Source organism: Artibeus jamaicensis, unplaced genomic scaffold (assembly GCF_021234435.1).
Source record: "Artibeus jamaicensis isolate MK-2021 breed Jamaican fruit bat unplaced genomic scaffold, CSHL_Jam_final scaffold_584, whole genome shotgun sequence".
NCBI lineage: Eukaryota > Metazoa > Chordata > Mammalia > Chiroptera > Phyllostomidae > Artibeus > Artibeus jamaicensis.
In genome coordinates, this window is record NW_026522048.1 from 12,312,388 (window position 1) to 12,889,103 (window position 576,716).

Here is a 576,716-nt window from a genome sequence, read left to right on the forward strand (position 1 = left end):
AAAACTCTAGAAGGAAGACTATTGCAATAGGGAGAACTCTCCAATTTGAGAAACATACTTGCATCACAAAATCAAACAGAAAAAGACCTTTTCTTTTATAGGGAGGAGTAAGTAATAAATAAGGAAGCTGGCAAAAAGAGGGGAGAATGAAGCAAAGGGATGTTTTGTGAGGTTTTACAGGGAATGTGTCTTGCGGTGGTCAGCCACTTCCCAGCATAAGCTCATGGGGTGTGTTCTGCATTTTTAGTGCTTGTTTAGAGTTGGAGGCAAGTTGATGTCCGGGCCATTCTGTAGAAGAGAGATGCCTGATGAAGTGTGGTCAAGACATGGGAAATGTGTAAAAACAGGGAATTGTCATAATGTGGTGAGAAACAATGATGAGCATCTGGAGGGTCGTCCTCCAGCTAAAGATTTCCCAACTAAAAGGGACCCACTTGGCCGGCAAACATCTTTACTAACATAATTCCTAGAAGTAGAGCAGTGCTCTGAGGAATATGAGGGAGAAAGCCACAAATGAAGAATGACATGAAAAGGAGCCAGGTCATTGTCAGCATCCCTGAGTCAGTATCACTGAGTCAACATAAACGTCTAAACTGGCTTGGGACTTCTTTCTTTGCAAAGAAATGAAATGCTATTAGGTTAGGTAACAATAATCAGATTTCTGTTACTTACTAGTAGTCGAACACGGTGTTAGCTGATATGAAAAATAAGTTTAACAATGTATTTTTAAAATGTTGCCCCCCACACCATTTATTTTTTTTAAGATTTCTAAGATCCCCATTATACTGTTTTTAAATTACTTTATTGTTGTTCAATTACAGTTGTCTGCGTGTTCTCCCCCCTACTTCCCCCACCCCAGCTAGTTCTCATGTGTTCACATAGCTAGTCCTGTTGATTTTCAATGATATTTCATAATAATTTTCAAAAATGAAAGATTCTTGATTATTTCTGTTTTTCTAATTCCTACCCATTTATGTGCATTTCTTTTATGGTCTTTACATTTAGCCTCTCCCTCTAATTGTTAGCACTTACATATCTTTGAATAAAACATATTTTTGTTAAAGATTATATATGTATCTTTAAAATAAGGAGCCAAATATTAATGTTAGCATAGTTTTCTTTTAAATTATTTCAGTGCCTTTTACTTTGTAAATACTTCATAAATATTTTTGAGTAATTTCATGAAATTTCTAAAGCTGACAAATTATAAACATTTAGAGGAATTGGAAAGCTCATTTAGTTTTAATGGTATTTCAAAATATCACCACTGTGCTAAATAGATGCATGGCAAGAATTAACTAAAACTATGGATATATTTCTGACAGTGCTTTATAAATTTAATTGAATTATTTCAGTTGCATTAGAGAAGTACAATACTAAAGGAAATCCTGTGGTGAAAGCTTTACAAATATAATGTTTTCCTTTATTCACCCATTATTTATCTGCTGGGCTTTTGTATTGCTCTAGGCAGAATTTGGAAGCTACTAGCAGTTGCTACAGTAAGTTATATAAGTTTAAACCAGGGTGTCAGCAAACAGTTTTAATAGTTGTCAGGGAGACGAAAGGGAAGCAAGGGGGAGCTCCGAAGAAAAAATTCCAAAATTCTTCCAATCACGAATTCTAGTAAACAAGATTATTTTTAGCTGGAAGCAGATTGATTTTACTGACCACCTTTCCCCAAGGTCGGTCTTGGTGCCACTTTATGGTCAATGCGATGCTCATCCTTTACATAAATCTGCATCTCTTCTGGTTTATTACAACCCACCTTATATGTATGATGATGATTTGAGATCCGAAGTACACACATTCCCTTTTATCAGATCTTTCCTCAATGCATTTGGGGGTGATCAGAGTTCTGGCGAACAGAAAACCCAGTTCCAGGCTTGGTACTGCCTCAGATACGACCCTCTAGGTTCCCTACGGTGTTATGAAGGGCAATGAGAAAGCAGAGATGGGATGATATATCCTATCACTATCATAGTTAAATGAATGCCCTTAGGGAAGACAAACAGCACAGTAAGTTTTAAATGTGTTGTAAGTAAACTAATCTATTGTATTCTCAATGAGAAAAAGGATGAATCCAAAGAAGGAAAACAGACTTTTAGCATGTATCAAAAAAATTATATCTTCCATGTACATTAAATGACTACAAACGGTTAACACTGTCCATTATAGGTATTTGAAGTGCATAAGAAAATGATTTATAATTAGAAATTCAATTATTAATAAGTAAATGGGTGCTCCAAACTTCATGTATCCAAAAACAACATTCATTATATTTTAATTATTTTAAAACATTTTCTTGGCAATTTGCTTTGCATAATTTATTTCGTTTAGCAAAACTTCTTACCATGGAATGCAAAATGATGCTTCATATTAGATGATATATGAAAGACAATACATTCTAAATTAATAAAATTTCAAATTGTGTAACACTGAGTTCTCTATTAATAAATTATACTGCTCTTCATGTAAAGACACAAACAAAATTATTACTGCTAAAATTTTAAAACATAAAAACTATCACCAAAGCCTTTCAATAGAACTATCATATATCAGAAAATGCCTGATGTTTTATGAAGGACATTCAATTCTGAACACTTTCCCGGTATTTGTAAATAATTTCTACCTGAAAGAACAATTTTTTCTTACAAGGCTTGTACAAAGAAAGTGCTAGATTTTCCTGTGTTTGTTTTTGTAAACAGTGCTCAACTACTATATTGATCAAGTTACAGCACAGTCTGGCCTTCATTGTAGCCAAGATTTCTGACCATAAGCGTCTCCACAAATCAATTTTATATATGTTTATTGCCAAGGTGTACACATTGAGTTCAGGGAGGAATAAGAGAGAAAGGAAAGAAACCGAAGGGCAACAACAACAACAAAAATATTTGTGGCACAATAACTGAACTGTATCTTCGACTTTGAACAAGTGATCACTGTTCTGCCAAATCTGCAATATTTTTGTTGATCAACTGCCAATTATTTAAGGAGAGACAATGTGATTGTACATTTTGATTTAGTCTTTATTTCTTCCATCTTCCTCAGCTTCTATAATTTTGAAAAATCTAGGAAACTATGTTATTTATATTAAACAATCACATCGGGGGATTGAGCGTTTCAGCATTGCTCTCTTTGAGAGCAGAGGGCACAGCCAGCTCAGCCGGTTATGGTGACTAATCCCATCCGTCCCTGTGCCTGGGCTGGCTGCCCTCTGCTAAGGACCTCTGCCCGCTGGCATTATCGCCGGCTGCCTGCTGGCTGGCTGACCCCAGCTTCCTTCTGCTCCTCCACAGCCCTTTAACACCGAGTGATTGATGCACTGTAAAATAGCCACCAACCTGTGAGCAAGTCATGATGCTTTCCCGTGAATGCTGAAAGAAATGCAAGTTTCCTCCCTGAACTCACCAAGATTTTAAGGGCAAAACTAATTTTCTCACCTTTTACCCTCTAGCTCTAGTGACTGTTTTGTTACCAATCAATGTAGGAATCACACATCAGAGCAGAGACACAAAGACCACTTCTTTTTTTAAAAATCTTTTTAAAACGATTTAATTTATTTTTTTACAGGGAGAAGTAGGGAGGAAAGAGAGGGAGAGAAACATCCCTGTGTGGTTGTCTCTTGTGCACCCCTACTGGGGACCTGGCCTGCAATCCGGGCATGTCCCTGACTGGGAATCAAACTGGCAACCCTTTGATTCACAGGCCTGCACTCAATCCACTGAGCCACACCAGCCAAGGCACAAAGATCACTTTGTGTTTTCTATAGTAACCCTGAGGTTACTACACATTTTCATCAATTTATTCCAAACTATTCCAACCACTATGACTCATGACTAGCTCTTCCAAAACTCCCATCTTGAAGCTGTAGTTTGGAACCAGGGTCCTTGTGAAAGAGAAATTACATAATGACACAAACGCAGCTTCAGAGCTGAGGGCAAGCTGACATTCTAAAGCTTGCACAGCTGACTCAGGAAGGCTTAATGTGCATAGCCATGTTTCTTCGAATAACAGCACCATTTCCTAAAACAATGTGCAAATACAGTAACATAAGCTAAAGGGAAAAACCGCAAGTTCAAGGAGAGAGAAAATAAAACAAAATCTAAAAAAAGAAAGATGAGACCTCTTTCAACGCTAACATACTGATTTCTAGAGTTCTCATCCAAATTGCATTCCCCAGAAGGCCTTCTGCTTAAGAATTAAAGTTCCAAGCGATTTAAAAGATGTTCATAGATACTGAGTATGAACAACTAAGAGCTGACGTTAGCTTTTGATAAACTTGGATTGAGCAAACATTTTGAAATTGATTCCTAGTATGAATGAAATAAATTCCTTCTCGTTTGAAACTATGCTTCCCCATCTTCATTCATATTACAGAGAAACAGTAAAGGGCTAAATAACTCACAGTGCCCAATTATAAACCTTTATAATTTCATTGCTGCTTTACAAACCTGAGCTGGCCAAAAATCATTTCTCATATTTTCTTTTGTTTTAAATATTATGGCTTTCGAAACATTTCAACAGTTATGCTATATCTTGCTGCTTATAAAAAAAAAAGGGGGAGAGAGAGAAACATAAATTCCCCACAGCGCTTATATTTTAAGAATAATATTATAGTGTTCTTTGAATTGAAATTCAAATCCAAAACTCCTCAATCATCTTAATATTAAAATTTCTTTCACTTTCTTCCAACACACATTTTCTGGTATGTTTGATATTCAGATGATACTCGACTTATGATGGCAGGACTTAAGATTTTTAGACTATTCGATGGTGCAAAAGCGATATGCATTCAGTAGAACCCACACTTCAAGCTGTGACTTTTGATCTTTTCCCCAGACTAGTGCCATTCAGTACAGCACTTTCCCGTGACGCTGGACAGCGGCAGTGAGCGGCAGCTCCCAGTCGGCCGCAAGACCACAAGGGTAAAGAACCAGCACCCACAAGCACAGGGTGCCGTGTCACACTGTTTGGGTATTGTGGACTGAGCACATGAAGGCAGGAGAGGATAAGCTATGATGCTCAGTAAGTCAAGTTTAGTAAATGCATTTTCTACTTATGACGTTTTTAACTTACAATGGGTTTGTCAGGACATAATTCGACCATACCGAGGGACATCTATGTACATAATAGATTATATTATTATATGTAAGAATCGTTTTTTTTCTGAGATATAAATTCACACTATGACTATCACAATAGTTCAACATTATGGTAGAGCAAAAAGAATATTTGTGAGAATTTAGAACAAACATTACTAGTTACCCAATAAACTTAGTCAATAGTCTGGAGGTATAGTGGCCTTTCTCCCCAAATTGCAAAAACTTCAGGCATTGGAAAGTGTTGTTTTAAATTACTACTATTATGTTTCCGAAAATTATCCTTTGTTAAAACAGAAACATCCTCTTGTTTTCACTCTACATGTGAATAAAATGTCTTTCCTGATGAAAGCTGAGCTTCAAATGCTTTGTACCTGAAGATTTAGAATCATAGTTGTTGTCTTCAACTTCTCAGTACAGTGGAAATGGCAACATGAAACTAACTGATTATGAATTGACTCATTTAGGGTTAGCGCAGGTATTTACACTCTTAAACAAATGCTAGTGTGAAATTTAAAATGACTAACAAAAATAGTTGAAATGCCAACTTATTCTATTTCTTTCCAAAACTGTGTGTTTTCTTTCCATGGATACAGCCTTACACGTACATGGCCTTACATGGATCCTTACATAGATAGGGCCTGACATGGGTATAGGGGGTGCTCAAAGATACAAACCCAGGCTTAAAAACTGCTTTAAAAGGTACCAAGTTCTTCACAATTGTTTCAACGGAGGAAACAGCAGGAAAACTTTTAGAAAGCTTAGGACAAGTTTTTAATTTGCTTGTTATCGTTTTCCCTCTCTTCCCATTCTCTGGCAGCTTTCTCAGAGGACGCACTCTGCAGAAAGGGCACAGAGCTGGTGTGCTGTGCTGCCCCCAGGGAATGCAGCCACTGCAGCTCCATTCTCTCCGATGGCTGTGTGGCATCCTGGTAAGAAAGCAGCCCATCGGCTGGCTTTTTCTCTCTCCAGCCAGGTACTCCTTGATATAGCCATCACCCCATCAGTGCTACATGTATGCTAGGAACTACATCTTCCAAAGCAAAGCAGGTCTCTCCCAGACAAAAACAGAAAATCACATAAAAATGAGAATATAACTATATTCTTTTCTTTTACCCCTTTCTTTACTTCAATATCCTTATTTGAAAATAAAATGAAATTTATGTGTTATTTATTCTAAGGATTCAATAAAGATATATCAAAGATTGATTTCTTGCTATAAAAATCAGGTTTAGAATTTATACATACCGGTCAGTGTTTCAGGTAGATAACCCATTAACGTATTCATTCATTCATTCTTCCATTCATCCAACAATATTTATTGATAACATCTTGATTCATGGGCATTTTTGGGGTGCCAAGAAAAGAGTGGTATACAGAAATAGAAATTGTGCCTACCCCAAGGGTCCCCACGGACAGGAAGAAGACAGAAACTATATAAGTTGACAAGGAAAGATAATAAATTCGTAAGTACTCCGAATGAAAATAAAACAAGATGCTGTAATGCAGTGTGTAAGGTAGGAGCAAAACTTTAGAGTCTACAGGAAGATTATACTAAGAAAGTATCACTTGAGTTGTGACATGATCAGTAGTTAAAGTAAAAAGTTGAAGCAACAAGCCCTGGCTGGCGTAGCTCAGTGGATTGAGTGTGGGCCTGCGAACCAGAGTATCGCGGTTTGATTCCCAGTCAGGGCACATGCCTGGGTTGCAGGCCAGTTCCCAGCAGGGGACGCATGAGAGGCAACCACACATTGATGTTTCTCTCCCACTCTTTCTCCTTCTCTTCCCCTCTCTCGAAAAATAAATAAAGAAAATATTAAAAAAAAAGTTGAAGCAACAAGTTAAACCACTCTATGAAGAAGGGAACAGTTTGAGATTGAAACAAAATGGAAATGTTCCAGAACTGAATCAAGTTCCATACAAGGTTGTTTTTCCTCTTTCGTGTGTGTCAAAATTTAAAATGCCACATAGGGAAAAGGACTTCGTATGCTCAGAGCCCTTGAGGGAAAAAGATCCTGACATTCTTGTTTGAGGATAGGAGATTATTTTAAATTTAGAAATGGATACTTCCCAAGGCTTTTGAGAATCACCACTTTCACATCAGCCATTATTTGGGAAGTAAATCTTGGGCTTGGTCTCTAGCTAAGTGACCTGAACTCAAGCCCCATAATCAATATTTAAATGGCATTATTTTGGGGAGGGCTCCTTCTGAATCCTGCCTTAACTTATAAAGAAAAGCTCTTTGGATCTGGAGGAAAAACAAATTTAAAAAAAGGTTTAACATCATCAATATCGAAGTTATTGAGGAAAACCCGGTAATTCTCGGGTCAGTTCAGGTGTTAGGAATCACTCCTCCACTCAAAGTCCCTGCATCTAAATAGTCTGCTTCTAAAATAAACACCATGAGTCACACCAAAGAACTAGAATCCTGAATCATCAGCCAAGCAGAACACAAGTGAAAATCACTTTGACTTTCAGAACTTTCCCTTTAATGCTCTTAAAGATTTAATGTTTTTTTCCCAGTAGTGTTTCTTTTTCTAGAGTGGTCACGTCTCTATAATATGCACCAGGCAATTTCTGGGAAGCAGATTGTTCCAATATCATTTTGTTAGAATACAGCAATTACCTAACAATTTAACTGTCACTTGAAAAAAATTTAAAAATTAAAAATTCACTGCGTACAACGCAACACCTTTTTATTTCTGCAGGACTTTAATTTAGATTTTAATTCACATAGAACTTTTCCACTTTTCTCTCTGTGAATCTGACACTTTGATTTGAATTCACTGGAAGGGAATTGAAGCTCAAGTCGTTATGGTCAGGTGAACTTAGGGTGTTAAGCAGCAGTGCCCTGACCCACCAACGATTTCCAACGATGTCTGAGATGGAAACTCCACCTCACTGAGGTTATTTTACTGAAGCCAGGCTTCCTTCAGCTGTGATCTCACCATCTGATCCCATTTTCACAACTTATAAGAAAGATAGCACTTATTAGGTGGAAGAAGCACCAAGCTTTGTGAGTCTAAAAAATAGCACACTCAGGCAATTTATAGCTGTTAGCCACTTGCCACTGCATAGATACCCGGCTGCCCTAGTACACTGCGTCTCAGTGGTTCTGCCGTGAATTTCCACACCACCTCATGCCTGCGTGCAAGTCGTGACCCGTTCAGAGGTCTGTTAGTGCCCATGCTCTGGTGAAGCCTTAGCCTTAGAGGAAAGGGATATTATGGCAGATTGTTGAAAGAAAAAAAAATGGATTTAAAACCTATCACACTTAAAAATAATTTTTCAAAGGAGGAGAGTTCAAAATTAAGAATATCTTCCCAGCTCGGCCATCCATACTTCACTCTATGATCTAGGTTTAGCTCTACTACTGCCCACTGCAGGGGGGAGCACAGCGGGAGGAGAGCGCGCTCTGACCCTGCTCACCTGCAGGGGGCCCCCTCCGCCTCCGCGACCTGCATTCCCAAGGCTGTTACCCTTGGTGGTGTCTTTCCAGAGTCCACACGGCAAAAGCAGTTCTTTTATTCTGCTAGTAAGACTACCAGTCCTTTTCTTCCTTTCTAAACAATGACGTACTTTTTCATTCATTATCAACACAACAAATTATGCATATTTTGAAAATATCAAAAGAAATCGATATTTAGTCTTCTAGGCTTGTCTAAAAATAATACTATAATGTTCTAGCAGTTACTCATGTCAATAATACAAGATAGGTTATTTAGGAAGAAATGGTAAGATTAGCTAAAACAGAGTTAATAAACGTGTTTTTTGGGGGGAGATTGGGGAGTACCCTTTTTCGTTCCTGGGGCATTCCCTTTCATAGGGAAGGGGCTCCAGTGCTATAACATTTCTAGCCTTTTCCTGTTTCCTCACTCACTTATCTCAAGATGTAAACAGAAACTTATTAGTGATTTTACAGTGAAAAACCAGGAGGCTAGTCACTTGCCCTTCTTTGGAGCTGGGGTGTCTGCAGGAAACACACATCTTGCTTTGCTGCCTGTTCTCTGACCCTAAGTCTGCAGCCTGGCCCCACAGCCAGGGCTGCCTGCGGCTCCCTGACTCTCTGGTTCCGGGTCAGGCATCTCACCTCCCTGCAGACACAAGCTGTCATCTGCAACAACGTCAGCATTGTGAGTAACACTGCTGCACCCTTTCCTTTTATCTCCGTTGTTCGGGCCTTGTGTAGGGAATTGATAGTTGTTGTTTTTTTTTTCCTTAGACTCCCCAAGCTCTACTATGCTTAAAGAAATTACATCTTACTTAGTAATCCATTTACCATGTAAGAGAGATAATCCAAACATTATTACTATATGTTTAGAATAATGAAGGGACTTGGTGAATACCCATTCCTCTCTCGTTTTTTTACCTGTTGTGTATCATATAAGTGTTTTATCAAAACAAGGCAATATTGAAATAATCTTCTCAAATATGTAATAGATATTAGTATTTATAAAAGCTATTTTTATTAATCTCAGAGCAATAAGTTAATATGAGCTAATAGTTAACACACTAGCCAAATGATAATTACCATATTTTTAGGACCATAAGATGCACCTAGGTTTTAGAGGAGGAAAGTAGAAAAACATTTTTGAAGTAAAAAATGCAAGATATTTAATAACCTGTGACCCTGCTCCACCACCGCTGCCCTGCCACAGTGAGCCAGGTCAGCTACATTTGGACTATAAGATGCATCCCCATTTTCCTCCCAAATTTGGGGGAAAATGTGCATCTTATAGTCTGAAAAATACAGTGATGACTAACAATTTGGCCCACTAGATGCTAATAATTTTACTAAAACATACTATCTAATTTAAACTTTAAAACAACTCAATGAGAGGCACTATTATTAACTCCTCTTTAAAAGCATTAAAATTCAATCTTAGAAAACCTGTTTGAGAACACAGTGTTTCAAGATTGAAAGCCAGGTCTGTCTGACCTCAAGGTTCCTGTGCTCTAATATCATTCTATGTTGTCTCCAAACCATCATTTCCAGAATGTTCTTGGTAAACAAGAGAATCATTTGGAAAATAAATTCGGCTTACCTCAACTTGCATTTGCTGCTCAAATCCCAACAGTGTGCACAGACACGCACATTAAGCAAGGATACAGCACTGCAAAAACCAGAGCTTTTATTAGGAACCCATCCTCTTTAAACAAAGCAGTCGTCTAAAAGAAAAATATAAAGTGGGGATTCTCCACTTCCATTTCTGTCTCCCTGTGCTTCTTTTTCTGCTGCTGTGCTCCTGGCTGTCCTTCTCTTCTTTATGACTTCTACTTCCTCTAGATGTACGTTGCCTCATGGCTTTTGTTATAGATGAGCCCAACTTGCAACATCGTTGGCTTTCTGACTTGTTCAGGGTCAAGATGCCACAGGTTGATGGATTATTGTTTTCATGCTTTTGACTTCGTTTTTCTGTAATGATGTATACCAAGCAGTTTTCTTCCTGAAGCAAACTTTATTTTGCTCATCCTGAAACCCACATTTTGATGTCTCATCATGTTTGATTCTAATTACTTCAAAGAAAGACAATGCCTTTGATGATATCCTTACCCAGTCCAGATGCATATAGATTTGACAAAAGGCACAGTACGTAGCCATTTTATTTAATGTTTTTTTTCTATTTCAGTGCCAATCTATCAGTTTTTCATTTCGTTTTGTTTTAATCATCAGTGATGTTGCCAGTTGACTAAAGTAGCATTTATTGGATTTAACATTCAGCACAGTGATGCAGTTGTCAATATATGTTTTTAAGTTAGAAGAGGATGCCATTTATTTTTTGTTTTTATTATTTCAGTGACATTGATTAATAAGATTCTATAGGTTTGAAGTGTGCAATTCTGTAGCACATCATCTGTATATTGTACTATGTGTTCACCACCCCAAGTCCAGTCTCTGCCCATCACTAGTTATCCCCACTATATACCCTCTTCTACCTCCTCACACCCCCCTTTCCCTCTGGTTATCACCACACTGTAAATATATGTTTTTGTCATTATTGCCTTACAAAATCAGGAGACTCAGTTGAGTCATCTTAGCAGAAACTGTGGTTTCTTTTCTCCAGAGATACAATGTTCGCCTCTGTCAGTCTGTCTAGTGACAGACCCAGCTTCCTGTCCCCAGAGCTGAACCTTACCCCTGAGCTCAGTGAATGGCCCAGGAGTAAATTCGTGCCCAAACAAATCAATCAGAGCCTGTACTCAGATACTGCAAAACCAAGGCAAGCAGTTCCTCTCTAGAAAAATTTTTTCATGATATGATTCCAAAGTTTTGTAGTAATTACTGTTTTTACAACAGGGAAACAGACATCTGTCTACCATAGAAGAAAACAAAAGCAAAGAGAATAGGAAGAAGAAAGAATTTCTGGTTGTGGCAAAGCCCCAGTTGGCTTTTTAAAATTAAATCATTTGATATTGTTGTTCTATTACAGTTGTCTTAGTATTTCCTCCTTTTCTCTCCTCTGCTCATCCTCCCACACACACAGTCAGTCCCCACACTGCTGTCCATGTCCATGGGTCATTCGTACCTGTCCTTTGTCTAGTCTCTTCCCCTTCGTTCCACCATCATCTCCTCCCCCTTCCCCTCTGGTCACTGTCAGTCTGTTCCATGTTTCCATGTCTCTGGTTCTATTTTGTTCATTAGTTAATTTTGTTCGCTAATTCTCTAGGTCTGATGTTGTTCTTTTATTTTGTGATCTACACAAGTACCTTGCCAATTAATCTTCTTTATTGCTTACACTAATTTGAGTTAAGTTTCTACCCCTTGTCCTGACAGAGCCCTAAGGTGGCACTGCTCTTAGACTGCCACACCTCGTGCTCCCCAGTAAGTGCGCTCTGACCTGTCACTGAAACACAAACAGATGGACTTTGCTTAACAGACTTCTCCTACGAGGCTACTTGAAAGTGCTCACCATGCATAACATACATCCGTCCTTCCCCCCCAATTATTTTGCCTATGAGTAGCAGTAATACTATTTTCCTAAAGTTCAGAAGCTAAACAATCTTACCAAAGTCTTCCCGTTTATGTCTCTCTTCAATCTTACTCATTCTCTGCATGATTTAACCCTCTCCTTTCTTATCCATTTTATTTAGAATAATCATCCAGATTTTTATGTAAACTTGTGTATCAGATTTCTATCCCAATGTCTCATACCTGTCATTTCCAGAGTAATCTTTTTAAAATGTCATTTTGAGCAGCACTTCTGAACTTCAAATGAAATTTTAAAACCTACAGAACAAATTTAAACTTTCACAATTAAAAAATAAGGCTATTTTGGAGGGTCTCTACCTACTATTTCTACCTAATCTCCTATTATTTTCCTTCAGAAATCCCACAGTTATCCATATAATATTTCCTACTTACATTTTTATGTTTCTACCTTGGTACCATTCATTTTACCTAGAATGCCTTCCCTGTTTTCATCTTATTTTCTAAGCTTTGTCAAGCTTAAGCACTATTTTCTCTTTGGAGAATGTGTTTGCCCAGAGGCTAGATAAACTAATCAAAAGGAAATGAAACTAAATGTGATGAGGGAGGAGAAAAACATCCAAATAAATATGGAAATCAATTTGCTATGAAAAACAGTAGCTGGCACTTTCAAAGAAGAAAAACATCGTGGGTGGTGCCAGTGAGTGATAAAAGACGGCAATGGGACTGGGACAAAATGACACTTATAATTCCAACTGCAAATATGTATTATTGTGCAGTTGCCAAGTAATGTGAATTTTAAGTTTTAAGGAAAAAACAATTAAAAGTAACTTGTACACTTTGTAGACTTTTTTTTGTAAGAGGGTAATACAATATTGGAAGGGCATACGGACCTACTAAGACGTGCATAGTTTCAGATACACCTAAAAAACCACCACCCTATGAGGTAAGAATCACTAAAGAACATTTTGGGTTGTTTTAAAAGAGCAGTGGTTGACCAATGAAATTTTGCACTGGGCTTAGTTAGGGTTAGGGATAGAGTAAGGATTATGCTGAGGGGTAAGATTTTGATTAGGGCCACCAGATGGGGAATAAGAAACCTTCTCAGAAGCAAGACTTTGGTTGTGTGTTGAGAAAACCATTTGAATCAAAACAGAACCATTTGACAAGTTCTGTATTAGCTTTGCTGGAAATTAAAACTCTCAGAGAGAGCAGACATTAACCAAAGGAGACTTACAAAGTAATTATCACCAGTAAGGAGGATTGGATGGTAAAATGAATCAGATGTAAATCTTATAAAAGGACATTAAAATACTACGAAAATGTAACCTAAAAAAGCTGATAAGGCTAAGTTAAACTAAGCATACTAAGCAAAATATGCTTTAAAGTAAAAACAACAATTTCAAGAAAAAACAGTCATCACATAACAATAAAAATAATACTTGACAGGAAAGTGTTATAATTTAAAACAAGCATATATCTACTAATAAATCCCAGAATGCAGCTGAGATGATTAACTGGAGAAATTAAAATTTCTACTACCATAGTGAGAAATTTAAAAATATCTACATACCTCCTCTAGTAATTTAAATAGTAAATAGTCAATAGAATATAAAAGATTTCAAGACTATACTTGCAGGGATTATTTCTATAGTTTGTTATAAGAATATAAAAGATTTAAACATATCAATCAAAAAATTTGGTATGATAATACATATTTAGTACTATGCATACCAAGGTTAAAGGCTACACAATATTTTCAAGGTCACATGATAAATTTACATACAATTTATCATGTACCAAGCAATCAAATGAGTTTCAAATACCAAAAAATAAATGTCAAGTACCTTTTGATAATATAGCACTTCATTTAAGTATGGATGATTTTTAAAATAACAAGAAGAAACACATATGACAAGTTTTAAAAGCATTTCTAAATAACTCATAAGAAAAAAATAGAAATTATGATAAATTTAAAAGTATTCCAGTGTGAAAATGCTGCATATTAAAACTTGTGAAACAAGCTAAAGATTTACAAGTATACCTCACCGTACATGCTTTCTTGATATGAATATTCACTATAATGAGTTACAAATTTTTGCCCAAATTTACTAAGTCAAAATTTCCTATTAAAAATCTACTTGGTACACTAGGAAAAATGTTGAATTTTTATGCCACTCAGGGCCGTAGAAGGCAATGTAGCTTCAGTATATACTGGATAATTTCCCAAGGATAGTACTCTGAGCTAATTTAAAAGACTCCATAATCACTACACATTCCTCTATATTCCCAGGGCACTTCGGTTTGCATATGCTGGACAACTGAGCCTAGTACCAACCTGTGTTCACTTGAAATCACAGTAATCCCCCCATTACTGTTTTTTTCCCCCCCATGGCTTCAGTTACCTGTAGTCAACTCTCTCCAAAAATATTTAATAAAACAGTTCAGAAACAAACAACTCACACATTTTAAATTGCTCTCAATTGTGAGTGGCATGCAGCAATCTCACGCCCTCCTGTGCCATCCCACCCATGACGTGGGTCGCCCTTTGTCCAGGACACCTACCCTGCTACGCTACCCACCTGTTAGTCCGTGCGTGGTGGTCTGTGTCATCAGATCCGGGATCCCAGTGCGGCAGAGCTTGTGTTCAAGCCACCCTCATTTTGCTTAAAAGGCCCCCAAACCACTGAAGTACATTGCTACCACTATTCTATTTTACTGCTAGTTATTGCTATTAACCACTTACTACACCTAATATATAAACTAAACTTCATCATAGGTATGCATGTTAAGGAAGAAACATAGTATGCATAGGGTTTGGTATTATCTGTGGTTTCATGTATCCACTGAGGGTCTTGGAATGTGTGCCCCATGGGTAAGACGGGACTACTGTAGTATCTTTAAAATACTATTTCCTTGGTTATTTATATAGTAGAACATCTTTTAATGTACATACTACAAATGTCATTTGCATTTGACATTGCATCATTATGAGTGAAAATAATTGAATAAATTATTTATATGCTATTATTTAAAACAAAAAACAAAAAACACTTGCCCTGACTGGTGTGGCTCAATTGGTTGGGCAACATCCTGCAAAGCAAAAGGTTGCCGGTTCAATTCCCAGTCAGGGCACACGCCTGGGTTGAGGGTTTGGTCTCCTGTCAGGGCACCAGCGCATGTATGAGAGCTAAATGATCCATGTTTTTCTCTCTCTTGTTTTTCCCCTCCCTTCCCCCCTCTCCAAATATAAATAAATAAAATCTAATAAAAATTCTAAGATTCATTATTAAAAAAATAAAACCTTGCATTAAGAAAGTTTCAGTAATAGGTGGATAAACTTGATTGAGGGTTTTGGATGACCCGAGAATGCATGTTTGTACCATTTAAAAATTGGAATATAATATGCACATAATATGCAAAAATGTTCTACCCAACATATTCCCAGGTGCATTTTAGATACTGATCACGAAGGATGCCTGTATTTACAGTCATTGTATAAAGACAATAAAAACCTTGATACAAGTCTAGATATGAACAACCAAGGAAAGAAAAATAATGTAAGAATTATATTATAAGCATAGATACAATCGTTCTAAATGAAATATTGGAAAAGAAAATATAGCAATGTACATTTTTAACTTATTGTAAAATGTGGTTTATCTTAGACATGCATGGAATATTTGTTTAAAAACTGTAGTTCAACAACAATAAAAAAATGCAACCAGCCATGCTAACAGATAAAAGAAAAAAATTATCATTACAATAGATATGAGAAAGGGATTTCAAAAAAATAAACTTTCTGAAAGTTACAGTCAAATGGAAACTTTCTTTAGTTTTTTAAAAAATATTTTATTTATTTATTTTTTTAGAGAGAGGAGAAAGGAAGGAGAAAGAGAGTGAGAGAAACACCAATGTGTGGTTGCCTCTCATGTGTCCCCTACTGGTGACCTGGCCTACAGCCCAGGCATGTGCCCTGACTGGGAATCAAACCAGAGACCCTTTGCTTCACAGGCACGTGAAGCAAATCCACCACTCAATCCACTGAGCTACAGCAGCCAAGGCAAATGGAAACTTTCTCAACCTGATGGCACACCTGCCAAAAAACTACAGAAAAACATTTTGTTTACTAGTATATCATTAGAAGCAATATCTTTAAAGTCAATAAAAGGTAAAAACAAACAAAGAAGAAAACCTCTTTATTACCACTGAAACAGTTATTTATTGCTGTGAAATAAACAGCCCTCAAACTTACAGCTTTATAAAAACAATGATTTATTAATTCTCATGCTTCTTTAAATTGATTAGGCAGAGTTCGATGCGATGACTTGTCTACCCCACTTCAGTCTCCGCTGGGCTTGCTAATGTGGTTTTAGTTTCGGCTGAACAATTCAAGATGTTCTCACTCACATGGCTAGTTCTTAACCTGAGATATTCAGGGCCTCTCCCTTTACTTACAGACCTTCATTCTCCAAAGCCTCTTTCCCTTTATAGGCTTTTATTATCTGGACTCTCTCTCCACGTGCCCTCTTCAGGAGGATAGCTCAGGCTTACTGACATTCCCTCTCAGGAATCTCAAGAGTGCAAAAGCAGGGACTTCAAGGCTTTGTACAGTTTAGGGGATTGAATTCAGATACCACCAAATCTACAATATTCTGTAACCTAAGCTGAGCTAAATGCTAGGCGAGATTCAACAGGTACAAACACAGAGAAGTGTGATTCACTGGGGGTCATTGTGCGATAATCTATCACAGCCTCTTTATTCCAAATTTGTATTAGAGCTTTTTATCCATCATACTATTAAAATGAGGAGTAGGAGAAAAATGATGATGATGATGAGTTAAGGATTATATGATTGCATACATAGAAAATCTAAGAGAATAAAAACCATAAGAATGAAACCATCATGGCCAATAACCTAAATATATAATTAGCACATAAAAATAAATTTCCTATATACCATAAACACAAAACTTTTAAATTATTTTTAACAAATTTATTCAAAAACCTTCTTGAGTAAAATTAAAATATTTCACTGACAGATACTTTTAAAAGACCTAAATAAATGGAGAATTATCAGTATCACAAAGAAAATAATTTTTCCAATATTAATCTACATTTTAAATAAAATTTTAATCAAAACTATTATATGGTCTTCCATGGAAACTGATAAGATAATTTTACAATTAATAATAAAAAAGCAAAAAAAGCCCCAAAAAGCAACCATAAGAATAGCCACAACAAACTTGAAGAAGATGGACAAGATTTGGGGTCTTTACTACATATTAAGACCTAAATAGAGATATTAAGTCAGTGTGTTAATATCACTGGAATAAATGAAAGCAAATGGAAAAAAGAGTTTAGAAACATTTGCACATTCTCAGATGAGATCGGGCGCACTCAGGGTGGGAAGGCCATAGACTACTCGCATATTTTCAAAGCTGACAAGTCATAGAAGCGCCACTGTTAAGTGGGGAGGAAAGGGTGGACCACAGTCATGACACAGTCATTACTCTAGAAGGAGAAAGTATGTCAGCATATTCCTATCACACACTTCAGAGGAAAATAGATTAAAGGATTAGATAATCACATAAAGTAAAACACTGAAATATGTTAGGTAAAAGACAGGACAAATATACCTAAGGCTTTCGGGTGAACATGAAGCAAACAAAGAATAAAGGAAAAGACTGCCAAACTGGACAGTATGACCAACTATAAGCCTCTGTACATCCAGAGATGCCATAAAGAAATGGATATGAGAAGCAACAGTACAAGAGAATGCATATGCAATGATTTATCTAGTGCATTATCAAAAAATATGGTTTTTAGAATCTTTAAATTTATAAAAAAATAAAACAAAGAAATGGGCAAACAGTATGAACAGACAGGAATGGGAAATCCCAAATGTGCAATAAACAAATTAAGGGTTACTCAGTTTTCCTGGTAACAATGAATAAAAATAATGACTTGGCACATTTTAAGCCATCTGAAGATCCTACAGGTTTTAAGAGGGTGGAGTCTGTCACATACTGCTCACAGAAGTGTAGCTAGGACACCTTCTTTGGAGAGCGGTCTGGCAATGACATAAGTTTGAAAATGCCAGGTGAAACCTATATACATTTAGGTGGGAAAATATACATGCGAATGTTTTTCCATGATTGTTTGTAATAGCAAAAAATGGAGTGCAAGCTATCAAAGGAGAAGCATAAATATATTTGGAATATCCACACAATGAAATAGTATATAGCTATAAAAATTAAAAGCATAGAACTACAATTATAAGCCTGGGTAAATCTCAAAATATAATGTTGAGAGAAAAATATAGAAGAAATTGAGAGCTTGTATGATTTAATGCCAACTCCATACAAATTTAAAATATCAAATCAAGCCAAATAATGATTACATATTGCATATGAATGTATACTCAATAAAACTTAAAAAAATGAATAAAATAAATAACCCATTTGGCATATTTGTTAGTTCAGTTTCAGTTTCAGTTGTACCCATAATGTTTTATTTCATGATCTTGACAGTAGGCCCATGAATATTCATCACATTATTATCTACACCTTTCTGTGCATACCCTTGGAATATTACAAATGTTAACAATAAAATTAGAGAGACTGGGAAAGATGCTGAGAACCTGAACTTTGGCAAATAATATTCTGTTTTTCTTTAAAAGGACATAAATTTATTTACTTATTTTTTAAGAAATACTTGTTGTAATTCCATCATGTACCAGGCACTGTCAGTTGCTGGAGAAGCAACAGTGAAAATGGACACCACCACCAGCATCAACAAAAACCCAGTCGCTGCTCCAGGGGGGGCTTGTAACCCAACTGTGGTGTGACCTACAGGCATTGGATCCAAAACTGTATGACCCGTCATTAAAGTGATGGCTTGTGACAAAGTGGAACAAGTCATGCAAGGCTGACTATTTAAGGCTCACTTCATCTAGTTCTTTTAAGGGATCCTTTTTTCAGTTTATATCTGGATGTCACCAATTCTATGAAAGCATGTAAAGTAGCTGATAGCAATCTGAAAGAAGGTGTTTGGGGCAAACATTGCACAGCTCAGTTCTCTACTGAAATCTATGAAGTGTTTGCTGTTGTTTGGTTTGTTTCTTAATGGCTTGAGCAAAGATATAATGATAGGCTTATTGTTTCAGATTTCTACATGAAACTTGCAGTAAAGAATGTTACTATGCCATATATCAAATTGCACATTATGTACCAAATTAACCAGTAATATTCCAAAATTCTCTTTTTCTTCCAAATCACACTGCTTGTCATAAATTCACAAATATTCTCAATAGCATGAAGTTATAATCCCTTTCTAAAACTGATGATTATCAATTGCAGTGGCTTACTTGATTTGTCCTAAATAGTGGTCATTTATGTTGAAAGTTATATGAGGTCTGTCCAGAAAAGGTCCAATCATTGTTGACATAACGAGAACAATTTGCACAACACTGATGTAACCTGGCAGCCAAGGAGAGTGGACTGGAATGCACATGTGTGCACAATGATGACTTCACCTTACTAGTCAGTGGGGGTGGTAATTGCTGTTGAATGAGCATGTGTACTGTGTGGCCATTGCATTACAGTGGCTGAGTGAGCAGAGCATTGAATATGCATCCAATTTTGTGTTAAGCTTGAACACTCCTCCATGGAAACTAATTGAATGATTCAAAAGGCCGCAGCTATGGGCAACTGGTGATTCGCAACTTTAGCATAACAGTGCTCCTGCTCATGCATCACATCTTGTGCAGAGTATTTTGGTCAAACATCAAATCACCCAGGTGACCAGCCCCTCTTACAGCCCAGATTTGGTGCCCTGCAACTTCTAGCTTTTCCCAAAACTAAAATCACCTTGGAAAGAGAAGAGATTTCAGAACATTTGGTGAGATTCAGGAATATATGACAGATCAGCTGATGGTAACTGGGGCAACTGTGTGAGGTCCCAAGGTGACTGCTTTGAAGGGGACAGAGGTGTCATTGTCCTGTGTACAATGTGTCTTGTATCTTATATCTCCTTCAATAAATGTCTCTATTTATCACATTACATGGCTGGATACCTTCTGGACAGACATCGTATATCTCCAACAAATGACAGTTACAAGTTTACAAGTGATTTTATTTTTTCTAAATAGCAAAGAGAATAGACACATTATAAATCTCAGCAGAGAATGTTATTAATAGTTATTAATATTTTAGCATATATAGGTGCTATTTTTTATTTTGCCTGTTTTTTTATTGTAGCTATATCATTTTTTGCAAAACACATTTACCTTCCTAGTTACCAAAATTCAATAAAAAGAAAATACATCATAGCAGAACATTTTAGCAATTTATAAACTTTACTATGCATTGGAACACTTCAGATCAGTAAAAGGCATATCAAGAACCAGCTGGATTTATTCCAGAAATGTTAGGTTAGTTCAACGTTATAAAATCCATCAATGTTATTCATCATATTTATAGACTAGAATGAAAAAAACTATATGACTACCTCAGTCCCTGTAAAAATACATAAATAAAATAAACATGTAGCAAAATTCAACACTAATTTACACTGAAAACTCTCCACTAAAAGCAGAAGATAATCCCTTTAAACTGAAAAATAATCTAGAAAACAAACAAAATTAGACCTAACACCATGCTTAATAGGAAGAGAAAATATTATGCCCTAGAAGAAAACACCAAGGGATAAGAATATCTATTTGCTGTTTCATTAATCTCTGTACTGAAAGTCCTTGCCCGTGAAGCAAGAAAAAAATATGTACTAGAAAGAAAAAGTAAAATTATCAAATAGCTTTTTCACAGATGACATTTTTGTATTTATAGAAAATCTTAAGGACTCTACAAAAAAAAAACAGTTAGGACAAATAAATGAGCTTAGCATTTAGCAGTATAAACATTAATATAAAAATCAGTTATATTTATATAAACTAGCAACAGATCTTTGAAAAATGAAAGTTATTATTTACATAGTACGTATTGCAAATATTAAGTACAAAGGGGGGATTTAACAAGATATGTGAAAGAGACACTCACTGAGAAATACAGAACACTGCTGACAGAACCAGAGAAGATGGAGTAATAGGGACATTTGCATATTTATGGATTAGAAGAAAAAAATAGTATTAAAACCTCAACTCCTCCCAAGCTGCTCCTTAGAATCAAAGTAAACTGAATCAAACTCCAGCATTTTGGTAGAAATTAAGGTCAATCTCAATATCTGATTTACAAAACTTATAGGATAATACCAAACCACGTTAAAGTAAGGGGAAATTGGAAGTGTTATACCACTGAATTTCAAAACCTACTTATGAGCTAAGGCACTCAAGCCTGGTGATGCTTTGTAAAGTAGAAGTATGGAGGACAGAACCAGGGGTTTAGAAGTAGAGCTGCCATGTATTCACCTGAGAGCGCAACGTGCGAAGGTTATTCTGTGGGGGAAAGAACGTCTTTTCAACAAATTGTGCTAGAAGGGCTGTATATTCACAATGACTAAAAAGAACATTAACCCTCACCTCAACCTATACATGAAAAGTAACTGAAATGTATTATCGATCTAAAAAAACTGAACTATAAAATTATTAGAAGAAAATACAGGACAAAAGTCTTTGAACCAAGAAGATAAATATTTCCTAGCACACAGAAAGAACTTCTCATAAAAAAACTAATTTCACAGTTAAATTATGGAATTTGTGCTCAAGCTTACTTCCTCTGGCTCTCTAAGCTAAATCTATAACATTATACATACTTTCCCCTGTGTTCCTCTTTCTTTCCTTTTCTTATCCATGTGAACTTCAGGATGTGAAGAACAAAAGCAATTCTTGATTAGAATAAATAATGACAAAACATTTTTCCTACCTCAAAAAGTCCTCTTATTTCTTTGGATATCTAGTAAAAATTTGGTTTTATTTTTGAGTACCCTGGAAATGTTTGTGAACACAAAAATATTCCTAAATATTTGCATACAATAAAGTAAGTTTCTAATAATGAATACCACTTATTACTGCTTACTATGTACCAAGTACAATTCCAAATATTTCTTCCATTAATTCATTTTATCCCACGACTAACTCTGTGAGTATAGACGTTCTTAAAACTCACTTTTACAGATGACAAACATGAGATACAGATTGGTAATTTACCAAAATTAGATTCAAATCAGGATTTGAGCTCAGGCCATCTAACTCCACAGTCTACGCTTTGCACCACCCACCCTGCACAACTGATCTGCTGTGTAGTTCAAGACCTCCCAAATTTGAGCAGACATTAAAACACAAATCCTGGCCTGCCCGCAGAGATCCCTTAGGTCAGAGAATGTGCCTTTCCAAAAAGCTTCCTACTGGTCCTCAGACCATGGAATAGACCATGTTTGGGGAGATGGAAATGATCCTGTAAAAGACCTTGAAAAGCGGAGAAACTTGATCAGCCCAGCAGGTCATCTATAACCTCACTTCCGACAAGATAGTATAACCCCTTTAAATCCATATGGTTTAACACCTAGAGACAAGCAAAACATGGTTTATATATTCTTTTACAAATATTCTTTACTTGTGTGCTCTCTAAAAGTAGAGCACACCTGGCATTGTGCTTTGCTAACTGTTCTCCAGTGGCAAGGAGGGTGACAGCAAGCATCCAAATGTCTGAAATCCATTGGGTGGAAGGGCTGAACTCTGTCCACCGTTAGCTTGCCCGTACAACCTCAAAAACTAGTATTTCAGCCACAGCTGACTTCAGCTCAGGAAGGAAGATTGACATTTTGTATTAGAAGTTTCTCACATGTATTTTGCTTTCTGAAAGAGGAAGTAAAGCTGGGAAAAACATGCAAATCTTAGCTCCCGGGATAGAGGAAAGGAGGCTGCTGTGAACAAAGCCTGAGTGTCGCATTAGCCCGTTCCCCGGGGCCCAGGCTATCTGCAGAAAGGCAGCTGTTGGAATGTAAGTACCAATTAAAGATTTTCAGGATTTAGTCCATTTCTTTCACAGGAACATTCTACCTGTGTACTTAGCAAATAAATCAACTGAATATTCTATGAAGCAGGGAGCATATACTGAGGGGCTTTTAGCATAAGAAGCAAGGTGGGGGGAAATAATTTTAAATAAAACAGTAATACAGTTTAGATGTGAAACCTCTTTACCGAGCATCAGTTGGATATGTCCAAAAATGTCAAAGCTGTCAGCCTTTCCCCAGTAAACTATACTTGAGAACTTGAAGGATCATGCCTTAAAGATGTTTTTTTTTGGTATGCTTTCTTTTGTTTTTGCTGTCATCTCTTGCTTGGCATGCAGTGATTTCTCAGAAGTTAAAAAGTTTGTTCGTAATTATTGCTACTTCTGTACTGCAAGACAATTTCATTTTGAAACCCATATGTCTCATATTTGCAAGTATAGTGAAAAACAATGTATTTGATGTTTCTGTTGATTAAAAAAAGGTGGGCTGTGGAGAGAGTACACGCACTAATTCATGCCAGTTTCCACTATTTCCAAAAGCAATAAAATGCTTGTATTAGCTTAAACCTCAGACGTGGTCTCTTGCTTTGGGAACTAAAATGCAGACATATACAAAATGCTCATGCATTGTATTAATGAATACTGGTTAATGTAAGTGCATATCTTACAAGAAGCCTATGAAAAGGGTAATGTTAAAGGTCAAAGAAACATGATGTAGCACCTAAATCTCTTAGCCAAGTCTTTTCTCCTTGTGCCCTGAGACATTTCAGAACACACCCAGGTGATTCCTTTCGCAACCCAGTGCTGTGCCCAGGAGATGCTGTAACTCTACTAAGTCAATCTGTTTTATTTCTCCCCCGTTACTGAACTTGTAAGCACTATCAGGAGTACGAAATCAATCTTTAGAAGTCATTTGCACTGACTGCTACATCTTAACTGTCTTTGAAGTGCTGTATTAGAAGATTCACTTTGAAATAAACACAACAATTCGGTAAACGTTTGTTTTGAGGAGCCCTATGACATTCATCACAAACTCTTTTGGGGAGTCCATGGAGGAGCTTTATCACTGGGAGGGCAGGTTTTAAGGTGGATTTGGGGGGGCCTCCTTTTCCCCCATATAGTTATTTTAAATAATAGCAAAAAAGCCACACTCATATATCTAATACGTTTCAAAAACTACTGAGATGCATATTCCTTGTGTAAGTGCTGGAGAAGAGAATCATAAAAAATGTCTAATAAAGGTGAACAAGGGCACTTACATGGCAAGAAAGGAAGGCGTTTCTGAGAAACCAGCTTTTAACCTGAGGCTTTCTAAGTTAATACAGATCAGCTAAGGGAGGCGGGCAGGTGGAGAGGATAAAGAAAATAGTAACGCAGCCACCGAGAACACTGGGTGTGAAGACTGAAGAAAGATGCCGGGGAAATGCTTGAGACGTGGAATAAAAGTCACTGTGGCCCAGACAGAGAAAGCACAGGCAGAAAAAACCTGACAGGAGGCTAGTGGGGGCGGGGGCAGGGCTTTGAGAGCAGTATTAGGGATTTCGGAGTCTGAGGGAGACAGGGGATTCTGTTATGATGCTATGGTGATCACACTGCTTGCCTCCTTAAGAAAACCTCCCTTCCTGCCATTTGGAAAACTGATTGGCAGGGTAAGAGGGGAGCAGAGAGACCACACCGGAGCCTTTCCTTTACGGGGAGAGGATGGTGGCACTGTGCCCCAGTGTAGTAGGAGGGGAGATGGATCAAAATGTTCATTTGTGGAGTACAAACACATGGAATTCGAGAATAAGGAAGAAGGAGATATCAGGGATGATTCTCATATTTCTGGCTTAAGCAACAGCAAAATGAAGAAGCAATGACCTGGATCGTGAATGGGGCTTACGCATTTATTCAACAAACATTTTTTTGAAAATACTCGCTGCACGACAAGTATCGTTCTAGATGGTTGGACCTGAGATAGAGCCACTGTTCCAGAACACTGAATATGCTTATATTCACTGAACCCTTAATAAATGCTACATAATGGGAACTATTATTATCTCCATTTTGCAGATGAGAAAAATGAGGCATAAACATTTAAACAACACAGTCAGTAAATAGCAAGTACATTTAGAACTGGAGCTAGGAAACTGGCTCCAGTGCTCATGCATTTAAACGCTGCACCAGACAACAGTGTGCATCACTGCACAGATACGCAGCCAGTAGATGTAGCAAGCAGCTTCCTGCGCTCTGCAGTGGGGATGGAGGAGGGAGGGTGAGTAAATGCTACAGTAACACACTTACGGAGTTTCATCATACAAATATTTAACATTTGAAACTGAAGAATTTGTGAGTGACACTAAAGAGAAAGAGGAAAGAAACAACAAATTCAACAGTTTTCTGTTGCTGCTCCAATCAATAACATTTATCCCTGGAGTCAGTAGAAAGTGGGAAAATGAGTCTCCTGCAAACTCAGACAGTCTCATTCCCTAACTGCTTCTCCAAAATGTACATCTCTCCCAGAGGTGAGAGCGATTCTTGCGTTAAGGCCCATGTTCCCTCTCCCCAAATATAACTCCTTCACCAGGTGCGCATGTGGGGAAAGGAAGACGGCTCACACCACCTCCGTCGTAAGAAACCACACACGTATTGCTAACGGGACTTCTTAAGGGATTGCGTTGCTGTTCCCATTTAGGTGGAAGGTTTTCATTTTGTTTCCTATTATCCTCACACCCCCAACAGTGGCATTATTCGTCTCATTCACTGCATGTGACTCGAAATGCCTTTTCTAGGGGAACAAATACACTTCCCTCTGCCATCAGCTGCAAGCTTGGCCGTGTGACTGGCTTTGGCCAGTGGAATGGAATCAGGACTGAAACATTCCACATCTGAACTTGAAGAGCCATCAAATGGTTTCCCCTTCACTCCATGAGAATAGCATGTACGAGAGGGGCTACTCCTGCAGTCTGGACCCCAGAAGGAGGAAGACATGTGCAAACAACCTGCAAATAAAACTAGCCAGCAAAGCTGCTGAAATTTGGGGGCTGTTTATCACTTCAGGAAGACACAGTCTAAGCTGACTGATGCAAAAATCCAAGATTACTTTTCCTAAATTTGAATATATGAGAAGTTCACTTTAAATCCTCCTTTAGAGTTTATGCCACATGTGATGCAACTCCAGGTACTTTGGGAAATTTTTTTAAAAATTTTATTTTTAGACAGAAGGGAAGAAGGGAGAAAGAGTGAGAGAAACATCAGTGTGTGGTTGCTCCTTGCTCACCCCCCACTGGGGACCTGGCTGGCAACCCAGGCATGTGCCCTGACTGGGAATCGAACCAGCAACCCTTTGGTTCATAGACTGGCACTCAATCCACTGAGCCGCACCAGCCAGGGAACTTTGAGAACTTTCTATCATCCACCTTATCTATAGGCGGGCTTGGATCTCACAACTAAGACAATTATTGGAAGACCTACAAGCAAGGCAGATTCGATCCTGAAATGATAAACTTTGTCTCTAGTTCACCAGCAAGAGCTAAACGTCTTAACAGGGGTGATTCCCACACTCCCATTTGATGACCAGCTCCAAAAATTCACACTGCCTTCCACATCCCCATGTTTCATCTGTAGGGTTAACAGCTTTGTAAATCTCCTTGTGAAAGCTTTTCTGAGGGGAAGGGATTGGCAGCAGTGAGCCACATACATACAAGGAGTCTAGAGGCCACTCATCATTCAAGACCTCTAACATTCACTTCCATACTTGGTGTCTGCCAATCAAGTCCACAGGGGGACAGGTGCCGGAATTCAGATGTAGGCAAGTGAGAAGAGTTAGAGGGGGCACCAGTGCAGCACACCTGGGAGATCTGGTTCACACCAACTCAGCATAAATAGCTTATGAGAAAGGAGGACAGGGGAAGACACTTTGGTGGTGGTGCGGAAGGGGGCTTGAGCACCAACTGCCTCCTCAGGCCTTGATTTCCTTTCAGACATAGAGTCCCATGAATAAGAAACAGACCTTAAGTTTGCTCACAGAAGGAGGAAACGTGACCCTAGTGGTAGCAGTAATTTGAAATTAAAAACCAAATCATAAGGAAATAAGACCAAGGGACATCATTTGGTCTTATTATTTTCTCTTATGCTCTGACAGATTTCTGTTCTCTGCTTTTCTGGATGGTAAATGGAAAGAAAGTGACTTGTTCCCTTAGCATTCTTCTCCATGTTTCACAGGCCAGTGCTGCTGATGAACTGTTTTCTTCCTTAAGATGAAAACACCCTTTTCCTCCCACCCAGAGGATAGATGCCAAGTGCTGTTCTCTGAGCAGCTATTGATTTTGTGCCATCTGCTACCTATAAAGTGTGATTTCAAGGAAAGCAATGATGTGGCTTCTCCTAAATTGTTCTAGGCAACCCCTTCTTCCAAAGTGCTAGACGCAGACCTGTTTGTTCCCTGTCTGCCACCATGATTTGTTTATGGTATTTTATTATGGTGCTTTACATTGAAATGAACTCACAGAATATAATAAAAATTTGCAATTGAGTTAATAGGTTGAATAGAAGGTTTTTAAAACATTATTTTCTTCAATCAGGAGGTTCTCTTGGATATGCCTGTCATCCACATGAACTTTCTCATAAAACATCATTTCCCATAGCTTTTTTTATACTTACTCTGGCAATGCTAACCATCATACTTTTCCTTATTTGGAAAGAAAAGGTCAGTGAAGAAAAGCTATACTATTCTTCAACTTGAAATTCACCATTTATTAAAACTAGTGTGGTGTCAAAGGGTATTCTTATAACTGGTGGTCAAAAGAGGAGCCTGATATAATATTATCATAAAAATTGTAATAACACTATTTTGAACAAGTAGCAATAAATGAACTGAATATCTGCTATTATTTCATATGATATTTCCACTTTCCTACATCTTTGGTCTTTTCCTTTGTTCACTTAACCATATATCTTATACATAAGGTCTGTCCAGAAAAAGTCCAACTATTGTCAATAGAATGAGAACAGTTCGTGTGACATTGATGTTACCTAGCAGCCAAGGAGAGTGGACTGGAAGGCACATGCATGAACAATGATGACTTCACTGTACTAGTCAGTGGGGGTGGTGAACACTATTGAGTGAGAATGTGTACTGTGTGGTCATCCCATGCAAAATGACTGAGTGAGTAGAGCAGAGTCTGCATCCAATTTTGTGCTGAGCTTGAACATTCCTCCACAGAAACTATTCAGATGATTCAGAAGGATGCAGCTATGGACAACTGGTGACTGGCAGCTTCATGATGACAATGTGCCTACTTATGCACCATGCTTCATGCAGAGTTTTTTGGCAAAACATCAAATCACCAGGTGACTCAGTCCCCATATAGCTCATATTTGGCACCCTGCAACTTCTGGCTTTTCCCAAAACTGAAATCACCTTAAAAGGGAAGAAATTTCAGACCACTGATAAGAAGCAGGAAAACATGATGGGGCACCTGATGGCAATGGGGAGAACTGTGTGAGGTCCCAAGGTGCCTACTTTGAAGGAGACTGAGGCATCATTGTCCTGTGTACAGTGTTTCTTGTATCTTGTATCTTTTTCAATTAATGTCTCTATTTTTCTATTGTATGACTGGATGCTGTCTCATAAGAGAAGTACAGATATAAGCAGCCCAAAGCTGGTGAGACAGCTCTGGGAACTCACCCAGAACCCAGGATCCTCTCTTTCAGCTGCCCCATGTTCGGAACTGGCTGGCTTTCATCCTCAAGCTACCCTGGTCCCTGCAGCCTGCTGAATCATTAGGCATCATGTCTGCATTCCAGAGAGTAAAAAGGAGAAAGCAGGGTAGAGGGTGGGTTCCAAATAAAGCATCTCCGAACAGCCTAACTTCCACACAGCAGTCAGCGATGGGCACACCTCATGACCTGGTGTTGGCCACATGTCTGTATGAAGTTCCAAGGTGGGCCTGGAAATGCAGTCTCTAGCTGGCACTATGCCACTTCAGATTAAATCTGATTACAAAGAGCGAAAAGAAAATTAGGGTGGTAGGCAACCAGCCATCTCTGCCACAATGTTCCTCACAGGATCGTAGCGCAAATTAAATGAGTAAATACATGTTGAACTCTCAGCACAGTGACTGATTCATTCCCTCAGAAGCTACCATTATTACTGTTAGCCAATTGCTAGGGACATAACATTCTATTGTTTAAAACTCACTCAGAAGGAAACTACCTGTAATTTGGCAAGATGTAAACTCTTTGTCCTTTTTGGCACGGATTAAATTTTAAAGAAAATGTTTTTATAAAATCACAGACAAAATATGTAGGAAAAGCGGTTTAAGCCACTAGTTATACTTGAGAGTTTATTAATCAACAACAACAACACAAATTTTAAATGAAAGATCCAAAGCTGGACAACTGTAGAGACTGGGGAGGAAAATGGTTTCCTTAAATCCTAGAGTAATCCTCCATAAGTAACTTGGAGATGATAATAGAATGCGTGTTCTTCCTCAATGCTCCACAGGTTTTCTCAGTTCCGCGCGGCGCTCCTGAGGGTGGAGAGTGAAGCGAAGTCACAGTGTGCCTGTTCTTCCGCAAGTGTGGTCAGTAGCTGCTTGCTAACACTTCCCTTTCTAATTTCTCCAGCCTTTCCTTTCTCTCTTTTGATCTAAGTCTCCATCTCCTTTCTCCTTCCCTTTGCACTTTCCATTAGGGCTGTTCTGTCATATTTTACTTTGCCATGTTTCTGAGGGTTGACACAAATTGTAATCAGCGTCTTATTCCATTTTAGAGTGCACATCACCCTGAATCACTGTTTCCAGGAGGGAGAAGATGCCAGGTATTTTAAATTCTAATTCTCTCTTTTGATAGGCTATGAAAACGGAAATGAAAATCCCTCCAGACTGAGGGGAACATGGTAGCAGGATGCATTTCTGCATCACAGAGACCTGGGTGTGTGCTGCCTCATGAAGTGAATTGATTTTTCTCAGCCTCAGTTTCCCAAACTGGTGCCATAACAGCATATGTTACACTAAGGACTTTGTTATGAATTAAATATGGTAACAAAGAGAACCTCCTAGCCCATAAGAAACAGGAAGCAAACAAATGTTAACTCTAATAACAATGACGGTGATAGTAAAACTGGATTCAGAAAAGCCAGTCAGCTTTTGGTATCTACAAAATATTGTTGTGAAATACTGATTGTTTTACTGTGTTACTAAATAAAAAAGAATTTACTGCAATGAACCTAATAATCAAAATTTCAAAAACGATAGCTAAGTTTGGTTCAGCTGTTGGGTCAATTTCATTATCTGATAGGCTCCTACCAATTATCCAAAGTCTGTCCTTGTGGCTATAGTCCAACAGGCAACACCGATGTGCACCACCTATGTGACAAAATACAATCTCTTACTTTCAGCTCTCCATCATTTGGTCTGGTTCAGAAATATATCATCTTTCTGTTTCATTTTTTTCTTGTACTTTGGAATTATTTCCTCATTGTCCACCATTCTCTAGACAGAACAATTCAGACTTTCTCAAATAATACCATACTCTATCAGTCCTCACTAACATACCTTTAGTCAAATTAGTGTGAATATGTTTATTCTTTGCCTGGCCAAATGCTCCCACTCATTCACTTCCTTGCAAAGCACATATGGTGTTTTTCTAATAGTCCTTTTCCCAAGGCACTGACGTATCTTGACAGACTTTCAGTACCTCTATCAAAAACAAAGCTTCCTGAACTGTTTTGGCTGGCAGGTTTTTGGAAAACCTGACAAAAGGGATAGATATTTTCTCTGAAAAAATAATGCACACATGTTGCTATGGAATGAAAATTGTGTCCTCCCAAAATTCAAAGGTTGAAATTCTAACTCCCACGGAGAGGACAGCATTAGGAGGTAGGGAATTTGGGAGGTGATAAGGTCATTAGGGTGGAGCTCTCATGAATGAGATTAGTGCCCTGGTAAGAGAGTCTTTAGAGAACTTCCTCATCCCTTCCACCCTGTGAGGATTACACAAGCAGTCTGCAACTTGGGACGGGGCCTTCACTGGACCGAGCTAGTACCCTGATCTTGGACTTCTGGCCTTCAGAATTGTGAGAAATAAATGCCTATTGTTTACAAGCCACCCCGTTAGTTGTATTTTGTTATAGCATCTGAAATGAGGGCAATTACCCAGTGCTGCTTCTCCCTTCCCCTTTGCCATCCCCCCCAAAATATATGACTTTCAAAGTACACTCCTTCGAATCCACATACTTTCAAACCCTTACTTATGGTCTATGCTCAAATCTACCAGACACAATTTTAGTATTTCCAGATCTCCTGGGATGGCTTGGCCCAGGTCTAGGCCAGTTCTAGCCCCCATGTCCTCCCTTCCATAATGATCCCAGACCTCCTCCACTTACTGCAAGGCCTTGGTGCAGAAGGTGGTAAGTGTGAGAGAACACAGGCTGGGTTTTGCTGTTTCTGCTTTTTATCTTAGAATTTGTACACTTAGCAGTCTGTCTCTAAATTATGCTAAAGACAATTATGCTATTGTCTTGGTATAGTTTTAGTTTTCCTTTTTTCTTGATCTCTGTTGTTTTTGGAAGAAACTTTGGGAAAGAAGGACAAAGGCAGACACCGATGTGATGAACTATATGAGATTTTTTAGAGATAACTCTGAAACCAGTCTGGGGAGTAGATTGGAAGAATTGTTAAACAAATGGAAGTACTAAATAGATGGCTATTTTAACAGTATAAGTATTATGTAAGGAAGGCCATGCTTTGTAGTTGAAGAGGCTGTGGTGGGTTTGGATGATATTGAAAATTTGAAAAGTGTCAAGAAGCATAAGGAAGGAAGTCGCCCCTAGGTTTCTGGCTTAGCCATTTAATATCATTATGGTAGAACCATTCTGATACAAAGAAAAGAGGATGAGGACTAATTTGGGCAGATGGGCAGTGCATGTAGAGGGAATTTCATGAATTCGGTTTCACAATGAACAGTTTGGGATGCCTGAGAAATATGCAGGAGAATTTGCTCACTGGGTATTCAGAAGTAGAAAGCCCAGAAAAAGGTTGGAACTAAAGATAGAAATCTGGCAGTCTGCAGCATAAAGCTGAGAGCAGAAGCTGTGCTCCTGTGTAAGGGTTTTCAAAGAAAGGGGGTAGAAATGAGAAGAGTAGAGGAAAGGATGCCAGGACAAAAACTTGAGAGACACTTCCCTTGATGGAAGAGGAGCCAGCAGAAAGGCCCAGAGCAGAGAAAGAAGCAACGCAGGGAGGGAAACTGGCAGAGGCCCATCTGAGAAGCTGAGGGTAAAATCGGTTTTCTGATGAGAGTGTTGATCCATCTTATAAGTATTGAACAGAAAATAAAGGAGGAAGAAGTAAAAGTAGCAACATCGAGTTGCTTGAAGACTAAAGATCCTTGGAATTCTTTAGCATTAGGAGGTCATTGGTGATGTTTGCCAAGAACATTTCTTAATGGTTGGTGAGGGTGAAATCAGATTACAGTGGGTCAAGGAATGGGTAAGAAGTGAACCCTTGGAGGTAGGAAGTATAGACCTCTTATCTATAGTGCTCTATCCATTACAGTCCTTAAAGAATGAAATAAGGGCAGTAGTCACAGTAATACATATAATAATACTCTTAAAACATATAACACTCCTGGCCTGGGACTACATGTATATGTACCTCCTTTCCCATTCTAAATGAAAAGTTTCTTCACGTAAGGACATGTATCTAAATCATGTTTGTATCATGTAGTACTGTGCACCTATGATGAGTGTATTAAGAATTTGTTGGCCAAGTGAGTGAACCAATGAAAGACTTAAAGCACCAAGTCTCAACTCTCATTCAAATCCCAAGCATAATCTGTAGCACTTCTTTCCAGCCCACTGCCTGTGAGAATGGTTAGCCTACAATTTGAAACTATGAAGAGTTACTGACTCCTAGGTTATTTTATGAGATGTGAACGATAGTTCCTGGCAGCTACAGCAGAGTTATTAAGATACACAGAAAACTCTGACAACCAGCTGAGGTATGTAAATGGCCATGCATACAGCGCTTCTTTGAAAGGGGTTTTCAAACCCTAATGTGTTTCCCCATTTATCTATCATTACACAAGTAAAGAAATACTTTTTCATATGTAACTGCCCACAGGTGCTTATTTAATTTTATTAATGTTCTCTGCAGTGCTGCCAGGCAAATATCCTTTGAGCCTGTTTTGATTAATAACATGGTTTGCATTTATTGTTTCATTTCCAAGTCCATCTGAATGTGAGACTCCACTGTGGACCTCCAGATCTTCTCCACCTCAGCTCAGTCTGGAAAGGAAGGCTCTGCTTGTTACAGATCTTAGAGAACACACCACTGAGCACAAATACAAAAGGAGCAGCATGTACACAGAGCCACAGGAAAAAAAAAAAACTGAAATAAATGTGTCAGAGTTTAGTTTCTAAGAGGAAAGAACCAAAGATAAATATGGAGCAAAATATCTAATGCAAGGTCCTTTCAACTTTCACCACAGGCCTGGCTTCTTATATAGGCCAATGGTGTTTTTGAAAGCCAAGCAAAGAAGTGCCATAGGAATGCTTTCTGTTAGATTTGTAATCCGAATATCTAGACATGCACGATTTCTTTTTTTAAATTTTTTTATTTTTATTTATTTTTTATAGTTTTTATTCAGTTATTTTTCAAGTACAGTTTTCTGTTTATTTCCCCCATCCCAGCCCACCCCTCCCCCATGCACCCCACCTCCCTCCCATTTCCACCCCCCTTAGTTATTGTCCCTGTGTCCTTTATACTTGTTCCTCTAAATCCCTCCCATTTTTCCCCTTAAATTCCCTCCCCAAGACATGCATAATTTCTTCAGCTGACTGTGGTGACCACATCCTTCATATTTACATGGAGTTGGCTTGAATTCTTCAAATCCTCTAAGGTGAGTTAGGAAAAGATATGGTGTACAAGTTCACATTTCTCCATGTCATTTCAGTTTAATTCTCAATCTCCACTCCAGGTTATGCTTCCTGTGCGTGGCAGGAATCCTTTGTTCTATTTGTTGCACTGTCCCAGTGAGTCACACACATGTATCTCTATCCTCTCAATTTCTCTGCACAAAGTAATGTGTATTTCAGACTTTACTTAAGAATTTAGTAGGGTCACAGCTTGAATTTCCCTGGGTACATCCAAACCCAGCACAAGTAGTAGCCATCTCAGAGTTCTTTATAAGTCAGGCAGGGTGGCTCCGGGCAGAACAGAGGTGGGGGCTGACCTTGGACTATATCACCCAGGAAGCCCCAGAGCCGGCAAACCCAGTGAACAGCTACAGACCATGTCAGAATACCACCGCCATACCCTTGTATAGTTCATCCTCCACAGAGGATGGAGGTTGGTGGTCAGTGGTCACAGCCAGTTCTTGCAGTTGACTGGCCTGGGTAAATCCCTCCCATTGACCTGCCAACAGAAATCAAGGCTCAACTACAAGAGGAGGGTGTACCTAGCCCACACAAAGGGCATATGCTGAGTACCCAGCTTGGGTGATAAGGGAGGCTGTGCCACTGGACACTACTGGACACCTACCACAGTAGGCCAGGATACCAAGACAGGGAGTCATGGCAGCTCTACCTAATATATAGAAACAAACACAGGGAGGCTGCCAAAATGAGCAGACCAAGAAACATGGCCCAGACGAGAGAACAGATCAAGTCTCTAGAAAATCAAACAAAATGGAGATAAGCAGTCTATCAGGTACAAAGTTTAAAACACTGGTAATAAGAATGCCCAAGGAACTTAGTGAGGACATCAGAAACAAAAGATACACTAATTAAAATAAAGAACAATGTACATGGAAACAACAGTAGAGTGGATGAAGCCAAGAATCAAATAAATGATTTGTTAATAAGAAGGAAGCAAAAAACAACCAATCAGAACAACAAAATGAAACAAGAATCCCCCACTCCAAAAAACAAAACAAAACAAAACCAAAATAAACAAACAACAACAAAAATGGGAATAGTGTAAGCAGCCTCTGGGTTAACTTCAAGCATTCCAACACTCACATCATAGGTATGCCAGAATGAGAAGAGAAGGAGTTAAGAAATTGAAAATCTATCTGAAAAAATCATGGAAGAAAAATTCCCTAATTTGGTGAAGGAAATAGACATGTAAATCCAGGAAGCACAGAAAGTCTCAAACGAGATAGATTCAAAGAGGCCCATTTCAAGACACGTCATAATTAAAATGCCAAAGATTAAAGATAAAGAAAGAATTTTAGAAGCAACAAGAGAAAAGGAGATAATTATCTACAAAGAAATTTCCATAAGACTGTCAGCTAATTTTTCAAAAGAAACATTGCAGGTTAGAAGGGACTGGCAAGAAATATTCAAAGTCATGAAAAACAGACACCTACAGCCAAGATTGCTCTACTCACCAAAGCTATCATCTAGAGTTGAAGGGCAGAATAAAGAGCTTCCCAGACAAGAAAAAATTAAGAGTTTATTATCACCAAGTCATTTTTACATGAAATGTTAAAGGGACTTATGTAAGACGAAGAAGAAGATCAAAACTATGAACAATAAAATGGCAATAAATGCATAGCTGCCAACAATTGAATCTAAAAAACAAATCAAGCAAACCAGAAGAACAGAGTCAGAATCATGGATACAGAGAATGTTTTGATGGTTGCCAGATTGGAGGGGGCTTTGGGGAATGGTTGAAGATGTGAGAGGATTAAGAAGTACAAAGAAGTAGTTTCAGAATAGCCATGGAAATGTAAAGTACAGTATAGGAAATGGAGTAGCAAAAGAACTTATGCATATGACCCATGGACATGGACATGAACAAAGGTGTGGGGTTTGCCTGAGGGAGTGAGGGGCTTTGCCTGAGGAAGTGGGGGTGCTGGGTGGAGGGGAGCAAGGGGGAAAAATTGAGACAACTCTGATAGCATAATCATAAAATATAACTTAAAATAATTTTAAAAAGAATTCAGAGACAAAAGAGGAGGGAAGTAGGTTTACTTAGCTTGCACAGCAGCACAAACAACTCAACATAGATGACTGACATCTCTGGCCTTAAATGCCCTTGAACTAACTTAAGGAATTGGTGGTGGCCATTGGTTTCTACTAGGATTTTAGCCTTGCACCATACTGCTGCCCACCCCTGCCTCCTCAGACCAAGCTCACTCATCCGTTGTTCCCACCCAAGGTTTCAGATAATTACTGCTGCAGCACAGTGTAGCTAGCCCTCTGTCTCATTGCAAACCATCTGCTCATGCCCAAAGGGTCTCATCCTCATATTTATGACCAAACATGACTCTTCTTGCCCTAGGAGTTCTGTGTCAGCCCTTAAAGCAACACAATTTTACCTCCCTCTGCTACTTTAAAATAAAGTTTGTATGCTTTGGCTCTTTGTTATGCAAATTTTGTACTTATCGCCTTGTCAGAAAATTAAAACTATAAAAAATTTATAGTTTTACTATAAATTTATTTTACTTATTATTGCCTTTTCACCTAAAGAATTTATCCTAACTCTCCCCATCTTGAGCTAATTTATCTTTCAGAAACATCTCAAAAATTGGTTTAAAAAGGAAAAAATGGAAATCTTTTGTTTTGAGTAACTTACCTTCCCACCAGTCCTCAACCCCCATCTTGGTTCACTATTTCCACAGGTTTTATTATGTCCCTGTGATGGTTAATTTTATCTGTTGACTTGCCAAGGTCGCAGAGTGCTTGGACTTTTGGTCAAACACTATTCTGGGTGTGTCTGTGAGGGTGCTTTTGAGTGAGATTAATATTTGGGTCAGTAGACTGAGCAAAGCTGATTGCAGGACACCAGATAGACATACAATATTCACCAGATTTGACACCTTATCACTATCTTTACTTTGATAATAAGTATTATTATATACCTGGGCATGAGCTGAAAAGGGAAGGGCTTGCGGTGGTGAATTTTATATGTCAATGCATTTAAAGATGTTCATTAACATTTAGTTTCATCCATTTTAATGTAAGCAATTTTTTTAATCAACCCAACAACAAAAATACAATCCTTGGTACATTTTGCATCTGATTTAAAACATATATTTTTTTAAATAAAAGGTTTTCTGAACCACCTTTTAATACCTTATAATACCTTGTACTCCCCATAAATTGAATTAAGATCTTTACAATTTCATAGTACTGGGAAGATTGTATTCCCTCATTTCAATCCCCACAAATCCACACTATATGTAATGTACAATTTTACAATGAAAACATTGGGTGTTCAGACATTTGCTGTGTCTAGGCATGTGTGTGACTATGCTTTTTAATAAGATTAGCATTAGGCTCAGTAGACAGAGTGAGGCCAACTGCCCTCTCTCAGGTGGATAGCTCTTTCCCAACCAATTAAAGACCTGAATAGAATAGAAGAGCTAAAAAAAAAAAAGGCGGAGGGGGGGCATCGCTTCTCTGGCCTGACTGCTGAGATGGGACATTGGCTCTTCTGGCCTTTGGGCTTGGACTAGAATTTGCACAAGCCACTGGAACAAACTCATGGCAGTGTTGTAATTCTTTTTCAATTTTTCTCTTTACTTTTACCCAAATCGCACAACCATGCTCAAAATGTTCTCTGCTCTAGATGACTACAGGTTGAAAGCCACCTCCCAGAACGCCCGTTTTCACCCAACAACATTTAAAAGCCCTGTAATGTAACACTTGAGGGTTTCATCACCGCTTGATCTCCCCCAAGTAATGCATCATGTACCCTCTCTTTACAACATTAACTCTTTGGATTTTATTGCCAATGGCATTCTGTTTCTGAGCATTTGACTTACAATGATGAAAAGGGGAGTGGGATAGGGAAGAAAAGAGGGGAGAGGCTGACTACACGAAGAGGTGTCAGCAAAGTGTACAGGCATCTCCTGGACAAGCTCAGTCGGGTTTTGACAGAAAGCTCATCCAGCATTGACAAGAACTGCTAATGAGAATTCCCTGCACCAGCGACAAAATGAGCTTGTTCAAGTGGCACCAGTGGCCTATAAGCCTTGGCTTGTCTCCCGCGCTGCTTCCTGGAACAGGAGACAGTGTTCAGCTGTCTCCTGGGGCTGACTATCATTTCCAAGATAACCTGCCAATTTGGAAGTCAAAAACTGAACCTTGTCTCTTTCTCTTTGCATTCCCGCCATGAAAGTCAAATTCTTTAGGCCCTAGGCATGCTTCTGAGTGAGGAAAGGATCATGTACGGGAATGTAGGGGTGACTTTCCTTGCAAGTCCCCGTGTGCCACGGATGAGAGTAAATATGACTGAGACATGATCTGATCTGCTTAGGGAGGAGAGGTGGCCATTTGCCCAGAGGAAAGAGGCCGTGAGAAGTGGCCAGTTTCTCAGGAAAAAAAGGCATTGAGCCCCCTCCTCCAGGGGCTTTTATTGGGTTGTAATACACAGGAATACAGGGCGGCAAGGATCAAACAGTAGATAACATTTCAAAGAAATCTGAGGGCTTAGTATGAGTCAGAGTCTGTTAGAAACAGAGTTTTAGGGTTTCCTGCTCGAACCCTTAACATATGAATGAAAACACTCTTAGCAGAGCAGATTTCACAGGTTTATCAGCAAGTGTTTGTGATGCCAGATTGTTCCCCTGGACACTCTCTAGCAAGGCAAGGAGCTGCACCACCTCCCCATCAGGTACTCAGGCTTAAGGGGATTAGAGCCAGGAAGCACTTCTCCCAGGGGACATGGAGACTTGAGCTTTGTCAAAGCTGGGGCTCGAGAGTCCATTGCTCTTTGTTGCAGCCCCCCCCAAGTCCTTCCATAAAGGCCTCCCAAGTGATTGAGACTGGCTTAGGTTGCCCCTCGCTATGAGGGGTCTTACCCATCATTGCCTTCTGACCAAGCTTTGGGGGCAGGGAGAGGAAACTGAGGCAGCGTTTGCTACCAGAGACAAGCTTTGTCTCCTGCAGCTTGAATTCCAAAGGTCCTCCCTCGCCCTTAGCCACAAGAGGTTGAGATACAATTCCTAGAACCAGGCAGAGTGGTCCACAACACAGGAAGTTCATGTTCAACATTTTAATGTAATATCTCTTCACACAAAGCATCTACATGTCTCATTGCATGTATCCTCCAGGTGCAGTGACCAAGCAAGTGACCAAACAAGTGAGAAGAAACAAATGAGAAGACTGGAGAGTTGCCCTAGAGTTCTGGATGAATACAAAAGGTCTTTTAAAATTCAGAGGGAAGTAGAAAAATCTGTAAAATTTGTTCATTATTTCTATTCCCCACTCTCCAAAAACGTTTTTTTGCCCTTATTTATAATATTCAGGAGTATAGATAAATCCACACATCATCTTAGATGGCTTTTGCTAAAATGTTTGATCTTTAGGATCTTTTTAGGAGGGTTCCCCCTTTAATTAGTAAATACTCAAAACAGTCCCCAAACCGTCATCTGGTTAGCAATCCCAGTCTTACCCTCAAGTTTCCACAGAGCTTTGGTTATCTTTCAGCTTGGAGGGATGTGTCTGTTGGGACAGAGGACACAGAGGACACAGAGGACACAACTGAATGTAAATGAAATGAACTGTGTGTGGGGAGGACCAGGGAGGCTTAGTCTGCCTGGTGGATATAGACGGCAACCATCACAAAAGCCAGCAATCTGCAATCTCATCCAGCTCTTTGATGTCCTGCAGATCAGGTGTTTTGCAGTTTTAACATGCACATGGCTCATTCAATATTAACTCAGCACTTTTTTTGGCAACTAATATAGTGCCAGCCTGTGTTCCAGATATTGGAATGCACATTCTCATGTTTGTGCACACACATGCAGTGACTATGCCGATCCTTCTGTTCTGTGCTAACACGGAGCATGGCATCTTAATATGTGAAAAACATTGCTCCCTAGGACTCAACAATTCTGGGTTCTACTTCATAAACTTTCCTTTAGCAGATCTATAGTCTATTATTCTGTGCTAAAGTCTCAGTTTCCTAATGTGTTAGTATGGATGCGTGTTCAGTAGTCTAACACTTAAGTCCTTGTAAAGAGTAAACAGGATGCAGTAAAATACTCAAGGGAGAATAGACTCAAAGAAAAACTTAATAAAGTACCAAGTATCCATATATGGGTGAATGGATAAAGAAGGTGTACTACATTAATACAATAGATTATTACTCAGCCATAAAAAATGAAATCTTGCCACTTGCAACAACATGAGTAGATACAGAGGGTTTTATGATAAGTGAAATAAGTCAGACAAAAACAAATACTATATAATTTCACTTATATTTAGAATCTATTAAAAAACAGAAACAAACTCACAGATGCAGAGATTTTGATGGTTGCCTAGATGGGAGGGGGATGTAGGCATGGGGGAAAATGGGGAAGGGGTTAAGAAGTACAAATTGCCAGTTACAAAACCAGTCACAGAAACATAAAGCACAGTGTAGGAGATATATTGTGTCAGATGGGCACTAGACTTACCAAGGTGATTGTTTTTTCAAGTTATGTAAATGCTTAATCACTATGTTGTACATCTGATAATTATATGTCAACTGTAATTGAAAAATAAAAAAATTTACAGAAAATTTATTAACGTACATTCAAGAAAGACAAAAAAAACAACCCCAAAACACAAAACAAAACAGAAAACCACAACTAAGAGAATAAATACAACCTAAAGAAAGAAATAAAAAAGAATCAGAAGAAAAGCTGTGGAATGAAAGACAAGGAAGGAATAATGGGTGTATTATCAGTCACTGAAAATTTTTAAAAAAATAGACAATGGAAGTTAATATTTAAAATGATAACCCCAGAAAACCTTCCAGAAATATATTTTCAAAAACTTACACATTTAAAGAGTTCAAAAATTACCTGAAAAATTTAACCCATAGCAATTAATTAGGAGACATATCTTAGCTAAAATGATTAGATTTCAAAGACGGAGATAAAGTCCTCAAGGCATGCAGGCAAAATGCTCAAATAATTTATAAACGCATCTGACATTTTAAAACATAACAAGAAAGACAACAAATAGGACTTTGTTTTTTTTATATTTCAACAAAAGTAAGTGTGGATCAAGGCTTTTGTGTCCAGCTAAGTTGACCTTCAAGTAGCAAGAATGTAAAACAGAGCATATCAACAGTTTTCCATATACGAGAACTAAGGGAATCCTGTAGCCGTCATCCCCTTTAAGAAATCTGTCAGAATACTACTTGACGAACTATGGCCGAGGTCCCATTCTAGCAGGTACCCAGTTGCACTCACTTCTTTCCACAGTGCCATGGCCACCTCCACACTGACACAGAGCAGTTGTGGCAGAAACAGTCTGTGAAATCTGGATCTACAAAACCCCTGATAGTTTATACCTGGCCTTCTGCAGAGCAAACTTGTTAACTTCTGCTGACTAGAGGATGAGTTCCATTCAAACAAATAGTGATGAGATAAGCTTTAGCAAAAGGACTGAAAGTAAGCACTTTAAAATACAGGAACATGCATAGAATACTAAAATGATGCTGGAGGCACGAGTGGAAAACTGCTGTGCAGCTGCTGTGCATTGTGATAAAGTAGAAATACTGCCACTGGAAATGGGAAGATAAAGGAGGGGAAAAAAGAACATATAAAAAGCTTTTTGCTATAGATACAATGTATGGGTGCTGCAGATTACTTATAAAACAAAAATTGATAAACTAGGTGATAAAAGAGTTAAATAAGGGGCAATCAAAAGGGTTAAGTTCGTGATTACTACAAGACAAAAATACAGACCTTCTTATATACTCCCCCAAATTTGTAAAATAGAAAAGCAAACTACATGGAACTCATATGGAAGGACAAATACCATATGATCTCACCTTTAACAGGAAGCTAAACAACAAAACAAACAAGCAAGCAAAATATAACCAAAGACACTGAACTAGAGAACAGGCTGACAGTGAGCAGAGGGGAGAGGGGAGGGAATTTCAGGGGAAAAGGGGAAGGGTTTGCAGGAACTAGTGTAAAGGACACATGGAAAACAACTAAGGGGGGTGGAAATGGGAGGGAGGTGGGGAGCACTGGGGGGTGGGCTGGAATGGGGATAAAGGGCAGAAAACTGTACTTGAACAACAACTAAAATTTAAAAAAAGAATTTAAAAAAGACTCATAAAGCGACACATGTAATGAGCAAAATATGCACATCTCAGAGATTTGAGTCCAAATATGCGTCACAAAGATTACTGTGGTAACTTAACAAAAATTTACATTCTCGTAGTCATGAAGTCTAGAAATCCAAGATCCAGTAGCATCAGCTTCACATGGCCGTCACCTTTGCAATGATACGAGTCAGTTCTCAAGAGAAGCAATACAGCTACAGGGCATACAGACAAGTATATAAGGAGACAGAAGGGTTTATTTGACTAAAGCTCAAAGTTCAAGGTGGAGACAACTAGTGTAGGATGAACTTGGATCAGTTAGCAGGAATTAATTATAAAATCCTTTATCATAACTTTATGCTAGATAATGAGGAGACACTGAAATATTTTAAATGGGGATTGACAAAGTCTTATTTTCATTTGTAAATCATAAACTGCGATTTAGATCCTGTATCAGAGAGGAGCTAGGGAGAGAAGTGGTTGCTTCTAAACGGCCTTGCTTGTAAGTAAGATAACATTCTGTGTTACTGTGACTTCTTAAGGAGAGAGAGAAAAAAAGGCCAATGATATGAATACCTGGAAATCCATCTCTACATAAAATACAGACAAAAATATTAGGAAAAAAGTGGCATGATTATAAATTTCTAAGTCTGTTGCATTGAAATAAAAAGTCATTTTGAAGCAGTAAATATGATTGTAACAATGATTTGGGCACACGTGGGAGCTGAGGAACTAATTATTTTCACCCTTTAAAGTGCCTACCACTATTTATCAAATTTGCAAGATAAATGCTTTAATTCATTGTATTTGCATAAATCCCCTTGCTGCACCTTATCAGTACACTTACAAAATGAATTGCTTTTCTAACACTTTCTAACTTTTTTTGCAATTGGTATACTTATATTTGCACTGTATTAAATTCAAATTTTCTTCAGACAACGTATCTTATCAACTTATCACCAAAAACAATGTGAGTCACAGAATTGATCAAAATTCAAAAATTTAATTTCTTTTCATGTGAATAGAGTCCATGTCTTTTCACCTTCTGCATAATACCCACTACTTTCATTAAATCAAAACTAGTAAAGTCGCCCTCAGTCATTTTAACTGCCTTAAAAAAACATGAACAATTAAATTACAAGTTGGTACAAAAGCTAGGTGTATCATGGATAAAACAGCTAAATATTTTTTCCTGAAAAATAAAACTCAGCAGGCATGAATTTTTCTTCATGTAAATCGTTCTCCTCTTCTCCAGAACAAAAACTTAGTAAGTATTAATTTGTAATAATACATTATAATCAAGAAGCAAAATTCCATTTTTTATGGAACTCACTAAATATAACAGAATAACAAATATCAATATACATTTTTGTTCATATTACCATCATTTTTAAATACCTTCTAGAAGAACACGATGTAACATTTTAGAGATGGTAGAAACAAAAGTGTAATTATTACTTTAAGCATATAAAGAATATGAGATCTGTTTAGGAAAAATCCAGCCATTATTAATATAATGAGAATTGTTTGTGCAACAGCTATGTTAACTGGCAGCCAAGGAGAGTGAACTGGAATATGGGGTGTGGACAATAACAACTTCACTGTACTAGTCAGAGGGGGCGGTAGATTCCCCTGAATGAGCACGAGTACTATGTGGTCGTTGCATTCAAACTGACTGAGCAAGTAGAGCAATGAATCTGCACAAATTTTGCGTTAAGCTTGAACATTCCTCCACAGAAACTATTCAGATGATTCAGAAGGCCACAGTTATGGGCGACTGGTGATTGGCAGCTTCACCATGACTACACGCCCACTTGTGCATCCTGTCTCATGCAGAGTTTTTTTGTGACACATCTAATCTCCCAGCCCCGCTACAGACCAGATTTGACACTCTGTGACTTCAAGCATTTCCCCAAACTAAAATCACCTTTGAAAGGGAAGAGATTTCAGACCATCAGTGAGATTCAAGAAAATACGATGGGGCGGCAGTTGATGGCAATTGGGAGAACTGTGTGAGATCCTAAGGTGCCCACTTTAAAGGGGACTGAAGTGGCATTGTCCTATTTACAATGTTCTTTGTATCTTTTATCTTCTTTAATAAATATCTCTATTTTTCACACTACATGGCTGGATACCTCTGGACAGACCTTGCAGATTAAATCTACGGTGATCTATTAGACAAATAGCTCTTAGGGATCCCTGAAGATTAGTCCTGAGAAGAGAATGGTTGCCTTTTTCCTCATTATTCATCATCAGATACAGAGTGACTCAGATATGATTTACTGAGGTAGTTTTTATCTATTTCTATCTATGAGTCTTCTGGGTGCAAAACTGACCCCTCAGTTAGGTCAGACCCAACTGAGGTCTGACCTCTCAGCTCAACTAAACTTCAGATGGGTTTCTTCTTAACTGCAGGCTCCCAATATCCCTTTTATAGAGCATTTATTCTTTTCTGACCCCTTGAGACCTAATCTTCTGTGCCCTAGGAATGTCTCTTTCAGGGACCCGTGAGCCATCCCTTTGAAGCACAGCCACTAGGAAAGAGGGAACTTCAATCTCCCAGTCTCTGAGGGAGGGTAGGAGCCTAACTTCATGTCCAGCACCAATTAGGAAACTCGGGCAGCCTCGTCACATTGGCCAACCTCATCCAATGTCCTTAAGTACTTTTTCCTTAGGTCAACCCGCACTCAAAAACTCTCCAGTCTTTTGTTTCCATGAAATTCCATTAATTGTCTCCTCCTATCACAACAGTCTTAACTCCTATTGAAACAGTTTTGAATAGACTTTTTGCCTCTTTAACTGCAAGGGTACAATTTTTTGACACATCTCAGGCTCATGTCCTCCACTGATGGAGACAGTCACGGTTTTGTTTGAGCACAATTTTCATGGTTACGCTGAAAGAGTAGCAGGAATATAAAACTGGAGTTTTATCATTGTGTTTGTGCTGGCTGGGTGCATGAGAGAACATCTTTTCCATGGTCTCATTTTCTCATTTATAGAAGCTCCAGTAAATAATTTCCTCATCCCTATGCCCACTAGCTAGCATAGGCAGCTAGTTAGTTATTAACAAATGAAGGGAGAGAATGGAATCAGATATTTAGCTAGATTGACTGGGAAGAAGCAGCTTCACAGTCACAATGGGCATCAGAGTGGGGAGTAAAGACTGGACTTCCAATATCCCCAGGGAACAACCAGCCTTCCTGCAGATGACCCAGGGGAAGGACAAACAGTGAGGAAGAAATTCCTTTTCTGGGCATATGGGCAGTAGAGGCTAAGGTGGTAATCATAAAGGGGAGAAGTCTAGCCTGGGAAATCTGGGGGAAAAGGCTGGATAGGATAAGGGCACAGAGCCCCAGAAGATCCAGGAAAGGGGTTGGGTAGAGGGAAGCACCAACCTAACCCTGGGAAGACCCAGGAAAGAGATGAATAGTTTGAAAGAAAGCTGACTCCTTCCCAAACCCAAGGAAATATAATCAAATTTTAACAAAGACTCAAGTTTGATGCTTTCTTTCTTCGGCAGCCACATAGGCCGGATGGGAAGAGGAATGGTTCTGAACTAGTGGAGCCCTAGATTTGTGGCTAATGCCAAGGCAGCTCAGGGTCCTGGCCTTGCTCCTCGATTGGCTGGGGACAAGTGCAGAGCTGCAGCCCCGGGGGCTGAACTTCTTCAGCAGCAAGACAGAGCTGGGCTACCTGCTCATGGAGGAGACATCAGGCACGGTGCACCTGTGGGCAGTACTTTGTTTTTCACTCCAAATAATCTTGCCTCTATATCTCAAATTTTCCTATGCATGTGTCCCTGAAATGCATTTCCTGCAATACTGCAGGGGATCCTACTTCCTCTAGCAACGGGGGAGGAGGAGAAAATTATTTACCTCATAACCCTGGAAATAAGAGATTGGCTTGACTTAGTAGCCAATTTGGCAGGGCAGCCTGAGAGTAAGCACTATACAAGTGTTTGTTAAATGAATCAACTGAAAAATAAATATGTTTTAAACTCAGACAAGGAGCAGGGAGGTGTTTTGGCATCTTGAAATGCTAAGAGTTTGCCAGGTTAGTGTTTGAAAAATTGAAGGTACTAAACCTATAAATTCTGTTTAATTTAATTTACTAGTTGCTCAAGGAATTGATTAAAAGCATTTAACCATTAGACTTGAACTAATCAAATGATATTTAAAAAATAAGTAAAAAGAGTAAAGGTGATTGGTTTTTCTCAAATAAAACCTATTAGATTTATAAATGACATGATACAAATTTTGAAAGATGGCTTACAGTTCTAAGAAAAAAATTGAATTCTGAATTTATAACTCTAATAAATTGACTGTCAGCATAACTGCAAGATGTAAAAGTATATTTATTGCCAAGAGACATTCTAGAAACTCACATTAACTATGACATAAATAAGTACATTAACTATTAAAATTGATATATCTGGTCTTTTGGAGATTCTTTTGAAAAGCATGACCACAGATGTGAACACCACTAAAAAGTCAAAAAAGAACTGTGAACACTGACTAAGGGGAAATTATTTGTGCAAATTTGTTTGGATAGCTTTTTAAAAAGAAACTAACAATTAAAAGATATCTTCCTTTAAAATAAATCTGTATTCTAAAATGTTGAGAAAATTATTATTAGTGATTTTTAATGGACATTTAGAAAGCATATTGTTAAAAACAAGAAAACTGGCCCCCAAATGGAGCTGCTTTGCTAAGCCCCAGGCCAGGGAAAGGAGACTTCCATACAGTTTCAAGCTTGCCCCAGGGAAGGAATCTTAAACCAGTCAGTCAAGAATTTCCTAAAAGGAATGGCCAGGCCACCATCCTGACAGACACCTACCACCCCCTACAGGACGGTGGCTGCAATACCAAATCCACTTTGTCACCCAGGATAACTTCTTGCTCCTGCTCCCTTCAGCCTTTAAAAGTCTTTCATTTCGAGCAGCTCCTCACAGCTTCTTTCTGTTTGGTAGGTTGGATGTTGCCCAACTTGTGAGTCACTGAGTAAAGCCAACCAGTACTTTAAAAGGTATTCAGTGGAATTTTGTTTTTTAAACTATAAAATCTCAATAGAGCCTTTATTACCCAGTGACCCGATTTTATCAATACATGTGGGTAGAATTTTACTTTTTCACGTTGTAGAACCAAACCAAAGTCAAGTCACATACGTCAGAGACAAAATAGAGCTGACCAATGCAGACAGTCCAAGAAAATTAAATTGGACCCTACCTAACATAAGTTGCAGGAGTTTACAGCTCTTCTCTGAAATCAGCGGAGGATACCACAGCCAACCCCCAAATGCCAAACCTGTTCACACTGTCTCTGGACCCCCTTGTTTCACGACTCTGCACCCTGGACCCAAATAAGGAGGAAGACACCAGGCAACCAACCAGCTGAAACAACCACATAATTCCTGATTCCTGATTCGCCCCCATAAAAACTCCTGAGTTTGTGAGCAACTTGGAATTCATCACTCCCACAGGCTTGAGTTTCCCATCTTGCAAGTTCAAACCTTTGCAATGAACACATATTTTCACTTTGTTTTACTTATTGTAGAGTTTGGTTTTTGACAGAATTTTAAGAAATATGAGACATCTTTGTACCAGAAACAAGCATGATACAATTGGGCCCATTTAGAGCATTGCCGCCTAACTTTATTATTTTAAATTGTAAAGATAGAAGGCATTATGCTAAGCACGTTAACTTAATCCACTGAGTGTTTCTATGCTGGTTCTGAGTACTGAGACACACATACAAAATAATATTAGATATCTATAAAAGAGAAATGAGATAGCTACTATATAATGCACAATAAGATTTCATTTCTTACTTGGGTTCCCAAAGAATATCAGATGCATCTGCCCTAACTCTTATGGAGAAGGTAGGAATTTGAAAGTGGATGAGACACAAATGTATTACATATAACTAAACATCTGTTGTCACATATATGACTTCTCCAGTCTTGGAATTGTCCCTGTGGGAAATATGATACATTTTTATGAGACTTACTGTATTCTGTGATCTGCAGGAAATAATTTAGTGAGAAAATGTGCCTCTCTTCAGGCACATAAGGGCAGGCCCTGCTTCCTTCGTGAATAAACATATCTCGAACATAATATTACCGGTTAAGTGATCTCATCAATGGGAAGTCAGTAGCACTTAATACATTTAAGAGGAAAAACCTGGAGAGACATCGCTGAATGCTACATAAAAAATACTTGTGGTTTTAAGTGTAACTAAAGAAAGAAAAAATAATAAGCCAGGTTAAAGTAAAGAACGCAGGAATGTGGGGAGGTGACAAGACAGAGGGAAAGAGGACAGCAGACTTTTGCAAATGGCTTTGAGGGAAAAGAGCAAGCATAAGCAGTGAAGTTCAAATTGGCATTTACTAAAGGCAGCTTGGTTTTTCCTATCTTTGACAGGGAGAAGCAATTCTCAAGGCCACTCTCTGGAATTGGAAGAGAGGGCACTGGAGAAAACAGTATGTCCCAAGGCCAACCTGTTTACCCAGCAGGAGTTGACCTAGAGCTCTGCAAGCTGTTGAAAAACAAAACAAAACAAAACAAAACAATAACAAAAAAAACCCTACATGTGCATAGCTGAGGGAGAAATTCAGACCTCTCTATTTTTCATTCAGTTCAAATAAAAACCAGGACACAGTCAACAAAACAAGAGGTGTGCTGATTACTTAATATGATTCTACTGCATTCATCAAAAGCCTTGTTCGCTTTAGAAGCCTGTTCTCCAGAAGCAGTTAGGTGTCTCACAAAGCTAATGAAACACATCATGCAAGAATCACATCTACTCACATGCAGCAGCAAAAGTGTAGGCAGGGCCACCTACTGGACATCCTGTGAACTACAAGGTGAGGTCCCCCATTTAAAAATACCTTTCCTCAAGGGCTTGCTACTGTGCAAAATACAAAAAAAAAAAGAAACCCCACTTCTCCCCAACAGGGAATTTCAGGTTGAGGCATTCTTTTCTTTGAAGGCCCAGGTTCAAATGGGAGTCTGTTAACTGTAAAGAAATCCAGAGTGCATTTCTAGACAATCATCTCTCCTCTAATGGTTGATAGCACTGCAGATGGCAACTTCAGGGCCTCTCCCCAGCTGTCCTCTCTGTAAAGTGCCCCAGTTAACATGAGTTGGCCAGAGAGAAGTGTCTTATTCATGCGAACCTGCTATCCTGGTCACTGGACAGGTGGGCACACATGATACAAGCTGGGCTTAACTGGGGTCTTTTGCTGAAGAATTTAAACTGAGATACACAAAAATGGGGGATTGCAAACTGAGATGAGTGAAATATCTCAGACTTTCCCCCCTAATCTGAATTATGCATGCACCACTTTTACAGGAGGAAAATATCATGGAATTCCGGTATGATCTTACTAAATTTTTACAATGTCACTTGGCTATGGATAAGTATAACAATATCTTTGCATTTATAAGCACTACCAATTTATAAGATCAAAGACAGTTATAAAAAATATATATATGTACTAAATAATAGTCAGATCAAGAGTATGCATTGCATATGAAGAGAATGCCATTTGCTTAAAGTAAATTACGGAACAGTCAACAGGTTATGTCGACGACCAACTTTCCCCCGACTGAGCTCTTCACTCAGAGTTTGGCACCATGGGCTGCCATGGCAGACACCTTCAGCGCCCACTGTTCATGTAGTGGCTTCGACTCTACTCATCTGTCACAGCTCCCAGCATTTAAAGTGGCCTGCTTGGTCGGACCTCCATGATCAACTCCCAAATTTAAGGTCTTCACTCAGGTACAGAAATCAGTTAGCAAAATTTAGATGTAAAAGGGCTGTCCAAATAATGCAGACTATATTTGTTTTAAAATATCAGTATGCCAAACATCTCAACTATTTAAATTCAAATAAAACTAGCAAAACATATCCACATTTTCCTAAGCTCCTGCAGCTTCCCGCTGGACCCTGACTGGTGGAGAGCAGCCTCATCTGCCCGAACTCTGCACCACCCAAAACCACACACGCCCATCGTGAGCAGCTGCGGTGTCCCTTGAAGTATAGCTAATGTGACTGCTAAGTTGAACGTTAAACTCTATTCAATTTTAACTGATATAGATTTAAATAGCCACGTGTGGCTAGCAGCTCCTGTCACGGCCAACACAGCTGTAGACTTATCTGAACTGCCCTCCAATGCTGACCTTCCAGAATATGACGCAAGCAACTTTGTGTATAGCCAATTGCCCACCCAGTTTTGTAACTTAAAACAACCAGTATTGATTTGCTCACACACTTATTATGGGTCAGGAACTTGGGAGCGACTGAGGTGGGTGGTTTCAGCTCAGGCTTCCTCGGGAGGCTGAGTCACGTCGTTCCCGGGGCCTGCTCTGCCCTGAAGGCCCTTCTGGGGCTGACAGATTAGCTCTAAAATGGCTCACTTGCAGGGCTGCTGGCAGAAGGCCTTGGTCCCTTGCCAAGTGGAGCTCTCCAAAAGGCTTGACGTGTTCTTGCAATGTGGCAGCTGACTTTGTCTAGAGAATGCAATCCAAGAGAAGTTGAACCGCTTTCCATGACCTACATCCTAAATTCAAACAGTTTCGCTCTCCTTCAATCTACTTAATCTATAAATCACTATGTCCAGCAGATACTCACTCAACAGGAGGGAAATTAGTCTCCAACTCTTGAATGGAAAAATATCAAAGACTCTGCGTACATAATTTAAATCCACTATAGATGTGTTAACTTATCTAAAGCAATGGAGTTAATATGTGGTGAAGCTTGCATTTGAACTTGTTTCCATCTTAGTCTGGACCAATGTTTCTATTGCAGCTCTCCATGGCCTAGAGCAATCGCACAGGCAAATGCATGGGTTTCTGAGGGTGTGTTTAGAAACCAAGTGTAATCTAAATGCAAGCATGTGGCTTATTATTATTTTTCATATCAAAAGGTAGGCATATAAAAAATCTGTGTGTTAGTTCCCAAATACTATTTTATTTGATCATCTTTTAAACATTTTTTTTCTTTCCTAAGTAATTGGGTATATCTCATGCTCAGAAAGAAGGTTGAGCAATCAGTAAATGTTTGGAGTTCTAGGATTCATGGCTATACGGAAAAATTAGCTCAATTCTCCATCCAGGAAGCCTCAGAATGACAGCCACACCCACTCTCCTCTGTGGCAGTCCCTTACCTAACCCTAGTTGACAGGTGTGCCACATGGTTAGGCTCAGGGAAGTGTAGTCATCAAAGCAGCACTGTTCAAATGATGATTCTAGTCTTTGCCTGACTTCCCAAAGAGCAAAAAGGAGGGCCAAGGACATCGTTGACAAGAATTCTTACCAAAAGGCCCAGCCTTTTTCTGTTCTCCGATATCACGAAACACTCCAGAGCCTCTCATTACTCTGACCGAACTCTTCCCATCCCCCCCGAGATTCAGCGCCCCACCTCCTCCGCTTCTCCAGCTCCACTTACGACAGCGGCCCCTGAGCACATTAGCTCTGGTGTCCACGCTGATCTTACTGCAAAGTTTGCCAATGAGGCTGCTGTCCCTTCTGCTTTTTCACTCACAGACGCATCACCATCACAGCCCATGACATTAAGAATAGAAAAGACAGCAAAATAACGGACTAATTTACAACTCGCCTCTGAAGGCACCAAGTAGGACCAACCCTGAGTCACGCACCACTTCACAAAAGGATACATTCTGAGGAGTGGGTTGTTAGGTGATGTCATCGTTGCGCGGACCTCGCCAAGTGCACTTACAAGAGCCTAGATGGTAAGCCCACTCCACCCCGACACCACAGCTTGGTGTGCCCTGTGGCTCCTGGGCCAAAGCCCGTGCAGCACGTGACTGTGCTGAAGAGTGTAGGCACTTGTAACACAGTGGCACTTGTGTATCTAAATATAGAGGACGTAGAGTCAAAATATGGTATAAAAGATAAAGTGTGTGTGTGTGCACGCACCTCGGCAGTGGCAGGGAGAGGCAGCGCTGCGGAGGGAGGCTCCCAGGTGGAGGGAGGGAGAATCCGAGAGAGGGAAGGAAGGGGACAGGGGCAGAGATCGAACGAGACCCAAAGAGAAAAGCCTGTGAGAAGGAAGAATGAAGGGGGGGGGGAGGAAAGGGACTGGGAGGGGAGAGGCAGAAAGCAGAGGGAAGGAAAGCAGGTTTGCCTGCGTGGGTTCAGGTGGGGTGCGCATGGGGGGCAGGCAGGCGGAGGCGGCCACAGGTGGGGCTCTGCTGCCACCTTGGGGGCCCTGGCTGCAGGTGGGCAAGACAGCATGTTGAGGGTCCTTGTTGGTTTGCTTTTAAATTTTTTCTTTTATTAATATCAGAGAGAGAGAGGGGAAGGGAGGGAGGATGAGAGGGAAAGAAAATAATTGATATAAGAAACATCGATCAGTGCCTCCTGCACATGCCCCAACCAGGGCCACACCTGCAACTCAGGCAGTACCTTGAATCGAACCTGCGACCTTGCCGTCCGCAGGACAACACCCAACCAACTGAGCCACGCCAGCCAGGGCTCCTTGATGATTTAAACCACCCAGAAGCAGCAGTAAATTCAACATGGTAGTCAGGTTTAGCCATTTCCTTCAATATCACAAACAAACGTTTTGCTTATAAGTCATTATAACCCTACGGGACCACTGCTGTATACACAGTGCGCTGCTGAACAAAGCAGCCTTGGACTGCCAGCGCGTGGCTGCGGGAGAGTACTCTCAGCCTCCCGGGCGCCGGCGACGGGGCCAGGAGTGGACGCCTGGCACCAGGCAGCCTCTGCAGCCTGGACGAGGATCTGAGCAGTGGCCTGGCAGAGCTGCTCGGACTGAGAACTCCACGCTTCATGGCGATTGGGAAAACCACTCACCTTCTTTTAGAAAATTGAAATATGTAACACTTAGCAAGAAAACAAGTTAGTTTAGAGAAGAGAGGCAAAGAGATGAAGAGTTAAGCCTTGCATAAACAGGAGACTTGAGGCAGAAAGAAGGAAAACAGGTTTAAAACAAAGTCTAATTAACTGAGACAACTCAAGTGGATGTCGTACTTGGAACCCAGAGGACTCTGCTAGACCTCCTCTAAAACAAAGGAGCTGTGTTTGCTAGCTTGTAACAACTTTCACTGGGGGGGGGGCTCATTACTGACTCAAAAAAACACTCCATGTTTGCCCAGATGTGGACTGTTACAGTAATAATGCTGGCTGACATCTACTAAATTGTTACTACGTATAAGACAGTCTTGTAATTGCTGTGAATATGTGAGCACATCTCTCTTATTATTCCTGTTTTACACAAAGATATTAAGGCACAGTATCAAAACAATTTGCCCCAAGTCATACAGCTAGTAAGTGGCAGAGGCAGTATTTGAACCCGTACCATCTGACTCCACTCGCGGCGCTCCTAACTGCTGTATTCTCCTTCTGCTCTAAATGAGACTGCCTGCTTGTGACGGGATCATTTCCGAACTTGTCACCCTGCCACGTACGGCCTCTGCGATCTAGCCCACAGCAGTCTCCAGCCAACGTCATTAGCACTTCAAACCAGATCGACTCCAGCCTCCCCTGGAAGAGTCTCCCACGGCAGGCAGCGCGCGCTCCCCACCGCCTTGCTCTGCACTGCACCCCGTCCGAAACCGGACGCTCTAACTGCATGACGGTGTGACCACAGAGAAACCCGGGACGCGGGAAGCAGAAGGGCCCCCGACAGCTGGGGCTACGTACATCTGAATCCGGAGGCTCTAGAATCGGACTCTGATGGACAATGTGATTTTTCAGACCATGTTACACATGTTTATTTAGCCTCTCAGCTGAAAAAAAGGAAAATGAAATTTAGCGCCGAGCTGTGCGAACATGGTCCGACTCTTGGATAATTTACTCTTTGTGACAGATTCCATTTTCTGCTGCTGGCATGATTACACGGGAATACGTTGGTCCACTGAGAGTACATTTGTGTCTTTTGCATAGGATAACTCAGTGGTAGCATTTAATTTGTGCAATATTATTCACTTATCGGTCCCAAAGACAGTGCATGCTCAGAATTACTGATTTTATTGAAATTTTATTGTAAGAATCAGGCTTGAGAGGCAAAATGAACATCAGTGCTTAGCTTGAGATTGTCTCATTATCTTCAAAGCGCAGCTATCACTGAGATGATTAGTTTCCTGGACAGATTTAGGTTTGAAGGGGTGTGAGTATGTGCCCTGTCAGAAACACTGTGTTGCAGCATTGTCTGTCCTGTAAGGCTGTTGAAAGCAGAAACACGGGCAGAGTGAACCAGGGCAGCTGCACGGCAACAGGGAAGGGCGGCTTCCGCTGGGGAGTGCTCTGAAAGAGCCTGCCACTCCTCAGGTCCGGCCGGCTGTCGTCAAGGTGCAAAGCAGCCCACTGTGCCGGAAATTCTGACTTCAAGAGGAATCGGTTTCTGGATATCTACATGACATCCTCTGATGCTTAAATGTTGGTAAGTGCTGTAGTCAGAATTACTAGAATGACTCCCAATGGCCTTCTTCCCTGTCCTCTGCCTTTTGAATGTGAATGGAATCTGTTAATGTGATAAGACATTGCACCCATGACTGTTATGCTGGGCAAAGGGTAGATGATTTAAAAGGGTCTAGTGTAATCACTCAGGGCCAGAAGGGGGCAGCATGAGAAGGACAGCAAGGACCGCTGTTGGCTCTGAAGTGGCAGAAGGCCATGTCCAAGGACCAAGGAGCCTGTAGGAGCTGAGAGCAGTCACAGGCTGGCAGCCAGCGAGAAAACAGGGACTTCAGTCACACAACCTCAAGGAACCGAATTCTGCCAAAAATGTGAATGAACTTGGAAGTGAATTCTTACCAAAAACCCTCAGATAAGAGCTCAACCTACCCAATACTTTCAGTTTGGTCTTGTAAGAGCTTGAGTAGAGAGCCCAGTGGAGCCCATCCTGACTTGTGACATATGGACTGAGATAATAAGTGGGTGCTGTGTTAGGTCACTACGTTGTGATCTGTTACCCAGCAACAGAAAACTAATGCAGTAAGAAATTATTAAAAAATTTCCAGGAGGCCAATTACTACACATTGGTCAATGGGCATCGGTTGGCAACCTGGGGCACAGTGAAGGTGAAGTGAGAACGTTCAGGTGAAAGGGAGCCCGAGGGGCGCTTCACCTTTGAAGGTCACGAGTAGGACAATATGTGTCACCTGATCTCACGGCCATCAGGGGAAGGCATTCTTAAGGAAATAATTTTTTGATGTAAATGAAAATAAAAATTGTACATAAATCGCTAATGGGTGGAAAGCTGGAGAGGCAATGTACTGGCTTTGTGAGTATTTGTGTTCGGCAATTTGAGGTCATTCAGGTGACTCAAGGAAATTTCTTTACATTTTTTCCTAAAAATGAAATGAGGATCAGGGTTTCCTTAGACTATTGATTGCATGCCACCATAAATCTGTTTCCTTTATACTTGATTGAGGATGTATCTTTTAAAATAGATGGCAAATATTGGCATTCCCAAAGCTTGTATAGCATGCAAGTAAAAACAGGCAAGTTCAGGCACTTTGAAAGAAGCAGTTTCCCTTTGGTAAACAGATCTTGGAAGTTTATTCCAAGTGGTTCTTGGAATAAATTTATTCTCACTTCATTGCCCCAATAATAACATTCATTGGCTAATGTGGTTCTTAAATACAAAAATGGTTAATAAGTACCTTCTTGGTCAGCCCTTGGAGGTCTCTCTTTATTCAGCATCATTAATGGAACAAATAGTGTGTTGCAAATACTGTGTTATGAATAGAAGAAGAAAGATGATAAAAATGATAGCTGGCTAGCTTCTCATACCTTTACTATGTTCTTCTTAAAATCTTTCTATTACTGTGAGAAGCAGGCATATATGGGTTCTACTAAAGATGCTACCCAGAATTCCTCACTATCCTCCTTCACACCACAGACACCAATTTGAAGACAAAAGACAGTTGGATGCACTCAGCTGCAGATGGAGAAGCTGGGAAATAACAGGCTCTCCAACACCTCCCACTGCTCAAGAGCCCCTGCCCAGGGTGCCTATGGTGTAAGGACTGATAAACTGGATCTGAATGCAAGAAGACTTAAGAGAACATCCTGCCCTCTTGGGCATATAGATGTGACCTGCTATATGTGACCCACTTAGGCATATAGTAAGACCAGCACGTCTTACTGTTCACATGAGCTGCTCCTGTGTTAGGCGAGTTTGAGTAAAGTTAGGACTTTGAAGAGCAGGGTAGGGCCCTGGGAAATCCAGAGGAAGGTAGGCTAATAATTTTTAAATGAGACTTTTACAAATACAACATATTTTGGCTCTGGCTTATCTCCCTCACTACACCCTTCCTTTCTAGAATTACTTAGCCACAAAATGTTCTTTCTTCAAATTAACACTTGGGATAATTCCCCACTAAAAGGTAATGATGCAAATTGCTTTTAGCATTTTCTATAGTTTGTTCAAACCTATCTTTGACCCAAAGCATAGTTCCATTTTTGCCTCATGGATGCTGAGATCTGCAACGTGACCTTTCTTTGAAATTAATGATCACACAGGAACTGTAAGTCAGATTCTAGCAGTTCCAATATTTGCTTGGCTGGAGAAATGTTTTCAGCTGTTTGCACATGATCCATTTTCTAGTTCTCTGGAGGTCTTGTGTATCTTTTGCAATTCATCCTGTGAGAAGGAAATTTCCAGAGCAGACTGTGAATCCACGGTGTCCTGCAGGACTAACGCAGGAGGCGCTCTCACGTAGTTACAGACCAGATGGCCACCCAAAAACTTTCCCCAACTATCGTCCTATGCTAATGGCATACAGAAATGTTATTTTCAGTTTGCCAATTAAGATAACATCTATATCAACTATATTTTATTTGATAGGATAATTAATTCATTTGACTCAAACCCTAACATGTATTTCAGGTATTAATTTCAAAGTTGAGCATGGCCCCAGTAGGGCACACCTTTTTTTCAGGCTGGTTAATAAAACTCTGCTGGTGCTGAAAACAGCAAACAGTTTAAAAGCCACACTGTAGATCAGGGGCCTCAAACCTCCAAATTGCGGACCAGTACCAGCTGGGCTCTCAGCCCACAGTGAGCTTGAATTTTTGTGCTTGAAAAATAAGCCTTCTGCCCTGCCTTCTGTGAAAAAACTGTCTTCCATGAAACCTGGTGCCAAAGAAGGCTGGGGGCCGCTGCTCTAGGGGAAACAGGCTAATCACTGTGTCACAGGCACCCGGGGACCACTCACGGCTTATTCTCTAAAGTTGGGCCAGCGGCTTCTGCAGACGAACTAAATTTCTAGTAGCGGATCTTGACAATACACAGCTAGGCAAGGAAATAGGGTGTTTCAGACCTTGAAAATCATCACTTAACGTTAATATATTTAAAAAAAAACATTTGAGAAATACCTTTACAGCTTTTGTTGGTGGCGGCAAGACTGACCTGCGTGGCGAGACCAGACCCCGATCCAGCGACCTCGTCTGCTGAGTGCTGGCTAGGAAAGAATTCAGAGCCAAGGCTCAAACTACAAAAGAAAACTGATTTAGAAAGTTCCAGAGGTAGAAGAAATGAGTTATGGAAGAAATGGACTCAGCAAACAAGTTAGAGGCAAGAGATGGGCCCTTGGAGCTTAGGAGAGAGAGGCAAAGAAACCTAGCCAGGAAGACAGGGTGGGGAGAGGCAGAGCAAGCTGGGTTCTCCAAGCTAACAGGCTCTTACAGGTGGGAGGATCCATAAAATATTCATTAACCTTCCAGGTGTGTCCTCTCATGGTCGTGCTCTCCACTGATTGGAGACTGCTGGGGCAGGGGGGTCATTAGTCCCGATGTCCTCCACAGCGTTGCTCTGTCTGGTTTTGCTGCTCTTCTGGGCCTGGAGCTGAAACACAGCTGAGGCCAGGGTATAGTTGATGTGGGTCAGAACCTCACTGTCCTGGGGGCTTAATGCTTAAGGGCTATTGCTGGCCCCTTGGTTTTTTCTCACTCTAAAAGGGTCTAACCTGTATGACTAGCAACATGCCAGGGGAGGAAAAGTCAGGGGAGAGTCTGAACTGCTTGACCAGCTATATGCTAAGGAAGGAAAGGTCACCCTGGGGAAAAGATCCTTGCTTTCCTCGTTGCTAGGCGCTCAGGGGGTTCTGCCCCTAATGGCCTACTGCAGTGCGGAGATTTTCAGCATCAATTAACAATTAGATTGTTGTTTGGTGAACAGTTGAGGTTGGGCAAAAGAGATGGACGGCGCTGAGAGACAACATTCAATCAGATCAGGAAACGCACTTCTTTATCTGTTTTTTCTTTCTCATACTCAGCCTACATGACCATTTTTAATGTACTTACAGATATTTCTTTTTTATTCTGCTGCCTCCAATCTACTAAAACACTTCGTCTTTACATATGTTAATATTGTTCATAGTTCTGCAGTGAAGTTTTTGATCCTATTCTGGAAGTCATTCTGCTATTTGAAATGTCTTTGGATGTTATGCCTTTTATCTTGTTTTTATTCTTCTTATTTTTAATCTAGGCAAGAGAATCATTTCTAGTGAGGCAAAAGGACAATTTGAGTAGAGGTCATTTTTTAAAGATTCTATTTATTTATTTTCACAGAGCAGGGAAGGGAGGAAGAGAAGGAAATGAAGGTCAATGTGAGAGAGAAACATCATCCTTGATCAGTTGCCCCTTGTACGCATCCATTACACAGCCCCACTGGGGACTAAACCTGCAACCCAGGCATGTGCCCAACCTGAATGGAACCAGAGACCTTTTTCTTTGCAGAATGACACCCAACTGGGCCCCACAGGTCAGGCATATAGAGGTTGATTTTTACTCAAATGTAGGATGAGTAGGCAACTTTTCCCCTGGGATTAGAGAGTAAGATTATCTACCTACCTACCTACTATCTATCATCTATCAATTGATTTAGCTATGATCTATAGATATACATGGACATATGCTAAGATATACAGATAGAGATGTATCTGTACAAAATAAGCTTCTCCACAAAGAACGGACACAGTTATTGAAGAGTCCATGGTTTTTCACCCAGCAGTTGACATTACGGAAAAATGTTTAAAAAGATCAGGGTGACCTGCACCAGAGCCTGGGAACAGAGAAGGTAGCAGGTTCACTGCACTTGTTACAATGACCTGCTGTGACCCAGCACGACCCGTGAGGGACTCCGGGTCACGTGAGTCCGGAAAGTTCTGAATCCAGGCCCCAGGTTGGTGTTGGCACCTGGGAGGGAGCGCTGCGTGTGACCTAAGGCCAGTTGTGGCCAGAGCTGCGCCGACTCAGCGGCAGCCAACCTGCAGGCGTGCGGCACCCCACGGGGACAGCAGTCCAGGAGACTGGTGTTTGATTTTCAGGATATCATCTACCATTTACAATTAAATTTAAAACTAGTATTCGCTGTGTGCTAACCATGTTTAGAACAACTTCATGAACCTATTTTTTAATTATAAAATTTTGAATTCTGACCAGTGAAGTTGTTCTGGTGACCATTTAGTGCCTGAATTGAGTGAGATGTTCTGTAAGTGTAAAATACATGCGTGATTTTAAAGACATCAAAAAAAGAATACAAAATAGCTTATTAAAAAGTATTTTAGCTTGATTACCTATTAAAATCATAATAGTTTTGATACAGTGGCATAACAAAGCACATATTACAATTAATTTCATCTTTTTATTAATATGGCTACTGGAAAATGAAAAGTTGTACACGTAGCTCTCATTCCATTGCAACCGGACGTGCAGAATAAGAAGCTGCACAGTGAGATGGCCAGGTGCATTCCTGTCCCCCGGTCAACTACTGATGTTAGGGAAGAGTCTCCTCCAGCTTCTGCATACTGGCCTACTGGGGGGATTTATCTCAAAGCACCATCAGCCAAACTGCCTGCTCACTGGGTTGGCTTTCATCTCAGAAGCTCAGCTAATACGAGAGTCTGGGCAATGCTGTCTGAGTGTGTAGCCCCATCAGCAGCCAGCTGAAGAGCTGGCCTACTGGCTGCTGTTAAGTCCAGTAACCCAGGGAAGGGCTGCACTACAGGATGTACCAGAAAAGCCATTTTCTTGGAACTAGGCAGCCCACCCTCAGAGATGCTGCTGTGAGGTAAATAAACATTCCACCACAACCAAAGGGTACCTAGGGAATTTGACCCAGTGACTACATTTTGAATACCATCCTCTAAAACGAGCTCATACTCAACAGCTGCTACTTGGCACACCAAGTGAGGACCAGACTGGAGACAACTGCTGAAGTGACGCATAAGCATTCGGGCGTGCTTGGATGGGCTTCGACTAGACTTTTAGACTGTACTCTTCCCTGGAAGCATGGCTTTCTGGGAAATGATAGGTACGTATTATTTGTATACGAATGACATTTAGAAGCTCTTCAGTTACACTGGGTGCACTTCACTGTCTATCACCATCGTTCGGGTGATGGACCAGTTGATTCTTCCTGGAGAAATCACAGACCGTTACTAGGAAAGATTTTCTGACTGAATTAAATGTTTTCTCACACTCCTCCCTTGTAAATGTCACATTAAATGGCACAAACATCTTCCCAGTTCTGTTCCCAGTCTTTTCTGATTGATCACGATCTTTCTTGTGGGGAAATACACCAAAGTGGAGTTGACATCTTCACTGCTTATCTCCACGCTAAGGATTCCCATTTTGGTGCTTTTTCCCCACTCCCACCTCTCCTCTTAGACATTACAGGTCTAACTGTGTATAGTATTTTAGCTGTTTTCCTAAACCCCCACACATTTAAATAACACTATATATTACCTTAGGTATCTTTAAAGGACTTGAAAAGCAGAAAGAAAAGCTGGCAGAAAGTTATTACATTGAAAGGGGAAAAGTGCACATGGTGAGGCAGGACTTTGTACTGGACGACACCGGCCCTCCGTCTGCCCCCTTTCCCGGCCACTGAACTGCATTCTGATCCCTCACTGGGCTTCCAGGGAGCACGACTCCTCTTCTCACGGTTAATGTTCCAATGTTAGTTGAAGATCGGTGGCTGTCTCCATGTTTAGAACTATTTTTATGTAATACTTATTTATTTTTGCACTATATTTTAGGCCCTGAAACTGCAAAACTGCAACACAATAAATGGGACATATTTTATATGTGGGTGGTGTGCGCGTGTGTGTATATATATATATATCTAGATATAGATATCTATGTATATTTACCTCCTCCTGAAAAGTAACTAACTCAGGTTTTTACTTCTTCTGAGGGATCAGAAAGGCTTGTCTAAGGTAATGCCATTTGAGAATGTGTAAGGTGTAAGGGCCTTGGGGTAAAAAGAAGTAAATTACTGTAAAAGAAATATTGCTTCACCCTGGTCTGGGATAAACATTATTTCTGGATATAATCAGTAATCTCCTTTAAAAATAAATTAGAACTCTGATAAAACGTTTAGCAGGTTTCAATAACTGGTTAATTATTTATGGGATTTTTGTCTTAGAAAACCAATTACTCATACCAGAGGCTGGGGATGTCCAAAACACAAAACATAACATTTTTTTTTTGGTGTAATCTACGTTTTCTATAAATGTCTTCGCTAGGTGAGAAAGCTTTACATTGACCCAACAGGGATTTTCCCACACAACAAGACAGTAATAAAACTCTGACATGGGCTTGTAGCTAAATTGCCTGGGAAGTTGTTGTTATTGTTTCAACAATTAATTCTAGGTTCTAAAACGGCGTCACCTCACAGAGATGAGAATTACACAAGGGCAGTAGACATGGTGGAAAAGGACGCCGAGGGCATACAAGCAAGGTCCGGACTGAGCACGGAATTTTTGTCCTCCAGTGTTTGAATCTTATTGTTAAAAAAAGGGAAAAGACAAGGGAGGTGACTGCACTTACTCTTCAGAGAGACCCATCTTTCCACAGCAGCGCTGTTCATCAGCAAGGGAAACATGAAGCCAGTCACCAACCTGAGTAACATGTTTAATTGTAAGTGCTCTGGTAGCCACGTTAAAAAAGTGAAAAGAATCAGGTCACTTAATTTTAACACTATAGTTACTATAACCCAATATATTGAAAATATTTTATTTTAACATAGAATCACTGTAAACAATGATTCGGTTGGTTGTTTGTCAACAGCAACTCTACCACACTAATGCAGAAAATTAAGGTGAAGTATTAAAAACTACAATGAAAAAGAAAAGGTATACTTATCTTTTTTTACAATTTTATGAAAAATAAACAATTTGAGAAGTTTATTTTTCTCTAGAAAGTTTCTGAATCAGAATGTGCTATACAATTTTAATTTCTATTGATATACTTTCTTACTAATGAACTCCTGGACAACTAAGAGACAGATAATGTATACTTCATGTGGAGAATAGATCTTCTAGTGATTACTTATCAAATCATCTTCACTGAACCAAAACTAAAAACTGAATCAATAATGCAATTTTTACCTCTTTGTTGGTGCGCGCCACCTACGAACAGCAAACCACAATTAAACCTTCTTTTTAAACATCTTAACTGATCAAAGCATAGAACCAAACATTACGTAAGGTAGCTTATTTCTTATAATTTTTAAAAAAAATATGAAAGTCTAAAAAACAAAATTAAAGGTATTTGAATTTCTCCGAATTCAAACACAATGATCTGCTTTTGTTGATTCAGCCAGTGTCTGAAACCTCTCCTGTAGCTGCTACTCAGTGGACATCACACCGGCCACCCCTGTAATAGAGAACTTAGGTTCCCAAGAAGTGAAGAAGTACAGAGATACAATTGTACTAAATGTATACTCCTTAGGACCCTGGCCTGTGTCTCACTGCTTCTGATGCCTAAGCAAGGGACCTGGCACCTATTAGTTGCATAATACATTTTTGTTGAAAATAATCATAGCTAACATTTATATATCACTTAAGATATAACCCTTTTCTGAGTGCTTGGCATACCTTAAAACATTCCATCTTAAAAACAATCTTATAAGGAGATACTATAATTATCCCATTTTATAGAGGAGGAAACCAGATGAAAGATATACTTTTTATAAGACTCTAATATTATCTTGAATATACTGTTGACCCTTGAACATGGGTTTGAACAGCGCAGGTCCACTTGTATGTAGATTTTTCTCAATAAATATACAGTCCCCCTCCTTACCCCCGGGTTTCCCACGCATGGATTCAACGAACAGTAGTTCTGGTCCACAGGTGAGAATCTGTGGGTGTGGAGGGCCAACTGTAGGCACTGGTCTGTGCTGCGTTGTATGAGATTCTGGCATCGAGGCCCCAGGACCAATCCCCAGCAAACACCAAGGACAACTTAAGGTTTTTGACTGCATGAGGTCAGTTCAGTGCTCCTAAGGCCCCAGACGTTTAAAGGTCAACTGTATTTAGAGATCAAGTCCTTTGTGAGAGAGCTATGAGGTCCTTTCTGTGAGACATTCACAACAAAAACCCGCAGACAGCCCTCTTGCTGGCACATCAGCAGTGCACACATTTGGAAGCCTGACGCTTCGTGCATTGCTACTCAGGCTTTCTCCACAGACAGACACCACACCTTGTTGTCAATAAATAAGTCCACTTTAATGGCAAAGTAATAATTTAGACAGATACAGGGTGCACATCGGCAAAAAAATATATGCAAGCTGGTTTACAAGCTAAAGGAACAATAAACCAATAGAAAATACATCATCCAGTTAAGTCCATTGACACCAAGTACTTATTGTCGGGGCTTTACAAAGACTACAAAACTTTTCAGATGATTTATTTCACTGTTTCTGCCTATTTACATGATATGTTACATCAAAAATGTACAAAATATAAAATGTGTACAGACAAATGTTTCACAAACTAGTTTAAGTTGTAAACTAGGTGGACCTACTGGGATGTGCGGCAGGAATTGGCTTCTGACCGTGTTGGGGCTGTGTTTCTCAGAACGGCAGGGAAGGAAAGACGAGTGGTGTTCTCAGATCAGACATTGTACAAGGGCAACTAGTCACTCATCCAGCTACATGTATCGATGTTCCACGACAGATTCGATCCACGTTTGAGGCTTCAAAGTCAGGGCGACAACTCTATGTGCATAAACTCAGTTCAGATTTCCCTTAGGGCAATAGCACCGCGTGGAGGCTAGAGACTCAGCGACGCTCTGAAACTGCACGGATGTCTCCTGTTGTTTTTGTTCCGGAGCCACGGACCCATGGTGGTTGCAGAGAGTAGCACCAAGTACACGTCCTGAAGGTAACACGCTTCACATGCATAGAACAAGTCCACACCATGGCCTAGCCCTTGGGCTCCATCAGCTGCAAACCTGTCCTCTCTGTGTGCTGGCACCCTCTCCGACGACCCGATCGGTTTGCATGCACTCTCTTTAAAGCCTGCCATGACAGATACACGTTGGGACATTTTTACTTTTCCAAAAATGCACTGGCTTCATGTCCGGTTCGGAAGCATGCTCACGCTAGCACTGACAGCTCCTGCATGGTCATAACAACTGCGAATACGGGACAAACACACCAGGTAATCACAGCTTCCAGGGGTTGCATTCTGTATTTGTTTGCAACATACAGGAAATCGCAGCAAGTGAAACACCTCTTAACACCAACAGGATAACATACATTTTTTTGTGTTTGTTTTGATTTGTGCAAGTTTTTAAAATTATTATTTACAATACCTACCCAGTAGACTGTGCAAATCTAACCTTCTTTTACAGTATAAAAGCCTCCTCTTCCACAGTGACGTCACTGCTGCAGTGTTCTATAATGCTGAATTTCTCACGTACAACAATAGCAATCAAAACAACATGCTCAAAACTAATTTAAAAAAAGAGAATTGGGGAGGAAAGCCAAATGGTTGTGCTCACGCCGCATCTAGTGCGTCCAGCTCTGCTGGATGAAAATTCAAAACTCTCCCGCCTGCTGAAACTCTCTCACCTGGACCGGGATGGAATTCAGCCACATGTCTTAGCTGTGAAGTGACAGTCAAAGAGGGTTCCTGTGTTATGGGGGTGCTTTGGAGGACAGGCAAAGCAAACTACTCACAAGGCAAAAACACGGATCTTCCTCCTATCCATTTCGTCAAAAGAAGATCTATAGAGATGAGGCTACTGTGTTAACTGGTGTTGCTTGGTTGTAAATGAAAAGACAGTGGAAATTTATGATGGTTGAGGACTTAAACCAACTGTTAAACTGTTGTAGAAATCTGTTTTAAGGCAGTGAGACAGCACCATAGGAAATGCTCCTTCTTTCACTGAAAAGGCTCAAACAATTAAAGCCCTAAAAAAGCCTTTCTTCAGTGTTGACTAATAATTGGTATAAAACTCTTGTTAAGGGAGTGGGCAGGTGGCTTACAAAGACCACGGTGGTAAAAAGAACCTTATAAAACCGGTGACTCAGATACTAGACAGTTGGTGGAGCACGTCACGTGGACATGGCAGTTGAGAACTAAGTTGGCACTTCTCCAGCTCGCCCCAGTAGTGTTTTCTGGCGGTTGCACAATTCCACTTGTGCTTACGGAGGGCTGGCCTCTCGGCTTCGTTTTGGAATGGGGTGAGCGCACGACACAAACACTACTGGAGCCCTGTGACCAGCACCATGTGGCACAAAGGAGGTTGGACGGATCAGAAGAATGGACCCTGCTCAGGGAGAACAGCTTGTCGGAGGAAACAAAATGAAGGGAGAAAAAAAGGTCTGTATTGTAAACTTTTAAAGAGGAAAATCATAAAGTCCAGTTTGGCTATCCTGTGTGCAATCTATTCAGCGGCCTATCGCTAGGGTCCTCCCAGTTGTATAACGGAGCTTTGTATCACTCCACAGATATAAAAATGCCTAGAAGTAAAATAAAGTTAAGCTTCCATTTCAATTTAACATCTTGGCGATTCAGACTTAGCTCTGCTACCTCCGTGGAGACCACGACTCTGGCTAGGTCAGGACCCTTGATAGGTGCTTTCATACTGGCAGTGGTTTAGTGAAAATACCTTATGTTTTAAACATTTTTAAAAGGCATAGTCTTTCCCCCTAACTCTGTTCCCCCTTTAGAGGGTAGATTCGAGAGATGAATCCAAATTGTCTTCATGGTGGCTGGTGCTATCACTGTCGCAGCTTTGCGTACCCGAGTAATTGGCTGCTTCTTGGAGTTTCATTAGCATATTCATCTGAAGAAAGAAAAAGAGACATTGGATGCAGGCGGTGATGCACCCAGGATGCCAGCCCCACCAAGTAGAAGGCCCCCGAGCCACAAGACTGGATGAGGAACCGTCTCATCCCATCTGAGCAAAATGGGAAAACAGTCTTAGATTTTTGCAAGTTGCCCCCAGCTCCTACATTATTTTCCCCAAATATGACTACACCACCAAACCATAAGGACAAAATAAAGCCTCTAGATCACTTTTTTATTTGGGGTTGTGAATGAATATTGCTCCAGCAGGGAGACTGGGAAGGAAACTGTATCACAGCTGGACATCTGGGCTCATTGCTGGAGAGTGTGCCAAGCTACCCAGCTTTTTGGCCGGAGCAGCAGAAAGCACTGAATGGCAACTGAAAGTCGTGAGTGTTCATACACAGATGCACACACAGGCTCGTGCGCACAGTCCCCGGAGAGAAGGGAGGATGGAGTGGCAGGGAGCCAGCCGCTGTGCACAAGCGCACCATCTGCTGCTTAGGACCTGCCCTGGAGGGGAGGTGACTGAAGGAAGGAGACCGTGAGTGTTGGAAGAGGGAGGAGGAAACAATCACTGTCAGGTTTCCGTTGTTGAATTTCTGGCTAAAATATGATTGATATATCACCGACAACAAAAGCCACCTTCTGGAACAATAGCAGCTGTCTCAAGTTTCCCAGCCTTATAGAACAATGGCAATATTTGTTTCAGTAAAAGGACATAGGCGTGAAAGCACCCAGGGAGAAAGACAGCTAGCATTCCCATGTACTACAAATAAAAGGCAGCCGCCTTGCCTGGATTTCAATAGATCTGCAGATCCTCTGTAGGAGAGGGAAGTAAAAAGAAAGATTGGTTTAAAGCAAATTGTAGACAAGTGGTTCAACAAAGCACAGAATAATTGGCACATTTCTTCATGAGACGGTGGACTTGATTTCTTATCAAGGATTTCTATAAACTGCAATCATCTCTATATTATTTAATGCTTACTGATTTTATTAATTTATAAAATAATCAAAGTTTGGTTTTTTTTACATCCATAGGTAACCTGATTCTTTGGAAAGGAGACATCTAAAAAGGAATTCTTTGGTCATACCTCAAGCTGTGCATGCTTGTGTGTTCAGTGTAGCATGTGTTTGAAAAATGCTAGTGAGGTAAGTGATAAAATGATTGTCACCAATTTCAGCAACAATGCCTTTCTGGCAAAGAGGCTACAATGTTAGCATATTTTAGTATTCTTCAGGAAAATAGTTTCCAATACAATTTTTGGTCTCTCTGAATTTATTAAATCAGCTACGTAAGAATATAAAACAAAAGGAGTTGGTGATAACCTCCTACACTTGGTAAGCCACAAAGCCAAAATGCCTCCATCAACAAAGTTTCTCTCTCTCACTTCCTCTCTGCCTCCTTCTCTGTCTCTCTCTCACACCCGGACCTTCACGCACAATCGTGTTCCCTCCCTCCTTCCCTTGGTCAGTTAGCCCTCACTGATGGTGGGCTCACTATAAGGTCAAGCATCTGGGCAAAGATGATCTGTAAAACAGATCTGTTTCCAGCACCCTCCTGATTTACTAAGAGCAGAAATGGCTAATGAAGTCTGTTTAAAGGGTTATGATTCTACCTTAGTGACAAACATTTAAATGCTGAATATTGTAAAATTTTTATGTTGCGATAACAGTGTTCTTAAAGTCTTAATTTTTGATAAGGTGCCATATTGTAAATATGTTCCATTAGAATAAGTTCCAAGTTTCAGATTTGTCATAAATGTATACAAGAGATTTACTTTGCCTTCTCATTGCGGAGCTTTGTGCATTCAAGTCAAAGGACATTGTAAGAGAAAAGAAAGGTTACATATGATTCGATACTTACTAGGATAAATAATTATTCTCTACAAAAGCATTTCCCTTCTCCCTTCTCCCCTTCTTCTTCCCCAAACCCAGAGTCATGCATATGATGTCTATCATTTGTAATGTCTTGCTCAGGCCTTTATCATCCACAGTATTTACAAATCTGTGAGTCTCCTAGCATCCGCCCTCTTTCCTTTAACATTTCCTCTATTCTGTCAACAAAGTGATCCTTATAGACTGCAAATCTAGGTAAGTCCCCTGCTTGGAAATGTTCTGTGTCTCCCTGTTTTCTGCATGACCAAGTTTTAACTTCCTACAAAGCTAAACATGGCTTGGCGCGATCTAGCAACGGCAGATTTAGTTCCTCCTTCCCTTTTTGTTCTAATCTCACTGATCCATATATAGTTCCCTAAACTCATTGTTTTTTTTATACCATCTGACAATGTTTCACTTTCTGCATCCTTAATTTTGAACATTCTCTGTCCAACTACATGATGAACTTCTATTCATCCTTCCAGACCTAGCTCGAACATCTCCTCTGCAAAGCTTACAACTTCCTCAAGGGACTCACAACTTTAGTTGGCAGGCACCTGTATCATTATTTTACTGTAATTTAGATAGGAAGATGTCTCTCTCCACTACTGGACTGTGAGCTTCCTGTGATCAAAAATGGTATCTTATTCATCTTCTGATCACCAAATCTTTTAGCCCCAAGTACATATTTATCCCATATTAGCAATTGTAGTATGTACGATTAAGTTTGTTGATGATGAATACACACTGTATTTTTATTATTTTTATTTAGTTACTTATTTTATTTATTTTTAAAGATTTTATTTATTTATCTTTAGAGAGGAAGGGAAAGAGAGAAGGAGAGAGAAATATCAATGTATGGTTGCCTCTCGTGAGTCCCCTTCTGGGAACTGGCCTGCAACCTAGGCATGTGCCCTGACTGGGAATCGAACCGTGATCGTATGGTTCACAGGCCCACACTCAATCCACTGAGCTACGCCAGTCAGGGCTACACATTGTATTTTTAAAATACAGTAAGATATGCCGAAAATCTACATCTTTGTTTGGATTAAAATCATATTTCTGACATTAAATAGGGAACTTCCCCTAGTATTTGATTTAGATTGTCTACAAATATACTTTTATCTTATGTTAGTAATTGTAGAAATACAGAGAAATAAAAATAGATTCAGAATGTTTACTTTCCTACCAGAATGTGCCTGATCAAACAACTAGTTTTAGACGGTAAGTCTTTTGCATTTTAGCACGTCATACAGCACAATCCCTTGTTTCTTCAGATGTGTAGCAGATTAGGAATCAGGGACTTTTTTACCCCAATATTCACTCAGAATGGGAGACTCTGGATGTCTTTTCTGGACTGGAAGACGAGAGCATTCAGAGCCAGGGAAAAGAGTGCTTACGGGGGTTGGCTGACCAAGACTGTGGAAAGGAAAAAGCCGAGGGCAACCCTAAGGGTCCCACACTCTACAAAGTAACTGATAATAACTGTGAAAAACACTTCTCTTTGTGTGAAACAGAGAGACAGACAAGGAGATGGAGAGAAAGGGAGAGAGATAATATCTCCATCTTTGTCAATGGAGATGTTTTGGCTTTGTGGCTTACTGAGTGTAAGAGATTATCACCACCTCACTTTTATATTAAAACCACAAAGGCAGAACTGGAATTTATTTTTCAAAAATTATGTGAAATAACCCATAATTGTACCTCAAGGCTTATATTTACTCTATTAAACTTTAACCATCCAATCAGCAATTATTTAGTGCATGCTCACAATTACGCGAGTTTCAAACCAATTCCACCACTACTGTTAATTTCTATGAATGTGCTAATGGGCCAGGGGCCCATTACAAAAATGCAAGTCCAGGCCCTTAGGCAGTTTACAGTCCAGGAGATCAAAAGTTCTAAACAGGATATTCCTAGACTCCAAGGAGATGTAATATATGTTTCTGTGGAATAATGGAATTCTTTGAGACTGTGTGGAAAATTTTCTGTGCGTGTGCATTTTATTGGGGAAAGGATACTGGGATACAATCGACCAGATTATTCACATGTAACCCCCAAACATTGATGATGATCAACTGAAGTGATGACGACATAGCGCTGAGGTTTCTGGGGTCAGGGTGCTCATGCATATGAACTCATTTTAGGGTTTTGGCCATAGTCTTAGAGCATGATTTTAATAATTTCCTTTTTATTTAAGTAATGTAGTGGCATTTATTTCATTATGTTTTCTTTCTGTATTGGTTGTGCAAGTTCAATAATCTCTTTAGTCACAGAATGGTAAGTCAGCAAACACTTTGCATTTGATATCAATCTATAGAAAGTGGTCTAGAAAAACTAGTACATAAAAATTAAAGTCTTTTTCCTAATAACACCATGTACTTAATATCTTCTGAGTATTCATACTTTGAAGTTTTATCAAATTTTATTAAGCCATTTGCAATTGCAAATTGAATAAGGCAGGGAGAATAACTTCCCTTTGATTTCCTAAGTCAGTCTGTTCTTCTTTACTGTAGGCAAGAGAAGAGTAATTCTAAATTTAGTCAGATTGGATGATATATGTAAAATATGCTTTAGTTCTTCATGTATATATTAGATTATAGTCTTTTTATTTCTTCATTTAGAAAAAAACAGTTTTTTCTTAAATAGTGAGTGAATTTAGTCATGTATTTAAAACATTTAATTATCCTTTTATACACATTTATGCTTACTAAGAGAAAAATTATGGTCATTAAGTACAAGCTGGTTTCAGTGTTTCTTGATTATTTTTAAGCATACAAGTTTGGCTTTTTGTCTTGAGAAATTCACCCAATGAAAGCAGGTCAAAAATAAAGGAGTCGAAAATGAGTATCAATTTCAAAACAATCCCAAATATTACTTAAGATAACTCATGTCTTTGATACAAATGACTAAATACTAATGACCACACACTGTAATCAAGACTCCATAGACAGAATCACACACCAGCCGCTTACCAGGGGGTCCCCCTCCGTGTCAGTCTGTGGAATGTGCTTTGAGGTTGTGGCTTCCTTGGTGGAGATGCAGCCCTCGTATCCAACATCTTCTGGTCGCAGCTGAAGCAATGCAGGGCCCCCCTGAGGCAGAGAGGCCGAGCTCCAGGGGTAGGTTTCCAGCACCCACTTTGAGGGATCTTCCCAAGGTGCTCGTTTCCCGTACATCTAAAAGGGGATCCCATGTTTAGCACATGTAAAATGCATTTACATTCAGTAAAAAAGATGGCTAGTAATTGAGAGATTCCTTTGCATACTGAGTTTTTATGGGACTTCCAAGGGAATTACTGTGCTTATACAATTTCCCATCTTTTCAACATATAGCTGTCTACATAGCTCACTTTAAACTTAAAAACTAGACAAAATAAATCTGAACATTGGGTGGAGATAATCAGCATTTGGGGGAGAGTATGAGGGGGTTTTGAATAACATGTTGAAATGACAGCTTACATTTATATTTCTTAGTAAGTTTACAAACCAGAAAAAAAGCCCTCAAAATTGAGGAAAAAAATGTTCCAATTATGGAAAAGTGAAAAAGCTATGCTATATACCAAATAGAGTTCTCTACTAAAATGCAATTTGGAATGATGATTAATAAAAGAAAAGAGATTTTTTTCCTCTGTCTAGTTCACTCCACTCAAACTTCCTTTGAGAATAAGAATACTTTCTCTGATAACCATCTTCCTCAGATTAACTTCTATCTAATAATCTTATTGCTTCCTATATAAACTGTTTTTTTTTTGATGTTTATTTATAAGGCCAGTAGTAAAAGAAGAGGAAAAGGTGGAAAATAAAAGTATCAACTTTGTAAGGACTCCTATGGTCAATAATACAAGGGTGATAGAGCCTTGTTAAAATATTGTCAGTGGAGCGGAAGGGAGAAGATGAATGTTAAGAGATGTTAAGACCATCATGGGAAAGGCACACTGAGGAGACAGAGGCTAAAAGCACTTTGTAAAAAAAGCATAAGGCCACATGGGGAGAGAAGCAAAAGTTAAAATTAAGAGGGCAGCAACGTGGGTACACCAGTTGTTTAATTTGCTTCCCATCTCCCTGCGATGTGCTTTACGGAGGGCAATCCTGGTTCCCAGGTGCATATTTGGTCCCCGATGGCACACTGCCAGGTGTTCTATGTGGTTTGCCGCTGTTCAATGAGACAAAAGCAAAATGGTGGGCAATAAAGCCTCGGAAGTGTCTTTTGGGTTTCTCCTGGGCAAGATGTATGTGGTGGTGAAGACTTGCTTTACAAAAAAACACTCCAGGTCCTGACATCTGTGTACTTCCTTAGGAGATGATGATGAGGGGAATAGTCATTAGATTTTTAAAATAGTTCTCTTGTTTTGGAGAAGAAATTTTCTCTTAGTTAAAAACTTACTTTCTAGAGACGTAAAACATAGCTTGCCATACAACTTAAACTAACCAAAGAAAACTTGTAATTCTTAGAAAGCAAATGTTATGGGAAGAACAGGAAAGTCTAGAACCAACTGGTGACAGCATTTTAAAGAATCATCAAAGACACCAAAATAGGAGGTGACCAATTAAATAGTCACTCCTGATTCTATATTTCAGAATTCACTATATTAATTACACATATTCAATTCAATATAAATTCAATTAATATAAATTCAATATAAATCCAATTATAGTAATTAAAATATAATTTTAAAAAGAAATTTAAATAATCAGAATGAGATGAATTCCTTGTTGCTATTTCAAGAAAAACAGAATTGCCAGAATAAAAATCAGAATCTGTGCATCGCCAGAATTTTTTTTAACCAGAACATCTAGTAGAGAGTATTTCCCATGTGGTTCCTCACCAAAACATGAGCCTCCATTTAAAATGGCATCTTTCTATTTCTCTCAACTCAGATTTTTGTCTTTGCATTTAGGCTTTGTTTGTCCACCTCTTGCTCCAGTTCAAGGTTTTTTGCTGCCAGTAATAGATCAAGGAAATGGTTCATGACATATGTGGTTCCTTTTCTTCTTGCTCCTCCAGAAGACATATATGAACCATCCCAAGAATGTCATCAGCTAACAGACTTCTGGATTAGCCCAGCCTTACCAGCAATGAGAACTGTTTATGAGCCAAAGCATTTTCTTGTTTTACCTTTCCTGGGTGCTCATTATTCCTCCCAAACTCCTTACATCACAGTTGATTCAACATTCACACTAACCTACTACAAAATATCTGGCAACGAACTTGAACATTTTTATCCCTTTGAAAAAATAATTTTGGGACTTCTGGTCAAGATGGTGGCATAGGTAAACACAGCTTGCCTTTTTGCAAACCACATCAAAATGACAACTAAATTATAAAACAACCACTGCTCAGAAACAGCAAAAATCAAGTTGAATGGAAGTCTGACGACCATGGAATTAAAGAAACCACATCCACACAAACTGAAAGGAAGGGAGAGACACAGAACGGGCTGGTCACACATTCACATGTGGTGGGTAAAAAGTCAGGAGAGATATCTTGGGAGGGAAGAGTCCCAGACTCACAACAGACCCTACAGCCCAGGGTTCCAGTGCCAGGAAGATACATCCCCATAAATTCTGTCTACAAAAATGAGCATGAACTGAGCCAGTGGAAGAAACTGGTAGAATACCGAGCAGTTCCTCTCAAAGAACCCACACACAGACTCACTCCCTCTGAGCTCCAGCACCAAAGTAGCAGCTTGAAAGGCACCCAGGATACACAAGGAGGAACTGAAGGGACTGGCATGGAGGCAAGAGCTAGAGGACAGCTTTCCCCCAGACAGAAAGGTGAGGAGAGGCCATCATCCCTTTTCTGGACCCTCCTCCCACAGAACCACAGAGCTGGCAGGTGGGTACCATATCTAAGAATCTATCAACTTTCCCCACCCTGGAGAGCCCCTAAAGCTCCATCCCACCCAATTTACAGTTGTTAACAGCAGCTTTTCCATATGAATGGCTGGTCTTGGTTCAAGCTTCATAACTTCCTAAATCCTTTCAAATAAGCAATGGCTGGCCTCAGTGAGCTCCCAGGCCCAGTATGCTCAGTGGCACCAGGCCTGAGTCTTGCAGCAGCCAGCCTAGATTAACAGCTTGGCTTTGCCTATGAATCTCTAAGCCCATCACAAGTAGCAGCCATCTCAAATTGCTTTATACCTCAGGAATGGTGGGCCCATGCAAAACACAGATAGGGGCTGATCTTGGCTGGTACCACCTGGGAAAACCCAGGACCTATGCACCCAGTGGACAGCTACAGACCACATTGGAGCACCACCACCCTATCCCTGCAGAGCCGATCCTTCACAGTGGGTGGAGGTTGGTGATCAGTGGTCACAGCCAATCTTTGCAACTGACTGGCCTGGGTAAATCCCTCCCATTGATCTGCTAACAGCAACCAAAGCTCCACTACGACAGGAGAGTGTACTCAGCCCACACAAAGGGCACACCTTGAGTACCCAGCTCAGGTCGTAGGGAAGGCTTTGCCACTGTACCCTAATGGACACCCTCTACATTAGGCCATGTTACCAAGACAGGGAGTCAAAGCAGTTCTTCTAAAACACAGAAATAAACACAGGGAGGCTGCCAAAGTGAAGGAACAAAGAAACATGGCCCAAGTGAGAAAACAGATCAAAACTCCAGAAGAAGAACTAAACAAAATGGAGATAAGCAATCTATCAGATGTAGAGTTCAAAACACTGGTAGAAGGACGCTCAAGGAAAATAGTGAGGATCTCATGAGCATAAAAAAAATCTAGTCAGAAACTAAGGACACACTAATTGAAATAAAGAACAATTCATAAGAAAATACCAGAAGAGTGGATGAAGCCAAGAACCAAATCAATGATTTGTAACAGAAAGAAGTGAAAAACAACCAATCAGAACAACAAGAAGAAACAAGAATTCCCCACTCCAAAAAAGAAAATGGGAATAGTGTAAGCAGCCTCTGGGATAACTTCAAAAGTTCCAACATTTGCATCATAGAGGTTCCAGAAGGAGAGGAGAAAGAGCAAGACATTGGAAATCTATTTGAAAAAATCATGAAAGAAAAGTTCCCTAATTTGGTGAAGAAAACAGACATGCAAGTCTAGGAAGCACTGAGAGTCACAAACAAGATAGATTCAAAGAGGCCCACTCCAAAATGCATCATAATTAAAATGCCAAAGGTTAAAGATAAAGAGAGAATTTTAGAAGCAGCAAGAGAAAAGCAGATAATTACCTACAAAGGAGCTCCTATAAGACTATAAGCTAATTTTTCAAAAGAAAAATTGCAAGTTAGAAGGGACTGGCAAGAAATATTCAAAGTCATGAAAAGCAGGGACCTACAGCCAAGATTACTCTACCCAGCAAAGCAATCATTTAGAACTGAAGGGCAAATAAAGAGCTTCTCAGATGAGAAGAAGCCAAAGAAGTCATCCCCACCAAACCAGTAGTATATGAAATGTTAAAGGCTCTTCTTTAAAAAGAAGAAGATCAAAACCATGAGCTATAAAATGGCAATAAATACATACCTGTCTACAATTGAATCTAAAAAATGAACTAAGCAAACAAGAACAGAGACAGTACCATGAATATGGAGATCATTTTGATAGTTGCCAGATAGGGGAGGTGTAGGGGAATGGGTGAAGAAGTGAGGAGATTAATCAGTACAAATAGGTAGTTACAGAATAGCCATGGGGATGCAAAGTGCAGTATGGGAAATGGAGAAGCCAAAGAACCTATACACATGACCCATGGACATGAACAAGGGTGGGGGTATTGCCTTAGGGAGTGGGCATGTCTGGGTAGAGAGAGGGGGCAAAGGGGGAAAATTGGGACAACTGTAAGAGCATAATCAATAAAATATAATTTAAAGAAAAAAAGTCATTTTGAAATATTTTTCAGTTTTAGTTGGGAAACTGGTACTACTTTTGTGATTATACTTTTGTCCAAAAGGAAGCGAAGGAATTATAATTCTCAGGATAGTGTTTTATAAGTAATATTGATTCAACTAATTTTTTAAAAATGCCTGCAATTTAAAAATGAGATTAATAAATCTAGTTGTTTTAAAGTCTCTGAATTTCTGAACACCTTCATTCTCTTTCTATGTATAAGCAAACACATGAAATAAGCATTTCATATACAAAGACTTGGATATTAAGCTATTATCCAAGTCTTTGTATATGAAATGCTTCATGTTTGAAAAAGTATCTAAGAAATAAATACTTCACTGAAATATTAAGTTTTAAAATGATGACTTCTAGAATATTGGAAGTAATTTTTATATAAAGATTTTTTTTGTATAAAGACTGAAAGTGAGAGACCTAACTCACATCCTAGGCATAATACTTTCAGAGAAATCTGAAAAGGTGGTATGTTGTACCTGAACAATTAAAACTTTCGATATAGTCTTTTATTTTATTGGAGCCATTTTCTGGGTTAGGTGAACTTAAACATATGAAATTAGGTTATTTACATCTGGAGTAGAACCAATTGGTAATGTGTTCTAGGACTGAGTGGTCAGAGCATCCTCATAGCTTTTGTCATGTCCATCAGAACCATTGCGACAGGCATAAGTACTGCCATGATATGCTTATTAGGTGAGGGGAACGTGGTGATAAAAAGGCAGGAAAAGGAAAGAAAAGGAGATAACCAATTCTTTAGACAGTAAAATAAAGGCAACACAGTATTGGAGATGACAAAACATAAAAAGCTATGTCCTAATTCTAGTAGCAGTTGTGATTACCAGAAATAATTATGCCTATGCAGAAACTGCCTAAACCATGGTTGAGTCATCATTGAAGACTGGATTCTTCTATAACAAGTCAGGTAATTAGGCAACAGAAATCTTAACTTTTCAACCCGGAGCTTTATAATTCTACAATACCACGAAATTTCAACTCCAATTTAAGGAAGTAGCATGACTAATGGAAAGGGGTAATACATTTTGTTGGAGAAACAAGATTTTCTTATCAGTAATATGTTTTGACTTCTTAGTTAAGAGTAAATAAAAGGGCTAATTACAGGGCCTTGGGAGAGGAATAGCAGAGATGCTGCAAACCAACGTGTCACAGAACTGCCTCAGGATTGGGAGGACTCTCAAAAATAGTAAAGAAGCACGTAAGTGATGTTAAAGGACTTCAGACAGTAAAGCATACTGAAAACAGGGAGCCTGTGAACAAAAATTGCTCGTTGAAAATCACACAATAAGAGTATAAATGATCAAAGCTCTTGTAAATGCTCCTGTCTTCTAAGAAGTAGTGCACTGCTTTTAATGGGCTACTTAATAAGAACAGTCTGTAAACACCCATCACAATGAACGTGGCCTTCAATGTATGCTTGTTGAAATAAGCATGCTTTCTCTTTTTCCTAACTATTTATTTTGAGAACAGGAAAATGTACTGAATACCAGTGTTCTTTAAAAGTTTACCACTATACTTACATAGGTCATACCTTTAGTTTTCTGCATAAATATCTGGATAAATTAATGCTTTTGCTTTTAAATTAATGATGTTTTTAAAACAGTAAACAAAATTGAGTGCTATACCTGAAGACCTTCTCTTACTGCCTCCAGAATATAAGGGACCAAAGAATAGTTCCAGAGATCCATGAACCACACTCTAGAACCTTCTACATCCATGGGGCAAGATAGGAAAAGCCGGGGACCTGAGAAGAAACAAATAACAAAACATTTTTGAGAATAGTTACATTTAACAATCTAAACACATATTCAGACATGATATGGGGGGAAGAAGTAATATATTTCTTACAGAATTCTTAGAGAAAATTTTAATCTTGGCCAGCTTGATTATTATTAAAGTATGTTTTACTAAGGACCCAATGTCTTTTGGACTGTCCTTTCTTTTGACACTAAAATCTTAATTAAAAAAACATAACATATTAGAGTTAAGAGGAACCATAAAGGTTATAATCTAGTCAAGTTGCCCCATTTTACAAATGTTGAAACTTGTGCTCAAGTGAACTGCCAAATATAAAACATGTCCTTTCTCACCTACACTGTGTTATCAGTGAGAGTGTCTCTATGGTTCATGCGATGGGAAAACAACTTTTATATGTGCCACTTAAGAAGTATTTTAAAAAACCCTCTTTTATGCTAAAGAGAAAAACTTTAAGTCTGTCTTCATGAAAAATATGAAATGCATTAATCACCTATAAAACACCTAAATTATCTCTAAAATTTGTCCTCACAACTATTTGATATGAGCCATTAGCTAAAGCTTGTTTTCAGCATAAAAAGTTAGTCTAAACAGATACAATTTATTTCAAATGGTTATCTGATTTTTAGCTACCTGTGTATATTAAACCTATTTGAGCTCAGTAAGATCTTAATAAGCTGTAATTGTCAGACAAATCAAAGATCCAGAACTTAGAAGGAGGCCGGCTTTCAGAAGGAGAAAAAGGAAAAGAAAACAAATCTTTGGAAGCTTAAAAAACATAAGCTTCACTTGTTATTTTCTACCATCCAATCTGTCTATCTTTACCATGTACTCCTTGTTCCTGAAAATGGCATATTGCAATTTTGGAACTCACCGATGGTCACATCAGAAGAACTGTGTGTTTCCAAAAAACTGTTGAGATGATGCCATGCCTTAGGGATCCAATCTATAATTTTGACTAGATCATTATTGCGTATGTTCCTTTCAATTTCTACCTCTATCAGCTTCCTTCGAAGATATCTGCCTAAAAAGCTTTTCACTGGTTCTGTGTGGTTTGCACAGAGTACCCACCTACAAAAAGAAATATATATATGTATCAGAAATCTTTACATAATTAAGTTTTAAGTCTATAATAATCCTCTTTCCAATATAAAGTTCCTATTCAATGGGTTGCCACATTTTAATGATCAAAAGGGTGAAGAGGTCTATTAGCATTAGAGCTGTTATGTAACTAACTTTTCTTTTTGAGCTAAAGAGAAGCTCATGTGCATCAGAAGTGAGTGGGTGTACACATGCCCAGCACTCTTCTGTAGGAGAATCACAAATCCTGAAATAGGAACTCTCTTCACATGCCTCACACTTAGACAAAAAGTGCTCTAGTTTAGCTGGTGGCATAGTGAGCACGAAAAACATTTTTAAAGAAAAACTTCTGGACACACGTTGAGGATCACAATATGTCTGCTTGAGGAAGTGTCCTAAGAAGTGAGAATTATTTTCCCACCACAGGTCACCACAGGTGGGATTTGCCAATAGACAAACACACAAACAACAATTAAAAGCAAACAGAAAAAGACAATGCACTAAAAACCTCCAAAAAACAAAAGACAAAGCATTCGATTTATCTCTACCTGAAATTATGATGCAGCTCCAGATTTGGTGATGAAGAAACTCCCTGATTCATTGTTCCAATAATATAGGGACTGGGGAAGAAAAAAAGAGTAGAATATGCAGTTGCACTGAATGTAAAATAGATTAATGTATTAAATTCTCTTAGAAAACAATTGAGATAAATAAGATATTCCATTGTATAATTAGGCTTTAAAAGGGTAATTTGTAACATTAGGTTGCAAAATGGCAAATACCATTGAACTAGAAACTAGGATTTGGCATTCTAATTTCAGCTCTGGAAGTCTAGGGGAATCATTGTTCCCCTCTGAGTCTGTGTTCACTCATCTATGAAATAAAAAGATTAGACAGAATAATCACAGTGGTCTCATTCCATTGTAACATCTTATGACTCTCACGCTTGTAATCAAATTGATTAATTTCTCATCTTTTATTATTTCATAGTTATTTTAAAGATTCTTAATACCACGAATCTGTATTCTTGTTTCAATGTTTATTTTATGTTGATCTGTATTAAAAATTTTAAAGTCTCCAGCAGTGATTAATTGGAATACTTGTACCATTAAAACTAACGTTTATATTACTGCACTTATATGTCTTTTATAGATGCCATGCTACAATGAATCTTAAGTGGGTTTTCAGATTTTTATACCCTCTTTTAACCTTTTAAAAATTTTAAATAGTTAAAAATTAGACTCGCTAATGGAGAGAGGTATATCTGAATATATTACATTTCTGGCTACAGGAATGTTAAATTTAAACTTCGATGTGGACTAAGAATGAAACCAGAGCTTTAAAGCCTCATTCTAGTTCTTAATTTCCCCAATTCAAACACTCTGTCACTGATAATGGTCTTTCAGAGCCCCCTGCAGATATACTGGAGCTAACATTATCTGGTAAATCACATTTCCATAAACATGCCTGGGACAGAGTTGTTGAATGAATGACTAGGTTTTCTAAGAAATACATAGAGATTCTTTGGAAATAATGTGTAATATTAATGAAGGCTTCTCAAATCAATGATATCTATTACAAGCCTTAAAAGTTATAAAGGCATAAGAAAGCACATTTGATCACAACTTTTTTATGTTTCACCATTCAAAATATCTTGTAAGCATACCATTTGTTGTATTTACAGTTGAGGAAACCATTGAAGATATCACTCAAGGAGCCCACATGATGAAGATTATCGAGAATTATTACAACAGGGAGCTCGGCACCATTATTGTCAGCACTGCACTGTTCAGCCAGGCTAGCTAGATACTGTTGCAATTCCTTTACGAAAGTAAAGAACACAAACACATCCATGATACATTTATATCATTGGCAAGAAATGCATATATCAAGAGTAGCAGACATTGTCTTTCATCCAGTATCTTTGATTCCAACTCACAGATTATCCTATTGACATAAAATCTTATCTACACAGCCTGTACAGAGCACCCACAACAAACGGACAACTGCAAACTGTCTTCTCCCCTAACGAAAAGCAACCAGAGTTCCGGAGATGAGTTCTTATGATAAATGACAAATATTGAGACTTCTTTCTTCTTTTTGAAATTTCAATGATCTAAGTGGATGTTAGCAAACCTTACCGTTACAAGTAAAGCATGAATCCAGAGTGGTACCCCTACATGCACATGTATATTTTAAACTCCAAATGAGTTTGAATTCCAACTCATTTCAGTCAGGTGCATCTGAAAGTGCTACCCCAAGACTCAGATAAACATGTGGTTTTCATTCATTTATTTATTTATAATCTGTACACAGATACTATACTTTTAAATAAAGACAAAATTTGTTACATTTTACTGGGTCAGTGGACATTAGCATTTAGCATTTCTTGAGCTTCCTGGTTCTTTTGCAGGCATTATTCTTTTCTAATAGCTTTTCATCTAAGTAGGGTAACAAGTTCACTGATTGCTCTCACAGATATGCAGGCCAAGAACATAATTACACTTCTTCGAAATATCTTAATCAGTAAGAACATTTCCATAATATTTGCATATTTACAATGACATTTTCAATTTGCAAGTTTTGCTCAGGGTTAAAAACAATTCCACACTCCCTATTTCTGGCAGCCAGGGAAATATGTGAACTGCTCAACCAACATGCAACTCCGTCTGCAACACCACTTTCAAAACTAAAAGTAGAAAAGGGAAAATGACAATAACCAGAGTTTTAAGGTATTTAGTACTATATTGAAGTTCAAATATAAAACTTATTAAAGAACTAATACACTATCTTGCTCTGAGCCAATCGCATAGAATAAATATTGGCTAAATCAGAGATTACAGAAAAAGATGTTTACGAACAGTCTGGAGAGTTTCATTTATTTTATTTATATTAATAATCTAGGTACATTGAGTCATTCACTCATTTATATTCATTGTCTATCCACTATGTTCAAACCTGGGGGTGTACAAAAATAATGAAGCATTGTGTAAGTAAGTTCACGTTAGTTCAACATTTATTATGAACTGAGTCAGTACGGCTCTGGACACAGGAGTTAAAAAAAGTAATCGGACTGTCTTCTTGCATAGACTTTAGGAGTTGTCACATAGGGACTGAAATTTAAATATGATAAATCACTTGATGTCAGTGTATTAGGAGCTATGAGAGGTCAGGGGAGGAGATTTTGCCCAGTTGGTGGGTATCAAGAAAAGCTTTCTGGAGGAGCTAATGCCAGAGCTTGGGAGGGTGGTAGGCACAAGTTAACTAGTGAACCTACAAACACAGTGTGAAACACTCCATGAGAGGTTAAAGAAGATAGGTGCTAGTAGGAGGGAGAAGGAGTAATTCCGACTGAGTGGTCCTGATGCACTCCACCGAGAGGTGGAATTTTAGATAGATCTTGAATAATGAGTAGAATTCCAAATAATACGTATGCAGTTACTTATCCTTTCAACACACCTTTAGCAAGTACCTGCTATGTACCAAATACTCTGGCACCAAGAATTCATAAAATGTTTCTGTATTTCATGAACTTAGAGTTGATAGAAAGGCAGGTCAACAGGTAAATCACGATGCAGTGTGATAAGGGAAATGCACAAAACGATGCAGGGAAACTTAATAGGGACAGCTAACCCAGGATGGAGGTTCAGAGAACAACAGGGTAAAGTGGGAAAAACTATCAAATTTTAAGGACTAAAGAGTGAGAGTGGGCAGGCACGCATACGTGATATGTGTGGGGAAATAAGTGTTCTGTTGTTGCAACAGAAACCATGCATGGTGGAGCTGGCCACCTGAGAGAGAATAGAAATGAATTTGAATTCATTCAGAGGATTTGGGGTTTCGCTATAGAAGCAACTGTAAACTACTGATTTTTTTAAATAAGGAAAAGTAATTTATTTATTAAAGGAAACATACCTGTGAGGAATATGATGATCCATTTAATTATAACTGGAAAAGTGGTCAAGGAGCATATTGCCCAGAAAAGTAGGCTAGGCCTGTGTTTATGTATATAACTACAATTCACAGTAAAAAGTAATACATAGCTTTAAAAAAGCGTAAACCAAAGATTTTGTTCACAGCACGTAAGGATCGCATGCAGCTGCTGGGAAAGACTTCCTGGTGGCAGTATTACTTGTTATGAACACTTCAATTTTAAGATTGGGCAATGTTTTGAGGCTTAAAAATGGACAAGCTTTCCAAATAGAGGGAGAAGATCAATCAAAGGCAGCAACACACACAAAAAATGATACCTGTATAGGAAGGAACTAGTCGTATAAGTATTGTGCATGGAAATAGTGGTTAATAAACTGGAAAGAAAAGTGGGCAACCATGGTTAGTAAGGCTACTGGAATTTTCCTAATTGGCAAGGACAAGGCATTGAATGCAATCTGGGTAATGTAGAAAATCATAATTTCAAAGTCAAAGAACACTGAACTTGTTGAAGCCAAAACCCACTATGAGACTCAATACAGACAGAAGTGTGGGAAGGTATTTCATCCAGTGCAGAAAGCAATCAGAAAATGCAGACTATTAATATGGTTAGATTTGAATTATGAAAAGATACTCTATTTTTCATGAGGTGAAAGGATAAAGACTAGAAAGAGAGAGAAGGTAAATGAAATATAAGTTGTGGATCAAGCAGTTATAGTAATCCCAGTGATAGAGTGTTAATTTGGGTGAGAGGGTGGTCGAAGTGAAGATGGAAGAAGGGGAGGAGGTGAATTTATGATATTTTTTCAGAGTTGAGATTGGCATTCTAAGTATGTATAGTGAGTGTATGCTAATACAAACAGATCTGTAAGCTAATAGGAAGGCCTGCTATTTGGGAGAGTGGGGATGGCTACAAGTGGAGTCAACACACGTTGAAACCAACAGGACCATCCAGATGAGAGCAAAGGTGGGAGAGAGCAGGATACATGGGAATGTTTTACTTACTGGTAGATGAGGGAAGAGCAGTCAGTGAAAGAGACTAAGAAGGAGCCTTCTATACAGTAGGAAGGAAACAAAGAAAAAGTGAAAATCAGAGGGATTTCTAGAAAGGAGAGGTGAACTATAGCAATTTGCTCTACCTAAACAGATGAGAGAGTGGAGCAGGGGGGAGGAGGAAGGAGAAGGAGAAGCAGCAGTGGTAGCAAAGAGCATTGGATTAGCTAATTAAGAAATCACTAGGATTTTTGGAAATGTGGGGCCATTCGTTTCTATTATGGTTCTCTCTCATTTTGGCAAGAGTAGTAGGTTAGTAGATACCCCTGGGAGTCTAATAACAGCTATGGGTCAGTTGCCAGTAGAAAGTAGCCTACACAAATAATTTTGTCATATAACTTAAGAGTTTTTCAGACCTTTCAGAAATCATTTCATGATTTCCACCCAAGCTTAATTGGGACAAAATCTTAGACTGAAGTACTGATGCCTTAGCATTAAATGTCTCATGTCCAAGAGCAAAGCAGGCAGTATGAAAAAGGTACATCTACCACATGAACATTGATAATGAGATGAATCCCATACTTTGAAAATATACCCAGAAATCATCAGTTATACAGAAAATTGATCACCGCTTTCTATGGTTTCGATTCTCAGCACACTCAAAATGAATCTGCCAAGTCCAGTTTTCTGATCTTTCCCCACCTAACTTTCCAAGTGGCTTCAGATGGCCACACATTCTTTACTAAATCCATCTCCAGTCTTCTGGGCCCACTATATCAAATGTCACCAAGTATAATTGTTTTTGTGTACTGCTCTCAATCAAAATATTCCAGCTGGCAGCTTGAAGGAGGGCTTGAAGAGTGGGAAGAGGGACAGAATGTAAAATGCAGACGTACCAAAAGCATGAAAAGATTTTTTTCTTTTGAAGGTTTACCGTTCAATGTTTTTGAATCAGTAAGCGCTTTTTGGCTTCATCTCTGCCGAGCTAGCTGTGGCACAGTCTGAAGCTCATCAGTTACAAAGCTCTGTCTTTCAAGGGGAGGATTTATTATTTTATGCCTTATTCACACTTTACTCAGTAAGTCTGTCCTGTTAGCAGCTAGCTCTTGCGCAAGGTCACTTTGTCATCTCTGTTCCTTTGTTACTATTCTTACTCACCATAATTACCACCCCCATAAAAACAAACTAAAACAAAAAATAAAACACCAGTATAGATTCCCTCACAATCTGGCAAGAATTGTCCAAATTCTCTGGCAACAATTCTATGCCCAGCCTTACTAACAGCTCATTCATGTCTTACAAACAAAAAGAAAAAATAAACATTTGTTAGCTATATTTTCAGCTTCCTTGGTGCTGAATGCCACATGACTTGTCCATGTTTTTTTTTCTTATTAACGCTTCCCAGCATCATTAGTTGTATTCAAACACTTTTAGCAATGCTTTATTTTTCATTATTTTGAAATAATACAAAAATGAAACTGACCAAATAATGACAAGAGCTATTCTATTACAAAATAGTAAAAAATAAGTGTTATAAATATTCAATAAAAATATTACAGGACACATATAATAGTGCTAAGAACAGCTCCAAGAACTAAATATTTTTAAAACTGAAATTAAAAGAATTGACATAAAACAGTGATTTTGGGTATAAGGCCAATTTTATTTTAATATAAATTAACCTATTGTTTTAGTATAATAAAACTACATCTTAATGGAGCTCGAATCAATCTGATTTAAAACTTGATTTTAAGTGATATCCAACTTTATCAAAATGCCTTGGTTTACTGTAATAAATGTATTTTTTTATTTTCTAATCACTTGTTTTCTCATAAAGAAAGTAATTTTAAAAGAATTCTATCACATCAACATTCAAAGAATACCAAAATCCACACTGAGAATGACTAAGAAATATCAATCCTTTTGTCATTGTAGCTGAAAAGAAAAAAATCTGTTAAAAGGCTTTTAAATAAAGATATGAGGAGACCAAGAATTCACAGCTGGCATTAAACAATGTTGGCTGAAGCCAAAAAACAACTGTGCTCTTCCTATAACTTATGGTCAAGGAACATGTATGAAGGATACATGGAGAAAGGGGTTAGGATTGAGGGTGGGAGGGGGGAACTGGTGGGGTGGGGGGGAGTAGTGGTGGGGAAATGGAGACAACTGTACTCGAGCAACAATAAAAAGAAAAGATGAGTCAAATATTTTGCCTCAGGGTTTTGTGTCTTTCTTAGTTGTAATGAGTATGGGCCATTCAACCACAATTTGAATGGTGCTGAGTTCCAAGGAAATATTTGGAATACATGTAGTATATTTATGTAATTTAAGAGATCCCATTATGCTTATGACATCGTTTTTCTTGAAAGAATGCATATAAGACAATTGAACAAAGGGCTGTGTGCAGAGGGGTGGAGTGTCTGGATGGGTCTGTGTGTATTTAAAAAACTTCATTGGGGAGGAAGAAAGATGGTGACGGAGTAGGGGGGAGCAGATTCCACATCCCTCTACACGTGGGAGAAAAGCCTGGCTGATCTACGGAGGAACAGAGCAAACAGCCAACAGTACCCCAGCATATAGAAAAATAAGAGACCAGAAATTGTAGCAGACACTGAAAAACCAGATGGTAAGGAGAGTGCTTCAGGACAATAAGGTCCCAGGGACCCATGTGGGGACTGTGGCTGTAGCCCCAGGCCCAGTGCCCAGTGCCTGGCGCTGGGTCTACCACAGACTCTTCAGGAGCCTTGGGCCTGCCACAGAGTCCTCGGGAGAGAGCCAGGTCAACTGCTCCCTCCTGCCTGGGCCAAACAAGGTTTAAGCAGCACCAGCAGAGACCTGGTTGCTTGAAGTAGCAGAGAGGGGAATAAGGACAAAGAGGCAAACACACAGGGGCTGTGAGCACCCTTGGAATCTGTGGTTGCAGGCTTGGGAGAGTTGAGAGTAGCACAGTGGCGCGCACTGACCCCGATAGTCACTGGTCTGGCTGGAGAATTGGGCTGTATGGAGGGGCAGGCATGAGTAGGAGGAATTTCTCAAAAAGAAAAACTGTTTGGGGAATTCTCCTGCAACAGTGTCTGGGCCTCCGCCTCTCCCAGCTGGGCAGTGATCCTGAGGTTGCGTGCAGAAGGCTTCACCCAGAAGGTCTTGGGGAAGGCTCTGTCTACCCCCATAGCACTGAGAAGGGACCAAGGCAGCCTGGCTGAGCATGCATGTGCAGGCCTGCACCCCAGCCCACAGAGGTAACCCCGGGGAAAGAACGTCTGAGGAAGACCTGGATCCCACACCAAAGGCACCGGGGAGAGGTACCAAACTTGCTCTAGAGAGAATGCTGAGTACACATCGGGAAGGGAGAAAAGCCATACCCATCACCTCTCAGCCTCCTGCAGCCAGCAAGACCGAAAACAAGTTCGGCCAGTTTGAAACCAAGAGGTTTTCTGGGTTTTTTTTTAGTAATTAAAAAAAGTATTGTTTTATCTTTCAATTCCCTTTTCCTCTCCTTCTTTCTTGTTTTATTTCTTCTTCCTTTCTTTCCAATTTTATCTTTTCTTCCTCCCTTCTCCTGCTTTTTTTTTAAATACCCACAAGGGAGACAAAAAAACCTGGAACTGTGAAAGGACCAGAGTTGGACACAGAGAGAAGGCATCCCAACAGCTGAGAGAGTGAGACAGATTCCACTTTGCTGTTACAGAGAAACTGCAAATTACTGCATATTTGTATTATTATTTTTCATTATTCTCACATCTTTTATTTTAATAATATTTTTGTATTCTTCTTTCTGTATAGTCTTCTTCACTTGGCTGGTTATATTATATCATTTGACAGGTTTCCCCTGCCCTCTCTCTCACTGTGTATTGCTAATTTACTGTCCTTCATGTCACTTGTGTTCCTTTAGCGCACTACTCAAAGTCCTATATCCCCTATTATTGCTATCCAGATTACACAGATTCTGTCATATGACTGTTACTCTAATATTATTGTGAATAATAGCTGTTCCACACAATTGTAAATACTTCATAACACCCCTTCCAGATCTTAGCCCACTTCACAGTTTCCTGAACACTATTACTGTGGTGGTTAACTCTATTCTCTCACACACTACATCTATTTACTACCCTTTCCTCTCACCTTACCTCAGAATCTGACCTCCCACAACCTCACTGCTTTCTAGATCCAACTCACAATCTTTCCTCCCCAACAAGAGTCCTATCTTCTTTCCCTCCTTTCTTAAAAGTGACTAGTTGGGCCCTGGCTGGTGTGGCTCAGTGGACCCCCCCCCCCTCTTAAATAAATATTAAAAAAAAAAGTGACTAGTTGGGTAGAATATCACAGTTAACATATAAATAGCCAAAGGATCTCCTATCTTTTCTCTACCAGCTGCTACTGTAAATATCATAGAATACTCTCTTGCTGTCTTAAACCATTTTGCCTTCCCCTCACACTGATCACAAAAAAGAGCAGGTGGAAGTGGTGAACACCAGGATACCCACTGGAAGAGGAAACCCAACAACAAAGGAACCACCAACAGATAACAACAAGAGAAGGTGAAGGAGGGAGGGAAAACGACACAAACCTCAATCCAAGACCTATATGGAAATACAAGTAAACAGTGGAGAAACTACCCAGTACAAACAACTGAACAAGAGCAACATAGAATCCTCAGAACCTTGTACGCATGGAAGAATTAGCTTTAACACAACCTGCCCTCACCAGCAAAACGAAATACAAGAGGTGGTGGACAGAGTGACCCTCAGTTAACCAGATGGTGAGAAGGACCCACCAAAGAAAGACCCCAAAACAATCAAAACCCAAAGACAAATACAGAGCCAACTTAAAGGGCAGCCCAAGACCCGTGAGCTTGGGAGATCAAGGAGACTGCCCCACTGAATCTCACAGGTATTCTACCACAGAAGTTTATACCATAAACCCAAGAAGCCAGAACAGATCAATTTAAGAAGCTGAAGCTAACAACAAGAGTCTCACAAATAATGGGAAGACAAAGAAACAATCTCCAAATGAATGGAAAGGAGGAAGCCTCAGAAAGAATGCTAAATGAAATAGAGGTAACTCAACTATCAGATACTGAGTTCAAAGCACTGGTTATCAGAAAGTTCAATGAGTTTACAATGAGCTACAAGAAACTACAAGGAAACTACAATGAACTCACCGCAAGCTTAATAATATGAAAAAGAAAATAGAAACCATCAACAAAGGCCAACAGAAAATGAAGGATAAAATTTCTGAACTGAAGAACACAGTGGAAGGAATCAAAAGCAGGATGGATGATGAAGCAGAAGAACAGATCAGCAAGTTAGAGGACAAAGTAAAAAAAATACACTTAGAAACAGCAAGAAAAGGAAAAGAGGCTCAGAAAGAATAAAGAGGGATTAAGAGAAATACAAGATAATATGAAACGTAATAATATCTGTATAATAGGGATACCAGAAAAACAAGAAGAAGAGAAAGGGATAGAAACCCTACTTGAAAAAAGTAATGATGAAAAACTTTCCTAATTTGATGACAAGTACAAAGTCACACAAATCCAGGAATCACAGAGACTCCCAATGAAGAGGAACCCAAAGAGGGCCACTTCAAGACATATCATAATTAAAATGGCAAAATTCCAAGACAAAGAGAATCTTAAAGGCAGCAAGGGAGAAAAAGGAAGTAACATACAAGGGAGCCCCAATAAGGTTAGCTGCTGATTCTCAATGGAAACACTCCAAAGAAGAAGAGAATGGCAAGAAATATTCCAAATAATGAGAACCAGAGGCCTGCAACCAAGGCTACTTTACACAGCAAGGCTCTCAATCAAGATAGAAGGCCAAACAAAGAGCTTCCAAGAAAAAAGAAGTCTACAAGAATACACCTCCGCCAAACCAGTTCTGCAAGAGATGCTAAAGGGACTGCTTTAATGAAAGGAAGGAAAAGAGAGAGACAGAGAGGAACAGAGGTACAAAAATGGCAATGAATAAGTAGCTATGAATAATAACGTTAAACATAAATGGATTAAATGCTCCAATCAAAAGACACAGAATAGCTGAATGGATAAGAAAGTATGACCTACACATATGCTGCGTACAAGAGACCCACCTCAGGACAAAAGACCATCACAGACTAAAAGTGAAAGGCTGGAAACAAATTTTCCAAGCAAACAGGAAAAAAAGCCAGGGTAGCAATACTCATATCGGACAAAATAGACTTCAAAAAAAGAGCCATAAAGAGAGACCCAGAAGGTCACTTCATAATACTCAAGGGAAGAATCCACCAAGAAGGCATAAATATTGTAAATATGCATGCACCCAGCATAGGGGCACCCAAATACATAAAGTAAATCTTAGAGGATTTCAAGAAAGATATTGACAGCAACACAATTATAGTAGGAGATTTTAACACCCCACTGTCAAAAATGGATAGATTTTCCAAACAAAATATCAACAAAGACATTGTGGCATTGAACAACACCCTACATGAAATGGACTTAACTGATATATATAGAGAGCCCTTCATCCCAAAGAAGCTAAATACACATTCTTCTCAAATGCACATGGAACATTTTCAAAGACAGACCACATGATAGGACACAAAACAAGCTTCAACAAATTCAAGAAAACTGAAATCATACCGAACATTTTCTCTGATCATAAGGGACTGAAATTAGAAACCAACCCCAAGGGAAAAAAAAACCCAAACACTTAAAATCATGGAGATTGAATAGCATGCTATTAAGCAATGAATGGGTGCAGAACGAAATTAGAGAAGAAACCAAAAAGTTTCTGGAAACAAACAAAAATGAACTCACAACAACTGAAAACTTATGGGACACAGTGAAGGCTGTCCTGAGAGGGAAGTTCATAGCAATCCAGGCCTACCTAAAAAAGAAAGAAACACTTCAAACAAACAACCTAACCCTACGCCTACAAAAATTCGAGGAACAATAACAAAGACAGCCCAGAAGTAGAAGGAAGAAAATAACTACCATCAGAACAGAACTAAATGACATAGAGACTAAAAGGACAATTCTAAGACTCAATGAATCCAGGAGTTAATTCTTTCAAAAGATAAATAAAATTGAGAAGCCTTTAAGCAGGCTCATCAAGAAAAACAGAGAGAGGACCCAAATAAACACAATCAGAAATGAAAAAGGAAAGATTACAACTGACACCACAGAAAGACAAACAATTGTAAGAAATTACTATGGAGAATTGTATGCCAAGAAATTTGAAAACTGAGGTGAAATGGACAAATCTAGAAAAATATTATCTTCCTAAACTGAATGAAGAAGCACAAAGTCTGAAAAAAACCAATAACAGTAGATAAAATTGAAGCAGTATCAAAAAACTCCCAACACACAACAACCCTGGACCAGATGGTTTCACAGGAGAATTCTATAAAGCATTTAAGAAAGAGCTAACCCCTATCCTACATAGACTATTCCAAAAAATACAAAATGATGGAAGACTCCCAAACTCTTTTTATGAAGCCAATATCATCCTAATTCCAAAACCAGATAAAGACACAACGAAGAAAGAAAACTTTGGGCCAATATGGGTGATAAACACAGATGCTATAATCCTCAACAAAATATTGGCAAACTGCATCCAACAATACATTAAAAAGATCATACACCATGACCAAGTGGGATTCATCCCAGGGATGCAAGGATGGTTCGATATTCACAAATCATTAAATGTAATACATCACATAAACAAAAGCAACAACAAAATGCACATGATCATATCCATAGATGTGGAAAAAGCATTTGATAAGGTACAACACCCATTTATGATGAAAACACTCAGCAAAGTGGGAATAGAGGGAGCATTCCTCAACATAATAAAGAGAGGTCTCTCCCACATATGAGAGACCTACAGCCAACATCATACTCAATGGGCAAAAACTAATAGTTTTTCCACTAAGATCAGGAAGAAGACAGGTTGTCCACTTTCACCACTTCTATTCAATATAGTATTGGAAGTCCTAGCTACAGCAGTCAGACAAGAAAAAGAGATAAAAGACATCCAAATTGGAAAGGAGGAAACAAAACTGTCATTGTTTGTAGATGACATGACAGTGTATATAGAAAATTCTATATACTCCACCCCAAAACTGCTTGACTTAATAAATCAATTCAGTAAAACAGCAGAAAATGAAGTCAATGGCCATAAATCAAAGGCATTTTTGTATACTAACAATGAAACAGCAGAAGCAGAAATCAAGAAAAAAATTTTATTCAATATAGCAAAAAGAAAAATAAAATACCTAGGAATAAACCTAACCAAAGAGGTAAAACACCTGTATGCAGAAAACTACACAGCACTGAAGAAAGAAATCAAGGAAGATACAAAAAAATGGAAACATATACTGTGTTTATGGATCAAAAGAATTAACATCATCAAAATGTCCATACTTCCCAAAGTGATTTACAGATTCAGTGAAATACCTATTCAAGTACCAGTGGCATATTTCACAGACATAGAACAAACACTTCAAAAATTTATATGGAACCATAAATGACCCCAATAGCTGCTGCACTTTTGAGAAAGAAGAACAAAGTAGGAGGGATCACAATACCTGATACCAAACTTTATTACAAGGCCACTGTAATCAAAACAGCCTGGTACTAGCATAAAAACAGACACAAGGATCAATGGAACAGAACAGAGAGCCCAGGAATAAACCCAAGTCTCTATGGTCAATTAATATTTGATAAAGGGGGCAGCAACATAAAATGAACTAATAATAGCCTCTTCAACACATGATGTTTGGAGAACTGGACAGCTACGTGCAAAAATATGAAACTCGAGCACCAACTTACACCATACACCAAAATAAATTTAAGGTGGATACAATGTTTAAATATAAGCTGTGACACCATTGAAGTCCTAGAGGGGAACATAGGCAGGAAAATCTCAGATATTTCATGCAGCAACATTTTTACTGATATGTCCCCTAGAGCAAGAAACATAAAGGAAAGAATAAACCAATGGAATCTCATCAAAATAAAAAGCTTCTGCATGGCTAAAGAAAACAGTATTAAAATAAAAAGAGAACCAACCCTATGGGAAAACATATTTGCCAATGATACCTCAGACAAGGGTTTAATGTCCAAAATGTACAAAGAACTTACACAACTCGACTCTAAGAAAACAAGCAACCCAATTAAAAAATGGGCAAAGGACTTGAAAAGACACTTCTCCAAGGAGGACATACAGAGGATCCAGAGACACATGAAAAGATGCTCAGTATCACTAGCTATCAGAGATGAAAATTAAAACCACAATGAGATACCACTTAACACTAGTCAGAATGGCCACCATAAACAAAGCAACAAACAACAAGTGTTGGAGAGGTTGTGGGGAAAAGGGGACCCTAGTGCACTGTTTGTGGGATTGCAGACTGGTGCAACCATTATGGAAAACAGTATGGAATTTTCTCAGAAAACTAAAAATGAAACTGCCTTTTGAACCAGCAATTCCACTGCTAGGATTATACCTTAAGAAACACCAATCCAAAAGAACCTATGCACCCCAATGTTCATAGCAGCACAATTTACAATAGCCAAGTGTTGGAAGCAACATAGATGCCCATCAGTAAATGAATGAATCAAAAGACTATGGTACATTTACACAATGGACTTCTATGCAGCAGAAAGAAAGAAGGAGCTCCTACCCTTTGTAACATCATGGATGGAACTGGAAAGCATTATGCTGAGTGAAATAAGCCAGGTGGTGAAAGAAAAATACCATATGATCTCACCTTTTACAGGAACCTAAACAACAAAACAAACAAGCAAGCAAAATATAACCAAAGACACTGAAATGGAGAACAGGCTGACAGTGACCAGAGGGGAGAGGGGAGGGAATTTCAGGGGAAAAGAGGAAGGGTTTACAGGAACAAGTATGAAGACACATGGACAAAAACTAAAGGGGTTGAAAATGAAAGGGATGTGGGGAGGGCTGAGTGGGTGGGTGGGCTGGGATGGGAGTAAAAGACAGAAAACTGTACTTGAACAATTAAAATAAATTAAAAAAAAAAACTTCATTGGGAGGCAAAGTGATGCCATGAACAACTATGGGCAACATCCACTCTGCACTTGTTACTCGCCCTGGTCTCTTACACACATTTTTTCCTAGTTCTGTAAAAAATCCCATTGGAATCTTTTCTTAAAAATTATTTTATTGTTGTTCAATTACATTTGTCCATTGATAGGAATTACCAAAAGATGGTTTTGGGTAATATTGACATTTTGACAATATAAATTCTTTTAGTGCATGAACACTTATTTGTATCTTCTTTGATTTCCTTGTAGTTTTCAGAGTAGAAATCTTTCACCTTCTTATTTGAATTTATTTCTAGGTATTTTGTTTGTTTGTTTTTGGCTTAAAATAACGAAAATTTATTGGTTCATAGTTCTGGAAGCTGAAAGTCCAAAATCAAAGTATTGGCAGGACCCTGCTCCCTCTGAAACCTGTATAAGAGTCTTTCTTGGCCTCTTTCTAGCTTCTGAAAAAAACTTCCTCGTGTTTTTGCAGGGATCTTTGGCATTCCTTGGCATGCAGCTGGGTACCTCCAGTCTTCACAGGGCCCCCGTCTTCACACGGCATTCTCCCTTTGCATCTCTGTTCTTCAAATGGCTATATTCTTTTAAATTTCTTTTTAAATTTTTTAAAATTACAGTTCAAATATTGCTTTGTATTGGTTTCAGGTATACAGCATTGAGTATTTTATTGTTTTTGATGTTAGAAATGAGATTGATGTTTTTATTCCTTTTTTAGAAAAATTCATTTTTAGTGTTTAGTTAGTGCTACCGTTTTTTGCATGTTAATTTTGTATTCTGCAAATTTACCACATTCATTGATTATACAGTTTATTGGTTGAGTCTTTAGGATTCTCTCTGTTTATTTTTTCCTTTCCAGTACGGATACATTTTCCTTTTTCTTGACTGATTTCTCTAGCTACCACATCCAGTACTGTGCTGAGTTGCCATGGTTCAGGTGGACACCCTTGTCTTGTTTCTGATTTTAGAGGAAAAACCCACCTTTCATCACTGGGTATGATGTTAGCTGTGGCCTTTATTTTGTTGAGGTATGTTCCTTCTATGCCTGGCACATTAAAAGTTTTACCATTTGGTCAATGCCTTTTCTGCTTCCATTAAAACGATCATATGTTTCTTTTGTTCCATTCTGTATGTCGTCCTACATGATTGATTTTCACATGTGGAACTATTCTTGCATCCTGGAGATAAATAAACTCCATTTAGTCATGTAAAGGATTTGGTTAATGTGCTGCCGAATTCAGTTTGTTTTCTTTCCTAGTAGTGCCGGTTTCTGGTTTTGGTATCAGGGTAATGTGGGGCTCATAAAATGAGTTTGGGAGTGTTCCTCCCTCCTTTTTGACTTTTAAAAGAGTTTGAGAACAATTGTTGCTAATGCATCTTTAAGTGTTTTGTATAACTTACCAGTAAAGACATTTGGTCCTAGGCTTTTCTTCATTTGGAGATTTTTGATTACTAATTTAATCTTCTTACTAGTAGGTGATCCACTCAGATTTTATAACTCTTCCTGATTCATTCTGGGTGTTTCTGGGTGTTGTATGTTTCTAAAAACGTTTCCATGTCTTCTAGGTTGTCCAGTTTTTTAGCACATAGTTGTCCATACAATGAAGAACATTTTGTTCACTAAGCTACACATACAATTTGTCTCAAGAGTCCAGTGAATTTTGGATGCTTTGGGGATCATGTTTATTTCTGAAAATTTGCAGGCTGGAGGTTTCTGAGAGATTGGTCAGTTCCGATCACCTCACCAAGTTATCTTGGAAAAATAACACAACCCACGATCATGTTCGCATTGCATACAGTTCCCTAAGGGAAACTTAGTTTGAATTAATTGAGAATGCAATGAATAACTACAGGCAAAGTCTAGTTTCAGGCATAAACTACTTTCTTTTTAGAATTTCTTATTTTGCTCATAATATATGAAAGTACTAACTGGTTTTTATAGCTTCTCATACCTATTTAAAAGCTGACTATCATGGTACATGAGATTTTAGTTGATGCTAAAAGGTAATATTGTTCAATTTCCCAAGGCTCCTAAGCAGAAATCCTATAGAAATATGATGTAAGCAATTGCTGCTCCCAGAATTTCTGCCTAAAATATTCTAACTATACCTCAATCTCCATTACTACCAATTTCATTTAATTCTTACTTACTTATTAAGACTCGGATCAAGTATTGACTTTTTATAAAGCTATTATTCCTCCAGGAATTGCTATTTTCCCCCTCTTGCATCTACAGCACTTTGCATCGATCTCTTTCTGCTCTAATACTTCCTGAGAGAGATCAGAAAATAAGGACTCTTGTTTTACTCTGTATATTCCCAGTGCTTGTGATAACTTAATAGTATTGAATAGCAGTCTTGTTCAAACCTGTGAAGCAGGGTTTAGTCATATGCCAGACACTAGCTTAAATCAAACAGATGGATACATTTCCATGTACAATATGGTAAAGTTTTGCACCATCTTAATGTTTAATTGCTTAAGATGTTACGGATAAACGGCAGCAGTTCTCACAGGAATTGGTGACATACCTTACTTGACTTGTGGTCCACATTAAAAGTGGCAATTGCATCCTCTGTTTTTTTCCTCCCAGACTTTGTTATTACATATTCAGCAAGTTTGTTTGCTAAATAGGTCTTTCCAGTACCACTGGGCCCCGAGAGTATAATTCTGTGATGCTCCATCAACAAGTTAAAGTACCTCTGGGTAATTGGTTTAGGAATCAGCGTATCAAAAACAAAACTGTCCAAACTGTTTTCTTCTACCCCTGAAGAAAGAAACAAAGGGTACAGCATGCCTTATTGTCCTACACAAGCTAGAATTTACAATAGAGTGTCAACTGACAAAAAAAGCTGTGTTATTCATAGGAATACAGTTCTTGCAAAATACTTTCTTTGATAATTCTATCCTACAAACATATACTTTTCCCCCTTTTATTGAATTTATTGCTATTTTAAGACAGAAACCTCAGCAGTAAGACAGAGCAAACATCCACAGCAAAGCGAGCCATTTCCTTTTGTTCAGGCTTGCTTCCACTGTCTGCTTCACGTTTCCCTCTTAAGTTTGCAAAGAGAAATGGAAGCATTATTATAAAATCTTATTTCCTTTGAAGGTGGTAGTATTGTTAACCATATGATTTTAGTCATGTGTGGAATCTAATGAACAAAATAAACTGATGAACAAAAGAGAGACAGAGGCATGAATAGATGAAACAGACTGACAGCCATCAGAGGACAGGGGCTGGGGGACAGGAAAGAAGATGAAGGGATTAGTCAAAGAACATGTGTGTGTGACCCACGGACACAGATGACAGTGCGGGCACGGCCTCAGGGAGGGGGTGTGGGTGGGGTGGGCGTGGGCATAGGGGGAAAATGAGTACATCTGCAATAGTGTCAACAATAAAAATAAAGTTAGAAAGGAATAAATGTGAGGAACTAATGTAAAATACATGTGTGTGTGTATTCTTCCCCTTTTCCTCCAGTTTCTCCTCTGTATTTCCATTTAGCTCTCACTACACATCCTGGCTGTTTGACCTACCTGAGCTTCTGAAGAACACAAATGGAGGTATTTGGCAAGGAATTAAGAAGGAAGCAGTGTCTCCTTTTACTTACTCAATTACCTCAATCATAAAATCAAATATTGACACATTCTTCTATCAATTCATAGCTTATATAAGTGGGTTCTGATTCTATAACATGTACGAACAAGGAATTATGGAGACAAGTATAATTTAGACATTCTACTTGCCTATAATTAATGACATCATTTAAAACAAATAAAGCAGAATTTCTCCCTCTTGATTCTGAATCTCCATTCTGTATCTCAGTGGATATTTATTGGGTATACATATTTTAAAATCAAAGATACAGTGATGAATACATTACTTTAGAGTACACAATAAATTTTTCAAATCCTCCCTACATGAAAGATGGTAATGGAAGAAACCTAGGAACTTGAAATTCCCTAAATCACATTCCTTTTTGTAAGTCCTGGAGAATTTTCAAAATTACATTCCGAGTTTCATATCCTCAAATCCAAAGAATTTCATTGATTTGGATTTTAGTGTTTTAAGTAGAACTCCTATGTTTAAAATATAAATATGGCTTATTTCATGTCAAAACTATCAAAGCAGTTAACATCATTTTTAAATATGAAAACATGAAGAAAAACTGCCAAAAAAGAAATATTGGTTAAAAAATGCACTGTGCTTTTCTTTTCATTTTTATTTTTACCTTTCAGATTCACAGTGATGATATTATTGTCTCCAACAAGGTAGCCACAAGGCAGCAGCTCAGGCACTTCCAGGCTGTGGGATCGAACCGCGTCTCCGACACAGTAGCTGGCGATGCAGTCGGAGCTCAGACCGAGGCTGGAGGACGTGTCGACACGGAGCACGTACTCCTAAACCGTGCGCACAGAGAAGGAACGTCAAAACCAGGTTTGGCTCATCTACGAAAAATACAAAATTCTTGGGGATATGAAGAGCTGTCAAGAATTTTAGAAGTGGGTAATATAAGAACTATTAATATTGGACAGCAGAAAGACAGAAAGCTTTCCTTGATATTTGAAATGAAGGAGAGTAGAAGCAACCATGTCTAGGCTATTAAAGCTAAGAGAGTATGCAAAACGAAACACATTTGGAAATTAATATCAGGATACGTTGCTCAACGTACCTTAAAGAGACGTCTAATTACACCATCTAAGACATCCCACTTGGTTTTCCCACTAACACCGATGGATCCTATCAAATATGCCTGAGACTTCTGATCCTAAATAAGAACAAAATACAACAAGGTAAAAACCCAACTGTGTGTCTTGTCTCATGACTACATTTTCTACTAAAATGTATTAATGTAGTGATGATTAAGACTAAAATATTTATTAAGCCTATGGGTTCTATAGTAACAGATACACACGGTGAGTTGTATAAAAGAAAATACACCCCAACAAACTAACCAACCAACCAACCAACCAAAGAAAGAAACAGCCATAGCAACAAAACAAGAAAGGAGATCAGATGAAATGGTATGGTCAAGGAAAACTGAGTCATGACCTGTTCAGTAGAAGGGGAAGGGCCAGGAGAGAATAGTCTTCCGTGCTAATGCAGAGGGTGCGTCCCTGAAGAGAAGCAGCTTGGTAGGGAGGAAATGGTGATAGAGATGGAATAGAACCATATCATATGAGTCCTAGAACTTCATCTTACTACTTCTGTGATCTTTATCTTTGTTAAGTCTTTTTTCATTTGTTAACCTAGATGATCTCTAGAATCTCATCCAGCTTTAAAAGTAAGTTATCCCTGGTAGTATGGCATTCACATGTTTACAAAACAGGACCCATTTTGAGTTCCCCAGAAAATTCCTGATTTAAAAGGACTTGTCAGGGCATGTACAGGACTCATTTTAGCAAGCAAAGGATCTCTTTACAGTACAAATAATGGTCCCAAATTTATCTTTTTTTGTGGGATTGTCACCATTATTTAGATATAACCTGTTAAGAAGCCAATACATTTAGCACTAAAAAGTGGAGAAATTCACAGTAAAACTATTGTGATTTTTTTACTACTGTTATAGATAAATGTTGGTGCCCCCCCCAAAAAAAATTAATGTTCAATACACAACCCCCAATGTGATGGTATTCAGAGAGAAAAACTTTAGGAGTTAGACGAGGCCACTGAAGTGGACCTTTCATGATGGGATTGGTGGCCTCAGGCGTAGGGGAAGAGAAGGCTCTCTCCTCTGGCACACGCATTGAGGAAATGCCGTTTGTGCGAGGACACGGTGGGAAGGTGGAGGCCTGCAACCCGAGGAGAGAGCCCACGCCGGCAACCAGACCAGCGGGCAACTAGGTTTTGGACTGCAGCACTGGGAGAAAATACATTTCTACTGTTGAAGCCACTGACTCGGCGACATTTTGTTACAGCCGCCCAAAGAGACCAAGACAACTACTTTCAATGTTCAAAGACTCTGTCTTTTAGAGTAACTCTTTTATAATTATTTTGAAAAAAAAAAAGAAAAAGAAAGCTTGTTTTCCAGTGTTACTGGAACCCAGTCAAAATGGGAACCCATACAATGCTTTATAAGCAGCTGCTTTTAAATCCGAGACAGTGTAAGCTTCACTGAGACAACAGGCTCCATGAAGACCTGCTTCAGCAAGTCAGGGTCAAATCTGCAGCTAACGCAGTTTGTGGCACGGGAATTCTTGGGAAACCTGCTCAGTGTAAAACTTCATAAGTGCTGTCCCACTTTTTTGAAACTTAAATATTTCAAGTATTTTAAAGTTCTGAAGTATCTTTTGTTTTCCTGTTCAAAAGAATTTAGATTCTTATAAATTTGTATTCTTGACCACTCAATGACAAATTCAGCTGGAAGTGCTATTTTTTGTTTTAAGACAGGGCTAGAGTCAGGATGACATTGTCAATTTGAAGGCCACATTTGATTCCATAAAAATGAAAATACTTGGCTATTCGGCTAATACATTGTTTAAAAATGATGCACACAAATGCACTGACAGAATTTATCATACTGAGTTCAGTATGATGTCTTTCCAGTGTCTAGAATATTTATTTATGTAGTTTATAGTCTCCTCTTCGTGCAAAGACCAAATCGACAGCTGCAGAAACATATTACTGCGTATCATGAACATCACCTGTATTCTACAAGTAAAACCTGAAGGATATTTCAGACAAGACGTTTTGTCCAAAAAAGCAATGTGTTTTGCTTAAGTTCCAGAAATGAGGGTGACTGACAATCCATCACTCACTTCAGGGAGTGAATGGGACCCACTGAGTCAGTTCCACCTACTGACAACGCCATTTTTTTCTAGCCCCTAACTTTTATGCTTCTATAATATGTTAAGGTAAAGCCAAGAAACACTGCTGATAATGTGTTTATCAGGACAAATATTCAACTATAAAATACATTTGATTCATGGTCATACATAGCCTTTAGTTATAAAGAATTTAAGATTAAAAAAATACCTTTGCTCGACCGTAGCCCTTGCTTATGGAGACTATAATTTTCACACTGCGTCCATCTTTATGTCCATTTGCATCACCAGCATCATCTAGCAAAATATCTACCGAATTAAAAAAAACACAAACACACATACAGTAGTCATATGAGCTCAGATTTGTCCATTGTCACGGTTTTCGCTCTCAGAGTTAGTTTTATAACTTTCAATGGGATATGTAGCCTTTCTGCTTCCCGTTCTGGCCTAATTGGTTTAAAAATCCTCAGCCTTTAAGAAGATGAATTGCTGTGGTTGGGTTACAGCAGGGGTGTCAAACTCATCTTCACCAGGGGCCACATCAGCCTTATGGTTGCTTTCAAAAGGTCAAATGTAGTTTTAGGATTGTGTAAATGTAACTAACTACTCCTTTGCTAGGGCCACGGAGCTCAACGCTGCCGCTGGGTAGAAACAAGGTGCCGGGCCAGATAAAACAAGGTGGAGGGCTGGATTTGGGCTGCAGGCCCTGTGTTTGCCACCTGTGGGTTACAGTTTTCAATCTAAGATTTTATTTCTGCTCCCAAAGATCTTCAGCCAAGTGTTGGGCCATTCATTGTTTTCAGATGAAGAGATCCTTTTCTGTTACACACTGACCTGAGTAATGCCTGAGGTAATATTCAGTTACCATTATAACTGTGACAAACTGTAAAGCAATCTGATTTTTCAATCCAATCTAAAATATCCAACCACAACACCCATGGAATTTATTAATGTAAAGGTGCTGGAATTGACTGTCAACTGAAATTATTTTCAAGCATGTGACATGTATCCAGGTGTATCACTTTTTTCCTTTTATTTATAATTACTACAGTGTTATTGAGTTTCAACCATGGCATATAAATACTTTCATCCTGAAGTATATTAATTATTACTCTTCTTTACTCTTTATGCTTATAGTTTCAAAACCAGAATAGGATTTCCAGTAGTCAGCTAAGAGTTACAGAATCATGATAAAGCTAGCTAACCTTTAAAGCACCAGTCTTTAAATGTGATTAAAGATAATTCTCAAAATATATTAGATGAGATTAATGTCTAATTTGGAGATTAAGGCAAATACATGTTTTCCCAAATACATGTTTTCCTTCATCAATGATATTTCCACAGAGCCATGTTTAATATGAAGATAGAGTTCTGTGGGCAAAGGGAACTCAGTTACAAACTGAAGACACATACTCCTGGTGACAGGAAGAACGAGCCACACTGACTGTGACTGCAGAGAAACAAGGGCTGTGACTGTACCATCAGAGAAACAACAATGTCATCAAATGGCTTTTAAAAATGAAATGGTGTCATTATCTTAATAAGCAGGAATATACGATTTTGCAAAGGAAGGAGTAAAATGACATTTAGAGTTTGAGGAATATGACGATTTTTGCTAGAAAATTTTTAATCATCAAAGACTATCTCCCTTACTGGAGTTTAATTATTTGACCAAATTTGCATCCCCACAGTCTCTCACCATTTTGCCTGTCCTACCAAACAATAAAACACTTCCTTACACATCCCCTTCATTCCCCTGCTTCCCCAGAGGTTAACAGTGGCTTACTGGTAGCTGGTTCACACCTCAGTTTCTAATAGTTCATGACCAAATTAACTTTTTAGTACTTTGCTCAACTATTTGTAAATGTTGATGAATACTCAAAAGTATTTATTACACATAAAATACACCAGAAATTGTACTGGGGATTGGAAATAAATACCAAGGTGAGAAGGAAAGTGAATTTTCTAGTTTTTTGTAGTATACATTTTCAACAACATAATTGTATAATGTGTTAAGTGCAAGAAGTAAAGGGCGCACGGCAGTGAAACAGAGTAAGTGAAGAGAGTCTGCTCTAGACAGATAGTTTATCTTGGAGGGCTTCCTGGAGGAGGTGGTGTTTGAAGATAAGACAAGGAGGCTAAGAAGTGCTATGCAAATGAAGCCCTAGAAAAAGATGTCCAGTCAAAAGTCTTGATGAAAGAGCTTGTGTGTTCAAGGAACAGAACACACAAGCTCTTGATGTTAGGGAACACAATAGGAACAGATGCTAGGGAAGACAGTAGTGTGGAGACTAAGGGAAGAGGGGGGAGTGTATGAAATGCTGTTGAAGTGAGTAAGGGCCAGATCATCTATGTCCTAGCAGTCCACTGTAAGGGCTTTAATCTTATTTCTGATCCCCTTGTCTGCTCAAGTTTGCCTTAGAAGATGTTCCTCATTTTATGTTGTGATTACTCTTAAAACCTATGCTTAAACTATGAAATGTCTCCTGATGGCAGTATGGTAAATATCTACCAACCAATAAATAACTGTCTTTGGCTTTTGTGTATGTTACTACTTAAAGCAAAATGAATATAGCAGTAAAAAGTTCGGGCATTGGATTAATCCAGACTTGGGTTTAAATATGAACTCTGCCACTTACTAGTTGCATGATCTTCAACAAATTATTATCACTTTCCTAAGTCTTGATTTCCTCATCTGTAAAATGGGGCTCAAATAGCATCTGTTTCGTAAAGTTACTGAGAAGCACAAACAGGGGTCTGACAAGGGTCCCCAGCCCTGGGCCACGGACCAGTACCAGTACAGGGCCTGTTAGGAATTGGGCCACCAAACTCGAGGTGAGCAGCCAGCAAATGAGCAGCAAAGCTTTGCTCACATCACTGCCTGCCTGAGCTCTTGCCTATCCTCATCCCCAGCACCCCTGTCTTCCATGAAATGGAGCCCTGGTGCCAAGAAGGTTTGGGACCACTGGAAGAAACAATGCTTCAAAAGCACTTCATCCCGGTGTTGAAGAAATTTAGCTGCTCTAGTATTCCTTTTCTCCACTTGCTTATTCTAACCAGTTCCACTGACAGGGGAGGAGCACAGGGTGCCCCACTCTGGGTCTCCCCCTGTTCCCAGTATATGACAGGATGACCACTGAAGAAATAATTCAAGGAAAAACAAACAAAAAAACCCCCCCAGCAAGCGGGAGTTAAGGCTCCTCTGTAGTTTGTTATGGAAATTTAATTATGGTCCTTTCTAACATTCTGTGGGAAGAACAAATAGATCTCTCATTCTGGTTAAAATAAAATTTTGACCCCCCCAAAAATTTATTTTTCAAATTTATGCCTTTACTGGATGTATGGAATCTGCAGTTATGTTTCAGGAACTGGACACTTGTCAACTATCCTGTCTCTAGCCCACTTCTTTCTTTAGTAAAATAATTAATCATGAACCTTATAGAAAGCTCCTCTGTCAGCATGCCCCAGCATGAATGCCTTTTGACTTCCAATCCTGAACTCACCAAACAAGGGGAAAAGCAATACCAAAGAACAAAAAATCGTAAACGTGATTTCTTTAATTTCATATTTAATCTTTATGGGTTCTAGTCTTTCCTAGACATGCATTTTCATTTCATTTTTACGTGGCTGTTCTTTCTAAACTACCTTCAATACTAGTGTTGCCTTTCCCAGCAGTACCGTATTTCCCCAGGATAAAACAAAGCCACGCGACGGGCAGTACTGTCCTGCCATCCAGCCGTCTGTAAGGGCCATCCCTGTCCCTCCTCGGGAGCTGAGCCCCGGGCCACCGACAGGCACTGAGGGCCATTAGGTGTGGGTCCTGCCTCACTTCCCTGTCACGCTCACCCCCGAGTCAACACATGAGATATTTCTCAGGATTATCAGACTCTCTATAATATGTGAAGTTTTTGTTCTTTCTTTTTAAGCATTTTTCGAAGAGTATTGATAAACCTTGGGGACTATTCATACACTCAAGTTCTTACCACAGTTCCATAGATTTGTTTTACCTACTGATTTATGAGTTCATTTATTATGAGTTCTCTCTATTTTCATCTTGGCTGCTAGTATTTGTTTTGCACGATGCTTATTCTTTGCTTATTTTCCCTCCCCAGCACCCATTGTTATAAAGACTGTTTTCCTGATTATCAGAGAGTTCCTACTTGCTTTTTATAAGAAAGCAAGTACACACCTAGATCATTCACTTTACATTATGAAGGGCAGATTTAATAGAATTTTTAAAATTCTGACATTTTAGAAGCAAGAGATGTGATAGACTAAAAATGCCATCTATATTATTAGTATGTTGTGTCTCTGGTTCTCTCCTTTGTTTTCATCACCACCTTCTATATTTTCATGTAATTTAAGGTGACTCATCATAGAACGGAGGAACTAAGTTTCTCTGTTCTAGAATGGAATCCAAAGTTACCCAGGAACATGTATATTATTGATTGTCAAGCGTCATCTGGTGGCCACATTTTGCAATTACCACAGACATACACAACTTTCCTATGCTAAAGCTTACGTGCATAAAATAGTTCAATGTCCTAGGAGCAGTTATACTTTTAACTGACTCGTTCGTCAGAAATTGACACCATTATGTCACATGAATTCTATTTGCAAACTGTACCCTTGTTCCATCATTAGTACCACTGAATACAATAACAGAATCCAGTGTGTTCTTTTTGTTTGTTGAAAATTGAATACATCTGCAGACTAAGTGATTAGCATCAGTATTGCTCTCTCTCGGCAACACCATGCAGGATCGTCTAGTCCAAGTTTGGAATAGGGTCTGATGCACCTGTCTATGGACTCTGGACACTTAAAACACTACCAAATCGCATGGGGCTATTCATATTATATTCATGAGCACCAATGATCATCAGGTTTCTTTATCCTATTGCAATCATGGAGAAAATACTTCTCAAAAAAAGGATATGAAAACCCCATCTCTAAGTCTTTCCAGGGAATGTGCTTTAAAAATGATAATGAGGTAGAATAAATTTATAAAAGAAAAATGGGACTATTTCTGAGAATTAGAGAGTGTTTACATTTTAAGAGGGTATGAGCGGGAGTAGTGGTGGGTAACGTTCTTTAAATTCCAGTACCTGCACCCCCCAAAACCCTCCCACCCCCCATTAAGCCAGGCTTTGGTTCAGGCAGGTGTGTGCACACAATCACCTGAGGTAACAGACTCTGCGATGTTCAGGTTGTTGAGAGAAAGGCCCAGTGACTGCCGTGAGGATGAGGAGGAGGTGCTGCTTGCAGACTCCGAGGGCGGCCGGGCAGGCTTCGCTGCGTTACCAGTCTCTGCCTTCAACCGGTCGTTCTCAGCCTTCAGTACCTCAATCTCATTCTTTCAGGAAGATGGGAAACATGAGATAAATTGAACAGGCTTGACTGAGAAAATGGTATCACTTTTTTTTACCACAGTTCGTTTGTTACTAAATAAAGCATGTGGTGATATGTAAAATAAACAAACAGAAATGATAAAAACAGATTTCCTCCCAAAGAAAAAAGTAATCTTTTCTCTGCCTCTCTCACACATATATGCATGTATTCACAAATATAGACACACTAACCGTTAGAATTTTAATAATTATTTCTTGAATACATCGTATATTTGAGGAGTGTTCTCGGTCTCATTTGAATTAAGGACACTATAATTGAAGGCTTCAGAACATTTCTCGTTTTAAAGTATTGTTGAAATCTCATAGCAAATAATGACAATCTTAACATTCCAAATTCACAGACAGTTGAAACTCAGAGCTGAACAATGCAAATAAAGTAAGTGATTTCAAATTACTTCAGAATCATAGATAACATCTGAAAATCTTTTGTTCCTTTGAAACGGGGCACTAAGCTCTTTAATACAACAGAAACCTTTTGATGAATATATACAGTGGCAGATGAATCTGCTCAGCAATGAGCTTTTCTTCAGTTGTCTGTGGTGCCTAGTGATTACTGGTTCTCAACAATAAAATGAGAACTTAGTCTGAGCACAGACTGGTTCTGAATTTAGCTTTCAGATGCTTCCAAAAAACCACAAAAGCTTTAACTTTTACAGATGGCATTCGATATCACTTTACTTTCATATTGGGAAGGCTTGAATTATGTTTCTGTAGTTTTCTCATTACTTTTGTTTTTCCACAGAAAATAGGAAAAGGTACCAGAAAGTCAGCTTTCACAACACTAACAACAAAAATCCAACATAAAGGTAAATCATGGAAAAGTGAAGAAGCAAGGACTGCAGCCACCTCTCTACACGCAACTGCTGCACAAATGCAATCACAAGGACGATGGCCTTCGGGAGCCACTGGCCAGTCAGTGTGCACACTCCCAGTGCTGATACCCCAGACTTCTCCGTTTGGTGTTAGGAAACAAGTTGCCAGGACTGGGTAAGCAGAGCACATTCCTAAAAATGGTTGACAGTGTGTTTTGGTTTTGTAATAACTAAGAGAAGAAAATGAGCCACACATTCATCTCTCCAGGCTGCCCCTGGAAGGTGTGTCCGCACTGACCTGCATGCGGTTCATGGCTTCCCTGATCTGGTCCAGGTGATGAGCGGAGCTCAGGGCCTCCAGCCGGATATCTGTTAATTTTAACTCCTTTTCTCTGAGCTCACTCTTCAGCTGCAGAATTATCTCTGCCTCAGCCTCCGTGCATTCGCAGATCCTAAAAAAAAAAAAGGGAACAAACACATCCTCAGTGGTTGGGGGAAGCCAGAGGATTAGAAAAAGTAATGCTTCTTTTAAAGGCTGAACTGTAATCTTATCCAGCAGGTACAGAAATTATTTGCTGCTGGCAAAAATCTAGAGAAAAGAAGAGACTTTTACCAACAGTAATACATTCACAGCTTTAAAACTAGAAATAGTAACTATCTTTTCCTTTCATCTTTTTCTTCCCATTTTCTGAAGTATGAAATAGTCTATTATTACTGTATATAAACTGAACCTCAAAATTCTCTTGTTGCTGATATTTATGGGGCTGAAGATTTATAATGATATTACATTTAATGCTACCATTTTTCAAGGGACTTAAATCTCTATTTGTAACATATGAAATATTTTTGAAGCAAAGTTATTATATCTTAAAACATTGACTTCTTGTTTTATAAATATATACAAAGGATAACCTTATTTGCCACAATATCAGCTTCAAGGTACTGTGAAAATTCAACATAAATATTGTAGAAAGTAAATCAGAGAGATTAGTTTTGAACATTTAAATAATGGATGAGTGTTACATAATCCTTCTGCTAGGCTCAGCTGACTCATGGGATCACGGTTGATGAAGCTAAATCACAGATTTCAATCCATTAAAGAAGACTAGGTAAGGGCTGCTTCAAGGCCGTACACATTATATCCTCATTCTTGTTTTGTTGTTGTTGCTGCTTTGTGGACAGCTTTGTAGGAATTGTGTCAAAAGCATCTGTGTTACAACTAATATCATTTCCATTTAAAATGTGAGGACTAGGTTGCTGGTCACAAAATGATAGTGTTACGTGTACTTCCTTCCTGGGCAAGCTGTGAAATTTCATGGGATGTACAAGTGCCTGTACATTTCATAGGATGCGCAAGGGTCCTTTGTGGCCCTGTTCAATATGACGGTCCTAGGCTAGTCAATGTCATGGGCATAAAGGCAATCTGATTTAAACAGTATATAAAACAGAGACTTATCAGAGCACGTTTCTACATTCTAAATGTTGCATTCTTTCTTGTCACCTCAAAGAGTGGGTGATGATAAATTTTTAAATGCTATGCTAGGTTATCTAACACAATTAAAGAAAATGGATGGAGGTTTGGCTCTAGGAAACTAAATTTTGCTTCAAAAACAAACAGAGGAGGTTTTTACTGCTGAAATGCATGCGAGCAATTTTAGAAAAAGCAAAAGCAACACTGCCTAGGTTAGAGCCTGGGTCTCTGCAGTTCATGCATCACACTCCATTTTACCGGGATCTATGCTTGTAGATCACAGGGCCATTTTGCCGTTTCTTTGGTGGCCAGACAAGGGGTGACCTGCATTTAATGCACAGTTAGACAGATACATGGACAAATGCAAGTGAAAAGAAGTGCAAATAATAACTGAGAAAAGCTGGAGAATGAGATCAAGAGACACTCAAATTCTAATATCTGGAAAAAGCGAAAAGAATGCTGACAGGGTGGTCTGAAAATGACTGGTTTGAAGACAGTTCGGCAGTGCAACCTGATGACATTTAGAACACAAGCATGGGCTTGGCCTCAGGTTGTTTTTGGAAAATGCTTCAGCATTCTGCCGAAGGAATGACTTACGCCGAGGCCGACTGCGAGGGCTTCATGGAGGCCGACCCACAGTCACCAGCACTATGGGGCAACTTGGGGGAGGCCGGGAGGGATGAGTCCGTGAGCTCTTCAATGTCCGAATGTGAGGAAGGGGGCTTGGTGGACTTTTTCTTCCCAAAGGCTTGTTTGAATGAGCTTCTCAGCTGAAAAAAAGGACAGAAATTACCTTTCTTGTCTATTTGCACTCGGAGGATTTTACTTTGGGGCGTTAGTTTGCAGGTGCCGTCCTAGCCACTGCCTGGGGTCAGTACGGATAAGCAGGGTATTAACAGTTGCGGCACAGTATCTCTAAAACAGCGATACTGTGTTTTGTGTTTTTGTTTTATTCTTGTATTAATCCAGCACAGCGCAAACATGGGAGGCTTTTAAATAGTGCAGGGTCAAGGGCATGGCTGTCAGAGCACTCATTTAAAACCAAGTACCTTGAAGGGATTTTATTCCCAATGTTTCTCTCTTCAAGGAAATTTGTTTTAAATGGCCACTTTAGCACTACAATCAAGTCGTGTCCTGCTGACAGGATAAACTTAAAAAGCAAAATTAAATCAAATTCACCTAACACTTCATCAACTGTGGTTTTCTATTCAAATTTTCAATCCCCATACTATTCAAAACCAGAATTGGTGTCCCCTACAGCTCTGTCCAGAAAATGGTTTTACTTCTTTTTAAAATTTGAGATTAAAATGAAAAGACACAAAGGAAAGACATACAAGGTAATCTTCTTTTAAAAGGTATAAAAGCCTACTGCCAAAATAAATAGCATCCATGCCAAGGTAGGGTGTTTTTATAGATGCATGCCAAATCGTCCATGGTTTATATTCACCTCACTTCCTCTAGAGTTCACCTTGCAGAAACATGAAAGAGTGTGTCATTACAAATCAAGGGAATGAAGGCTGATCAGTATTTTAAAATATTAGGCATAAACATTTTTTAAAACAAAAAAATATATACTTCTTTCATTATTTATAGAAGGCACTCTGGTAAAATCCTCTGAAAGCTAGGTCTTGGATTTCATCAACAGTTGTACTTCTTTAAAATCTGCTTTCGTTTCACAGTATAAAAGGAAATTCTTCACTTTATGGTTTTTAAACATTTCTGCATCTTCCCCTCAGTTTTTTAGCAACTGCTTAATATTATCAGAAATAATATCTCTATGTAAACTTATAGTTCCATTAAAGTGCATTTCTATATTCCTGCTACATTCTCTTAGTAAAGAAAAATAAAGCAGACATTCATGTAATGGATTTCTTACGAGGTGAAACTTTGTTCACACTAAAGCCCTGTTCATGTGAGGGGTGGGGAGAGTCAAGGTCTCTTCTCTCCTTTTTTCCAATTTTCTTTCTTCTCTTCCTCCATCCCCATCATCATTACTATCATCTCCACACCATCATCCTCAGCATTATCAACGTCACCTAATCATCATTATCATCAGTCATCATCTTTCATCTGCAAAATAAATCCCTACTCTAAGTCATCTACTTACAGATATTATTTTTCTTTCCAACAACTCCATAAAATCCGTATTAGTTTTTCTGTTTTTTCAGATGACAAAATTTAGGTCCTGCCAAAGGGGAATTACTCAGCCCAAGATCCAAGTCCTAAGTGGCTGATCAGGGATTCACACCCAAGTTTAGGCCCAACACTCTAGCATGCTCTTCAGCACCACGTCCCCCTGACTTGGGCGAGGAGCGCAGCAGGTGAGGTGCAGTCACTTGAATGAGACTGTCTGTGAACTGCTGCAGGCCTCTAAAGCCCCACAGGGAAAAGCCTGAGTCACTGTGCAGTAATGAGTTTCTGAATTACATGAAGGAGGGTGGCTTACCCAGTTTTTCTTTTTCTTTTTCTTGGAGTCAGCATCATTGCCACTGCCAATACTGGAATGGCTTGTGGCACTGTTGATACTAGAAACACTTTCAGAGGAATGCTGTCTTCGGATGCGGAGATCTAGCAACAGACAGAGAGGATCACACTTGCTCATCAAGAGTATAATTCTGAACAAATGAGAATTTAGGTTTCTGAGAGGCAATCTGCTAATAAAAGTCAACATGGCTTTTAAGATCATCTCAATGCAGTTTGGGTTAGTAACTGTAATAGAGGACAACCATATTTACTTTAGTTAACTGGGTTATCTGCAGTAAGATTCAGTGGGAATCTCATACAAGTCTGTAACACTGGTGGTTTAATGAGTTCTGGGTTTTGTCCAGAAATAAAATGCAATGGGAGTAATTCTACCGAATACCTGGATCAAACTGTGCTTCAAAACTGATTTACTTCAAATGATTAGTTCCACAGAGGAAATGGAAATTCATAAGAGTGCGAGAATTGTGTCTTCTTAATATTTGTACTTTAAATAAAGTTACTGAAGCCAAATATATTAACTTTCCACTTCATAGAACCACACCATGTTAGTGCCAAAACAAACCTGGGAAGTCACCTACGCACTTCATCTCACAGACAGAGGAGCAAACTGAAGTGCAGAGAGTTCAGGGACTTCAGGAGGCCGGAGAGGCAAGAGGGAAGAGCTTTCAGAGTGAGAGAGTATGGGTAGGTTGTTTGTGAATTGAACAGAAAACATTCCATCACACGCCTAATTCCTGTCGATGACTGGGAACAATATCACAGTAACAATAATAACAGGCAATAATAAAGCCTAGCTTTTGCTCTGTTATTACTTTGCTCTGGAACATCTAATGTTAATCTTTAAGTAAAGCGCTGAGATGAGTTTAATCACTAAATGTAATTTTCCCATAGTCCCTTAGCGGAAAACCAGTGAAGTCAACCAGAGGCTGGACTGATTCCCATATCTGGGGAGCTAACAGCCATGTACACATCCTCTCTCTGTCTCTACAAAGCATGTGGTGCTTCTCTGGTTAGAGGAGAATATTTTTATATTCAATCACCTTTTGAAGATATTGACTTACTTCATACAATCAGCTTATTAGTTTTATTATAGTTATTAAAAGTAAAACTGAAATTAAAATTGCATGTACCTATGGTAAATAGATACTAAGTGTTAGTGGAGACGCTAAGGGTTTATAAAATTATTTTTAAGGTCAAATCTATTTTTAGGCTATGCACATTACTATGTTTAATTGGCCTTAATGAAACCCAGTCCAGCAAAAATTGCAGTGGAACTTATAAGATACTGGATATTATTACATGGCTGTCAAAATACCTCCATAGACATGATAGTATAAAATCAAAGCTTTCCAGTTGGCTGATTTATTCATCAGTGAAATGACCCATGCCAATGAAGCTGTAAATAGTTACTTTCAAAACATATAATAAGTGAGTATACATGTGGGTGTATAATATATTTATACATATCTCTATCCTTATACTCATATACATACATACCAATAAGCACTTTAATTTTTCCACTAAGGTAATAACCTGTTGACAAATTTTATAGGAGGGAAAAACTAGATCTATTTTTCAGAATCCCTAGAGTATGGTCTCTTAAAAGAAATTTAAAAAATAATGATAACAGCCATGGCCGGTGTGGCTCAGTTGGTTGGGCATCACCCTGCAAACAGAAAGGTCAAATTTTTGATTCCCTATTAGGGCACATGCCTGGCTTGTGAGTTTGTTATCCAGTCAGGGTGTGTGCCAGAGGGAACTGATCAAGTTGTTTCTCATCAATGTTTCTCTCCTTCCTTTTTCCCCTCCCTTGCCCTCTTTGTAGAATTAATAAGAGAAAAAAATGATAATATTTAATGTTTTTGCATACCAAAAAATTATCAATGCCAAAAGCTAAATCAAGGTATATATATATATATTCAACAATATGAACATAGTATCTCTTAATCAATTAGTATGGAGGTTATATGAATACTCAAACATGTGTAGGTATTTATTTGTGTTGTAAACTTATGCTGTGGTTGGCTATAAGCTTTTCTGAACAAGATGTAGTTTTGTTAGTTTTCCCCTAATAACTGATTTTCACAAATAGAGCAGGTGTATTAAGCATTAATATGTTCCAGACTTTTATTGCATCCACATAATAAATTGTATTTGACTTTGATTAATCCCCCATTTCAAAAAGACAGGTAAATTTTTGTAATCATAGGTGAAAAGTAGTCCTTGGAGGTAGTTTAACTATGACTCTATTTCCAATAAAGTTTGGCAAAGGCATAATTTTAGCAATACCTTAGAATGCAAGTATTGCTTTTTACTTTTCTCTAACAATTCTTGTCTTGTGCTTTAAGTATTTGATTCAGGACATGGAACATCACAGAGCTAGGTAAAGGATGGTTGACCAGATGAGCGCACAAATCTGGGGAAGTGGGTATGGCAATTACGAGTTTGTCCCTGGACCCATTTTCCACTTCCCACCCTTTGTGCTGCCACCGCCCCACTTTGAACTACCCCCCACCTTACTCCTCTACAGCAACAGTAGCCGTCCAACTCACTCACCCTCAAAGCACTCTACAAACAGTGGCTAGGAAATCTTTTCATTTTTTATTTCTTTAAAATATTTTATTTCTGCCCTGGCTGGTATAGCTCAGTGGATTGAGCTCGGGCCCATGAACCACACGATCGCAGTTCGATTCCCAGTCAGGGCACATGCCTGGGTTGCAGGCCAGTTCCCAGGAGGGGACTCATGAGAAGCAACCATACATTGATATTTCTCTCCTTCTCTCCTTCCCTTCCTCTCTAAAGATAAATAAATAAAATCTTAAAAATATACTTTATTTCTTTATTTTTAGAGAGAGGGGAAGGGAAAGAGAAAGAGAGGGAGAGAAACATCAATGTATGGTTGCCTTTCACATGGCACCCACTGGGGACCTGACCCGCAGCCCAGGCATGTGCCCTGACTGGGAATTGAACACAACCCTTTGGTTCACAGCCCATGCTCAATCCACTGAGCTATACCAGCCAGGGCGGAAATCTTTTTAAAAGAAAAAATGGCATCACCCCTCTCTCACTTAAGACTGTTCAACAGAGTCCCATTTTGATAGAAACAAAAGAACCATTTCAACTCCTACCTGTAGTCCAACTGTCTCTCGGTAATTTGGTCAGTACTGACCTCTCCAACCTGGTTCTATTTATTTGGCTTCTGTTCATTACCTTCCTTGTGTAAGTTTGGTAAACGCACTACTCAATTTTGTGTCTCAAGACCCATCTTGAATGTTCCTCTCTTGGTATTTATTGTGCAGTATCACTCGGCACAATTCTTTTCCTTGGACCTCCCTTTAAGTGTGGCTATCTCAGAAAGGCCTTCCTTGGAAGGCTTGCCACCCCTAGCAGGTTCCTTGGAGTCCTCATTCTCTGGGACACTTATTCTGATCTATTTTAGAACTTAAAACTACTTGGGCATGCCATTTCAGCTACAATAATGATCACAATAATTGTTTCTTTCCTGCTCTCCTACAGACTAAAAACTGATGGAGACCAAGTCTGTATTCTTTACTATTTTATCCTCAGGTCCTTATATAGAGTGTATCGCATGTGGTAGGTAATTATAAGTTCTTGTTGAATAAATTTATTCTTATTGGTCATTCAACACAACTATGTTTGCTGAACACTTTAAAAAATTATTACTGTTGCCCTCAACTTAATACATGTTTGGTCAAATTATACTTGATATATCTGAAAGAAAAACTACTCCATGGTTATGCGCAGAGGTAGTAACTTAAAAAACAACAGTAGATTTCAAAAATTATAAATAAAAATTTCCATTTTCTCTACCTTTCAGGCTTACAGCCATTATGCGGTTAGCCTGATCATATACAACAAAAGCCACCATTGTTGTATATGAGATACATAAATTGCCCTTTGTTAAAGTGGACTCTGAGCCCTCAAGCGCACTGGCTCTTTGTTTGTGTCTTGGTGTCTCAAGATCAAATAGTGTCTAATGCATAGCAGACACCAAAACAGTGTTGGTGAGTAAATAAATGAATGTAGTCTATTATAGATCGCTACTATGTATCAGGGTGCATAAACAAACGTGATGTACATGTATGGAGAAACACAAAGGCAATGTCACCTTACGACTGCTGCACCATTCTGCCGCAGTTCCAGCTGTCTGTGACAGTGCTGCCTCACTCCAAACATGTATCTGAAGACCACATGCTAAAGCCTTATCTGACAGGAACGTTTTAAAGGCCTCAAAAACTGAGTTTCAATGCTATTTAATAGTGCAAATTTATACCCTATACAGTCATCTTAATAACCCAAGGAAAGACACATAATAAATCTAATTGACTGTTTACTTTCTCCATTCTATCCCTGTGGTCAATAAAGTAAGCAACAGTTTGTGTTCCCTCAATCAAATATTGAGTTTTAATATTATGGAAAACAATGTAAATATCCTTTATACAACCAACCTTTTATAATTATTTTGTTAGTTTTAAATCTTATAAAATTGTTTTTAATCTTTCTTGTCCAATTTTTAAAATAACTGTTATTAGTTTATTTATATTAGGCACCCCTTCCAAATTTTTGAGCCAAGAAATTCCTATTTTTTAATTCCAGTAGATACATTAAGCTACCTGTTGCCTAAGATAAAAGGAAATCTTCCAGAAAGTTTTACTTCAGTGACTGGCCCTGCGGTGAAGAAAGGATTAAGCCTTTTTAAATCCCTTCTGGACCTATTTACAACATGAAGATTTAGAACATAAGCTGCTTTATTATAGCTGTAAAATAAGCTTTAAATATGCAGTAATTTTCCATGCAGCATATAAGTCAACTCCCCCAAATGGAAAAGTTGCTAAATTCTTAACAGAAGTAGTCCCTAGAGAACTAGTTTGTCTTTCAATTTAAGTATGTCTCACCTTATACAAGTGTTTTCCTAAAATTTAAATTAAAATATTTTATTTATTTATTTTTTGCTTTCTTTTTTAAAATTTAATTATTTTTCAACTACAGTATTCTGTCTTTTACTCCCATCCCAACCCACCCCCTTCGTGCCCCCCACCTCCCTCCCATTTCCACCCCCCTTAGTTGTTGTCCATGTGTCCTTTATACTAGTTCCTGTAAACCCTTCCCCTTTTCCCCCTGAAATTCCCTCCCCTCTCCCCTCTGGTTGCTGTCCCCCTGTTCTCTATTTCAGTGTCATTGTTTTTATTTTAAATTATATTATTCTTTTTCTATAAAACTCAAAGAACCCCCTTTTTATAGGCAATGCATTGTCATAGCCACTAGGATTAAAAAAACAAACTGCCCCACCACAGATCAGAAAAGACAGAACATTAAACAAATTAAGGGACCAAAGTATAATGCAAATTTTGATAGGGGAAGTAGAGTTATCTCCAGAAATACATCCCAGGAGTATCTCATCCAGTTTAAGGGTCAAGGAGGCATATTTAGGCTGATTATTACAAGGTCTCAAAAAGTTTTTATGCTCAACTAACAGGATAGAAACTTTCAAGCAGAATATTAAAAAAAAAAACTTTTAAAGAATTGGAAGACATTCAGGGTAGCCAAAATGTAAAATATGCAATGTGTAAAAAATAAGACATAAGGTCTAGCACAGAGTCTAGACGTAAGTAGTAATCAGTCAATATTTGCTGAATAAATGAAGCCGATGAAGAGAGATTATGTCTGGTTAAGGAGTTTGTATTTCATCCTAGGGGCAATATGGGATGGACACACACACACGCACATGTTGTTGGACAATTGCTCTAGTCTCAGTGTGAAGAATGAGGCAGAGTGATGGAAGGTGAGGGGCAGGATGGCTGTAGGTGTTTCTGGCCATGGTTCAGAGAAGAGATGAGAGGTGTGTATAGTAGAATCAGAGAAAAGGGAACCGACCCAACAGATATTCAAAGGGGTGAATCAATAGAACTTGGCAATTTTCTGATTAAGGAGACAGGATTTTTAAGTGGCATATAGATTTCTGGTGATAAGGAAGGTGTCATTTACTGAGGCAAGAAACACTGAAGGCACAGCAGATCTGACAGGGGAGATGACAATGTCCAATTTGGAGATGTTGAGTTAAAGGGGACACACGAACATTCAAAGACAACCAGATGGAGTTCCCTCATTGACAGCTGTATATGCAGATGTGGAACTTTAGAGATGAGCCTAGGCTGAAGAAATAGACCTGACAGTTGTCAACACAGAAGATAACTAAAGCCAGAACACTAGTTGAGTTTGTATAACATGTTGGACAAGATGAAGATAATCACAATGTAAAAAGCCATAATGGAAGAGAGCTTAGGACTACTGGGTTTTGAGAAATACCAACACTTAACAAATAGAGACCAATGATTGAGTCTACAAAAGAAACTTTGAAAGAGATTTAAAGAAGCATAAGAAAAACTAACAATGCGGATGTCATGAACATTAGAAAAAAATAAATTTCCAAGTAGAAAGGAATAGGCATTAAATATCAGATGCTATTAACATGTCAAGTGTAGTAATAATTTTCCATGTTTTACTGGATTTAATGTTATACAAGTCATTACTGATCCTGAAGGGAACAGTTTTGGTGGAGTGGTGGGAAGAAAAGCAACACTCCAGTGGTCTGAAGTATGACTGGCTGCTGAAGACATTGAAAGATTCCATTAGAACTTCCCAGAATTCTTCTGCAAATGGGAAGAGAGGTGACAGGCTTGTGAAAGTTAGAAAAGCATTTTTAAACTGGTAAATAAGTGAGCATACTGAATGCTACTGAAAAGAGTTAGAACATGAATAAGTAGAACTTGCGTAAAGAAAAAAAATAAGACATTAATATAGAGCATTATCTTCAGTGGGAAACTAACGGGTGGGGTGAGTGTGGTGGTGGAGAAAATTATTTTGTCATTGTTTAGAACTGTTAAGCGTAGTAATAATGAAAAGCACACCAACTTTTAGCCTATTTTCTCACTGTTTTAAAATTCTCTACAGGAAGTGTACCTTTTCACTGGCCTCACCCCTAGGATGAATTGCTCCTCATACCTATTACTTTGTATTTTGATTTTTGATTTTATTTTTTATAGAGAGCTAGATTTTCATACTCCTTATTGAGCTCTTTGGTGGTTGTCAGATATGAATGTCTTAACCAACCACTCATCCCCACCTTCACCAAATCAAGTGAAGAGAAATGTGTATATACCATATTTTTAGGACTATAAGACACACCTAGATTTTAAAGGAGAAAAATAGAAAAAAATTTTTAAGCAAAAAATGTGGTAAAATATTTAATAACATAAATAACATACTATTTCACCAATGTAACTGTAAACTACATTTACTAGCCAGGTAAGCTATATTCATACTATAAGACACACCCCATATCCTCCCAAATTTGGCAGGGAAAGTGCATCTTATAGGCTGAAAAATATGGTAACTATAGAAGCCAATTCCCCAAGGTCAATTTAAAAATTATTTGATAATGAAAGCGACTGTTCTTAAATTCTGAGATTCTGACTTCATTAACACCAAATTACTCATTGCTAAGTAAATGCAGCTTTTTTCCAATTAGTAAATAAAGTAGATGACTAATATGTTGGATACAAAATGGCAATATTTCTAAGTATACCTTTGGGAGGGTGATCAGGACCATTCAGCGCTCCCTGAATGGCTGCCTGGGCAGCAGAGTTCTGGGCCTTCAGCATTTCAATGGTTTCTCTTAGTTCTATGAGTTCAGACTCCTGTGAAACAAACAATTTAGAAGTTTTAATACCTAAAGAGAAAAGTTAACCACCCCTGTTGTTCAAAATTCACTATCAAATGGTTTGATTTCATGTCATGCTAATGTCCTGGGAGATTGGGGTATTTGGCTGATCTTGTCAAGTTGTATCTACCAACTTCTTAGTCAAATGTAAAGGAAAAATTTAAAAAATTTCTTGGTTATTTTCTTATAAATATATGAATAGCCTTTATTCTTCTCAACGGCGACACCCAGAACTGACCAGTACAATTTAAAGCATGATATCACATTGCTTATTTTATATGAAACCACTAATGTTACCTGTGGTCACGCCATATACTTTGACATTAGTACACTCTGGTGCACCATATTGTCTTTCCTGTCAACTGGGAACCCTGAGTTTCTGTCAAATAAGTGACTGCAGATTTTGTCTCTTGTGGTTTGCACTTGCAGATGAATTCCTTACATTCAAGTATAAAACCTGGAACTCATCCATAACTCACTCCTATTTAGTGTAATCTTATTAAACTCTATCATCCTATCAAAGTCATCTTAGATTCTGATACTTTTCATCCAATAAAATTCCTAGTACAAACTGAATTTCACGAAGCCAAAGCAACATGGGAACTTTAAAAAAGTGAATAGAAATTTATGTAATATACAGCCCTTAAATAATAGGTAAATTACAAATAAATTAAAAATTTGATTTTTATAAAATATTTCATTTCTGAATTTAGGTAATTTTAAGATATGTCCCAAGGAAAATCTTTCTGCCAGAAATGGCTCACCATGAGGAAGATAAGAAAACAAAGAAAAAAAAAAGAATGAGGGTGCTCTGTCAGCAGAGGCAATATTTCCACTAGGAGCTCAAAAACAAGAAGCTTCCTCTTGGCCATGATGGCAACCCTTAACATCAGAATCCCTTTCAGCCTCTCAGAGGGAGAATTCCTTGGTAATGTGTTTGCTGTTCATCATTGTCTCCAGCATCTCCATCAGAAAGCCAAAGCATCGGGCATGGGTTCTTTATTCCATGGTAAATATTTAACCCTCCTCAAGGCCTCCCATACTATACACAGAAAAGTAGGATCATAACTACTGCCTTTGTAGGAAACTGCTTCATACATGGGGACCTTACACACGTAAAAAAGTGATCAACAATGCTAATTGAAATGATATTCAGGTTTGGAGCAGATACCTGGTGTACCCCATATCTATTTTTATTAGATATCTAACATATTTCTAACAGGTGACAGATTTTCTTTAAAAGTGAAACCTTTTATAGACCTCTAATAGCTTAAAAGTCAAAGGCTGTCATAATGAAAAAATCAATATGACCTTCTGGATTCACAGATGGATCTTCAAATACCTGACAATAATTTCACTTGCATTTATTTATCAAAAAGAAAAAGATCAAGTTTGTGAAAAGTTTCTAACATTATACACAAAATTCAGACCTAATTCATCATAATTTCCCAGTCTCTCTAAGTTCTATTTATAGTCTGTCCTTGCCCAACAAGTCACACAATGTTTACCAAAATTTAATTTCCTGTCCACTTAAAACATATCTACCAAGAGAGACTATGTTTACTGAAAATTCATTCTGCTCTTACCAGAAAAATATCTATGGTGCCTATTTAATGAATCACATAATTTAGTAATTTTATAATCTATGGACTGGGATACATGTTAAATATTAATACAAATCAGATTTTCATCTTTGAATTTAAAATCAATAGCACTTGGACTGGGAATTTAAAATCTGCCAAAACATTGGCTTTAGGTTTAAAGAGGAAAATGGAAATGGGATCTTATGCAAATGCCTGAAAATTTTTGCTTAATTTTATGAGTTAGCTGACTTAGTTCAGTGTTAAAACTTTAATCTTTTCTAGAGAAATCTCTTCTAGAAACTTTTTAAAGATTAGGAGTGCAATATTCAGGGAATGTTACTTTTTTAAAAAGTTGTGTTTAATATGAGATAGAAGAATGACCATTTTCTAATATTAAGTATTTTTGTAAAAAGAGATATTAGTGGGCTGGTTGTTGTGCAGTATGACACAATACACCAAAAGGAAGAAAAACTAGGGAAGAAAAATTGTCATTGTAGAACTTGGGAAAACTCGCATCTGTGAATATATTAGTTTAGGCAAATTCATACTAGTAGTTTTTTAGGACAGTTTTGTAAGTATAAGCAAGCACCTATAAAAGATTCCATTCTCTTTAATTAAAAAATACAGTTAAGTTCTACATTGAACACCTTTTCAAGTCTGAACTAGTTAATTCTCCATATATACAAAAATTCCTTCTTTTTTATTTCAGCTGAGATCCACTTTCTCCATCACTCCAACTAGAAACACCTTTCTCTGTGTCTTCCCATATGATTTTCCCTTTTGCTTTAAATATCCTTCCTTACTCTTAAAGGCCAAGTGATATCTGAAAATCCGAGAACCAAAAGTAAAATTTCATTTATGTGTGATGAGCCACACATATGTGAAGATGTGTGATTATGATGTCCCCAAAAACCTGCTGACGATGTAAGATTCCAGTTTTCCATTAGAGTTTCTTGTGTAAAAGAAGATGGACAGAGTCCAATTTCTTCTGTTTTGCTCTTGTCTCTGAGGGTAAGGAAGGCATGAAGGTGGACTTGAAATGCTTCAAAATAAAATGATTACACATCGTGTTATAATACTAGCCTTGCTTAATGTTCTTTCCAACCTAATTTTCTAACTATATCTGACCTCTTTGCAAATCTCTCCTGGACACAGGCTTTGTTGAAAATCCTACAGATTTGACAACAATTCTCATTAACCAACTTGAGCTTCTAGGCTAGGCTCTTAAAATTTTCTACTAAACCTGTTTTTTGTTTATTTCTTCATATCAACACTCAGTTAATATCACACTATAGAGCGCTAGTTTCTCTGAACATATCCCACTCCCTCCCCAACTCCTCATGCCAGGAAATCTTATGAATTTTTCTACAGTAAGAACCTGGCTAGCCCTGGTTCTGACTAAATAAACAAAATTGAAAAATTCCAGTAAGTATACCATAAAATGCTAAAGAATATATTTTATGACTCTAGTGAACATTTAAAAACACTTCTAAATAAAAAATATTTTATCCTGAACTTGGAGGAGTTAATGTTAAATGTTGTAGAATTGCTCTGCTCTGCCTGGTTCTAGGAATTGTAACTCTCTACCCCCTGTGGCTAAGGATGAGGGAGCAAAGACCTCTGGAATACGAGCCGCAGGAGACAAAGCTTGTCTCTGGTAGCAAACGCTGCCTCAGTTTCCTCTCCCTGACCCTAAAACTTGGTTGGAAGTCAATGACAGGTAAGACCCCTCACAGTGGGGGGCAACCTAAGCCAGACTCGATCACTTGGGAGGCCTTCATGGAAGGACTCGGGGGGCTGCAACAAAGAGCAATGGACTCTCGCCACCCTCCCCCCCCCAGCTTTGACAAAGCCTGAGTCCCCATGTTCCCTGGGAGAAGTACTTCCTGGCTCTAATCCCCTTAAGCCTGAATACCTGTTGGGAAAGGTGCAGTTCCTTGCCTTGCTAGAGTGTGTCCTGGGGAACAATCTGGCATCACAAAGACTTGCTGATAAACCTGTCAAATCTGCTCTGCTAAGAGTGCTTTCACTCATATAATAAGGGTCCAAGAGGAAATGAGTATGTCTCCCCAAAGTTCTGCAACCCCCTTTCCTGACAGACACTGACTCACACTAAGCCCTCAGATTTCTCAGACATGTTATCTACTGTTTGATCCTTGCTGCCCTGTATTCCTGTGTATTACAACCCAATAAAAGCCTCTGGAGGAAGGGGCTGGAGGCCTTTTTCTCCTCGGAGAAACTGGCTGCTCCTGGCCTTTGTTTCCCCTGAGAAACTGGCCACCTCTCCTCCTCAAGCAGATCACGTCATGTCTCAGTAATGTTTACTTTCATCCATGGCACTCGGGGGGACTTGCGAGGAAAATCACCCCCACAGGTAAGACCCAATTTCACTACTCAGTTGTTAGCTACTTCCAAGGACTTCGCTTTGAATTTTCTCATTTTTAAGGTTTAAGTTTCTATTTATCTAGTTCCCCAAAAAAGTGGTTTCACAAAGGTAAGAAAGGGCAAACCCCAGGAAACATAAGGATCCATATCACACTACCAGCACTCACACCAAAGACAATCCCAGCGGACTCTGACCTGCTAACAAGGCCAACCTGGCCAACCTTACCATATGTTCTAATTTCTGATGGCACTACAGCTATAGGGAACTGATTTGAAAGTGTTCTCATTACCAGCGAGGACAGTTTGAGTAATTTTGCAAGAATTGAACAGTAGTTCTATAAAATGTAGATTTGTAAATCACGCAAATATAGATTTTCAGAATTCTTGCCATTTTGTTGACTTGTATTGCAGCCTTTCTCACCTGGCATTCTATAAGAAAATAAAGCTATACATAATAATTTGAGTGACATTTTCTCAATCCTGACAAAAATGGAACATGACTAATACCTTTCTAGATACCAAGAAAATAAGTTATTTCATCACACATCACAGACACCTCAGGGCATTTCGTTTTAATTCTGTCAAAAAATCCCAGTGGAGAAGTGCTGGCAGAGACAACCATTTGACATCCAGGTAAAATTCTTGATCAAACTACATTACTATCACAACATGCTAAGCCTTACCTTAGTATAGGGCAATTCCTAGAGATCATTTCACCCTCCAGCCAGCATTATTGACAAATACCCTACTTCTGGACTTCATATTATATAATATGTGCTCTTCTAGTGGCTATTAGAGAATGCAGTAAATTACCGGAAAATGCTGCTAGGTTGACTTTCATAACTAACCTTTATCAGTTAGTCTACCATCAAAAACCTTTGACTGGCTCCTTGTTTTCTCATAGGACCAGATTATTTATGCATCTTTTAAATTTTTGTACTTAATTATTTTTATTGAATTTACTGGGGTGACATTGGTTAATAAAACCATATAGGTTGCAAATGTACAATTCAATAAAACATTATCTGCACACTGCCTAATAGGCTCAACACACCAAATCAAGTGTCTTTCTGTTCCCACGTATCCCCACTTACCCACTTCCACGTCCCCCTACCTCCCTTCCCCTCTGGCCATCACCACAGTGTTGTACTAGCCTTAGCTCCACATTTGCCACACTATTCCTGCTTTTTCCCTTGATGCCTCCAATAATTTCCCTCCTGGATTCTCACACTGATGCTGCTCCTTCCCGTAGGACATAGTTCTCCATGTCCCCTGAACTGATCTCCATCCTCCCCGAGCCTGAGGACACTTCTCTGGGCCACGTGTGCTCTGAAACCAGTGTGGAGATACAATGGTCCCCTGTGCAACTGACTGAATGCTCAGGTCAAGGTGCCGTTGCATTCTGATTGTCGCCCAAGTGTTCTGCATCCTGAATTATTCAGTCATGTGTTTTTCTTTCTTACCGGGCTAAAAGTGTGTAAAAGCAGTGCTCTGGCACATAAATTTGGCAAGAAAAACAATGTGACTTGACTTCTGGAAACAAGGGACAATTTTAGGACACTACTCAAGGGACTGATTTTGGTCTAAAACTGAAATTTTGTTATATTTTTCTGACTACTACTGCCATCTGATTGTGAAAATCACACTTGGAAGCCATAAAAAGCCAGAAGACTTGAGTCCAGAAGGACCTGAGTCCTTGTTTAGTGTCTCTGTTAAGAATGTAACCAAGAGCAAGTAAGCACCGTGGCCTTGGTTTCCCGAGGTGTTAGCATTCTCCTTTGCTCCCAATATGCTCATTCCCAGCTTTCAGTTTGTCAGTGGTGCTTATCTTCACCTGAAATCTTTGTGCTTTAACCCTATTTTTATTTAGTCTGTCACCTACTAGAACACAAACTCTGTATATTTTACATTATAACCAGTTTTAGGAGAGTAGTAGGGGAAAATGGGGACAACTGTAATTGATTAATAATAAGATATTTTTAAAAAGAAAAAGAAAATGAAAGCTCCAAGCAAAGGGGAAAATAGGATACAACAATATGTGCATGGATATGAATATGTATACACACACATACATACATATACATATGAATGAATATATATGTATATCTCCATCTTGAATTCTCAGTAGCTAGAACAGTACCTCACATAGAGCAGAAATCCAGTGTAACTTTGGCGAATGACTAAATGGACAATGAACAAACCTTGGAACTCTAGGCACACAGTTTCAAAACCTCTTCTCTAAACTCTCTAATCTTTTCCTCAGGATTGTTGGATCACCAGAGAGCAATATACCCTTTTATCTTAGCTCCCTGAAGAAATGGCTTCCCTGCAATGTGATTAAATGTTATGCCCTCAGCTTTTAGAGAAATGCCTATTTGAACAGTGGTTTTGTCTTTTGTTATTCCATGACCTCAATTTGAGAAACTTGCTGATACATTTATTCTCGAATTCAATGGCAAAAAGTTTGTCTCTTCGATCTAAATTATGTTCTTTCTGGTCAGAGAATGGGAACTATACACGCCGAGCAGCCTTCCTTTGTGCCTCTGCATCCTGGACAAGCAGTGCAGTTCCGTGCTTGGCGGCAGTCACTGCACAGGCTCAGGCATCTGGCTGAATACATTCCCCTGCTGGATTTCGCCAGAGCCTGTCCCTGAGTTGTGCTAGAGCGTACTGCATTTAATTTTATAAGAATCTCTAAGCCACCTGGAAGTGGGCAATTTATAAATCTCAGATTAATAAAGTAAACTAGTTACTAACGTGTCGTGTGTACACCTTGCAATTAGAAGAGCAAACAGTTAAAAAAATGGCGAGGGCAATTTTAGACATTATGATACCTCCTGAGACAATTTAATACATTTGGCAATATTTAAGGATAATATACACATAATTGTAAGAGTCCTGGTATTATGGAGATATATTTTAGCATATTCAGGCATTGTTCATAGGCATTATAAATTAACAAACAAACATATTTTTCCAATTTCTATGAGATTTTTACTTACAAATAATGACAAAGAGTTGAAGGAAATATAGGGGGAGATATATTAATTTTAACTTAAAAATTTCCAGCAGTGTACTGGGCACATGACTATTGATGACTTTGTTTATCTTACATTTTTTAAGGTGAAAAAGGTAGAGAAACATAAAGGTAATTTTAGTTGAATATCTACTGCATGTGAAATTATTATAGCATCTCACTTATTCCTCATAATGATTCTACAAAGTAGTTGTTTAATTCCCAGTTTGAAATGATGAATTTGAGAAAGAAAAGAAAGATTCTGCAGCTTAATGAAAAGAGATTCCACTGAGATTCACACTTAAGGCTGCTGGGCTCTAATGTTTATATTATTTTCTGTTTAGCTGTCATAAAGGCCTTGTAGTTATATTTGCTGACTACTTATGTTACATAGTGAAGTAGTAAGTGCTAACCCCCACCCCAAAGAAGATTAAGATAAAATTTATGCACTCAAAATGAGTTTGTGGTCTTCCATTGCAGAACAGGTTTGTCAAGGATGGCTAGTGTTCTCTTTCTGGGGTAGGAGATATCTTTGAAATAGGAGAACAGAACAGAGAGGCAAGTGAATTGTTTGTTAATTGTACCAGGCAATCAGAGGACTATATGATTTTCTCTTTTGGCTTAATTGGGCTCTTCATTCCATTTTTTTTTTAATCTTAAAAACTGGTAAATTGACACAACCTGATAATACATGCTAGTTCTTTAAATCTAATGACATACTTTACAGAACGTGATACAAAACTGAAGCCATCCTTATAGAGAGATATAGGTACTGATATAGGTACAGATATAGATTCTGAAAATATCCCAAATCTTTTAGACTATGGGTTTCTTTGAGAATTAGAGGAAAACTGTAGGCGTCTGCTCATAGTATATATACATGCAGTTTAAAATATCCATACAATTTTGGAGACTTTATGTGTCTCTGACACCCATCCAAAGACTCAGGTTGGGGTAACCAAGCTAATGGCAGAGAGGTAAGTGACTGGTTATCAAATGGAAAGTATCCAGGTTATTTCTAGGAAGCATGGAATTTTTGATACTTCTGGCTTTGTGAACTAAAGCCTTCCTTCCTTCTCTTTTTTCTTTGCTTTCTTTTTGGCATTCCTTTTTCTACTTCATAAAATCCTTCACTTTTTTAAAAGCTTTTGGTATAATTTAACTTTATTTAAAAGGCAGCATCCCCAGATGCCAACCAGTCCTTTTTACACAGGATTTTCCCTTGTCCCAGAGAAGCTACACCTCAAAGCCCTTAGCTTTTAGAACCGTAACGTCTGCTGCAGGCCTACTTCATGGTTTTCTGCAGGGCAATTGTGACAGTTCTTGTCAACCACGTAATACGTTGTTCCTAAACATTCTAACTCTCCTCCTCTATAATTATTTCTCTTTCTTAATACCTGGTATTCTTTTAATAGCTGCAGTCAGAGGTAAAACTGTGGATTACCTAGAAAGAATGTATGTGCATACACGCATGTGTGCTGTGTTCCAATATGGATTGCTAGGAATCACAAGTCCTTAAATTAAAATCTGAAAAGGAAAGGCATTACCTTGTCAGTGATCCATCTTAGCACAGGACGGATGCTCTGCAGTGTTATTTGTAAGGAGCAGCACCTCAGGTGGTGTTTAAACACCCTACGCAACTTGCTGTCTTATTTCAAGCCCCAGTGGCGATGCCTGGACGTACCTTTTGTTCCGCTGTCATGGTTAGACTTTGCAGTCGGCCAGTCATATTCCCTAAGCTCTTTTCAAAAGCTGCTACAAGGTGAGCCTGTGAATAAAATGGAAGGAACCCATTTTCAATATTAGAAACTTATATGAATAGATGAAAACGCCTCACTTCACACAATGCTTTATATCAGGCATGCTGTCTCTTTAAACACTCCAACCATCATAGTTAGCTTTTACTGGTGACTCTCCATTAACACAAACCTTTATTTATTTTTAAACTTCAGCTTAAAATCAGTGTTTCAGTCTCTTGACATTTACCGTGAGTTCACCTTCTGAAAGGGGATGGCATTTGGTGAATAATGACACCTTCTAACTTGCACATCCTGGAGGATTTGACACATGAACCACTGACGAGAGCTCTGAGTTGCCAAGTTTTTAGACTTACAGCCCGCGCAGAGGTCACTGCAGTAGTCGATGGACAAATGTCCCTCATTTTTGCACCTGCATGATGACCTTTAAAAATATTGTTAGCTCCTTGATTATAAGGATGCTCTCCTTCAAGTGTCAGACATCTGCAGACAGCTATAACATTCTCTCTCCTTCTTCCACTGACAAAGAACTGAACTGAAAAGAGTGGTCTTCACTTTCCAAACTCTTTTCAATAAAAAGGGCTTTTATTTCTACCTTATTCCCTTCAACCGAGAATGTGCTGGCAGACCAACTAGAAAAAATAATTAGTTATACTTTATGTAACATTAAGTTTTTATGGCTTTGTGGTTTTCTTTTAAATCTCGAAGAATTGTATCTATTGAAGTTGATAGCCATAAGTCATCTGATTAAACATCTGACAATCTTATAGCTCTAAAACAGGCCAGTTTTTATTCACGTGCCATTTGGGAGCAGCCTGAGCCACCAAATACGAAGCACGGGGAGGTGCTGCCAGCTTACACTGAGGCTGAGGCGGAACTCCGGACATGTCATTGCAAAGGGATCAATGTTATCGGACCCTTACAAGGATACAACCGACATCTATAATAAACTGTGTGGGGAAAAGTTTGGCAATCCTTGGCCAAAGATTCATTTTTTTTTTTTTGAGGGAAGGGAGTGGGAGGCCTTCAAAACACATCACCTAGTAACTCTAGCAGAGCTAAAAGGCTGAGGTACCTATTATCGAATGGATCACTGAAGTTCTAAAAAGTAGGGCACTACAAGTTTATTCCAGTATTAGTAACAGCTAGGAGTTTATTCCATTATTGGTAACAGTGAGAATGTACAAGTGCCTTCCATTAGCATCATAATGCAAAGGTGTCTTTGTTCTAAGCTCTAAATTTATCCTGGGCTGCCTTTCTTTTCCTGTCACAGTAACACAGAGAAAGATAATTTGTAGAGAATAAGTCAATTAATCTTCAGTCTAGCAGTACAACTCTTTATTCTTTTTCCACTCCCTCCTCCCTCGTTCCCCCTTCCCCTCCTCTCTCTCTTCTTCCTCTCTCTCTTCCCCCCCCACACCTACATACACACACATCATGAGAATTATACTCAGAGGTTTTTTAGCAGATCTAATGAGACAAAGACTTTTAAAACAAGACATATTATCTTATAGATTAAAATGTTTTCAAGGACAAGGAATATCATTAATCAGACTTAGTCCCCATGAACATAAGTTCATGCCCCACTTTCTGCTATATGCAACGCATTTTTCATTGTAAAAATACATGTAAAAGTGAACAGAATGAAAATGTAGAGGTCACTGGTTTGTCACGTTGTGAACATTCATGCACTATCAGCCCAGTCAAGAAACAGGACACAGGGAGACCCTAAAAGTCCTCCCTTGCCCCTCTCCCAATACCGCCCCCCTTGCTTTCTCCAAAGACAGCCACTGTTGTGACATCTGTCATAAACATTCAAGTGAAATCCAATGGCAGGATTTTTGTGTGACTGCTCTCTTTTCCTCAACATTGTGCTTCTCAGACTCATTTGTGTGGTGTGTAGCAAGGGTTAGAGTGCTCTGTTGAACTCTATTTGCCCAGGATAACAATTGGTACCGATTTCAGTTTAGACTATCAGAAATAATCACACTATGATCCTACAATAACTTTACTACACCATAAAACTGAAATTGCTTGTTTTATTTTAAAATACTGAAAAATTTGGCAGAATACCTTTGTTAACATTTACTAAAAGAAATGCAAGGGTCCTACTTAATACTGAAAGTTTTAATTCTTCCAAAGAATTGTAAGTTTTAACTGTTGGACTGTGAGTCTTTGTATATATAAACACAGGAAAAATCCCTTTACCTCTGTGCATATTTTACCAGTTCAACAGGAGTTAAAAATATGACGAAGAAAGTGAGACTGTGAAGAATATGCTGTACAAATACATTGCTTAAATTTTGCAGCTGTGAGTAAGTACAAAATATTCGCCATTGGAATGTCAGTTCTCAGTTTGGGGAAAATTGCTCTTCATTAATTACTCACAAGGAAACTAGTTACAAAAGAACATTTTAACTTGAGTCAAACTGTTCTCAATGGAAAAAAAATGTTAAAAGTACATAAGTAGAATACTGCTTCACATTTACATTGTTTTGGCTTAGTTTATCAGATCAATTTTGTTAGTCTGAAGATAATGAAAGGTTATATTTCCCACCAATTGGATTAAGAGACTGGGAGTACAAGAAGCAAATAAGGGAAACAATATCTACCAGGGATGTTCTTTTTTTTTTTTTTTTCACTTTAATGGAGGGAAAATGGAAAATAAAACTGAATAAACTATAGGACAATATATCTTGTCAGAAAAAAATTTATAAAGTGATGACTCTTTAAAAAGTTGTGGATTTTTAGGAGGGCTGTTAATATAGTTTACTTGGTTCAGGCTTTTGTTTTAACATTTGCATAATTTTCAAGCCAGAGCAAAATTGTATCGGTACGATGATGAACAGTCCCAACTTGTGTTTGGTGGAGTATGTCAAGGTAAATGAATTAGACAAGACTGAATGGTAGTTTAGGGAAAGTATTAACACCTACTATCTTTAGTTTTGAAATCACGCAACATAATCTGAGTAGACCTGTAAAGAGAATCATCTGATACTGAATAATGACCTGAAATAGCATTATGACAAACACCTGCCTGCATTTGTTCATTTCAAATTCAGTGACAGCATGTCACTCAAATAAAAAAGGCACTCTACACATAGATTAATATAAGGATGAATGGATAGATAGATATGACTTCACTTTTGAAAATCAATAGTTAGATGAACGGAAAATGACTTTGAAACTATCACAAATGAGGCTTCCCATTTTTTACTGCATACAATTGGCCCTGCCGTGGTCAGCATGTGCAGACTAGTTTTCTCTTAAAGGGGACATAGGAAAGCAGGCGTACGTGTCAGAGCATCTAAAATATTAAACAGAGCAAATAAAATAGGACACGATCCAAAAAGAAAATAATATCTGAGGGATTTTTCTTTAAAAGACTTATATGCTGAAAGGCAAAAAATAAGTACATTCGGTGATGTCTTTGAAAAGTGGTAGTAATAACCAGCCTTAGTGCTTATTTCCAAATTATCTGAGGGCTGAGGTGTACAAAGAAAATGTATTACAATTCAAACAAATGCATCCCACCTGACTTGGCTGCATGAAGGGGTGGGCAAGAGGTGAGAGGACACCTGGCTGACTGCATGATGTGACCTCACAGGTGCGGGTGCCTTTGCTTCTGGGGCTCCTATTTTCTTTCTGTTCTTTGGCAGGGTATTGATTCAGGGACGGCCAGGCAATAGTGCTTGCCAACATACCCGCTTTCCTTTCTAAAGACATCCTAGTAGAAACCGCTTTACAAAGAGCCTTCCCAGGGCTTTATGCGGCTCTGTGCAGAGAACTTCTCAAGTGGGCAGGAGGGCTGAGTGCTCAGTCTACTGAGTGTTAGGCTCTGCAGGTCAAAGGAGAAGTGAGCTCACTGGATACTTTTCTGCCTTAACACCGCCTCTTTTAACAAAGGGGCGGAAGAGCATTTTAGTAGAGAAGCATGTAAGTTTCAAGTTTAAATGTTAAAACACAGCTTATTATGTGTGGAGTCCATATAAATATAATCAAGCCAGGTCCAAACATGTGACATAACACATTAATTAGAAAACATGCCCCAGATTAAGGAAAATCATTGAAGTCCTGATAAAATTGTTCTCATATATGGAGTAAAAATGAATAGCTGTATACTTCAAATGACAACTAAATAAATAATAACAGTTACTATTTTTATACAACCAAAAGAGTAATTATTCATTGCACAGATCATATATAAACAAAAGGTAAAAAAATTTACTTGTAGTCTGAATAAATTAATAAGTAAAAGGCTTATTTTTAACTCCAAATAGGAATTACACAAGATTTAAAAAGCTTTTTTGACTTACGTTGAAGAAATTCTATACAGAAATAATTTTATTATGTTTTATGATTAATTTCTGTGCATGTGTGTTAAAATATATGTACATATTATTTACATCAACAGATATTAAGTGAGAGGCAATGAAATAAAAGACACTCTGAATGAAATTTAAATGTAGTTTAGAATTCAGAACAAATCAAGTATTAACTAAGCTCTTTTTGACTTATTATGGTCTGTGGAATCTAAAATGACATTAGAAACCAAATGTTAAAGTTCAACAAGATTTGTAGTTAATAGGTGACTTGTGACTAATTTGAACTTCTGAATGTGTAAAGGACATTATAGCCTTAAAAATACAAATAGACATAACTATGGAAGAATCCATTCTTTGTCATTGTACTCATACTATTAAGGTGTTCAAAATAGGATCAACATTAAAACTATTTTATAAACATTTACTTATGCATCCATTCACACAAGTTCTCAGCTACCGAAATATTAGTTTTACATATGGGAATATTAATTAGTTTTACATATGAATGTTAATAAACTTCTTTGTACAAGAGAAGATAATGCATGTGTATATTCATTACCTGAAGATTTTCATTTTCATCTTTTGTCATTTTCAGCCTTTGCAAGGCTGTACTGTGCGCGTGTGTGTGTGTGTGCATGTATATACACATGAGTATATGAAATGAAAATGTCAAAAGAAAACACAAGAAACCAATAACCATGAACAGCAATGAAGTCTCAGAGGAAAAATGAATAATGCCCTTTCTATTAAACACTTTTTAGTTTCAGTTTTTCTTTTTAATATAATAAGCATGTCTTACTTTTCAAATGGAAATAGTTTAAAAATTACTGTGTAAGAGCCCAAATTCCATTATAGGTGGCAGTCACTTATTATTATAATATCTGAATATATAAGGCTATATGAGAGACATTTACAAAGTGAGACCCTGAGTAATCATTCGAGACATCTGTAAGAATCTTGACTACCCAACGCATGGGGTCTATTGTGGAGCCTTCCTGGTGGCAGGTAAACACGACTCAGAGTGTTTGGGCATTTGCTTTGCAGTATGTCCTCTGGGTACAAGTTCAGGAACCTTGATGTAAGTGTTTTGTACTAGTACAGCTAGCCTATCATATAAGATTTACGATTGCTTTTGAACTATTTAAGAGTTACACTTAAACAAAAAATATAGGTTATATAATACTGTTCTTTTCCAATGTTGCCTAAATAATTCCCTAAGGCCTATTATTTTTAAGAATCCTCTAACAATGTCTATAAAAAAATAACTATAGTCAATCCAAAATTAATTAGATTCTCCCAAAGTCAGTAAGATAAAATCAATTCAAATACAATGCTAAAATGAATACATTGTGAATGAAATCACTTACTTATACACCATGAAAGTTTTATTATGCCACAATTTTTCATCTTAAAATCTCACTTCTTCATGTCATACCCAGGGGGCCTAGAGCTACCCAGTCTTGCTATGTCAAGCTTTGCGTGGGAGATGGAAAAACTCAATGGAGAGCACAGACAGGTGAGGCAGGCAACAGGCCCAAAGCCACACAGTGGAACCGAGCAGATTCATGTTGAGCGAAGGTGGCAGGACATACGGCAAAACAGCAGGGGCTTGCTTACGCCTCATTGCTGTTTCTAACACTGCTGTTCCTGAGGACGAGGCACAGTGCCACGTGTTCCTTATTATGCTACACTATGCACTCCCTGGCGCATGGAAAGATTTCAGTGAATGCCGATGTAACTGATGGTCTCCACAGCCATCACTGTTTTTGTTCTCAGCTGCTCAAACAATGAAAAGGCTACCAAGGTGGCTGAGAGAAATAGATCTCATTTCAAGTATAGCTAAGATACCTAAATTTACAGCTAAGTTAATTTTTTAGAATTGGATGCTTAATTAATTGTCTAATAAATTGCACCAAAGGAGACAGGGCACATGAATTTTTTTATTTCCCGAAGCTAATCACTATCAACCCCTAATAGCATTATGGCTTGAGAAAATCTTATCTATGGGGAGTGATAAAAATAAGTAGTAAAAGAAATAACCCCTACAGCCGTTGCTAATATTTTCAATCTTTTATAAGAAACAAAAAGCAATTTTAACCACAATATGATTCCTTATCAATTTTGTTTTACATTTTATTACCTAGTATATAAGAAAGTTGACTGTCATGTGAGTCCCACTATGTAGTGACTTAAGTCTGTATAATTTTTGACATTTACATTTTGCAAGTCTGTTACTGAAATTATCCCATTTACTATATAAAAATTTGTTTTAGTGTGTTAAAAAAACCCATCAGTGACTTACGTTTGCTGAAAGCTGAGATGTGAGGGTAGCCACTTTCTCCTGGGATGCAACCAGCTCTCTCCGCAGTTTATGAATTTGCTGAGTGTCATTAAAAAAAATCAATTCAACATGCTAGTAAATTTTGACTGAAAACTAAAATTCAATCCAAAAAAGCAAAGCAAATATTACAGCCAGCTCCTTCTATCCGCCCTGTATCAGCACTGATTTCTGAAAATTAAAGAAATGTGAATACTGGCTGCGTGGTAATGGTCAGATGCCCCTGATAGGAAGGGGGGCTAAGCGCCTGTGCTCGGAGCTGGAACTCCGATCTGCCTGCAAAGGCCTGCTTAGTTGTTCCATTTTCCGTCCCTGACTGTCTCAATAATTGGTTTACTTTTTATTTATTTTTTACTGAAATTTTCAGTAATGAATGAAACTCAGGTAGTAAAATTTTTTCTTTTTAAAAATTAAACATAGACGTACATATTTTCTCTGGGTCTTTGGAGTGAAAAGTACTCTGTGTTACTGTTCTGACAGTGTTTTTGCTTGTTGATTTTAATTTTCTGTAAGCCAGAGACTTCTCAGAGCTGTGGAATACCCTGCAGGCACTCAGGGCTGGCACTGACTCAACATGAATGATTCCGCATTTGCAAATAATGTTATTGGCTGGAGTTTTAATGGCCAACACTCCGAGAAGCCTTCCCAAATATTGATTATAATGCCCTTTATTCCATGAGTTACTATTAGCTCAGGCGAGAAATACTTTATAGATTATCCATAGTTTAAAAATAAGGGGGCAAATCAGTAACACTGTGCAAATAACAAGATAAAACAACACAATAAATATGCTAAAATGGTTTCCTTTTTAGTTAAGTTCTAACTTGAATAAAACTGAATCAGAAAAATATGAGTATATGAACTATACTTAAAATTTTAGTTTAAGCACTTTCACAGTCTAATCTGCATGTTTCATGTTGCCATGGAATATACAGCAATTAGTCAAGGCAAAACATTTATAAGTTGACAAGTATACTTCTGGTCTCAAGGAATTTTAGTTACTGAGATGCCAAACATTCTACTCTGATGATTCTCATTTCTTTAAAAACGAGTCTTCTTTTGTTGTATTTGGGCTTTTGGAATTTTATCTCAGTTTGAAAGAGCATTCTTGCCCTCGTTCATTACTTGTCTTTTTCTTTGTTGTTTTTCCTTCAGATTAAATTTTTCTGGAGAAGAAACAGTGGTCAATGCAGAGAAACTAAGAGAGGAGTGAGCTGGAAGCAAAGATAGAGGACATTTTTACAATTTCAACAAATGCAATTTCTTTTCACTTCTGTTTTTTTTTAAGAAGAGATACATCCCAACCCCAATTAACTTTTGAGTTACAATCCTGTGATGATGACCATGGATATTCGCAGAAACCAGAAAATCCATTTTATTTTTAAGCCAAATTCAAAGAGGCTTTCTCAAATTAATAACCTGTATTGCATGATCCTATTTCCTTTAAAATACAGGAAAACTTAAAGAACTGAAAACTATTTTTGAAAAACCAGGACCCATCATAGGGCATGAATGATGAGTGGGGAGTCATAACTACGAGTAAGACAAGTAGATGTGGCATTTTTATACTTCAGAAGCTATATTATGATCAATGTTAGAAGCCCTGCTATGTCCATACAGTGAAAACAAAACAGGTCTTTGAAAAACCATAATCACTTCTTGGTCTAGCAATTACAAAGATCATATTGGTATAATCAATACTTTTCAACATTTTGAAGTACATCACAAATTTTACATTAAAAGCTAACAGAATATGACATCAAAGACTTCCTTTGTAAAGACTCTTGCCAAGACATTTTTTCTCTGTGGTATGATTGCCTCAGTGTAAACCAATCAAATAGTCATTATTGTACCTTGAGTGAAGGCCTAATTAAAGCCCTTCTGCTCTCCTTGGCTAGGGCAACTGTTATACAAAAGGAAAAAGGATATTCTCTTCAGGTTGAATTCTGATTTATATGTGATTGCAAGGAAGCGTGTGTTTCTGAAGTGTGTGTGTGATTATAGCAATATACCACATCACATAAAGTGGTGATTAGAGTCAGGCAAGTCCTGGCACCAAAGAGACGGGCTGGGATGCTGAGTGACTTGTGTTGTGGGGGTCTGGTGCCCAAGGTTCAATAGTTTCCTTAATCGTATGCAGGTAATTTCAACAAGAAGTGGGGAAATAGACTCTAGTCAAATAGAAAGACCACACACTCATTTATCTGTCAAAGATTTTATGAGTGCTTGCTATTAGACAGTTCATCAGCTAAGACTGTAATTTATATAGTGAGAAGAGAGTTTGCTTCTATAAACTGCCCTTTATTTTCTTTTAAGAGGAAGTTGGATCAACGACTTTGGATATTTGTGTCCATAGTGCTGGAGAATTATACTACTGTAATACAGAGCCCTCTAGTGGGAGAAAAACTCATTTCATCATAAATGTACACTACAGTAGTCAAATACAAAAATGCTATAAGCTTTTTACCTCTGAATGAGCCTTTTCTTCAGCCTGTAAAAGAGAAAATTTTAAAAATATTATAAATAATGTCAGTTCATTTGACACATATGTATGAATAAAATAGTTACACCGTGTATTTAAAATGTTATTATCTAACATAAGAATACAGTAAAATGCATAATATTAAATTAACAGCAGGAACAGGAGCCTGTGGAACTACAAATAATATTTCTTGATATATAAACCATGTAGTACTTTTAAATATGGGTTATTTGATTCATGGATATATAGAATGCCTTAAAAGCAAATGGTAGAAGTAAGAGATAGTATTCACTATAAGGTTCAGACCAAAACCAAATCAGTTTTAAAATTATACTCTTAAAAAGATAGGTGCAGGAAAAAAATATTGGATTTTTAAAATTCCAATTGTGGGAAACACACTCCATGAAATTATAGGGATTTTCACCCAAGTTTTAGGAGTCAGAATTTTATTCTGTGATTTACAGATCACACAGAATGCCTGGGAAGGTTGAGGGAAAATATTGACCTCTACTGATAACCATAGAAGTCAGGTTTTTAGTTTCTATTTTCTTTTAGTTTTCCAGTGAGTATTAATTAAGTGTACTTGGCTGCAAGTCAGAAACACATGAAAATGTCTAGGGTCACGGTGGTGATCCAAGGGGCCGAGAACACCTTCAGTTTACAGGGATTATAGGAATGAGGACCGCTGTAGAAAGCGCAGGGTGTTTTGGCACCAGGTGCAGAAGACTCCTAGCTCTGTTTTCCTTCCACATGCTGGGCTTCAAAGTGCCAGGGTATGAATTGTGTGCACCATTACATTTGGGAAGCTCTCCTATTCTGGAGAAAGCTGAAGAAGGTAGAGTATTGGTGCACAATATAAGCCTGCTCATTGCTTTGTGTAGATCCAAAGCTGAAAAACAAGCTCCTCTCTTTTTTGGCATATGACCTGTTTAATTGATGCAGATATACCTAAACCACTTTTTTATATATATCCTTTTCCTCCAGAAAACATAAAATAAAGTATTTTTAAACATCAAAATATATTTTGTGTAAGCATTTTTTGAGTTTTGTGTTTCTCATATTTTCTCTACTCTTAAGAATAATGCACAGTTGGTAATGCAGTGTTTAAATAAAAGAGTGGTTAAGAAGTAGAATCCTAATATCCTTTACAAGAAAATTGTTTCAAAAACAAATGCTAACATAAAGCTTGAATATTTTGCAGCTCGGCTTTAGATTTAAAGTAAAAGCACTTTAATTTTAATAATTTCAAGGTTTCATATAAAGTTTGGTTTTTGAATCATAAGTAGGGAAGAAATTTCAAAGTAAAAATTTCATAAAATCAAGAGAAAGCCTTAGGTTGTTTGCTATAAGACATATAACACATTTAACTATGACTATTTGGTTTTCTAGTATATTGCATAAATTTTGACAGTTTATTCTGCCCAAATCCTGCTTCTAGGCTTGCTATGATTATAGAAAACTGACATTTAACAAATAATTTGTGTATTCAAAACAAGCAATGCATTTTATCTTTAGTGAACTATTTCTTTTGGTCAATAAATAAATAGTCACTTTTTAAAAATTGAAAATGCCCTGGAGAAGCTACTTATACTAGTTAAAATTATAATTATTAAATATTAATTCTCTACATACTGTATATAATTACTTTTCTTGTTGCTGACTTTTTAGAATTACCTTTTTCTTTAATATCTAGCTTCTTTCCTACACTTGGTTGTTAACAGAGGGTAGGTGTTACTACCAAGTCAAAGAAATGAACCAGAATAGTAATATTATATTTTTTTCAGTGTGTTAAGCATGATATGACTACTTGCCATATAAAATGAGTTTTTGTTCATTTAAATTATATTTTATTGTTCATGCTATTACAGTTGTTTCAGTTTTTCCCTTTTCATCCCCTCCACCCAGACTTCCCACTCCCTCAGGTAATACCCACACCATTTATATGCATCATGTATATATATTTTCTGGTTACTATATCTCATTTGCTGTACTTTATATCGCCATAACTATTCTGTAACCACCAATCTGTACTTTTTAATTCCTAAAAAAAAAGGTGAACTCTTTTGCCCATCCCCCCAACCTTTCTCCCAACTGGCAACCATCAAAATGTTCTGTCTGTGATTGTATCTCTGTTTTGCTTGTTCATTTATTTTGGTTTTTAGATTCAACTATTGATATATATATATTTCTTGCCATTTTATTGTTCATAGTTTTGATCTTCTTCTTCGTCTTACATAAGTCCCTTTAACATTTCATGTAAAAATGGTTTGGTGATGATAAAATTTTATTTTTTTCTTGTCTGAGAAGCTTTTTATCTGCCCTTTAATTCTAAATGATAGCTTTGCTGGGTAGAGCAATCTTGGCTATAGGTCCCTGCTTTTCATGACTCTAAATATCTCTTACCATTCCCTTGTAGCCTGCAAAGTTTCTTTTGAGAAATCAGCTGACAGTCTTATGGGAGCTCCCTTGTAGGTAACCAACTGCTTTTCTCTTGCTACTTTTAAGATTCTCTCTTAGTCATTAACCTTCAGCATTTTAATTATTATGTATTGGTGTGGGCCTCTTTAGGTTAATCTTGTTTGGGACTCGTTGTACTTGCTAGGCTTGTATGGCTATTTTCTTTATCTTGTTAGGGGAGTTTTCTGTCATTATTTTTTCAAATAGGGTTTCTTTTTTTTTATATCACTAACATTTTATTTGTTTATTTTTACTGTCTTTTCCCATCACCATTTAGTCCTCTTATGCCCCCCAAACACCTTTCCTCAATAGAGCTATTCCTTAACCATCACTCTATATGTCTCTTCCTGCTTGCAAACTTCTAAACATTTCATAGTGATGACCTTCATTTCCTCACCTTCATTTAAAAAATTTTTTAAAGTATTTTATTGTTTATATTATTACAGTTGTCTCACTTTTTCCCCCTTTGCTCCCTCCACCCAGCCCACCCCCCACTTCTTTTTTAATATATTTTATTGACTATGCCATTACAGGTCTATTCCCCCCTTCATTCCCCTCCACCCTGCACACCCCTCCCCCACCATCCCCCCCTTTAGTTTATGACCATGTGTCTCAAGTTCTTTAGCTTCCACATTTCCCATACTATTCTTGCCCTCCCCCCTATCTATTTTCTACCTACCGTCTCTGCTACTTATTCTCTGTACCTTCTCCCCCCTTCTCCTTTTCCCACTCCCCTGTTGCTAACCCTCCTTGAGATCTTCATTTCTATGGTTCTGCTCCTGATCTAGCTGTCCTCTTAGTTTGCTTTTGTTTTAGGTGTGGTTCTTAGTAACTGTGAGTTTGCTGTCCTTTCACTGTTCATCTTTTTTATCTTCTTTTTCTTAGATAAGTCCCTTTAACATTTCATATACTAAGGGCTTGGTGATGATGAACTCCTTGAATTTGATCTTATCTGAGAAGCACTTTATCTGCCCTTCCATTCTAAATGAAAGCTTTGCTGGATAGATCAATCTTGGATGTAGGTCTTTGGATTCCATGACTTGGAATACTTCTTTCCAGCCTCTTCTTGCCTGCAAGGTCTCTTTTGAGAAATCTGCTGACAGTCTGATAGGAACTCCTTTGTAGGTGACTGTTCCCTTATCTCTTGCTGATTCTAGAATTCTCTCTCTCATTTTAATCTTGGCTAATATAATGATGATGTGCCTTGGTGTGTTCCTTCTTGGGTCCAAGTTCTTTGGGACTCTCTGAGCTTCCTGGATTTCCTGGAAGTCTATTTCCTTTGCCAGATTGGGGAAATTCTCCTTTATTATTTGTTCAAATAAGTTTTCCACTGGTAGTTGTTCCTCTTCCCCTTCTGGTACCCCTATAATTCGGAAGTTGGAGCGTTTAAAGATGTCCTGGAGGTTCCTAAGCCTCTCCTCATTTTTTTTTGAATTTTCATTTCTTCATCCTTTTCTGTTTGGTCATTTTTTCTCCTCCTTCTGGTCCACTCCTTTGATTTGAGTCCCAGTTTCCTTTCCATTACTATTGGTTTCCTGTGCATTTCCATTCATTCCAATTAGTTTAGCCTTCATATGTTCCTCTAATTTGTGACTATAATCAACCAGTTCTGTGAGCATCCTGATCACCAGTGTTTTGAACTGTGCATCTGAAAGTTTGGCTATTTCTTCATTGCTTAGATTTATTGGTTCTGGGGCTCTGAGTTGTTCTTGAGCCATGTTTTGATCTGTTCATGCCTGTTACCGACGAGAAGGTGTTCACCAGGGCGGAGCCACCCAGGTCGCTGGTTTGTGATGCTGTATGTGGGGACATGGTCAGAGAGGGACAATGGCGGTCCTCTCTGCCACTTTCTGCCACTGGGGCCTGCACGGTCTGTCTCACTGCTTTGCTCCTTCACCGGTTTATCTGCGCTCGAATGTGTAACCGTGGTCAGCCCTCAGTGACTCCATCGCCTTGCGCCCTCAGAGGGTCTGCCCACTACTCCACACCTGGGATCCACCTACAGCTGCCGGCACGCCTGGGTTGCGCACCTGGGTTGCAAGCCCTGGTCATTCCAGTGGATCTTTCATGCCCAACCCCGCTCTGCTGCTGGCTCTGCCCCTCTTACCAGTTTGGCTGAAGGGTTCATTGTTGTCAGATTTCCGTGTAGTTCAATTTTCTGTGTTTTGGCTGTGTTTTTATTGCTAAAACTATGTTGTTTTTAAACTTGGTTGTGTGAGAAAGCGTAGTGCTTCCACCTTTGCCTCCATCTTGGCGGAAGTCTCAAATAGGTTTTCAATTTCTTGTTCTCTCTCTTCTTCTGGCACTCCCGTAATACAAACGTTGGGACACTTGAAGTTGTCCCACATACTATCATCATTATTCTGGATTCTTTTTTCTTCTTGTTGTTCTGATTGGTTGTTTTTTGCTTCCTTACATTCCAAATTGTTAGTTTGATTTTCAGCTTTATCCACGTTGATTTCCAGTAAATTGTCTTTATGTTTATCAGTGTATTTTTCATTTCTGAATCGTTCTCTTATGGTTTCTATGTCCATTGTTATGCTGTTGAAGTTCTCACTAAATTCATTGTGCATACTTATACTAGTGTTTTGAACTGTGCATCTAGTAGATTGTTTATATTCATTTCATTTAGTTCTTTTTTCTGAAGTTTTGTTCTGTTCTTCATTTGGGCCATGTTTCTTTGGCTGCTCGTTTTGGCAGCCTCCCTGTGTTTGTTTCCATGCATTAGGTAAAGCTGCTATGACTACCTGACTTGGTAGGGTGGCCTAATGTGGCAGGTGTCCTGTAGGTCCTGGTGGCACAGTCTCCCCTATTACCCAAGCTGGGTACTCAAGGTACACTCACTGTGTGGGCTATGTGTACCCTCCTCTTGTAATTGAGCCTTGATTGCTGTTGGTAGGTCAATGGGAGGGATTTATCCAGGTCAATCAGCTGCAAGGAGTGGCTGTGACCACTGATCACCAATCTTTGCCCTCTGTGGAAGATCAGCTGTGCAGGGTGCTCTACACAGAACTGTACTTATTTCAGCAGGGCTCTGGTGCCTGCTGAGGCTGCCCCTTGAGACTATCACTTGTGGGGGTGGTTTGGTGATGGTACTCTGAAGTGGTATGAAGCTGTTCACTGAATATGCAGGCTCTGGGGCCTCCCAGGAAGTACAGGCCAAGGTCAGCCACTGCCTGTATTCTGCCCAGGGCCACCTAGACTAAGCTATAAAGGGATCTGCAGATGGCTGCTACTTGTGCTGGGCTTGGTGGTGCTCAAGCATGGCTAAGCTGTGAACCAAGGCTGGCTGCTGCTAGTGCTGGGTCCGCGGACACTCAGTGAGAGGTATGGGGCTTAATGAGGCCAGAGGCTGCTTGTACAATAGAATTTAGGAAAGTCTGAAACTAGAGGTACAACAAACCATTCCTATAAAGAAGCCACTGGAAACAGCTTGGTGGGCCCAAAATTGGTTGGGGCAGAGCCTCAGGGAATCACCAGAGTAGGGCAAACAGTGTGAGGCAGGTTGATGGAGACTAAGGTGGCTCCTGCCTGTTGGCTCTGTTGGGGGGAGGGCCCATCAAAGGACTAATGGTGTCTGCCAGCACTTCTGTCTGGGAAAAAGCTGTCCTCCACCACTTGCTCTGATGATGGACACTTTAGTTCTTCCCTGTATGTCGCTGGTACCTTTCAGTCCATTGCCCCTGTGCTGGAGCTCAGATGGAGTGCACCTGAGTTAAGTCCATGCCCTGGCCTTTTAAGCAGAACTGTCTAAGACTCCAGCAGTTTCTGTCTTCCACAACCTCAATCTCCACTAGTTTTTACAGCCAGAAGTTATGGAGACTTATCTTCCTGTCACTGGAGCCCTGACTGGAGGGCCTGGTATGGGGCTGGGACCCCTCCTAATTTTTATCTATCACATCTGGGTGTGGGTCCAACCTGTTCTGTCTCTCTGCCCCTCCTACCAGTCTAGACGTGATTTCTTCTTCAATTCCATAGTTATAGGATTTCCATTCAGCTCCACTTTTGGTGGTTCTGAATAATGGTTGTTCAGTAGTTTAGTTGTAATTTTGGTGGTTATGTGGAGGTGATTACAGCATTTACCTAGGCCACCATCCTGAGAACTCCCCTAAATGATGGTTTTAAAGCAAGCCCAATATTCTGAAGAATGGGAAGCATTACCAAACACCTTGGCAAGATAAAAACATATTCAATTTTTCTTTATTGAATATATTTGAAGCCATTAATTGACCATTTGTCCATTTAAACTTACAAGTTAAAAAAATTACCTTATATTAGCTGTGTTTAGTAAAAATGCTAGAAGGGTCCAAAATGAACTAAACAGGGCCCTTGCTCTTATCAAACCAACATAAATTGGATTTCAAGTACAAACCAGGTTAAACAAAAATTTTAATATGTATCCAGTCAAAAACAACTATTGCAAGAATAAAATATGTACATGCATTACAAGTTTTGGCATATAAAGAGTAAAAAGGGTTCTGGGTCCTTAACACAACATCACATAGCTCCCTAGAGTATCTTTTGTTCTCCCCTGTGAGAAATGCCCAGCACAATAGTAACAACCCAAACCCTACCTCAGGAGGAAAAAAAGAGATGGTGGGGACTGGGACCTGCCTGAAAGCACGAGCTAATACCTCAAGGTGGTGATGCCAGGGGCCTGTAAACCTGGAGGAATTTCATCTCAGTGTCCTTAGATACTCCAGTTATTTGAAAAAGAAATTTAAACCTTTTTTATTTTGTAGATAAAAGCCCCAGATTTTACAGTGTTGGTTTAGACTAAAAAACAAACATAGAAACTCTAAGTTTCCTGAAGGTAATAATTTGGCAGATCAGACTGGGCCTGTACTTTGTAACCAGTTTGCAGCCTCCCTGACTCTTCCTGCTCAAGGTTTTAGAAGGTGATTCACACAATCTTATAACAAATACACTGGGAAAAGTTTACCAAATCATAATTGGTGGAGGTTCTAACAGAGCTACATGTGAAGAAAGAATTCTTCCAATGGAGTTGGTTAGAGTGGTGCTTTTATAGGTAATTGTTCTTTCCAACAAACCATATTTGTTAGTTTGCTTTAATATTTTTAAGCAAAATATATAATTCCACAAATTGCATTATTGAGTGTTAGAGTAAACATGGTTTATAACCATGGTTTTAATAAGAGCAGTATTTTACCTAATGCCTAATATTCTCCCCCAAAACGTTAACACTTTTCCCCCAAACACAAATTATTTTAAGAAGGAACATCACACAGAGTTATGTTAGTTGTGCACTGCATGCGTCAAAAAAAAAAAAAGATGCTGTTGCACAGACTGGGATGTGGATGGTGCTTCCTAGAGCCATGCAATTAATATTTTTTTGTAATTTATGTTATGCAATATCCCTGATCTCTAGTTATTTCAGGAGAGCCATAGATAAATCTGTTGTTTTCGAATTTTACTTTATAGATTTAGTTCAAAGAAATGTAGCAACTTGATTGATGCCACATAATAATTACTGATATAGTCGGACAAGAATGGAAATCAACAGAACCTTTATCCAGAGTCCTTAAGAAGGCATAAAAAACAGTGATAAATCACCTTTAACTTCATATTTGAAAGGACTCAAGATATTTTATCACTGCCAATCAAATCTCAGTGCATGGTAAAGGCAGCCAGAGAAAGAGACTTCACCATCTTTAATTGTTCTATCAGTGCTCCAGATACGCATTTTTGAATTGTTTTATTATAGATTACTTGTTAATTCAACTATATAATTTACATAATTTCTAATACAACTAAATTTACGAATTTCCTAATAGTATCATCTTCTCATGTGGCTCAATCACCTAAGCCATCCTTTTCACACTTAATACCAGGGCCTAATTCATCTCTAAATGTTGACCTATAAATATGTATATATAGTCTCTTTATTTTCATCTTTTCCCTTTTTATATTGCACTCTTAAAATGGTGCTTCTCATTTATGTTTCTTAATTGTCCTTACTATTCTGACATACACAGAGTAAGGCAAAAGGAGGTTTGCACTTGCAAGTACATGAAACATGGAGTTTATGCTTGTCTTATTCCTTATTAATTATTGTATTATTTTCCATACAAACAACTGTAAACCCCCCTTTGCCCAACCCTGTATTCACCATATCTATCTCTACCTTTATACATCATAAAGCCAGCATTTTAAAATATACCTCCTGTTCTCAATAAACCTGCAGTATCCAATATAGTAGCTACTTGGCACATGTGCTTATTTAGTTTTAAATTAATTAAAACAAAACATTCAGTTCCTCTGTCACACCAGACACTCTGCAAATACTCAATAACCACATGTGGTCTGGTATTAGACAGCAGCTATAGGGCAGTTTCATTATCGCAGAAAGATCTATTGGACTCTGGTATATACTAATTAGCCATCTGTTTTTTTTCAACCTGTGCTCTTTTTATTCTTGAGTCTTTCTTAGGCTTCATAAAGGCTGTTTTATCCAAATGTTGCTTTTGTATATATTTAAAATATGATTATAATGATGTTGCATCTTTCAATGTTACACAGAGACGTCAGTTGCAATGGTTTCAGCTGGAATACATCTTCCTGGCAGGCTGTGGTGCTGGCCTACTGGGAGGAACACTAACTCTTAACGTATTTCTCTTCCGCATTTTTCTAGTACGTTTCCGTAGCTTTCGCTTCTTTATCCATTTGTTTAACAGAGTAGATTTATCTCAACATTAACACTGGTTTCTTCCATTATAGAACCTACTGGCAATTTTAATTATTAAAAGGAGAAATGATAAGAAAAATGTTGTCTTTGCCAATGATAGCCTAATTTTGACTATGTAAAGCAATGCACATTAAGATGAACTTATAAAAAGAAGGACATAACATTTGAACCAAATTACTCATTTAACAGTCAAGGCTGTGCACATTTTTTTTTTCAAAATGTTCACATTTCCATGAAAGACTAAGGATTATTCATAATAGTCAAGTCTCAGTGAGATCTGATAAACCAAATACACCTCACTCTTGCCTAAGCATGAAAGCTGCCTCTTGAAAAACATAAATTCCTAAAGACTACTTTTTAAAAAGATGAAATTGTATTAACTAGAATAGTCACTTTGGCAAAAAATGAAATATAATGTAACATATTGGGAAAATAAGTTAGCACACTGGCATTTCTCTCTTAAGAAATAGGGTTTTAGAGATCATGTTCTATTTGATTATTAAAAAAATCTCTAAGCTGCTGAGGTCTTTACATTTTGGCATAATCTTCTCAAAAATAAACTTAAAAAATAAAATGAAAAAAGTACCATGGAACAATAATCAGTCAAGGCACAAGGAACCAACAACCAAAACTATTCGATATTATCAAATTGCCACGCGGCTTAGTGCACACTTTCAGGGATTCCGTGTTCCACCCCAACAGGTTTTGTGAAGTTTGGTTTTCCTTCCATAAACTGATGATAACAAGTACACAAAAGTCAAGTGGAAGCACACGTGAGTGGACAAGAGCAGAGCTATTGTAACATTTGCCAGCTCACTGGTTATGCAGTAGCTTAGAATTTTTCACTTAGAGTTCTCATTTCACTGTGCATCTTCTGTGTAAATGTCAGTCTATTTAATTAATTGTGGGCTTGGCAAAGGCTTTTTCTTAACAGCCAATACTTACTGTCGAGTACAGAGAAGAAGTGCTGGAGACCAGTGATAACGAAGAGCCGTGAACTGGAGAGAGCAAGAAAGGAGAGAAGGTCACATGAAGAAGTCTCTCAGGAACACCAGGTCTTCATTAAAGAGTGGTAAATAGGGAAATAAAATAGTACCTGCCTGACGTAAGAATCTGAGAATAAGTCTGCTGTCACTTTTTGGGACATAAAAATGTTGAGCTATGGAAAGATTGCATACCTACCCCCCCAAAGTACCTCATTCATCACGTTACAGAGAGGATGGTCTGCACGTACTGAAAGCCAGGGCAAATTCCCACATAATTAACAATCAGAAAATCATGAAAACTTAATTACAGTTGCCAGAAACTTTTGAACTTTAAAGAGCTTTATGTATTTTATTCATTTGACTTTATTTTTATACAACAAAGATCTACTATTAGTATTTTCTCCATGTACTTTTAGGGAAGAAAACATTTTATCCAACTTTATTCAACATTATCTGTGATGGGTTGATTATGCTTTTTTAAATGAGAATTATTGTTTGTTTTATAATTTTCATAATAGAAAAAATACTCCTTATTTCAAGGTGGTGTCTCACAGAAATTAAGAATGGAGATCACAGCCTGTCTTTTATCTAGGTATATCAAAATATGATCACAAACAATAGACTGCTTTATATTGGTGCATGTGCAACTTATTAAGCCCAAAATGTGGGTAAAATGTGCAAAATTGTATTTGTAGAAAAATCTTTCATCTTTTCATTATGGGATAGTGTGAAGTTATTTCAGCTTATTCATCCATTGAATAAACATTGGCTGAGTACACGAAATGCGAGAGGCCCTTGCTGGATTCCAGGACTACGGAAATGAATGACATTATCCTAGGAGCTCAAAAAGAAGTAGACACACAACTAAAAAGATAACTACAATAGAGTAATAGAAGTACTATCAAAAGCGATGTCTTGGGTACCACCAGAGCACATGGGGGGGCTTACAACCTGGTCTGGAGAGGACGGGGAAAATCACAAGCACTACCACTCAGTGAGATATGCAAAATTGTTAGTCATTTTTTCTTAAAAAAGCACACTCTTTCAACCCCTAATAACTAATACAGCACTGGTATGAACTATATATTATGGTAGAAGAAAGATGAACAATGACTTGGGAGATCCCATCTTCAGCCTTATTTTTGCTGTTTATTACTTATGATCACTTAATATTTACAGGTCTGTGACCTTATAGTTTAGAGGCTTAGTTTCCTCATCTTCCACTTTGAGCACTGGGCAGTGTGCCATTAAACTCTCTTCTGTCCCTCCAGTCCAATAATTTCTTGATTCTAGACTACAATTTAAGAATTATAAGAGTTCAGTATTTGGTGAGTGGCCATCAAAAAGCCAACTTTCCCCTCAAGCTGGCATTCCGAAATTCATATTATTTAATTCTCTTAAACGAAAGGCCCAAATTTCCCAGCACAAGAACAGCAGCATTCTACGTGTAAATGAGGCACTCTAGAGATCCATCAGTGTGCTTAGCATATTATTTTTACAGTATTGTAAGAGGCCTGTCTATGAAGACAGTGACCGGACCACATGAGAAAAGCAATGACAACATTTCAGATTAGTTACCTTGTTTTCTACCTGCACTGCAGTAATCAGCAGACTCACAGTGTGTAACTCACTCTTTGTCAGGCAAACTCAGTGGTTTGGTTAATATCCCAAAAAACAGTGCCAATTGTGGTTAACTGATTTAGTGCCAGCATGTTAAATGTACAGTGGTATTCTGAAAATCATGAGCAAATTTTCATAACTGCCTAGTTTTCAGTCAGAAGATACTTTATATAAGAAGGTAGGAAAGGGGAAGAAAAAATAACAAAACTTCTTTAATTTCATCCTCATGACAAACCTGTGAAATCACAGATGTAGAAATTAGAAATAATAAAGTTAGGAAATTTTTTCAAGTTTATACCATAAAGAAATGGACGGCCAGAGGCTTAAGCCCTAATGTATTTCCAGGCCTGGAGTCCCTTCTTTTATACATAACTGTTAAGGACCAGGGTAGGATGGCTGATTTCATGTTTGATTTTATTCTAATCAATTTGAATTTTTACATTTACTTTCATCTCTGACTGATATGCTTCACAAATGCCGCAATTTTCCTTTATGGGTACCTAGAATCATTCACTAAAATCAAAGTGGAAAATCTCTCCATATTATTGCCAAATTCGATATTTGAGGTTATGTAGGTTAGAAAATTATACACATTTGAAAATCAATTAAGCTTCCTGAGTTTTTCAAATAGATGGATTATAAAGTGTTTTGGTAGACCTTTACAACTATAAATAAATTTATTAGGACAAGTGAGAATTCCGTTGCATTAAATAAGGAAATGTAGCTAATAAAGCAAAAAGTAGACACAGTATGAATTCAAAATGACATAAAAACTAACACAAGAGGGAGTTTCTGAGAGTGAAAGCCAGCAACATGTGGTAGCTTCATAAGATAATTTTTCTGACTCATAAATCTTATGGCCCTTTAATGAGATGTCAAACAAAACATTCATTTTGACATTTGATACATTAGGGCAAACAGTCTCTATAATTATGCAAATTTTTATATTAGATTTTATTCTGAACTATTCTATAGCCTGGTATTAATCTGAACAATTTCTGGCATATTTCCAAATGCATAAAGAAAGAAAAACCAATGCAAACTAAAACTGCTTCAAGCTTCAAGGCTCTTTAAACATAAGTCACACTTATTTGTTTATTCCTCAGGAATTCTTATGATATGAGTGATGTGATAGTTTTCATCTCAGAGCTAAAGCATCTTCATCTTCATTTCCCTGCACACATACCTTCTTCCATGCTGTCTCGAAACGAGCCTGAATGACTGATGGCACGTGGCCTCTCCTCCAGAGACGTGGCACTCCCGCAGAGCTGGGAGTCATCGTAGAGATCGAAGGAGGAGTCCTGGGCTGGGATGCTATTGGAGCGCATCATGCTGGGCCCAGGGAGGTTAAACTGAGACAGATTGGTTGGGCTTACTGAAAAACAGAACACACACAGCACATTGTCCTGGGGCTTGGATGATGAAAATAGTGGGCGATTAGACATGAAAACAGGATTCCAACTCTTACGAAAACATGAGTTTACAGGGTGTCCCTATGTAAGGTAAGCCAAGAGTCTGCCTCGGAAACGTCCAGTGGAACTCTTCTGGTCTTCCAGCACTTTCATGACAGCAGTGTGTCAATTTCTAAAATAATTTCCAACAAAACCAGCAAGTTACCTCTACTGTTCATGCTAGAAATATAATAACATGGTATTTTCTGCTAGCCACTGCAAAGAAAAGACTGTCTTCCTAGAGTCTGCAGGTTTCTCTTTAGAGAAGAATATGTCACTTTAATGGGAAAGCAAATTCAAAAACAGAAAATGGAAAAGAAAATACAAGCGATCTAAATTTCCCAAGAAGACACTTTAGAAGTTTCCAGGCAAAGACTCTCAATCATTTTGTATTTTGATGTAGGCCTTTTCCAACTCAGATTCTATCCTTCCATGAGTACAGAAGAAAGGGGTTAATTCTGAAGGGTGAATACAGAGACTGTGGCAGAAGGTCATTCAAGGCGGAGGGACCCCTGGAAGCACAAACGTAGAAACTCCATGCACAGGCGTTTGTTTAAACATCACCCTGCATTTAGAAGGGTCTATCAAATACATAGAACTTGGAAGTTATAGGCTGATAGTGATGTTTCTACATGGTAACCCTTGCAGCAAGGTGAAAAATGAATCTGAGCAATTGCTGTCATTCATGGGAAGATGACAACGAGTCTCACTCAGTTTCAGATGCCTCACCACATTGTTATCATTAGTAAATAAAGTTTTATCCAAACATTTTCTTTTGGGTGACAAACATTGGATCTATCAAATAACTGACATGATTAGATGTCTTTCATTATTTGTCATTCTTCCCTGTGTTTTCTATGATATTTATACAAATGGTTTATATTTTATATAAGTGATGCTAAGCACAAAGTACAATAACCCAATGACTAAGCTAGTTAGTCATTTATTTTTCATCATATTTACCCAAAAATGTTAGCAGCGCATTACCTTAATAAAATTCTCATGTGCATTTTAAGGAGAGGGTTAACTTAAAAATATTAAAACAAATGATTTTGGAGTCATACAATCACATATTTTTTCTTCTTAATAATTATTTCTATTTTCTAGTTTTCTGCAAATAGATTATCAATTTTGTTATAAGAATATAAAAATACATTTTAAAAATAACACAAGGGGATGTTTAATTGTTTTTAAGAAGACTAAGAAAATCCCTAGACTTGAACAAGTCGGGTGTTCTGGAATGAACCATTTGCCTCTGCTTCTTACCACTGGTGGGATTTCTATCAGGTCATTTGAACTCTGTGACCCTCTGGATCCTGGACCATAAAATGACCACCTGCGTCAGGTTGCTGTCGTGACCATTCAATGGCGTAACATTTGGAAATTATTTCATGAACAGTAAGCAACCACACAAATAAAAGATCCTGTTAGGGTACTTTTGTCTCCTCTTCAAATGAACAGTTATTATGGAGAGCCACCAGGGCTCCTCTGAGGGTGGCGGTGAAAGAAACGAGATGAAACTGATGTTTGAGAACATGTTACCCAAGTTGGAGAAGTGGTATTTTCCCGCGGCAGAAGATGACATGGCGGAAGGGGAGAGCAGAGGCGACTGGCTGCCGGTGTCCTGCAGGCCTCCGGTCGAATGCGAGCGCAGCCACTCTTTGCCCTCTTCCTGGCTGGCCTGCCGAGATGATGGGGTGTATCTGCAAAACAGCACAGCTAAGACGCCTGAGCACCTCTCAGGGGGCAGAGCCCGACCAGGACGAGAGAGCAGAGCAGAGGAGCTTACTCTTCAGACTAAACAACGTTCTCAATCAGGTTAAATCTAATTATAATTGCTTAGTTCTTCCAGATGATTTGACACCATCTGTTTGAATCTCACAGGGAGAGAAAAGAGAATTTTGAACAGAAAATTATGCTTTTGTGAGATATATAATTGAAAATCATAAACAATGAGCAGACAGCCAAGTTAACTGAGAAGGACTCGGAAGCTCAGTGCGCAGGAGGATGTAAAAAGGGTGAAAACAGGGACTCAAGTGGTGAACGACAATAGGCTGGAGGCCAGGGAAGCGGAGTGGTGGTCAGAGAAAGGCAGAGGAGATGGAACATAAACTAGCAGCCCTCTTTTTTTAATAAAAGAAAATATTCATTTGGTTAAAATGCCACTTGACTTCATATCTGAATTTTTTTTTAAGTAGGGAAAATGTTCTGCTTTATTGGAAAACACACTCCAGAACAAAAACTTGAAATGGAATAATTGCATGCTGTCTGCTAAGGAGCTGGAGAGAACAGGGATGGTGTGGTAAGGCCTGGCTGGCCAGGACTCATTTTCACCAAAGTAATTCTCAGCACCAATCAACTGTATGTTCGTGCAGTGTTACTGCTTCGTTAACGGTTAATTCTGTGTCTTCTCCTCAGATAAAAGTGTGCAATTTTCATTTTATTTTTTATGATGAACTGAAAAGTTATTGAGATTATGTAATACTAGACAGATTTGTATTAAATTGATACACTCTTAAAAAAACAAAAATTAAAACTCGAGCAACTTTTTATCAAAAGGATTCATTAAAGGTTTATACCTAATTACAGTATGTGTCCTCTAAGGATGAAAAATATTCTCCTTGCTTCAAATGAAAGCATCCTTTCCATGGTAACTGGCTACATCTGTAGACTACACAGGTTTTGAGGGTTTGCAAACGTATACCTCCAAGATGCAAAAAGTAAGAATTTAGATAAATTAATTTTATCTAAATTTTCAGAAGTGAGTTCTGCATTCTATCAAAAGTTGCTGCCCCCATCAATGACATTTCCACTGAATTTAATTTGGGTCTTGTCCTCTATGAGCAACTCCACCTGAGGGCTACCTCCCCTACTCCTCGGGCTGAAGAAAGGATTAAAAGTGATTTCATCCTCAATATCAGGTGCTTCATTGCAAACAAAGAGGAAGAAAGACAGCACACAAAGTTCAAGTAACAACAGAGAAAGAAAGGCAGCAAATGTGCTGAGAGAAATATATACCTTAGTCCCTTTCTGGGTAGTGTATTTCTGTCAAGCTGTATGCTGTTAAAACAAAAAAAAATCCCTAAGGACATAATGTAAACAAAACTTCCAAATTACACATCCAACAAAAATGGCTCTCTGTTTGAACTACAAAAATAAACTTGTTGTAACACACATTTGATGCTTCACTCTTTGGGAAAGAACGACCAGGTGTCTGTTGTTGCAGCACATGTGAGCTCCTTTCTAACCCAGTTCTAATTCATCATAATTTAGTGACAGGATTACTAGAAGATAGATTTAATCATGTTAGAATAATTCCTCTCTCTATTCTGTTTACCTAACAGTTTGCCATTTTTTTTCCTCCCCATGCAACTTACTAGATTTCTGCTGTGCAAGAGAATCCAAAGGAAGAAATGAGATAGATAATGCTTTACCTACATTAAATTGACAAGTTCCAATGGGCAAGGGAGATAATAAATACCATTTAGTATTTATTTTTGTCTTCAAATTATTTTTTTATAAAAATGAAGGCAGATTGATTCCCACTTACATATAAGAGAAAAAATAATATACAATAAATATCTGCTTGAAACATAATGGGTCTGCCATCATTCATTTACTGATTTTAATGAAATGAAACTATGACAGTTTTTGGAAGATAGAAATTAGGTATTTAAAAAGCTATACATTTTATCACTCTCTATTTTAAAGAATTCTCAATAAGATCCTCGCTGGGTTGTAGAAAGGGATGAAAGAATGTGTCTACAGAAAATGAGAAACGGCTTCTCTACAATTAGAAGAGGAAGGCTTCAACAGCTAAGTGGGACGAGTCTGGAGTTTTCTGTTATAACTTCTGGCATGTGGAAAACCAAATAATAAAATCAATTTAAATTTTTAGAATTATGGCTCTCTTCCATCAGATGACCAAAATTAAATACATAGGCTATATGCTTGATGGGGATGATACAACATGAATGAAATTTAATTCACATTGACCTGAAATTTAATCACTCAAAATCAAAGCTAAAATGTTTTCTTCTGTGTGTACTCCATTATTTAGCACTGCAATACAAAGCATCCAGAGGCATTATAAAACTTTAATTTCATCTTATGGGAAGGTTCACGTAAGGTAATTATTACTGTGTCATATAGAGGCCAGTTCTAGTATATAGCTTGACTATAGAAGTTTTGTTTAGTAGTGTGGATAAACAAACAACCAAAAAGGAATCACACTGGACAAATATGACAAACCTCTAAACGTGCACTACAGTGTGGTGAAGCATTAACAAGGTCACAGGCCATTGTCAAGTTCTCTCTTTCACGTGTGCGGCATTGTTCAAGTTTAACATTGTAGAGGAAATTGAGTACAGGTGTTGTTTTGTCAATGTTATTAATTGTATAAAAATTATATGTTTATATGATATAGATGACTTACTGATAGAAAAATCAGAAAAATATATTTATATTTACCTATGTAAGTTAAAACTTTAAGTAGAAGTATCTGTTTGAATACAAATATTAATGATTTCATAACACAGATACTTTCCACAGACCCTGCAATGTCACAAACTCATGCTCTGCGATGCCAGGCAGGCCGTGGAAATGAGTGAGGCAGAGACACTAGTCAACAGTCTGAAGCGGACGCTGTGTGTCTACAGCCCGTAGGTGCTGTGCAGGAGAGTGATGCCGGGGTGACCGGATCCGGCACTGAAGGACAAGCCAGAGCTTCCTACAGTTGGTTACTACTTTCAATTATTTTTCAATTTGTTTTTCAATTCACATAAAACAAAACAAAGAATGAGAACCGTTCTGGCCTGAGGGCCACCAATGCTCTAGAGCAACTATAAGGAAAATTATTAAATAACTTATTTTATTTCTGTTTTGTTTGCTTATTATTTGATGATATTTTGTGTTTTCTTAAAGATAGTAAAGAAGACTTTAAACAAATATTAAAATCTTTATAAAAAACTGATTTAATAGTACTATAATATAAATATCAATAAAGTATTCTGAAATCGCAGATAAACAGGCTAAGTCACGAGCTTACACGCATCTCTCCTACAGCTCTCTAAATACGTGGTCTTACGTGTTTACATTTTACCAGATTTTCTTTCAGGGGTGCACTTTGGCTTCCTTCATTCTACTCAACATTCTCAACGTTCTGCTGAGTCCTTAATAATTAAGCCAGGATCTCTGATAGAATCTAATTTTCCCTTCACTAGATCATAAACTTTTTTTCAGTATACTGTAAAGGTTTAGAATAAACTGCTTTTAATTTTATTCCCCAGAAAGAAAAAGTACTACCTACTATATCAAAACATTTTCTAAACCTGTAATTTACTAGGAGGGATTAATTAATACTTGTATACTAAACCTATGAAAATATTTTAGTTTTCAAAGTTTAATATTTATTAATTTTACTAAGAATCAAAGGAAAACATTCACTTATTTAAAATCAGTTTAAAGTTTATTTTAAAAAAATTATCTACTGGCTGTTTTTAATATTAGAAGACTAATTTATAAAACTGGTCTATTTCAAGACTGAACAACAGTTAAAGATTTGCTTAAAGAGAATAAGTTAATGCATATTTGCTAATGTGTTTGTATGGTGAAAATATATTCTGACTTCTTCTAAAATATAGATTAAAGTATTAACATTGCATTTATGTTATATCTATAAAACCAACAATTTATCTTCCGGTTTGATTTGATGATTACCTGTTTACAAATAGTTACTTGATTATTCTTTTGAGTTTTTAATGCCTGGATGCCAAAGAAATAGGTCAATGACTAAATGGTCAATTTGTTGCAGTCATGTTTATGATTAAAAATTAACTGGTATGCCCTGATTAGTGTGGTTCAGTTCATTGGGCAATGTCCCACAAAGGGAACAGTCACCAGTTCGATTCCCAATCAGGGCACACATCTGGGTTGCAGGTTCCATTCCCAGTCAGGGCGTGTAGGAGAGGCAACCAGTTGATGCTTCTCTTCATATCGGTGTTTCTCTCCCTTTCTTTCTCCCTCCCTTCCCCTCTCTCTAAAAATAAATAAAGTTTAAAAAAATTAATCAGTATTTTGGAGGTGGTTTTTTAAAATAAAGTAACTTATTTACAATGTGCTTGGTTTGGTTATAAAATTGTTTTTTGGAATCCTCACATCTGAACACAATCTAGGATTGTGAACACATTCATTTAAACTATAGGTTGTTAATATATTTTCAATATAACTTATTAAAGTTTTGAAAATGACACAGGAGGATACCCACTTACCCATAAACTCAAATCTAAGATGCTGCAGGAAGCCTAACTTTTTAGATCAAAATGAAATGTACCAGTAGTTATACCAGTGTTCTTGTGTATGCACTTGGTGTTTCTATACGTTGTCCATAATACGAAAACAGAGAGAAAATGGCACCCAGCTGTTTACCTGGTTTCTCCTGGGGCAGTTTTTTTTCAATGAGGAAAAATCTATTTTGTAATCAGCAGCCCGCCCACCATAAACAGTATGAAGCATCAACGTTACAACTAGGTTCCAAATGCTTACATCCAGGAGCAGTCTCCTTTGCATGGCTGCCCACGCACCATTGTTAAGGGAGCCGGAAGTAAGTGGGATGGAAGCAATGTTTTGCCCTGGGCTTTGCATTTCACAAAGGCAAGAGAAACAGGGAACAGCGTCTGGAAATCTCACATTAAGGGACAACTGGTATATGGTAGTGAGCATTTACTTTGGTTGATGTTTTAAAATATTATTCTGGGAGTAAGGCTGGAAGTCTGGACAAGAGGTGATATGTCAGCACCAACACTAGACTGAACAAACATGTGGGGAAGGGAATCAGGCATTTTCAGACACTGGCGGTGCATTTACAAGTAACACGCTTAGGGTATGTGCCCAAGGCCTTTTTTTGAAGGCATTAGGTGTGACAAGAAACAAATAAAATTAAGTTCATTAGGAAAAAGGGAGCAGTTTTTAAATATTTTCCTGGGGGCAAGAGTCAGTACCAAAATATTGGAGAAAAGAATTTTGTGGGAACTGAATCTAGAGCCATTTTAGTCAACAGTCATGTTTTCTGGTATGCAAATTAGGTAAAGAAAACGTCCTTATGTTTTTTTCATTTAAATTTAAAAAATCCGTAGCTCATTAAACCAATGGGAAACAGCTTGTAATGCGATATATTTTCAAAGGGCTTATTAAAAATAGGCACTGGTGTTATAATTTCCTTTAACAATTCATACCTGACGAGTGATTTTTTCCAATTCATCTAGGATTCCCCTATGGTCCATTTGCTATTTTTCCACAGAAGTGCTAATAAAGCAAATTTAACATATTGCTCAGAGCATAATTGTAGAATCGATTTAAATTTGTTCTTTAAAAATGCTTAAATTATCACAAAGAGCTGCGTTGTCCTGCAGCTCAAGCCAAATCATTAAAATGGCTTGAGAAGATGTCATTTAATACATAAATGCCTGCTTTGAATTTTAACCAAATTGCCTATTGGGCATGGATGTGTATGCATTCAAATTGAGAAACTTAATTATCCAATTATCCTATCCTTAAAAGATTTTTTTTCTTGTGCAAACTCGGTAACGAGAGCAAATGACAGGCCCAGTGGCATCAATTTTACGCCCCTTGGCAAAGTGGCACTCCCACCGGAATAGAGGGGGTTCAGTGGGGCAGGGGTGGGTAGGCACCATGAGGGGAGGAGGGGTGAGGGCTTCATCAGTGCCTCCAGGAAAGCTCACCTTTCTGAGAGAGTAGATCTCACACTACCCGTTCTCATGAGCAGGCTCTGCACCTCGTGAGTGCCTGTGGTCAGTCCAGACAGGGAGCCATGGTGGCTGAGGGGGAGGTCAATGGACTCAGAGCTTGTGTGGAGGCTAGTCATGGACTGGTAACTCGGAGTGTCCTTGCTGCCCGCAGAGGAACTGCTCAGATTGGCAGCCCACACGAGACCACCTGATGTGAAAGAGTGAACCGATGCTGGGCTGGATGCCAATGAGTGACTTAAGCTTATGACATCTGCAGTTAGGTCTGAGGGTTTATTGAAGAGAGGGCTGCTGCCGCCACTTAGCCCGCCAGCACTGCCCATGCTGCCCGTGCCAGACGACGGCGACTCCAGACTGCCTTGGCGCGCTAATGTGGTGCTAGGGCTGGGCATTGCTGAGGGGCATTTCGCACCCTCAGTATTAGGTGCGGAGGCAGATTTGCCACCTGCCTTGGCACCAAACAACCTAAAAGAAAAACAAATAACAACTTCAGTTGTTCCAAGAAACTGATATCCACATTAAATATTTCGGGTTCAGTACACAGAGCCAAGCGTGCTTCCATGTTCCCAGCTACCAAGCGCTTCCTGTCTCTGTGTTAATGAACATTATAAGCTTGAACTTTTTGATCTACTGCTGAAGATCTCTCATATCACCATTAGGGTAAGTTGATGCTGGGCTGCTACCCAGGCGATTGGGGAAAGTGGGCAAAACGAATCAAACATGAAAATCCCTGCCTTGCACAATTTAAGTGACTGTGAAAATCTTGCACAAAAATTAAGTTTTGCTAGTTTGACGGTATTTGCTGTTATTTATTTACAGAACCATTATAATGAAACAACTTCTACGCATTCGGTGCATAAGAAACATTTTTTTAACCCATTTTCAACATTTTATTCAAGATCTAAAAGGAATGCCTAAGGCAAGGTTTGGGAGGTTATTGGAGGCTGTGGGAGGGTGGCCTGAGGGGCTGTCGGAGGGAAGTTGGTTCGGAACAACATCAGACACTGCTGGCAACACATCGGTTTGTCTTTATTTCCCCCAAAAGAGGCCGAAGGGTTATACGTCGGTTGCCAGTGCGGTTTAAATGCATATCTTTGTTAGTGATTTGAAATAGAATTGGTGCTGAGTTAGATGTTGGAGCTTAGATCAGAAAACATTTTAGTTTTGTAAATGAAGATGATATCATCAAATTTATGTAAATATGGAAATAAAGTGACATGAAGTAATGGCGTAATGATTACTAATTAAGTTGCAATGAAATCTGTATTTCCTATAGTGAAATATTTTATGACGAATATGAGAAATTGTTTCATAGGTAATGGGCCACTGGAGGGCACTATTAGCTTTCACTAAGCGGCAGAAGCATTTACTCTCACTACAAGCCATAGTGAGAGTAAATTTACTCTTTTCAATGACAATACTCAAAAAAGCCATTTCTTCTGGATTAATATATTTACCGAGGAACATATACCCTCTAGGTTTTATAAACAATCATGCATTCGAGATTGCTTGAAATGTAAATGTTTTAAGACCTCCCTTTCCGCCCTCCCCCCGAATATCGAGGTTCTTGGTTTAGTCAGTATAATAAAAATAAACACTAAAAATACTTAACATGTAACAGACTATAAATCACACTTTTATCATTTCACAGATAAAGAGACAGACCCACAGAGGTTCACCTCTTTGTCCTGAATCGTTACCTGTATGTATTTCCCCCTCACTTAGAACATCCTGTCATTTAAAAACTGATACTGTGGAACAGAACTCCACACATTCAGCAACAAAGGCAGCCTTAGGGCAGAAACCCAGCCTTTCTGCTCATGGGGCTCAGGGCTCGTCAAAGAGAGCTGATGACAGCTGGAAAACCTAGCCCACTCCTCACTTGTCACCCTACACCCAACATCCAAATGTTTCCAGATTCTGTCAGTCGTACCACACCTTGATTTTCATTAATAGGTCAAGATACAGTAGTATGTAAATGTGTCCAACATAACCTGTTACAAGGAACACAACTTCATCTACCTTCATGATCATCGACTCATTAAGAGCCAGCAAGACAGCAACAAACACTGGAAATGAATAACCAGAGTCATAAAGACCTATTTCTTTTTGCTTTAATTGTGGAAAAAAAGAGATGAAAATGTATGGAAACTTACAAGGTATTACTTTATTTTTTTCACTACCCCTAGGTGAATTTAAATATCTTATAAATGCTATTTGTGTGGCTAATATTACAATAGTAAAACTGGAAAGTTGAGCATTTCTCAAAATGAGTACCATTTTTTTTTGGTCTAGCTATTTGATATGATCAGCTTCTTGAAACTCACTGTACTCAGAAACTGAATAAAAGAATCTAAGATATATGTTTCTTAGACTATATATGTGTGTGTGTGTATCTTAAGATACAGCATTTTGAGTGTTCCCAGCATCCTTTCACGCATGCTTACCTTCGAAATGTGGGCGAGGCAATGTCAGGGTACTTGGACCCTGGCTGCCTGAGCCCTGGCGTTCCGCAGGCACTGGCGGAGGTGGGGCTGGATTTGGGGGAACCTGACAAAGACACACTCTCTGAATCTGAGACGGCGACTTTTTCCTTTTCCTTGTCTGTCTGGTTGACAGTGACGGGACTGGAGCGCCCTGACCCAATTTTCGTGGGTTCTCTCAGTTTGGAGGTGGTGGCGCCAGCTGACTTGCTGCTGACGTTGGAGTCGATGCTGCTGGTGCTGGACCTGTGGCCGCCTCGGCCGGGAATGCCGGTGGTGCTGGACTTGGAGGGGCGGGGCAAGCTGCGGTACTGCAGGGAGGTCTTCGAGCCAACGTGCAGCACCACGTCGTCCTGATGCTGGGAACCGTCCAGACTGGTTTTTCTCCCGGCGTTGGACTTCCCACCGATGGCAGCAGATTTGGGGATTTTACCCAGCGTGGCCGATCCACTGGTGATGGTCGCCCCACTGCTGGTGATCATGGCAGATGACCCGACTCCGCTTGGTTTCTTAAACCCGAAAGACCCGGTGGCAGTTGATCTCCCAATGCCTGAGGGGGGCTTTTTCCCCTCGTCTCCGCTGCTTTTTCCTGCATCTGAGGGGGACCTCTGCAGAGAGGATCCTTTCAGGGGAGTTTTCCCTTTCTCGGAAGCTTTGGTATCATCAGTTTTCCCTAATTAATGAGAAATATGCACATTTATTTATCTGCGCATTTTGATTTCATAACAATGTTTATTTAAAGAGGGTGTCAAAGGTGAATACCTCTTTATATTATTTCAGCTTTTAAATATGTATCATTTTAGATATAAACAAGCATGCACTCTAATATACTGGGTAAAAAGGTGCAAAAATATGGCCAGTAGAGGAATGTGATGAGAGATCAAGGAAATAACACATAATTCTGGTATTCACTATTGCATTCTATCTTGCAACTCTTCTTTTATAAGGATAACACTCTTACCAAGCTAAGTACTAGAAAAATAACTCATTTGAATATCTGTGAGATGGTTACATTTCAAGTAGCCTTTGTGTGATGCTATTTAAAATTAGGCACCATTTTAAAAGTAGGGAGAGTCTTAAGGGAAAAAAAAGGATGGTACAATTTGGAAGAATTCTTTCACAAAGTCTCATTCACAAATGATGTTTCAAATTACCATTCTAAGCCATTAGATTAATGAGATTGATCTTGTCTCTCAGTGTTGGTGTTGAAACTTTGTGGCATACTTAACATAAACATTCCAAACTTTCATGAGGCAGTAAGAAAGAAAGCAGTTTTTTTTATTAAACAGTCTTATTTCCATATGATAAGAAACAGCTGTAGCAAAATAAAGATGCTCAACAGCCCCAAATTATGGCGGTGTGCTCCAGAGAAGGCCTAGACTGTTACAGACACCTGGGTTTATACAGCAAAGCATGCAAATTTATCCTAAAAACGATTCAACTATATGAAGAATAATATGATTTAATAAAAAAGAAAGTTATCATTAAAGAGAGCAAAGAGGAAGTGGAAACAAATTAAAACACGTTTACATAACAGCTGCCAACTGACAAGCCTACCAGGGGTCTTGAGGGCACTGGTGCCAGCTTTCTGCCGAGCCGGGGCCCCTCCCTGGGCGGACATGCCTCTCCTCCAGGAGCCGGTCTGAGAGACACACAAGGGGGCCTTCTGTCCGGCCTTCTCAGGGTCTTCAGGAAGTCCCGGGGAAACTCCCTTCCACTTGCCACCGCCGTCCCCGTGGCTGTCAAAGTCCTCCTCTGTCTTCTTCAGCTCCTCAGTACTGTCCCAGGTCTCGTCAGTGGTGCACCGTTTCTCTGAATCTGTCTTCGGCTAGGAAGGAAATATTACAGAAAAATGTTGTGCAGAAAAATCTATGAAGTGTGAACAAGGCACTAGAATTTATTTTCAGGTAACTGGTAAAAAAAAAAAGGCACCAACTTGAATTTCAAAAGAATTCCAAAAAGCTCTCTATTTTTTCTATGTCTTCATGTAAGTTTCATCCATTTTAGCCACAAAATTCTCACTTGTACATATTAAAGAATGTCAGATGAAATATATGAGCAGAAAACTCCAATTAAGCACTCTAGAGAGGAAGCAATTTTTTCTATGTCAAATCTAACTAGGAAAAGAAAAGATAAAAATTTAATTATCTAATATCTATTCTTGATTTATCATCCTCAAGAGATCCAGTAATTTATTTCAGAGATAAAAATAAAATTAATAATTATTCAAAATTAGACTATTAAAATATATTTTAGGTTTTAAACAAATATGTCCATATTATATAGAGAGATATGGAAACATAAGTCTTTCTTTGTTAGATTTTAATCGGTAGGAAAAAATATATATATACAAGCTACTTCAGTTTATGCAATCATTTCAGATTAAGAGATTAGGCTACATTTAACTGACACATAAAATAATCTCAGGTAAAATCTGGCAGAAGCACTGGAAAAGGGAAGCTGGTGGTTCTCACCTGAGTGCTCTTCCTGGAAGGGAGGGTGATGTTGGAGTAAGAGCTGACTGAAGACGTGGTGTTCAAGTCGTCGGTGCTGATGTTGTCCAGGGTGTCGCTCAGACCACTGCTCACCGAGCTGCTGTCATCCCAGCTACAGGCAAGACAGGCGGCAGCAGTGAACGCCACAATGCAGGTCATCTCGTTTCCATGTAACCATTATCATGTTTTAAGAAACCATCCTTCCTCCCTTCCTTCCTCCCTTCCTTCCTTCCTTCCTTCCTTCCTTCCTTCCTTCCTTCCTTCCTTCCTTTCTTCCTTCTTTCCTTCCTTCCTTCCTTCCTATGGTTATTCTATTACAGTTGTCCCAATTTTTCCCTCTTTGCCCTCTGTCCATCCCAGCCCCCACCTTTCTTTTAATCTTATGATGAAAAATTACTCACTTTCCATTTTTAGAAAATATTAATAAGAACTGAATGCAGACCTGAGGATAACCTTATCTGATATTTACAAAGAGCAGATCCAGGTTCCAGGAAAATATTTATAGACTGAACAGAAACCCTGATCCAATAGCAGATCAGGAAAGAATAACATTACTGATGACTTTTTCCCCCCAGAAACAGTAACCAGCATCTAAGAATTCAACCTTTGCTCTAAATATAAAGAAAACAAAACTGTGCTTTAGTCAGAAGCCATAAAGTTGTTCTTCATTCCTTGTCCCACCTTAGTACCACTTCTAATCATTCACCAAATCTTGAACATTTTCAGTCCACCATAGCATCCCTCCTGCCGTACCTCACAACTTCTGGCCTGTACATCTGGCCTTCTTGCCTTTGGCCTTTCTTAATACAACTTCGCTGGCTAACATTAGGTCAATGATCAGTCCTGGCCAGCATGCCTCCATTGGTTGGATGCCATTCTTTAAAGTGAAGGGTCGCTGGTTTGATTCCCTGTCAGGGCCTGGGTTGTGGGCCAGGTCCCAGGCTGTGGGTATGCAAGAGGCACCTGATTGATGTTTCTCTCATACAGCAATGTTTCTTTTTCTCCCTTCCCTGCCCTTTCTCTAAAAATAAATAAAATCTTAAAAAACATAAAATTGGGTCAATGATCAAAAATCCACATTCGGCCATGTCACTCCCCTCCCTAACACTCTTCGAAGAGCTCTCTCTACCAAAGCAGGAGATTCTCGAAGGGAATGCACTGGCCCTGCAGGATACATGGGAAATCCATCGCTTTCCAAAAAATATTCTGAAATTCTGAGCATATTTGGTTTTAATCCACAGAAGAATAAAGAAAATAGGCTACATGGATACTAACACATAAGGTACCATGGGCACTCTCCGAGACAGCAGTAAGGCAGGACTGAGCAGGGTCCCCCGAAGGAAATTGGGGCTCCAGAGTGTAAAGGGGGAGACCACAGTTCTCAGGCTGCTGTGATGCAGTGCTGTTTACCTGTGCTCTACAAAATAGATTAATACACACTGGATACAAATATCAGATGGAGACAAAGGCTAGTCTCACAAAATGGGAAAGTAGCTTAAAAGATCTGCAAATAATCTACACAGTGAAGAGAATGTCCATAATGAAAGGACAAGCAAACCACAGAGAATGGTGAACTGATACTTTTCTTACTCTGGTATGTGCACTTGAGGAGTCATACAAATCCCAAATAGTAGTGATGCACCGAGATCACACATACAAAACCGGCTAGAAAAGTAATTATCAAGGAGAAAACTTGAAATTTGAATTTATACTGAATATGGTTAATGTGATCTTTCCCTGGGTGTATATGAGTTACTGATAGCATAAAGTATCATGATTACCAAAGGCACTTATAAATCAGATTATTATCAATAATAATTGTATTTTTCATGAGAGCAAAGGGGTATTTTTATATCACTGTCACAAATATCTGTCATTTGTGGCTGCTCAAATCTTTAGAACACTCTCCCTACATCTAATTTCAATAATTCCCACTACACGAGTCTTACCTTCAAGGCAGACTATTAAAAAAACCCACATTTCCACTTTGCCTGATAGATGGGTATGGCGTGTATCACAGGATTTGTCTAGCATATGTACCCACAGAGTCACAAAGGAGAAAAAACGGTCTTCTGGAAAACAGTAGCAGAGTGACTCAGTTCTCTACAAGCAGGGGCAGAGAGCTGGCTGGGAGTCACAGGTGCCGGTGGAGGAAGCAGTGATGCCCCGAGGCTATGTTGTTAAGAGCCCGCAAAGACCTTGGCTTTCCAATCACACCAAAGATGCAGAGAGCCTTCTCATCTCCTATCATTCCTTAAATTAGCCAAAGTCCAATAGGTTCTGTAGTTCACAAATAGGAACCTCAATGAACACATTCATAATTCAACACTAGTTAGTATTCCTTCACTACCCCTTTTAGTTTTTTTTCATATTTTTGTGTTGTATAATACATATACTACCTTCTCACAGTAATACATACATATAAATTATATAAATAAAAATATACACACTTTAATAACCACTAGTTTAAAGGAAAATCACGGCTCCTTGAAGACATCAGGGCTTTCCATTACGTGGTTCTAGTCCACCTCTTCAGCGTCAGCATTTTCCATGCCCTGACTTTCTGAACTTTGACTGAACTGCATTCAGTTCCCATCAGCAGGACGTTATTGCCAACCTCTGCTTTTGCTCAAGCTACCTATCTGACTAACCAATACTTACCTTATAACACATCTTCTAGGAAGCCACTTTTACTCTCTGCTGTGACAGTGGATTAGTTGCCTCTCCTCTGTGCTGCCATAATACTAAGTGCAGTCTTACAGAGCTGGATTTAGTCCATTGTTTAATACATCAATTAAAAACAGGTACATGGACCATTAGCCTGTGAGTTTTCTAAGCACAGAGTATGTGTAATTTTCCTTTGAATTTCTACTGTTTAGGGCAATGATTAACACACATGGGTTGAATGAAAGTCTTGTGGTTTAGCAATTATGGAGGTAATATCTCTCACTTTTACGAAGTGAATTTTAAAAGAGTACCTAGCACACAATATGTTCTTCATTCAAATAATAAAATTGAACACAAGGATAAAATTTATAATGAGCATTTTTAAAGTAACTGTTTCTCTGGCAAAGAGAAATATTTCTAATAATGCCTTCTATCAGTGTAAATCTTAACACCAATTACCATAACGTTAAACGCAACAATTCTTGTTGGAATCCTAACAACCACTTATGTACGGCTTTGAAACCATTTCAAGTTTCAAAAGTGAACATACCTTCGTGGTTAAAATTATATAAATAGAAGTACATACCTGGTATGTTCACTTACACTTGCCGTTCTGGCTTTTCTATCTCTATAAGATTGTGTGGGAAGCAAATGAATCACTTACATTTGTAAAATGAATCACCTTTGTAAAAGAACAATTTTACAACACCCCACATTTTCTGTTCTTCACAAACTGCTTTACCTCAAGATCTCAAATTGTACAATTTTACTTTTTGACCACAACCTTCTATACTTTCAGTACTCTAAAATCTATAAATTCCTAATTTTCAATTACATTTATAGATATTTTCTATTATCTGTTTTTAAGTCTTCTTATGCACTTTATTCCACTAAACTTTTTAGCAAATGATCCAGGGTCCAAAGATGCTGGAGGAAAAGGATTGTTGAAAGAACAGTCCAACCAGTACTATATTCCAGTTCTTGTACCCTAATAGTCCTCTATATCTGTCCTGAGTTTATATTAATATGTTTTCCCCATTCTCATTTTGAAATGACAAGAAAGTCAACTAATTATAATGATGAATGTAATAATACTATATAATTTATTACATATCAAAACTATATGACTGAATGCATATAGAGTTGGGTTATCTGACCTCAGTGATTTCTCAGGGCTACTTAGAAATTTTGTTCTATCCAAAAGCAATATTCTTCAAATTGCAAAGGCATAGTGTTATTTCTCTCTTTTTTCCTCTGGATTCAAGATCTGCCTCCTAACACTTCACTGATATCGCTTTCACAAAGGGGAGTGACATCCATGAACTACGTGCCCTGCTCCCACAGTGTTATCCAACCCTCGGACGAGTCCATGGGGCCAGCATCGCAGGGAACACAGGTGCAGGTAGGTCAAATGGCACGCCCAGGATACCATGGTGAAGATGAAATCTGAACCCAGGAATTACACCTCGAAGCTTGGTTAGTACTATGCTCCCTTGCCTTCCATCTTCTTGCCCCTTTTCTGTTGAAATTCATCAGTAAAGATCTGATAGAAGCTCTCTGCAAACTTCACTGGAGTCCTCAGAATCCTTTACTTTTCCTCCTCTTTGGGATTCCTCTGAATTTCTCAGCATTCAGAACTTAATCTTAATTCACCTTAGACATTCTTCCTTGGAAATTCCCCGGTCTTCCAGTACTTCAGTATCACTTCCATGATCACGCCACTCAAACTCAGGTCGCTGAGCCAGACTTCCTTCCTGACCACAAAACAGTTCCTACTGAACAGTTCCTCACAGATGTCCTGTCCACACCTCAAATTCACACTGCCTAGATTACACCACTTCTCTTTAAAAAGTTCTTTTCCCTCTCTGTTATTTATATTACTTGTCAATCCTTCTGCCATAAAACATTGGCATTATTACCTTTCTTCTCTTGCTTAGCTCCATTCTTAGTCAAGTTGTCTCTAATCCATGAAAGTCCATCTCAGCTACAGGTAACATACCCAACCCTGTATTCTACATCTTGGCTGCCCATGCTTGTCCCTCTTTCCACAACAGCTATTAGTAAGTATATGCTCTTATTCATTAAGTGATGAGTCAATTATTACTCTTCTTGAAGAGCTTGGTGTTTACTATGGAGGACAAAAATTAAACTGATTGTTCTAATAGAAAAATGGCAAGTGTTGTAATAGAGGTGAACATTCAATGTGCACCAGGACAGAGCTACCACAACTTTTTTGAGAGCTGACAAACTTCTCATCCTAGGGACATTGTGGAGTGACCAGAAAAAGTCTGTATTAATCTCTGCATTGCAGCATGTATCGCCTGTTAGAACCGCTTTTGTGTGTGCTTTTCAGTCTTATTGGTCCTAATCTGAATTACCTAAAGTCAGGAACTGAGTTTTACTAATTACAACCCTAGCGTGGAGTATGGTGGCATCTACTACAGAATAGGTGACTAGTGGATGCTTGTTAAATGAATGAAAGTTTTATTTTTGAAAGGATTATATACAATAAATGTAGTTTTTGAGAAAAATTCATTTCACATATTTCTTTGGTAAGTAATTTTAAAGGAACAATTGTGATTGATGACAACATTGTTTTCCTAATCTTCAAGTTCTGTGATTTTAACATTCATCTTTGATTTTTCAGATACCAGAATTCTCCCTAGCCAGGATGCAATTTATCGAATTTATTATAGCACATTTAATTAAGTTTTAAAAAGCTTCATGGAACATAGGTTTTAACTGAAAAAAAAAAGATAATTTACTCAAATAATTAGCTCTGAGTAGTAGGTTTCATACCTCATCAATATAGTTTTTCCATCTTTTCATTTTTAATTTCATTAAGATGTGCTAAGAATTCTTGACTATATGCTTTATAAAAGGGCGATGCTTTTTCTACTCCAAGTTACAGATTTATCACTCTGTTAAATTTTTCTCTATAATCTAGGACAGTTCAATAAATGACAAATCTGCATATCTTCTGCACATAGCTTGCACTTGCATATTGTGTTGTCCTCATTTTGAAATACTATGAATAAATCTGTTAAGAGCATTCCCATGCATTCCATTTATGTGACGTTTTAGAAAAGGCAAAACGGCAAGTACATAGGACAGAGCAGTGACTGCTGGAGGATAGAGATGTGGGAGATTTGTGGTGGCTACCATGTGACTTGATATGTATGTCAAAACACAGATCTGTAGAAAAATTTTAAAATACATATTTTAAAAAATATGTAAAGTAAAAAAAGTCAATTTGTTGGCAAATTAGAATTTGGGTATACATTAGATTACACACTATTCTGAGAAGCGTGGTAAGAAAAGGCATACGTTTTACCATTTATATTCTTAATGGTCAATCACTCAGTAGGGCCAGGGGTCTGTTTTATTTGTCTGCCAACATTCACCTCTGGCGTCACACTTAGAAGCAGATCTGCCTGCAAACAAATGTCTTATATATCCGAGGTCTCTTTTTTTATTTTCTACTCTTTATGAGGAGTCCAGAAATATTAACTAAATAACTGTTGAAATAATTTTGCACATGTAAAACTAATTCCAGAGGCAAATACTAGACCCGTTTGTTGATAACTTTGCAACATCCTCCAACTTTTTGAGGTAGTGGCACTTCACATAGCAGGTGTTAACCAAGCTCTTGCCAGTTCACATTGCAGGGTCAGCTGTCCTACTGATACATGGACGTGTAAAGCAGAGATTTTCTTTCCATAAATAAACTTCCTATACTTCAGACATTATTTCTGATATGCATTAGAAAAAACTTAGTCCTAACCTTTTAACAATATAAGTTTTTGTTTGCTTGTTTTATTAAAAGTTAAAATAAGAAATAGCTACCTAAACAATGCTTCTGTGTCTTTTTGAATGCTTTATGTGTTGTATGGTTATTTAAAACACCTTAACTATGGATATCATAACACCGCAGTGTTCTTGGGCCAGTGCTGCTGGAAGATGATGGAACAGGTTCCTCGGGTAGGCCAACAGTGGCCCGACAGCAGTGTTCTTCCTCCGGTGTCTCGTTCCCTTATTCCTTATGATCCTTGACATATACCCTCAATTCTTAATGCCAACAGTAATCACCGAGCTAGACTCTATGTCACCAACCACGGAGGGACCCCAGGTGCCAGCCGCACCATGTCCTCTGACATCTCTCTGGTTTATTGGACACGTCCGAACCTAGTCTCTCCCGGACCACGCTCTCCCTCTAAATTTTACATGAAAGCTCATATATTCTTGTTTCCCTTTTTAAGAACATCAAGAATACAAAAACTTTTTAAATGGTAAGCAAATGCAACACTTTAAGTATATGATTTAAATGTAAATTCTGGAATCAAGTAGGCCGTTAGAAAATAATGTAGACAATAGTAAACAATGGAACTGCTTGAGACCTGCGGACAGTGAACAAATACAGAGGATGGGGGCACCCAGATGCACTCAGGCGCCATCAGACACTTCAGCGAGTGCAGCGACTTCCATTATCCCACAGCGGCTCTCACAAAACGGGTGCCGTGTAAAAGGTATAAGTAAGATAGCAGAAACAAAAATCTAGATGCTGGAAGAAAAGGGGACATAAACTAAAATTTCATAGGCATGCCAATATTAAAATGCTCATGCCAGAGACATACTGAGAAAAATAATCTGTTCTCTCCCAACCAAAAATTGGCAAATATAATAATATATAATAAAGCATAAGTTCTAAGAATTTTATTAAATATTTCTTAAAACTAATAATTATTTCATAGAAAGAAAAATTAAGTAACCTTAGCTATCCATGAAATCATTTTGTAAAAACTTATGGATATGCTTCTTGTTTCAAAGGGAAGATAACATTTGCATAACAAAATGAAAATCACGTAAAAAAAATCCTGTCTCATTCCAGTAGCTTTGCTTACCTCACCATTTCTATTGTTTATAGCAATCTAAATAATAAATGTAAGAAGATGCCAATAACTTTTAAAATATTATTTAGACACAATGACTTTTGTAATAATAAAAATAATACTGTGAATCAGCTATTTAGGCCTTATATATTGGTAACAATATATTAAATCAATGATTTTCTCCTAAAAATAAATGAGCACAAAACTACTTTGTACCTTTTTTTTTATCTGCAAACACAAGACACAACTTGTCAAATTTGACCATTGTAGCTACTGAAGTGTAAATTATGTATAAATTCAGGGCCATTGGTAGAAAGCAATGTAGTGTATTACAACAAAATTTATCCAGCATTTCCCTGGGGTGGGGAATTCTATTACCAAAAAAAGGATTAAGAGAAGCTTTTGAATTAAAAGAAAATATTTAAGAATCAATATACTAAAAATATATTATGTTAAAATATTTCTTTCAACTTACAAAATACATGTGGTTTTTACAGCAGTTAAACAAAATAATTTCCTTCCACCTGCAAAGGTGTTTCACCTCACCACTGCTCACTGACCGTAGTCTAATGGAGCTTGAACAACTGGTTTAGAATTCAGTTGAAATATCATTTCCTCTATGAACCTTTCCATGATTCCCAAGAAAACTTTAATTCTTCCATGTCCGTGTTTATTACTAGTGTGCTTCCGCGTACTGGGGTTTGCCTGCGTACGAAGCTGTTAAGGCCACAGCCTGTGGTTGAGGGCAAGGGAGTGGCTTCTCTCTCACAGTCTCGGGGCCAAGTTGGCGCCTGGCCCTTGGCGAGTACTTAATGTTTGCGGAATAACTCAATAAATCACAAATCAATGAGATGACCTAAGAGTAAAAGTCATGATAGGTAACTACTAGGGTTGGGTGAATCAAAAACTTCCTTTTTGAGGGGCTAATTTTAAAAAGGTGAAGAGAGACCATTTGTTAAAAGGGGTGGAGAAGAAAGCCATAAAGGAAGAGGAAACAGCAAGTGTAAAGAACTGGAAGCCACAAAGGCCAAGGGACTGGCACATTAGTCAGGAGCTGAGGGGACAGGGTAGATTCTGAGGGCAAGGCGGCCCTTAAAGGGTGTACAAGACAATGTTCAGAAATTAAAGTTCCTTAGCAGTACACTAGAAATTTATCAAATAGTTTAAAGTAATGAAAGGATATAAGCAGATATATGCTTACAAACACTATTTCAGTATTATGAATATATTAGAGGTAAGGAAGAGTGGAAGTAGGAAACTCAATGAAGAGGCTGCTGCAACATCCTTCAGTTTTTGATGAGGAGGTTACAAGTATATTAAACAGCAGTTACCAGATACATTTGGAGGTAGAAGTGATCGGATTTGCTCTCAGTTGGTATGACATAATAAGAATAAGCAGAGACCATAAATATTTAGTCTCTGCTCCAGATTCCTGATGCAAAGTTCCTGGAAATTTTGTAATTTCTTAAGTGATAGGGGTGCTGGGTCTTTGAGTGCAGTGCCTAACACAGAATTCCTAAATCCTTTGGAATTTCCTGGGTGATAACAGTGTCTTTTGTTTTAATAATAAAGCAACTCTTAATTGGCTCCTGGATAGCCCATTAATTTTTTTGAAAATCACAATTCATAATTATTTGTACACTTAAATGTTGGAAGGAATGAATGCACTGCAGATTAAGGCCTTAGGTTGTGACAATGTAAGACAAGATCTTTTACTGATTTGTCCCACACCTCTATCCTCTGGGAGCGGGGAGGGCCTGAGGACTGAGTTAATAGCATATCATGCCTCCATAAGTCTATGAATTATGGTGTTCAGAGGGCTTCCATGTCGGTGAGAGTTGGAGTTCCTAGGAGAAAGGTACACCCAAAGAGGGCTTGGAAGCTCTGTGCCCCCTCCCTGGCCCTTGCCTTATGTCCCTCTTCAACTGTCTGTCGACTTGTATCCTTTGTCATATCCTTTACAATAAACCAGGAACTATCAGTAAATGTCTCTCAGAGTTTTGAAAGCCATTTTAGCAAATTGTTAAACCTATGGAGGGGGTTGTGGAAACCCTCAATCTACAGTTGGTAAGTCAGAAACACAGAAAGCCTGGGCTTGCAATTGGCATCTGAAGTGGGAGCAACCTCATGAGCCCTTCACTTGTGGGCCCTGGTGCTAACTCCAGGCAGAGAGCCAGAATGGAGCTGTACTGAATCGTAGAGCACATAGTTGGCATTGCTGGAGGATGGGGTGGTGTGAGGAAAATCCCAAACACTGGGTGTCAGGAGTATTCAGTCAGTAGAGTGAATAGAAATCATGTTTTCTTTTAGTTGGGATGTGGGAAAATAAGACTCCAGATCTCTTGTATACTTTCCATGGGCAACAAAGGCATACATGGGTTTCGTATAAATAAAGAATCCATCAGCAGCACTAAAAACAAAATTTTAATCCCATGTTCTGTTTGCAGTTCATACCATTATTCTCATATATGAAGGAAAGCCTATATGAGTTACTATATCATAGCTTAAGTGTATAACTCTTCATAAACTGGTAATTCATGTAAACATAAGGTTAAAGTCTTTCCATTTCATTATTTTTAGTGTACACAGAATGCAATATATTATACATGAAATATTGATAGAGACTACTATTAATATCTGGCAGGTTTGGGGTTAGAAGAACAATCAATAAACTTTATGAACTGACCTTTTCATTCCCCTTTATTTCCTCTAAAAAACAAATAATAGTGGCATCAGATAGGGTAAGATTAAAAAAAAAGAAAAAGCTCTTGTTCTTTATAAAAGAAAGACCTGGTTAAGTGTGATGAATAATGTTAGCTTGAAATTAATTTAGGAAGATTCTTGTGTTTTAATGATATCTGAGGCAGATGAAAAACATCTATTTTTGTTTTTATTGCTATAAAGACTGAAATCACAAGTGATAAAATAACCTTATTAAAAATTATTTTGCTTAAACAATGCTTGCCAGTTTGCTAGTTTATTCCAATGTTCATTTTCACGATGCTGTTATATGGTCGAAATACATACAGGTTTATTTAGAAGTTTTCTATTAGTGATAAGCTGAGAGTATAACACATGACACATGAAAGTTACCTCAAAGATTTATTAAGGTCCATGTGGTTTCCCTTATAGCTTATGTTAATTTTAAAACTAATATGTTCAACTAACATTGTTGAAAACTAGGCAGTCCAGGAACAAATAAAAGAAGCAAAGTAAACCATCTATAATCCTAACAGAAGTTGCCACCATTGATGATTTCTGTCCACTCATTTTCTGGATATATTTTACATAAATATGCAGATTTACTTGCTTGAGATATTACTGTTTATTCATTCAATTGTACATTATTCATTCTTTATATTATAGTGATTTATTATCCTTAAAATTTCTTTGACATGCCCTAACTGGTGTGTCTTAGTTGGTTGGGCATTGTGCCGTGATGTGCAAGGTTGCTGGTTTGATTCCTGGGCAGAGCACGTGCCTGGATGGCAGGGTGGGTCCCTGGGCTGGGGCACATATGAGAGGCTACTGACTGATGTCTCTCACATCAATGTTTCTCTCCCTCTTCTTCTCCCTTTTTCTCCCTCTCTTCCCCCTCTCTAAAAATAAATAAATAAAATCTTTAAAATTTTTCTTTGACATAATTATATCACACAAACTATTATATATTTAACCATTTCTGTTTTAGGAGAGAAAATATTTTCAATTTTCTTACTATTGTAAATAATACTGCAATGGACACATCTGTATATAAATATTTAGGTAACCTCTATGTTTATTTTCTTAGAATTAATTCCTACAGGGAAATAATGATTCACAGGAGATAAACATAGTAGAGGCAGCAGATGCTACGTAACAATTGAGAAGCACATTGTTTTATGCTCCTGCTGGCCATGTAGGAGTGCCTACCATACAAAGCCCAGGTATTCAGGTAATATGTTCCCTGTCGGCAAGTAAAAAAAATTTGCAACGTAACACTGTTGCTCATTGTAGTTTTAGTTTACATTGATCAAATTATAATTGGGATTAAATTTGCTATATATTTACTAGCTATTTGTACATCTATATAAATCGTCTCTGTCCTTTGTATATTTTACAATTCAGTTGGAATAAGTTATCTGTGTTAGATATTTTCATATTAAAATTGTTTCATGTAGTTTATCTATTTCTTAACTTTTACTTTTTATTCATGATATTTTTATGTATAGGTTCAAAAATGTTTTAACCAATCCTTTCAGTCTTTGATCTTTTCTTCTGCCAGGAAATTTTGATATATAATTTGATTTTTCTTTCTTTTTCTTCTTTTTCTAGTCCATTGTTATAGTAAAGTCAGAAACTTTTTTTTCAAACAGCTAGTGAATTTCTTAGAGACCACTTACTTTATTATGGTTTCTCTTATCACATCTTAATATGTGATATATACTAATACTAGTATTAGTATTTTCATAATGATTAGTATTAGTGTTTTTAAATGATTATCAAATTTGTTCCACTGACCTATTTGTTAATATTTATAGAAATATCATGCTGTTCTAAACATTATAGCAATGTTCAGAGAGCTTTTTAAAAGGAGGGCTACAGCTTAAAAAATATACTTAACTAGAAATTCAAGCCTTTTAAAAATCTCAAAATTATAGAAATTAGTTATTACTCTATAAAATTATTACCATGAATAGTTTTATTCACTAATTAGTGCATGAAATATTTATTGAACGGTTCCATTATGGCAGATACTAAGGTAGAAATCAGTAAATTACAGATACGACTTTTACTTTAATGTAAAAAGTGTGTAATTCTTACTTTTGAGAATTCACAAATTATTTTTTTGATATCTTAACATGTAGTTATAAGCATTTTACTTAATAAAAATCAATCACAAGTATTAATTCTGAATTAACTTATGCCCCCTCTCAAAAGCCCACCTTTATCACTTGAAGTATTTTTGACATTAGCTATGTCTTTCAGAAGAATAAAAATACCCAAATTATTATAATGTCAAGGTTGGGTGAAAAAAGAAACATTATGTAGAAATAAAAGACCTTAGATTAAGCTCAACATTTAGATGAACTTAACTGCAAACAGTGCTAAAAATGATACAGGGTGCAGCCAAGAGGGGAGCCCCCAAAAGGGATTTAGAATGGGGCCCTGAACTCAAGGAGTCCAGGAAATATTAGAAAGACATATAGGATGTCTTCCCCGACCCACCCCTGCCACAGGTATGAGTTGGGGGAAGGGACACATGGAGCAGGAACATGGAGAGCTGTTTTTTTGCATAGTAACAGTTTTGCAGCTAACCTCTGGCATGGCCATTTAACATATCTATAACCTTTAACTGGCTTCATAGATATGTTAAATAGCTGTGGCCACGCTGGAGACAGGGGGGTGGAAGTGACTTCCACCCAAGATGTAACTGGGGGGGGGGGCATGTCCCCCAGGTGACAGAGCCTACATGAGACCTTGGACAAGACTGGCTCCACACCATGGGGCCACGCCTGCCCAGACCCACCATGGCAGCCCAGGAAAGCTGGAAGGATATAGGAGTGCTGGCAGGTGTAGCCGATTGTGGGAGGGGTCCAAAATGGGGGCTGCAAAGGAAGATTGGTGCGGGGAATTAAACTGAGACTCGGCAGCCACAGAAGGGAGAACCACATGCTTCTGGCAGAGTGCAGACCCCTGCAGCTTAGGTGAGAGAGAGCTGTGTGCTTTTGGGCAGAGAGTGGCCACCCTCCCCACAGCTTAGGTGAAGAGGGAGATCCATGTGGTTTTGCCAGAGTGCATACCCCCGCAGCTTTGGTAGGGGAGAGGACCACGCAGCTGTGGCAGTACAGGGTAAGAGCCGTGCACTTCTGGCAAAGTGGGGACCTCTGCAGACATTTAGCAGAGAACCACCACTTGGTTTTGGCAGAGTGGCGACATTCCCCTCCTCACAGATTTGGTGGAGAGAGGAGGACCACTCAGCTTTGCCAGAGTGGGGACCCCTGCAGCTTTGGTAGAAGAGGACCATGTGGCTTTGGGGTGCTCCCTTTGACCACGTGGCCTGGGAAGCAGGAGAGACTTTGCCTGGAAAAATGGTGAAAGAACTCGTGCCAGTGGACCATGAGAAGGTGCCACATGGCTCTGGAGTAATTAGAGATCCTTCCTGGATGGCGACACAGCTGATGGTGCCAGCAACCTGAAACATGGCCATCTGCCTCTTTTCTGGAGTTATGGTACCCCAAATGAGAGCAGGGGGAGAAGGAAGCTCTGTGGACGTGTGTGGGTATCCAAAAGGATTTTGATATTTTAATGAAGACATTAGGTCGCTACTTTAAGTCTGTATAGCATTAAATAAACATTTCTTTTCCTTTTCACAAATTCCTGGCATTGAGAGATGTCTTTCCTCTGGCAGTGGGCATAACAAATCTAGTGGGGGGTTCCTTTTGGTGTTAGGATATAGTAACCCTCCTTGGCCCTGTGTGTGAGTATGTTCTGTAACAGTTTTTGGCATCCCTGGGTGGGCCAATAATCAACCCCCCCAACTTGGTAACCTTGTTCAGTAACAAAGACAGAAATCTATTCTGTGTTATCTTGCTTGAAATAGCATAAAGTAACAAGCATTCAGTTAAATATTTTAAGAGAAAATACTATTAACAACGAAGAAATATTTTTGCACAGGGATATATAAAATATGTTATGTAAAACATTCTGGATTCTTTCATTTTGAAACATTTGGAACATTGCCGTGGGAAAGAATGTTTTCTTAAAAAAGCCACTTCAGCGAGGGACTGTCTCTGGAAGGGTGTGAGAGCGGGCGCAGAATCAGATATGCCTGCCAGGACATCCACACCCTGCTCTGCAGGATGACAGATGGCAGCAGTAACAGTGAAAACTTGCAGTGGATTCTGTCTGGCACCCTTTCAAAATGACCACTTATATTTCCTATTGCAAACAGCCAGCCGCCATCTCCTTGTATTGTATGCATGGGTATAGAAGAGAAGAAAAAAATGAAAGAATGACTCTTGAATTGTCATAAGAGGGAGAGGATTCCACCTGAAGGGCAAGGGTAAGGTGAGCGCACGCCCCCGGCCCCGTCTCAGCTTCCTGAGAAGCCCTGGCAGGCCCGCAGCTGTCTGACTGGCTCTGTCTCCAGGTCTGAGTCGCTGCTGCCAGCTCTTCTCAGGCTCCTGCCTCGCTTCCCACACCCTGGTCTCTGTTTCGGAGCCTCACTTAGCACCTTCTACTAAATTTCTGTTTTACTCCAGATGAAAAATTCAGTTCGTAGGTTTTTGGTGCTACTGCTGAACTGTATCTAACCTCATTCATCTTGTGTCTCACCCAGTAGGAAGTGAGGATTCAGAAAAGGCGGCACTTCAAAGATGAGCTGGTGGTGGGAAAACAGGCAAAGTGAAGTCAGGGCTGCACAGACGCAAGCGGAGAGGGGTCGCCAAGGCCTAGTGCCATTAGGAATTAGGGGGTTCACAGAAGTATAAGAGTCTCAGGACATAAACAGGAGAAAAGATACACTATCCAAAAAAAAAAAAAAAAAAAGGCTGTGATGAATAGGGAAGCCTTTCATCTCGGGCAGAGAGCATTTGTATCACTGGAGCAGAAATCGATTTCCCAGGATCCGGGGAAGGCAAACGGACAGGCCTGACAAAAAGAATGATGTAAAGACGTGGAGAAAACAACTCCTTTCTAGACAGTTTGGGATGCGGGCTGTGACGTTATTACTTTTTCCTGTCAAGAGAAGAGAGCTAGGGTTTATTCTATCAGCTTGGGGGAGGTCAGATAATTGGCTGGGGTGCTGATTTAAGGGATTCATTTTTGGACTCATATCTCTTGTCCAAATAGTGAATTTAATACCACCCCATCTTACCTTCAAAATTAAGAAATATGGAATCCTCTTCTTGGGCTTATTTATAGGAGTCGAAATATCAGAATCAGAAAATGAGTTTTATCAGTAGGATTTACACCAAATCTACTCCATCTCCTGTATCCCATTTGGGTTCCTTCTAGAGTGCTCGGCAGCCTACCCAGCGAGTGCCTTCAACGGGCCCAGGGCTTTGAAGGCAGAGTGTGGTATGGATTTCAGCTACACAGTCACGTAGCCGTGTGCACTTGAATAGTACACAACCTGCACAAGCATACGTGCCCAACCTGAGTACCGTCATGAAAGCAACTGCCTAAGACAAAAACCTAGATTTCTCCAATTTGTACAACCTCAACCCATATCCAGTTGGTCACCAAGCTCCACCTGATCTACATTCCCTCCATCTGCATCTCTTCATGCCCGTTGTCAGTGTCTGAATGACCTCACCACTTCCCAATAGACTATTGCTTTCTCCTACATGGCATCTCTGCCTGTGGCCTGGGTTTCCGACGCATCCTTCAGAGAGCCAGAATAAGTGATCAAAAGCTTAGCGTGGCGCAAGACTCTTCCAAGTCTGTCACTGGTGTTTTACACGAGTTTCCCATTGCTCTTCTACCTATAGTCGTGTGGGGCCACTCTGCGCTTCTCCATGTGTCCTCTCGGTGTCACGGGTCCACGCATTTCTTAGTCTGTCTCTCCACACATTCTTCCCAGAAGGTCACCTTTCCTGTCTCCCTTCTCAAAGTCCTTCCTCAAATACCTGAAGCCTTTAAACAACCTTCCTCTATATTCTGTGAGTATCCAATTCAAATATTGGTAATCTGCTTTATAGCACTTCTCTCACCAAATTGTTATTGCTTATTTTATTTATCCATGTTTTTCATTCAAATGTAACATGCTTCGAGTTAGTTATGAACAGATATCTGCTTATATGTATAATACCTTTTGGAAACGTACACAATTTGGAAATGTATAGTAGGCTATATTAACAAGAGCTTTATACAAAATTAGAGGACTCCATTCTCATAAAGCTAAAATACAAACCCTCTACTTTCTACTTGTCTTTTACACAAAAATCTATGAAAAATGCAGTGATTTGGTTATTTTTTCCATATCAAATGTTAACACGTTAAAAAACTGGTTTGGGCCCTGGCTGGTGTAGCTCAGTGGTGACTGAGTGTGGCCTGTGAACCAAAGGGTCGATAGTTCGATTCCTAGTCGGGGCACATGCCTGGGTTACAGGCCAGCACCCCAGTGGCGGGCCCACGACAGGCAACCGCACACTGATGTTCTTCTCCCTCTCACCTTCCCTCCCCCCTCTGTCTAAAAATGAATAAATAAAATCTTTAAAAACATAACAAAACAAAACAAAAAAACCCTGGTTTTGGTCGTGTAAATTCAAGTAAGTCAACGAAATGCAGATTTTGGTATTTTTAAGCCAAAGTATCTCCACAGAACCTTCCTTTCTTTGTTACTATTACTCCCTGGGGGTCTCGTTCAGTCTCATGACAAGATATTACAGTTTCTTCAATGTAGCCCTATATGAAGCAGCCAGGTTTTATTGAGGGGCCAAAATATATGAAAAAAACCTATCTCCAATACCAGAATCATTGCTTGTCTCCCTCTACAGAAGACATGTGGACAATAAGACTGAAAAAAACACAAATATAACTCTTTCATCTGTGCTCTTTAAGTAGTGAAATGGATACCGGGAATGTGTCAATTGTGTTTGTGAACATGTTCACTCATATTCTTTCTCTCTCACCCTTATTTTTCCCTCAAGATCTACATTTGAATTGACTGAGGAAGTTTGTAGATGTTTCTAGAATCGGGATATCCTCTTAAGAAGACAATGTACTTGCAAGACTGTAACGAAGCCTCAACACTGTGCTGCGGTACTAAGTAAATGTATAGGATGAAACACATCAACTATGTTCTCAGTTATATGAAGAAATATTTCTTAATATTGTAAGTGGAAATCACTATAACGAGGTGTTATATGCTTCTGATTTATAGTTTGGTAATTAAAAACACCTGTAGCATTTCTTCAATCTTCACCATACTCATGAAGGTTTTTAAAATAATTAAATAGTACACATTTATAATTTTATATTCACAAAATTTTATAATTATGACCTCAACAGATAAATACTTTAGGATGTTCATAATAACATGACAGAGTTAATGTCATATTCAAAGTTTAAATGTGCAATTTTTAATCATCTCAGTAATTGTTCCTACTTTACCAGTTGCAATGTTTTTGGGTTTGGAGAACTTTTTTTCTTCTTATTAAAATGCTATCCATTATATCTACAGAATCACTTCAATTAAAAATAAACAACCAATTACTTAACAATCTGAACATAATGTTAAGCCTCAGGCATTTGAAATTGGTATTTTCTAGGTTGCTTTTTGGGATAAAGGACAGCAGACTTCATGCTGCACATTAGATGGAAATTCCCACCTGGTCAAGACTCGCGAACAACCATCCCCCACGGTTTTTAGAAATTCTTAAGTGAAGGGACATAGCATGAATATCTAAAACGTCTAATTCTCAAATGTACTCAGAATTGGTATGTAAGAATTTCTCCTTAAAAAGTAAAATAGGAATAAAATGAAATGATTAGGATTTTTAAGACTCATCTCAATAAACAACAGTCTTTAGAACATGGTCTGGAATTAATACATCTAAATAAAAGCAAAGATGATTTCGGGTAGGAAATAGTGTTCACTGAATAAAAGAAAAAGAACCTTGTTTGTTTTTTTTCCTCAAAGCTCTGCTGTTGGTTTGGTTTGGTTTTTGTTAGTCCCCGTAGCCCCTTGGTCTTGCCAGACTAGACAGAGGGTCTCTGTCCTCGCGTCCCTGCAGCTTCCCACACTGCTGTGCAGGCCTTCCCACCACAGTCCCTGTGCTTCCCTCCCACATGCACTTGCACTTGATGTGCTGCTTCCAGCACGGCTGCACATGTTATGAGACATAAGGGTATGTCAGGTTTCCTCATCAAAGCTTAACTTGCCTCCTGTGGTCTTTCTGGCCATTCTTAATTTGTTGAGCAGCCGCTATATTCCAGCCCTGCACTAGAGGCCGATACCAACAGGGTAAATAAATTTAAACTCTGTCCTCAGTGAGAATATAAAATGCAGAAAAAGGTAGATAGGTAAACATCAATAACTGAGAACTTGAGTTTTAGCTAATTTTCAGTCAACTAACAGAAAAATAAGAATGCGTTATGTATAACCTCTGCCTGAATTTGCTTGTTCCCACCAAAGGCAGTCACAGATTTAGCCACAGAAACTTTAAAATGTTACTCAATAAATCATATTCACTGTTTAATGTTAGATCATTTCTTTTTTCATTTATTCATTCTTAGTGGCCCTCCTGGCACAGTGGGCAGCGCGTCTGTCTCATAATCTCAAAGGCATTTATATTCCTTCTTTCCCCAAGGACTCCCAGGGGTTTACTCAGCCTATGAAGAGGAACAGAACAAAATCCAGCCACCTAGGATCTGATTAAATGAAAACTATCACAACAAGCAGACATGACTTGGGAAGTTTCTCTGAGGAATTTGACAAACCAGCCAGCTAATACAAGGGTGGGCAAAAGCAGGTTAAATTACCAACCATCATTACCTAAAAACTAAATCATAAGGGCATGAAATAATAAAAATAATAAGAAGAAAAATAATACAAATAAATATCACAAAAATTAATAACTAAAAATAGTATTACAAGAATAAACTTCTTCATGTACTATCAACTGTAAACCCACTGTGCCCACCCCTGCACTACATCAACACACAAAAGCCAACAACACATCCCTTATTTCTGTGCTGTGTAACAGGGAGGAACAAAAATGTCTGCATCTCCTTAGAATAAAATAGCCTTAGAATTTGGCTTAAGGCCCAGGTGAATATGGATGAAACAGTTTAGAAAATAATGAATACTTTCAAAAGGTGACATAAGTTTGTTTTCTGGCATTAGAAAAATATTACTGTGCCAAGTGTAAGCATGTGTTTAAAGATGTATTTATTTCACATACTACAAAGCTTCCTCAGTATAAGCCAACTATTTCTGATGGAGCGGACCTCTTCTTACCTCCAAGATTCCCCATTTACACAGGTACCAATTTGCAATGTTACTTAAAATTGCCCTGAACTCAAATGTGAACTTTCTACAAATTCAAGAAATTCTGCAAATATCTAGACTGTGAGGGGTCATGTCCCGGTTTGTCGAGTGCGTTATTGTATCCTCAGACCTTTGTACACAGCAGGTTTGGGTATGTGCTTGAAGAATAACAGGTGAACACTACGGGCCAGGGTATGTGAGGAAAATTAAATCACCATTTTCTCTTTTACCGTTACGACTGCTCTGTAACTTAGAATGAGTGCTATTTTGAGAACAGACTGAACAGAATCATGATTCTCTATATTATATCCATGTTTAAAAATGAACACTGAGAAAGGAAGAAAAAGAGAAACTGAATAAGAAATGTAGCCCATCAACAGATATATTACTTGCCTGATTACTACACTGTTTTAATTTTAAGTTTAACAGTTTGGTCAGTTGAACCTTCTGAGTAAGAGGGACTTACCACAGGAACAGTTCTTAATTACCAATTTTCTACATTTAAAACGTTGTCAATATTAGCCCTGGCTACTGTGGCTCAGTGGATTGAGTGCTGGCCTGTGAACCAAAGGGCCACTGGTTCAATTCCCACTCAGGGCGCATGCCTGGGTTGCAGGCCAGGTCCCCAGTAGGGGGCGTGTGAGAGGTGACCACACATTGATGTTTCACTCTCTCTCTTTCTTCTTCCCTTCCTCTTTCTCTAAAAAAATTTTTAAATCTTAAACAAAATTGTCTACATTAATCAAAGAAAATGCATTTTAGCAAGAAAGGGCCAATAATGCACCACCAAAGAATCCATCATAACCTTCTTCTGAAGCCAGACTCAAGTTTACAACACTGAGATTATTAAATATCATTTCTTCCAATGAGCTTTTAAATGTCAAAACATCGATAACAATCAGCATATATTATTTCTATGATTATTAGCCCTTCAAGCATATGTTTTAAACCTAGTCTGTCTCCTTAATCAGCCACATTTGTAAATCAGTTGTATTTCAAAAAGGCATTTCAAAATGGAAACTATACTCTTTTCCCTTCCATTGTGCCATTTTCCATTATAATAGTTACTGGAGTAAAAAACTGAATTTGTATCTCTCTGGATGTTCACAGAGAGAGAGAGAGACAGACACGGAGTGCAAAAATAGTTCTGACGCTTTGCAAGATACCATTTATCTTTCACCTTTATTGTTAGAGTTTGGAAGTGAAAGGATGAATCCTATGAAAGGACTTACAGAATTTTCACATCTTCTGAACTTTTATCTCTCACATCGATGGATTTTAGAACTATGAAAGCAGCTACTACATGATCTCTTTTTATCACTGTAAAGACAGGTCATAATGGTAGTTGTATGATGTGTCAACATGGCAGTTTATTTTTTTAGAGAAAATTTAAAAATATATTTGGTGGTAATTTTAAGAAGAAGTTACAAAAAGAAGTGCCAAGGGTTACTCTGTAATACTCACCACAAAGCTCTATTTAATATCAATGGTACCACGACCCTGGGTAAAATATTCCAGAAAGCTCACTCATCATATACTTTATATTTCTCTAACAGTTTGAATCACTTATGGCACAGTTTCTGTGATGAGAACGCACAGGTGTCTTTAGGCAACCTGGTTCATTAGACATATAGACAATCTTAAATTAGAATCTTAGATCAATTTCCAAACACCTTTGAATTTTCCACTGCTTAGTCTTATATCTCCACATTCATTTGCAGTAACGGAACCAAAGAAGTTTAGTTATAGGAAACTTGCAGTGAAATTCAACTTTCAAAATGGTTTTGGAGGAACTGGTCTACAAAGTAAAACAGCCACCAATTAGTAAAGACACAAGAGAAGGAGAAACCTAAATTATGATTCTAAGCTGAATTGGTAAAATTGCAGAAGTCAGTCAGTCCAAGGAGAAGAGAGTGGGCCTAAACCAGAGTTTGAGAAGCAGGTAACTCTGAATAGATGTAGGAGGGAGAGAAAGGAACAGAAGGACCGAAGACACCATCCCGGGTGGAAATCAAGCCGAAGAAGAATGGAACATGAGGTCGGATGGATATACCGCAGCCATTGCAACTGGAAATTATTTTTTACTAGGTCAGTTAAATATAGTGGCTAAAGAAGTACTCTCAGGTAGGAGAGATGTGTACTGGTGATTACAGGTAGCAGCCTACATAGGGTGAGGAGGGAGAAGGTATAAAACACTGAGTACCTCACCATAGCTCCAGAGTCCTCACTTCTACTCTGGAGCCTGTCACTAACTGGTGCACTCACACTGGATAAAAATTTCAAAACTCATTCCTAATGCTAAATCTAAAGACCATCACCCAAGCTAATACAATAAAAATAACTAGGATGAAGTTTGTTTCATCTTAAAAATAAGAAACGGAACCTAATCAACAAAACAAACAAGCAAAATATAACCAAAGACACTGAAATAGAGAACAGGCTGACAGTGACCAGAGGGGAGAGGGGAGGGAATTTCAGGGGAAAAGGGGAAGGATTTACAGGAACAAGTATAAAGGACACATGGACAAAAACTAAGGTGGAGGGGGGAGTGGGAGGGAGGTGGGGAGCACTGGGGTGGGGTGGGGTGGGCTGGGATGGGAGTATAAGACAGAAAACTGTACTTGAACACCAATGAAAATTTTTTAAAAATAAGAAATGAAAACTAGACAAAGAAAACATTTGGAAAGCCAAATACTGTACATCTTTGAAGAGGCTAAGTATTCCAGAGACTTACAGATTTTTTTTGGACAACTCAGAAACAACAGCATGCCTGTTTAACCTAGACCAAGTCTCTTGGTTCTTTTAACATATTAAAATGAAGCTGGTTTAATATGGTAGCATGTTCATCTGAATGTTTTATTAATACACATGGCTTAGCACTTGCTTTCGCAGGTGTTCACCTCTGTTAGATTTATCTTTACTTTTATTAAAACATGAGAAGGAAGAATAAATCTGACCTTGTAAATGGGTTGAATTTGATGAAGTTTTGTTTTGTTTTGTTTTTGTTTTTTGAGAGGGTGGAGTGGTGATGGGAGTGGAATGATAAGATGGTTAACTATATCATAAATATAAAATACCTGACCTGCCACATTTGCAAAGAGTGCAATGCACAAACATACCTATTGTGTTGATTTCAAAATAGATAGAGAACAGAGTCCACTCATTATCCCAAATTCTAAGAGAGCAATGAGCAGATGCTAACAGTGGACTTCATAGCTTCTTGTGAAAGATCAAAAGCTAAAACCACTAATCCAAATTCCAATACGAGAAGATGTTTGGAGTTGTGTGCACATGTGCACAGGTGTTCTCTGAGGCCCCACCTTGCTTGTGAAACGTGCCTTCCTATGGTCCCACTGTCAGTGATGTGATTCAGCTCCGGCCCTCAGGTTTCAGCTGAGCTGCCCCACCTTCAAATTCTATGGGGTCCCCTCTAAAATCAGGTATTTGCAACACAAGAGAAGCAGGGCCTAGAGAGTTCAGGGTCACAAGGGCAGTAGCATTTATGTAAAGTTCTGGATAAAATGACTTGTTTTAGTTGCTTCCTGAGCTTCTCTCATGAGAGGAGAATAAAAACAGAAAGAAGGGGGATGAAAATCTTTTAACCTTCAGTTGTAGACAGAACACTATTAGCATCACCTGTACAATGATATGATACTACATTCCAACAAAGTACTACTGAAAGTTAAAAGGACAAGATGCACGGCAAATATGATCATTGGGTCTTCCCTCTTTGTCAGACTAGTTAAAATAATATTGTTTTCAGTGATAACCCATGCATACATTCTATAGTAATAATAGTGTTTTATTTACTGTTGGAAAGATGTATGGAAAAAAAAGATAATCACCAAATGAATTTATTTTAACCTGTAACATTGTTTTTATAATATGCTATATGGAGATTTATTTTTCTTTTTTTTTTTAAGATTTTATTTATTTATCTTTAGAGGGGAAGAAGGGAAGGAGAGAGGGAGAGAAATATCAATGTATGGCTGCCTCTTGTGGATCCCCTGCTGGGAACTGGCCTGCAACCCAGGCATGTAACCTGACTGGGAATCAAACCGCAATCATGTGGTTCGCAGGCCCACGCTCAATCCACTGAGCTACACCAGCCAGGGCGAGATTTATTTTTATTTATAGCCATTTCACAACCATTAACTAATTGATGACAATGCATTTTTACATTATGTATTATATAGCAATAGTAATAAAGATTATTGCTAACTATCATAACAAACTTTGTATGTTAAGTGAACAAGCAGTATAAAAAACTGAATGAGCCCATACATAAGTAGAAACAAATATGCTTATGAAGAAAGACTAGAAAAGAAAATTGGTGACAAACTGTGCTTTGAGAGATGGGGATTTTTTCTATTCAGGCAAAGCTTTTTATGATGTTATATTGCATGTGCAACAAAAAATAATAGTTCATATCAATCATGTTGATCTGTAAGTGAATGGTCAAATTAATCTTCTATTAGGAGTTTATCATTTAAACTAAGGCAATAAATATATTCTTATTAAATACTAATTATCTCTAGGACTATAAAAATAATGAGCTATTTTAATTCTAAAACATTCCTTATATACTATATAGGGGAAAAATTCAAAAGAGGACAATTCACTTCAGTGGCTGCATTTATAATCAATTATTTCTAGAAACAGATAAGAAAATGAGACCTTACACTTAATGACCGATCTACTTGGACATTGCTAGATTATTTACCATACACCAGCATTTCTGTCGTCAAATTTTTTTAAACGTCAAACAACATAAAACTACATGTTAAATCCCACCCAAATCACCACCCTACCCTCTAAGCACACATTTCTGGGCTGTGCATTGAGATTTGGGGAGAATTTACACTGGTAATGTATACATGCTTTGGGATTCTTTATGAATGTCTCAAATAACTTCCAAACTCATCTCAGCAGTACAGGACAGAACACACATGTGGATGCCAACATAACCTCTAATCCTCCCTGAGGCTGTTGATTTGTGACTGCAAGTTTGATTTCTAGAATTAGATCATACACATCAAGGTCTGTTATAAAATCAGCTCTCACAGATGATTTATTAAACTTGGCAGCTTAGCAAAAAAAAAGGAGAAAACTACAATTCATTAAAATCAACAGAACCATTTTTAGAAAAATCACTGCCAGACCTGAAGCTAATTTCCTTTAATTCTACAACATCTGTAAACCTCGTATGGGAGTCTGGATTTTAATCAGCCCTGCAGTCTAACACATGTCTAGTGATGCTAATAGAAAATAAACACCAAAAACCATTTCACAGGAAAACCACAAGACAGACTAAAGAGCAATAAATATGGGCTATAGGCTCTAGAATACACACTCTTTCATTGATAATTATTGTCTTCAAAGGTGATTAATTACAAAATAAGAAAGTGTTGGAGACAGGAAGAGAATCTTCTTTACTAAAGAGTACTATATTTTTTAGACTATAAGACACATTCCCCCCCCTACATTTGGAATAAAAGGAGGGACACATCCTGTAGTCCAAATGTAGCTTACCTGGCTTGCTGTGGGGTGGGGGGGGTGGTAGTGGAGCGGGGTCACAGGTTATTAAATATTGTACCACATTTTTTTGCTCCAAAATTTTTTTTCCTATTTTCCTCCTCTAAGACTTAGGTGTGTCTTATTGCCAGGCACATCTTATAGCCCTAAAAATACAGTAACCTTTTTTACTAGTAGGAATGATGGCCATCGAACCCAGGGTAGCCTCAACACACTGATCTCTCTCACTGGCAGTCACGTCTCAGTGGGAAGGAAGCACTCACTAGTAGAGAACAAAATGCAGTGAGGCCAGGCCCTACATGAGCTACAGAAATACTGACAGTGAAATAGATACAGTGTTCCAAGTTTTAGAGGGAGAGAAATATCAATGTATGGTTGCCTCTTGTGTGTCCCCTGCTGGGAACCTGCCTGCAACCCAGGCATGTGCCGTGACTGGGAATTGAACCACAATACTCTGGGTCACAGGCCTACACTCAATCCGCTGAGCTACACCAGCCAGGGCCCAAGTTTTTAATTCTAGCCAGTTTTCAGGGGTTGCTATCATTTATACTTCAAACTAAGTGAAATTGTTCCTTCTAAATTGTTTAATCCCTTAAAAAATTTCTCATTACTATACAGCTTCTCATTAAGCATAAAAGCTTACAAAGTTAATGATAAATAGTATCAACTTTGTCTAAACAGCCTTTCATACTTTTACTGTGATAAAAAATATTGATAGTAATAAACATTCATAGCCATACTCTTCTTGCAAAGAACTAGAAGGAAGCATTTGGGCATAATGAATCTATATAAATACATTATTACTCAAAGTGTTGCATAAATTTTGCAATTTACTCTTATTTGCATTTTTCACATAATTGGGTAATAATACACATCCCAGGCACTCTTGTTAAGAGTCAAAAAAAATTTTAACACTAATAGAGAACATATGCTTCAAGAAAAGACTAAGAAAAGCAAAGGTAAATGAAGCCAGAGTCAAACTTTTCTTTTGATGATGCCGGCAGCAATACTAATGCCAATTTTCGATATTTAAAACAAGCCAGGAACTGTCTGAACATTTTACAGGCATAATCACATTTAGCTTCTCAACAATCCTGTGAAGTAAATGTTACTGTTACTATCTTGCAGAAAAAAAAAAAAAAAGGCTTAGAGAAGGGAAGTAATTTGCCTCATCTCAGAGTTACAAAATGGTTGAGAGAAAAGTAAATCCATGTCTTAAATTCCTGAGCTCGTATTTTTAATATCTATGCCATACTGTCTCTGATACATTCACAGAAGTCAGAACCTATGGCTGAATGAGTTTGGGCAACTTAATAGTGGATCACCAATTCACATTTTGATCAGGATGCATCTTACTACACACTTGAGCTTGGATTTTTATAATTTGTGAATTCCATCATTCTTCTCCCTATAGCTATATCCTTCTCCCCCCTTCACCCAGATGTAGGTTCCCAAATGATCTGTTCTTGTCTTTAGGGAAAATCTCCAGCCCTGACCTTTTCCTACAAGCCAGTGCTCCATTTCAAACTGGCTGCCTGACATCTCCTCCTGGGTGTTCAGCCCACGCACAACATGTTTCTTACTGAATTCATCTTCTTCCTTCCCAAATCCATCTTTGCTACTAGATTTTCTATTTCTTTTTTTAAAGTTGTTTAAAGATTTTATTTATTTATTTTTAGAGAGAGGGGAAGGGAAGGAGAGAGGCAGATAAACGTCAGTGTGTGGTTGCCTCCCACATGTCCCCACACTGGGGACCTGACCTGCGACCCACAAATGTACCCAGACTGGGAACTGAACGAGCAACACTTTGGTTCACAGGCCTGCTCCCAATCCATTGAGCTACACCAGCCAGGGCAGATTTTCTATTTCTGCTCATTATTTTCACAGTCACTTAAAAGGACAGAAACTAGTTTGAATCACTGTCATGTTGAATGGCATTATTGTTCAGGAATATTGTATTCCTCTTCCATTCTGTGGCTTATACATGTCTATCTCTTTGATTTTGACTCTGACTACATAATGTACTTTGGCCAATGCAATGTAAGCAGATATAACATATGCCACATCTGTTAAGGAGCACTGTGAGTTTCTGTCAGCTTTCTCCATCTTCCTCTCTATCTCAAGAAAAGATATTCCAAACAAGGCTTCTCCTTCAGTATGAGTCTAGAAATAGAAAAATACCAAGTAAAGTCAAGCTACAGCAGCTAATCCATAGGTCTGCATGTATTGTAAATAAGAAATGTGTATTATTATAAGTCACTGATATTAGGTGGCTGTTTCTTTGTTTTTTATAAATTTTACGTATTTATTTTTAGAGACAGTGGCAGGGAGGGAGAAAGAGAGGAAGAGAAACATTAATGTGTGGTTGTCTTCCACATGCCCCCCACTCGGGACCTGGCCTGCAACCCAGGCATGTGCCCTGACTGGGAATTGAACTAGCAGCCTTTTGGTACACAGCCCACACTTAATCCATTGAGCTACACCAGCCAGGGTAGGGGGCTGTTTCTTATTATTGCAAATATAGATATTAATTTTACTTTTCCCTTAATATTAAATCCACTGCAATTTTCATTAGTTCCACATTTTAAAAGTATCTTCTATCCTTTTCTTTCTTTACTTTTACACCAGCACTACCCTAGTTATTTTTATCATTACCTATGTCTCTGATGACTGCAATTCCTTAAGGCCTGTCTTTTTCTCTAGTTCTGGTCTATCAAGGTGACTCTTCCTCAAACGAACTTTGATTATGTCACTCCCCTATTCAAACATCATAAATGATTCAAGGTGCAGAGGTGGGGAAGGTCTCAGAACGCTAGGTAATCAATTTATCAGATAGTGCTGACAGGTCAGAAAAACAAGAAATGGCCACCAGATTTATTAACATGCATTTGACATCAATAAAAATCACTGCTCACCTTAATTAAAAAATTGTTTATTACCTAAATAAGATCAGATTTGGAAGAGTAACACTGAAATACCAATTCAAAAGAAACCATGCACCCCAATGTTCATAGCAGCACAATTTACAATAGCCAAGAGTTGAAAGCAACCTAAGTGCCCATCAGTAAATGAGTGGATCAAAAACCTGTGGTACATTTACACAGTGGAATTCTGTGCAGCCGAAAGTAAGAGGAGCTCCTACCCTCTGCGACAGCATGGATGGAACTGGACAGCATTATGCTGAGTGAAGTAAGCCCAGCAGTGAGGGACAAATACCATATGATCTCAGCTGTAAGTGGAACCTAATCAACAAAACAAACGAGCAAACAAAATAGAACCAGAGACATTGACATTCTGAACAAACTGACAGTACCCAGAGAGGAGATGGGAGGGGATAATGGGTGGAAAAGGGGGAAGGGTTTTCAGGAACATGTATAAAAGACACATGGACAAAGCCAAAGGGGGGCAGAATCAAAAGTGGGATGTGGAGAAGGCTGGGGTAGGGGGTAGTAGTGGGGGAAAATGCAAAGAACTGTACTTGAACAACAGTAAAAAAAATGTGAAAAAAAGAAACAAAAAAGAGTACTAGAGATGTCAAGAGATTAAAAAATAAATCTTTCCAAGGGTTTTGATGTAAAGGAGAACAGAAAGAGAGTAGTGGTCAAGGGCAATGTGAAATTTGGGGGATGGCTTTTGCTTTGTCTTATTTTGTTTACCATGAGAGAAATTTAAACATATTGGTGTGCTAATAAGAATAAATTAGGGGAACAAACAAATACCAAATGATGATGCAGACAGCTTAGAAACAGTGGGACCATAACTTTGAACAGAAGCGGGGGTGCGAGATCCAGTATCAACGTGAACGTTTGGCCTTGGGTGGCACGAGACGCTCCTAAGGAGTCACAGAGTCACGGAGTCACGGGAGGCGGTGCAAGTGCTGTGAGCGTGAGTAGGGAGGGAGGCGGGGTGACGACACCCACACGTGGTCTGCTTCCGTTTGCTCAGGGAGCATCCACTCAGTAAGGAAGAGAATGAACAGTGAATAGGGCAGAGAAACATGAAATTTCTGGGACACTAGGAATCTACTTGAGAGCACTGGTTATAAACTTACTATGAAATTGATCTGAATGATTTGTGAAATTTTCTTGTCACTTTCTGCTGGGTAGGTACAGAGTAGATGAAATGTTGGGCTGAAGTAAAGGTTGAAATTTTACTACTGCATTTGAATAGCAAAAAGAGAGGGGCAGTGGAGCAGAAGGGACATCTATATCTATTAAATGGACTTGTAAGTGGGTTACGGAATCTAACTTGTACAAATAAAAATACAAGGACACAACGAAGGTGTGGGATCCTGACAAGTTTGGGATCAATGGCTGGAAGGTCCTGGTAGAATTACCATTAAAGCTTCAAAGTTCAAAAAAAGGAAACTAGGAAAGTAGGAGCAGTTGTCAGACAGCATGATAGTCAAAACTGTTTCAAAGGAGAGGGTAAAGCTTTTATTAATGACAAGTTCTAGGACGCAACAGTGGGAACATGTCCCTAAGAAAGGATGGAAGGCTAGATCATTGGAGGGTAAGGTGTCAAGGTCCTGAGAAGTTGAGCTATTGGAAGTCTGTGTAGACACTGATATCATGATACATTTTGATAGGAACAGTGTTAAAAAGTGACCAAAAGAAGAGTTAAACTATGGAAAATTGAGGGAGTGAGGCTTAAGCTTCTTATAATGACAACACTACGGAGTGGTAGCAGGTGGTCTAGATTAATAGTACGGGCCTCAAACTGCACGTGAGGGAAGGAGGGCGGGTAATAACGTGAGTCGGAGAAAGGAGATCATTTTAACCTACACCCATGCCCAGTGGGAGAAGGGTGTAGGGAAAATGCTCTGTGACAACCAAAAGCCCGAGGGAGGGAGAGGCAGTTTCCAGGGAAAGCAAGGAGAAGGCTGTGACTCAGGAAGAGGTTACTGAGAGTGACCGTTTAGCTGACAGTAAATCTGAATTCTAGGAAGCACAGGGAAAGGGGTCAAATATTCAGAAAGTGTGGGAAAGGGAATTTCAATACGGAGAGTTTGCAGAACTGCACAGGTATGCGGGTCTAGGACAGAGGGAAAAGCTTTTCATTATTGCATTAAGTGTATGTCTTAAACATTTAACATATGTAACACCACAATTTGTAAATAAAATATCTTCCATTAAAATTTTACCACTAGAACTATAGTATACATTGTTTTGTTTAATAAAAGATGAACAGAAGTTATTATACCCAGCACGCCTTAAACAAAACACCAAAGTGTTCAACACACAATGTATTATCCTCAAGTTAAAATTGGAAAAAGAGTTAACTGATCTGAAAGAACATGTTTTTATCAAAACCTATGCACATATATTTTCAGAACGGGTAATTAATTTGACAAAACAATTAGGATGAAATAATTCATCAGCCCATATTTGTACAATGGAAAATGTACAAATGCCAGTGAATGACATAAATTAAAGATCTCCCAGGAAAATTGCTAATTAACACTTTTACCCTTAGGAAGATTGGCATTTTTAAATGAAAAATTGTCTTTATAGTGTGGTCAGGAGCAGAAATACAGAGTTTGAGTTACAAAAGGAACAAGACAGGGGAACGTGGAGGCTGGGTCCTGAGAACGCCTGGCTCCACAGAGATTCCCTAAGCCCTTCTCTTGGGACTGGGAGAAATACTATTTCCACCTCAGAGGACCAGCAGAGCACCTCAGACAAGCCTCTCTCCCACTTTAAGATCTGTCCCGGTCAAGTTTCCCATGTGAGTAAATAGGTTTTAATAAAGAAAGCAGCAAGAGAGGAGGAGGGTGAAATGTAAGCAAGAGGCTGTCAGTGAGACAGACAGCTGTTATAAGCTGAGAGGAACAGCTAGGACAGAGAACACTTCCCTTGTTCATCTCCTGCCACTCACACCCATGAAGGGCCGGCTGCAATCACCGCCGTGGGGCCCTTACACTGGGCTGAGTGCCGAGAGCTGTGTATGCACCAGGTCCACATGTACCTTGCAGAGCTGAACTAACAGGCTCGTTAGTTGTACCTATTCAAGGAGAATAATAAAAGGCTTGAAAGTGTCTGTTGACTGAGCAACAGAGATTCCTTCAAGGAAAAAAAATTCCTGTGAGTCTGAAACATCGACCTCACTTTCTCTTAGTGTTTTATAATGATATATAGTTCACAACATATTAGAAATGGGTTATAACAATATAAATAACTGAATGCTTCATACACACAGTAAACAAAGACTCTTACAGATTGATAGGTTTTTCTCCTGAAGAAAACAAAAATCAAATTCTGCTTCTGTTTCTTGCCTTATTGTCTTTCCTCTTCACACCTGCTAGCTTGTTACGCAGATACAATCTCTGAAACACACCAGACTCCATTTACAATGACTAAACTGCCTGCGGTTGACAGGATTTTGAATTAGCTAATTTGTTATTACTGTATGCATGTACTCATCTAAATAAAGTCATAAGACAAACAAGTTTGAGATAATTAGATGGTTCTGATTGTACCTGCAGTATGCACTTGACTTTCATGATTAATTCTGCAGAGAAGGCTACAGATACTATTATATCTGCCAAACGGAGAGCATCACAGTTAGAAAAAAGGCATCACAGTTAGAAAAAAGGCATCACAGTTAGAAAAAAGTCCAGGTTCCTTAGTGACCACCAGTGCCAATTTGAACACTACCATCTTACCATGAATCCAGTATCTTGGAAAAACTCCAAGGTGGCTGCCTATTGAGAATTACAATCTACCGGCATTTTAGATAGAAATTTAATGAGAAAAAATACAACCTAAAAGTCATAATCAATACTGACACCCACTGAGTTAACGAGATGCTGTAATTACAGTAACAATGGAACCAGAAGGTTAAGAAAAGTCTCTCTCTAAAGTGCGGTGATTAAGCCTTTAATCCAAAGAGAACATTTATGCAGGTAAAATTTTATCTTAAATGCATGTTTCAAGATAGAAAACATTCAAAAGTTAATGTAAGGCTCACTCTGTATGTCACACAGACAGCTTAACTTTACAGAAGGGTCCCTATTGATCTTTGGGAAGTGTGAGCAGGAGGCCTGCTCTCCCCTTGCTGTCTGCCTGCTCAAGGAACGTGACAGTCCTCCCGTCTACTTCCTGCTGGCTTCGTACTTTTAAACCTCATCACACCAGGGGACACATACTATGGAACAGATACTTACTTTCAGGTTAGAAAAACGTCTTTAACTGTACCCTATCTCTACACTGTTCTAGTCTGAAATGTCAGTCACAAAAGCCCACGTAGATACAGTTTGAGATTCTATTGTTAACAAAACGGTGGGGGCGGGGGGCAGGAACATGTTCATAAGATATTAAAATACAAACAAAACCCATTTAGTAGTATTTAGGTGAAATATATTTAGGTAAACTTGTTCACTCTCCATGCTTTAGTTGCCCTCTTTTCCAAATTCAGAATTCAGTGCCTTACATGACGAATATAAAGCACTTGGTACATACAGCATCTTTCACACAGCTAAACAGACGGAGGTCCCCTTCCCCTTCTCCACTACCGTATGTCAGTACAGGAGCAGCCATCACTTAGCCTGTACGGAATTGTCAGAAACTCTATTTGGAGGACTGGCCTAATCCCTTCTCCAGTGTTCCTGTGAAGGATGGTTCCACTCTAGAGGTATTATCAGTGCTCTGGAGCACCTAGCCATTCTCTCACCAATTAAAGGAGTCTCATGGTTGTTTGCTTATTTGTAAAGAAGTGAGTGTTTTTAAAAATTAACTCAACACTGTCTTCTGTGTAAAGAAGGAAAAAAAGAGAATTGTAGTTGGCATGGCAGGAGAAAATTTTTCTTATTTTATGTGTATTCTTTATAATCATTTTATTACAATAGAATTGGGATAATGAACTATCAAATGTCAAATATCAAGCAACATATAGCAACATTTCCTGCCTTTTGCTGACAAAAATGCCATCAGTCATGAAAATAATACAAAGATCAATGGTGGACTAATAAGATTTCAAAGAGATAGAACAGCACGCTCTGTTTAAAAACATGCATCTTTCAAAATTGATGACTATGGATGAGTTTTTTCCAAGGACAGTTTCGGCACATAAGCTACAAACCTAAGCATTTATATCTAAGAACCTCACACAATCTCTTCATTGAAAAATAAATGTTTAAAAATCCTCCTCGGAATTCCTCTGCTAGCCCGTCCTCGCCCTGGCTGTGCGACTCAGCAGCACCTCGGCTCTGCATGCTGTGACAGCCGCAGCTAGGAAGGTGCATTCCTCCTAATAACAAGGCACACTCACAGCTGGGGACTTCAAAGGACAGCTAAATTGCTCTGCTGCTTGGACACAGGAAGATGCATGTGGCTCGTGTGAGTCTTATTTCTGATATATTAGGGGATCACAGTTAAACAGCAGAATATTAGTTAGAAATATGATAGAAATTAATTCTCCTTAAATATGTTTTTTCCCTAAATATTGCTACCCATTTTCTAAAGTGTTAAATATTCAGATGATTGACACTCTTCCATATTTTCTTTCAGGTGTTTTAGGCTTGAGGTGAAAAGTCTTACTGCCTTTCTCTTTTCTCCATTCAGTTCTATTTGTCTATGATTATGCTGCAGGGTTGTTGAGAAACTGTGGCTTTAAATTTAGGACAGGAAGAGTGATATATAGCTCTCATACGTGTTACTGTATATTCTCATGGCTATAGAATTAGATGTAGTACAAAGAGAATAGGAGTGTTCTGGGTGAATCGCATGCTACTCCTCTACCCCAGGCAAAATTCGTACGTCAGAGTCCTAACCGCCAGCACCTCAAAATGCGACCTAATTTGAGGACTATTTCTAGCCAAGATGGAGGTGTAGGTAGACAAACTATGCCTCCTCACACAACCAAAAGAAAGACAACTACAAAATTAAAAACAGAAAACAACCAGAACTGACAGAAAATTGAATTGTATAGAAGACCCACAACAAGGGGTTAAAGAAGAAACGTTCGTCTAAACTGGTAGGAGGGGTAAAGATGGGCAGCCAGGTAGAGAGGGCTTGAGGCAAGGTGGTGGCTTGCGGACTGGGCAGTCCCACATTTGAGTGCAGATAAACCGGGAGGAACAACTGGGGAGTGAGACAGACCACACAACCCAGGGTTCCAGTGCAGGAAAATAAAGCCTTAAACCTCTGATTGAAAACACCTGTGGGGGTTGAGGTGGCAGTGGGAGAAGCTCCCAGCCTCATAGGAGAGTTTGTGGGAGAGACTCTCAGGGTCCTAGAATGTACACAAACCCACCCACCCACCCACCCAGGAATCGGAACCAGAAAGGACCAATTTGATTGTGGGTAGTGGGGGAAGTGACTGAAAACCAGCAAAGAGAACAGCAAGCTCCCTCTCAGACCCCTCCCCCACATACAGCATCACAACGCAGACATGTGGGTTGCCTCACCATGGTGAATATCTAAGGCTCCACCCCTTACAATGCAACAGGTGCGCTGAGACAAAAAAAAAAAATGGCCCAAATGAAAGAACAGAATAAAAGCTCCAGAAAAAATACAACTAAGCAACAAAGAGATAGCCAACCTATCAGATGCACAGTTCAAAATACTGGTAGTCAGGATGATCACAGAAATGGTTGAGTACGGTCACAAAATAAAGGACAGAGTGAAGACTATGAAAAGTGAAATAAAGGAAAATGCACAGGGAACCAACAGTGACAGGAAGGCAACCAGGATTCAAGTCAACAGTTTAGACCATAAGGAAGAAATGAACAGTCAACCAGAACAGAGTGAAGGCACAAGAATTCAAAAAAATGAGGAAAGGCTTAGGAACCCCCAGGACATCTTTAAATGTTCCAACACCTAAATCATGGGGGTGCCAGAAGAAGAAAGGGAAGAGTAAGAAACTGAAAACTTATTTGAAAACATAATGAAGGAGAAATTTCTCCATCTGGTGAAGGAAATAGACTTCCAGGAAGTCCAGGAAGTTCAGAGAGTCCCAAAGAAGTTGAACCCAAGGAGGAACACCCTAAGGCACACCATAATTACATTAGCCAAGATGAAAGATCAGGAGAGAATCTTAAAATCTGCAAGACCAAAGGAGTTCCCAAAAGACTACCAACTAATTTCTCAAAAGCAACTGTGTAGGCAAGAAGCAGCAGGAAAGAAGTATTCCAAGTCATAAAAGGCAAGGACCTACATCCAAGATGATTCTATCCAGCAAAGCTTTCATTTAGAATGGAAGGGCAGATAAAGTGCTTCCCAGATAAGGTCGAGTTAAAGGAGTTCAGTATAATTTTTTGTGTAAATCTCATTTCTTAAGATTAATTTATAATTTAGCTTTAATTTTAGATTCGTTATTTCAAGTATACATTTATGGTTTTATATAAACTTAGGATTCATGAGTTTGTCATAATTTTAAAGTATTTTGTCAGCCGAGTTTCCCTGCTGATAAATAGATGATAAAAACTATTGACTGAAACTTGGCTTCTTCTTTGAACTTAGTATAATCACCGCCAAGCCCTTATTATATGAAATATCAAAGGGACTTATCTAAGAAAAAGAAGATTAAAAAAATATGAACAGAAAAATGACAACAAACTCACAACTAACAACAACTGAACCTAAAAACAAAAACTAAAACTAAAACAAACTAAGCAAACAACTAGAACAGGAACAGAAACAGAGAAATGGAGATCACACAGAGCATTATTGGTGAAGAGGGGGAGGGGAAGAATAGGGGGAAAGGTACAGGGAAAAAGAAGCATAATTAGTAGGTGCAAAATAGACAGGGGGAGGTTAAGAATAGTATAGGAAACAGAGAAGCCAAACAATTTGTATGTACAAACCATGGACATGAACTGAGGGGGAGAGGGAATGCTGGATGGCTGGATGGTACAGGGCAGATGTGGGGGGAAAGGGGAGAAAAAAACTGGGGAAAATGTAATAGCATAATCAATAAGATATACTTAAAAAATAAAATTAGAACTGAAAAAACAAAACACTCCATAGCTGCAGAGCTCACCATTCTGTTCAAACAAACAAACAAAAAAAGGATCAACCAATGAGTTGCATAAATAAGTGTAACAACAAATCCATGTTTCTTTCCCTTCTTCTCTCTAAACTCAATCAATAAATAAAATTTTGAAAAATAAAATTTGCTAAAAAATTTTTCTCTAAGCATAGTTTTCAACCATGTTCCATGAAATTTAATATGTAGTCTTATAATTCAGTCCTAAATATTTTCTAATTTCTATTGTGATTTCTTTTACCTAATATACATATAACACACACACATATATACATATACATATGTATATATATATAAACACACATATAAACAAATATGCACATAAATATATGTGAGGCATTCTCTCAGTTCATTCAAATTTCTGGGGTGTTTTAGAAAACAAATACATGGATATAGTTCTATAACCAGATTAGGAAAATTCTGCCAATGACTTTGCCAATAAAATCAGAAATTTGATGAATTTCTTAAATGTAATGGTTGATTAAACAACCTTCTTATATACAATTTTTCCATATGGTAGAATAACATAAATCATTAAAACTCATAATATAAAACAGTATCTCATACTACGTGATATTGCCCATTATGTAAGTTAAGAAAAGGAAGCAGGGTAATGTGTGTAGATGGCATAACCCAGGCTGTGTGAAGAGAGCTGGGAAGCAAGGATGGGAGGAAAATCATCAGAGGAACAATCGTGGTTGCTTGGGGGGTAGGTGGTTTATGGTTATTTTTAGATTCTTCTCTATACTTTTATTTTTCTGTAAATTTTCTTCAATAATCATAGAAAAGCTTTATAATAACAAGATAACTAATTCAGAAAATAAGCACTGACTCGTAACGAATACACTTTCACTTGCAACTTATCTGAAAAAACATATGGAAGCTCTGTTAATGCATAAAATATAAATAACTTAACCATTTCAAACACACATTAAGTCAAGCAAGAAAAAAAGATTATAAATGGAGTACATATGAGTCAAATAAGTCTCTGCCACCCACTCTATGGAGCTAGAGTGAAGAAGATGCAGAATTCATCAGCTGTCAGCTGGAAGCCTTCAATTCAATTATTCCAAATTGAATGTCTCACCCCATTTGTTAGCCTATTAAAAGAAATTCACCCTTAGTTCTTGCAGGGGAAAAAACAAATGTTTCATGTATAGATGTAACTTCTTAAATCAAATCAAACAATTAGCTGACACAATCTCTCCAGTTTTATTTCTCTTTGTAGAAAAAAATCATGTAATATAAAAAGCCCAAACTGCTCTTCTGTTATGTAAGTACTTTTTTAGTATTTTTCTGTATATAAGCTGAACATATTTCACCTCTTTCCATTTTTCTGTGATTTTCTTGAGCCTGTTAGAAGGTATATCAATAGAAAAATTTCAGACTCTGCTAGATTTTTATATAAAGAAGAACAAAATACTGCTAAATTGCTTTACTGGTATTAACCATTTAAACAGTGTTTTAGAAGCTCTAATGAATGTGAAAATGTTGTTCCATTAATTGTGTTTTTAGGTTTATTGGCAATCTGTGGTAGAACTATAATATGATTACATACTGAAGAAACATAATCACCAACATTGATGAAGCTGAATAAAAAAGATCTATTTATATTTTACATGTATGTTTAACCAAAATGGAAAAATGAAATAACTCTAAAAATAACAAACTGTGATGTACTATTATAAAAAACCTTTATCTGAATCACCATAATAATTTCATGAAAAAATAGTAAGAGCACAAGAACTGAATTCAAATCCTGCCATTTATTAACAGAGTCTGTGGGCAAAGGTAGTTGGTCAAAGAACTATTTGTCTCCCAAAATGGCAGGAATAAAACCCACTTCATAGGGCTGTTTCAGAGATAAAACAAAATAATGCATTTAGATACTATGGCATGCTGTCTACAGATACTATGCCCTCATTATTCATAGTGACTACAGCTATTTTTATTGTAACTGCCTTGACTCATCATCATCGTCGTCATCATCATCGTTGTCATCGTCTTCATAAGATTCATTAGTAAATTGTTTTGGAAGGGGATATGGTAAAAACACTGCAAACAAGATTGCTGAGAACTGTCTCCTCTATGGGGAGATCACTTCTAAAATGGTAAAGCTCAGCTCTGGTCAAGTTTAACATCAGGAGCAATCTTAAAGGGAGATTCTGGAGCTTAGAGACACCTGTATGTATGTTTTGAAAGATATTAAAAGGTGTCCCAACCAAGAATATCCACAACTTGTTGTACTTGTACTGTCCAAGAATTCTTTGGGTCTCTTTTTTTAAGGCTTTAACAATCCCTATCTAATGTCTTAATGAAGGTCTGAGTGGAAGGTCCATGGGATCCAGCATAGTGCTTGGCAGACAGTAGGTTCTCAACGTACGTCTTTATTATGAATTCACTCAATGAGAGGTATTACTTAAAACTATTGGGAGTTAATAAGATTATTTACAATGAGGTTAGTTAATTCTGAGAACTGGGATGAAGTTCAGCCTCAGTCCCCAAGCCCGTGTTGGTGAGCAGGTACCAGGGGAAAGTGAGAGGCAACTACAGCATTTTCTACTTCCCCTGTTTTTGAGCGTCTCTCTACTTAAACAAATGAGGGAGAAAAAATGCAGGGTATTTTATTATGAAATGAAGTAATTATCTTTATTTTATCTATTTTTTTCTCAGCCTCTTACTCTTTCTTGTGTTTGCTTTTAATTACTATGGAAAGTCAGTAAGCTAATGAAGGAAATACTTAAGATGTGGCAATATACTCCTTCTGTGATTATGTTGGAACAAATCAGCACAGAATGGAATACATTATTAGAATGTACACATAGTAGTGGCAAGCATTGCGAATCTAAACCCTGGAGATATTTGTTTGGTGGCTTAGGAGAATCTCTGTTGCCTTCGCATCTCCTATTTGGTGAAGTCATGGACATATGAAAGACCTCCCTCCCTCAGAACTGACTCTCCAGCTGACTTTCTAAGATTTGTCATGGTTCTTTTTGTGGACTTGGTGAAATTTTCTACCCATTGATAACAACGGTAGATGTAGGGTGAAGGGATTCAAAATATACCACTGTGAAGAGTTGGGCCTTTTAAAATTTTTGTTTTCTAAACTCCTGTATCTGCCTAAAAGTGGAGCACCCCCCAAAAAAAATTCCACTGTCACATTCTTGCTCCTTGCGAATTTTACAACCAGTGAAGACTGCCTCCTATTACCGGAAACAAGAAGTCATGATAAGACATCACATCACCTCAACAGACATTATCTCACAACCATCATGGCTCCCATCTCTCCCTCTAAGGGACCATTTACCTTTCCCAGAAGGCGTTTGCTTTCCCATAAAAGACCTTCTCCCACTCTTCTTTCCTATTACGATGAGCCCAAAATTCTAACTAGCTCCTTGAGTCACATTTTCTGTGTACAAACATATACGTGAATTTTAAAATCTGCCTTTTTTCCTGATAATCTGTCTTTTGTTAGTGCAATATGCACGTTACCAAACACTAAACCTAAGAAGGCAGAAGAAAAGTCTCTCTCCCCATCCCTATCAGGGATTCAGTCTGAGTGGGTGTTTGGGCCAAGGCTTCCCCTACTGCAGTCGGAATTGCAATGACTGGTAACCCGAGAGGCACTTAAGATCATGGCACTTCCTCAGGGCCTTTTGCAAACTCCTTCCTCAACTTGATTTCAGCATCTGGACTGTAGTATTGCAAATCAAACCAATCTGTCAGTTACTACAGTACAAAAATAATAATTTCTATGATGCATTATGTTCTTACATTTCAAAAGGTCACAATTAAAAATGAAAAAATCAATAATAAAATTGATTGGTTTATAATTGAAATAACCATCACTATGTTTAGGAATATAATTAGATAACAACGTAATAGACAATCTAGAATAGACATCATCCGAATAACCAAATTTTGACATCTTTGACCATTCTATTTTAGTAATTCGGGCTGTGGCTTGCACCTTGCTTAATCATCCAGTAGGCTTCTAACTTTAAAATGCTAAATTTCATATTACTCTCTTTTACTTTTTGGCTTAAGCCTTCTTCACCTAACTGCACTTGTCCATAGAATTTGACTTTGTTGCGTATTTCCTCTTCTCTCAGCCTCAAAGTTAGCAGTTAACTCTATCTGTTTCTCGACATTGTGTTAGAGCTGATTGCTTTGTCTCCAATGGCTATGCTTCCTTTACTTTTTAAATGTCAATGCTTTATTCTCAGGGCTTGTTTTCTCACACTACATCACAGCTATAAATGTGTGCTTAACACTCAGTGTTGATTCATATAGTTGTTTAAACAAAATGAATTAGTTACTGCCATAATAGGCCTGAGGCCAGCTCCACTGAGGGATTCTGTGGATGGAAAATGGACCTTAGATTTGTCCTGTCTGGCACGAAAAACTTGAAAATGTGCTCAGATAGTTTTCCACCTCATGGGCCAGCTTCTCCCACTGGTGTACTCTCATTCCGTACGGCAGGTACCACATGAGTACACCTCTGTGGGAAACTTTCTGGGACCCGGGAGATTAATGTGACCATACATGAGAATGTTCATTGTGTCTTACTGTATATGGGGTTCTCCGTGATTTCCTAGATTACTTGCCATTGAAGGAATTTGTACGTTTGCCTATTGAGCTCATAATTCTATTAAGACAGTTGACAATATTTTAAAACTAAGAGATTTCTCACAAAAGCCCAGACTTTCAACATCACTTGAAAACTCCAATGGTTTGGCAACCCTCAGCCCTCCTCTGCACACAGGTACACTTCTACGGAAGCAACCTCTGGACCTCAGGGCGACTTTGCCCATGACCATGGGTCATGTTTACCATCTCTCTTCTACTTCATTCATTTTATGTGATATTCCTGATTCCTGTAGTATTTGAGCTTGTAACGTGTGTGTGACATATATACTCATTGCTTTAATCTAGTATGTATACAGTGACTGAAACTGCATCTCCAAGAATAAAACCAGCTGGGAGTTACACAGTGATATGGGTTGGATTGTGCCCCCACCCACCCCTCCAAAATTTATATGTTGAAGCCCTGACCAGCATTGTGTCTATTTCAGAGACAGAGTTTTTACTGAGATAATTAAGAATAAATGTGGCCATAAGGGTGGGGCTCTATTCCAATACAACTGGTGTCCTTGTAAAAAGAGAAATAGACAAGAGAGTGAAAAGTAGCCATTTCACTCTTTGTCCCTGACAGAGCACAGAAAGCCACGTGAGAACACAGTGAGAAGGTGGTTATCTACAAGTCAAGAAGAGAGACCTCATCAGAAAATAAATTTTCTTTCATTGTAATCATGGATTTATAGCCTCCAGAATTGTGAGAAAATAAGTATCTGACCTTTAAGCCACCCCATCTGTGATATTTTGTTACAGCAGCTTAGCAGAGTAACACACACTGACCAAACCCACCCTCCTGTGGACATGGTATCTCCAGATCCACTCTTCAGTTAGGTGCTTATCTTCTCTCACCTGGACTTTTTTCAGTCGCTTCCTAAACAGTCTACCTGCCTTTGCACCACCCATCTTCAATATTTGCTTTGGAAGAGTTCTGTTTAAATGCAATGATTATAACACATGCTCTTGCTTTGAAATAGAAAAAAAGCACTAATTAAAATTAGCTGAACTTGAGAATGTCCCTCCAAATATTCTGTTTCTCGTCATCCTTGTCCACATTACCATGGTGCTAGCAAAATTCCATTAGCTTTGAATTTGTCCACTTGCTGGACCTCCATGCCCAGTTTTAGTAAGAATCCTGCTGGGTTAGTTCAGAGAGAACCCCCGCCCTTGATATCTGACCACCGTCAACACCGGTCAATTCCTCATTCTCTGCCCTCAGCGGCTGATCACCCCAGCCTGCCTTCAGCAAAGCTCCTGTTGAGTAGGTTTAGCAGGAAGCCCCTCCCCTGATATGTCCTCTTAATAACTTTCCATCCACTGACACCCACATCGTTGGCTATAACTCCCCACTTTTTCTTGCTGAATTCAAAACTAAGCCCAATTCTACACTGCATTCTCTTTTCCCCTACAGTTCCTCATAAAATCTGTTTTTATGGCTTTAAGTACTGTCCCCCTACTGTTTCTTTGACATCTCCTCGAAACCAAACTCTCCCATGCTTCTGTGTGTTCACTCCCAGAAACCTTCTGATTTCTTCCAGGCCACATGTCAAAAAGCCTTATGCTCTCTCCATGGGCCCATTCAAGTCACATTGCTCGTTGAAGTCTTCAAGGTAGAAATTACTATTTATTTCCCTTTGGTGCTTCTAATGTACTTTGTATATACATCTATTATTACTTGGTCAACTTAATTATCATTTTATCTTTTGTTTACATTTTATTTTTGCCCGAGGTGCTATTCTGCTATCAGGCAATTAGAAGGTAATTATATACTTACTAATCAAATATTTATTAATGCTAGCATAGAAGTTAGTGTAAGGACAATAATAGAATAAGGTGAAAACAACATCTCCTCACCTTCCCCCCCCCAATTACCTTCTGAATATAGCACAATCCATGTAAGTATATGTGAATTACAGTTAACCTCATTAAAATCAGAGCCAAATGGATAAAGCCCACACATCCTCACTGTCTGTTATGAGTTTATTTATAAAGTTCGCAGAGTCTCCATCATGTCTACAAGGAATAACGACATTCTCTAATCTTTTCTTAGTTTAATAAGGAAATGTGGTTGGTGGTGGATCGATATGGAAAGTAGAGGAACTGCAATGTCTTTGAGTAATAAAATACTCAAAATACACTCCAGTTGGCTTCTGAAAGCCCTCCTATTTTCTCTGGGAAAGAAAGTCATTTCAATTTTCTGGGAAGAGGAAGTCAGCTGTTCTCCATTGCTCCTCCCACTTCGACCAGTTAGATCAAGGAGGAACACACACCATTCATTAGAGCAACGTGAGTAACTCAGGCCCACAGCTGCCCCAGGCAGCTGGCTTTCTTGCCATTATGTAAGTGCATTGTCACTTGAAGCGGCTTTTGCATCTCAGACATGTGAAAAAATTAATAAAACAATGTTGCTGTTTGTGCTTTTAAGCTTTCTTATCAGTAAATTATCACTAACCTTATCATTTAATAATTGCTAAAATGAGCCAATATGTTTTATATTTTTAAAAGATCTGCACTAAGGTAGCTGGAAACTGGAAGTATAGGAGGTAAAAGACCCAAGTCCTTGTGCTATTATAGCCACAAAATGAGGACATTAGGCTAAATTAGCATCCCTCAAAATATTACCGGAATACATTAAATAGCATCATAGGCACAATCGTGAAGGGAAAAGCACTAGATTAAATACAGGTGAGGAGGTCTGGTTCTGAACTGCAGGACTTGCCGGGACCTTTTCTGAGTAAGCTGACAAGGAAGAAAGCAGTGCCTTGTAGCCGCCCTTGTCCATCTTGCTTGGAATGGACATTGGAATTAAGGACATTTGTGAAACAACATCTTATATAAGGAGGCGTTTTAAATTAACAGAAGGACTTACACAACTATAATATTTAAGACTATGCATTTAAAAAAGGTATGCACCCTGACTCACTTCCTGAATATTGGGTTTTAAAAGAACTTTCAGACTCACCTATAATAAAGGAGAAACTCCTTTCTCTGCTGGTAGTAGGATTTTTCATTCTAATCTTTTTGCTGTTTAATATACAGCAATAACTAAAGTTTGTTTTTGTATTTCTTAAACTGCATAATTCTTTCAGAAAATATATAAGCCTTAGAAGCTGAATCTAACTTAGACAATTATTTCAGGCGCAACACAATGGTAGTTGATCTATTTTTAAAATTAGTGCCATTGCTACTTTGATATTCTTTTTCCCTTGACTGAGCACATCTAATAAAGTAAAGAAGAAACTTTGTAATGTCTTTTTTTCTGTGTTAAGTGTTTATGTTTTCATAGGCAGGCCTGGCATCTATCTATTAATTTGAAGCCAGTGGACCTGGAGGGCTGGTTAGAGCTCAGATTGCTGCCCCCCCCCCCCCCCCCCCCGCCCCACAGGTTGGGACTCCTCAGGCCTCAGATGGAGCAGGGAGTTTACAGGCCTAACCAGGTGATGCTGACACTGCAGGTCCAGGTGGCACACTTGAAGGGCCACTACTTGCATAGATTCCACTTTATTAGCACGTAGCTGGGTCTCTCTGTGAGAATACATTAAATAGCATCAAAATTATGTCAGGTTCCTCAGTCAGGCCCCCATCAGGAGCCTCACAGGAGCAAAGGGAGCTGGCAAGCTCCCCTCTCTCAAAAATAAGTCACCTTTGTATTAATTCCTAGGTTCTGCCACAATATTCTCATTTCCTAAAAACTAACCAAATGTTCACGTCCTTCAATGTTTTCCACTATCAGATAACAACACGTGGGTCATCAGATTCCACAGGTGGTCCGAACTTTGGATTTCTTCCTCTTCCATCACTGCCTTTTACTTGCCCACAAAGCCCAGGCCCTCTCTGACACAGCATGTTTTCAGGACCACGGCTCCTTGGTGGCATCGCATCGTCTGCCTGTCCACCAAATGGGACAGACTGCACTGCCAGCCTGTGTGAAATGGGGCCTGTGCTCGCTCCTGAGCGCATTCACTCCACAGACATTTGTTAAAGGCTTGACATGTATTGACTATGACAAAAATTCTGTATTCGTGGAATTACATTGTCATGAAGGAGATATAAAATAAACATGGAAACAAGTAAGTATGATATGTTCAAGAAGTGATGCGTAAATTGGAGAAAACAGTGTAAGGTAATAGCCAAGAAAGTAACTGCAAGTGAAATGTGTCTTAGCTACTCTGGAAACACCTCTCTGAGAAAGTAACACAAAGCTGCAACAAAACTGTTGCGATGGAGGCAGTAACGCCATGAATGTAGAAAAGGGCATTCCAGGCAGAGAAAGCACCAGTTCCGAAGCAGAAAGAAGTGCAGGGTGGCTGAAGTCAGTGCAGGAGTCAGAGGAAAATGGCTGAAGAGAAGTTTGGGGGGTGGGGTGGCAAAATTTTCATAAGCCATTTATGCCCACATGCTCTTCTCTCTCTCTCTCTTTCACACACACACACACACACACACACACACACACCTGGCATAGAGACTAGAAGACTGGTATGAGACTCAACACAGTTCCTTTGACCAACAGCAGTGAAAATATCAGAAGAATTTTTTTAAGATCCTCGCGTGAGGATATGTTTATTGATTTGAGAGAGAGAGAGAGATGTGACAAATACTGATCGGTTGTCTCCCCTATGCACCCCAGCTGGGGACTGAACCCCCAATCCAGGTAGGTATGTGTCCTGCCCAGGAATAGAACCTTCAGCTCCTTGCTGTATGTGATGACACTCCAACCAGCTGAGCCAGCTGGCAGCTGCCAGAGCCAGCTGCATTTGGTAGAGAAACTGACTGCAGTAATACTAGGATTCACTGTTTAGCTTTGGAGCTGGCTGTGCTACAATGCACAAGAAATCATACACAGCTCTTATTTCAGAATCTGGATACATTCAATCTTAACCTTTCCTCCTCTTCATAAAGGCTGAGTTAAAGAACCACTCTCAGTATCGATACATAGTAGTGCTAGGATGGGTACAGCCTTCCTATGCAATCACGTCAAAATTCTGAGTGAAGAGGGGGCAAAATTATGTCAGAAGTGCGTCTTACAGCATTATTTTATACAAACAATATGCTCGAAAGCAGTGATGCTAAGGAAATTGACAAAATAATTTCTAGCAAAATAATAACTAGTCTATGAAACACACACACAGAAACACACGCCTACCTTCACATAATTTGAAACAATTATGAATCAGAAATTAGCCTAAAGTGAGAGTTGTACGCTTCCAACAAACCCCACAAGAAAAGCATCAGGTTTACTGTATTGTACCTGATAATTTAAGTTTTGTTTCAATCTTTACATCATTAGCCTCCATGTGAATCTGAGGGTATCCAAATTGAAAGAATTTATCAGCCAGGGTTTTTTTCAAGTAAAGAACATAAATCTATGTTTATAATTTTGCTTTCCATATATCAAAACTTGTTCCCATGTAACATAACTTTAAATTTTCTCACCAGCAATGAAATATTTTTAGTATATATAGTTTTAAAAGTCTTGAAGTTTTTAAGTAAAACCACCTTAGTTTTTTGCAAATGTTCCAAAATAATTATTGTATCAAAATAAAATCCCTTTCATTTGTACTGTATAAGTCCTAGGCGCTCGCTTATGAAATTGCTCAATACACTCCTCATTATCACATACACGTGGTGCCTTTACCTGTCTGCGTCGACTGTCACGTCATGAACCCCTCTCTGAATGGTGTCCCTGGCAGTCACTGTGTCTGGCATTCGGTTCAGACTTCGCGTATACAGGTTGAGTCCTCCATCTGTCATGTACCTGAAAATAAACGTGTGATCGATCAGCAGAAAATTAAATGGCCTCATCTGTGTAATTGCACTTAATAAGCAAATCATGTTCCCATTTTTCAATAATTATGCAAATATCCTCTGGTATAGTTTTTTCTACATAAACATTATACTCACTAGGAAAAATCAGACTGTGTTCAAGTGTATTAGACAATCAATCTTCCTCACTACAACAAGTAACTAGAGCCAATTGTAAAACCTTCTGTTTTCCCCTTTTTGTCATCAATATTTTGAACATGCCTGTAAATCACACAGCTCTTAGCAAACTATAAGTAAGATCATTTCATTTCTGAAGTACTGATGGTCATAGGAGTATGAACATTAGGAGACCTAAGATTAATTTACTTGATAAGTAGAAAATAGGCTACAATTGGTCACTATCAAAAAATAATAACCAAGATGTATTAAATGTTTGATATGTTTCCAGGAACTTTTCAAATAGTTTACATGTAATAACATTATTATCACCACATCAGAGATAAAAAATAGTATGCACAAAAAAAAGGTTAAGGACTTATGCAAGGTCATTACACCAGTCATGGCAGAATTGAGAAATGGATCTAAAATGTTTGCTCCAGAATCCATGGTCTTAGCCATGTATTGCTATCTGAACTGAAGGGCTGGCTGTCTGCCCCACTTCCTGTCTCCGAGGTCGAGGTTCCTCCTGTCACAGGAACACCTTTAGCAACAAGGGGAGGGGCTGGCACAGCCTCAGCCAGGTTGCTATTAGGTAACCTTGCTTGCTTGACCAAGGAGGATTGGAACAGGGTATTTAATCACATACCCCCTGCTAGGCCAGTTGAATTTTTGTTTCTTGAGAACTAGGATAAAGACTCAATCTCTGTGGATAGAGTTAGTAACGATGAAAACCCAGGTGCTGTGGGTATTTGTCTTTGCTAGATGCAAGGAGCCTCAAAGAAAGCTGGCCAGCACAGTAAAAACAGTGACACAGGTGCACATGAAAAAGCAGAGACACTGGCCCACGTGGTTTCAGCCTCACAGCTTGCCCTGTGGCTCTGGGAGATATCCTTGCTCCTTGATAATCACTGCCCATTTTGTTTAAATTAGCATTGACTTCACTTTTCACTATCAAAAAATTTGATCACGACCATACTGAACATTCACCAAATTGCTGTACTAGGATTGTGAAACTGCCTTATTACCTACATGATTAGTATATTGTGAAATACTGGCTGAAACCCTGAATAAGTCTCATAAACTGTGCCTCCATTTCTTCCTCTGAAAATGGGAAGAATAAGCTACAGCAGGTAGGGCTGGTGACAATTAAAGAAGAAATACATAGAGCTTTCAATCTGAGAGCCCTCTAGACAATAGCTACTTATTCACAATATCTCCCATACCTTTTGAAAAAAAAACCCATGAATTTTATACACAAAACAATAAGTCATAATGCATTATCCTTACAAGGTATTCTGCATGGTTGATTTTCCTAATAACCAAAGAGTTTATTTCCACCAAAACTAAAAAGCAAAAAGAGGAGTCTGGCTCCAAAGTGTGTAGAACACTGACATGCTCTTTTAAACAGGGAGCACTAGATGTGATTTAACTTTTCCTAATCATGAGCACCGCTCCCTATACTCTGTTGAGTGGTACAAAATGGTACAATTAAAGAGTAAAGGGGATACTGGGAAGATGGCGACGGAGTAAGACGGAGCCGATGCTAGCTCCTGTACTCATGGGTGAAAATCCTGGCAGATCTATAGAGAAACAGCACAATAAACCATCGGTTACCCAGCATTTATGAAATTAAAAGACCAGGGATTGTGACCGACAATGAAACACCAGACAGTGGCAGAGTCAGCTACTGGAGCTGGGACACACGCAGCCCCTGTGCTGCTGCCAGAGCAACAGGCCTGGGAGCTGGGGAGTCAGGTACGGGAGCCAGACACTCCAAGCCCCTGTGAAAGTCCTGGGTGACAGAGGAGTCAGGAACTGGAGCTGGGACATTCTAGGCCCCTGTGCCGATGCCATAGCTACCGGCCTGGGCAACAGAAGAGTCAGTTGCAGGAGCTGGGGCACCGGAGGCCCCTGTGACACCGCCATAGAGACGGGCCTGGGCACCGGGGAGCCAGCTACGGGAGCCGGGACATTCTCAGCCCCCTTGCCGCTGCCATAGGGACGGGACTGGATGCTGGGGAGTCAGGTACGGAAGCCGGGACGCTCCAAACCCCTGTGACGGCCCTGGGCGGCAGAGGAGCCACCCAGGGGAGCTGGGACATTCCCAGCCCCGGTGCCGCTGCCGTACTAACGGGCCTGAGCCCTTGAGGAGGCGGCTACTAGAGCTGGGACATTCAGCAGTGGTAGGCGACCAACGCAGGGACCAGAGCTAGGACCAGCGTGAGAGTAGGTGGAGACGAAGAACATCAAGAAACTTCAAGAAGTCTGCACCACTGAACTTCACAAGGATCATACCACAGAAGTTCACACCATAAAACCAGGGTTTCAGAACAGATCAATTTTAGAAGCAGAGACTAACAAGAAGAGTCTCAAACAATGGGAAGACAAAGAAACAATCCCCAAATGAAAGAAAAAGCAGAAACTTCAGAAAGAATGTTAGATGAAATAGAGGCTGATCAACTATCAGATAGTGAATTCAAAGCACTGGTTATTACAAAGTTCAAAGAGCTCACAGTGAACTACCAGAAACTACAGGGGAACTACAATGATCTCTCTGCAAACTACAGCAACATGAAAAAGGAAATGGAAACTATCAGCAAGGGTCAAGAGGAAATGAAGAATACAATTTCCGAATTGAAGAACACAGTAGAAAGTTTCAAAAGTAGGATAGATGAAGTGCAGGATAGGATTAGTGAGTTGAAGGACAAGGTAGAAAGCATCTCACAGAAAGAGCAAGAAAATGAAAAGAGGCTCAGAAAGAATGAAGAGGGATTAAGAGAAATGCAAGACAATATGAAACGTAATAATATCTGAATAATAGGAATACCAGAAGGAGAAGAAGAAGAACAAGGGATAGAAAACGTATTTGAACGAGTAATGAGAGAAAATTTCCCTAATTTGATAAGAGAAAAAGTCTCACAAATCCAGGAATCACAGAGAGTCCCAATCAAGAGGAACCCAAGGAGGCCCACTTCAAGACACATCATCATCAAAATGGCAAAATTCCAAGACAAAGAGAGAATCTTAAAGGCAGCAAGGGACAAAAAAGAAGCAACATACAAGGGAGCCCCAATAAGGTTAGCTACTGACTTCTCAATGGAAACACTTCAAGCAAGAAGAGAATGGCAAGAAATATTCCAAGTAATGAGAACCAGAGGCCTACAACCAAGGCTACTTTACCCAGCAAGGGTCTCAATCAAGATAGAAAGCCAAATAAAGAGCTTCCAAGACAAAAGAAGCCTAAAAGAATATGCCTCCACCAAACCAGCTCTACAAGAAATACTAAAAGGACTGCTTTAAGGGAAAGAAGGAAAAGAGGGAGACAGAGAGGAACACAGGTACAAAAATGGCAATGAATATGTACCTATCAATAATAACCTTAAATGTAAATGGATTAATTGCTCCAATCAAAAGACACAGAATAGCTCAATGGATAAGAAAGCATGACCCACACATATGCTGCCTACAAGAGACCCACCTCAGGACAAAACACCATCACAGACTAAAAGTGAAAGGATGGAAACAAGTTTTCCAAGCAAACGGACAAGAAAAAAAAGCTGGGGTAGCAATTCTCATATCAGACAGAATAGACTTCAAAAACAGGGCCATAAAGAGAGACCCAGAAGTTCACTTCATTATACTCAAGGGAAGAATTCACCAAGAAGACATTAACATTGTAAACATATATGCACCAAATATAGGGGCACCCAAATATATCAAGAAAACCTTAGAGGACTTCAAGAAAGATATTGACAGCAACACAATTATAGTAGGGGATTTTAACACCTCACTATCAAAAATGGACAGATCTTCCAAACAAATTATCAACAAAGAGATAGTGGCATTAAACAACACCCTAGATGAAATGGACTTAACTGATATATATAGAGCCCTTCATCCCAAAGAAGCTAAATACACATTCTTTTCAAATGCACATGGAACATTTTCAAAGATAGACCACATGATAGGACACAAAACAAGCCTCAACAAATTCAAGAAAATTGAAATCATACCAAGCATCTTCTCTGACCACAAGGGACTGAAATTGGAAACCAACCCCAAAGAAAAAAACCCAAAGCACCCAAAATCATGGAGACTGAATGGTATGCTATTAAACAACAAATGGGTCAAGAATGAAATTAGGGAAGAAATCAAAACGTTTCTGGAAACAAATGAAAATGATCTCACAACGACCCAAAATTTATGGGACACAGCGAAGGCAGTCCTGAGAGGGAAGTTTATAGCAATACAGGCCTACCTAAAGAACATAGAAACATTTCAAACAAACAACCTAACCCTACGCCTGCAAGAACTCGAGGAACAACAACAAAGACAGCCCAGAGCAAGCAGAAGGAAGTAAATAACCAAGATTAGAGCAGAATTAAATGACATAGAAACTAAAAGCACAATTTTAAGGACCAATGAATCCAGGAGTTGGTTCTTTGAGAAGATAAACAAAATAGACAAGCCTTTAAGTAGGCTCATCAAGAAAAGAAGAGAGAGGACACAAATAAACACAATCAGAAATGAAAGAGGAGAGATTACAACTGATACCACGGAAATAGAAAGGATTGTAAGAAATTACTATGAAGAACTGTATGCCAAGAAATTTGAAAACCTAGGGGAAATGGACACATTTCTAGAAAAATACAATCTTACAAAACTCAGTGAAAAAGAAACAGAAAATCTAAATACACCAATAGCAGCAAAAGAAATTGAAGCAGTAATCAACAAACTCCCATCACACAAAAGCCCTGGACCAGATGGTTTCACAGGAGAAGTCTACAAAGCGTTTAAGGAAGAGCTAACCCCTATTCTCCACAGACTATTCCAAAAAATCCAGAAGGATGGAAAACTCCCAAATTCTTTTTATGAAGCCAGCATCACATTAATTCCAAAACCAGATAGAGATACAACAAAAAAAGAAAACTTCAGGGCAATATCACTGATGAACATAGATGCTAAAATCCTCAACAAAATATTGGCAAATTGCATCCAACAATATATCCAAAAGATTATACACCAAGACCAAGTGGGATTCATCCCAGGTATGCAAGGATGGTTCAATATTCGCAAATCAGTAAATGTAATACATCACATAAACAAAAGTAAAGACAAAAATCACATGATCATATCAATAGATGTGGAAAAAGATTTCGATAAGCTACAACACCCATTTATGATAAAAACACTCAGCAAAGTGGGAATACAGGGAGCATTTCTCAAAATAATAAAGGCCATATATGAGAGACCTACAGCCAATATCATACTCAATGGGAAAAAACTAAAAGCTTTTCCACTAAGATCAGGAACAAGACAAGGTTGTCCACTTTCACCACTTCTATTCAATATAGTATTAGAAGTTTTGGCCACAGCGATCAGGCAGGAAAAGGAAATAAAAGGCATCCAAATAGGAAAGGAGGAAGCAAAACTGTCACTGTTTGCAGATGACATGATAGTGTACATGGAAAATCCTATAGACTCTACCCAAAAACTGCTCGAACTAATTAATGAATTTGGCAAAACAGCTGGTTACAAAGTCAATATCCAGAAATCAAAGGCATTTTTGTATACAAACAATGAATCAGCAGAAGCAGGAATCAAGGAAAAAATCCCATTCGATATAGCAAAAAGAAAAATAAAATATCTGGGAATAAACCTAACTAAGGAGGTAAAAAACCTGTATGCAGAAAACTACACAGCCCTGAAGAAAGAAATCAAGGAAGACACAAACAAATGGAAACATATATTGCGTTCATGGATTGGAAGAATTAACATCATCAAAAAATGTCCATACTACCCAAAGCAATATATAGATCCAATGCAATACCTATTAAAGTACCAATGGCATATTTCACAGACATAGAACAAACACTTCAAAAATTTATATGGAACCATAAACGAGCCTGAATAGCAGCTGCACTTTTGAGAAAGAAGAACAAAGTAGGAGGGATCACAATACCTGATATCAAACTGTATTACAAGGCCACTGTAACCAAAACAGCCTGGTACTGGCATAAAAACAGGCACATAGACCAATGGAACAGAACAGAGATCCCAGAATTCAACCCAACTCTCTACACTCAATTAATATTTGACAAAGGGGGCAGTATCATGAAATGAAGTAAAGATAGCCTCTTCAACAAATAGTGTTGGGAGAACTGGACAACTACGTGCAAAAAAATGAAACTTGAGCACAGACTTACACCATACACCAAAATAAATTCAAGGTGGATAAAAGACTTAAATGTGAGCAGTGACACCATTAAAGTCCTAGAGGAGAACATCTGCAAGAAAATCTCAGATATTCCACGCAGCAACATTTTTACCGATATGTCCCCTAGAGCAAGGAATATAAAGGAAAGAATAAACAAATGCGATCTCATCAAAATAAAAAGCTTCTGCATGGCTAAAGAAAACAGTATTAAATTAAAAAGACAACCAACTGTACGGAAAAACATATTTGCCAATGATACCTCAGACAAAGGTTTAATCTCCAAAATATACAAAGAACTTACACGCCTTCACTCTAAGAAGACAACCAACCCAATTAAAAAAATGGGAAAAGGTCTTGAACAAACACTTCTCCAAGGAGGACATACAGAACATCCAGAGACACATGAAGAGATGCTCAATATTGTTAGCTATCAGAGAGATGCAAATTAAAACCACAATGAGATACTACTTTACACCGGTCAGGATGGCTATCATAAACAAAGCAACAAACAACAAATGTTGGAGAGGGTGTGGGGAAAAGGGGTCCTTAGTTCACTGTTGGTGGGATTGCAGACTGGTACAACCATTATGGAAAACAGTATGGAATTTTCTCAGAAAAATAAAAATTGACCTGCCTTTTGACCCAGCAATTCCACTGCTAGGATTATATCCTAAGAATCCTAAAACATCAATATCAAAGAACCTATGCACCACAATGTTCATAGCAGCACAATTTACAATAGCCAACAGTTGGAAGCAACCTAGGTGCCCATCAGTAAATGAATGGATCAAAAAATTGTGGTACATATACACAATGGAATTCTATGCAGCAGAGAGAAAGAAGGAGCTACCACCTTTTGCAACAACATGGATGGAACTGGAAAGCATTATGCTGAGTGAAATAGGCCAGATGTTGAAAGACAAATACCATATGATCTCACCTTTAACAGGAAGCTAAACAACAAAACAAACAAGCAAGCAAAAAAAAGAAACAAAGACACTGAAATAGAGAACAAGGGGACAGTGACCAGAGGGGAGAAGGAAGGGAAGTTAAGGGGAAAAAGGGGGAGGGATTGGGAGAAACAAATAGGAAGGACACAGGGACGAGAACTAAGGGGGGTGGAAATGGGAGGGAGGTGGGGAGCAAGGGGCGGGGGAGGCTGGGATGGGAGAAATAGACAAAAAAACTGTACTTGAAAAATAACTAAATAAAATTAATTTTAAAAAAAGAGTAAAGGGATAGTTGGCCTTCTCAACATGGTTACTGACTCTTCTCATAAGGTGGAGTATATGGAATTTCTGATACAGTAAAAGCGGTTAGTAGCAAATATTTTTCTCATTCACTCTCCTTTTAAAATTGTGCTTTAAATAACTGAGGATCAGAGTAAATCTTTAGTAATCTTTCTCCAGAAAATGAGATTTTTTTAAGCTACCAATGTACTTAATTCTAAACTTAACCTCTGGAGGAAATTGTAACATTACATGTTATGTTTTACATCTTATAGGTCTGTTAGTCATCTGTGTATCTCCAAAAATATTCAGTAAAGTGCTCAATATATTGTTTGGGATCAACAAATACATTAAATGTTTGTTCAGCTGAATTTTAAAGGCTTCCACTTTGCAGAAAGGAACCATCACAGCTGGTCTCAGCAACTTTACCCCGTAATCGTGATGCATGTGAAAGGAAATAAGATGAAACACCACTTCTACCAGAAACACAACCTTTCAATTACTCAGTATTTAGAGAAAAGCTAAGTTCTATAGAAAAAGATTAACTACTATAAAACTAATTTTCAATATTAAAAAAATATATAAAATTTCCAATTAGAAAAAAAAAACTATTTTTTCAGGAAGCCTTTCAAAGGACATTCTGTTTCTGTTTGGCTCTTCAATTTTCCAGTTAGTATCAAATAGGTTTAGGACAGGCATAATTGGAACCAAAAAAAAAGTCAGTGTATAAATTCCCCTGTTTACGTACACTCTGTCATTTAAATGTTGGTAGGGCATTTTCAAAATAGAACCATGAGTTTGTTATTTGAAAAATTAAAATAGGCATCACATGAGTGAACAAATCCCTAATTAAAATTTTTCTTGGTAATTTTTCCTTCTTTTCATTCTCTCTAGAGAATTTAAAAATCTAAAAAAACATACATTTCACAGCTCCTTAGAAAAATTATGCTGTAATCTGGGAGCTATAAATGTTAGGGAATCATTTTGAAAGAATAACTGAAAATTTAAGAAGTATTTCTTAACAATGTTATATCTTCACTTCAAACTATTAGCTAAGATGAGTGTAAGAAGAAGTAATAGTTACAAGGAAGACTGGTACAAAAAAATGTTTTAAAGAAAACTTGCAAAGGTTAAAGACAAAAATAAATTCTTGCAGCCCTGATTGCTGTGGCTTAGTGGATTGAGCACTAGCCTGAGAACTGAAAGGTTGCTGGTTCGATTCCCAGTCAGGGCACATGCCTGTGTTGGGGCCAGGTCCCCAATTGGGGGTGTGAGAGGCAACCAATTGATGTATCTTTCACACATTGGTGTTCCTCTCCCTCCCATTTCCTCTCTCTAAAAGTAAATAAATAAAAATCTTTAAAAAGATTTCTCTCAAACTATGAAAGTCTTAGGCTAATTTTTGCCATGTTCAAATTCGATAAGCTATAAAATGATTCACATTAAAAACCCCAATAGTCTCACAAAGCATTTCCAATTCCTCCTCCCCTCCACTGTCACCTCTCTTTTTCTTCTGCATAGACAAACCTTACATGCTTAGGACATATTTCCTTTAGGCGTTTGTTTTCCAAATCAGTAATTCCAGGCCCTATGGAGCCACTCTGTTCCAGAATGAGATATTCAACGGCTTTCTATGCATAAATGTATGGATTTCCCACAAGCCAATCGACGATAGCATAAACTCTTCTTGTCACTCACCACCCCTACGTGTTACAAGGTGGCATCTGTTCAAATCTGTGAATCTGCGTAACTATGCTCTAGTTTTGTCTGAAATCACTGAAGCGGGGAAAAAAGGTATCAACATAAAGATATATAATGCTACCCTCATAGCCACTCCATGCTTGCTAGAGAAAGAGTTAGAGTTAAACGTATTTATGCACATATACATTTAAATAATAAAAATATCAATTTTCACACGCTTATTACCTGGCATCAGAAACAGAACATTTCTCGTTTCTTCAATGTCCATATAGGCTCCTTCCGATAATATCCCCAAATCTCCCTTCCACAGAAATCCACTGTGCTGGACTTTGTGTTAAGGATTCCTTTACTTTTCTTTATGGTTTTACCACATGGGTATGTATGTATCTATATCTATATCTATATCTATATCTATATCTATATCTATATCTATATCTATATCTATCTATATCTATATCTAATGTTAGCATCTTTTGGATTTGAACTTTCAATAAATTGAATCATACTATATGTATTTTTTGTGACTACTCTCCTTCACTCAAAATTACATTTCTGCAAATTATCTATTTTGATGTACTATTTTTTTTACAGACGTGCAGCTCTGTTTTACCAATGCACTCCATGAATAGGGACAGTTGAGCTGTCTTTCCTCCTTTGTGGTTACAAACAATGCTGCCCTGAACGTCTGCGCTCACAGGTTACAGGCTGGCGCTTATCTAAAGTCTGTAGCTACCAAGAGAACCAGCAGGCCCTAAGAGACACATGCAGGTGCTCAGCCGTGCTAGTCACTGATAAATAGTTCTCAAACTAGTTTCAGAGTAAACTTCTGGTTGCCAATGGATGAAAATTCTCAAGTTCCATCCAGATTACCAAGCAGATAAATAATATTTTTACTTTGTAATGGGCCATTTTCATTTTATCTTTGAAATGCCTGTTTATGTCTTTTGCTCGTTTTACTATTAGAGTCTATGTTTTGTTTTGTTGGTTTGTTTTTTCCTTCCTCACTGAAACTAATCCATTATTGGTTATATGTGTTGCACAACAGGTTTCATACAGATATTTTCTCTCAGTTATTTTTATGTAAAATTAATTTTTCTAAATAAAATAAATTTGATTTAAAAACCTGATTTTACACAAGTAACTGCTTCTATTATTTTTGTGTAGCATTTAAAAAGACAGTAATTAGCTTTTTGACATTTTTGACTCTGTTCCCAACCCCATTTTTCTGTGGACTGCCTTTTTGCCTTATGCCATGTTCTGTTCGGTTTGGGACACTGCCCTGAAAGGGAGCTGCAGGTGGGCAGTTTAATAAATTCATAGGAACGGGATTGCTCCACTCCCTCAGACGTGACCTTCAACCCTTACTGTTCCCGCTGGTCAAGTGGTCAAAACCCCTCAGTGGCTGTTGTTAGATCTCCCCTGTGTGCTTTCTCCTCAGTTTCTCTTGGCTGTTCTTGGGTTCTCCTGTTATCAGATACCCCACTGCTACCCTGTGTAACTTCTCTCAAACATGCCAAGACCATGTTGGTCCTCTGGCCCCTGGCTGTTTGTCCCTAATTGCTTATACTTTGGTTTTGAGATGATACCTTGTCATCATCTTTTTGTGTTTGTGTAAAGAGTAATCATGATTTTTTCGTTTTGCTATCCAGTTGCTCTTTCTGTTTTTGTGGGGCTCTAGGAAGACTCCAAACCTATGCTTCCACCATATATTCCTAGAATTCTACGTTTTTACATTCAATACCTCATATTACCTACCCATTGTGTGTTACAATGAGCTATTTATTTTTATTTTATTTTTACTTTTACAATGAGCTATTTTTTAGTGACATAAAGACACAGAGCATTTGAAGTGTTTGGTTGCTTTGTTTCATTTTGTTTTAATCTCAATGGAACTCCAGTTCAGCATTTTCCTTTCAACAAACAGGTATTAAGAACTGTGCCCTAGATCAAATGCACTAGCTAAGAAAACTAGATTAATAATGAATGACTGCTATAAAGCTCTGCTGCATTTGTTTGTATTTTTAAAAAGCGACTCCTTGGAGAGCAGCGTGTACAGTAGACATGCGGACGGTCTCATGGGGTCAGTAGGATGGCTGGGAGTTCAGACGGGGGCCCGACTTGCTTAGTTTCAAGTCCAGCTTTGCATGTTTCAAGAAATTTTGAATTCTCAGAATGCAGATTAACCAATTTTCTGAGTTTTACCTAAAGTGGCTTAAACTTAACATGCATAGAACAATGTCTAGCATGTAGTGAGTGCTTTGTAACTGTTGGCTACAATCACCAACTATTTTTCCACTAGAATTTCTACATTCACTAAAAGAAAGCTCATATCTAGAATATAAAATTAGTAGGAGCATGAGAATTAAGAATCTGCAGTTCACCTAGTAAATCCTCATAACCAGCTTGGGTAGCCCTGCCCCTTCCATGATGACTGTACCTTTTAGTCATTGCCAAGCTTACTAAGGGATAGGGTTGGGCAAATCAAGGCAGAAGCAAAATATAAAAAACCTTCTTTAAAATTTCATCCCACAGAATTAAATTTCTTTGTGTTTGGACCATGTGACTTAATATAAAATTTTAGGTTATTTTCTTGGCCTAACTATTTATCACTGTGACACCTGCTGATAATTTCAATTTCACCCAATTAAAATATGTAACTTTTCCCCCAATAGTCTACGGTGTGCCTGTTTTTGCTTGATAAGTAAAGATTTTTTCAAAGAGACTCATGTTAAGTAAGAGGCCTTCCTTTGACTGATTCTTAATTACTGGCAGACTCACATCCTTGTGTCTAAAGGAATTTTCAAGAGAAGAAACAAGTTAAGCCTCTGCATGGCTTCAAGAAACTTTGAACTCTCCAAATGCTGATTAATTTTCTGAGTTCTACCTAAAGTACATGAAAAAAAGTGAAACACTATTCCTTTTACTTCATGACATTCCTGTGGTTACATGAGGAAAAAAATCCTACATTGAACATTTTCATGAATCACTGTCCTGTGAGATCTTTGTCCCTTTAATCACTAGACCATGCTTTCAAGAACTGAGAACAAGAAATTAACTTTGTGACTCAATTTTTTCAAGAATTACAGCACAGACATTTTTGTGCCCTTTTTTTCTTTATCAAGGAAAACACCATTAAGTTAAATTTCCCCTAGGAAATTTGACAGTTAGCTCTCTCGTCTTTATAGCTTCGAATTCGAGGCTGAGAGTCCGGGATGAGTCCACAGGATGCCAACAGTGGCAGACTGCGTCACCTGGTGAGCAGTGATGTACGGCACGTCCTGGGTGTCCCCCAGACAATGCCCACTGGTCACGCATGACGCATGAGCTGAGACCACCCGTATCACCTGCTGACCACGTCTAGTCACCTTCCACCCAGGGAACAGAACTCTGAGTCACTGTTTAAATTTCAGCATCCTGTACTCCATTGTGGAAAACAGAAAATGGTAAAAATCACCAGAGAAAGTTTTCACAAAGATTCATGTTATTTTTTACTTAGTTTATTTAGATACTGAACATGAACGACTGCTGGTCAACAGAAAACATGTGGATCACTAATTCATATTTAAAAGGGCTCATTTGTTGACCTCTCCAAGAATTCATTTGAAAGACTAATAAGGAATAAAAATGGAGAACAGAAGTCTGATTTGGGTTTCTATTAAGGCATAAAATAAGTAGGAAGGACAATGGGTGTAACACTTTTTTCTCTCTTTAGTGAATTGAGCTGAGACTGGCCACCTCTTATCAAAGCAATTTCCTCTTCCTCCTGGGCACACAGCTGACCCATATTTCCTGTCCTGGCTGACAGTTAGATGTGGCCTTGTAGTTGTTCTGGATAAGGGAATGTGGGTAGCAGTCAATATGCATCACTTCCAGGACTGGAATATTCTTATATATATGGAATATTCTTACACCATGACTCTTCCTCTCTTTGCCATCTGCCTGTTGAATATTAATGCCCAGGGTGACACTGGAAACCTGGTCGGATAATGCAGAATTACCGAGCATCCGCCTTAGTCTATGTAAGATTATGCGGTGCCCATTCCCCAACTGAAGGTCAGAAACAGCAATGAGGGTGTTATGCAAAGGAGAAATGAACTTTGTGTTGTTACCGAGACTTAGAGATTTCTCTGTTGTAGAACTTCGTACTAACTAACACAGCTGGAGTCCTGGAAAATACAAAATGCTTGTGAGTATAGGTGTGCCTGTGATATATAATCATATGCAGAAATCAGTTGTTTAAAAATTTCCCTAAAGATACTTACCTAAGAGTATATACACACTTACATATATATGTCTATGTATTTCTATTCATTTATTAAATAAATGAGCACATAAATACAAAAACACCCACATGTAAGTCACATAGGAGAAGGCACTGCACCTAATGATTAATCACTGCTCACGCAATGCCTAGAATGTCGCCTGACACATAGGATGGCTCAAGAAAAAATTTCAGTACTTACATACATACATACATACATGCATACATACATAAGTTTGCTATTCCTCTCCTCTCTCTATTCTTTTCCCAGGAGTCCTCATGTCTCCCATCATTTCCACTATCTCCTACATGAGATTACACCCATCATCTCTCTACTCTAGACACTATTTTTCCTTTTCATTACTTTTGCTTTATTCCCCTAATGGTGCAGACACCATTTCATCTGGACTTTTATTTTGATTTTTTTCCTCTGACCCAAACTGGCTTCACCTGGTGCCCTGACTCACCCACCTCCCTCTCCCTTGCTTGATCATTAACCCCTGAGGACAATGAGGTTCTGACCAGTATCCCGTAATCTTAGAAATAAGGTCCTGGATTTACTGATTATTGAGATAGAGTTTTCAATCAAACTAAACATGGTATCTTGGCCTAGCTGTGCTTTAGCTCTGGACCAAGGAAAATGGGATGATCCCACACAACAAATCCTTGTGAAACTGACTTCACAAGGAGGACCAGATGCAATGAAGCTGCCAGGAGGACCAGATGCAATGAAGAATTACCCCATGACTTAGCACCAACCGATCAGCAGAGACCACGACCCTAACTTATTAGCCACCACGACTAATGATTTTTTCCTCAATATGACTCATGTTGCAGAAGCCACCGAGGAGCCAGGGCTTTGCACATGTGCTACCTGTGACTCTGGACGTGACACCATCTCCTTAATAAATCCATACTTTCTTGGCTGCAAATTCCTGTTGTCTTGGGCTTTGATGCACGCAGGCAGCTGGACCCCTTCAGTCCAGTAACGCCCCTGTCTCCAACCCTGCGTTTTCACCTCTCCTTCTCTCTTTGCTTTCTCACCTATTCTCTCTGATGGTATCATTTTCTATTTCCTTTGCCTATAAAATGGGCATCTTGCCTGAATCCTCTGCCTCTCTTACACCCTCAGGAGTGTCCCATCCTGTGTCTGTAAATTTTTCCTTCGTGGTACCTCCCGTATCAATCCCCACGCCCCTCCATCCCTATCAATGGCACTCCCCTATTTCTGGCCTTATGACTGGGGACCTGAATTCTTGCAATAGTGCCTGAAATCTCTCCCTAGATCTTCTCCCCTCAATCCCTTTTCCAGATTTCCCCTCAAGTGGCATTTCAAAAACCGTCATCATCCCCATGTGCTGTGACTACTAGGTAATCTCCTCTAAGAAACAGTGCTTTCCACTGCTTACAGTACATAGTTTAAACCTTGTAGCTTAATGGTGAGGCCTGTCACAACAGTCTCTAACTCTCACATCTTACCTTTAAATACTCAGGTTCTACGCATCTCACTTAAGGGAAGGGTAATTGAATGTTATCTAATCCAATTACCCCTCTGCTCTGAAAATTATATTTTAGTTAAGGTTGCTGAATAACATATCTTCTGCAGTATTTATACATTCCTTACAAGTTCTCTTAATATAGTTCTCTCCTCTCTAGCTAAATCAAGGAACAGAATTAAACTGTTTCCTTATTCACACTCCTTTCAAATTCATGCCAGGATTGAGTGCTTTCTCCTTATTCTGAACTCCTTATTCTGCACACAAATTTTACCTGTGTGAGCCTTTTGAAATGACTCACACAATGTATGGTAAATGTCCCTTGATATCTGATTTAAACTGCTCCCAAGATACACTTCCTTTTTACCTGGTAAGCATTTTCCAAGTGTATAAATAAACCCAGTCAAACCTCATTATTCTCAAGTTCCGTACTTGGGAATCCGCCTCCTGCCACAGTCTGCAGCCCCCACCGCAACACTGGCAGCCCCGCAAGGCCCACTCGGAGAGGTGCCCTGTGGGCATTTCCAGCTGAGGTCGGGCGAGGTGACATTCCGCCTTCCTCTTTCTGCTCTCCTGCTTCCAATAAGTGCCTTTTCAGTCTACTTAGAGCTAGCTTCTCCACATCTTTGTGCCCCTGTTAGAGATTTTGCCATTTAAAATGGCCCCCAAGTGTAGTGCCGAAAAGTTGTCTTGTGTTCCTAAGGGCAAGGAGGCTGTGATGTGTCTTATGGAAAAATACGCGTTAGAGAAACTGCATTCAGACAAGAGTTACACTGCTGTTGGGGTGAGTTCAATGTTAATTAATTGACAAATAGGTATTAAATAATAAATAAGGTATCTTCCAACTGAAATACACACAAAACAAGATTACATATTGATCCACTGATGAAAATGTTATGACCTAGGGGAATGATTCAGTATTCACTACTTCAGTGTTTTATGGTGCCTTTACAGACTGTAACTACCATAAATAATGAGGCTGACTGCATATGTGCATATGAGTATGTAGATATATGTATATATGTGAATTATGTAACTACCTGTGTACATTGATGTATATAAGTAAACGTTCTCCCACTAGTAAATATGCAAGTGAACACACACACACATGCCCCCATTTAAAGAAACAGAGAAAGAAAAGAGAGGGAGGCACTTGGGCGGAGAAGAACGAACCACAGAGAAAGACTGGACAGACCGAGGCCAGAACGTTCCTGCCTCACTCTCGTGTTGCTGTCGTGTTCCCTGAGCTGGGTCTTCCCTTCTAGGTGATGCTAAATACTCACCATAATGAATGACGACAGCTACCAACTAGCATGATTATTAACAACCGTAAATGTAATTATGATGATGATAAGCTTATTGATCACATATACTGTGGCAGGGTTTGTGCTATGTAAAATGTTGTGGGTTATTTCCTTCTTTCCAAATAATTTCATGGAGATTCTTCAATGCTATCCCTTTTATAGGTGACAAAAATGAATTTTGATAAATTAAGCTTCTAAGGAGTCCACAGAGAGTGAACAGGAGAAAGGGATTTAAGTGGGGAACTCTGAGTCCAGTGGCAACTCAGTCACTTCCTACCTTCAGTGACCAGAATCTGTGTCCTGATTATACATCGTTAGCAAGTCAGGTAACATGGCTGCCCGGAACGCACTGGAGGTTATCAGGGCAGAGCTGTGCACCTGGTTACGATCTCTTCTGTACTTCCTAGGTCTTTCCACCCCCCAACAAGCTTTTCATGGAAGTCAGGAAGGGTTTAGTCATGTAGAAGAGTGATTTCTGCCACTGGGCTTCAGATGTACAAGGACAAAGAAAGAGAAGGACAAAGAAAGAGTAGGACAAAACCAGGACTCACATAAGAATAACATAGATAAGATTCACTGGGAGGCTTTTCCTTGCATTACAGAGCCTGGGTTTTAAAGTCAGAACCACCTGAGTTCTAATGTAAGTCTGATCTTTCTTTAACATAGACAATTAGGCCAGTTAGGATCAGTTTACTTATCTGTAAGACAAGTATAAAAATACTTACTTCATAAGGGCTGGTGGTAGAAGGTTAAATATATCAGTGTCTTTAACACACTTAACAACAGTGTAATCGGGCATAGAAGTATTCAAAGGGCAATTACAATAGTTGATAAAAGTAGTTTTAATAGAACTATCCTACTGTGCCCATCGAGGCTCACCCTCAGGTTGAAATAAATACTCCAAATTGCCAAAGTACTTTAAGATTCTTATAATCACAACATTTTTTTTTGGAATCTATTAGGAAACAAAGAAAATGGGCTAAGATAAAGAAGCAAATCTGAGATCATCACAATAAATAGATGGAAACATTCAACTCTAACATGATTTTCCCTCAAGTTAGATTGGAGGTACATAACTTAAGAACACTAGAAAATATTTGTTCTTCAAAGCACTTACAGGCAGCTTTGATAAGCAAAAACAAAAAGCCCAAAATACAGAAAACAAAACAATCGAACAGCTCAGCAAAACTCCTCCAGCCTTCTTCTCATGTCCTTCACTACGAAATCTTATCTAAAAAGCACGGGAAAAAAAGGCACATGTGTTTCTCTAAACCAACAACAGAAAAATTTAACGGCTGATAATAAAGAGATTTTATAGAAATTTGAGATGTTTTCCTTTTCGTGAATGAGCAGAAGAGAGGACCTGAAAGATGCCAGCCCCTTAGATTTCTCCCACTTTCTACCCCATACGCCCCTCCCTAACGGACGCATCCCGGCAGGCCACTTCTCCTCTTTACATAATCCTGTTAGACAGCAGGGCCCAGGGCCACTCACCCACTGTTGATGTCATCAGTCCTGAGACTCTTCCCAAGGATATCTCCGTCACTCATGTACCCGCCAACATCGACTTCAGAAGACATGTCCAGGTCACTGCTTGCTTTCTCGGTCATGTCAATTTGCGACATGTTTCCCAGCCGAGAGACGGCAGCTCGGCGGAGAGGCGTTGTGTACATGAACCTGGAGGGGTCCGTGTGGATGAACCGACTCGTACTGCTGCGGGGGTAGCCGGCCCCCAGGGAGGGAGCATCTCCAGCCTGCAGTCGAGGACACGCCTGGCCCAGCCTCCAGGTCATGGGCGTGGGTCGGCTTGTCAAGTTGGGTATGGTCCTTCCGTTCACTTCCGTTGTCACTGTGCTATCAAATGTCGTCTCCAAGGTGCTGTCAAATAAAATGGAAAAATAACTGGACTCTGGTTGGCTTGGGGCCATTTATGAAGAATGCATGAAGACAGGGAAGGCTGGAACTGGAGTCATTGTTGGAAGACTGTGATTTTCATGAAAGCCAAATTATATATTCATAATAAGATTCTAAACACCTCTGTGGGGGTTAAAGTGTGAGAAAGGGCATTCATTGGCTGTGTCTTGCTTTCTTGCTTTCAAAAGAAAGGCTATCACTACATTTTAGATAAAATGAAACATTGTTTCACATTCTCAACAAACTTAATTTGCCCTATCACAGCCTTCCTGGGACTATTCTGGAAGTTAGCTACAGTGACGTTTGCAAATATCTCTACCACTCCTCCTCAACAGCAACTTCTGCAACTGTTCTCTAGGGCAGGCATGAAAATCCACTTAGTCGTGATGATGGTAGTTTCATCAGCTAATTCAGTTTAAATGGGAAATGATACTGAAAAAAAAGGTGGATAGGAGAAAAAGGTGGAGGTTATGTATTGAGAAGTAACCACTTGGCTGTCATGTGGAATTTAAATGGGAAGATAAGAAAGGAAAGCTAAAATTTTTTTTATCATCATGAGAAGTTAAGTTCTTTACTGGCCCCAAATTAGGCAGAATTGAGAAGAAACCTGTGGCTTATCTGGGTCCCACGAAGACTGGACATAGTCTCTTCTAAATTCTGCCTCAAATCTGCTATGTTTTTGACTGTTCTCATTCTCCTTGTTTCAGGGTCTTCACCTAGAAAAGGAACACAATAATTCACTTGTTATTCATGTCATTCACTGTCCTGAGAATAACTGTATACATATATAAGTAATGTAAACCCTTTATCTCAAAAGTAAAATGATAGGTAGAAAATTCCAAATGAATATTATCACCTGAAATTATCATTCTTCTTTCTACAAATAAAATGTGGACAGAAATAAATGTAATATTGTAAATAATAATTTGAGGTGATGATATATATATATATATATATACACAATAATATTTTGTAGGTCTATTACCTTAATCCCTGCAAAATGAGAGAGCCATTTGGAAACATACTGTGTATTACTCCGTGTTGCTGAGCTCAGATTTAAAAAGCTGACATTATTTGGACACTAATTGTTTCTGTAGCTGTGTTTCTAAGAGCACTCAGAACAGTTGAGATAAACTTGCCTTACGTATCAAGTATATGTTTAGACTCTGAGATAAGAAAATAGGATAAAGGCCTTTTCTTACAGATCAAGGTCTTCTTTTTTTCCCTCTTCATTTTAATTTTAATTTTTTTTTCTCCAGTTACAATGGCTTAGTGTTTTCTCTTTGTTCTTCCTCACCTTGTTCTCTGAAGTCCTGGCTGAGAGTTCTATCAGTGGAACTTCCAAAGACTGATGCTTTCTTTCATTGCATAAGACCAAGGTAGCCATGGGCTCACCAGTACTATCTGCAACTGGTTGTAGGTACCGTTCTGCATTTGCTGCACTGGAAGTGGTCGGTGTTGGTGCCCCCTCTCTTGGCCACTTGTGCTACCACATAGCCTCCTGGGCAACGGCTATCCTCAACTCCCTCAACCCCTCATTGGCCATTTCCTCTGCTGTCATCTTGGCGACGGCCCCACCGAGCAGTTGCTGCAGGCAGGGTGCTGGCATCCTTGAGGTTGCAGATTCGGCTGTGCATGCAGTTCCAGTACTTCCTGTCTGTGCTCTTGAGCTCCTGTCAAATACCATCTTTGAAATCTGATGCCATCCTGTCACAACTGACTCCACAGCCCCTGTAATTATCATCTGCCTTCATGGCCACTGAGAGCATCTCCACACACTTGTCCAGAACAGGGTACCCTGTGAGATAGCAGGCTGCCAAGAGGCTGACAAAGGGGGGAGCAAAGGTGGGGCTCAAGCAGCTGCTGGGTATTTTGTGAGGTGCCCACCTTTGATTTGCAGCTGTTTGATCTTTCCATCGGTGGCATTTTGGGACAGGAGGTGACAGAGGACCTACTGTCTTCAGGCTCTTCCCTCGCTTATTTTCCTTAGAGGAGAAGTCTGCCGCTGGCTTTCATGTGGAAAGTCAAGCCCTTTTCCTTTCTTCTCAGCTTTTTCTCTTTCCTTTCCTTTTCTCCTCTGGGCTAGGCAGGGGAGTCCAGGCAGTTTTTGATGAGGACTCTGGCCCAGGCTGCCACCTCTTCATCCAAGCAGTGCTTGCAGAGCCCGTTCGCAGTGACTCCGAGACTGGTTGTCTGGAACAGCTGGACGGACATCTGGAGGCTGTTCAGCTTCTTCAAAAGGTCAAGGGCCCCTTCAGTGTGCATCCTAGCTACCACATCGTCCAGCTTTTTGGTGATTCTTAGCAGCAACTCCTCCTGGGCTACATCGGCCCACGGCACCCAGCGGGGTGAGGGGTGCAGGGCAGCAGCTGGGCCTCGGGAGCGGGAGGCACAGAGGCAGTGGGTATGCACCCACGCCAAGGCAATGTCTCTTTAAGTTCCTTATTCTGGTAGACTCACGGACCACGACTTACAACACTGAAAGGCTTTATTTTTAATTACATCTCCACTTTCTACAGGGAACCGAATCATCCACTCACATGTAACACCAGAGTTCCACTGAAGTCCTGGGCATCTAAACCTAGAGTGTGATTAATACACATGAAACAAACAGCTCTGCTGGCATGACCAACCCTGGCCTTGTACAACCACTGCCTGCCACTGGGGGGCAGAAGTGACCTTAAACCATTCTGTTGGTGGCCACGTAATACTGCCCAGGCCAGTGGCCATTTGAAGCTGATGTGTCTGGATAATGATAACATGTCAAGAGAGTAAACAGCTTTTATTCTGTTTCATTTAGGCTCAAGAGGATTTCCAGTGACAAAAAAAATTTTAATAAGAAAGAAGAAAAGAAGGAAGGAAGGAATTAGAATGGATAGATTAAGGAGAGGCAAGGTAAAGGGAAGGAAGGGGAGAAAATAAAGAGGTGATGGAAGGAACAGAAAAAGAGAAGGAAATGTGAAGTTAAAAATGGCATACATTACATTCCACTACAAAAACTGTCACGTAGAAACTCAAGATGCATACCTATAATGTGTTTTACAAATACAGGTAGATATTCAATCTGTTCATTTTCTCCCACAGTATTCATGCCAAATTTTTAGAAATACATAATAACAAATGCACCCATCTAACATTTCAATATAATTGTAGTGCCTGTGGGGATTTCAGAGACTGTCTCGCCCAGCCTCTTAGCCAGTAAACGAACTCATCTCCCTTTGGAGATGGGCACAAGCTTCTGCCTAAAGCCTCCAGGCTCCTTCCTTTCCAGTAATAGATGTCTCGTTCCAGTATTAGATATGTCTCATTGTGAAAACATTTCTAGGGACCAGTGATAATTTGCCTTTCTTTAACTCCCACCCCGTGTCCCAGTGGCTCTGAAGCTGAGCACCCGGTATTCTCCTCGTCATGGCAGTCCCTCACCCGCAGGAAGACAGCACCTGCTGATTCTCCCATTGTCTTCTCCGGCCAAACATCACTACACTGTTCATTATTCCTCATTCTGGCTGGTTGCCAAGACAACCACCATTCTGCTGCCAGTCTATAAATCTCTTCCTTTCAATTTACAAAGTATTCAAATGATTAAAATATGCTTAATAATGGCATTACTGTTTCGAACTTAGAAAGGACAGAAAAACTCCCTGAGTACATTTTTAAGAGCTAGTAAAACACATGCTGTGCCCTCAGGCACATGGCACAGACCTTTCCGACACTGACTCGAGTCATGCAGCCTGTAACCTCGTACATGTGCATTCTTTCAAACTCAGAACTTTAGCCATATTCTCCCTGGCAATTCTTTCCATCCTTCTCTTCATAAAAATAACAGTATATTTGAGAGGTGGCTGGAAAGAAGTCTACCTTTTACTTTCAAATCATCTGGCAGAACCTTGGAGAAAAAGGAGGTTTTTGTAAGGAAAACCTTAAAAGGCAGGAAAAGAATATCATTTCATGAAAGGAAAGGCAGAGGCAAAGAAGAGATTTTACTCAAAGTGCACAAAAGACAGAGTAAAGAGACAAATGTAGAGAGGCGCCAAAGCTGATATTCGTAAGATGTCATGCAGTCTAGACGTCTTTGATTCTAAGTGAGGACAAGAGACGAACCGTCTTCCAGGAGGAGAGCACCGGGACAATCTTTTTCTGGAGGGGGCGGAGTGCGGTCGTTGACCTCACACGAGTTCCTGGAACACGCAGCCACGTGTCCTCCATCACTGACATGTTTCCCCCCAGGCCAACTTTTCAGCGAATCTCCACCACTTGCCACTGGCACAGTATTAATTACAAGTGATATTTGAGTGATTTTCAATACTTTTTTTGTATAGACTTTAAGAACATTGTATTTCAGATATTCCATTTTTCTAAATATTTTTGTCACATCTTCATCTTTTACATGTCCTCCTTCTGATCCAACAGGCATCTTAGACCCTTGGAGTCTTCCAGTCAGGATCACTATTTGTTCACACAGCTTCCCTCAGGTTTCGGAACCAAAACCCAACTCCCCTCGGTGTTTCTCATCACGACACCCACTCATGACACTGCACTGCTCAGAACAGTCCAACAAATGGATCTTTTCCTCACAGCAAAAGATCCCAACTTGTTGAGCAAAACATAATTCCTGCCTCATTCATATCATGAAAGATAATAACCAAAATAAAATTTATTGCAGTAAATGTCTTCAATGACATACAAAAGACAAGATAGAATTAAATGCACTTCCAACCCCCTAAGGATTGCTCAGGTCTGAAACATCCTATAAATCTGTATCCAAATGGCATTGGGGTTGGGTAAGGAATTACAATGAAAAAGCTCAAACGTAGAAGCATAAATAAAATAAACATTTAGTAATCAAAGTTAACAGAAAATTGCACATGAAAAATTTGCATAGTCACAAAAATGCTGTACCCCTCCCACTTCCACATCTCAAAGCCGTAAGCGTCAGCCACAACAGTAAGGGTTTACACCTATTATGGTGTAATATAATGATGCATTCTGAAATTTGCTTAGAGTTTTTGACTTTGGTGCAAACTGCTTTTTCATGCTTGCCTCCTCTATGAGTAGGGCATAGAATACTAGGTTTAATTTGGTGCTTTTTGCAATTTTACTTAGTGGCAGACAAACTCCTTAATCTGTGTGGTCCAGCTCTTATTTTGTAGGCTTTAATTATACACAGTGTAATCAACACTGCCAGCCCTATCACCTTTTAACAGGAAATCAAATTACATATGAATGAACCGGATTCACAGAGAATTATGTCCACCATACCATCCACATTACAAATGTTATTGTTGGCAGTAAAGCTCCCTGATTTATTTTGAGAAATAACCCTAATTTGGGGGATAACTCCAGCAGTGATTTGGATGGAAAATTTTCAACTCATCAGTTGCCTTTTAAATATTTTCCTATAGAATTACAGTACAGACTCTAGTCTGTCTGATTTATTACATATCCAAGAGTAAAGAGTTGAACTCAACAAACCCTGCCTGAAAATTAACTTGGAAGAAGCCATTTTGAGTCAGAAGCAGACCCTAGCCAGGCACATGGCAGAAATCCTGAAATTCCTGTAGGCGTTGGGCTTGCAAAGACTCACCAACTTAACATGCATCATTATTTAGGGAACTGCACTAGAACGCTCCATTGTCCTGATATGATTATTCACTCAGAGCTACTTAAATAAACTCTTCCTCCTACTTTCTCCTTCGCATTTTTGAGTAGTGGCATGAACAGAAAAAAAAAATGGCTTAAAGAGAAAAATTCCAAAAATACAATAAGTAGATGCTCAGTTTAAAACCCATGGAACACACAGATTTCTACTGAGAGATTACGCCTGACAGTACTGCTCCAAGTTATTTCTGCACAAGCAGGCATGTGTCACATACACCCGCCCACAGCATACTCTCCTTTAACAGAGCAACCAACGAACACTGTCGGGGAGGCACTCTGTTCACATCTTGGCAAATACTTACATAAGAAGTACTTAGAACAAGATAAGTGCTACCACCTTAAAGGCAAAAAACACGGATATCATTTGATACTACAGTTTCAGAGGACAAAAAAAAAAGATTCTTTAGGCTCCAACTCCCTCTCTTGCCTTTGTACTGCGTACAGGATTTTTACAAAAAGCAGTTCATCACCGGAATCACGCAGTGGTGAAGAATGAAATCCTCAGCGTCTGAGTACCAGGTGTGTTCAGATTCAGAAATCACTATTCCCACAACCATGGAAACATTACTCTTTTAAAGCCAAACTGACATTAAAAATTGAGCAATATTTGCCTCTGCTGTCTCTGTAAGCTTTTTGCTACTAAAACTAGTTCACCAAGATTCAAGAAAAGCTCATAAAACATCTTATAACAGAAGGTCCACACAGAGAATAAAAACAAACCTATATTTAGCATCAGTTGTACGAATCAGAGACAAAAAGATAACTGGTCAGGTTTAATTCTTTCAAATGTAAGCAGTCCTACAGGAAATTCTCTGTGAAAATACACATTGACATGAAATGTGTGTTCAATGGTTTAATACTTGTGGGTTTTTTAATAAGGGGCTTTATGATGTAAATACACTTTGGTAAAGCACTGAATTTAGGTATAAAAATTAAAATGTATATAGTTTAGCTATTTAGGCAAGTGTCAAATTGACAGTTAATGCTTAATCATAAAACTGAAAAAAACTACTTCAGATATCTTCCTATTGAGTTAAAGATAATGTCAGAAGCTACTAATGAGACTGATGTAATTTTAAAAAAGCCTAGTTGGTAAAGTATAAACACAGTTCACAGTTGTCTACATAAGAAGTTTTAATGTGCACAAAACAAAAAGCATTTTTTGCCACACACACACACACACACACACAACTCAAAAAAGGGTGGGAGTCAAGCTGTCAGAAGAGGCCTCCGCATTTCTGAAAGTGCCACTAGACGCCTGTGCTCGTTGCTGAAGTTCAAACAAGGGCCGGCTTGTTCAGGGGCCACTGAGGCAGCAGAGGGACCCCCTGACCATACGAACTTCAGTCCACAGGCCTTTCATTCTTCATTATGTGTCTGTGGCGAGGCTGCCTCCAGGGAGGTTGACTAAAAAGACCCCATTAATGACTAAGTAAAAAACACGTTTGGAGTCTTAATATATGAACACTTATTTCTGGGTGTCTAGAAGGTACTGGACACCAAGCCAATAATTCCCAGGACAGACTGGTGCTATTTACTTTCTGCAAATAGACTTCACCACAGCTCAGCTTTATAAAGAAAATAGTTCCAAGAAATAAGGAATTTAAAATTTTTAAGTAACTACAGTTTTAAACAGATCAGCCAGAAACATGAGAGATATTTGGCTAATGCAAAAGGGCAGCTGCTCCAAACCCCATCCCGGTTGGAAGAGCCAACCCGACTTACCCAGCAAGTCCGTGTGCAGTGCCTGCTCCAGGTCACCCAGCATGGTGAGGATCACATCCTCGTCCAGGTGGGCCGTGCCTTCCCGCAGGCAGCTTTCTCCCTCCTCTTCCGCCCAGCTCCTGCTGATGCTGCTTGGCTTGGAGGATGCGTTTTCATCTTCAGACCTGCTATCTTCATCACTCTCACCTTCCAAGCCGTTTCTGGAAGACCAGTCCCTGAAGCCCCCACTGCCTGACTGGCTGGCGGGCAGGAAGTTCCACGCCCCAGCGCTGCTGCTGTGGTACAGCGACTGCATGGACCGAGAGAGGAACCTGGACAGCGAGCGCTTCTCTGCATAGTGGGATTCTCTCTGGCTGGCCTTGGCGGCATTTCCAAACCAGTTGGAAATGCGCACGGTGGGTCTCCTCTCCCCATCACTGGTGAGGGAAAGATTGGTCAGCGACTTTTGTTTCTGAAGGCAAGCTCCCCTTCTCCTTACTTCTTTGCTCCGAAACACAGAGAGTTCAGCCGGCCGCTGCATGACTCTTCCAGTGGTTTCTTCTTTTCAATTGGACTTCACATTGTCTTTTTGCACTGAGATGGCAACTGCCCTTTTGGCTTTAATTAGCACATGCACTTCAGTAAAAGCTCAGACAGGCTCAAACATTCAAGTAGGATTCTAGAGCTACAGTACGATCAAGTAGCTGGCCACGATTCAGCTTGCTACATCAGTTCCGTAATCAGCAGTATTTACAAACATTTTGCTTGAACATATCGGAAGCAGAAAAGAGTTCACCAAAGATGCTGCTCCAGCTGAAAAGTAACACAGGAAGCCAACTACGTTTCCCCATCTTCCTCCAATCACGCGTCTCAGCAGGGCGATGGGTCCACATTTCCCTCTCTCGCTTCTGTGTTCCCAAACGCCAGGTAGCAAAGCACCAGCTATGTCTCTCGCTTTTTTTCTTTTTTTCCCCCACCTCTCACCAGCCCTTCCCTGATTTAGGTCTGCAGCCCTTGAATCTAGATGAGCTGACTGGGTGCATCATGTGTAGCCTCTTCATCAGAGCCCCACAGGAGCAGAAATGAAGCACTGAAGCCCAGCCCTGCACGAGCGCCTTGCAGTTTAGTATTCCACCTGCATTCTCAGATCTATGGCTCTTCCTCGCTGCTGCAGTGGATGCTGCTGGCTGCCATGGCAGCAAACATACTGCTCAATTAGAACAGAGGCACAGAGGCGCCTGTCCAGACTCGAATGCCACAGGTTTCGAAGCCCAGGCTGAATGAGAGTCTGTACTATCAATCCTTTGTACATTTAAATCATTCTCGGCCACCCGGTCTCAGATAAGGACACACATGCTCACAATACTCACATACACAGCATACACTCCCCGACACCGAGAATGACAGACTAATTCTCTATAGCTCCAGGCAGCTGAAGCAGGCAGATCTGCCTTCTGAATGTTGGGATTTGTGCTGTAAAAGCACAAATCAAATTCAAGAGTGTAAAGGACCTAAAAAACAGAGCATGACATTCCGGCTGACAGATAATGCTTTAAAGGAAAAGACTTCACTTCATTTTTACAAATTCAAGGGCTTTTTATTTTGAGATATATTTAGGAAAATCCTAATGTGACAATAAAAATTATGGTTTCTCTCTGTAAAAAAAATAGCAAAAAAAAAGTCCCACATACACAAAGCCCCCCCCCCCAGTATTTTAACTCAAAGCACGTAATGGAAAGTTTATGGCCAAGTGCATAAAACATAATGATGTGACAGAAATCATAAAATGCACAGCATGTCTTTTGATATCAAAGATTTTTCTTAGTTTGTTCCAACAATTTACTGCAGTATAACCAGCTTTTTTATTTTTAATATTTTGATAAAAACAGAAAATTCAAGTATCTTGCATTTATCTTGTACTCCACTATTACCCTGAAATTCTGATTTTAGGAAAACTTCTGAAACACCTACCAGGTGTCGTAGAGACCATGTGCACCATGAGAGCTAAGAAAGAAGTATTTAATGAAAACCTTTGGAAATTTTCTCTCCACAAACATTCCTTATTAAAAGGGGGAAAATAGAGAAATATATAAACCTATTCATGTGTCATAAAACTTGATTTATAAATCCCTATTCTTTTATGAACTAATATGATTAAATTAATTTTGATATTTTTACCTCTAAAAAATCAACTAAGTGACATGCCCAATCTCTTAATTATATAAATTAAAATTTTAATGTTTATTGCCTATACCTTTAAATATGATAAAAATCTACTTTGCAAAGTTAATTATTCCTTATGTTCAGGCTCAAGGCACATCATCCTGAGACCCATTTTACATAGATGCATAAAACATAGCTAGACAGAAAGAACAGAGATTATTTGTGGTAAAAAATTTGCAATTAAATACTGATCTCAATTATTTGCTCTTTACAGACAAATTGTATTTATATAAAATGTGTTGAAATGAAATGGATACACAAATGTCAAATCATAGAAATGGACAATTGCCCTTTTAAAAACATCATTTTGTGTTTTCTTGAAGATCGAAATGCCACTGCCTTTTGGATTCCTAGTCAGAACAATTTTTTTCTTCATTTTTAGTCATTGTGACTCAGTGAATCACCAGGTTATGAGACCACAGTAAATTTGTTGAAGCTGTAAAACTTCAATTTGTCTGAGAGATATTACACTAGTATATTGTCATGTACTCTAAGGTCTTACAGATTCATAGCCAGGGAATTGTTATGCTTTAAACATCCAAAAAGTTACCTTTCTGCGTCTGTAAGTAAAAACAATAACTATGGCCTCTCTTTCTATAAGGGTGCCTATGTACCATTCAGTTTAGGACAGTGGTTCTTAAACTTTTACGTGTAGAATGTCTTGAATGTTACTCATTCAGTAGGTCTGAAAGGAGCCTGAGACTTTACCTTTCTTACATAGTCCCAGGTGATCCAGATACAGCTGGCTCTGGGATGCCATTCTGAGAACTACTGGGCTAAGATGGGTGCTTTTCAACTGGGGGTGATTTTTAACACCCCCCCAGGATGCCTTCAGCGATATCAAGAGATATCTGTGGTTGCCACATCTGGGGTGTGATGCTCCTGATAGCTAAGTGGTGGAGGCCAACAGTGCTGCTGAACACCCTACAATGACAGGATACCCCACTGCATAACAAAGCGTCACGTAGACTACAGTGTCCATAGTGCCAAGGAGGAGAAATTCTGGTTTAGACTAAATTGTGATGCATTTACAAACAACTTACAAATTTTGGTGGCCTACAAAAAACCCACAAAAATGCACATTAATGTCCACTCTATGTTGGCTGCGTATTTGATCCCGGTAACTCTGTATTCTAAGACTCAAGCTACAAGAGCAACTCCAATCTGAGACGTGTTGATCTCACGACAGAGGGAAGAAATGAGAGATCCAAACAATGGGTCTTAAAGCCTCTGCTCAGGAATGGCCCATGTCATGTTTCTACTCACATTTCATTGATCTAATCACATCACACGATTTGCCCTGATTCAGTGGGACAGGAAATAGAATCTTCCCGCAGAGGTCACCCCAGGGAGGAGTAGCTAACTCCAGTGGAGCCAGTGAGGAGGGGAGGGCATTCTGAAGAAACAACCTACTAGACAAACATCAAAGGGCTATTTTGGTTTGGCTCTTTGTTTAAGGATATTGTTGTCAATTTGTAATCACAGTAGTTTTTTCCCCTGAAACTACATCAGTCCATATGTTGACACTGAACAATAGCAGAGAACCTACTTATTGCTTCTGTAGAGGCAGCTATCTCTGCTCGCTTTGGGTGTGTACCCATACATGAGCATATGTATGCCTATTTGGATTTACACATACAAATATGCTACACAGGTAAAAGAAGAAGCCTTAGTGTACAGGGAACAAATAAGCTCAATCAATACAAAACATACAGATCACTCTAATTTTGCCAAGACCTAAAACAAACTATTTTGTTCTGAATAGGCATTGTTTCCAGCTACTTAGTAAACATAATTATAAAGTGGCCATTTAAGTAAAAGATCCTAATTAATTTATGTTAGGCAAGCTCTATCTTCTTAATTTTTTGTAAACACTCAAGAAAAAGACAATTTAAGCGATCATTTACAAATGTCTTAAAGAGCAGACATTTCCCATTCTTCAACAAGACGTCTGCTAAGGCAGGAATAATGCATGCAGCCATGAGCTTATCCCTCTGTCTAAACTAAACTCTCAGTTCTGAAATGATTTCCTGAATATGTCCAATTATTTTTATTATTTTATTTTATTTTAAAACAAATGGCATACCAACTTTGCTGTTACTGAGTCAGCCTGGCATTTATTAATGTTTTTCTGTTGAATATAAACTCTAGATAAAGGTTAAAAAGTGTATTAAACAAATGTCATACATGTTGGTAGATCATTTTATACAAAAAAAGGCAAGTGTAAACCTATGTAGAAAAAAATCTAAAATCTTTCTTGAATGATTCCAGTGAAAAGAAAAATAAAGCTCACATTCCATTTAGCAGGCTCTCTTGGTACCTGATGAAAGGGGTGGCCTCTGGGGCCAGAATCTTTTTGTCGATGAAGGTGAGAATAAAACCCACGCCAGAGCTGTGAAATGGGCACTGTCAGTTCAGCCAGGCTCGTAATGATAAGGTCATAGCACGAATCTTAAAGGCTAAGCTTCTTCATTCATTGACACAAATTACATAATGTATTTCACCTGCATGTAATAATTAACAGAACCACTGCCTTCAGATCAGGTAAATAGCACTAGTTTTCCTCCCTAAGAACACGATAAATAATAAGAAATCTGAATGATACACATAGGGACTTTAGAGGGATACGGTAGGACTATAGTGGAAGTCTTGAGTTTTCTCCAGTATGCCATTTCATTGTGTCCCTCATTTCTGATGCTTTTATTTTCACACCATAATGTAACTACATTTTTAACTTCCACTATGTTTTGGTAACATCATAGTAGTTACTGCTCAGTTGAAAATGTAAACAGTGAAGCTTTCTTCCCAGCTAACTTGGTGAATCCCTCAAACAAATCTGCTTTGTAGTGAGAGTCATTCAAGTATGCTCTTTAACAGTAACACAAATCATTACATGTTATGCTTCTCCCAACTTATGCAATAGAGACGCTATTTATATTCCTTTAAGCACAAAAAGGGATTGTCCCCCAGTATCACAACAGAACATGGAAAGGAAGGCACAGGGGTGGCAGTGAGGGGGACAGTATGATCTGGAGCCGATTTTCTCTGCTTTAGGTTATGTTCCCTCTATGTTTGTTTCACTTGAGGGAGAAGGTAACCACCAGCAGCTCCAAGCTCTAGTTTGATTAGCTTCAGGTCTAGTGAAAAGAGATTATTTCTTTTCTAGTAGTTTCAGGGAAAGTTCTGAGATTGATTCCCACTGGTTCTGAGCGAACTGAGTTGGGTCACATGTCCAGTCCTGAGTCACAGTGGTGAAGGGAATAGGCTTTTCTGATTGGATCTGCTTGGGTCAATGCCACTTGACCCACATGAAACAGAAAACGATGGGGTCATGGTTCCCCCTCACTCCCTCTTCCCCCAAATCAAGGCGCTCATTAGCTGATGAGGCAATAGATGCTAATCAGGCAGAACTATACAGAACTTCAACGTATGCCACTGTGAAGCCAATGGTGCTTAATATATGGAGCTCCTAACACATTTAAGTCCCTTTCCTAACACTGTATGTCGCTTTGTGGTTTTATGTTTGTATTATTTTCAGACTCCCCTAAATTGTACAGGCTTCAAGAATTCACAGCACCTGGGTCTTATCCTGTTAAGGCTAACTCCACCTGAGCTCTACATCATTCAGGCCAATTTACTTGGGGAGCAGAACAGAATTATCCCCCACGGGGATAGTGAGGCCCCCACGACAACCATTTGCAATAAGAGTTCGACAATAGCAGCAACATTGAAACTTTGCCTTATAGAAAACCCACGAGCTACCAAGATCTGAATGAATTTAGGAAGAATGCTGTTTTACAACGCAAAGCTAGTGAAAATAATGAAGTAGATTTTCCCCAAATTATTTTCACTTACGTTATTTCTGAAATGTTATTCTCTGATTTCTTTGTCCATTAGAATTCCATGTGTCACCTTCTTTTAACCCCTATATAACTTGTTATAGCTAAGTTAGTTGTTCCTCCATGTCTAATAATTCAATTATTTGAGGTTTTAAAGTCTATTTCTCTTCCTCGTCCATAGGAAGACTCCTACTTAGGCGTGTTTGTTTTCCCAGTGCTTTGTATGCCTGGCATGTAGAAGGTACCAGATGATAATGACTGAAGTAATGGATGGGAGCATTAAACCAATTCTCACCATAATCTTATAAGATTAATAAGCATGAGTCACCTCACAGAAAACAGGAACCAAGGACCAATTCGAACAGCTAAATAATGGCAGTGCAGAAGCCAGAAATAATTTTTCTTCTTCCTAGTACAATTCTCTTCCCATATTTCATTGTCTCTTTTTTTATTCTTGTTTATTCTATTACAGTTGTCCCAATCCCCTCTCCCCCCTTTGCCTTCCTCCATCCTGCTCCACCCCCCGCTCCCACAGGCAGTCCCCACACTGCTGTCCGTGTCCACGGGTCACTCGTCCGTGTTTTCTGACTAGTCCCTTCATCCTCTTCCCACCATTCCCTCCTTCCCCTTTTTCCTTTGGCAGCTGCCAGTCTCTTCCCTGTTTCCACGTCTCTGGATATATTTTGCTCATTAGTTTATTTTGTCCATTAGATTACTCTTATAAGTGAGATCATATGGTATTTGTCTTTCACCGATTGGCTTATTTCACTTCACATAATACTCTCCAGTCTTTGAAAGAGTATCCCGTGGGCCAGTCTGAGGTAGGGGCTGGCAATACATTCAAGTGCCTATGTGGTCTGTGGCTTCTCTAGCAGCCAAGATGAAGTAGCAACAACAGAAATTAGAAAGAAAAGAAAAGCTGTAAAAAGGAATTAGGAAAAGTTGTTATTGTTGTTTTAATTAAGATTAGAGAGATGGTAGCATCCTGTGGGTTAAAGAGAATGATTTGGTGAAGAGGGAGATATTAAAGTGGTAGGAGAGCCCTGGCTAGTGTAGCTCAGTGGACTGAGTGCTGGCCTATGAACCAAAGGATCTCGGTTCAATTCCCAGTCAGGGCACATGCCTGAGTTGCAGGCCAGTTCCCAGCAGGGGAAGGCACGAGAGGCAACCATACATTGATATTTCTCTCCCTCTCTCCTTCCCTTCCCCACTAAAGATAAATAAATACAATCTTTAAAAAATAAATAAAATGGTAGGAGAGAAAGGAATCCAAGGAAAGTTAGAGCAAATGAATATAAATGCTGTGCACAGGTAGATATGGAAGCAGGGGATTGTGAAATTCTTTTTTAACTTTTTCAGGGGAATCAACACAAGGTCACTGGTCAAGAGAAAGGATGAGGGAGTTGGTACTGTAGGTTTGAAACAAAAACAAAAGGTATAAAAAAGTGTAAATGAATCAGGGAAGTACAGAATGACCACTGGGCAGCATTAAATATGCACTTGAGATTATAGTCATGAAGGTACAGTGAGTCACCTCAACATGTGATGTGTTTTTCTCTAGGTCCATCATCATCCTGGCACGGCCTCAGTAGAGAGTTGAATGTAATCAGGGCTGGGCTTCATCAAATGAGCACAATGACATGAGAAAGAAGCAAGGAAGTTAAGGGTATATGCAAGAGTAAAATGACATTCAGTTTCCACAGGAATTCAGCAGATTAAGGGGGCAGAAATATATGCAGAGCTTGGGGAGGTCAGTAAAAAGGGCTGGGATCGGTGGATTGGAAATCCTAGTAGGGCCAGTGGTGGAGGAAGAAAAGAAGAAGAACACTGGTAAGACAGCTAGGTGGTCGCAATCAGCCCAGACTGGGGTGCACGGAACTCAGGTTACGAAGGAGTTACAGATTCAGATGGTGCCCAGATACAGGGTATGGCCACGGGACTAAGTCGTTTGGGAGAGACTAGAAGACAAGGTCACCAAAAACAAGGTCAGGATGTGCCAGGGTCCTCTCATCACTGGTCACTGGTCCACCCGCATCCAGACTGCTCAGACTACGGAATTCAGTTTACTGCTTACTGACCACAAACAAACACCATCTTTCTTCCACAAATCTCAAGTTCGCATGGAGAGGAATTTTCACTTCCCCAATACAGGCTAATTTTAAATAAATAATTGTAAAAATGACACAATCAGATAGGCCTGATTTCAGCATTTATTTGCTGTTTTTTTTTATTGTATTTCTATCTAAATCACAGATTCAAATCTATGTTTCTATATAAACTAAGTAGTGCTACAAAATACCTTCTACTATTATAGATTATGTTAAAATTTAATTTATATTTCACTTTTGAGTAGTATTGCATTAAAATGTCAGAGCATTAAATGAAAATATTAACCTGAAATATGAAAAATTGATCAAAGGGTAGACAGAATAAGAAATTAGAGGAAAAAATCAAATAGAGATTATGTATTTAATCAGAACTACTCCGTAATATATTAATTTCAGAAAAAAACAATGCTGCTTTGTGAAATGTACATAGAAATTAGAATTCAGACTGCATTAAAGCATTTTCCCTCCCCGATTTGAGTCATAGTATTTTATAGGCATATTGATCCTAACTGAAGACCCTCATGGAAAAAGAAATACGTGAAATGTATGACTCTTCATGCCAGACCAGGTTTAAAAAAATATCTAGTCACAATGCAGATATGTATCATTGTTCTGCCCTGGGGCTATCTGGAGCTCTGGGAAAGCTAATACTTCCCCCAATTATTTAGAAAATCTACAAATTCCATCTGCATAGCTATGCCTGGGCATCAGCATTTCTACCCCTGCCCTGCACGGGGGCCACGGTAACAGCCACGTGAAACCCCTGATGCCGAATGATTCCACTGATGATAACTGCAGGGGGACCCTGGGACGCTGCGCTGTCCTTGTCGATACCTGTCCACCAGCAGTGCAGTCCTGGCTGATGCCCGCCACAGTGTGTCAAGTCTGCCGAGGTAAGAAGTTTCTTCACCCCCCACGTTTATGACACAGTTACCTTCATGAGCTTCAGAGCAATACTTTGAGTCCTTGGAGTACTACAGTAGTATTTTAAATGAAGCAGTTATTTTGGTCTTTCCTTTAGAAGATACAAGTGCTGAACCAGATATATTTTGGAATAACAGACATATCTCTCCCCCATGCATTCTTACACTTAGAAACAGATAAAATGTTCTTAAACTCGCTTCCCTCTTAGGGGCTGTGTCTTCTGCTAAGAGCTTGCTTGGTTGCTCATGAACAGACCTGTATGTAACAAATTACACCAGTGGCCTTCCATATATGCCTGGGCTTACCTGGGTCCTAGGAAACAGCACCGGGCTAAAGCTGAGAATCCTGTTTTATACACATCAATATCCAACAACCTCTGTCTGGGGTGTGTATATGTCTTTGTTTTCTTATACTGTGTGTATGTTTTTAAATATTTCCATAATTCAGTTTTTTCCAGAATACACATTTGCAGTGTCCTCAACAGTACAGAACTGAAGACAGAGCAGGGTGGGACTGGCCATGAAAAATGTCCATTGACACCTGATCCTTAATACTTTTTAAATCTCTAAACTTGTTCAAGGGCTACATTATTAACCATAGATTGTCCAGGTTTTCTCCAATCACATTCGATTTGACCAAGGGCAACAATGACTTAAATCCCAGTCTCTGAAAGCACTCCTGTTCTTTACAGACATCTTCACAGAGCAACAAAGGATCACCCTAAGCAGAATAGCCAAGTATCTGAGAGTCTCTGAAGCATGAGATGAAGACAGTGCAGTTATGCTTAAGAGGAGCAGTATAGCACAAATATGATGTAATAAAAAGACTTATGGAGAGATTACAAAAGTTCTGAGGCTTGACCTACCCACCAGGCAGACCACTTACCAGATATCTCCTCCAGGCACTGCTTAGCAGTCTTACTGTATGATAAATCCAACTTCGTAGGACTGGTACAGGAGTCGGCAGATGGTAAAGAAGTACCTTCATTTTCCGAATGTGCTCTGAAATTAACCAAGAAGAAACAAATAGCAATTGCTGTGTCCAATGACTCATTCAAGTTCTCTATCATAAGTCAACATATTACAAGATTTCTATCAAGGTAAGAAAGCATGTCTTTATGAATGGGACATTCTAAAGCTCTCTGGCTGTAGAAGAATTTCCTTGGCCCTCCCTGCTCACTTCCGAGGAAGGACCGCTGTATTCTCTTCTTGTACTTGGGCTTGTTCCTTGGGGGCCACCGTACTTCCCTGACCTGTTCCTTGGCATGTTGTCTATAAATGAAAGGAGAAAAATCCTCTTAAGTTTTCTAAAGATGTTTATTACTTGCCGAGTAAATTTAAATGGAGATTATATAATGAGTTCGGAGACCCCTGGGAAAGCTTGCTGGCTGTGTGCCAGGAAGCCTCAGTCACGATGCTTTGGTGAACTGGGTGTGCACCAGTCACACGGGCTCAGTATGCACGGACTGATCTCCCAGAGGCTGGGTCATTTACACAGTGTGTGGAGGTGGCTGTCCAAAGCCCACTGCCAGTGTCTCTTATCTGAATGAGACCCACCACCACCACAGGAGCCTGAACACTTGAGGCCAATGTTGGTGGTAAACATTCATAGTATTTCCCGCTGGGAAAATCTGTATGAAGCAAAAGAGCATTCAGAATGTGTTTGGAGAGCTGAGTTTTTGCTTTGCTTCAAAAACCATCTTAAAAAGTATTCCTCAGGAGCGGACTCTGGCCATCTTCCCCAATCCAGGAAACCTAGCACTGGGTTCAGTGGAAGCCCTCACTTCCCCTGCCTGAGGCCCTCCTTTGTAAAAAACATTCATGCCTCTGACAGCTCAGTCGAGTCTTACAAGTCATTGTTTTATTGTATTTTTTAATGTGGCAGGGCTTATTTCTGGCTGATCCACCCTTCAACATGCTTTTAATTTGTCACAAGAGACAATCTTATTTACCTTATTTTTACAGTAAATAATATTTTCCATGGGATCCCCTATGTGAGTTGCCAACATTAATGATGACAGGGAAACAGGTTAATCAAGGAAAGGAACGTGGAAAAGTTAAACTTCAAATCATTATAAAAAGGACCTAGAAGTCATCTTCGGTTTATGCACACATCTAAATAGGTTCATATCCCTGTTCTGTGTATGCTGCAAGCCATTCATTTCTCCAGCATTTCCTCCTCATTATTTGGAATCAGATTTTAACTCCAGTTCCTAGAGGAACAAGCATCGCTAACTGGTAAAGATTTAACATTTATGCATATGATCAAAGAAGTTCAGTTACAAAGCTGCAGACGCTCAACATTTCCTCTTTTTCTGTGCACGATTCTTTCCAGTAAAATAAAAGGTTTGGGGATGGATTGCCGAAACAGTTTATGAAGACCGGAATCAGTAGCGATCTCTAATGATAAGGTACATCTAGACATATTGCAGGGGGACCATCCACTGGTCCCACATAAACTGATACTGTAATTCCTTCAAATTTACTAGAAAAGAAAAACGAGCATGGTGATTTCCTTCAAAATACTTAGCAGACACAGTCACGTGCCCACTATCTTACTCCGCATTTACCCGATGGTCAGCATGTCACAAGTACCTATGTGAAACTGTACGATGTGAGGCTTTAGGGAAATGCCACCTGATCTAGTTAGAGTTCTCATGAGCCAGGTCCTCAGGGCGAGTGTCTGTTACTGAGAGCTGTAGTGGTTAGAAGTCTAGACTTCAGTGATCCACACAAAAGCTATTTGTGGTTTATGTGCGTATTTACTGTGTGCCAAGTGCTACGCCTAGGGTTTCACTTATGCCTATCACTCGAACTTCACAACAATCCCGTTGATAGGGATTAAATGTGTTTCCCCCCAAATTCATATGTTGAGCTCTAATCCCCAGTGTAATAGTATTTGGAGGTGAGGCCTTTGGGAGGTGATTATGTCAGTGAGTGAAGCCCCCCCTGAATGGTCTCAGCTCCCTTATAAAATAGACAATCAGAGAGCTCCCTTGTCCCTTCTGCCATATGAGAAGGAGGTCCTCATGAGCCAAGAACCAAGGCTACACCAGGTACTGAATATGCCAGCACTTGATCTTGGACATCCCAGCCTCCAGAAAGTGAGAAGTAAATGTTTGTTGCTTAAGCCAATCGAGCTATGGCATTTTTGTTATGACTGGCAGAATGGATTAAGAGACCTATAATGTACGTGTTATGAATAAATTAAGGCTTCTAGAAGTTTAATATTTTGCCCTACATAAGAAGGTAGTCGATACTGAAGTGGTACTTAAACCTGTAGACACTTTTCTGTTAACCACTATCCTACAGTTTAACTCTCTCCAAATGCCTCTGGACACTGGGTATTTTACTGTACTTGAGGTTCCCTTCGCTGAGAGATACGCTCAGTCATGAAGTTAATAACAGACAATATTTGAATGTGACAATACCTATTGGTCTATTCTAAATTTTATTCTTTACTACTTTAAATTTTACTCATAAGTAAAAGAAGCTACTATATGTGCCACTTAAAGGAATTCAGCAATAAATCAGAAATACTATCAATCTTCAAATTTCATAAATATGGATTTATGTATTGATTTATATTAAAAATATTTTCTTATGGATTAACCTTGATATAATTATAGTCATAAATGCTGATACCAATAGAACTGGTTTGAGTCAACATTAACTAATGGTCTTGTAGTTCTTTCATTATAAACCTAACAAAAGGGAATGAAAAACAAATAAATATCTGTCCAAAATCAGTAATAGGCTTGTTTTTTTCTCTCTTTCCTCATGGCAAGGCAGACAGTAATAGCAATAGTAACCTGTTAGTGCACACAGTTGAGAGAGAGAGAGAGAGAGAGAGATCTCATTCTTAAAGTAGAATGCCAGGGCATAAATGTAGAAGGAATGATCAAATTAGAAATCATTCGACATCCATTGGATTAAGTTATTAATTCTGGCAAGAAACCTCAATGAGTGCTAAAATTTAAGGGTAAAAGTAGATATAGTAATAGAATTTTTACACGCGGTCTCAAAATACTTCTCACAAAAATACTTAGTAGATAAAAATGGAGGAAAGTGCCCTGCCTGGTGTAGCTCAGTGGATTGAGAACAGGCCTGTGAAGCAAAGGGTCGCTGGTTCGATTCCCAGTCAGGGCACATGCTTATGTTGCAGGCCAGGTCCCCAGTATGGGACACATGAGAGGCAACCACACATTGATGTTTCTCCCCCACTCTTTCTCTTTCCCTTACCCTCTCTCTAAAAATAAACAAATAAAATATATTTTTTAAAAAATGGAGCAAAGTAACTCTAGAGTGAAAAACCATGGCAGACATTATCTTAATGAAGTGATCAATTTAACAGCACCAAAATGGAAAATATCAACATCTTAATATCTATAGGCTGCAATGAAATAAAACCCACAGTGCTATGCCTATAACACTCCAGACACATTAATATATATATATATGTGTATATACGCATGTGTGTATATATGATTATACAGATAATCTACGAAAGAGACAGTCTACGAAACGCCTGCCTTCAATACAGCAATGTCCTAAAGGTCAAAAAAATGCTGAAGAGCCATTCCAGACCGAGGGATGTTAGGAAGACATGACAACTGGGTGTAGCGAGTCAGTGTATGTGGGAGTTCTTTGTACTATTCTTGCAAGTTTCCTGTAAGTTAATTTTTTCCCCAAGAAAAAATAAAATGTAGAAAGAAGAAACAGCAATAGTTTGATTAGGCAATCTAGCAGTGAAGCTTGTAAGGCAGGTACAGAAAGGGCACTTTACTGATAAAGTTTCTCTGCTGAGTGAATGCCAACTCACGGCAGTGTTCTACACTCCAGGCCCTCTTTTAGATGGGTCTCTACGTTCCCTCTTAAAATACTGCTGTACAAGGGAGTTTAAACTGCTGCCGGATGCACAGATACACATCAAACCTGGAAAATTTAAGCTTGCAAGGCAAGCATTCAATAAGCTTTTTGTGCTGATGACCAATTATGTCAAGTGCCCATAAAACCACAATTGCAGCATAATCTGCAATAGTAGCTGCAAGGCTTACAGAAGCTTTGTCTGCATCACAGTTATATGCTCTACATTTCAATCTTCGTAAACTCACAGATCCTCCTGCTCAATGTATTGGTTCAAGAAATAAGCCAAACTTAAAACCACCTGAGTAAATATTTTCAAATCTGATATATTTGCAACTTTGTCTTTCAGAAGATAGTGTAATAGTCAATTCTCCATGCCACTTGCAGGCAAATCTGAAATCTCACAAAAAGTTGTTACAAAAAAATCTCTTCTGAGAACCCATGAAGCTGTTATATAAGATACATCATATATCAAAAGAGAAAAATAACCTATAAATTCAGACTTTCTTGACCTAAATTTACAAATCAGCTGTGTGTAAAGGGTCTCTGCTTCTTTGATTAATGGGTTTAAAAAGCATGGTGACTTTCTTCCTGGTATAGCATCACCTTGCTTTATCAAAGGACTGGTTTTCTTTTTTTCTTTTGCAAACTGCTCACATCCCTTTGACTTTAGGAGTTTGCTTTATGTCCAGTGCATGGTTCCCTTAGCATTTACTACAAATGGTCAGAAAATTTTTAAAAAAAGGTAGAGTTAAAAACAGTTTTAAATTCTGAACCATGTTAACACCTATTTTGAAATTTATTAGGAGCTGCTAAAAAGACTGAGGTTTAAGGGAAATGTACAGATCACTCTTTCCTCCCTAATTCACTAATTAATTCACTATTATAGTTATATATCTTCACAATCATGAAGAATATAGCTCTAAACTAATGGATACAAAAGCAATGGAAGAAAAATGACTCATGGCAACAGGGAAGGCATTTTGTGGAAGGTCTGAAGGAACTAACGATTTTTGAACTTCAGGCAAGAAAAACAAGGTTGAAAAATACAACATAAAGGGAAGATACCAAGATATAAGAGGACCAGTTAAAAACAGGCTTTTTACTAGTTCCTGTAAATCCTTCCCCTTTTTCCCCTGAAATTCCCTCCCCTCTCTCCTCCGGTTGCTGCCCCCCTGTTCTCAACTTCAGTATCATTGTTTTTATTTTGCTTGCTTGTTTGTTTTGTTATTTAGCTTCCTGTTAAAGGTGAGATCATATGGTATTTGTCTCTGCCTGGCTTTCACCGCCTGGCTTATTTCACTAAGCATAATGCTTTCCAGTTCCATCCAAGCTGTTGCAAGGGGTAGGAGCTCCTTCTTTCTTTCTAGTATAAAGGACACATGGACAACAACTAAGGGGGGTGGAAATGGGAGGAAGGTGGGGGGTATGGGGGGTGGGCTGGGATGGGAGTAAAAGACAGAATACTGTAGTTGAAAAATAATTAAATTAAAAAAATAAATTAAAAAAAGAAAATAGGGCAAATGAGGGGGAGTATAAAGGGACTAAACGGTAATGGAAAAATATAATTAAGATTATGTATTTTTTTTTAAAGTAGGCTTTTTTTCTTTAATTCTGCTCTTCTTCTTTCTCCTTCTTTGCTTCCCTTCATTGGGACCTTTAATTGAAAAGTTTTACGAAAGAAACAGTTAGTAACTTTCTCCTTCACCTAGCCACTGAATGGGGTTCATCGTACATTGACCTCTCCCACTAACAATCCATGTTACATATTGAAGACACATGTCTTCCTAGTACTTCCTAACTTGCCTATTATTTTTCCATCTTGCTAGGACTGTAAAATGTCAAATTTAGGTGACGTCACAGCATTCTCCTTCTCACTGGTCAAATTATGACTCACCCTTTAGGTCTCATCTTTATCTCAGCCCCTCTGTGATGCCTTTATTGACACCAACCTCATATAAGACTTAGGAAAACTTTCCCACATTACTTCCATATTTTGTATATACTTCCATAATGGCAATATTCTTTAAATTTGTATTATATTCTTTTATTATCCACAACAGACTGAACTCCCAGAGGTTAGAGACCAAAAAACAAAGAGAGTCATTCTACCACTTCTTAAACACCTCCAGCAATCACTGTAACACTTAACAAGGTGGCCTGTTCCACTCGGGTAGCTCTAATTAATGGGAACCATACACAGGGAATTAAAATCATCTTTCTTAAACTTTTTGCCTTTGATTTTAGTGATACCTACTCACTAAATGGGCAAAGGTATACCAAATTCAAAACTACTTTTTACCACATTTCAGTGATAAATGAGTTATAAAAACTTAATATAGAATATCCTCACATTATATAGGAAGTAGGACTAATAAGATATCCATTAACTTCCAGAACCCAATATTATATATTTAAGACTCTGATCATTCAATTTGCAAGAGTTACACAGGAAATCATTAATAACCTCGCATGACCTAGAAGTAGGCTGAGAAAAGGGGAAAAATCACTATAAACCACCAATCTTTCCATTATATAGAGGTTATTTTAAAATATATTATCTTTATATGTTTTTAAAATTTATACTAATTAAAAGCGATTATGTATTTACTATCATATGTGAGTTATGATGGATAACTTTAAAAATCTACCATTGACATTTTCCCAGCCAGAATTTTCCCAGTAACAATACTTCTCATGTTTATAATGCAAAAAGAACTGATACAAAAAGGCGGGGATGCTGCCAACTTGGCAGATTCTAAAGCAGACTTCGAGTAGCCCTGTCCTTTAAGAAATTATCGCTAATCTGATTTGAAATCTCTGCTTCTTCATCTCTGTAAAGTGGGACTAACATTCTTTTCTTATGAGTTTCTAAAAAAGTTTAAGAAAATGTACACAAAATGCACATAAATGCTGTAGCAGAGACTTACATTAAGTAAACACACAGCAAATGAGAATAACATCATACAATAGTAAATTATTATTATTTATCAAGTGATTAGAAATGCCAAAAAGTCTGTCAGGGGTTTTGCAGAAAAGATTTTTAATGGGGTTGGAGCAGTCAAAGCTGAAAGAATATCAGGGGTTACCTGGTCCAAACGACACAGCTCTGTGAGGTAAGTCTTATACTAACATTTAAAAAGCATGAATACTGACTGCTTCACCTTTAGCAGATTTACATTATTATTTATAAAATTATTCTGAATTGTTAAATACTTCAAACAGCTATTGTCTCATGTATATAGACTATGATGTCAAATGTTCTTATTAGATGGTTTTATTTTCAACTATGTATATTATTGGTAATAATAAAAATAATTACTGGTACTTATAAATCATTCACTCTAATCTGCCTCTGTGCTAAAAAATTTACATGAGATGATCTTATTTAATCTTTAAAACAACCAAATGAGTTAGATATTCTTAGCAACCATATTTTACAGGGTTAAAAACTGAAGTTTGGAGAATGTCTTTTACTATGTGGCAGGTACTGTTCTAAGCCCTGTATAAATATTAGCTTATTTACTCTTTAACGTGGCCTTATGAGGAAACTTCTATGATTATCACCCCATTTTGCAGATTAGAAAATTGAGACTCAGAGTCTTAGACTAGGTTACCCAAAGTCACATGACTCATTCATGGTGGCACAGAGATTCCAACAGAGGCAACTGGTGCTCAGGACCATCATTCCAACATGACAAAATTCACAAGTATAATCTGTATGACAAACTCAAATATTTATGATTTTTATTATATTTATTTTTGAAATGTGAATTAAGATTCTGGCATCTTAAATTCTGCTTTTTCAAACAGGTACCTTTAACCCAATCACAGTGAATTACTGCTACTAGAGTCAGAACAGCAGACATAAATGACGTGTTCCAAGGGCTGAAATGTAATAATATAAAACTGTTTTGTTGACTCTACAAAGTCTCAGAAGAAAGCATTTAGATTTTATAAGTGAAAAAATCATTACAATTATTTTCTTCACTTAAAAACCCATGTGTTTTAATAAATTTTAAACTACATAATCTTGACCCTTTCTTAATTATAGCAGATACTACTTCCTGTTTAGAAAATTTCTTTCCTGGTGCTGAACTGCTGACCTGCTAAAAGGGAAAACAATTTTCCCCCAGGCTATATCTCCTCTCTGAACAACAGACACAATGTGCTATTTTTATAACTATATAGAATACATATTTTCAAATATAACACACACTATAAATGTAATACATACAAAATAAAATAATATATAGAATGTAAAAATAAATTTAAAATAAAGTACAAATATAACGGAGGTAACTATTTGTGTCTAGCTACTTATGCCTAGCTGTGGAAAGTAAATATAAATTCTGTGTTGGGAAAATAAGACCTTGTAAGGAACATATACTGGACATTTACAATGTGCCAGGAGATATAGGGAATTTTTTGCATGCATTATCCCTGCTATTCTTCCCAACTGTATGAGGTAGAGACTACTGACAGCTGAAGAAAGGAAGACAGTGATTTGATTTAATTGCCCAAAGTCATACATCTGGTATATGGCAGAGCTGGGCATCAAATCTATATTCATTTGATTCCAGGGTCTTCCCCTTTATGGCACACTGTCTTACGTGTGAAGACAAAAATATCTATAAACTATAAAACTGAGAACTATTTTAAAAGACTAATAATAAAATAATAGTTGCAGTAGAAGCAGTAACAGATAAAGGGGAAAGTCAAAGCACCTGACTTCTCTTTTTCTTTTGACAACAAAATTGCTAACCATTAAAAAAAATTAACAATTGGTTCTCGAGAAATAGAGCAAAGGGGAGGGGAAGAGAGAGAGAGAATGAGAGAGAACGAGAGAGAGAGAGAGGGAGACACTGATTTGTTTTGATCCTTCCATGTGCCCTGACCTGGTATCAAACCTGCAACCTTGGTGTATGGGGATGATGCTCTAAAGAACTGAGCTACCCAGTCAGGGCTGCGACGACAGACAGGTGAACTTGGAAGGCCTCAAGATCTTAAGGAGTGGAGAGGTAAGGGGAGGACTAAAGAATATTGAAGGTTTTTTTTCTTGAAAAGTTAAATTCTAGGTCTCTATCCTCAGAATGAATCATTTTTCCAAACGGATGATGCAAAACATGAGTCTGGCAACCTTCATTATTACATTCTGAGTGTAGAGACCTGCAAGCATTTACCCTGTGGATGGAAGGAGGCCACCTCACCTGTAAATGAATGGAGCCACCGTGGCTGTATTGGGGTGGCTGTGCTGCTGCTGAGGGAGGTGGACAGCACCATTTCCCATGGTCTGCCCACTGCCCTGTGCCACCGACCCGCCACAGGGGCCAGGAGGGGAAGCTTGGCTGGTTTCCCTTCCTTCCGTAGGAACAGGGCAATTTGATGTGCTTGCTTTCTCAGTGCTTATGGGCTTAGGCAAGGACTGCGAAGGGCTTCCCTTGGCAGTCCTGAATTTTTCAGACTCTTTGCTTGCTGTGCTTCCTGGTGAAATGGTTTGTTTGGCTGCTGGCACCTTTGAGCCGGGCTTTGGAATCCCACTGGAGGACGATGGGATTAAGCTTTCCTTCTTGGCTGCGGTCGTCTTGCTGCCCTTTGGGATCAAGCTTGCAATTTTAGAAGTCTTTTTTGGAGCGGTCTCTGTCACCTGATCCTTCTCATCCTTGGCTGGTTTTTCAGTGCAAACTTTATTTTTGTCCCTGTTCTTTTCTTCTTTTTCCTTTGGCTGTAGCAAAGACTTTTTATTGCTGAGATTTTTGCTTCCAGCTTTTGGAGGTGCTAATTTAGGTGACGCTTTGGGGCTGCTATTTGTTGAGCCACCACTGTTCAGCCCACTGCTAAAGCCTTCCACCTCACCAGGCTCGGAAACAGCATCGTCATCCTTCCCACCCTCGCTGGGTCCTGAACTGGGAGGCTGCGGGGGGCGTAAAGCAGTCCGGGCATTGACCAGCTTGAATTTTTCAAGCATGGATTTCTGTCCCGAGGGAGCTGTTTTGACCCCTTCGGAGGCAGGGGGCTTCAGTCTGTCTGTAGGTGGTGGCGTGGGAGATGTCGCGGGACTGGACTGCTTCACGGTCAGCATGGTAGAGGTGGCGCTGTGCTTGACATTCATGGACTTGCTGCGCCAGGGCTTGCTGGCACTCGGGGAAGGGATGGCAGAGGCAGGGGGCTGCCCAGCAGGGCCGGGGGGCTGCGTGTTGCCATTTACACCTGATGATGGCTGAGGTCCTTTGGAGGAATCTGGACATCAAGAAATAAAGAAAAGGCTCATTAGTTTTGGTCATTTGTATCACACCACGGAGCACTTCTAATGACAGACACAGCAGTCCTGTGAACAGAAAACAGACATGCTGTGTGGTATCAGTCACTTCTGTGATGTGGTTGTTTTTCTTTATTTTACCTTCTAAAATTACTCTTATCCAAATGAACATCACTAGTCACAGATATCTGAAGATGAATAAAACACTATCCCTCCCCCTAAGCAAGCCTGTGCATTTTTTCCAATTACTGATGATAGCAGTCTATTGTTATTCCACATAATATTACAAAAATGTCACATAATGAATACTGAGAAATTGCTTAAGCTACAGGGGGCCTACCTTATTGTTATCTGATATAATATGCTCAAGAGTCATGGTTTAGCTTTTTGTTAATATTGTTTATTTTTATTTGTATAAAAAGCATTTAAATTTGTGATTTATATGGGTCAGATAATCTACTCTGAAATATAAATATATGTATTGATAAAATCCATATAACAATCTTGCAAGGTATGTTAATATTATTATATTTTTATTTTCAAATTAAAAAACTGAGGCACAGAAAAACTATGTAACATGTTCAAGGCCACCCAGCCTGAATTCAAACTGAATTCAAGTCTGTATTTCTAACTAGCATAGCTATAGCCTCCTGTAGTGGTCTGACTGAACTTTAAACTCTAATAAAAAATGGAGCTACATTTCAGACACCATAGGAAAATAAGGTCTTTGTCATATAGATACTTTATACTGCACACATTTCCAGTCAGAAATCTCATTGTATGATTTTACATGATTGTTCTAGCACTGATTAATGCTTGATTATAGGCCTTAATTTTATGTATAAAAGGCTAAATAAAAAAGATATTTATAATATGGTATAAATAAAAAAGAACTTAGTGTGGGTTCAAAGACCTCAGTGTGAATGTTAACAAGTGGGAACTGTATAATTCTGATCAAGTCATTTATCAGCCGTCCTCTTTAATACTCTTATTTTTTTAGAGAGATAGAATCATAAATGATTAAATTAGACATTTACGTAAGAGTCATCATTTGGTAGTGTTAATACACCAGATATCGGCAAATACTTGCAAAGCTGTTTTTGATGAAATGCCCAAATGAAATATTTTACAAATAATATTCTTTTCATAACATTCAGAATAGAGACCCATTAAGTTTCACTAAATATGAATAAGTATAAACATACAGTGCTTTTACTTTTAAATGCTGTCCCCAAAGACATGCAAATATATAAGAAACAATATGTAATCAAGGCAATTAGTACCATATACTACTCTCACCCATTTTTCAGAAGAAATTGACATAGAAAAAAAGAAAATGAAGAATAAAGGAAATAAAGAATAGGGAAAAAGTTCTATCAGTTAAATTTTGTCTCAGATTTTTAAAAATAAGTGTGCCTAAAATAACATAATAGATTAGTGAAACTGGTATCAACAATAAAAAATAGTGTAGAAAAATGCATTTATTTATTTATTTATCTTTAGAGAGGAAAGGAAGGAGAGAGGGAGAGAAACATCAATGTGTGGTTGCCTCTCCTATGTCCCCTGCTGGGAACTGGCCTGCAACCCAGGCATGTGCTCTGACTGGGAATCAAATAGTGATCTTTGGTTCACAGGCCCACACTTAATCCACTGAGCTACGCCAGCCAGAGCAGAAAAATGCATTTTATATTAAATTTCCTTAAACAAATTGTCCACCAGCATTGACTTCAAACTCTTACTACCTTCCCACAATTCCACATTTCAACTGGCAAAAATCACAGACCACTATATATAATGCTAGATTACAGTGTGGTAGACCACTATAGTCAAAATGCTTACATGGTATATTTAAATTTTAATGCGTATGACGATGAATTATTTTTTTTCAGTAGTCATGTAAATTTGGCAATCTTGTCCACTTCCACAATAGTTCTAGAAATCTAGATTCATATTCAAACACTAAGGTGTTCTAAACAGTAGTAGTATTGACTAACTTAAGACAAACACATACAACAAGCTTCAAAAAAATATGCAATGTCTCAAATACACCAATTCTCTGAGAATAGATTTCAATCTTCTGCCTCTGTCTGTTTCAGCATATTTAATTCCAAATGTATTTCACTTACAGATAGGTCCCTTTCAGAGACTGATAACATTTCTTCCCAATTTAAATCATTCTTGGTAGCAGGTAGAGTATATCCATGACCTACAGGTAGAAATGCCTATCGCATATTTCTTCAGAATTATTACTATTATTGGTTAAGTCTCCAGTTTGGCCTCATTTTACCTGGAGGAAAAAAAACAAAAACCTTATCCCCACACCCACCTCTGACCATCCTAACACTAAGCCTGGATCAGGTGGTGACTCTGCATTCTTTCATAGCTTACTTCCTCTGTTATAGCTGCAATAACTCCAATGCAGTGGCCTGTTTCCTCCACTACGTTGCACATTCCATGAGAGTAAAGACCACGCCTGAATCACGCACAGTTTTACCCCACGCACACACACCATGCGCACAGCCCAGTGCGGTGACTGCACTGTCTGGCAGTCACTGAACTAAGTATTTGACTGATATTAACTCAATCACCTCAATGCCTGCACCAACTTTCATCAACACCATCATTTCATTCACAAAGAAAGTGAAGCAAAATGAAGTTAAACAACTTGGCCAAAGTTATACGATTTGGAAGGAGCAAACCTGAGAACTAAGCCTACCTTGGATTCTAGCTTAATTCTATCAACAACTATATTATACTTATTATTATTTCTAATTATCATTAGAAATAATAGATTATTATTATTATCAACAACTATATTATTTCTCAAATGTATAAAGATAAGTTCAATGGGTCATTAATTATAATGTTATTCCTTGAATAAAGAAATATGGAAAATAAAGATGGTCAAATTAATGCCTTTAATGGAATTACATCAAGTGAACTTTATTTCCTAATTGTCTGGATTCAACTGGACACTAAGAATATCTCTGAATAAAATAAATTTTCTCAAGTTCACTGAATTATGCTCATGCATTTCATATAATGACTTCACTGTTTTGCTGAGTTTTGTCCAACATTCGTGGCTATTTTTCTACTATTTCCAGCAATGTTAATGAATGCTATTCAGTTCCTACAATCTATAGAATTTGAATCTACGCACACCACCTGTTAATATGTACTGAGTGGCTAGCCTATGCAAGACGCACCAAGACATCATATAATCTAGTCCGAGGAAAGAAAACAGACTCATAAAAGATGAGAGGCATATATATCAAATACTAAGTGAGTAGGACGCAGGAAAGAGGATGTGGCAGTCAGAGCTGCGCCCCTCTGGGTACACAATATCCGACCAAATCAAGACTGATGGCAGGAGGCAGAGACGTGAGGATTCACAGAGGAGAAACTTGTATAGATTTCTTTCAGGGAGCTATGTGAAAATTTTGTTCTATTTACTTATATTTGAAAATACACACATACATACATTGGGACACAGGGTTGTAGAGAAACATCGCCCTCCCCTTTCCCCAAATCAAAGCATCGTCTTCTGTGAATATGAAGGGGAACATAATGGCCTCGTATTGAGTTCATCTTCACTTTCTTACTACGCTGACCTCAAAAGTTATTTGTAATAGTCCTCATTCTATAATAAAAACAATATTGGTAATTATTACAAATATAATAATGCTAACTGGCATTTTATTGAAGGTTCTTTAATTGCATTATCTTGCATCAGTGCTCACAACCAATGAGATTCCTAATTCACACTTGTGGAAAGCAAAGCTTTAAGAGCCTAAAGAATTCATTCGCTGGTCCGCATCTAGGGAGGAGTTTGTGGGGAGCTAGGATGTGATCCCACATGTGTGATTCTAGAGCCAAAGCTCTACTATTTGTAGAATGTAGACCAGCCTAAGGGGTTAACATGGCTGTTCTCAAACTGTACTGTGCGTATAGGTCGCCCCAGGTCTCACTGAATGCCCATCTCATTGTGACTCAGCAGATCTGCAGTGGCCCTGAGGTGCTGCATTGTAAAGAAGCTTCCAAATGACATCCGAGCTATTGGCCACAGACCACGTTCTAAGTAGCCGAGGTTTAACAGATTCGGAAATCATGGCAACTGCTGACAGTATCGGCATTAACAGCTTGTTTTTTATTACAGTACCCACATTGGCTGCATTTGTTAGATATTCTATAGCTGTGTGGCATTAATACTCTTCTCTCTTCGAACACTCGAAAGCTTAGCCAGTCCCACACTCACCTGGATGGCTGACCATTTTTGGCGGGAACCACAGAAAACAAAAGCAGCCTATTGTCAGGTTTTCCTAATGCCCTGTATTTCTTCATTTTAGCCACATATGTAATACATATCTTCCACATTTATACAGCTAAGTTAAGAAGGCAGGTAACTCCTACCCTTGCATGCCTGGGAGCTTCGGTGGGGATGAGAGGGTAAAAAATAACCAGTCAGGGTGCTTTGTAAATGTGCCGACAGTAGCCAGATAGGCTGCTATAGGAGCTCAAGGGCAGAAGAGGAATTTCAATATCACTCCCCTACAAAATGGGGCAGCGGGGACAACAAATGATTATCCCAGCAACAGCTGTAAAACTGTCCTCAGATGAGTACACACATATAAGACACTTCTGTAAGCTCAACTTAAATCTGTCCCCAGCCTGTCTCTATATAGCAGTGATGAGGTGCTTCAGGTTTCATTAAGAGGGCGAACCACCCGCTGCTGTGCTTCGGGAGGGCATTGCAATAACAACAGTCTCCCCGACGGACTCCTCACCAAACAGGCCGCATGACAACCTGGGCTGATACGGCTGTGTCTGTCGCTCCTGCAGAACGGGTGTAGCCACAGATTCCAGCCTCTGCGCCATTTGCACAGTCAATGCTAAGTCCCTGGGCAAACTGGTGTATTTCTGAATGTTGATAACTGAGCCCTGACTGTGAATGAGTTGCTATCTGGGTATGGGGGAGGGAAGAGATACCCAGTGTACGCACTTCCAGGCACTGCTGCAGCCCATCTGCATCTCACACCCACAGGGCCTGTCTGTGCCGACAGCGCCATTTCTCACCTCCGACCTCCAGAAAAAGTTTCTTCCACCTCCTCTCCTTTCCCTTCTCCCTCCATTTCTAAATCTACCATCACCAACTCCACTCTGACCAAATAATGGAGTTTATCCACTGCCTACTTTTTCCAAGTTCTTTCTTTCACATAGAATATCACATTTAAAGATCTTCATACATGGTAACTCATTTATAGCCATAATAATCTGCATTATACTTATGACTTCTCTTGTTATAAGTAAGAAAACTGAAGCTTAGAAAGAGAAAGTAACTTGTTCCAATTCATACCTATAGTATAAAAGACAAAACAAAAATTGGAACTTGGGTTCATCAGACTCCAGAATTTGGGGGCTTCTGACACTTCTTTTCACATTGGTTACACACCCAGTTCTGCTGGGACAGCACGTGTTTGTCACAACAGTGAAGTTAACTGGGTGACTCCTTGGGTGTGGTTTTCTTTTCCCTCAATGAGCAGAATATAAATGAGGGAACATCATAAAGACACTCTCTACTCAGTAAAACATACATGGGTGAGCAAAGGGTAGGTTTACAGTTGTAATAAAAGTAAATAACACAGTAATTAATAAATAAAAATGCAATACACTACATTGTCTCGCATACTCACTGCTGTAAATCTTTTGCCTGTGCCTGCATACTCTCCCCGTGGGCATTCTCTTGCATCATTCTTTTGAGTTGATGTATGAAAATATTTCAATTCATGTTTAGAAAACATCTAAATTTCTATGATCTCATCTTGCAAAAAAAGAACAATGATAACTTGGGAAAACTGTCAATGTAGCTCTAAAACTAATGCACAGAGGTAACTGTGGTGGCCACAGGAGGCATACAGGGCGCTTAGACAAGGGGATCTGTGCGTGGGACTCCAGCCTGCTTTCACAGCCTGGGCCGCGTTGCCAGCAGTGTTATTAGCCTCAGAAAGGACACAGGGAACATCCGCAACTACTTACCACTTTTCCTCGGAATAGTATATTTTTTACGTGGAAGTAAACCAGCTTTCAACTCAAAGGTTAACAACAACAAAGTAATGATAGAGAAAGTACCACGAGGTTACAACACGGATAACAACACAGGACTGTTTTTAAAGTACTGACTGTGTAGCAGGCAGTTACACTCCGTTATATATGTGTCCTGCTAAAATTAGGACAATTTCAGCACCAAAAAACCACTGTGGAGAAGAGAAAAATGATTAATCAACATGGCCATGGCAATTAGTTTGGTAAATAATAAATTTAGACTCTCATACCCAAATATATACATATTGTTACCTCCTGGCCCCTGTTCACATCCCCAACTCTCTTCTACAATTGATTGCATATGCAGTGCCCAATTACCAATTTTATGACTCAGCAAAACATGGAGTGTTACCATAGGAATCCTCGAGGCCCTGTCCATTCTGCACATACTTATTCTGTACCACTTGCAGGGTTAGAGTGGCACTCTGTAGAGTGCTGTAAAACTTAGGGAAGGTTCCATTCACCAGCCAGTTTGGCAAAAAGTATGTGATTTCTGTACAGGCACATATAATATGACCATTTATACCTAAGTAAACAACATCTATTCTCACCTCGATTTCATCATATCGCCTGATATATGTACCTAATTGTGTTGCCTCATGGAAATTCCTAAGATTAACTTGATGTTATCATGTAAACGTTATTTTTCAGGCTTATATAAGTATTAAGAAAATAGAAGTCATGATGGAATACATAATTAAATCACCAGTAAAGATATAAGTAAAACATACTTGCACTGCCTTGAAAAGAAAAAAACAATTCAGTGCATTGATCTTATAGTCATCGCAGAATAATTTAAAAAAACAGAAATCAACAAACACCAAGTATTGGTGAGGATGTGGAGAAAAGGGAACCCTAGTGCCCTGTTCATGGGAATGCAGACTGGTCCAGCCACTGTGGAAAACAGCATGGAGGGTCCTCAAAATATAAAAAATGGAATGGCCTTGTGACCTGGCGATTCCATTTCTGAAAACATATCCAAAAAACCTCAAAACACTAATTTGAAAGAATATATGCACCCTTCTGTTCACTGCACAGTATTTATAATAGTCAAGATTTGGAAGCAGTTCAAGTGCCCATCAACAGACAAGTGGATAAAAAAAAGCTGTAGTACACATATACAGTGGAATACTACCCCGCCACAAAAAGAAGGCATTCTTACCATTTGTGGCAACATGAATGGACCTGGAGGGTATTATGCTAAGTGAAATAAATCAGTCAGGGAAAGACAAATACCATAAGATTTTGCTTATATGTGGAATTTGAAGAACAAAATAAATGAACAAAATAGAAACAGACTCATAGATACAGAGAAAAAAGACTGATGGTTGCCAGAGGGTAGGGGTGTTGAAGAAATGGGTACAAAAATATGAAGGTATTAAAAAGTATAAATTAGTAGCTACAAAATAGTCAAAAGGATGTGAAACATAGCACAGGGAATATCATCAATAATATTGTAATAACTATGCACGGTGCCAGCTGGGTACTAGAAATATCAGGGGGAACACTTTGTAAAGTATATGACTGTCCAACCACTATGCCGTACACCTTAAACTAAAACAAAGTAATATTGAATGCAAGCTATAATTTAAAAAATATTTTTTGCCCTGGTTTGTGTGGCTCAGTGATTGAGTGCTGGTCTGTGAATCAAGGGGTCGCCAGTTCAATTCCCAGTCAGGGCACATGCCTGGGTTGCAGGCCAGGTCCCCAGTGGGGGGCAAACAGGAGGCAACCCCACATTGTTCTTTGTCTCCTGTGTTTCTCTTTTTCCCTCTGTCTAAAAATAAATACACTCTTTAAAAATAAAAAGTAAAAATATTTTTATTCATATTTTTGGTTTCTAATTTTATTTATTTGTTTGTTTGTTTATTTTTGATTTAATCTTTATTGTATTTTCTCCATTACCATTTAGTCTGATACCCTCCTCCCCCACAGCAATCCCTGCACTGTTGTCCATGGACATAGACAAAAATAAAGTTTAAATAAAAAAAAAATACTCCCTGAATTAGTTAATCTCACGATGAAAACGTCAGAGGATCTACACCCCCCACCAAAAAAAAAGAGAGAGAAAATATTTAAGAACTAGATATCTATGTTTTAGCTATCAAAATTTCATGCCTAATGCAACATTCACATTATACCTTATAGTTTTAAAAAGTTCAACTGCAAATGTTGCTAAATTCTTAGCATCGATCCTAGTAGACCTTTGTTGAGTGTCAGTGAAAATAAACACTTCCACAGCAGGAGACACTTCATCCAGACCTGGGGGAATCTGGACGTCTCCTCTCCTTTAGATGGATGGGTAGGAGGGACAAATCACAGGGGGGGAAGAACAAGAATACAGTTCTCTGGTTCTGTGGCAGCCTCTTAGCAACATGGAGAAACAGCTCTCCGCTAACAACCTCTGTCCAGTGATAAGTGGTGAAGGATCGTAATTTAGAAACTCAATTCCAAATATAGCTTGGAATAGTAACATTCCTAATAAGTCTAAACTGCTTAACCTCTTACATATTTATCCGGATTTTATAAACCAAGAATGATTTCTCAAGATAATTTGTCTCAGGGATATAATGCGTATGCCCAGATGAATCAGGGCATCGTTTTCAGAGCATCCCTGATTCCCAGGGAGCAGGTGCTTGAGCTTTCTTCAAAGCACATGTTCATCTAGAGTGCTCTTGTCGGGTGCACGGGCAGACAGATAACTGCTGGTGTAAGGACATGCTCTTCCTTGTTAGTTTCTGAATGGCAGGTCACCAAGAGAGAAAACGTGGTCTCTCAAAAGAAATGGTTTTTCTAGAAACAATGCTCTCTTCATTCCCCCATTTGTTCTGGGAAATCTGTTCCCATGTTCCATTTCAGCAGAAGGATGGGACGACACTGCTTTCTACTACAGGAACATTTCTATCTCAGGCCTCTCTGGGAGCAACAATCTACGGCCATGTTCACCGATACTTTAATTTCTTTGCTGGAATGGTGAAATGAGCACACTGTTTTTTGAATTGCATTATTATTAAAATAATGTTAGATGTATCTTTTGAAGTGCAGTTTGTGATTCTCTGTAATTTTCTTTCATTGGATGTCACACAATTTGCACATGAGCTATTTTACAATCCCAAACATGTGAAAAGCTACTGTGTTTTCAATGGCATTGAATTTTTTAAAATTTATTGATTTTAGAAAGAGAGAGAGAAAAAGTGAAGGAGAGAGAGAAAAAGGATTAATTTATTGTATGTACCATGACAGGATTGAACCTGCAATCTTGATGTATCAGGACAATGTTCTAACCACAAAGCTAGGGCCTCAACAACACTTTTAAAATAGGGAAATGAAATTACTTTTGTTGTGAATAAATCTGTACTACCTATTAACAAATTCTAAAATTTTTTCAATTGATTCATATAATTCATCAACTTAGACTTGTTAAAGAAGGTAGAAAGTATATTTCCACTTACAAGGAGTTAGGGAGCACATTAGAGATAATTTGGCTAGACTTCAAGTAAAATATCCTAATTTATTAATTTTAAATGTTATAATTTCTAATAACTAAATGGAATAGCACTTAAAATTAGAATACTCAAGCTAGTACTTTTGGAACACTGTCATTAGAATACTGTAACCTTTGACAATTCTTGTTTACGTTTCATTTTGCTCAGTCATGGCCAGGGTTGTACGCAAGTCAGTGTTGACAGTGACCTATGTGTCCCCAGATGAATCCTACATTTTCATGCAATTTTATGAAATTACATTTTCATTATGGTTCCACTGCAAATCTCCATGTAGAAAGGGTTACATAGGATATTTATACCAAAAAAGATGTACCACTGGAATAGGCTAAAGGACAAATAATAAATTGTTTCATATGAAATGTTTATTATTGTTGTTTTGTTTGCTCTCATAATTTGAGATAATGGTTTTGGAATATAAAATATGACACAAATATTAATTTAGAAACATTAAAACTAGACATGTTGACATAAATCTGTAACATGCATATTAATATAAATAGCCATGCAGCATGTAAAACAAGTTCCAGATGGTTATGTTATATCACATGATACAATTTATGCTTAAGTTATTACTGGTAGCTTTAGTCATTTAACCCCTACATCTGAGGTATTACAAATATTTGTGAATGTTGAGATCATACACATTAAATATTTTATAATTTTTGTTAAGTTAGAAATAAAAGTAATGGCTAACTCACCTTGTCTTTTGCTCTAGATTTGGACCTAAGGATTCTGCTGTTTGTGGTCAAGAACCTCATAATGAAGGTTGTCTGTCTCCACCTTGTGGTTACTGTAAATATTGCTACTTTCGACTGAATGAAAAACTGACTCCTTACTTACCTTTGGATTTTTACTTTTATACATTAGAAATTAAAAAAAAATTATTTCACCTTACAGAAAAATTCAGATACATTATGCTACCAGATTAGGTAATCTAAAGCATTTCTAGGTCTCTTTGTCAATGGTATTAGTAATTTCTTGGAAAAGCATTATATACCTGTAGCATCACAGAGCTAAATTGGATACCTGAGCAGTCTCTTCAAGACAATCCATGTGTGAATATGTTTTGTTTCCCCTAGAATTTCATGGCACATGCAGGTCCCATCCAATACTTTCTGGGAAAGTTCGAAACAATGAAAATATTTTTCTAATAAGAAATTTTTTCCCTTCTCCCCAGGAGAAGTATAAGTATTCATAATACATCTTAGGTTCTTTAGTCAATGCTACATTTTATTCTACATTTTAAAGCCAAATACATAACTTCCAAATATACACTAATTTCTCCTTTTTCTATTCAACCAAAAAAAAAAAAGAACTGGATATTTCAGGGATGAAAACACAAATGCTTTGCTTTCAGGGACTTAAGGTCTGTACAATTTTGTGTGAGTGGATGAGAAATTTTCACAAAACTATCTAGGTCATAGATTACCCCTGTCAATTCAGGTCCGAGTAAGAAACAGTTTTTTGATCAGGTCATCTATAGGAAATAATTTGAGATGATCTAATCTGACCAAAAAGTTCCTGCCTGGTTGAATTGGTTAAACCAAAGTTGCCAGCCATTATATTACCTAAGCATATTTGTCTTTCATGTCTTTTGAATTTCACGTCTTTTTTTGCATGTAGAGTTCAGCATCATGAAGAGGAGCTAACATTCCACTAATTTGAAGGCTCTACCTCAAAATCAGCAGAATGCCCTAGTTCCTCACACAGACGCATCCCTTACAACAGTGTAAGTGCTTGATTTTCTCATGGCTTCGGTGTGAGCTGCCTGCTCTCCATTTGGACCACAATCCACAGTGAGAAGCAACAAGCCAGCCCCTCTTTAAACGCACACTTTGTGCATCACAGAGAACTGTGCACCATGTAGTTAATATATAACCTGATTTTAGCATGGACTTCCACTCTGTGCTCTTTCTCCCCAACAAGGTTGAGTTTTGATAGTTCTATTATGCATCCCTTCAATAAAGTAAAATAGATATGAATAATTTGTCTCTTTAGAAAAAAACGGTCATAATATGTCTGTGTACTCCTGCTTTCAAAGATTAAGTGCTCATAATTATAGCTCAGATTTTGACGCTCCAATCTTAACTGCCCAAACACTATGGTACTTATGTTAACTAAAGCTAAGGATTCAAATAAGCTTAACAGAGACTTATGATTTCAGGAGAAGTGTTCATAAAACACAAGATAAAAGATAATGCTATTTACGTACATCTGGGAGAAACTATTCTGAGAAATACATTTTATACTGTATATAATTAACCGCTGTAACAGAAATGAGTCAGTTTCCTTAAAATTTTCTTCGGATAAGAAAACCCCTGAAGAAAGGGTGGGCTGGGGTGGGAGAAATAAACAGAACACTGTACTTGAAAAATAACTAAATAAAAATTTTAAAAAAGAAAACCCCTGAAGAAAGTTGGAATTCAGGAGGAGACATTTAGAAAATACAGAAAACTTCACTGATAGCATTTCCATTCCAAAAGGTGGCACACCGCTCAAATACTGGACTAAGCATTTAATTCATGACGTGCATACGTCAGTCGGGCGCCCTCATGTGGGAACAGGCTAAGGCTTACCTCTTTCATTGCCGTTTGCATATGCTGGAGGCTTGTTTTTGTCAATGCTGTTAAAGCTCTGACTCCTCCTGTTTAAGTTGGAGGCTCCCTGGACCTTGCTGCTGCTGCTGCCCGCAGCTGGCACCCTGGAGGGCCCGGGAAGCCTGAAGCAGTGTGAGAAAAAGGACATCACTATTGTGCATTACCAAAACGGGGGTGGAGGGAGTGGGAGGTTCTAAGCAGGGAAAAGTTAACGTGAAAAATCACAATACATGATGTTCTAAAACCTACTTAGCATAAAATGTTGCTTTAAGTGACAGATAAATAGCTAAACATAAGGTTTGAGAATCTTCAGAAAAAAATACCATTTCACTTTTTAATAAATATGGCTCCAAAGTATATTCATAATATAGAGCAATTAGAAATAAAGTCACCTGTAACTAAAAAAAAATAATACTTACCATACCTTGATGAATAAAAATTTGACCTAAAGGTATTGTAACAATTACATAAAAAGCAGGGGAAATAATAACGCTTAACTTTATTATGTTCTTAGGGCACAGATCCGCTAAACGGTAAATACCCATTGACTATCTGAGGTGGTTAACTGCTTCTGAACATGCAGTGGAGAGTGAGGTCGTGAGTTGGTTCATTTTTGACCAGCCTGACTCTCACGAAGACTTCCGTTCTCTTTCCAAAAGGAAACCCCTAGGCCTCATCTCACAAGTGCATCTCACAGAAGCAATGTAACAAGAAGGGACTCGGGTTTCAGGAGAAAGTCTCTGCGGGCGCAAAGACAGTTTAAGATATACCTCACTAGCATCAGCTAGTCTTTGCGTATGAAGGACAGGACATTAGAAAATAGGTGCAGACTATCTTAAAACTAGGAGAAGTCTTACAGGAAGTACTGATCTGTGGTTATTTCACTGGGACTCTAAATAGATTTGATCATTCACTGTTTAAACAATTTCCATATTAAAATTTCAAGTCTCATTTTTTTCAATGGATTGTGCCTAAAATGTGCAATTACCATTTTATTTTCTACTACTAACATACACTGCATATACAATAAACTCAATCTGCATAAATTAAAAACTAGAAATTAAGAAATCATATTGGCATTCTGAGACACATTCAAACACATGATATGGAAAGTTGCTGGCCATTTCGGTAGTGCCTGCTGCCACCATGTGTCTGCCACTGTGTACTGCCGTGATAATTTCTACTTTAAAAGAAAAACAAAAGTAACCCACAACTTACAAAACACTACTGAACTGTTTACTGTTCTCTTTTTAAATTTTTCTAATGTAAAATAATGCTTATATCTGTTATATCAGTGCCCAATATATCACAATTTCATGGTCGGCTGTGACAGTATTTACATTTTAACTCAATGCATAGTATTACTTGATATATTATTTCCGTAGATTATTAGGAGATTGAATGATCCATAATTATATATCAATACTTTTTGGTAGTAACAGAACAGTAAAATGAATGGACATCAGGAAAGCACATACACCAGCTTAAAAACAAAAGTGTTGATTTCTTAGAATAGTTAATAGTTTCAAAATGTTGACTGTATTTTGGAGTTTAAGTACATGTGGCTTAATAAAGAATCTCATCAGCTATTTTGCTAATTGGAGGCTGTGTCATACACAAGATGAGAATTTTTTCCAAATGATTCCAGCATTTAAACTTGTTCAAATCCATCTCCAGATTTACATGGATTTTGTAGCAAAGTGTGCTGTGCTTGCGGTAAAAGTTGATCTGTTTCTAGAAAGCAATTGAAATATGCATTTCAATCTTTACTGTGACCCATGAAGCCAAATGATCTTTAGTTCTGAGAAAAACAAATTAAAACAAATTTAGAAATCCATTTGCTCTTCTCATTACCCTAATTTGACAGGCAGCCAGGGCTCCAGAACATCCATCAACGTAATGAGAAGAAACAAGAATTAAGACCCAAAAAAGAACTGATAGAGGTGTTCTGCTAGATCAAAGTACTTAAAATATATTTTATATGCACAAGTCTTAGAAGTGGTAATAAAAAGCTCATGCGCATGGCAGGTCACTGTTCTTGCACATCCTAACTTATATCATGCCTTCTGGTTTTTAATTAAATACCCTTCTAATTTGTCTCTCCAGAACAATTTTAATTACTATAGAAAACCAAGATAAGGGAAAAGGCACATATGGCAAGTCAAGGCACCATGATGAGCAGGCCTTGCGGTCAAACATTGCACAGTAGTACCCATCGCTGCAGCAGTGCCCAGTGAGCCCCCAAGACACCTCCCCAGGAGGGAGACGGCATCTGGAACCACGGAGAGTCAGGGGCACGGATGCACTTGCTGGGCTCCCCTCAGCTCTTCCATGCCGCAACTGAACGTTTAACAGAGAACCAAACACTTTCGCCATGTTTTTATATACCAGTATTTTCCAAACAGTCCAGGCTGACCCGGCACTAACTTCCAAATAAATAAATAAATAAATAGATAGATAAATAGATAGGTAGATAGATATCAGCCAATGTTTCTTAATTCTGCTTCAGAAAATGCAACCATCAATGCATATCCATCTCAAAAAGCATTTGTAATTTTGCTGCATGACTTTCAGATTCCGTGACCTGGAATAGGATCCTCAAAGCAGTTTTTCCCTTAACTTTCCTTAAGCCTGGAACCCAGACGTCAGCCCAGTCAAAGCGCTGCACCTGACAAAACTCAGTGAAAGAAGCCAAGCCCCACTTTAACACTCAGACTCCAACACGCTTATCCCTGAGGCTGCATAGGAATATCCTCCTGGAAGAGTTCAGTCCTCTAAACTGTTCAGCCAGAAGTACGTCGCTTTTGAATAAAATTAGAATGATGGGACAAAATATCACTGGGCATTTACTTTATCATCACTAATAAGCAATAAATTAGACATTAACTGACCTAGTAGGCTTTTTCTGACTGGTTGCAACTCCACTGTGATTAGACTGAGGTGCATATCTGGCTGCCAGACTGTATGAGAAGAAACAGAGAAATTGAATTAAAGAGATTTTTTGAACATGGAAAGAAAGCACAAACTTACAAGAAAACTATGAGTTAATGAAATGCAATTGGAACATGTATACACATGGATAAAGAATAAATCAATTAGAAAATCATGATAACGCAACATATACACCATGGCATTTGATTATGAACGCGCCGTGACATAATGCTGTGCACCCCTTGTGACGAAGGATGTCATCACTGAATTTAAAAGGCCTGTGTGACATTAAGCGCATTATTTTAAGCAGTACTAATTCACCTTATAAAATATTTAACTGTTGTACATGACTATGAAACTTTCCGGAAAGCTAAAGCTTGGCGTATACAATAGAAAGATCTCTCCCTCGAAGACTCAAAACGAAAATTAGAGTATGAAATGAGTCACCACTTTCTTTAATAAATTCATCTGATTTGCTGTTTTCATCTGCTTTTTTCAAAACCACATGATTAAAATATCTGCTTTCTATAACTTATTGTTGATCTTTCATCGTAGAGTGTTTTAAGGAAGTTAACTATACAGATGTTTTCCTGAAGAAAGAGTTATACAAAAGTCGAGATGAAAGTGCAATTAAATTCTTCGAAAACAAAGTGAACGACTACTAATGACAACTAGGTGTTCTTGAATTATAATTCTTAATAATGAAAAATGGATAAAAAACACAGAAGAACGCCTTATTTAAACCAAGTTTTAAAGAGCAAAGAATGCATTATAAACAAAATGAAAAGTTGTTCTTGAAGTTAAACTGACTGCCGAATTCCCTGAGGGGTTTGAACCTGGTGCTCTCAAGGGTGTGATGAGACCCAATAGCCCTGAAGGACACTGACACACCCAGGGATGGTCACGGGCTGACTGACGCCTGTGTGGGCAATCACTTCACAGGTGAATCGTGATGGCTCCGCAGGCACCTGGGGGGCTGCATGCACAGTTTCCAAAGCCTCCAAGGAAACAGGAGCACCACGGGGGTGCTGGAATCAGGGTAGAAGGGGCACTGGGAGCCCTGCTGCAGCCGATCCAGTTGCTTTGCTGCCAGCCAGAGGGTATTTCAGTCAAAGGATGGATTTCTCAAGATGATGACATATTTCCTAAGTGAACTCTTACTCCACTGAGCAAGTCTGTGGTGGGAGCACCAGGTCCTTAAACCACCAGGTTAGACAGGAACAAATCCCAATGTCTAGGAAACTTTTCAGGTTCATAGAGCACTTGTTTTTCACGTTTTCTTTGAGATATGTTGTTATCTGCATTAAGTATTGCTTTCTATATTCTAAGTACTCTGGACTCTGAGTCGGCTGCCACAACCAGCCAAACTACCCAAATAATAATAACAGAGGATAGTTTAAAATAAAAACCAAAAGTGTCTCAATAAAATTAGAAAATTATTTTTAAAATTTAAATTTAAAAATAAATGCACCAAAGAAAATCTCTTGTGAACTCGGCCTGCTTCGTCAATCCAAGAGTCAGAGAACTACCTAAATGTTCACCATGGTGGCTTGTACTGTAACTCTCCAGATAAAACACCGATTTTAGCAGGAGAGATGACAATAAAATGAGGTACTTTCCTACATGGAGCTGAAGCTACCTCATAGGGTTTTCCTCCATGATTTAAGAAATATCATAATTTCTAGTATAGAAATAAAAAAACAAAAACAAAATTTAGAGAGGTCAACTGATGTGGCAAAAATCAACTTGGTTTAATGGCTCAGATGCATTTTCTAATGTGTTACAGAGGGTCCTTCCCACCTGTGTTTTTACAATACGCCCTCACACTTTAATCTTTTGGAACTAGACTAATGCCCTGGTTTCCTGCACTTGTGAAACTGCTACTGGAAGAACGCAGAGCTGTATTACCTTCACACCATACTCCCTCCGACATCTTTGCACTTGACCGCATTGTGCCCTCTGCCCTTTTCAGTCTCTCTCTCTCTCCTATGGATATGCTCACCGGATTCGCCCACCATCTTTTTTTCCAAAGGCCCTCTTCCTTAATCCATCTCTTAAGGAAATGCGTTTCCTTCTGTCCTCTTTCCTCAAATATTTAAATGTGTTCTTTTACTTCGCAATTTGTTTCTTACCCAGGATTTCAAGTAAAATCTACCAGAAGCTAGAATTAATGTCTACAACGCACTCCCAGCCATCAATAGCAACTGAGTAAAAGAGGCCTCTTTCCATGATCCTCGAAACCACCCCATCAAACTCACCGCGATCCTTCTTTGATCGCCCAAGTCCCAGTCCGATCCTTCCCTTCACTTCTTGGTTTCTCCTCACAGCATCGCCATCTGCTTTGGTCCTATGAGCTGAAACCTCTCTAGTTGTTTCTTCCCTTTTTCTTTTTAATTATTGTAGTTGTTCAGTCATCACTGTGTCATTTGCATGTATGTTCTTACTCAATTTCCATGCTAATCACACTAAACTCATGATCTCAACACTTCCTACAAAACGTCTAGCTCCCTTTATTTTTCTTAGTTGTTTTTTTTTAATCTGGCTCTGCTTTCCTAAATAGCAGAAAAATATATTTTTTTCTACAGAGTGTTTGAAATACCATCTCCCAAGTTTCAGATGAACAAACACTAGTAAAATGCAGGTGAGTAGGTAAGCTAACACAAGTTATTAGTAACACAGATACAAAGAACATGTAGACACAGCTCTGAGGCAAGTGGGATAGAAACACAGTCAGGGCACCAGTAAACCAAGGCTTTTCAGACATCTGGACTCAATGAAGATTGCATATTTTTTTCCTGAAATGTTGTCAAATGAGAATATAGCTAATGAGTGGCAGAAATATTGGTGACAGAACAAAAGAAATAAATATTTTGTGATTCACTGGGGGTTCTATCATCTACCTGATAGAGTGGAACATTAAGGAAATTCTTTTTATTTCCCATGACTTGGAAGGGATAAGGGGACTAGAGACAGCCAGTGGTGGGCTTTGGGGGAGGAATGAAACTCATCTGGGGTCCAATATGCAAAGAGATTTGAACTGTCAGAACTTTCTAATCTGGCATCAGTGCAAATTCCGATATGGGACCATAATGTCAAGTTACTATAAGGAAAGAAAGGTGATTGCCATCACCCATTTTTACCAACCACCAGAGCTTCACTACTCACAAATGCTGTCCATAGACCAACAAAACGGGCACTGAGTCAGAATCTGAATTTTAACAGAGTCCCCAAGTGATTCTATGCATCACTAATAAAACTGAAGGAGCTGCGCTCTGCAGAATATCCACATACAACCCCTTGGAGAAAAAAAAGTTTGTCGTTTCCTAAATCAAACAGCATAATCTTACTAACTCAAGGCACATCTCATCTTCTATCTAGCTGCTGCTTAATTTTTATTTAATATTTTATTATTTATGCTATTGTAGTTGTCCCACTTTTTCCCCTTCACCCCCTCCACGCAGCTCATCCCCCACTTCCATAACCAGTCCTTTCACCCAGCCACCACTGAGGCCTTTCTTCTTCTAGAAACCCAAGTCTCACCTTTCTCCATGAGATCGCACTCTCTCCAGCTACTCCTCCCATTTTCCAAATACGGGCCCACTCACTATCCCGACCTGAACATTTTGGACTACCATCATGAATATTTTCAAAATCATAATCCTGGGCATCAGCTAACTCCTCTCCATTCTTTTTATTTCACATCTGTATTTTGTACTCAAATCTCAATCCTAAACTTGAGCCTCTTTTCTAAATGCCTCCTTGATACTTCTTACATACTCTACCAGGATCAGCTACCTACATTTCTCCCAGATATTGCAAACATGTTTGAAACCGTTCACTTTACTTCCTTCAGACCACCTTCTCTCTCTTTGATTTTGCTATTTAAATTCAGTGTCCCTAACATTTTCTCCACTGAACATGGAGTTGTCCTGATAATTACCCACATTTTTTTAAACCTCCTTGTCATTTCTTCTGTGGACTCTAACAATACCTCCTCACTAGATCCTTTGTTATCAGTCCATTTTTATTGTCAGGCGAGTCAAATTATTCTTCTCACAGCCAACAGAATTAACTCTCCAAAGAAAGAAGGGTTGCCAGTCTCTTTCTTTGAAATTGCCGTTGACTCTCCACTGTCTTCAGAATAAAATCCGAGCTCTGGGGTTTGCGTGTGCAGCACTTCAACATGTCTCCTTGTCCTATCCTGCAGCTTCGTCTCCTCTGCCACGCTCCACCCAAGGCTCTCCACGGTCACCACCTCTTCCCCTGGCCTGTGGCCTCTTTTCTCATGGGCCCTTGGATTTCCTCATGAGGATTCCTTCATCTGAAACCATTCCTTCTCTCGCTCACATTATGAAGTCATACCTGTATTTCAAAATCGTGACCAGATATCAATTTAAGTGGAAGCATATTTCAAGTTAGAGTTAGTTTTTTTCTCTACTGGTTTATAGGTCTTCATTCATCTCTAATTATTAAGTTCATACGGAAATTCATCATGGTAAATGTTTCCTGAACTGACTGTTTACTGTCCGACACAGAAATACAAGGTCTGTCCAGAAAGTAACCAGCCATTCAATATTAAAAAGAGAGACATTTATTGAAGATACAAGATATAAGAAACATTGTACGAAGGACAATGATGCCTCTGTCCTACTTTGAAGTAGGCACCTTGGGACCTCACACAGTTCCAATCACCATCAGCTGCCCCATTGTATTTTCCTGAATGTCCTCGATGGTCCGAAATCTCTTCCCTTCCAAAGGTGATTTTAGTTTTGGGAAAAGCCAGACTTTGCAGAGTGTCAAATCTGGGCTGTAGTGGGGCCGAGTCACCTAAGTGGATTTGATGTTGCATGAAAAACCTCTGTAGGAGATATGATGCATGAGTGGGAGCATTGTTGTGATGAAGCTGCCAAACACCAGTTGCCCATAGCTGCAGCCTTCTGAATTATCTGAATAGTTTCCATGGAGGAATGTACAAGCTTAATGCAAAATCTGATGCAGACTGGTTGCTCTACTCACTCAGTAGAGCTTCACTACTTGTTTTGAATGTGACAGCCACGCAGTGCACATGCTCCGTCAATGGTTTCTACTGTTCCTACTGACTAGCACAGTGAAGTTGTCATTGTTTATGCACATGCAGTGCAGTCCACTCTCCTTGGCTGTCAGGTTACAATGATGTCACACAAAGCATTCTCCCTATATTAACAATGGTTGGACTTTTTCCAGACAGACCTCCTATATTATCTTCATTTTTTTTTGCATCCTCAGTTCCTCTCATGGGGTTGGTATGTGTTCGATAGCTAAATGATTGATGGATATTTACTGGATAGTATTATCAAACAATGGTAAGTTACAGCACCATCATTTAAGCTAGGGGAACTGTTTCAAGAATGGAATTATTAAAAGTATACTAAAGAAATACACTCACCTTATTGTGTTCTTATTAAATGACAAGAAGTTTACATTTATTTTCTCATTTTTTTCTTTCTTTTTGCTGATGATTTTCAAGAATTCTTTTCTTTATTGAATTAATTCAGCTGACATTGGCAGCATTTAAACATTAAGTCATTCATTTGTACCAGTTATACCTCTTGTAAATAGCAGTACTAAAATTTAAACTTTGATTTGCTAGTTTCTATATTCTGTGCTCTGTTCTAGCATACAATATCATCCTGTTGCAAATTTATTACAAATTATAATATTTTAATGCTTCCCTTACTATTAATTTATTATCTTCTGAATCTGCAAATATCTCAAAGACATTATAATAGTAACTTTATATTCATACATAAAATCATCTCTTCTAGTCTCAAATAAATCTACTTTCAATAGGTACTCTGCAACATTCAGATAGATAACATTAAATAATTTCATTCAGCAGGTCTGTTACTATACATAGAAATCTAGAATAGGCAATAACAAATGTTAAACAGCAAGATACTTTTAGCATCTAAGCAGCTCTCCTCAAATATCTTCCAAGTAAACCCTATCTTTAAAAACTTTAAGCAGCACATTAGTCAGAGTGAGCAAATATGGGACATTATTTATAACCTCTCACTGTCCCACCCACTGAACACACGGCCAGTCAATCACAGAACACTGCTTTCTGCTGAGCCCTCTGTGGGCCTCAGAACCCTTGGTCAAGACTCATGTAACACCTCTTAATAAAAAAAATAGAGTAAGAGTGAAAATTATTTTCATCTCTCCTTTAAGTTCTCATCAAAATATTGTTAGATTTTAATGGTTCGATACAGGAATTTTGTAGAAGATTCTATTTCTGTTGTACTTATTCCATCAGTGGGCTTCCATGCAGAAGTAAAGATTATATAATCTTATTCCTTAGTTTTCATCCTCAAAAATAAAGTTAAACCCAGATATAAAGCACACATGCATCATTAAAAATCACCAAAATGTAATATCTGAGCCTCACACAATCTATCATTCTTTATTTCCATTTACTACTAACAAGTTTATTTTTTTTAATCTCAGGGTAGACTGTTGGTATTTGAATTGTCTTGATTTTTGCTTAATTACAAATACTTTTAAAGATTTTATTTATTTTTAGAGAAAGGGGAAGGGAAGGAGAAAGAGGGGGAGAGAAAAATCAATGTCTGGTTGCCTCTCACATGCCCCTTACTGGGAACCTGGCCTACAACCCAGGCATGTGCTCTGGAATGGGAATTGAACTGGTGACCCTTTGGTTTGCAGGCCTGTGCTCAATCCACTGAGCCACACCAGCCAGGGCTAAAATATTTTTTTCTTACTTACTCATTCTGCAAATATTCTTTTTACACTTACTATTTGCCCAAGTCAGAACCTAGAAAGCCACAGCAACTTGCTAAGGAACTGGGCCTTTCTCCTGCCTGCAGGGGAAAACTCCAAAGGTTTTAATTGCAGAATAAATAATAAATTTCCGATTAGACAGATTCTTTTCTTAGAGATATAAAGGTGGAATTGGAGGAGGAAGGAGCCTACAGACCAAATAAAAAATTACTGCTATAATCAGGCAAGACTCGATGATGGTCTACATAAAGGGAGAGGCCCAGAGAATGGAAGTAAACAATTCATTAGAGGCATTATAATCACGGCCATAGAAAATGTAGGAGAGAGAGGAATCTAAGATGGCTCCAAGGTGTCTGGCTTGAGTTCAATAATAAAGTTACACAGAAGTTACATAGTAGTACAATGAGACTGAGCAGCCTTGGTATAGTGTACGAAGATTAAAGAAATCAAGTCTCCACTTTTAAGTTATGTCACCAATCAGACCGTGAATGAAGCAACAGGTAATTCTAGGAAAATGGATTTTCACAGGTGACTAAGTCCACTTTCACAGTACAGACAAGCAAAGATCACTTTATGATCTTATAATAATAATGGTTCTCTTCTAAAGTACATGAATGCTTTTGGATGTTGAATAAATGAATAAATAAGCAATTGTCTTCCCTTGCCTAAAGTTTTTACAGATAGACACTGATATTGAGAGACTGATTCAGTTGATTGTTCCTTTATTCTAATAAGCATATATTCCTTGATGTAATCAACAAATTAATGAATCATTAAAAAGAGTTGTTGACTACTGACCCTGTGCTGGAAAGATTTAATTTGGAAAAATTAGGTTTAAAAGTGCAGGGATTAGTGTTTTGCTCTGAGAAGTGATTTCTTGAAATTGAATACAATTTACCTTTCAAATCATATTTACTAACTCAAAACTCTTCCTAACAATTATAATTTGATGTTTAATAGAGACTGAATTTACTTCAAGCTTGGAGAAACACAAAAATACTAGGCAGGTGTGCAAAAAGTGGCACACTGAAATATTTACCTTCTGTGGATTATTAAATTGAAATGCTGGCAGTGAAAATCGAGTATCTTGGTTAATAGCACAGAATCTAGAACTAGGCAGCCCTACCTGAAGACCAGCTCAGCTGTTCTCTACCTTGTCCACATTGGTTGATGAGGATAATGCTTTTACCTCCCTCAAGGTTTTTATGAGAGTTAAACTGCAAACCACTTAGAAGGTTGTTTTGTGCAAATAAGTGTTGTAACAGTTAAAAAAAATTCTGTGGGATTCAGATGTACATTTGAGAACCCCCAACTATACTAAGTAAGCCCCTCAGGTGAATTTAGTACAACATAACTTCCTATATTCTTCGATGCCCATAATTACCCTGCCCACCTCAGCTTGGTGGTCTTATTAACACCACACCCTTTGGTTCTCGCCTATCACTTTTGAGATTACTACCTGCTCTTACTCCACAAGCATGGATCACGCTCTCAGCCTTCACGTGTATCATTACTCTGAAGCCATGATTTCTTGGAAGTGAATACAATGAAGTTTTATCCTCTCTCAAACCTTCCTGGGCACTACTCACTCTTCTTTCTTGAACTCAGCAATATCAATGCCTACAGATCCCAATCCTATACAGAACCATAAGAAGTTGTCCCAAAGAACATGCAAGAACCATTATTCCCAAAGTAACACACAAACAGTGAGCCTTCTGGCACCCATAATTCTCAGCACTAAACAGAATTCAAAAAGTGTCTCAAATATAGAATTTAATAACAGTTTTATTTTTTGATGTATGATATATAAAAATATAGTTTTGATATGCTTAGAAGATATAGCATATTTACTTTACTATTTCAACCAGAGTTTTATGTTGGATTTATACTCTAGATTTCATGACTAGTTTGAAAGATCAGGATAAATGTCTCAGAAAATGAGACATTTTTCAACAAAAAATAACAAAACCAATGCCTTTAAGAAGGTAGCAAAGAAGCTACCATAGCTCTAAATATGTTGCAAAACAACTGAACGGAACATTCTGCTGTTCGCTCACTTCACCCAGAAACATAGTCACCACAGTGCTGTTCTGAGCCCTCCTTTTTCCTCCCCAGCTTTATGCAATTTTCTTGAGGAATCTCTTCCCTTTCTATCATTTCAATCAATAAAATATAGTTAAACTAATGTTCCCCGATCTTTACCTCCATCCCTATTGGTTCCCCAGAGCCACACACTAGAAAGAGGCCCACTGAAATATCAAATTCATGAAAGCTGAAATTAAACTTTTTCTCTCCACCTCCTTCTTTACATCTGTTTCCACTATTACATTATTATTTTACTCTTTGCTAAATACATCAGTATTCAATGAGGCAACAAAATTACAAACATGATGATTTTCCTTCTCCATTATCTCCAAATGGGCCCCAAGCCCATTTGCCCAGTCCAACCCCCATGCCTGCTAACCCTGACCTGCTGGTTCTCCTGCCACTGTCCCTGCAGTGTCCCTCCCCCACTGCTCCCCAAAGCCCAACTCTACCCTGTCACCAAGCTTATGTTCCTCGGTTAAAAATGGCACCATTTTTCCTCTGTTAAAAAAAAAATCCAAGGCAATTTTCCCTGACATGCAAGAAACAAGTCTCATCCACTAGATGTAGCATGTGCAGCCTCCCGAAACTGACCTTGGCCCACTTCTTTTTTTTTTTTTTTATTTTTTTTATTTTTTTTATTCCTTCTTTTCCCCCCCCCCCCCCCCCCCCCTCCACCCACCCCCCCCCACAATTTCCCCCTTAGTTCCATGTGTCTCAAATTTAGATTCTGATTTCCCTTCTTATCTGACTTCTCCCCCTCCCCCCCCCCCCCCCCCTTCTACCCCATTTTCTCCTCTTAGTTTGCTTTTGTTTTAGGTGTCTCATCAGACCCTTGGGCAATTTAAACCCAGAGCTGTGATAAATTCTTTGACGCTCTGTGGCAATTTAAACCCAGAGCTATAATACATTATTTGATGCCCCTTTTATTAAGAGGTGGGATCTTTGTCCCACTCCCACCCCTTGAATCTGGGTGGGTTTGTCACTCCTCAACCAATAGGTCACTACGTAGCAAGCTGAATGTCTGGGAGGCCACTGTGCTGGAGAGGCCCTGTGTGGTCACTATTTCAGCTTAGCTGCCAGACACATGAGATAAAGTTCCCTTAGAAGCAGATTCTCCAGGCACAGATGTTTTACTTCCCAGCAGTTCAGCAGGTCTAGAGGCATGACCTGTCTGATTCCTAGGCCCACAAAATCCATAGTATCATAGAATGGTTATTTTTTTGTGCCACTATATTTTGGGTGTTTGTTTAAATAGCAATAGATACCCTGAACACACTTTCAGTTATAGGTTTGCCTTGACCAAATAGTTGCCATCTCCTGACTGAGAAATAGCATGTCTTTCCCCTGTGGATGGGCCCCCCCTCCTCTGTGGTCACCAGGTACCATCCTCTGCTGGACTGGTGAGCAGACCCTGCTGAATTATCTGGTTAGACATCCCTCCGTTAGAGTGTGGGCAATGGAAAGGAAAAGCACCACTGTTTCTCTGCCACACATCTAGCATGGTTCTTGGCACGTGGTGGGTGCTGAATATTTATTTGTGAAAAGGTAACATTTGAATTCTCAAGTCACTAATGGGGGAAAAATACTGGGCTTTAATGTAATAGGTAAAGAATCACTAAGAACAACATCATCTTTCATTAAGACATTTCATTTCATGTCCATGTGGTATCCATCAACTATGCCCAACTGCATTGCGATTGGCTGACTAACACACAAAAATGAGGCACAAAACATTATCCTTAAAACGTTTGTGCTTAATACAAATCTAATCGAATAAACTATGTTCATCAGAGAGAGACGGAACATAAAGGCAATTTTCCATATTGTGTAGATTTTTATAACCCCATCTGTATTAAGAAATCATACGAAAAAACTATTTTAGAATGACCTTTATTCCTCCCTTATCTACCTTCAGTCCTGAAGTCACACAAAAGCATATACAGAGATCCCTATACAGAAATTGTATACAAACATTTAGTACTCCTGAGTCCCAAAGAAAGGGGAAAATGTGCTTCACCCCATCATCACATTTGTTCTTTGGATAGCACTATGCCCAAGGCACCAAGGAGGAATACGAAGCACAGGATTTGTAAGTAAGCAAAGGATTTGAAGTAAGACATTTCTTGGGCATGGGTTTTAGTGAACACTTTTTACCTCCTAACTGTACTTTTCTTTTTCAAGATGGTATGTTACAAGGGTAGAAATTGTTTCCTTTGAAATTCACTGAATATAACTTGAGAGAAAATTAAGGATGAATTACCCAAGACACACTATAATTAAATACATGGGAATAAAGTTCTAAACTGAGGATTTTTAGGCAAAACAAACTTTGAAGATGTTGAAGCACATTTATTAAAATGTTATGACTCAGATACACTGAAAGATATGTCCTGTGATTGCTGCATACAAATGAAACTGTATGTTCAGAGTTAAGATTTGAAGAATTCTTTTAACCAAATTCTTCCTTTAATATGAAGATTTTTCTCTCTGCATGATCCTTGTGTAATATTGCAAATAGTAGCTGACCAGCTAATAGCTCTAAGAAAGAGGGAGGTCTTCAGTTACTTCTAAAAAAGGTACTTTTGTATCTTAAAACCATATATGCTCCTTCAAAAATATTTAAGACGTTTGCAACCACTATACTTACATCAGAGAATGTAATCAACATGCTTTCTTGTTCAATTTAAATTTTGCTGAGACTTCACTATAAACAGCTATTGCCTAACTCACATATGAGTCAGAAACCAGCTTTCACTCACATGTGTTTCTCTTTAGCAGCTGGGTGGCTGCAGTATCATCCCAATCATGTGCAAGACAGGTTACTGTGATAACTTATCCCATTAGTGAATTATGATATGTAAAGCTGTTACGACCTCTGTCTTATCTTCAGTTTCGACTGACAGTTCATCAGGCCACCTGCACAGTCTGCTCTTGTGGGATTTCAAAACAGTAACTGAGGAGGGAGATGCTTGTGTAACACAGGCCTGCATCTAAGTCTCCTGCTCCTTCAGGAATGCAGAATTTCAAGATAGAGAACTCAGGAAACTGGGGCCGTATTTCTTTCACCGTGTTACCATAAATTAGATTTTCTACAGTGCTTCTACTTACTTGTAGCTCAAAACATTATGCTTTCCCATGAGTATTTACATTTACAATTTTCAGTATGGAGTAAAATTATATCCTAATACATTAAGGGCTCCATTACAAAAGTTAACTTTAATGTAACCAACTTAAAAATTTTGATCCTGTATACCAGTAGACAAAACTATTTTGTTAAGCTGAGCAGTTGAACAAGACTTGGCAAAGACTACTCCCCTGATTAGTGAAAACTACGGATTAATAGTTCTAAAGACTTTAAAAAATGTAATAAGCACAAAATATATTAAACTATTTCCTATTTCATGGAAATGACCTTTAATTTTAATACTTATAATTATATAAATGAATGTTTGTAAAGTGTTTGAAGGCCAGCTAGAACATCAATTTTATAGACTCCTTACAACTGGGCTACTCTCAACTTACAGCAAAGTAAAAGTGATCATCAGTACAGTCCAGCTCATAGCAGTGAGTGTCTGGAGTCTCAAAACACCTGAGGGTGAGCTTTGGCCCAAAGTCTGCCCCTCAGCTCTACAGGGACAGAACACCGGTTTCATTTATACATGTTAGGAGACTAAGAGGTTAGTTAGGAAGCAGGGGACAGTAGGGGTGGTCAGAAGTGGAAGCACAGGAAACAGAATATGAAGAGGCAAATGTTGACAGTGTACTTTATAATAAAGAAGGACCCATGGCCAATGGTGAAAATCCCACTGGCAAGACGCAGTCACAGAAATGTGTAAGTCCCTTAAATTCACCTCAGTGTCTCCCTGTCACCCCCTGAATATAGTCTGGTTTTCCATGGAGGTCTGACTACATGAAAATAATTCAATGATCATACTGACAAGATCATTATGTACTTTATGACACTTGCATTTTCCATACATCAGTAAGTTGAAATTTTGAAGTATAATCTTTAGTGGAAAACATTAATATATGGTAATTTCATAGGGTTTAAAATTACAGGTATATAATCAAGACTCCATTACCAGTGCTTTATTTGAGAAGAGAGTGCCTAATAAATACTAAAAATAAAATAGAACCAAATAACTTCCAGTGCCTGGGAGATACTGTTCATAAAACACATAAAATATTTCAAAATATTCTGTGCTAAAATGTTAAAGAAATAAACACAAAATCAATTATCCTGGGTCACAGTTATGTGATGATACACAAATCACATTTTTAAAAAGATTCAGTAGTTATAAGACAAAAATACAAACACTGTCTCGCTATTGTTTTTATCTAGATATCTATATGAAAAAGTATAAGTCATAATTTAAATTCTCTAAATGAGGAGCTAAATACTTTAAAATATATATTATATTCTCACAATTCCCTTGAAAAGACAGAATATAATCATGATGTTTTCATTTTCACCTGCAGAAACTATGTTTAATTCATTGATTTTTATTTTGTTAAAGAAAAAAATAAAGTTATCAGAACTAAGAATGATTCTGTACAAGCCTTCTCCCTCATATCATGTCACTAACATGTTGATAAAGGAAAAATAAAGTTTTAAGTTCATAACATCAAGGATGACAGGAGAGAGGCAGGGGACATAAATGGACAAGAGACTTCAAGAGATTTTGGAGACCTGAAAATAAGTCAAGTCATATTAGTAGAAAACATATTGTAAGGGAAGCCTCATTCTAGTATATACCAGGAAAGAGGATTAAATATAGAAAAGTAAGGAAAGAGAATGGACAAGCTAATTATAGACAAAATGACAGGACTATGATTAAAAGGGAGTTTAATCAAATGTTTATGTCAATCACTATCGAGGACCAGTTATGACCAGATATAAAGAAACCAATTAATTAACCATCCAAAAAAACAGAAGAAGAAAAAAGAAAGAAGAAGAAGAAAAAAAGAAGCAGCAGCAGCAGCAGCAGCAGCAGCAGCTACTTTAACTATAATAAACGAGTAATCCCAGAAAAAAAGATGCTGGCATAGAAGAGTCCCTCAGTTTACCTGGACTAATCCCTCTAAGTCTTCATTAAACGAGCCCTGGTCCATTATTAAAGTTTCCTATCAGTTTATGCTTATAATTTAATCAAATATCGACTTTCAATAGACACTCAGAAAAGGGCTTGAATAGTGAAGAATCAGAGTTTATGTATTAATTCTGAAAAACATTCTTATAATTGCCATTATATAAATACTCCATTGGTTTTAAAACTCTTGTAATCAACCTATTCTGAGAATTTGGAAAAATCCTATGTGTACAACATAGAATATAAATTTTTTGAAACTTAAGAAAAAATTAAAGTGTAAATAGAAATTGTTAGTAGACGGGAGAGAACTGCACAGAAGTGCTAATATCCTGTTTTATGAAACACAATGTCAAGGCATATTCTACAGTTGATTGAGAAAGAATTAAAGGGGTTATTTCATTATATAAAGTTTCTAACCTAACTAGTAAAAGAACAAAAAGAGTGAAATTTAACCATTAGTAGCACTCCTAGAAAGAACTTCCTATATTTACTATCTCCACTTCCTCCCTCCTGTTTTACATCAAACAGGCTGCAAACAAGCTATCACAGCCACTACTCCGGTGGAACAGCTCCTGCCGAAGTCTCCAGCGCAGAGCCAATCATGGATTAATTCTCAGGACGCATCCCACTTACGTGCAACATTTAATGCAGCTGGGGTCATGTGGGTAACTAGACTAGAAACATAAACTTTGTGGCCTCGTCTGGATTTAATTTATGAATTGATTATAGTGTGCGCAATTTAATAGATCTTTCCATTTTCAGTTTCTTTATCTGAGCATAAGATTAATAATAGTACCTACGTCACAGGGGTGTTGTAAGGACTGAAAGAGTGACGGTGTGGATAAGGTACTTAGAATGGTGCCTGGAACACAGCAGGGGCAACACGTAAACTATTACTGCTGATCACGCCCTGCCGCTCCAACACTTCCTCCACTCTTTCCAGCGGGAACGAGTTCTGGCTCTCCTCCTGCATTGGGACAGGCGATCTCTTCTCGGCCTCCTCTACCAGCTCTTGCCATCCGCTTGATCTATGAACACTGGTGGGCCTCTGACCCCATCTTCAATCCTCTTCTCTTCATCTACGCACAGATTTTGGTGACTTTATTATGTCTAGTGTCATAACTTTTTATGATTTCTGTACGCCTATATTTCCAGAATTTTTGTTTATAGCCTACACCTGCCCCATCAACTCCAGTCTTGGAACTCTAATTGTCCCCTTACTATCTTCAGTTAGCTACACTTACTAGACATGTCAAAACTGACATGTCCCAAGTGAGTATGTGGCGTTCTCCCCACCAACCCTGCTAGTCCCCATTCTTTTCTCTTTCAGCAAATGGAAGCGCCATCTTTCTAATAGCTAATACTAACAACACTATAGTCTCCTCTGTCTCCTAGTCCTACTGCAGACCTGTCAGCTAAGTACCCACAAGATATATCTGGAATTCATCCTCCTCTGCTCACTTTGACCACGGAAGTCTGGGCTTTCCTCCACAACTCCACAATGGCTTTCACCTTTTCCCACTATAATCTACGCTTCCCACAGTAGCCAGAGTGGCCCTTGGATTTGTCTACTGTTTATGTCCTTCTTTACGGTCCATCGTATCTTCCCATCTCTCCCAGAGCAACATCCAAAGTCCTTACAATAATGACAGGGTCACACTAGTGTCTCCCTGCTCCTTATCTGGATTACACGTTACTCTTCTGTCTCTTTTCCTCTGATCCAAGCCAACTGGGATAGGCTCCCACGTCAAGCCCTTAGCTGTTGTTTGTCTGTCAGCCTGAAGCACCTACTACAACATAATCACATAGCTCCTCTGCTCAATATCATGTTTGCAAAAATATGACATCTACATCTCTTTCCCCCCTTTTTATTTATCTTTCTCCACTGTCAGCTATCCAATTACTGTTATATATTTTAATTAACTATTTATTATTGGTCTACCATGCCAGAATGAAAGCTTCAAGAGGCAAAGATTCTCTAGTGTATTTGGTCCTCTGCTGTACCTCTATTGCCTAGGAAAGTGTGTAGAACAGACTCAGTGCTACATAAATATTTGTTGACTACATTAAAGGGAGATGGGAGGATCGGGGGAGTGAATCAAAAGACAATGACCAAATCGATCAATGAAAACTAATAGTAGAAGTATTTTCTTTAGCTATGTGGTATTAACTACCAAAGATAATACTTAAAATAATTAAAGGAGTTACCTCTGTGTAGCTAGACTGAGCTTGGAAAGGTCTGATCATTATGCTATTTTTAATCATAAGGATATTATTACTTTGAATTACATTTAATGGAAATTAGAAATACAATGGATCAGACAAAGTGAGAAAGGAAGAAAGTGATGAGGTTGACGAGGTTTTTAGTGTGGGTCAATCTATTTTATTAACACATGCGATGCAATCTTAAAGCAGAAGAGAATATAAAAGCAGTTATTTGTGTGTCTACTATACCTGTATGCTAAGTATTAGGGTAAAGAGGCAGGTTATACACAAATTATGTCAGGTAGTCTTATCGATATCCACATGAGGAAGTTATCATCATCTTAACGTTAGACGGAAGAACACTGGCATCTGAGCAGGCTAAAATCCAGTGCCCGATGTCCCGTCACTGGGAACTGGCAGGCAGAATTCGAACCCATGTCTGTCTGACTCTAAAATAACCAGCATTATATGGCTGGTTATCTATAACAACAGAAGAATGAGTGGTTGTCAAGCTTTTAAAATAAGGAATAAAAACAGAATATGAACAAAGTATGTGTTTGTGTATGTACATACATTCTGTTAATATTATATCCCCTTAAATTGCTCAATTAAAGAATAATTTCTTTCTCTTCATTTTTTTCTCTTTAGGCAAAAAATATTCCATTTTTTTCTTTTTTGAATATTCTTTTAAAAAAATCCTCAGCCAAGGATATCTTTATTGATTTTAAGAGAAGGAAGGATAGAGATAAAGACAGAGAGAGATGTGAGAAACATTAGTTGGTTGCCTCCTGTACTCACCCTGTTATGGGGATTGTAACTGCAACCTAGCTGTGTGCCAAGACTAGGAATTGAACACTCAACTTTGTGGGGTGTACGGGATGATGTTCCAACCAACTGAGCCACCCTGGCCAGGGGAAAATATGCTGCTTTTAAAAAAAGATTTATAAATGTCCTTTCGGTTTTGTTTTGTTTAAAGTTTAATTGATTCACTGACTTTTTTGAATACCACACTGCAGGCCAGAAAACAGAGCTGAGTTCAGCAACTAATAGAAGCCAGGTTCTGGAGAGCTTAGATTACCAGTGCCTTCCTGTCATCTTCAATTAAACTTCCTCATGTACTTTACAAGATTTATAACCCCAGGCCGAAAAGCTGTAAACTGTCCCAGTTTCAGAGTGAATGTCCCAGAAGGAAATTATGTTTCCTGTACAAGAAAGGCAAAATCCTCCATGGGAGAGGCTTCCAAGAGCAACGTGGGTGGGTGGCGGGGTGGCAGGAACCCTGGGAAGGGGCTGCGAAGGGAATAGACCAGTCACTCAAAAAGCTTGTACCCCAGGGTTTGCAATTTGAGTTGTGGGCGCCACAGGAGCAGGTTTATCTAAACTGTACATTGACACAGTTTTGATTTTCTCCTACAAAATAAAAAGCAGAAGAGTAAATGATCATCTGTGGAGATCATGCCCTCTCCTATTTCTAAAACAACTCTTGTTTGAGTTCAGAAAGTCTTGCCATCACCACTGCCTTTAACAAATCTATCACCTATTAGTGTAACTTCTTACCTACCTCCCTGTCACATTCAATTATTTTCTTACTCACATGTTTTAAGTCTATAAAACCTATAACCAAAGTCTTTGCTCCTGTGATTCAAACTATTTAATAACAGGATAAAAGACATTTAGTAATCTGGCTCAAAATTAAACTAGAAGGCCCACATTTTAAGGAAAATTATCTCCCTTTTTAAAAAGTATTTAACAAATAAAGATTATCTTTTCCACATACTATCATCTAACACCTCACATGTATAACCAGACTAGTATGAAATAAGAATAAATTTTAATTTTATAATTTTCTTTCACTGTACTACTTCACCAGATATTTTGGGGGAAAATTAAATACTCCAACATGAATTCTGCTCACAGCTGGCAGCTCTCACATGCCAGGCATTGTGTGTGGTTTTGATGCTACTGAACTTTGCTACGAGAACTTTAATTGTCAAAAAAAATGGGGAAATATAATTAGCAGAAATATTCTGAATACCTAAGACATATTTGTTGATAAAAATTAGTTTTCTGATTTTGAAAGTTAAAGAATTCATTTCTACTTTTTTTAGACTAAGAAATAGTACTTCCCTCATCTCATAGTTAATATCTATAAAAATAACTCTGATTTTAACTCATCACTTTATATGAAAATATTTCTCATACTTTCCAAGTTAGTTAGAGAATGAATATTTAATGTACTCTTTTCAAAACAGAAAAATAGAACAAGCAGGTTTTACCTTTTGTGTTAAGTAAATGCAAATGGGCAAAGCATCATGTAATGCAGGAAGACAGTTCATCTTTACCAATGTAACTTCCTTCTAGAGATCGCTGATATAGGGAAAATCTAGTTTTATGTTCAATATATTCAAATTGTTGAATTGATTACTTGATTAATTCTTTATCAGCCAAATACAACCAAATATTTTCCCATGTGAAAAATTAAGAAATTTAAAATTAAGAGTCCCACCTTTATTTTAATACAGATACTACAATGGATACTTCAAGTCAAATGATAAGAGACACTGGTGATAAAGGAACAAGACTGCCTGCACATATCATAAATTTAATCCACGTAAACAAGGCTATTTCAGGATTAATTCAGAAGTATATAGCTTTCAATAGTGCATTCCTTTTGTAAGATTAAATTTTAGTGACAAGGGCAATTTTTATATTCATATTATTAATTAACAACATGAATTAATAATCTGGGTATCTTGAAGGCAATACTTTTATGTTGGATTAGCTGTAGCATTGATATTTTTTAGCATTATGTAAAAATTTTTTAAAGGCAGACTGTGATCTATTAGCTGCAAATTAGATACATAATTTTTTCCTTTAAATTTTTTTTTATTTTTATAGAAAGTAAGGGAGGGAGAAAGGATGGGAGAGAAACACCAGTGTGTGCCTCTCACATGCGTGTGCCCTACTAGGGGCGTGGCCCGCAACCCAGGCATGTGCCCTGTCTGGGAATCCAACCAGCAGCCCTTTGACCGGCAGACAGGCACTCAATCCACTGAGTCATACCAGCCGGAGCAATAATTTCTGAACACTAGCTCCATTATTGTATTTGGCTCGTCTGAGCAAAACAAGACTGAAAAGAAAGAAGCTACAAACACAAGTAGCTTTAAACTAGTAGTGCATTCCAGAGCCCAAGCCCTTCACTATATCACCTATTTAGTTTTTCAGTACCAAACCGCTAACAGACTTCGTAATCTGCTTCCTGTCCCACAGCACTGAAATCCCATATCAATATAGGAACATTATTGCAGAGAGTTAGCCACACAGAGAGCAGTGAGCTAATGAATGACTGCCAGAAAGCAAAAGGAACCCGATAGCTATGATAAATCCATAAAAGACCAAAAGAAAGATATAATCAGTGATCATTAGGGCAGAAGCAAAGGATTATTAGTTCCATGCATCTGGGTAATCTCTGATGGTTCCACTATGTGTCATTTTGAAACTTAATTGTAGTTCAATATGACCAACCAATAAACAAGAGAATATTTAATTATCTTAATTATATTAATTGTATAAACATATATGTTTAACTTAAAATGACTTACAATTCTAAGTATAAATCTATAGAGAGCTCCTACTTAAAATTTGAAGTCACTATAATACAAATTCTTACATACTCATTTCAAAAATAATTACTAGAACCTGTCCTGGCTGGTGTGGCTCAGTGGATTGAGCACCGGCCTGCGAGGCAAAGGATCACTGGTTCAATAACCAGTCAGGGTACATGTCTGGGTTGCAGGCCAGGTCCCCAGTAGGGGGCACGCAAGAGTCAACCACACATTGATGTTTCTCTCCCTCTGTCTTGTCTTTATAAATATAAATAAATAAATAAATAAATATATAGGAAAGAACTTACTATATGCAAGGCCCTGTTCTAATTCCTTGGACTACAACAATGACTAAAATATAAAAATATTACTGTGCCTACAGTACTTACATTCAACAAAGTAGAAAGAGGTAATAATAAACTATGATTATAATAAGTAACAAAATTGTAGGTTAGAGGGTGATTAGAGCTGCAGAGAAAGGAAAAGTACAATGAAGTTCTACAGTGGGTAGTGAAGATGGGCAGCCTGTAGAGTTAGTTAAAAGGTTAGTCAAGGCAAGCATCAGTTAAGAGGCAACACTTGAGAACGTGACTTGAAGAAAGTGAAGGATTTAGCCAGGAAGCAATCAGGGAAGAACACTCCAGGCAAATGAATCAGCTAGCACCCATTTCTTCAGATGGGAGCAAGACTGGGCTATTGAAACCACTGCAAGCCTTTGAGCAAGGAAGTGAAATGTGCCAGTTATGTTTGAAGTGTTTTATGACTACTGACCCACTGAACTCCTAAAACATCCTCATGTGATCAGGGTCATTTTTATTCTCTTTACAATGAAAGTGTGGAACACAGAGGAGTTGGGTAAGTTGCCCAGGGTCATGCAATTGGGAAGTGGTTAAATTGGATCTCATTGCAGGCACTCTGATTCTAGGGGTGAGCTCTTAATAAGTAGAGCTCTATTTGCTCTTTGAATATGACACACACATGCATGCCTGCTCACGTGTTTGTGCACACGCCCACAAACACACACCCACAAGAGTGCTGAGGAAGCTGAGAGACCAGAGGGGAGAGTTTGTTCCCTACATTCTATTCCTCTCCATCCACATTATACTTTCTTCTATATTAGATATTTTACTTGTTAATCTTTAGATCAAATATCCATTTAAATGAAAGATATTCAAATTGATTCAAAGCACATGCTGTTATTTTCAAAAGAGAGAAACCAAATTAACAATTCTTAACATATAAAATAAATATTGTGGAAATACATACAGTTACGCTTATTTATTTTAAATAAAGAGAACATACTAAAACAGTATTGAATTGAAACAATATACCCTAATATTTTTATTAATCTACAGAGAAAAGTATAAGAACATTTTCTGGCTGAATATCCTGAATAATTAGCTACTAATTATTTATATTATTTACTTGGAAAGTGCTTTGGAATCAATAGAAAGACCTCATAAATTATGATTTATAACTCATATTCCAAGGCAAATGAAGATAAATGTGTCACTGGGATTTTTTTTCTGTATAAATTACCTTGGTTCTATTAAACATAATATTCCTCTCCTATGTACATTATCACTAAGGGTTTTTGAAAAATGCTGAAATACATTGATTGTTATATGTAAGGCCACAAAAATTCTAATTCACAGATGATTTCACCATGAAAAAACTATACAAGTTGAAATAAATATTAATGTCTGAAATATAATATTCTCTAAATCATATAAAATACTTTTATTACAGTTAAGATGAGCTCCTCAGTACTGCATTTACTATAGCAAGTACTCTATATTTATTAATTAATAATCAATCCAAAAAGTAATTAAATCCAATTTGCTAGAATAAAATTATCTAAGAGAGAGTCTACCTCAGTCAAAAAGGACATGGGTGAAAAGAATACTTTTCGTTTACTATCAATAAAAGAAATAAGACAGCTTTCCCCCAAATGACATAAAATTACCATGACTGTTATACACAGCTCTATATTTTAAAATGTAACACAATTTCATAACAGCAAAGCATATCCAGCAAGAGAAGAAAAGAAATATCTCCCAGACGGCTGTAACCACAGAGAAACCCTGGGCAAGAGATCACACATGGCAGATACAGAAAGAGAATGCGGGAGGTCAAAGACAAATGATATTCCACATCACCTCCAGAGTCAACATGCTTTGTGTAAGACCACTTACTTCCTATATTTTTTCAGCTACTATTCTTGCTTCTTGTGAATTCAAACAGCTTAAATCAAACTCTGGAAAGTATTATTTCTGGCAGTTTTAAAAACCTAGATCTCTTCCTATCAACCATCTTCCCAAAATTAATAATAAAAATAAAAAATGTTTCTTTTTCTCCTATATTCTTAAGAAATTCAAAGAACTTACACAGTAGATGCATTTTTTCACTTTGCTGCACAATTTCACTTGACATCTTAAAAGCCAATATGAGCTTAAACCGAAGCAAACCTGCATTATTGAGTAATGAAAAATATCCCTTATCACTCCATGGACTTTGTAGTATCTCCATATTTTTCAGTGAAACTATAATTTTTCTTTTTAGTAATTAACTAAGTGAAAGCTGATTGACAGATGAAAGAGAAAGGGATTTCTGAATTGTTGAATATTTGACAATAAGTGGGGGGTGGTTTGTGAATGTATTTTGGAGTTTCATTTTAACTGTTTGAGTCAAAGCTAACTACCAAAAACAAAATCAAGATAAACATTATTATTAGGCTTCAAGCTTTGCTTCTCAGATGAAGAAAGTTAAATATTTATGTACATTTTTTATGTGTATATATCTTTAAAAACAATGAAGAATATTTTCATATTATACCTTCTCCCCCCTGAAGAAAAATAATCATAGCTACTTATATAATGAAGCTAACCACCTGATACCTTGGTTATTGATCAGGACCCAGTGTTTGAACTTGGCTAGGTTTATTTAGTCTTATTTGTTCAATCAAATACTCATCTATCTGTTACAGTGAACATATTTGGTGGATGTGGTGACTTTAAGTAAGGAAGATTATCCTAGATAATCTGAGTTGGTCTGATTCATCTCTTGAAAGGTCTCAAAAAGCAGAACTGAGGATTCCTTGAGATTAAATTCCACAGGCATAGCAGGTTCAGCTCACACTGAGTTTCAGCCTGCTCTTCCCGCTGTGCTGGCGTTAGGGTTTCAGACTTGCCTAGCCCATCCCCATGAACAAGTAAAATAATTCTTTACAATAAATCTCTTCATATATCTCTCTTACTGGTTCTGCTTTTCTGGTTGAACTCTGACTAACACAATTCCAAACTGGAGGAAAAAAGAAAAGTCAGTAACTCAAGAGGGAAGGAAGTTGGCAGGCTTTGTTAGCGCCCCACCCCAGGCTGTGTCTACATGTGCCAACAGACTCGAGTCGGACAAACAACACACGTTTGTGTATACCTACACACACACTATAATGCACACACACTCACACACACCCCATCTCACATCAGAAACAGCAGGTTTCCAAACGCTCAAACTCCTGTGTGCTTTAGACCTGAAATTTTTGACATTTAGTGATTCAATTAATCAGAAGCATCAACAAAGGATTCCTGCACAACTGAAGACTGGGGTTCGACAATGTGATAGCACACTCTAAATAATACAGTGATGCGCAGAAGGAAGGAAGTGTGTCATATTACTTAACAAGAAAGACATTTTACACACTTTGATACAAACGATAATCATCTTTATGAAACAAAGACAAATGCTTCAGCTAACAAATGATAGGTTTGCTCATTCAACCAAAAGAGGTTTTAACTTCGATAACATAAGCCAAATAATCCCATCACATTGACAGAACTACAGAAATATACTTTTCAAAATCACAAACGACAATTTGTTACAAACAAGTTTCTACAAATTGCTTTTAAACACATCCCCTGCTCCCCTTCCTTACCTGGACTGCATGTCTTGTTGGGTTCTGGCCTGACTGGCTTCTGCCGGAGGAGAGGTGTGAGTGACCCGCTGCTGAAGTTCCACCAAGGACTGGTAATACTGTTGTTGATGGTGCTGTTGCTGCTTGTAGCGAGACAAACTGAAAAACAGCCCTAAAATGGCTTTTAAGTTTCCATTTCTTATTTCTGTATCAAAGGGAAAACATAAAAACAGTATCATGTGAAATGAATGTGGTTACCATTTTTATTTTTTACAAATGAAATTCTAGATGCCATTATCTTAGATGGTATATCTATGAATGTAAAAATGTAATTTGATTCTCTCGGTCATAAAAGCAAGCACCTCTGAATCTCTGAAACATGCTACTGTTTCCAAATACTTGAAATTTTAGGGAGAAAGTGAAGGGATGGAGGGTGCAGAGAACAAAGTTTACTTGAGTGATGCTCTTTGCTGACCCTGGACTACAATTTTCTACAGTTAGTTCTTCTTGGAAATGGACAGCCTCTCTGTCTCGTGCTAGTCGTTTGACTTGGTACTCAGCTCCCCTCACAAATACACACAGCTGTCACACACAAAGCGATGGCTGTGAACCGAAGCAAGCAAGCCACTTAAATGTCATTGTCCTGCATTATAAATACTGATGGGTTGGGTGCAACTCATAATAGCAATTGAATTTATAGCAGTCAACATTCTTTCTAAACTTCCACCACACAACTTATTAAAATACACATATATATAGATATACGCACATACTATATATACTCCAAAGAGCTGAGTACATCATAGGTACAATTTCAGGTGGTCCAATTCTTTTATTTTTAATTCAGGGTATATATCAGTGAATAATAAAGATCAGTTTACTTATGACTTGAGATAAAATGGAAATCCTAATTCTAACACAGGGGTCTGTGTACATTTTTTTAATATGGAACAACAAGTTTAAATGCACAGTGTAAGCTACAAACTGAGACTTTCTTCAAGATTTTTCTCTTGAAGATATAATTGAAAAAATACGAAAAGATATAGAGTAAAGCTTGAAATAAGGCTATGCAACCAGTAATTGTATTTTAAATAAAACCTGCTACTAGCAATAAAACACACCCTACTATGAGGTTAAGGCTTTATGTCCTTTTTGGAGTTTAGGAAGATTAATAAGCTATTTCGAATCCTTGCTCTCTGATGATTTATAAAGTCATACAAACTATGCAGTGGAATTATTCATATGAAATGAGGCTGTAAGTTTTTCTTCCATTTTTTCACCCAAGCTTTCCTCACAGTTGGCATAATATAGAAGAGTGGACTTGATCAGTATGAGGCTTCAGTGAGAAAGTATTTTCTTACATAAACCTGAATGATCTTGGAGTTTCAATGTGTTTCTTGTTTTATTATGATGCAGGGTTAAATTATTTAGAAAGTCATTTAGAGCATTCATATATTTTAGAAAATAAATAAAAATCCATAGGTTTATGTTAATAAAGAATGCCATGTGAGAGGGAAGATATATGTAAAATAGTAGCATTTTTAGCTTGCTTTTAACCACCTAGAAAGTAAAATATTATCTTGGAGATTTTTATCAAGTTTTATTCTAAGTAACAGAACAATCAGTGAGGTCTGAGCCTAAGCTTTTTGGCTCTTAAATATGTAATTTAATATTAGACATTATAAAATGTAAATATAATAAAAAGGGGGAGTAGTGGGAGAAATGGAGACAACTGTAATTGAACAACAATAAAAATTCATTAAAAATAGTGAAATGTAATATTAAAGAAATCTAAATACAGAAGAAAAATGGAGAAAAGTCAGTCAGTAATTCTACCAAATATTCATTATGTTTGAAAAGCCACACAATTCCTCTTTGTCCAATAATAGCAAACATTTAAAAACTTAAAATTATCTAGTATTTCTAGTGTCTGTGATAAAAAAAAGCCTTTTCAGAGCCAACTGATTGTAGTAGAAACTTTAAACTATCTAAATGTTCACAGTGTTTAACAGTAGCTAGCAGAATTTTTTAATATAAGAATTAATATTCTAATTAAAAATGGTTGTCATTGATCTAGATCTCAAAGGACTTGCTATTTCATAACTTAGCAATTGTTTTTTGTTAATAGCACTTGACACTTTTTCCTTAATTTATATATATATATATGGTAGACAAAGATTCAGAAAAAAGATGACAGAAGTAGCTGTCCTTTTCTACTTTTCTGTATTCAATTTTAATGATGATCTTTTAAACCTTAAAGACTTAAAGCCTTTATATATAACAGTTATTAAATACTGTTAGTGCTAATTATTTAAGAGCTCATGCTGACTTATTTGAAATTATGAAATATTTAAACTAGAATTGCCAATTTGATCATACTGATAAAATATTTGAGCATTATACTATCATTACCTGTATTTAAGTCTATGTAATATCCAGCATTATCTATCCACCAAAATTACTCTAGTTAAGACTCTAAAAATACTGTAGACTGGTGATATCAAAAACACGTTCTGTTAATTGCCCCTTCCCATATACTTAGTAATATAAAAAGCAGTTAACGAAAGCATACAATAATAACCATTGCATTTACATTTCTATTAGTTTAGAAACTTTACTCATGTCTTTTATTGTACTAAGGAGCTATGCACTTTCAACTTACATTTCTTGCATTATAAAGAAAACATCTTTTACAAACTCGGGCATCATCTGTGACAACTGCGCTTTCCCTTACCTTCCGCAGATAGACCTTGAACGTTGACTCCTCTGGCTGCTAGAAAACTAAGGCAGACGTCAACATTCTCAATCTGTAACACAGAGAGCAGGGAAAAAGTAACTTAGAGCATCATAGTTAAATAAATAAACAAACTAGAATAAAACCAGAGAGAAAGATAAGGAAAGAATGAATGCTTTACATTCATTTCATACTAGAGATCTTTACCAGAGTTTAACTAGAATTATTTTGGCTAATTGCAGAATGAATATAAAGCGTGCATTGTCCTGTTTGGTACTTACAAACAATTCATAAAGGCCTGGTCAAGAATGGCATTCTCACAGATTAGCAACCCACCTACTCATAAAAACCGCCTGTTGTGATCCACAAATAAGATCTCTTCACAAATGAGTCTCAACTAAATCACCCATGCAGGAGGACATGGTTGCTTGTGTGAGTCTGGGAATGTTAGGATGTGGGTATTTGAGAGTCAACCAGTAATGTCTGCTAAGTATGCCTAAAGATAAATGAGATGGACAAGGAGTTGATACAACATGAGTGGGATGAGCATACTTTCATGCTAAATCATAGCAAGTCTTTATTTTTAAAACTGTATTCATATTTTTTAAAGATTTTATTTCTTTATTTTTAGACAGAGGGGAAGGGAGGGAGAAAGAGAGCGAGAGAAACATCAGTAGGTGGTTGCCTGTCACGCACTCCCTATGGGGAATGTGGCCCACAACCCGGGCATGGGCCCTGACTGAGAATCAAACCTGGGACCCTCTGGTTTGTAGGCCAGTGCTCAGTCCACTGAGCCACACCAGCAAGGACAAAACTGTATTTGTATTTCTATAGCTGGTTGAATAATTCTCTGATTAAATACATATGTTGCCTTTGTAATTCAAAAGACTGATGCCATGGCTTTTAAACAGTTTCAATATGATAACCAGCTTGTTAACAACTTAGCGTGACAAAAAACCCCAACCATTTATGTTGATTCACAGGCTGATCTCAACAGTGGCCATGGTGTTATACGGCAGTTAAATGTCTAAGTCTTTTTTAAAAGAGTGTAGGAAACTAGATAGTTCCAGTTCTTCATGATCATCTCCCTTCATGACCACCAAGTTATAAATATTGAAATTCTAAAGTAATTAGGAGATTTAAAGTTAATACTTGGCAAAGTATTATTTTCTGTCTCATTAAGTTCTCATCAAAACCTATGCATGAGGACAAACGAAGTCCTGCCAAAGTCCTCTCTAGCTTAGTTTCACAGCAAGGTCAAAATGTCCCTTAAAAATAAAAAGAAAAAAATGATTCAAGAACCTATCTTATAAAATAGACAACTATTTATTTTCCTCTTTAAATGTAATTTTGTATAAAATTAACGATATCTCATGAGATGGTCTTTGCTTTAAAATGATTATAGCCAGGATATACACATTTATTATATGAAAAGTTCATTTTTATATTGATTCACTTCAAAGTGAGTTTAACTTAAATGATTCTATTGAAAAAATAATAGAGTTGAAGGTGCTGAATATAACATGACCAATCTCAGTCTATCTTCCTCTTTACAGATTAAACAACTGACCTGCAGAGATGGTCTCAGGTAAAGATGAGCAAGAGAAGCCAACAAAATAGTATATACTATGTGATGCTCAAGTTATATGAAATTCAGGGTGAGCAGAACTAAACCATGAAAACAAAAGTTAGAATAGTGACAGACTTCTGGCCAAGATGGAGGCGTAGGTTGAAACACTGTGCCTCCTTGTACAACCAAGTTTAAAGACAACAAAGTTTTAGTAAAAAAAAAAAAAAAACTCAACCAAAACACAGAAAATTGAACTATACTACAGCCAACAACAACGAACCATTCAGCCAGACCAGTAAGAGGGGTGGAGCCAGTGACTGGCAGAGCGGGGTTGCATAGAAAAACTTGGTCAGACCAACCCAGGCTCCTGGTCAGTGGTTGGCAAATCCCCAGGTGTGGGGTTGCAATGGGTGGACCCAGTGAGGGCTCAGGGCAGCTGGCTGACCGAGGTCACACATTCGTGCACAGATTAAACCAGTGAAGAGGCAAGCAGTGAGACAGACCACACAGGCCCCAGCAGCAGGAAGCAGCAGAGGGGACCGCTATTGTCCCTCTCTGACCCCGCTCCCACATACAGCGCCACAACCCAGGGACCTGGGCGGCCCCACCCTGGTGAACACCTAAGGCTCCGCTCCTCATATGTAACAGGTGCAAAAAGACCAAACATGGCTCAAGAAGAACTCAAAGCCCCAGAGCCCATAACTCTAAGTGACCAAGAAATAGTCAAACTTTCAGATGCACAGTTCAAAACACTGGTGATCAGGATGCTCACAGAACTGGTTGATTTTAATCACAAATTAGAGGAACATATGAAGGCTAAACTAATTAAAATGAAGGGAAAGGCACAGAAAAGCAATAGTGATGGAAAGAAAACTGGGACTCGAATCAAGGGAGTGGACCAGAAGGAAGGAGAAAATGACCAAACGGAAAAATATGAAGAAACAAGAATACAAAAAAATGAGGAGAGGCTTAGGAACCTCCAGGACATCTTTAAATGCTCCGACATCAGAATTATAGGGGTACCAGAAGGGGAAGAGGAACAACTACCAGTGGAAAACTTATTTGAACAAATAATAAAGGAGAATTTCCCCAATCTGGCAAAGGAAATAGACTTCCAGGAAATCCAGGAAGCTCAGAGAGTCCCAAAGAAGGTGGACTCAAGGAGGAACACACCAAGGCACATCATCATTATATTAGCCAAGATGAAAATGAAGGAGAGAATCCTAGAAGCAGCAAGAGATGAAGGGACGGTCACCTAAAAAGGAGTTACCATCAGACTGTCAGCTGATTTCTCAAAAGAGACCTTACAGGCAAGAAGGGGCTGGAAAGAAGTATCCCAAGTTATGAAAGGCAAGGATCTATATCCAAGATTACTTTATCCAGCAAAGCTTTCATTTAGAATGGAAGGACAGATAAAGTGCTTCCCAGATAAGGTCAAGTTCAAGGAGTTCATCATCACCAAGTCCTGATTACATGAAAAGTTAAAGGAACTTACCTAAGGAAAAGAACATAAAAAATAGGAACAGTGAAAGGACAGCAAACTCACAATGATTAACAACCACACCTAAAACAAAAGCAAACTAAGTGGACAGCTAGATCAGGAGAGAACCATAGAAATGGAGATCACATGGAGGGTTAGCAACAGGGGAGTGGGAGGAGGAGGTGAGTGGAGAAGGTACAGAGAATAAGTAGCACAGATGGTAGATAGAAAATAGACAGGGGGAGGGTAAGAATATGGGAAATGTGGAAGCTAAAGAACTTATGACACAAGGACATAAACTAAAGGGGGGAATGTGGGTGGGAGGGGGTGTGCAGGGTAGATGGGAATGAAGGGGGAAATGGGAGAAATGTAATAGCATAATCAATAAACAGTATTTTAAAAATAGGCAAAGGACATGAAGACACTTCTCCAAGGAGGAGATACAGATGGCTCATAGACATAGGAAAAAATGATCAAAATATAGAATCTAAAGAACTTGAGACATGTGGGCATAAACTAAAGGGGAGAATGGTGGGGGAGGGGTGTGCAGGGTAGAGGGGAATGAAGGGAGGGAATAGAACAACTGTAATGGCATAATCAGTAAAGTATATTTTTAAAAAGTTAGAATAGTGATGAATTGTGGAGGGACACTGTCTGGACAGGGGCATGGGGACCAGGCACACTGGCAGTGTCCTTTGCTGGGATCTGAATGATGATGACCCCAGTGCATACACAATGTAAAAAATTGATTAGCTACATGCTGAAGATTGCAGGGCTTTATACACCTTCTGTTTGTTTGACCTCCATTTCTATTAGAGTACTTTACATTCTCCTCCATAAGTTTTACTTGAATTAAGAATAAAAGTAACATGATGGCTGTTTGTTTTGCTGAGAACAGATGCTAGGCATATAAGGATAAAAGTATGAAAACATGTCAGGTGGCTGTTATGAGTAATTAAAGTGAAAGATTATCATGTTCCAGATAAAGGTGATGAGAGATGGTCTGATTCTGGAAACGTTTTGAAGAAAGCTAACAGGGAAGATATGGCATAAAAAAAGAGAGGAGTCAAAGATGACCCCAAGGTTTTTGGCCTCAGCAAATTGATGGATGAAGTCTTTGTCCATTAAAATGGAAAAAGACATAGATAAATACAAGGAGTTGACTTTTGGACATGTTGTCTCATCTATTGGACATGCACTTGGAGATTCTGAGTAGGCAGTTGGACACACAAGCTGGAGTTCACTGAGGAGGTTTGGGACTATAGTTCTAAATTTGGAAGTCATCTTCATACATATGGTAATTAAAGCCATGAGGCCAGACTGAATCACCAAGAGGGTGCAGATATAAAAAAACGAAGAAGAAACATTGAGTCCCAAAGAAGAGAAGGAAGCACCGGAGACTGAGCTCCATGTGCAGTGGTGATAAGAGCAAATCCATTCTCAGTGCTGAGGCAGCACGCTTCTCACTTGGCCAGGTCACAGCCACATGTGTGGCACATGGAGGGTCACTCCAGGACTTTTACTTGCCTGTGACTGTGTCATGCACGATTTCTTGGGTCCTTCTGTTTGTAGCTTACATTTTATTGGCATGAAACACCTACGTTACCTCTCTTTTTCTTGTTAAGTTTAAACATGGTTAAATAACCATAAAATATTGACTGTATAGGGAAGCAAAACAAAATGATTCTAGGTTCTAGATACAGTCAGTTTTTTCAGAAGTTTTGAAATGTATGGGCACATTGAGCCGTGAGAGTGTTGGGGATTCTACAAAAATCATTAATATTACACAATGGCTGAACCAAAACCACAATTTCGTTGAAGTTGAACTGAAAATGGACTGCTGTGTATGTTCTCTTTGTTGAAGATACTAAACAAATTCAATATAAGGCCCATATTTTACAACCGAGTAGTTTCTACTTGTATAATTAATATTTGTCTCCAAACATTATTATTTAATTTTGATGAGATTCTACAAAACCAAACCATTCATTCATTCTGTCTTCAAACATTTATTAAACCAACTTTATTCCTGGAATTATGCTCAGTACTATGGATACAAGTTTCAGGGCAGAGTCACTATTCTTATATGTTCTAAAAAAGATTGACTGATTTCCAATATCTTCCACCATTCCCATGGAAAAAATAAGAGCCATTTTTCAAAACAGAAATTTCCTTGTCTAATTTCATAATTGTATATTTATCTTGACTCTTATAAACTTGGTAAGTATTAGCATATCTATTGCTCAATTATATATTGGGCTTCAAATGAGGAACAGTTAGAATGTGTATACTGAAAATACTAGTATTCATTAATGTTAGTGTGGAATAAAATATTCCTCCAAAATGTAGACTTTTTAATTAGCACAGCTCTTTTTGGAGCTCACACACTTCAATTTGCATGTTCTAGGACACTGAGCCTTTTAGTATTTTTACTATGATATTCATGTAACCTGTTTTGGGAAATGTAACTGGAGGAATCTTTCACAATATTAACAAAGTTATATCTTGTCCATTCACAGCTTTCTTTCACTTTTACTTATGGGTACTTAATAGAAATTTTTTTAGGTACTAAGTATGTGGATATAATTAACACTACCTTTATAGTTATTGATTCAGTTTAAACCACACCACCAACACAATGATTAATAAATTCATCAGCAGCTACTGACTCTTCAGTATGGGTAAAGAGCTCTGCAGGCAGTGAAGGGATATAAAAATGAACTATAAGGTTTTGCCTATGTGAGCTTCTGAAACAGCTGAAGAGACAAAAACAATTCATAAATTACCATAACACACACTCCAAAAGAGAATTATAAACAACACTGTATGGCAGTGAAGAGAATGGACTTAGTAACTTTCATTACACATCTGGGGAAGCTTCACACAAGGAGCATTCTCTAAACTCAAAAGCTAAGTCTGATTTTGATCTGGTGCAACAGGGCTCTGAAGGAGAGGTGGACATGCCTGTGTGAGCAAGGAGGAGTGAGAGTGCTCACAGGATGCTCCAGAAGAGATCGAGCCAATCTTGACTTTCTGCAATTAGGTTTACAGAGCTAAATTTAGCCTCCAGTTAAAGGGGCAGCTCTGTTGCCCCTTGGAACCTCTGACTAAACTACTGCAGTATAAAAAGTTAAGTAATTGTAAACCAGGAAGGCATACAACTTCACAGACTAAGTCCTCACTACAGACAATGCACCCTGGTTATGGCATGTCTTGGGTGCTAGGTACTGCTGTTGTGAGTCACATGTGGAGACTGTCTAGAATATAAAATGTTCTTAACCTTTTCTGGATGGTGAAGTGTTTTCTGACTTGTGCTATTTTTGATTAACTTACACTTCCTATTTTTATTATAAACGTGTGCTGTAGTACCATTACATAAATTGATTAAATAACGGTGATTTCAACTAAAAATATAGGTAAGATGACTTGGTTTGAGCAAACTCTTACCCTACCATAGATTTCAAAGAGTTATATAGATTTTTAGCCCAAGATATTACCCAGACATCAAGTTGTCTGGTGAATTAAAATAAAATGCAGTAATACTTTTGCATTAAATAAAATTGGTTAAGATGTTTATTTTCATTCACATAATTATTAGTTCAGCCCTCTCTCCTTTCCACAAAGAAATCACCTCATGACCCACAGAGGTCCTTCCTTTTCACATGGTGGCTATTGGGCAGTTCGTTTGGCTTCTTACTCATTCCCACGTGAGCAGACCCACTACATTTCTTGCATATAAACAGAGAAAATGACAATATAAAGGACTTATTATTCCTTCTTTCAGAGTAACTCTGTGGCTGGACAAAGCCTGGTTTATGTTACAAAGAAAGAGAGAACTTCCTCTCCAGAAAATTCCATTGCTTTAAGGAATTTATTCCAAATAATTAGACAAGTGCTCCAAGGTCTACAAAAGTACTAGAAGGTTCACCAAAAATAAGTTACTTATAAGATTATTAATAATACCAAACATTCAAAACAACCCCAATGCCCACAAAAGGATGCTGTTTAACTAGATCACATTGGAGAGTGACCCAAGATGGGGGACTAGGAGGAAATTGCACTCACCTCCTTCCAGGACATCAGAATTACAGCTAAATTAGAAAACCATCAACCTAGATAACCATCTAAAGACCAACTGAACAGAAGTAACTAAGGATTTACAGAAGAAGCCACCTCAAGACCGGTGGGGCAGGGGGTGGTCAGAGATGGAAAAGGGCTGGCCCTGCACCCAAGTGCAGTGGCTGAGAACCCAGAGACATACCTCAGCCGCAAAGGTCCCCCTTGAGGTGTGTGGTGTCTCAACCCCAAGTCAGGCTCACTAGCCCAGAACACCAGAGCCAGAAAGAAGAGTCCAAGTAGCATCTGGCAGTGAAAACCAGTGGGGATTCCTGTCTAGCTGGGTGAGACAGGAGACTGCCAGAAACCCTGGTATCCTCTTAAAGGGAAAGTACACAACATCTTGCTCGCAGGCATTCACCCTGGCTCCAATGAAGGGATGAAAGCTCAGGGGTGCTGGAGTCATACAGGGTGAGGATGCGTTGTGTGGCTTCAGGGCGAGGGTTAGAGGGACAGCCACCAGTGTACATGTTGAGTCCCTCTCTCACACAGCCCACAGATGCCATCTTTCCTGGTCAAGCACTCCCTTCACAAGGCTTTAGCCTTGGGAGCTACACTAGCCCCACCCTGACAACTCCCTGCTGCAGCCCTTCCCTGCCAAGTTCCTGCAGGCCATGGGCTGTGCTTGTAGCCGCCAGTCTAGGCCCGCACTGTAGTCTTTCTTGAAAAACTCTTGAGGAATTCCAGGCAAGCTGGGGTGGGGTGGTACTGGAGACACACTGGAGACACACAGGAGACTGAAATGAAGGCCATTTTTCCCATGCCTCCAACCAGTTCCTGTGTTGGGACTGCCCCCCTGTATTAGCCTGGGGAGTTGCACTAGCTCTACCCTGCTGACTGCCTGAGACCATGCCCCAACACAAAGGTCTGAAGGCCACTGGTGGGTGGTGGCTGGCCTCAGTGCACCATGAGACTATTGTCCAGTGGACTCAGACCCAGAACTGTCACCAAGTTCAAATCTGCATTAACCTGGTGACTACCACTTGCCCCTACTTGGTGCTTAGCTGAGAAACTGTCACATGCAACTCAGGTACTGCCCAGGCTCTTTTGGTAGCTGAGACTAAAGGATAGCTGGCAGGTGATGGTAAATCTTGGGGTGCCTTGGGCCTTTTGCTGACCTGCCTCAGGCCCTGTACTGGTGGCAGCTGGCCTCAGTATGCAGCTTGGTCTCTCCCACCTATATCCAGACACACACAAATTGAAAGGGACAGAAAAAGATATTTCATGCAAATGGGACCAAAAAAGTTGAGGCAACAATACTTATATCAAACAAAATGGACTTTAAAACAAAGGCTATAATAAGAGACAAAGAAGGACCCTACGTGATATAAAGGAACCAATCCAACAAGAGGATATAATCCTTGTAAACATTTATGCACCCACTAGAGGAGCACCTAAATATGTAAAGCAAATATTGATGGACATAAAGGGAGAAATAGTAATACAGTCCTAGTAGGGAACTTTAAACACTCCATTAACATCAATGGATAGATCTGCCAGATAGAAACTCAACAAGGAAACAATGACCCTAAATGACACATTAGACCCGATGGATTTAATTGATATTTTTAGAACATTTTACCCCAAAGCAGCAGAATATACATTCTTTTCCAAGTGCACATGGAACATTTTTCAGAACAGACCACATGTTAGGATACAAAATAAGTCTCAATAAATTTAAGAAGATTGAAATCATATCAAGCATCTTCTCCAACCACAATGGTATGAAACTAAAAATCCATTACAACAAGAAATCTGAAAAACACAAACACATGGAGCTTAAATAATACATTACTAAACAATGAATGGGTTAACAATGAAATCAAACAAGAAGTCAAGATGCCTTAAGACAAATCAAGATCAACACATAACAACCCCAAATCTAGGGGGCAGGCCTAAGAGGGAAATTCATAGTATTACAGACCTATCTCAAAAAAAAGAGGCTAGAATAAACAACCTAACTTTACAACTAAAGGAACTAAAGAAAAAAAGAACATAGAGTCCAAAGTCAGTAGAATGAAGGAAATGATCAAGATCAGAGCAAAAATAAATGAAATCAGTCCTGGCTGGTGTGGATTGAGTAAACTAAAGGGTTGCCAGTTCAATTCACAAGCAGGACATAGGCCTGGGTTGCAGGCCAGGTCCCCAGTAGTGGGCATGAGAGAGGCAACCACACTTTGATGTTTCTCTACCTCTTTTTCTCCCTTCCTTCCCCTCTATCTAAAAATAAATAAATAAAATATTTAAAAGAAATAAGTGAAATCATGTCTAAAAAAATACAATTCCCTGGCTACTGTGGCTCACTTGGTTGGAGCATTGTCCCATACACCAAAATGTTTTGTATCAATTCCTGGTCAGGGCACATACCTAGGTTGTGTGTTTGATCCCTGGTTGGGGTGCGTATGGGAAGCAACCAATCAATTTTTCTCTCTCATGGAGACGTTTTTCTCTCTCTCTCTCTCTCCTTCCCCCTTTTCCCCTTCCTTTTTCTCTAAAAGCAATGAAAAAATATCCTTTGGTATATGAATAAATGAAAATCTATATTAAAAACAAAACATCAATGAAACCAAGATCTGGTTCTTTGAAAATATAAACAAAATTGATGAATCTTTAACCAGACTCACCAAGAAAAAAAGAGAGAAGACCCAGATGAATGATACCAGAAATGAAAGAGAATTAACAACCAACACCACAGAAACACAAAGGATTATAGGAAAATACTATGGACAATCATAGGCCAATAAATTTGACAAGCTGGAAGAAATGAATGAATTCCTAGGTGGTCTAGTTTACAAACTTATGGCTATCAACAAATGAACATAAAGGAAAAGAAAAACAATGAAAACAAAAACTAAACAAACAACTAGAACAGAAAAGGAATCAGAAAAATGGACATCACATGGAGGGTTTTCAGTGGGGAGAGGGAAGGGAGGAATGGGGTGAAAAGGTACAGGGAAGAAGAAGCATGATTAGTGGGCCTAAAATAGATGGAGAGAGATAAAAAATTGTATAGGAAACAGAGAAGTCAAAAAACTTACATGTACAACCCACGGACATGAACTAAGTGGGGGGGGATGCTGGAAGGTTGTGAGGTGCTGGGTGGAGGGGGGATAAAAATGGAAATTGGGAAAACTATAATAGCATAATCAATAAAAATACTACTTTAAAAAATAAAAAAAGAAATGCAAAGTAAAGCCACTATGAGATATCACCTCATGCACATCAGAATGAGTAGCATCAATAAATCAGCAAGCAACCAGAGTTGGTGAGGACGTGGTGAAAAGGGAAACCCTCATGCACTCTTGATGGGAATGCGGACTGTGCAGCCGGTACAGAAAACAGTATTGAATTATCTCAAAAATTAAATGTGGATCTACCTTATGACCCAGTGATTGCATTTCTGGGTTTATATCAGAAGAAACTTGAAACACTAATCAGAAAGAATGTATGCACTCCTATGTTCATTGCAGTGTTTTTTACAATAGCCAAGATGTGGAAGCAGCCCAAGTGCCCATCAATAGATGAACAGATTAAAAAGGGGTGGTACATATAAACAATGAAATATAACTTGGTCATAAAAAAGAATGAAACCTTTTGCAGCAGCATGGATAGACCTAGCTAAATAAAATAAATCAGACAGAAAAAGACAAATATAATATGATTTCACTTGTATGTGAAATCGAAAGAACAAAATAAACAAACAAAATAGAAACAGACTCATAAACACAGAGAACAGACTGACGGTTGCCAGAGGGAAGGGACTGTGTGTGTGTGGGGGTGGGGCTGGGTGAAAAAGGAGAATGGATTAAGAAGTACACATTGTTAGTTGCAAAATAGTCATGGGGATGTAAAGTACAGCACAGAGAATATAATGTTGTGATAACTATGTATGTGCCAGGTGGGTAGTGAAGTGATCTCAGAAAGGTCACTTTGTGAGAATATAATTGTCTAACCACCATGCTGTGCACCTAAAAATGACATTACATGTAAACTGTAAATAAAAAATAAAACTAAAAATATTAAAAATGTGAAAAGTCATTGTCAAACCAGGAAAAAACAATTATTAGTTTATTAACACACTGCTGAGCCCTTAAATATATATATAGTATTATAGGAGAGACAGAGAATTCCAACATAATTCAGAAATGCTCTAGTCAGAGGAACACGGACACCTAGAGAAGCACATAGAAGGGTTTACTGCTGATTAGAGATCAAGGGACAAGAAACAGAGAAAGTTATTATTATCTAAGACTTATCTAACAGAGTTATACAGACATTTTGTTCTGAAGTTGCCATCTCTGTACCATTTTAAAATGAGAAAAGTGTTATTAGATCATTAAATTGACACGCTAAAGGTCACACAGACAGAATATGTCAAAATCAGAGTTCATTACATGAACCCCAGATTATTTCTGCCTAAAAGGAAGTCTGAGTTAGTCCCTGAAAGATAAGGAAGAGTGAATGAAATATAAGGATGTGGTGTGAGACGAACTCAAGAAAGAGCATGACATGAACTGGTCATGTCTGGAAAACCATGCTAGGAATTCAGAGTAGCTGGGAGCACTGAGAAATCACACAAGACACCTGCAAGGAATTCAGAGTAGCTGGAAATACTGAGAGTTGAAACTTATTTAAATCTCTCTCTACAACTTCTTTGTTGGCTGATGTAAAAACTGGCCTCTCCTAAGGTCGGTAGTCTTTCCTCAGCTTAAAGAACGTATGTACTCTCCTAGGAGGGAGCAGGGGGAGGAAACTCCAGAAGCAAGAGTCCCGAAACCTGCAGGAGAGCAGTGGCAGGAGACAAGGCCACAGACATAAACAGTGTTGGATGAATGTCCGCCACATCCTGTGAAAGGTCTGCATCTGATCTTAAACCACAGGAAGGTGAAGGTGCATTTCAAGCAAAAAAAAAAAAAAAGAAATAATCAGTGTTGCATTGAAGACATGCATTTTATATGACCACACAGTACATGCATAGCTTTATTGATAGTAATAAAAGCCTTAGAAATAAATTTCTACCACACAATCTACACTGTATTCTGATTTTAAAAATTTCTATTTTAGTGTATTTCATTTTAAAGTGACATTTGTAACATATTGACTTCTTCACGTACTGGGTAAAGAAGCTACAGTTTAAAATACCCCATATTATATGTCAAGAACAGAAGTAGGAAAATGGTTTTGAGGCTACTTCTTCCTCCCCATCCCACAACCTAGCACATGAAGAAAGTTCATAAAGTATTTTAAGCATCTATGTTATTTACTCTAAATACAAAAAAAACCCTTTTCATTTTCATCATAAGCTCTTGTAAATTAGATATTATTTTTTCCTACTCAATAGAGGCTTACAGAGATGACATATTTTTTATAAATTTGCACAATCAATAGATAGCAGAGTCAGAAATAAAACTCCACCCCAACAGGGCCCAGTAAGCTTGCTCTTTCGGCCACACGATGCTTCCTACCACTGTGATTTGGGCGTCCTGACCGAGCCATTTCCAGCCTCTGACCCCAGCTCTCTACATGACTGATGGGTAGCTAGGACATACTGTGGCACAAAACAGGTGCTCACTAAATGTTTGGTTGAGTATAACAATGAAATTTTGTCATGTGATGATGAAGACAGAGGTAGTATGCAAAATCCACTTGTTTCATACATGTTCTAAGTTTACAAGATTTAAATGTTTCCAAATTATTTCTCAAATAGCCAATGCATTTTTATATCTTGATGGATTAATATACAGAATGACTGACAAGGTCACAAGCCAAGGAATGCCCGTCATCACCAGAAACCAAACTAGTCAAGGAACAGATTTTCCCTGCAACTTCTGAAAGAAACATCAGGATGCCGAATCTTGATTTTGGCCTTGCGATACTGTTTTCAGGCTTCTAGCCCTTAGCATTGTAAGAGATTAAATTCCTATTGTTTTAAATCACCAAGTTTGTGATGATTTATTATAGCAGCCACAGGAAACTAATTAATTATCTATTCAGTAGAGCAGTGGACTACAGCTGGGATGAGCTGGATTCTGTGAGCTCGTAGAGTTCCAGGCCTCTAAGTCTGATTTGTTAAGTCTGTGAGGAGGGGAGGTGAAATGTACAGTTTATTTAGTTAATTAATTAGATGCCTTGTGTCACTGCAATGCTAAGCTGCATATTTCCCTTTCCCATTTCAACATATTATAGTTTGTGTTGTGGGATAGGAAGAGAGGTAGGGGATAATAATTTTATTTATCTCTTCAGTTGATCTTTCTGTTTAGTTTGTCTGTGGTTAGAAACAAGGAGTTGGTTTATTAATTAAGCACTTTTGTACAATAATTAAAAGTTTTGCAGTCACATAAAACTGGGTGTGCATTCTAGTTCTGCAATTTTTATATTATAAGAAATTGAGAACGTTTTTACATTCTGGAGGCCTCAGCTTCATATTTGTAAAATGGGAGTGAATTAGTTCCTACATGGTATATTATGTGAGGACTGAGGATGTTTATAGAGAGGTTAGCTCCATACTAGGCATATATGTGTGAGTATGTACACGAGGTCTGTCCAGAAGGTATCCAGCCATGTAGTATGAAAAGTAGAGACATTTACTGAAGAAGATACAAGATACAAGAAACATTGTACATAGGACAATGACATCTCAGTCCTCTACAAAGTAGGCACCTTGGGACTTCGCACAGTTTTCCCAGTTGTCATCAGCTGCCCTGTTATATTTTCCTGAATCTCATCAACAGTCTGAAATATCTTCCCTTTTCAAAGGCGATTTTTAGTTTGGGGAAAAGTAAGAAGTTACAGGGCACCAAATCTGGGCTGTAGGGGGGCTGACTCACCTGAGTGATTTGATGTTTCACCAGAAAAACTCTGCACAAGAGGTGATGCATGAGTGGGCGTGCTGTCATGATGAAGCCATGGAATCACCAGTTGCCCAAAGCTGTGCCCTTCTGAATCATCCAGTTTCCGCAGAAGAATATGAAAGCTTAACGCAGAATTTGATAGATTCATTGCTCCACTCCCTCAGTCATTTTGAATGTGATGGCCACATGGTACACAAGCTCACTCAGTGGCATCTATCACCCTCACTGATTAGTACAGTGAAGTCGTCACTGGTCACACATGCACATTCCCATCCACTCTCTTTGGTTGCCAGGTTACATTGATGCCACCCAAACCAGTACTCGTTATATTAACAATAGCTGGACTTTTTCCAGACAGATCTCATATATATCCATACTAGAAATGCTTTATATAAATACACATACACTATCAGAAAACTGTGTGTTGTATGTGTGAATAGATAGATGTATATATACAGGTATGGACACAGAAATGAAAAATTCATTAGGATTTTATTAAGTAATGTTTTTTGTTAAAAATTCTACTATTCTACTTTAACTGACTTGGTAATTAGAGATAATGAACATTGTTTAATTTTGTGGTCAATGCTAGATATTAAAACTTCATTATAAACTATAATTTCCAATTGAAAGTGCTATAAATACATTAAAAATTACATCAGTATTAATTGACTTGAATATATACTCTGTGAGTTTTTAATAAATTCCTGCTTTTCAGTTAGTTTTAGACAATAAAACAAGGAATCTTACTTTTTATTATGAAGTCATAAAACTGTTCTATACTTGAATAATATTTTTATTTGGGGTCAAAGTTAGATATACAATTAATTATTTGCCAAATGCATAATTTCACTACAAAATCTATAAACCATTATTTATCTCACATGCCCACTCTCTCTTCCAACTAAGGAAAATTTATATTCCTGCCTTTGATAGAAAAAAATAAGTATATAACAGTCAAGAAAATGGCTATTATATTGCAAGATAGGAAACAAGAGAGGGAGTTAATCAGAAGGAGGAGAATGACCCAAAACACCGAAGAAAAAAGAGGAAAAGCAGGAGGTGTAGGAGAAAGAGAAAAAGAAAAGGAGGAGGAAGGGGAAGAAATAATGATTCCAATGTAAAGACTTGTATCCTAGGCCTTATTTTGTTAAATGTATTTGTTAACAAGTATAAAAACATATTGGCCTAGACCCAAATAGACATTAGAGCAAACACTGATTTTTCAATTTTCTAAATTGGAACACAGACAGCCTTTATGAGACCCATTCCTTTGGAGGTTTACTGGGATGACTAAATGAAAAATGCAAGAAAGCATCTAGTACAGCACCAGATACACGTGGTTGACATTCGACCAACAGGTGAATTGGTAAGAGATCCTGATATTGCTGAACTCTGAGGTCCATCTCTAAAACTTGTTGTTTCCATGGTAGGATTTCAATGTCTAAAGCAAATCAAAGGGGCAATACAATTTTCAGTGTAACCAGGAATGTCATGAATTTTTGTCTGTGCCTATCCACACAAGTCAGTTTAATTTAGCTTATATGAAATGTTTTTATCCTCGCCTTACATTATTTTCATTGCTTTTACAGAGAGAGGAAGTGGTGGGGGAAAGCTGGAGAGAGGGAGACAAGAGAGAGACAGAGAGAGAGAATGTCAATGTGAGAGAGAAGAGAGGAACATCAATTGGTTGCCCTCTCATACTTGTCTGGACCAGGGATCAAAGCCACAACCTGGGTATGTGTCCTGACCAGTACTCAAACTCACAACCATTTGGTCCACAGGATGATGTTCCAACCAACTGAGCCACACCAGCCAGGGATAATTTAACTCATATTTAAATCATTTAAATATAATGTCATAAAGCAACTAGCTTAAACATGTCAACTGATTTTCAAATAATTTATCTCATCAAAGATAAACTTTTCAAATGATTGTACTGAAATCAAGTGTACAATATTCTCCCTTATTTTGTTCCCCTTTTCTCTCCTCAGAGAAGCAATTTTTTATAACATCATTTAACCATCATAGGTTTTGAAGCTAACGATACCATATTTAAAATGGTTTCATAGCTTAGTATATTGTTTTCCAAAGTGAGGTTTTAAAAATGGTTCCATTGTTATATATTTTACTAGAGTACTGTAAGTGGTAATTTTCTATTACATTTCAAGAGATTGAAAAAATAGAGCAGTAAGTTTTCAAAAAAAAGTAAAATTATGAAGGGACTGCTATAAAGTATGTTTTATAATGCTAGGTTTGATTGTTTACTTTTGTTTACTTATTATTTACAGGGAACTGGCCTATCAGTGGGAAACAGTTCATAGCATTTTAAGCTAAATTATCAGGATAAAGAGCATGCTAAATGTTAAAGAAAGTGGATGGTATTTAAATACACAGTAGATTGAGTCCACAGACTGACAGCTGACAGAGGGGAGGGGTTGAGGGACTAGATGAAAGAAGGTGAAAGTATAGAGCAAAAATAACATATATATGTTTATTATATAATACACATGTGTGTGTTTATCTATATATACACATACCATATGTGTGTATACAATATATATGCATATATACTCACACACACAACACACAGACACAGACAACAGTGTGGTGGTAACTGGCAGCCAGAGGGAAACGGGGTTGGGGGTGCGGTTTGAGGTGGGCTAAGGGAGGACAAATGGAGATGAAAAGAGAAGATGCTTGGGTGATGGGCCCACGATGCAGTGTGCAGGTGATGTTTTCTGAGTTGCATGCTTTTGTGAACCAATGTTACCCCGATAAATTCAATGAAGAATAAAAAATACATAGTAGAAACAGTATCAACATTTCTCCATGGTTAATATATACATTTACATAAAGGTTACAAACTTCCTCCCAATAAAAGAAAAAAATCATATCTTCTCTCTGAAAAGAAATTAAAAATATGTATGTGGAATCTGGATCTAGAATCTAATCCAAAATTAATTACTTTATTTCGATTTCTACTTGTTCTACTAATGGTACAAACCAATTTAAATAGGGCACCCCTCAGAAGATAATACAAAATCAATGCAGAATCATTCTTATATTTTCAAGATTTAATTCATTTCTGAATGGCAGACCAGATAACTTCCGTAAAAATATATAATTTCCATGTTGTTATTGTTTTTCTTTCTAAAGTAGACAATGTATTTTAGGAAATATCTTTCTCACTTCCCTATGAATGTAGTTTCAAAAAGCTATAATGATTGAAAATCCAAACATATCTTTAAGATAGAAACCAAGCCAAAACCATGGTCTTTGGTGTTTTGTTAAATCAGCCTCGCAAGTCAGAGTTCCTGTGGCCTTCAGAGTCTAAGTCCTCACTGCAGACTGGGCGGAGGCTTCAGCGCTTACCAAACTTTTTTTCCTGGGCCCCATGACACAGAGTTAGAATTTCAGTGGCCCTTTCAACACAACACACTTCTCCCAACGTCCTCATGTTATTTCAATTGCTTCATTTTAACTTCAAATTATTGGTTTACAGAATAGCCTTTAAAACTAACTCAGTTTTGAAAATCAGCAACTATAACTATACATTTCCAAATACTAGTAGCTTATGATTACTTCTCCGAAGTTTGAACCTGTATGAAAAAAAGGAACTACAAAGTAGAGATTTAGCTTGGTATTTTTTTAGTGATCAGAGCTATATTTGTATAAAGCACTTGCCCACTGTGCTATCTTTTTCTAGCCATTCCAAGAGATGAACAGTTTCAAAAATGTCAGGGGATCATGTGAATGGACTATCTTAGTCATATTCCTCTCCTCTGAGTCATAGTGCTAGAATCCTGCAGTATGCCATTTATAAAATTTTATTAAACCTTTAAGGCATTCCAATATTTTGTCTCTTCCCTATTTGGTTAGAAACCTCATCTTATCTTAACTAAATAGGTTTTTTAAAACAGCAGCAATTACGAGCAGTGGCTAGAAGCATTAAAACTTTAAAGGACAGAAGGCTAGTAAAGTACTGAATACTGTTACTACTGAGAATAATTTCACTGTCCAGCTAACCGTAAATGACAGTAATGGAATAAAGATGCCTATGAAATCCATATAGTAACTACTCCGGAAGCCATGGCCTTGTGGTTTATGGAATCAGAGAATTAAGGTAAGACTGGAACCTAATCTTCTATCTTGTAGGAATAAAAAAAGAAAAGAGTCAGAAGAATTCCAAAAGTTCTCTCGTATCAGTAAGTTTTCAGTAACATAATGAGATAGGAAACAAGGTCGAAGGTCGTGGCTGAAAACAATGAGCAACCAGGGTGAGGTAAGGAGAGCAAGCGGCAAAGAGGAAGGACAGTCTGTGACCATATATGCCAGATCCTGAGCTAAAACACATAATCCAATACTTGGTCTGCAACTATTTCACATAGTCAGACTTTCTAATCCCTCCCTGCATGTGTGAAGCTCCTTAAATATAATGGTCTATTTTAAAATAAAGAAAAATTTGTCTTCAAAACAGCTTTCCCCTGCGTGCTTTACATTTTTTGTCTAAGAACCTTGCACTTGTGCCTGTGCCTTTCAAATAAATGTTGGGCATTTTTCTCCTGCTATTTTTAATCTGCTGGGCATTCTGGACATTCCTGATATTCATAGTTTACCAATTTATTTCCTCATGTAATCTCACCAAAGTTGTGGCATGCAGCATATATTTTAAATCCTGATACCACCCACCTAGAAATCACTTAACAGGTGCTGCCCATACTGGTAACTTCATCTTTAGATGAGGTTAAATATAGTGCTGAACAAGCTCCTACAAACTAAGGTCTGTTTTCCAGGATGAGTTTAGTCTCAAGCTTGTTAAGGCAAGATAGCCATGACTTTAAAACTTGGAATGAATATAAATCAGAATCTCTTGATAACTGTGGTAATAAATTGTTAAAAGGACAAGTTCATATTTTTTCTTAAATATGTATTCTTTTGGTCCATGTTACTTGAGAAATTATTTTTGCACTTTCTTTACCTATTATTAGACACCTCTATGATTTAATTTTTCTTTCCATTATAATGTAACCATTAGAGAATCACATGGAAATGAGTGCAATCATATTATCTAATACTTGAAATTGTTATCATATCAATTTTAATTCCTTCAATATCTATGTAACCCACTTTGAAATGCCCACATCTTCATGCAGTCATAACCCATCATGACATGGCATGTCATGACATGACAAGGAAAATGTGCCACCATCCTTTTCCAGCATTAAATCTTCCATACAGACTTTAAATCCCCTCCTTTGCCACTTGTTGTGAAATTTGGCATCACCGCTTGTCTTCCTTTTCCCTGGTTCCTCCTCCTTTCTCCCTTCTGCTTCCTCTTCCTCTGCTTACTTCCCCCCTTGCAAATACTCCCCACATCTTACCTGCTTCTCAAATGACATGTGTTTCTATTTTTTTTCAACAGGAAACTCCGAGAAAGATTAGTCAATACTTAGTGGATACCTGCAGCCCTTTATTGCTCCTCACCACACAAGCACTCTACAGAAGGCGTTCACATAAAGGCCCCAGATGCCTGTCTAATTACCAGAGCAAAGCTCCTCATTCCGGTACACCAGCTAGCTGGCAATGTAGCATTTGACAGCATCTGCCACATATGCTTATCTTACTTTGTCCTGTCTCACTTGGTTAGTTCAAGTACTACAGCTTAAGCTACCACAGTTTTCCTAAGGATTAACAATCTGCATCTGTTGATCCCCTCTCTCTCTCAATAATGGGCTCACTCTCTCACCACTCTTTTCCTTTTCGGACTCCTACACACCTGTTCACCACAAACGTACTGATATTCCCCAACGGGAGAACCTCGGCTTTCTCCCCTTCTGACATTACACAGATCTATGAGATCACATCCTTGTCTGTGGCGTCCACCATTACCTATGCACTTGGTACATTCTAACCAATACCTTACTCTGACCTTCAAAAACACATGCCTAATACCCGATATCACCTCTTGCTTGCTATTCCAACAGATATGTCAAACTCTCTTTGTCAAAATATTAATTTGTCATCTTTCCCTCCTCCACATTTTAGCCTGTTTTCTCCCTCTATTAATCATCTTGTTTAATGGTAATCACTTACTCATGCACGCCAAGAAATGAGGGACCACTTTATACTCTCTATACTCTTCATCTCTCATTTGAGGCCAATGCATATTCTACAGTTCCCAAAATGCATCGAGGGCGACCTTTTTAATATTCACATTAGATCATGCCATTGCCCAGCTCTAAGTCTTCCAAAGGCTCTCAAACCCAAAGAAAATAGCCCATTCACTCCTTCCTTTTGTTCTGCCTGCTGAGGCTTCCATCGTTCCCCTCCAAACATCTCTCACTGTGCTCCCAACATTGGGTCCTCTAGCTGTTTCGGGGGCGCACCATAAGGATTCCTTCAACAGTCCTTTCATTCTTGCCTATGTAATACTATTGGCTGTTATTTATTTAAATATTTCCTCCTGCAATCCTCAAGTGTCCCCATACCCGATACCCAAGGTGCTGAGTTAATATCGGCCAAATAAGACTGCTGCAGGAATCTGTCAGTACATTGTAGAGTCATGCCACAAGAGAACTTCTATTCTCTTAAGGCTTAAAATAATCCAATAAAAGTGATCAAGTCTAAAATTGAAATCAAGACAATTTATGACCAGAAATAGTAGCTGACCTGATTTTATCTTACCTTGTGTTATTAAACACAAACAATAGCCAAAGGCCATAAAAGATCAGATACCTAAAAAATGTGGTCAAAGTAGTTCTGTAACAACAGCACTTGGTGTTCCTGACACCGTGCCTCTTGGCTGTCGTACAGTAAAGAGAAAGGAAACATCCTGTATGGAACAGATAGATGAGATTCATAAGTCTAGTCGTGCTGTCATAACTCTCTTTCCTCTACTTTCTTACTCTGTTAAGATCTGGACTTTTGATTCATTAATAACATGGTGCCAATGCCAATTAAGAACAGAGGCAAAAATAATTCAACCAAAAAAGCTACATTTAAATGATGTGTATTCTTCTGAGTCAACATAGGGAGGGTATGTCAATTTTATTCAAAGTTCAACCACATCAGAAAAAAATTAGAATACATGTTATTCTTACTCAAACTCCAACTAATACTTTTTGCCTGGAAAAGCTACCTTTCCTAGCATTTACATTTCTCAGGCTTTGCTTCTCCCTTTTTTTTTAGTTCATTTTGATCAGAAGCAAAAATATCAACATAACATGCATACTAGATGTTAGATGACATTTGGGGGCTAATAAAGAGTAGGAAGTAATAAAAATTAATAGAGTCTGATACTCATGAGGATATTTTTACAGATGTATAGAATATTTGGTACAGATGTTTCAGATAAATATCTAAGGGCTGCATTTCTATCCATTTATAAGCTGTGGAGGCTTTTGGTTTTTTTCCTGTCATAAGTATTAGCTTGGTTGTTCATCAGATTCCTGGAATCAGAATCAAAATTGGAATGATAGCAAGAAGGTAAGAGTTTTAGTATCTAACACCTTTATCTTATGGTTGAAATAATGGAAGCAAAACCAATGTCATTAGGATTAAGAAACATAGGATATGATACTCAAAAACTATAGAGATTTTAAATATTAAAGCCCTAAAATTTTTTAGCAGGTGTTAATTCATGGATGTGCCCTTTGTAAAGTTTATAGCAATACTATTCTGCATTTCCATATCAGTTTAGGTAGTAAAAAATGTCCATAATTATACATCAGAATCATATCCTGATTGGGGATTTCCTGATCACTGTGTAGATGAGAAAGCTGAGGCTCAGAGAGGTTGCCCATCTTTACCAACACCTCACAGCTTTCATTGTAGCAGAGTGTGAAGGCACTGTAAATGCTTTCGGTAAAACCTCAGGAAACAACTATAATTAAAATTCCCATAGAGTCATGTTGTGCCCAGAGTAATTAAATCAGGAAGTTTCCTTACATTTAAAACTTAAGTGTTTTACAGAGTCTTTCTTCATAGTGACTTTTTTCACAACAGCTACTCAGAGTTCATGATGTTATACTAGGTCCTTAGAGCCTTTGTTAAACACACACACACACACACACACACACACACACACACACACAGATGCTCTAGTTAATCACCTTAAAAATACATTCATTTTATTATTTTGGATTTTAGTTTCCTCACATAAGTAGGTTAGCAGGTCAAAAAAGTTCATTTTTCTCTTTTTTTCAGTCTCTGACAATTAAGAACCCATACAGTTTATATGAAATGTCTATTCTGTGCTAAAAAGAGTTTTGGAGGAAACCTTATACTGCGGATTTTAGCTATCATTCTTGACTATATCTTCTGATGTAAGTTCAATTAAAGCATTTTGTGTTTCCAGTTGTCCTGCAACATTAAGTTGTGGCTATTTCATTAAGAAAGGAGTAAGTTTTTATTTCAGCAGTTTATTGTCTTATTATTTTATTATAAAACTTAAAAGTTTTACCAGTTGGTAAAGAAAAGAGAAGACTGAGGAAGACTGAGGAAGACCCCTAGATTGATGACTTTCTGGAAAAGGCTGTGACTCATATGTCACAATTAGTCACTGCTCAGCAAACTTCCAGAAACAAGCCTTTAGAGCCACTTCCAACAGTGCTGAAGAATTCATGTGTTTTTATTGGACTTTATAAAGAACAAACATAATATAAATGTGCATATACACACACATATATCTATATAAATGTGCCCTCGTGTATATGTACATACACACACACACATATATATGAACGCAGGTGGTAAGTTCTGTTTGTTCAAGTCAATTTTCCAGACAAAAAGGCTTCAATTAAAATTGGAAATGGGTTTTATTAGCACCAAGACCAGTGTTAAATTAAATTATTCAGACATCAAAACAAAAAAGATGTTAAGGATGTGATAAAAAAAACCTGGGGATATTCTACTCAGGAGTCATACATTTTCAATTGTAATGCTATCTATTGTTCATAAATTGCACCCCAAAAATACATATGATAGAATGTGGCAGAATGTTTAAGAATGCTTTTTTAAACAAGTGAGACATGCAAAAGAATTTTCTAATCCATTAACAAATGCAGTGAAATCTTGAGGTGAAAATAAGCATTATGTTTAGAATAAATAAGATTCTTACCATCTGAGATTGACTCCTAGGACATCCATTGATATCTTCAACTTTTTCATTTGCTAAAGCCAAGAAATAAAATAAAAGAGAGGAAAAAAAGAATAATGCTTAAGCACTGAAGTGAAACACAAGACTAAGGGGGAAAAAAAACCCAACACCGAGCAAAATGCTGTTGCTGCACTCACTCTATCTCCCCAGCCCTGTGACAAGAGGACACACTTGTTAGCAGCCACCACTTCCATATGCACAAGTCAGGCAAATTAAAAACAAAAAACGTGAGTGAGAAGGAAGTTGCTGCTAATTCTTTAGCCTGTGCCAAGTGACTGCTGACATGAAACTTCACAATTGTCCCTACTGGGTCAGGATACAGTTTCAAGGAATCTCTGAGTATGTAAGTTGCCCTAGCTAATGAAATGCACACATGGGAGACATATGGTTTAATGAAACATTCATTTCTGACAATCCAGTGTATGAAAGATACCGCTCTAACCATTTTAAAGTATGGCCAAACTGCCTTTTCAAACGTTCTCACAGAAACACTTTTTAATTAATTCATGGGAGAGCTACATTAATCTCAGAGACACAGGGACGAAATTTGTATGCACTTAACTTAAATTGCATTTTACGAAAAAGAGTGAGCAGAGACTTCCAAGGTTCCCCTCACAGAGCAGGGCTTACCGATGATCTGGATAATCTCGGCTAGCAGCACTCCATCTGCAATGTCTTGTTGCAAGTCCTTGATCAGCCGCTTGTGGCCCGACTTTGCCAGGTAGTGGTTGGCCCAGTCGGTGTAAATCTACGGGACAGAGGGAGGGAAGAAGTGAGATGAGCTGAGGGAAAGAGAGGTAATAAAAATGCCTAAGACAAACGTTGGATTCCAAGGAAAGCGATTCTGAATCACATTCCAGTCTACAAAGTCAGAGCTCCAAAGGAAATAGTTGTAAAATAATTTTTAAACAGCTCTTTCCTGCACTTATCTCTTGTTACACAGGGAGATGATTCACTGTCTTTCAAAACCAGGGACCAGTCACTTGTGACACAGCAAAACTCCCTTCCTGGTTGACTCTTGTTTGCAAATCAGCTCGGGGTTCCACTCTCTTTCCCCTGGAAGGGAGCCACCTGGACCGATTTCCTCAGAAACCTTATTAGAAAAAAACGTGTGTTTCTCTGAAAAGACTTTATTAAATTTGTCACATGTGATACTGTATGTGACAATGTTTTGGCATCATTGTAGGAAATAATTGCAAATGCCTAAGACACTTTATTTGGACTGTCATCTTCCATTTCAGCCTCTTGAAATGTGTTTATATGAGAGAATAGAGGAAGCAAATGCAATTATTAGACAGAAATTACAATATGGAATTGAGGACTTTGGCAATTTGACATAGAGTAAAGGTGACTCTTCAATAACAGATTATGACATAAGGAAAAGCTGGAACTCTTCAAAATTTCAAAGAAATAAAATGTTACCAATTTTTCAAATGTAATGGGCACCTACTGATGTAATCTAACTGAAAGGAAATAAATAAGTGTTCAGACCTTTCAATTTCATAGGTGGCTCATATAAACATATCAGTAAGTTTATCGTAAGACACACCACAATATGTAATATAATAGAAGAACACAAAATGAGAATTGAGGAGGGAATAAAATAAGACATGTGTACATAAAAAAGTGTAATAGAAGCACTGGGATCAGAACTGGGAACATAATGGACCCTGAACATAAGAAGTGAAGAGAAGGGCCTTCCCCACAGAGGTTATGAGATACAGACCAACAGAGAGGAAAAGAAGTCAAGGACATAAATCTATAACTAAAACAGGATTCTAAAACTAGGACAAATTAGACTGGAAAGGTAACTTGTATTCTAAATCATAAGAACTGCATGCCAAGCAAACTATAAATAAACACTCTTTTATATCTAACAAAACCAATACACAATCTTTTAGAAATTTTATTTATTTATTTATTTTTAGGCAGAGGAGGAGGGAGGGAGAAAGAGGGGGAGAGAAACATCAGTGTGTGGTTACCTCTCGTGTGCCCCCCACTGGGGACCTGGCCTGCAACCCAGGCACGTGCTCTGACTGGGAAATGACCCAGCAAACCTTTGGTTTACAGGCCAGTGCTCAATCCCCTGAGCCACACCAGCCAGGGCCCAGTACTCACTTTTTTATAAGAATAAAATAAGTCAGAAATGAAAGTCCACTGACAACTTGCAACCACACCCACTTTCGAATAATTTAGTATGAATAATTCTAGAATTTTTCTAGAACTTTATACTTTCCCACATGACACCACATTACACACTACCAGTGTGTAGGTAAAGGGGAAGTCCTCAATGTTCTGGATTCTAACTAGTACAAATCCTTATAAGATAAAATTTGCAATAATACAAGAATAAAATCTTAATTGAGATCAAGTAACAGAGTGTCCATCTAGAAATCATGTGCCTATTTTCTAATTCAGGAGGCAATTGTACAAGTTATTTTTCTCACACTTTAGCATCTTCAACATAAAGATCATGAACATGAGGGAAGGAGGTGAAACTTTGCTCTCACATACTTATGCAATGGAATGCTTCCAATTGTTTATGCCTTTTAGGAAACTTAATCACTACTATATATGCATTAAGATACACTTTGTATTTTGTAAAATAAACACTTCTGTTATATTTTTGAATATTTGTGGCTAGGATCCACTAAAAAAATAGTAGCTCCACTTTTAGATTTTGGTCCTAGAAAAATACTGGCATATGAGTGTGCAAAGACAGTGTTGAAAGATACTGGCATATGAGTGTGTAAAGATGTCTCTTACAACTTTAGATGTCATTGAAACATACTTAATCAAATTAAATATCCTTCGACAGAGGTATCAATTTTATGTGTAATAGAACATCAAAGATAGTGATATAAATGTATGGAAAATGGTTTTAGAAGTTTTATTAAAATATTGCTACATAAAAAGTTGATAAATGCACAATGATATATAAAATTTGAGCCATCTTTGGCTTAAAATTCGTGTGTGTGTGTGTATGACAGCATTCATTGTTTGACCTTCTAGTAGAAGCTTCAGGCTGACTCAGCCACAGGCAGTGAGTTACAAGGGTCGGTTGACTGACTCTAAGGATGAAGAACATGTGTTCTGGAGTCAGGCAGGCCGGGCCTGGAGGCCCCACAGACCAATTACCACCACTGGAACCTGGAACAAGTCACTCATCATTTCTAAAACTCAGAGTCCTCATTTGCAAAATCAAAATACTACTGCTTACATTGCAGGAGTGTGTCAGAACTAAGCTAGCACTTGTATAGTACCTGTCACAGAGTTAGCCCTGGAGAAACAATAAATGTATTATTATCATTATCATGGCATCTAGTGTTATTTGCTATGATGGCTTTCCAACAAATTTTTGTTAAAGTTATCATCTGGCAGAAGTTAAAAATTAGAGAGTACTGGCAATGGAGACTGAAGCAATTGTACTCCTGGCTTCTGACATTACTCATATCTCTGACTCCTCCTGACTTCTGACTCACTGCAGCCACAGATCTGTCCACCATCCAAACTCAGAGGAACGGGTCCAATTCTAAGGCTGCCAGGTTCTCGTCCAGACCTGCAATGCCTCCATCAAGACATCATCACCATAAAACGCCATAATGCAGAGACTTTGTTTTATGAAGGTGGTATATTATGGAACATACTTACTTAAATATACACAGAATTAAATATGTTAAAAAGGAACACAAAATATTTTCATTTTCCAAGTGCATGTCCATAGTGCCTTAGCCTCTATGCAAATCCCTCCTGGGACTTAGGCGAGAAAACCAATGGGAAGCCAGCTGGTAAGCTTCAAGACCTTGTGGAGAAAGCCTAGGATTTAGTTACGAAACAATTTTACCGGGAAATCCCAAACCTAAAAGGCTTGTAACATGTGAAACTTTGCTCAGGCAATAGCTCTGACTTTAGTTAGAATCAAAGAAATCAATTCAGGTTGCATGAATGAATACAAAATAAATCTCCGTGAAAAATAAGTCCTATGCAAATTATTTTAAAAAACATATGAAAAAGATACCTAAGACCCTTCAAGTATATCAGTGCCTTTAAAAGATCTTATAATCTAGATAGGGAAATGTAAAATGATTTAAAAACTTGTAAATGTGTATTTCAAGTATTATATATATTTTCTCTCATTTTTAATGTTTTTATTGTGTATACTCTTACAATAGTCCATTTTCCCCCTTTCCACACCCTACCCCAGCCCCTCTTTTCACAGTCAATCCCCACATGGTTGTTCACAGCCACTGGTCCTTCCTGTATGTTCTTTGACTAATCCCTTCATCTTCTTTCATCCGGTCCCACCCCTTCCCACTCCCATGTTACAACTGTCAGTCTGCTCTTTGTTTCTGTGCCTCTGATTCTACTTCAGTCAGCAGTTAATCTTGTTTATTAGATTCCAGTTATAAGTGAGGTCATATGGTATTTGCCTTTCAATGACTGGCTTCTTTCACTTAGCATACTAGTCTCCAGTTCCACCTATGATATTGCAAAAGATAAGACTTCTTTCTTTTTTTACTGCTGCATAGTATTCCATTATGTAAATGTACCATAGCTTTATATACTCACTCATCTACTGATAGACACTTAGGCTGTTTCCAAATCATGGCTATTATAAATAACACTGCTATGAACATATGGGTTCATACATTGTTTTGATTTTATGTTTCAGGATTCTTTGGCTATATACCCAGAAGTGGAATGGCTGGGTCAAAAGGCAGTTCAATTTTTTATTTTGTGAGGTATCTCCATACTGTTTTCCAGAGTGGTGGCATCAGTCTTCATTCCCACCAATAGTGAACTAGGGTTCCCTTTTCTCCACATCCTCGCAAGCACTTGTTGGCCATTCTGACAGGCGTGAGACGGTATCCTACTGTGGTTTTAATTTGCACCCTTCTGATATCCAGTGATGTTGAGCACTTTTTCATGTCTATAGGCCATCTGTATGTCCTCTTTAGAAAAGTCTCTATTGCCGATTTTTAATTGGATTGTTTGTCTTCCTGGTGTTGAGTCATATGAGTTCTTTATACATTTTGGAGATCAAACCCTTGTCTGATTTATCATTGGTAAATATGTTCTCCCATACAGTTGGTTCCCTTTTCATTTTGTTCATGGTTTCTTTAGCTGTGCAGAAGCCTTTGATTTCATGTACTCCCATTTGTTTATTTTTTCCTTTGTTGCCCTTGCCCTAGAAGATATATCAGCAAAAATATTGTTACACATATCTGAAATTTTACTGCCTATGTTTTCTTCTAGAACTTTTATGGTATCATTCATGACTTATATTTAAGTCATTTGTCCATTTCGAGTTTATTTTGGTGAATGGTGTGAGTTGGTGGTAGAGTTTCATTGTTTTGCATGTAGCTGTCCACTTCTCCCAATACCATTTATTGCCTCCTTTATCAAATACTAATTGACCATAAAAAATGGGTTCATTTCTGGACTCTTTTATTCTGTCCCATTGATCTATATGTCTATTCTTATGTCAGTGCCAAACTGTTTTCATTAAAGCTGCCTTATAATATAGTTTGACATCAGGTATTGTGATCCCTCCTGCTTTGTTCTTCTTTCTCGAGATTGCTGAGGCTAAGTGGGGTCTTTTTTTATTTCATATAAATTTTTGGAATATTCGTTCTATATCTGTGAAATATGCCATTGGTATTTTAATAGGAATTGTGTTGAATCTATAGATTGCTTTGGGTAGTATGGACATTTTAATGATGTTAATTCTTCTAATCCATGAACATAGTATATTCTTCCACTTATTTGTATCTTTTTCAATTTCTTTCTTAGTGTCCTAGAGTTTTCCAAATACAGGTCTTATACCTCCTTGGTTAAATTTATTCCCAGTTACCTCATTTTTTTAGTTGCAATAGTAAAAGTGGGATTATTTTCTTAGTTTACCTTTCCGATAGTTCATTATTAATGTATAGAAATGCCCTCGATTTCTGAGTATTGATTTTGTATCCTGCTCCTTTGCCTAATTCATTTATTCTAGTAGTTTTTTGGTACAGCCTACAGGGTTTTCTATGTACACTATCATGTCATCTGGGTATAATGAGAGTTTTTCCTCCTTTCCAATTTAGATGCATTTTATTTTTTCTTCCTGTCTGATTGCTGTGACTAAGATTTGGAAATCTTATGTTGAATAAGGCTATTATTAATCTAATTACTAAACCAGGTAAAGACACAACAAAGAAAAAAAACTATAGGCCATTATCTTTGATGAACATCGATGCTAAAAACCTGAACAAAAATACCAGCAAACTGGATCCAGCAACACATTAAAAAGATCGTATTTCATGATCAAGTGGGATTTACTCCTAGGATGAAAGGTTGGTACAATATTCACGAATCAGTGAAGGTGATATATCACATAAAATGAAAGTAAAAAATCACATGATCATATCAACAGATGTAGAAAAAGCATTTAATAAAATCCAGCACCCATTTATGATAAAAACTCTTAGCAAAGTGAGAATAGAGGGATAATGCCTCAACATAATAAAGGCCATATATGATAAACCCACAGCCAACATCATACTCAAACCCACAGCCAACATCATACTCAATGGGCAAAAACTAAAAGTGTTTCCTCTAAGATCAGGAATAACACAGGGGTGTCCACTTTCACTACTATTTTCATCTTTTAAAAAATAAAAATAAGAAAATTATAAAAGGTGGAAATATAAGGTATATCTTTAATGAGACAGTCATCAAAGGACACACAGAATATAAATGTATTTAAAACTCTTTAATAAATGTAATATCTTGATGAGAGAGGATGCAAACAACCTTATCGACTCCCACTCAAATCTATTCAAATAAATACAACAAAATGATGAAATCACATCTGGAGTTTGGATTTGAACTCCAAAGTTGTCCTTGGTTCATTTCCACAAAAGATATTAATCACAGTATTTAACTTCTGAGCTTCAGTTAAATATGCTGAAAAATGTGAAATAATGTATTTTATAGGATTGTGGTAAGAATTATAGGCTTTTGATGAAGAAGTTGAAATAATTGAGAACAATACAATGTTTAGTATTTTCTGTAGCAGTGTTAATGAGCATTTTAGTCTTCAAGGTTCTGGCCAGTTTTCCTCAATCATTTTAACTACAATATTATGAATATAAATGCCATCTCAATAATTATAGTTCACTTAATTCAGAAGAATTAAGACTACATTGACCAAATGGCTACTTATAAATTCCAGCATAATTGTATATGTAATAATTAATTTACAGTAATTAAAAATTATAAAGATAAAAGGTACTCTGACATATTTTATATGTCAGTCTATGAGCATGAATTTTAGGGACTATTAGACAATAGCATGTATTCTTTAAGTATTATTCTTTTTAAAAATGTTTTTATTTATTGATATTGGAGAAAGGAAGAGAGAGACATTAATTTGTTGTTCCACTTATTGATGCACTCATCGGTTACTTCTTGTGTGTTCCCTGACTGGAGGTCAAACCCACGACCTTGGCACATCAGGAGGACACTCTAATCAACTGGCCAGGGCTAGGGTCATTCTATATTGTTGAAATTTCTGCTCTGCTACTCAATATCCATTGATTGAACATTTATTTTCTCTCAGTGCCAGCGTTTTCTCAGCTGTGAAATGGCTACGGTATTATCTACGAATGGGATTATTCTGAGGATTGAATGAATTTATGTTTTTAGAACATGGCCTTTCACTTAATAACAAAAGTTATGTTTTCATTTACAGCTGCATTTGTCGGTTTAGATTTGTAGCCCCAAATTATTTGCTTGGAACATAATGACATCTATTTTCATACTGGGGACAGGACATTTTTAGATGCACAAAAACAGATCTAAATGTAAGCTGATAGGGAGAAAAGGGTTTTGCTGTGCTAACTACAGTATGTTCTAATTTTTTCACCTGCAGTTTCCTTATAAAAAAAACAAACTGAGGTCCTAACAAACTGTGGCACACATAATCAAATCAAATAAGCTAACACTGACTGAGCCGCACTGCTCTGGGTGCTATGGGCAAAGTCCAAAAGGCTAAGGCATGTAGTTTGTCCATGAGGAGGGGGCGGGAGGGGGTAGGGAACAGGTGAGCCAATTTTGAGAACACACAAGGTGTTCTCTGCAATGATGAGTACCTAGTCCCTCCCTCATCTTGCCTATCAGGTGGCATTCTAGCTGCCTCTTTCTTTGTCCAAATCACCACTCTCCACTCTCTTTGGAAGACTCCTCAGCATTCATGTGAGGCCGTATGTGTTCCTCTCTAATCCTGCACCTCACTCCAAATGCTTTGTTTCCTGAGTCGCTATTCCTTCTCCAACCTTAAGTGTGAGAATCATCCTGGTCTATTTCATCATCAGTGTGGACAATCCAAAAGATACTCTGCCAGAAATTAAAAATATAGCAAAGAACCACTTACTCTGTTTTAAGATCATGAAATAGCCACCATGCAATTAATGTGGCAGAATATGGCAGTTTTTAAATTTGAGAAAGGATTTGGATATTATAGTTATATAGCAAAATTTTGGTAATAATTTAAATCTTACTTCACTTAACTTCAATGGCATTTTCAGTGCTACAAGCAGCATGAAGAAAGGGTCTGTATAGTGTTCTTTCTCCAAGATAGAATATCTACTAAAAAAGGGGTTAAGAGTGAGGCACTGTTGTAAACACGTTAAAAGGGTTAACTCATTCAGTCCTCAAAGCTTCATAAGATGGTACTATTATTCCATTTTAGAGATGGGAATCTCGAAACCAAGAGGTGAAGTATTCTTCCCAGGTCATAACAGCTGCACGGAACCCAGATGTTCTGGCTCAGAAGCTGTACCCTGAGCTCCCACAAAAGAAAATGTTTCATTTATGAGCCTTCCCTAATCCCAGCCTCCTGCAGTTATTTCCATTGCATCTGACATCCACTTCGAAATGCAGGCGAAATGCTGTGTTTGAGTGCTGTGACACCTGGCATCGATCCAGGGCTCTACAGGGAATGCATCCTAACAGCTTGCAAAACTCCAATAATGCAGGTGACAACATGAGGTGAAATCTGGACAGTAAACTCTGCCAACAAGTGTTTTAGAAAAACAGTTCAGGGAACTTTTTATTCTCATAATTTTCTAAGGGTAAAAAAGGCATACTTGATATTTTTACCTTCTTTTTATCTCAATCTGATAATTGATGTAAATGGAGCAAATAAATTTAAGGTAAATATTAGCAACCATCTTCAAAGACCAAATAATATAGCAGACATTATGTGTAGAAATATAGTGTTAATAAAACACAAATTTAAAAGAGAATAAATATGTGTAAGTTTCAGCATTTCAGAGTTTGAGAGTTTCTGAGCTTCTGACCGGGTTTTTCCACTCACATGCTGATAATTAGCAGCGAAGAACTGACTGATAGAAACATCTAGTGTAAACCAGTGGTTCTCAAAGTATGTCCCTGGACTAATAGCACCTGAGTTATCTGGGAACTTGTTACAAATACAAATTATTAAACTCTGGAGGTGGAGCCAACAATTTGAGATTTAACAAGCCTCCCTTTCTGTGATTCTGATGTATGCTAACGTATAAGAACTACTGGTATAGACCAGTGCTGTTCACAAATAAAAAATGGTTTTATTTCTAACACTTTAAACTGCATTTCAGTGTAAAGAGAATGTCGTTTCAGTGTAAGGAAAAGATAAAAAAGAATAGTGGTCTATACAGTATCTACCCTTACCTCCTAAACTCCTCTTGCTACCAGGGAAACACAGTAAGCCCACAATATACTGATTTGAAGAGTTATTTGCAAACCTTTTCTTCCTGTATTTAAATCTTTTAAATGATTAGTGATTTAAGAAATCACTAAAGTTGGGCATCTCTTTCAAAGTATTCTCAAGACAGAAAATCCCGTATTTATTTGTTTAGAAAGAGGTGAGTAAGGAGTGGTTTACATTTACTTTGCCTAAAGGCAGAAAGCTTGGAAGCTGAGAGAAAACACACTTCCCGCTGTGCTAAGAAGCAGCAGCGAAAAGTAATGGGAATAAAAGGACTACTAACACACCTGCCTAGTCATTGTCAGGGGGAAAAACAACTTTTCAAAATCTTTGTTTTCTTGCCATATTTCTTTTCTTTTTATTACATGAACTCTAGACAAGCACAACACTATTTGGAAGATTTTGTTCACTCCCACTAGAGCTCACCCCATTTTCATAAATATTTGAAAAATTTCAAGCTATCATAAATTGTAATAAGACATATACCACACATATGTACATACATGTCACATGCTAAGATCTGGTGTTTCGCCTGTTAAGGACATTCTGAAAATCCAAAATATATTCCAATCAGCCAGTTACTCCTCAGCTTCCTGCAGGTGGATTCTCTTCAGCAACATGCTGTAGCTCCAAACCACCACAGGTAGGGGCTAGAGCCACGTAACTAACTGCAAGACCGGCAGCCAGTTCTGGCTGCTTCTGTGCAGCTTTGTAAAACTGCAAAGTCAAACTGCTCACGCACCCCTCTTGACTGCTAAAAGAAATCTAAGACTTTAAAAGTCATATTAACAGTGACCTGAAAAAAATCTCCAAATTTCATCCTGAAATCCATTCATTTTAAATGTACCCCAATTGCTAGACTGCTAAAGATTCTATTTGAATCCCTTATAAATTATTGGATATTAAATAAAATGGACATTTTTAAAAAATGGAAAAATGCAGAATACTCATTATATTTTCATATTTTTATATACCAATATAACGTGGCAAATAAAAACCAAAGATTTTAAATTGACCAATAGTTCAAACCCAAGCCTTCAAACCAAATTTTGTGGTCTGTTTCCTTCCAAACCTCTTCCTGTGATTGAAGTTGTTCCTCGAGAAGTGTGTGAATGAAACATGGTCTAAAACACTTGTCCGACAAGGAACAGTCAGGAAACAAAACTTCTTGCTAGACAGGGAAGTTGATCTCAGTTGATGTACTTGTTCCCCAATTTCCAAACCCTCTAAAAAAAGAGTTAAAATTTTGAGGGGTTTCGGAAGTGGGGACGGAAGTCAGAGAATTTGGACTCCATTCCCAGTGCTACCACTGACTACATGTTGAGTTTCCTCCTGTTTAATGCAGGGATTGCATCCTTATCTGCCCTGCCTACTTCACAGGATTGTTGTGAGGATTAACAGTAATGGGAAACATTCACAAAGACAAGATGTGTTACACAGAATAAGGCATCACTACTGTAATCAATGAAACATGCTACCCATGAATTACATTCACGTATTTGCCGCAAACATACGATAATTTCAAATAACTATTGCACATGCATATTGAGGTCAACTACTTTTTGTTTTTTAAATTTCATTAACAGGACATAGAAACAAATTTATTTCCATAAAATGTGCTTATCTTGAGTTTCTCCTTAGTCCATATCTGATGTACATTACCTGCTCTATTCTAAGGAAGGTTAGAGATATATCAGCTATGTATATTGACAATTGATGAGTTTTTACTTTTTTGGAAAGAGCTGACCCAACCAGAGATGCACTTCTAGCTGCTTCATGACTGGAAGCCCCCTACTCACACCCAGTACACCAGAACCTATTACATTTTAGCTGTTTTTTTGCCAAAATTGGTTCTTTCCCTTCCATGGGCTGCAATACACTCCAACAAACAGATTCTGGCACAGGAACCTGATTTCAGTTCTCCTTTCCTTCGTTTAGGTGGAGAAATGTGGACCAGTTCTCACCACTGGAATGAGAGCTAAAGTGTTACCCATCTCTTCCAAGCCTAGCCTATAAAAATATCCCATACCCTACGTCCCTATCCTTTTTACTCTCGGGGCAGCTGGAACATGGAAGCCACATGTAGAAAGTGGCCGAACTTCCATCGGTATGAGTTCCTGAGTGACTATGAAAAACAGAGCATCCCCACTCGACACCCAACAACCAGGAAATGCCTTGGACTGTGTGACAAAAATAAACAGCTACTGCGCCGAGCCCCTGAAACCTAGGAGTGTTACTGCTGGTGTTGATTTAAATTACAGAGACACTCTCTTCGAAGCCAAAGACTCTTGACAGAACAACTCTCCTATGTCTAAGAATTCAGTTAGGAGTCCAAGAGAGGACTCATGTCCATTCCCAACACTCTGGTTTCCCATCCAGAGACCACTGCCCTATACCGCACAATCCCTGCTGAGGCCTTTCTCCTCATTCCTGACTATCTTTTCATTAAGTCATTTAGTATACATCTTAAATACTTGTTATGAGCTCTTCATTGCTACAAATCCCCTCCCCTCTGAAGGTCTGAGCTTGGATGCTCAGCAGTCCCAGTAGACTTGTTACTACTGGTCCTGGGGTGGGGGTGTAGGCATAGGTTGGCTGAATCTTTCCATAGCTGGGATTGTTGAAATTTGTATACCGTTTTGGTGGTTTTTTTCAATAAATAATGATAAAATAGGATTAAATGTTAAATAGATCTACTATCCTAATTTCGCTTTACAATTTACAAACGGGTCATCTCACTGGTGTCCTTCTCAGTTGATACAATAGGTGTCATAATCATAGTCCTACTTTATACACCTACGGAAGAGGTAATAATGTGGGATTAGGTGCACTTTCCAAGCAACTGTTACTGGTGGCAGTTTCAGTGGCAATGGTGGTTCCAAATTTCAGTACAATACATACTTAAATTTTTGGAAGATAACAATTTCTAAATCCATCAAGAGCATCTTCTCTAGGTTAGCTGTGACGTTTGTGCATTCTGTGTATGTAATTAAATTTTATGGCTTATAAAGTATGTAAAAACACAATGTTTTTTTAAATTCAGAATTATTCACTATCATAATTTAGTTGGTAGAATTTTTGCGTAATAGAAAATATATTTTTTATTTCTCAAATTGGCTCTAGGCTTGCCATATACCCCTGAGACATTCCTTTATTTTCTTTTATGTGCCATGAAATGGTCAGTTATAATATTAACTATAGTATTAAAAGTCAGAAATAATATAAATATCTGATAACAGGAAGTGCATTGTTAAATATAGTTTATCATACCATGAAATATTAAATAGCCATAAAAATAAAATTAGGATACTTGTACAGGAAAATGAAAAAGTATGATGCAAAAATAAGAATATAAAAGAATCTTGGCCCTGGCTGGTGTAGCTCAGTGGACTGAGCACAGGCCTGTGAATCAAAGGATCACGGTTCAATTCCCAGTCAGGGCACATGCCTGGGTTGCAGGCCAGGTCCCCAGTAGGGGGCACATGAGAGGCAACCACACACTGACATTTCTCTACCATGCTTTCTCTTTCCCTTCCCCTCTCTCTAAAAATAAATACAAATATTTTTTAAAAAGAATTTTGAGATGTGCATATAAAAAATACTAGAAGCAAATGCAGGGCATAGCAATTATCTATAATGAGAGTGATATAATTTACAGGTATTTTTTCTGTTAAAATTTTTCTATAATATACTGTCATATAATTAAGATTTATTTCAAAGCATTATGGTACAGGTGTTTTTAAAAAAACATACAGAACACTAAAAAAACAATTTGGAGTCTTCTAGGAAAAAAGATCCTCTGAGGCTTTGGATTCCAATCAATAGTACAAACACTATTATTTATCGTCCCAACAGAGAGATTCACAGGTAAGAGGGGTGTGGGCCACACTTAGGTTGACGGACACACGTCAAGAGGACAAGAGAAGCTGGACAAAGGAAAGGGCAAAAACTGACGCATGGTCCAAAAGAGGAAAACACTTCAGGGGGTCTATTCAGGTCAGAAAGTGCAGCCAACCCTTGTGAAGCACAACATGGGGAGCTGGGGTGGAGGGCAGATGAGAATTACAAAAGGCAGAATTAACACAGATGAGGGATTTTCCCAGAAGTAGAAGAACTGAGGTGGGAGAGTAATTAAAAGATCAAGAGGTCAGAAAAAAAAAGGAGGGTGTTCATTAGAGCCCAGTAGCCGGAAAAGCAATCAGGAGACTGAATACAAAGCTCTAGTTCACAGCTCAAAGATTTTAAAGCACAGTAGCAGGAACTCTCCCAGGGCAGCTGTTCTGGCATCTTCAGGGAGAGCAGGTAGTTTGGAACTAATGGCCGAATTAAGGAATATCTTCAGGGCTGGTAGAGGCAGTACCTTCCTTCAGGCCAGAGATTTTCAACCCTTTGTGCCGTGAGAATTTTTAAAACATGCAATACCTGACTATTGAGTCAGGGGCCCTCACCTCTTTTCCTTTTAGATTCTCAAATAAAGAAATGACAACTACCAACACAGCAATAGCTATTCGGTGTGAATGAATCAAAATTATACCTATTTTTTGTCAGATCAGCAACAAAAAAATAATATATGTTTGTTGTACCACAGAATATTAGTAATTAGTTTATGTGTCATGACATTTAAAAAAAGGTAAAAAGGTCACTGCATTAAGCAAGATTTGATCAAAAGCTCTTGCACTCCAAGGTCACTGACACAAAGATTCAGAGGTGGATCTGTGATCTAATCACCAGAGTTCCCATTAACGTATTTACTACATGTGCCCGGTACCTGAAGAGTATTATTTCATCTACCCTCCAAAACACTCCATGAATGGGTAGGCATTGCTATACTCATTTTATGCAGAAGACAACTGAGGATCAGATCAGTTTCCTAATTTGCTCAAAATCAATAAATAGCAAGTCACAGAGTGAGGTTTGAAATTGCTTCTCTTTCTCTTTAATACCTATATATTTCCAATGACATCATATTCTCTTCTTTGTTAGTATAAACAGTAAAAATGGTAACATTAAATTTTTAAGCTATTTGTCCTTGTACTGTTTTATAAATACCCATAAAATAACAGCTTTCTGTAAGAACATATCACTTTAACCCTGTATGTTCCCACAGATTTTTCATTTTTTTCATATTAGAAGGTTCACATTAATGCCAAGGAAAATGTATTTAGCTATGAAAAACATTTTTAGAAACTATTGCCCGAGTCAGTTCCAAGCTGCAGCCCTTCACAGCACTGTTCTGTGACTCAAATATAGCTGGGTTAATAGTATCACGATTTGTTGGTTACAGGTTGCGGGCTGCTAGTGTATATAGTATGGCTAATTGCAGTGTACAGGATTATAAAGTACATTATGCCACATGGCTACAATTCTCTACCAGTTCTAACAGCAATAGAAATAAAATACTGGTCTTCATTCCTATGACTCCACTATTTTACTGTTGGTATGGACTTGGCCAAAGAACATTTACTAACCTCTAAAATTCCAAATTAAAATTCGAATACAAATTAGTATTTATGAAATTCTATGTCTTAAAGATGCATGCCCTCAGTTACTTGGTTTACAAAAACAACAATGTAATTCACATGTTTTTCAAACTAGCCTAAATTTGAGGTTAAGCCTTTCAAAATGTGTTAATATTCCACAGACCTCTAGCCTTAAATTTCAGCTGCTTCACTGGCAGCTGAGCCCTCAGAATGGGTCCTTTTCACATTCTTATAATGAAATAAGTAGAAGCCCACTTTTCTAACCAAGATTCTCTACTCAAATATCTACAGCCCTACCATTCTGAGGTTTTTTGGCAAGAATACGGGCAGATAATTCCTAAGAACCAGAATGGTTAACTTTTAACGTCACCCACAAGGCAAAACAGTCATCAATATTACCTTATTCTTTGATAAACTTCTCTTTCCCAAAGCAAGAAGCATCTCAAGTATAATTTTAAAAGCCTAGATGTTACTTTTTCTGACAAACATTGATGGTCAACATTCGGATGTATGTTTACAAATCAAGAGGAAAAAGATGGCATATATTTGGCAACTTGAGCTAGAATGTATTGAGCACTGGTACATAAAAGTAAATTCAAATATTTGTGTTTGCCTTTCAGATGTCTAATAGACGTCTTCTAAGTTTCACCATATATATTTTTCTAAAACCTTAATTTTACACAATTCCAAATTTATTGTGTTTTCTGTAAAACACAATGGAGTACTTATTTTTGTTCTATGAAATTAAAAGTAAAAAAATCAGTTAGGACTTAATTCATTTTACAGTTTTTGTGCTCTTTATCATGTGCTTCTTAAATCTATTTTTTTTCATCTTCGTGTTAATTTTAGACCATTCTTAAAATCCATGTTTGAGACAAATGTCATAAAATTGAATAAAGGTGAGTTGAATAAAGTCACAGAGAAAATTAAGTACAATATATAGTATTGTATTCTTTACTCATATATTAATTGTGAGTTTTAGAGTGTTGATTACACATACTTGAGTAAAAGTAACAATAATAATAAAATGTATTGAGCTTCTACTATGTCAGGCACTGTGCTATGTTCTACAGAGGTACAATTAATGCAATTCTTAGAACAACAACATTAAAGAAAGTGTTATTATTTCTTCTTCTTCTTCTTTTTCTTTTATTTCTTTCTTTTATGGTAAAGTAAAGACAATAAGACTTAGGGATTTTAAGGATTTTGCCAAAGGTCACACCTGCTGGACTGTTAACTATGCCTAACAAACCCTGGCACTCTGATACTATGCTCTAGGTTACATGCTTACAATGGATATTGGTTAAAATCGTGGTAAGTTCTAATCCTGCTGCACTTACAATGTCATTTCCAAAACCACAATATAAATTGTTATACAGTACTTTATAGAAATCATGGGTTATTCCCTTCAAATGCTAACCACAAAGCCCCAACAATGACAAAAGGCCACGAAAATGACCAGCTCAATTATGTTTTCATCACACTCAGTAAACAGTGGCCCTTTGAGAGTCAGAATTCCATTGATCTGATTGAATATAAAGCAAAGGGAATATAATTGCCATTGAAAACATTATACAAACAGATTGTCTCAATGAACACACATCTATTCTCGTAAGAAAACAGATGTTTGCTAAATTAGTATGATTGATTTTGCCTTGAAAAAGATGTCCTTCAGTGGTTGCTAGGTAACATCCTCTAATTTAAGAAACAGGTTAAATTACAGACTTTGAGATCTTTTTCTTAATTATGTATTTTGGTCAAACAGGGTGGTAATGAAGGACGGCACAAAGCAATGACTTAATTTGACAAGATATACCCCTTGCTGTGATATATTCCCATTTCCACTTCTACAGAGTTGCAATACTGCTGCATGAACATCTGTAGAAGGTGAGCTGGACCCCAGTGTTTGAAGTCCATGACCCAACGGTTGAGGTTTCCTCTTCCACCTACAATCTAACACTTGAAGTCTCATTTAAAAATATTCATATGGGCCTTTTAATAAGTAAGTTATAAATATACCAATTTACATATGTTTACTTTATTTGGTCTGACCAATGTTTCTTTTATTTTTATTTTTTAGAGAGAGGGAAAGGGAGGGAGAAAGAGAAGGAGAGAAACACTGATTGGCTGCATCTCGTACGTGCTCCAACAGGGCACCGAACCCACAACCCAAGCATGTGACCTTTCACTTTGTGGGATGATGCCCAGAAAACGGAGTCACACCAGTTAGGGCTGGTGTGACCACTGTGTTCAACTCATGTGGATGCCTGGTCGAGATTTAGCTTGAAGCTAAAGAAATATTTGACCACACTCTGACCCTTGCCTCAGACTGATCCATGATTAAAAGCATGCTCTCCACGCATCCATTTCTTTTTGCCCGTGGACGCCAAATACTGGTCTGCATGTTGTCTTTCTGTGGTATTCATACTCGTTTCAAACCTAAGTTTATCTTCCCTTTTCAGTCATGAAAAATTCCAATTCTCCCTTTATCTTGTCTTTGAAAGTATTCTGCTATAGTCCCTTCGAACCAGCTCTCTGGTCCATTCTTCACCCTTTCTTGAATGAATCACCTAGCCAGCTGCATCTATATGTTCTGTGGTAGTTTGATAACAGTAACAATTTGATAATGGCCACTCCCTTTGAACGTAAAAAGCCACTGTCCAAAGATCAGCCAGGAAAACAGAAAATACTAAAGGTGTTTTACATTTTTTTAAAAAGTGTTTATTTGTAGCCATTGATTTAAATGATGGACCAGCCAAGGACAAACAAGGAAAGTTTAACCCAGATTTTAGCAAGAGCAGGAAGCCAGGGCTATCACTCCTCGCACAAGAGGGGAAAAGGGTGTGTGGCTTTGGAATTCAGGAAGCCAGACTGAAGTGGGGGGGAGGGAGAGCTGGCAGGGCCTGAGGCCACAGAGGGGACCCGCCCACTACATGAAAGGTCAACCTATCACCCCAAGGCACTTATACATTAAAATACCTTTTAATACAACAACAACAAAAGATATTAGGTACATTTTTCACTTTAGACTTTTGTTAAAATGTACACTTAAAACTATAGAAAACCCGCCTTTCCCGACTAAGACCTAAAGACCTGAACTTTGTTTCTAATCGAATCTCCTTACCACCTGTGGCTCTTTTAGCAGAATTGATCATCCCTTCTTCTTCAATTCTGCACCTTGGAGTTGAAGGAGCAGGTCTCCCACAAGATGCAACCAGATAGGGGCTTCAGTCTCTCCCTTCAAAACAGTCTCTGGATTTATTCTTTCCTCTCCCCTTAATAAAATACTGAACCAGATGTATATATGTCATGATTTTCAAATAATAACCATTCCTTTGTTTCAGCATTTAAAAAAAATGGTGTAACCTACATCTCATGTAACTTCGGAGCAGTGCATTCACTGTCCCCTATGCTTATAATGTTCTTCTATAGATAAATCCTTCACTGAACCATTCATTTATTCACTTAACCATTCCATTCATGTTTCTGCTCAAACATCACCATCTCAGAGAGGCTTTCCTTAATTTCTTGAGAAGATATTTTCCCCTTACTGCAATTCCATCACTGTCTAACCCCATGTGTTGCTTTATTTTCTACAAGTGCTTATCAGAACCTGATACACTACAGATTTGTCTCCCAATTACGTCCACACCCTCATTAGAATTTAAGCTTCATGTCACTCAGTGCTCTGTCTTGTTCATTGCTGTGTCTCCGGTGGCTTGGACAAGGTCTAGCCCATAGGAAATGCTCAATACATATTGATGAGATAGAATTGAATGTGCAATTAATGAGCGCACATAGCAAAGGTTTCCACCAATTGACACCTTGCTTGTCTTTACTGCTCTAAGAAAGAAGATAATATTGTAGTCAATTTAATTCTTTTTCTGAGATAAAGTGATTATACTCAAAGCTCATAGAAAATTCACTCTTCTGATCCTGAAAAGAAATGCAGATACAAAATGGCAAAAATTACATAAAATGGAGCAAAGAATACACTATCCAGTTAAAATACTGGATTCTGGTTGGAAGACCTTTTCTCTCTTTTAACATAAAGAGACCCAGTGTGAAATCCCTGGCTTGCATTCCTGTTTTTGTCAAACATTCACCAGTAACTGATAATCTCTACATCTGTTATTTATTTGACAAATCTCCAGAGGGCCATAGAAGTGGAAATTTCGGAGAAGCCCTAAACAAACTCCACACGTTATGCAATGCCAGGAAGAGTTTTTCACCATTCTATAAATGTTAGGTTTAATTTAATCATTCACACAAATGGCCACTACTGGTGCCTTTTTCTGCATAAAATATGTGATGTGAAGATCTAGGATGTGTCCACAGTTGTATTTGAAAACAAAAATGAGTTACTATTGAAATTAAGCCACTTCACTCTGGGAGGAGGCAAAAGTCAAGGAAAATTTGCAGCTGGTCAGGAAGTAAATCCAGGGTGGAGAAATGTGGAGAAATTTTTGCAGAGCTCAGGAAGAGAGGAGGATTGGAAGGCATGAAGGGAGACATTTAGGTTTTGTTAGGGTGTTTCCGAGATTCAGACAGCTGGAATCAAAAGATGGAACATATCTCTTACACACAGTTTATACAACTAAACTGCATGACCTTCAGAAATTAAAGCGCTACATTTGGCTTGGATTTTTAAAAGCAATTTATATGGTTATTTTGTAAATAATATATACGCTGCGACCCAGGCATTAGGCATAAAATGAAAATACCAGATCATAAAATAAAGCACCTATGTATTTTTTAACCCAGTAAAGAGTTTTAGTTTATTATTTTGCATGGAAAATGTTTGTTTTCTGAATGAAAATAGATACCTAAAAATTGCTTCTTATATGATATTTGACATTCACTTTAGTCCACAACAGACTGGGCAGGACCTATGGATTGTCACTCCACAGTCATGCAAGGGAAAAAAAGCAAGACATGCAGGTTATATCCCACAGGGTGCCAGCAAAGCTGTTAGGAGAATTTAATCTGTACCTGTGACCTTAATTTATTTTGATGAAATCCCCAAAACAAGAAGTTGCCCTTCAAGTGTGATTTTCACATAAAAGCATAATCATCTATCTTACAATTTCATGACATAGTAACATCTGCAGGAAAAGATGAGTGAGCAACCCCCAGTGCAATATCAAAGTAAGTGCTAAACTCAGAGGCCAGCTGAAGTACAAGCAGTATAAATCATCTGTGTACCTCCAAAAACTTCATCTACCTTCCCACTCGATTGATGGGTGGACTGCTCGATGAGTAAGTGACTGAAGCTCCTGACAGTGAATCAAAAGCATGATTTGTTTACATGTTGATAAGACTAATAAGTATTTGTCTGCAGAAGAGATTAGATGATTCTCTCGTGAAGCAGTTTAAAAAGCTGGCATAGAGACAAAATGTAAAAATTATGGGAAGCATTAACCAGCAAAACATCTGCTGAAATTTTTATTCAATTAAAAGCAGAGCATCGTAAAACCTCAAGTTGGCTTCCTTAAAAATGGCTCATGGCTCAGAAGGTGAAGGGGGACTTCTGCTCTGGATATGATTAAGACCCAAAAAGAATTTTTAAAAAATCAAAGACTGTACATTATAGACTAAGCACAGTACACTCTCACACAAAGAGCTAGATGAGAAATTCATGACTCACATCAGACTGAAAAAAGAGTATATTCAGTAAACAGAAAGAAAAGGAGGCACATAACTAAAGAATCATACTTTAAAAAATACTCTATAAAAAGTATGAAGCAAAGCATAAGCTAAGAACTGTATAAACATTTTATTTAGTTATATTCTAAATATAAAACGTAAGTGAAAAGGGGCAAAACATTCAAGTTCTATTTTGCTTCCTGCCTCTTAACTGAGCATACACGGTGTGGTAATCTGGCACACATATATTCCCTGAATTCAAGTCCAGTCTTCTGAATGACAACCTCTCTAAGACTGTCCTACTAAAGAAATCAACTAAACAGTTAGTACAATACATGTAAAACTAGTAGAATGATGCTTACCTAGATGATGGTTAAATACCAGGTATGTTAGCTGTCATCATCATCTTAACTATCCTTCTTGCTAGAAATTATAATCATCTTATAGTGGCTTATCGAATGAAGTAAATGTTACAAGAACTGTTTAGAATGTTCTACCCATTTACCAATCACTATTGTGAGTTAACTAACTGCTTCGGATACATGCATTTGGACTTTCCTTTTGATTCTTTCTTTAGATTAGCTAAGTGGTTCTCCTCTGGGTATAAGAGTTGCTGTACACATGATATATGAGTTAAAAGAATTTATGTATAAATGACATATAACCATACATGTTTACTATATATGTTGACATGTTTTGAAGTCAATTAAGCTATATATGGGTTTTTTTCATGTCATAAATGGACCTTAGAAGTAACTTTAACAGAAGAGTGACTCAGACATAACTAGTAACCTAGAATTGGAAAATCCTAAGGGTCACTGAAATAAGCAAAGACAAAAGAAAGTACAGTAAAAAAATTATCTAGGCCCATTAAACATAACTCAAATCTTCAAACATATTTACCAAAGTTCTGGGAAAAATGTATGTTTTTAAAACTACAGAAATAATCATACAGTAATAATAAGCTTTTAAGAAATAGAGATCAATCTATTTTTTTCCAAATTGGGGAAAATGTATATTTCCAAAAATCACTAGTTTGATGCCAATTTATGTAAAAAGTCTACTGTGAATTACTGAACAATTGATCTGTGAGCATTTACAAATTATAAGATGTTTCAACCCATCAAATTTTGTTTACTAGGAACAAGTCAATTCAAATCAGCATGATAGCATTGTAACTGAGTTACTGGTCATTCCTTGGCTTGTAGATTCATCCCCTCATTCTTTTCCTTCACGGTCACATGGAGTTTCCCCTACATGTCTGTATCCAAATTTACCTCTCCTCATAAAGGGGAAACCTAATCCAGTCTGATCTCCCAACCTAATCCAGTCTGATCTCATTTTAAGTCAATTACATCAGCAAAGGCCCTACAAGTAAGGTCATATTCACAGGTAACACCAGGTTAGGACTTCAAAATATCTTTTGGAGGGGACACAATACAACCGCTGATAGTACTACATTTTGGCAATTTTCATTACATCACCTCAATTAATGGTTGCCATAAACTCAGTAAGTATTATTCCCTTTTAACTGACGAAACAGAAGGCTTCCTAGGGTTAAGTTACTTTTACAGAATGACACAGAAAGGAAGAGGATGAGTTTCACTTGAAACATGGAACTGCCTGATTATGAAGCCTGAGTTTCTGAGACACAGGTATTGAGTTACAAAAGGTGTGGTCAGAAAAAAACTATGGTACATTTACACAATGGAATACTACGCAGCAGAAAGAAAGAAGGAGCTCCTACCCTTTGTGACAGCATGGATGGAACTGGAGAACATTATGCTGAGTGAAATAAGCCAGGTGGTGAAAGACAAATACCATATGATCATATCTTTAAGTGAAACCTAATCTATAAAACAAACAAGCAAGCAAAATATAACCAGAGACACTGAAATTAAGAACAAATGGACAGTAATCAGAGGGGAGGTGAGAGGGAATAATTGGGGAAAAGGGGAAAGGGTTTTTAGGAACATGTATAAAGGACACATGGACAAAACCAAGGTGGGGGTGGAATCAGGGGAGGGAGGTGGGGATGGCTGGGTGGGGAGAGGTCGGGGAAAAGGCAAAAAACTCTCCTTGAACAACGATAATTTTTTTCTTTAAATGGAAAAAAAAAGGTGGGATCAGTCACCTAAGAATCTTTCTAAATAACATGTTCCATCTTCCATGGAAATCAACTTTAATGACAACTGACTTCAGACATTAATTTTATATTAAAATCAATTAATTTTTAATGGAAATAGAGAATATCATAAATAATTTAAACTTCAAATACATTTCTCAAATCTGGAAGGCTGATTTACTGCAAACGTTCACGAGTAAATTTACTCTGTCAGTCTATAGATATATTTTTACATTTAAAAAATTAGGGAAACAGTGCTAGATGACAGGTGTTTTTATATATAGAATGGATAATCATTTGCCAGGCTATTGTGGAAAAAGTCCAGGATAGGATGTGACTCTTTACATCTAAATTGATAATAACCCAAAATATCCTATAATCTCTCCTTATTAGTTGGCCTTTTAACAGACATGCAGACACAAGAATGAGAGTAAAAATCCTTAACAATTCTGGCATGATGGAGCAACAGTTTTATAAAAAATTTTGGTGGCTGTTTCATGCTCCACTAGCCAACAAATTGGATACAGTTTATGAAAATGCCAGATTCTAATCCCGCTTCTTCAAGGGAAATCTAGAACTTACAAAGGCTGGGACAGATGCCCTGCTCCTGACATTCTTTTTCACCAGGACACTTGAAGCATCTAATCACATTTCTCACCCCAGTGGCTCTTTGCTTTGCCCCCAGCCTCATTTCTACTTAGTTACTCTACAGCTAGTGTTTACTCGAAATGACACAGCACTGCCCTGTGAGTACTCTTTCTTTCATTGGTTTAGAATCATTTTACTACACACCAATTATTTGCTAGGTATTGCACTATAGGCTGGTAGAAATACAAAAACATGGCCATTCACTTCTATCTGAAATAAAGAAGCTGTGGGGTTGCCCATCTCTGCTCTTATGTTGTTTGTCTCTACTGACAACCTCAGCACTTTGTGCACTCACTTGCTCTCTTTCTCTCTGCATTTTACTTTATAATCTCCCATGTTTCCTTTCATGCCTCAGTTTTCAAGCAAAATGTCTTTGGAGGCACATCACCAGCTTCTTGGGGTGCACATTTTCTCTCTGAGCTCTAGGGGAACATCCTGAGTGTAGATGCCATGGCAGAGCCATAATGCTTTCAGCATAGTACTCCCGCAGAGGACACTGGGGTGCCAGGGCTTTCCACGTCACCATGGTCAGGTGCAGAGGGAGCTGCTGCTCGGGCAGTCGCCCAGGCAGGATTTAATGCTTCTTCTGGCCAGCCCCCAGCAAGTCCCTGAAGTGCAGGGCAAACACATACACAGCCATAGGCAAGAGTTTTTAGATCATGGTAACTTTTTAGCATTCTGTTGAACATAATACCCCAAATTTCCTCTCTAACTAAACTTTCTGTGGGGCATAGTTTAAGAATGCCTGCACAGTAAAATATTGCTATTCTCAAAAGAAGTTTAAAATAAAACTAGTAGTAACATTGTAAAGATGCCCCAGGAATGGCAACAGCAAGATATTTAAATGATCGTATATATATTTTGATATATCTTAGTCTGTAAAGATATCTATCCCATCAAGGGAAATGTGTAATAAACTCATTTTATACATTCATTTTTGTATGTTTAAACTATGAGACTTTTAAATATGTACAGTGTAACTATAGACTCTGATGCTAGTCCAATCACTTCAATAGAATTTGTGATAGTCATAAAGATTAGTCACATTATTCTATAATATATAAAGCACTCATGAAAAATTATTTGTATAAGAAAGTTGTAAAATAAATGCCCTGTTCCCACTGAGTCATATTCTACAATGGGCGATGCATTTAAAAGGCAGCTAGACATCATGTCAGAGGCTGATTTTAAATGGCAAAAGCGTAGCAGAACTGCTAATGTTCCAACAATTAACGAGTTCTACTTACGAGAGAGCTAACAAGCAGTCTGCCCGCCCTCCAGGCCTACAAGCATTGGCATGTAGAGCCACAGTCTCCTCACAGCGTTATTTCTCTTTTGCACACTTCGAGTTTCCTGTCTTCTCTTGTGCTCCTTCTTCCTATCAGTATTCTCTGTGATCACCCTTGACCACGATGGTTTGGAGTCCTTATCCGGATAGAACAGAACTCTCTAAATGGAACTGATGTTTTAACAAGATCAAAGAAGAAAAACGTCCCTGAAAAATTATCAACTACATTTGCTCTGATTCATTTATTGATTTTTATTTACTGTTTTAAAATGTCATCTCAGCCCTGACTGGTGTGGTTCAGTGGACTGAGCATCGTCCTGCAAACAAAAAGGTCCTCGGTTTGATTCCTGGTCAGAGCACATGCCTGGGTTGCAGGCCAGGTCTCTGGTAGGGGGTGTGCAAGAGGCAAACTGGTTAATGTTTCACACAGTAATGTTTCTCTCCCTCTCTTTCCACCCCCCTTCCTGTAAAAATAAATAAAATATTAAAAAATATATATTTCATCTTCAATGATCCAATTGTTTTTAAAATTCTATAACTCCAAATATAAATCTAATAATAACGTTAGCCACATTTTGAGCACTGGCTACATGCCACGACCTATATTAAGGGCTTTATATCTAGTACATAATCCTCACAACACTGATAACAAATATTGTTATCACCTTTTACAGATAAAAAACATGTGGCTGAGAGAAATTAAGGAGCTAGACCAGGGTCAAAAAATAAATGGAAGGTTTATGATTTAAAGCCAGTCTGCCTAATTCCACATCTATGTTCTTTTCACTGAACTATAGAATTTATGGTTTGTTTTCACTTTCAAATTCTTTAAACTATCCAATCTATTTTCATAGGCAAGGATAAAGCACCATCATTATACAGAAAAGGTAATCTGATCTATAATTTATACAAAGAAGAAAAATCTCTTAGAATAATATGTTGAACACTCCTCTGAAATATTGTCATTAGTAAATCAGTGGGAAAAACCATCCATTAATCAATGTCTTTTAACTATATCTAAACCAGGTATCAAAGAAAAGCATGCATTTTAATGATAACTATTATTTTCAGAAAAAATAGTGAAAAAGCCAAACATTATAAAATGAAATTTATATGATCACCACAAGCTGTTTGGATACTAGAGGTTGAGAGTAACAAGGGTAAAGTAATATATTGGCATCATTGTTTCTTTTTCTTCTAGCAGACAGATTTGTGCACATTTTGGTCCATGATGTCAATTTAAAAACCATTTTATACTTCTAAATAAATAAATAAATAACTTTCAAGCTTTTCAACGAAGCAAAATATATTTAGCCCACAAGAAATCACAAACAATATGTCAGCTCCAATACTTTTTAGAGGCATATGTTGTTGATTTTATATTATATTTACAACAGTGATTTTAATATTTATGTATATTTTCCAGTACGTAATAAGTAGTCTATGTGCAAACAAGTAATTCTGAATATAAGTTGTCTTGTAACATACTGCTGAAAAATAAACATATAATTTGCGATTGCTACTTATATAAAAGACCTCATTATGTTTTAAAATAAGAATAAAATACAAGAAAACATGCTAAAAACCAATGTTAACCACATTATATGGTACTTTCTACACAGGGGTGGTTTATTGTGACTTTCCAGAACATTATGGAAGAAAATTATGTGGCAATCCATAAGCCACGGACATTACTCAGCCACTCACAGTGAGAAAGAAAAGTTCAGCTACAACCACACCTACTTGCAAGTATATGATACTCATGAACTATTTGAATAAGAAATATTACACTCAATTAATGTTTACTGAACTTCTTCCCGTGCCCTGTATCATGCATATGTCCAACATACTGTATATATCAGCTGTTTATTAGGGTTTACAGTCTTAACAGATGGTGCTGGAGTCTTCGCTTTCTTAACTGAAAATCAGATATAATCATGGTACCTGTCCTGGCTGGGTGGCTCAGTACACTGCATTAATCAGGGGTTGTGGGTTCGATCACTGGTCTGAGTACTTACAGGAGGTAGCTCATAATTGTTTCTCTCTCACAGTGATGTCTCTCTCTCACTCTCTCTCTTTCTCTCTTTCTCTCTCTCTGTCTCTCAAATCAATAAAACATACCCTTGGGTGAGGATTTTGAAAAATAATAATAATAACATCACCTATCATAGAGTACTGTAAAGACATATATAGAAAACAGATGAATAAACATAATTAATATCATATAAAATAGAACCAGACGCATGGAAACAAGAAACAGACTAATAGACCAGAGAGGAGGGAGAGGGGAATAAAAGTAAAAAGAAGGGGAAGGGACTAGTCAAACCACATATATGAGTGACCCATGAACACGGGCAATGGTGTAGGGACTGACTGTGTCGGTGGAGGACAGCAAAGGGGGAAATTTGGGACAACTTTAATAGAACAATAAAATATTTAATTAAAAAAAGTATATGACAGAGATAACCAGTGACTTGTGTTACCACTGAGTTAGCCAAGACATCTGTTACATTTTATTCCATAAAATAAAAAAAAAACACATTTGTCACTTTTACCAATAACTTTATTGATTTAGATATTTTGAGTATGTTGGCTGTCTCCCACTATTGGCTTCTAGTGGGTAGAGGCCAGGGTTGCTGCTAAACATCTCCCAGTTCATAAGATAGCCCCACAGTAAATAATTACTTCATCAGAATGTCAATAGTGCCAAGAAACTTCACCAACCACTTTTGACACATTTGATCAGTCACAACACCTTCTCCATATACTGCACAAATCTTTTTTTTTTGCATTTCAGTTGTATTTTTACCTTTCTTGAAATAATAAAGCATAATGTGTCAAAATGTATATTTTCTTCCATCTTCAATATTAAAACGGCTGCACAAAAATGTACCAATCTTGATTTTCTTAAATGCACACTCAACTCATATAATAGCTGTCACAATACAATATAACAGAATTATTTTGAATGAAATTAAAGACAACTTAATGCTACTAGAGCCATCATATGGAAAAAAACATAATGGACCCTTCAGCCAACCCCGTAGTTATCCCAGTGGAAGAACCAGGAGGTCTGGAGTGTGTGAGAAAAGCTTCATGGAAGAGGTGGAACTGAGTTAGATGTTCAGCTATGAGAGGTATCCTAACAGCTCTCACCTGGTGGCTGCTAGAAACTATTCCCACCAAGGCTCAGCCTGTAGCAAGACAAGCAGGAAGTGCTGTCCTCGGAGAGGGATATAAGGCTCAGACTGGGGTAAATACAGGTTACCTGAATGAACTCTCAACTCTCCTGACTCCAGGCCTTCGGACATGCTGTTCCTTCTGATGTCAGTGCCCTTTCCCAGTTTTGGTCAGCTGGCAATTTTCGATTCATTCTTTAAGTCATATCTTCTTCACATCCACTGAGCCCATGTTCTTGACCCTCCCAGGATCCCTTTTACACAAACGACAAAACACCTGTCATGCCCGTGCTTTCCCCAACACTCGTGAGCTCCGTGACAGGAGGAACTGTATTTACTTTTGTGTACCAAGTAGCTATCACAAGCCAGTCACACAGGAAACTCAAAACAAGCTTACAAAAGTTAGAGATGAAAGACATGCCTGGGACCAGAAGGAGAATGGCTTCAAGGGGACAGAGAAGAGGGTGACTAAAAATCAGACCGCAAGAGTCCAGAACGCTAGTCAGAGAGCTTTGGAATTAAATTCTGATTTTACATTTTGGGGTGAATGAATGACAATCAAGATAACTTCTTAGAGAATAGAGATGATGGAGTTTAGAAGACTGCTTGAAGGTGGCCAAAGCCATACAGATGGGCCAGGGTAGTGGTGAAGTGCAAAAAGATTTAGTTACTGGGTAATGATAAAAGGTGGCAACCTGGGTATAATATTTACTCTTTTTTATGTTATATAGTATAAGCTATTTTACTCCCAGTGAATAAAAAATGTTTTGAAACAATAGTTTAATAGCTAACACAGGTAGATTTCCTATGTACCAAGCATTCATCCAAACCCTTACATGAATTAAATAATTAAGTCTTCCAAACAGCCTGTGAGATAGGTACTATTTTTATCTCATTTTACTCAGAAAGAGAAGTCAAGAAACTGGTCTATATGCACAGCTGGTGTGTGGTGGAGCTGGGATTTCAGCCCAGGGTGCCTGGCTCTGGGTCAGACGGTAGCCATCCACTGCACGGCCTGAAGGTTATGTTTCGGACCCTTCAACTGAGACCATTCTCTCTAGTAATCCTTCCTTCTAGCAGTTCAACTATTGTCTTACTGTGTTACTAAAAAAAAGGGCTCTTTGTATGTGGACTGCAATAAATATAAGCTCCTACAAAAAATTTAGATGAAAGGAAAGCTTATTATGAAGATTCAGAGATTTGTCTGTCCTAAGGGTAGTTCTGCTGGGTCTGGAGAACCCAGAAGCAGGTAATTAAAATGAATTGGAAAGCCCCTGGGAATAAACGCTGGTTTGTGTTGACTCTTCTCCCCACCCCTCCCCTCCCCTCCCTTCCCTGCCTCTGTCTCATGTCATGCCTGTTTTTCTCCACTTCTATCTTCTCTCACGGGATAAATTGGCTTTCTCTGCTCTGCAGATTCCATGGCGAGTCCAGGTCTGACATTTCTGAACTAATATATACAGTGCCTATAGGTAACTATTTACATTCATGATCCACAACTTCCAGGAAGAAGAAACAGAATTGACAGCTTGGATAAAAAAAAAATCCACTGTTCATCTAATCAGAAGTGACCAGAGGGGCACGATTTCATGGCACACCGCCTACTTTGGGGAACAGCGATCTCTTCTTTTAAAACCCTGCCACTCCCCCTGCCCCACCATAAGTATAGTATTTGAGGTAATGATCTAAAATTTAAACAGATTCCTTTCACAATAATGATTCACCGATGACACAAATAAATGCATGGGAAAAACCACTTTCCCCACTTGTATACTATCAGTAACAACTGTAAATACGGCTTGTTTTCACTCAAAGTAATTACTACAGCTTGTAATACATCTGTTCATCTTGAGGCTGAATTTTGAGATTCAAGTTGGTATTTAAAAAGCAACCGAGTCCCTGAAGACATGTATAACATTTTGTCATGCAAAGAGGGGGAAGGTTAATAAAATAATTTCAGATATATTCAAAGGCATTTAGTGACCAGGGGGAGAACATACTCACTTTATGGTCACTGAGGGCAAAGTAGGAGAATAACTTCTCATTTCTTGATTTGTGCATTGACTACATACTGATTTCAGGTCTCTTAGTATTTTTAAAAATAAGATATTTGCTTAAGTGGATGCAACCATAGGACACGACTAGCAAGAAAGTAAACACCAATTCTTGTGCAGATAAGGAGTAGAAGGAAAATCAGAGTACACAGAAGTATAATGAAATAGTATGAAAACAACTTTTGGCCCAAAGCCCAAAGTAGATTAGGACAGAATTTAAAACTCTGGCAAGAGTTCTGAAATCAATTTACTAAGTACTGTTGTGTCTTTCTATCTCCTGTCAGCTTGGTTTTCATGACCACCTTCCTTTGGGGGTAATCTTTGTTGCATTTTTCATAGGCCCAGTTTCATAAGGGATCTTCACACAACATCAAAGCAACCATAGGTTCATTCAGTAAAATGGCTTATCAAACTACTAGTTTAGTGGGGCTGATCAAAATTCATGGAGTGAGCATGGTAAGTAAGTCTAGAAGCCAATCTCAAGTATAGCAGTGTCGTAATTAGAGATGATTAAGAAGGAGAGTTCAGAGAAATTCTAACATCAATAGAATATGTAGTTGAAGTTTCAGGAGATGATTTTTTAAAATGTATTAACAACCAAAATATAATGCTAAAAATTAAGAATGTACATCACTTGTTTCAAAGATAGGAATAAAATAAAGACATGCATGATTAAGTCACATACTCCCCAACCCCTCCTCCCCAAGCACCGCCCCCCCCCCAATACACTTATGGCGGAAGATTATTGCTAAATCCAGAGGGCGTGCCTGAAGGCTGTCACTGGAGAATTTCAGAGCTGCACTGGCAAGCAAAGCCAGGAACCCAAAACAGAAACCGCAGAAGAGAAGCTTCATGTCTAAAGAGCCAGAGTAGCTCAGATGAGACTGGGAGAAAGGGGAGCAAGAAGCTCAGTCTGAAAAAGTTTTACTGCTGATTAAAATATGAGAGAAGAGAGGCTGTATGGCGATGGTAGTCCAGGCCTGGGTACGCAGAGTGAGCAGTCTCCAAGTGAGCTCCACAGCCCACATTTGACTCAGGTGGACTTTTTAACAGCTAACACTTCCTGTGTTAAATTTTGTTCATGTTCAGCAGGGGCGCAGATTAATATTCAGTCAAGGAAACATTAGAACAAGAGAAGAATCTGTGCCTTCTCTCACCCTCAAGATGACTAGGCTGTGAAAGCAGAGTTGAGGATGGCATGTTGAAAAATAAGCAAACAAATCAAGAAATAAAATTGCCAGGTTGTCCTTCCATAAAGAAGCAGAGAGGGAGGCACCAGGCCCGGTCTGCATGAAAAAATGTGATGGGAATGAAATAGTCTCTTCCACTGAGAAGTCTATTTAGCAGGTTTGGAGGCAAAAGGAATAAAAAGACAGTCAAGATATCAAGATAGTAGCCAAAGAAAAGAAGTGCAATTAGTACCTAGTAGAGAAAAGATTAGAACAAACAGAAGAAAAAAGGACATTAGGAACAGAAATTAAGTTGACTAAATCATGAACCTCTCTGGTAACTAGTGCATAAACAGTTTATTTTAAAAGAAGTATACAACTTTAAAATTTTCAACACATAAAATATGCCTCACTTTATGATTCAGATATTAAAAATTTAGACTCATGCCTGTCCTTGCTCCAAAATTCACATTAAACCTTGAGGAATAACCAGTTCAAATCTGACTCCTCTAGCCTTGGATAGGTCATCCTGCTTCCCCAGAATCTAACCCTCAGGAAACTCTGTCCAAGGCAAGTGTATGGCCCCGTCTCCCCTCCCTCCCTACGTACTGTCTTTGTCAAGATCAATGATGGTGTTCCAAGTGGTCAATTCACTGGTCGATTTTTAGTTCTCATCCAGTGGACCTGTCAGGAGCACCTGATGTAGTAGATCATTCTCTCCTCCTTGAAGCCCTTCTTCACTTGACTTCCAGGATAACACCCTCTCCAGCTTTTCCTCCTGCCTCCCTGGCTGCTCCATCTTAGTCTCCGCTGATGTTTTTCTTCATCCCGCTGACTTCTAAACATTGACATTGCTCCAGTATCAGTGGTAAACCTCTTTTCTTCTCAAGGTACACTCTCTTCCTCAGAGATTTCATCAAGTGCCATGGCTTTACATACTATCTATTCATCATTACTCCAAAACTATAGCTATAGTTATCATCCCCCTTGAATTCCACATGTGCATTTACAACGGTGAGCCCCATATCTCTATTTGAATATCCAAAAGCATCTTGTGATGGTTCATTTAATGTGTGAACTTGGTGGGGTCCCAAGATATCCATATATCAAATAAAACATTATTTCTGAGTGTGTCTGTGAAGGTTTTTCTAAAGAGACTTTTGAATTCATGGCCCTCCACATGGTGGTGGGCTGAATCCAGTTCTCTAGGAGCTTGCAGAAGATAAAAAGTTAAGAGAGGCTGATCTTCTCCTGCCCTTGGTACTCCTGGCTCTCAGGCCTGCAGACGCAACTGGAATCCACACCATTAGCTGCCTGGTGCCTGGGCCTTTGAACTCCACCACTGGCTTTGTGGTCTCTAGCTTGTAGAAGGCAGACTGTGGGACTTCTCGTCCTCTGTAATATCGTGAGCCAATGCCTTACAACAAATCTCTCCATACATATCTTTTTGATTAGTTTCTCTGGAGAACACTGACTAATGTACATCTCAAACGTAGTATGTATTTCCAAACCTGAGCTGCGGATCCCTCCCTCGCCCAAACTGGCCCCTCACATTTTCCCCATCTCATCCCACAGCAATTGTGTGCTTCCAGTGGATGGATCTAAAACCTCAGGGTCATCCTCGATTCCCCTCTTACTCTTATAGTCTATGTATGATCTGTCAGAAGGTTTTGGTAAATTTACACTTTAACTTGTATTTATCTTAGGTTTTTAACAGGATAAAACATATTCAGCTGGTTTGACTAATTTGATAAGAGTTGAAATAAAACACAAATATATTATAAGAAGATTTTTAAATCATGCTTGGGAGAGAAATAGTGATATAACATGATTCGAAAAAGACCAAAGTCCAGGAATCCAGTGCTGGTTCAAGTGTGTGCAGCCTTATTCTAGTCAGACAAGTTCTATAATTACCATATTTTTCTCTTATTAAAAGGGAATAAAGATACCAGAGATATAATGGTTATTATAACAAATGAGATATTAATTTCAAAAGCAATGAAATGCCAAATAAAAATAGGTCCCTATAATAAAAATTAATGATGAGTTCTAGCACTCCAGTATGAGAGCAGCCGAGATGCGGGGTTTGTGGAAACAGAGCTATGAGACCAGAAGTTGAGCTCCGTAAGGGCAGAATCCATAGCAAATGCATTGATGTCTTCTCTTGAGACCTCATTAGAATTGCACAATCACCACAATGCTTTGAATACCAGTGAACACAGCCATATTATACACGCATGCCCCCACACCCTCACTGTGCCCTACACAATCTGCCAAAAGTAAAAGAAGAAAAAGACAAAATAAAAGCCCACAGTGGCTGATGGAGACGACAGGTACAGTCCATGGTGGAAAAAAAGCAGAAGAAAAGGCCACAGAGCCCACTGAGTCCTAAACCCAGCACAGCCTACAGGCTTGCCATTCAAGTTGCTGTGACCAAGTTTAAGTTGAAACGAAAGTCAGCAGAGGTGTAACCACGGCCTACCCTGGAAAAGACCACTTCGTTCCTCTGAAACAAAAATTTGAGAGAATGGAGATGAGGCAAAATGGCAAGAAAGGGCCATAGAGAATGAGGTCAGAGCTCCAGGGTTACATGGGGAATGCCAGGAAATACTCAAACCTCCTACCAGGTTAAAACTGTGAGGTGGTGGATGGTGTGCGCTAGTCACGCACACAAACGCCCAGTGATGGTTTCAGAAGGTTTACGTCCACCAGAGTTTAGATGAGCTGTTCTCCAGGACAGATCAAGTGTCAAAGACAGGCAAAATTGGGATGGGAAACCCACAAGAAAATTTTAAAAAGAAAGGGCCAAGAATTAAGTCATGGCCTTTACAGAAAGATCCATTTGTTTTTTCTGATGAATTCCTAGACCAGAGATGTCAAATGTTTATGAGCCTGCATATCACCTGGGGGCTTGCTGAAGCCGATTCTGTTGCAGTAGGTCTGGGAAAAGCCTGTGGCTCTGCATTTTTAACAAGCTCACAGGTGATGCCTTGCCACTGGTCCACACTTGAGGTGCTGGTCTAGGCAACTTGTAGCTGTTCACTGGTCTCCTACAGGCCATGACCTACAGCTTTGCTCTGTTTGGCCCACACAAGTTAACACCAACATGTAAAAAAACGGATTTCATATACACACTGGCTGTCTAGGCTCTCTTAAAATACCAGGGCAGCTGGCATCACTGGGTCTGAAGTTCTACATGTTAATCATCAGCTGGAGCTGAGTGAGAGTTACCCTCTTAGAGGAGGCATGGTCCTTCCAGGCCCGCACAGCCCCCTTCCCTACCAAGTACATCTCTGATAGAGGCAGGGACCATTTGCTACTCAAGGTGCAACTGCTCTGTTGATTTTGTTTTGTAGAGAAATACTTTTGCATACCAATGTCTCTGCCCGAACTAACAAAACAAATTTAGACCAAGTTGTATTATGTTGTATACTTTTTATGTGTTAACCATGTATATTAGTGCCAATCCCCTTTAAATTTTTGACTTAGTAACACCTTGCCTTATTCAACTATCTACCTCCAAAACCCTAGAAAGAGCCTGGCAAACAGTACTGTGAACTGACTTTCTGATTGGAAACAAAGACTCAGAATCAAGGGCCTCCTGGACTGTTTTAGCAGTAGCCTATTTTGTTACATTAATATTTCCACTATTAAACCTGTTTTAATGTCAGTCAGCTCCATGGGCTAAATTTATATTTATCTACAGGGAACCCATAGGCTTACAGCCAATCTTTTAGATGAATTTTGTGGTCTGACAAAGTAGAGAGTAGGGCTATAGTGATCTGCCTCTCAAAAAAAGTTTGGTTACTAGTATTAAAAATGATGATAAAATTAAAAGTGCAACCTTACTACATATGGCTTAATTCATTAATTTGTTAACATTAGCACATTCTAAATTTTGTGACATATTTCCACTGTCCTAAAAGTAGCAAAATTGGCCCTGGCTGGTATAGCTCAGTGGATTGAGCATGGGCCTGTGAAGCAAAGGGTCATCGGTTTGGTTCCCAGTCAGGGCACATACCTGGGTTGCCGGCCAGGTTCCCAGTAGGGGATACATGAGAGGCAACCATACATTGATGTCTCTCTCCCACTCTTTCTCCTTCACTTCCCCTCTCTCTAAAAATAAATAAATAAAATATTTTTAAAAATAGCAAAATTGTTTTTCTTATATTTTACTGGAAATAAAGATTAAAAACAAACCAGTTGGACACAGAAGGTCAGAATAAAATTAAATACCACTTTCAGTGGTTATAAATTATAATTTATACTTTTATGTGCACTGTTTGCAAAGGCGGGAAACATGACCCTCTTATCAGATCTGTGTGTTTTGTTTTAAAAGAAACATTTGGGTAAATGTTTCCAGACATCATTTACTTAAAAAATATATATATATATATATATATATATATATATATATATATATATATATATATATGTATAGGATGGAGTGGATGGAAAGAAGGCATCTGAAAGAGAATCAGGATGCCTACTTAAAGTTAACATTTTTAAATATTAAAGAAAACATAAAATTGTTAATATGTTTTTATACAAAGCCCAGGAGTAAACTTTTGCACTGACAGTAGACCCGCTGAGAACATTAACCACATAAAGTGAAAGCCAAAGTCATAGAAAAGCAGGTTCTTATCCCATATTTAGGAAGTGTAAGAGTATTCTAAGTTTTATATCCTGTGACATGCCCAAGACTCAGAAAATGTTCCCTTAATTGTTTACCATAAAATGACTGACCGGCAAGTTCTGAAAATTATACCATCCACAATCCATTATCCCCTCCCTCTCTCCTTCCCACAAAAAATACACACCCACACACATACCACCAACTCTTTGTTCTTAAAATCCCTTTTAAAGTGGGGCAGCCCCAGGCAGACCAGCAAGTGTCTCTGCGCTTTTCAGTTATTTTGTTCCTGCTGCTCTTTGCTCTTCACCTTCACATTTGACATCCCACTTCCTTGCCCTGAGCTCTGTTTCTGGGGCCCCAGGCATGCAAGGCCTCTGGTAGATGAATCTGTGAAAACATTTTTCAAAAAACACTGCCATCCTTTCCTTATCTCTTTCTTATACTGGAACTCCTCATTTCAAATCTCTTTCAAACGCATGCTAATGTGTGAATCTTTTAATGAGTTGTTCCTCTACAGGTGTCCAGAATGTAGCAATACGTGAGATACTGATATGGGAAACTTTGAAAAACCTCTGTTTAACCTTTATTTGTCCAGACCCCAGGCGCCCTAGAGAGAATGATGGGGCCGTCTGGGAGGGCGGGTGGCCGGATAGTGAGGACTGGAAATGAAGGGAGAGGTCCCAGGAGACCGTTGCTCACCCAAGACCCCAGGCGCCACAGGAGAACAATAAGGCCATCTAGGAAGAGCAGATAAAGCAGATAGCCGGACAGTCACTAGGACTAGAGCTAGCACCCCCCCGCAGATAGAACCAATTTTCACATTTACCTTCGAACTCTGCTTCTGCCCCGTAGATAGAACTAATTACCGCATTCTGCTTCTGTATCCTGCTTTGCCACGTAGATAGGAAGACCCCTAATCTATATATTCCCCAAGAATCCTTTGTTCGGGGCTCAGAATTTGGAGACTGACTCCTCTGGGCCCGTGCACGTAAAAAGGAATAAACCTCGTACTCCAGAATCCCTTGGTGTCTGGTCGCTTCATTTCCCGTAACAATACGCCTGCAGAGGCACTAAACTGGACCAAGCTCTCCAATGGTGATTTGTTTGGCAAGTAGAGTATTTAAAACAGATTTTAGCTAACTTTAGAAACTCAAGAGTATTCCACATAAAACTCCAAATTCTTGGCTTCTTTTGAGAAATGGGGAGATCTGGCAACACTGGACCAATTTTGCATTTCAACAGTGAGCTGAGCTGTGCCTTTAACATGGAGCCCATACTTTGCCCTCTGCCCTTACCAGCTCTCCTCACCCAGGCCGCTACTTGGCACTCTCAGCAATTCATGCACATTCTCTCATCTTGCCTGGCTCCTATAAACATTTTTTTTGAGTTTCCAATTCCTGTGCTAGATAATGGCTAGTTCGTCCTGCTTGCTGCAGTTGCTAGTGTTGTTTAAAGTAATGAAACCCCAAGGATTTTTGTTTTTTAATAATCAAGCCTGCTTTATAATCAGTAGTTTTCCACACCCAACTTACATTTTTATGTGAACATGATACAACACTTAGAGAAAGATGTAAAGATATACAACAGATGTGTATGTTTTCCTAACTTATACCTTGGCTTATATTTTGAACCTTACTGAGGGAGAGAAACCTTTCTAGGTGTTGTTCATCACAGCCGCACTGGGGGGGTGGCGGCAACACCATCGGGGGAAAGCATCTGGGAAAGTGCTGGGCCAAGTTCCAAAGTCAACAGACCAAGGTCAAACTGCTGCAGTTTCTGGAAGTCAGGGGGTAAGAAGGAAGCTGAAGTTCTGCGGTTCAGGAGATCAAACCACACACATTTAAAAGGGGAAACCAGGTGTTAACGAGTTAGGCAAAGGAAGACAGAAGTGCTGATGGGCAAAAATACACTTTCCCCTGTAATCGCTGATATTCTCTAGATCGAATGGGTAGCTCTTGGTCTACTTTGTAGACGATATTGGTGTAACTAAATAGGGGAAAGAAATATCACAATTACAGTCGGTGTTTTCATTTTAATAACAACAATTAAGAAGATGTTCTTAGAGCACCTTGAAGATGCTACATCAGCTCTGAAACACTCGCTCTGCTTTACACACCGCTGACAAAATTCTCATTCAAGTTGCTGAATTCACTGTTTAAAACCTTATGGGGGACTTCCGGCCAAGAGATGGTGGCATAGGTAGACACACTGTGCCTACTCAAACAACCAAAATTAAGGACAACAAAAATTTAGAAACAAAAAAACAACCAGAACTGACAGAAAATTGAACTGTATGGAAGTCCCACAACCATTCATCCAGACCGGTAAGAAGGGCAGAGAGGAGTTGCGACAAGAAAAAGTGGTGGCTGGTAGACCCCGGGAGCAGGGTGGCAGTGAGCAGACCCAGTGAGACATAAGGTGGCTGGATGACCGTGATCACACATTTGCGTGCAGATAAACCAGATGAAAACAAGTGTCAAGGCAGACCACGCAACCCAGGGCCCCAGCATCGAGAAATAAAGCCTAAAAGCACTGAGGTGCCAGGAAAGACTCCCAGCCTCACAGGAGAGTTCATTGGAGAGACCCACAGGGTCCTAGAACATACACAAGCCCTACCACCCAGGAATCAGCACCAGAAGGTCCCAATTTGCTTGTGGGAAGTGGCAGAAGGGACTGAAATCCAAAACAGAGCTGAGCAAGTGCCATTGTTCCCTCTCTGATCCCTCCCCATATACAGTGTCACAACCCAGGGGCTGGGGTGCCCCGCCCTGGTGAACACCTAAGGCTCCACCCCTCACTACATAACAGGTGCAACCAGACCCCCCCACCAAAAAATGGCTCAAATGGAAGGACAAATCAAAGCCCCAGAGCCAATACTTCTAAGCAACCAAGAGATAGCCAACCTATCAGATGCACAGTTCAAAACAGATCAGGATGCTCACATAACTGGTTGACTTTGGTCACAAATTAGATGAAAAAATGAAGTCTGCACTAAGTGAAATGAAGGGAAATGCACAGGGAACAACTAGTGATGGAAAGAAAACTGGGACTCAAATCAAGGGAGTGGACCAGAAGGAGGAAAACAATGACGAAACAGAAAACAATCAAGAAACAAGAAGTCAAAAAAATGAGGAGCAGCTTAGGAAGCTCCAGGGCACCTTTAAACATTCCAACATCCAAATTACAGGAGTACCAGAGGGGAAGAGAAAGAGCAACAAGTAGAAAACTTATCTGAACAAATAATAGAGGAGAACTTCCCCAATCTGGCAAAGGAAATAGACTTCCAGGAAATCCAGGAAGTTCAGAGTCCCATAGAAGGTGGACCCAAGAAGAAACACACCAAGGCACATCATCATTATATTAGCAAAGGTTAAAATGAAGGAGAGAATTTTAGAAGTAGTAAGAGATAAGGGGACAGTCATCTACAAAGGAGTTCCCATCTGACTGTCAGCTGATTTCTCAAAAGAGATCTTGCAAGCAAGAAGGGGCTGGAAAGAAGTATTCCAAGTCATGAAAGGCAAAGACCTACATGCAAGATTGCTCTATCCAGCAAAGCTTTCATTTAGAATGGAAGGGCAGATAAGGTGCTTCTCAGATAAGGTCAAGTTAAAGGAGTTCATCATCACCAAGCCCTTATTGTATGAAATGTTAAAGGAACATATCTAAGAAAAAGAAGATAAAAAATACGAACAGTAAAAGGACAGCAAACTCACAATTATTAACAACCACACCTAAAACAAAAGTAAACTAAGCAAACAAGTAGAACAGGAACAGAACCACAGAAATGGAGATCACATGGAGGGTTAGCAACAGGGGAGTGGGAGGAGGAGAAAAAGGAAAAGGTACAGAGATAAGTAGCATAGATGGTACGTAGAACATAGACGGGGGAAGGCAAGAGTAGTGTGGGAAATACAGAAGCTAAAGACCTTATGACACATGGACATGAACTAAATGGGGGAAATGTTGGTGGGAGGGGGTGTACAGGGTGGATGGGAATGAAGGTGAGGAAATGGAACAACTATAATAGCATAATCAATAAAATATATTTTTTTAATGAGAAAAAAAACTTTATGGGAGACCTGATTTTGTCTTTGATCAAACCCCATCCTTTGAGAGTCAAATTAAACTTGTCTACATATCAATTTCCTCTTTTTAAATAGACTGATTATCTCTTGTTTTGTCATACTGGTAGAGTTTATTATCAATTTGCTTTTAATAAAATGACCTTTTTATTAACATATCTATGTGACAAATTAATATAAGCACTCTGTGCAGTTCAACTCATATAAATATATTATTATGAACTTCAACAGGCTCTTTATTTCTTCTCATATTTTGACAATTGTAATTACTCTTCTAAGTTTCATGCTTGAGTAAAAACTTCATAATGACCAGCAGAAAAAGTCTGACTGATGAGTAAACTCCCCCCAAAATGTTGAATTTGATAGAGTGGGGCATCCAGAGACTTTGAAATTAGAAAATTAATGTCGTGATGTTAGTTTTACTTGGTTGTTTAACTCATTCCTGAGGTTCTTAAAGCTACCGACTTTCTTTTCTCAGTCTTCCCTTGTTCCTTTGAATCTTATTATATTTTTAAATAACTTTTTTACACCTCGTAAAGAAAAATGCTATTATCAGATACAGAGGACACTGTTATATTTGTATTTCTAGGCACTGTTCTTTGGAAAACTAATATCCAGTGAAATATTAACAGCTTTCACTTGGTCAAAAAGAATAGTTATCATGGAACTCATCACTATAGACCTTCTTACTTTATTTACTTCACCAATATCACACATTACCTACCCAATAATCCTTGCCTCCCTCTACTTTTCCTTTTACTAGTTAAGATAAACTTATTCCTTTTCATCAAGTGCTGCACTTCATATCTATTTTCTCATATTACCCCACATTGAAGAATAGAAAAAGGAGGCTTAACAGACTTAAAACTTTTTCTCAAATTATGCAGTCAATAAATGGTAAAATTGAAGTGAAATCCAGGGAACAGGATTCCAGAGTTTGCCTCTTCGATGGACTCAGGGAAGTCTCCAGTGATCATCTGATACACAAAGAACTAGTTTTCCATCAGTAGGAAGATATGGGCGGTATTTACCAACCAACCATTGTACCGAATGCTTCTACTCTGATAGCTTTACATCTTTATTATGTATTAAACAGAAGTCACATTTTGAAAATTTATAAAGTAATTAATTATTAAGACCATTTTTGCCTTCTGTTTGGTGTTACCTATCATCTGTGAGCACCTTGTTTGTGTAGTAACTTGATCCAAAATTATCATTATAAAAGTGCTCCATGGTCAATAACTTTGAGACACTGTTGTGTAAGTGAATTCTTTTAACCCCATAAAACTAACAGAGTGGGTGACTTGTTTTCTCAGAGGCCTCTGCTAGACGATTAGATGAAAAATCACACTGGCAAGGCTGTAGGTCACAGAGCAGCAAAGAGGAGAGAATGAATGGATCAATGGCCCCTTAATGTGAAGGAAAATAACTGGACCAGAGACCACCAGCACTTAGGATGCACTTGGCCTTGGAAGGCAGCACAGTGCTAACAGAAGAGCCTTGGACCACAAAGAAAAGGCTCGAACGCCATCTCTGTAGGGCTTTGAGGAGCTCGCCCAGGTCCTTCAGCTCTACTTGTTTTACTGCACAAGTGTAAAACTGCTGGCTCTGTTTGTGATTTACAAGACATAGTTTATCATATTTAGTTGCTTTAACTTAGGTTGTTACTGTTTGAACAAATGTAACAAGCCACAAATAATAGGACTAGAAATTTGTTAGTCCTCAAAAAGCATCTAGAGTTGAGAGTAAGGGGAGCAAGATGGACACTAACCCAAATGGATGATACATATTATGCTGCCAATAATATAAACAAGAAGATGTGAGAGAAGGCAGTTTATGAAATATACTGAGTTCAACTTAATATGAAAATAATGCTCATCACAGAAATATTTACTAAGTTAATATCAAAACAATTTTTGGTAGTAAATTCGCACTGAATCATAGCAGAGATACAAAAGACCATCTCTAAATCACTAAAAATCATATTGATATATTTTGTTACTTCCATTTGTTTCACTTGCTAATTTTTAAGGTAGCAGTGCCAAGGAAAAGCTCTCATCTTTCATCAGGAATGCCACATTAACAGGGGGTCCTGAGTGATGGGGTTCTCCTGCTGAAGAGAAGAAAGGGTGGAAAATACCTGACCAACTGCAGGCTGCTTTATAGAGCACTCTTGTGTCTAAACCATTAAATCATTTATCGTATTACAATACTGGGCAAAATTCCTTCCCTTTGAACTGCTTTCTGAAATGTTAGAGGCATTTCAGATGTTGATGTGACTCAAAGCTATTTTCAGAGCTTGAAGCTTTCCTACAGAGTTCACAGACAGTGGCTGAGGATGCTCTGGGATGCAGTCAACGAATGCTCAGAGAGGGGCACCCACTCCATGCAAAAAGTTATCTACACACTTCAAATTCTAATCCTGTAGTTGATATAGTGATATTAACTGTGGCATCTTCTTTAGGGGTATTTTCCTAAGTCAAACTAGAACAGACTATTTACTGTTTGAGGGATTGTATAAATATCAAGGCCAAACATGTTCTGTAAATTCAAAAGAGACAGACATGTTTTTCTAATTCCAACCATGGATAACCAGATATAAAGTAAATATGAGCTAGCATATAAAATTATATTTCTTTATTGTATAATCTTTACAGTTAAAGAAATTAAATTAGGCTGCAAATACTAAAATTCTCAGGCAGTAACTGAACAACAATAAAATAATTTTAAAAATTTTAACCAAGAGCTAACATTTCATTGAATGCAAATTATTGCTTAAATAAGAATTTATAAAACAAAGCCTATGAGACTAATAGGCTTATATGAGACTAATATAAATATAATTCAAAGATTCTGTTCTAATTATTAGGTTTTTCACTTATTTTCCCCTTCCATTACTACCCAAGCCAGGCCTCAGACAGCTACAGGACAAGAGAGGTCACTACTGCATGCATTTGGACAGTCACCATTTATAACACACCATACACAATGTACAACATAGTATATAGCTCTAAAGTTATAACAGCTGCTCTTTGTATAGATTGGAGAAGATGCTACATGCATGTGCATGGTATAACTACGAAACATATTTTCACATGCTCATGTGAGGGCTAAACTTTTCTTTCACTATAAATATATGAATTATAGTTTGAAATATTTTAAACTTAAGATAAATTAAACCCATTAATAAAATATGAGGAAGGCATGGCCCCTGTCCATGAGGGACTTGGAGTCTAACGTGATAGATGAAGACATGGAGAATGTATATTCCATACCAGGTGTGAAGTCTGAGACAGAGGCACACACATTGTAGTGATTCTTGGAAAAGGCATGAAAGTTCAAAGGAGCTAGGGGGAAAAGTAACCATCACGCTGCAGGTTACGTGAGGAGACGCATCTCACCATTACTGGAGCACAGACACGAGGCCATCCATGTGAACGCAGGGACCAGACCGTGCACTTGTGTGCACTATGTCCTGAGATGCAACTTCTCCTGCAACAGTGGGAGGGGGGAGCCTTCACATAGATGTCATGTTTACATTTCTCAGGCAGCAGTGGAAGATCAGCTGGGAGTTAGTAAGGCTGGGTTGGGACTATCAACAAGGTGCCTTCCGAGAGCACAGGAAGAAAAGATAATAATGACTGGAACTACAACAGTGAAAGTAGAGACAGGTAGGGTAGGAAAGAGTTGAAGGAACATTTAAGACATAAAATAAGCATGACCTGGTGGCTGATTTGATAACAGGGATGAGAAATAGATATTTATCTTAAGTAAATAGATAACTATTGTTACTTTTAACAGGAAGGAGGAATTGCCTTCCCCTCCGATTGCATATTTCTTTAAATAAAAATATTCTCAAAACAGAAAGATTTAATGGCAGTAATGTTCCTTTAGGACTGTGATCACTGCAATGTAGTTACATGCGTGTTAATGGATCATTGACTCAAAATAGAAACTAAGGGAGGAATTTAGGCATAGACAGAGAAATTCAGAATGGACACTGGAAGTCCAATTGAAGATCAGAGCATATCCTTACATGTTTGATTCATAAAAGATACGACCAGCAGAAAGCAGGCAATCTTGCACATTCATTACAGCATTATTCACGGTAGCCACACATGGACCTGAGCTACGCATTCATCGATAGATGAATGTATAAAAAGTGTATGATATGATATGTATATACACATATTCCTCAGCCACATAAAAAGAATAGAATCCTGGACTTCCACCAAGATGGAGGCATAGGTGGATACGCCGTGCTTTCTCACACAACCAAGATTAGAGACAACTAAATATTAGCAACAGAAAACACAGTCAGAACACAGAAAATTGAACTTTTCGGAAGTCTGATAACAACAAATTCTTCAGCCTGACCGGTAAGAGGGGTGAAACCAGCACCTGGTGGAGAGGGGTTGCACAGGAAAACTCCATCAGACGGACTCAGGCGCACGAAATCCAGGCACAGGGTTGGACCTAGTGAGCAACACAGCGAGCGACCTCGGGGGAAACAGCGAGGGAGCAGGGCTGCGGGTTGACTGTGGTCGCCCATTCGTGCGTGGATAGACAAGCGAGGGAGTGGGCGATTGGACAGGACCCAGCCGGTCCCCGAAGTGAACGGCAGCGGAGGGCGCCTCCATTTCCCCGCTCTGACCCCACCTCCACATACAGCATCATAACCCAGCAACTCTGAGTGGCTCTGCCCTGGTGAACCACCTAAGGCGCTGATCCTCACCTAGCAGCACGAAACAGCAGAGGGTGCCTCCATTTCCCTGCTCTGACCACACCCCCACATACAGCGTCACAACCCAGAGACCTGGGAGTCCAAGGCTCTGCTCCTCATACTTAACGGGCGCGAACAGAACAAAAATGGCTCAAGGAGATCTCAAAGCCCCAGAGCCCATAAATCTAAGCAATGAAGAAATAGCAAAACTCTCAGACGCACAGTTTAAAACACTGGTGATCAGGATCCTCACAGAACTGGTTGACTATAGCCACAAATTAGAGAAACATATGAAGGCAAAACTAATTGAAATGAATGGAATTGCACAAGAAACCAATAGCGATGAAAAGGAAACTGGGACTCAAATCAATGGAGTGGACCAGAAGAAAGCAAATAATGGCCAAACAGAAAAGAGTGAAGAAGCAAGAATTCAAAAAAATGAGGAGAGTCTTAGGAACCTCCAGGACATCTTTAAACATTACAACATCCAAATTATAGGGGTACCAGAAGGGGGAAAGGAACAGCCACCAGTGGGAAACTTATTTGAACAAATAATAAAGGAGAATTTCCCCAATCTGGCAAAGGAAATAGAATTCCAGGAAATCCAGGAAGCTCAGAGAGTCCCAAAGAAGTTGGACCCAAGAAGAAACACACCAAGGCACATCATAATTACATTAGCCAAGATGAAAATGAAGGAGAGAATCCTAGAAGCAGCAAGAGCTAAGGGGACAGTCACCTACAAAGGAGTCCCCATCAGACTGTCAGCATATTTCTCAAAAGAGACCTTACAGGCAAGAAGGGGCTGGAAAGAGGTATTCCAAGTCATGAAATCCAAAGACCTACAACCAAGATTGCTCTATCCAGCAAAACTTTCATTTAGAATGGAAGGACAGATAAAGTGCTTCTCAGATAAGATCAAATTCAAGGAGTTCATCATCACCAAGCCCTTATTATATGAAATGTTAAAGGGACTTATCTAAGAAAAAGAAGTTAAAAAAACATGAACAGTGAAAGGACAGCAAACTCACAGTTATTAACAACCACACCTAAAACAAAAGCAAACTAAAAGGACAGCTAGATCAGAAGCAGAACCATAGAAATGGAGATCACATGGATGGTAAGCAACAGGGGAGTGGGAGAAGGAGAAGGGGGGAAAAGGTACAGAAAATAAGTAGCATAGACAGTAGGTAAAAAAATAGATGGGGGGCAAGAATAGTATGGGAAATATAGAATCTAAAGAACTTGAGACACATGGTCATAAACTAAAGGGGGGTAATGATGGGGATGGGGGGGTAGGGTGAAGGGGAATGAAGGGGGGAATAGAACAACTGTAATGGCATAATCAATTAAAAAAAAAGAATAGAATCCTGCTGTTTTTGACAACATGGATGGACCTAGAGTGTAATAAGTGAGACAGAGAAGAACAAATACAGTATGATTTCACTTATCCATGCAATTTAAAAAATAAAACAAACATTCAAAACAAAACAGAAATAGACTCCTAGATATAGGAAAGAAATGGATGGTTGTCAGAGGGGACAGGGTGGTAAGATAAGCAAAAAAAGATGGAGAGGTGAAAGAGGTACAAACTTCCGGTTATAAAATTAAGAAAAGTGATGGAGGTATAACATACCACATAGAGCATATAGTTAGTAGTATCACACTAACTTTGTACAGTAACAGATGGTTATTAAATTTATTGTGGTGATCACCTTGTAAGGTATATAAAGGTACACCTGAAACTCATACAATATTGTATGTCAACAGCACTTTCATTAAAAAAAATAATGAGCACTGGCTCCGGAGTCGGCGATCCTGGTGTCCTGACTGCTCTGAGTGCCTGCACCCATCGCTGGGCAGCGTGTCACTGGCAAGTCAAGTGCACTCCCATGTGGGAGGCATTTGATAATGTTTGTTCAACAAATGAGCACCTGCACCAACTACAAAAAGCAACCAGCTTTCGTACATAATCAACATGACTTTATTTCTAGGTTGACTTTATTGTACAGCTGACAAACATGCATGTATTAAGCAGTTATTCTGCCCTTATTCTGCACAGGGCACTGCTGTGAGCTGCTATCAATTTTTTCCTGAAAACATGAGGCAAGTAGCAGCAGAGCCTTTGGCAAACTACCAGGTTCTCCAGACTCCAGATCGACCATGTGCTTAATTAGAACAGTAAAGTTTCAGGGCCTGTGACACAAATGGAAAAACCTAACCATAGTTCACTATAGTAAAACACTTATTACCTCAGAGAAAGATTAATGTTCTATTTTTTCTGAAATATGACATTATCTAGGGATTGTTTCATATTTTCAGAAACAATGATGAGACAATTCAATTGTTACATTCCTTTACCTTAAAGCGAATGCCGCATTTAACATACTAATCATCATAGAGGCTGTGTTCCATGAATATAAACTTTTTCAATGATAAAGCTTCCAGAAATGCTCCATCATCATCATCATCATCATCATCATCATAATCCTTATCATGGTAACTCTAAGACATACATTTTTGTAGTAACATTTTTTAAAATGGTGTGGACCTCATAATATTTCGGTACTATCAACATTTCTTCCCCTCCCTCAAGAGTGCCCAAACTTTTTGCAACTCAGTGGAAGAAGAGTTATCTTGGGACACATGTACATTGTAACATGTAACAACACACGCAAAAAAATCTCATAATGTTTGAAGTAAATTTACAGTTTTGTATTGGGCCTCATTCATAGCCATCCCAAGCTGCATGTAGCCTGCAGGTGCAGGATGGACACCTCTGCAAGTTTCAGTAAATGATGGTAAATCTGAGAACTGTGTAAGTCAAGAAAAAATCAGAGCTACCATTTATGCACACTTGGAGTTGGTTCTAGGCACCCAGTTATTAAATGAACTGACTGGCCCAAGCAGCCAGCTCTGCTTCCTTTCCTTGAACGGCCTAAAACAGACAGGCATCCAAGCTACCGTAGGGGCGGGGCCTCCCAGAGAAGTTACTTTGGACTTTATTTGAAATCACTAAAAGATCCCATGAAAAAATATTTCAGGTAGCCAAATGTAACTTTTTGGGGGTCTCTATTATAAAATAATGGCAGGAAAATATTTTTTCTAGGAAAGATTTTAAGCTGGACTAGTGATTTCTGATTTCCCTGTGATGAACTGAAATTTAAGAGAAACAAACGAACAAACAAAAAACGGCTGAGTAACTAAAGGTCACAGCAAAAACCTAAAGCAGCAGAGACCATCTTTGAGAGAAAGAAAATAGAAATTAATTCTCTTCAATGGGAAATATGCTGGTTGATGCACATTCTCTGTCTTGCACTCTCTTGCTTAGTAAAAAGAAAACAGCTCTTTAACCAAACATAATTTCAAATTCTTTGTTGACCAGTGGCAAAGCTGTAAAAGAAAACCAGTATTTTCAGTGAATGCTGATGGGTGATTCAGTCTGCCTGACACACACTGCATGGAAGCGTCCAGCTGAGCTATTCAGCATTCGCAAACACGACAGTGACTTGCGAGTTCAACCTGGAACATGGTGGGGCCGAGTGCCAGAGTGAGGCAGGGGGAGAGGCCAGCCTTCAAGTTAGCTCCCGGGGTCAACATCACTATAACAAAAGTTCCTTTAAAACTGTTATACTCATTAAAAACTCACATAAATGCACACTTATATTTGAGATCCACTAAGGAAAAATGAAAGTACAAATATCTAGGAAGTATACCTTAAAGATAATTAAGAAAGCCAGTCAGAAACTGGCAGGGCACATGGAGACAGCATCTGTACGCTGTACAACTCCAGAGGGCGCTGCTCTCATGCTGTCTGTGTAGATGGCGTCTCCTGAAGCTGCCCCAGGATTCGTCTGAGCATACTTCACACGGGCTCTGGATCCAGCAGTTTAGAGAACTCCCACTGCCTGCAGGGTTATCCCCCTCCTGCACATTTCACATTATGCAACTCCACTAGCAGATATAAACCATTTGCCAAAGAAAGGCTTCCTCCCTCAGGCTTCCTGCTGCTGTCTGTCCAGAATGAGAAATACAGTAAGAGGAGCAGCATTAGGCCACTTATGTCTTTATTACTTGGGAATAGAGGCTCAGACACATTTTTCTGAAGTGCCATTGGAAAGTTGGAAAAGCTTGGGGCTTCTATTCACTTACATATTGTTGAATAATAAAAGGAAAGCTCCTATGAATAATAACTACAACCATTTATTAGTCACTTAAGTTAGGCACATTTTTACAAAAATGTTCACATTTACAATATCCCTGTAAGGAAGAGCCTATCACCATTATGCATCAATGAGGAAAATTCAGAGTAGAGAATTGATGTCTTCTATCCAAGATCCAGTCTGGTAAGTAGGAGGGGCAGGATCTCAACCCACAGCTGCAAGATTTGTTACTGCCTGTTTTGTGCTACAGAATTATGGGAAAGATGACTTTGGCTTAACATGAGAAAGTGCTTTTTGAAATTTTATAGCAAAACAACTTTAAAAAAACCTGGCTTGTGAGACCATGAACTGTGATAATTACACATAATAATTATGTACATCCATATGCAGAGCACTTTATAGCTGTAAAAATTTTTTCGCATACATGATTTCATTCAGCTTAGATAGCCTTGTGGGTCAAATATTATTTTAATTCCCATTTAATGTGAATTCTGGGAATCTGAATCTTGCAGAATATAAAGAATTGATTTAGGTATCTACTAAAACAAGTTGCTGTTTTAAAAGCCCATAGTGTAGAGGAGAAAAATTTTAAAACAGTTTATTTATTTATATTTAGAGAGAGGAGAAGGGAAGGAAAGAGAGTGGGAGAAACATCAATGTGTGGTTGCCTCTCATGTGGCCCCTACTGGGGACTTGGCCTGCAACCCAGGCATGTGGCCTGACTGGGAATCGAACCACAACCCTTTGGTTCTCAGGCCCGTGCTCAATACACTGAGCTATACCAGCCAGGGCAAGGAGGAGAAACTTTTGAGCCTGGGAACTTTTCAGGGTTACTTGCTTAATGTGGGCTGTCCTGTCACACCCCCTTATTAACACATAACTAGATCATTAGCTCTGGTGGGGGTGGTAGAGCTACCAACCTCTGAGCCCTGTCAAGGCCTGGGGTGTCAAGGTCCTCATGCTGAGAGCTGTGGTCCCCCGGAAGAGCTGGGGACACTAGGGAAGGACCACCTGGGGCAGAGTGTGTGAAGGGCAGAGAAACCTACAATTCAGGTCTCTTTCCTATATTCTCGGAAAACAATACAGATGGCTAAAAGCTGATCTAGAGCAAAGCATAGGTACAATGGGAACCCTAAGAACCATTACACAATGAAAACAAAGCAACTATAATCAGCATGTCTACGCTCTACCTGCTAGAAATCTGTCACATTCACTTAAAAAAACTTCTAAGTTCACAGAAAATTGAAAAGATATCTATTTACATAATCAAATGTTAACCTCAATACTAGATTCAATTTGTTCCTTCATCAATTCCTCCATTCAGTATACACTGACTGTGCGTGTTCTACAGGAAATGAGAACACAGCGGTAGATGAAAAAAGTCGTTGTGCTCACAGAGCTGACATCCTAATCAGAAAACCAGTCATTTTAATTCATGGATAACTGCTGTGAATAACAATTAAAGCAGTGTCATGGGATGAGTGACAAGGTGTTCTTGTGAGAAATATACTCAAAGGAGATCTTTTTGAAGAGGTATCATCTGAGCAGAAAGCTGTACAGCACTCAGTAGTGAGCCTCGTGAATAGCAAGGGTAAGACATTTTAGACACAGAAACGACAAGTACAAAGGTCCTGAGGCAACTGTGTACGGAGTGCTCAAAAAGAAAGCATTTTTAAAGGTTTATAGTCCTATTGGTAGATTGAAGGTAAATAGACTTCCAAAACTATTTTGGGTGAAATTTAAAAAAAAAGTGTTCCTTTATATAAAAATCAAACCAATAACCATAAAAACCTCTGTTTTACCTCTATTGGTGGCAGTTAAAGACTTGTCATGTAAATCTCCAGTCTTGCCAAGTGGCTAGTATTTAAAAGCATTTTTTCCTATAATGAACTATAACTTTGTCATGCCACTGTGGTTAATTTCTTCTAATGTTCTTGATACATTTTTTCATGAAAGCTGCTAACCTCAGAAACAAACTTTGTAGAGAGTACGAAGAATGAAATAATAATTTATTAATCAAGTTGCTCCTGCATGAATAATTAATTGTAGTCATTATAATAACAAATAAGGTAGGTATTATTAACCTCATTTCCAGATCAAAAAGCTAAAGCATCACAGACTTGCACACTTGCTCTGGAGGAACCCCCAACTGGTGACTACAGTTTATAAACTCTTTCAAAAGTTTATACCAAAGTTTACACTTTACACACATGCAAGTATTCACTAGTAAGTAAAACAATGCAAGTAGGCTTCCGGCCCAAGGTAGGGACACAGGAAAACCCCGAACTCACCTCTTCACAGGAACACATCAAATTTACACTTACGGACAGAGCAATTCTGAGGGCTGCACAACAACTTCTACAGGAGAAATGAGAGAGAGACCACTCAGTAGCTCCCTGTGGTCTGCTCAAACTCCAGCTTCCAGCCCAGTGACCAGTCCCCGGGACTCCACCCAGCTCACACCAGCCCCAGCTACAGCTCCTGCCCAGGTGTGGCTTGTGCTGAGGACTTCCTGCCGACCACACCCACTTCAACAGTAGCCTGGGGCAACCTGCCCCAGGGTGAGCACCAGGTCCTGGTGTGGCTTGCTCCCCGGACTGCCTGAGGCCTGAGCCCTCTCCAGCTCCAGCTCCAGCGGATCTTCCCTGGCCTGTCTCTACTCCTGTAATACCTGAAGGCCTGCCCCTGGGACTGCTTGTGGCCCACATACATGCCTGCTCCTAGGCATTTAGGACCCAGTACACACAGTCTACAAAGGGGTAGGTTCTATACAAGGTCACTCCTTCAATACCAAGAAACCTGTTGTTCAACTAATTCATAGAAACAAACACAGAGATATAGAAAAAATGAAGAGACAGAGAAATATGTCCCAAATGAAAGACCAGGACAAAAACCCAGGAAAGAACTACATGAAACAGATAAGCAATCTATCAGATAAAGAGTTCAACACACTAGATATAAGAACACTCAATGGGCTCAGGAGAAATGTAGAGGAACTCAGTGAGAACTTCAACAATGAGATAGAAAATATAAAACAAAACACATGAAGAACCTGTAAGAAAGGAAGAATATGGTAACTACAATAAAGAATACATTTGATGGAATCAACATCAGATTAGATGAAGCAGAAGATAGAACCAGCAATTTGAATATCAAGGTAGCAGCAAACACCCAACTGAAACAGCAAAAAGAAAAAAGAATTTTAGAAATGAGGATAGTTGAAGGAACCTCTGGAGGAACATCAAGCATGGCAGCATTCGGACCAAAGGGGTCCCAGAAGGAGAAGAGAGACCGAAAGGGGCAGAGCACCTATTTAAATAAACAAAGGCTGGAAATGTCTCCAACCTGGTCAAGAACACAGATTCTAGGTCCAGGAAGCACAGAGAGTCCCAAATACGATGAGCCCTATAAGAGGGCCACACCAAGACACATCATAATTAAAGTGCCAAAAGTTAAGTCAACAGAAATTTTTTTTAACTTCAAAGTTGGAAATAAACAGAAACAATTACATTTAACTATTTAAACCCATTTGGCAAAAAGCACGTTCAAGAAAAATGGAAAAGAAAGACTCCCAGTAACTTTAGCTGCAGTACTTTCACGGCTCTGTCTCACAATAAGAGGACTAAAAGGACTGCAAAGAAAACTTAAGTTAGTAGTTTTATTGTTAGTAATTGTGTGGGCATAGTAATTCTGAAACAAGTTTATGAGTAGCGTAAATTGAGCAAAGGAACAAATCTATTGATTTCATTGGGAGCCAGGCTTCTCATGGTGAGAGAAAGAACCTACAAATATAAAATGTTGAAAGGCAAGAATGGTATAAAACAGCTTTTCTCCTCAGTCTGTCCTCTGAAGGGGGGCATGAGCAAAGACACCGTAGTGGGAAAGAGCACACCTCGCTTCTACATCTTGAAATGTAGTATCACTCTCCACAAAAAGGAACCAGAGGTTTTTTAGCAAAAATGGCTGGAGCTGGGAGAGTAAGCCTGGACCATCTTGTTCCAGAAGTAAAAATGTGCACGAAGAGTGACAGGCACAGAAACTAGCTTGACGAAGCAAGCTGCCACTGGCCAAATCTGGGACAATTTGAGCATCAAAATAAATGATGATAATAATGAATATAACCAACTGAATAAAATCAGAATCCATGGATCCATACCGGCAGAAGTAAATAAGAGAGAGAGAAGGTTGCTTACAATAAAATATTCATTATTAAATGCCGATGGAATGATAAACTTTAAAATCACTGTCTGGAAATCACTATAGTAAATGATTCAGTCAAGAGCCACCAATAAGGAACAGGATGTTCACATAACTTCCAATAACCTCCTCACAGGTTAATTATTTACAAGGACCGGGAAAACAGTAACTTTACAGTAGAGAAACTTGGAGGTCATGCCCCAGAGTTGGTGGTTGACTGATATGGGAACAAGTCACAGTGACCTGCCACCTGATAGGATCGATGCGAAGAACGCAGCACCACTTCTGGGGTGTTCCTGCCACTGGAATCTAACCAAGTATCAGACAAACCACAGCGTAACAGACTGAGGATATTCCACAAAGCAACTGGCCCCATCGCTTCAAAACGTCAAAGCTGAGAAAAGCAAGACTAAGATGATCTAAATGGAGGAAGACTACAAAGATGTGGGAACTGAAAGGCAACGGGGGAGGTGGACTGGACTGCACACCTGAAAAATTCCTGCTACAGAGGGTGAGAGAGACAGTGGGTGTGATCTAAATAAGCCCAAGTGTCAGAAAAAATAAACAATGCAAATTAAGTTCAGGTGTTTTTTAAATCTACCCAACCCATTTGCAAAGATTAAAAAGAATATTAACACCTAGGGTTGACTACATTGTAGAGAAACACTCTTACAGACTGTTATTAGAAGAACAATTTGATACTAGATTAAGAGAAATTTCATGTTATAATATAATACAATACAGTATATATATGTGTATATATATATACATATATACACATACACATACACACACACACATATATACTCAAAAATGTTAACGTTTGTTCTTCTAGATAATTACACTAAAGAACCAGTCACAATTCTTGGCTGAGACTTTATTAAAAATTGCAAATAAAAATTCCATATAAAAATGTAAAACACTAAGCATATGTTAAAATAAATGTTAACAGAAAATGTGCAAGGAATACTTTCAGTGATTAAAAATCAAGTTCCTCAGCATATGTATTGATAAGGAAAAATACTTAAGAAATATTAGTTTAAAAGAATAAGGTTGTACAAAATCCATATCTTCATATACATTAAAATTGGAAGTAATTACACTAATGTATTAAAATTATATCTGAGAAGTGGGATTAGAGGTTTTTTTAAGCTTTCTTCTGTATTTTTCACCTTCTCTGAAATGAACACACTTATGTATAATCAACACCATAGAAAAAGAGAAATGATATAAATGCAGGTCCACATTGCTTAAAACCTGTGCCACGATCACATATTTAAAGGATTCCAAATTTTAAAAAGTCTTCAAAGAAGAGAGATTAAAGTCTAGTCAAACATGATTTAAAATGGAGTGACTGAAACCTCAGCTGGAAGCAATGAAGTTTTAATCAACTTTCTCAGTACTTGCGTCTTTGTTAGACATTTTTTCGGTTCCCCAGGGTTGTCATGAAATAGTGATTCTATCCTGAAATTTGGTGTTGGGTGCTAGAATTGCCAACCACAGCTTTCCCAAGAGGTATCTTCCCCGAGACCATGGTCTTTGCCGAAATTCCAACATTTCCATGTTCATCCCCAACTGCGAAGTTCACATTTCCACTAACTGCTCCCCGATCAGTCCCGTCCTTCTCTGTGTTTGCATTCAGAAGACTGGCACTTCTGGAGAAGTTACAGTGTATGTAATGTTGACACGAGTACCACTCAACTTGGGCATCACCACGTGTGGCAATTGTTCTCAGCTTGTGTCAAACATAGGCTTAACTTACTTCGTGTTCAATTAAAGAAATATCAATCTTTACTCATGGTCAAGGAAAAACTTGACCAATAAACTGCAAGCTAATAAAGTACACAAAATACCTGTGTGTTTGAAGAAAATTGAAGAAAATTTCAAACGCAATTAAACTAAAATTCATTTTCTACTTATATGCTGGCATGCTGATCTATAAGAGTTATTTCTCACATAAGAGTCTGTCCACTTAGATCAGTATTCAAATGTGTTTGGGGAGCATTATGCTAAATGAAATGAGCCAATCAGAGAAAGACAAGTACCATATGATTTTACTCATATATGGAATCTAATCAGCAAAATGAAGTATCGAGAGAAATAGAGACAGACACATAGTCCGAAAGCAGACAGACAGCTGTTGAGGGGAGGAAGCTGAAGAATTGGGAAAAAAGGAATATAAAGGAAAAAAAACTCGGACATGGACAACAGTGCAGGACTGCAAGGGGGTAGATGGGGGCAATGGAGGAGGGTATGGGGGGACAAATGGTGATGGAAGAAGACAGGATGGTGAATACACAACCCAGTGTACTGATGATGTGTTGAGAAACTGTGCATCTGGAACCTGTATAACTTTGTGAAACAGTGACACCCAATTAATTCCAAAAAAGGAGAAAAATGTATTTCATCTACATGTTTAAATTGACAAGTTATTAAGGAGTGAGCTGAGCATATATGTTTTTGACACCCTTGGAAATACTTAGATTCAAGAGCTAAAACTACCATAAATGGACCTCCTATCCTGGTCCCTCACTTTCATGTGCTGGATGACTTCACGTGTGTGGGCATGTGTGGGCGCACTCACATAGGCATACATGCATGTATTCTTAATCCCTGTTGTCTCCAGGAAACCCTAATAGAACAGAACCCTTCATGAAGCAATGGTAAAAATGGTGAAAACAAAGCAATACTTACTTAGGCTTTCACTTGCTTTCAGGTTGAAGGTGATGGACATCCTTAAATTTCATGAAAAATGACTGGTGGTTTTCTGATTTCACATGAAAACCCACTCCCTCTCTGTAAGATCGCATATATTAGCCTTTATTCTTGCCAGGTCTCCCACTGTCCTTCTTCCTCTTCCCAATTCGCCTTAAACACTGGTTATTTTTTTTCCACTCCACTCATTTCTTTTGCTGTCCCCAGTGTGCAGTAAACTCCCTGTCCACACATCATCCAGCATCTATAACAGAAGCACCATCACCAACTGACTTACTGACTTTAAAATCTCATTTTCAGCCCCTAAATTTGTCCCTGATTCTGATTCCTAAACGTTTCACTAATTAAAAAAGAAAAGTGTTCCAATTTTCTAGGCTATGTTCTAACTTATTTAGTCCCTATATATTCTTGCCTGAAACTTTAGCATTGTGCTGATTATTAGACATTTTATATATACTATTTCTATACATCATTCTGCAGTAGCATATATAGATATTTTCTTGGTAAACTATCATAGACATAAATTCTGAATTGGGTCACAACACAGTATTTACGTATTTCCTACCCAATATAAAAATGATATGCAATATGGAATTGAGCACACACATCATACATTAACTCCGTTATCACTAAGTGCCTAGTATGTGTTGAAACACTATAAATGTATTGATAAGCAAAAAAAAATCACAGGCTTTTCTCCTATAAAACATGTGGCCTTACATGAAAAAAACATATTCAACAAAAATTATAATAATAAATATATTACTCAAAACTGAGATAAGGGCTCTGAATGAAAGAACCATATCAAAAATGAGCACAAAGTTGCTCTGCTGGTGTGGCTTAGTGAGTTGGGCACTGGCCTGTGAACAGAAAGTTTGCTGTTTCAGTTCCTGGGCACATGCCTGGGTTGTGGGCCAAGTCCCCGGCCAGGTCCCCAGCCAGGGGTGTACGAGAGGCAACCGATTGATTTTCCTCTCACACACTGATGTTTCTCTCCCTCCCTTTCTCCTTCTCTTCTCCTCTCTAAAAAATAAATAAATAAAATGTTGAAAAATGAGTATAAAGCAGAGAAAAGTAATCTAGATATGGAGCAGGAGGTAAGTAATCATGGATGTTGACCCAACAAAATAATTTTGAACTAACATATAAAAATCAGTAAAAGTTAACCAGGTTAATAGCGAGGGAAGAGAGATCCAAATAGAAATGATACTTCCAAATATCATGAGGGAGGGGCATGCCACATTCAAACTGGCGGATGTGATGAGGATCACATCCATCAACATGAAATTCTGTTTATTTAATAAAGGAGCAGGTGCATAATGTATAAGATGATTCATTTCATAGAAACCATAGGTACTATAACATATTTTCCAATACAAAATTGTTTTTACTTGACATTTATTCTTTCAAATAGTGTACTTATTTACTCTATGTCAAGAACTTTATATCATTAGTTAATTGAATTCTATAATGACTGGATAATTGATGCTTAAAGAGGTTAGGCAGTTGGCCCAAGGTCGCAGGGCTGATAAGAGGCAAGCCTAAGAACTGAATCAGCCAGGCTCAAAGCCCAGCTTTTTGCCCTCATTTGCCCTTGACCTCATTTCCACCATATTAGTTAGGACTTACATTCTCAGCTAGTATAGGTTTCTCACTCTCCTTGTACTGATCTGCAAAGGGAGTTCTCACACAGTGATGTTTTAGTTACTAATATAATTATTTAAATAAACCAGGCTTCATGTAAAAGTTGAGATTTTCTTAGGAAGATCTGTTTTCAGTTCATAGAAATATATCTCCTGGCTCTCTCTCCATATCATTACCCAGTAATCCTGGCAACCGTTTTTCTCAAGTTCTTCCTAATTTCAATAGCTAAGTTATAGCAATATGCAAAATTTGCGGACTAAAAGAAAATGACCTACTCTGATTTACAACAATCAGATCCACACTGCTGAGCTAGTGCCTGAGATGAAGGACATTATCTGGTGTGAGCCCATTCCACTCTCCAGCCTTCCCTAGTGCCTCACGGAGACACATCCACACCTGAGGGGCCTCAGCACCCTCAAATCCGATAGGTCAGCACAGTCCAGAACTTCAGGCTGCCTACTTTTTATACTTTTTCAGGCCTGAGAAGTGGGGCGCAACACACCCTAGGGTCTACTCTATTCTTATGAAAGAAATTACTTGTTATACCAGTTACTTCAAATTAATTACTTCAGTGTTTTTACTTTTCTGAATTGTTCTATGGGGTCTACTTAAAGGTTTAATGTGGCAGTTCTGGAAACATTTATATTTTATTTTTATACCCTAGAATATTCTACATGTCTGATTCTGTTTAAAAGCATATTACCTGTTCCACTCCTTTCCTAACACCATCCATTCATTATTTTTCAAGGGCTATTTGACTCTCATCCCTTTGTAATTACCAAGCTCAGCTATATGCTAATTTCACTAACTAGATCCCTTAGGATTTTATATACTAACCTATGTTTTAATAACAACTCCTACATGTTTTTAATTATATTTATGCCCTGTACATGCATTTCACATTAGGAAATGCCAGGCACCCAGTTAGAGAAAAGATTACTGGAAATCAACATGTAGTGAGAAATATAATGTTAAGGGGAACAAATATAAATTACGTATCTTAGACTTCACTTCCACATTGAAAAATGGCATTTATCATTCCTAAATGTTAGCTACCTTTTAAAATTAAATTTATTGCCTTTTTTTTTTACTGTCACCTTACTAAATTTAATGCTCACCAAGTCATCTGACTGTTCTAAAGAAAAAATGTGTCTGTTCATAGTTTTATTTGTTTACATTAAAGAGGAGGCTAAGCATAGGTGAGAGGTTTTCAAGAATGTCCTGCATTGGGAATGGATGTTTTTCTCTATTGGAGCGGAGAATTTAGGTATAGGCCAACATTCTGATTGGATATTAAGAGAATTTCTTTCCATTTAAAACCACTAAATGAGTTACTCAAGAGTTATTCACAGCATTATCAAGAAGAACACAGAGCAGTGATCTATGTCTCAGTCTTATGAAATTTTAAATCCTAATCAAACAGCAAACTTCTTATAACTAACCAAAGAGTAAACCTGTCTAAATTTTACTCAATAATTTTCTGTTATCATAATTAAACTGTGTAAAATCTTAGTAATTGGTTTGATGTGGGACAGAAGAAAATGTTTGGCTTCTGTCCAAAGGTTGCCTTCCCTGATTCAAATCAAAGAGCCGCTGGCTACAATGACCAAAAGGCCTGTGGGCTCTGCAAAAGCCAGCATCTATTCGAGCTGATGTGTTCCTACCAACCAAGGTCTTTAAAAAACTCCTTTCTTGTATCTAGCATTTTTATATGAACACGAAAAACCATTCTAATGAAATCTTAAGCCTTAGGTACGCAAGCTCAATTCTTCCAGAGATGTAGGAAGACAATTCCTTATACCCACATAATGGTTCATATTTTATTTATGTTGACCAATCATTCAACATTAATATAGCTGTATTCAATAATGCTTTTTTCTTGAGGATTTGGATTTTCACCTTAGGTAAAAGTAAAGTATTTTCTGTTTTCAAACTATATGCTTAGAATTTTATTAATTATTTTTCATAAAATGTAATTGACTCACAAATTAAAAAATGTTATTACATATTGTCCATGACAGGCTGACAAACTCCCACAATATGAGGCCAATGGGAACATTCTTAAGAATGGCAGGCTGTCTTATCATGCATTTAGAAAAGTGTATAGTGATTACCTAGTATGCCTAAAGTAAAGAACCTCAAAGTGAGAGAAAAGGGGACACAGGAGGTTTGTTTCACAGCAGTCACCAAACAGACCAGAATGGCCACATATGCATACGGAGGAAGGGGATCAGTTGTTTTAGGTTGCAGAGAGTTACACAGCAGAAACCTGGTTCATTTGTTTGTTGTTAAATACATTATCTTACAACTTACAAACATCCTTGAATATTGCTCTTACCATCATTAACTTAAATTATAATATACAGAACATTTAAACAAAATGTTACTACTAACAACAGGAGTAATTGAATGGATTCCAATGGATCACACATTAACTAATAGATGTATTTCCTATATTTTGGAGAAAGTCACAGTCCCAAAGAACCTCAAATTCTCCTTTGGAAAACAGATCTGTAAAGCAGAAGAATGGGTAACAAAACAAGTTCCACTGTATTTGCTGGAAAGGCCTTGGGATATTCAGTGGCCTCATAGACATTATGAGGGGAAAGGGAAGTGTCAATTATTTATCGTTAAAATAGAAATGTTTAACATCATTTTTCCTCTCACTTCAAAGAAAAATAAAATTAAAAAAGGATAACATACAGACTCATGTATGTGAACTACAAAACAGTTCTGAACTGCAAAGTGAATAAATTTTAGTTTAATTGTCTATGCTTGCAAAAGAAGCTAACAAAAAAATAACACATTTACATTTAATCTAACTTCATAATTTATTGACAATACAAACACCTTTTCATATATCTTATGCACTTTTGTGCGGTTACTCATGAGTTAGTTCATTCATTCATTATTTGAACAGATATTTACTGAGGACCGACTTTGTGAAGGCACTACTCAAGACACAGAAAGGTGCAGAGGTAAAATGAATGAGGCAGGTAAGTCCTCTCCCCTCATGGTGCACACATTCTAAAAAATAAACAAATAAACCAATGAGTAAGAGAATTACAGGTTGAGCTACATACTATGAAGGATATAAAATCAGTGATATGACACATAGCTCATGGGCAGAGGGGACTTTAGATAGAAAAGGGAGTATTTAAGAAGTGAGACTATGAATTGGAAAATAGAGACTCCATCGTAAAATAGTCAGAGGGAAGTCTACTTCTATTGAGATTAGCCTTCAGGATTTGCACAACCTTAGTTCTCCCAGCCACCTCAGAAAACATCCTTCACTGCATCGGAGCTCTGTAAATGCTTACTATGTAGGGTGTCATTTGTACAGCAAGGCCCCCCAACCTGTCACACCAGGGAAATTCCTACAGTGGACGGATGCTAGTGTGTACATGTGATATGTTTAAAGGTAGTTAAAATAAGAATCATTTGATGTGAAAAGCACCCAAAGCCTCATATCAAGGTATGTTTAAACTAATTTCACTGAGATGCATTTGCAAATTATCAGGTCTTTTTTTTTTCTCAGAAGGTAAGGGACTGAAGGTTAAGGGAGGCATAACTTGGCAGAACCCAGTGAAGGGCTGAAAAAAAACATATATATATATGTAATATAAAGAAGATGTAAATAAAAGGTACATGAAGAAGCAATGGTATGACGAAAGTACAAATGAAATTAGAATCCTTCAACACAATATTTAAATAAACCTTCATGTCTGAGGTACTTTCTAAGATGTACCAAAAATGTGCATCTCTCCTGCTCCATTTATATTATATTATCTGTCTTAAAAGGCACATTTTTACAGTTACACATAAATTAAAATAGGACTCTGTGGTTATAGGACTGTTTTTCCCCATGTAGTCAGTTTGAAGCTCTTTGGTCCAAAAGGACACTTTAAGACAATAGGAGTGTTGCTAACTGGGTGAACCCCATATATGTTTATGTCAGTGAGCAGAGAAAGGGATCACGGTAAAATGAAGGGTCAGACATATCACAACTCAAACTAATAGATTTTAAAGCTATCTTATTAAAATGTTCAGGAGAACACCTTATGCTAATATTTGTTTTTACAAAAAATAGGTAAAACAATTTTGAAGACTTTAAAAGTTGTCTACCAAATAGTTCAAATAGTGACTATAAACAAGGAAGTACAAAGAGATTTTTAAAAATTCCTGTATGGTTTGTAAAAGTTTAACCAGTGGTCAGAGCATCTTCCCAGCATATCTCCTGACATCTGCTAAAGAGAATTAATTTTAAATACAAATGATTCCTTTTAACCATTCTCAGATACATCCTTAGATACATAAAAGTTAAACTTTCAAAGAAATGTGTATTCTGATGTACCTATCTAGCAGAATTGTTATTTGTTTACACTTTGCATTTCCGTTTCTCTAGTATTTATACAGTTGTCATTCCCAACCCTTCCATTTTAAATATAAACCTGTTGTATTTGGTATGAGCAGCTGCAAATAATTTAACAAACATTTTCAAGATGTCAATTCCTTAAGGATATGCATACAGTTAATCACATCACTGGCAACATGTTTTCATTAGCAAGAAAGAAAGGGATTTTGAAATATAACAGTGTGTTTACTATGATAGATATAAAAAATTAAATACTTCAGTCCTTTTTTTTAAGATGAGAAAAAAAGGTGAAGCTTTGATGACTTTCTAAAGTTGAGTGTGACAGTATCCTCCCTCATCCTGTCCCCATTGAAGTTTTAAAATAAATAGTTGCTTCATCCAAGAAACTACTGCCAGATAAATATGGAAACATTAGATAAGCTATTTTTACTCAAATTGATGTTTTAAAAAAGGTCACATATCACACCAATGAAACAATGCATTCCCTTTGGGCTTTCATCTATTTGATTAATTCAAACAGAAAGCTAATAATGACACTGCCTTTTTATTTATTTATTTTTTGTTATCATATACATGGTGCACTCAGTGGGACTTGCTCGGAAGGGTACAGGAAGGATTATTAATTTAATAATTGTTTTCTCATTTGTTTCCATCTCAAAACAAAACATCAAGCCAAAGTAAACACTTTCAAATTATTCAACAGATTCCACATCTGGCCATAATACATTCAGCATCAGTCTAGGAGCCTCCAACTTTTTCTTCACCTCCCTGAACATACTTTGATATTAAAGAACCCAAAGCAAATTCATCTTGTTGACAAGCAAAATAGATTCAAGGAAAGCAAAATACTTCATTATCTTTGTCATTAAACCTTAGATAATTAAAATGCCACACCAAATGTTCCTTTGGACCAAAGGCTCTTCAGGGACAATTGATGAACAGCTCTTTTCTAGACACTCAATTTAAAAACATCTCAAAAACATTTTCATAATACAAATAAGAAAATTAATAGACTGTTACTTTGCTCCAAATTCTTTCAGAGACCCATGAACAGAAATGTAATTCATTTTAATGTGTATCTCACATCTGGGGAGATCTCAAAAGAGCTGTATTTGTTTGTTAATTAAAATAATAATCATCACAATATTACCCATGGAAACATTAGAAAACATGTCAGAAATGAAAAAGAAAAAAGTATGTTTTTTCTCTGTGGAATTCCTTCTTGACCTTTGATTGTATATTTTAAGGGTACTTAAGACAAACGCAATTTATATAAATCAGTAAAGATGGTTAATCCTACCTAATGTTTATTCACATTGATATCATTCATAGTAGCCTGAGAAGGGAGGAACTATTTTTCTAATGGGTCAAATAAATGAATTTCATTTAGACATAGTATGTGAATGAATACAGAATAGTAAACAAGCTTCAGGGAAATTACTTAATACCTTAGGAAGCTTCTTTGATAGCATTCTACAAGATTTCTGTTTTTATTTTTCATAAAATGCCCCTTTCTCAACACCAACTTCAACCCAAATTGGCTTCCATATCCGGCCAGAAAGTAAGAGCAAACTCCAAGTTACACACGCTATTGTTTATCTCCCAGGGTTTGAAAGTCTAGAGGGTTCAATGGGCCATATTCAATGTATTACTTAACTGCCTGCTTTATTTTTTCATAATACAACATTAAACTCTACTTACAATGCTGAGGCATTTCTTAACATGCTCTTAAGAAAGGTATACAAGCTGGTTTCATGAGAATATCATTCCAGATTTCTCAGCATTTGACCAGAATGTAAAGGAAATTAATTTCACCCACAAAATGCCATCCTTTCTAATCATGAGCAACACCATAAATAATAGAAACACTAAACAAAATGTCCTAAAACCTCTGGTCAGGCTTGATTACATAAGCGAATTTCATGAGATAGATGCATATAATTATTTGTACAAAATAAAATAAAAGAAGGATGTATAGTTCCTCTTTTTTAAGCTAAAAAGTATTTTAATTAATAATGACCCTGTAAATGCCACAGGACTACCTGGTTTTGCAATTGCTTGCTAATTTTATCTCTTCTATGTAGGAGACAACCATGGTTAGAGAGTCAAGCTGAATTCTCCACTGAAGCATATATATACTCAAGACAAATGTCTCCATGATAAGAAAAAAACTGAGATTTTCAAGTGCTATGCTTTTAAATGACTTTGTCATTTCTTCACACACATGCACACAATAAATATTGTAGAGTGTATACAAATAATTCAGTCTAAAATGATCAAATTTACCTACTCTGTGGTAGATAGTTTTGATTTTCAAGTTCTTTATTTCCCTTTTGTAGGCCAATTGAAACAGCTTGACTAACAATTACTGAAATACTAAGTTCATTGCCATTCAAAATTATATAAAACACTGCCAGCACCCTTCCCATTTGGTTCTAAACCCACATGAGCTCTCTTTAAAATTACAAACCTGACTTCAAGCGTTCACATCTGCAACTAATATTTTGACATTAAAAGCTAACTTAATTCTATTTGAATATCAAATATAGTCTTAGATTTTGTATTTTATTCAAATAAAATAAAGATCATTTATTCCAACCACAAAGTAATAACACTTTATTAAATAACTGCAATTTGTGCCCAAACCCAGAAAACATTTAACAAGAGAAAAATGTCCAGCAATTAAACAAATAAATAAATTTTTGTCTGTTTTTTGTTTGGATACTGGTGAGTGTTTGGTGTAGCACCACTTTGGGACATGGCTATTTCTAATTTAGGTATGAAAAGGATAGAGCAGCAACATTTAAAGCTCAGCAACATTTTAGCAGAAGTTCTTCAATTTTAAACAATGTACATAGTAAAAAGTTTAAATAATACAAAGTATATATATATGTATGTGTGTATTTATATGTTTACATGTATACTTTACTTTTATATATGTAATGTGCATGTCTGTAAACTTCTTTATATATGTACAAGAAGTTTGTACATATATAAACTTCTTTGTGTTATATATGTACAAAACATATATAAAACATGTACAAGATATATAATTGTACATATATAAATTACATATGTGTATTATATGGGTATATATGCATGTGTTTATACTTTATATATTTATATAGAAGTGTGTGTATATATATATACCTTTATATGTATATACCTTTATTTATATATATTTAGATAGATAAATAGAAGTAAAGTTTAAACACACATTATACTTACATAACACACATATATAACATATATGTACAATTATATATAGATATGTACAATTCTATTCAGATATAGATATATAGAAGCAAAGTAAGCCCACTTCTACTCTTGATTCCTAAGCTTTTCCATTTTTCTTTCCTCCCTGGAGACAATCATTGTTACCATTCTCTATGTTCCCCTCTATTTCTGGTTTATGCATAAATGCATATGTACACATACAGATATACTGTTGTGTTCATTTACAAAAGTGGAAGCATATTACCCACCATGTTTCAAACTCTACTTTGTCCATTCAACACACCTTAAGTCTAAGTCACTATCAATACATGTAGAGCTACCACATTCTTTTTAATGAATAAGGAAATGTTCCAAATGTGCTTTACATGTTAGCAGAAGCTGATTCAACTTAGGATGACAGAGAATTAACTATAAAAAAAATGAAATGTAACAATGTGAACAAAAGAAGAAAAATGCAATAATTATGAGGCATATCAGGGTTCAAATCCAGGGCAAGGTTATCATTTTATATATTTTCTTGAAAAGCAGAAATAAACACCCAGAAATCTGTTCTTCCAAGGGAGCCACATCTGATTTTCCTTAAGCCTGAAAAATTACTCCTGTACCATTAAACTTATGCCCTGGGGGCGAAAGGCCATATCTTAAGGGATACAGACTTCCTTTGGACAGAATTGAGTAATTTTAAGGTGGATTTATATATTAGATTGCTCCTGAGAAACATTTGCAGTAGGAGTTTCCAGGTCTTTACAATAGAGTTTCTAAGGTGGCAACTTGGGAACATAAATGAATCCCAAGGAGAAAGTATGAGTATGATGAATGACGCTAATGGTTTCATTACTTAAAGAATATCACAGCTAAACAAATTTTATTCTTTTCTATATAAAAGACTAAAGAAAGATTTCACCTCAACCAGCTGGGAAACTGGCTTCTGCTTCTTATTCTTTGATGGGGTGACAGAAACAATTTTATTGTGAATGACACATTCTTACTCATACAAAAATAGAGTAATGAACATAAACTGGAAGAAATAACATTAGACTTGCAGTGACAGTCAATCAGCACAAAAGGTCTAGGGTCTTAGGTAGGGGTGAAGCATCGCACCTCTCAAAGCAGGCACCACCACCGAATTATCCAGGCGACTTCTCTGTTAAGCACTGTGCATGTAGTTATGTACTGAATGAGATTTTGTTAAGATTTTATTTGGATTGGCTTGGGTTTTGGTAAAGCAGCTATTGTTATATGGGTAAGCATGCTTATGCAGCGGGATTTTCCTTTTTAACTATTTCCTTGGGATTTAGCATGAGCAAATGTTTGATTTGTTAGCTTCTGCTTTCCCTGAAGAGGACAGAGGACAATGAAAATGAGGAGACTCCTCTAGTTCTAGAAACTGAATTCCCACAGTATGCAAAACCACAATGACATAGCAGTAATAAACTATGGCTGTGAGTTCCCAATCTGTCTTCAACAGCTGCTTTCTCACTGGTTCTTCTGGTCAATTTCTATTAAAACTATGTATGTAAGTGGCTGACGTCCTAGGTACTAACTTTAACGTGGTGGCTATAAGCATTATACTTCCTGAGAACCTGGGGTATTTCTGAACCTCTGGAAACCTTAATTAACAACACAGTCCTCACAAAACACTTCCTGGAACATATGTATTTTGAGTTAAATTCTTCACCCACACATGGAACCCAATACCCTTTAAACCCCCTGTCTCCCATTTCCATTTTTCTTTTCATGTTTCCCACCTCCCATGAATAAGGAATTTTTCAGGCCATACTCCAGAGCTTAAAATACGGCAATGTACTCTACAATGTGGATGATGGATAACTTTTTGAAATATTATAAGGTATTGTGTTTTATTTCAGAAGCCACTGCCAAAAGTGAAAATCATAGGCTGGATTCCTAACTCCCTTGGAACTCTCCTATAGAAGTGACCCCTTGAAACCCCTAAGCCCATGAAATAAATATGGACTATATTTTGTCTCAAATGCAAACTGTGTTCTTAATCTTGGCAAACTGCAAACCTGCAGTTTTATTTTTACTCATGTAATCTCTGTCCTTACAAAGGCACCTAAAACAAATAAGCAAAAATAGAAAATAAAAAATAAAACTCATTAACTTTTTCTCATAAAAACATAACCAGCTCCATGGCATTGTAAATAAGAGTCAGTAGGAGGTCATTTCTGTCTATATAACATAGATTTTTATTTTCCCCAGGTTTAAGGCATGGTTTTATATCTGAACACTTAATTATACTTTTTGCAAGAACATTCAAATCTGATTAATCCCTTTGAGGAAAAGATTACCTAAGGCAGACTTTGTCCAAAACCTTATTTCTTTCTTATCCTTGAAGAAATCCAAGAAATGTCACATATAACTAAAGATAATGGTTTAAAATTCAGGCAAAGGGAACTGTTAGGAACCAAAATAATGGTATTTTAACATTCATCATTACAAATGTTACTGAATATTAAAAAGTAACAGAATTGATTACATTTCTATTTCAGTTGCTGAATTAAGACTTTTAATATTTGTTATCAGGGTTAGTGTTAGAATTGGGTTAGATTTCTAATATTTTAGAAACGTTTTGTTTCAACTTGCCTATTCTATTCAAACATCACTATTAAAAATAAAACAAACAAAAAACCCTACAATTACCACATGATTTTAAAGAAAATAAAAACCAAAATCTTAAAGTATATGACAAGAGTTGTCGTTTATTGAAGGTCCACAATATTCTAGGCACTGTGAAAAGATACCTAACAAAACTAAAAGGGTGTCTACCAAACCTCTGTGAAGGTCACGTTACATTTCCATTCTGAAGACAAAGGACAGGGATCTCAGAGATCCCTGGTAAGTAATGCGTTTGGGGTCACTCCCTCAGTAAGTGACTGGGCTGGAGTTTGGATGAAACACTGGCGCCAATGTTCAGACTTTAATTCCTCCTGAAATTTATCAGAACTACATAGGTTTGCATTTCCTCCAATTGATACCTAACTTTTCAGATTATCACAAATAAATACATTTGTTTCTAAAAAGTTAAAAATTTATGCAATGTAAAGTCAGAAAAATAGTTTTAAATATTTGGCAAAGATGAATTAAGTCTAAAAAATTAGAATTTAATCATTCTTATTCTTTCATTGTCCAAAGTAAGTCTAAAAACTTAGAAGCACTCAAGATCTGCAAAGCTTATTTTTAGAAAATATTCCCTCTTATTGTCCATCTAAACTATTTGAATTTTAAGGTGTATAATCCTGCCCTGGCTGGTGCAGCTCAGTGGATTGAGCATGGGCCTGGGAACCAAAGGTGTATAATTTCATAATATCTGAGAAATTAAAAAATATATATATTTCCTAATATTCAAATATATCATGTTGTTTAGGAAAAAATGTGGTAATTAACTATCTATATTTTTCTCTTTTCAATTTAATGATTGTAAAATAATTTAATAGTAATTATTTTATTTTTATTATTTTACTTTTTTATTACATCAGTTCAAAACTCTATGATATTCTTTCCACCAGAAAATATCCCAAGAGAATATTTTAAAACTATTTTTGGAGTTAAAAACCTTTTATTAAAAGATTGAGTTAAGCCAAATACAGTCCTAAATGAAATAAATCTAGATTTCCAATGTGTATCTTCACACCTTAGAACAAAAGCAACCAATCTTGAACTGACCCTCCCTGTCAGAAAATAGCCCTTGGGACTCAGAGGATGCCAAGAGCCAGCACTCTGGATTTATGAGCCATTTATCAGTGTTTCTTCCTAATTTTCATTCTGTCATTATCACACTTCCTCAAGAGGCATTTATACTCAGATTTAAACAGCTGCATGTTATGGGAACCAATAGTAAGGATGAGCTGGTAAAGCAAGTAAGACCTGAAAGCCCCACTTTTTCCTTAATGAGATAAAACTGCACGGGCAGTAAGGTTACTAATAGATGTGCATTGAAAATATAATGACATAGCGCTGATTTTACTCCACAACACATGTGCCAGGCTGAAACAGACTTCTGAAAAATAATACTGCCGTGGAGATAACAATATTCTAAAATTTATAAAAACATAAATTTTAAAAATAAAACTTACATACAAATGAACTTCATAGCCTTATCATGAAAATCTAAAACATATCTGTAGTTGCTATTAAATGTACAAAACTTTAGTGAAATGAAACCACTATTTTTTAGCTTATGAGACTGTGGGTTGACAATTTGGGCTAAGCTCAGCTGAGCGGTTGTTCAGCTGATTTGGCCAGGCTCACTCAGGAATCTTTACCCATGACTCACTCATGTGTTCTACATGAGCCACCTACTGTTTGGAACCCTGGGTCATGTGCCACACTCATTACCCAGTGGGCTGGCCATGGCTTATTTACATAAAGTTCTCAAAAGCAGCAAGTGAGAAAGCTGCTCTTGAAGCCTAGGCTGAGAATTTTCAGTGTTTCTTCATCTACATTCTATTTCTTGAAGTAAATTCCAAGGCCAGGCCAGGCCAGGTGCAACATGGGAGGAAACAGATGCCTTTACACTGTGGATGGGAGGAGCTGCAAAGTACTGTAGAATTTCTGGAATATATCAAAATGTCACTGAACAAAGCTATTATGAGAAATTAGAAATAGAATGTAATACCCTCTAGGTATTTATAGATTCACTAAGAGTAGATTATATCAGACTAACTTTTCATTTTGTGACAGTGTTACTAAGTTGATGGTCAAGAGAATAACAAAGACTGATACTTTGACTTTAGCAGATTTTTAGTAAAAATTTTAATTTCTTGGCAAAAATGTAGTGGAATTCAGGCTTACACTAGAACAACAGGTAATTTCACAAATATTTAGACAATTACAATTAAAGAATGTTGATTAACTAATCACTGTCTACCTGAATATTTTTAGGGTACATCCAAAAGGATGTACTGATCAGCATTGCTAAGTAATAGATGCTTACACTTAGAAGCTTTACATGACGTCTCATTCTATTTAAAGATTTAGAAAGACAAAAGGAGTAACTAGCATGACTGAGAAGAAAACAAACTGGAAATTAACATAGTTGAATTTAAAATCGCATGTTATTATCCAAAGATAAATGCTATGCACATTTTGGTATGTTTACTTCCAGTTATTTCAACATATACAATACACGCACACACACAACTGAGCTATGATAATTATAAAACTCCGTATTCTGTCTTTTTTACCTACCTCCATATGAAAATAATATAGCCCCATATCATTAAATATTCCTGGGGAGTTTCTAATGACAAGCAATTTAGTGTGTTTGTTTTATTGTGAAAATGTTGGTGTGTACTCAGGTTGACAATAATCATAAGACTGAGGTCTGGGGGATTTATTCAGATTCATTCAATTTCAATTTAGTACATGCAAATAATGTGAAACTTGCCAAAAAAAAAAAAGGATAAGTCAGTTTTAAGCTAAATCAACAGAAACAAGCTATCTTCCATTTGTAGGAGCTAATGGAACCATGGTCTCTGCCAGTAAAACCTCATGGAACTATTGCTTTCCTCAAATATGTACTTTTAGGTGTAGAAATAGTTCTCAAATATTTTACTTTTTTAAACTTAAAGATGTCGGTAAATAATTAGACTATGTCTAAAGAAGAATAACCAGGATAATAAGGAGTCTAGAATCTATATCATGTGTAGAATAGTTGAAGCCCTCTGCTCAAAGAATAGAACAATAAAATGAAACATTTTCATTTTTCTACCACCTTGTTCAGCTGTGAGCGATAAAAAAATATACACTTTAACATACCTGCTTCTAAGACTTAACTCTGAGTTCATCAAAACTTTTATTTTTCTTCATATCCCTGAAACTATGGAACTCTGGGATATTGTAGGACACATATGTTTGCCGAATAAATAAGTGAATGGAATAATACACCAGTGAACTAGAACCAGTAAATGAATGTTACACAGAGACAATTTTTACCCCAGTACAAGAAAAAATATATGCCTTTTGAAACACTGATTCCAAGTTATTAGAAAGATTGTGCCAAATAACTGTTGAAGGATCCTACATTAAAATGAGAAGTTTCACTGGATTACTTTGTGAATTCAGAAATAAATTGATACAAAATGAAATTGACAATTTTTAATATAGCTAAGATTATCTCTATTCCATACAATGAACAATTTTGCATGTTTTCATATATAGAATAAAAATAGTTATTGAATATGTTATACATATTCAATGTCATATCTCAAATAATATTTTTCTACATATAATAGCTTTGTGACCTTGAAATACGCAAAGTCATAAGACTAAAAGAATGACATATTGGATTATATTAAGAATTTACATTTAGCAAATGAAGCCATTCCTAGAGACTGAAATAGCAACCCACTGAGTGGAAACATATAGTGACAAGACGTGTCCAAAAAAGGAATCATAGTCAGAAAACATAAAGAATTCCTACAGACCATTAAGGAAAAGGACTCAATACTCAGAAGAAAAGTGGGCAAGAAACCCGAAGACACTTCACAAAATAGGATATCCAAATGTTCAATATTTGAAAATATGATCAATTCCATTAGTCATCAGGGAAATGTAAATCAAAACTACAATGAAATCCCACTACACAGAAAACACTAAGAATTGTGAGCTCATAGCAATCAGGAGAGCTAACATGAGCAGACAGGTGGAGCACCCACAGACATGGACAAGGTGGCAGGAAAGCAATATGGTATAACCACTTTGGAAAACAGCAAAACCTATGAAGGTTGACTCACTGACTTATTGTCTACGACCTAGCAATTTCACTCCTAGGTATCTACCCAACAGCCATTCTTTGATATGATCACAAAAAACACATTACAAAAATGGTCACAGAAGCATTATTCATATAGCCCCAGCTGTACATTAAATGTTCACATAATGACAGAATGAAAAACAAACTCACTAGAGTTTGGAATGGAACTCCAAACTCACACTAGAGTTTTCCAGAATGGAAAACTCACACAATAATACATACCCATGAAAATAAATAATCTGAATTCACATGCAACAATATGGGTAAATGTTATGAACATAATGATTAATTTAAAAAGCAAGACAAAGAGAGCACATGTTTCATGATCCCATTCATATATAAATTATAATAACAGGAAAAATTAATCCATGCTGTCAGAAATTGGGATGGGGGTTTCTACCACCAGAACCCAAGGGGATGCTGGCAATACCTACTTCCTGGTCTGTCCTAGTTGTACAGGTAGGTTGTTTCTGAAAACACATGAGCTCTATAGTTATAATAGGTGCACTTTTTTGGTATTGTGTTTCTTATGCTTCATTACACATTTAAAAATAAAAGTTTAAATGTTTCCTAACTAGCTACATATTTTACTAAGTTCACAAACTTATTATAAAGGATATTGCGTTATTATGCTCATGTATAAAGGGAATTTTTAGGATTTAAACTGCTATTTGGAAGATCGGTTAGTGCACTGTCACACCTGAACTTTGTGATGAGAAGTCCTCATCTATCCACACTTTCAAAATTCACTTTATAGTTCCTAAGAGCCATCATTTGTGTTATATTTTTTATCCGATTTCCCAAGTGAAGTCACTTCTCAGTTCCTGCTACCGAGGTAAAAGTTCTTACCTCTCCATGCTACATCCACAGGAATCACATCGGAGGCTAAGTCAATTCTACTCCTGTCACTTGGCTCCCCTACGTCTTCCTTCCTCCCTTCCTTCCCTCTTTTCTTTTTTCTTCTTTCCTTTCTTCCTCTTCTTTTCTTTTTTCTTTCTTTTTTTCTTTTTGTAAACTGGGGCTAAGCATAGTACACATGAAGATTAAGTGAGATGCATTTAAAGCACCTCCAACAGTGTCTGGAAAGTATTATTTAGTGATATCCATTATTATTGATTTTTCATGATTAATATAATAGACATTAAGGTCAGTATTAGGAAATGCTTATAATATTCCAGGAAAAATACACATTAATGGTTGTGAGTTTCACCAAATCAATATATATATATTTCCCATTGTATTTATGCCAGAGGGAGTGAACTTTTGAGACATAAAAAAGAGAATGTCCTTATTTATTTCTATTTCTTAGCTGACCCATGGAAACTTAGGGTCTTCCACGCATTGCAACAATGACATTAATTATTTCAAGACAGAATCCAGCCTATAACAAAAAAACTCATTGCTCAACTTTATTACAAATATATTTTAAGCCACAGTGACAAAATATTCTTCAAATTCAGGGTTCAATAAATGAGAAAGAATTTCCCAGATTTCAAAGGCTTCCCTTTACCTATCACGAAAACCCCTTGAAAACAAGAATTATAGTACAAAACCACTGTACTATAAAACATAATGCAGAGCTTGCAGAAGATATTTTCAGAGAAGTTAACTGTGATGGTGAGAATAAATAAAAGTTCAAATAGCAGGAAAGAAGCAAGATTCAGAAGGGATGTGTCTAAGATAACACAGTATTAGAATCCGAGATGAAATCTGGTGCCTCCATACTTGGGAGTGACAGCTGGATAAGAAAAATCCTCAGGGTGAAAGCTAAGAGGCCTTGGGTCCCAGTCCCATCTGGTAGTTGGGAGCTGGGAGGACTACAACGCAGGGTGTCCCTTGCTAACACTGATCAGCCACAGTTGAGGGAAAATGGAAATAGGGCATGGTGAGGCAGATAGTACTTGACATAGCACTCCTGACATGCACGAATCCAGAAGTTTCTGTGCATCCCAGTGCAAGCATGCAAAAATGTGCAGAGGACTATTGTTCCCAAAGAGAGCTGGCATTAGGAGCAGGCAGATGTGGAATTTGGGCGATGGTCATCAGCAGTGGGTGTTCACTAAGGACCCAGAGCCCAAGCCTCAGCAGAGAAGCGTGGCTTGCTCAGGGCCCAGCTGTGTGGGCCTTTGCAGCACAGAACAGCAAGAACCCAGATGGTAGCAAGCAAACCAGAGGTCCTTTCTCACTCTATTCCCTAGAACCCCAGGGACACACAGACTTCCCTAAACATGCTGCACCTACTCATTTGGAGATGCCATTTTATAAATGAGAAAAGGCAAGCCATGGAGAAACGAAAACAGCACCGACAAAAAGTTTAATATTTAAATGATCAAATATTTACTCTAATGAGTATTTCTTACACTGAAAAAAATCTAATTGAGGATTCTCCCATCCACACCAATCTTTTTCTATCACAATCAGCAGGGATAGCCATTTAAGAGTGAGAAGAAATATATTATAGAAAATACTGAGTAATATATTCTTACATCTGAGAAGTAGTGTGTCTTAAAGCCCTTTATGCAAAACACACAAATTACAATGCACTTGGCTGAATTTACTACACTACAATGGACTTGGGGGGAGGAAGATCCGGATCATACATCACTCCAGACCAGCAGACTCTACTAATGTCCATAACCCTACCTTGGCAATAGTGCATGGCCACTGTTGCTGATTAGAACGATCTCACCAGATATGGTCTAGCTGACCAACAAATCAAAGGAATCAAGGACACTTTTAAGTGCCAGAGCATGACTCGGACACATCACACCTCCTCAGTGGTTCTCTAGCCCGAAGCTATGGCTGGGCTTCTGCAAGACGAGGAGTCTCGGACGTGATGTTAAAGTCATGTGCATCTTCCCAAGCAGATTTGTTGAAGTAACCTAAGTAAAAGTCATCAACAAATGGGACACTAAGGTCTTAACTTTTATATTCACTATAGAAGATGATATGGTTTTAAAACACTCCAATTTAATTTGCTTGGTCAATTTTACCAATGTACATAAAAGAGACACACACAGTAGAATAGCCTCCACTGTCCCCTCCACTGTGAATATTCCACATTTGATGAGAAGGGCTCAGAGACAGATCAGACCACCACTGAACTGGGACAGATTTGCTCAGGTTAGACTGTTACGCTATCGTCATGGGCTGCACAATGGCATTTCAGTCAATGACAGACTGCATACATACACAATGGCTGCTCCATAAGCTTAACATAAAGCTGAGAAACTGCCATCGCCTGGTGAGGCAGCCATCAGAACATAGTGTAACACATCACTCACGTGGTCCGTGATAATTCTAGTGTAAATGAACCTACTGTACTGCCAGTTATGTACGAACACAACACATAAAATTATAGTAAGAGGCTCTACCACCTAGGTTCCTGTATGAACACCCTGAATTTTGCACAACAAAGAAGTCATCTAACAACACATTTCTCAGAACATATCCCTATTGTTAAGTGGGGCATGACAGTATACTAAGGCCAGGACATGAATAAGAGTTGATCTTGAATCAGTGAAAGAGTAGAAATGTACCCAAACAGCAGAGCCAACATTTATATCCAAGCTATCACGAATAGAGTCTGGGATAGCTCTTTTTTAAACATAAGCATAAGGCAAGTCATGAAGCAAGAAAATAAAAATACAAAATTCATTATTATTTTTTTAATTCAACAAATATGTTCAAATTCCTACTGTATCCAAGAGAATGCGTTACGGATGTCAGGGGATGTAAACATGAATCAAATAGGCTTCTCCTTAAAGTAAGAGTTTAAATGAGAAAATTCATTTCACTCAGATTAGGAAGAGCCTTGAATGATCGCCAAGGTTACAGCCATGACGGGGAAGACTAATTTGTCAGCAGTGTCTAGGAGGAACTAGTGTCACTTTTATAGCCACAAAGAAATCAAAGAAAACACTCCTATTATACATTCATCCCTGAGAGATTCAAAACCTACAGTCTATAAACCTCAGCTAACTGGCAAATGCAGCACAATCTCTCCTTCAGAGTATACATTAAACTGAATGGAATCATACTGAGATCAGTGATGTTTTTGGCCTTTGTCAAGATTTCTCTCCATGTACCTGGGTTCTGCCCTTTAAAATAAAGAGCAGCAATGAAATTTAAATCATCTAGTGTTCCAGAAAATAGGACAAATGCAGCACACATTTTGCTCAACAGATAATAAGGTAGGTACCTCTGGATCCTTTATGCCATTGCCAGGATAAATGGTTCCAAGTGTTTAGTAAATTATGTGCGGTATTAAAAATGGTATGAGCTCATTATTCATTATTTGTAGTGGAGGACAAGTTCCTGTGTGTCTCCAACTTGACTATTTCCAGCAGAGAAAAGGTTTTGATTTATTTGGACTAAAATACTCTGAAGTAAATGGACGAAGGAAGAACTTCTCACTGATTTTACCCATTAAGCATTCTTGGGCAAACCTCAGACGTTGCTCCATGGTATGGATCTTATATTCATTCAGTGGCCTAGCTTTGCAGTTAGTAGCAAAATGCATTGGCTTAACTCAGAGCAGCCTTGTTATTTTAACATGGCTGTTTCTATTTATAAAGTTACACAATCCAGTTGGTTCCTTTTTCTTCCCTGTCTGAGACACAGTTTACAAAAAGAAACCACAACCATTACATAATTGCACTGCCAGGAAATCCAAGTGTTGTTTTCTGGTAGAGAGGAAAAGCCCCACACCTTGACTTGTGCCTTGCTCATCCTAAATCACATCAGCTCTTTAGGGCACTTTCTCCTGGCTGGAGAATGTGCTCTCAAGTTTTACTATGTTGCTCAGAGGCCCCTTTTGCTAGTCTGACTGTTCGTGCTGTGGTTTTACAGATGTCCTATAAATGAGAGCCGCTGCACAACAGGAAGCGCCTACTGCCAAGTCCCCTGGGCAGCAGCAGCACATCCGGAAGAGGATCCAGGGGGTAGGACATCTGAATGAAAGTTTACACAACCGCACTTAAAAAGAAGAAAGTAAAAGACTAGGCAGACGCTGGGACTCACTCTAACTCTCTTTTCAACACAATGGCAGCTATACCAGCTCAGTACATCCCTAAGGGTCGACACTGTGGCAGGGTAGTCCTGTTGGTATGGGAACTTCCCCTGGGGGTGTGAAACAGGACACAAATGCAGCAGGATGGACACAGGAATAAGATGTCAAAGATTTTCTTACAACCTTCAAAATATTGAATTTAATTAAAATTTAATTATGATTTTAAAATTTAATTATGATCTGACCAAGTCTACAGAAGAGAAAGTGATATACCAGTGCTTATGAAACCCACGCTTTGTGTGGCATTTTTCTCAGATTTCTCGCAGAACGAACTATAGGTAAAGTCAGCACCTGGGCCACTGTCTAGAAGGACTTCTTTCCTGCTCAAACCCCCTTATTATAATCACTTAGTTGGCTTTTCTCTTCTCACTGTTTGAATTCTCTCAGCTTGATTCACATAGACCATACATAAGGGCTAAACAAAATGTGCCTGAGGGAATTAATTTTCTGCCTGGGATAACTAGACAAAATGTGATGCAATTCCTCCTCTGAATTTAAAATGTGTTGTTATCTTGAAGTCAACTTTCCTCATCCAGTAAAAACAGAGGAAGAAAATGGGTGACCTTAAAAAACATATTTCTGAAACCTAAGATCCTCACACATACAGCCGTCTCTGCTAATTTTGGTGTAGACAGATGCTCTCTTCCTCCTTCTACTCCCCAAACATTCTGTCAATGGTCTATTGTTAAAGTGTGGACTTTGTCCCAGACCACGTCCTGTCTGTCTCATGGAGAAGCCACCAAAGTGAAATGGAAGGCCTGTTTGTGTGTGTGTACTCTCTGAAGGTAAAGGAAAAGGAAAACTAAATGCAGTATCTCAAGATATCACTACATGCAACTCAAGGTCCACAGAACTTATGTTGGAAATTACCTGATGAAGTCAGGGAGCTGAGCTGTGTTTGATTTACTGACAACTCTACTAAGCTTTTCACACAAAAGGAAAGAGCAAGACATCCATTATTGCCAATACTAGTTAAAATGGTATGAATACAGAAGGAGAAAATGTATATATTGGAATCTCATAAAAATAATTCTTCTTTGAATAACTAAAAGCTTCACAGAAAAGTCCTTATGACTTTGATTAAATCTAGTTTTAAATCCTAGCTCTACAGATTCTCTCTCTCAGAGACCTAGCCTTTCCTCCTGATGATGGTCAACAGGTCTGGACCCCAGGCAGGCTAAAGATAACATTTTGACCTAAGTTACATTTCAGCTCCGGAGACCTAAGGTGGAATGACCCCTGGCTACTTTCCCATGAGACCAGATATAGGGACACCAGAAAAGACCTCAGAGCTGTCCAAGACCTGAAGAAATGACTCATGTTCCTTACCTCACCTCCAACCAGTCAACTCCCAGCATGACCCCCAACCCCTAAACCAGACTGTCCTGTGATTTCTCCCTATATGGTCTGTAGGAATCTGGGCTTTTGGCTATTAGCTTCCCATTCTCCCAGATGGTGTCATTCATCAATAAATATCGCCAATATTTCTCCACTGTAATTCTTCATGTCCAGTGTTTAGCTCTGTTAGTATGGGGCAGATGAACTCTCTCTGTTCTGTAACAGAAACTACTTCTGACTTGAATGGTTGCTGTTAAAAAAAGAACATATTCTATTAAATATGAGGACAGAATTGACAGTACCTGACAATAAGCCCTTAAATAAGGTAAGACTTTAAAGATAAAAACATATAAAATGAATTTTAAACTACTACAAAATTGGAATTAATAATTAGACAATTATAAAAATGGAATAAAGCTGAAGAGAGAAACAAGGAATATGATTCAGAATTAGGGTGACCAACCCTACTGGTTTGCTCTGGACCAAGACATTCCAACAACATAACCCTTCGATGCTAAAATGAGGGCAGTCCTGGGAAAATCAGTACAGCTGGTCAGCCTGTGTGGATTTAATTAAAATTATTTTAATGGTTTCATATGATAGTGGTATGGGGAGAAAATAATAACTAAAATCTGGGATGAAAGTATTATTGAGAAAATTGTTGTTTCAATAATATAGTGTCTCTATAAATACCCCTAGGAAATATTCCTCACACACCCAGAACCAGACAAAGATGTGAATCTCCTGAGAAAATATTAGCTCATGCTTTGGACACTGATGAAAACATCACTAGCCTAACCTTTAAGTATCAGCTATTCAAAACTGCAGAACCAAATGTATGGGGGACTTCTAACACCTATACAAAACCTCATGGCAAAAATTTCTTACACCAGCCTTTCCTCTAGCATTACCCTTTGTTCTTTTCCTCTTGTAATGCCATTTTATTTGCATATATTTTGAAATCTTATATGTTGTTTTATGTTTTTTAATTCTGCTAAATCCCTTTTCAAATAAGGCAGGATCTAAATCAGTGGTTCTATCTAAATTGAAGGTGGTCCCCTCACCAAGGGACAGGCAATGTGACTGTCACTACTGGAGGAAGCAAACCTGTTCTGAATGAAACAAACACACCTCAAATGTACAATAAAAGTTAGGGTTGTTAAAGATCTGAATTATAATTAATTCTGATATCTCTAGATAATATTAAGTAGGATTTAGCATTGCCAAAAAAGAATGAACATAAATTTCTAAAAAAGAGGACCAGCTGTCACAAGTAAATTGGCCACAAAGCCTATCATGTTAAAATAAACTATTTTACATGCATGAAATGTACACACCTCGCCTTATACATGGTATGTGATAAATAGTTGATGATGGTCTAACTGACTGGAAGACTGATTAATAACAATAAGTCACCTGGGACCCATGAGGTAGACCTAGAAGGGACAATCAGAAGAGTTTACATGTGTGGAAGAGCAGCCTTGTTTTAGAATACAATAGGCCTCTCCTGAATGAGAGGAAAAGAGAGGAGGAACCCATTGTTGGAGATGATAAAACTTGTGTTCAGTGGGAGAAGGCAACACAGGAGTCTGGATATCAGAAGGCCAGCCAGAGGAAGGAAGCAAAACTATAAAAAGCAGATGGTTCTAAGAGAAAGGAAATGTGAAACAGGATCCAAACAATATATGGGTCAAAATAATAACATAAAATGTTCTGGTAAAAAAAAATCACTGTGTAGAAATTCGATAAATTGTACAAAAAAGAAGGTACAGCAAGATTGTACTAAAAATATAGGCATCAGGGGCAATAAAGAGAAATACATAACCAGGATACTCTTGTAGAATTCCCAAAGTGAGCAATTTAAATTGACCCACGTTAAAGCTATACAGTAAAGACTGTCAAAGTAGGAACAAGAGCACACATAGTCCCAGACGCACAACTCAATCTAAAGACCAATTAAGTCAATTAGAAATTTACCTTGCACTCGAAATGAGGTTGTTCTATGTGCTGGCCTTCATATTTGCTTACCATGGTCTGGAAGAACTGTAGTATGAGTTCCTTCTGTCAGTACTGGTGGTGGGTTTGTCCATGGCCTATTCATGCATTCCCAGAAGGTCACTTTGGAACCAATTTGCATTGTGTTGACAGAAGCTACATAGTAGCTCCCAGCCAAGAGAGCAATTAACTCCGTCACACAACAATGCAGCCACCATTTGACAACATCTAGAAGAAGCAAGGCAAATGCTTCCTCCCACTGTGACTCCTGACTTGACTGTGATTCTTTAAATTTCACTTCCAGAATTCAGATCTTACACTGCCCTGGCCTTTCTGATTGCCAGCTTGATGGACAGTTTTCAGGTCCAGCAAGAGAAGAATGCTAAAAACTGAGTAGTCAAGCAAGTAGAAACAAGGGTACAGGACCAAGAGAGAGTTGCTTCAGGACCTGAGTTTGGGTAAACAAGTTGGAACAGGAGAAACTGAAGATGGTTAGCCAAATCGTAAGGAGGGGAGCAGCTGAAGGAGTCATGAGACCACAGTGAAGTTCATATGACACCTTGGAGTAGATGGACTTGGTCTATTTTTTTAAAAGCTGGGTTAGCTGTAAGATATTTTCTTTCTGTACATTTGTCAACTTGAGTATAAATATGGTCCCCCAATTATTCAATGGTTTGCTTTTAAAGACATATCCCTATAATTCAGGACAACTTCTAGATGATCTGGAAGACACTTATGGGCACCTTAGAATAGTTTTAATATGGCCAATATTTGGTTAATCTTCAACATCTGACTAATTAGGCAGTCTCTGGTCAACCAAATGCTCACTAATAGTTCACCAAACCATTTCCCCTAACTTGCGGGTACACAGCTAGACTATACTTCTTAGTCCCTCTTGTAATTATGTATCACCATAGGACTAAGTTCTGACCAATATAAGAGTGGGAATGACATATTAAATTTCTAAGCCTCTTATAAAATCCTCCATTTTCTCTCTTTCACTGACTGATGGCTGGCCAGAGTTGGGATGATAGAATCACAAGTTGGAAGGGAAAACAAACTCCTTCTACAAAGACTAGAGGTAAGCATTTCAGTCTTTGAAGACCACACAGTCTCTATTGCAACTACTCAGTGCTTTGCCCTAACACAAATGTGTCCACAGATGACGCACAACCCAACATCAAGGCTGTGTGCCAATAAAACTTTACTTGATAAAATTGGGCACCAGCCCAGGTCTGACCTATGGGCCACACTTTGTCAACCCCTGACAAATGGAATAGCTGAAAGATAAAAAAACTCCTCCTCTGTTGAGCCACTGAAACCTTGAGTTTGTTGTAGAAGTTAGTATTACCTTAACCGACTCAATGCCATTTTGACCGTTTATAAAATGAACTCTAACACATTTCATGACAGAAAATGATGAACCTGCCCACCACAGGTTTTAGGTTTTACAAAAAAGTCCCATCCCACATCAAAATACATAAAAAAGAGGTGGCCTGTGGTTTCCCTTCGGCTTGGACTTTTTCTTTTATGGACACTGTGTCATGTTATTTTATTGGGAATCAGGTAAAATTCTGCCACTGCCCTCCCATCTGGTAATTTTCTCTCCAGGCAGAATTGCAACATTTTTTAACAAATCATTTCATTTTTCTGGGAAAAATGGGGAAATCCTGCCATGTATCCAATTAATGAACTCTCCCACAGATACTGAATTTCTCTATGGGCCCTAGTGACTAGGAATCCAAAAGAAAATATTTCTTAAAGCAAAAATGGAGCACTGGTGGGCAGTGAGGGGGGAGGGGATGAGTTCAAAGAAATTAGTCAAAGATTAATTCAGTACTCCTGGCAGGAATCTGTGGTTTTCTTTGTTCTCCCATTATGTGACTCAGTATCCACAAAAAGAGACGAGAATAACATTGATCTTGACTGTGGTTTACGAACTGCTGTGAGAGAGAGCCAGAGAAGGAGATGAAGATTAGGAATACTGGAGTCAAACAGAGCTGGGCTGGAATTCCTGCTCCACCCTAGCACCAGTCTGAGCTCAGTCTCTACATATATTTAACTGGAATAAAAATAAATTGGGTATAGTATCCAGCTTGTGGTAGATACTCAAGAAGTGTTAGTAATTATCATTCGTTTCAATGGCTACTTGCTGCCAAGTTCACAAATTATCATTTCCAGGTAAAATGTAAGCTTTTGAAGAAAAACATATTTATTCTTCAAGACTTAGAATTTTGTGCATTGTTGATATTTACTAAATGAATATGAATATCTATAGATTCCTTTACTAAACTTGTCCCTTTTCCACTGCTTAAGCTTGGGATTTTAGTCAAAATGTTGCTTCATCACACCCTTCTTCTTTTCTGTATTTTTAATTTCTCTCTCTTTGCTGGATCTTTCTGTGATTCATTTCACCACCATCTTTCTGAAATACAGACTTAATCATGTCACACTGACATTCTCTTTTTATCCTCTATATAGTCCAATCTCCTTCTGGACATTTAACACTCCTCTTCCCACTGCCTCAGCTCAGCTTCATCTGTCTCATTTGTTTATGTCCTACATCCTAGAATTGGCAAAAAATCTGTAGTTTTCTAAACACAGCACAGTATTAAATACTTTCATGTCTATCTAAGAAGTTCTTTTTCCCCCATTTATTTGGCTAAAGCAAATTCATTCTTCAAAACATGGTTGAAATGTTAATTCCCTCATATATAGAACACTAAACACTGCCTCCTTTGTTCTACTTCCAATTCTTAAGTTTTTTATATTAAACCAATAGATACTTTTATAATATTATAGTAGGTAACAAATATTGACCACTAATTACAGTACATACTAGTCACTCTGTTAGCACATAGTTTATAGTTTATATGCAAGATATCTTCAAACAATTTTATGGGATAGTTTATATTACTATCCTCATTCTACAGATGAACCTACTGAGACTTAACATTAATTGACTTGCCAAGGTCACTTGGCCAGTAAAGACTGGAGCATTCCACGAAGAGAACTGTGGTCAACAGATGTCAAATGCTGCAAACAGGATGAAAGCAAAGGTTAAAATGTTAACCAAGAAGAGACCTGTTTGCAAAACTCATTAGTAACCTGCAGGAAAACACAATAAAAGTCAGAGGTCAAGAAAAGTAAGGCAAATGCAAACGCTGGAATAGTGGCAATAAATACAAATTACTCATTCAAGAAATGTATCTGAAAAGTTGGAAAGATAGAGGTATCAAATGAAGCAGGGTGAAGAAAATTATTATTAATTATTATTAGATGATAGAGACCTGAGCACTTTGGAAAGCTGACTTTAACACAGTGTTTCTCGACGGGATTTTGTTTTTGCCCTCCACGTGGATGCATTTCACTTTCTGGAGACATCTTTGGTTTTTGTTTTGGTCACAACTGAAGGATGCTGCTAAATATCTTGTAACAATAGTAAGGCTGCCCCCACAGTACAGAATTATCAGGTCCCAATGTCACTAGTTCCAAGGTTAAAAAGTCATGCTACCAAGGATCCACTGGAGAGGAAGTGATTGAAAAAAAGAAGAGAAATATGATAACTGATAGGACAAAAGTGGGAAGAGAAAAGGAGTAGATAATAAAAATGTTACCCTTAGAAAAGTTTTATAAAGAACAATTACCCTCATTTTATTTTTTGTAAACACAGAGATTGACATTTAGAAAGCTTAAATGATTTATCTTTTTAGGATCTGGAAGAAGTTTAATTCAAATCTTTGAGCCCCTAACTTGGTGCTTTTGGGTTTTGTTTTTAACTATGCCATCTAACATTTTAAGTTCAAGACTGACTGAGGATAATTGTTGGAGATGTGATAGCATAAATTTCAGCCATGGAGCAATGACTTTGCTCCATGACTTAAAAATTTACAACATGCCTATTGCTTCATGTTTCCATAAACAATATATTTAGTACCCTTTTTTTAAGGAAAGAAAGATGTCATATATATTGTGGAGGAAGAAGTGAAGAAGAATGCATTTGGAAAACTGGTATCAAATATAAACACAATATTGACACTTGAAGAACAATAAAAAAAATCGTATGAGGTCTTCAGTAATGTTTAATCACATATAATTTACACCAGAATTTCTTTAGGTTCATAGTTTAAGGTATGCAATAGAATTTTTTGAATCTTCCTCTGAGGATATGTTCATTGATTTTAGAGAGAGAGGAAGTGACAAAGAGAGCATGACAGAGAGAGAGAGAGAAACACTGATAGGAGAAAGAAACATCAGTTGGTTTCCCCCTGTACACACCCTGACAGGTATCAACCCACAACTAGGTATGTTCCCTGACTGGGAATTGAACCCACAGCCTTTGGGTGTATAGCACGATTCTCCAACCAACCAAGCCACCTGATAACATGCAATTCTTTAAACATTATGTAAAGCAAAATCTAAAATAGTAGACACTAGCATTAGAATGCCACATGTCTACAAATTTTTACTCAAGGGAAATACTCATATATGTATGACACTGAATAGCGTAGCCTCCTGCCAACAGAGACGATGTAAATTTCAGGAATCATTACAACAGTCTTCACATTGTTTCTACTACAAAGGCAAAAACAATGAAAATGACTACTGTTTAAGCATGAAACCTGGTTATAGCATAAGCTATAACTAGGAAAAGAAATAATCATGTTTCTTTAAATGCAAATACAGTAACTGCATGTGCAAGCACAGCAGAAACAGGCAAAGAAGGTGAATCATCTAGGGACCCGAGGGCTGACCTGTGCAGCAGGGGGCCTGGCCAGCTCTGGAAGTGCTACCATGTGAGCAAGCCAACAGGACTGTCAACAGTCTCCAGCAATCAGGCATCTTCTCCAAGAAGGAAACAGCTGGAGGCCAGAGCCAGTCATCTACTCTATTGACATCTGCTTCTATATTTCCATCCTGGGGTTCCTTTTATTTATTTCTGTTATTCAAAGAATTTGATAGAGACCATGTGTCAACTTAATTGTCTTCTCCTGATAATTCCAGGCACTTGGGTACACCAATGATTTATTTGTAATTCACTAGCTATGCTAATTCAATACTCGAAACAAAACGTACTAATATATATAGAAATCAAGTCAACCAATAGCCCTTCTTCTCTTCCCCTGGCACTAGCAGAAGTCTTCATTGTTGCTTTGTTGCTGGTTAAGAGCAACATCTGGAGCCACACAGCATTCGTGTGAATCCATATTCTGTCATGCTTTAGCATCGGGATATTGCAAGTCATTTACCACTGCCAGTTTCTTCATCTGCAAAATGGGAATAATGACAGTGCCTATATCACCAGGCTATGTGAGGACTAAAATGGGATACTCTGTAAAGTGCCTATATCCATACCTAATATACAGCAAGCTTCTATAAACATTAGTTAATATTAGTACCTTTCTGCTATGATTTTTCCTAAATATCACTGACAGCGTAATTCTGTTTCATCCTTACGTAAGAGCCTTCCTATAATGAAGAGTGCCCTCATCTATAATGTGAACCAACAATGCTCATTTCCATTAGCTGCTCAAATTATAATGATTTATTGGGTATTCTTCTACTCAACCTTCTCCTCAAAAGAGTGCCTTTTCCTTTCTGTATGAGTCATATCTGCCCATTAAATCCCAACTACTTGATGAAGGTTATTTTTGAGTGCTCCATCCAAATAGAATTTCTCTCAGACATAAAATCCTACAAAAGAATTGCCCTCATTAACAATATTATTTATACAATATATCTACTTGTATATGTCACCATTTATGTTTTTAAAAATATTCAACTAGTGCCTTTTAGTCTCTTCTGTTTTCAAAGCATTAGTGTTAGCACTATGTAAACAAAATAATAAGAAACAATCTCTACTTTGATTGTTCCTACAATTAATAGAGTAAGAAAATTAAACAACCATCCATCCCACCATGTATATAAATGCCACAACTTTTTAAAGAATTTTCTCTAGATGTCCCCAACTGGATGTAAGTCTCCCTCCTTTTTAACCTCCACAACAATTGGTTTATTCTTTTCTTTGACTTTTGAACTGAGTCTTAAAAAATGAGTGAAATTTTGAAGACAGGGTATAATTTTTTTTTAAATACATCAATTATTTCTTGAAGAGAGTGTAATGTAACATACCAAAAAGGCTCTACAGGGACAAACCGAAGTTTAAGTTCTGGATTTTGGTATTAATAAACTGTCTGGTTTTATGACTATTTCCCATTCTATTTAAGCCTTATATTTCTCTGTAAATGTGGAAATAATACCTTCTTTTAAATGTGAGAATAAAACAAAAAATTTCCTATAAGGTACACGGTAAATGCTAAAAAATTAGTTGTTTTTTATAATAATATAAAAAGATTATATTTGCATAGGTAATCCAAGAGGGAAGGAGTGAGCGAACCCAACACCAGAAAGAAGTCAGAAATGAGAATGGAGGAAAAAAAGAGGTGGCCGACCAGGTGAAAGGATGGTAGGGACTGAAAAGTGAAGACCAGAAAAGAAGTCCTCAGTGGTAACATGGCCATGGACTTTCATGAACAGGAACATCTAAGGCTTAATTGTATGTTTTTGCAGAGAGCCTTGACAAAATAACCCCTTCTTTCTTAACCTTAATCTCCAGATTAAGTAAAGATACCAAAGCAAAGTGACTCTTTTCCTCTTTTGGGTAAATACCCAGGAAGAATGGGAAAATGAAACCATATTAGGAGGGACAGAAAATTTAAGGCCAAGTAAGAAATCAGAACAAGAGATAACTAGAGAAAACATAAATTGTTGTGATATCGTGGTGGAGTTTCCACAGGTATGTGACGTGGAACCTGGAACAAAAGGTACTTGTTTGTTACAGATCCAGAGACTTGGGACAGCCAGGATGGGCCCATCTGGAGCAGAGTGGCTAGGTGGAGCTATTGCAGAAGAGGAGGGGGTAACAAACTGGGGGACTAGAATGCCTCAGTGAAAAAACTGTGAAGCGTGAAAAGTGACCAAAGTTCTTTTCATTAAGAAGGCCGGTGAATGTGTTGGATGGATTGGGTGGAGAGCTTCCAAAGAAGAGGCATTACTGCAATAGTTGACAGAAGACTTAGCAAGGGCCAACACACAAGGATGTGTGTAAGGGGACAAATCCCAGCTACAAAATCTCCAACTCCTAGAAATTATGGGATGTGAGATAGTGATGTGTATCACCAGATATTGAACTGGGAATTCCAAACTAGATGGCTGGAACAGTGGCATTTACAGTAATGAAATACAAGGGGTGGAGAAGCGAGTGCTGGGTTGAAGACACATGTTTGTCTCACACATACAAAGGTTTGTTCTCTGTCACTAGACTGCGAGGCTGTTGAGAGCAAGGACTAGCAGAGAATTCCACATAAATGTATTTTAATGACCGTCATCTATTGTGGGTACTACCCATGGTCTCTTTTTCCTTAGAAATGGAACCCATAATTTTTAGCTGGGCACATAGCTTCCTAGGATAAAAACTACATTTTCCAGTTTCTATTGCCCAGCTAGATAAAGTCTAAGAACTATAAACAGGCCAGTGGGGTATGGAGGAATCCTTAATAAAATAGAATATGCCTTTTTAATTGAATGCAACTCAATTCTCCACCAGGGACGGAGAGACAGATGCCACAAACTGAGGGTGGTAGACCAGGCAAAGGGGGCCTCCCTGGCAGGTTCATGTGGCCACCCCACTGGCCACAGGCTGCTCACTTCCATTTAACCTTTACATGGGGAAAACTTAAACTCCTACCTTGTTTGTGTGATTGTTAGGTTGAGTTTCCTACTATTTACAGCCAAATCTAATTACCTCTAATACAACCACCTTGATCATTTTATCTCTTCAGTTCTATTTTGTAAATGTTTATTAATATCTTTCAATATACTTTTTTTAACATTTCAAAATATTCTGAAGTGCTGACCAGGCATTCTTTGCATTTGTCTAAAAAAGTCTTTAATCTGATCAGTGTGGCATCATAAAAATCCCTATAAATACAACATTGCTTACCACAGAGTCTTCTTGGAATATCAGATGTGTGATTGATATGTTTGCTAACCGGAGATCAACCAAAATTCTATTGAAAACAGTACTTATCGTGGTCAAGTCTTAGGCCAAGTCCATTTACGAACATTTGACTAAAGCTGCAGAGATAACAGCATGGTCAGCAGAGAATGAGGGTCCATCTATTCTTTCCATCTAATCCAGACAAATCCTTGTGGGTACATAGGACAGAGTTATATGGTATGCACATTAAATTATTTGCATAAAGTTAAATATTTTAATTTTTAATTTAATCTTTTTAATAGTTTTTCAATTACAGTTGTCCCAATTTCACCCCCTTTGCCTTCCCCTGCTCCACCCCTTCCAAATCCCTCAGTCAGTCCCCCCCTCTTTGTCCATGTTCGTGGGTCCTTTGTACAGGTTCCTTGACTAGACCCTTCCCCTTCCTTTCCCCATATTCCCTCCCCCACCCTCTCTGGTCACTGTCAGTTTGTTCCTTATTTCCATTACCATTTAGTAAGTTAAACATTTTTAGTCTTTTGTTGATAATTTACACTTCCCTACTTTTTACCCTGAATTATATACATTGTACTGAGAACTGTAAACCTGCAATTAATTATTTTAACTGATTTTTCTTACATTGGCAATGCTTTTTTAAACCATCAAAAAATAATTTTAGAGCTAGAAGTACTTTGAAAATAATTCATTTTGAACCTTATGTTTTATAGATTAAGTTATCCAACAAGACTATAGAACTTAGAACTAAGTCTTTCTCAGAACAATTGTTAGTTCATTCATTAATTAATTTACTCAGGTATTAATCTAGTCAATGTTAAGGTTTATGAATAAAGCATTGGGGAGAAGGCACTGGAGCATAGAATAAGGCCCTGCTATTTATATTTTCAATTTAGTGTGGTGAGAAATTATCCAGATGGTTAAAGTACAGTATAGGTCAACGTGCTTGTAAGTATTACTACAGACAAAGAATCACAGGAGAATAAAGGAGAAAAAAGGGTAGCTGGCAGATGTTGTGAAGAAAGTTGCACTTGGGGATGGACCTTGGAGGATTTGAACAGGTGACAATAGAATGAACATTTCAGACAAAAGGGGTGGTTTTCTTTTAAGTAGGTAGAGTTGATTTCTACAGGAGATGCTTCTCTTGAGTTATTTTTAAACTACATTTCATCGGGACAGTAAAATCTAAACCATTCCCTAAGAAGCCAGACGTGAGCAGGGTTACTTTGGAAAGCTTGACGTCATAGTCAAAGCTGCGTGAAAAGGGATGTTTATCAAGGTACAAAAGAATCCCCCTGAAGTTCCTCAGCCGAAGGGCCAGGTTTCCCCACAGCATCTGGAGAAAATGATTGTAGCATTGTTTAAAAACCAAGAGTATGGAACTACTGCGCACAAAATTTACACATTAAATGATTGAAAAAGATGTTGGTAATATGTAAAACAGTAGGGTTTCAATTTACAAGTGAAAATCCAGACAAATGTACAGTATCAAGGAAAATAATATTTCATTTTCCTTCGTAGTGCAGTGAACTAAGCAGTCTAGGATACACATATTCAAACAGAATGTGTTTAAGATGCAAATGATATTTAGAGAAAAGTGATGGTATCTCTAGAAACTTTTACAAAGAACTCTCCTTTCACGGTGTAATATGTAGGAAAATAATTTCCCTTTTTCTCATAGTTGTGATTGGCTTTGGTTGGCAGTAACAGAGCAGCACCTAGGACTAACTAGGTATTTCATCCGTGAGGAGCACTAGGTAAGAACAACATATGCATATTTAGAGAATTTCGTTCATGACTATTACAACAACAATAAACTGTAAGTACAGGTTTACATGAGCTACATAGTCAGCCTTTCAGGTACATAACCTGAACTCGCTTCACATTCCACCTAAAAGGAAATTTGCATTTTAGTTACATAAGTCAGCAGGCAACCTTCAGACACTAACCTTGCTGTCTTCTGTCTCCTTAGCTTTCCCTTGGAGGGGATTCTTCTCTCCAAATGCACAGGCTGATTTTAACGTGAGCTGACAAGAAAGCATTGAGCTCTCTGTTTCAGTGAGTTCCAAAGGTCTTGAAGAATAGTGCTGTGACCCAGTAGTGCCAAGATTTGGTATCGGAAGAGCAGTATGAACAGGCTTTGACCCAACAGCTGGCTGTCTCAGTTTTGAGGCAACCCCAAGTACAGGCATGGCTTCTATAAAAGTATCTTCTTGCTGCCAAAGAAAATGCTTCTAACCTCAGTCTGGTAGTCTCCACTTTAGTATTTCCAGAACAAATATTTTAAACAAAACTAGCAGTCATCATGATTTAAAAAAAAAAACTAATAATATAACTTTCAGGAAGAGGCAACAAAACTTCCCTTCATCTTTAGTTAAGTATCTTTGTTTTTTGCTGGCTCAAATCTCATATTCTCTCTCTCTCTCCAGTGAATCAGTATCTATGTAATATTAAATACTCCTTTGGGGAGTAAACATCTCTTAAAGGTAACTGCTACAAGGCTCTCTCTTTAGGATTAAAGAGCTCCCAGTGGTGCTTTTCCCTCCCACCACAGCAGTCTGAGCCTGAGCACTGAGGATGAAAAAGGAGGAAAAACAAAAGGAAAAGTCCTTCAGTCCAAGTGTCAAAGCAGCCGAGAGACTACAATAGTGGAAGGACAGGCATTCTTCCTGATTTCAAAATAGCCAGCCTGCATTCTCTTTTTAAAGAAAATCGTATTTCCCCCAGCTGAAAAGAAAAAAAAAAGATGGACACGATTAATGGCCAAAACAAACAGCTGTTGGAAGAACTTTTAGCCCGGAAACAATCTCAGTGATGAAGCTGTTTGTCTGATTTCCAGCTATTTTTCACTCCTGACAGCCATGAACCATGGTGTTCATTCTGTTTTACCCCATGAAATCAGGTTCAACGCATGCAATGGTGCAAACTAGCTGAAGCTGCTAAATCATGCAGCAGACCATGCCTTTCTAGGTTATAAAAATATAGTAAATACTAACCGTGGGGCGTACGGATAGGGTAATCATCATATCTAAATTTACTAATGACAATAAAATATTTACAGCTAATACATACATGCAATACACTGCATAGCACATTTTGCTGCCACATTTAACCAATGGAGGGCTCAAGCACAGGCACATTTATTTTCTCCACTTTATAGAGAGGATAAGTCTCATTCATTTGGGTAATTTGACTAGAAACATCCAGTTAGAAAGTGGAAGAGCCTGTAAAATCTAAAAAGTAATTTTAAAAACCATCTCCTAAATAATTTATTGTACAACATTACTACTTAAGCTTATTATATACTACTTAAAATCCTATGCTTTCAAAAAAGTGTTCAAATGTGTACTCAATGAATATGAACACTGCAGCTTCTGTCCATAAAAGAACTTTATTCTAATCAGAGAATATTCCATTTCTGATAAAAATATGTCAGGATCTACAATGAAAGCATGGGGTAGGTTTCTGAGAGAGCATCTGACACGTGTGTGCTGCCATCTGCAACACAGGGACACAGACTAACGGGTGCGCAGAGGAAGTGCCCCACGGTTTGGTAAACATAATGCTACGCGACAGTGTTGAGATTTCATTAGCAATTTTCTAACAAATAACGAGGAATTTATTTGATTCCATACTCTTCATATTTTTGTTTAAAGGAGTGGAAACATAGAAATGAAGATCTCAAGGAGGGTTAGCAACAGGGGAGTGGGAGGAGGAGAAGGGGGGAGAAGGTACAGAAAATAAGTAGCACAGACAGTAGATAGAAAATAGATGGGGGGCAAGAATAGTATGGGAAATATAGAATCTAAAGAACTTGAGACACATGCTCATAAACTAAAGGGGGGGTAATGGTGGGGATGGGGGGGAAGGGTGGAGGGGAATGAAGGGGGGGAATAGAACAACTGTAACAGCATAATCAATAAAAAAATAAATTAAAAAAAAGAATTCTGTATGACAGACAATTTTACTCCTCTTTATTTTATTTAGAAAATTTATGTGCATCAAATATTTTAATAATTACTAATATTGTAAGTGAAGTTTTTAGAAAAATGAGTGGACATGTAAGTGGCATGTGTTTAATACATGTCAGTGATTATGACAATTATAAATTATTATTGTAGAAAATATCTGACTACAGTAAAGAAATGACTGTTCGTCTACTATTTTCAGCTCTAAAATAATGTGCTATTAAGTAGAAAGGAATGATTTACAGGTAAAAGATCCAATGACTAAAGTCGAATTTATACGTTCTTTTGACACAAGTACAGGAGAAATTCAAATATAACTTAAAAACCTCGACAACATAAAAAAAAAAAGTAACCCTAGTGGGCTTTACCCAATGCAGTAATAAGAAATAAGTACAACACTGGTATTATATGATCACTCTGAGAAGGAAAGTTACTTATAATATACAAACCACTTAACACTCTAATCCTTCCAGAGACTATAAAATATTGCAAACCTGGAGATATTCAAGTTCCTAAAATAGAGTTCAAGCTGTAGGAAAAGACTCATGCCTCCTGTAGCCCTCATGTTGCAAACAGAACGGCACACCTAAAATAAGAGGGCCTGTGGGCAAGACTGCTTCTGGGAGAGCAATTCAGAGCACGTGCAACCTTGTGAGCAGATCACTAGCAAAAACAATATTGGTAACTCAGGAGTAAATTGGACCATGGTAGCAAGTGGTACAGCTCAGAATTTTTGAAAAATTGAAGTGCTGACAATACTTTAATTAGAACTGGTGGGGAAAATCCAACTGGAAGGCCAACTGTGAGCCAGTAGGCTTGCCAACAGATCGCACAGGGGACAGCACACTCTGCAAATATTTAAGAGCCAAACAAGACAAAGGGCCTGCCCCTTCAGTGAGGGAGCCCTAAATACGGGCACTATTTTTAATTTTTTCTTAAAACTGAGCCAAAGGGGTATGTGTTGACTATATCATATCAAAGCCAAAGGCTTCTTTTCGCACTCAAGGTAATAATTCTACTCTGACTATTCTGCCTCCCTTGGCCTGGAAAAATCACACATTAAAGCTACACAATTTCTACATTATATCAGCATAATTCTATTTACCAATTACAAATTAGCTAATTGGTATTTTAGAAACATATGCTGGAGCAGAACACACTGTGATTCCTGATATAATCAAATTGAAAAAATGTTCACACTCAAAAAATGTATTTTCGCTTTGAAAAGTTTTTTGCTTATTAGACAATATAATTTCTCTATGACTGAAAGGCAGCATTGAAAACAGTTGTCACTGTTGACTAATTCTTTGAAATAACACCCACCACCTAGAACAACAAACACAAGTGAACTTATTATAGAGGCTTTACTGTGTGCCAGGGGCTGTCATCCCATTTAACGGGAAAAGAGCATCACCTCTGAATGGAAGACAAAGGCCCTGACAAGGTAAGTAATTAGGTTAATATCACAGAAAGTGGAGTGTCTGAAACTGGGTTCAAGAAACCACCACCTGGAGCACTTGCTAAAAATACAGATTACTGGGTCCTCCCAAATCTACCAAATAAGAATTGTGTGGAACAGGGAGAAGTCTGAGAATTGAATTTAAACAAATTGATTCTCCTATGCACTAAATTTAAGATCCATATTTTAATGGATTTGTACTATGTAAATACAGGGAATAGATTCAAAAGTTGGGTTGCTTGTAGTCAAATCTCTGAAAAAACTATGGTACATTTACACAATGGAATACTATGCAGCAGAAAGAAAGAAGGAGCTCCTATCCCTTGTGACAGCCTGGATGGAACTGGAGAACATTATGCTAAGTGAAATAAGCCAGGCAGTGAAAGACAAATGCCATATGATCTCAATGATAAGTAGAACCTAATCAACAAAACAAACAAGCAAGCAAAATACAACCAGAGACATTGAAATAAAGAACAAACTGACAGTAACCAGGGGAAGAGGGGAGGGGATAATACTGAAAAGAAAGGGAAGGGTCGTGAAGGAACATGTATAAAGGACCCATGGAGGGAACCAAAGGAGGGAAGGATTGAGGACAGGAGGTGGGGGTAGGTGAGGTGGGGAAAAGTAGCAGCAGGAACATGGAGACAACTGTACTTGAACAACAACAAAAAGAAAACTTTTTAAAAATCTCTGCTTCCTTACTAATTAGCCATATGATTTTGGCAAATGCTGTGCCTCAGTTTTATCAGCTGGAAAATAGGGGTGGAGGAAGTAATTGTACACCTTTCACAAGGTAGCTGTGAGAATTAAAAAAAATAAATGTATGAAGTAATTAAATGGAGTCTGCCACCTCATAAGTGCTTCATAAATGTGAGCTACTAATGTGGTAAGGAATATAGCCTTAAGAATTATTGAGGCAAGGTCAAGAAGCATAACTGAAGAGTTTGGCCAGGATCATAAGGGTTAAAATAACAACTCAGAGAAAAAAAACCTGAAAATAAAAATGAGATGAATTGTCATTTCTTCCCACCAAATCTAACGGGAAAAGCAGCAATGGCTCCTGAAACACAGAGCGTTCTGAAGCCAAGCTAGGGTTTCAGGCAATAAGAAAATTCCAACCTGGCAAAGTTTTAATATATAAGATTTTTAAAAACAAATTATAAAACCTCATGAAACAACAACTTGTTAACTATTATTGATTTATGAGAAAGGTAGAGAAATAAAATAAGCAACTGTTAACACTAAAAACATGCTGGGGAAAAGACAAAACACAACTGGTGAGTCAACTCTGCTGTTTGCTAAAATAGATATAAAATAAAAATAAAGAGTCCTATTCCTATTTTTAGCAACTTAATTGAAGCAAACTTTGCACAATACCATTCAACAATTCAAAGAAAATGATTCCACATGATCAGCACCATAATCAAGAGATAGAATATTTCCTTTTCTCTAACAACTTCTCTTAGGCCCTTTGCTGACAACTTCTCACTCCCAACCCAGGTGACCAGGAAGTATTTGCTGACCCTGGGTTGGACTTTCTAGAACACATTCAAGTAAAATCATACAGTATTTCTGTGTCTCACTTTTTCCACTTAGATTTTGAGATTTATCTGTGTTATGTTTATCAGTAGTTCTTTCTTTTGCATAGCTGATATATATTCCACTGTATGTACAGGGTAGAATTTACTTATTCATTCATTCATTCCTTAAAAGACACATGAACTGTTTCCAGTTTGGGGGTATTATGAATAAAAACTCTATAAATATTTGCACGTGTTTTGTGTTGATATTATTTTTCTCATGGATAAATTAACTAGGAGGGGTTCCTGGGTCATTAAATAAGTTCAATTGTATATCAAACTGCCAAACTGTTTTCCAAAGCATACCTTCTGAATGTCCAATAGCAGTTCGGTAGCAGTGTCTGAGGGTCCCAGTGGTCCCACATACTCATCAAGACTTCATCTTGTCAGGCTTTAATTTTACCCATTCTAGTGAGGTGCAGTGGTATATCACTGCAGTTTGAATTTGAATTCTTCTAATAATTTAATGATGCTGAGTATCGTTTTATGTACTGGTTTGCTATGCCACACATATATAATCTTCGGTAAAAGGTTATATGTTCAAAATGTTCAAAACCTTTGCCCATTTTTGTCTTTTATTGAATTTTAATAGCTCTTTACATATTTTGGTTTGGCAAAGAGTCTTTGTGACTTTGATTAAATTTACATTTAAAACAGCCCTTGAAATCATAAAGGGAGAGAGAGAAAGAGACCCGCTCGGAGATCTAGCATTTCCCAGTAATAGTCAGCAGCCCCCAAGGCAGCTAAAGACAGTAGCTGGATCTGACTGATGATCACAGGGTCAGGACCCCTGGCAGGCTAGAGATAGCATCTTCACCTAAGTTATGTCTTAGTTCCTGAGCCCCAAGGGGAAATGACCCAAGAAATGATTCAGTACTTTTATCTCATCTCCCACCAGTCAGCTCCAGCATGTCCCTGAACCCTCTAACCCATGGTGTTTTGTGATTTTACCCTAGGTGATCTGCAACCTCCATGCTATCAGGGAGTTTAGCTTTGAGCTTCAGCCTCCCATTCTCCTGGATGGTGCCATTCATAATAAAATGGCCCATATTCCTCCCCTGCAATTCTCAGTGTTTAGTGTTTGGTTCTGCTAGCCCAGGTGAAAGAACTCTTTTTGTTCTGTAACAGATACAGGTTCTTTCTTAAATATGTGTTTTAAAAACACTTTCTCCTAGTTGCAGCTTACCTTTTGTTAGGAAACAAGTTTCAATATATTGCTCACATTTTTGCAATCTTGTTATCAGAAGCCCTAACTAACCATCCTATTATGTTAAATTATCTTTTCAAGAATTTTGAGTAGTAAAGAGCATTAGAAGATAAAAGCAAATAGCCTTGGGAGATAAAAATGGTGTTTCTTTCTGAGGTGAAGGAATAGCCGTAGATATTTTTTATTTTAATTATAATAAAGATAACATCTCCCACTAAGAAAAAAAAAAAGAAAAAAGGTGAAGCAGTTTTGCTTACAACTAACTGTACAAGATTTATGTTCCCTAGGCTCAAAGTTCTTTTCCTGTAACCCAGGAACACACTGCATGTCTAGACATCGCCTGGTTCCTGTCACAATGTCCTGTAGGAAGTGGGGTTTGAGAAACCAGAAAAGGCAAATAATTGTTTTCTGGCTACTGCTGATGCTGTGAATAACAAACTGTCCCTAGTCTCTAATAGTGGAGTCTAATGTCTTCAGCCAGAACCCAAAAATACATGCCAGGTTAACTTGTCAGCTGGTAAACAGGATAAAATCTCAGACCACTCACAGTTCTTGATACTCTCCTATTATGTTAACATCATTATTTTAATGTGGTCTGTTAACATCGCCAGTTTTTGCTTTATATATTTTACAGGTTTATCATCAGCTTCCTACACATTTAGGAAGCTGATATTTTATGTGATATTTTGATAGATAAGTGATTGTATAACTTTTCCATCCTTTACTTTTAATCTGTGTCCTTATAGTTACAATGGATTTCCTATAGGTGATACAGGTTTATTTCATACTCATTCTCTGTGACAAACTGTGCCTTTTAACTTCAAATTAATTTTACTATTGATATAATTGGTTTAAACTGCTATTTTACCATATTTTTACCATTTTTAGTTTGCTATTTGTTATTTATTTATTTATTTATTTATTTATTTATTTATTTCTATCCTGTATTCTTTGGCTCAATTAAAATTTTTATGGTTCCCTTTTATCCCTACTATTGACTTAATTATACACAGCACTTTCTTAACATTTTTAGGATTTACCATATAAACCACTAATTTATTACAGTATACCCTTGAATAATATTAAACTACTTTATATATAATGTATAAGCCTCATGATATTTTATTTTCATATCTCCCTCACAATCGTATGTTATTATTTTATACCTTTTCTTTAACGCACTTTAAAATAGTACATTAGTATTATTCTTTTGTTCTAAGACGCTCAATTCCCCTCTAAAGAAAAATTTTCAAGCGCACTTTATATTTATTCACGCACTGTCTGTTTCTGGTGGTCCTCTCCCCTTGCAGATGCACATCTCCGTATGGTATCACTTCCTTTCTCCTTAAGCAACTTCCTGCAGTTTATTTTATTGCTGGTTTACTGGTGATTAACTGGCCCTGCTTTTGCCTGACTGAAAGAGTTTACTTCACCTCCTTTTAGAAAGAGATTTGTTCTGACTATAGAATTCTACATTAACAGTTTTTCCTTATTGAGTACTTTAAAGATGTCACTCCCTTGTTTTTTGCTAGCATGGTTTCTGAAGAGAATTCTGCTGTAATGGTGATCTTTGCTCCTTTATGTATTTGTAGCTCTCTTATTCAGCTTCTGTCAAGATTTTCTCTTTGTTATTCATTTTCAGCAATTTGATTTCTGTTACATTTCTTCTATTTTGTGTACATTGGCTTTCTTTATAGTTTTAGGAAATTTGAGAAATTTTTGACAATTATTTCTAAAAACAGTGGTCTGCCTCCCTCTTTTCTTCTGGGGCTAAAGTTATACATGTGTTGAGCCATTTGCTCCTATACCACAGGTTACTAATGTTTGTTTATTCTTTAAGCCTTTTTAAGTCTCTGTTCTTCATTTTACATTCAATTAACTTCCATTACTATGTTTTCCAGCTCATCAATCTTTACTTCTATAGTATTTAGTGTGTTGTTAATTCTATCTAGTGTATGTTATTTTCAGATAATGCATTTTCCATCTCTGCAAGTTCCACTGGGTGTTTTTTATATTTACCATTTCTCTTCTCATCACATTTATGTTCTTGTCCACCTTCATGAACAAATGGAACCTATTATAATAGTTGTTTGACATTCTTATCCACAAATTTATCATCTCTATCATTTGGGGGCATGTTTCCACTAAGGAATCTTTTTTCTTCTCCTAGTCATGTTATACTTACTATGTTTTATATGCCTCACAATTTTTTACTGAATAGTAGACATTTTGATTTATACATTTTTGTGCTTTGGATTTCAAGTATGTTTGACTTTGCAATGGCACACAATTAAGCTAGTTTTGAGAATTTATTACAAGCTTAAATAAGACACAGAGCAGCTTTTGGTCTAACACTAATTTAACACCACTCATAAAATAAATACACTTTTCAAAACTCTAACAAATACCTCATGTATTAAGTGGTCTCTCCACTCTAGCTGGAGAAATACCAAGTATTCCCAGTCTCGTGTGAGTTCTAGGAATTGTTTATCATAGCCTTTTCAGTGCTTCTTTTCTTGGCCTTTGTTTCTTCTCTTACATGTACCTATAAATCCTATCCCAAAACTGAAGTGACTGCCTTTGTAAATTTCAGGATTCATTCCCATTCATTGATTCATTCTCTCTCATCCTCCTCCTGCTCCTCTTCCTCCTGGGCTTCCTTCTCCTTTCCCACCTCATCTTCCTCTCCCTCTCTCCAGTCTTTTATCCACTTTTTATCTCCCTGCAGCTCCTTCCTTTGTGGTAATCTCTCTCAGAAACTTTAGAGCTCTAGGCTTTCATTAACTTTGATTCCAGTCTCTGAGGCATAGCAACACAGCTGGTCTCTTGTTGGGTTCTCCATTCCTAATCCGTGACCCAGATACCACCTCCAGGAAGTAAACTGGTACCATAATAAGACTCCCTTTTTATTGTACTTCTCCCAGGGATTATAGACCTGTGCTGCCTTTTGTCCAGTGGCTGAATAATGTTGTTATATTTTTTTCCAGTTTCTAATAGTTTAAGATAGGGGACTAAATCAGAATCCTGTTAGCCTATAATGGTTAGAAGCATAAATAAAGAGTCAGATGCTTAACTCTTCTTTTTTCTCCAATCTATTCTAAAAACACTTTGATCTATTTTTCACATTAGCTCTCAAGAACTTTCCTTGGTGTGTCAGTCTGCTCGTCACTTAGCTAAGAAAGTTTCTTAAACCTTAAAGAATAAATCATTTGTACTGACTGCCTGAAAAAAATGTTTGGTTGTTTGGGTTAGACTGTCTTCCAGATCTAAGGAGTACATTTAAATAGTAAAAAATAGCATAAGATATAAAGTGAGTATGGAGTTAAAACTACTTTCCAGACTTGGCTTCAAACACTTAAAACCCTGAGGTCTGTTTTAGGATTTCTCTTGCCGGAATTCCCATTGGCATCACTTTTTTCTGATATCTGAGAAAAATCTGATGCAAAGAGAAGTCTTAGCCATACAGTATACTTGAGGGAGCAATACACCAAGATACGCCTTTATTGTGGTACTGAGCAGGGGAAAATAGGTAAACCAGCTGGCTCAAACAGAAAGTCAGGTGATGAGTACAAAGGAGACAATAACGAAACAGCTGATGGACTTTTGGAAATGCACACAATGCCCACTGAAATGAAGACTGACTCAGGAGAGGTGGAAACCGGTCATTTTTGCTCTATGGCATATATTTACCATGTTACAGACTCCCTTACAATATGCTACTGATGTAGTTAATTAAGCAAATAACATCCATCAAATTCCTAAGGCCTCTTAACCATAAAGTATAATGAAAAGCAAATGTAGAAAGCTTTGAAAAGGCATTGCATATCAATACTCTCCCTTTCAGAATACCAACCCCCCAGAGTCAAAAATACGCACATCTGGAGAAAGGACAGCTATTTTATTAAAACAAAATTATCTCAATAGTCTTGCCAGATAAATTTCAGTGTTCCAACAGGACTGTGGACCTTATAAATTTAAACAAATACTCAAAAAGGACATGAATAACTTTTAAAGTCGTTAAAACAACTATTCCTCTTGGCATACGAGTGCACAAAGATACTGTTTTAACAGTAAAGAAGGGCACCCTAAACCAAGTCATGACAATTTGCTCCTGGGAAGTTCAGCCAAATAATTTCAGGCATAATAATATATTGAAATGCTATTTTATAAAAGTATCATTTTTACTATAGTTCCTTCGCCACTGTTGTCATTTTTCAGCTATTTATATATATTATATATAAATAAGAACTGGTTAAAATAAAAAGGGTGACAAACTAAAATATATCTATTTAAAAAGTATAAATAAATATGTAGTTTGTAAAAGCTGTATCTTATAGCTGCAAGTAATATATAGGAATGTCACTCAGAATATTACACATTCTCATATGCCAAGCATCCTATGACATGAAATATAACTATTGCCCTTACTCTTTCAGAATGATAGTAACTCTCCTGTGCTTTATTTCAGATATACTGAGGATGCGTCAAGTTTCCCTCAGGAATTAAAAAAAATCATTTTAAAGTTCTGTTTTAAACTTTATTTATTTTTATATTTTCAGACAGGGTAGCTTTCTTCAGCTGTGCAGAAGCTTTTTAATTTGATGCAGTCCCATCTGTTTATTCTTTCCTTTACATCCCTTGCTATAGGAGACACATCGGTGAAAATATTGCTACATCAAATTAAAAAGCTTCTGCATAGCTGAAGAAAACATCAGTAAAATAAAAAGGCAACTATTATATAGGAAAATATATTTGCCAATGACACATCAGACAAGGATTTGATCTACAAAATATATAAAGAACACACACAACTCCACACCAGAAAGACAAACAATCCAATTAAAAAATGGGCAAAGGGCCTGAACAGACACTTCTCCAAGAAGGACATACAAAGGGCCCAGAGACATATAAAAGGATACTCAACATCTCTATCATCAGAGAGATGCAAATTAAAACCACAATGAGATACCACTTCACACCTGCCAAAATGGCTATCATAAACAAATCAACAAGCAAGTGCTGGTGAGGATGTGGAGAAAAGAGAACCCTAGTGCACTGTTGGTAGAAATGCAGACTGGTGCAGCCACTGTGGAAAACAGTATAAAATTTCCTCAAAAAGCTAAAAATGGAACTGCCTTTTGACCCAGCAATTCCACTGCCAGCTTTATACCTTAAGAACCCTGAATCACCAATCCAAAGAGCCTACGCACCCCAGCACCCCAATGTTCATAGCAGCACAATTTATAATAGCCAAGTACTAGAAGCAGCCTAGGTGCCCATCAGTAAATGAGTGGATCAAAAAACTGTGATACATTTACACAATGGAATACTATACAGCAGAAAGAAAAAAGGAACTCCTACCCTTCATGACAGCATGGATGGAACTGGAGAACATTATGCTAAGTGAAATAAGCCAGGCAGTGAAAGAAAAATACCATATGATCTCAACTATAAGTAGAACCTAATCAACAAAACAAACAAGCAAGCAAAATAGAACCAGAAACATGTAAATACAGAACAAACTGACAGTGACCAGATGGGAGTAGGATAATAGGGAAAGGAAGGGGAAGGGTCAAGGCAAGGAACATGTATAAAGTACCCATGGACAAAGATAATGAGTGGGAGACCTGAATGTGGGAGGTGGTGGTGGGTAACAGGAGAAATGTGGATGACTGTAATCAAACAACAATAAAAAATTGTTACTGCAATATAATCACTTGAGATTTTAACCCAAAAAGTGAATTAAATTAACTGCTGCCTATGATCTGGAGATACTTCCTTTAGTTCTAACAAAGTTCTAATTTTCATATATAAATAATTTTCATATCCATTCTAGGAGACTGTCCACAAAATCCACCCAAATCAATGCCTTCACAAAGGTTATCTTTATCAGATTATGCAACATTTTACTAGGAACTCCGGGCATATTTCAAAACAGATAGATTGTGTGTGTGCATGTGTGAGAGAGAGAAACAGAGAGACAGAGAGATGGAGGGAGAGAGAGAGATGGGGAAGTAACACTGGCTGAAGAAGTGAATACATGAATGGGGAATTAGGAAGGTGAAAATGAAAGCATGGGGTCTAATGGTAACTCTTCCGTCCTGAGTATTTTATTCAGTTGTCTAGTCAGCAGTATAAAATTACATATACATAATGAACATCATTTATTCCACTGAACAAAAATAGCAATCCAGGCCACCACTTGTGGTTGTAGTGCCTTTCACTTCCAGAGTGGTGCACTGTGCAATCTTCCCAATGGTATGTAACAGCCCTATTCTCAACTGCTTGGAATAGACTGAGACCAATAACTGGAAAACCAGGTTTTTCACTCAGAGACATCCCACCCATTAGATTCAGAAATATATAGAAAACATACCATAAATGATGCAGGATTTAAGTGCCCTCTTTAAAATCTCTAAGTGAACACCTCAAAGTTTTCTCTTTTCTTTTTACCTGTTTTTTCACCAGAAAGATTTATTTTTGTATTTTCCTTTACGAACAATATAGCCATCCTAAGCTTGCCATCCATTTTCTTACTAAAATGCTGATGTCCAGATAATATTTCCTTTACTTCCATATTGTCTTCACCCCAAGGTTTTGTTTTGTTTTGTTTTTTCCTTAAAATTTCACAATGATAGAAGGATTTCTGACAGCTATATAAACTGTTGCCTAACTGTCACATACTTCTTGGTTTTATAAACCACACATATGTCATCCTAAAATATCTTCTTATTTTCAGTTTGTAATGCTAAGACAGTGAAATGCATGCCATAATAGAAAAGCATGCTGTATTTCACAAATCTAGAAAAATACTACAAAAACTTATATGGAACCAAAAAAGACCCCAAATACCTCAGCAATCTTGTTAAAGAAGAACAAAGTTGGAGGGATCACAATACCTAATATCAAACCATAGTCCTAGGCCACTATAATCAGAACAGTCTGGCGCTGGCATAAGAACAAACACAGAGATCAATGGAAGGGAACAGAGCCCAGAAATAAAACCATGTCTCTATGATCAATTAATATTCAACAAAGGAGATACAATGGAGTAAAAATTATCTCTTCCATAAATGGTATTGGGAGAACTAGAATGGTATATGCAAAAAAAAAAAAAAAAAATGAAGCTAGACCACCAATTTACACCATACACCAGAATAAACTGAAAATGGGTAAGAGACTTAAATATAAGTCATGATAACATTAAAACCCTAGTGGAAAACATAGACAGAAAAATTTAAGATATCTCATGTAGCAATATTTTTGCTGATATATCTCCTAGGGCAAGGAAATAAAGGTAAAAATAAACAAATTTTATTTGTTAATCTCCTACATCAAATTAAAAAGCTTCTGCACAGATAAAGAAAACACCAGCAAAAGGAAAAGGGACTCTACTATGTGGGAGGACATATTTGCCAATGATACCTCAGACAAGGGTATGATCTCCAAAATATATAAAGAATACACACAACTCCACACCAGAAAGATGAACAATCCAACTAAAAAATGAGCAAAGGGCCTGAATAGACACTTCTCTGAGGAGGACATACAGAGGGCCCATAGACAGATGAAAAAATCCTCAACATCACTAGCCATCAGAGAAATGCAAATTAAAACCACAATGAGATGCCACTTCAACCAGTCAGAATGGCCATCATAAACAAATCAACAAACAAGTGCTGGCTGGTGAGGATGTGGAGAAAAGGGAACCCTAGTGTATCAATGGTAGGAATGCAGACTGGTGCAGCCACTGTGGAATTTCCTTAAAAAAATTAAACATGAAGTGTCTTTTGACCCAGTAAATCCAATGCTGGGAATATACCCTAAGAATTCTGAAACACTAATTCAAAAGAACTTATGCACCCCAATGTTCGTAGCAGAGCTATTTACAATAGCCAAGATTTAGAATCATCCTAAGTGTTCAATAGGAGATTAATGGATTGAAAAACTGTGGTACATTTACACAATGGAATACTACACAGCAGAAAGAAAGAAGGAGCTCCTATCTTTTACGACAGCATGGATGGAACTGGAGAGGATCATGCTAAGTGAAATAAGCCAGTCAGTGAAAGACAAATGCCATGTGATCCACTTGTAACAGGAATCTAAAGAACTATATAAACTAACCAGCAATGGAACAAGAGGCATAGAATCACAGAACGGACTGACGGCAGTAAGACGGGAGATGGTCGAGGGCACTGTTTTAGAGAAGGTGAAGGGATTACTCGAGGAACATACATGAAGGATCCATGGACATGTGCAACAGGGTGGGGACTGGCTATGAAAGTGGGGGGTGGGCTTGGTGGAAAGGGCAAAGGGGAAAATCATTGGAACCAATGTAAAGCATAAAAATAAAAAGAAGAAAAAGAAAAGAAGAAAAAAGTACATAATTTCTGTAAAGATGACTTTTAACTCATGAAATTTTTCATCATTATCAGCATAAGATACATATGATGAGCTTCTAATTTTTAACGAGGCTGACAATTTAGACAAAGGTTAACATGTCTTGCTTTCTTCATTTCCTTCCCTGTACTCATAATTCTCTTGCAAAATATTATTAGAAAAGCTTTCTGTTTCTCATCTCCCCACAATGCTTCCACAAAATATTCATAACCATTAGGGGATGGATGGGCAAGGACGAGAATAGAAAAAAATGTATAACCAAGTTTGGTATCTAAAATGTTAGTCTATTTTTCTTTATTCAATAGTCATACTTAATAAATAAAAGAGATTCCACAAACTTAAAAGAAATGAGAATAAAAACATTTTTCTGGTAACCTGCTATTAAGTATCTGGTGATAAACTAGATTTTCATCCATTAAAAGAGGAAGCTTGACTTTTAATATCCTCAGCTTAAAATTCTCATTATTAGTCCACTCTTGTACTTTCAAAATGACTAGCATATTTATACTGTAGTTACACTAGTATTCAGTTCAGACATAAAGGAAAAAGAGGATGAGGTGGGGGGAACCACCAAAAATATTTATGAGGTTCCCACTGGTCTCATAAAAAGTTCCCAGAAACATCCACTGTTGCCATGAGTCAGTCTTCTCTTTGCCAAGTTCTGTAATAGCAACAAGAAGCTTTGAAATCAATCAGTTCCACTATAACTTACAGGTATCTCTCTAGTCACTGGAAATAAATGCAATGGGTTTTAAGAATATGGAGGAAATTTGCACAGCTAAAATAAAATAAAGTACCAATAGATTTGCTGAAAATGGAATAGGTTGAAATCTATCAACATCTGGCATAAGATATTTTTAATAGATTTTATTTATTTTTAGAGAGGGGAAGGGAGAAAGAGAGGGAGAGAAATCAATGTGTCATTGCCTCTCGAGCTCCCCTAACTGGAGAGGCACTCAACTCACTGAGCCACACCAGCCAGAGCTGGTATAACACATATTACAAGTGAACATATATTGTAAAATCAGGGAAATGAGCTAAAATAATCTAATTTTTCATTAATTAAACTCAGCCGATTGATACATTTATTTTCATATTCTTTATCATAAGTAAAATGAAATCTCATATATTTCTGAAATTGATAGAACAAAAGTTTCTTCTCTCAAATGCAGAGAGGCTACAAGAACAAATGTTAAAGGTAAGAAGTAATTTGTTGTTTGTCTGCTCTACTCTAAACACTTGCGGATGGAAACCATTAGACACAAACAGGGATTCTTGCAACTGCACTGATTTACTCCAGACTTTCCTAGCAGAAGTGTTAACTTTTAAGGGAGGTCACTGAAAACAAAGGGTGCTCACATTCACATTCTTAGTCCCGGGGACAACACTGGCAACTTTCCAACTTTCTACAGACTCTGACAAAAAACAGGCAAACAAAACAAAACACTGCGAACAAACATAAATGGAAAGTTTCATAAGTCTAATTAAATGAGATAGATTCTTGTCCCATAAAGCCCACTTCCCTGTTTCCTAGTAAACATTAAAACTGTTCATTAGAAATATATCATTGTTATAGGACAGTTTCGAAAAACATGCCCAGAAGCATGTGCACTCTTGAAGTTCTCTGTCTGCAATTCTTTGAGCCATAATGACATATTTGCACTTTCTACTGTATATATCCTACATTCTCATGAAACAAGATACCTGGGGCTTCCCTAAAATAACATTAGGAGGAATAAATCCAATTTGATTGTGTGGCTTACTAAAAATATTTAAATTACTAAACTCCCATTTTCTTTGAAATTGTTTTTTGTTTATATTCATCAGGAAGAATCCCTACATGCCCCCACAACATCAACACGAGCCCCAAGTTTCTACGCATATTTGTATCTCCACACCTCAGCTTCTAAGTCTTTTGCTTATGGAATCTTATCTAAAAGGTACTCGGTCAATAAATAGCTCAAAGCTATTAAGTGATAAGGTTAGGTTTAACATACATAGATAGATCTCTTCCTTCATGCTTTTGAAGAACTGTACAAAAATAGTGCCTGATAGTGGAAAGATGCTAAGAAACACGTTTGCAGAGCTGAATTTACCTTTGAGTATAAAAATAAGATACATGGGAGACCAGTGGTGATTTTTCCTCACTGGCTTGTGTCTCTCAGCTGGGTTTTAGGAGCTATCTTACATGACAACCACACAGAGACCACAACTGCTGTAGTGTACGTAGACAAAAATATTGAGAGAAACAGGGCACAAAAACTATAACAAATGTGTAGTGACCATTTGATGACACACCTGGCAATGCTAAGAGCTGAGAAGGGGAAAATGCTTCGTTAGAGAAATCTTGGGAAAGGTCACCATTCAGGCCGAGAGTGTGGTCCTGACAGAATCACTAGAAAAACTTTGCAGAGCTTTTTAATCAACAGAGTTGAAAGAAAAAAGAAAGAAGGAAACTTTTTAAGTTAGGTAAGCTCAGCAGCTTTTCCTCTTGAGTTTTTCTCTAGGGTGTTTGATTTAAACAAAGCATTTCTTGCAAAAAAAAATAAAATAAAATAAAATAAAACAGGGCTGATTATTTCTTCACAAAATATTCAGGAGAAATGTAAAATAACACATGGATCTTAAAAAGGGTGTTGCAACTCCAGGCAGTCTTTAAATAGTGAGTTCCATTTACATGAGCTTAAAAGTTTGCTTGCTCTCTTTTCACCCACTTATTATTTTTTGCAGGGGTGGGGAGGGTGCAATTCATGCCTTGGCATCTGAGCCCCTGCAAGATTCCTTCCATAAACTGATCACCAAAGTTATAGTAAATTAAAAATAAAGGTCAGCCCTGGGTAGTGTAGCTCAGTGTATTGAGTTCGGGCCTGTGAACCAGACAGTCCAGGTTCGATTCCCAATCAGGGCACATGCCTGGGTTGCAGACCGGTTCCCTGAAGGCCAGTTCCCAGCAGGGGACGCACGAAAGGCAACCATACATCGATGTTTCTCTCCCTCTCTCCTTCCCTTTCTCTCTAAAGGTAAATAAATAAAATCTTAAAAAAATAAAATAAATAAAATGAAATAAAGGTCAGTAAGTAGCCACCCAGGAAATAAAAAGGAGTACAACAGATTAGAAAGCAGGATAAAAAGATCAAATTTTAAAAAGCAAGCACAGTTTGATAGGAGCAGATAAAAAAACAGCTGTTTAGGCATTCCTTCTCCTTGCAGTTTGTCAACTAGCAAGAATTCATAGAGTTGTTAATATACACACGTGTGAATTACTACTCTTGCTGAGCTTTTTAGCTTTAAACGTTCAGTGGAAAACAGTGAACATTCTCTCCATAGTTTAGAGATCATAAACATATTTAGAATTGAGCTGAAATATACATTTCTAAACCCATATTATTTAATTCAAATAACTTTTTCCTCAAATATAACTTTTTACTCAAAAAATAAATTTTTATTCAAATAACTTTTAATTCAAATAACATTTGCCTATTGACATAACATTTATTTTTTCTCACATTCTGGCTCAGGGAAGGGGACAGTAGGTGGCATATAATAAAATGGAGTAAACACCAAGCTAGATGGGACAAGTTACTGTATCTGTAAGTGATGCTGACAGCTTCCTGGGTGCAGAGGGGTGCATGGAAGAAGACAGGTAAGCACATGGAGGGTCCACAGCTCAGTACCATGAAAGATTGTTGCAGATAATAGGCTACCTGGCAGCTTCACCTTCCATTTTCTAGTCATTTATTCTTACATTGGATAATTTCTAAATAGTCCTGAATGATGAACTCATACGAAAGAAAGCAAACAGAAATATGTATCATCGTCTCAGAGTCTACCTGATAATTCTGACTTTCAGCCAATTTTATCCAGAAAGTGAACAGTTTTCCATTGTATCCATTTTTCTGAAGTTCAATTCTTCAAATATCTCCTGTCTAAAAATGTAACTTCTCTGGCTAAGCTGTTTATTTCCATATCGATCATATTACAGTGTAGCCATCAAGTCTAAAAATACAGATGAATACATTAGATGATACACTGATACTACAGTACATCATAAAATAACGGTCCGTTGCCAGACTTTCTGCTTTTAGTATTTTTAAGTCTTAATTCAGTTCTTAACCCCTTCCAATGAATACCATGTTCATTTCCCCCTTAAATTGCTTTGCAATTATCCATAAATCTTCACTAATTTATTCTTCATTATTCTCCCATCAAGCTTCTTCCTGCCTTTGAAATTCTAGCTTATATTTCCCATTACTTCTGTTCTTGCTCCCTATCCTCTAAAATCATTTGATATATGAGACCAGCTTGACACACAACAGAATACATTTCCATTTCTCACCTCCCATGGTGCAAACTCATATATTAAGAGGTTCAAAAATATAATAAAATATTATTAGAAAATTATCCGGTTTCCCTTAGACATCAGATTATTATTTTATTGCAATACCTAAACATTTCTAAGTTCTAGAAACCCAAGTTCTAGTTTTGATAGATCATACTTGGCAAATAAATGTAAAAATTACAGCGTGTAGTCCAGAAAGGATATGGAGATGAGATGTAAGGAGAAAAAGATTTGATGAATTATGACATCTCAGGAAGCCACGACCACATTTTATATAAGAACTAAAATGTTCTAATATAAAGTGATAATTATATCAGAACATGATGTTCTAAAAGCTGCAACTTATTGGAGATGATATACATAATAATCTGCAAAGCCATTCATCAGGGAATATATCAGAATTTTTAATACACTATATTTAAACTACCTAATCATAGTACAAACATTAGCCTGACCAAATATTCAAAAGGAAAGGTCAATATTTTACTATGTGCTTCTGAAATACATACGCTGTCATTCTAGTAATGAGAAAATAGTAGCATAATAACAGCAGTATCTTCACAGGATAAGATATTCAAGTTTCACCACTCGGACTTTTAAAGTAATTGCATCAGCGCCTACTCTAGTATCCTCCCGACCAAAGCAGGTCCTCACGCGCTTCAGTATAAACAATGTAAGTGAATGTAATCCCATAAATAAAGACTGCACTGAGCTGGATAGGAAGTTGTGACTAAAGTCCTGTCTGCACATTATTCGCTTTTTGCATTATTTTCTCAGTCATCCTACAATTTTACTTTGGAATAATGAAGAATGTCTGACAGGGAGTGGATACAGCTGGAACTAAAAGTCAAGAAGCTTGTAACCCCTCCACCCTCAGGGCTGACAACCTTGTCTTTTAATGCAGCAATACTGTCATGTTCACAATAGGTCCCATTGCGGGGACTTTCAGGGACCCCTCAGTGACAGCAAGGCCAGTACATCCTGCTATGATTAAAAATATCTCTTCCTCTCCCCCAAATTATGGATTAATGCTCAAGAGAATCTTGAGGTTTCCAACCTCAGTGATTAACAGCAGCAGCAGCAACAGCAGCAGAATTCTAATCAATACTTTAAAACCATGAACAAACTCAGAAACAGTCTCGACCTATTTTAAAGCTTACACATCCAGTATTTTACTCTTTTGCTGTTGATTTTTAATCACAGGTGAGTCCCACTAATGGGTAATTCCAGTCTAATTAAGAAGAAAAGTAGGCCTGCACTACCATGGACTCTATCTGTTTACAAACTGCTTCTCCACAGTGTCTGAGTCCTTTCCACGGGACCCAGGTTTCCCCTCCTTCTGGAACTGCCTCTGCTCACCCACCACACCTCAGCTGTTTTTATTGGCACCACCCCGTCATTCTCTTTGAATTCAACCTCCTCTCCCTGTTGCTGTTTTCTTGGTATAACATTTCAAATAAAGATCTCCATTGCTTTGCTGTTGCTTTATTTATTTCTCTTTTAATTTGCATGGTGTAGAATTTGGTGGATATAGAGATCAAAGCCAGACGCAGAATGTCTGATTTGGAGACCATGTCTTCCCAAAGGATTCTTGAAAAATCTGTTACGAGGCAGGAAATATTAGGAGACGTTAGGATGTTCTCCCAAAATCAGAGTTTCCCCTCAACGTATGAAGGGCCATAATTCTTAGGCATTGATACATTACTTCCTCTGGGATATTATATTGGTGAGTGTCCATCAACCTCTGACATGATGCCAAGTCGGGCTCTTTAATCCAGGTGGACTTCTGAACCACATGGAGGGCCTGAAAAACAGGTGGCTGGCCCATCTACATCTCAGAAAGGAGGACATCTGTGGTGGGGCCTGCAGACTTGCTTTTCTAGCAAGTTCCTAAATGCCACTGAGGCTGCTGATCTGGGGCCCTTACTCTGGGAACCACTGCTCTGTAGTGTACAATAAAGGGAAGAGCAAGGAAGAGGATTTACTTTCCGGAAGAACTGAGGTATATTACCTTAGATGCAGAAAACAGTTATGAAAGAAAAGAGGGCATTGGAAGTTTTAGAGTTAGCACTCTTCACTAAAATATTTTGGATTAGTGCCAGATTCTAAAAATTTGACTATATCCTTTTACTCATATGAACCAAACTAGCACCAGCTGCGTGGTTGTTGACCAGCCCTACCTTCACACTACCTGATGAGCCATCTCTTAGGTACACATTTATTCTGTTTTCACTAAGTGATTTTATTTTGATGGGTTCTCTTTTCTTCTGGGCTATTTTATATGGAAAAACTTTAGGATTTGGGACAGCTCCTCCATGCATGAATGTAACCATCTGGAGAAGGATGCAGAGATGATAAGTAATCAACCAGCTCTGGCGATCTGATTGGCAGGCTAATGCTAATGGGCACTTTCTTCAGGGCCTTCTAAGATTAATTCCAAATTTATTACTCTGCTCAAGGATCACATTCCTGGGGAAGAATTTCACACAAATTTGGGTCACATCTCTATCCCTCACAGGAAAGGTAGACAGAGTACCTCAATTTTGCAGCATTCTACCAGGACAGTATCCAATTACAATGGCTGGTTACTGAATGTGACCTGAGTATTCAATCAGCAAAAAATGAGTAACGAATGCCAGGCAGGTAAAAGCAAAAGGTGTCCACTGCATACAGACTCCTGGCTCGTACGTGAATTTGCCCAGTCACTGATGTCTGAGAGAACTCATTAGTTTGCTAACAATGTCTGTGTCCATCCCTGAGTTTTGCTCAATGATTAAACATGGTTTTTATTACAAGAGAAATAAAGTCCACAAATCCTTCATTGGGACTAAATATCTAATCTCTAAAATATTTATGAAAGTTAACATAGGAGAAAATAAAAATTATTTAAGTTATTTATCTTCATGTTTCACTAATTGGTTGGGTTTCCATCCGAACAAGGTTTATAGATATCCAGTCAAAGGAGAGTGTAAGACAAGTTGAAGGAATAAAACTGAAAGTTGAAATTTGTTCCAGTTAAAGAAGTTGAATGTCACGGAATTTAGCAAAGGATACGGGGTTGTTATTTCAGGCAATGGAAGTAAAAGAACACAACAGACAAGACTCATTTCACTAAATGAAGGATTCCAAGGGTAATGGAATAAAATTTTCTATGCCTGTGTTTACCAGTTTGTAGAACATTGTGATGAAATGCCAAGGTTGTAGGTAAATAAAAATATGGGGGTGGAATTAGGTCTGGTCATGGAATTTATCAGCATCTCTGAAGCCAAGAATCACTTGTGATTGATCTGTGGTAGTAAGAAGATAAAAAACCTAAAGGCTAAAACAAAAAAATAATTAAATTACTATTTTAAACTTACATGTAGTAGAAAATAATTATAATGGGGTATGTTTGTGAATTAAACAATCATAAACTTGAAAAAATACTTTACTGCACAAATTTTGCAAATGAAATAGTTTTCATATTCACAAAATAATCTCTCCTTAGAATAACTAATAAATACTAGGTCATAATTTGCTCTAAACCCCTATAATGCCATAGAAACATGATCCAACAATTACACTCTTAGATATATACCCACCAGAGTTAAAAGCACATCCTAAAATATTATATGTCCATACATGCTCATAGCAGCACTATTCATAAGAATCCAAAGATGGAAACAGAGCAAAGGTCCACCAATGGACGAATGGATAAGCATATTGTGTTATGTACATAAAGTGCAATGAGAAGCCGTAAAAACAAATAAAGCACTGACGTGTCCTACAATGTTCATAGGCCTTGAGAACATTATGCTAAGTGAAAGAAGCCTGACAAAAAGGTTATATAGCACACAATTCCTGAGGGCAGGGGCTTTTACATGCTACAAAACACGACCAGACACTGTGCAAATTATCCTGCTTTTAAGTGCTCCTGAGAGAAGGGAAGAATGGAGAAATAATGCATAGATATTCGTGGACAACAGGAGCATATGGTAAAGGGATGGAGGTGGAGAAATTTGTACTAATACCTGATAACTACATTACTAACTAACACATTATTATCACTTTAAAAATTCATCTGCTACACATGTTTACATATTTTTTGAGAGATACTTTTTTTTGCATTGAAAAGGTTAAAGTTTTTCATTTAAGAAATATAATTTCCTTGAATATGTGTTACCAGTCATATCAGGGAAATCTGACTATAAAGCCATTTGTTTTATTTTTATTACCCTTTGCATATTTTAAAATAGCATATATTTTCAAATTAATATAAAAATTTAATAAAGTGAATTTGACATAGAAAACATTGAAGTGGCAATTCAATAAACCACTGAACTTAATGTTGGCCTACTTTTATTTATAATCGTTAGGCAGAAATATTTGGTTTTTTAAAAATATATTTTATTGATTATACCATTACAGTTGTTCTATTTCCCCCCTTCATTCCCCTCCACCCAGCACACCTCTTCCCCCACCATTCCCCCCCTTTAGTTTATGACCACGTGTCTCAAGTTCTTTAGGAAAGATCCACCAGACCAACCGGGGCACGCAACCCAGGCACACAACCCAGGCACGCCGGCAGCCATGGGTGGATGCCAAGTGTGGAGTAGCAGGCAGACCCACTGAGGGCACAAGGCGGTGGACTCACTGAGGGCTGACCACGGTCACACATTTGAGAGCAGATAAACCGGTGAAGGACCGAGTGGTGAGACAGACTGTGAAGGCCCCAGTGGCGGGAAGCGGCAGAGGGGACTGCTATTGTCCCTCTCCGACCCCACCCCCACATACAGCATCATAAACCAGCAACCTGGGTGGCCCCGCCCTGGTAAACATCTAAGGTTCTGCTCCTCATACATAACAGGCACGTACACATCAAAACATGGCTCAAGAACAACTCAGAGCCCCAGAGCCAATAAATCTAAGCGATAAAGAAATTGCCAAACTTTCAGATTCACAGTTCAAAACACTGGTGATCAGGATGCTCACAGAACTGGTTGATTTTAGTCACAAATTAGAGGAACATATGAAGGCTAAACTAATTGAAATGAATAGAAATGCACAGGAAACCAATAGTAATGGAAATATTTGTTAAAGAATTAAAACATTATGATTTCTCAGTTCTATTTTAATTAACATCTCCAAAAAGATTTAATCCTGGAGAAGAAATCTATTCAAACCTTCTGGATCTGCAAGACTGCCCTAAGTTTTCAAGTATTTTCTGATTCTAAAACAGTTATCAGCCTATTAATGAAATCATGTAGTATCACTAAAAACTATTCAATTATATCTAAGTAATAATATATTATTGATATAAAACGTGTAATGGATATAATACAAAAATTATGTAAAATAAATAATAATTTTAGAAAACTGACCAACAGAATTAGAAATTCAACTGAAAAAAGGCAAAACCACGGTCAGACTTGTGCAGAGCAGTTCAAATAGGCATTTAAGAATCTGGTTTTAATAGACCCTTGATTCAATATTTTACAACAGCAAAGGTGACAAGCCAATATAAATACTTGACAGTCCAATTTTTGCTGCACTGGAGCAACCAGGAACCCAACCAAAGACAGATCTGATACACAAACCAAGTACGTATCTGCCAAACGTTAAAGCCAAACTGATTTGTAATTCACCGTGGAAAAAGCCACACAACAGTGCTTTTGCTATGAAATGGAAATTAGCAATTTAACTCAATTTAAAGGACAGAGTTCAAATATGAAAAATAAATAACTTGTATTAACAAAGTATTTTATGCTGAATTTTTTACATAACTAAAGAAGTAAAAATATAGTAATTCATTCTTCAAGTTCATTGGCTAAAACATAAAAAATACAGTTGGAAATAAAGCTAGACACAAATATTTAATATTTGTCATTAAAATGTCATTGAATATAGTATGTTATATAATAAATATATCATTTTAAATTATCTTAAGGAGTTTTCAAAGTACTGGGTGTGCAAGAAAAATGTAGTTTTAGGGCCTCATTAATATAATTTACTTGAAATAGATTTATATTACTCTAGTATCCATTTCACAAAAATAAGTATTTGAATTTTTTAGGAATAGTTCTGTTTTCCCTTTAATATTATCTGGAAATAATATTAAACAGCTTTTTCTTTTTCAGTCTCTTCTTCCTAAAAATCACAAATTAACTTGATTGAGGTATAAATGTAAACCATGCAATTAATTTAACCTGAAATTCATGATACACCTTACTTCTCAAATCACTTATGTTTGGTTTTCTTAGGGTCAATTCTTATAGGAGAATTAATTGTATTTGCTATAGAAAGTTATGACTGTATTTTTAGCTGATTCCTGCCCTCTGACCCCTGAACATCTTGGCTCAGTTGGGAAAGAATAGAATAACAGAAAAAGGTGGTATAGGTAGCAACAGAATAAAGGGTGGGGCAAAAGTAGTTTTACAGTTGTTCATATGGAAAACAATAAAATAATTAACGAATAATAATACAAGAATAAACTCTGTGTTTTGTGTACCCACAATTATAAGCCTACTTTTGCCCCACCCTACATATAACAAACCCACTGGGCTAGAACTGTTTCTCATTTTCTTGTATTTATACAAGCACTTTAAGGCCAAAGGCTTCTTTTTAAAAAAATTTTTTTTTGCCCTGGCTGGTGTAGCTCAGTGGATTGAGCATGGGCCTGTGAAGCAAAGGGTCACTGGTTCGATTACCAGTCAGGGCACATGCCTGGGTTGTGGGCCAGGTCTCCAGTAGGGGACACATAAGAGGCAACCATTCTTTTTTTTTTTTTAAATTTATTTATTTTTTTGAATTGATTATGCTGTTACAGTTGTTCTATTCCCCCCTTCATTCCCCTCCACCCTGCCCCCCCAACCCCACCATTACCCCCCTTTAGTTTATGTCCATGTGTCTCAAGTCCTTTAGGTTCTATATTTCCCATACTATTCTTGCCCCCACCATCGATTTTCTATCTACTGTCTATGCTACTTGTTTTCTGTACCTTCTCCCCCCATCTCCTCCTCCCACTCCCCTGTTGCTAACCCTCCTTGAGATCTTCATTTCTATGTTTCCACTCCTGATCTAGCTGTCCTTTTAGTTTGCTTTCGTTTTAGGTGTGGTTGTTAATAACTCTGAGTTTGTTGTCCTTTCACTGTTCATGTTTCTTTAACTTCTTTTTCTTAGATAAGTCCCTTTAACATTTCATATAATAAGGGCTTGGTGATGATGAACTCCTTGAATTTGGTCTTATCTGAGAAGCACCTTATCTGTCCTTCCGTTCTAATGAAAGTTTTGCTGGGTAGAGCAATCTTGGTTGTAGGTCTTTAGATTTCATGACTTGGAATATTTCTTTCCAGCCCCTTCTTGCCTGTAAGGTCTCTTTTGAGAAATCTGCTGACAGCCTGATGGGGACTCCTTTGTAGGTGATTGTCCCCTTAGCTCTTGCTGCTTCCAGGATTCTCTCCTTCATTTTAATTTTGGCTAATGTAATTATGATATGCCTTGGTGTGTTTCTTCTTGAGTCCAACTTTTTTGGTACTCTCTGGGCTTCTTGGATTTCTTGGAAGTCTATTTCCTTTGCCAGATTGGGGAAATTTTCTTTTATTATTTGTTCAAATAGTTTTTCCACTGGTGGTTGTGTCTTTCCCCCTTCTGGTACCCCTATAATTCGGATATTGGAGCATTTAAAGATGTCCTGGAGGTTCCCAAGACTCTCCTCATTTCTTTGAATTCTTGCTCCTTGACTCTTTTCTGTTTGGCCATTATTTAGTTTCTTCTCGTCCACTCCATTGATTTGAGTCCCAGTTTCCTTTTCATCTCTATGGGTTTCCTGTGGAATTCCATTCATTTGCCTTAATTTAGCCTTCATATGTTTCTCTAATTTGTGGCTATAATCCACCAGATCTGTGAGGAAGCTGATGACCAGTGTTTTAAACTGTGCGTCTGAGAGTTTTGCTATTTCTTCGTCACTTAGATTTATCTCTGGGGCTTTGAGTTCTCCCTGCGACATTTTTGGTCTGTTCTGGCCCTTTAAGTGGGAGAAGCGGCGCCTTGGACTCCCAGGTCGCTGGGTTGTGACGCTGTATGTGGGGGCATGGTCAGAGCGGGGAAATGGCGGCGCCCTCTATCGCCGCCGCCGGTCCAACCGCTCACTCCCTCACTCGCGCGCAATTAGGCAACCACAGTCAATACGCTGCACCGCCTCCCCACTGTCTCCTCTGCAGTCGCTCACCCGGTGGGTTGATCGGTCGCTCACTAGGTCCAATCCTGGGTTTGGAACCCATGCGTCTGGATTCGCGCATCTGGATTCCGCGCCCGGGTCCGACCGAGCCCTCCTTTGTAACTCCTCACCCAAGCCGATTTCACCCCTTACCGGTCGGGCTGAAGAATTTGTTGTTAGCGGACTTCCGAAAAGTTCAGTTTTCCGTGTTCTGGTTGTGTTTTCTGATGCTAATATTTAGTTGTCCCTAAACTTGGTTGTGTGAGGAGGCACGGCATATCCACCTAAACCTCCATCTTGGCGGAAGTCCAGAGGCAACCATTCTCACATAAGAGAAACATTGATGTTTCTCTCCCACTCTTTCTCCTCCCCTCCCCTCTCTCTAAAAATAAATAAATTTAAAAAAATATTTTTAAGCAGTGGTTTATCCCACTTTTGTATCTACGTGTACAATTCAAAGATGTTCAATATGAGGCCACGAGAAACTAAACATCCCTTCATTTATCAAATACTTAGTCAGCAACAGCTATGAGCAAAAGTGCTATAAGATTAGAAAGATGTAAGACATGGCATCTCTCACTCAGTAGTTTGCTAACTGAAATGGAATCTAAGATAAAGACCTTCTCATTTAGAGATAGTAACTCAACACCAGGGAGACAAACAACCCAATTAAAAAAATGGGCAAAGGGAGGACTTCCATTCAAGATGGCGGCATTGCTAGACATGGGTTGCCTTTTCACACAACCACATCAAAATTACAACTAAAATATACAACAATTATCACTAAAAACTGTCAGAAATTGAGTTGAATGGAAGTCGGACAACTATGGAATTAAAGAAACCACATCCATCCAGACTGGTAGGAGAGGCACAGGCACTGAATGGGCTGGGCTGGTCTCTCACCCACCTGTGGTGGATAAATATTTGGGAGGGATATTTTGGGAGTGAGAAGTCCCAGTCGCACACCAGGCCTCCCAGCTCAGGATTCCAGTGCCCCACAATTTCTGGCTGCGAAAGCCAGTGGCAATTGAGTAGGTGGATGAAACTTCTGGAGTCACAAGCAGCTCATCTTAAAGAATCCACTCACAGACCTACTCAGACATACTCCATCTGAGCTCCAGCTCTGGGGGAGCAGCTTGAAAAGTACCAGTGGCACACAGGGAGAAAGTGAAGTGTCTGGCATCAAGGTGAGCAGAGGATACTGTGTCTTTTCTAAACCCTCCACCTACCGAACTGGCAAGCTGATGCCACATCTGAGACTATCAACCTGGCTAACACTATTTGACCAGCCTTGGAGATCTCCAGAGACCCTGTCCCACCCAACTTATGGGCCCACCCAAGCTGCTTTTCCATGTGAATAACTGGTCTTGGCTCCAGCTTCTCAACTTCCTAAATCCTCTCAGGCAAGCAAGAGCTGGCCCAAGTGAGCCCCAGGTCCAGTACTAACAGTGGGCAGCCTAGATTCACATAGCTTAGCTCTGCCTGGGAATCTACAAGCCATCTCAGATTGCTTTATAGGTCAGGCAGGTTGGCTACAGGAAAAACATAAGTGGGGGCTTTCCCACCTGGGGAAACCCTGGACCAGCACACCCAGAAGGCAGCTATAGACTATGTCAGAGCATCACTACCATGACCCTACACAGCTGATCCTACATGGAGGGCAAAGATTGGTGGTAAGTAGTCATAGTCAGTTCTTGCAGCTGACAGCCTGAGTAAATTCCTCCCATTGATCTGCCAACAGCAACCAAGGCTCTACTACAAGAAGAGGATGTATTCAGTCCACACAAAGGGTGTACCTTGAGTACACAGGTTTAGTGATAGGGGAGGCTGTGTCACTGGACCCTACGGGACACCTACTATATTAGGCTATACAACCAAGACACGGAGTCAGAGCAGCTCTACTTAACAGACAGAAGCGAATGAGGGAGGCTGCCAAAATGAGGAGAGAATGAAATGAAATAATAGATCAAAACTCTAGAAAAAGAGCTAAATGAAATGGAGATAAGCACCCTATCAGATGCAGAATTCAAAACACTGATCATAAGGATGCTCAAGGAACTTAGTGAGGAGCTCAACATAAAAAAGATCCAATCAGAAACAAAGAATACACTAGCTGAAATAAAGAACTATTTACAGAGAAACAATAGGAGACTGAATGAAGCTGATAATCAAATCAATGATTTGGAAAATAAGGCAGCAAAAAACAAACAATCAGAACAAGAAGAAGAAAAAAAATCCAAAAAAAATTAGGACATTATAAGCCGTCTCTGGGACAACTTCAGGCATTCCAACATTCACATCATGGGGTGCCAGAAGGAGAAGAGAAAGAGCAAGAAATTGGAAATCTATTTGAAAAACTGGTGAAAGAAAGCTTCCCTAACTTGGTGAAGGAAATAGACATGCAAGTCCAGGAAGCACAGAGAGTCCCAAACAAGATAGATGCAAAGAGGGCCACTCCAAAACACATCATAACTAAAATGCCAAAGGTTAAAAATAAAGAAGGAATCTTAAAAGCAGCAAGAGAAAAGAAGCTAGTTACCTACAAGAGAGTTCCCATGAAAATGTCAGGGGATTTCTCAAAAGGAACTTTGCAGGCTAGAAGGGATTGGCAAGAAATATTCAAAGTCATGAAAACCAAGGACCTACAGCCAAGACTGCTCTACCCAGCAAAGCTATCATTTAGAATTGAAGGGCAAATAAAAAGCTTCCCAGACAAGAAAAAAACTGAAAGGAGTTCATCATCACCAAACCATTATTATTATATGAAATGTTAACAGGACTTATTTAAGAAGATCAAAGCTATGAACAATAAAATGGCAAAAATATAAATCTATCAACAATTGAATCCAAAAAGCAAACTAAGCAAATAAGAACAGAGTTACAATCATGGATACAGACAGCATTTTGACAGTTGCCAGATGTGGGGAATGAATGAAGAGGCGAGGGGATTAAGAAGTACAAATAGATAGTTACAGAATAGCTGTAGGAATGTAAAGTGCAGTATAGGTAATGGAGTAGTCAAAGAATTTACACACATGGCCCATGGACATAAAGAATGATGGGGGAATGCCTGAATAAGTCAGGGGGTGCTGCGTGGAGGGGAGGGGCAACAGGGAAGTATCAGGACAACTACAATCACATAATAAAATATAATTTTAAAAATGGGCAAAAGCATGAGTAGACACTTCTCAAAAGAGGACACACAGATAGCCAACAGATATATGAAAAAAATGCTCAATATCATTTATCATCAGATAAATGCAAATTAATGCCACAATGATATATCACCTCAGACCTCTCAGAATAGCTATCATCACTAGATCAACAAACAACAAGTGCTGGCAAGGATGTGGATAAAAGGGAACACTCATACACTGTTGGTAGGAATGCAGATTGGTATAGCCGCTGTGGAAAAATAGTACGAAGCTTCCACCCCAAATTAAAAATGGACTGTCTTTTGGCCCAGTGATCCCATTTCTGTGAATATATCCTAAGAATCCCAAAACACTAATCATAAAAAATATATGTACCCTTATATTCATAGCAGGGTTATTTACAATACCCAAGATCTGGAAACAGCCCAAGTAGGTAAGTGGATAAAAAAATTGTTATATTCACAAAATGGAATACTACTTGCTGTAATACAGAGGGAACTTTTACCATTTGTGACAGCATGGATAGACCCAGAGAACATTATGCTTAGTGAAATAAGCATGTCAGAGAAAGACAAATACCGTATGATCTCACTCATATGTTGAATCTAACAAAATAAACTAACAAACAAAAGAGAAACAGAATCATGGATACATGGCACAGACTGACAGCTGTCAAAAGGGGGTGGTGCTGGATAAAAGGACTTGAGATAATTAGCCAGAGCATTTATGGATAACCCAGAGTAAGAGACAACAGTGCGATGATAGTCAGCGGGAACGGGGGGGGGGGGCAGAGGGCTAGGTGGAGGAGGGCAAAGGTGGGGAAAATGGGGACGTCTGTAAGAGTGTCAGTAATAAAAATAAGGAAAAAAAAAGTAAGGATGAATCCTCTGATGTGCTAAGTGCTAAGGCAGTTACACACAAAAGCCTGGGAATGGAGAAGCTAGGATGTCAAGGGTGGCTCTTCGTTCTCCAGACAATAAACTGAAGTATTAGGTGGCAACTTACAGCAAGCATTCCAGGGTGTTGTATTAGTAAGAAACAAACCCAAGAGAGAGAGATTTAAGTTTTATATACTATGTTTTCCAATTTGCATGAAGCATACTACCTTTTCAGGGTTTTGATGTAGTTATTAAATATCCCAAGGTCCATTTCTATTCATCAAAGAAAGAATGGAAAAAGAAACGTAATTCTTTCTTTGTTGCTGAAAATCAGACTGTAAGTACACCCTGTCAGAACAGAAATTCTGAACTCATGGGAAAAACAAGTAGTCCACCTCCCCTCTAGATGTATATTTGTGTGAGGGAGATACAAAGAAATGGAGAGGATGTAAATTTAAAAAATAGAACAGGAAATTAACATTTATGTCATAACTATTTTTTTTAAATCCATTACATATTTAAAAGCACATCCAGTTAAGGTTTGGTGTTGTTCACAAAAATAGTTTATTTAATGCATGTTATACACACTTAAGTGTTAATACACTTGAGAGTTAATACACTCTCAAGTGTATTATACACACTTATGGCCCCAGTGTGTTATGTGCTCATATAAATGTGGGGGAGGAATTCATGCAGCCCAAGTTATATCTTCCCGCCAGCTGCTCTGCCCGGTTGTTGTTGTGTATGTATATCATTGAATTTGCACTCTCACATCGAAAGAGAGTGCAGTTTCATCCCAGTTTTTATTGTGGGAACTGAGACTCAGGGAGATTAAGTATTGTGCCCACAATCAATTTGGATTACAATCTGCATTTAAAATCTCTTTTTTTCAGAATCTAATGCTCGGGTAAGCAAAGTAGAGAAACACATCAGTTTTGCTGAGAAAATATGGTTGCCGTGTTTTTCCTGAATTGCCTCTTTAATGAAATCATAAAATTTACTCTGAATAATTTCAATATTCTAAAAAGTGATGGGGAACAACCCAGATAAATAAAAGGACTTGAAAGTAAAGAAAAATCCAGTAACTGCTAGCTTTTACCTTCCATAAAAAGCACAGAAATAATCAAGAACTTTTCTACTTATATGTTTTATCTCACAAATCTGTATCCAATAAAAAAGTAGATCTTAAAAATATCCCACAATTAATTCTTCATAGCTCATTCTGCTATAAACAGATAGATTAGCCAATTTTACAGATGCCAAAGTGTGTTTTTACTTCAAATTAAAAATATAGTTACATAATCATTACTAGAAAAATTATAAGTTGTTTACAGCCCATAGTAGCTTTTTTTGTACTTAAAAACCATGAGAAAAAAATGCCTATTTTCTTTGTTAGTAAATATTAGAAAATTAAGGCTAATATCTAGCCAGTGACTCTTGTAAAGCAAACCCTGCAGTTATTTTATAAACATTTAGTAACCATAAAATATTGTATATTCTCCATGAAGAACATGAGCCCCAAGAACACTAAACCATTGTTCACTCACTAAGACCCATTTACTTAATAGGAGAAAACACTTTCCTACAACAAGAGCCAAAGTGAAGATGGTGTAGTTTGCAGACTTCAATACTTTTGTTTGTTAGCTTTGGGAGTTGAGTTCCATGTTCCATTTCTGCTTTGGGAACAGTTTCATTTCTAAAGTCCATCCATAAATACGGCCAGTCCCTTCCTACAGCACTACCTTCCCTCATTTGGCCTTTATCTATGCTTAGCAAGCCAAACTGAATCTTCACAGTGGCTGCCAAGTTCAAGGCCTCAAAAGCCATTTCATGACAGTACTGTTGATGTTCCACATGAGACTAAGTCTATTATTATTAAACTACTATTCACCCATAGTTTGACATGTTTTAACTGAGTTATACCTCTCAGAACAAGAGCGGAAGGGATGGTGAAATGTCTCTTAGCACAGTAATATAATTGTGTCATTAATCTTTTGTGTTACTGACTCCCAGTACTCACGTAGACCACTGCTGAGATACTGGGAGAATCAAATAATACCAGAGCATTGTAATTAATAAGACATATAACATAAAACATTATAATTACACAGTCATTTAAAATTCAAGATATATACGGCATACACACACTCTCATATAACATTTGTGATGCTGTGTATTACAGTAAGTCTGTATTCTGACATCAGACCAACAAATACTATTCACCTCTACCATTTGCATGTACATGGCTCTGGGAAAGTTCATTAGCCTCTGAGCATTTACTTTCCTCTATGGTTTCTCAAATATTAAAAAGGAGAGTAGACTAGAGTAAAGATAGAGTAACAGTACTAGGGTAATAGACTAAATATAAAATAAGTGACTTTATAAAAAGAACTTGGAGCAGCCCCTGCCACACATGAAGAGTCCATGCGATGTGAAGCACTGTTACCATCACTAGCAGCATCAGCCTCAGGGAGAATAAACTCTCTTAGCATTTACTACCAATCAAAGCTACTAAAGTGTGGCTCAGTGATATTCTGACAAAAAATAGAATTCGACAATATTTTTAACAAGAAATTGTGTTGATTTAGATTTTTTAAATCAAATTCATGAACAGAAAAGTAAATCAAAGCATTTATCAATATAATTTTTACCAAATGAAAAATTCAATAACACAAAGAAGGCACAAAAATTATATATTTTAGTAGATTATTACAATAAAGAGCCACAATGAATCATATGTGCTGCATTTAAACCCTCCCATTATATCCCCTCCTCCCACACTTATTTTGCCCAGTGGAAAATTAGCTACAAACAGATGGCTTAAGGTCCTTGCACTTCGGGCTGTGCCTTGTTGCTCTCTTGCTGCTCAAGCCAAAGCTGGACTGCTATAGACATGTAACTCAGCTGAGAGCTGGCACCAATGGTCAAAAATTTGAGTGAGGCCATCAGAGACCAGCTAGCAGACTACAAATGCATAAATGCAGCAAAAGCACATGAAGCTGAGAAAAGCCCTTCCAGCTGAGCCACAAAATGAGTTGCTAATACATGGTGGTTTGTGGCTGTTTTGTTATGTAGCAGAAGCTAACTGATACAATATTTCTCCTCCAATGAAGCAATTTCTGAGTTATTCATTTGGGTGAAAGAATAGTTCCATGTCATTAATTCATTAATCAATCCAGTTATGATGCATTAATAATGATAAACACACTATAAAAAACAGAGTCAACCATATGTGAATCTTGCCCTCAAGACCCTCCTCATGGCAGCATGAGGTCAGAAGAAAGGAAGTTCCCTCTAACAGTAGTTGTAGCAATTATTAGATTTCAAATAAAACTGATAATAAAATAAAACTAACATTACATATCCAGGCACAAAACATCATCTCACTTTTCCTCACAACCTGTAAAAGAGGTTTTATTATTGTTCCACAGATGAGAAAAGTGAGGCTTAGGTTACGTAATCTGTCTAACATTACACGGCTATTACATTGAGTAGTTTCCATAATTCCCGCATTCGGTTTTACATCCACTTATATAAGGTTAAGTATTTCACTATGTTTATAATTTTAAGACAAGATTGACTACATCCATTTATATTTCACAATAACAATGAGTTTCAAAAAGAAAAAATCAAGAGAAATACTTAATTTCAACTTGCCTTTACTAAAGTGAATTTATTATTATGCAGTTTTTGTTAACTACTCTGACCCTATTTTCTTTCTCACTCATCAAACAAAGGTATTTGAATAAGTGATCTTTAAATTACTTTCTACTTTTAAATTGGAACAAAAAATTAAACCAATAAACTAATGTGCTTATGATTGACTTACTCATATAATAAAATAGTCAAATAATGTTAGAACAGCTTAATATATACAAACATGTATAGACTGAGAACTCACAAATGTTGCCGTATAGAATACCACATGTAAAAATTAGGTATTAGATAAAACAAAGCAGAGTTCTATGACCTTGATTAGTCCCATTTTTGGCTCTGCTACTTCCTAGCTGGGCAAGTTGAGCTCTCTGTCCTTCACGTTCCTAATCTGTCAAATAAGGACATCAGTGCATATGCCAACAATTCTTCATAAATGAAATAATAAAAAACCAGTGAGAAACTTTTTCTTTTGTATCGAGTTCATTTGTGCTAGGCATTGTACATATATAATCTCCATGCTCACCACATATAAAAGGACTAATACTTTTATTTTATAGTAAAAAGGAATTGAAAATTTTACCAAGGTCATGCCTCTTAGTTGAAAACAAGTCACTGCTCAAATCCAAATATCTTTGACCTTACTGTATTGTGCTCTGAAAAATATAAAGGTTGATGCTAAAATAGCATGGCTTTGGGATAAATAACAGGCAAACTCAATAGTCCAGACCAATAGCTAGCTAGGAGGCAGAATGAACTTTGCTTTGTTACTGTTAGAGATAAAGGAATCTTAAAACCCACCTACTTTAAATACAATACTAAAATGGAGACCTTAAGAAGTTTATTTGCCCAAGATTTTAGACAGTTATAAAAGGAAAATTTGCTACAAAACAGTGCTTTCCATTTTGATATAATAAGTTGAAAAGTACAACTTAGCTACACCTTAAATAGGAGACACTAAAAGATAATTACTATTTCTCTTTCAAAATTTAGGCAAAATGTCACCTTCTTAGTGAAACACTTCTGAACTCAATGTACGATTATTATCCAATTCTTTTCATTATGCCTCTATTGCTTTTTCCTTCATAAGATTGATTATTAGTTGTAATTGTGTTACTTATTCATTTTCATTCATTTCATTTTATTTCATTTTATTATTGTCTGTTTTCCCATTAGACTATTCGGGCAGAGGGGCAGTAGCCGGGTGGGGCAGTATGACATTAGCAAGACCTAAGAAAGGTTTTCACTTCCTAGAGCAACTAGTCACACAGGATGGTAGGGAGCGTCTGAGTAGGTTTTTGCACTGGGATCATGGAACAAACCATCAGAGAGCCAGCTGACTTGAAAACATCCATTGGATGTTACATGGTAACATCCACTGAGAGACATGCCTGTGAGTATTAATTGGTGGGATGAAATAATTTGATGAATCTATACATCAAATCATCTATACATCAGTATGAGTTTCCTTAGAAACACACAGCAACACAGGATTAAATGTGCAAAGCTTTTACTAAGGCAAACACTTAGGAGAGGAAACAGGGAGGGAACCTTAAAAGGTGTGACTGCCTTCAGTCTGTAACGCAAGTCTGATCCCAATGCAGGACCAAGGAGAGGAAGGGTGAGAGTGTAAGAGTCTCGAATGTCTGAGCAATCAAAGGATAGTTCAGCAGGTTGTGGGAGTCCTTCAACCAAAGCTGCCCATATCTTCTAGCAGCAGACCTACCTTAATACTGCTGTTATGCTCAGTAAGTGGCTGCCAGCAGCCTCTGGGCAGCTTGTGTAACTGTGGTGATGGCTTTCAGGACACAGCAGTGGAGGAAGTGGGCCCGGGGTGCTCCCTACAGCTTATGGTCTGAGAGCTGGATTCTCATGGCCGCCATGACCACTCATGTCTAAAATATCTTAGACATCCACTCTAAGATATTTTAATGCCATGGTAGGTGGGTATATGAGAAGGCCCTAAAAATACCTGAAGATTGATTTTGGTTTTTTACCAGCATTACAGGAGGTTGGTCAAAATAGAAATTAAATAGAATTATGAAACAAAGACTGTTTCATTGCTTGCCACCTGAGTTTGTGAACGGAGCTTTATTTGTACTTGCTGCATGTAGAGGGATAAAAAAAATTCCCAACAGAGGGAAAAACAGATGGTCCAGAGGGGGGATATAAAAGACAATTCACTGGCTATAGCATACAGAGTGAGAGTCAGAATAATAATAGAAGCTGGTAATGAAAGATCATAAGATGCACGGAGGAGGCCTGTATGGTAGTGCCTCCTGCAGATGCAGGTTCTACCACATGCCATGGGGAACCGGGGTGTGCTTCTTTATCATTGTGAGCTCAGCTCCTCTTCTGTGAAGCAGCAGTGATAATAGCACCCAGGCCAAAGGGGAGTTATGAGGACTAAGTGAGACAATATATTTAAAGCATTATAGAAGTTTCTAAGAGCAAGGCCTGCTCACTCTTATCACAGACCCTGTTCCATAATGCAAGAAAAATACCTTATTTTACCATTATGTCTTATCCATAAAGATGAGTTAAGAAAGAAGAAATGACAATTAAAAGGGGAACTTTCTTATTGTCCTACAGGAACCCAGAAAGCACAAGTTGAGATCTAGGTTCTTATCCTTTTCTCTCCTTTCCTTTTTCTCCTCCTTTAAGGAAAACATGGGGTATATGTGGAGAAGAGGATGATGGGGAAAAATGCCTTTAACATCATGAAATAAGTGGACAAAGCATAAAGATAACCTGGACCCCAGTCCAGAGGGAAGCAGTCTAATAGAAAGGCTCCAGTTTGCACTCCTGGATGTTCCATATTGCCTAGACACTGAATGGAGAGTCGCTGAATGGGACTGCTGAGGGCCCCTCAATGGTGACTCCCTTGTGATGGGGTAAATGTCCAGGACCTCAAAACCAGAAAGAGCCTTAAAGGCCAGCCATCCTCTAACACAAGCAAGGTCTGGTCAACCAGGGTGCAAAGGTGGGCCCTGCCCAAAGCACCAAATCAGGCTGCAAATTATATGAGTTGCCATCCTCACCTGCAATGATCTGCAACCAGAGAGACAAAGGTCATCACTCCTGGGATCAGAGGAAACAGGGGCTTCAGGGCCCAAGAACTGCAACTCTCTACCTACAGGATTTTTCAAGTCACTCACCCCTTAACACCTTATACCCAGACCAGTCCAGAAAAGAAGCCTGAAATGGAGGCAGATGACTGAGAAATACAAGACTGCATATTTTCTCCTAGGGGTGCTGAGACTCACCTAGGGGGCCAGTGCTGTGTATCTTATCTATTTTTTTCTGGTGGGTTAGAAGATAAGGGCCTCTGAGAAGGAGACCAGCGCAGTTTAAAAAAGCATGTGTCCACTGTGCATCTCAGTTGTAGTGTGAATCAATTTGCTATCATTTCTTTTATGGTTATTTATATTACAAATGCCAGTAATGACACCAAAGAGAGTCTTGTTACTTTTATGTGAGCTGGTATGGTAGGAAGAGAAGTTGTACAGAGGTAGAATCTGCAAAATGGGGTTATGTCGAACCTGGAATGGGTCATGGGTACTCACCTAACGGACACAGCGCAGGTGAGGAAAAGAAAAGTATTCCAGTCTATGGGAAGAGGAGAATAAAGCTGGGCTGTGAGTACCAGAAAAATAGTAGTAGGGAAAAGAAAGTAGTTCAGTAATAACTGGGGTGTAGAGGGGAAGGGGAAGGAGGGGCTAATGACTAATAAACCAAGTGATAATATAGGCAGAAAGCAATCTAAAAAAAGCTGATGAGAAGTTGTATTGGGGGAAGAATATGATAATCAGACATACATTCCAGGAAATCCCCCTCTGGCAGAGAATTGGATAATTTATTGGAGGGTTTGAGATCAGAATAAGGAAAATAGGTTAGTTGGAATAATCTAAGAAAGAAAGGATTGAACCCTGAACTAGAGCAGTGGTGATGGGAATGAGGAGAGGATACACTATTAGGTATGTCAGGTGCAGCCAATAGTCATGGCCATGGATGGAGTCGGGGTGAGAGGAACCCTTTGGCGAAGGGCTCCAAAGCTGCAGCTGGGAAGATGGAGTAGAAAGGACTGCCCTTCATGGGGTGAGGGAAAGCAGAGAAAGGACTCTGTCTGAGGAGGAAGGGAATAGAGAAGATAACAAATACAGTTTGGAGGCAAAATTAAGTTTATTTTTAGTTCTTGTTCTTACTGTTTTAACCTACTGTAAAGATTTAATCTCATGGAATCTCAATTACCATGTCTTAGAGATGGAAATCCTATTATTTAACTATCCTGAAAGGAGTAGTCATGCCTGGAATCTCTACAGATTTGACATAATAGAAGGAAGAAGAAGAAAGGTGGGGGGAGGAGGAGGAGGAAACACCTGAAAAAGTCTTTGTTTATAAAAGAAGCTAAGTGCTTTTGAGAGAGTATTCCATGTGTAAAACTCATTAAGTCGAAGTATATTGAAAGATTCATAGTCTTTTAGAGCTGAAAGACACCTTCTAGGTCATGTAATCCAAGTTAGCATTTTTATAAATGAGGCAACAGGGGTGTAAGGGGTTAAGAAACTTGGCCAGTATCCCAGGAGGGAGCCTATCACAAGGCTGTTCTTCCCAGCAGGCTCTGAGGCTGCCTCCACTGATCACACTCAGTATGGACTTAAGGCAAAAGCTACCACAGACCAATAATTCAATGCAGCACGTTTTTACCTGTTGCATTTCTTTCTAACATTCAGGATTCCTAATTTTACTAGAAACATCTCAACATCTTTCTGAATAATCTCCAGTAACAGAATGAAAGACACATATACACAGGTAATACACTTCCATAAACTCCACGGTGAAGACATTATTGAGTTACTGATATTCATACAATCCCTTGAGGATTATCTATGTTGCATAGATGAAGACACCACGGCGCCGATATGAAATGTTTTATCCAGGGTCACAGAGTGAATAACTTGTGGAGTTATCAAGCTCCAGAGTCTATATGCCTGAACTCTATAATGCGCTGCCCTTCAATCACCCTTGTTTTTGTTACTTGGGTTTTTTTTTTTTTGTCTCAAAACAACAGGTAGTAAAAACACTATAATACTGAAAATATCTTCAAACATGTTGCTATTTAAACTAGACCTAAGCATTATCAAGATACACGTTTTCAAATGTACATATTTGTAGAATTATCACATTGTACCTTGCATGTTACCTTTATGGTGACCTATCAAACAAGCCTGGTAAATCATTTTCACATACAATATTTTCCAAAAGTGCTAAATAGCAAAGAAGGTCATTATTAAAATTCCTTAACTTCGGTCAAAAAATCATTACTAGGTGGAGGTGTATGAATTCAGACCCAGCAGACAAAGAATGCCTCCTAAAGGAAGCTATGCCAGTAAAATACATTAGTCACATTAGTTGGGGCCTCACTCACCCTCCAGGCATCTGAGCCAGTGCTGCTGGTCTAGAAGGACAGGTGGGACAGGTGAGCCAAACAGACAAGAACGCCTCTGTTTCTCCCCAGTTGTCACTAGTGCTCTCAGCCCCTAGGCCTCAGACGTTATAGTTTAAGTAGATGGGAAGGTAAAGGGGGTACTTCTCAAACAACTTGAAGTAATAAATAGTTCTTAAACATCAAAGCTCTTTTTTTGAGATTTTTATATAGTGAGGAGCAATGGGTGGGGTTTGAGCAGAGGAATGCAGGACAGAGCTGGGGATCCTGTGCGCCGAGAGAATGAGGGCCCAGGCATCCTTTGGAAGAACAACGTGACCCTCTAAGACCTTAATTCCATTGCTGGTAGGACTATGAAAAAGAGTCCCCGAGCAGTCGGAAATGAAGGCTGACAACGTGCAGGTAGGAAGGAGGCCAGAAGGCTGACAACGTGCAGGTAGGAAGGAGGCCAGAGTTGGAAATGTCACCTGTATAATACCTCCATCTATAACACGCTCTCAGCAGCAGTTGAGCAGGACCTGAGTCAAGGGTCCGCCTTGAATGTTGCCTCCATCTGAACTGCTTCAAAATGTTGAAAGAAATCACACTTCCTGTTTGAACTACATGGCTGTCGATGTGCTGCCCAAATGTACAAAAATATTTTATTTGGCCCACTTCAGAACTAAATAGAATGATGTTTCAAAAACATTCTCTTTAAATTATCCTAGTGTTTCAAAACAAAACGTTACTTCAGTTTTAACATATGAACAACATTAAAATGACATATGAATAATATTAAAACACATGTATAATAGTCACCATTTGGAAATGATAGCAGGCAAGGGGTGCATGATGAACAATCCAAAAATATAAAGCTTAATTCAAAAAAGAAAAAACCCCAAATAAAATAATATCAGGGTTCTCCTATTTCACCACAATCAGAATTATCTTATTCTCTACCATACTTCTCAAAAAGAAATAAATAGTGCCACATCGCAGTCAGGAGCATAACAAAACAGACATTTTCAATTATTTTTGAGAAATGGCTTAAATAGGGATTTCTTTTAAGAGACACTATTTGGCCAGAATCTCTACTGCAATGATTTTTGCTGGAAAGACCTCATGGGCTCCCACAGTTTAGGTGAGAGAATTTGATCCTAAATCCCAGGCCAAAATTCTTATAAATCTATGCTCATCTAAGATCACCCAGCTCCTGCGAAGCTTTTACTTGTTTAAGGTTTAATATGACAAACATCTCCTCATCTCAGCACACACAGGCTCCATTACTAAGGGATTTGTACCAGAAGTAAAATGGGAGGAGGAATGACCACAGATTTTGTGGGTTTCCAAAGTGTGTCCCCTGTAAATTATCCTGAATGAAGGCAGCCCACCATTATTCCCCTCATCAGAAAGGCCACCTTGTTAGCAGTGCACACATAGCCAGTCCCCCAAAAGTGTTAACATGCTTACACAAAAGATAGGCATTATGGTGAGACTTAGCGCTTCTACTTACATCTGTCTTGCTCTCTGAAATGTGCTCTTGCTCGTTTCTCCTCCATTGACCCTTCAAAGATCAGCTCAGTTTCTACCTTCTCCTCAAACCCATCCCAATACAGTAATGTGCTGTTAGTACTGAATTAGTTTCCCAGAAGAGTACCTTCTTTCTTTGTCCCTTCGCCCTCTCTTGTTCCCTACACCCTCCTTCTACTTTATCTCAGCGCCTCCTGGGAAAACACCTATCTGCCTACAACCAAACCCGTTCCTAGTTAGCATTCCAATTTCTGTTTAGGAGATTTCCTACCATTGCACTTTGTTTTGGGAAATAGTGCCTACTTCTCACTAAAAAAGCCAAAGGGGTAATACCTTTACTACCCAGTTCAGATAAACAGACAAGGACAGAGGTCAGGCTCTCAGATTTTTTAATGTTGAGCAAGTGACACCATGATTGATATGGGGACAACTGGAGGTCAGAGCAGAGGAATGAAGACCACATGACCTTCACTGTGGCTCTTGCTGGTCAGACCTCTGCTATGCACATGGTTCTATCCATTTTTCAGGTGTAGATCTCCAGCTTCCTGATGATTCACTGAAGCTGCGTTATCCTCACTTATTCTCATTTTCATTCTTCAAGTCAACTTCTGTGATTTGATACTAATATCCTTGGTGGATACATCTCCCAATGTCAACTGCACCCACATTTATTCTTCTAACTTCTTGCTTCTCCATCCATATAAGAATCATAGGAAACACAGGATAGTAATTCAAAGAACTGCTTCATGACCAAAGTGACTGATTACTGGCATAGGCTAACTCTACTGCTGACTCTCACCTGTACCTCTAAATTCCTTTGTTGGATAATAGGATATTAGTTATATTGTCCATGTTTTAGGTATATTGCCCTGGTTTTATATTTCCTTCATGGCCTAACTGCTATCTGCCCAGCCACCAACACATTTAGATTATTACTTTAATCAGTGTATACACTGAGCCTCAATTCATTCAAAATGTGGTCTGCCTAGAAAAAGTCCAGCCATTGTTAATATAATAAGAATGGTTTGCCAACATCGATGTGACCTGTCAGCCATGGAGAGTGAACTGGAATGTGCATGTGTGAACAATGATGACTAGTTGGTGGGGACTGTAGAGTCCCCACTCTACAGTATCGACAGCCCTGAGGCTCAACACTCAGGGCTCAACAGCCCTGAGACTGTTGAGTGAGCATGTGCACTGTGTGGCCATCGCATTCAAGATGACTGAGTGAGTAGAGCAATAGATCTGCATAAGATTTTGTGTTGACCTTGAACATTTCTCTGTAGCTATGGGCAACTGGTGATTGGCAGGTTCATCACAACTCTGTGCCCACTAATGCATCACATCTCCTGCAGTTTTTTGGCAAAACATCAGATCACCTAGGTGACTCAGCCCCCTTATAGACCACATTTGGTGCTCTTTGACTTCTGGCTTTTCCCAAAACTAAAATCATCTTTGAAAGGGAAGAGATTTCACACCATTGATGAGATTCAAAAAATTACTATGGGGCAGCTGATGGCGACTGAAAGAACTGTGTAAGGTCCCAAGGTGCCTACTTAGAAAGGGACTGAGGAGTCATTGTCCTGTGTACAATGTTTCTTGTATTTTGTATCTTCTTCAATAAACCTCTCTATTTTTCTTATCACATCACTGGGTACCTTCTGGATAGACCATATATGTATGTATGTATGTGTATATATCTTAGTATACAAATTTTTGTATGTGTGTGTGTATATATATATTAGTAAGTCTATAAGCTCCATAATATTCAGTTCCTGTTGTTATTCAGAATAAAAATTATAGATTAATAGATGAGATAAAGAACCATCATCCCCCCCTGTCCAGACCAGTCAAGCGCCTGAATACATTCCTTCCTGACCAACACAGAGCCTCAGGCTCCTAAAAAATCTCTCCCAGCCTCATCACCTCAAGGAATTTATTCTAGGCTAAATTCCACAGGCTTCTATCTCCTTCAGTTTCCCATTTGCTTTTTGTCTTCTCTCTCAATTCTTCCTCTCTTCATTGATAATTCTGTTGCACATTCCGTTTGACTTTGGTTTGAGTTTCTTCCCAGGAGATCATTGGAATCATGTTTTAATTCATTTGGCAATGAACCAGGTCCAGCAGGATCAGTGTCTCTTTATCTCGGCGAGACAGTTCCATCCATGTCCACGATAGGCTGTTGTGTTGAGGTCAGGGGCATTGCTATCCTCTCTTTTGCATGATCACAGATACTGCTCAGAGTGTAGCTACTGAGTGCAGGCATTCACCCAGGCCCTTTAGGTACACGATCTTATTTGATTCTCATAATTGCCCTCTTAAATTGGTACTATTGCTCCTAATTTATTGATGAGAAAACTGCAGATCAGAGGCATTATGAATCATACAGGTTCACATGGCTAGTGGATGGCAAACTCAGGATGGAACCCCGAGTTACTGATCCCAAAGCCTACTCTTTTAACCACTGCACCATAACTCCAATCCATCGTCCACACACACCCCCGTGAAAAAGGCAACAACACTTAATCTGTTAACTGAGCCCTCCATACTTGCCTTTATTTGCCTTTCCAGAGTCATCTTTCCCTTCATCCATACCCTTCTTAGTCACATGGAATTTTAACTCCAGGCAAATTAATATGCACATATCAACAAATAAACCGTACACTTATTAATGTGGTTTCCTCTAATATTGTCACCTTTATAAATTCCATGTTCAGCCCTATTCATTGCAAATGACCCACATCAAATGCACCCTGTTTCATGACGCCTGCCCCATTCCCCCACTTGGAACTAGATGGCCCCTTACTTTAATTCCCACATCACTTTATTTACTCATTACATAATTCCCACCGCTCCAACCCAACTGCACTGCACTCTTGTGGTAGATTCGGCTGATGAATTCACTCCAATATACTTCTGCCTGCTCATATTCCCGGCACAGCCTGAGGAAATGTGGTTGTCAGATGTTTGCAATCAGAGGCCACCAAAACTGCCCTTGTTCCCCTTCCTCACAACTGCAGGCTCCCTGGGCTGCATCTGGGGAGGTTCCCCTACCAGGCCTGGAAAGGTCATGTGCTTGCACTTTACAAGTACAAAGGAAGGGATTGGTCCCAACAGTCCTAGTAAGCAAAACAGTGAACCGCAGCTGGAATCTGTACCCAAAACTGAAGTTAATACAACACCTTTTAAAATGGTGCCTTTAATATTACAAATTGAAAAACAAATAAACAACCACATATAGAGTCGATAGTGCAAGCACATATAACAAATATGTTCCCAGGATAACCTGTGATGGGCTGCCTATGGCCATGATGAGAAAAGCAAGAGCTAGGGCGCTGCTGCTCCCCACGCTCCCCCGGGCTCCCTCCCACCTGCAGGAGTCTGGAAGCACAGTCAAGGGCATGCTGTCAGCACGGGTTCCATTTTCACACTAAGACAGAAGAGATAACTTGGCAAAGAAAAAAGAAAAAACTTAAAGTCCGTTCTCAGATGTGGAAAGTGTAGCTAAGTAATAAATATTCTACAATGACAGCAACAAATGACTTGGTCCCTTTTCATCTGAATATCACTTTTAAGCTCCACAAAGACTTTTCTTAGACTCTCCTATTGCAAGTGAGCTGATCCCTTTGGAGAAGGTGCAGCTACGAGAGACCCAAAGATATGTAGAGAAGGAAAACTGGAAAAATTTAAATCACTGTCTATAGAGAAGAGAAAACACCCCCCAAATATATCTAAAACAGAGCCATGGACTAAACCCACTTCTTGGGATTAAAATTCTCGACCTCTGTGCTCCCCCCAAGGAAAATGAATGTGACTGAGATGGCCTTGGCGACTCCCTCTGCTTGACTAAACACAGACAGGTTTCTTCTTGACTACTAGCCTCTGCTCTCTATTTCTTACAGAACTTACTCAAGAAAATCCATGATTGTAAATTCTTTCTCTGCCCCTTTTAGATAGAAATCTTTCTCCAGCCTCTGGCCCATTCTGCAAGTTAGAGATGCCTTTCTCAAGGATCTGGGAGTCATGCCACTGAAATGCAATCAGCAAGAAAGACTGAGGGCTTCAATCTCCCAGTCTCCATGAAAAGGCAGGAGCCTAATTTAGAGCAACTGCCATTTAGCAAACACACTGACCAATCTACCCACTAATGTCCTCCAGGACTTTTCCACAAGCAAATGCTACCGCCCGCTTAAACACTCTACTGCCTTTTGTTTTAGAAAATTAAAATAACCTCTCTCCTCTACTGTATGGTCCTGAATCTCATTGTAATAGTCATGAATAAAGTCTTCCTGGCCTGTTGAACTTCATTCAGTATTTGCCCAGTTCTAGGAGGTACCATTCATACTTCACTCACATGAACTCAATGGAGCTGTGCCGCATGGTGGCTCAGCTGTACATATTAGTCCCTGCCCCTGAGCAGTTTGAAACAGTGGAAAGTTCTCTTCTTCAGCAGTCCTGGATGATCTGAGTATATATACAAGGCAGAAAGAACTCAATTTCGGAGTATGCCCGTTTTATTGGAATGGTTGGTTTTATACCCCTCGAGATGTTATTTTAGTGTTGGTTTTACCCAACTCATGGGTAGAAGTAAAAAAAAAATAATTCCTATACCCTGGGTGAGATTTTTCAGTGCTGTGACAAAATTTCAATGCAAACCACAAATCTCAGTGGTTTCCTGACACTCACCCAAAACCAACACTTGAAGCGGAACTAAGTAATGTGACCAACTGCCACAAAAGTGTCATTACAAAACAAAATCTAAGTATAGACACCAATAATTTATTCTCGCATTTATAGAGTGACGCTATGCTTGTACCTAAGAGACTTTTTAAATTCACATTTTCAAAGCCTATAAATGTTTTATTGATGATTTGAGAAAATTATTATTAAAAAAAATAAACAAAAATTTCATCTAAAATGAAGAAGAAAGGCCAGAAGGGGGAGCTCTCACACCCAACATAAATCTCAAAGAACCACAGGGGAAACTGGAACACCCTTTCCCAACTTCCTGTTCCCCTTTGTAAAAGACTTTCCTTGTCTTTGCTTTAGGGGCCTTGCCCATGACCCACCGAGGTTACTTGTTCCAGACTGCAGTTCCTTATTATTCCCAAATAAACCCATTTTTCTGGAAAAATATCTGGCTGATTTTTGGTTTACGGTTAACACTATAAATTCCGATATACACATTATATATCACAAATTATTTTAGTCATTTGAGCCATTCAATTGCAATATGAAACCAAGGGTCGTTACTTTATGACTCAGATTAAAAAAATTGGTTTCAAATCTTAGCTCTAGAAATCATAACCCCCTCTCTATATCATATGCCCCTCAGAGACCTAGCCTTCCCCCGGAGGACCAGGAACTCTCCTGGCTGCTGAAGACAGCAGCCTGGTGGTCACAGAGTCTGGACCCCAGGCAGGCTGAAGATAAATAACATCTGGACCTAAGTTATGCTTCAGCTCCTGAGTTCTAATGTGGAATGACCTCCTGGCTACTTTCCATGAGACCAGATATAGGGACACCAAAAAAGACCTCAGAACTGTCCTTAGGACCTAAAGAATAATTGATTATCCTTATCCCACATCCAACCAATCAGCTCCCAGCACAACCCTGAAACCCTAACTCAGGGTCTCATGATTTTGCCCAATGTAATCTGTGACCTACTCACCATCAGGGAGTCAGTTTGTTTGTTGGTTGGTTGGTTTTAGATCATAAGCTCTCTGCCTCTGAATTAGTCAATTCAATATGAAACTATTTTTTTTTTCTTTCCATACTGCAAACTCCTGTTCATGCATTTCTTTGGGCCAGTGCATGCAGGCAGGGGAACTCGAGGAAAAACACTGGGGTTCTTGTAACAAAAAAATCACTAAGCAAGTTGATTCTGTCTCTGTCTCAAAGAGACCATTTGATGTTATATAATTACATACTTTTTATAAGTGAAGATTGAGAACTCTTTGCTTAAAAATAACAATTTTCCATTTGACTATATATAGTTTCCTTTCTCTAGCAAAATACTTTCTATTTTTAAAATAAGCCTTTCTTCCATGTTTAATGTAAAACATTTTCACTATAACAATCAGGAAAATAAAACACTGTAAAAAGAAGGAGGAGGAGAAGGAAGAAAAGGAAGAGGAGGAGGAGAAAGATAAGAAAAAGACCTATAAATTTACCAAAGAGAATCACTAATACTTTTGGTATAGAACTTCGGGTCTTTTTAAGCATAGTTTTTTTAAAGAAATAGAAACATAAATTGCAATCAAACTAATTAAACTCTTACATAGTCTGCTTTATTATCTTAACAGTATAATCCAGTAATTTTTTCTACATGATTACTAGTTCTTTTCAACATCCTTTTAAATGACTATACAGCACTTCACTCAATAAATGTATAATGCTGTACTTAATTCTTGCTTTCCTATTAAACATGTATTTAAGCACCAAAATATGCTAACAGAATTTGAACTGCTGGGTTGAATGGATAAGGAAAAGAATCTTCACATTCATCCCTATTAATTGCTGTTTTAATATTGTAATATTCTCTGTTCTTATTTAGACTTATTCAGAAGCCATATCTATGAGGGATGCAATCACAGATCATGGCTTCAGTAAACTTAGGGTTTGGTAATTTTGAAGCACAGGGTCAAAGAGGTACAGAACCTTCATAAGGTTCACCGTCACCCTTCTATGGAACAAACTGTTAAATAGATGAATGAATGAGCTGTCTATAATCAATAGCTGTAGTCTGTCTCCTAACATCTGGTAACTTGCAGAAATTCAATAGAAACATTCATATGCTTATTCCTTTTCCTGTTTTCCTATAGGGGAGCCATAGCTTTCATAGAATTCTCAAGAGGACTGTGCCCTACCAAAAAGTATTGAACCATTAAACACAGGAGAGTTCAATACACATAAAAAAGGAAGTCATTTGCTATATTACACATGTCTGTCCTACTGTGTTGTCTTCCTTTTCTGTGAGAATAGAGCTGCTTACTTTTACTTACATGTTTATAAAATGTCTCCAACCTAGAATTTACCCCATCAGTTCTCAATCTCATTTTCCTTGGAGACACACGTGGCAGGTGAAATTCACATGTAACACATGAGTAGGTCCAGCAGCTCTGCCTTCTCCAATAATTCCTGGCCTGAAAGAGACGGGGTCCACAACCTTTTCTAGGCTCTGAGGACAAAGGCTCAAGTTCTGACATTGGGCTGTATCTTCTGGGAGGGCAAGATGTCATTTTTTTTTTGTTCGTTTGGTTGTTTGTTTATTCATGCAAAGGTACCACACGGGTGAGTGTCAGTCACGTATACACACAAAGTAGAAATTCCTGTTTGCATTCTACTCCCAGCATCAGACATAGATTTACCTCCCTTACCACGTTTTAAAAAAGTGAGCAATGGTTTTACCTAAGATCTCATTATATGGACAACCTAGTTATTTCAATTCATGTCAAAATGTAAACACTTTGCTATTATTATTTAATTATATTTGGTAAGAAAAAAATTGGCATTTGTGACCTACCTCATATCTAGTGAGCAATACTACTGTGAGAAGAAAAATTTTGAACAATATAGATTTTGTAAGTTGTTTATTCAGTTATTTCTGATCTATCCTGTTCCCAAAAGTTCTAAGGGGACCTACATAGTTATATACAATAAAACAAGGTATAACTTTAAAAATAAATGGATGGAGCTCTGGCCAGGTGGCTCAGTTGGTTGGAACTCTGTCCTGTACACCAAAAGTTTGCAGGTTCGATCCCCAGTCAGGAATCATACGGGAGACAATGGATCAATGTTCCTCTCACGTCTCTTTCTCTCCCCCTTTCCCTCTTTCATCCTCTCTTCCTCTCCCCATTCTTTTTTTCCTTAAAATCAATAAACATATCTTTGTGTGAGGATTAATAAATAAATAAAATGGATGAAGAAGGATCAGAGAGAAAATAAGAATTAAAAATTAAAGTTGGAGTGTTAACAGACAAGTACATATTGCAAGATGAGGTATATTGGCTGGAGCTCAGTCACAAATTCAAATGTGTGAGCTCAAAAAGACAAATATTTAAAAACTGTTTTAAATGGGATATCCACATCTAAAGCCACCAGCTCTTGGTATAAAATGGTAGTTTACAAATCTACTTATTTTATTCATAAGATAAAGTTGCCCATTTGTCCAGAGTAGAAGCACAACTAATCTTGTTACTAAAACTAGACAATTTCTTCCAGGGGTCCTCATAAAAGGGCTCCATAATATGTAAGTATAGTTAATAGAACCACATGGCTTCATAAATCCTTATCATTTAACTTCCTCAATGTTGACTGTTACATTACAATTCAGAATATTATATTTTAACAGAGATTAAAATAATATACAGGGCAGCTTGGCTGCCCTGGCTGGTGTGGCTCAGTTGATTGAGCACCAGCCTGTGAACCAAAGGGTTGCCAGTTTGATTCCCAGAGAGGGCACATGCCTGGGTTGTGAGCCAGGTCCCCAATAGTGGGTATGTGAGGCAACCACACACTGATGTTTCTCTCCCTCTCTTTCTCCCTCCCTTCCCCTCTCTCTAAGAATAAATAAGATCTTTAAAAATAATAATAATAAAATGGCTTGGGTAGATGGCCTTTTTGCCAGCCTTTCTTAATCAGAGGGAGAGTCTAGTCTATTTCAATGCATGGTTTCCAAGTGGTATCTGCTTTCAGGAATCACCTGCAGAGTATTCTGTGCAGCTGAAGAGTAAGCGCCCTTTAAATGGCACGTGACTCAAGCACATCACAGGTTACATATTTGTCTTCATTTGTTTTTTTGGGGTTTTTTTTTGGCCTCTCTAGTCCTCTGAGTTGGTAATTCCCAGTCTGGAGGGGTGGACAACCTGCATCTCTTTCAAGAAATCCTCCATAAATATTCTTTCTCTCATTTCACGTTTGGTAAGCATTTTGGAACAGTGACATCAAAATACCATCTGAGAAATGTCTTGAATACAGCTTTTATATGTTGTTGATTGAGCAGCGCTTGTACAGAGCAAGTAAAGATATGACCAGAATCAACTTATGAGAGATAATAAGCCCTTCCCCCTCCCCACTTCATGGAAGGGAATCTAGGGAGGGTGATACACAGAAAACAGCAGGCAGCACTGACGAGGCCTTGCCCCATCTGTGAGAGCGTAGCCACGTGAGCATCCGAGGAGAACACAATGTGCTGTAGCTGAGCGGGCCTGCATACTGCTCAACTGAACGTGACAATCACAACTAGAAACTGCTATTTCATCCTCAGGAAAACTATTTCAATCACATTCATTCAGTAACACTAGTGCATTTAATGTTGTGTACATGCATTTTTTACCCATGACCAATTTCTGATCATGAATTTAACAGGCAAGGACTATAAAACTTTAACAGAGTTTTTGTCAACACAACAAAAACATAATAGTGCTTAATAGCAGAATAATCATATCTAATGTCCACCAGCTGCTGATACAGAAGAGGTGCTTGGGAATCTACCAAATCCTGTAGTTTTTTAATTCACTAACATGACAGAGGGGATTGGTAGACATAAATTTAAAGGTAGAATATAGTATAATTATATAATTAAGTAGATGAATATATCAAAGCTATATATTATCTACACTGAGTAAAATTCATATAAGGTTGTCAAAATATATATTTGAAAGACAATCTTTAAGAATTAGTCTATTAAAATTGTACCTCCTATCTCCCAACTGCATTTTCCATTTATCTTCTCTGTCTTATATTTCTCCTTAGCTCTTATCACCACCTAACATATTACATATTTTAGTTATTTATATTATTTATTGTCTGACTCCCTCACTAGATTTTAAACCCATTAGGATAAGAATTACTTTTCCACTGCACTGAGCCAGGGACTGCATCTCTCTTATGGGTATAAATGTTCTCAGCACTTAGTGAGTATTCAATAAACATCTGTGAATGAATGAACAGAATGTTCTTTAAAATGTATACATGGCCATGCAAAAAGCAAAGTGAAATAATAAATTAAACAGAGTTTTCAAATGGAACATGTTAATGTAAATATTGCTTTTCTTTTGAAATCTTTGTTGCTAACAATCATAGTCATTTTGCTTTCGTCTACAATAATTCCAATACATTCTTATCTGTGAGGACTATTGCTACAAAAAACAGTAACTGACAGCTTTCGTACAGGGGGTTCTGATAAGATGATATAGAGAATAATCAACATTTTAGGGGAAAAAGTAACCTCTGCTTGCCAACCAGATATACTCATATATCACATAATGATGTCATCATCTCTATGTCATTGGATGCCTTTGTAGCCTGTAGAAACACTCATCTGTTTAACCCATTTACGATGATTCACATATTGGGCTATTAGAGTCTCAGAAACTATTTCACTATTTCACTACTAGTGTGTCTTCATATAATATATATGCTATTGAAATGTCCATATTTATCTGTTGCTCAGGAAGAGTCATAATGCAACAACAAAAGGAGGCAGGAACAGCTGGTAGGAAAGAACTCGTAATCTGTTCAGTGCATTAAGTAAGGTCTGGGTGCTATCATGTGACACGTGAGTCCCACGGGCACATTTGGCCATCAACAGTCTTCCAAAACCTCAGTAAGAATTCAACACAGACCGCAACTGCTTGAACCATCAAGGATTTTCCTTTTAAAACAGCCTCTCATGTGACTGTGAGTTTACCCATTGAAATAGAATCTCTCGAATCCAAAAGAATTGAAACTTAAGATAAAAGGGTAACAAAACAAAAAAAAGAGTTTAGCTTTCAAATAATATGAAAATTCTTATTTAATAGCATCTCCTTACTATTGTAATTGTGCTCAGTGAAGCCAATGCCAAAGTTAGCACCATCCCTAGCCTTGGCAAGGGTTTGGTTTTCTGAGATTTCCTTACAGAAAGACATATATTCATAAAAGGAGTGACAAGTCGAGTTGAAATCAAAGATTTATGAATAAAAGTATTTAGTTTGATGTTTTCATTGCTTCTTCCTAATTAACTAAAATGTTTTAAATAAAATCAATGTCCCCTTATTTTTCTTTTGAAACCATCTCTATGTTTTATCATCTGCAGCTCAGAATAGACAAAGCATACAACATTTTGAAAAACCTTCACAGGAACAGTGTAACTTAGAGATCAGACGGACCTAAGTTTCTATACTGGCCCTGCCCCTCCTCAGCACTGTCATTTGGGGCAAGAAACACAATCTCTCTGACCCCCAGCATCCTCATCTGTGATTAGAGCTACTGAGGTTATCAAACTCAGGGCTGATGTGAGGTCAAAATGAGACCATCACACAAAGCCCTGAACAGAGTCTGGCATATCATAAAAGGATGATAAACATTAGGTAGTATTAGTAGATATGAAAGGTCACTATATAGTATTCATTTTGCATATTTGGTCATATTCTGAGGTCATCTAAATCCGAACGGTGAAGTCTTAGATTTGAGATAAAAGCAAGAATGACTGGCAGGCTCCAAAAGCTGTGACATAGGTGTGACTGCCAAGCCTTTCATTAACTACTAAGATCTGAAACTCCTGGCAACTGTTGAAGCTGGCTGCCTCCAAGTCAAATTCAACTTTCTGAGTCTATTTCTCAGAAGCTCTAGAGAGTTCGGGCAAAAGTCCCTACTAAACAACACTCTCCTGGTTACTTGGGAAGGCAACTTACTGATTGACCTGGTTCCTTGATTTGTTCAACCCCGGTAACATCTGCATGTACATCTACTGCAGCAGCCAACCTCTGGGAGGTCCCTAACTCAGACTTCCCTTCATTTAGAAGACTCTCCCCACAGGCATTTGAGTCTCCTCACTTATGATTTCTTCACTCGTGTGAACGTTCTTTGTACCATTATTCTTCCTCACAAACTAGAGCAGTGATTTTTCAATTGGTGTGCACCAAGAATTTTTAAAACATGAAATATTTGACTATTTAATCAGGGGCAATGACCTCTTTTCCCTTACATTATTTTTTTTTAAATGACAGCCAAAACAATAGTAGCCACCCAGTGTGAATGAAGCAAAATTATACCTATTTTTTGGTCAGATCAGCAAAAAATATATTTTTGGTGTGTCAAGAATTTTAGTAATTAGTTTATGTGTGTCACGAGATGAAAAAGGTTGAAAATCGCTGAACTAGAGAACGTCACCCCCAACTCCAGGCTTGTAATAACGCCAATGAAATAGCAACAATAATAGTAATAATATAATGTCTAGAACTCTAGTCCCAATAATTCTCTGGTGTGTTATGTTTTCATATGCGTTTCAAACACAACATACTCAAATTCAAAGCCATCATTTTTTCTAAAAAGACTATTTCTTTCTCTTATTTTCTTAACTGTTTCTTTTTTCAAAGTAATCCAAATATTCTAGTTACTGGTCAAGCTTTCATTTCACTAAACATATTGATGATAAGTGACTATCTCAAAATAGGAACTGACACTTTTTTTAATTAAAAATATTCACTACCAGGTTAAGAGAAAAAATCAATATAGGCTACGCCTAATTAGTGTCTAATAATCACAATTTTAACTGTTTTGAAAATCCCACTTCCTTGTTCTGACAGCTGACTTTCCACGATGGCAGTGCATTTCAAACAATGGTATCAAGGGTTTTAATTAAATTACATGAGTAAATTACATGAGTAAACCATTTTAGTTGAATTATTACAATAATTCAAGTTTTATTTCACTAATTTATAAGAGTAACTTATGTTTATTCATCCATGATCAGAATTTCTTTTCAAACATTCCTGTGACTTTTAATACAGTTACACTTTCAGGACAAGCAAATGTACAGAAGAAGTTTCAGCTGTAAAAGTAGTTTTCTGGCTAACTGTACAAAGCAGATCGACATTCCTCTTTTCAAGTACAGTAACTGCTGCACTATTAGAAAATGCTTCTGACAGATGGCATGACCACTCTGGGAGCTGGCTCTTCTGTTAGTTATTACTGACAAACTGGGCATTTTACATTTGTCGAAAGTTATACCAGAAATTGTATTTGAAGGTTTGGAAGCCATATATAGCTGAGCTTTATATCAAATGCAATTTATATCAAACACAGATTTGACTAAGGACTATTTCATAAATATACAGCAACTCTATGTAGCAGTTAAAAACACAGGCTCTAGCACTGACCTACCTGGATTTAAACTTGGGCTTAGTTTTGTTTTTGTTTTTGTTTTCTTTATACATGAGTTACCTTGAACAAGTCACATAATCCCTATGCATATTTCTTCAAGTGTAAGATGGCAATAAAAACAATATCTACCTCAAAGGGTGTTAAATGAGGATTAAATATATAAATTCATGTAAAGGAATTAAAACAATTCCTGGCTCATAGTAAGTTTTCATTCAATGTCTGCTTTTAGTATTTTCTTGAGGAATGGCAGTATCAATGAGCAAAGTGAATGTAAGGAAGAAGAGAGTCACACAAGTTTATTAGGTACCACCATGTGCCATGTTTGTGCTGTTTCACAGGGATCACCGCATGTCGTCCCCACCACACTCCTGTGGAAAATTATAAGGCTACCCATTATGGAGAGATCAAAACTGAGACAGTGAATTTAAGTGATTCAGGGAAGGGTACAAACTGCCACAAAAGAAGCCAAGTTCGGAACAACACCTCTGACTCCCTGACCTTCCACCACACTTTCTAACAGTCTTCTTCCCTTAGAATAAAGTTCTTAATTTCCTGATTTTCGAACCTTCCATTTTTAAACTAAAATACAGCTTAGATATAATCGAGTAAAATAATATTTTTTTTAAATAAGAGGAGACAGACATTATGCTTTTCACAAAAATTAAGTCAAAATAGATCACAGACATAAATATAAAACACAAAATTGTCAAGTTCCCAGAAGATAATACAGGAGAAAACCTAGAGGTCTTTTAGAATCCTGATTCCTTTTTAGGTACAACACCAAAGACACAGCCCATGAGAGAAATCATGAAAGGCTGACTTCATCAAAATTAAAAACTTCTGTTCTGCAAAAGACAGTAACAAGAGACTAAAAAGGCGAGCTAAAAATTAGTAGAAAATCTTTTTTAAAAAACCTATCTGGACTTCCGCCAAGATGGAGGCATAGGTGGTGAGGCAGTGCTTCCGCACACAACCAAGTTTAGAGACAACTAAATATTAGCAACAGAAAACACAGCCAGAACACAGAAAATTGAACTTTTCGCAAGTCTGATAACAACAAATTCTTCAGCCTGACCGGTAAGAGGGGCGAAACCAGCAGCTGGAGGAGCGGGGTTGCACAGGAAAACTCCGTCAGACGGACTCGGGCTCGCGAAATCCAGGCACAGGGTTGGACCTGGTGGGCAACTCAGCGAGTGACCGTAGGGAGACAGAGAGGGAGTGGAGGAGCCAGGGAAATGAGGAAGTGATTGTTCTCAAAGTGATTGTTCTCAACTTTAGCTGCTCGCTCGACCATAAGGACAGGGTGCACTTAAAGGAGGTACAGAGCTGATTGTGTTAAGTCAGCTCCTGGAACGCCAAGCGGGGGGGGGGGGGGGTAGTAAAAAGACCACAACCACAGCATGAGGTTTAAGAGCCAATCAGCCATACTATCACGAGCTGTCCACGAGCTCTAGTAACCAGTCCTTGGTCAGATCACGCACCTTAGTATAGCCCCTGAGCCAATAGCTAACTGCCACCTTCTGCTTCTGGAAGTTGCTTGCTTGCTCGCTTCTATAAGAACCCTAGTCTGTAAGTGTTCGGCGCGACTCTCATTTGCAGCCATTTTGGCACTCGTGTGTCTCCGGAGGCACCCCGAGAGTTCGCCCCTGCGCAGGTAAAACTTTGAAACTTTGGCCAATAAAACACCTCTGACTACCCAGCAGTCTCCAACCCTTCTTGCTCGCAAGGACGGGATGTAACAGGAGCAGAGCTGCGGGTTGACTGTGGTCTCGCATCCGTGCGTGGATAGACAAGCAAGGGAGTGGGCGATTGGACTGGGACCCAGCAGCCCCAGTGGCGAGCGGCAGCAGAGGGGGCTGCCATTTCCGCACTCTGACCCCGCCTCCACATGCAGCGTCATAACCCAGCGACATATGTGGCCCTGCCCAGGTGAACCACCTGAGGCTCTGCTCCTTACCCAGGGGCAAGAAACAGCAGAGGGGGTCGCCATTTCCCCGCCCTGACCACGCCCCCACATATAGCATCACAACCCAGCGACCTGGGAGCCCAAGGCTCCCCTCCTCGTACTTAACGGGCTTGAACAGAACAAAATGGCTCAAGAAGATCTCAAAGCCCCAGAGCCCATAAATCTAAGCGATGAAGAAATAGCAAAACTCTCAGATGCACAGTTTAAAACACTGGTGATCAGGATCCTCACAGAACTGGTTGATTATAGCCACAAATTAGATATACATATGAAGGCGAAACTAATTGAAATGAATGGAATTACACAGGGAAATCAATAGCGATGAAAAGGAAACTGGGACTCAAATCAATGGAGTGGACCAGAAGAAAGCAAATAATGGCCAAACAGAAAAGAGTGAAGAAGCAAGAATTCAAAAAAAATGAGGAGAGTCTTAGGAACCTCCAGGACATCTTTAAACATTCCAACATTCGAATTATAGGGGTACCAGAAGGGGGGGAAAGGCACAGCCACCAGTGGAAAAATTATTTGAACAAATAATAAAGGAGAATTTCCCCAATCTGGCAAAGGAAATAGACTTCCAGGAAGTCCAGGAAGCTCAGAGAGTCCCAAACAAGTTGGACCCAAGAAGAAACACACCAAGGCACATCATCGTTACATTAGCCAAGATTAAAATGAAGGAGAGAATCCTAGAAGCAGCAAGAGATAAGGGGACAGTCATCTACAAAGGAGTCCCCATCAGACTGTCAGCATATTTCTCAAAAGAGACCTTACAGGCAAGAAGGGGCTGGAAAAAGGTATTCCAAATCATGAAATCCAAAGACCTACAACCAAGATTGCTCTCTCCAGCAAAACTTTCATTTAGAATGGAAGGGCAGATAAAGTGCTTCTCAGATAAGATCAAATTCAAGGAGTTCATCATCACCAAGCCCTTATTATATGAAATGTTAAAGGGACTTATCTAAGAAAAAGAAGTTAAAAAACATGAACAGTGAAAGGACAGCAAACTCACAGTTATTAACAACCACACCTAAAACAAAAGCAAACTAAAAGGACAGCTAGATCAGGAGTGAAAATATAGAAATGAAGATCTCAAGGAAGGTTAGCAACAGGGGAGTGGGAGGAGAAGGGGGGAGAAGGTACAGAAAATAAGTAGCATAGACAGTAGATAGAAAATAGGTGGGGGGACAAGAATAGTATGGAAAATACAGAATCTAAAGAACTTGAGACACATGGTCATAAACTAAAGGGGGGGTAATGGTGGGGATGGGGGGTAGGGTGGAGGGGAATGAATGGGGGAATAGAACAACTGTAATGGCATAATCAATAAAAATAAATAAATAATTTTAAAAAAGGAAAAAAAAAACCCCTATCTGACAAAGAACTATTATACAAAATATACCTAAAAAAAACCTTTAAATTTTAGCAGTAATAAAACAAACAACTCAATTAAAAAATGGACTAAAGACCTTAACAGACACATTACCAAAGAAGATATACAAATGAAAAATTATTGCCCTGGCTGGTGTGAATCAGTAGAATGAACAAAGCAAAGGGTGGCCGGTTCGATTCCCAGACAGGGCACGTGCCTGGGTTGCAGGCCAAGTCCCCAGGTTGGGGGCGTGGGAGAGGCAACCATGCATTGATGTTTCTCTCCCTCTTTTTCTCTCTCTTCCCCTCTCTCTAAAAATAAGTAAATAAAATCTTTTTAAAAATCATCTTACATTGTTGGTGGGAATACAAAATAATCCTGCCATGTTGGAAGGCAGTTGGGTGGTTCCTTACAAAACTAAATATATTATTACCATGCCATCAGTAATCATTGTCCCTGGTAGTAACACAAAGGAATTGAAAACTTATGTCTATGGAAAAATCTCCATGTAGATGTTTATAGCAGCCTTATTCATAAGTGCCAAAACTTAATAGCCATCAAGATGTTCCTTGATATGTGAATGGATAAACAAATTGGTTCATCCAGACAACAAGATATTATTTAGCATAAAAGGAAATGAGCTAACAAGACATAAAGGAAATACCTAAAAGAAACTTGAATACATATTGCTAAGTAAAACGAGCCCATCTGAGAAGGCTACATATTGTAAGATCCCAACTATATGACATCTGGGAAAGGGAAAACCATGGATACAGTAGAAAGATCAGTGATTGCTGGGGATTGGAAGTAGGAGAGAGAAATAAGCAAGGTACAGAGGATTTTTAGGGCAACAGAAATACTCTGTATGATGTTATAATGTTGAATTTATGTCATGCATTTTTGCAAACCCATTTCTATTGGGTGTGTAACATTAAGAATGAACACTTTGTAAACTATGGACTTTGGGTGATATGATGTGTCCATGTATTGTATTTTGCCATGTATAATGGTTATTTTTTTACCCAAAGTTTTGAGGGGAAAAATAAGGGTGTGCATTATACGTGGGTATACTGATCACATACCATGCATATAATAATCTTGTGTGTAATGTGCACAAAAATGTGGGTGTGCATTATACAAGGCATTATACTCTTGGTAAAAAGAATGTACCATGCTAGTGAACGATGTAGATGAGGAAGGCTATGGGTATGAGGGTAAAGGGGGAAGGGTGTGGGGAGAAGGGTACAGGGTATGGGGGAAATCTCTGTACCTCACTCAGCTTTATTCTAAATCTGAAACTGCTCTTAAAAAATTCTAAAAAAAGTAGGAGGAGATTGAAACTCAGAGTGTTTAAGTGACTTGTCTTGGGACCTTGTAGCCACCAATTTTTTCTTTAACTATCAAAATGTTTTATGCTAAAATCATCCTCTTCAAATGTTAGAGCATTCTGTTGGCAATTAGGCAGCAATTTGATGAATATGTATTAGGCCATGATACCTGTGGAATGTAATAGGCCAGCCACTGAGAAAAGAACAAGCCAGGTTCTGACACTGAGATAAAAAGAATAGCTTTGCTGGTGAACTATAGCTCTGCCAAACTCGAGTTAAGTTTCACTTGAAAAGGAAATGGAGAGAGAGAAAAAGGTGGTGCTGATGTGTGAAAGGAACTGACAGATTTTCCACACCTCCTTTAAAAGTAATTATTATATCTATTTCCTGTATCTTCACCATCCTCCTTCCCTCTGGCTCTTTCTTTTCCCTTGTGTGATAAACGTGATCTAAGGTTTTCTATCTGGGAGGAACAACAACCAAAAGCCCGCCTGGAAATGCCTTCAGTTGCTACTTTCTCTCTTTTCTCCTCCAAGTACTCTGACCACACAACACGTCCTCTTCATCACATCCCTACATCTCTCCACCTACAGCAGTGCTTCTCTCCCAACCAGTCCGCTGAAATAGATCTTGCACTGATGCAATTAAACAATCATTTCACATTCCTCATCTGGTTTCATGAACCTTCTGTGAATTTCACCATTGATGCCTTCCTCCTTCATTTCATTTTTTCTTGTTTCTGTATTATAATTTTCTCTTGTTTCTCTCTCTTCTCTCACCTCTTGGCCTCGATAACCTCTTTTTATGTAGTCAGGTTCCCCACGGTCTCACTATCTGCCTTTTTGCCTTGCTGTTCTCAGTCTACATGCCTAAGGTGAATTTCCTTTGCTTCGACCATGCCTGCTCTACCTTTCCAGCCTCAGCTCCAGCCACACTGTTCCTGCATCACCCCATGTTCCTTCAGAACATGCCTTTCTTCATGCTATTCCTTTCACTTGGATGGTCCTTTTCTTCCTTGGCTTCCTGGTAACTTGAAACCCTCTTTCTCAAGTGCCTGAAACACAGTCAGCTGCTGCTGCTTCTGTGTTCTCGTGAGTCACTGCACATTCTTTTGTAACTGCACTTCTCCAGACTGTACCCTTCAAAGGCCCCTCCCTGAAATGCATCATTTATCTTCGCAGCCTCAGTTGTGTCACCATGCTTGCAATTCAGTAGACCCTCCCATAATTAGTTTTTCATATTTTGATCAGTGAACAAATTTGGAGTTATTGAGCAAGCAGCTGACACTGACATTTGAAGAGGCAAAAGAGCACAGAGCTGAGGCCACAGTGGCTGGACCATGGATTTGCAGCTGAGGGCCTAAGAAAGGTCAGAGAACTTCAGGTCCTGAGCAGTTCTGGTCTGGCAGCAAGACTGTTCCCAGAAGTCTTCCTTCAGACATGGATAGGAAAATATGATGCTCTTCTAACAAGATTTGAATAAAGAAGAAAGTTTAAAAGATTAGAATTACTGGGGATTCCCACTTTCCAAATGGCATTTTTTATTTAATAGCCTTCCTCATGTTTTATGTTCATAAAAACTTTAAGTAGTTTTCTTAACCTAACATTACTGACAACACATCATTAAGAGATTTTACAAGCGGACAAGGAGGGCTGGCCTACTGATGCATCCCCAGATACCTCCTGGGCGAGGTCTTTCTTACACAAAGTGGGGCACTTTCAAAACAGTGACCCAGACTTACTTTCACAGATGCAACCTGTACACGGACATGAATACACTGACATTTATGTGCCTGGTCCCTCCACTTACGAATGAGAGATCTGGTAGATAATTCAGGGGCACAGACCTCCTGCAAGAGGGCAAAATAGTTCCAGAAAATAAAATGCAATAATACTAACAAAGATGATATTTCATTGGGTTTTAAACAGTGTAAAGCCAATTTAATAAAGAGTCTCTCTTTTTTGAATTATGTGAAGTAATAAAATTAATTATTTTAATGTTTAAATCAATGAAATGTCAAAATCATTAACAACTGGTCCTAATTGCAATGGCCAGAGTCCTATGTGTGGGCCTTAAAACATGCACCAAAATGACTCTGACCGCCCGTGTGGTAATATTTGCATTTGACAGTGACAACTGGAGTGACTTTACTGATATTGAACAGATTCTATTACTGAGTATGTGAATGCCAAACAAACATAAACAACACAGATGGACTGTGTGCAACTCAATCTGAAAAGACAGTGCCTGTGCACGGATGGCCACACCATGAAAGAACGGCATCTAAGCCACTCATCCACTGGTGGGAACGGTTAAAGAAACCCAGGAGAGTGAGTTTGGAAAGGACGAGACTGCTTAGGGCAGAGAATAAAACTGGTTTTACATAAATAAATAGCTAGAATGGGCAGCTAGAATGGACTAGGCAAGAGAGGGCTCTGTCCAGGGCACCAGTCAGCAGAGGCTTCCACACTTCAAGTGCCTTCCTTGAAATGTTCTGTGCTATGCTTTTAAAAAACAGCTTTATTGCAGTGTGACTGACATACAAAAACTGCACATATTTAATGTGTACAATTTGATGGCTTTGGATATATGCATAAACCCATGAAACCATCATTCACAAAATACTAGACATATCCTTCCCTCCAAAAGTTCCTTCATCTTTATTTTTTCTTTTCTGTGTGTGTGTGTGTGTGTGTGTGTGTGTGTGTGTGTGTGTTAAGAATACTTAACATATGCCCTGGCTGGTGTAGCTCAGTGGATTGAGTGCGGGCCTGTGAACCAGAGGATCGCGGTTCGATTCCCAGTCAGGGCACATGCCTGGGTTGCAGGCAGGTTCCCTGCAGGCCAGTTCCCTGCAGAGGATGCACTAGAGGCAACCATACATTGATGTTTCTCTCCCTCTCTCCTTCCCCTCTAAAGATAAATAAATAAAATCTTAAAAAAAAAAAAGAATACTTAACATAAAATGATCCTCATGGCAGAAATTTAAGTGTGAAATACAGTATTAGTAATTATAAGTGCTATGTTATACAGCATATCTCTGGAACTTATCTAAGTAACAAACTGTATACTACTTCACTGAAATTGTCTAAGTCCCTCTGTGGTGCCTGGAACCTGCCAGGGTCTACAGTTCTCTCTGGCTGTGGCACCCCCAACCCACACCAGATCTGTGTGGGACTCATTCCTGTTCCTTCTGTCCGAGGTCTTCTCCATGCTTTATCCCAAATCAGCCAGATGTTTTGAGGAGCTAGGGCTTCCCCTGTCAGGGCTTAGTGACCTTGTCCTAGTTCCAAGAGAACATCCTGCTAAGGGACTTCTTCCACTGGCCAGTGCAGTATTTCCTTCACAGCATTGTACAAGATTAGGTCACAAGAATGGTGGATACATAACTGATTTTGAGTGATGTTCATTCATGTACGACAAAGGGCAAGTTCAGGGTTCCAGGCAATCAGTGGTCCAGGCTTAGGGCCTTAGCTTCATTAGCCCATGCATTAGCCTGCCCATGTTCCAACCACAGAGATGCTGCTGGTCTACTGCACTTAAGGGTGGCATGGGTAGCTGCAGGCATCTGTGTCCCACGGGCTCCTTGCCCACTGCGTCCACAGCTGTCATCCCTCCACCTTTACATTTTTCAAGTTAACTGTCAGTGAGTCCTCTGGGGGTGGCCATGCTTATCTTCTCCCTGGAGGCCTTTCAAGACCATATTCACCTAATGCTAATGGACACTTCTGATAAAGTCCTCTCTTGCCTCTTATAGATGTAAAGACATGCTTCCTCCGGCCAGTCCTAAGCTGTATGGTCAAGGGACAAACAATCCTTACAGGAGGGGTTCCTCAACTCCCTCCATACTGGCGGCATGTGTATAAAGCAGGGGCATGGTCTATATTTTAAAAGATCATATCCCAGGAATGCAGTGACTATGACCTAAAGAGTTCGAGAAAAGATACGGTTTGAAGGTGTGTTATCCTATGTTCACACTCTGAAATTCTGAACAGAAACCTAACATGAGTGGATGACGAACTATGATTCACATTTCCCTCCACACACCGAAAGGCAAAGCTACCTGTGGTTATGATTGTGCGCAGGCAAAACCTCTGAGGGAGCCCCCAGTGGCCAGTACTAATGGGAAGAATGATGGATAATAAAGTGTCATGAATAATGATCTAACCATCATTAAGTAAATGGCACCAGGGAACTACAGAGGTAAGATGTAAATTTTTTCAATATAAATATGGTCTAAATAATTTTGGCATTGAAAATGATTAATATCATTGCTACTTTTTTTCATAATTTGTTCATACATTGGACAGTCATCTTTTGAACCTTTTCCATAAGAGAGTTCTAGCAACACTGACTCAACATCATGCATTTTGGGAGATGAGAGCTGCACTGGGCAGCAGACTGAAACAAATGATCTTTAAGGCGGTGCTGGATTATTAGGGCTTTAGACAGCTCCTCCTTTGGTGAGATACTGTGGACCGCTCTGCCTGGTTTCAGGAATTGTAACCCTAACACCTGCCCCCATGGCTAAGGATGAGTGAGCGACCTCCGGAATGCAAGCCACAGGAGACAAAGCTTGTCTCTAGTAATAAATGCTGCCTCAGTTTCCTCTCTGCCCACAAAGCATGGTTGGAAGTCCATGATGGGTAAGTCTCCTCACAGCGGAGAGAAACCTAGGGCACACTCCTAAGCTACTTGGAAGGCCATCATGGAAGGATTGGGGGGGGGGGCTGCAACAAAGAGTGAGCAATAGACTCGTGCCCCCTGGCTATGTGACATATTCCAAGTCCCCATGTGTTCTGAGAGAAGCACTTCCTGACTCTAATCCCCTTAAGCCTGAATACCTGATAGACAGGAGTGGAGCTCCTTGCCTTGATAGAGCGTGTGCATGTGTGTGTGTGGGGGGCGGAATCTGGCATCACAAAGACTTCCTGATAAACCTGTGAAATCTGCTCTGCTAAGAGTGTTTTCATCCATATGTTAAGAGTCTGAGCAGGAAACCCTAAAATTTCTGCAAAACTCTTCCTGACAGACTCTGACTCAGACTAAGCCCTCATATTTCTTTAAAATATTATCTACTGTTTGATCCTTGCCGCCCTGTATTCCTGTGTATGACAACCCAATAAAAGCCCCTAGAGGAGCGGGCTCTAGGCCTTTTTCCCCTGAGAAACTGGCCACTGCTCCAGGCTTTTTTCCTAGAAGAAACTGGCCACCTCTCCTCCCCAAGCAGATCATGTCATGTCTTGTTTACTTTCATCTGTGGCAGACGGAGAGACTTGTGAGAAAAGTCACCCCCACAGTGAGAGACAGTGGGTTCCCCACATGGTTTTGAAGTAGTTTTCTATACATAGAAAGTATATAGAGTGTCTACAAGGTGCGGCTTTCGGTTACCAAAATAAAAGCATGAAGCTGATAGAAATTTCTGAATTTTACATGTAAATATGTGTACTACCTGTCAAGTTAAAAAAATCTTCTTGAAATAGAATTTTTTTAATCTTACAAGATTATTGTTCTTCTGTTACTCTGCTACGCTGACGTGGCTTTGCACATGGCTTTGTGCAATGAGCATGAGCACTCCCACTGCCGTAACAAGGGAACCATGCAGTGTACTTCCTAGGATCTTTGCTTCCTATTTCCTTCACTCATCTCTCTTTGAACCATCCAGTTCCATCACCACCTTGATATAATTCTACTACTTTACAGGTAAAAGAATAAGTATTCTGGACAATATTACTACCACTACTAATAAACTTAAGATGTTCTCAAAAACTCTACTGTTAGTATTTGTTTGACTTCTAAGTGAGTTTGAATTCAAATGGAATTATTAAAAGTGCCACTCTATGTTGTTCTCGTCACATGAAACAAACTAGTGGAAATCAATGGAGTGAAAGAAGGGAAGGCTAAACAAAGGCATTTGTTAGGCACCGTAGTAAATAATCTATGACCAGTTGTTTTTTTCAAAATAGTAAATTGTTTTCCCTCATCACATTGTCTTTAGGAGCTACTTTAGGAGCTAATCTACAAATAAACTCACTGTCTTCCTAATGGGGCTTGCAGGGAGCCAACACATCCTTTATAGATAGTAACCAATCACAGCAGGGTTCATTGTTACCTTTGACTTGCAGGTTCTGTGCCTGGGTCATTCTTGGCTCATTACCAGCACCTCAGTTATGCTCTCTCCTGCAATCCTATGGTCCACAGCCAGGATATGGTGCTCCTCATATCGTGCGAAGTCCTGAAGGATCTGTTAATTCTCTTCCATCACCCAATATCCATGCATCAGGAAATGTTCTTCCTGGTCTTCCTGATTGAAGTCTGTAAAAAAGAACTGGGGGTACTGCCCCATTTCCCCTAAATTTCCCCTGACTCATTTCCATGCTTAAGAGTTTGGACCTTCTTGAGACAAGGATCCTATTTTCAAATGCATCCAGTGATGGGCACCCAGAACACCCTCTGCTTCGTGGGAAGCACTATCTATGGACTGGCATTCTCCTTCTAATAGGACCCTGACCAGGGCCACCCTATACTAGTAAATACCTTCCACCTGTTGGATTCCTGTATTTCCTGCTGTTGTGCTCAATGAAAATATGATGGGGCGGGGAGGAGAGGCTTGCAGAGATGTGACTATCAATTTTGGCTTCCTGAGGAAGTCCACAGAATCACTGGGGAGGATGTGGCCTCTTCTTGGCTGGAAGTCTCTAGTTTCTTCCATCTCTTCTGGTGCCAAGAAGCCTGACCCAAGGCCTGGGATGAGCTTCAAACTTCATTCGGAGAGTCAGCAATAGCAGGGTGGGTTTTATTTTGCTTTTAAAGTCACCAGGCCTTAATATTACTTCACTACATTTCACAAAATTCCTGTGCCCCAGGAAAATCCTGTCATTCATAACTAATTATGGTTCTACCTACTAAGATTCACAGTTGCTTGCATCACACTTGAGCTTGGTAGAGCCTTTGCACTCTAGTGACCCAGGGCTATAATCCTCCATCTTTCTCCCTCTCTGCATGTTCTATGTTGTCCTTAACTCATATGAGGCCTACCCTGTAAGTCAACAATGACAAAAGCCACATAATAAACCCTATGTGATTGATGTTTTTTTTTGCTTTTTCCAAGAATTGCATCTTAAATGGAATTCATTTTTCAATACAACTTCTTAATAATGATGGCTTTGAAGTTCTACTTACTGACAGCTAGTGTAATATGAAAAACAAGTCTACAAACGCCTTTTCAAACTTTCCAACTGCTGCTAGTACAAGTGACACTAAACAATAGCCAAAATCAACAGCGAAGGCTTAGAGATGCTAATGCAGATTAACGTTTTACTTTGAAATTTACATGTATGGCAAGAAACCCTATCTCCAAAGTAAACTTGCATGCTGCTCTGTGGCTCCCCCCAAAATCCACTCCTATTCCATTTTGGGCAATAGGACCAAGGCCAAGATATTTCTTTAAGCATAAAAGTGATCTCTACCTGAACGTGCAACTAAAATCTACACAAAAAGAAAATTATTTCAGTAAGACTCAAATTTTCAGTAAGGTTCAAAAGATATGTACATGGCTATTCAGTGACTTAAAAGACACTGCTTTCCTCATACAAATGGGTATTTCATGCCAAATCTGAGTCTGATATTTATTCTAATTGAGATTCAAAACACCAAACATATCCTACCCTGGAGACTTTCTGATGTCCACAATGTTCAAAAGTCTAGGATATTCAAGTCATCATTAAAAAGGGTCCAGTCCCCTTGGATTGATAACTGATCCTGGGAAAGCAGTAGAGACACTAACATATGCATGTGGATGGACATCTGCCACACGGAGAAACCCAGGGCACCCTGAGGCCTAATGGAAGCAGAAGTCACGTGGCAGCTTCAGAATCCAGAAAAAAGAGCCCTACTGAGCAGACCACCTACCTTGGTAGTAAAAAGAGTAAGAAGTCGTTCATTATGATGGAATGAAACTGGGATATAATTCGGAAATATTTTAAAAACCAGACTACCTTCATTAAAGCAAACTTATTTCAACACATGCACTTTTGTTAGTAGATGGCTGAATACCCAACAACATGCTCATTCAAACAAACATAGTAGATAACCAAACTAAAATGTACTCCAGTTAGAGCACATTTCTAAGGTTAACTTTCGCTACACTGGGCACAAGGAATGGTTTTATGGAGAAGTTATATAAAAGTCAGAGGATGATGTTTAGAGCTTCGCATTTATTTCCATTGGCATGTTTTCGTTACCTAGCAAATAAAGATCAATGACACTACACAAATTCCTAAATCAGGCAAAAATTAAGACCTGTCTGAGCTTGAATCCCAGCTCCACCATTCTAACCTGTGTGAATTTAGACAAATTTTATAACCCTTCTGGGTCCCCTTTTCTTGTTAACATCTTTTCCTTTTGTGTGTGTGAAGAACTACATAACATTTATAGAGCACCTACTACATTCCTAGCACACAGGTGGCTCCCATCACTATTAGTATGATAAGTCTTCTTACTAATTAAAAATAAAGAAATATTGTTTTTGTATTTTAAATTTGGAAAAATAAAAAGTCAGCAGTGGATTAAAGGTGCCATGAGAAAGCACCCTTATATACTGGCATCACAGGTTAGATGGACACTGTGGTATCCAACATGATAACCACTAGCCACAGTGTCAACTGACCACTGAAACGTGGTCAGTCCAAACTGAGATATGTGGTAAGTATAAACATACATCAGATTTCAAAGAAATAGTGTTACAAATGTAAATGAACTCATTAACAAATTATACAGGGATATGCTGAAATGAAATGGGCTTAAATGAAAAACTTTAGCTTCTTAAAATACCTTAGATTCTTAAACTTTTCAAATATTGTTAAAATTAACATCCTTATTATTAAATTCATTGCTCTGAATTAGAAGTACTATTTGATTTTTTTCCATCTTATCTATTTTCCAAGGAAGAAAGCAATTTAACTCCTATCCTTCACCCACCTGCTTAAATGTAGTTCACATTTTAAATAAATATCTACCTATAAGAACATTTAAAAGAACTTCTCTTAGAAAGTATTATAATCATGTATATTTTACAGTTTCTTGCATTGTCAGCAATTTCTAGCCATTAGATTGCATTCAATTAGTTAGTGACTTGGAACATAAATGTATATATTTCATAATTAGGTCTCAGTCTTCCTTCCTACGCCAGTTTTTGTGTACACACTGATTAAACAGAAGATACAGAGTTCCTGTCTCACTTTCACTGGTTTTTATTATTTCCTCTCTTGAATGGCAGATTATAAGATACATTTATTTACTCATCACTAATGGAGCTCCTTCTGCGGACCAGGCACCACTGCATGCGCTGTGGTGGATGGTAAACAAAATGCTCTGCTCTGAGGGAGTTTAAATTCTAGACAGAAGAAAAATCATAAACCAGTAAACAACATACATACATCAAGTGATGAGAAAACAAAGTGGAAAATATATGTCAAGGTACGAAGGCAGAAAACAGTGGAGGGGTCAAATCTTAAATAGAGTGGTCACAGGCCTCTCTGATGAGATGACATCAAAGCAGAATGAAGTGATGAGGTAAGCCTCATGGATATTTCTTTTAATTTGTATTGTTTATGCTGTTACAATTGCTCCTGGTTTTTTCTCTTTCTCCACCTCCACTATGCCCTATTTTCTCCCTTCCCCATGCCAATCCCAATATTGTTGTCCATATCCATGGGTTGTGCATAAATGTTCTTTGGTTAATCCCTTCCTATGTATTTAAATAAAGAACATTCTGGGGCTGGGATGGGAGAAATAGACAAAAAAACTGTACTTGAAAAATAACTAAATAAAATTTAAAAAAAAGAACATTCTATTGGAAACAGCAGTGTCAGAGGAACCAAGCCTAGCATGTACTTTTGAGGCTTTGAATTATCAAGAAGCCCAAGACATAGGAACCACAGTAAGCAAGGAAGAGGGCAATGGGGCCAGGTTATTTTGCAATGTGTAGATCTTAAAAGAACTTCTGTTGTAATTCTGCGTAAAATGAGAAGACTTAGGACATTTTGATGTTAAGTGAGACAAGAGATGACTTGCATGAGAATTTATATAATACATCAAGCACTGTACTGAGTGACTCACATTTTTTAATGCACTTTAATCCCAGAGGTTCTAATATATGCACTTTACTCTTGAGGAAACTCAAGATCAAAGAGAACGAGTGACTTGCCCAAGATCACACAGCTAATGAATCACAGAGGTAGAACTCCAGTCCTATCTCTGTTACTTAAAAAGTACAAGTGGTCTGAAATTTGACATCATAAAAGGTAAGTGAGAAAAAAGATTCAAGGAAAGCATTTTTGTGTGTGTGTGTGTTCTTTTTTTTTATTTAGTTATTTTTCAAGTACAGTTTTTTGTCTGTTTCTCCCATCCCAGCCCCCCCCCCCCCCCCGTGCTCCCCACCTCCCTCCCATCTCCACCCCCCTAGCTCTCATCCCTGTGTCCTTCACATTTGTTTCTCCAAATCCCTCCCCCCTTCCCCCTTAAATTCCCTTCCCTCTCCCCTCTGGTCACTGTCCCCTTGTTCTCTATTTCAGTGTCTTTGTTTTTATTCTGCTTGCTTCTTCGTTTTGTTGTTTAGCTTCCTGTTAAAGGTGAGATCATATGGTATTTGTCTTTCAACACCTGGCCTATTTCACTCAGCATAATGCTTTCCAGTTCCATCCATGTTGTTGCAAAGGGTAGTAGCTCCTTCTTTCTCTCTGCTGCATAGAATTCCATTGTGTATATGTACCACAATTTTTTGATCCATTCGTTTACTGTTGGGCACCTAGGTTGCTTCCAACTCTTGGCTATTGTAAATTGTGCTGCTATGAACATTGTGGTCCATAGGTTCTTTGAAATTGATGTTTTAGGATTCTTGGGATATAATCCTAGCAGTGGAATTGCTGGGTCAAAAGGCAGGTCGATTTTTTTTTTCTGAGAAAATTCTATACTGTTTTCCATAATGGTTGTACTAGTCTGCAATCCCACCAACAGTGAACTAAGGACCACTTTTCCCCACACCCTCTCCAACATTTGTTGTTTGTTGCTTTATTTATGATAGCCATCCTGACTGGTGTAAAGTGGTATCTCATTGTGGTTTTAATTTGCATCTCTCTGATAGCTAACGATATTGAGCATCTCTTCATGTGTCTCTGGATATTCTGCATGTCCGCCTTGGAGAAGTGCCTGTTCAAGTCCTTTTCCCATTTTTTAATTGGGTTAGATGTCTTCTTAGAGTGGAGTCGTGTAAGTTCTTTGTATATTTTGGAGATTAAACCTTTGTCTGAGGTATCGTTGGCAAATATATTTTCCCATACAGTTGGTAGTCTTTTTAATTTAATACTGTTTTCTTTGTCAAGGAAAGCATTTTGAAAATTTTTCAATATGTATAGAAATAACAGAAAGATAAGAGCTAAGGACTGTCAACAGACTTTTCTTTCAGTTTATGATTCTTAATATTAAAGTATATAAAATTACTGACTGGGAAGGAGATAATAGCTGATGCTCAGCATATGTTTAGGAAACGACTACATGGTATTTTGAAACTAGAGAGAGGAAAGTACATTCCAAGACATAAAGACAATATCAAGGTAGTCTGGTAGACTGTAATTTTGCTTCAACATTCTAGCTTCCTCTCCACTCTACCACCCGGCCCATTGCTGGGAGAAAAGAGAGATTATACTTTCTATTACATTATCTTCAAGTGCGGCTATATGACTTACTTTGGCTGATGAAATGTCAGTGGAAGAGATAGGAGACATGTGCCTCCTGTGAACAGAAGCTGTAAGAGCCAGCATGGGTTCTCACCCTCTCTCTCTGAGTCTTCCGTGATCTTGACATAGCCTGAAAAAGGGTAGCTCCTCAGCTGGAATCCCAGGATGAAGAGGACAGGAAGCAGAGCCTCAGACAATACTGCACATGATCAAGAAATAAAGCTCTGATTTCATGAAGATTTTTGTTGTTGTTGTTACAGCCACATCAGTTTGTAAAAGCCACTTAATAGAGTTAAAGGTGAAAGTCGAGCAAGTTGAAAACTGTGAGGTCTTCATCTTATGGAAGTGGTGACTAAACTCATAGGCTAAGAGTGAAATTAGGAGTTTCTAGCAAGTTGAAAGACTAGAAAGAATATTTTCAAGAATGAGATAAATCTAATATATGTAATATATGTATTAATAAATATAATATATTTGTTTCAATGGCAGAAAACAGTTAAATAAATAGCCTAGCTAAAATGTACAAACTAAATATAGATGAGGAGATACAGTGTCTCTCAAAGACGTCCAAAGTATATCGACATTTCAATTATTAGGAACTCTACTTTCAAGCAACAACAACAAAAAATAAGAATAACAATATAATAAGAATAATTAGAATATCAAATTTAAACCATTACTGAAAGACTCAGTCTGAAAAGAAAGCCAACCAAGAATCTTTATGTATTCTTCAGCAACAAAATATAGAGTTATGAATATATCTTTTTATATGGCATTCCAGACTCATAAACTACACAGCTCCTGAAGAAGCTCATCTTACTGACATCACTGAATGTAACAAGAGAATGGCCAAGATAATCTAGCCCTTTCTAATAATTTCATTATTCCCATGTCCAGGATAATGAGTAGAAATACATACTGGGTGGAAAAATAAAAATACATGCTTCCTGGAGATAAGAGAGGAAATTAAAATTTTAAAAATAAATTGAACATTAACTAAGCGCGATATGCACTGCATAAACTCCAAAAGCCGTCTGAGCCAACATTCTGAAAAATCATTCTATCCTATGATTTTCAAACTCCTATAATTCTAATTTCCATAATCTCTTGTTTTTAATACCATTAGAAATAACAATAAAAGGTACAATGCATTAAGAACATATTTGGTGGTGTTCATTGTGTGTTATTTCACATAGTCCTCATGCACCTCTATCAGGATCATACTTTTCTTACCTCTGTTTTTTAGTGAGAACAAAATCAGAACACAAACATTCCAAAGCCAATTCTAAGTTAGTTATTTAGACTTTTTTCTAAACAGATGTTAGAGTATAGCATATTATACTCTAAATATTTTTATCTTTAAATATTTCTTAAAATGATTTCTAACTTGACTGATTATTTTAAACTATTAACTATTGTCCGTTTCTCAGAAAAGAGATTGTAACCCCACCTGATGTAAGCAGAAGGCTTCATACCACTCGAATGCCCAGCACGCTGTTGGTACATGGTAGGTATGAATGAGTAAAGAGATAAAAATATCCGTAGCCTATATTAAAGTTATATATTTCACTTACATTATAGCTTAACACAAAGCCTTATTAGGCAAATATAAACTGGAAATTATTAACTGCAATATAAAGGATCTGTATCAACCTCAGAAAGAGCCTATTACAAAAAATATTCTGTGAATATAACGGATTTGAGAAAAAGAAGGAGAGGCTTACACATATCAAGATGGTGCAGTTGACGACTGTATGCAGAGGTCTACCTACAGGCTTAGGTTCGAGCTTAGAAACAGTCAAAATTAAACTATTAGATTTTGTTGTTTTTATTCAGGAAGAAACTCTCTCTGAAGTTGATGAACATCATTTAGAATACCATATTGAAATCTCTAGGTAAGAGGCTCACTCACTATTCATGCCAAGAATTACAAGTTTATTTTCTTCTTTCACCACATTACTTGCCTAACTCTTTGGGTTTAGTACAAAACCAGGAGCAAAACAGCAGAATTACAAGGAGCATGATGCTGACGACGCTGCTCTCCAAGGTGGGGGGAAAGTCTCCTAGAATCAGTGGTCTCATGAGCAGTTCAAACAAATGTTCACAAAACAGCTAATTCACTGAAAGCAAAGCCAAAAGGAACACTAACATTTTGCTAGGATCTTCATAAAGTTTCACTAATACTAGCCAACATGGCTGCCTTCCTGCCTATTTTAGTAGCAGCAAGAAACACAAAATTGACCAAGAAACTTTTCTGCACCTGCCCAAAATGTATGGGTAAGAATTAGATATTCAGTTAACCTCAAAGTCATGGCTATAACAGAAAGTGCTACATTTGTGTTCTATGAATAGAGACCATGAAAGAGAAAGACTAGGTAAAGCAGTTCTTTAGGAGCAGTGAGGGTCCCCATATTAATAATAATACTCTGGGAAAATGGTTATAGCCATAGCTTGTATTGGACTATAGCTTTGAAATTTTTTTTATTGATTGATTTTAGAGAAAGAGGAAGTGGGAGGAGAAGGGGGTGAGAGAAAGAGAGAGAGAGTGTCGATTTGTTGTTCTACTTATTGATCCATTCATTGGTTGATTCTTGTGTGTGCCCTGACTGGAGATCGAACCCACACCCTTGGTGTATGGGGACCAATACTCTAACCAACTGAGCTACTCAGCCAGGGTATAGTTTAAAAAAAAACTATTACATATAGTTGTTCCTTTATCAGGTGAGCATATGGAGAATTAGGCCAATAAATAATTCAATTCAATTAACTTCTTTGACACTGGTTCCATATGACTGAGGACTTTTGTGTCCCTAATCCTATATTAATATTTACTTGCCCTGGCTCATGTAGCTCAGCAGACTGAGTGAGGGCCTGCAAACCAAAGGATCACAGTTTGATTCCCTGGGTTGCAGGCCAGTTCCCAGCAGGGGGACGCACAGGAGGCAACCATACATTGATGTTTCTCTCCCTCTCTCCTTCCCTTACCCTCTAAAGATAAATTTTTAAAAATATTTTTAAAAAATCAACTTGAGGAGAGTGAAGTACCTGGCCACATAGGAGCTGTACACGGACGAAGCTGACGGAAAGTTATGGTGACATCGAGGGATGAGATGCCTATGAGATAAGGTGCCTCTGGAGAAGCTCATGTAGAAATGATACCGAACAAGAGGTCCGAGGGTGGGGGCAATACAATATTTGGCCCACCTAGGGATGCCCAAAACTCCTACACAACAGGGGCCCCTCCCAAAAACAAAATACTAAAATTTACTGGGCTCTTCTGTCCGCCGTCAATTGGAAAGACATCTCTTAAAGCCAGAGATTTGTGAAAAGGAAACAAAATGTTTATTTAATGCTATTCAGGCCTAATGCCTCCACTAAAATATAAAAGTCCTTTGGGGTATATACCTACACCCACACAGCGCTTCCTTCTCCCACTGTCCCAACTCCGGGTACCGTAAATCAGGAAAAGAGCACACGTCTGTGTTGCAGGCCGCTGGCACCGTCAGCTGTGTCACTGTGCAGGCAGGATCTCTCTCTAGTTAATCCAAAGTACTGTGGTACCCTTCTCAAGGTCCACTGGCAAGAGTTCTTTGTACCCAGTTCCAGTCAAAGTCCCTCTTGCTTTTCAGGCCATGCGGCCAAAGGGGGCACCCCAAAGCCGCGTGGGCCTCTTCTACCAAAGCTGCAGGAGTCCGCACTCCACCAAAAGCGTGTGGCTGTCTTCTTCACCTGGCTGCAGGGATCTCCATTCTGCCCCAAACGGCGTGGCCCTCTCTTCACCTGGGCAGTTATCCCCTCATGTCCTGGAGCCAGTCTTTTCCAAGCTCTCATACCGCTACTCCACTCAGGAGTGCAGCCCCTCGTTACCTCCTCAGTTCAAGCCCTTCTCCCTCAGGAGAGCAGCCCCTAATTCCATCCTGAGTCCCCACTACTCCCTTCTCCCTGGCTCCAAACTTGGCCACAGCTATTTAACATATCTATGAAACCAGTTAAAGGTTATAGATATGTTAACTATTCCAGAGGTTAGCTGCAAAACTGTTGCTATGCAAAATAGCTCTCAATGGCCCTGCTCCATTCATTTCTTCCCCCTGGGGGGAGGTGTGAGGACATCCTATATGTCTCTCCAATATTCCTATACACTTTGAATTCTGGACACCATTCCAAATCTTTTTTTTGGACCCCCCCCCCAGGGCTGCACCCTGTATCAGAAATATTTATAAAATAATTTTGGTGATAAACCTAAAATTATTCATAATTCTGAAACAAATGCAAGTGTACCTAGCCCAATTTTTCCCTACATGTCATGACTCAAAAACCACAGTTAATTATGTGAAATTTCATGGCACTAAAGTGGCAGTCTGATTAATGTAAAGAACTTTGGATCTCTGTCAGTGAACCATGAGTGAAATGACAAAACATCTTTCATTTAATTCTTCTTTAAATACAATCCCGTGCACTATTGCCTCAATAAACACTAATTATCTTCATATGTGAAGTGAATTTCACTTTAGACAAGAGTTTTTTTATATAATGTTACAACTCTCATGCCATTTCTTAAAAAGCAGAGAGTTTGATGTTCTAGGATGATAGTGATAGATCACCCCTCCTTTCTTTCCCTTTCCTACTAAACTGTGGCAAAGGATTAAAAAAATAACACTTCATTTATAATGCTATCATCATTCTCAATATGACCTAACCAGTAAAAACTGCAAAATCAGCAGTGGATCCAGACTTACGGATTGTCTTTAAGAAGAGAGAGAAAAGAAACACTCAGTAGTTGCATCCAAGAAGCTGTCATTAGACTTTGGGATGAAGTTTGCTTTTGGCTACTGCTTAGTTCAGCAATTGCTACTGCTCTACTTCTGACTGATTATCAACTTTAAAAAAATAGAGACTTATAAATACTTTAAAGATAACCTTACTGTGAAAAGCTTGGTGATAAACATCAACTGAAAAAAACAATTTTATTAGGTGCCTACAATGTGCAAGGCAGGGAGCTCAGGAGAGTGAAGACTACTTTTCTCTACTGTGTAGGTTCTAGACACCCAATAAATATGAATAAATGGATCAGTTTGACAGGTATTCAGTCAAGTTTGTAGGATTCTTTTTTTTTTTTACTGTTTCTATGTGTTTTCAATTTCTAGTCTTGCATAGCTCTTACAGAAGATAGTTTGAAAATTTTCCAAAATGCAGGTGAACTCAGTTTACAAGACATAAATTATTCATAGAATATGACAGAAAGTCTCACATCTTAAATGCATATTAGCACCTTCAGGTCATTCAAACATTCAGTTTGCTATACAAGAAGTAGGAGACTATGATGTCAACTTAGGACCTTCAAGCAGGCTGGTAATGAGGCCAGAATGTCCAAAGCTAACACTTCAAAGACTATATCCTGTTGGGGGCTGGGATAAGCCTGAAACAGGCTGATACAATCAGACCTGAAGGTTAGCCTTGAATGGCAGGATGCTGCGGTTAGGAGCCATAGAACCCCCCCTCCTGGACATGCGGGTGGCACACCAATCAGTGCCTTGATCACGCGCCCGCCATGCACCCCCCGGCCAATCGCAGGCTAGAGCACGCTTTGAAGCCACCTATCCACTGCACTTCCTCCACTGCCCTCCTCTATATAACTCCCTCCATTTTGAAATAAAATTTGCAGCTTGATCAGAATCCTTTGTCTTGCTGCCATTCTTCGCGCCTCCTGTCCCATCCCCCTTCATCCGTTACAGGTATATCGGCGGACCCCGTTGACTGCCTCGGGGCCGAGGCAATATCCCACAGTCTCACCAAACAGGAAGGGAATTCACATATACGACTTTCAGAGACAAGGAGGAAGATGCTGCGCCAGTCACCTTGCTAAGTCACTAGACCTGTGAGTTTAATCCTTACAGGAGCTCTCTGAAGTCAAAGCTTTTGATATCTCATTTTACAGTGGAGAAAACAAAGACCAAGGGAAATTAAATAACTTGCCGAGGCATGTAAGTGGTAGAGTCAGGGCCCACACTCAGGCAGCACGGGTCTAAACCCTACGTGGCAGAGTCAGTCCTGAAGGAGCAACAGTGAAAAGCCACTGGGCTGGAGGGTAGGGTCTGTCCTGGATTGTTCTGCATTCCTGGAACCTGAGACAATTTAACCTGTCTTTATCTTTATCTGCTTTTACCTATAAGCCTCCCCCACTACAAAAAAAAAAAAAAAAGGATTCTTGGTAAGATTTCTTTCTTAGTAGCAGTGCCAATCCTGAACGTATGGGTCCTGGCATATTCAGGTAGCAGTTCTGTCTGTATGAGAGTAACACAAACATCCTGTCCATATAGCCTTTTAGAGAACGTCAAACAAATAGTTTCCTCCCCAGACTCCATGTCAAAATGGAGTTTGTTTCATGTTTTACACCAAAGAGAGGATCTGTGCCAAGTTTAAATTAAGAACAAAAGTCAAAGTAATGGTGCATCAGTTGTGGGTTTGGCAGTGGCAAGGAAAAATAGCCTCAAAGAAAACTCGTACCTTTTATGGAAACCAAATATTGACCACAACTGGCACACAGAAAACTGCATGGACAAACAAAACTGCTGGATAAACAAATCAAAATTACATAGGAAGCTGACACCCATTCTTTACAGTGGAAAACCAAAGATAAAAATGAGTCACAAATTTTATATTCTTGGAAAGGGTAAATGTTCACCCATCTGGTAATATGTTTTAAAAATTTCCCTGAAGATGTCTAATATTTCCAATATTTTCTTTAATAACAAACTAAGAATAACTGCAATGTGTTAACGGCACAGAACAGCTGACTATAAATTCATCTGTGAAAGAAGAAAAGTATAATTCATACTATGTAATATAATATAAATGTATTCTCAGATGCATATAACATTTCTAGATTATGAAAGAAGAATATAAATGTGTGTGCATCTCTAGAGAGGGGTAAACAGGGGATTTGAGGAAGAAAAAGACTTCCTTCAGAGACAGCTCTATACAAATTTTTGAAGTAGAGAGGCTTAAAGGGTGTAAAACATTATTAATCCTTTTTTCTCTGTTGTTATGGAGTGTCCTTATGTTTTTTCATTGCCCTGATCCACACTAAACCAAACTTTCACAACCTTAACAGATTCTAAAGAAATAATAGGAGCAAATCATTCAAACTAAGGCTTACTCATCTTTGTGAAACTCTAAAAAAAACAGAGCCTTTTAGCTGATCTCCCCTAAAGTTAAATGAAAAGATAAAAAAGAAAAGTCTTAGAATTAGTTGGGAGATCATCAGCATCAGTCAGCAAATCGGGGCTGTCATGTAGTCAGGGGCACCTCAATTTTCAATTCTTAGTGAACTACAGTATAAAAACTGTAATCCTGTTTGTCCTTGAAAAAAAAGTGGGTATACTATCATTTCCTATGAGTTTTGTGTTCTGCGTTTTTTGGGTTTTTTTGGGGGGGGCTTGATTTGGAATAAAGTCTACATGAAACTATTTCTGAACTTCCCTTTGTAATGTTAACTGCATACCTTATGAATTTGCTATTTTACCATTTGTCATAGTTTATCACAGTTATTTAGTGCACTTCAGTTTTTCAGTGGAGACCTGAGGTCCACACAACATGCCCCAGAAGGCCCAGCAACTCATCAAGAATGTGAGCCCCACTCAGGTCCCATCTCGGAAGGCACCCAATCAGGGCTGTCTTCCTTCTGCCTTCTCAAAGTGTTCATTCATATTAAAATAATTATGCACATTTAACTTTTAAAAAGAAAAAAGAAGTTATTCCATTTAATCTTTATTAAACTGAAGAATCCCTATTACTCTCTCCGGCAGCTACTACCTACAGCTTCCCAGGAGAATCAGGTCCACTTCTGGAAGCTTTTACCTGAAAGAAAATAAATTCTAGCATGTGGTCCACTGACAATCCAAATATTTGAAGGAAACTGGTCAGCCCTGTTTGGACCCACTAAGATATATCACAGCATGCCCATCAACAGCAGCACAACCCCTTGCATACAGAGGGCCAAATGTCACACATAGTGTAAAGGGTCCATGACTTCCTCTGATCCTCACTACAGTATGTTTCTATAGTGCCTAAAATTTTTGTTTTTAGCAGCTGCTTCATACTCCTGCCTCATATTAACTTTATAATGATATTTTTGAAAAGCCCCAGTTTAACCTTTTTTAAAAAAGAATATTTGCTATCAAGTGGTGTCGCCATTACCTTAAAACTGTCCAAATTGATTTTTAAATATTTACATTTAAATTTAATGCTGTAATTTGATGCAATCTATCAACTCAAGCTATTAACTGGGGCACTCATTTTCTTATTCATCATATTAATGATCCCTCTCATATTTTTATCTTCTGCAAAAGTAGATTATGTATATTTTATGACCTCATTTAAGTTTTAATATTTAAAATTTTTTAATGTTAAACCCAGTATCAGGGCTGAGCTCTTCATTGACTGATCCTCACATATCTCTCAACAAAACAGAATTATTAGAACTGGGCTATCCCTCTTCTGTTAATTATATCCCCTCTTTTTCTGTTCATCTGCTATCTACCAGCACTGTCTGGTCAGAATCACTCTTTAGAAATGTACCTCCTATTTAGTTTTTCTTCATCATGCTGGTTTTCATTAAAGAATAACGTCTCTTTTCAATAATTCAGAGTAAGATTCTGGTGGGAGGATTTTTCTGACTTCACTCTGTGATAGGGAGAATTCATTGTCAACAATGCAGGACAGTTTCTCACACAGGTCTGACATCACAATGAACTTAATCAACCAACTTGAATCTTACCCAAGACCTTGAAAGCTGGGCATACAAAAATTTTTGCCATCTAAAACAGTAGAAATGTGGGATTTGACAATGAGTAAACCAAAACAAAAATGGAGTGTGCACACCAACTCTGGTGACTAGCGATACCACCATGACACTGAATGATGGACGCCATCATTATCCACCGAGAATCACAGATTATGTTTTATTTGTAAATCACCAGTAGGAAGTTATAGCATTGGGATCTCCTAAGATACTGTTCTATGGGATCAAAACTAAGCAAACACACATGCTACATTTAAATTACTTTTAAAATATGATTTGACAATTTAAAATGATTGTTTTAATCTGGCAAACATTAAATAGAATTTATCCACCTATCTTTCATTTTCTTAAGCAAAACTTCACAAAAATATAACCAACAGACTTAACCTCTTGCCGCATAAGTACATTTTATAATTTCACAAAATGTTTATTTAAAAAGAAGTAAAAGGAGTCTGTATCAAATATAGCAACACATTACTTTCAATAAATCAAATATTTGGGAATGCTATGTTAGCTTGTCAAAGTGTGATTGGGTATGAAAAGCATCCATTTCATTTTTAGTTTTTTTATGACATTTAGCATAAGTAAGAAGTAGAAGTAATAATCCTGTAAAAATGAGTCCTTATTTCATCTTCCCAAAAGTTTGAGAGTAGCTAAAATGCTGTACATGAGAAAAGAGTTCCCATTTGGCTACTCTCTCAAATCTCAAATCCAAAGGCTTAGAAATCTTCCTGCTTGGTATACAGGCATTTTGCACTCAAAGTCATAAAATGATGTTTTTTGGTGGTAATGCACAGCTCAATTATATCATATTTTACAATTATTTCTACTCCCCCAATCTTCCTGTCTCCATCTCCTCCAAATGGATTGGTATTTCTTAGAAAAAATACTATTTCTTGTATTTCTACATATTCTTCATAGAGCCTAAAACAGCATTAGATATGTAATATCACACACACATACAAACACATATATACCTGTATGTATATTTAGATGCCTGTAGATAGATTTAAAAAACTCTTTAACATCCAATAGGCTGGGAAGTCTACTTTTATAAGGCCTCCTCGTTGTTTACACAGAGGCTTATTTTCTTGACTTCTAAAGGGATTTGACACTAGTGTTTCTGGGCAACCACTGATAGTTTTTATATAAATGAATTTGCATACTGACTAAGGCTGTTTTCAGGTTTTGATAACAGACTTGAGATTGTATCACAATACAGAGTATGACCCACAAAATCAAAAACATATGGTATATAGCCCTTTAAGAAAATGCTACTCACTCTGATGTAAGTAACATACACAACACAGTAGGACTAACAGGAGTAGTGGTAGAAGCTATTCTAATGCAGTAAATCTTCTTTGACTACTATTCACTATTGTTATCATCAGCTTGCCAACTAAGTTACCACTCTTTACTAATGGATCCCACAATATGTTTCTATAATTTGACCTCAAGTCATTAGCTGATCTTATATATCTGTATGGATTTCTAGCCTGAGTTCTTATAAGAAAGTCAGGCCTCCTGATTCCTGTTCTATTTTCCCATTTAAATCCCTGATTTCCTATCCATTTGAAACTTCACTGCTGTCAAATTTACTCTGGAGGTTCAGTTTTCCTTGTCCTCCTCTGTCAAGGACTCCCAACAAGGTTACAGATCCATCATGATTGACTCCCAGAACAAATGTAACCCCACTGAGACCTTTCTATTGCTCAGCAAGCCTTTGATTCAGTTCTAATTGACTAGTTAACTGTATTCTCCTCTACAGGTGACCCCAAACTTCCCTACTGCCATCAAAACTTTTTGTCTTTCTTTTATCTCTCAGTGATTTCAACTCATTCAAGAAGTATTTACTGAACAGATGACCCTTCTTCTTAATTTACAGAAAAGATGATAGTCTCTGGAGATGATACCTTAAAATATTCCTCCTCCCCACCTGAAGATGTGGCCAGCTTCATCTGCGCTCATTGCTTCACTCAGCTCCACTGTCCAAGGCAACATATTTTATCTACGCCTTGGGGCTTATCCCCAGTCTCCTCCTAGGCAATTTCTTCCCTCGGTTGCTCTTTGCTCTTTTATCATTGTCTATCATTCCCAGCTTTCACAAGAATCAATGATTATCACCTGGCTGAGTGATCTAAACTCCAATTGGAATAATAAGAGAACAGAAATAGCTTCAATTTCATGTACAATGAATGATACGGTTCTTATCACTAAAAAAAGTGTTGGTTTCCATTATTAGCTCATGTGAAAAAGTCTAAATCAGCAAAAATTACTGAGACACTAGTTTTTAACTAAAGATAATGCCTTAGTCCTAGATTTAAAAAAAATAAATAAGGTTGTATTAGAAAGTTCCTCATCACCATCCAAAATGCAATGCAGAGATATGGTTATAGTTCACCCCTCAAAAGGCAAGTCTCACACAGAAAGGAGTTATGCAGCATTAAAAGATATTCTTCTAACATATTTTAGAACAACTGAACTCTTTTTAGTTCACATCTTCAACAAATCCATTGTCATTTTGAATTTTAAGTTAAAAAGTTAAATATTTCAAATATTATTAGTTTCCTGACCTTTTTAAAATTAACGTACTAGTAAAAACACTAACCCCCCCCAAAAAGTCCACCACAGTATGTAAGTAAATAAATAAATAAAATAAAAATAAATAAATAAAACCCTAACTATGGCAAAGAGCCCATCCTAACTCTTAGGAAGTTCCACACTCTACAAGTTCTCTCAAATTAGACCAAGGACAACATTGCCTTATATGTACTTCCACTTATTAAACATAGAAGACCTTTCTCTGAAGGAAGTTCACAATGCAAGAGGCATCTGACTTAGTACTCCTACAGCCCCTTGCTTAGAAACCCAAGACCTTGAACACCAGAACCAGAGAGCCATGTCAGTATTACGTATATAGCAGTACAACTTCCTTTACTGTTTATACTTTAATCCGGTCATTCATATTCCATTTGAGTCTAAAATCCAAGCAAGAGAGGGGAATGGAAAAGATGGAAACAAAAAAGGCTTTACAGACTAGAAGCAGCAGTCTCTTTAACAATGAACTAAAATCAAAGCTTTACAATTGTTAGAGAGCCATTTGTTGAAAAGTCTCTCCTTATTATTGTACTGCTTCGGCCGTATTTGTCAAAAATCAATTCACCATATGTGTGTGGATCTCTATTCCTGGATTCTCTATTCTATTCCACTGAGTGGTATCTCTATCCTTTCATGATATTACGCTATTTTAATCACTGTAGCTGTACAGTAGGTCTAAAAAATCAGATAGTATAAGTAAATAGCCTTATGCATTTTTAAAAAAAAACATGCATTGTCTATTTTAAGTGGTTTGCATTCCCAAATAATTGTTTACTATTTCTACCAACCAACCAACAAACAAAATCCAGCTAGAATTTTTATTAAAATCGTTATGGACCTACAGAGCAGTTTGGATAAAACTGACATCTTAATAACATGAAGTCTGACACCCTATGCGCAGGTGTCATTGAACAATGCTATTCTTCCCTCCAAGCTGATTTTCCCTTAAATTTTCTACATCCTAGTTTCATATTCTGTTGATGGTGCCAAATAATGTTCTCAAAATACACTTCTAGATTCCACAGTAAATGATTTACAAAAACACGGTCATTATCTTAATTTTCAGCATGTTGTTCCTTTTCCTGTATTTCTAACATTTTTATTACATCCACATTTATTTTGTATTATGTGTAAGATTTAAAAGCTTATTGATAACTTTTCTATAAATGGAATCATATAATGCATGCTCTTATATCTGGCTCTTTTCATTCAGAGTAATATTTCTCAGATCCATTTCTGTTGTTGTATATATTTGTATAATAGTTTGTTTCCTTTTTTCTTCCTTTATGCTGAGGAGAAACCTTTGTTATGGATATATCTTATTTTCATCTTTTCACTTGCTGATACACATTTAGGTACATTCCAGTCTCTGGAAATTCTGAATAATCTATGAATATTTGAGTATAAATTTTTGTGTAGACTCATGCTTCATTTTTGGCTTGGGTAAATACTTACGGGGGAATTGCTGTGTCATATGGAAGTTATACGCTTAAAGTTTTAATGATGTTGCAACATTTATGTTGCCACTAGCAAAAGCCATAAGCAGAGATAAATTAGTTCAATGCAGAGGGGCTGAAAGGGCATTAAAATTGTACCAGCTGAACTAAAAACTAGATTGATCCTATGATTAAAACTGCAACATAGAGAATGAACCTGAAACACTCTCCCAAATCAGAGAGAAAAAGAACAAAGCACTAAACTTCATGCCAGAAGACAATTTTTACAGAGGATACAGAACTGATCACAATCAAAGATTTTTATGTAAACTGAGTGAGGAATTGAGGAAGAATGGATGGTACTAATGAAAGAAAACTTCATGAAACTATATGAAGTTCAAAAGATCACAGTGTTTTTAACAAAAAATTCAAATCAATTGAATAAGAGCCTATAGTCAGCTACTTCTTAGATTTTCTTTCTTTATAAGGATAAATTAATTCAGAAAGTATGCAGTCAGAAAAAATTATCAATGGAAAATGAAAGACATTAATTTGTGATCACACTCATCTACAAAATTAAATTCCTAAACAATTACTGAGCAATATTTATAATTTTAAAAAGAAAAAGATTGACCAACCAATAACATTACATTTAGTCACATTTTTATTCATAAAGTATAAAGGTAAGAGAAAGATATTTTTAGTCATTCAAATTGTCTGTTTATGAAACAAACTAAACATGTACTCAGCTGATTGAGCAATGAGTCAAATTAAAGAGGTCTTGAATAAGAAAGTGGTGGTTTATAACTAGAAATGAGAATTAAAAAAAACAGTTTAATAAAAGTTGCCCATCGACCACCCCTGCCCTCACCCCCACACTCAATCCCTCACCAGTCCATTCTCTCTGAGTGCCAGTGTCTCCCATCCCTGTGCATCAATCCATCTTACTGGCACTGCCCTTCTCCAGGTTTTGTCCCCTCCTCTGCGCTACCTTAACTACCTCCGAAGTGACTTCCCCGTAGTCAATCCAAGGACCTCACTGTAGCCTCTCTCATCCCCGCCCCCCCAAAAAGCTGTCTAGTTCTAGTAAATAGTATTTTAAAGAAAGCAACACAAAAAATTAAAAGTACATATGCATAGAAATGTACATATACTGTGAAATAACCTAAATCCAAACCTCAGGTTATTTTATATACTATTTAACAATAGACAGTAATAGTAAGTTGACATAGGGAAGTGAAAGAAAAAAGTGCTGGTCCTGGCTGGGTAGCTCAGTTAGTTACAGCATCATCCTCATATGCTAAGGATGCGGGTTTCATCCCAGTCAGGGCACATGCAAGAATTAACCAATACATGAATAAATAAGTGGAACAACAAGTCCACCTCTCTCTCTCTCTCTCCCCCGTCTTCCTTCCTCTCTTTCTCTCAAATCAATCAATGAAATTTTTAAAAAAGTGCTGAGTGTATCATCCTTTATAAGAATTCTGTTTTTTTCCCATCACTATTTTTTTCTTTCTCTCTTTGCCAATTGGATTTTGTTGTTATTTATAAAACTAACAAATATTAGTTCCAATTCTCTAATCACAGTGAGAAGTGACATTTCAGGGAATAGTTGCCCATAAACATTTTATTGATATTGGACTCTATTAATCTGATAACATGTAAACTACTTGGCAAATTTCTGTGCACTTCTTTTCACCAGATAGCTAAGTGCTAGAAACTTGCTCAGCAGTCCTACAGTCCTTTTCTTTTTTAAAAAATATATTTTATTGATTGTGCTATTACAGCTGTCCCATTTTTTCCCCCACCACGCTGTACCCTCCCTTCTACCATCATACACCCACCTCAGTTCATGCCCATGGGTCGTACATACAAGTTCTTTGGCTTCCCCATTTCCCATACTATTCTTAACCTCCCCCTGTTGACTTTCTACCTACAATTTATGCTTCTTATTCCCTGTACTTTTCCCAAATTCTCCCCCTGCCCCCTCCCCTGCTGATAACCCTCCATATGATCTCCATTTCTGTGAAATCTGTTCCTGTTCTACTTGTTTGCTTAGTTTGTATTTGTTTTTGTTTTTTTAGGTTTGGTTGTTGATAGCTGTGAGTTTGTTGTCACTTTACTGTTTGTATATTTCATCTTCTTCTCTTTCTTAGATAAGCCTCTTAAACATTTCATATCATAAGAGCTTGGTGATAATGAACTCCTTTAATGTGACTTTATTTGAGAAGCACTTTATCTGTTCTTCCATTCTAAATGATAGCTTTAATGAATAAAGTAATCTTGGATGTAGATCCTTGCCTTTCATGACTTCAAATACTTCTTTCTGGCCCCTTCCTGACTGCAAGATTTCTTTTCAGAAGTCACCTGATAGTCATATGGGAACTCCTTTGTAAGTAACTGTCTTCTTTTGTCTTGTTGCTTTTAAGATTCTCTCCTTATCTTTAATCTTGAGTAATATAATTATGATGGTCCTTGGTGTGTACTTCCCAGGGTCCAACTTCTTTGGGACTCTCTGAGCTTCCAGGACTTCCTGGAAGTCTATTTAGGGAAGTTCTCCTTCATTATTTTTTCAAATAAGTTTTCAATTTCTTGCTCTTCCCCTTCTCCTTCTGGATGTTGGAATTTTTAAAGTTGACCTAACCTGCTCCTCATTTTTTCTGAATTCTTGTTTCTTCATTCTATTCTGGTTGAATATTTATTTCCTCTCTCTGCTCCAAAGCACTGATTTGAGTCCCAGTTTCTTTCCCTTCACTGTTGGTTCCTTATATATTTTCCTTTGTTTCACTTTTCATAGCCTTCACTTTTTCTTCTATTTTGTGACCATACTCAACCATTTCTATGAGCATCCTGATTGCTAGTGTTTTAAACTCTGCATCTGATAGACTGACTATCTCTTCATCACTTAGTTGTATTTTTTCTGGAGCTTTGATCTCTTCTTTCATTTGGGCCATTTTTTTTTTTTGCCTCAGTGTGCCTGTTATGTTATAAGGGGCAGAACCTTAGGTATTCACAGGGTGGGGCAACCCACATCATTGTGTTGTGGCACTGTATGTGGAGGAGGGGTCTGAGAGGGAACAATGCTGCTTGCTCAGCTCTCGGCTGGCTTTCTGTCACTTCTCCCACTACCCACAAGCAAACAGGGCCCTTTGATGCTGATTCCCTGGTGGGTGGTTTTGTGTATGTTCTGGGACCCTGTGGGTCTCTCCAATGAACTCTCCTGTTCAGTGGAGATCCAGAGGTCCGGAGTTTCTCCTGCCACCACAACCCCAACAGGTATTTTTACTCAGAGATTTTGAGGCTTTATTTCTCCACACTGGAATTCCAGGTTGCTCAGTCTGTCTTGCTCCCCACTTGTTCATCTCAGTTTATCTGCACACACACCAAGCCCTTATTATATGAAATGTTAAAGGGACTTATCTAAGAAAAAGAAGTTAAAAAAACATGAACAGTGAAAGGACAGCAAACTCACAGTTAGTAACAACCACACCTAAAACAAAAGCAAACTAAAAGGACAGCTAGATCAGGAGCAGAACCATAGAAATGAAGATCACATGGAGGGTTAGCAACAGGGCAGTGGGAAGAGGAGAAGGGGGGAGAAGGTACAGAAAATAAGTAGCATAGATGGTAGGTAGAAAATAGACAGGGGGAGGGCAAGAATAGTATGGGAAATGTAGAATCTAAAGAACTTGAGACACATGGTCATAAACTAAAGGGGGGGTAATGGTGGGGATGGGGGGGGTAGGGTGGAGGGGAATGAAGGGGGGAATAGAACAACTGTAATGGCATAATCAATTAAAAAATAAATTAATAAAATGCACCAGCCCGTTCTTCCAGCCACCACCTTGCCTACCCTGGTCCTCCAGCTGCCACCACGCCAAAAGTCATTTCCACCCTGTTGTCCATCTCTGCCCCTCCTACTGGTCTGGATGAATGTTTCTTCTTTAACTCCTTGTTTGTCAGACTTCCATATAGTTCAATTTTCTGGCATTTCTGGTTATTTTTTGTTTTTAAATTTATTATTCTTCTTTTGGCTGTGGGAGAAGGCAAAGTGTATCTACCTATGCCCCCATCTTGGCCAGAAGTTCTCCAAATGTATCCTTCAGTCCTTTTCTCTGAAGCAGAAATCTTTGGTCACCCCATCTCTGACACGGAGTCACTGCATTTCTTCTGACATGTTCAATGTTTGGGAATTCACTTCTTTGTAGACCAGGTTACGCCACTGTTGGAAAACTCTGATGGGAGATGATGTTGCTCTTCTAGGAGCCATAGTTCATTTCCCAGCATTATTCACCCATTTGTCCTACTTCTGCCCCCTGTAGCCCACTGGCAAGCCTTCTCCTTTGGGGGGAATCATAGCAGCTTATTCTCACTGGAAACCAAACCTCTCACTGTCCCATGCATCCTCAGAGAAAATGGCCCCCAGAAAAAGATTTGATTCTCCAGATGTGGTCTTAACTAAAGAATGGCATTTATCAGTATAGTGCCATGGGTGAAATACTTTCTTTAACTGGAAATACACCTTTATTAATGAATGATGAGTTATAATTCCATTGTTTTCTTTTTCAAACTGAACTGTTTAACATAGTTTCAAAATTGATTTGTAATGAAATAACTGCCTCCTCCATATAAATTTTCCTATGTATTCTTTTTCAAAATCAGGTTTCTTCCAAACAGTAATGTATGTTTTCAATTTCTATAATGGCCCTTATTCTGAAAAATTACTGTATCACTTTCTAGATGGCTATTGTTATAGTCTTTAAAGTAGTTTGATATTCTACACCAGCTTTCTACATATTCAAATGCCACATTAAAGAATAAAATGTCTAAAACTTTAATGAAGCATATTTAAGCTTTAAATTTCATGCCATATTGTTAGTTTTTCTTCTGTCTACATAGAAATAATAATTATCTGATAAAAGTTTTTATAAGAGAAGACATGTAAAATCTACCAAGTATAGGAACTAAAACAGTTTATATGCAATAAATGACATTATCAATTCCCACTACAATAACTGAGAATAAATTAGTATCCTCTTTTATTATATAACTAAAAAATAGACCATGCTATTCATTGGTAATATGGTATTATTGAATTAATTGAAAAAATTGTCACATGTGAATTTCTTTTCAAGGCATTGATGATATTCATTTAATCCATACAAATGATTGTTAAAGCAAACAAATTTGTACTTTGCATTAAATTTGGATTTGAACAATTTAACTTTATAATAAAGAAGCCACTGTGAGTCACTGTAAAATACTAGGACATTTGTCTTTCAGATTTAAATGTTTAAAGCTCCAGAACCATAGCCATTCTGTACTTTAAGAGACAATTATCCATGTGGATTTGAATTTCCCATCATCTGACATTATTCCAATTTATTATTACTGTAATTTTCTGGGAGGTTGTGTAGAATAGTTGAGGTTAAAATAAAATCTGTTTATTTTTCACAAACTTACATTTCAATCATTTTAAAATTTGCTGCTAAAGGAATAGTTATGCTTTGGGTGGATTTGGTTTAAATCAGTAGGATGCAATTTTCACTACTAATTAGGAATACAAACTTAAATCAGTTTTTCCAATAAAAAGTTTCTTTGTTCAACCTGGATTGACCTTAATGATCAATGTCTCATCAGTCAGTGAATGTTGATTTTGCAATTATTAAATGTGGCATCATGTTAAATGCTGGACCTATAATGGGGTAACAAAAAAGTATAATTCCTTGTTTATTCATAGAATAAATCATTTACTACCTAAGTAGAGATATGTAATATGTGCAGAAAAGAATATATATCTTAGAAATATGTGATGTGTTTTTTTAAAAAATATATTTCAAAATATATATTTAAAACAGCTCACATTTATCTCCTATTTAAGATATTCCATGCACTATTTGAAACTGCTTCCTTTAATCCTCACAACAATCCTGAGATAGGTACTTTTATCCAGATCTAACTAATGAGGAAACTGAGATACAGAGGCCAATTACTTGCCTCAAATCACATAGCTAGTTAGTGCTGGAGCCAGGATTTGAACCTCAATCCAGTTCCAGAACCCACAATCTTAACCACCCTGCTATTCTGCTTCTAATTATACTTTTTCCCCCAAGTAATTTATTGAGGTATGATTTACATCTAGGAAATGCATGAATCTTAAGTACAGAGCTCCATAAACGTTGGCAATTGTATACGTCTTTGTAACCACCACCCAAATCAAGATACATGTACGTGTGCGTACGCACGAGTGCCTGCTAGTGCACTGCTGGGTCTGCTTCCAATAATGATAACTTGGTGGATTTATTGAGAAAAGCTAATAAACTTTAGGAAAAGGGGTGTCATTGGGGAGCAAAGATAACAGTCGATAGTTACTGAGCACTCACCAAGTGGTCATCACTGTAGCAAGCACTTCATATTTCATACTTTCTATAGCTCTCCCAACCAGCCCATGAGGACAATGGTGCACTGTCCTCCTTTCTACAGATGAGGAACTGAAGTACAGAAAGGTTACGTAGGAAGCATCAAGATGTGGCATTTTCTCCCCACTAACTTATCTATTAAATAGATCAAGAGGTAAAACAAATGACAAGATAGATGGATGTTAGAAAAGATTTTAAAAGCCCAAGAAAGAATTTCATAATTAATAGTCTGAATGTGATTTGACTCCAAGAATCTAATTAGACCTGGACCAGACTGCAAATCCAGAGACGTTCATGACAGAACAAACAGAAGGGAGCTGAAGTAAACATCAAGGGATCTGAGGAGGGACACGGAGATGGAGACAGGAAATGTTGAATGGAGTGGAATTGTCAAGGGACAAGAGAGAAGAGCTGGCAATGGAAAAGCTATGGTATTGAGGAGAGGCAGAGAAACTGAGTGTTACCAAAAAGGCAACTAGAAAAACACAGCAAAGCATTTTTGAACCTTTCTAGAATACAGTCAGATTCACTCAGAAAATCAACATGAAATACTACAAGCACTTATATCTCTAGAAAAACAGTTGACTGTTGAATTTGTACAGGACATGTAGTTGAAGAGCCCAGGGTGCGGCTGTGAATCCTTTTCATGAATGACATATACAAATCTTATCCTTTTATTTCTGACAGTTGCTAATATTCCACAGTTGTACCTGCCACCTGTAGATAACATTATGAGTTCTGGCTTTTCTCCTGTGACTTTTGTTTCCCTAGATGAAATACTCTGGCCTGTTTCCTTCTTACTTTCCTTTAGTGTTTTTATTCTGAGTGTATATCAGACTCTTCCAGAGAGGTTTGAAAACAGTATCTATGCCCATGTCCTCTGGGATAGAAGGCATACAAAAGAAGCACCTGAGAGTTTGTTCAAGGTATATATGCTTCCTTTTCCACCCAAGTAATGTTGGGAGCAGGGCTGAGGATTACAATGTAGCTTTTGCAAAATTTCCCTAACAGATGCCAATATACTTTTTTCCTCTTTTTCTAATTGGTGACTTTTTATAAAGATTTTACTTATTTATTTTTAGAAAGAAGAGAAAGAGAGGGAAAGAAACATTGGTGTGTGAGAGAAACATCACTTGTTTGCCGGGTTCTGGCCCACAAACCAGGCATGTTGCCCTGACTTTGAATTGAACTGGCAACCACCCTTTGGTCCACAAGCTAGTGCTCAATCCACTGAGCTGCACCAGCCAGGGCACCTTTCTTTTTAAGTGACATTGTTCTATGCATCCTTGGGTGAGCTCAATTGCTCCAAAGGTCTCAAATACCAGTTGTAGGCTAAGACTCCTAAGTCTTCTCTCTGTTATCTCCATTCTAGATTCCTTTCTTGTTCTAAACCCACATGGCCATGTAACTAGCACTTACTTTTACCTGTCCATCCAAAGAAACATCAAAGTCAATAGATTTTTTTTAAATGTTCCCTCTGCCTCTCTCATCTGAGTGAATGTTGTTATAATACATAGAATCATATTAAATTTCTCTTTACCCTATATCTTTATTTCTTCACCCTCTCCCAGAGTTAAAAAAGTCCAGAAGAAATTTTAACAGAAGAAGAAAAGGCCTAAATGCAGGCTGAAATCACTTCCGTCTTCAAATACTGCACTACTTTTGAACTGGACTTGACTCTAATCCTAGTCTCTTGAAACTCATCCTCCACAGTGCTGTCCAAGAGAACTATATACCATATTTTTGGGGCCATAAGATGCACCTAGGTTTTAGAGGAGGAAAATAGAAAAAAAATTTTTTGAAGCAAAAAATGTGGTAAAATATTTAATAACATAAATAACATAATAGTTCACCAATGTAAATGTAAACAGAACTCAACAGCAGCATTAACAACCATTATTCCTCCCAAATTTGCGGGGTGGGGTGCATCTTATAATTTAAAAAATATGGGTACTACATATTGAATTTAGTCTTTTCAGGAGAGTATGACATTGGTGGCCTCCAATGAACCACTGGTTCCAGCATCCATACTTTTGTGCATGTAGTCCTCTTCCCACCAATCTGTTTCTTTAACTGTACCCAGTTCCAAGCCTAAGTCTTTGCACTCTTGGGAGCCATGAACTGACATGTAAGAAGCATATTTGTTTCCCTCCAGAGAGACCACATGAAGAGAAGCAGTTTTGAAATTACACAGGAAAAAGAAAAGCCATGCTGCCTCAGGGGCCCACAGTCAATCGGTCAACTGGATGCATCCACATTAATTATTACTGGCAAGACCAGCAGAAGAACCATCCAGCTGAACCCAACCCAAATGATTGTTTTTTGAAGAAACTAAGTTTTGGGCATATTTATTAAATAGCAATAGAAAACTAAAACTGTTTTCTTCAGGCTCTGCAAAGAGTCTTCATACCTGTTGCTCATATAGATGTGTATATATGTTGACCTCTACTATAATAAAAGTAGTTTAATAAAACTTGACTGAATTTGGTAATTTTTTTAAAGAAATATCTTATCACCCATTTGAAATGAAATATGCTTACTTGGATACATTATATAGGGAATGTGACAGTGGTCAACAATTACAGATTTTTTCCGAGTGTCTTTACAAAATATAATGAAGAAAGACTGCAGAAGACATAAATTAAATGAATTGCTAACAAGCTTGGTAAATGTGCTTCAGAATTTCTCCTCAGGTATCAGATGGAAGTGTGGATATGGGAAGGGTACAGGGATACTAATTAAAACAACGAAGGCTGGTGGTAAAAATGTTCTGTTGTGATTGTGATAACTTTTTAAAGATTTTGTTTTATTTTTAAGTAGTGGAATGCACTCATTTATTGCATATGATACTTCATTCGTTGTATAAAAGGTCACATTTAGAGTTAAAACAGAAGATTCAAATGATGGTTATTTCATGCTTTGTGAAATAGCAAACCTTAAAATAAAACAACATGGAAGAAAATAGATTTTTATACTTTGTATTTTCAAAAATCAAAAAATTATATTTTTCTGATTGTAATGATATAATATTTAATAATACCAAAAATTAAAGAAAAATTGAAAAAAATTAAAGAGCCAAATTATCACCTTAACTATTATGAAGGTCTTTTCTTTTTAATCCTCATCCAAGGGCATTTTTTTCATTGCTTTTAAAGAGAGAGAAAGGAAGAGAGAGAGAAACATTAATCCATCACCTTCCATATGCACCCAGACCAGGAACCAAACCCACAATGTGGGTATGTGCCTTGACCAGGAATTGAACCCACGGCCTTGTGGTCTACAGGAGGACACTCTAGCAATTGAGCCACACCAGCCAGCACAAGAAGGTCTTTACTTAAGCTAAGAAAAGAACTGATTCCTGCAAGGGGAACTCTGCTGTTTACAGAAAGGTTTAGTATGTTTCCTCTCTTATCTTCACATCACTCACTTCACCTAACCATTCTTGAGCTCCTACTGTTTACAGTGACCTGTATACCCCTTTGCATTAATTCATATAGTAATATTTTTACACATACTCACTTGTATTGAAATTCAAATCCTACCCAAGAATAAAATAAGCATTTATATTCAAAGATAAAGATAAATTTCTAGTGCTCTTACTAAAATATTATAAACAAATGTGTGGTGTACTCATTTTTGAGGTGTCATATGATTTGAAAAGACCTTGTCAAATTTTGCATAATTTATCATTTTTTTCTTTAAAATATCTTTATCTTGTATTTAAATATTTTCAGTCATGAGAATAATAATGTTTTGATATCTATGCAGGGAAAGGCTTACAACACCATTCAAGTGCACACACACAATGCACTCACTGACATTTGTATATCAATGCGCATATTATTAGCTTTTCAGAGAGAAAACTGATTCAACTTCACCTTGTCCTTGGTAAAATGAGTTATATCTGACTCTTGTTGTAAAGCATCAAGGCTATGAAAGAAAGAAAGAAAGAAAGAAAGAAGAAAGAAAGAAAGAAAGAAAGAAAGAAAGAAAGAAAGAAAGAAAGAAAGAAAGAAAGAAAGAAAGAAAGAAAGAAAGAAAGAAAGAAAGAGGGAGGGAGATAGGGAGGGAGGAAGGGAGGGAGGGAGGGAGGGAGGGAAGGAAGGAAGGAAGGAAGGAAGGAAGGAAGGAAGGAAGGAAGGAAGGAAGGAAGGAAGGAAGGAAGAGAGAGAGAGAAAGAAAGAAAGAAAGAAAAGAAAAGAAAAAAAGAAAAGAAAAGAAAAGGAAAGAAAAAAAAAAGAAAAAGAGCAAGCCATCCAATTTTCAAAGGTAAATAAACTTGCTATTTCCCTTCAGTGGCTATTCTGTTGTTTTTGATTGTTAGTGTTTCTTTTTACTTAAAGAAACTGGTCCAGGTTGACACATTCGGCGGCCCAGCCTGGCAGAGAATATTTTTAATAGCACTTTTCTGGATTCAATGGCTTTGGGTTATGCAGTATCCCTAGAACTGACAGTTTAAAATCCCAGACAGGCTGACTCATCCCTTCCATTTGGAGGTTAAAAAACTAATAATAAGGCACATCTTACAATTTACTGCATGCAGATCTTTGAGGCCAGGTTGTAGATCATCTGCTCAGGCTGCAAAATTATATCCAAATACGTAAATAGAAAACCTCAAGCTCAGTTACCATGATTCCAGCTTCTATAAGGGTCATCAGCCAGTACTTAACAACTGTTTCATTCTACACCAGGTATTTCTCATGTACAAGTCAAGATATCAGCAAAATCTTCCTAGAAGATTATCACGTGGCAACACACACACACACACACACACACACACACACACACACACGGAATCTGGGCAATTCAAAGGACAAACAAATGTGGCCTGTGATTTCAAGGTCATTTTTCATGAAAATAAAAAGTATACAAGTGAAAAATACCAAAAATACAACAGGTCAAAGAAAGGAAAAATGACTGAAGATAGAAGACAGGATGGAGAAATAGAGTCCATCAAGCTGTCAGACTGCTAGATATTTCTGCACCAAGTTCTTACTTTTATCCTTACAGTAATGGGGGACAAAGATACCTCAAATGTTGTCTGAGTCAAACGGCCCCTTGTGTACTCTGGATACTACCCTTCCCCACGGAGGTGCTGATCCACAATTCCCCTTCCCCTTGGTGTCTTCAAATTTGTCTCTTTTATGATTCTTTCCCTTGAGCCTCTTCAATCTTAGTTTTTTTAAAAATCCCTTCATCCTATGTTTTTCTCACTTTATCTCCTAGCTTCTGAAATGTCTAATACGCATTGATGGCATTTACTTCTTCATTGATCATTTATTTATAAACTGAAAAGAAGCTCTTAATTCAACATCTTCAAAGAATCTAATCTAAACAAAGTCAAGAATGACTTACTAATAGCCACAGGGTTTAGTGGCCTCTCAGTGAAGTTTGATCACTGCTCTCCATGAAAATCTACGCACACTATTCTTAGTTTTCATGTAACCGTCATTTGTTGGTTTAACCTCAGAACTCAGCCCCTCTTCAATCTCCTCTGTGGTCTTTATCTCCAGCTACCATTTAAATGTGACCCCCCCATATTATACCACATTTCTCATTAACGTGTAGTTTACATTTGTCAAGTGATCACAGATGATGTTCTGGAACTTTGTCATATGTCCTTAAGATGGTTCCAACCAAGTCCTATTTATACGTGTGATTTATATGGATGAAACCCAGACCAAACATACAGATATGCAGGCCAACCATGGTCATCCATACACACTCTCTCTCCCCGCGCTCCACCCTCCCTCCCTCCCTCCGACTTGAAAGCAACTAACCACTGCACACCTCCATCTACAGGTTTCCCAATTGTAGAGTTGATGTTTTTCAAACTGAACTCTATTTCCTCTATTTTTAAAATACTCTTCTTCCTGGTATTCTTAGACAGGTGAATGGTGCTTCAGCTACCTAGTTACCTAAGGAAAAAAATGAACAAATCATACCCTTTTCCTCTCTTCCAATCTTTCACTAAGTCTGATTAAATGTAGTTTCTTAATGCCTCTCATATTTGTTCCCTCTTCACTGCACCCACTGGCACTTTTTCTCTCAATCAGTGTCAGTCTTGTAAATGTTCCCATTGTTACTCCCCTTCTGAGACATTTCCAGCAACCTTCTAATATAATGCCAGAGGGCCATTTCTGAAAGATACTCAATCACATTATTTTCTCCCTTAAAATCCTTCAAGCTCCTTCTAGCTATCAGGCCCAAAGCTCTTCAATGTAATACGAAAATAACTTTTACTTCTATATAGCTGTGGTGAGGATTCGACAAAATAACCCATATGAAGCAATGAAAATAGGGTCAGCAATAACATTTCAGTAGATGTGAATAATAATGACTAAACTTGTGTGAAATAAATGTCTACAGGACATTTATTTCTACAGGACATTTACTTCTGTCTAGTTTGGGAACTACTTCACAAAAACTGATCAAGAAGCATTCATGCAACATTGAGACTTGAGACCCTGCAGCTTGGAACCACTCTCTAATGGAGGTGTCTTCAGAAGCAGTGGGTGGAGCCTCTTCAAGTCTCTCTACGCACAGGAGTGTTTTCTCCCTAAGACAGGTTCTTCTCAGGTTCCGATAATGTCCAACTCCCTCACTTCTCTTTCTTGGCCACTCAGAGTCTAATTCTAGCTACAACTGTGCTGTGTTCATAGTCTCCACGCCCTCAGCCTCCATTCACTAATTTTTAATTCACTTAATATAAATATAAATTTTTATTCAAAACATTACACGTAAACTACTTTAACTTAAGTAATACTGGAAAGATTTAAATAAAAGCAGCAGTCCTTTGTGTCAACATCAACTCCAATTCCTGAAAGACAAACATTTCAACACTTTTCGCTAATTCTTCTAGACTTTCTTAAATGTACAAACAATATCTAGGCCATTTCCTATTATTTCAAAGTTCAACAATCTCTTGAATCCCTATATGGAGGATGTGGATTCCTCTCTGTTTTATCCCTAATTTTACTCCCTCATGAGTTTTCTCCAGTCACAGTATGGACAGATGTCAATATTCAGGCTTCCCGTTATAGTAACTAAGTAAATTTGTTTACTGCTAGGTCATGTATTTATTACATCATGAAAGCATTTAGTTTTTTCCAATTACAGTTGACAGTCAATATTACATTAGTTTCAGGTGTACAGCATAGTACTTAGCTATTGATATAACTTACAAAGTGATTTGCCCACTAAGTCTAGTACCCACCTGGCAGCACACGTAGTTATTAGCATATTATTGATTATATTCCCTATGCTGTACTTTGCATCCTTGTGGCTATTTTGTATCCCATTTCCACCCAGCCCCCCAACCACCCAGCCATTTGTCAAATTTTCTTAAAATAATTTTTTGTTTAAATTGAAATTATCTCTCAGGAAAAATTACATAGTCTTCTATGTTCCTGTCACTGATTCCTCTATAAATAACTATGGTATATCACATAAGACCAGCTATCATTTTAACTTTTCCTGCCTCTGAAAGCCCTTTCCCCAGAGCCCTCTCTTCTACTCCAACAAGCAGGCCTGGCCCCTTCGCAGGCCTGGCACACATCATCTTGTCTAAAATTTCATTTTCCTGAGAACTACCTGTGCCTCTCTTCTGCATTAGAGCTCCTCATTCCTGAATCCCATGTGGCCTCCATCGTTGCTGGGTTCCATTACAGGGATGGACCCAGCTGCTGTGAGCTGTGCATGTTCTGGGTTCAGCTTACCCTCCATCCTTACCATAGGCCATTCTCCTCCACGATGCTCACCTGTGGGTCTGTCTGACCTCTGTGAGTCCTCCTATGTGCCCAGCAGCTTTGTGACTGTTGTCTTCACTCCTGTTTTTTTTTTCCTTCAAACACTCCTCCTCGCTTCCTAAAACGTAACAACCCACCTGCAGTCCCAGTCCCAGCCTAAATGTCACTTTGTCAGGGCGGAGTCGGCTTGCTTTCAGGGACAAAGTATGCTTGAATCCCCCCTCTAGGAATATTCTTTCCCCCTTTTTATGGCACCCTATTCTTCATTTTCATGCCCAAGACAGAATTTTAATTAATTCTTTGATTAGTTCCTTACTTTTGTTTTTCCTCCATTTTCTCATAAGTTCCCCAAAGCCAGTGGCTTTGTCTTATTTAAATTTAGAGCCCCATTTAATTACAGAATCTCTCTCACATAATTGGTAGTTAAGTAGTTTTCAAGTATTAAGTGAGTAGTTGAGTAAATTGTGGTGAATTATTTCAACATAGTATTCTGTGGCTGTGTAAATATATACTGAAAAGTGCTGATGTGAGAAAAAATACAAATCACAACTCTAGGTGAAAAATGCTAAATATAAACTATATACACAGATGTGGCAGGGAGAAAAAATGTCCCCTTCCCCAAAAATGTCCCCATTCGAATCCCTAGAAACTTCGAATATGTAGTATTACATGGGAAAGAGAATTAAGGTTGCTAGTCAGTTGACCTTGAAAAAGGAGATGACTCTGGATTATTTACTTGGGCTCATGTAATCACAGGGGCTCTTAAACAGGAAAGATGGAGAAGAATCAGTGTCAGTCAGCAGGAAGCGGGATGGGAGACACTCCCTCAGCCACTGTCAGGGTTTTGAAGACAGAAGACGAGCACAAGCCGAGGATCATGGACAACGTCTGGAATCAGAAAGAGGCAAGGGAGTGAATTTTCCCAGAGCCTCTAGAAAGAACACAGCCTTGCATTCTTAATTTCATTTTAGTGAGACATATGTTTGGACATCTGACCTCCAGAACTATAGGACGAAAATACAGGGTTTGGCACAAACAACACCCCTTTTTTATTACATAAAAATATTTCATTATCAAACCAGAAGCATGCAATTCTATAATATAGCAACATCACACTCAAGCACACCATATGACATTTTAGGTGAAATGTTCAAATTGCTGACCGTCTCGTGTGAGACATTCATGTATCCTATCAACCATACTCAAGCAAGCCTTACTTCTGCTGGACATTGTATTTTGCGGTTTTAAGCAGTTTGTGGTAATTTGTTACAGCAGCAGTAAGAAACTAATACAATAGGATATATGAGTACAGGAAAGTTTACATGCCTTTTTTTTTCTTTTTCAAAGTTTATATGTTTTTGTAGGTAAGCTCTCTACAATTCCTATTTTTTCTTCCTTTAGCCCCATTGTACCGGTATGGTTTGCAGCACTGCTCAGGACTTCCATGTCTTCTGAACACATGAAATATAATAAAATAGCCTGGAGAAACTATCTGGCTCACAAATAAAAGCATTTTTTCCCCAAAGACATTTTTAGTGAAAACATAGATGGTAACTATCCAGATAAACAGACAGAGAAATTTCATAATTTTTCTTCCTAAAATGATGAATGAATAAATTTTCATTAGCTACATTAACATTACAAAAGGACTGCAGAAAATGTCTATGTAGCTTGATGACATTTAGTCATTCCATTCAGGAATGGTTTCCAGGATAATATGATTAGCCTTTTACTATTTTATCCTCTTCTTCTGACTTTTTATCAGCTATAAAAATAAGCCTAGGATGTTGGAATCTGGGAAGCTTGTTCCTGAATGGAAAAGAAAAGGGAAATCCTCAATAGATTTTTTTGTAATGCCAGCATCTCCCAGATGCTTAAATCACCTTGAAATAAACTATCTGAATGAAATATACATAGACACCTGATACCACTTTGTACTTAGGAAAGTTGGAGTACAGCAAAGTCTTCAAATTTCATAAATTTACATACAAGATTAGAAAACCTTCTCCAGAATTATGCAATCGACAATATCATTCTCAATTCTATCATATTTTGAAAGGAGTTAAACTGACTTCTGAAAGACCTAAAATTTAAATAAGCATAGAACACAAGCTTTCTTTATAAAATTGACTAAAAAGAATAACTTTAAGCATAAGCATAAAATATCTTATCTTTAATTACATGAATGGTATGTTCTCAAATAATGCATGCAATCTTTTTTCTAAAGCCTTTTCTAGTTATTTTCTGGTGAAGAGACAGATTAAAATCTGCTTTTGTTTTTTATACATGGCCAAAGCCCTGATACTTCATAGATATGACTAAACCACACAAAACCTGTCTGTGAGCAGAGTGGATTATCTAGAGAGGGAGAACACCCAGGGCAAATGGAAAAAACAGCTGGAAGCGTTCCTGCAGGGAGCTGCTTTCATTTCCCTCTAGCCCCCCCTGGTGGCAAACACAGTACATTGCTGAATGCTACAGCACTGACAGGAAGGCTGCAGTGCAAATTTATTTCAGTATCTCGATTTCCTTCAAAGCAGCATTTTTAATCATTTCTGTAGTTCCAGTTACGGATTCATAATAGGAGCATATAAGAGAAGATGATTTTTAATTTTCCTTCTGGAATTGAACATCTGAGTGAATTTGCTGGCAAGGCCACTATGAGTTTTTTCAACCTCTGCTCTCAAAAGAAAACATGAAAAAGATCAAATGACAGGACATAGACAAGTAGCCTACTACTCATATATGTGGTCTCAGCCTGGATTCTACATGATTGGAGCAATTTTAGGGCAAGTGTACCACACTTTTCCTCATTAGACGGAGAACATGGTCAGCAGTATCTAACATTTCCTGAGATCTTACATGAATACCAAGAATCATGTTAAAATATATACATGGTCTCACTTGGTTACACAATATGCTAATGAGATAAGTGTTATTATCCGCATTTAATGGGCAGAAAAAAGTAATAACTTACTTGGCATATTTTAAAATAATGCCAAGAACAAAAAGAAGAGGCAAGGACTCAAACTTACTTTCATGTTCAAAGAACAAATGAATGGATGGGTGGATTCATTAGTTAACATCGTAAGTATTTCAAGGACCAAACATTTTGGAATTTAACATGAAAAAGGCTCATCACTGTGTTGAAAGCACTCACTGTATGAACTGCAGAAGACAGAAATGAAAGAATTACGATGTCATGGGGACTGTTATAACAGAGACATATGTACTGAAGGCCAGGACTGCCAAGAAGAGGAACCCCTAAATGTGTAGGAGGGCACAGAAAGGGCATCAGCTAGGTAGTGATCAGGACCTACCCATTAACCATCTATTTCTACAATCATTGATCAACCGAAAAATCACAATGTGGCTTTGTACCTGGATTTCCTGCAGGGAGAAGATGCATGAGCCAGAAGATTCAAACCCTTCTAGGCATTTGTCGTAATTGAAATTTATTTACATTAAGTGAACACAAATCATCTCTATTTTGTTTATCATTGATTTTTCCAAAAGCCAACAGAGTGCTGGCCACATAGCATGACTTGCTAAAAAACTGCTGAATGACACACATGGCCCAAGGAGCTGGCCAGCCTTCCTAGGGAGCATGTCTTCGCCATAATCCCTCAGGGCCACACTACCCTATACACCCAAACACCTTCAACAGCATTAAGTATAACCATTAGGTAGCCCAATTCTGCAAAAGCGGGGCGTGAAGGACTACAGTGATCTCTTCCTCAGTTTACTGATGGCACTACAGTAAAAGACAGGGCCAGGTGACAAAGAGTGGGGCAGGGTATTGAGAGGAGGATGTGTCTAGGTACATCACACAGTTTCTCTCAAAAAGACAGAAACCAAGCCACTGGCGTTTCTGCAACCTAGTGCTCTGCTCAGTCTTTGGTACAAAGTAGACAACTATTTGTTGAAGAACACCGAACATGGTATATATGAAACTGTGAATATTTTACAGAAAATGACAAATTAAAAAAAATAATGGGTGAGAACCTGAAGAGCAACAGGTTTTACAAGTAACCACTATAGATGATCACATAAAGGCTACTGCCATGCTCCAAGACACAGTCATGCTCAAAAAAAAAAAACAAAAAAAAAACAAAAAAAGCCTGTACACACCCATCGGGACCTGGCCTCACAGAGGCTTGTGCCAAGCCAAGCGTGCATGGCACAGAGGAGAAAACGAGCGATCGTTTCCCAAGTTAAAGAGCTGAACTTCATGAGTAAGATTTTGGCTAGGAAACTGCTATCTCCATAAACACTGCATGATTTCCAAGGAACATGACAACATTTATATCAATAACTCCATAAGATAAATATTTGGCTTAATTCAAGAATAGTTCAGATCATTCTTTCACTGAAACCATTTCCCCATGTAAACAGAGCGTGGAAACAGCCTGGAGCCTCTTCAAAAGACTCTCAAACACTCAATAACCCATATAATAACACTGTTTAACAAAATTTGTCCCAGATTATAGCAGAATACTTTCCATTTTTCCTGTTACTAGAATTTATGTGTAATACGAATACGGCCCTTTAAAGAAAAAAAAAAGTTTCCTAGCCCTTTAGTAATCAAGTTATTGCTAAAGGGCATTACCAGCACAATGCATTGTAGAAGCAAAGGTTCAAACATCAAAAAGCTGAAAGCTATCATATACCATAATCAACATTTTTATACTACCTGGTGCTTTAACATATAAGTGCAGAGCATGTACCTTTCTGGAAAGGGTGAGAATACATTAATTACTGAAAGTCTTTCATCTCTTTTTTCTGAATAAAGGGTGTTTATAATTCCTATCAACTGAAGTACGTCAGTCACAGCCCAGTACGCAGCATAGACAAATGCTATCAAACACAACTGATACTATTTTCATGTCCTTCCTTGTCTATAGAAATAACCACTCTTACAATAAAGCAAGAGAATAAACAAAACTGTGCATCAAGTTGAAAGGGTTGTTTGTGGGCATCATCGTTATTTTTTGCAATGCTAGCATTTGTCCGAAAGAAAATTGAGTTGGGTTTCAGTTCCAATTAAATACACAGAGCACATGGTTTACAGCACCGTTGGCACAGTATGAAATCGCAGGTCTTCCAGGTTGCTATTCTCGTGTTTCCGGCCCACAGAAACCTAGGGCAGTGCAGCAGTTTCCAGGCCCAGGTGGTGGGCTCTCCTGATTCAGAAAAGGCTGTGAAAAGACTTTTCCTCTAATTAAAAATTTTGGGATTTTAAATATGGAAGAATGTATTTTCCTTCCCATGAAACAGATAATGGTCATAAACTGTTTTACATTCCTTGACAAAATATGCTATGTATATTGTAACATTTCTATAAAGCACTTTCCAAAACTAGCTATATGGCTTTTAGCATTTCAGATATTGAATGGTATGTCTTAATTATTTCAATATAAAGGATAAATAATAAGAATTACCAATATGGAACAGATAAATAAGTACATAAAACCAATTCTCTTTACTTTTGATTCAATGCTTCATATTTTTATATTCCTGTTTCTTACTTATAACTAGCACAAATTTAATTGTAAAGTGTATACCCAAGTTATTGAATTGTAGAATTTGGGTATTCTGAAGTGGATATGAATGCACTCATATATATGAAGGAAATAAGCTAAATATAAAGCAAAGATACAACAAAATTTTAATTACTCAGAATTGGCAGTAGACTTGAATTTCTTTGCTATGCTAGTTATACTTAGGAAAAATTAGCAACTGCCAAACTGAGCCAACTGTATGAATTGAGTTAGAAAAAAACCAACGTCCAAATCTTCAGGACATACCCTGCAGTCATTACATAAAATAAATAACACTAATTTAGTGCGTTATGCTCTTACAATGCACTTAACAAAGGTGCTCGTGAACATTCACTATTATTCAGATTCACAAATGAGAGAACAATTTCAGAGATGTTACATGACTGGCCTTAACTTAGGTCAGAAGTTTACAGTGTGTCCACTAGGTCTGCCTGGTCCTCTAGTTCTGTTATCAAACAAAACAAAACAAACTCTGTCTCCAGCTCAGACACAAATCACACTGCTCAGCTTATGTCTATGGGCCTGAAAAAATAAGAAGTAATGTGCAAATTACTTCTGTTCATTAATATCTTGAGAAATATAAAGAGGAAATGTTCTGATACAAGACAGTAAAACAGGAAGCTTCGGGCCTTTCTTCCTTTCCCAGAGATACCAACTGGTAGTCAAAAACACACAGACCAGTTCCTTTTGTGAGATATTCAGAGACAAGTTAAGAGGCTTCTGCTCCCCAGGTGAGAGTAAATGTAGCCACAGTGAAGCCAACAGGAAAATTCTTAGGACTCAAAGGCCATGGCCCCGTTCCCAGGCTTAGTGTGAAACAAGAAAAAAAAATCCCCCTCCCCAAATTCCTAGCTTCTTCATGGGTTCAGGAAGTGTAGGAGTTTAAGCCCAACATTCTGGTTTTCAGGGGCATGCCTGCCTCAGAACTCAGTTTTCGTCTTGTTTCTTGTGCTAATTCTAACAGCCTGGTAACCACTGAGAACAAAGGGAAGTTAGGCAAGTTTTGGCAGCTCCAGAGCATATGCAGTACTGAAGACAGATGCCAGAGGGAGCAGGAGATCAAAGGTTCTGAAAGAGAAATTGGCAAACTCCTCTAATTGGGAATTTACATGCCCACCAGAGATGATGCATCTGAGGGAAAAAGCATGAGAGATCCTCAGAATCCTCACTGGGCTGATTGGTAAATGTCTTTCCCTGTATAAAGCTTGTCCATAAACACTTGGAGAGGTAGCTATTTTTTTTCAAATGTGTGGATCCCAACACAAACTTACAAGACACATGAAGAAACAAAGAACTTGACCCAAGCAAAGGAACAAAATTAATCTCCAGAAACTTACCCTTAAAAATAGATGTATGGGAAATATCTGACAAAGAATTCAAGACAACCATCATAAAGATGCTTAACTCAGGAAAATGATACATAAACAAAATGAGTCAATCAACAAAGAGAAAACAGAAACAAAAAGGACCCCCAAAGAACTAAAACAATCTTGAGACAGAACACAAAGCTGGAGGTCTCAGACCTTCAGACTTCAAAACTATAACAAAGCTGCAGCAATCAAGAGCATGGCACTGGCATAAAGACAGGTATATAGACGAACACAAGAGAATAGAGAGTCCAGAAATATACCAATGCACGCTTGGTCAAATGACATTTGACAAGGGTGCCAAGACTACAAAATAGAAAAAAATACAACTTCTTAAACAAATGATGGGAAAACTGGATATTCAATTGCAAGAGAATGAAATTGGACCCATATCTTATACCATACAGAAAAGTCAACTCAAAGTGGGTTAACTTAAATGTAAGACGTGAAAATATAAAACTACTAGAAGAAAATATAGAAAGAAAGCTTCAAAACATTGATCTAAATATAAAACCACAATGATTTCTTAGATATGACACCAAAAGCAAAGGCAACTAAATTAAAAATAAACAAGTGGAACTACATCGGACTAAAAAGCTTCTGCACAGCAAAGGAAATAGTCAACAAATTGAGAAAGCAATATATGGAATGGAATCATACATAACTAAGGGCTTTACTGTCCAAAATATATCAGCAATACCTACAACTCAACAGCAAATAAACAATAATCCTACAAAAATGAAGACACAGATATTTCTTCAGAGAAGACATATGAATGGCCAACACGTACATAAAAAGATGCTCAACATCAGTAATCACCAGGGAACTACAAATCAAAGTTACAATTATGAGATACCACCTCATACCTGTGAAGGTGGTTATTATTTTAAAAAAACAGAAAATAACTAATGTTGGCAAGGACATGTAGAAATTGAAACTCTTGTTCACTGTTTGTGGTCATGTAAACGGTACATCCAGCATAAAAAACAATATGGAAATTCCTCAAAAAGTTAAAAAGATACTCGATCCTTGAACAATGCAGGGGTAGAGGCCCCAACTTCTAATCCTTCAAAAATCCACATATACTTTTTGACTCTCCAAAACTTAAGTACAGTCGTCCCTCCGTAGCCATAGGGGACTGGTTCCAGGAGCCCACAGATATCAAAACCCACACATGGAGTCAGCCCTCTGCATCTGCATATCCTCAGCCATAGACGGGGATACTGTTTGGACCCACAGATGGTTGAATGCAAGGATGTGAAATCCAGGAACACAGAGGACCAACTATATATTTACTGAAAAAAAATCTGCCTATAAGTGGATCCAAGCAGTTCAAACCCATGTTGATCAAGAGTTAGCTGTGGTTTACACAAGGATTTTTGACTACACCACAGTTAGTGCCCCCAACCCCCATGTTGTACAAGGGTCAAGTGCAGTTTAGATTGAAACAAGGTATGTCACCCTAGTCAGTGTGGCTCAGATGGTTGGAGTGTCATCCCTGCAGACCAAAAGGTTGTGGGTACAATTTCCAGTCAGGACACACACCTAGGTTTTGGGTTTGATCCCTGGTTGGGGTGCATATGAGAAGGAAACCAATTGATGTTTCTCTCTTCCTGCTCCTTCCCTCCCTCCCTGAAAAGCAATGAAAAAAAATATATAATCAGGCGAGGATGAAAAAAAAAGAAGAAGAAACAAGGTATATCAAACTCTAAAGTCTAGGACTCTATGATTTTAATCCAATAGAAGATATTAAAAATTTAGATTCTGTCTTTATTGACCCTGAGAGAAAAAAAACTTTTATTTTTACCTCTGTATTCTGGTTCATGAAATCTGAATAATATATAAACTTATGTATTTATATGCTGATAAGAATATAAAGAAATAAGATTTTTTCATTAAAAACCAATTGACCCTTTGGAAAGATTATAGAAACACAAAACATCAGTGATTATTATTTTTGCACAATATACTCTATACAACTGTATACCACTTATATCACTTATTAATAATTTCTCCCTCTAACAAAGAACATTTCCTATACATTTTTATTTCTCTATAGGACAAATATAGGACACATAATTTTATTTAAATATATGTAAATAAACATTTTATATAATGTACACATTTCTTCAACTTACTGATTAAATTAAAATTCCCTGTCATATGATACAGAAATTGATATATTATTTCCTTAGTGATATTTAGTATATATGAATCTGTCATTCTTTGCCTCTGGCAACTTATGTAAGAAATTATTTCGATTGCTTAGATAAGCTGCTTCTAAGTTTCTATGTCATAACTAAAGCATGTGAAGAAAAAACTAAAGGTCATGATAATGTCTATTATTCCTCTAAATCAATGAATGCATCCTAGATTGGGCAAATGCAATTGTATAAATATGTGAAGGAAAGAAAATGTCATTTATTCCTTCCTGGAAAATACAATGAGATTTCTTGAAATTCAAACATATTTTAAAAAACCATTTTGCTATTCCAGTATTTAATTTAAATCCTTATTTAGGAAAAAAATATTGATGACCTCAAGATGTGTGTAGCTTGGAAAGAAACTTGAAAAACAAGGCTGATTTTCATTTTAAGAGTTTGACAAACCAGAGGTTCAAAATTACAGTTATAGGTCTTGCACACTGCCAACTACACCTGTAGATATATTGTGCTTGTGAAGTACAATGATTTTCCTTTTGCCTCTAAATCTTGGTAATGGCCTCGGCTCTGCATACCACAGCTCTGAAAATTTGCACTGTAGGTATGAAGTAGTGCCTATGATGCACCCAAGGTGTAATTTTATAAAGACCTCCTGCTCTCATGATGTACATGAATGGCGTTCTACAGCAATGATTGAAGACAACCATAACTTTTTCTTCACTGGGCAAAATAGCACACCATGCAGAGAAAATACACAACAGGAAGTAAAAAATGGCTGAGTCAGCAAAGTGTTGACACTCTGCCCATACGTGCCTCCAGTAATGAGACACCTCCCAGTAAAATGACAAGACACTGAAAAAAGGAATGTATTTCAAAAATCATCAATGGTTTAATAATTGTTTAATTGAAAACAATGTCCTTAGTAATGGCAGGTTTCACTTATATTTTATCACCTACACATTTTGAAAATAATATTTTAATAATCTATATATTTATAACTGTATATATGTGTCTACATAAACATTTATTTTGAACTTTTTTAAAAAATAAACATTAGTATTCATAAAGCAATACAAACAAGATGTAGATACAATACGAAGTGTACATAAAATTAAGGTTTCAAAGTTAATTATAATACCTGATATGTGTACATTTTTACCTAATATTTGATTACATGGTATAGCAACTATATATTGAGGATAATTAACTACCTGAAAATATCATTTTAAATGGCATAACAAACACAGGGTATTTTTTATTCAAATTTCATTGCCAAATCATACTTCCTAAAAATATCCCCTTTTGTCCTCTTGATTCAATATCACAACTTCTGGTTCACCAGAATAATTCTGAAAGTTAGGTTTATAACTAATGTTTTACAGGTCTTGTTGTTAAAATTTCAATGGGACAGGCAAATCACTATTAAATGTGATCTGTCATTTATTTATACTTATGGAATTTAATACCCTAGTACTAATATAAATTAAATTCATATGGGTTAAACAAATCATTAAAAATAAATATATTTTTAAGTAAAGATACTTTGTGAATCTGAAAATCTATGTTATACATATAAATATCTGTAACTCTTTATGCCAAGTGGACCTTTTAATAACTTGTATACAAACTTACTTTCTGCATCTACTTAAAATGGCAAAGATTCCCAAACTGTATAGAACACTTTATTATTTTTTATATTTTTTAAAGATTTTATTTATTTATTTTTAGAGGGGAAAGGAAGGAGAGAGGGAGAGAAATATCAATGTATGGTTGCCTCTCATGGTCCCCTGCTGGGAACTGGCCTACAACCCAGGCATGTTCCCTAACTGGGAATCAAACTGTGATCCTTTGGTTCACAGGCTCGTGCTCAATCCACTGATCTATGCCAGCCAGGGCTGTATAGGACACTTTATAAAAGAAGCAAATTAAATGTCTTTACAAATTTACTTCTTGATCATATATAAGATTTGAAAGCAAATTCTTTTAATCCAAATTTTTTTAAAAAATTGAATTCATAGATGTTTAGAATTTGTGTTATAAACAAAAGCATAGATAAATAATATTAATATATGTTGGCAACTGCCCTGCTGGTTTCAGAAGCTGTAACTCCCCACCCCCATGGCTAAGGCTGAGTGAGAGACCTTGGGACCATAAACCACTAAGGAGACAAAGGTCAGCTTCCTGACAGGAGCACCACCTCTGCTCCTTTTTCGTCACCCTGCCTGGCCCCAGGCATATGACTGGTTAGCCAATGATGGGTAAGATTCCTCAAGGGAGAGACAACCTAAGACAGGCACAGTCACAAAGGGGCCCTCAGGGAAGGACTTTGGGGGCTATAGAAAAAGGAGGTGCTGGACCCTCCCCCTTCAGCTTTGACATAGCCTGACTCCTAATCTCTTGGCTGCCTTACTTCCCCTGCCTGACTTAAGCCTGAAACTGGATGGCAGTGCAGCCCTGGACAGAAATGGGCGGTTCTCCAGGGTGATCAGGCCTAAGAAAGAATGCATAAAATCCTGTGAAACCTGCTTTTCTAAGGATGCTCTCAATTTTCTGATAAGGTTCTGAGCAGGAAATGAGTTCGTTTCCCAAAGTTTTATACCCTCTTAGGTAACTGACCCTGACTCAGAATAAGCCCTCGTAGTTCTTTGTATGTCATCTATTGTTTGATACTTACTGCCTGACAATAATTGATGAGCTTTACCTGTATTCCTGTGCAAACTGAACCCAATAAAAGAGCACTGAGGAAAAGGCTCCTGGCCCTTCTCCTTAGAGAGAAGGGTCACCTTTCCTCCTCAAGCAGATCATGTCTTGGTAGACTTATTCTCATCCATGGTGGATGGGGAGGTCTCTGTGGGTAGAGCCCCCCCCAAAGATATACAATATAGTTTAATAATTTTTCAATATCAAATGGGCAGGTGTCTTTTGCTTGGTCCTATTGGAGAAGTCCCTAAAGAAATGAATATTCTAAGGTAGGCATAGGCCTTATTCAAATCCATACTGAAGAAATAAAATAATACTAGAATCTAACCCAAAGATGGGGTTGTGCCCTCAATTCTAGAAAGATTCAATAGGCTGTAGGACACCAAGTAGAATAAGGTCAAACAGATCAGGAACTAGATGTATCAGTCGGTGATTCTGTACAGGGCTCAGTGCTGGTAATCACGCAGCTGGCAAGCTCACCACAACAACATTAAAGCCTCTGTGATGAGTTTCCAAGGCAAATTTGAGTACAGGTTCAAGTTGCATTGGACCCTCTTCTCTACACCCATTCATGTGATATTTGAATATTTCTTCATAGCTTCATTTCTCAATTTTCTAAGTTACAGAGATTTTACATCCCTATGCCTTATATCCTCAATTTCTGAGCAAGCCTTTGCACAGCAGAATATGTAACATCAATTTCCTTGGAATTTCTCCAAATGTCAGTCACCAACCATGCATTATGCACATAATACACTATATTCCCAGAAGAAAACTGAGAAAATAATATATTTTCTACCACACAGAAAAAGTATCTCCTCAATATAACAATACTATATTATAATAATATAATAATGTATGATAATAAAAGATAATTGTAATAGCAACTAATGTTTGTTGGGTACTTAATTTTTCTACAAAACATTACATTCTCCAATTTATATAGAAATAATGAAAATGAATCTAAACAATTAGTTACCTAAGACACAATATCCACTGACCTGGTAAATAATAGAGTTAAGAGTTAAATGCAATGTCTGACTATAAAGTCCATGCCCTTCGCTACTACAAGATATTACATACATTTGTTTTAATTCCATTTCTGACTTGCACATTTCCATAATTAATCTTAGACTGGGGGAGGTTAAAAGCAAGGATGTAACAGGGGAAATAAAGTCATCACAAGATCACAGGGTTAAGATCTAAGGAAGATTGTAAAGAAACTTGACAGACTAAAATAGAATAAGCTGGAATGGTTACTGTATTTCACTAAACACCACTGCTACTTCTGAGTGCACTGACTTACACTTAAATGTGGAAATAAAAATGAACCTATTATTAAAATCAAGTTTTGAAATACATTTCATGATGAAAAATTGCTCATTTTGTAAATTAGAACAGATATATAAAACTGAATATGTATTATAAGCCTAAATTTTAAAACTCAATCACTAATGGGATAGGGGAAGATATACTACTATAGATCACTTCTGCACACACCACAATTTTTGTCAGTGAAGATATATTATTTTCATAACTAAATAGAAAAACAAATGTTTAAAAAAGCAGAAACTAATGTATATCCATATCACCCTCCCTCTTTAATATAATCAACTGATTGTTGTTTAACATCTAAATGAATGTACAAACACACAGACTAGGCATGCAAAGGTATGCCCCTTAAGTGAAGGGTGAGCAACTGAAATGGCTATTTCTTGGCCCTAGTGTGGTCGTATTTGTAAGGAGCTGAGCCCTTGGCTGCAGAGCACTGTGTCTGAGCTAGCTTCCATGGTGACCCTGACCCCGGAGGGCAGTAGGTCGGTCAGCATCAGAACTAAAGGCAGCTGCAGCTACAAACACACAGCTGTGAGCTCTGGCACCATCATAGGACTGAGTCACCTGCTTGCTCTGGTGAGAAAACCAGCTATTAGCAAAAGATCATGATTTGTAAAATTTTACTGTATATGGTTGTGTTAAATGATTTCCATCAATTTGAATGTTTATTTATTAATGTGCAAACTCTAGTTCACAGAATCCTGAGGTAATGTTTACTATCTCAGAGAGACGTGAATTGCTTGGCATTTAATATTAGTTAAATAAGCCCCATTTGAAAATAAATATCAATAGTTAAACACTTATTATGAACAACTATCAGTTAATAAGAATCCACCAGGCAAAACAGGTTGCAAGCACCTTTGAATCACTATGAACATATTCTGGCTAGGACATCTAGTTAATACTTATCTTTTTGTAGTCTCAATTCTAGTTAGAAGTAGCTGGACATTAGGAACACTTTTTGGACCTCAGAATATGTTGGTCCTGAATTCATTAGTGACTGGCATCTCCCGGTTTCCCAAACTTTGATGTAAGGATGGGGCTTTAAATATGTTTCAGTTCGGAGGGAGTCTGTGCATTTAAATGGGTGCTTTCTGGAAGTGAGTATTCTTACAAGTGGGACGAATTCATGAAGGGAGATATTATATGATAAATATAGAATGATCTCCTTCTTAAACTGCAATATCTTGATTGGTCTAGAGATTTTTTTCCCCTCTTGGTTTCCACTTAGTCTCTACTGCCTTCTCTCTCTCTCTCTCTCTCTCTCTCTCACACACACACACACACACACACACACACACACACACACACACACACTCTTTCTGAAAAAGATTGTGGCGTAAGGGGTGGACAAAGCTAGACACAATAAAATGCAATACTAAAAAATAATACAGGACAGGTAAAACCAGTGTTTGCTATTAATATGCTCAAGCTACAGGTGGTTTAAATGACTTGGACAGATGTAGACAGACTTAATTCAAAAGAACTAAAAGCTTTTTAATAGAGTTGTGGGTTCTGAAGAAAAAAAAGAAAGAAGGCAGAATGAGCTCATTGGAAGCAGAGGGCTATAGAAACAGCTCACCAGAGAAAAGATAAAACCAAATACAGGAGGTAATAAATAGGAAACAGGAAGATCAAGTTGAAGGGGAAAGATCCTCACCTCCATTAGCTGGCACACAGCCTAAGTGGAAGACTAATCAGAAAATTTTCAGAGAGCAGATTTAGTGGCTACTTAGTAGCTAATGGGATAGCAGCTTTTATCTCATGCTAAAATGGGATAGATACTTAAGTCTGAAAATGAAGACCTCTCTTTGCAAAACTTAGAGCTGGAAAAGGATTACTCCAGGACCAATGTTCCAGACGGAGGCCTAGAAGTGATCAAAAGGGAATAAGCGCAGCATCTGAACAGACTGTTAAACATTTCATGCCTGATTCTAAGTATAACCAAGCAACTACATATGACTCACCACAAGCCAATACAGGGTTTACTCTAAAATGCCTTCACACCTGTAAGGAGAAACATCCAAGAAATTAAAGAATGGCACTGGACCCCTGGGAGGGAAAGCTAGAAAGAAGTAATAAACAGGCATCAAGAGCTGAAATGAGAGCTACCCTCTTTTGGCTCCCAGTTGATAGGGGTAAAAAATTATCACTAGAGTCTAGCCAGAAGCTTCCACTCTGTACCTCCCTCCCTCAGAGATTCCCCATCCTGCTGACATCCTGGCTACTCTCCTTCAGGCAGCTGAAGAAACAAGACTGACAGGCCTCCAGGTGAGCCTGCCCAGCAGCTGCTCCTGACGCCACACCCTACGCCACAGCCAGAAAATGAGCAGATTCTGGTGTAATTGCCTCCAGTTAAACTAAAATCTCAAGATCAGTTAAAAATTCTTGCCACTTCACCCAGAATTTGAAAGTAAAGAGATGAGAAACGAAAATGAGCCTAATACTCTTCTAGCTTTGACCCATTTCCCTGAAAGCAAGGAAGGAAAATTATAACATGAATAGCAAAGACTGGGAATTTCCCATGAGTCTGGTGATTCACAGACTGTGGAAGGCAGGGCAGAGGCCATAATAAATAAATGAATGAAGGAATGAATGAGTAAATAAATAAATAAATGCTCTCTGCTTCAGTGCAGGAATTAGGCCACATGAAAGACAGTGAAGACCACATGAGACCCAGGCTCATGCCAGGAATTCTAATTCAAAGTCACAAAGGACTGCAGGTGACTGGGAGGCTGTGAGTGGGTTTGATGTTTCAGAAAATGCAAAGCACTCATATAATTTTGTGGTGTATGGACTTAGTTCCATCAGCAATTATTTCCAAAATATACAATTCCCAGTTACTTTATTTCTTCAAGGAGTGCAAAGTAACAGTACTTGAAGTGTGTTTTAATTCAGTTTGTTGTTTTATAAGATCATTGGTTTGAGACAGAACTAAGAAATATCATGGTACAAAAGTTCTGACCAGCATAAAAAATTAACTTAAAATTCTTAGAAACAATTTTTAAAACCTGTGTTTAAAGGTAGCTGCCAAAAAAAAGAAAACCTGATTCAAAGAACATTTTGCCAAGCATATTAGATTAGTTCATTTAATCCACTGCCAAGAGCTACAGTACGGAAAGCAGTTAAATTATTTCTAGAAATACAAGTGTCACGAAGCACTAGTTTCTAATAAGTCAGTGGAATTCTATGACGAGAACAGAAACAAAGGTCTCAAATCCTTACCGATGTGCATGTCAGAGATACTCTTCCAGGACTTTGGTGTCTAAAAGTTACAGAATAAGATCTCTATTATTCTCTGCATTCAATTATAGTTGAGCAATATATTATATTTCTAAGCACTTTTAAGTAATTTCTACCAGTACCTATGAGAGGGAAGGGGCATAGTCACATTTATATCCATTTTCTGGAGGAAAAAAATTGGTACAAAGGCACAAGTGGCTTTAACATCACAAAGAACATTGGCAGATTCAAACTTGACTCGTTTTTCCACTCGTGCTTTTAATGGACTGAGCTGGTAAACTATGGGGCCCAAAACATTATTTGACAAACACCACAAACAGGTCACAATTACCCAGAATCAAGCCAAGAAAACTCAACTGGTTTAGATTCATGAGCTAAGCCTTTGTTCAGATTTTAATTTTGCTTCATGATTAAGAGCCTGCACAAAAGCATTTCATTTCTGAAATGATTTTAAATGTTCTGGGTGGACTTGAATCTTTTGATGATTTGAAGTATGTTATGTTTGGAATACACTAGGTTATTATTTAAAAGAAAAAAAGTGTGCACCCTGATAAGAATGATCATTAGCTAATTTGTTGTTGTCGAGATCTGTTGAATAACTACTGGCTTTCCAAATGCAGCTTTGTAAGACATGTACTACTAAAAAAAGTAATTGTTTTTAAAAGCAATGCAAGCCTCTATTTGTCTCTGTGGGTGCTCATATTGGAAGAACCCAAGGTTCCATGTAATTTTCCTGGGTTCACTTTGTACAACCAGTTCTACAGGGTTTGGTTCAGTCTTCCCTACTGACATCTGAACACAGACAACTTAAAGACAGCTGGAAAGTATATATGGAAAAAAACATAAACCTTTTCATTAAATAAACATTTACTGAGTGATAACTCAATGTCAGGCACAATACTAATTGCCGGAAATACAAAATCGATAATGCAAAAGCTGAGATTTAGTAGGAGAGCTGGGAAAAGGCAGTAGAAACAAGTGTTGCATTGGAAAGCCCTCTGCCAGACCACGCCAGTGGCACGTTACCTAGCCTCTCGGAGCCTCAGTTTTTAAATTGCTGAATGCAGATAGACCACACCCATCATTTTTTAGTAAATAAAATATTTACTAAATATTCCATATTTAAAAATTTTTCATACTTTAAAACCCTATGGAAGATGTGATTCTTTATTAGCAAATATCTTTATGGCACCTAACATACTTTACTGCACTTAGATACACACTGTTCACTTTTCACATTACTGTTGCATGTCTCTTAAAGGCACCGCACACTTATAAACTCAATGTCCTAAACAATAAGCCCACATAAGCACATAGTCATTATAAATGAAAATGTTTTGAAATATAGAGGAAAAAAATTAAAAATACTTGTTAAAGAAAAACGGACCAATTCACGCAGGGCCCTGAACGAGGGAGAACTTTAGTAGGTAAATAAAAGAAAGGAAAGCACCCCAAACAGATAAATAAACACACAAAGGCCTGCCTGTTCCCAATATTTGTTAAAAAGCACACTGAAACCACCCCCCAACCAGATCTTTTAACTCGGGGTCCGTTTTGTCTTCTCATTTCCAGTGGGGGCAGACTGATCAGGACCAATCTAGACTGATAATCACGCTCATTTACCACTTGGCAGTATTGGAACGTGCACTTTATAAGAAGAGTCTCAAAATAGGTCTCAAAAATGGACTGAAGGCATAGGTCAACAATTTGAGTTGGCCCTAAATTCAAAGAAAGCCTTTCTCTATGGAAATGAGAGAAGTATATCAAAACGTTTGAATAACTTCTAGAAATTTAATTTACTCATTAAAATTACAGTATTGGATTTTCAGCACTCATAAGGAAGATCTGTTATTGTTAATTTAGTTCCCCAGAGTGACTGGCCTCTCTGAAGCAGTTTACACAGTGATAAGTCTACCTGAAATTTCATTAACTTTTTATTAATTCATATCTCTTAACTAGACAAAAGGGTAATCTTCTCTGATTTGAAGTATGAGTCATGTAAGCTAGAGGTTGTTTAATGATAACTTTATAAAAAATCATGTTTTTTCAGTTATAGATATCATGGGCTGTAAGAACATTCTCTAAGATAATAGCTTTGAAGGAGAAAACATAATCATAGTGGATAAACACATCGAAGACCCATTCCAACTGAAAAAGAAATACATGTGTAAATGCATGCAACTTAAAATTAGAAATAAGACAGTTATTGAGAAATGTCTGAGAACTCACAAAGACTAAAAATATATCAACTGTAATAAGAAATTTCCATTATTAATAAGAAAGAGGTTTAGATCTCCCATCGGTGGCTAGGACATAAGCTCCATGATGGAATAAACATGGACTTTACTCTCAGCATTTAAAACCTGTGATTTCAGACAAGCTGAACCCATCCCTGAATCAAGGGACCCAAATGACTCAGCTGAGACCAACTAACCTGCCCCGCCTGGCTGGAGCTGCTGATAGTGATATGTAACTCATTTTTTTCCCTTCAAGAAATGGTGCCCAAGAATGAACCATAAATATGACAAAGGTACATATGCCTTTAGGCCAAGCTAGAAATACGGTTCATGTAATATCAGGGCAAGAGTAGGATTCCTCTGTTTCACTTATCTTTGTCTCTTCAACTTTAAAAAAAGACTTACTACTTGTCACTAGGTTTCTAAAATAGTATCACAAAATCTTTTCTTCCGCAAATGTTAACTAGATTTAAAATTCAAATATCCTAGGAAGAAGTAATGCTGTTCCAGAAACTCACACTTGAGCAGGATATTACTAGGTATGCCAAGAGTCTCAGATCTGATAACATAGGACAGACGGAACAAACACATGAATACATCTGTGAAATGTGGAAAGTAAAAAGCTTCTTACACTGAACATCACATTTGGTCCATTTAGATTTTTTAAAACAACATAGCTTTTAACCAGTCTAGTTTACTAACTCCACTTGTTAAATGGAGTTCAGTTCATTGCAGTTTAGCAAATTAGGGTTGGCTTTTTATTATTAACATTGCCTTTAGCACTTAATGACTATGGGAAATTAGGGAACTTTTCCCCCAAAAGAAGGATATGTGTACTTCCTATAAGATAAGTTTTATGGTTTGGCATACTATTTTTAAAGGATTAAAGAGCAACAAATGCTGGATTATCATGGGATTCCCAGAGTATTGGTGCCCAGTACTATTCTAAAAATGAAGCAAATACAAATCAGGGCTGCTTAACTGAGTAAGATTAGGGATAAGGCAGCTTCCATTTGTGCTTCAAAATTTAAGTTCCATTAATGACATATTATAAACTCCTGACTGGCAGGCACTACACCTGCTAATGCAATCTCTGTGAATCCAGCTATTTTCCAGTGCTACACACATACATGTTTCTAACCTTAAAGCTTTTTAATAGCTTTAAATACTAAAAGTAACAGAGAAAATAGTTCTTTATCCAATCTGAAAGTGACAATAAACAATAGATACGAAAACAGAGTAGAGAAGACCTTCGGCTGCACATTCCTTTAAATCTGTTCATTCAGTACATGTTTAATTGATATTCTATGGCTCACTTTATCACATACACTCAGAATGGCAGTGGTGTCACCAAGATGGGCCATTCCATTCCTCAGCATTACGAGTGAGAGAGACGCCACACAGAGAAGTCACGTGTGCTGCAGGTCATGCACCTGACGCCTGGCAAGGCTAGCAGCAGCATTACAGTCCAATCCAGAGGTCTGACGGTCTTTCCACTTCTACAGCACTTTTGTGATTTAAGCTACAGAAAACATCACTGTTTTTATCTGCTCGGCAGTCATTCTTCTATTGACAGAATTTTATTTTCATTAGGAAAAGTACTGCCTTTTCAATGCTTTTAACTTTGTGGAGTTATCAGAAAAGGAATCTGACTCCCTCTTGACCAGGATATACATATACGGTTGAGATCAGGCCACCTGGACTTGTTCTTTCAGGAATTTGAACCTTCGCAATTTCCTGGTGGAAATAGAAAATGTTACGGATATTTTGCAAAATTTTGACAGTTCCTTATAAAGTTAAACATATCTTGCCAATGTGCATACAATATTTACACTGCATATATTATTACATTACAAAATGTAAACATTGCATGCAATTTGCATACAATTCATATATAAATGTTTATGGCAATATTTTTCAGATAGTCAAAACCCAAAACAATTCGAATACCCACAACTATGAATAAACAAATGAATTGTGTGGTAAATCCACAGAATGGAATTCTTTCAACAATAAAAGTAAGTAAACTACTGACACACGGAATACATGGGTGAACTAGAAAATATGCTAGTGAAAGGAAACAGAGGCACAATCTTACATACTGTGATCCCATGTGTATATAACACTGGGGAGTACGGACAAGTTCAGGGACAGGAGAAGGACCAGGTGTTGTCAGAGGACAGGGAGGGAGAAGGGGACTGACTTCAAAGACGCATCAGAAAACGCTTCGGGGTTAAAGAATGGTCTAGGCCTAAACTGCTGTGGTGGATACCAGATTATAGATATATATTGGTACATTGGTCTATAGGTATATACAGGTATAACCATAAGGTTTGAAGAGTGACTTTTATGCACGCATGGATAAATCCATCACTAAAATATTGAAAAAAATAGAGAAATAAAAACTTTTTCAGATGAACAAAACTGAAAGAGATTGGTCAGCAGCAGACTATTTCATTATTAGAAATAATTAAAGATCTTCAAGCTGAAGATCTCTAATCCAATGATACCAGATAAAAAATGAGATTTAGAGGAAAACATAAAAATTAAAATTTTGGTTATGTAGGTAAATATCAAATGCTATCTATTTTCCTCTTATTAATTTATTTGAAATTCACTTGTTTATTTAAAGCAAAAACAATAATATTGTATGGTGCTATTTTTAATCCTTATAGAACTAAGATATATGACAATAATAGCTAAAGAACGGAAGTCAAAATAAAATTTTATATAGTTCTTAGATTTTAGGTGAAATGAAATAATATTAAACATAAGTAGACTATAATGGTTATGGATTAACATTGCAATATCTAAAGCAACCACCTGAAATAAATATCAGAAAACTATCATCAAAAAAGCAGTAAACAAATGATAATAGTAAAAAATTAAAATTGGATTAATCTGAACGCAAACAGAAAAAGAACAGAGAGGAAAAATCACACATGCCACACAGAAAATTAATAGAGAGAAATAGAGAAAATTAATAGAACAATTAATTTGTTCCCATGCAAAAGAATAAATATAATAAATGTAAATATATTAAATACTACAAGGTAGAATTGCCAAATAAGATTAAAAAAAACAAAACAAGATTTGAATACATCCTCTGTAAAACACACACTTCACAGAAAAAAACATGAATAAATGAATGAATGACTATACAAACAGTAAGCATAAACAGCAGTTTTCACTTAATATTGTCAATAAGTTCTTGGAAATGTGGTTTTAAGCAAAATACAGTATAAGGAAATTTTTTTTTTACCATAGAGTAATTGATATAAACAAGAGTTAAGTTCCTGTGGCATATTTTTTATCACAAAACCTTCTAAATAAAGACCTAAAACTCTTCAAATATTAAACACTGTAATAAATAGGAGTTATACACACATTTAAGAAAGATTAACAGCCCTAACTACTGTGGCTCAGTGGACTGGATGTCATCCTGCAAACCAAAAGGTCACTGGTTCAATTTCCAGTGAAGGCAAATGCCTGGGTTGCAGGCCAGGTACCCAGTTGGGGATGTGCAAAAAGCTACAATCTAATCTATTAAATGGACTGTCCAGAAAGTATCCAGCCATGCACTATGAAAAAGACATTTATTAAAGAAGATACAAGATATAAGAAACATTGTCCATAGGCCAATGATGCCTCAGTGTCCTACGAAGTGGGCACCCACAATTCATCTCTGGTTATGACCTTCTTGAGGAAATCTGCTGCACTGGTAGGGGTTTGAATCAAGTCACTAGCAACTGCAGCATGATGTTCCTTCTGCTCTGGTAGCAGAAGCCACAGAACAAAATTTGCCCCTACACATTGCACGACAAGATCCTGTGTCAAAACCTCAGACATAGTAGCTTTCGAAATCCCCAGATCAGCTCCTAGTTCTCACACTGTCTGTCACCATTCGTTGACTGCAACCTGTTACACAGTCAACATTCTCAGGTGTTGCTTGTTGCAGGCCCTCCAGAAAGTGGATCACTTTCAACAGACTCTCAACCGTCTTTGAAGCATTTGTGCCACACTTACATTTATGCTTCTTCACTCATTCATTGTCCCCAAAAGCCTTCTGACTCATCTAAATAGTTTCCATGGAGGAACATTTAAACTTAACACAAAATTTGATGCAGATTCATTGCTCTACTCAGTCATTTTGAATGTGATGGCCACACAATACACATGCTCACTCAGTGGCGTGTAGTTCCCTCACTGACTGGTACAGTGAAGTCATCATTGTCCGTGCATGTGCATTCCAGTCCACTCTCCTTGGCTGCCAGGTTACACTGATGTCATGCAAATCATCCTCATTGTATTAACAATGGCTGGACTTTTTCCAGATAGACCTCATATACATATTCAGTCTTCTAACAAATCCTTACAACTCAACTCATTATAAGCATCATCAGACTTCTTCAACAATCACATGGATGTTTCTCTGCCTCTCTTTCTTCCTCCCTTCCCCCTTCTCTAAATATAAATAAAAATTTTTTAAATCTTAAAAACTATAAATTTTAAAAATGAAAGATTGATTAAAAAACAAGGAAGATAATTCTTTCCCAACCCACTGATTCCAGTTCAAGGTCTCCAGTGGTCAGAACCTATGCTGCCAGCTGAAGGCAAGGAGCAGGAATCGCCCTGGACTGGAGAGCACGCTCTTCCATTACAGGGGGCACACACACATACACATACTGACTCAGACTGGGACAACGCAGACACACCGGTGGATCTCACACGCACATCTTTGGGATGCTGAAGGAAACCAGAGGACCCAGAGAAAATCCACACAGAGGGGGAGAATGCACATAATCCACAAGTAGGCTGGCCTCTGCCAGGAATCAATATTTTTTTCATTGACGTTAGAACAAAAGGACATTGAACAAAATGATGTTATTATTCAAGAACTTATTGTACTGATATCAGACAAAATAACCTTTAAGACAGGAAGTATTACTGGAATTAAGGAAGAATGGGTCAATTCATCAAAAGACGAAAACCTTAGTATATATGCACCTACAGACAGAACTTGAAAACACATAAAGCAACAACTCAGAAATAAAGGAAGAGATTAATAAATTCACAATTACAGTTGGAGATATTAATAGCCCCCTTTCAGTAACGGATAGACCCAGAAAAATCAATAAGGCTATAAGAAGAATGAACATTACCAACTAGGTTGACTTAACTGATGTGCGAAAAACACTACATCCAGTAAATAAAAAATACATATTTTTCTCCACATACACATGAAACATTCCCCCAATTAAACCATATGCTGGGCCATAAAATGTCTTAATAAATTTTTAAAAACTTAAATTTACAAAATGTGTTCTCTGACCATTAAATAGTTAAATGTTAGGAATCAATAGCAATAAGATATACAGCAAAGTCACTGAAATTTGGAACTTAAACAACACTACACTATGAAACAAGGGAGAAATCACAATGGAAACTAGAAAAATAGTTTAAATTCAATAATGAAAATACAGCATAGAACAATGTGTAGCTGCAGTTCAAATACTGATCAATGAAAATTTATACATTTGAATGCTTATATTAGAATGTTGCTGGTTTCTAAAATAAGAATCTAGAAAAATTAGTCAATTAAAGCAAATTCTATCTTTTTCTAACTAGATTATCATCTCTACTGCTTGCTTACTTATAAATTTCTACTCATTTTTCAAGGTTCACTTCAACTGTCACTGCTTTTGGGCAGCCCTTGATTCCTAGGTAATTGTTCCTATCTCTCTTTCTTCTCAGGCACTTGGTATGTGTCTTCTTTCTTAAATTATGGTATTGTGTACAATTTTATTCCTTTAATTCTAGTATGTAAGTACTGTGAGGACAGGGATAACATATTACTTTTTTTTATCCATGATGTTTACCGTGCTGATACCAATAAACAGCTTGTCCAGATTGCTGGGAGCAGGCTGAGCATAGGGACCAGGAGGGGCCACCAGGTAAAAGAGAGCTAGGACATGGGAATGGGACCTAGGAGCCACTTATGCACTAAGCCACGCTGTTTGGGGATGGAGGTCTGCAGGTTTGAGTACAGAAGGCATGCAGTCAGTCAAACAAATGCCTTCACAAACTGCCTGGGACCACGGTGAGGGCACTGAATTTCCCAGCACAGCTTCTGTGTGTGAGGCTGCATTTCCTAGGTAACTGAGCACATGCTTTGCAGAGGCTGTGCCTCCACAGGTCCTGCTCCTGCCTGCAGATGCCCCACTCTTCCCTTTGAGGGAGTCCTCACGCTGCCTAAGAGGCCAAGTGGGGTTCCCAGGGTCCCTTTAGTTGGACCTTTGATTTAGTTGCTCTCTGCCCCAAGTGTGGACAACTTGCTACATGCAGGGACTAGGGCATGGGAGGCACAGACTTAAGTGAGCACCAAGGGCATCTCCCCGATCAGCCATTATGGCTGCAGGGGTAAGTTCCTAACATTGAGCATGCAAGAGGCTAGCAAGGTAATTGGATGGAGGAAAAAGCCCTCCACTTCCCTTCAATACCAGACTGTGGGTAGGACCAGGGGAAGGCAGGCACATGTGCCACAGAAGTCAAGATGGTGGCAGGAGCCTGTCAGTTTGGCCTGGGGAAAGAGGAGTTAGTTGGGAGTTGGACCCACCCAAAGCCCATGGAAGTTTAGGAAGTTAATTGGTCATTTTTGGGAAAACACTTGATCCCTTCCACACCCAAAATGATTATAGTCCCAGGGTAACAAAGAAATGTTCTGTCTTGCTCATCACTCACTGTTCAGGATCTGGGGAACTGCACTTAGATGGTACATTGGCCAATCCTCTCCATGGGCCATGTGGCCATAGTAGCTGTGTGGCCCACAGTCTCCAGTGGGGAGTCTCTCTCTCCCTCTTGCCAACCTGGTAAATGCACTCACGGGTGCATTCTCATGCTTTCCAGTCTGGGAGCACAGGACCTTGCAACCCCAGCAGCCATATGGCCAAGGCAGTCAGATTCTATCAGGGGTGCCCAACCCATGGCCCACCGGCCTCATGCAGCCCAGAATGGCTATGAATGGGGCCCAACACAAAATTGTAAATTTACTTAAAACCTTTTTTTATTTGCTTATCAGTTTCTGTTAGTGTTTGTGTATTTAATGTGTAACCCAAGACAATTCTTCTCCCAGTGTAGACCAGAGATGCGAAAAGGCGGAACATCCCTACTCTACACATATCCTTCAGAAGGGAACTCGAAGCTGCAGAGCAGCTGGGAACAGGCTAAGCTACCTGGATGACCACTTTTCTGCCTACGGGCTCCAAAGGATGGTACTTTAAAATGGAGCAGGAATGCTGGGCACTGCCTTTTGTTCTGGTCTTGCTGGGAATGGCTGGGCTTTGTCTGGGTTTTGCAAAGAAGATGAGCTATGAGACAGGGAGGCCCCCATTCTCCCATATCATGCAACACCCAAATAAAACCTCTTTCTTTTTGCATCAGCACCTGCCCCATGAGTTTGGCTTTTGTGGCAGAAAGCAGACAAAACTCCTTTTTTTTTTGCTCAGTAACAACAGGAGCTGCCATATGTAGGCACTTGCTAAAAATTTATTTAACGCATGAGTGATTAAGGGAATGAGTCACTGAAGCGAAAATCTGTGAGTGTATACAATTCTGAAACAGTGAAAATATGAAATTAAAAAACATTTCTGCCAGCTTAATGTAAGAAACAAGAATTTAGGACTAAAAAACAAAAATAGAGTATCATCTTCATTTTACAGGTGAAAAACTTGAAGCAACATGTTCATGATTGCAGCTTACAAATAATCAGGAGTTATATCTAGGACAGCCTGGCTCCAGTGTCCCTGATTTCTCAGTCAGTTGGCTGAAGCTGTTGCTGCTGTCCAGAACTGTTGAGAGATACCCCAACAGTTGCAGGGCAACTGCAGTTGCAGTTACAGAGGGCAGTTGCAGGGAGAAGGAAGATAAGGTGGATGATGACACAGTGATGGTGCACCGAGAAACACAGAGAGGGCTGGGAGAGCAAAGGGCTCCAGGCAGCCTGAGGACAGAGCGGATAGACGGTAAGAGGGATGTGGGAGGTAATTACACATCTCAGGCTCCTCCAGGCCAGGAGAGTTGCTCAAGACACCAAGATGTGCTGAGTCCTCTAGAAGGAAACTGGGACAGCACAGAAACACAGCTCTATAATAAGCTGAAGAACCCAGTTAACAGATGGGAAATATTAGCAAGAGGTTTTCCATGGTATCACCCAAAGATGAAGCTAATGAGCTGCATACACAGACACAGACACAGACACGCACACGCACACACACACACACACACACTGATTTTGAACTGGTAGTGACTGAAAATAATTAGGGAATATACATGAGCCGAAATCTACAAGCAGCATTAAATCATGAACAGGTGAAGAGACCAATGTAGGCAGCCTCTGCATACATCACTCCAAGTGGTTACTTCTCATTCAGCTCAGGCATTTACATCTATCATGTTTCGGGCCCAAGGACAGGCACCAGGGATAATGGGATAAAAGAGGCACTGGTCCCTGCACTGAAGGAGCTCAGAGTCTTGCCACACATCAGAAAGGATAATGAATAAGAGGATCGTATGTACATCTCAGAGAACCAGAAGGTTCTTATTCAGTAACAACAGAGAAAAGCTACTTTAGTTATGTCTATGATATTTTTAAAATGTTCAGGACTAGGGCTTGCCAGCAATCTCTTCCTAGAATAGAGTCAGTCTCCTTGTTAGGAAGCCAGAGCAAGTTTCTAAAAAATCAGTTTCTAAAACCCAGCCCAGGGGCTTTCTACAGGCCACAGTTTCTGCAGAAAATGAAGAGACCATGGGTGGCTGTTAAGCCCTCATTTACTCCATTACATCTTATGCTCTTTAATGGAAAGTGTCACAGCTTAGGCACGAGAGTAGACATGAAATCACCTGAAAATTCTACTTAGTGTTCTCATTCTCTGAAAGACACAGCAACTCCCTGAGCACCACCTATGCTCCACTGTACACCTATAGTTCCAAACCCAGGGCACAGCTGTAAGAAGCTGAATGCCTAGAACAGAATCTACTCCAGGGATGAGGAGGCTGTCCCGGCAGATGTTAGTGAGAGTAATCAGCCATGGAGAGCAGTACCTGAGGTAGAAGTACAGGGGGAAGATGCAAGAGAGCCTGTTAGTATAGACAACTTCATTCTACTTATTTAAACTCCCAATTTTGCACAGGGCTAAACTGACATATCACCTATTGCCACTTAAATTATTGCAAGCCTAGTAGGTTAAAATAACACATGTTTAAACAAAACAAACAAACACCGTCACAGACACAGAAAACATAATGGCAATCACCAGAGGGGCAGAAGGGGTCAGGAAGGACACAAAGGCAATCAAATATATGGGGATGGGAGGAGAGGAGATTCTGGATGGTGAGTGTACAATTAAAGCATACAGATGTTGTATTTTAAAAATGTACACCTACAATTTATATAATGTTATTAAAATGTTACCCCAACAAATTTAGTATAAGTAAGTAAATTGATAGGCAGGGTGCTTATCCTGAGAGACTAGGAACTTGTGATATAAGCAATGGTGAAGGGGTTCATCAAGAATGAGTGAATGTTCCGGGATTATTTTACAACATATACAAATACTGAATCATTGTTGCATACCTCAAACTAATATGATGTTATATGTCAGTTACATATCAATACATTTTAAAAGTTAATAAATTAAACATTTCCTAAGACTACAACGCAGTGTGTATTATCCCACAGCTCCTGTAGGGCAGGAGACCAGGCAGAGTTAGTTAACTCAGACTGGTTAGTTACTGGGGATCCTGATTCATGGTGCCTCCCAGGCTGCAGCAAAGGATCTAGACATGGCTGAGGGCAGCATCTCATCTGGATGTTCAACTGGGGAGAAATCTGCTTTCAAACTAACATGGTAATTGGCAAAATTCAGCTACTTGCAGGCTGTGAGACTAAGGGCCTCATTTCTTGCTGGCTGTCAGCCAGTGTCCTTCCTTAGCTCCCCATGATACGAGTCTCTCTAACATAGCAGCATGTTCATCACAAACAAGTTTAGCAAAGGATCATCTTAATTTAAAACAACACCAGTAATGATGATATATGAGCAGAGTGACCTTTTTAGGCTATCTATGGGCTCTGGTCATGTGGAGTGGCGGCAGGTCTTTACAGTAAGTAATGGCCATAGTCTTACTTCCTTTTAATTTCTATATTGATGAGATGTGAGTATGTGAGTTTTATATTCATTCATTTAACAAACACTTTTTAAGTTTAGGAAATGCTTTGGCATCAAAAGGGACAAAGCCTTGTCCTTAAGAAGCTTACATTCAAATAAGAGGGGGAGCTTATTGATTATGTGAATAGAAGGTTATATTTATTGGGTCCTTACTGAGTGCCAATAATTGGGCTTAGTGCTTTACATGCATTTTATCTTTAAATAGCTCTCCTACTGCATACATTATATATTAGTAATTTAACACCCTTATATATTAGATTTTATTTTATGTCTAGTTTATAGTAACCCACCAATAGTTGTATAATAAGTGGTGGATATGTGATTTGACCCTGGGTCTTTTTGATTCCTTTGTCCCTAATTTGAACTATACTTCATGCTTCTTTCAGAGAACCATTGCTTTGGGAAAGAAGGTATAAAACCAGGTAAAAGACCAAAATATTGGATGCTGACAAAGACTCTCTCTTTGATAAAACTTTGACAGGTTCCTCTAAGCCCTCTTTTCAACTAGGACTTGTCCCTGGGCCCAGTCTTCAGTCTGCCTGGGCCAGGTGTAGTGAGAATTCTATTGTCAGATAAGCAAGAATACCTGCATCCTTGATGTCTGAACACTCTAACCTGACTTCAGCAGGAATACTGTTAAGTCAATTTGGTGAGAATCTGCCATTTTTTAAAAATATATTTTATTGATTATGCTGTTACAGTTGTCCCATTTTCCCCTCTTTATTCCCCTCTGCCCTGCATACTCCTTACCACACACATCCCCCCGCTTTAGTTCATTTCCATGGATTGTACATACAAGTTCTTTGGCTTCTATATTTCCTATATTATTCTTAACTTCCCCCTGTTTATTTTCTACCTACCATTTATGCTACTTATTCTCTGTACAGTTCCTCCCTCTCTTCCATTCCCACTCCGCCACTGATAACCCTCCATGTGATCTCCATTTCTGTGATTCTGTTCCTATTCTAGTTGTTTGCTTAGTTAGTTTGTTTGTTTTATGTTCAGTTGTTAATAGCTACGAGTTCGTTGTCACTTTACTATTCATACTTTGGATCTTCTTTTTCTTAGATAAGTCCCTTTAACATTTCATATAATAAGGGCTTGGTAGAATCCCCCATTCTCGATGTCTCCTCTTTGTCTTTTGCATCCACTGACTCCTTGGCTGTAAATCCCCACTTCTCCTTGCTGTATTCAAAGTTGATCCTTATTGCATCAGTCTGGACATCTATAGTAATCATACTGAAATAAAGTCTTCCTTACTATATTAACAAGTGTCTAACTAATTTTGTAGTTAAAAATATTAAGCATCTCAAAAGACTAGGCTCAAGAAGAAACCATACGTGTTAAAGCTAGTCTGGTAGTCATCTGTCAACATGTGGTCAAGACACTAAAATGGATTGTAAAGATTTGTGTGCATGACAGATTATAGCTTCAAAGAAAGAAGGTACCACATTTATAATCATCCCTGGGTTAGAAAATATTGGCCACAAAATATTGGCATTCAATTGCAGAATTCTATTGCAGGTGCTAGACTTACAGAAGAGAAATGAAGATATAAATTAACAGAGATCACAGGTACTATAAAGCTTGATATTGAGGATTAAATCAAGGTATTACATTGCTGTAGCAAAATCCCAGGGACTTCAAGGTATCCTAATTATTCTTCTGATAAGAGACATAGCACCCTAAGTATTTCTAATATGTCCGATTCTAACATTGTGGCAGTTGGGATTAAAGACTGTACACATATTCAGATGCACTTTCATTTGAAATACACTACAAGGGGCAGATAGAAAAAGAAAATGAACTGACTCCCATGACCCAGAAAGTCATAGAGCACGATGGCTATTTGGGAGAAGAGTGAAAGTCCAGAGCAGGAAGTAACGTAGATAATTTCTGTGAGCATAACTGCCAGGACAAGAAGGCTATGAACTGTGTCCCCAAGGCTAATCAGTTGTGGCAGATAATAACAGGTTTTGCCCCATGTCAGCAGAATGGGTGGAATAATTTGTTCAGCCTTCATGTTACACCCAAATATATAGTATGAAGGGTTAACTCCAACAGGAGTTGCCAGAGTCCCCAGCAAGTAACTAGAAGCCTTAATAGGTTGTCAGTCATTTCATGGTTGTCATGAATGGCATCTTCCTAAGTTGGCATCTAACTGATGCTAGATCATGATGCCAGTCCAAGTGATTTCTAGAGTACAGACTGAGTTACAAGGTACAGAAGTTTGTGGATGAAAATGGTGACAAAATCTTACGATGGCCTGCTGTTGGGGGCACTGTGCTGAGACACTGAGGTGGTGGTGCTTGCTCCCAAGATGCAGGAATCCAGAAGGTGCACCTCAGGATTCCACATGCTTCGGCCCCAACATCATTTCCTTCCTCGTTCCCTCCTGCTCTGTGCTCTGGACACTCTGGCTTTGTTTATGTCCTCTGAATGTACAACTTCCCAATCAAGGATCCTCATTTTTCTCCTACCATACCTGTCTGGTTAACTCCTACACTTCAGATTTTAATTCAGACATAACTTGCTCAGAAAAGCCTTCACTGGCCTCCCAGATCATATAAGGCCACTCTGTTTTTATGTTCTTAAAAGTATGTGCTTCTCCTTTACAGACTGTAATAGCTATAAAATAACCTCTGTGATTCCTTTATTAACATCTGTTTTTCCCAATAGACTACTAAGTTACATAAAGCAGAACATTTTTCTTGTCTTTTAAAAAGTTATATGTTTTTGTCCACTATAATTTTCTTACACCATACTAGCACTCAAAACAATGAAAAATGAATATCTGAATGAGCTAATGAAATATAATTACTATACCTTTGTATAAGGAGCTAAACATGCTTCTTTGTCTGAAGCACTGACTGTAGTTCAGAACTATCACTAAATCATGGCGCTGGATGGTAGTGGGAAGGAGCTTTTGGACTTGGTTCAAAGTGTATAGGACGCCATTGCCAATAAAGTATTTGGACAAATTCACCTTACCACAATCCCATAATGGTTAGTAATAACATTTCTTTATTGTAAATTTGGCCTACTAATAGTTAGAAATGAAATGATTCACTTAATGCCATAAGTTATTAAATGTTAGAGCAGTGCTTTTGATCAAATTTGTTTGAGTCCTTTCCTATTCAAAATAGTAACAGTTACAAAATAAGTCTTTATATAATAAGACAGTCACTGTAAAATATTTCATTATGGATGCCTCATGTAACATCACAATATCACTATATATCCCTACTGTAACCCTACGTAAAATATTACACTATTATATAAACAGATATAATTCATGTTTACTCTCGGTAATCCTATTCTGTCTTTCATTTATATATTCCAAAGTTGATTGAGACATAGTCTTAGGCGGAAAATTTGCCTTCCATAGATAAGCATTTGGTATCATTGGTAAAAGTGATACCATCATATAAAAGGTACAGTCCCCATCTTTAAATGTGCTCAGAGTTTGATATGCTTAATATGTTTACTATCTATGTAACGTGTTTTGTGTGTATATTAACATATATGTATGTGTGTGTGTGTATATATATATATATATTATTAAAATGGCATTGGAAAGTGATGTGGATGAGAACCTAAGTGATCTGAATCCTGACAGAGCAGGGCTCCATCACAGATCTTCCATTTACAAGCTGTGTGACATGGACAAGTTACTTTCTGAGCCTCGATGATCCCATTTATAAAGGATTACATAATGATGCCAGCCTCACAGCATTACCTACTACAAAGCAATCATTCAAAACTGCAAACAATTAATAGTAAGATACACCTGAATAAGGTACAATGTCATGTACATAAAAATCTAAAGGAGGGAAATTATATTTGTCATAAACACTCAAGGTCATTAATGTCTGATGATTCATATGAAGTTGTATTACACATTTTAAAAAAATTAAATAAAAAGAAACCATAAACCATCAATTTGTTGAAATAAAACCATGAGACAGAATTTATTTCTTAGAGAACTGCTTTTAGTTTCCCGCAGTATCTTGAATGTTCCGTCTTACACACACACCGCAGGTGCTTCCTCTGCCTAAGCAGCGCTACTCCACCTCCTACAGATGTGCTGCCGGGTCCGCCATCCGAGCTGCCTTCGTCCAGGTGCAGGTTCAAGTAAACCAAGTGGAAATAAAAGATGCCATTTACAGGGGAAGGTCATACACTAATCGAGTTCTAAAGCCATGACTCAGGACAATGACTGAGTTGTTAATGGCGCTGACGGAGCTTGCTCTAGAGGGTCAAGTCCCTCTGGACTGGCTTTGCCACCTGCTGCCCCACCTTATGATTTCCAACTGTTTGCTTTCCTCTGCTGTTATTTTAGTTTTGCCTCAAAATTGTAATTTTGTAAGTGCTATTTTAAATGTTACTTAATTTTTATAAAGGTGATAGGAAAAATATTCACTCATATAATCCTTACCAGGATTATATTACGTTCTACCTTTGCGTAAACGTGTGACTGAAGCCAACTTTCCACTCTATTAAATTGAGGTTTTCACTTAATCTGATGTCACTTTTTAGTTACCAACAATTGATTGACTATTCACTCCAACTACGCACCAAGGAATGCTGCAGGTGCTAGGAAAATAAAGATTGAGCCTACTTGAGCCCTCTGAAATTTTGTTCCCTGCCTATCTATAAGACAATTGCGAGTCAATAATATTTTTCTGACATTCCATCTGGAATATTTATTTCTTTTAATAATCCTATTATTAGCATATAAATAATGTTATAGTTCAGCTTAGAACTGGAGGATTAATATAAAGAAAATAATTGGTGCAATGAAAAATGTATTAAGAAAACAACTTGAGAGCACAATTTATTGTTTAGGTGTTTCAGCAATCAGAGTGACTGAATCATAAACTCAGAACACTATTAACATTGAGTAAGCGCTCCTTTTCATATGAGGAAGGGAGGAAAGAGGCAGTGTTTGAGTGAATATGATTTCACATATCACACATATATCCCATTGTTTCTTATTCACGACAATCCTGGGTTGTAGGTAAGATTGTTGTCACTTTAACAAAGGTAAGTACTGAGACTCTAAAACATAAAATAATGTGCCTAGTATTCTTCTATTATATGACAGAGTGGAGAATGGAATGCAGTCTGGCTACATAATCCAAGCTCTTTCCATTCCACTATACAGCTCCATATACCAGAGATGAGATAAAAATGTCTTTGACAATAGAAATACATAAAAAATGTAAGCTTTTGGAATTTAGTATTTATATTAGAAAGATGTTTCCAAAGTACAAAACATTTTCAATGATTTATTGTATTTTAATTACCCTGTTAGTAATGACAGCTAAACATTATCTTTTCTAAAACAACAGATTTCCTAGAAATTTTAGTAGTGCTTTTGTGTTCCAAGCCTCATACAGTCAACACTAAATTTATCTGCCTCCTTTAGAGTCTCTCATTTGTCAAAGTGACCCAAGTCTTCCCTAGGGCATCATGGGAGCCAGTTTGAATCTCAAGTGTTATCTAGGAGCCATCTGCATCAGAATAAACTTGTGAAACTGAAAAGTATTCAAACCCCACTGAACCAAAAGGCTTGAGAGAGGGACCTGGAAATTTGTATTTTATCAAGCACCATAAATTATTCCGACAGAGATGGCCCCACAGGGACCTGCTAAAGCTGAATGTTTACATACCCTGAAGTTTCAAGACCACTTATCTATGAGAGGAGGAAAAAAACATCTCAATGTTGGTGATTATTCAAGTTCACTTCAGAAGAGGAAACAGAAAAGAACTATTATGATCACATACATTTTTGATAGGATCATCCCTCTTAGAGACAGAGACTACAACTAATTAACATTCCAAAATCTAACTTCTGATGGGGTGGAGTTAGGTCTACCTTGAGATTTCTGAAGATATTAAAATACTCAATTTTATCACAAAATTCTGGTAGTATAAAAATAGATGCATTACTTCAAATGTCTTCTCCTTATTACCTTAAACAAAAACAGCTGAAAGTGAAACTCTGCTTTAGCAATAGTGACTTGGAAATATTACCTTTATGATGAACCCTTGCCCCGGTTAGGTTCCTACTCAATTTTCCTCTTTACTACATCTGAACACCAGGATAAGTGTTTGTGCAATCAGCTCTCAGAGAAAAACATCTAAGTATAGTGCACTGCTACAGTTGCTAAGGTAACCACCATCTGCTAGTCCATTAAAAGTTTCTAGTTAATAAACATCTTAGCCCACCTTCCTGAACCATCCAACATGAAAGCTCCTGCCTAAGAAATCTGGGCTCTCATGTATTGGTTCTACATCTCAAAACAGATAGGGGACAGCATCAAAAGAGGTTAACATCTTTAGTTTACAGTTTTCATCTCACTCAGCCATTGGGAGAAAACTAACAGGTTCTAAAATGGAATCTTGGATGAGCTCATCTTGACTCATTCAGTGGTTTTAGCAGTACTTTGACTTGAATGCTGGTATATAGCGTTGAGCTTTCTGAGATCCTTCTTCCTACTAGCAGATGTTCAAGACATGAGAATAACATATCTGGCTGGGAAAAGAGAAAGCAGTGTCAGCAGAAAATGTTATCTTATTTAGATGTGTTAATACTTGAAAAAATTCTGCCGAATGTGTTGAGAGCTTCTATATTTAATACTAATGATGAGGTCTTTAATAACGCTCTCAAGCCTACCGCCTCTCTAACCCTTCTGCTACAACAGTTCTGAACCCTGTGTTACCCCTGTTATCCCCGTCCTGTCCTACTATGATAGTTTCGGTAGATTCTTTTCAGAGAAACTTACAGGACTATGCAAATCTGACCCACTGACAGTTCAAATTGTCCAATTTCAGCTAGCTTCACAATAATGTTTTTCTTTTAATATGGCTTTATTTGAGCACCATTTTGTTTTGTTGGTTGTTTTGTTTTGTTTTTGTAATACTATACTCTCCTAGTCATGTTTCTGTCAACTCTTATTCTGTCTCCTTCACCTACTCATCCCTCAATAAAAACTAATTGAACATTTACTGTACATCTATTATTATCCTATCCCAAGACTAGTTAGTCCTTGGAAATGAAACAGTGAATGAAATAACAAGGTCCTTAGTCTCTCAGTGCCCACAGTCCACTGAGGAAAGCAGAGAATAAAAAGATAATCACAGTATTTTAAGGAAGAAGTAGCATAGGGTATAATGAGTCCATAGCGTAAACAGGTCTAACTAACCTAGAGAGTCAGGAATAGTCTTCATGAGGAAATGCCTGAATCCCCCTTCATTAAACTCCATTGGTACCATCTCGACCTCATGGGGAGATGTGCTTCAAATAAATCTCTAACAATGACAAGATTTTAAGTATATATATGTTGCTTTGAATTTATGTGAACTGATTAATTGCAGGGGAGAAATTGAATAGAAAAAATTTCAAGAAGAAACCATAAGTTAAAAATTCCATCTTTTAAAATTGAGTTGGTACATATACTATGTAGATTGCTGGGTTTCAATTTACCATGATATTTACATTCCACTGGATATAATTAAAAGTGTGATATAATAGTTATATGTAACATCAATATTTATGATATGCTAAAATTTTATTCTTATGAAGATACAATGAAAGATTAAGTTGCATTTAGATTACATTGTGGTTTTTTTGGTCTCTTTATAATTTTTCTTTTTTCTTTTTTTAAAAATTTTTATTTTATTGATTATGCCATTACAGTTGTTCTATTCCCCCCTTCATTCCCCTCCACCCTGCACCCCCACCCCTACCATTCCCCCCCTTTAGTTTATGACCTTGTGTCTCAAGTTCTTTGGATTCTATATTTCCCATACTATTCTTGCCCTCCCCCCTATCTATTTTCTACCTACTATCTATGCTACTTATTTTCTGTACCTTCTCCCCCCTTCTCCTCCCACTCCCCTGTTGCTAACCCTCCATGAGATCTTCATTTCTATGCAAAACTTTCATTTAGAATGGAAGGGCAGCTAAAGTGCTTCTCAGATAAGATCAAATTCAAGGAGTTCATCATCACCAAGCCCTTCTTCTATGAAATGGATTACAATGTTTATAAAAGTATTTTGAGGGAATATTCAGTCAAAAGGTAAAAAACTTACAATAATTGGTTTTTAAGTTGTGATTATACAATAAGGTGATATATAAGACTATTCTGATCCTCAAGTGCCTAACAATCAAGAAAAGCATACCATCTGTTTGGCTGAGAAACCTCATAGGACCTACCTAAATACATTTAACCACTCAGTGGTACAGCCTGTGAATCCAATTTTTCTCATATTTTTCTTTTTATTCTGCTAGAATGCTTCCATACGCTGCTCTTTTTTGTTCAGTTATGGCCTGTTACTGAGCAACTAAACAGTCCATTTAAAACACTGGCAGATATAAGCTTAATTAATTAAATCTATTTAATTATCTCTAGGCATTTCCTGGGTCCATTTCCAAACTCTGAATTGTCTGCAGAATCAGGCATTTGAGGAATTTTCAGATCTCAGATTCTGAGAAATGAGTTTGAGACAGACTGAGATGTGAAGGTAAAGTGCACACTGATAGATACGGCCGCTGACACACCTTTCCCCTGAAGTTCACACACACACACACCTGCACATGCATATTCTCACATACAAAAACACAGTAAATCCAAATAATAAAATGCCCCCCCAAAATCAAATATCAGACCTACAGTGATACAATGCACGAGGCCATTTCCTTCTATTTTTGTAACTAACTATCTGTCACAGGAATAAAGGACCACACTGCACACTGGCTCCCACGGCCTGCCAGCCCGGAGGTGGGGAACAGGAAACTGGGCTGACGTCGGAACACGTTGGTGAGAAAAGTCAAAGTCTGTGCATACAGGTGGGGCAAACGTAGTTCCACAGTTATGCATATGGAAAACAATACAATAACTAATAAATAATAATACAAGATTAAGCTGTTTCACTACTCACAACTGTAAACCTAATTTTGCCCCACCCTATATATCAAATCATTATGTTGTATACTTTAAACTTATTCAATGTTACAAGTCAATTACATCCCAATAAAACTAGAAAGAAGAAAATAAAATGTTATAACCAGACTGAAATGTGCACACGTTAACACCTGCAGGAAATTAAGGATTCAGTTACTATACGATGCTTGGTGTCTAGTAGGGTCGTGAGAATGTGGGTTGTTATGGAGAAAAGACCCCACTAAGGGGCAGCACTGCATGCTAGACGTGGGCACACTGTTTTTGAATTGTACTACAGCTCTGTGTCTGTATATTACAACATCGACCTTAATTCAAGAAGAACTGATATGTGAAAACTTCATCAGAGGTTCTGTACAGAAAGGCATTTTAAGAGAGTAAATCTATGAAACAGAAAAATAGGCAGTAATGTATATGAAAAGCTTGTTATAAAATCAGGTGGACCTGGTTAAACTACAGGCTTTTCTCCACCATGTACTACTCTGGGATAAGTTACTTCAGGCATCTAAACACCGTGCCATTATCTATATGTGGAGATAATAGTACAATTAAATATACATGCAAGTTACTCAGCACTGGCAGGTGCTGTGTGTGGACACATCATTGAGTCTGAGGCTTAAACAGCTTTAGCAGTCACGGTCTGAGAATATTACATTTATGTAAAAGGTATAAAACAACTTTGTTAAAAAGAGTCTAACTACGAAACCAACTTTTAGAACAAACTCTCTGGTTTTAATGCAAGAAAAAAAATCTATACTAATCACTACAACTAAGCATAATCACTGTGGGCTCCAGACATTCATGTATCAGGACTCTTAAAATCAGGCATTTGAAGGAAGAAGAACTCTACATCTAGACAGCTAAATCAATCAACCTCTCTCCAATTAAATACTGACTTTCAAAAGCTAGACATTTGTGTTCAGTATGCAATGATGAAAAGCACTATAATACTGCTTAATAAGAGCTCCACATGTACAGTATACATTTTCAAAGTTTTCCAAAAAAAGCTTTTAAAGATTTTATTTATTTATTTTTAAAGAGAGGGGAAGGGAAGAAGAAAGAGAGGGAGACAAACATCAATGTGTGAGAGATACATCAATAGGTTGCCTCTCGAGTGCACCCCAACCTGGGACCTGACCCTCAACCCAGGCACGTGCTCTGACCGGGAATCAGACCCACAATCTTTTGCTCTGCAGGACAATGCCTCACCAACTGCACCATGCTGGTCAGGACTCAAAACATTTAAGCACTCTAAATGGCAAGAGAATAAGGAAGCAAAATATATTCAATGTGTTTAAATGTTTCTATTTATAAGTTATTATGCACGAAAATAATATTGAAAGTTGTTAATGGATCCTACTTCCCATTAGGCTTACAGGAACTAATTCTTTCTAATGATGTTTACAACAGATTGGCAATGACATGACAAAAAGCCATTCTTAAGAGTTTTCTGAGGTTTACTCTATGGAGACCCAAATCTCCAGGGACATTCCAAAAACCACCTGGGATAAGAAAAAGAATGTTATAGTTGGTAAATGAGTAGGAAGGACAGAAGTAGAAAGGGAACAAAGATATAAATAATTAATAGCCCTGGCTGGTGTAGCTCAGTAGATTGAGCATGGGCTGTGAACCAAACGGTCCCAGGTTTGATGCTGGGCTATGAACCAAATGGCCCAAGTTCGATTCCTAGTCAGGGCACATGCCTGGGTTGCAGGCCAGGTCCCCAGTGGGGGCCACATGAGAGGCAACCCCACACTGATGTTTTCCCCTCTCTCTTTCTCCATTCCCTCCCCTTTCTAAAAAATAAATAAATAAAAATTTTTAAAATAAATTTTAAAAAGATATAATAAAAACAACAGTGTGTATGTTTGTATCTGTGTGTTATACACATGTTAGACTGCGCTGGAGAATAGGTCACTGAGACAAAGGCCAGGAGCTCGTCATTGCCCGATGCAGTTGGAGACACTGATCAGCAGGTGGCACACGTGTTAGGAAAACCTGTTTCACCTGTTTCATGGCACATCACACGCTGATTCTAGGAAATCTGGTGAGAAGATGCATATTTACATATTTGGTTTCTTCGATAACCCAAAAGTTGTCATTTTTAAATTAGAGCATAAGAAGAATAGTGGCTCTACATAAGAACCAAGTAGTTCTAATTTAAAATTCCAGCTTCAGAATCTTTAGTAAAAATAACAAAATTAGAGGACTAACATTATCTGATTTTAAGACTTACTATAAAGCTAAACCAATCACGGCAGTCTTGTACTACATAAGGACAGATAGATCAACAGGACAGCATAGAGAGTACACAAAAGACCCAAATGACTTTTGACAAAGTTGGAATTCAGTGTGGGAAATCAAAATCTCTCCAACATATTTTACTGGATTAAATGTAATCTATAAAATGTAATTTGAATATCTATATTCAAAATAACTGAATCTTGATTCATACCTCAAGCCATATGGAAAAATTAACTTAGTTAATTAGGTCTGGATTACAAAACTAAATATAAAAGCCAAACTCTAAAGTTCACTTAAGAAAATATAGAGAATATTTTCATGACCAGTTGGGAAAAAATGTTTTAGATGGAACAGAAAAAAACAAATCATAAAAATTATAATAAATCTGATTCCCTCAAACTTCTGCCCGTCAAAAGACAGCATCAAGAAAATAAAAAGGCAAACCACAAAACCAGAAAATATTTGAAATTCACAAATTATATACTTATATCCACATCTACATAATACCTACACATAATTCATGTGATGAATTCATGTGATGATGATGACATTTAAACAAGCCAGTTAAAAAGGAGCAAAAGAAGTGACAGACACCACAGAAAAGTCTATTGAAATGCCAGTAAACACACACATCAGGTGCTCATCTTAGTTCAGGGAAAGGCAAATTAAAACTACAAAATACCACTTAAGACTCAACACAATGGCCAGAATTAAAAAGAATAAAGACATCTAAAGTAGGAGAGAGTCCAGAGCAATGGAATGACTAGTATATTACTGGTGGAAGCAGAAAACTATTCAACACCTTGGAAAATCACCAAGCAGTTTCTTTTAAAATTAAACACACACCTTATGATCAATTAATTCTATGCTTGTGTATTTATCCAAAATAAACAAAAACATGTTTTCCAAAATATTATATGCAAATGTCTATGGTAATCTTATTCATAACAAGCACAGAAACAACCCAGGCACCTGCCAACAGGATAAGGGATATACAACGGTGACACATGCATAAAATGGAACACTATTTAGCAACAAAAAGAATAAGTTTCTGATGTACAGTAAATGAATGAATCTCAAAAATAGCATGCTTGGGAGAATCCAGACATAAAAGCATACCTACTGCATAACCCATGGTTGTAATGACCAAAAATAAACACAACCATTCTACAAAGCAAGAGGACAGCTAGATCAGGAGCAGAACCATAGAAATGAAGATCATATGGAGGGTTAGCAATAGGGGAGTGGGAGAAGGAGAAAGGGGGAGAAGGACAGAAAATAAGTAGCATAGACGGTAGGTAGAAAATAGATGGGGGGAGGGCAAGAATAGTATGGGAAATATAGAATCTAAAGAACTTGAGACACGTGGTCATAAACTAAAGGGGGGGAATGGTGGGGAAGGGGTGTGCAGGGTGGAGGGGAATGAAGGGGGGAATAGGACAACTGTACTGGCATAATTAATAAAATATATTTAAAAAAAAGAAATCAGAGGAGTCTTTGCCTCTGGGGAGAGCAGGATAAATACACTTCCCTCCTACAAGTGAAGCACACTCAACATGACCGGGAAGGAACTCAGTGTCTGGTTCACCACAATGTCTGAGTTCTATCTTAGTGATTGGCATCCGACTCTTCTATTCCTCTCACCACATCCAACTTGCAAGTCTTATCAAGCCTCCTCCTATCCTCCATGATTTCTGCAGAATTTCTAAGTGCCCTACCACTAACAGAGACCTTCATATCTCTTACTTGGATTACTGAAACATTCAAATGTAGCACATCAATAATACTGCAATTTAACAGAGACAAATATAAAGTCCTGAATTGGAGTTAAACGCAAAAAATTGTGAGCTATCAAACTGCAAATTCAAATGAGTTATCATCAAATAGCAACTGCTCAGAAGCCTAATATAGACACAATCATATTTAAGATGATTTTGTTCACAAGTAACAGCATGCAAGTTCAAACTATATCTTTTTTAAGTTTTGGAATCAGATAAAAGATAATGAGATACTTAAAGAATCTCAAAGAAGCAGGAGAACCTCATGAGGAAAAAGAAAGCTGTCAGGAATCTGGGCACGTTCTCTTCATCTCTTCTCACTGCTGACCTTCTGCATACTTCTGATCTCTCAGGGACTAGGTTTCTCTACTTCTTATGGGGCCATTTAGTATAAGATGGCTGAGGTACTACTGCTCCTGTGTTTTTACAGATCTCTTAATTCTAACCATAGAAAGGGACTGACCAGAATCAAATGCATTTAAAAAATTCTGGGGAAGGAAAAGCTGTAGAAACATAAATTAAAGGGTCATTAGAAAACAGAGGTTGTGTCAACATATGAAACGAATAAGAACCAGCCAGCACTGTGCAGTCTTTCGGGGATTCCCTGAAAGAATTAAAGGACTCCTATACCTCTTTAACAACCTCAGAGGGCAAACATGGTTAAGGCATGATATTCATAATGATGCCCTTGAATTATTAATAAAAGAAACACAATATGTAGTATTTCTATTTTCTAAATCAGATGCGTATAATAATACTTAACATTTCTATAGAAACAATAATATCCATTAAAATAATTTAAAGGGAACACTACAAATATAACTGCTTAAGCTTTAGTTATGAGAAAAGTTTATTTACCCATTCTCCTAGTATGATAAATGATGAGGTATTCTGCTTCCAATCCTTTTTCAAATAAGGTTGGCCACATCTTTAAAATATGTATAATATTACTGTATTAGGTCTACTGCTTCCTCCCAATCTACCACTCCCATTTTTCCATCAGCTCCATTCTTTTTATTCATTGGACTTTGTGTTTTAATTTATTTATAAATCTATGTAAAATATTAATTCCTTGAAATGAAAGCTAAACTGTCAAGCTCCTAGCAGCAAACCAATGCTAATGGGCCATAATATCAGAGCCTGCTACCTCTCCTCCAGAAAATCCTGCTAGTTAGCAATCATTAAGTGGTAAGGCAAAGATATTGCAAATTTAATTTAAATTTATGGGGAGAAAAATCCTGTCTACTTGCTGTGAGAAAACTAGCCAGTGACTAGTAGAATAAAGAGGTTGTCAGTATTAGGGTAATAGCTTGGAATTTTTAAAAATGACTTTCTATTGTTTCTACTTTAGAACAGTAAAATGTATCTGCCATGTTAGTGGGTTGTTCAGATTTAAAAATAGTTTGGCTACAAACACGTTCATTTATGTATTAGTAGGAGCCATAGCAGCTGCTCTTTAGTGCATGGTTGCTGACGGCTGAGCAATGCATCAAGAACTCCATTAACACGTCTCATTAATCTGATGTAGGCCCTGATATATCCCATTTTACAGATGAGGCAATAAGGTTTAGATTAGTTAAGTAACTTGCCTAAGTGCTGTAAGTGAAGTCAGGATTAGAAGGTAAGTACCTCCGTTCATGACCGGCTATGACAGGTTGCTGGGCCCAGCACAAATGAAATTGTGATGACCTGATTAAAAAACTACGGGTTTTAAGGAGGCAGCAGCAGAGGACAGACCAAGTGTGGGCCCTTCTAAGCACACCTATGGAGTCATCCCTGCCTCTGCTCCTGCAGGTAAGGAAATGTGAGAAATTCTATTTTTTCAAATACCTCAATTCTCCAAAGAATAAGCCTTTGCAATGGATAAATAGACAATTATAAACTAGCACTCAAAGTTCATATTACAGATATACTCAATAAACATTTGTGGAAGAAATGAATTTACTTCTTGGCCTCAAACTGAACCCCTTTCTTCAATAACTCGTGCTGACAACGCCTGTGGTTAAATGTGGGAATGGGCTCAGAAAGATAAATGGATCATTAGGAATCCATCCATACCACTGGTATGAACACTTCATGTTCCGTTTGTGCTGGTTTAGAAATTTTTGTGACTGTAAAAACCATTTTAAAATCTGATTATCATTTCTCTCTAGAGTTGACATTTAAGTTCCAGGACTCGAAACAAAGCTTCTAGAATATACTCCTCACTTGCCCCTGCTCCTGGCCATAAATACACACCACCTTCACCCTACTCTGAAGTCCTTAAGTTTTCCTAATAAACAGTGTACCAGAAGAAAAAGGGAAAAAAATGTCCTTTCCCCTCAATCCCTGCCTGGTGAAAGGCAGCATAATCAATATTAAATTGTGTCTTTCAGATGACACTGAAGGTTAGGTTCCAAGGCCACACTGGAGCCCTGCAAAAAGAAAAGAAAGTCCACTCCTTTCTAACCCTGCGAGATTATGGGAAGAAAAGTAAAAATGAAAACCAAAATAAGACATGCTTGTTGGCTCTGCTGGGGGTGTATCAAGGACAGATCATCTGCCTGAAGGAGGCTGTGGGAGGACGCCTCCCTTGTCAAACTGGGGAGCAGGGACATCAGGGTGGTGCAGTCCTGCCCAGCACTGGGTAGCTTTAAGTTTAGCATCTGCAAGCTGCTTCCCATGTGAAGTGGATGTTTCAAGAATCGACAGGTTTGTTTATCACCGAGCCCACCTCATGAGTCACAGGTTATGGAAACTTCCAGGTGAGGAGCCAAAATGGTGAATAAAAGAGAGATCTTGAGGTCTACATTACTAGCAAGGGAGGGAAAAATTGGCAAGGGTCAACCGCAGGGTAGAAGAGCGTACACCAACCAGGTATATTGAGGGCAGGAACCTGGAGGCCACAAACACCAGCTATACACACAGGACCAGCATGAGAGGGAGCCTTATACCCCTTCTGTGACCTCAGGTCTCACAAGGCACAACCTTCCCAGAACTCTCAATCCCAGACACCTGGATGCCATCAGAGAGACAGAAATAGGTCAAGAAAGAGGCAATGTGAACAGCACATTTTTATCTATATGAGAGGCACAGGTTTACCTGAAAGGATGAGTGGATAAAACAACTATGGGACATTTACACAATGGAATACTACCCAGCTATAAAAAAGAAGAAAGTTTTACCCTTTGTGACAGCATGGATGGACCTAGAGAACATTATGTTAAGTGAAATAAGCTAGTCAGAGAAAGACAAGTACCATATGCTTTCACTCAGATGTGAATCTAATGAACAAACTGAGCTAACAAGGAAAATGGGGACAGACTCGCAGATGGAAAACAGATGACAGCTAGCAGCAGGGGTGAGGGTGTGGAAGGATTGAGCAAAAAGGAGAAAAGCATTCATGGACATGGACAACTATGTGGTGATTGCTGGGGGTGGGGAGTATGAGGGGACTAAATGGTAAAAAAAACATAACAAAGATTAAATCAAAAAATTAAATGTGCAAACTAGAAAAAATGTAAATTATATTGGTAGGCTGGTTAGTCTTGTGTCACACTGGCTACACTAGAGTTCCCATTATTCAATCAAACACTAATCTGGGTGTTGCTGTGAAGGTATATTGTGAATATGGTCAAACTCCACAATCAGTAGACTTTATGTAGGGGGATCATGCTAGATGTTCTGGTGGACCTTTCTGTTGATGTCTTATTAAGCAGAGATGAGGGAAATTCTGCCTTTGGACAGCTCCTGGCCAAAGTTCCAGCCTGTGACGATCTGCCATATGGATTTACCTAAGGACTTGCCTGCTCCGCACAATATCTCTTAATCCATATCTCCTACTATTTGTTTCTCTGGCTGAGCTCTGACCATTACAATCAGATATTCATGAAGAAAATCAAAATGATGAGTTATGTAACAATGCATATTTCTTCCCATCTGGTTTGTTACCTGAATATTTAAATGTATAAATAAGCCCTGCATATATCAACAATTTCATGCGCACTCCCTCTTTGCCTACAATGCACTTACCCTATTCTCTATCCTTCTGGGTCCCAATCTAACAATCTACTTCCTCAGGAATGTTTTCTTCGACCACCCATCAAATCCAGGTCCTCCTGTGAGATATGCTCATGACAACTGTTCTCCTATAGCACTGATTATAGTTGACATGAACATTTAATTATTTGACACTCGTCTGTCTTCCCCTCTACAGTTTAAGCTCTATGAAGACAGAGGCCAGTTCTGACTTGGTCAACAATGCACCCTCATTATCAAGCAAGGACATAAATGAATGTATAATTTAAAATAATACTCTGCATTCTAAATTTTAATGTAGTGTGAAACTACCCCCATATGGTTGTTGACCTTTGGCTAGATATTCCAAAGAACACTTGTGTACGATTCAAAATGTGAAAGTTAAAAGTGAGAAATATAGATGTCATTAGCTTTGCCTGTGTAGGCAGCCCAAATTAACACCACTGTTTTAGTCTTGGCTGCTATAACAAAATTCCACAAACTGGGCAGCTTATAAACAACAGGAATTTATTTCTCACAGTTCTAGAGGCTGGAATGTTGAGATTCCTGTGCCAGCATGTTCACATGAGGGTCCTTTTCCGGTATACAGACTCTCCTCATATCCTCACATGGTAAAAAGGGCCAAAAGATCTTTCAAGACCATTTTTTAGAAGATTATTAATCTCTAACTTCATGAGAGCTCCAATCTCATGACCTAATCACCTCCCAGAGGTACCCTTAGCACCTTGGTGGTTAGGTTTCAACGTATGAATTTTGGAGGGATGCATTCAAACCATAGCAATCATGAACTTTTTTAGATAATATGACCCAAATCACATGGCACGAAGCCACTGCTGCATAAAGAAGACCTCATAAATCAGTTTTCCAATTTTACATTTATGCAGAAACATAGATTTTATGGTTCTCTGTGACTGCTGAATGGCACAACATTATATGACATTCTTAATAGCATGTAAAGATCCCTTTGGAAATAATGATTCATCTCATGACCTGGGCTATTAACTTGGAAGTTAAAATTAGGTGTTGAGAATACAGGGAGTTGTAAATATTTTTAAGGAAAACCTATATTCACATTCTAAATGTTAACCAATTCTTGTGATTTTGGCACAATAAGGTTGAATCAAAACATCAATTACCACTTTAAAAACCACAGTTACATTGGGCATTAATCATAATCTATTATAATAAGCAGAAAAATAGAAATGAAATATAAGCTACTTATAATACTACTATATACTTCACAGTCTAAGAAAGAAAATCTTTCCCATTAAAATTCTTCCGATGAGAAAAGAACCTTCAATAATCTCTTCATTTATTTCTTTTTCAAGTAAATAAATTTTAGAAAATGCTGAATTCAAGCACACCATACGACAATTCAGGAATAAATATTTACTTTCAAATGAATTTGATACCACTCGTGAATCAGATTATTTGGATGGATGTTCAATAAATGATTGTATCTTCCTTATTCACTAAAAAAAAATCCATGCTTATAAGTAGAAACTTGAAAATGTGTTATACTTTGGGTATTATATTAAAATAATATCTTAACATTTATCACTAGTATTTACTAGTGCTACCCTCTTAATGAATCATAGGAAATTACTATAATAGCTATTAATCTCCATTGAATCGTTCACACAGCACACTGAGTATGAGCTTCTTGCAAAGCAATCTGATTATAAATGAATAAAATTTGTTCATATAATACATGTATGAACAGTGAAACCAAAATTCACTGTCAATAAAGTTTTTAAATCCAACTGAAATAAACAGCATTCAACAAAAAAGATGAGTAAAAACAAAACAAAACAAAGGTATTCCCTTAACACTTCTGATTTAATCATTAGGTGTGAAAAAATTTAAATAGAATTTACTAGCAAAATATACTTGATTACTACTAAATACCAGCAAATATTAGTAAAAATTACTAATTTCTACAACGCTACGAATCATTAGTGTGCAAATGCATATCAATTTTTAAAAAGTAAGAAAAAGAATAGGAACAAAAAGAAAGTACACTTTATTTGGAAGCCTTTAGTCATATTTGCTTTTCTTTTTACCCTTCAAAATAATCATTAAAAAATTTAAATCCACTTTCACACTGACTAAAAGCGGTAACTACATTCCCACAAAATTTCTTGCATTCCAACTTCACATTCTCCACATTCTCCATGATTAAGAATCTATTTTTAAAAGGACTTGGGCATGGAACTGATGAATTTTTTTAAATTTTTATTTAGTTATTTTTCAAGTACAGTTTTTTGTCTATTTCTCCCATCCCAGCCCCCCTGCCTGCCCCGTGCTCCCCACCTCCCTCCCATTTCCACCCCCCTCAGTTCTCATCACTGTGTCCTTCATACTTGTTCCTCCAAATCCCTCCCCTTCTTTCCCCCTTAAATCCCCTTCCCTCTCCCCTCTGGTCACTGTCCCCTTGTTCTCTATTTCAGTGTCTTGGTTTTTATTCTGCTTGCTTGTCTGTTTTGTTGTTTAGCTTCCTGTTAAAGGTGAGATCATATGGTATTTGTCTTTCAGCACCTGGCCTATTTCACTCAGCATGATGCTTTCCAGTTCCATCCATGTTGTTGCAAAGGGTAGTAACTCCTTCTTTCTCTCTGCTGCATAGAATTCCATTGTGTATATGTACCACAATATTTTGATCCATTCATTTACTGACGGGCACCTAGGTTGCTTCCAACTCTTGGCTATCGTAAATTGTGCTGCTATGAACATTGTGGTGCATAGGTTCTTTGAAATTGATGTTTTAGGATTCTTAGGATAAATCCTAGCAGTGTAATTGCTAGGTCAAAAGGCAGGTCGATTTTTATTTTTCTGAGAAAATTCCATACTGTTTTCCATAATGGTTGTACCAGTCTGCAATCCTACCAACAGTGAACTAAGGACCCCCTTTCCCCACAACCTCTCCAACATTTGTTGTCAGTTGCTTTGTTTATGATAGCCATCCTGACAGGTGTAAAGTAGTATCTCATTGTGGTTTTAATTTGCATCTCTCTGACAGCTAACAATATTGAGCATCTCTTCATGTGTCTCTGGATCCTCTGTATGTCCTCCTTGGAGAAGTGTCTGTTCAAGTCCTTTGCCCAATTTTTAATTGGGTTATTTGTCTTAGTGTGGAGTACTGTAAGTTCTTTGTATATTTTGGAGATTAAACCTTTGTCTGAGGTATCATTGGCAAATGTTTTCCCATACAGTTGGTTGTCTTTTTAATTTAATACTGTTTTCTTTAGCCATGCAGAAGCTTTTTATTTTGATGAGATCCCATTTGTTTATTCTTTCCTTTATATTCCTTGCTCTAGGGGAAAAAGCTTTTGGTAAGGTACGACACCCATTTATGATAAAAACACTCAGCAAAGTGGGAATAGAGGGAGCATTCCTCAATATAATAAAGGCCATATATGAGAGACCTACAACAAACATCATACTCAATCAGCAAAAACTAAAAGCTTTTCGTCTACAATCAGGAACAAGACAAGGATGTCCACTTTCACCACTTCTATTCAATATAGTTTTGGAAGTTTTAGCCACAGCGATCAGGCAAGAAAAGGAAATAAAAGGCATCCAAATAGGAAAGGAGGAAACAAAACTGTCACTGTTTGCAGATGACATGATAGTGTACATGGAAAATCCTACAGACTCTACCCAAAAATTGCTCAAACTAATTAATGAATTTGGCAAAACAGCAGGTCACAAAGTCAATCCGGAAATCAAAGGCATTTTTGCATACCAACAATGAATCAGCAGAAGCAGAAATCAAGAAAAAAATCCCATTCGATATAGCAAAAACAAAAATAAAATATCTGGGAATAAACCTAACCAAGGAGGTAAAAGACCTGTATGCAGAAAACTACACAGCCCTGAAGAAAGAAATCAAGGAAGACACAAACAAATGGAAACATACACGTTGTTCATGGATTGGAAGAATTAACATCATCAAAATGTCCATAATACCCAAAGCAATATACAGATTCAATGTAATACCTATTAAAGTACCAATGGCATATTTCACAGACATAGAACAAACACTTCAAAAATTTAAATGGAACCATAAACGAGCCCGAATGGCAGCTGCTCTTTTGAGAAAGAAGAACAAAGTAGGAGGGATCACAATACCTGATATCAAACTCTATTACAAGGCCACTGTAATCAAAACAGCCTGGTTGGTACTGGCATAAAAACAGGCACACAGACCAATGGAACAGAGAGCCTAGAAATAAACCCAACTCTCTACAGTCAATTAATATTCGACAAAGGGGGCAGTAACATGAAATGGAGTAAAGATAGCCTCTTCAACAAATGGTGTTGGGAGAACTGGACAGCTGTGTGCAAAAAAACGAAACTTGAGCACCAACTTACACCATACACCAAAATAAATTCAAGGTGGATAAAAGACTTAAATATAAGCTGTGACACCGTTAAAGTCCTAGAGGAGAACATCGGCAAGAAAATCTCAAGAGATTTCACAGCACTGATGAATTTTAAAAGATACAGATAATAAATCCTCTTTGCAGTCTAAACATTAATCTTTAAGTATTTATTTCTGAATAATTAAGTGCTTGGTATCATAGAATTCATTTTATTTCATATAATTTGTGCTTAATAAATTCTTCATTTAGAGATATCCATTATTTTTAAAGTAATCATTAACTTTTTTGGCCGTTTTGAGAAATTAAATATGAAATGCCAAAAAAAAAATCTACTTCAAAAAGAAACCCACTACTATCTACCATGATGAGTAACATAAAATATGTTCAATAGTATATTTAATTCCACCTTACAAGAATGTCCTTCAAATTCTATCTCCCTGATATGAATATCAAAGCAGATATCTGTATGTCTCTGGCATCAGTAAATGAATGGATCCAAAAACTATGGTACATTTACACAATGGAATTCTATGCAGCAGAAAGAAAGGAGGAGCTCCTACCCTTTGCAATAGCATGGATGGAACTGGAAAGCATTATGCTGAGTGAAATAAGCCAGGCGGTGAAAGACAAATACCATATGATCTCAGCTTTAACAGGAACCTAACAACAAAACAAACAAGCAAGCAAAATATAGCCAAAGACACTGAAATACGGAACAGGCTGACAGGGACCAGAGGAGGGGAGGGAATTTCAGGGGAAAGGGGAAAAAGGGTTTGCAGGAGAAAGTATGGGGGACACATGGACAAAAACTAAGGGGGGTGGAAATGTGAGGGAGGTGGGGAGCACTGGGGGGTAAGCTGGGATGGGAGTAAAAGAAAGAAAACTGTACTTGAACACCAATTAAAATAAATAAATTTGTTAAAAAGCAGAATTCTGAATCAAATAAAATACTTCATCCAGGTAGAATAAACTTCAAAGAAGCACTATACATCACTTTAAATGAGAACATTTAACATAATATTTATAGTTAGCAAGCCAATTGTTCTGCAATCTTTGAATTCCTTCTCATTTTGAAACTCTCATTTTCTTGTGGAATATATTTTTCCTAATAGACAATATTCAGGACATTGATTCTTTTTTTTTCTTTTAAGATTTTATTTTTCAGAGAGGGGAAGGGAGAAAGAAAGAGAGGGAGAGAAATATCAATGTGCAGTTGCCTCTTGCACACCCCTTATTGGGAGCCTGGCCTGCAACCCAGGCATGTGTCCTAGACTGAGAATTAAGGTTCGCAGGCTGGCACTCAATCCACTGAGCCACACCAGCCAGGGCAGGACAGTGATTCTTATTTAACACACATCAAATTAAACTACTGTATCTTTTCACTTAATTCTGACTTTTTTTGTAGTTTAGCCATTATAAATTCATTCATTTACTCATTCATTCTACAAGTATTTGTCTGCTATTTACAAAGAGCAGACTTGTCTTAACAGGAAAAGTTATTAAAATCACAAACCGAGGACCGTTGTTCTACAATAATGTGAAAATAACTGACCAATGGTTTGAAAGACTCAGTAGAAGATGGTGACTAGATAACAAACTAAACACACAGTTGACTGGAACAGCCGGGGGCTGGGTGTGTCAACATGAGTTCTCCGAAAGAGTTTTATATAGAGAAATTAAAAAACAGAGGAGATCATTAGAAAAATATTGTGCATACACTCATAAATTAAGATTAATAAGCAATAAACTCGTAGAGTCCTCAAGTTTTCCCATCTGTCAAGTAGGAAGAGTTTATCCTAAGCACTAGATAAATGTTTCTTTAACAAATTAATTAAAATAAAATGTGTAAAGATTTTGAGATGTCATATAATGTGTATTTACTTTCTAATGTGAAAAATTATCAAAGTAACATTTCTCTGGTAATTGTAAATAAAAGATTTTTTAATTTACTTATATTTTTTATATAGAGAAAAAAGGAGAGAGAAAAAGATGGAGAGGAACATCAGTGTGTGGTTGCCTCTCACGTACCCCCTACTGGTGACCTGGCCCATAACCCAGGCATGTGCCCTGACTGGGAATTGAACTGGTGACCCTATGGTTCACAGGCTGATTCTCAATCCACTGTGCCATGCCGGCCAGGGCTAAGCAAATTATTTTAATTTACTGTGGAGTGGTTAGGATCAGAGGCTGAAGTGTCAGACAAACTGACAGGGATCCCCTCCCACACAACCACCCCCCCCAACTATAAAATAAGATTAACAATGTGTACCTATTATAGACTGAATATGTGTATACCCCCCTTCAATCAATATGTTAAAACCTAGTCCTCAGTGTGACGCTATTAAGAGGGGAGACCTTTGAGAGATGATTAGGTCCTAAGAGAGGAGGCCTCCTGAGTGGAACTAGTGCCCTTATAAAAGGGACCCCAGGGAACTCTCTTGTCCCTTCTGCCGTGTGAGGACACAGCAAGGAGGCAGTTGTGTATGAACCAGGAAGTTTGTCTTCACTGGACACTGAGTCTGCTGGTGCCTTGATCTTGGACTTTCCAGCCTCCAGAACTGTGAGAAATAAGTATTTGTTGTTTAAGCCACCCTGTCTGTAGAATTTTTGTAACAGCAAACGGAAAAGTAAAGGAAGTACTATTAGGGTTTTTATGAGGATAAATAAAGTTATATCAATAATGGTCCAAGTATAAAAGCCTAGCATGCGGATGTTTAACAGTGTTTATTTTATAATTTAATTTCAGAATATAAAAGATTTTAAAGATCTGTCAGTTCTACAGTCTTTATCTCGCCAAGATACTGGGACATTTGATAAATAATGGAGGCTTCTTTACAACTTCCTGACAGAAAAGAATAAACATTATTATCCTCAGATTCAGAAGACTGCTGTTTTTTCAGAATAATATATATAACTTTTCAAAAAGTGTTACTTCACACAAAAACTATAATATGAAATAATACCACAAGGTCCACAATGATTTGGTCCATAGCACAAAACTGCAAAACAGAAGCAATAGGATTTCTGTGATGCTGACTGAACATAAGAAATTATGGGATGATAATAATTATTTCTGAGTTACACAGAAATATTAGCCTTGGCTTTTTAAAAGAAGCAAGAATTATGTTATGTAGTGTATCCTTGATTGAATTCTAGGGGATCCAGTAACATAGAGAAGCTTCAGAAGTCCCCCCCCTTACCTGCTGGGGAGCATGTTCCAAGACCCCCGGTGGGTGCCTGAAACCATGGACGGTACCAAACTCTATGCAGAAAATGTTTTTTTCCCTCCTATACATACAAACCTTTTCTATTTAAAGGAAACGCTTTACAGCTTCTCTTGGGCATATCCAAATTGCCAACATCAGTATTCTTGTGCTTAGGGGCCATTATTAAGTCATTAACAGTTACTTTAACACAAGCACTGTGAAACCATGGAGCCCACAGCTGATCCCACAACCAGGATGGCTGTAGGAACCAGGAAGAGAGTGTGCGCAGTGTGGGTGCGCTGGGAAAAAGGATGATTCACATACTGGATGGGACAGAGCAGGAGAGTGTGAGATTCCATCATGCTACTCAGAAGAATGTGCAATTTAAAACTTACAAATTGTTTATTTGTGAAACAATATTTCCATTTAATATTTTCAGACAGTGGTTGACTGTGGTGGCTGAAACAGTGAATAGGGGGAGACCACTGTACACACATGTTATCCATATGTATGCCTGCCTACATGCTTTTTTTTTCAGAGGAGAAAGACCAGGGCTTTCACAGATTCTTCCACAGATTCTCAGAAGGGTCCATCACCTGACCATAAAGGGCAAGTGTCCCTGCTCCAAAAGTGCTGACGGAAATCGTGGCTCTTAATCAGGATAGAGCACTGCAGAGTTGTTTACAGGAACTGTCTCTCAATACTCGCTGGCAGTGTACAAAGATAATATATTATCAGAGAAGAATCGACACAGGCTAACAAGATTTTAGGACACTTTTTAACCTAAACAAGCAAAAGTACATGCACAGGCAGTTAAGATACGTGAACCTGGGGAACACAGTTAGAATCCGGGCTCTTAGCCACTGCTTATAGCTGCGTCTGGGAGCAGCGGTAACAGAGGTGATGCAGCTGGTCAGGGGGAACGGGTATTAGGAAAAAGCAAGTTTATGGTGATTAGATACTTTGGGTATGACATGAAAACATACACGCTATTGAGTGCAGGTATATGTGGGTGAGTATATCCATACATTCATGGTGTAAGGTCACCTCCACAAATTTGAATGGAATATATTTTCACATGTACTATAATCCTTATTTGTAGTTGTAAAAGTTAGCTTTGTGTGCTGCATCTATTTGTTTATGTTCACTGTTTTCTTTGTGACCTTAATTTCCGAACTGATAGTTGCAAAACAGAATAATTGAAAACTCCATAAACCTGTCTTCACTTGAAAAGACAGGTATGTTTTGACACACACATCTCACATAGTAGTCAGATTAGAATGTATGTTTATCATTATACCAATTAATACTGTGGGGAAAACAGGTGTTTGTGTTTTATGTAGTTAAAATTCTTCATTCAAAATCATAAAGAAAAAGTCCTCCTTGTAAAGTGTGAGATGTTTAAAATGGCTCAGATTGTAAATTAAAAAAGAACACTTAAGTAAATAAAAAAAAGATTTGTACTATATGTATTCTTAAAGAGTATAATTTACTAAATTTAAGTAAAAAAATAGCTGTATTGTTACCATAATTTGCAAATTATGCAATAAACATGATAAGGCATAAGCATTTTTCTTTCATGAAATCAAAGATTGACTGTAGGGAATGCATACTTAATGCACTTGGTATTGATCACATATCCACTTAAAATGCTTATCCTTTTAAAAAGAAAAAAGAAAAATGTTAATCGGATCACCAAAATGCTCTTGGATAAAACAAATCTATTTACTGCCAACTTGTCCTGTTGCTTTCTTTTTTCTTTTTCCCTCCACATTGTCTATACAGTCTACAGAATAAAACATTGCAATTTAATTGTAATGAAATTAAAATATATAATTATCAAGTCTATGTGTAAAGCTTCATTTTTGTAATGCTAAATTACCTATTAATTATCATTAGAAAAAGCATACTAATTTGGAGAAATGTATGCAAAAATCTACTCTATCATTCAACAAGCATGTATTAAACATTCACTTATGTGCTAGACATGAGTATCTGCTCCCAGGTGGCATGTGAACTATTTCTGGGAGACATTCAGACTGCGGTATCTTTTTAAAGACCTAAACATACTACTAAAATAAAATCTACTAGAACTAATACATAAATGTAGCAAGATTATAGGATACATGATAATAATGTGTAGGATACATTATTAAAAAATCAACTGTATTTACATAAAATGGACAATCTAAAAATGCAACTAAGAAAACATTTCAAATTAGCATTAAAATAAAATATTTAGGAATAAACTTAATAGAAGTGTAAAACCTCTAAACTGAATACTATAATGCATTGCTGACAAAAATTTAGAAAGACCTAAAAAGGGTGAGATATGCCATATTCATGGATTGGAAGACTCAATGTTACTAAGATGGTAATTCTCCAACTAATCTACAAATTCAACAGAATCTGTATCAAAACCCCAGCAATTATTACTGTAGAAACTGACAAGCTAATCCTAAATTTTATATGGAAAGACAAAGAACCTAGAATAGTTAGAATGACTTTTAAAAAGAATGTCAAATTTGAAGGATTTATATAAGCTGATGTTAAAGGTTAATATAGCACTACAGTAATCATGACTGCATGCTATTTTTATAAAATAAATATAAATATCCATGAAATCCAATAGTCTTGAAATGTACCCTCTAATTATGTCAACTGATTTTCGATAATGGTGCCAAGGCAATTCAAGGGGAAAATGAAAGCCTTTTCAATAAATGGTATTGTGAGGATCAGCTACTTGTATGAAAAAATACATTTAGAACCTAAACTCACACCATTTACAAAAACAAACTCAAAATGGACTGTGTATCTGAATATACAAACTAAAACTATATAATATCTAAAAGAAACAAGAGAATGGAATTAAAAATGTAAAAGAAAAGCCCTGACTTTTGGGGAAGGCAAAGATTTCTTACATGTTACACCAAAGGAATGATCCACCAAATGAACAAATTGTTAAACTGAACTTCAGCAAATTTAAAAAGCTTTCTCTCCCCCCCAAAAATCAGAAAATTACCATGAAACACTATGGTTTCTCACCCAAAACCAAAAAGCTTTCTCACCAAAAAACACCACGAAAACATTTACAACTCACACATCTACAAAGGGTGTTCTATCTACAACAGGTGTGCCAAACTCATTTTCACTGGGCGCCACATCAGCCACGCGGTTGCCTTCAAAGGGCCAAATGTTATTTCAACTCCTTAACAGTTAAGGAGTAGGTACATTTATACAGTCCTAAAATTATTTCAGCCCTTTGAAGGCAACCACTAGGCTGATGTGGCCCCCAGTGAAAATGAGTTTGACACGCCCAACCTATAACATACAAATAGCTCTAACAACTCAATAAAAAAAAATTTTTAAGTGACAAAAGATATGACTATACATTTCATCAAAGACAATAGATGAACAGCTATAGAAGCCGTTTCATCTATTTCATCGTACATAGAAGCATTTCATCATCATTTGTCGTTATCAAATGCAAATTAAAACCACCATAAGAGATGATTATTCACAGGAGAATGACTACAATCAAACAGACTGACAAATCTAAGCTTGTTGAGGACACGGAAAGCTGGGACTCCCATACATTTCTGGTGGGAAGGGTAACGCTGTGCTCACTCTGAACACGCTTTGCCAGAGATGCAGAGAAGCAGGGACAACAAATGGGCAAAGGAACTACTGTGCAAGCAGATAAAATTTTGTTGTGAAAATATTTCCAACACATGATAATTCAAGAAATTTATTAACTTCAGTTTGGTTACATTTTATTGCAAAACCCAATTAAAAATAGGAACTTCCTTTCTCAAATAAAAGGTTAAAAAAGGCAGAATAATTTTAAATAAGTTTTGAGTCAGTCTCCTCTTTTCAAATATATGTTAGATCATATATTAGATCATAGACTACTCAAGATATTAAGTAGTCTATCATTTTCTTTAAGGTCCTGCCCAATATTTAATCATCTATTCATTCAGTCCCACACACCCCGATCACCCTGTGCCTACCAGGCACTATGGTAGGGACCAGTGACAGAGAAGGAAATAGGGGCAGCCCTTGCCCTTAAATAGCTTACAAGTCCAAAGTAGGTGCTTAAATAATTCTACTTAAGCATTTTGCAAATTCAGAACATAAGTTCCTGAATAATCACTGCCAGGTTAGTTTCAGTAATGCTGCATTCTATAACCCCTCTTGAAAATTAGCAAGATTAAAGGCTTGAGCAGTCCTGTAGTTAAAAGAAAAGAAAAACACAACCTGTTTCACCTTTTATATTTATTTGACTATGTGATTTTTTTCAGCCATTAATACTATGAACATCCACTTGAACACACTTTGGAAAACACTAATATGATGGATATTCCCTGTATAAGATTTAACCTTTTTATTTAAAAATAGCCATATTTACCATTGCTTTCACTTCTCAGGCTCATGGTAATTACAGTATTTGTGAATCCACAAGCACCGATTGCTTGATAATGAGTTCTACTATTCTGCCAGCCACTACAGAAGTATGAGACATCATATTGAACAGCCTATAATTTCACAAACCACATTTTTATCAAAAATGGATATAACATGTACTCCTTCCTGGCCCTTCCTTAGGTTTACCCTTTATCCTTTTCTAAAACCAATGAGGCCCTAGCTGGGTAGTTTAGCTGGTTAGAGCATGGTCCCCATAAACCAAGCTTGTGGGTTTGGCCCCAGGTCAGGGCATACACAAAAATCAACAAATACATGCATAAATAAGTGGAACCACAAACTGACATATCTCTCTCTCTCTCTGTCTCTCTGTCTCACTCTCTCATCAATAAACAAAATTAAAACAATGATTATGATATTTTTGACTCAAGCATCGGTTAAGTCTGTTATTGCAACGCATCAGGACTATGGATTTAGGTGCCTTTTGATGGCATGCATTTCTTCCTTTGTGTTCCAGACCTACAATTTTCTGATGTTATAGCTTGGCTTTCAATTGCTCCTGTCAACTGATTACATCTTTACTGCTACAGAAAAGAGAGATGAAAGTAACTGCAGAACTTCTTTACTGAGTGCCCTGTTAAAGTGGTAAACAAAGTCGGTAATTGAATTTATCCTCACAGAGCCTGTTGGTTTGGCTCCATCACCTATAAGCTACAGAATTCTGAGGAAGTACTGAAATTAGCATGTGAAGTACGCTTAGCTGTAAAATGAAAATATTTTTAGTCAGTACCATACCTCATAGTAAGATGATCCTACTAGGATGTGGGAAGGCCTAGAATATTGCCTGGAATTTTCAAAACACATACGAATACCACTTTGTTTTAGAAGCTTCCAGATTTTCACTATATGCTGGTCATATGGTCTTTTCACACTGATATACTTTTAAAATATTTAGATTGGTCTTGTCCTATCTTTCGCACTCCTCTGCTATCCAAGACGATAAAGTTCAATCAGAGGAGCAGAGCCCCAGAATCAAGCAAGACCGAGGTGAAGCTCAGCTGCTGCCCTGCCGTGCCCTGTGAACCCTGAGCTGCATTTTCACCATCTTCCAAAAATGGGATCACATTACTGGCCTCAAAGATGGATTGTAAAGATTTAATAAAGGACAGTATATGTTATTTGGAAAAATGTTAAGATTGAAGATTGTAAGATGTTGAGGATCAGAATTTAAACTTTTCTTTACAGTGAGAGCTGTTAGGCCCTGGGAAGAGAGTAAGTACTACAATAAAGAGAAAGTTGAACTTAAGACTGAATGCTCTGTAAATGCACAGCGTTTGAATCTGGTTTGAATGCCAGCTCATCCACACTCTTAAGTGAGCAGGCCCTGGGGCAGGTTCAACATCTCTGAGCCACAATTTCTCATTTGTAAAACAGAGATAATTACACAGAGTGTAAGACACAGAGTGCTTACTAGTTGTTAAACAGTGTTCGAAGTCTCTGAGTTTCACTACTGTTACCGACCTATGAGATAGCACATAACAGTATTATCCCCATTTCACAGAAAAGAACACTTGGAGAGAGGTTAAGTCCCCAAAGCAGAGCAGAAGGCTACTGTTTTCCCCTTTCTGTACCACTCAACTTCTGGGCATCACACACCCACTGCCACTTTCGAAGCAACTCTTTGCACACCAGTGCCCTGGCCTTTCCCCAGCCACAGCTGGAGAACTGACCAAAGACAATCTGAGCCAATTCCCCCTGAAATGAAATTCCAAAGCACGGAGTTGCTGCTACACAAAACCCAGAGAGGGCCTGTGGCACTTTCTTTTCCAAAGCCTAGAATTTCTGCTGTTTTTTCTGCTACACGAGCCACCAGACATCTTTTTACTAAATTCAATTTGTGTTTCAATGGTCACCTTTTAGTCTGTTGTATGTAATTGAAGTAGCCTTAAAAAACTGCATTGTTATGTGGAAAGAACACTATCTAATATAATAACTGCCTGATCACATATCTAAATATGCCATCTCTAGTTATGGCTTCAGGAAGTTAAGTGCAAGGACAAAGGCAGCACTAATGATGGACCAGGTATTAGAGGTTTTTGTGGGTTTTTAAAAGATTTTATTTATTTGTTTTTAGACAGAGGGGAAAGAGGGAGAACATCAATGTGTGGTTGCCTCTCATGCGCCCCTAACTGGGGACTTGGACCGAAGCCCAGGCACGTGCCGTGACTGAGAATCAAACTGGCAACCCTTTGGTTTGCAGGCCAGCACTCAATACACTGAGCCACACCAGCCAGGGCCAGAAAGGTTTTTTTAAAGGTATTTTAAAATCCCATGGCTGTTAAATAATCTACTCCAATCATCATTCATGTAAGTGGCAGGAACTATTCAGGAAAAGAAAAGAAAGGGAAAAATATTTGGGGAGAACAAACCGAGTCACCAAAAAAGTGAGGAAAACACAAGAATAGGTCAGTCAGCATAAGTGTGAAATGATTAAGGGCTCACAGAGAAAAAGCAGTTGACATTTCACTTCAGTATTTTTTAAAGTCAATATAAATATGGTGCAGGATTCCCTTGGGTTTTAGTGGCCAAAATTTTCTAAGAAACTGATAAAGTTATGTTTGCCAATGGGCAATTACGCAAACAGCTGGGCTGAAAACTAGAAAAGTTTTACAATTAATTTGACTAAAAGGGATTGTGCTGCCTCAGGCATTTTTCATTAAAAGTATCAGCAGTGCACAATATACAGGTATTTTGATGAATCTAAAATGCTAACCAGCTAGTTTTAATCACAGTCTGAGTCGTCTGGATGAATTTTATCTCGACTTAAAATATTCGCTAAAAATTTATGAGAAATAGGATTTTTGATCCTCAGGACTCATTCAATTGGACCAAATCACTCAGAAACAGCTAGAAAGTTTTTAAGCTCTTCCTATCATTACCAGTATATTTAAATTCTTTCTTCTACTGTTGCAGACCTAATAATGAGAGTATAAAGACCATCTCCATGACCTTTATTAGCCTGTTAATAAACAATACCATAAATGGCAAATTCATTAACTTTAACTAATGTTTACCTACAACTTATATCAGTCTCCAAGAACATTTTCAGGTTTATTACCCCCATAAAGCCAACCATCCTTTTACAAAGGTGAATTACAATCTATATCATTTTGAATTGAAGTAATAAGCCACAATATATGTCAAGGACATACAGAAATATTTTAATGGTTCATAACATACAATGAAATGCTCTTCTCTCCATCTGAGTTTTGCACTTAAATCTTTTCTCTTTAAATGGTGACGTTAGATTAATTTCGAACACTTAACAACAGGGAAACTCAACATGGGTGAGAAATCTCCTGGCAGCAGAGAAGTGGTGACTAGTGATTCTTCTCATCAGGTTCTCCCTAGTTCTCCCCAAGGAACAAATACTCAAGGTTTAATGTTTTAATGTTTTTAATGTTTTAATGTTTTTCTTTAAGGAAGACTTTCTTGACCCACTCCCCACCCTACAGCCTAGGGTAGGTTAAGTTTACCAATTACACCTTTCTGTATCTCTCACACGTCTCCTTTCAAGATATTAAAAGCAGGAAATCCAATTACTGTGTGTGATTATTTAAGGAACTTTTCTGTTATCACCAGATCCAAGAGAGTTGTGATCGCCTGCTTTGTCGCTGCAGGCCTCGAAGCCAGCAGAGAGACTGGCACTTAGGAGGCACTTAGGAAATATCTAAATATCCGTGGAGGGAGGACTGAATTGTAATTATGAATCAAAAATAATCCAAGAACTCAACTGCATAATTTGATGCAAACAACATGATGTGCTAATTTATGCTTTTTAATTAAAGAAGATAAATTAAAACTTGGAATAATGACTAATGGAACAAAAAACAATAATTGCATATGGTGTATTACTATACAGGAGTTACATCTAACCAATTATCTCTATCTTTCATTAGTAATACTCAATATAGAAATCAAAATACTCAAATATCATCAGACTTTGAATTCTCTAAGGTTAGTAACAAATTATGTATTATTCACTAAATTATTCCCAGTGCTTAGTAGAATGCCTCCCACATAGTAGCCACTAGATAAATATGTGATGAAAGGAAGAAAGTGAGGGGGGGGGAGGAAAAGGCAGGAAAGAAGAAAAGATGGAAGGAAGGCAGGAAGGAAGAAGAAGGGAAGGAAGGGAGGGAGGGAGGGAGGGAAGGAGGGAGGGAGGGAGGGAGGGTCTCTCATTTCCATATACGTCAATCTGTGTAGCAGTAGTCTCCCTGCAGACCCATTCATTGGCTTCAGCAACATCTAATCCAAACCATACCCTAAAATTTACTTAAGAAACTGAGGAAACAACCATATTGAGAAAGCCCAGATATTTAAAGATAATTTATAATTACAGCAGACAATCTGAGCCTGATTCTATACGGACCACCTTCCTGGTACTTTCCTAGGTCCCAAATTGCTTACTCCATGACCTTCTGGAAGAATTAATGATGTCAGAAACAGGATGTGGTATTATCAGAGGCATTTCTAATGAACTCTGAGAGCAAAAACTTTATTTTCTCAGTGGACATCCTAAACAATGAAATCTGCAAGCAGAGATAGAAAGTTCAGGATTCTAGCACCATAGAAAGCAGAACTGAAAAGAACTTTAGCAGGCCTCATCAGGTCTGCCCTTCATGCACGTGGCAAAAATGAGATAAATATTGAAAGCAAATAAAGTAAATAGTCACCAAAAACTTTACAATAACAAATATTAGGAACTTTGCTGGCTATATATTTCTTCATAGTTTCCCTGTAACTGGATGAACAATAATGAGCTCAGAATATCTCTCCCATTGAGTGCCAAGCTCATAATCAAGAAGCAGACACACTTGAATAATCAGGTTGGCCCTCATTCAACTATTACCATTTAATAATCAGTCAGTAACATATTCTAAGACTGCAATTTGTGAGATATAAATACAGCTATTAAATTGCTCATCTGCAATGTTCACCACCTTTGATGTTTTTGACTTAAAAACACTGTACATGACTTAAAGTCTCCAACCAAGAGCCCAATTAATTAGCAAAATTAGAGGTGTTGGTGTATGTGTGTCGGTGTGTGCACACATGTGTATGTGTTTCTGAAAAGATAATAAAAGTCAGGTCTCTAACTACGGTTGGATTATAGAATAATTCAGCATCAGACCCTGTTTGAATAAATTCCAGCAGCTTCTTGGCTTTTATTCTTTCCCAAAGAAATTTCTTTGAAACCAGGACTTTTCCTAGACAAAGCTGAAATACTCAGTTTTATTTTGTATGCCTTTCCAAATAGGCATGATTTTCAAATAAGCCAGAATCTCTTTTGGCCAATGACAGGGGGACCCGTGTCAGGGAAAGATCAGGATCTGTTTTCTTCTCTGTGTTATGTCGTTACTTTTCAATAGCTGCCAGGTTTCTCCTGGGGTTGAAGACCCAAAATGTAGGATTGCATCTCCCCATCTGTTTTAGGAGAACTTGAGATATACACTGTAAATTAAGGTACCGAAAGCCACATTTTTCTTTTATACGCTACAGGAACGGTATAGCTGTGTTTTTAAATCAAGCAATTTCCTGACTGGCAGGCTTTATTTTTTTTTCAGCAGCAATAAAACACAATACAGTACTAACATCAGCAGAAAAAGTGATACATGTGTATTACCTCGTTCCATCTCTCAGCATTGACATAGTGTAACAATAGTACTGGCTTCGAAAGGTTAGTAAGTCACCTCGTTTTGTATCAAATGGAACAGGATCAGAAATAGCACTAAACCAGCAGTGACATATTCTAATCATGTCTTGAAAGTGTTTCTGAAGTATGGGAGGACAGTAAAATGAAGATATCTCGAGTCCCAGACTTTCTCAAATTTCTGAGATTTTAAAAAAGTCTACTCAATTTCAGCAAAGAAAAACATGCTACAAGTCTACAGCTGGTTACAGCACAGAGCAGTTCCAAAAACTGATGATTTTAGCTCATCATGGTTTTAGCTGATGCAGAAACAGAATAAATTATAATTTGATGGACCAGCTAAGGCATTTAAAGCTTTTCTAATTCGCAGGGAAGGCGCTCTCCCTTTACCCAAAAATGGCACTCCCTTAATTCTTTCTTTTACAGTGTATACATTAAATGATCAGCTTTTTAACACTTTTCATTATATAAATATGATATAATGCATCCATTCTCTTCTTGATGGCATTTAAATTATTTCCAATATTTAGCTACTATAATGTATTTCTTGCACATATGGACAAACTTCCCTAAGATATATCTCTCTATACAGAGAGATACCTATATGTAAATATCTATCTCTATATTTGTATATAAATATATGAAACTGCTATTTTTGTACGTCAAAATAGCCAAATATCAGCTATTTCAGATGGGTCAGCCTAATAAAAGCACAGTTCCTGGGTCACTTCAGAATTGCTGGGTTTTTCAAAATTGCTCTCCAAAATGGTTTTGAAATTTATATCTTATCAGGAGTTTTTTTTTTAAGTTTTGTTTTACTCGAGGCTTCTCTGCAAAGTGATTATTCACCCCAACCAAGGAATTGCCTTTTTCTGGGTGTTGCAAGGCAAGTCTCTTTATCCCTGTTCTGCATATCTCCGATCAGCTTTTCTAAATTCATCATTTCTTTTGTATGGCCTTGTACACTTGGCAAGTATAATCTTCTACTCCTCTGGAACATTTTAATACCATGAAACTTTGTTTCCTTAGAAAGGAAGCAAAGAAAAACATATCTATATGACTGGGAAGGTGCCTGATACAAGAATGATCAACAAGCCTAAAAATCTGGATCTAAGAATTCAGATGATGGTCAGGAACATTCTATACGAGCACCTTCAGCAACGGAGATTACTCTCAACTCTTCTTAGGGGACATTCAACCAATGTTCCCTTTTGTCCTCAAGTCAAATATTTCTCCTTGTCAGGTCTTTTTAGGCTTCTAGCCACACTCAAATATGTTTTCTTTATGCCCTCTGAGTAACTGTGCAAGCACTACATTTCTGTGTGTGCAACTGTGTCTGAAAGTAGGGTGTGTGCAGGCAAGGAGGAGATGAGCACTGAAAGCTCAGAGTCTTGGGTTTTAAGGCTGATGACTGCTTTGGGCAGTAGTAGGTCATTTCCTTTAACAAGCTATTCCTCACTCTGATGTCAGCGTGCTAGTCCTCTTTTGTGCTTCTCCAAGCACCTGGTTTGTGTCTGCTGTGGTTGTAACCTCCTCTCAGGACACTGCCTGTTCACACATTGATTGGCTTCTGTCCTCCCTACGGTTCCTATCTTTCTTTCTTCACTAGACACTGGGCACCCTGATAATCAATAGATGAATGGAATATGTGTGTCCCTTACTTTGAATGGTCTCATTGAATTCACACCATGAGCCAGCCCCTGTTCGAGGAGTGGAATTTCAGCAATGAACAAAGTAGACAAATCCTTGCCCTTGTGAAACTTACATTCTGGTTGAAGGAGATAGCCAACATATAAATAAACTCGTAAGTCTGTAGAGTGCTATAAAGAAAAATAAAGTGTGTTGAATAAGTGGATCCATCATTTCTGCCTCGATGTTCCCCTACAGATTATAAATTGCGTAAAGGCAGAGAATGGATCTTTCTTGTTCATTTCTCAGTCACCTGCACCTAGAAAATTGCCTTATACCTAAACTAAATTGCTAACTAAATTAATGCATGAAGAAATCTCACACAGTCCTTTATACGTACAACATAAGGGTAAACAAAAATTTGTTTATGGATCCTAAGCCTGTTGGAAAGCCAAATACACATGGAGATGCTCTAGCCACCACGAACCTCATTTCAGTGGGTATTGTCCCTGCATCTGCTTCAGTGGTTCTAAACACAAGTGTGCAATGTTCACAGCACCAATTACTTTTCAATCTGTATGTAACAAGACCCCAATATCCTTTAAATGGAATTTTGAATATGCTGCATGAAGTATGGTGGAGGTAAAATATACAGTCTGGATCTGAGTAAATATTGCATCCTTGTCTCACACGTACATTAGAAAGTAGGTTCAACATAATAAATAGTTGTAGTCAAATCAAAAGACAAGGCGAAGAATAAACCAACTCATGTGATATCTATGATGTGGCCATTGCAGACATCACTACAGTGGCAGCACTATAAATGTTACTGTTTCAATTGCTGTTTGAAGAGTTTTAAGCTATTCAAGTATAATGGCAAAACTATACAAGAGTCGTAATTTAAAAGAACTGGGTGAAAAGCCTCTTATTTCACTCAATCCTCCAATCATTATTTTCAGAATATCAAGGAGGTGCTGAGTGAATGAGAGAATTGCAGCTCATCCAGCATGGTCTGCAGGTTGCTTTGAAAAGCCACACACAGCCATTCCACACACGAGATCACAACTTCTCCTAGAAGGCAGATGCCCACACTGGCCGTAGCTGAAAAGAGAAGAAGAGGTGAAAAATAGAAGAGGTGTGAGGTGGCTGTAAGCTGACATGAGTACACTCCATGGATTTCGGGTCTTTAAAGAGAATAATGATGTAGTAGACCAAACACATATCCTTTCTTGGGACTGGTGAGATGCATAAAGAGAAATTCCAAGCCTTTAACCTTTGCTTTTAAACAAAGCAGGGAGAAACAATTTCCTGTTATTTTTGGAAGAGACTGCATTTTGAAGTTTAGTTGGATAATTCATAAAAATCATTCAAAGATTCTATTTTGTTAAGCAATCCATTTAATTGGGATGACACATTAATCTCTCTTATAAGACTTAGCTATGCTATGTTTTTTAATTAATAATCAATTGCTAAAGAAATCCCTATAGACAAGAAACATTATGTTCTGTGCTCTCTTGCACAAATAAGATGACAAATGGCAACAAAGGTTGCTTTATGATACATCCAATAATGTCTGTTGAGAATCTTTGAGTTCTTAATAAAAGTATCAATTAACTAAAAAGTCTTCTATGACAATAACCAAATAAGAAAAGAATGACTTTTATTTATAAGGATCACTCCGTCATATCATGGCGCAATTTAAAAAACAATTACTGGTATATTCTTTGGAATTATGGCTGGCATAAAACATTTTCATAACAAAACATAGACCATTGTGAGACATATGCGATATGTTTAAAATAAAACACTGACTGAAATATTAAATTAGATATTTGGAAGATATTCGTGAGAGGCAACATTGAGCATATGTTTTGGAATTAGCCTACATTTAAATCCAATGGTCATCATACTTAGTACCTATGTTAACATAATGAAGTTTTTATGCCTTATTTGCTTTTCTGCAAAATGAGGATAATTATAGTACTCACACCTTATGGGTGTTGAATATAAGGGTAAGTTAATATTTATAAAGTACTTAGGACAGTCTCTAGAACATAGTAGTTGCTATGCATCTAATGAAAATGATGTAAAATAGAAACACTTTTGAAAAACATATATATTTTGTCAATATTGGATATTCTTTCAATTCTACCCTCAAAACACCAAAAATTGTAAATTGCTACAATTTTGCTGATCATAGGAATGTTTTCTCCCTAAAACACTCATAAATCCTTAATCTTTTCAATTCCAAGTGTCTTAATGGCTTTAATATTATAAATTCTATGGTTAATTTTTTTTGTCACAAACATTAGAAATTGCCCAAATATTTATAGAGTTGATTTATTTTACACACTAAATCTACTTTGCATCCCTAAATACTTATGAACTTGCATATTTTTAAAGAAAAATAGTTATACCAGTTTTTTCTGCTGTATTACAGAAGTAGAAAATAGAGGATAAGAAAATGATTTTAAACTAAGACTGGAGTATTCTATTAGCCTTATATTAATTCTGAAACTTTAATAAGTTTATTTAATTCTTAGAGCTTTATTTTACTCATCTTCAAAGTAGGGCTAATAATTGTTCCTACTTTATAATATTTTTGTTAAGAAGATTAAATGAGGTAATTCAAGGGCAGTGTTTAATCACAGAGCTTGAAACAAAGTGTTCAATGGATGTTGTCTGCTATTATTAAGTTTTCCTGTCAAATGCTCTTTAAACAGTTTTTAAGGTTCCTATTCAGAAAGTTAGAGACGTTCATTGGTCCCAATGGACCAATGGTTCATGAACCCGTTGGCTCATGGCATCTGGAAACATATTCTGTGTTTTATTTTTTAATCACCTACTGCTGTTGACACAAAACCATCATACAAACATTTCCAGAGAAAATTTCATCTACATATATCTCCCAACTTAAAGGACATTTCTCATCTTAATATAAATAGTACTCTCATTTAGAAGGCAAAATTATCTTTAAAATAATTTTCTAGCATTATTATATAAGATCAGCATTGATAAATCTTTATATAAGAATGTTTTTTTCTAATTTTTCTTTTAGACTTTATTGTCTTAGTAAATTTTATCAGTTATATAGGTAATGCATTTTAAATTACTGCTGAAATCTTAGAATACATCAGTGTACAACACGGAATTCTTATCATTCACATAGACAAAGAATACTATAAGGCAATTCCAAAACAGTAAAAAAGGTGACTCCTACTCCAAAGTTTCACACAGGGAGTTTCATGTTTTCCATAGTAAAATACATATTTTTGTGTTTAAGAATGCAAAAAAAATTGTTATTGAATAAAACTGAAGAAGATGTAAGGGAAAATGCATCACTTTTTGAACATTTTCATAACCATCCTAATTATACTAGTGGTCTCAAGTCAAGACTATTTTGCAGAGCGGTCTCTTATAATAACATTTATGGCACAATAGCCATTACAGCAAAGAAATTATTCCTCATACTGCTTAACAAAACTACCAAGAATCATCAGTAAAAGAAGCTACATACAATTACAGATATTCAACAAATGCTGTTTAAAATTAAAATGCAAGAACTTGAGACACGTGTTCATGAACTAAAGGGGGGGATGGTGGCGGAGGGGTGTGCAGGGTGGAGGGGAAT

General features: G+C 38.0%; 1 protein-coding gene and 1 pseudogene across 3 annotated transcripts; both read right to left on the reverse strand.

The window, feature by feature from the left end:
• Nucleotides 1-63,542: 63,542 nt before the first annotated feature.
• Nucleotides 63,543-410,106, reverse strand: NAV3 (neuron navigator 3). 3 transcript variants are annotated; one of them, XM_053658771.1, is made up of 40 exons: nucleotides 409,498-410,106; nucleotides 319,880-319,997; nucleotides 319,211-319,263; nucleotides 296,073-296,145; nucleotides 293,360-293,543; nucleotides 269,621-269,689; nucleotides 266,709-266,851; nucleotides 253,479-254,508; nucleotides 244,289-244,404; nucleotides 227,555-227,663; nucleotides 226,528-226,911; nucleotides 208,539-208,658; nucleotides 162,197-162,329; nucleotides 161,280-161,550; nucleotides 159,687-160,395; nucleotides 157,216-157,704; nucleotides 152,495-152,536; nucleotides 151,019-151,179; nucleotides 149,212-149,400; nucleotides 146,365-146,417; nucleotides 136,242-136,265; nucleotides 133,739-133,816; nucleotides 127,039-127,122; nucleotides 118,236-118,347; nucleotides 110,592-110,713; nucleotides 109,593-109,613; nucleotides 108,743-108,915; nucleotides 108,404-108,469; nucleotides 106,973-107,126; nucleotides 105,633-105,807; nucleotides 100,666-100,763; nucleotides 98,363-98,458; nucleotides 97,922-98,090; nucleotides 96,221-96,456; nucleotides 80,379-80,533; nucleotides 79,261-79,332; nucleotides 78,507-78,703; nucleotides 77,503-77,621; nucleotides 70,969-71,172; nucleotides 63,543-66,113 (listed from the first exon to the last, which is right to left on the reverse strand). In XM_053658771.1, the coding sequence occupies exons 1-40, from the start codon at nucleotides 409,738-409,740 to the stop codon at nucleotides 65,994-65,996; spliced, it is 7,164 nt and encodes a 2,387-aa protein (XP_053514746.1). In that variant the 5' UTR covers nucleotides 409,741-410,106; the 3' UTR covers nucleotides 63,543-65,993. The 3 variants fall into 3 exon arrangements, with proteins under 3 accessions (XP_053514746.1, XP_053514747.1, XP_053514748.1); XM_053658772.1 differs by lacking the exon at nucleotides 108,404-108,469; XM_053658773.1 differs by lacking the exons at nucleotides 108,404-108,469; nucleotides 109,593-109,613.
• LOC128626410 (transcription elongation factor A protein 3-like) lies at nucleotides 228,348-234,850 on the reverse strand (annotated as a pseudogene).
• Nucleotides 410,107-576,716: the final 166,610 nt, after the last annotated feature.

What these genes read in the sequence shown, in the direction of transcription:
- NAV3 (XM_053658771.1), bottom strand. Translation starts at nt 409,740, where the DNA reads ATGCCTGTACTTGGGGTTGCCTCAAAACTGAGACAGCCAGCTGTTGGG. An exon ending in CAGTGCCCTCAAGACCCCTG is followed by an intron (nt 160,396 to 161,279) that starts GTAGGCTTGTCA and finishes CTCATTAATTAG; the next exon opens with GGAAAACTGATGATACCAAA. An exon ending in CTTCTTCTCTGTACTCGACA is followed by an intron (nt 136,266 to 146,364) that starts GTAAGTATTGGC and finishes TCTCTTTTACAG; the next exon opens with GCTGAAGAAAAGGCTCATTC.